Source organism: Salvelinus fontinalis, chromosome 19, assembly GCF_029448725.1.
Source record: "Salvelinus fontinalis isolate EN_2023a chromosome 19, ASM2944872v1, whole genome shotgun sequence".
NCBI classification, from domain to species: Eukaryota; Metazoa; Chordata; class Actinopteri; order Salmoniformes; family Salmonidae; genus Salvelinus; species Salvelinus fontinalis.
In genome coordinates, this window is record NC_074683.1 from 38,709,745 (window position 1) to 39,286,460 (window position 576,716).

The 576,716-nt window shown below is 43.9% G+C and overlaps 13 protein-coding genes across 39 annotated transcripts; 7 read left to right on the forward strand and 6 right to left on the reverse strand.

Annotated features, from left to right (window-relative positions):
• Nucleotides 1–645: 645 nt before the first annotated feature.
• Nucleotides 646–33,392, reverse strand: LOC129816700 (INO80 complex subunit D-like). 9 transcript variants are annotated; one of them, XM_055871498.1, is made up of 19 exons: nt 33,306–33,392; nt 29,793–29,896; nt 29,560–29,667; nt 25,605–25,710; nt 25,357–25,472; nt 21,747–21,885; nt 21,497–21,659; nt 20,249–20,378; nt 20,015–20,150; nt 19,533–19,707; nt 12,602–12,848; nt 11,333–12,486; nt 11,086–11,191; nt 10,779–11,000; nt 9,957–10,054; nt 9,637–9,770; nt 9,321–9,547; nt 6,413–6,570; nt 646–6,071 (listed from the first exon to the last, which is right to left on the reverse strand). In XM_055871498.1, exons 11-19 carry the CDS (start codon nt 12,817–12,819, stop codon nt 5,113–5,115), a joined length of 3,276 nt encoding a protein of 1,091 aa, XP_055727473.1. In that variant the 5' UTR covers nt 12,820–12,848; nt 19,533–19,707; nt 20,015–20,150; nt 20,249–20,378; nt 21,497–21,659; nt 21,747–21,885; nt 25,357–25,472; nt 25,605–25,710; nt 29,560–29,667; nt 29,793–29,896; nt 33,306–33,392; the 3' UTR covers nt 646–5,112. The 9 variants fall into 9 exon arrangements, with proteins under 9 accessions (XP_055727473.1, XP_055727471.1, XP_055727469.1 ...); XM_055871496.1 differs by having other exon boundaries at nt 21,044–21,659; XM_055871494.1 differs by having other exon boundaries at nt 20,487–21,659.
• A 7,263-nt stretch (nt 33,393–40,655) lies between these two features.
• Nucleotides 40,656–43,740, reverse strand: LOC129817043 (chemerin-like receptor 2). Its single transcript, XM_055872026.1, has 3 exons — nt 43,483–43,740; nt 42,769–42,875; nt 40,656–42,543 (listed from the first exon to the last, which is right to left on the reverse strand). The coding sequence occupies exon 3, from the start codon at nt 42,526–42,528 to the stop codon at nt 41,419–41,421; it is 1,110 nt and encodes a 369-aa protein (XP_055728001.1). The 5' UTR covers nt 42,529–42,543; nt 42,769–42,875; nt 43,483–43,740; the 3' UTR covers nt 40,656–41,418.
• A 1,659-nt stretch (nt 43,741–45,399) lies between these two features.
• LOC129816702 (disintegrin and metalloproteinase domain-containing protein 23-like) lies at nt 45,400–98,393 on the forward strand. 3 transcript variants are annotated; one of them, XR_008753593.1, is made up of 27 exons: nt 45,400–45,837; nt 47,581–47,798; nt 48,319–48,395; nt 67,087–67,150; nt 69,297–69,379; nt 70,078–70,141; nt 72,843–72,915; nt 73,298–73,365; nt 77,233–77,298; nt 77,718–77,786; nt 78,725–78,891; nt 79,219–79,303; nt 79,381–79,468; nt 79,639–79,690; nt 83,021–83,120; nt 83,233–83,304; nt 83,393–83,479; nt 84,030–84,110; nt 84,200–84,250; nt 84,524–84,587; nt 84,755–84,860; nt 85,018–85,137; nt 85,825–85,993; nt 87,370–87,481; nt 92,326–92,416; nt 93,910–94,090; nt 97,968–98,393. XR_008753593.1 is itself a non-coding variant. In XM_055871501.1 (26 exons), the coding sequence occupies exons 1-26, from the start codon at nt 45,762–45,764 to the stop codon at nt 98,011–98,013; spliced, it is 2,349 nt and encodes a 782-aa protein (XP_055727476.1). In that variant the 5' UTR covers nt 45,401–45,761; the 3' UTR covers nt 98,014–98,389. The 3 variants fall into 3 exon arrangements, 2 of the variants coding, with proteins under 2 accessions (XP_055727477.1, XP_055727476.1); XM_055871501.1 differs by lacking the exon at nt 93,910–94,090 and having other exon boundaries at nt 45,401–45,837; nt 97,968–98,389; XM_055871502.1 differs by lacking the exons at nt 92,326–92,416; nt 93,910–94,090 and having other exon boundaries at nt 97,968–98,390.
• Nucleotides 98,394–121,280: 22,887 nt separating this feature from the next.
• Nucleotides 121,281–131,646, forward strand: LOC129816705 (caspase-8-like). 3 transcript variants are annotated; one of them, XM_055871508.1, is made up of 13 exons: nt 121,281–121,825; nt 122,367–122,650; nt 123,289–123,394; nt 123,540–123,675; nt 123,831–123,904; nt 124,022–124,067; nt 124,204–124,280; nt 125,681–125,714; nt 125,825–125,920; nt 127,450–127,538; nt 127,721–127,841; nt 129,540–130,090; nt 130,387–130,472. In XM_055871508.1, exons 1-13 carry the CDS (start codon nt 121,823–121,825, stop codon nt 130,393–130,395), a joined length of 1,626 nt encoding a protein of 541 aa, XP_055727483.1. In that variant the 5' UTR covers nt 121,281–121,822; the 3' UTR covers nt 130,396–130,472. The 3 variants fall into 3 exon arrangements, with proteins under 3 accessions (XP_055727483.1, XP_055727480.1, XP_055727482.1); XM_055871505.1 differs by having other exon boundaries at nt 121,282–121,825; nt 129,540–130,056; nt 130,387–131,646; XM_055871507.1 differs by having other exon boundaries at nt 121,282–121,511; nt 129,540–130,056; nt 130,387–131,646.
• Nucleotides 131,647–137,623: 5,977 nt separating this feature from the next.
• LOC129816706 (interferon-inducible double-stranded RNA-dependent protein kinase activator A homolog) lies at nt 137,624–143,561 on the forward strand. Its single transcript, XM_055871509.1, has 8 exons — nt 137,624–137,779; nt 138,012–138,187; nt 138,337–138,418; nt 138,537–138,612; nt 138,800–138,917; nt 139,102–139,196; nt 139,311–139,473; nt 139,605–143,561. The coding sequence occupies exons 1-8, from the start codon at nt 137,721–137,723 to the stop codon at nt 139,760–139,762; spliced, it is 927 nt and encodes a 308-aa protein (XP_055727484.1). The 5' UTR covers nt 137,624–137,720; the 3' UTR covers nt 139,763–143,561.
• Nucleotides 143,562–145,367: 1,806 nt separating this feature from the next.
• Nucleotides 145,368–241,097, reverse strand: LOC129816704 (oxysterol-binding protein-related protein 6-like). Of its 2 annotated transcripts, none has more exons than XM_055871504.1 (22): nt 240,811–241,097; nt 211,378–211,671; nt 184,363–184,485; nt 184,128–184,181; nt 183,440–183,553; nt 181,780–181,971; nt 177,370–177,601; nt 172,768–172,871; nt 168,148–168,328; nt 164,820–164,950; nt 164,321–164,428; nt 163,659–163,790; nt 162,372–162,459; nt 161,811–162,064; nt 159,899–160,036; nt 156,826–156,889; nt 156,632–156,710; nt 155,960–156,104; nt 155,586–155,730; nt 153,095–153,221; nt 152,337–152,459; nt 145,368–151,382 (listed from the first exon to the last, which is right to left on the reverse strand). In XM_055871504.1, the coding sequence occupies exons 2-22, from the start codon at nt 211,525–211,527 to the stop codon at nt 151,274–151,276; spliced, it is 2,793 nt and encodes a 930-aa protein (XP_055727479.1). In that variant the 5' UTR covers nt 211,528–211,671; nt 240,811–241,097; the 3' UTR covers nt 145,368–151,273. The 2 variants fall into 2 exon arrangements, with proteins under 2 accessions (XP_055727479.1, XP_055727478.1); XM_055871503.1 differs by having other exon boundaries at nt 177,370–177,604.
• Nucleotides 241,098–244,950: 3,853 nt separating this feature from the next.
• rbm45 (RNA binding motif protein 45) lies at nt 244,951–249,264 on the reverse strand. The gene is made up of 10 exons (XM_055871510.1): nt 248,711–249,264; nt 247,383–247,505; nt 247,171–247,297; nt 246,958–247,077; nt 246,686–246,859; nt 246,464–246,593; nt 246,193–246,292; nt 245,892–246,055; nt 245,447–245,655; nt 244,951–245,191 (listed from the first exon to the last, which is right to left on the reverse strand). Exons 1-9 carry the CDS (start codon nt 248,978–248,980, stop codon nt 245,463–245,465), a joined length of 1,401 nt encoding a protein of 466 aa, XP_055727485.1. The 5' UTR covers nt 248,981–249,264; the 3' UTR covers nt 244,951–245,191; nt 245,447–245,462.
• Nucleotides 249,265–255,465: 6,201 nt separating this feature from the next.
• Nucleotides 255,466–258,983, forward strand: LOC129816708 (cytochrome c). The gene is made up of 3 exons (XM_055871512.1): nt 255,466–255,620; nt 258,017–258,190; nt 258,286–258,983. Exons 2-3 carry the CDS (start codon nt 258,022–258,024, stop codon nt 258,429–258,431), a joined length of 315 nt encoding a protein of 104 aa, XP_055727487.1. The 5' UTR covers nt 255,466–255,620; nt 258,017–258,021; the 3' UTR covers nt 258,432–258,983.
• A 2,873-nt stretch (nt 258,984–261,856) lies between these two features.
• Nucleotides 261,857–274,621, forward strand: LOC129816709 (uncharacterized). 4 transcript variants are annotated; one of them, XM_055871514.1, is made up of 4 exons: nt 261,857–262,622; nt 267,831–267,932; nt 268,234–268,413; nt 269,485–274,621. In XM_055871514.1, exon 4 carries the CDS (start codon nt 269,684–269,686, stop codon nt 270,653–270,655), a length of 972 nt encoding a protein of 323 aa, XP_055727489.1. In that variant the 5' UTR covers nt 261,857–262,622; nt 267,831–267,932; nt 268,234–268,413; nt 269,485–269,683; the 3' UTR covers nt 270,656–274,621. The 4 variants fall into 4 exon arrangements, 2 of the variants coding, with proteins under 2 accessions (XP_055727489.1, XP_055727488.1); XR_008753595.1 differs by lacking the exon at nt 261,857–262,622 and having other exon boundaries at nt 267,588–267,932; nt 269,485–271,983; nt 272,112–274,621; XR_008753594.1 differs by lacking the exon at nt 261,857–262,622 and having other exon boundaries at nt 267,588–267,932; nt 269,485–271,430; nt 271,881–274,621.
• Nucleotides 274,622–277,014: 2,393 nt separating this feature from the next.
• LOC129816711 (alkyldihydroxyacetonephosphate synthase, peroxisomal-like) lies at nt 277,015–342,810 on the reverse strand. Of its 10 annotated transcripts, none has more exons than XR_008753597.1 (21): nt 342,393–342,707; nt 337,420–337,509; nt 335,608–335,698; nt 335,381–335,501; nt 335,106–335,183; nt 334,585–334,656; nt 334,273–334,352; nt 330,759–330,839; nt 329,145–329,270; nt 328,740–328,848; nt 326,338–326,465; nt 325,679–325,730; nt 322,174–322,250; nt 321,947–322,059; nt 319,877–319,946; nt 317,334–317,395; nt 285,891–285,980; nt 284,416–284,515; nt 284,191–284,248; nt 279,810–280,223; nt 277,015–279,759 (listed from the first exon to the last, which is right to left on the reverse strand). XR_008753597.1 is itself a non-coding variant. In XM_055871515.1 (21 exons), the coding sequence occupies exons 2-21, from the start codon at nt 342,566–342,568 to the stop codon at nt 280,102–280,104; spliced, it is 1,896 nt and encodes a 631-aa protein (XP_055727490.1). In that variant the 5' UTR covers nt 342,569–342,599; nt 342,719–342,810; the 3' UTR covers nt 277,015–280,101. The 10 variants fall into 10 exon arrangements, 8 of the variants coding, with proteins under 8 accessions (XP_055727490.1, XP_055727494.1, XP_055727495.1 ...); XR_008753596.1 differs by having other exon boundaries at nt 277,015–279,633; nt 279,684–280,223; XM_055871515.1 differs by adding an exon at nt 342,719–342,810 and having other exon boundaries at nt 277,015–280,223; nt 342,393–342,599.
• Nucleotides 342,811–351,466: 8,656 nt separating this feature from the next.
• Nucleotides 351,467–352,084, forward strand: LOC129816712 (uncharacterized). Its single transcript, XM_055871523.1, has one exon. It carries the CDS (start codon nt 351,467–351,469, stop codon nt 352,082–352,084), a length of 618 nt encoding a protein of 205 aa, XP_055727498.1.
• Nucleotides 352,085–387,069: 34,985 nt separating this feature from the next.
• LOC129816714 (nuclear factor erythroid 2-related factor 2-like) lies at nt 387,070–397,977 on the forward strand. The gene is made up of 5 exons (XM_055871524.1): nt 387,070–387,277; nt 394,485–394,760; nt 395,086–395,178; nt 395,571–395,753; nt 396,351–397,977. The coding sequence occupies exons 1-5, from the start codon at nt 387,236–387,238 to the stop codon at nt 397,593–397,595; spliced, it is 1,839 nt and encodes a 612-aa protein (XP_055727499.1). The 5' UTR covers nt 387,070–387,235; the 3' UTR covers nt 397,596–397,977.
• A 1,790-nt stretch (nt 397,978–399,767) lies between these two features.
• Nucleotides 399,768–404,792, reverse strand: LOC129816715 (heterogeneous nuclear ribonucleoprotein A3-like). 2 transcript variants are annotated; one of them, XM_055871526.1, is made up of 11 exons: nt 404,688–404,792; nt 403,717–403,839; nt 403,449–403,595; nt 403,142–403,352; nt 402,970–403,059; nt 402,811–402,864; nt 402,660–402,716; nt 402,174–402,305; nt 401,912–402,043; nt 401,757–401,827; nt 399,768–400,267 (listed from the first exon to the last, which is right to left on the reverse strand). In XM_055871526.1, exons 1-10 carry the CDS (start codon nt 404,691–404,693, stop codon nt 401,772–401,774), a joined length of 1,008 nt encoding a protein of 335 aa, XP_055727501.1. In that variant the 5' UTR covers nt 404,694–404,792; the 3' UTR covers nt 399,768–400,267; nt 401,757–401,771. The 2 variants fall into 2 exon arrangements, with proteins under 2 accessions (XP_055727501.1, XP_055727500.1); XM_055871525.1 differs by lacking the exon at nt 399,768–400,267 and adding an exon at nt 400,916–401,642.
• Between the last annotated feature and the right edge of the window lie 171,924 nt (nt 404,793–576,716).

Here is a 576,716-nt window from a genome sequence, read left to right on the forward strand (position 1 = left end):
AAGCCTAGAATATTGAACATGCTATGACGTATACACCAACTTGGCAGGTTCAGACCTACAGAAACCTATAGCTTGGTTGTCAAAATTTCATAAACACAAATTGAGGGCATAGCTATTCTATTTCACTGTGGAAATGGGGTCCCAATACATTTCAAATGTATATGATTTTCAGTTTGCTTCCGCATGGCTGGCTTCACTTTCATCTCCAGGGATCATAAGGAAAACTTGCTATGTGTATTTACAATCCCTTTCTGAAAACGGATTACTAATTTACATAGCTCTTATCCATTTCTAAATTACAGAGCCTGGAGAATGCTGTTATTTCTATTGGGGGGAAAATAAAACTTTTTACACTTGTACTGGCAGGTTTGCTAGAAGACCTTAATTCATGATTTCCTCTCAAGGTGGTGGAATTATTCGCTTTTTATGCACTTTTCTCTATTCTGACCTTGGATTTAAGCACGAGAACAGCATGCTATTTTTTTTTCGGGGTGGAGATAAGAAATAAAGGTGTGGCGGAGGGCGTGTCTACAGATACACTGTATTCTGACTTGATTTATTCCCTCAAAACGTACCATTTACGTACGTGTATTACTGTAAGAATTGTGGATCTATAAATAAAAACCGACAACTCATGACAGCAAATACCTCACAGCAAGTTTTATTTATACATCCAAAAACAAAAGATCACATTTTATCACACTATATACACATTCCATACAGTGTTTATACACATATTACATAATTTGTACACAAGAAAAATATACATAAAAATGTAAACCTTTGTATACAAAAAAATACCTTAGACAAATTATACAAGGACCGATAACAAAAGGTGACTAGATTATTATTAGCTCATCCTATCATCTTTAAAAACAGTAATACAGTACATTCAATGAGTATAGGAATTTGTCAGCCATCTCTCAGATTTCAAGCAGTTACAAGTGCCTACAGAGCCCTGCTTAGTTTGTTCTATATGGTTGGTGAGGAGTCTTAACTGCAATGAATCTAATCTCATGCTTTGTGAATACAGCAGTATCGCCTTGCTTGCGCAAATTCAAGAAAACATTCCAGCCCACCTAATTCCTAGGGGCTGTACATCTAGGAACAATGCTGTGGTCAAGCAAAAAAGAAACTGAAACTTGAAGCATCTGCTCTGGTTAATGTCTGTCTCCTTGAAATAACTAGGCCTTCTCACAGTTGGAAGTGGGGCCTGCTCGGTTCTAAGCAGTGTGTGTGTGTGCAGTTAATGGCAGCTGTTAGTTTTTCGTATCATGACAAAAGGCAAGATGCTTACTGGGAGCATCTGGCCTCCCACAGTGCTGTTTAGAGCAGGTCAGCTGTGTGTTCTAAATCCAAAATTAATATGGGTGCTGTTATGTGCAGAAGTATATATATATATATATATATATATACTTCTGAGAAAAAATAATGCTATGCCTGGATTTACTGCTACCAAGAGATCTGCTAATCCCAATAAGGGAGAAATGTTGTGGCCTTGCACTCAGATGTAAAGTTGTCTCGCCATGCAACCCCAGTCTTTCAGCAGCAACTACTTGCCGGAGTTTAATAGCTATCAGAAATACTGTCTTACATTAGACATTTTGCCAGTTCGGTTAGCTAAATGACAATGTACACAAACAGTGATCATTTCACTTTGAAGAGAACTTACAAGAGTTTTGATAGCCATTAAAACAAGGGGTGTTCCACAAACAGTTTCCATCAAGCACATCGCAAAAGACTATTTGACTTCATTTCTCAATCCATTGCCACTCATTAACTCACAATAAAACCTAAACTGTAGAGACCTCTACCCTATAAATATATCTAATACTTAACAATGAGTAATCTTTCCATTTCTAAAAAAAAAAAGAAATATACCAAACCCATGATTTACTACTATAGAGTTTAAAACCAGACAGGGCAGAGTTGTCCGGTTAATTCCATCCTCATTCCTTAACAGTTAACATTGAGACCCATGCTTCATTAACCTTAATGCACCTGAGAAGATTTATTTAGTACAACAGACAGTGCTATCTATACCTCAGAAATGCTCATTGCACCAGTTTACACCAATGGTGTCACACTACCACACAAACAGATAAGATGCTAAAACAAGGGGGCATCATTTCACATGTCCATATACCCATTCTACGTATGCATATACACTGCTAGACTAGTGAAAGATGACTTTCTGGTCCTTTACTGGGGGGAGGTACAGAGTGGACAAAACATTAAGAACACCTGCTCTTTCCATGACAGACTGGCCAGGTGAAAGCTATGATCCCTTAATGATGTCACTTGTTAAATCAACTTCAAATCAGTGTCGACGAAGGGGTGGAGACAGGTTGCGGGATTTTCAAGAATGGTCCACCATCGAAAGGACATCCAGCCAACTTGACAACTATGGGAGGCATCAAACAAGGGCCAGCATCCCTGTGGAACGCTTGACACCTTGTAGAGTCCATGGCCCGACAAACTGAGGTCATTCTGAGGATTAAAGGGGGGGGGCAACTCAATATTTGGAAGGTGTCCTAATGTTTGGTATACTCAGTGTAGTTATCACTCACCCCCCCCCCCCCCAGGTTCCTAAGTAGTTTCTATTGTAGAAGGGACCATATCCATGAATGTCCTTTTAAAATGGCATTATATAGCAAGACCAGAGAGCACCATGGAGAGTTGTGAACACCCGAGCCCATGGATTTGGCCATCACCCTTGCAATAACTACTCAGTATGACCTAAGAGAAGCATCCTGTTCAATGGTCAGTTGCAGTCGCTCTCTACTCAGACAGTTCAGACTTGATTTAGAACAAACGGTTTATGTCACAGAGAGTTACACAGGCCCAAACATATCTGGTCCACATCGGTTTGGATTACATAGTGAAGATACATAAAGTGGAGACCAATACAATACTGTGACAAGAGTGTGTGCGCCAATGTGTTTATTGCTTAAATTAACACAATTTACCTTCAAGTGGCTAATAGGTCACCCATAAGGAGTCCCACAATGTTGAGGTCAAAAGATATTTTATGTTTCTGAGTGACCCAATAATAGAGCAAATATATACACTATATATATATATATATATATATATATATTTTTTTTTTACGCTGTTTAAAAGTGGTTTGGCCAAATTCTCTGTTAAGTGGAGGAGGACAGGACTACATCATGGTAAGATGACAGAGCAATTTCCTCTGTTGCTTCACAACGGGTCACCCGCATACAAGGACCTGCCTTAGAATCTCTTTCAAAAGGGTGAATGGAACAGATGAACCCATGCAATGACCATAGCAAGGCAGGATATACTACCCTACGTATTTATTTGGACAGTGAAGCGAAAACGTTTAATTTGGCTCTATACTCCAGCATTTTGGATTTGAGATCAACTGTTTCATAGGAGGCAACAGAATGTCACCTTTTATTTGAGGATATTTTCATACACATCCGTTTTACCGTTTAGAAATGAAATCACTTCATGTATCTAGTGCCCCTCATAAGTATCTGGAAAAATTCCCTTGTGTATTAAAGTAGTCAAAAGGTGTAACCTAGCATGCAATGATTACATCAAGCTTGTGACTCTACAAACTTGTTGGATGCATTTTAAAGTTATTTTGTGCCCCATTAAAACTAAATGGTAAATAATGCAGTGTCATTTTGGAGTCACTTGTGTTTCTGAACATGTCTACATTAAATGTGGAGGCTGCCAAGATTACAGTTAATCATGAATAATGAGTGAGAAAGTTAGAGGCATAAATATCATACCCCCCCCCCAAAAAAATGCTAACATCCCATTATTGGTAATGGAGAGGGGTTATGTCTTGTGGATATGATATAAGATGCTAACATCCCGTTATTGGTCATGGAGAGGGGTTATCATGTCTTGTGGATATGATATAAGATGCTAACATCCCGTTATTGGTCATGGAGAGGGGTTATCATGTCTTGTGGATATGATATAAGATGCTAACATCCCGTTATTGGTCATGGAGAGGGGTTATCATGTCTTGTGGATATGATATAAGATGCTAACATCACGTTATTCGTCATGGAGAGGGGTTATCATGTCTTGGGAGTATGAACTTTGTGCCTCGAACTTTCTCGCTCCCGACTCATTCATGATTATCCGTAACCATGGTAGCATCCACATTATTGTAGAAGTGTTTAGAAACATTACATTTTTATTTAAAATAAGTGACGATACATTATTTACTTTCATTTCTATGGGGGCACAACATAATCTGAAACATCAACAAAACAAACTAAATGCAGCCAACAAGAGTGTAGAGTCACAAGCTTGATGTGTGCTAGGAAACTGGTACCAAATACTAAACTTGACTACTTTAATACACAAGTGAATTAGTCCAAATACTTATGACACATTCAATTGGGAGCCTAGATACATGAAGTGCGTTTGTTTCTAATTTAATCTCAAATCCAAAATGTTGGGAGTATAGAGCCAAATTAAAAGTTTTAGCTTCACTGTCCAAATAATACGCAGGGGAGTGTTGCTGATGGATGTTAGACACGACTAAACTGGCAATATTATTATTATTATATATATTTTTTAAATTGACCACTGATTGACGCTTTGTCACCGTATTCTCTAGCACTGTTGTTGTCACTATGATATAAATAATCTCTCCTTCTAAGGGCCGTTCTCCAATGTTCCCCCACATCAATCCATGTATTCCTCGTGTCACTATTTCTATTGTATCTTGTACTCTGCATTGTTGGAAAAGAACTCGTAAGCAAGCATTTCACTGTTAGTCTACTGTTGTTGTTTACCAGGCATGTGACAAATAACATTTGATGTTTCTACTGAACCACCTCCCTCCACACACACACCTCTGCCCCCTGCTGGCGAAACTCTGGAGCTGCGTTTACGTCAAACCACTGGACCCTTTCAGGTGGCCAACTGGCTATATTACCAAGAAATCATTACACAGTTAAGGAATATCTGAGGTTGTGCAAATTCCAATAGAATAGTGAGGCGTTAGGTCCGTTACCACATTGCACACTTGAAGCAGAAGGGAAATGAATGGACACTGGGTGAATACGTTTCTAGAGTCCACGGTTTGACCAACAGCCATTGTACTGTGCACGGCTTGCTCTAGTTACTGTGTGGAAAGGGGGGCGTTGCACTGTTGGCACTTGCAGCGGTGGCACTAGCTATGGAGAAGCCAGTGGGGGGTGCTGTGGAGCTGTGACTGGGCTGCACGTCCTTCGGGATGCCACTGTGGGAGGCCAGCTGGTGGCCGAAGGCAGCACTGAACTGAGGGAGCTGCTGCTTGGGAAGGGTGGAAATCAAGAGGTCGTGTGGTGGCGAGGGGGCGGGGAACGCAGTCAAGCCCGTCAAGCCGCTCTGGGGCAACGCTGAGAGGGCAGCCATGGGCTGTAGGCTCACAGAGTGGGAGGAGGGGGGAGTAGACAGAGAGGTGGATACGAGGTGGCCCTCTGGTCTGATGAGGTTGCCGAACTGTGTGGGGTCAGTGAGGGGCAGGGGGAGGTTGTTCCAGGAGGAGCGTGGGGTAATTGGTACCTCCAGCAGGAGAGGAGAGTCCGTCTGAAAGGAGTTGGCGTGGGGAGAGGACATGTGGTCGTTGTAGGAGGATGATACATGCTCGCTGCAGTAATGGCTGCCCTGCGGAGACGATGTGGGCGCCTCTGGCTTGGCCAAGATGTGGGGCGGGTGTGTCCGGGGGACTGTGCGGGTGGAGGTGGTGAGGCTGGGTCCCGAGGGAGGAGTCTGGCCCTGGGCAGTGGGCTGCTGAGGTGACACCGAGGGGGAGAAGTGGCCACCAGCAGAGTGCAGCAGGTTGTCCTCCAGCTCAGAGAAGTTCCCTACGGGGATGCGGCCGTTGAGCAGGTCCCCCATCCCCCCCGGCTGGACCCCTGGCCCAGTGAACACTGCTGCCATGGCCCGGTGGTCCACTCCATCTGCCTGCGCCAGCTCCGCCATGGAGGTCAGGCACACCAGGGAGTCTGGGTAGGAGCCCATCAGCCCAGCCTGCAGTGCTCGTACCAGCTCCTCAGCCTCCTCTGTGGTGGGAAGCAGCTCCCCATTCTTACCTGAGGATATACACAATATCTCTTACCCACACCGTAGGAATCTACCAACCATCCACCTTTCTCAGAGAGCAGGAAGAAATGTTTGAGTAAATACTTAAGCCTTCAGCTTATTCAATAATATTCAGACAAACCTGTTCAAATAAAACTATTTTTTGTAAAGATAAAAATAGCTGATGTCTCACACACACACACAAGCTAAAATGACCCCTATTTGGAAAGTCTTGCTGTGACAGCTTATCTGGACAGTTACAACTAGAAGAATAGAATAACATTATGAATAGGCCCTAGAGTGGTGAAATCCATGACAACAACGAGCAAAAAATAAATAATAATAAAAGTACCTTCAAACAAGTCAAAGTCCTGAAGGTCATCGGGGAGCCTGGGTAACACGTCCGAGAAATCCTCCTGGTTCAGCTCGAGGTCGTTTGGAATGTCTGACATGTCATTGGTGATGTCATCGGGAAGTTCATCGGTGCTCAGTTCAGGCGTCGAGGGACTCCTGCCATCGAGGGAGAAAAAATAAAAAATAAAAAATCAGCAAGTACATAAGGACTGTTCATGCGCAACACACACTCCTAGTGTCTGGAACAATATGTTCATAGCAGTGGAGGTTCCTCAGAGGAAGGGGAGGACCATCCTTCAGAAAAATGTAAAATTAAATGTTAAAAATTATCCTTTTTAGACTATAATAAATATAATCACGTCACCAAATAATTTATTAAAACACTGTTTTGCAAAGGTTTACAGTAGCCCAACACCCTCTAGGGTAGCACCATGGTGTAGCCGGAGGACAGCTAGTTTCCGTCCTCCTCTGGGTACATCGACTTCAATACAAAACCTAGGAGACTCATGGTTCTCACCCCCTTCCATAACCTTACACAGTAATTACGATAACTTCCAGAGGATGTCCTCCAGTCTTTCTGAGCTCTTGCAGCATGAACTGACATGTTGTCCACCCAATGAAAAGATCAGAGAATGAATCTAGTACTGAAAGCATAAGATACAGCTAGCTAGGACTGCAGTGTATAAAATGTGGTGAGTAGTTGACTCAAGTGAAAGATAGTTTAACAATTTTGGAAAAAAATATTTTTCAAAATGAAGGAGAGAGAGCTAGCTATATTTTGTATTTTTTTTTTCACTTTCACAGCTAGCTAGTTTTGGCCAACTAACACTCAGCTCAAACAGAGAGGGATGCTATGTTAGCTAGTTGGCCATGGCTATCCAACACTGGAACTCTTTCAAGTAAAGGTAAGCTTTTGGTTTTATTAAATGTATTGCCAACGGGGCCCGCCAGTGTAATTGCTAAACTGCTCACTGTACACTGTACTGCATGATTGTAGCGGGTTAACTAACACGTTAGTTACTAGAACTATGTTAATAGCGCTGGAGGAGATGGCTGATGTTTTACAGGCTCCTTACCAATTGTGCTATTTAGTGTTTTTTCGCTTTATTTGTAACTTATTTTGTAAATAATCTCATTTTCTTTAACGAGTCTGACGCAAATTATTTACTCCAGATACCTGACCAGGCCCAAATCCCTGTCATTCTCGTGAAGAGAAGACGCAGATACAAGGGACGCAGGTCCGGGTGCCTTATGAGAATTTGTTGGCGAGTGGGTAACCTGCCTCTACCATCCGTCTTATTGGCCAACGTGCAATCATTGGAGAATAAACTGGATAAGCACCGTTCAAATCTATCCTACCAGCAGGACATTAAAAACAGTATTATCTTATGTTTCACAGAGTCGTGGCTGAACAACATATACAGCTGGCTGGTTTTTCGTGCGTCGGCAAGACAGAACAGCTGCCTCTGGTAAGACAAGGCGTGAAGGTCTGTGTCTATTTGTCAATAACAGCTGGTCTCAAGGTTTTGCTCACCTGAGGTAGAGCATTTCATGATAAGCTGTAGACCACACTATTTCCCAAGAGAGTTTATCTATATTTTTCATAGCTGTCTATTTACCACCACAAACCGATGCACTAAGACAGCACTCAATGAGCTGTATAAGGACATAAGCAAACAGGAAAATGCTCATCCAGAGGCGGCACTCCTAGTGGCCAGTGACTTTAATGCAGGGAAACTTAAATCTGTTTACCTCATTTCTACATGTGCAACAAGAGGGATTTTTTTATATTTTAAACTCTAGACCAAAAAATAGACCAAAAGCCTTCTGAACAGCTTTTACCCCCAAGCCATAAGACTGCTGAACAGCTAATCAAATGGCTACCCGGACTATTTGCATTGACCCACCTTCCCTTTTTTTAAACACTGCTGCTACTCTCTGTTAATTATCTATGCATAGTCACTTTAACTCGACCTACATGTACATATTACCTCAATTACCTTCACTAACCTGTACCCCCGCACATTGACTCGGTACCGGTACTCCCTGTATATAGCCTTGTTATTGTTATTTTATTTTTCACTTTATTTAGTAATTATTTTCTTAACTGCATTTTTAGTTAAGGGCTTTTAAGTAAGCATTTCACGGTTGTACATCTGTTGTATTTGACGCGTGTGTTAGCGTCAAATAACATTTCATTTGATTTGACTATGACGTTAGCTAATATGGTGAAAACGATGTAGGCTGCGTGTAGCAGTTAATGTTATGAAGGTTTGGCTTGGAAAGTTTTTTTCCTCGCCTGGTCACAGACAGTTGTGCTCTTAAGTCCACAAGCGAAGGGAAAAGGTGAGATGAGAGTGCGTAGAAGTGAGGAGGAGTATACAATGAGCAAAGTGATCATGCTGTTTGTACGTGGCTGCTATGAATGTGAACTGTGTTTGCAGGTGATCAGTGGTGCATTCATTCTGGCGATTCTGTTGAAAAACGTTTCACAAACAGAACGGGGATAAACATACCTGAATTTGTCCATTAGAAACACATGTTTAGAATTGTTGGACTAATGACTACACCCTAGATCAGCTAGATGCAGGCAAGAGCGTGCAAGGCGGTATTGAAATTGTGTCACTTTCACCTTGATTACTCAAATTTGTCTCTCTGTCCTGTGTGCACCCACGTTGTAAACTTGAATTCATAGGTTAGATTGTAGCAACCTCGTGATCGGTACAGGGAAAATTCTAGTATCATTGTAGTAGCCTAAACCTATATAGTGCACTACCGTATAATCAAAAGTAGTGCACTATATAGGGACTAGGGTTCCATAGGGCTTTGGTCTAAAGTAGTGCACTATATAGGGACTAGGGTGCCATTTCAGACCCAGTGAGAGACCAGATGGTTCTGGGGCAGACCTGATGTTGGCCTGGGTGGGCATGGTCAGGCTGGAAGAGGAAGGCATTCCCAGGTTCCCCTGGGGCAGCGCCGGCGGGATGGGCTTCTGGGGCCGCCACGGCCCTCTCCTCCTCTTCTTCTTGTGTTTCTTGGTGAGTGCAGGCGGTTTGGTCTTCTTACGCGGCTTTCGCTGCTGCTGCTGGTGGTGCTGCACTCTTCGGTTACCGTCTCCACGCAGGAAATTGTCCTATAGGAAAAAACACGTGTCCGTAAATATAGTATTACAGAGCAGATAATGTGGCATATGTATAACAATGGTACTCCCAATGTACTGACCATCTTTTTGGCATGCTCTTCACAGAGCGGTGTCTGATGCGTGATGTCAAACACAGGAATGGAGCACTGTTGTCCATCGGCAAATTTGGCTGTGCAACTGGAGAAGAGCTGCTGGGAGCGATTCAACAGAATGTCTACAGAAACACCGTGAAGGAAGCACTCCAGAGGAAAAGAGGACAACTGTCATGTCTCAAAAACAGAAGCCATACTTTGAGTCTGTTAAGTTCTATTAGGACAAGTTATAAAGCCATATTCTGCAATAATGACAGTTTGGTCCCAACAGTCCAGTGTGCCATGTAAGAGGTTGGTGAAAAGGATACGCTGGAAGCAGTGTCGGGTGAAGGGTAGAGCTCGGCTGCTACATGCCTGGCCCTTGGTGCTTCCAGTGCAGATTCCCGTCTCCTGCTGCCCTGGCGCACTGAGCAGAGAGACAGATAGGCCCACGCTCAGGACACAACCATGTCAACACTCTCTCAGCTCTTCACAACTATCATTACTGACCACATGACCAGTGTGAGAGGGCTGGCCGATGCCCGTCATGTAAAAAAGGGTTTTACTAAAAGAACTGGAAAGGTTTCTTCCAAATTTTTATAAATATATAAATACAAAAAAAAAGGCTTAAAAATGGCAAAGAGTTAAAATTGTAAAAACAAGGACTAAAAAGATTAAGACCAAGAATAAAATAATCTTTGCTGGTCTATCCCTGCTTACCTCTCTTCCCCACTAGCACTCTCCCACAAACAGCTATAGCTCATCATCTCATTTAGTGGCAGGGGTCCTACAATTACCTCTTTAGCCAATAGCAAATTCAGACAGTCAATTTACTAGACACTTTTAAATGGTTCTGGTGAAATTAGATCTCAACTATGGCATGATCTGAATAATGTAAGTTAAGCAGGAACCTGCTATACAATACACATAGAAAAGAAAAAAAACGCACAAATACAATTTAAATAAAGAACTGTGCTCAAATGAGGATGTACTCACATCACAACCAAGAACAGTTTTAGTATCTAAGTCATTAAAACATTTTTTTTTTAAACATTTTCCCATTGACATGGTATTGGAGGAGACTAATAAGGTTAGTCAGGCTCAATTTCATAAATGGGAGTGTTGTGCACAGTGTTGAGTATTTAGTTTACCTTGAGGTCTGGGAGACCTTGCGCAACTTCTGAATCAACTGGCCAGCACAGTCGGGGTCTTTACTGGCAGCGTGCAGCAGGGCTTTGCGGAAGGCATAGTGGTATTTCTTCTGGCGCATGGTAGCCCTCTCCTGCCTGCACAGGTGCTTGTATTTCTCCTGGAGGTATGAGCACAGCCGAGCCAGCCGCGTTCTCCGCGAGCTGCCAGCATCTTGATCTGAGCTGGAATTAAAAAATAAATAAACAAGTCAAAAACAAATCCATGTTTGATTTCACGATAGTCTAACTATGTACGTAAGAAACTTACACATCCTGCTGGTGTCCTTCCTGTAGTCTCCAGGCATTGTGATAGGGTGGAACTCTCTCTGCCTCTACTTCATCATCCTCTGAACTGTCTTCAGACCAGTCCAACCCTGAAAGAAGATAACCTGTTAGTACAGCTAGTCTCAGCAGTATAATGTCAAATGATCTTTATCTCGTTTTACACAGACCCAATACGACATTCAACTAATAAGCCAAATACAGTATGTCATGTGAATAGGGAGGAGAGGTACCTAGATGATGGAAGAGGTCTCCGTGCTCCTGATGTCTTTGGGTGCAGAGCTGCACCAGATGCTGTAACTTTGCCATGCAGGCAAGGGGAGGTGAGAAGGCAGCCGGGCGCATGGCCACCACATGACGCTGAGTGCTGTCCCAGCTACTGGATGGCAAGTGCGTGGCAGTGAACAGAGCTTTCCTGCCGAGGGGGGGACAGGAGGACTGCAGCGGACTAGGAGCTGTGTTGGGGGGCAGTCCGACAGGCAGAAAGACGGGAATCTGAGGTGGAGCTAGCTTACATGATAAACCCTGTAGCTGTCCTGGGAGGACAAACGAGGGCATGGTGGAGGGCTGGAGGAGTCCTGTCTGCAGCTGTCCAGGGAGAACAAACGAGGGCATTGTGCAGGGCTGGGGGAGTCCTGTCTGCTGCTGTCCTGGGAGGACAAACGAGGGCATGGTAGAGGGCTGGGGGAGTCCTGTCTGCTGCTGTCCAGGGAGGACAAACGAGGGCATGGTGGAGGGCTGGGGGAGTCCTGTCTGCTGCTGTCCTGGGAGGACAAACGAGGGCATGGTAGAAGGCTGGGGGAGTCCTGTCTGCTGCTGTCCTGGGAGGACAAACGAGGGCATGGTGCAGGGCTGGAGGAGTCCTGTCTGCTGCTGTCCTGGGAGGACAAACGAAGGCATAGTGGAGTGCTGGGTGGGCTGGAGGAGTCCTGTCTGCCGCTGATGGGGAAGATGAGGACGGAGGGGCGAAGAGCGGTGCACACAGGTAACAGGAGAGGGGCTAAAGTGCTCTGGGGGTGGTTGGAGGAGGGCATTGTCGTGATGGGGGAGCTGGAGTTTCTGGCTGAGCACCAGTCGACTGTGTAGTTTCTTCCTGACGGTGGAGCCCTTCCGAGGAGGGCCCTCTTCCCCATCAGTGTCCTCCTCGTAGAAGGCAAAAGGGTCCAGGAGCTCCCCATCTGGGAGGGCTAGCAGACGGGTGCAGGGTGGAGAGGGTGGCAGCTCGTCCAGGCCATTGGAGGCCTTCAGAGCTAGCGAGGGCACAGTTATGTTAAGAGCCACTGACTCCAGGTGAGGTCTTGAGCGCATCTCCTCCAATGCATCGTGTTTCTTCTTCCGCTCCTTCTTGGGGATAAACCCAAGGACTTGGAGGTGGCTGTTACAGTATCTGTGGAACAAACACACCTTTAACATGATGTTTCACAACTATGACAGATAAATCAATCACAAAGACCTGACGTCTTCTGTGGCGAGGACAGCTTCTACTGGAACGCCACACCCACCTGCGGTCCTCAGACTTGGGGATGGGGTTGGTGCATCGTTGGCTGTTGTACTTGGCCACATATTCACATTGCTTGAAGGGAGCGGTCTTATCCTCCAGGACATGACGGATACAGAAGGCATATCCATTGAGTCTGCGCTGCTTGCAGAGCTTTGGGCTGTATGAGCACAATGGCTTATTGTCCACCTCCGAGAAGTGGATGTGTTTGCCCTCATACATCACGTGACTCTGGTCCTTGAGAACATCAGCTGATGGGAGAGGGAGAAAGCAAGGGAAACCATGAGTCTTACATTATGCACAGTAATCACTGAGACTGCCCTGAATATGCAAACAAGACAAGAAAAGACCATGGGTACAGATTGAAATAAGCATTTACAGCTCCTCTGACTCTATAGTTTGACTGTTGCTAGCAAGAACATGAACATGCACAATTCAGGCAACTGATTAAGAATGTGTTCATATGGTAAAGAAAATAGTCTACAAGTGTAAAAAAAAGTTTCAAACAAACATGCATACATGACTAAAACATTAGGAAGATGTTCTAAGAAATCATGGGTGAGATTGGAAATGTCAAGATACACCTCTGTGGCATATGACTATATCTTAAATGTGTTTTTGAACCAATGATGTAAGGGACATTTTTGGCTTAGCACAGGCAGGTTTAGAATTTAGACTGTATGCTTTCCCATACCTGTGGCTACTGTCAATTCAAGCGCACGGGATGCAGCGTCAGACTGAAGTTTTCCGTTACATGCAAATGCAGGATATGGACACTGACTGTACTGTAGTCACAATGTCATTTGAGCGACAGAAACGTCACCAGTTCCAAACGGAGGGTAATACAGTACAGTGTCTCCACATAACATTGAATTAAATGTGTCTCTCGTAAAAACATAGCTATTAGCTAGCTATATAGCTAACGTTATGATTAAATCTGAATTGCATAGCTAACTAGCTAAACTAAATACAAGAAAACATGCACACTTGAGCAAATGTAGATTACGAGTTAGCTGAGCAAGTTAGTATTTGTTTAGCAAATAATTAGCTAACTACACAGAACAATGAACTTTGCATAAATAGGTACATACTAGTTAGCAAAACAAATAGTTAGCTAACGTTAGGATATTTTCCTACTTGCTACCTAACGTTAGCTAGCATAGCTAACAACCTAGTTAGGTAAAGTTAACAAACCGAGCTAGTTAATAACGTTAGCTACCTAGATGTTGTGTGGTAGTTCGCTAGCTAACTAAATAGCTGCATTCTGGCAAATTTGCAATAATCCGAAAACAGAGTATAGGCATTGGACAACAAGTACGCATGTAGATATGTGGTTAACGTATACATTAACATCATACAATAAAACGACCTTATAAAATTGCAATTTTAGCCTGCTACGGTCTAGTGATAGGTAGCTAACTAGCTAGCACATTAGCTAGCTACGCTAAAAACACAAGTAGCGGTAGCCAGGAAACGGAAACATCAATACATAGAAGATTTCTATGAAAATGGGGAATTTACAATACATTTTAGTGTATTTGGAAATAGTTTAAAATATAAAAAGTACTTAAGATTAGGATTTCACGACAATCAAACCGCCTAATTTGTGGCAAATAGAAAACAAAGGCAAGGGGAGGCACAGAGGCTCGTTCAAAAAGGCCTTAAACGAAATATTGCCCGCAAGTCATCTGGTCATTTTCTTTTTAAGAAAATTAATACATTTAGGTGAATAACGAAACGTTGTGAAGATATGTATATAATAAAACAACTCCGTAACTACCATAATCATATGTTGTGTGATACAGATAACGATCAAAGGTTAAACATTTAACATGAAACGATAAGACCTATCAGACCTAGTAACCCTAGGGCCTCGAGTAGCAAAGTCGTCCCGACTAGTCCTGCGCCATAAGCGGCCTCCTCAAAAATCGAAGTCGAGGCTTCACTTACCTTCAATTTGTATAGGCTGTGTAAGGTATTCGCTCCTGATAGAGTAGAAGTGCCTATTACAACCAGCTCGCCTATTTGTGCATCGATATTCGATATTTTAGGTAAATAATAATGCTCCTATCTGAATACAATATCATTGAAAATACTGATGCATGTAAATGTAGATTATCCACAGCAAACATTAGCAGGTGGGAGCTGCTGAGGATTTTAGATTAGTCCACAGCAGACTCCTCACAGCACCACTACAGGCACTGCGGGGACATGACACCAGTCCACAGTCCAACAACAACCTCTCTACCATATTGGAAATTCAACTTTGTATAAGCTACAGCAGGGAAGAAATGCAATGTTATGTCTTGTCGACTGCATGCATGGCAATGCTGATTGAAGAGTAGAGTAACTATAGTTATGTACTTTTAAATAAGTGACATTTCCCTGCTTATATCAACATGGTTTCGAAACTGTCATTTAACACATGTCAAATTCCTATCTGGCAACGGGCTGATGTCACATTCTTTATGAATGCGTTCTCTACTCTGGCTGCAACACTGCTGCCCAATGCTGATGCATCCCGTGCCCATCACCTACTAAACACTTGGAACGCTAAAACATTATAGGAACGCAGTTTAAGGCCCTACATCCCACATTTGTCATCTTCTTTCCCCAAGGAAAGTGTTTAAAAGTTAGTTTTTTACTTTCTTGCCTTAATGATTTGAAAGGCACATGTTACCAGCTCAATTTGACCATACTACATGCATTTGTGGGTGTGTGATTGTAAACAAGTATTTAATGAAGGTATTACAATTTAGTAAATTTGAAATATTTAGTAAATATTTCAACAGTGTAATACAAATATTTGTGATCACTGGTATAAACTGTGCTATAATAATAATAATAAGTGGCACATAAGATATTCCACTGTGATAGATTGTGCTGACCAATGGCTCTATACAGGCTTTATCTACAGATTAAGAACATGTTGTGCTTTACCATTGATTACTACTGAAGAAAAATTGATTTCTTAAATAGTTTCTTGTATACATTATCTACAAAGCAGCATATTCTCAATAGTCATTGGGGAAAATACAATCTTTACACAATTCACAGCTGTAATATACATACAGGAAATAAACTATTTATGCAGCTGGAAGACTGAAAGGTGCTTGTAGTGCATTTGGTCAATAAGGGTATGAGGAAGTTGGTTCTCAAACCTCCTCAGGGACCCCCAGACGTTTTACAATTTTGTTGTAGCTCTGAACTACCTCACATGATTCAACTAGTCAAGAGCTTGATGATTAGTTGACAAGTTAAATCAGGTGTGCTAGCTCTGGAATAGATCAAATGGATGGAACGGCTGTGGGTCCTGAGACTAGGTTTGAGAACCACTGCTGTATAGGGTTGGAAGTTGTGCATATAAAGTGAGAGAGGAATAGGCATCTATTAGAATGACTTTACTGCATAATAAATATGTGTCTATGGATGTTTAACAGCTATTTTTATAAGTAAGGATTGGATAGGTACTGTATCTATTGCATTGACTTTTCAGAATACATTAAAGTAACTGTCCAGTGAAATTCTCACTTTTAAAAGTTCATATTGTTAACTCATTCCAAAATAATGTTGTTGAATCATGTGGCCAAAGCATAATTGTGATTTTTTTTAAACACATAAAAACCGCCACCTCAAACTTGTATTTTATTTACATTTTATTGAACCTTTATTTAACTAGGCAAGTCAAACCGACCGTTTCAAAAATGCTTGTTATTTCCTGATAGAGGATGATGTTTTCCTACTGAAGAGGATGAGCTGGCCAATTAGCGATCTACTCTAATCAATATTTTTATGACTGGTATACGCCCAGACCCTTCTGTTGTTGGGGTATGCCCACACCATTCCAACACAGAAACACTGCTTTTTAACATACTTTTTTGGAAGGAAAACTGTAATTAATTATTTCACTCATATGGTACAGAAAAGGGAGCACCCCCCTTTCCACATTGATGGGACAGCAGTGGAGAAGGTGGAAAGTTTTATATGACCGACAAACTGAAATGGTCCACGCACACAGACAGTGTGGTGAAGGCACAACAGCTCCTCTTCAACCTCAGGAGGCTGAAAAAATGTAGCTTGTCACCGAAAACCCTCACTAACTTTTACAGGTGCACGATTGAGAGCATCCTGTCGTGCTGCATCACCGCCTGGTACGGCAACTGCTCCGCCCACAACCGCAGGGCTCTCCAGAGGGTGGTGCAGAATGTACAGCGCATTACCGGGGGCAAACTACCTGCCCTCCAGGACACTTACAACACCCGATGTCACAGGAAGGCAAAAAAGATAATCAAGGACAATAACCACCCGAGCAACTACCTGTTCACCCCGCTTTCATCCAGAAGGCAAGGTCAGTACACGTGCATCAAAGCTGGGACATTGAAAAACTGCTTCTCTCTCTATCTCAAGGTCATCAGATTGTTAAACAGCCACCACTAGCACGGAGAGGCGGCTGCCTACCTACAGACTTGATATCATTGGCCACTTTAATAAATGGAACACTAGTCACTTTAATAATGCCACTTTAAGAATGTCTACATATCTCACATTACTTATCTCATATGTATATACTGTATCCTTCACTATCTAGTGCATCTTAGCCACTGTCACTGCTCATCCATATATTTTATACTTACAGTTGAAGTCAGAAGTTTACATACACTTAGGTTGGAGTCATTAAAACCCATTTTTCAACCACTCCACAAATTTCTTGTTAACAAACTATAGTTTTGGCAAGTCGGTTAGGACATCTACTTTGTGCAAGACACAAGTAATTTTTCCAACAATTGTTTACAGACAGATTATTTCACTTATATTCACTGTATCACAATTCCAGTGGGTCAGAAGTTTACATACACTAAGTTGACTGTGCCTTTAAACAGCTTGGAAAATTCCAGAAAATTATGTCATGGCTTTAGAAGCTTCTGATAGGCTAATTGACATCATTTGAGTCAATTGGAGTTGTACCTGTGGATGTATTTCAAGGCCAAACCTTCAAACTCAGTGCCTCTTTGCTTGACATCATGGGAAAATCTAAAGAAATCAGCCAAGAAAAGTGCAAATCAATCCCAGAACAGAAAAGGACCTTGTGAAGATGCTGGAGGAAACAGGTACAAAAGTACACGACTCAAAAAAATAAAGGGAACACTTAAACAACACAATGTAACTCCAAGTCAATCACACTTCTGTGAAATAAAACTGTCCACTTAGAAAGTAACACTGATTGACAATAAATTTCACATGCTGTTGTGCAAATGGAATAGACAAAAGGTGGAAATTATAGGCAATTAGCAAGACACCCCCCAAAACAGGAGTGATTCTGCAGGTGGTGACCACAGACCACTTCTCAGTTCCTATGCTTCCTGGCTGATGTTTTGGTCACTTTTGAATGCTGGCGGTGCTCTCACTCTAGTGGTAGCATGAGACGGAGTCTACAACCCACACAAGTGGCTCAGGTAGTGCAGTTCATCCAGGATGGCACATCAATGCGAACTGTGGCAAAAAGGTTTGCTGTGTCTGTCAGCGTAGTGTCCAGAGTATGCAGGCGCTACCAGGAGACAGGCCAGTACATCAGGAGACGTGGAGGAGGCCGTAGGAGGGCAACAACCCAGCAGCAGGACCGCTACCTCCGCCTTTGTGCAAGGTGGTGCACTGCCAGAGCCCTGCAAAATGACCTCCAGCAGGCCACAAATGTGCATGTGTCAGCATATGGTCTCACATATGGTCTCACAAGGTGTGAGGATCTCATCTCGGTACCTAATGGCAGTCAGGCTACCTCTGGCGAGCACATGAAGGGCTGTGCGGCCCCACAAAGAAATGCCACCCCACACCATGACTGACCCATCGCCAAACCGGTCATGCTGGAGGATGTTGCAGGCAGCAGAACGTTCTCCACGGCGTCTCCAGACTCTGTCACGTCTGTCACATGTGCTCATGTGCTCAGTGTGAACCTGCTTTCATCTGTGAAGAGCACAGGGCGCCAGTGGCGAATTTGCCAATCTTGGTATTCTCTGGCAAATGCTAAACGTCCTGCACGGTGTTGGGCTGTAAGCACAACCTCCACCTGTGGACGTCGGGCCCTCATACCACCCTCATGGAGTCTGTTTCTGACCGTTTGAGCAGACACATGCACATTTGTGGCCTGCTGGAGGTCATTTTGCAGGGCGCTGGCAGTGCACCTCCTTGCACAAAGGCGGAGGTAGCGGTCCTGCTGCTGGGTTGTTGCCCTCCTACGGCCTCCTCCACGTCTCCTGATGTACTGGCCTGTCTCCCGGTAGCGCCTCCATGCTCTGGACACTACGCTGACAGACACAGCAAACCTTTTTGCCACAGCTCACATTGATGTGCCATCCTGGAAGAACTGCACTACCTGAGCCACTTGTGTGGGTTGTAGACTCCGTCCCATGCTACCACTAGAGTGAGAGCACCGCCAGCATTCAAAAGTGACCAAAACATCAGCCAGGAAGCATAGGAACTGAGAAGTGGTCTGTGGTCACCACCTGCAGAATCACTCCTTTTTTGGGGGTGTCTTGCTAATTGCCTATAATTTCCACCTTTTGTCTATTCCATTTGCACAACAGCATGTGAAATGTATCGTCAATCAGTGTTGCTTCCTAAGTGGACAGTTTGATTTCACAGGAGTGTGATTGACTTGGAGTTACATTGTGTTGTTTAAGTGTTCCCCTTATTTTTTTGAGCAGTGTATATTCTTTATGGAGCTCCAGGGAGGAGAGAGGGGTTTGTGTGAGTGTACATCATCATAGCGCATCAGGTTGGGTGAAACCTCCGCCAGTCTGTCACGCACCTCATCCATGGTGTCGTAGAGCAATGTCACTCCAGCAAGCTTTAGGGTAACCCCCCCCCCCACCCCCCACCCGCAACAATGATACTAACTCATGAACACATACACTGATTAGTGTGATGAAACATTAGTTTACCTCAGATATGGCAGAATGATCTTCCAATAATGACTGGCCATGCCTGGAGCAGTCACAGCCAGCCTGGTCTGCTGGTCGCGGCCCTCAGTGTTCACATAGGTGCTACATTTCTCTGTGTATGCTGCTCCAGGGAGAATGATTTCAGCCATCGCCGCCCCAGAGCCTCCATGGTGCCCTGTGTAGAGTTATGAAACTAAAACTACATTCAGTCTGACACAAGACTCACTTAAAGATCATGGATATTATTCTAAGTCCTGCACATCTGAAAATGTTTTTGTGTATCTTGTTGTGGAAGAGCATTGCAGCCAGCATCTTCCCCAAAGAGGAACAGGAAATGGGGGTAAGTGACAGATAAACAAAGAGGGAGTTGGCTATGAAAACTGATCTGTCAATAGCATTTTTTTTTTTTTTTAATTCACCATCAATCTAAAATGTGAGATCAGGTACAGCAGTAGATATTAGCGTTGAAGCACATTGAGTACCTTCCAGCATTCTCCTACTCCACTGCTGGCATTCTGAGCAATGGTGGACATGGCTGCATTTATAGCGGCTCCATTCCCCTCTCTGCAGGGAACCACTGCCCAGCACCACTACAGGATGCTTTGCCTCGGAAAGAACCTAGGAACAAGATTTTTTAATAATTGTTGACATAGTGAATTCTCTATGACTACACTTAGTGACCAAACATCAGAGATATGTAAATAATAGATGATTACCTTAGAGAAGGGGTGGGTCCCAGAAACTATTTCCTGCAGGACCATAGCAGACTCCCTCAGATGATCGTAAGTGTAGGTCAGGTCCACTTCCCACCCCACCAAGGCCTCCTACAGCTCGTTGTGAAGCCAACTACCAGGGGTACATGAAGTATCCATAAAATACCACCAGTCACGTTTCAGATTTAGAGTTTCCACTTAAAGAGAAAGTGTAAATCAGGAGCTGGAAGCAGTTATTTACATGCAAATTGAGATGCCAGTGATTTGACAGCACTTAAATCCCACCCTGACCTCCCAAGCTATACATCTTTCTGATGCGTGCGTTGAAAAGTGGTGCCTCATAGCGTGGGTTGGTGCCAACTAGGAGCAGCAAATCGCCCTCTTCAATGCCAGCGATGCAGGAATTCAGAAGGTAGTAATGTTCCACTGTTCCCCTCAGGCTCAGCCAGTGTTTACCCTATATTCATTTAGCAATTGCGCTAGCATGCTAGTTGTTCCTGTAGACTACCTTCAACATCCTTCAAACTGCAGACAGAGACATACAAATCCATGAGTTCATATGACTCTAGGTAAGTAGAAATGGGCTTAATTGCCAAAATCTCGCACTATCCATTTAAGATCAGAGTGACAAGTTACAACATATATTTGTAGCAAACAGAGCAAGCAGTGGCGTGAATGAGAGCCAGGAGCCCACAGCCACCGCTTGCTCCTCCTCATCACCCTACAGTGCAGTTTCCCATGGTGTCAACATCATTGAATTTTCATGCATTTGAGTAGAATGTCTTTTTGAAACGTCACCAGAAGTAAACTTGTCACAGGCGTTCTACCAACAGAAATATCCTGGGAGGCAAGCAGGCATTGCAACCGCTGCTGAAGCACTGGCAACTCTGCCTTGGCCAGCCCCTGCCATGGGGAAGATCTCCTCAGTACATAGACTGTCACTACGCAAGCGGTTCAGCATATCTTTCAGGGCGATCAGAGCCTCTGCATCCATCATCCCTCCTACAATGGCCTTGACATTGGTGCCTTGAGCTCCTTGCAACTGCAAACGAAAACACTGATGTCACCGGCTACTGGTGTCTACAGAGAGTTTAAAAAAAGGACAACACACAAACACAAGATCAACAAGGATCATGCTACAACTCAGGTCATGAGACACTGTGGATAGACTGTTCTCTCTTTGTTGATACACATAACATGGGGGAGGGAGGTCTGAATATAAAACAGAAGCATTCAAGGCTGTATCACAACCGGCCGTGATTGGGAGTCCCATAGGGCGGCGCACAATTGGCTCCAGCGCCTTCCCCGTCATATGCCGTCATTGTCAACACGTCCTCCCAGGAAGTGGCCGCCAGCTGGCCAGATGCTTCACATTGGGCTGATTGTGGCGCTGTCGCTTCAACCATACGCAGACCTGAGAGAAAGAGTTCAGTGTGAATTTCAGACCGATAAGGTCAGTCAAGACCGTATGGACGTGACATGAGCTGGACCTCAGGTTTACCTGGTCTAATCTGAGATCCACTCCTCATTGATGACCTTGTGGAAATGGGGGGCAAACTCCTCATGACCTCACCACCCCCCGGGTGCTCACCACGATATTGCTGCCCACAGCATCCAGCACGTCAATGGATTCAGTCTTCCTGTGAGGAGAGAAAGATTAGTTGATAACCACCAAGGTCTTTTATTTTTATTTTTATTTTATTTATTTCACCTTTATTTAACCAGGTAGGCTAGTTGAGAACAGGTTCTCATTTACAATTGCGACCTGGCCAAGATAAAGCACAGCAGTTCGACACATACAACAACACAGAGTTACACATGGAATAAACAAAAATACAGTCAATAATACAGTAGAAAAAAGAAACATCTATATACAGTGAGTGAAAATGAGGTAGGATAAGAGAGGTAAGGCAATAAATAGGCCATGGTGGCGAAGTAATTACAATATAGCAGTTAGACACTGGAATGGTAGATGTGCAGAAGATGAATGTGCAAGTAGAGATACTGGGGTGCAAAGGAGCAAGATAAATAAATAAATACAGTATGGGGATGAGGTAGATTGGTTGGGCTGTTTACAGATGGGCTATGTACAGGTGCAGTGATCTGTGAGCTGCTCTGACAGCTGGTGCTTAAAGCTAGTGAGGGAGATATGGGTCTCCAGCTTCAGTGATTTTTGCAGTTCGTTCCAGTCATTGGCAGCAGAGAACTGGAAGGAAAGGCGACCAAACGAGGATTTGGCTTTGGGGGTGACCAGTGAGATATACCTGCTGGAGCGCGTGCTGCGGGTGGGTGCTGCTATGGTGACCAGTGAGCTGAGATAAGGCGGGGCTTTACCTAGCAAAGACTTATAGATGACCTGAAGCCAGTGGGTTTGGCGACGAGTATGAAGCGATGGCCAGCCAAAGAGAGCGTACAGGTCGAAGTAGTGGGTGATATATGGGGCTTTAGTGACAAAACGAATGGCACTGTGATAGACTGCATCCGATTTGTTGAGTAGAGTGTTGGAGGCTATTTTGTAGATGACATCGCCGAAGTCGAGGATAGGTAGGATAGTCAGTTTTACGAGGGTGTGTTTGGCAGCATGAGTGAAGGATGCTTTGTTGCGAAATAGGAAGCCGATTCTAGATTTAATTTTGGATTGGAGATGCTTAATGTGAGTCTGGAAGGAGAGTTTACAGTCTAACCAGACACCAAGGTATTTGTAGTTGTCCACATATTCTAAGTTTGAGGGCAGGCAGGTGCGGGCAGTGGTCATTTAGTTTATCTTGCATTTAAGAGCAGTTGGAGACCATGGAATGAGAGTTATATGGCATTGAAGCTCGTCTGGAGGTTAGTTAACACAGTGTCCAAAGAAGGGCCAGAAGTATACAGAATGGTGTCGTCTGCGTAGAGGTGGATCAGAGAATCACCAGCAGCAAGAGCGATATCATTGATGTGTACAGAGAAGAGTCGGCCCGAGGATTGAACCCTGTGGCACCCCCATATAGACTGCCATAGGTCCAGACAACAGGCCCTCTGATTTGACACACTGAACTCTATCAGAGAAGTAGTTGGTGAACCAGGCGAGGCAATCATTTGAGAAATCAAGGCTGTCGAGTCTGCCAATAAGAATGTGGTGATTGACAGAGTCGAAAGCCTTGGCCAGGTCGATGAATACGGCTGCACAGTATTGTCTCTTATCGATGGCGGTTATGATATTTATCGGTGGCGGTTATGATATCGTTTAGGACCTTGAGCGTGGCTGAGGTGCACCCATGACCAGCTCTGAAACCAGATTGCATAGCGGAGAAGGTACGGTGGGATTCGAAATGGTCGGTAATCTGTTTGTTGACTTGGCTTTCGAAGACCTTAGAAGGGCAGGGTAGGATGGATATAGGTTTATAACAGTTTGGGTCTAGAGTGTCTCCCCCTTTGAAGAGGGTGATGACCGCGACAGCTTTCCAATCTTTGGGAATCTCAGACGATACGAAAGAGAGGTTGAACAGGCTAGTAATAGGGGTTGCAACAATTTCGGCAGATCAATTTAAAAGAGAGGGTCCAGATTATCTAGCCCGGCTGATTTGTAGAGGTACAGGTTTTGCAGTCCTTTAAGAACATCAGCTATCTGGATTTGGGTGAAGGAGAAATGGGGGAGGCTTGGGCGAGTTGCTGTGGGGAGTGCAGGGCTGTTGACCGGGGTAGCGGTAGCCAGGTGGAAAGCATGGCCAGCCGTAGAAAAATGCTTATTGAAATTCTCAATTATAGTGTATTTATCGGTGGTGACAGTGTTTCCTAGCCTCAGTGCAGTGGGCAGCTGGGAGGAGGTGCTCTTATTCTCCATAGCCTTTACAGTATCCCAGAACTTTTTTGGGACACTGGCATATTGACATTAGCGAGAGGCATGTGTAGCCGAGTGATCATAGGAGTCCAGTGAGTGGCTTCAGGCAGCTAGCGGGCTGGGGCTAGCAAGCTAACAGAAGGGCCTTTAGTAAGACGTCACAACGGAAGAAAGTCTGTTGTGGCCCCCTCGTGCTGTTACGTCGGCAGATAGATCAGCAGGGCTCCATGTGGTAAACCAGGCCAATTGGCAGAATAGGTATAGTGGCCAGAGAATTTGTCCGGTGGGCCTCTTAAGCTAACAGCCCGATGTGCTCTGGACAGGTAGCAGGCCGCTAGCTAGCATGCTAGCGGATGGGATTTCAGGGGATGAAGCGACGGCGGAGCCAGTTGAGAAAAACCCCATCGGGCGAATCACGTCGGTGGTCCAGTCGTGATGAGTCGTTGTGGGTCCAAGCCAGTTGGCAAAAAGAGGTATTGTAGCCCAAGTAGTGGCTGATGGACCTCTTTGGCTAGCCAGGAGATGGGCCTAGCAAGGCTAGCTCCAGGCTAATTGGTTCTTGCTTCGGGACAGTGACGTTAGCCAGGAGTGGCCACTCGAATAGCAGCTAGCTAGCTGTGATGATCCAGGTGAAGAAGAAAAAAAAGGTTCAGAGCTTGCAGTAGGAATCCGGAGATACGGAGAAAAATAAGTCCGATTTGCTCTGGTTTGTTCTGGTCGCGCTGTGCAGACTGGCGAGAGTTGTCCGCGCTAGTTAGCTGGCTAGCTTCTGTTGGGGTTCCGGTTCAGACGACGGATCAGCAGGGCTCCGTATGGTGGGTATAGTGGCCAAAGAATTTATCCGATGGGCCTCTTAAGCTAACAGTCCGATGTACTTTAGACAGCGGGCCGTGGCTAACTAGTAGCCAGTTAGCTGGTAGCCAGTTTGCTGGCTAGCTTTTGATGAGTTGAGTTCTTAAGTGTAAAAAAAAGCAGATCCGTACCACATTGGGTGAGGCGGGTTGCAGGAGATTATTTTCAGTCCGTAGATAGAAAGTGATATTAAAATATTAAATATATATACGGAGAAAAAAAACTAGGAAAAACTATGTTTACAATGGACAGGAAGGGACAAGACAAAAACACACGGCCGACTGCTACGCCATCTTGGAGAAACTCTATATACTACTACTTGGACTCTATTCCAAGAACCGGATGGTACTGTATACACAACAGTGTAAAGCACATCCCTGGTCTCCCAGGGACAGGAAGTGAGGGCATACAGCTTGGAAGTCAATGCTCCCACAGGGCGTACGTCAATCACATTCCCAGGCAGCGCCGACATGAACATCTTCTCCACACGAATGCCAATCTGCAGGTCCCCTGCCAGTGGTCCCCAGATCCTCCACACCTGTAATCTCACTGGTAAAGCTACAAAAGGGGGAAAAAATGATTTGGCGCATACATGTCTGCCTCTTTGAAATTCTTGGTAATAATAAGGTGTTGCCTTCTATAATGAATGCTTCCAAGGTGGACCATACTATGATTACTAGCCTGACTCACCGGACACAGTGGGTGGACTGGATACAGCGGGTCATGACGGTCTTGATGAAGGGACCAATGTTCTTGTCCTCCACAGCTCTCTAAGAAGCGGTACCGGTCACTGGTCCTGCACAGTCAGCACACAATGGCAACATGTTCCTTTAAGAAGTCCAATGCCAAAAACCTTGTTGCCAGTCCCTCCCAGAGGCTGAACCGTCATCATGACTAACCAGTCCCTCCCACAGGCTAAACCGTCATCATGACTAACCAGTCCCTCCCACAGGCTGAACCGTCATCATGACTAACCAGTCCCTCCCAGAGGCTGAACCGTCAACATGACTAACCAGTCCCTCCCACAGGCTGAACCGTCATCATGACTAACCAGTCCCTCCCACAGGCTGAACCGTCATCATGACTAACCAGTCCCTCCCACAGGCTGAACCGTCATCATGACTAACCAGTCCCTCCCACAGGCTGAACCGTCATCATGACTAACCAGTCCCTCCCACAGGCTGAACCGTCATCATGACTAACCAGTCCCTCCCACAGGCTGAACCGTCATCATGACTAACCAGTCCCTCCCACAGGCTGAACCGTCATCATGACTAACCAGTCCCTCCCAGAGGCTGAACCGTCATCATGACTAACCAGTCCCTCCCACAGGCTGAACCGTCATCATGACTAACCAGTCCCTCCCACAGGCTGAACCGTCATCATGACTAACCAGTCCCTCCCACAGGCTGAACCGTCATCATGACTAACCAGTCCCTCCCACAGGCTGAACCGTCATCATGACTAACCAGTCCCTCCCACAGGCTGAACCGTCATCATGACTAACCAGTCCCTCCCACAGGCTGAACCGTCATCATGACTAACCAGTCCCTCCCACAGGCTGAACCGTCATCATGACTAACCAGTCCCTCCCACAGGCTGAACCGTCATCATGACTAACCAGTCCCTCCCACAGGCTGAACCGTCATCATGACTAACCAGTCCCTCCCACAGGCTGAACCGTCATCATGACTAACCAGTCCCTCCCACAGGCTGAACCGTCATCATGACTAACCAGTCCCTCCCACAGGCTGAACCGTCATCATGACTAACCAGTCCCTCCCACAGGCTGAACCGTCATCATGACTAACCAGTCCCTCCCACAGGCTGAACCGTCATCATGACTAACCAGTCCCTCCCACAGGCTGAACCGTCATCATGACTAACCAGTCCCTCCCACAGGCTGAACCGTCATCATGACTAACCAGTCCCTCCCACAGGCTGAACCGTCATCATGACTAACCAGTCCCTCCCACAGGCTGAACCGTCATCATGACTAACCAGTCCCTCCCACAGGCTGAACCGTCATCATGACTAACCAGTCCCTCCCACAGGCTGAACCGTCATCATGACTAACCAGTCCCTCCCACAGGCTGAACCGTCATCATGACTAACCAATCCCTCCCACAGGCTGAACCGTCATCATGACTAACCAATCCCTCCCACAGGCTGAACCGTCATCATGACTAACCAGTCCCTCCCACAGGCTGAACCGTCATCATGACTAACCAGTCCCTCCCACAGGCTGAACCGTCATCATGACTAACCAGTCCCTCCCACAGTCTGAACCATCATCATGACTAACCAGTCCCTCCCACAGTCTGAACCATCATCATGACTAACCAGTCCCTACCAGAGGCTGAACCGTCATGACTAACCAGTCCCTCCCACAGGCTGAACCGTCATCATGACTAACCAGTCCCTCCCACAGGCTGAACCGTCATCATGACTAACCAGTCCCTCCCACAGGCTGAACCGTCATCATGACTAACCAGTCCCTCCCACAGGCTGAACCGTCATCATGACTAACCAGTCCCTCCCACAGGCTGAACCGTCATCATGACTAACCAATCCCTCCCACAGGCTGAACCGTCATCATGACTAACCAATCCCTCCCACAGGCTGAACCGTCATCATGACTAACCAGTCCCTCCCACAGGCTGAACCGTCATCATGACTAACCAGTCCCTCCCACAGGCTGAACCGTCATCATGACTAACCAGTCCCTCCCACAGGCTGAACCGTCATCATGACTAACCAGTCCCTCCCACAGTCTGAACCATCATCATGACTAACCAGTCCCTCCCACAGGCTGAACCGTCATCATGACTAACCAGTCCCTCCCACAGGCTGAACCATCATCATGACTAACCAGTCCCTCCCACAGTCTGAACCATCATCATGACTAACCAGTCCCTACCAGAGGCTGAACCGTCATGACTAACCAGTCCCTCCCACAGGCTGAACCATCATCATGACTAACCAGTCCCTCCCACAGGCTGAACCGTCATCATGACTAACCAGTCCCTCCCACAGGCTGAACCGTCATCATGACTAACCAGTCCCTCCCACAGGCTGAACCGTCATCATGACTAACCAGTCCCTCCCACAGGCTGAACCGTCATCATGACTAACCAGTCCCTCCCACAGTCTGAACCATCATCATGACTAACCAGTCCCTCCCACAGGCTGAACCGTCATCATGACTAACCAGTCCCTCCCACAGGCTGAACCATCATCATGACTAACCAGTCCCTCCCACAGTCTGAACCATCATCATGACTAACCAGTCCCTACCAGAGGCTGAACCGTCATGACTAACCAGTCCCTCCCACAGGCTGAACCATCATCATGACTAACCAGTCCCTCCCACAGGCTGAACCGTCATCATGACTAACCAGTCCCTACCAGAGGCTGAACCGTCATGACTAACCAGTCCCTCCCACAGGCTGAACCATCATCATGACTAACCAGTCCCTCCCACAGGCTGAACCGTCATCATGACTAACCAGTCCCTACCAGAGGCTGAACCGTCATGACTAACCAGTCCCTCCCACAGGCTGAACCGTCATCATGACTAACCAGTCCCTCCCACAGGCTGAACCGTCATCATGACTAACCAGTCCCTCCCACAGGCTGAACCGTCATCATGACTAACCAGTCCCTCCCACAGGCTGAACCGTCATCATGACTAACCAGTCCCTACCAGAGGCTGAACCGTCATGACTAACCAGTCCCTCCCACAGGCTGAACCGTCATCATGACTAACCAGTCCCTCCCACAGGCTGAACCGTCATCATGACTAACCAGTCCCTCCCACAGGCTGAACCATCATCATGACTAACCAGTCCCTCCCATTGGCTGAACCGTCATCATGACTAACCAGTCCCTCGCACAGGCTGAACCATCATCATGACTAACCAGTCCCTCCCATTGGCTGAACCGTCATCATGACTAACCAGTCCCTCCCACAGGCTGAACCATCATCATGACTAACCAGTCCCTCCCATTGGCTGAACCGTCATCATGACTAACCTCTAAATGAGGCTTAGAAGCTTTAGGAAACAATGATGTTATGATTTTACACGAAGGTCACATTCTCCCCCCGGGTCACAGGTTGGGCTGTCTAAAGGGTGATTGGGCAGTCTAAAGGGTGATTGGCCAACAGAAACTCCATCACACCCTGGCTACCGGAAAACGTAAGTAAAAGTAATTTTTAAAAAACACTATAATACTGGTGATTATCACCAAATAAGAAGGAAATGCAAACATCACTATAGAGAAACAGACTATCAAAGGGATGATGCGTTTGCAGTTGATTCTACCTACCTAGCTTTCCTTCTCTTGTCAAGAGTCAGTTCAAATGTTCCAACCCTATCGTGTGGCGCAACGGTCTAAGGCACTGCATCTCAGTGATAGAGGCATCACTACAGACCCTGGTTCGATCCCGGGCTGTATCACAACCGTGATTGGGAGTCCCATAGGGCGGTGCACAATTGGCCCAGGGTCGTTAGGGTTTGGCCAGGGGGGGTAGGCCGTCATTGTAAAATAAGAGTTCGTTCTTAACTTACTTACCTAGTTAAATATTTAAATATACAGACATTTAGAAACCATTAATAAGAGAACACATAAACACATACCATACCTTTGGAGATTTATCAATCTCCTTGTGACACAGTGGACAGTTGCCTGTAACTGACAGGCGCTAATGGTAACAGAAGCGAGGAACATGCACTCCCACCTTTTCACATGCCTAAAAAACAAAATACCAACAAACTTTAAGAACCCTGATTTCATTGCCGAAGCAATTACTATCTACAAAAATGAGACAAGATGTTCTATTATACAGTCAGATACAATGAGTAGAGCCCCTGCTACCTGCAGCACTGTAGTTTCTGGTTCCACTATGAGTGGCTTCCCATACACACACCTCCGCCAGGTTACTTCCGGCTTGCTTGCTGCTGCTGTAGCTGTGGTGCGGCCTGCAAGCACAGATGACAAACCCCACATCGTCTGCATCCTTGTATCATAAATCACACTGCGTCTCACGCAATGACGTCGACTTTATTAGTATCCCCAGTACATCATGCATTAGTTAAATGTGAAGTGTACCATCACAATAAAAGGTAGTCTTATCAAACCACCAGCACTAAATTGAGCAGATCTGACGTCACCATTCTGGCAACTGCCTAGCACCTATTCTCATTCCCTCCCTGGTTAATCTGTAATCCTGCAGATAATCCAGGAATGGAATAAGGGATGACATGGGCACACCTCTTACTCCTGCAGCTGTGATAACAGATCATGATAATAATAATAATGAATAATAATAATAATGATCATGCTAATAATAATAATGCTAATAATAATACTAATAATGCTAATAATAATACTAATGCTAATAATGCTAATAATAATGCTAATGATAATAATAATAATGAAAACTGTTGTGCTGCTTTTTGACTGTAACACCAGTGTTATACTAGCAGGGGTGTACTGCTTTTTTCAGTCTGAGAATAGACAGAGCAGGTAAAACTATTTCTGGAAAATTAATTCTGGTAAATTCTAAATCAATTCTATTTAATTGCCACAAAAATAACAAAGAAATAGATAGAAAGACAAACCAAATGAATATGTATAGCAGCCTAGAGGTACACGGTGGTTTCCTCCCTGTTCTCTCTGGCGGTGGCCAGAATAATGACTCACTATAGGCTACGTGTGCAGAGGCCCGTCGAAGGCTTGACCACTTTGGCTAATATGAACGGTAATTCACCGTATGTCTGCCTTGATGTTTATTAAACTCCACACACCCCCTCTCTACTCTTGCTCAGTGGTACCCAGAACTATATATGTGACCTCTTGGTTACGGTGACACCGTTCTGCCGAAGACACCCAAAGCCCAAGGTGCCCGAACCTTTCTGGAAGGGGCTGTAGCCCTGCTTGGAATATTTAGCCTACATTGGCTATTGGTTGAGACGCATGGCTCATTCTAGCTCGGTATGTCAGGGTGGGCAATTGGAAATGTGAATTGGGCCAAGTTGGAGGTAATAATGCATTTAAGTAATAGTTTATTGAAATGCATGAATACACCACACCAGGCTTACATTAGGCTGTAGCCTACAAATAGTTATACTATGCCTACTGCAAATTATTGTTGTTTCTTCCTGAACTGGCCGAATGCACAGAGCTATCCTTCAGCTATCCTTCAGCCGTCCTTCAGCACCAAAAGATGGGTCAACCTCTCTAACGTCATTATGTGATCCTGGCGCTGTCCTTTCAGAACCACGAAGAGTGCATCTGTCGCTTAAAATGACACTCGTCAAGATATGTTGCCTAATAGTCCTACTCATCACTTATTAGAATTACAAATAGAAGATTATCACTTCTCACAATGGTGCTCTTTAGTAAACTTAGATCAAAGCTGAATCCATGTCTTGCAAGATCACATAAAGATGTATTTCTATTTTACATAATGAATAGCATAGCAGGTCTATAACATTACGGTAACCACAAAAAAAACACCTAATTTCTAATGAGATTTTAGGATGGTTAGCTGAAGCTGAATAGTTAAAAACATATATCATTATGCACCAAAACTCAGAGCCACTATGCAGGATGTCTGCTTTGATTGAAACAAAATGCAAGACAGGCTAATAGTTAGTTAACATCATCTGCTCTAATTCACTCAGGAAACAGTTATTCAAGAAGATTGAAATGCTGATTCCCATGAAACTGATTGACATCCAATGATTGGAAGGGAGATGCAGTTTGGACTTTCACAGGTAAAACGTGAATAATTTTTATTCATGATTAACAGGGATGATGGATAATTGAAAGTTGGTAGCATATGCCTAACTTGGTGTTTGAGGGTATTAAAAATATAACATTTTCTTGAGACAATATGTGTGGGCACAGGCAAACGTTGCAATTGGAGGATGCATTTTATGCATATTCTATAATGATAGGCTTATTCAATTGGCTATGTCTGTCGTTAAAAAACTTTTGATTGAAGAAATGTTCATAAAAAAATCCAAAAAGAGCACTTGTTATTCTAGGGAAATTGTGATTATTATCCTTACACTTTCAAAAATACTAGTCGAATAAGACATAGGAGATGACGAATTTTGACAAAGAGATGTATTTATAGACTAATACAAAATCAGTAGCGGATTTAGGTACGGGCGACATGGGTAGGGCGGCATCTTGCTGGTGGCAGCACGGGGGGAGATGTGCCAAAAATAGGGGGGGAGATTGTGCTGAAAATCTGCCAGAATTCTCCCACCCTTCGCGTTCTTCATTGCTGCGACTTCATTGCTGCCTTGAGGTCAGGAAGGCCCCAGGGAGAAGGCCCAATTGAATAGGTGTGTGAGTGACACTGTCCTTCAGGGGGCAGAGCAGGCAAATTAATGTAAAATCGTGTGAGATGAAAATGGACAAACAAAAGGGTGTGCAATGTATAAGGGTAGTCGGTGGACATTCTGAACCTTGTTTGAAGTCAGTAGGTCACATGACAAAAGAGCTATTGAAATTCAAAAATGTAAATAAATAAACTTAAAATAGTGCGAGATGTAAATCGACAAAAAAAAAGTGTGCAATGCGTGTCTATGCCATCGGGTTAGCTACAACCAGTTTTGAAAGTTTTAGAAGTAATGGTTAAAGAGCTATTAAAATTTGAACAATTAGGTTTGTCACTATGTTGATGGTCCATAACTGCTGTTGGTGGACGTAAGGAAAACTACAGGCGAATATCCAACCTGAAACTGACTTTACCTCGGTCACTGTTGGTGACTGCCACGCCCCCTGTAGAGTGAGCCACTCCTGAGAGAAGCAAAATGATGCTGAACGATATTATAATGCTCAGCTAGCTGAGCGAATAAGTAAAAAGCTGGTTTCATCAACAAAGTTGCCACTTAGAAAATGCAATCACTCCCATGTTGGCAAGCAGCATCACCTGACATTACTGTATAAAGATAGCTAGCTGGCTAGCTTTAGTTTCCTTTATAGGATAACAAATTACCCCTAACTAGCAAGCATCTGTGTTTGGTATCTAACGTTATGTCTCCCTAGTTTAGGCAGGAATACAAATATTGTGTAAATAGTTAGCTAAAAACACATAAATCACTTGCCTACGGAAGCCACGTAGTTGCGTATACATTATACAAAAAGAACAAGAGCTTGCAATGCATCATTTTTAGCCATGACCACCTTGGCTAGACTACGCGAACAAGTTAGCTAACGTAGCCAGCCAATACATATTTTTACACTCATCAAACTTTATGGTGCCGGTACTATATACAATTCTGATGGTTTTAAAACATCTTCAAATATCGCATTCCTCTTATACGTTTGAGATTCAATGTACACACGAGAGCTGTCATAGCGAGTCCTTACCTTGCCCCTGTGTCACTCCAGCCTCGGTAGTGGCACCTCAACGATCACCACTGACTGCGTACTTTCACTATTCAGCTGCGTCACTATTTGGTAATCCCCATATAATGTACCCTAATGTAGCACATAATGTTGCTATCTCACTGCTATCACTGCTAACAGTGTTAGGAAAGCTACTCTGAAAATATAGTTTACTAAGATACCAATTACTTTCCACTGGAAGAAGTTACTAAAGTTACTTTGAAAAAGTAGTTCATTGACATCCAAACTACTTCCTAAATAATTTGCATATATAAATCTGAATTTCGGGCTACAAATCGCAAGAATAGTGCCCTTTAGTGTGTTAACACAATCTGGAAATTCAAGCAGTTCTGATGCAAAAAAGCAAGGAAATTATTGCCTACTTCACCCATATTTTATTTTTGCAAAAAAAATAGCCTGTAGTTCCAATAGATATTTACACCACTACCTGGTGTAAAAAAAGGAATTAACAACTGAAAAGACTACCTAGATTTGTATTTAGTTCAACTTCCACCAAGCGAGCTACTGTAAAATTAGGCCGTCATTGTAAATAAGATTTTGTTCTTAACATTTACATTTTAGTCATTTAGCAGACGCTCTTATCCAGAGCGACTTACAGTAGAGTGCATACATTTTATTACATTTTACATTTTTTTAGATTGTCTAGTTTGAGAAACAGATGTCTCACAAGTATTCAACCGGCAGCTTCATTAAATAGTATCGTTAAAGCAAGGATATCCCTACCGGCCAAACCCTCCCTAACCCGGACGACGCTATGCCAATTGTGCGTCGCCCCACGGACCTCCCGGTTGCGGCCGGCTGCGACAGAGCCTGGGCGCGAACCCAGCCCAGCCTGGGCGCGAACCCAGAGACTCTGGTGGCGCAGCTAGCACTGCGATGCAGTGCTCTAGACCAGTGCTCTAGACCAGACCTCTAGACCGGGAGACTTAACTGACTTGTCTAGTTAAATAAAGATTTTTAGAAAAAAATACTAGTTGAACTACACTACAGTTGAAAAGTTTGGGGTCACTTAGAAATATCCTTGATTTTGAAAGAAAAGCACATTTTTTTTGTCCATGAAAATAACATAAAATTGATCAGAAATACAGTGTAGACATTGTTAATGTTGTAGATGACTATTGTAGCTAGAAACGGCAGATTTTTTATGGAATATCTACATAGGCATACAGAGGCCAATTATCAGCAACCATCACTCCTGTGTTCCAATGGCAAGTTGTGTTAGCTAATCTAAGTTTATCATTTTAAAAGGCTAATTGATCATTAGAAAACCCTTTTGCAATTATATTAGCACAGCTGAAAACTGTTGTTCTGATTAAAGAAGCAATAAAACTGGCCTTTGGATTAGTTGAGTATCTGGAGCATCAGCATTTGTGGGTTCAATTACAGGCTCAAAATGGCCAAAACCAAAAAACTTTCTTCTGAAACTCATCAGTCTGTTCAAGTTCTGAGAAATGAAGGCTATTCCATGCGAGAACTTGCCAAGAAACTGAAGATCTCGTACAACGCTGTGTACTACTCCCTTCACAGAACAGCGCAAACTGTCTCTAACCAGAATAAAAAGAGGAGTAGGAGGCCCCGGTGCACAACTGAGCAAGAGGACAAGTACATTAGATTGTCTAGTTTGAGAAACAGATGTCTCACAAGTATTCAACCGGCAGCTTCATTAAATAGTATCCGTAAAACACCAGTCTCAGCAACAGTGAAGAGGTGACTCCGGGATGCTGGCCTTCGAGGCAGAGTTGCAAAGAAAAAGCCATATCTCAGACTGGCCAATAAAAAGAAAAGATTAAGATGGGCAAAAGAACACAGACACTGGACAGAGGACGATTGGAATGAGGTGTTATGGACAGACAAATCTAAGTTTCGTCTGTCCTATAAAAAATATAAAAAATGTAAGTTTGAGGTGTTTGGATTACAAAGAAGAACATTCGTGAGATGAGTGAAAAGTGACCGTATGGTACGTAAGAAGCGCACATCAAGCCAATCCAACTTGTGGGAGGTGCTTCAGGAACCATGGGTGTGAAATCTCTTCAGATTACCTCAACAAATTGACAACTAGAATGCCAAAGGTCTACAAGGCTGTAATTGCTGCAAATTGAGGATTCTTTGACGAAAGCAAAGTTTGAAGGACACAATTGTTATTTCAATTAAAAATCATGATTTACAGTTGAAGTCGGAAGTATATATACACTTAGGTTGGAGTCATTAAAACTCGTTTTTCAACCACTCCACAAATTTCTTGTTAAACAAACTATAGTTTTGGCAAGTCGGTTAGGACATCTACTTTGTGCATGACACAAGTAATTTTTCCAACAATTGTTTACAGACAGATTATTTCACTTGTAATTCACTGTATCACAATTCCAGTGGGTCAGAAGTTTACATACACTAAGTTGACTGTGCCTTTAAACAGCTTGGAAAATTCCAGAAAAGGATGTCATGGCTTTAGAAGCTTATGATAGGCGAATTGACATAATTTGAGTCAATTGGAGGTGTACCTGTGGATGTATTTCAAGGCCTACCTTCAGGGCCTCTTTGCTTGACATCATGGAAAAATCAAAAGAAATCAGCCAAGACCTCAGAAAAAAAATTGTAGACCTCCACAAGTCTGGTTCATCCTTGAGAGCAATTTCCAGACGCCTGAAGGTACCACGTTCATCGGTACAAACAAAAGTATAAACACCATGGGACCACGCAGCCGCCATACCGCTCAGGAAAGAGACGCGTTCTGTCTCCTAGAGATTTTTGCTGTGTGGTGCAAAAGTGAAAATCAATCCCAGAACAACAGCAAAGGACCTTGTGAAGATGCTGGAGGAAACAGGTACAAAAGTATCTATATCCACAGTAAAATGAGTCCTAAATCGACATAACCTGAAAGGCCGCTCAGCAAGGAAGAAGCCACTGCTCCAAAACCGCCATAAAAAAAGCCAGACTATGGTTTGCAACTGCACATGGGGACAAAGATTGTATTTTTTGGAGAAATGTCCTCTGGTCTGATGAAACAAAAATATAACTGTTTGGCCATAATGACCATCGTTATGTTTGGAGGAGGCTTGCAAGCCAAAGAACACCAACGCAAGCGTGAAGCACGCCGGTGGCAGCATCATGTTGTGGGGGTGCTTTGCTGCAGGAGGGACTGGTGCACTTCACAAAATAGATGGCATCATGAGGCAGGAAAATAATGTGGATATATTGAAGCAACATCTCAAGACATCAGTCTGGAAGTTAAAGCTTGGTCACAAATGGGTCTTCCAAATGGACAATGACCCCAAGCATACTTCCAAAGTTGTGGCAAAATGGCTTAAGGACAACAAAGTCAAGGTATTGGAGTGGCCATCACAAAGCCCTGACCTCAATCCCATAGAAAATTTGTGAGCAGAACTGAAAAAGTGTGTGAGCAAGGCCTACAAACATGACTCAGTTACACCAGCTCTGTCAGGAGGAATGGGCCAAAATTCATCCAACTTGTTGTGGGAAGCTTGTGGAAGGCTACCTAAAACGTTTGACCCAAGTTAAATAATTTAAAGGCAATGATACCAAATACTAATTGAGTGTATGTTAACTTCTGACCCACTGGGAATGTGATGAAAGAAATAGAAGCTGAAATAAATCAGTCTCTCTACTATTATTCTGACATTTCACATTCTTAAGATAAAGTGGTGATCCTAACTGACTTAAGAGAGGGAATTTTTACTGGGATTAAATCTCAGGATTTGTGAAAAACAGAGTTTAAATGTATTTTGCTAACGTGTATGTAAACTTCTGACTTCAACTGTATAACCTTGTCAACGTCTGGACTATATTTCCTTTTCATTTTGCAACTCATTTCATGTATGTTTTCATGGAAAACAATGACATTTCTAACTGACCCCAAACTTTTGAATGGTAGTGTACATGTTGCTTACTACTCCCCAACACTGCTATCTAATCAATAAATTGCCATATCTCCATGAATGCATTATCTACCAATAGTGAACACAGCTACTCAACAATAAACATGTTAGTATTTTTAATTAAACACAACTATTCAACAATAAACATTTCAGTTGTTTTTTTAATCTGTAAATTAGTCTACTGGTAATTTCTTTGCACGTCATGTGAGAGAATTTCAGATGTTCTCACTGGCTGAGCAATTGATTTCCATCAATGACATGCAGAATGTTTTTGCTTCACTGAGATGCAATTGATTTTCATTCCTATCTCTATTCAATTCAAATTGTGCCGAAATCTCAGATTTAAATGTCCAAAAACCCTAATCTGCTTTCATTCATTCCAAATTATTTTTATTAAACAATTCCATCCATTTGCCAGTTAAACTAATCTGAATCAAATGTCAATAGCCCATTTTTCCAAGCATTGTATCAATATATTTGTGAGGACATACACTTGGAGACGAGAAGCAAGTACAGGGAGAGAATATTTAATAAATAACCGACATGACACTCATCAAGGACAGCGTCTGGACAGGGGTAACAAAACAACATTAATGCTGACACGGGGATTAAACTGAGGAATTGACAGATATAGGGGAGGCAATCAATAAGTGATGGAGTCCAGGTGAGTCCAAGGAAGCGCTGATGCGCGTAACGATGATGACAGGTGTGCGTAATGATGGGCCGCCTGGTGCGCTTGAGTGCAGAGAGAGGGAGCGGGGGCAGGCATGATAATATTGACGGAAGAAATGGGGGTAATTAATACAACCATGATACAGTTGATGTTCTTTGAGGCTATGGTCCCAGATGTGGACTTCACTCAACCAAACTAAACTCATCTGGGTTTGTTTGCTGTGGGGGGTTTTGGCAATAACAGGAATAGCTGCATTTACATTGTAACCAACTGGACTGTCACTCCCTGACCTTAGAGAGCTTTTTATGTCTCTATTTTGGTTTGGTCAGGGTGTGATTTGGGTGGGCATTCTATGTTCATTTTTCTATGTTTTGTATTTCTTTGTTTTGGCCGGGTATGGTTCTCAATCAGGGACAGCTGTCTGTTGTTGTCTCTGATTGGGAACCATACTTAGGTAGCATTTTCCCACCTGTGTTTTGTGGGTAGTTATTTTCTGTTTAGTGTTTTCTGCACCTGACAGGACTCTTTCGGTTTCGTTATTCACTTTGTTATTTTTGTTTCAGTGTTCAGTTCAATAAAAGTCATGAACACTTACCACGCTGCGCTTTGGTCTGATTCTTCCTCATCAGACGACGACACCCGTGAAAGGACTGAACTTCAGGAAGCCAGCAGTTAGGACTAAGTGATGTACTGTTTCAAGTTTTATTGTCACGTGCACAAGTACAGCGAAACGCCTTTATTGGAAATGCACATCTGTGAGAGTGGAGAGCGGCAACACTCTCTAGCTATACGTGAATACGTGTTAGGTATTCAGGTCTGGTGTTTCCTGCTTTCATCAACTATGTGTGTAGTATTTTCATTCCATCTACAGGGTATTGTGACCATAATTGAGGTTACAGGCAATATACCGTTGGTCCTGTTAGACCACTCTATATAGCGGCACTTCTGGCACTGCGTCTGTATAACACAGAAGGAATACATATTAAAACCCACAGAGAACGGATTGGATTCATTGTTTATTCCTTTGACTCAAGTATATTACAATTAACAAATCAATTGCATGCCAAATTTCCCTCATATATTTCAAATTGCCACAAAAAAAATCCCACACAGTGATAGTGTTCCAATAATGTGAACACTATTGGAAAATGTCATGTAAACATTGAGATTAATTTATACGCTTAATATAATTAGAAAATATAAAGAACGACCTACTAGAATTTGTGTGCATGTGTACAGCAGCCATATAATAACAGAGTACACTACAACAGCAAATCAACTTGTAATGGCAAATGTTTCAACGTAATAAGAAAGAGAAGGACTAAATTCCCGTCAGGGTTAAACTTGGATTTGTTTGATGACCGAAATCTAAATAGAAAGTGTTTATGAAAATGGTAGATCTGCTTCTAATCATCCCTGTTCCAGAGACAGCCTGTTCCAGAGACAGTCTGTTCCAGAGACAACCTGTTCCAGAGACAGCCTGTTCCAGAGACAGCCTGTTCCAGAGACAGCCTGTTCCAGAGACAGCCTGTTCCAGAGACAGCCTGTTCCAGAGACAGCCTGTTCCAGAGACAGCCTGTTCCAGAGACAGCCTGTTCCAGAGACAGCCTGTTCCAGAGACAACCTCTTCCAGAGACAGCCTGTTCCAGAGACAGCCTGTTCCAGAGACAGTCTGTTCCAGAGACAGTCTGTTCCAGAGACAGCCTGTTCCAGAGACAGCCTGTTCCAGAGACAACCTGTTCCAGAGACAGCCTGTTCCAGAGACAGCCTCTTCCAGAGACAGCCTCTTCCAGAGACAGCCTCTTCCAGAGACAGCCTCTTCCAGAGACAGCCTCTTCCAGAGACAGCCTGTTCCAGAGACAGCCTGTTCCAGAGACAGCCTGTTCCAGAGACAGCCTGTTTCAGAGACAACCTGTTCCAGAGACAGCCTGTTTCAGAGAGAACCTGTTTCAGAGAGAACCTGTTCCAGAGACAGCCTGTTCCAGAGACAGCCTGTTCCAGAGACAGCCTGTTCCAGAGACAGCCTGTTCCAGAGACAGCCTGTTCCAGAGACAGCCTGTTCCAGAGACAGCCTGTTCCAGAGACAGCCTGTTCCAGAGACAGTCTGTTTCAGAGACAACCTGTTCCAGAGACAGCCTGTTTCAGAGAGAACCTGTTCCAGAGACAGCCTGTTTCAGAGAGAACCTGTTCCAGAGACAGCCTGTTCCAGAGACAGCCTGTTCCAGAGACAGCCTGTTCCAGAGACAGCCTGTTCCAGAGACAGCCTGTTCCAGAGACAGCCTGTTCCAGAGACAGTCTGTTCCAGAGACAACCTCTTCCAGAGACAGCCTCTTCCAGAGACAGCCTGTTTCAGAGAGAACCTGTTCCAGAGACAGCCTGTTCCAGAGAGAACCTGTTCCAGAGACAGTCTGTTCCAGAGACAACCTCTTCCAGAGACAGTCTGTTCCAGAGACAACCTCTTCCAGAGACAGCCTGTTTCAGAGAGAACCTGTTCCAGAGACAGTCTGTTCCAGAGACAGTCTGTTCCAGAGACAACCTCTTCCAGAGACAGCCTGTTTCAGAGAGAACCTGTTCCAGAGACAGCCTGTTCCAGAGAGAACCTGTTCCAGAGACAGTCTGTTCCAGAGACAACCTCTTCCAGAGACAGTCTGTTCCAGAGACAACCTCTTTCAGAGACAGTCTGTTTCAGAGAGAACCTGTTCCAGAGACAGTCTGTTCCAGAGAGAACCTGTTCCAGAGACAGTCTGTTTCAGAGAGAACCTGTTCCAGAGACAGTCTGTTTCAGAGAGAACCTGTTCCAGAGACAGTCTGTTCCAGAGACAGCCTGTTCCAGAGAGAACCTGTTCCAGAGACAGCCTGTTCCAGAGACAGCCTGTTTCAGAGAGAACCTGCTCCAGAGACAGTCTGTTACAGATAAAGTGGGGAAGGGTGGCCTCCTTTCCTATTTGTCTTTGGTGTAAATAGGATCAGATACTTCTTTTTAAAATCATTAAAGTTGCCTCTTTTCCCCTGTGCTATACTTTTAGCGCACGTCTTTACTCAAGTTTTCCTATGAGGTCACTCAAACAGACGTTGGCACTCAAAGTAATTGCTACTTGGAAGTATCCAACTCAAACAACTAGCACAAATGTTACACTGAAGTAAAATATAAAATAAGTCACATTTGGACTAAAATAATTGTCAGGCTGGCTCTTTTAGGTCAAATGGCAGTTTCTGATGGTTTCTGCTATAGGTAACTGTGGGATTAGGTCAAAGGTCAGTTTCTGATGGTTTCTGCTATAGGTAACTGTGGGATTAGGTCAAAGGTCAGTTTCTGATGTTTTCTGCTATAAGTAACTGTGGGATTAGGTCTAAGGGCAGTTTCTGATGGTTTCTGCTATAGGTAACTGTGGGATTAGGTCAAAGGGCAGTTTCTGATGGCTTCTGCTATAGGTAACTGTGGGATTAGGTCAAAGGGCAGTTTCTGATGGCTTCTGCTATAGGTAACTGTGGGATTAGGTCAGTATAATCAAACCGTTGATGATTCTGTGGGATCCTGTGGTGAACTGATGTATGGAGGTCTTATGTCTGCTATAGGCACTGATTCAGTTGCAGAGATGGACTGGTTGAGCTCCCGCAGAGTACTCTTTGTGATGTCCAGACACGAGCGTTTCAGGAGCTGGCGAACCTTCTTACCCACCAGCATGTAGATGAAGGGGTTGACGCAGCTGTTGAAATAGGCTAAGCTAGTAGCAAGAGGAAAGCCTGTCTTCAGAACAGCATGCAGGTACAGTGATGAGTTTAAGGAAAGCTCCATTAAACTAAGGGTATGGAATGGTGCCCAGCACAAAAAGAAGGCCAGAATGACAGCTGAAACTGTCTTAGAAAAGCTAGACAGGCACACAGAATCGTTCGACTGGTGGACTTTGATTGCCAGGAGAATTCCAGTCACACAGACGGCACTGAAGGGCAGTAGGAATCCCACTGCAGCACGGATGACCACCAATGTAATGTGTCTCACAGCAGCTGTATGTCTATCCTGGACATTAAAGTTGTTGAAGCACATCACCCGGTCACGGTAACTCACAGTGTCACGGAATATCAGGGTAGGGAGGCTCAGTAGAGCAGACACCCCCCACACACAGCCACATACGATCCAGGCTCGCCATACACTGCGACACCTCTGAGACCAGCTAAGGTGAATCAATGAGACATACCTGTCTAGACTGAGCATTGTGAGAAAGAGCACACTGGCATACATGTTCATCACAGACACAAACGAGTTGAGTTTACACATGACCAGCCCAAAGGACCAGTGGAAGTCTCGAAGAACGTAGTCGATGGAGAAGGGTAAAAAGAGCACAAACACAAAATCTGCTATAGCCATGTTCAGCAACCATACACTGTTCACTGTCCGTTTGCTTTTAAATGTCATCACCCATATGACTATTCCATTGCCAGTGACACCGAGCACAAATGAAATACTATACATGACTACTGATATGATGTGTATAGCCTCCTTTTGAGAGTATCCATCTCTGACTTTTTCTTCTTCCAAGTCTCCATACTCCAGATAATCGTAGGTGTAATTGTCATAGTCGTCCATGGATTCTTCCATTGCTGCAACACCACCTACCATTTGTAAGCAGAGGTCCTGCAAGAATGAGAAAGCAATGATAAGATACATCCTTTCAATATGTGGATTTTTCAGTAAAACTTTACAAGTTGCTCTTGTACTGGTGTAGTTTAGAAACAATAATTACTAATTTTAACAGTTAATTACTGTGTAACCGAACGAGTATAAGAACTTAATATATGTTACCAGATTTTCTGTTTTGTCATAATAGCCCATAATGTTTTGATATCATAGATTCTTCACCTGAATGCCCCTTGCACTTCTTTGACACAAATGTCCTTGTAATTATCCCGGTTCCTCGAGTTGTTTTAAAACGGAGATTGTAAAATACAGCTGGGTTGGTCCTTATCCTGGAAGAGAGTGTCATCATTAGTAAGCCAACTAGAAAAAGAGCGGATGTGGAGTGCCCACACCCTACACACACACACACACACACACACACACACACACACACACACACACACACACACACACACACACACACACACACACACACAACATCAGGAAATCATCCTGCTTGTCTGTTTCTTCTGGGCATTAACAAACTTGTGACCTTGAAACACAGGAAACCTCCAACCTACACAAATGTGGACAACACGTCTCTTCAGTCTCAGTTCCTCTAACTTAGGCCTTGAAGGTCTATAATCAGATATAAACTGACGACAACAGGAGAAACACTTAAAAACCCGTACAACATAATCTTCCATTTAACTGCAGGCCAAATAAAAAATTATTTTGTTTTAAAATAATTTGCCACATGATAGAGTATGTGAGCTATAAAACTAATACTAACATAGACATGCGTGGGCTGGGCGTATTCTATAAAATACAGATAACACTGATTGATCAGAAAAAAACTACATCTGATATTTTGCGGATGCTGTCCATTTTCCTATGCGTTATCCAACAGCCACGAAAGCCTAGTCTACTTATACAGTAGCCTATATATATACATACCTTCCAGTCGCTGAAAGTTACTATGTCCTGCCAATCCTCTCGGAGTCGGAATCACCCAAAATAAAAACTTTCAGAAGTTCAACGGCGTAAACGTAGTTAGGCTATAGCAACTGCCAATACTTTACCATTTGTCTCAATCGGTGATATGTTTAATTGAAATTCCAATCTCCATCCCTATTTTATCACTGGAGTTGGGGTATTGTTCCTGTTCGGGTATCTTCGTTAGTCTGTGCTGTGCATAAACCCGTTACGCCGTAATACATATTGGAGGAGGTGTGTTGTCGTTCAGTAGGCGCGTCCACTGACGCGTCACTTGCGCTGTATAAGAATGAGAAGTACTGGGGTAAAGGAATGCTTTGTGTAAGATTGTACAATCGGTATACTTGTAGTCTGTCAAAAAAAGATCGCATGATTTCTAGAATAGTTCAGGACGGATTTCCGACTGGTTGACCACTGGCAATCAAATCTCAGAAGTTCTAAGCACCAGCCTACAAGGGAACACACAATCTAACCAACCAACATGATTTACTGTAGTGTAGCACATCGTACAGGAGCAGCTCAATATACCGACTCTAAATCAGTCTAAATCAAAAAAAAATTTTTAAAAAGAGTCCTGTAAGTAACCCTGGTCATCACGAATACAGATATTACATTATTTGGATGTTTAACAATCACTCCTTATCATCTTGTGCAGATTGTAGATTTGATGTCAAGTAAGTATAAATTACGAAATGAAAATCCTCAGCATTCCAAAGTTGTTGTTTGATTGATTGATGAAGCTAAAAAATCAGTTGGTGCAAATTAAATCTCCAAACGATGTCCTTTAGGTGGAGCACTGCTCACGTATTACCCCCCCTCTTGCGTCGTGAGATAACAAAACAGGCTTTTCTCTTATCTCTGCTCAGCGACCATTCCACTGCAGACCCATTTAGCCCTGAGTGGGGAGCTGTCAGATCCTGCAGGAACATTTACATTTGAGTAATTTAGCAGACACTCTTATCCAGAGCAACTAGGGGCAGCTCAATATCAGCTCAATACCTTGCTCAAGGGCACATCGACGGGTTAGAATTCAAACCAGCGACCTTTCGGTTATTGGTCTAAAAAAGCTCTTACCCGCTAGACTACCTGCCGCCTCATGATAGGATGTGTGTGTGTGTGTGTGTGTGTGTGTGTGTGTGTGTGTGTGTGTGTGTGTGTGTGTGTGTGTGTGTGTGTGTGTGTCTGTGTGAAATTGTTGGACCCATACATTATTTGAACTGGACTTGCTGTCTTAAAAACATGATTGAAATACTGCCTTCTGTGAGCATTTCCTTGACTGCTTAAAAGTGCTGTGGACATGAAATCTGACGGTGCCACGTGTTTTATGCAAAGCTTTATCAAATATTTAAAACACAGGCAAAATGAAATGCAGGCAATCATTGACATTAATTGTGTCCTTTGAACTATAGCCTTAGCGAAGCAGATATACCATCTTACTAGCTCCGATCGTAAACGATCTGTCTGTGTGGGAATCTGTATCCCAAGACAGATCATAATCCATTTAGTCTAGACTTTAGTCAGTCAACAAAATCCCACTAATTTTGCTGCATTTTAATGAACACTCTTACCCTGTTTAAGGGAAGACCACGATGATCGACAAAAACAATACAAATATTTCCCATCAAAATAGCTCTTCAACTGTTATGATGTTTATCACTGTGAGATTAGACAGAGATAGGCACTGTGGAGCAGAATACAGTAAAATGCTAATAATCAGTCTGTAAAATACATAGGCAATACACATTATACTACCCACCGTATCACAAAACTGCTCACTATTTATTTTAACTGTGTAAAATACAGTGGGAATCAGGATAGACATGACATTATACACTACAATACGTTAATGCAGTAGTAGGGATGGGAAGCAGTGCAAGCAGATGATCTCTGGGATGCGGGATGCGGGGGATATCTTCCCTGTGAAAAAGCACTTGCTTGTACTTTTAAAGCTCGTGCACGAGCCTGTGCTATGTGCGCGCGGGCAAAACGTGGATTTATATTGAATTGTAAAAACACCGCACTTGAGCGGATGCAGCATAGGAGTCTGCTGGTTGATTTCGAGTAGCTGGCCATCGCTTTCCATTCGCCCCGCGCCCGATGCTGCAGGAGTCGTCTCCCCTACTGACTGGATACATGAAAAAATTCCCGTAAACGACATCTCCCCCGCTATAACGGGCCGGAAGATAATTACTGCGTTGACGTGTTGATATACATATATTTTAAAATATCAAATATGAATCATGCATTTGATATTTCTAGCAAATTTGCTCGTGAGCATCCTTGCATCCGGGCTCCATTCATCCATAGCATCAATCGGTATGTAGCCTACTTGCATGTTCTTAGCCCAGTCAGTCGGTATCAGGTACATCTAATAACTTGCATGCTCCTTATCTGATAGATATGATTGAGATGTTAGTTTTTCTCGCTATGCTGTTTCTAATTTGGGACGGAAGTGTCTGGTCCGGAGGACAAGTCTTTATAAGTTACGTTGAGAGAGTGGGCTCAGTATCTTTTTGTTCAGGTTATGTACATGAAATATATATAAATTAACCCTGTGAGGAATGTTTGACATTAACTCCTTTTAACTCTAGGCCTACCATTTTGTCCAGTTATTATTGGCTATTTTCCAGAACATGTGTGCTCATTTCAGAGGAGCCAGCGAGAATAGTGCACTCTATATGTGCTCTGGGTCATTAGACACCATTAGACAGGCACCTGTCTGGGGAGGGGACATGACTTTTTATTTCTGTACCAGTGCTATGGCCTAATATCTAAGCGTTGCTATGGTTACGCCTATTGGGACTTTTCCAGAACATGAGTGTTCAATTCGGAGGAGTTAGCAGGATGACATGTCTGTTTATTTTTGTACCAGTGCTATGGCTCGAATGGTTCCATGCCCTAATGTGAAACCAAACTAAAACCAGTGCAAGGCAATAAGATAATGGTGACTAAATGCCAGAGGGGATGAGTCATGAAGAGGAGTTACTATGAGTGTGACATAAGGAGGACAAATGAGTGTGTGCCGAGGTTGAAAAGGCAGTTGTTTTCATGAACCAGCTCGGCTTTTATTATATTGTAATAAAAGTCTATTTGAACTCACAGGCTCCAGTATTTGAGAAATATTATTGACTGAATATTTCCACGAAATTATTAGTAATATTGGTAATATTATAAACACCTTTATAAACTGCTGATCTTTGAGACATTATTTCCCAGCATTGACCTTATCAAGGCGCTTATATTAAGAATTGAACTGTGCTATTTCCAATAGTAGAATAATATTATATTATGAATTGAACGGTGCTATTTCCAATAGTAGAATAATATTTTATTATGAATTGAACTGCTATTAGTAGAATAATATTCAACAGAACATAAAGTAGTTTACCCAGTCTGTCATATTCAATTGATCTGTTTCTTTTTGTTGAAGTCAGCTAAAGATTTATGTAATGGAATTTTACATTATTTTGAGTTTTTATTATTGTGTATTTCATTGTAAGCATAGCATTTTTATGGGAATCACCAGGTATAATTTTTTAGGTAGATTTTGAAAATGTGATGTCATAGTTTACTGCCATACCCTGCTATACTCAAATGGTCTGAATACACAACAGTATATAGCAATATGTACTCTACAACAGTATACAGCAATATGTACTTTACAACAGTATACAGCAATATGTACTTTACAACAGTATACAGCAATATGTACTTTACAACAGTATACAGCAATATGTACTTTACAACAGTATACAGCAATATGTACTTTACAACAGTATACAGCAATATGTACTTTACAACAGTATACAGCAATATGTACTTTACAACAGTATACAGCAATATGTACTTTACAACAGTATACAGCAATATGTACTTCACTCTCCTCTGTATCCAGGAGGAATGGGGAAGTCATGAGCACTTCCTGCAGTAGCAGAAATGTTTTACATGATTAGATTATGATTGACAGGCTTCCTTATGTGGGGGCTATGCAGAGTGCCGGCTGACTGTCACATGCTCGTGTGGTGGTGAGGGGTATTTCCTCTTCTGCACTCTCTCAAGGAGGAGAGAATGAGGTGGTGGAGAGGGACACAGAACCATTATTGTTGGAGCGAATGGCAACTGCAGCAGCGGTCACAGACAACACAAGTCACCGTGAGGCTGAGCATGCGATCACCTACCCCTCTCGGCTCATCTACTACCTGAAGGAGGACTCAGAGAGCACTTACCATGACCTGGACACCCGGGCTAGGAACCAGGTCACAGATGGTCATGACCAGGTATGACAACATACCAGACTAATATGCATATGGGATGGTCATCCTATTACAGCCTCAGAGTTGCGGTGAGGTTATACTTGTCAATGGAAGTACTCTTGTCCATGTTGGCACACCGGATAAAGTAAACTGATGAATGGGTATAAATTGATTGAAATGATAGACGGAATCATCAATGAGAGCATTGTGAGGGTGATTAACTATTTTACTTGATATGCAAGGGACTTACTTAACTTGCATTGGCACTGAAGTTGGCATGCCATTCCTTACAGTCATTATTACAGTTGCAATTTCTCAATGTAATACCCATGACTATAAGAATCTAGTTATATGGTTATTAACTAATAATAATAATAATAAATTTAATTTGTATAGCGCTATATCTACTCTTACCATTACCATTATCAAGGGTGACCATTCTCCCAATATACCTACAATTAGAAAGGGAAACAGCCTGATAAGAAGTGAAAACAGTGACCAGTGTTTTCACAGTGATGTGTTTAACAGTCTGTCTGTTCCACAGGCAATCCATCTTGCCCAAGCCAGTTTCCAGTTAGAGGCCTTTGGCTCCAGATTTGTACTGGACCTAACGTTAAACAAGTAAGAGCTTTTATCTACCTTAAAACCTCACTGTTCTTGCTCAATACAGTTTGGTCAGCAGGCTGATATTTTAGCTTATGAAATAGGCATGGGTATTTGCTAACAGTGATGAATATGGGAATTTGGGTGTTGCCCTGCTCTTGGTTTTTCATGTTTTACAGCAGAGAGGTCTTTTTATATGAACTTAAGGAGTCATTTTCTGAGCAGTCTTCCACTTTGATCCAAATCCAGTTTGTGGAACATGTCCAACTACACTTTCTGTTGTCCAGGTCATTGGTTACAACAGTAGCCACATTTTGCATGGCTGCCAGGCTATACTCATTGATACGGAGAGCACCATATTGGGCTGAGTGGGACATCTTTAAATCAAAAGTGACAGGCCCCATGATTCCTGGGAGTTCTATGTGACTTTTTTCACTTGTAATGAGGTGTATTAAAGGAAGATACCTAGTCAGTTATACAACTGAATGCATTCAACTGAAATGTGTCTTCCACATTTCAAATCAAATCAAATTGTATTTGTCACATACACATGGTTAGCAGATGTTAATGCGAGTGTAGCAAAATGCTTGTGCTTCTAGTTCCGACAATGCAGTAATAACCTACAAGTAATCTAACCTAACAATTCCACAACTACTACCTTATACACACAAGTGTAAAGGGATAAAGAATATGTACATAAAGATATATGAATGAGTGATGGTACAGAACGGCATAGGCAAGATGCAGTAGATGGTATAGAGGACAGTATATACATATGAGATGAGTAATGTAGGGTATGTAAACATAAAGTGGCATAGTTTAAAGTGGCTAGTGATACATGTATTACATAAAGATGGCAAAATGCAGTAGATGATATAGAGTACAGTATATACATATACATATGAGATGAGTAATGTAGGGTATGTAAACATTATATTAAGTGCCATTGTTTAAAGTGGCTAGTGGTACATTTTTACATAATTTCCATTAATTCCCATTATTAAAGTGGCTGGAGTTGAGTCAGTATGTTGGCAGCGGCCACTAAATGTTAGTGGTGGCTGTTTAACACTCTGATGGCCTTGAGATAGAAGCTGTTTTTCAGTCTCTCAGTCCATGCTTTGATGCACCTGTACTGACCTCGCCTTCTGGATGATAGCGGGGTGAACAGGCAGTGGCTTGGGTGGTTGTTGTCCTTGATGATCTTTATGGCCTTCCTGTGACATCGGGTGGTGTAGGTGTACTGGAGGGCAGGTAGTTTGCCCTCGGTGATGCGTTGTGCAGACCTCACTACCCTCTGGAGAGCCTTACGGTTGTGGGCGGAGCAGTTGCCGTACCAGGCGGTGATACAGCCTGTCAGGATGCTCTCGATTGTGCATCTGTAGAAGTTTGTGAGTGCTTTTGGTGACAAGCCGAATTTCTTCAGCCTCCTGAGGTTGAAGAGGCGCTGCTGCGCCTTCTTCACAACGCTGTCTGTGTAGGTGGACCAATTCAGTTTGTCCGTGTGATGTGTACACCGAGGAACTTAAAACTTTCCACCTTCTCCATTACTGTCCCATCGATGTGGATAGGGGGGTGCTCCCTCTGCTGTTTCCTGAAGTCCACAATCATCTCCTTTGTTTTGTTGACGTTGAGTGAGAGGTTGTTTTTCTGACACCACACTCCGAGGGCCCTCACCTCCTCTCTGTAGGTCGTCTCGTTGTTGTTGGTAATCAAGCCTACCCCTGTAGTGTCGTCCGCAAACTTGATGATTGAGTTGGAGGCGTGCATTGTAATCCGTGATTGACTGTAGACCCTGCCACATACCTCTTGTGTCTGAGCTGTTGAATTGCGACTCTACTTTGTCTCCATACTGGGACTTAGCTTGTTTGATTGCCTTGCGGAGAGAATAGCTACACTGTTTGTATTCGGTCATGTTTCCGGTCACCTCGCCCTGGTTAAAAGCAGTGGTTCGCGCTTTCAGTTTCACGCGAATGCTGCCATCAATCCACGGTTTCTGGTTTGGGAATGTTTTAATCGTTGCTGTGGGTACGACATCGTCAATGCACTTTCTAATGAACTCGCTCACCGAATCAGCGTATTCGTCAATATTGTTGTTGGACGCAATGCGGAACATATCCCAATCCACGTGATCGAAGCAGTCTTGAAGCGTGGAATCAGATTGGACGGACCAGCGTTGAACAGACCTGAGCGAGGGAGCTTGTTGTTTTAGTTTCTGTTTGTAGGCTGGAAGCAACAAAATGGAGTCGTGGTCAGCTTTTCCGAAAGGAGGGCGGGGGAGGGCCTTATATGCGTTGCGGAAGTTAGTATAACAATGATCCAAGGTTTTACCAGCCCTGGTAGCACAATCGATATGCTGATAGAATTTATGGAGTTTTGTTTTCAGATTAGCCTTGTTTAAATCCCCAGCTACGATGAATGCAGCCTCAGGGTGTGTGGTTTACAGTTTACAAAGAGTCAGATAAAGTTCGTTCAGGGCCATCGATGTGTCTGCTTGGGGGGGAATATATACGTCTGTGATTATAATCGAAGAGAATTCCCTTGGCAGATAATGCGGTCGACATTTGATTGTGAGGAATTCTAGATCAGGTGAACAGAATGACTTGAGTTCCTGTATGTTGTTATGATCACACCACGTCTCGTTAATCATAAGGCATACACCACCGCCCCTCTTCTTACCAGAAAGATGTTTGTTTCTGTCGGCGCGATGCGTGAAGAAACCAGCTGGCTGCACCGACTCCATTAGCGTCTCTTGAGTGAGCCATGTTTCCGTGAAGCAGAGAACGTTACAATCTCTGATGTCTCTCTGGAATGTTACCCTTGCTCGGATTTCATCAACCTTATTGTCAAGAGACTGGACATTGGCGAGTAGTATGCTAGGGAGTGGAGCGCGATGTGCCCGTCTCCGAAGCCTGACCAGGAGACCGCTTCGTTTGCCCCTTTTACGGCGTCGCTTAGGGTCGCCGGCTGGGATCAGATCCATTGTATTGGGTGGAAGGCAAAACACTGGAACCGCTTCGGGAAAGTCATATTCCTGGTTGTAACGATGGTGAGTTGACATTGCTCTTATATTCAGTAGTTCCTCCCGACTGTATGTAATGAAACCTAAGATTACCTGGGGTACCAATGTAAGGAATAACACATAAAAAAACTAAATACTGCATATTTTCCTAGGAACGCGAAGCGAGGCGGCCATCTCAGTCGGTGCCGGAAGTTGCAAAGCAAGGCAGCTAACCCAGCCCCTCTGAATCAGAGAGATGCGGAGGGCTGCCTTAATCAACATCCACAGCAAACAAGGAACAGTGGGTTAACTGCCTTGCACAGGGGCAGAACGACAGATTTTTACCTTGTCAGCCTGGGGATTCGATCACGCAACCTTTCAGATACTGGCCCAACTCTCCTTATCCGCCAGGCTGCCGCCTCATGTGAATGATTCATTCAGTGCCTCACGTAGATAATGGGGTCTGCTATGGCGATTGAACAGGTCATCTTGAGAGAGAGAGAGACTGCTTGTTTGTCTCATCACTGGCAGACGTCATATTGTGACCACCATCAGTCTTCTCAGCACTGTCACATGCACAACATTAGCTCCTATGACCAGAACATACATTATGGTGTGGGCTGACTCTAACAAGCTAAATGAACACTTATAGAATGAGCATAGCAAATGCATTGTCTTTTCAAGTGAATAGAGGAATGGGGAAGCATGGAGACTCATGGCAGACATCAACTACTGAAGGTAGCGTGGTCTGATGACCATGTGAAGGTGGTGTGGTCTGATGACCATGTGAAGGCGGTGTGGTCTGATGACCATGTGAAGGTGGTGTGTTCTGATGACCATGTGAAGGTGGTGTGGTCTGATGACCATGTGAAGGTGGTGTGGTCTGATGACCATGTGAAGGTGGTGTGGTTTGATGACCATGTGAAGGTGGTGTGGTCTGATGACCATGTGAAGGTGGTGTGGTCTGATGACCATGTGAAGGCGGTGTGGTCTGATGACCATGTGAAGGTGGTGTGTTCTGATGACCATGTGAAGGTGGTGTGGTCTGATGACCATGTGAAGGTGGCGTGGTCTGATGACCATGTGAAGGTGGCGTGGTCTGATGACCATATGAAGGTGGTGTGGTCTGATGACCATGTGAAGGTGGTGTGGTTTGATGACCATGTGAAGGCGGTGTGGTCTGATGACCATGTGAAGGCGGTGTGGTCTGATGACCATGTGAAGGTGGTGTGGTCTGATGACCATGTGAAGGTGGTGTGGTCTGATGACCATGTGAAGGTGGTGTGGTCTGATGACCATGTGAAGGCGGTGTGGTCTGATGACCATGTGAAGGTGGTGTGGTCTGATGACCATGTGAAGGTGGTGTGGTTTGATGACCATGTGAAGGATGACAGTAGAGATGGGGGAAGTGGTCATGTGGACCAATGCTGTCTGAGCAAGAGGGTTGATGTTCCTGATTGCCAGGGGCCAGATATTGGCACTCGGTTTGGAGACGTTTGACCATGCGTCCACTATGCCTTAATCACTGTCATTCCAGAGGGAGTAGGGATTGTTGTAGTTTATAGCCATGCAATCTAGAACCATGTAGCTGGGTGTATAGATTAGCACCTGGCCCTCACATACACACACACATACACACACACGCACACGCACGCACACACAATAAACTACAGCAGGAAGCATGTAGAGACATGAGGGTTTGGTGTCCTGTCCCTGACCTGAGAACTTAACCATCTCCGGTCCTCACAACACAAACTAGTTTTGCTGTTACTCTCAGTCCCAACACTCACAATTGCACAACAGGCTTTGAACCATAGGGTTTAAGCAAGATCACAAGTGATTTTTTGATCAGATAATAATTAGACAACGACCTGGGCGGCGGGGCAGTAGGTAAGAGCGTTGGGCCAGTAACCGAAAGGTCGCTGGTTCGGATCCCTGAGCAGACTAGTTAAAAATAAATCTGTTGATATGCCCTTGAGTAAGGCTCTTAACCCTAATTGCACATGTAAGTCGCTCTGGATAAGAACGTCTGTTTAATGACTACTACGTCGATCTGCAGAAGAGAAGCTGTGCTTTGTGACCAGATTCTATGTTGTTCTTCATTGTTTGTGAGTGAGCTTACTTTGGTGCATGTTTTTTGTTGTCTGTGTCTATGGGTAGGATGAATTGTGTTCACTGTTGTAGCTGCGACAGTGCTGATCTAAATATAGATAGGTCTGCAACCCTCCAATGGGCACAACTTCTACCCCCTGCTCACTGTTACCTGTCACTATTGCACCTGGAGAACATATTTTCAGCATAATGGAGTTCTAATATTCTTAAAGGGATAGTCCACCCAAATTACAAAATGACATATTGGTTTCTTTACCCTGTAAGCATTTGTGGCACAAATCCCATTCAAGTCATGCTACTGATATATTAGCATTTTTTGTGTATCATGTTCAATAAGTGACATTGTTGAGCTTCACAGTCAATTGTAGATACTTTCGGATGATGTGGACACGATCCGTGAAAAGTGCGAACATTGGTATCATGACTTGAATGGGATTTGTGCCACAAATGATTAAATGTTAGCATTTGGAAACAGTGTCAGGAAAATAAAACCAAAGCATGGATTGCTGTCATACCTTGTCCATAGACTTATTACAGGGTAAGAAAACAAATGTTTAATTTTGTAATTTGGGTGAACTATCCCTTTCATGGAGAATAGTGTTTTATTGTCATTACAGCGTAGCATGTGGGTAAATCCATTTAAATTCTATCACTTTTTGACAGCAACCCCTTTTGATTTGAACAAAACCTTCCATACCTATTTGCCCATCGTAGAAGTGCTCAGAAAGTGACTTTCAGTTGTTGTCAATAAAGTTGAATTATTTAGATTTTTGATTAGATCTATTAGGATCTGAGCGATATAAGAAAGATCAGGGAACATTTACATTTTTTATTTGACATGTATTTAACCCCTTATTGTTGGCACTAAACAGTCTCCGTATAATGTATACTTTCATACATTGTTTTCAACTGGTACCGGGGGACCTTCAGATGAGTCTTGTGAGGCCTGTGGGCATCCTAGAGCAATACAACCGACATGTTCATGGGAGTCTCACCTTTCCACAGAGGGGTCATATTAGTGTGTAGCCCAAACTGTTCAGACCCTACAGACAGAAGTTGGCAGATCGGCTGTGGGGGTCGTAGAGCAAAGCGGAGAACGCCATCGTGTTGGTGAGAGTTTGTTTTTTGTTTTTATTGTTTTTAATTCATTTAGCAGACGCTCTTATCCAGAGCGACTTACAAATTGGAAAGTTCATACATATTCATCCTGGTCCCCCCGTGGGAATTGAACCCTGGTCCCCCCGTGGGAGTTTCATCTTTCCATGGAGGGGAATATATATAGATATATATTTTTAGACGTTTTTGTGAGAAAACAGACTTTTGGGATGTCTCATGGTCTGACAAACACTGCTCTAGCTCTGACACCTTTCACTGCAGATGGGGAAGGGGGATATCAGCAGATGGGGAAGGGGGATATCAGCAGATGGGGAAGGGGGATATCAGCAGATGGGGAAGGGGGATATCAGCAGATGGGGAAGGGGAATATCAGCAGATGGGGAAGGGGGATATCAGCAGATGGGGAAGGGAGATTTCAGCAGATGTGGTGGATTGAGACGCATCCCATGCAAAAAAAACCAGATATTTGTATTTTAAAGAATCGGATTTTGATGGGGGCGCAGAAATTGTATGCTAATTGAAATTTGAAACTGTAAGACCACAAACCACACCATGGATTGGCGATATATGATTTCCAGGGAAAATTACAAATACTATACACACCCAACTCCTTTTGTGGACAACATTCTTTTGTGTCAGCTGTTGCTGAGACTCAATGTAGATGGCATGGGGATGATAGAATAACAACCATGTCATGACTATCAGGTGTGTTACAGACAATATACCGTTCACAAGTCAAAGCATCCACAGTTGCATTTATTAAACCTTAGTCCCCCGACCCCCCCCCCCCCCCCCAAAAAAAAATGTTGGCTACCGTGTCAGACTCATCACACTCTGATACTTAACATTGTGGTCAGCGCTTACAAGATTCACTGTGAGTGATGGTACAGCATCCGTCTTCAGAATTAGCTTTCTGGCGAGACCCATTGGATGTTCTCTCCAGTTGATAAAGCAACTTCCCTCAGAATGTGACAAGCTCATAATGTTCGGTGCAGCCTGTCCACCCGAAAGGAAAAGCAGCCAATGCAGTCAGATGTCTTCATTCTTCGGGAAAATAGTGGAAGGTTCATTTTACGCCATGGCAACCAGTCACAACACAGTGTGCTTTCGCCGATATGCTGGTAAGTAGCTTGCTGAGCTAACAGTCACACCACAGACGAAAGGTTACCACTATCTTTGGTCGTACGTTCTGCTTATGGTTTGTAAACAACGCCAAAGCAAGGTGTAGACATGAAACATGACATAATACAGAACATTTTTTAAAGGCACACGTAGCCTACATATCAATGCATACACACAAACTATCAAGGTCAAATAAGTTGTGCCGCGAGGTGTTGCTTTATCTGTTTTTTGAAACCAGGTTTGCTGTTTATTTGAGCAATATGAGATGGTAGGAAGTTCCATGCAATAAGAGCTCGATATAATACTATACGCTTTCTTGAATTTGTTCTGGATTTGGAGACTATGAAAAGACCCCTGGTGGCATGTCTGATGGGGTAAGTGTGTGTGTGTCAGAGCTGTGTGTAAGTTGACTATTGCAAACAATTTGGGATTTTCAACACATTAATGTTTCTGATAAAAAGGAAGAAGTGATGCAGTCAGTCTCTACTCAACTCTTAGCCAAGAGAGACTGGCTGCATAGTATTTATATCAGCCCTCTGATTACGATGAAGAGGAGAACGTGCCGCTCTGTTCTGGGCCAGCTGCAACTTAACTAGGTCTTTCCTTGCAGCACTGGACCACATGACTGGACAATAATCAAGATTAGACAAAACTAGAGGTTGCAGAACTTGCTTTTTTGAAGTGTGGTGTCAAAAAAGCAGAACATCTCTTTATTACGGCCAGACTTCTCCTCATCTTTACAACCATTTAATCTATATGTTTTGACCATGACAGTTTACAATCTAAGGTAACGACAAGTAATTTAGTCTCCTCAACTTGTTCAACAGACACACCATTCATTACCAGATCCAGCTGAGGTCTAGAGCTTAGGGAGTGTTTTGTACCAAATACAATGCTCTTAGTTTTAGAGATGTTCAGGACCAGTTTATTACTGGCCACCCATTCCAAAACAGACTGTATCTCTTTGTTAAGTGTTTCAGTGACTCCATTAGTTGTGGTTGCTGATGCGTATATATAGTTGAATCATCAGCAGGTTATGGTTATGGTCAATAATATCTAACAGTACAGCTCCCACAATCTTCTTATTATCAATTTATTTCACCCAATCATCAGTCATTTGTGTCAGTGCAGTAGTACATGTTGAGTGCCTTTCTCCATAAGCGTGCTGAACGTCTGTTGTTCATTTGTTTACAAAAGAAATAGCATTGTAGTTGGTCAAACACCACTTTTTCCAACAGTTTGCTAAGATCTGGCAGCAAGCTGATAGCTCTACTGTTACAACCAGTAAAGGCCACTTTACCACTCTTGGGTAGTGGAATGACTTTTGCTTCCTTCCAGGCCTGAGGACAAACACCTTCATCTAGGCTCAGATTAAAGATATAACAGATAGGAGTAACTATAGAGTCAGCTACCATCCTCAGTAGCTTTCCATCGAAGTTGTCAATGCCAGGAGGTTTGTCATTATTGATCGATAACAATCATTTTTCGACCTCTCCCACGCTAACTTTACAGAATTTAAACTTGCAATGCATGAATACGATGGCTCACTGTTCGTTGTTGGGATTTCCTGCCTACATTTGCCCACTTTTCCAATGAGGTAATCATTAAAATAATTGGCAACATCAAATGGTTTTGTGACGAATAAGCCATCTGATTCGATGAAAGATGGAGTTGAATGTCTTTCTGCACACTATTTCATTTAAAGTACTCCAAAGTATTTTTCCATCATTGATCTTGGCTTCATAATACAGTTTCTTCTTCTTTTTTTGGAGTTTAGTCACATCATTTCTCAATTTGAAGTAAGATGTACAGCCAGACTTATTAGCCACTTCTTTTGCCCCATCTCTTTCAACCATACAGTTTTTCAATTCCTCATCAATCCATGGATCCTTAACAGTTCTAACAGTCAGTTTCTTAACAGGTCCATGTTTACCAATAATTAGAAGAAGTAATTTCATAAATTCATCAAGTGCAGCATCTGGATGATCCTCATTAATCACATCAGACCAACAAATATTTTTAACATCATCCACTGAAGTCACAGCAAAATCTTTTGTATGATCTCATTATTTTAGGCCCAGCTGTTGGAACTTTGGCTTTCCTGGATATAGCCACTATATTGTGATCCAGCTTTAGAACAAAGCTCTACAGTATTAGTAAAAATGTGATTGATGCATGTGGATGATCTTGTCCCTGTAGTGTTTGTAAACACCCTGGTAGATTGATTAATAACCTGAACCAGATTTCAGGCACTGGTTACAGTGAGAAGCTTCCTCTTGTTAAACACCCTGGTAGGTTGATTAATAACCTGAACCAGATTACAGGAACTGGTTACAGTGAGAAGCTTTGTCTTGAGCGGACAGCTTGATGAAAACCAGTCAATATTCAGGGCCCCAAGAAAGTAGACCTCCCTGTTTACATAACATACATTTTAAAGCATTTCACACATATTATTTAGAGGCTGACTGTTCGCACTTGGTGGCCTATAGAAGCACTCCAAAAGAAAAGGCTTTAGATGTGCCAAGTAAACCTGCAACCACAAAACTTCAATAACACTTGATATAAGATCTTCTCTAAGCATTACAGGGACATGGCTCTAAATATATACAGCAAAACTTCCCCCGTAAGCATTTCTGTCTCTTCTATAGATGTTATGTCTTTGTTTTGCTACTGCTGCATCATCAAATTAATTATTTAAGCGAGTCTCAGAAATTGCTAATATATTAATGTTATCTGATGCTAGCAAGTTACTGGTTTCATGAATCTTATTTATAAGGCTACATATATTAATATGGGCTATTTTCAGCCCTTTCCTGGGTAGTTTATCAGAGATAGACATAATACTGAAAAGAGCAAGCAAAGCAAGATAAAAAAAAAATACATTCAGCAGTCCATTAATCAATGTGTGTGTGTGTGTGTGTGTGTGTGTGTGTGTGTGTGTGTGTGTGTGTGTGTGTGTGTGTGTGTGTGTGTGTGTGTGTAGTGTGTGGTGTGTGGTGTGTGGTGTGTGTGTGTGTGTGTGTGTGCGTGCTGCGGGGTTGAGGCTACGAACCCATAGGCTTGGCTCTCTCACCCCCTCCAGGCTTCTGGGAGTGAGGGTGGGTGGACAATGAGCCTGTCATAGCGGATGTAACCAATGTCCCCACGCGCTCTGGCAGCTTTCATGACTGGGATCAGTTCTTTCCTCTTCTGGCGCACAGCTTCAGGATAGTACTCGTTAAGGAAGATATACAGTGGCTTGCAAAAGTATTCATCCCTCTTGGTGTTTTTCCTATTTTGTTGCATTACAACATGTCATTTAAATGGATTTTTATTTGGATTTCGTGTAATGGACATACACAAAACAGTGCAAATTGGTGAAGTGAAATGAAAAAAATAGCTTGTTTCAAGAAATTTCCCAAAATAAAAAACAGAGAGTGGTGCGTGCATATGTATTCACCCCCTTTGCAATGAATCCTCTAAATAAGATCTGGTGCAACCAATTACCTTTAGAAGTCACACAATTAGTTAAATAAAGTCCACCTGTGTGCAATCTAAGTGTCATATGATCTGTCACATGATCTCAGTATATATACACCTGTTCTGAAAGGCCCCAGAGTCTGCAACACCACTAAGCAAGGGGCACCACCAAGCAAGCAGCGCCATGAAGACCAAGGAGCTCTCCAAACAGGTCAGGGACAAGATTGTGGAGAAGTACAGATCAGGGTTGGCTTATAAAAAAATATCAGAAACTTTGAACATCCCACGGAGCACCATTAAATCCATTATACATTTTTTTAAAGAATAAGGCGCCACAACAAACCTGCCAAGAGAGGGCCGCCCACCAAAACTCACGGACCAGGCAAGGTTGGCATTAATCAGAGAGGCAACAAAGAGACCAAAGATAACCCCGAACGAGCTGCAAAGCTCCACAGCAGAGATTGAAGTATCTGTCCATATGACTACTTTAAGCCGTACACTCCACAGACCTGGGTTTTATGGAAGAGTGGTCAGAAAAAAAGCCATTGTTTAAAGAAAAAAATTAGCAAACATGTTTGGTGTTTGCCAAAAGGCATGTGGGAGACTCCCCAAACATATGGAAGAAGGGACTCTGATCAGATGAGACCAAAATTGAGCTTTTTGGTCATCAAGGAAAACGCTATGTCTGGCACAGACCCAACACCTCTCATCACCCCGAGAACAACATCACCACAGTGAAGTATGGTGGTGGCAGTATCATGCTGTGGGGATGTTTTTCATCCACAAGGACTGGGGACTGATCAGAATTGAAGGAATGATGGATGGTGCTAAATACAGGGAATTTCTTGAGGGAAACTGATTCAGTCTTCCAGAGATTTGAGACTGGGACAAAGGTTCATCTTCCAACAGGACAATGACACTAAGCATACTGCTAAAGCAACACTCGAGTGGTTTAAGGTGGAACATTTGAATGTCTTGGAATGGCCTAGCCAAAGCACAGACCTCAATCCAATTGAGAATCTGTGATATGACTTAAAGATTGCTGTACACCAGCAGAACCCATCCAACTTGAAGGAGCTGGAGCAGTTTTGCTTTGAAGAATGGGCAAAAATCCCACTGGCTAGATGTTCCAAGCTTATAGAAACATACCCCAGGATACTTGCAACTGTAATTGCTGCAAAAGGTGGCTCTACAAAGTATTGACTTTGTGGTGGTGAATAGTTATGCACGCTCAACTTTTCTGAATTTTTGTCTTATTTCTTGTTTGTTTCACTATAAAAAATATTTTGCATCTTCAAAGTGGTAGGCATGTTGTGTAATAGGTTGATATGGAGCTAGCTAACAGCTAGGCTAGCTGCAACCCTTAATAGCTCCTCAGACCCATCCTTGGTCAGCAGGAGTCACTAGAGCACAATGAGCCAAGTAAAGCACCCCCAGCTTTACGACGCCGGGCCAATTGTGCACCGCCCTATGGGACTCTGACACAGCCTGGAATCAAACCTGGCTATTGTAGTAACGTCTCAATTACTGTGATGCAGTGCTTTAGACCGCTGCGCCACTCAGGACGCTTTCAATACTGTGATTTTATTGCGATTCGATGTTCAAAACATATTGCTGACTATATGTCTGCTGCAGAGGGACAAGAGAGAGCCATGAGAAAAACTAATTTTGTTCAGACAAGGAAATAAAAGTGCTGAAAACAAATTGGCTCCCTATTTGCATTGAGCAAATATATAAATGCAACATTAAACAATTTCAAAGATTTTACTAAGTTACAGTTCATATAAAGAAATCAGTCAATTTAAATAAATTCATTAGGCCCTAATCTATGGATTTCACATGACTGGGAATACAGATATGCATCTGCTGGTCACATATACCTTAAAAAAGGGTAGGGTGTGAATCAGAAAACCAGTCCGTTTCTGGTGTGACCACTATTTGCCTCATGCAGCGCTACACATCTCCTTCACATAGAGTTGATCGGGCTGTTGATTGTGGCCTGTGGAATGATGTCCCACTCCTGCTTTGTGAAGTTGCTGGATATTGGCAGGGACTGGAACATGCTGTTGTAAACGTTGATCCAGAGCATCCCAAACATGCTCAATGGGTGACATGTCTGGTGACTATGCAGGCCATGGAAGAACTGGGACATTTCCGGCTTCCAGGAATTGTGTACAGATCCTTGCGACATGTGGGCGTGAATTATCATGCTGAAACATGAGGTGATGGTGGCGGATGAATGGCATGACAATGGGCCTCAGGATCTCGTCACAGTATCTCTGTCCATTCAAATTGCCATCAATAAAATGCAATTGTGTTCGTTGTCCATTGCTTATGTCTGCCTATACCATAACCCCACTGCCACCATGGGGCACTCTGTTCACAACGTTGACATCAGAAAACCGCTCACCCACACAACGCCATCTGCCCGGTACAGTTGAAACCGGGATTCATCCGTGAAGAGCACACTTCTCCTGCATGCCAATGGCCATCGAAGGTGAGCATTATCCCACTGAAGTCAGGTCAAGACCCTGGTGAGGATGATGAGCACACGGATGAACTTCCTTGAGATGGTTTCTGACAGTTAGTGCAGAAATTCTTCGGTTGTGCATAAACACAGTTTCCTCAGCTGTCTCCAGGTGGCTGGTCTCAGTCGATCTTGCAGGTGAAGAAGCCAGATGTGCAGGTCCTAGGCTGGCATGGTTACATGTGGACTGCGGTTGTGAGGCCGGTTGGACGTACTGCCAAATTCTCTAAAATGACGTTGGAGGCGGCTTATGGTAAAGAAATAAACATTACATTCTCTGGCAACAGCTCTGGTGGACATTCCTGCAGTCCGTATGACAATGCGCCCTCAAAATTTGAGACATCTGTGGCATTGTGTTGTGTGACAAAACAACACATTTTCTAGTGGCCTTTTATTGTCCCCAGTACAAGGTGCACCTGTGTAATGACCATGCTGTTTAATCAGTTTCTTCATATGCCACACCTGCCAGGTAGATGGATTATCTTGGCAAAGGATAAATGCTGACTAACAGGGATGTAACCATATTTGTGCACAACATTTGAGAGAAATAAGCTTTTTGTACGTACATGTATAGAATATTTCTGTGATCTTTTATTTCAGCTCATATGGGACCAACACTTTACATGCTGCGTGTATATTTTTGTTCAGTTTTTAAAAAAAGATGGAGAGCAAGCTATGAAGGAAGAATTCAGTGCAGTTCCAGCCTACTAGCACAAAAATAATGTTGAGATATTGTCAAAACTATACAACATATCGTCAAAAATACTATCCCGATATGTAACTTTATCGATTTTTCCTTCCATCACTTGCAAACATTTATGGAAAGTTTTTTTTATTAGAATTTTTTTTTATCCCCTTTTTTCCCCAATTTTCGTGGTATCCAATCGCTAGTAATTACTATCTTGTCTCATCGCTACAACTCCCGTACGGGCTCGGGAGAGACGAAGGTCGAAAGCCACGCGTCCTCCGAGGCACAACCCAACCAAGCCGCACTGCTTCTTAACACAGCGCGCCTCCAACCCGGAAGCCAGCCGCACCAATGTGTCGGAGGAAACACCGTGCACCGGGCCCCCTTGGTTAGCGCGCACTGCGCCCGGCCCGCCACAGGAGTCGCTGGAGAGCGATGAGACAAGGTTATCCCTACCGGCCAAACCCTCCCTAACCCGGACGACGGTAGCCCAATTGTGCGTCGCCCCACGGACCTCCCGGTCGCGGCCGGCTGCGACAGAGCCTGGGCGCGAACCCAGAGACTCTGGTGGCGCAGCTAGCACTGCGATGCATTTATGGAAAGTTTTGTTTACATCAAAAGGGATGCTGCTAAAAAAGTTATTGAATTTAAAATGGATTTATCCAATATAGTTTTCATAGAACCCCTATATGCAGATGGTTTAATGTATTGTAGATTGAGTATTTATTGGACTCATAATACCTCTGTGTTTTAATAAGCATTGATCTTGGACTGCTTCAGTCATTCAGTGTGTCTGGGTCTTGGCTGCAGAACAGTAGGTCTTGCCCTTCCTCTCCCATAGCATCACTATTCAATTCTGAGAAGAGCTGATTATTTCCATCTGTCAGAGACATAGCAATGACAGCATCACGTGTCAGTGAATTTGTGCTGGAGCTGGTCCGACGCCAGGCCCCAGAACCTGCTGCAGTTGCTGGTCTCCCCCTCTCTTCTAACACTGCATTGTCAGTCTCCTGTGGACTCAAAGACCTCAGGGAAGGACTCCCTCCTCTTTAGCCACACACACATAAACACTCATACACACTGACTATACATTGCACAATGCGACATGTACTTCCTCCGGCATTCCTTCTCCACACACTCCACTCACGTACACACACACACACACACACACACACACACACACACACACACACACACACACACACACACACACACACACACACACACACACACACACACACACACACACACACACACACACACACACACACACACACACACACACACACACACACACACACACACACACACACACACACACACACACACACACACACACATCTTTGCATTCCACTGATCCAGCCCACCAGACTCTGCAATGCTGCACTCCCCCCCCCTCTTTCTCTCTCTCTCTTTCTCTCTTTCTCTCTCTCTCTTTATCTGTATTTCTCACTTTCTCTCCATCTCTCTCTTTCTCTCTCTTTCGATCTCTCTCTCTTTCTTGCTCTCTCTCACACTTTCTCTCCATCTCTCTCACACTTTCTCTCCATCTCTCTCTCTCTCACACTTTCTCTCTATCTCTCTTTCTCTCTTTCTCTCAATCTCTCTCTCTATCTCTCTCTATAACTTTCTCTCCATCTCTCTCTCTCTCTCTCTCTCTCTCTGTCTCTCCCTGCCTCTCCCTGCCTCATCCATCAAGCTAAAAATAGCCCTTCACGGGTGCTCCGACACTCTCTTTCTCTCTCCATCCCTCTTTCTTTCTCTCTCTCGATCTCTCTCTCCCTCTGCTCTCGCTCTCTCTCTCTCTCCCTTTCCCTCTCCTCTCGCTCTCTCTCTCTCTCTCGCTCTCTCTCTACACCTAACTGTGTACAGGACTTCCTGCCCACTCGCTGAGCATCACTCAAAACATGTCAGACACACACACATTTCGAAAGACATTTCTTAATTTTTTTGTTTCTACTTGTCTGCAGCAAAAGGTGCTGTATTTCCGGGGTTGGGAGGGTGTGTTCAATTAGATCTACAAGGTTACCTTGAAAAGTGCCATTGTGGCAGAAATGACAGTCTCTTGAAGTCAGTGGTCAGCTAACATATTGACTGTGTGTAACTGTGTGGTGTGGCATGGCTCGCTGAGTCAGACGGTGGGAACAGGCTGGAGGATAGCGGGACTCAAGGTGAACCAAAGGCCTCAAACAATCATTGATCATGTCATGCTTCATTGACACCATGTTGAAAGGGGATATGTTTTGCTTGGTTACTTATATCAATGCCATGCCTGTCGTTGATGTTCTTTCTATGTCTTTTGTCTGTCATGGATTTTCTTTCTAATCAATGCATTTGTGTAATAGTGAAAGTTTGTTTTAGATATTTTCTTGCTTTTAAATGTTTTTCAAAGGTTAGAATAGATTTGACATTGTTGTGAACTCCAACGAGCACTTCACTTGTTGGCTCTGTAAATGACAGCTTTGTGATGGATTCTGGATCCCATTTTGTACGCTGGCTGTCACCACTGTGTGTTGACTGACTTTCAAATGGTTTCAGAGTATGTACCTTACTGTGTTATACCTACAGTATCTATCTTATAATGTTTTATTGGTACAGTCTTTACCACCTGGCAGCTCCACAAAAAAGGATCTGGTGCATCTAACCCGCTGATGCAGCATCTAACCCGCTGATGCAGCATCTAACCCGCTGATGCAGCATCTAACCCGCTGATGCAGCATCTAACCCGCTGATGCAGCATCTAACCCGCTGATGCAGCATCTAACCCGCTGATGCAGCATCTAACCCCCTGATGCAGCATCTAACCCACTGATGCAGCATCTTAGCCACTGATGCAGCATCTAACCCACTGATGCAGCATCTAACCCGCTGATGCAGAATTGTACCCGCTGATGCAGCATCTTACCCGCTGATGCAGCATCTTACCCCCTGATGCAGAATATTACCCGCTGATACAGCATCTTACCCCCTGATGCAGAATATTACCCGCTGATGCAGCATCTAACCCGCTGATACAGCATCGTACCTGCTGATGCAGCATCTACCCCGCTGATACAGCATCTTACCTACTGATGCAGCATCTAACCCGCTGATGCAGCATCTAACCCGCTGATGCAGCATCTTACCTACTGATGCAGCATCTAACCCGCTGATACAGCATCTTACCTACTGATGCAGCATCTAACCCGCTGATACAGCATCTTACCCACTGATGCAGCATCTAACCCGCTGATGCAGCATCTTACCCGCTGATGCAGCATCGTACCCGCTGATGCAGCATCGTACCCGCTGATGCAGCATCGTACCCGCTGATGCAGCATCGTACCCGCTGATGCAGCATCTTACCTACTGATGCAGCATCTTGCATACTGATGCAGCATCTTACCTACTGATGCAGCAGCTTACCTGCTGATGCAGCATCTTACCTACTGATGCAGCATCTTACATACTGATGCAGCAGCTTACCTGCTGATGCAGCATCTTACCTACTGATGCAGCAGCTTACATACTGATGCAGCATCTTACCCGCTGATGCAGCAGCTTACATACTGATGCAGCATCGTACCCGCTGATGCAGCATCGTACCCGCTGATGCAGCATCTTACCCGCTGATGCAGCAGCTTACCTACTGATTCAGCATTTTACCTGCTGATGCAGCATCTTACCTGCTGATGCAGCATTTTACATACGGATGCATCATCTTACATACTGATGCAGCATCTTACACGCTGATGCAGCATCTTACATACTGATGCAGCATCTTACCCGCTGATGCAGCATCTTACCCGCTGATGCAGCATCTTACATACTGATGCAGCATCTTACATACTGATGCAGCATCTTACATACTGATGCAGCATCTTACATACTGATGCAGCATCTTACATACTGATGCAGCATCTTACATACTGATGCATCATCTTACCTAGTCTTCCTATAGCTGCACAGAATGCAACGTTTAAGCTACCTTTAACTGTGAGATGACGTGGGTGTATTTATGTTGACGTGGGTGTATTTGACTGTGGGGTTTGAATAAGATTATCTAAGGTTTGTGATGATTGTTGAATGCTGTTCAGCTGTTAAACAGGATTTATTTACCGTTATTTTACCAGGTAAGTTGACTGAGAACACGTTCTCATTTGCAGCAACGACCTGGGGAATAGTTACAGGGGAGAGGAGGGGGATGAATGAGCCAATTGTAAACTGGGGATTATTAGGTGACCATGATGGTTTGAGGGCCAGATTGGGAATTTAGCCAGGACACCGGGGTTAACACCCCTACTCTTACGATAAGTGCCATGGGATCTTTAATGACCTCAGAGAGTCAGGACACCCGTTTAACGTCCCATCCGAAAGACGGCACCCTACACAGGGCAGTGTCCCCAATCACTGCCCTGGGGCATTGGGATATTTTTTAGACGAGAGGAAAGAGTGCCTCCTACTGGCCCTCCAACACCACTTCCAGCAGCATCTGGTCTCCCATCCAGGGACTGACCAGGACCAACCCTGCTTAGCTTCAGAAGCAAGCCAGTAGTGGTATGCAGGGTGGTATGCTGTATGATGAGGATGATGTAAGCCACAAGGAAAACTGAGTCACGGTTCTAGATCAGACCACAGCCAGAGGGTAAGGGCAGCAGGTCATCACAACAGATACTAACCCACGCCCCCTTCTCTTTCTACTTCGCAGTGACTTGTTGTCGTCGGATTATGTGGAGATCCACTATGAGGAGGGTAAACCTGTTCTATCAAAGGTAACATCTCCAGGCAGACAACACACTCTGTTTGGGTACCTGTTTTCATTTACCTTTTTTTGGGCGGAGCCTAATTGGTTCCCAGTGGAAGATACAGGGCCTACAGCTGGTAAAGAATGGATTGGTTTGTTTTACGGTGGCTGATTAGGGCCAATCAAAGTACAAGTGGATAGTTAAAGTAATATGAAACAAAACGCTTAAAGACTATTCAGTTGTACCATGTCGACAGGACCTCTGGAGTTCACAGACATTCAAATAAATAATATGGCCATTGTCCATAGTGGGTGATGGGCTGAGGAGCTGAGGGCTAGGCTGAGGGCTGGGGGCTGAGTGGCTGATGGTTGAGGGGCTGATGGGTTGAGGGGCTGAGGGCTAGGCTGAGGGGCTGAGGGGCTGAGTGGCTGATGGCTGATGCCTGATTGGCTGAGGGGCTGATGGGTTGAGGGGCTGAGGGCTAGGCTGAGGGCTGGGCTGAGGGGCTGGGGGCTGAGTGGCTGATGGCTGAGGGGCTGATGTCTGATGGGCTGAGGGGCTGATGGGTTGAGGGGCTGAGGGCTAGGCTGAGGGGCTGTGGGCTGGGCTAAGGGGCTGAGGGCTAGGCTAAGGGCTGGGCTCAGGGGCTGAGGGGCTGTAGGCTGGGCTGAGGGCTAGGCTACGGGCTGGGCTCAGGGGCTGAGGGGCTGTGGGCTGGGCTGAGGGGCTGAGGGCTAGGCTAAGGGCTGGGCTCAGGGGCTGAGGGGCTGTGGGCTGGGCTGAGGGCTAGGCTAAGGGCTGGGCTCAGGGGCTGAGGGGCTGTGGGCTGGGCTGAAGGGCTGAGGGCTAGGCTAAGGGCTGGGCTCAGGGGCTGAGGGCTAGGCTAAGAGCTGGGCTCAGGGGCTGAGGGCTAGGCTAAGAGCTGGGCTCAGGGGCTGAGGGCTAGGCTAAGAGCTGGGCTCAGGGGCTGAGGGCTAGGCTAAGGGCTGGGCTCAGGGGCTGAGGGCTAGGCTAAGAGCTGGGCTCAGGGGCTGAGGGCTAGGCTAAGGGCTGGGCTCAGGGGCTGAGGGCTAGGCTAAGGGCTGGGCTCGGGGGCTGAGGGCTAGGCTAAGAGCTGGGCTCAGGGGCTGAGGGCTAGGCTAAGAGCTGGGCTCAGGGGCTGAGGGGCTGTGGGCTGGGCTGAAGGGCTGAGGGCTAGGCTAAGAGCTGGGCTCAGCGGCTGAGGGCTAAGCTAAGAGCTGGGCTCAGGGGCTGAGGGGCTGTGGGCTGGGCTGAAGGGCTGAGGGCTAGGCTAAGGGCTGGGGTCAGGGGCTGATGGCTAGGCTAAGAGCTGGGCTCAGGGGCTGAGGGCTAGGCTAAAGGCTGGGCTCAGGGGCTGAGGGCTAGGCTAAGAGCTGGGCTCAGGGGCTGAGGGGCTGTGGGCTGGGCTGAAGGGCTGAGGGCTAGGCTAAGCGCTGGGCTCAGGGGCTGAGGGCTAGGCTAAGAGCTGGGCTCAGGGGCTGAGGGGCTGTGGGCTGGGCTGAAGGGCTGAGGGCTAGGCTAAGAGCTGGGCTCAGGGGCTGAGGGCTGGGCTGGGCACAGTGGAGTTAGCTGACTCAGCATGGCTCCACTCCGCTCCCCTGCAGCCTCCTGCCTCTCCTGCCTGCCTGGCTGCAACCCAGATCACGTGACAGGGAAGGGAGAGACTGGCGCTCTGCAGTAGCTATGCAGCGTGGGATGGTCTTTCAGAGAGAGAGAAAGAGAGAGAGAGCGAGAGAGATGTGGATCATTGAGGTCTGAAGAGAACAGTCTAGTTTGAGGCCCACAAACACAACCCACACTCCAGAAATGTATTTTTTTCTAAATGTGGGCTGATTTCGTTAACCAGGCTGCAGAAGATGTACTGTATTGGAGAAAAGTATAGTCCTCCCAACTGAATTAACAGTATTACAACACAGTTGCAATAATGCAGCAAATACACAAAGGTACTTCATCTGAAGAATATTCCAGATTGTATAGATGGATTAGTATGTGAATATATTTGTTTGTTGAATGTCTTGGAGAAGACCAAACCCATGGAGTGGTGTTCCAATCATCATGTCCCCCCTGTTCTCCACAGTAGGTTGCTGTGATGTGAAGTGTTGTATAAGTCTCGTTTAAGTGTTGTTTAAGTGCTGTTTCTGTGTTCCCTCAGGGTGGTGAGCACTGTTACTACCACGGCCAGGTGAGGGGGAAAGATGATTCCCACGTGGCCTTGTCTACCTGCAATGGGCTGCAGTAAGTGAAGGAACAGCAGCAGTTTTAAATATAATAATCCGTGCCTGGAATATGTGTGGAGATTCATCTGTTCTCTCTACAGCTGCTATTGACTCAGTATTGACTGTCTTCTCTCTTCTCTTTGCCTCTCGTTTCCCCCTGTCTTCTCTCTTCTCTTTGCCTCTCGTTCCCCCTGTCTTCTCTCATCACTTTGCCTCTCGTTCCCCCTGTCTTCTCTCTTCTCTTTGCCTCTCGTTCCTCCTGTCCTCTCTCTTCACTTTGCCTCTCGTTCCCCGTCTTCTCTCTTCTCTTTGCCTCTCGTTCCTCCTGTCCTCTCTCTTCACTTTGCCTCTCGTTCCTCCTGTCTTCTCTCTTCACTTTGCCTCTCGTTCCCTCTGTCTTCTCTCTTCACTTTGCCTCTCGTTCCCCCTGTCTTCTCTCTTCTCTTTGCCTCTCGTTCCCCCTGTCTTCTCTCTTCTCTTTGCCTCTCGTTCCTCCTGTCCTCTCTCTTCACTTTGCCTCTCGTTCCCCCTGTCTTCTCTCTTTTCTTTTTCCTCTCGTTCCCCCTGTCTTCTCTCTTCACTTTGCCTCTCGTTTCCCCTGTCTTCTCTCTTCTCTTTGCCTCTCGTTTCCCCTGTCTTCTCTCTTCTCTTTGCCTCTCGTTCCCCCTGTCTTCTCTCTTCTCTTTGCCTCTCGTTCCCCCTGTCTTTGCCTGACAGCGGAATGTTTGACGATGGACTCTATCTCTATATAATGGAGCCTTTGCAACAGACTCACTCAATTGTAAGTTCTTCCTTCCATTTAGGTTTTTAACAATCTTTGCTACACAAATAACATTGTTCTACCTCTACTTGTGCTACTGCTAGGATCGCTTTTGCCACTTTTAACGTTACTAAAGCCTCCTTTTAACCTTACTAAAGCCTCCTTTTACCGTTACTAAATCCTCCTTTTACCGCTACTAAAGCCTCCTTTTACCGTTACTAAATCCTCCTTTTACCGCTACTAAAGCCTCCTTTTACCGTTACTAAATCCTCCTTTTACCGCTACTAAAGCCTCCTTTTACCGTTACTAAATCCTCCTTTTACCGCTACTAAAGCCTCCTTTTACCGTTACTAAATCCTCCTTTTACCGCTACTAAAGCCTCCTTTTACCACTACTAAAGCCTCCTTTTACCGTTACTAAAGCCTCCTTTTACCATTACTAAAGTCTCCTTTTACCGTTACTAAAGCCTCCTTTTGTTACGTCCGTCGTTAAATGAAGACCAAGGTGCAGCGTGGTAGGCGTACATTTCCTTTAATTTTAAATGTTCCACCAAAAACAATAAACAACTCAACGAACGTAAAGCTACGAGTGCACACACATGCAACAAAAAAGACAAGATCCCACAACAGAAAGTGGGAAAAAGGGCTGCCTAAGTATGATCCCCGATCAGAGACAACGATAGACAGCTACCTCTGATTGGGAACCATACTCTCGGCTAACAAAGAAATATAAACATATATTTCCCACCCTAGTCACACCCTGACCTACCAAATAGAGAATATAAAGGATCTCTAAGGTCAGGGGGTGACACCTCTTACCGCTACTAAAGCCTCCTTTTACCGCTACTAAAGCCTCCTTCTACCGTTACTAAAGCCTCCTTTTACCGTTACTAAAGCCTCCTTTTACTGCTACTAAAGCCTCCTTTTACCACTACTAAAGCCTCCTTTTACCGCTACTAAAGCCTCCTTTTACTGCTACTAAAGCCTCCTTTTACCACTACTAAAGCCTCCTTTTACCGTTACTAAAGCCTCCTTTTACTGCTACTAAAGCCTCCTTTTACCACTACTAAAGCCTCCTTTTACCGCTACTAAAGCCTCCTTCTACCATTACTAAAGCCTCCTTTTACCGTTACTAAAGCCTCCTTTTACTGCTACTAAAGCCTCCTTTTACCACTACTAAAGCCTCCTTTTACCGCTACTAAAGCCTCCTTTTACTGCTACTAAAGCCTCCTTTTACCATTACTAAAGCCTCCTTTTACTGCTACTAAAGCCTCCTTTTACTGCTACTAAAGCCTCCTTTTACCGTTACTAAAGCCTCCTTTTACCACTACTAAAGCCTCCTTTTACTGCTACTAAAGCCTCCTTTTACCACTACTAAAGCCTCCTTTTACCGCTACTAAAGCCTCCTTTTACCGCTACTAAAGCCTCCTTTTACCGCTACTAAAGCCTCCTTTTACTGCTACTAAAGCCTCCTTTTAACCTTACTAAAGCCTCCTTTTACCGTTACTAAAGCCTCCTTTTACCGCTACTAAAGCCTCCTTTTACCACTACTAAAGCCTCCTTTTACCACTACTAAAGCCTCCTTTTACCGTTACTAAAGCCTACTTTTACCGCTACTAAAGCCTCCTTTTACCGTTACTAAAGCTTTCATTTTACCGTTACTAAAGCCTCCTTTTACCGTTATTAAATATTCCTTTTAACCCTACTAAAGCCTCCTTTTATCGTTATTAAAACCTCCTTTTACCACTACTAAAGCCTCCTTTTACCGTTACTAAAGCTTCCTTTTACCTTTACTAAAGCCTCCTTTTTACTGTAAAGGCACATTAGGTTATCTAGTGAAAATTGACATACTTCAATGTCAAGGGCAATCTTGTTTTTGAAGGAAGTCCATGGTGTACTATAATGAAGGACATATGGTAATATCAATCAATCAAAGCTGATGTCACAAAGTGCTGTACAGAAACCCAGCCTAAAACAACAAACAGCAAGCAATGCAGGTGTAGAAGCACGGTGGCTACGGGAAACAAAAGTGCTGTATGTATAGAAATGGTTTTCCCTCACTAATCTCTCATTGATCTTTTTCTAAAGTCACATAAGCCCAGAACACTATATCCCATTCAAGGTCCATGATGATAACGGAAAGGATAATGATCATGGAAATTATAAAAGAATAACAATGACAATGGATAATGATAATGATAATGGTAACGGAAAGGATAATAACAATGGAAATTATAATGGAATTATTATGATAATGGAAAGGATAATGATGATGGAAATTACAATGAAATGATAATGACACTGGAAAGGATAATAATAATGGAAAGGACAGTGATAATGGAAATGATAATTATAATGGTAATATTAATGTTAATGGAATGATAATGATCATGGTAAGGATAATAATAATGGAAAGGACAGTGATAATGGAAATGATAATTATAATTATAATGGTAATATTAATGTTAATGGAATGATAATGATCATGGTAAGGATAATAATAATGTAATGATAATGTTTTTAGCGTAGTCAAGTATTCCATTTTTAAATATTGATTGATGTTGACTCTGTAGTTGTGAAAACCTGATCATGTGCCTTGTTATGCAGTTTAATGGGAATACCCTCCAATACCCTCTTCTTCTGTAACTTGACCCCTCTTTGCCTGTTCCCTCCACCCTCATCACACCCCTGTTGACGGCCTGTTGATGGTTTCTCCCTCACAGGATACAGCCGCACGGCCCCACTCACTGCGCAGGACGCCCAGCCTCCAGGGGAACAGTGACTCCGAGGAACTGGGTAAGGTGTTCTGCATCTGACTGCCATCTTGTATAATCTCCACCCGCCCTCCACCACTTTACATCAACAATCTCATGGTCTGTCTACCTGGCCTTCCAGAACCTCTCCTACTACCGTTGACATTATATTCCCCTCACCTGGGTCAAGTACATAATGTCAAATACTTTCAAATGCCTCTGTTGCGCTTGATTTGGTTTGCCCAGTAGAGTGGAAGGTAAATTAACTTAATGCATACCACAACTTAATACTTTAGTGTATTTGACGCAGGTTGGGACTGTTGACACAGAACCACAGAACCCAGCATGGCATCGGTATCCTGCCGTAGACCTCAATGTGTTTCTCTACCTTTGTTATTGTGTTTCTGTGTTCCGTGTTTCTCTAGTGAAGGACGAGCGGCTGCTTTCGGAGCTGGACGACATGGCCTGGCTGAAGCACAGGAAAAAGCGGGCTGTAAGTCTCATCAATCCCTTAAAGGGACACTCCACCTACCCTAACCCTAACCCTACTGTAACCCTACTGTAACCCTGCTGTAACCCTACTGTAACCCTACTGTAACCCTACCCTAACCCTACCCTAACCCTACTGTAACCCTACCCTAACCCTACCCTAACCCTACTGTAACCCTGCTGTAACCCTACCCTAACCCTACTGTAACCCTGCTGTAACCCTACCCTAACCCTACTGTAACCTAACCCTACTGTAACCCTACCCTAACCCTACTGTAACCTAACCCTACTGTAACCCTACTGTAACCCTACTATAACCCTACTGTAACCCTACTGTAACCCTACTGTAACCCTACCCTAACCCTACTGTAACCCTACTGTAACCCTCCTGTAACCGTAACCCTAACCCTACTGTAACCCTACCCTAACCCTACTGTAACCCTACTGTAACCCTAACCCTACTGTAACCCTAACCCTACTGTAACCCTACTGTAACCCTACTGTAACCCTAACCCTACTGTAACCCTACTGTAACCCTAACCCTACTGTAACCCTGCTGTAACCCTACTGTAACCCTAACCCTACTGTAACCCTAACCCTACTGTAACCCTAACCCTACTGTAACCCTACTGTAACCCTAACTCTACTGTAACCCTACTGTAACCCTACTGTAACCCTACTGTAACCCTAACCCTACTGTAACCCTAACCCTACTGTAACCCTAACCCTACTGTAACCCTACTGTAACCCTAACCCTACTGTAACCCTACTGTAACCCTACTGTATCCCTAACCCTACTGTAACCCTACTGTAACCCTAACCCTACTGTAACCCTAACCCTACTGTAACCCTACTGTAACCCTACTGTAACCCTACTGTAACCCTAACCCTACTGTAACCCTAACCCTACTGTAACCCTAACCCTACTGTATCCCTACTGTAACCCTAACCCTACTGTAACCCTACTGTAACCCTACTGTAACCCTAACCCTACTGTAACCCTACTGTAACCCTAACCCTACTGTAACCCTAACCCTACTGTAACCCTACTGTAACCCTACTGTAACCCTACCCTAACTCTACTGTAACCCTACTGTAACCCTAACCCTACCCCAACCCTACTGTAACCCTACTGTAACCCTACTGTAACCCTGCTGTAACCCTACTGTAACCCTAACCCTACTGTAACCCTAACCCTGCTGTAACCCTACTGTAACCCTACCCTACTGTAACCCTCCTGTAACCCTACCCTAACTCTACTGTAACCCTAACCCTACTGTAACCCTACTGTAACCCTAGCCCTACTGTAACCCTACTGTAACCCTACTGTAACCCTAACCCTACTGTAACCCTACTGTAACCCTACTGTAACCCTAACCCTACTGTAACCCTACTTTAATCCTAACCCTACTGTAACCCTACTGTAACCCTACTGTAACCCTAACCCTACTGTAACCCTACTTTAATCCTAACCCTACTGTAACCCTACTGTAACCCTAACCCTACTGTAACCCTACTGTAACCCTACTGTAACCCTAACCCTACTGTAACCCTACTGTAACCCTAATCCTACTGTAACCCTACTGTAACCCTACTGTAACCCTAACCCTACTGTAACCCTACTGTAACCCTACTGTAACCCTAACCCTACTGTAACCCTACTGTAACCCTACTGTAACCCTACTGTAACCCTAATCCTACTGTAACCCTACTGTAACCCTACTGTAACCCTAACCCTACTGTAACCCTACTGTAACCCTACTGTAACCCTAACCCTACAGTAACCCTACTGTAACCCTACTGTAACACTAAAACCCTACTGTAACCCTACTTTAATCCTAACCCTACTGTAACCCTAACCCTACTGTAACCCTAACCCTACTGTAACCCTACTGTAACCCTACTGTAACCCTAACCCTACTGTAACCCTACTGTAACCCTACTGTAACCCTAACCCTACCCTAACCCTACTGTAACCCTACTGTAACCCTACTGTAACCCTAACCCTACAGTAACCCTACTGTAACCCTACTGTAACACTAAAACCCTACTGTAACCCTACTTTATTCCTAACCCTACAGTAACACTAACCCTACTGTGACCCTAACCCTACTGTAACCCTACTGTAACCCTACTGTAACCCTAACCCTACTGTAACCCTACTGTAACCCTACTGTAACCCTAACCCTACCCTAACCCTACTGTAACCCTACTGTAACCCTACTGTAACCCTAACCCTACAGTAACCCTACTGTAACCCTACTGTAACACTAAAACCCTACTGTAACCCTACTTTATTCCTAACCCTACAGTAACACTAACCCTACTGTGACCCTAACCCTACTGTAAGCCTAACCCTACTGTAACCCTACTGTAATCCTAACTCTACTTTAACCCTAACCCTACTGTAACCCTACTGTAACCCTACTGTAACCCTACTGTAACCCTAATCCTACTGTAACCCTACTGTAACCCTACTGTAACCCTAACCCTACTGTAACCCTACTGTAACCCTACTGTAACCCTAACCCTACCCTAACCCTACTGTAACCCTACTGTAACCCTACTGTAACCCTAACCCTACAGTAACCCTACTGTAACCCTACTGTAACACTAAAACCCTACTATAACCCTACTTTATTCCTAACCCTACAGTAACACTAACCCTACTGTGACCCTAACCCTACTGTAAGCCTAACCCTACTGTAACCCTACTGTAATCCTAACCCTACTTTAACCCTAACCCTACTGTAACCGTAACCCTAGTGTAACCCTAACCTTACTGTAACCCACTCCACCTACTGTTCATCCACCCTTGCTGTGTTATAACCTAGTGTGCTATGTAGCCTTGTGTTATAACCTAGTGTCCTACTTAGCCTTGTGTTATAACCTAGTGTGCTACATAGCCTTGTGTTATAACCTAGTTTGCTATGTAGCCTCTTGTTATAACCTAGTGTGCTATGTAACCCAATCCACCTACTGTTCATCCACCCTTGCTGTGTTATAATCTAGTGTGCTATGTAGCCTCTTGTTATAACCTAGTGCCCTACTTAGCCTCATGTTATAACCTAGTTTGCTATGTAGCCTCTTGTTATAACCTAGTGTGCTATGTAACCCACTCCACCTACTGTTCATCCACCCTTGCTGTGTTATAATCTAGTGTGCTATGTAGCCTCTTGTTATAACCTAGTGTGCTATGTAGCCTCATGCTATAACCTAGTGTGCTATGTAGCCTCATGTTATAGGCTAATGTGTGATGTAGCCTCTTGTTATAGCCTAGTGTGCGATGTAACCCACTCCATCTACTGTTCATCCACCCTTGCTGTGTTATAATCTAGTGTGCTATGTAGCCTTGTGTTATAACCTAGTTTGCTATGTAGCCTCTTGTTATAACCTAGTGTGCTATGTAACCCACTCCACCTACTGTTCATCCACCCTTGCTGTGTTATAATCTAGTGTGCTATGTAGCCTCTTGTTATAACCTAGTGTGCTATGTAGCCTCATGCTATAACCTAGTGTGCGATGTAGCCTCATGTTATAACCTAGTGTGCGATGTAGCCTCATGTTATAGCCTAGTGTGCGATGTAGCCTCATGTTATAACCTAGTGTGCGATGTAGCCTCATGTTATAACCTAGTGTGCGATGTAGCCTCATGTTATAGCCTAGTGTGCGATGTAGCCTCATGTTATAGCCTAGTGTGCGATGTAGCCTCATGTTATAACCTGTTAATTTAAATTCATGTAAATGCCTCAAGCTTCTTTCACAACATAATTTGCATTCAGCACAATATAATTCTCTATTTTCTTCTCATCCTCTATAAATCTGTCATTGCTGTGTCTTATGAAAGTTAACTAATCTGTGGCTTTTTCAGATGCCTCGGAATGTATTTGAGGAGATGAAGTATTTGGAGATTATGATCGTCAGTGACCATAATATGGTATGTGCCCTCAAAAGCCAAGCATCACTATCTAAACAAAAGACAGGAAACATGAATTAATATTTCATCCATGTTTCATTCTTTTGCTGTTAAGAGTCTCTGCAACATTCCAGCAACACCATGGAGACCTGTTTTGTCCTCTCTTGTCCTGTGCTTAGCCAGCTACACCCACAAGAGGTTGCAACACTGTTGAATGTGGCGGTGGATGCGTGACTCCTATCCGAGCTAACGTAACCGTCGTCCAGATTTGAAAACACCAGGCTTATTCTATTGTTGGTGTGGACCATCAAAAATCAACATGTATATTTTATGTCTTTTCTAAAAGGGTGTTGTAGGAGCTTGTATAAGAATGTATTCATATTCCCCGTAATAATAGTTTTGAATAACATTTGTGTCGTTGTTTTTTGTGTGGTCTGCAGTATAAGCGACTCAAGACCAAGCAGCACACCAGGAACTCAGCCAAGTCAGTGGTGAACATTGTTGATGCTGTGAGTAACATCTTCACTTGGCTCTGAGAACGGATTCTGTTATTTTTTTTAAAACACTTTTATTCAACTGCAGATATTCAGCTCTTCACCTCCTCTTTCTGGTGTATGTTTCAGGGTGTCCGTCAGAACAATCTAGAATAATGTTGAACGGATTCTAATCCTCTGGCTCGTGTGACTAAATAATACTTTCAATGCAATCATAGTTGAATCAATCATAGCTTAATCAATCATAGTTGAATCAATCATAGTTGAATCAATCATAGTTGAATCAATCATAGCTTAATCAATTATTGTGTTCGCAAAACACAAGTATATCTAAACGTTGAATTTACAGATTAATTGATCAAATGTATATTTATTTTTTGTTGAGAACAGCTCTTTACCATTTCTATTAAAGTTCCCCTAGAGGTAGAACCCAGCATTGACCACTTCCTCATGTGTCATACACTGTTCATCTAATGTACCCTCAGTTTCCTGTACCTCAAGTCTCCTGTAATCTGAGTCTCCTGTAATCTGAGTCTCCTTAATCTGAGTCTCTTGTAATCTGAGTCTCTTGTAATCTGAGTCTCCTGTACCCTCAGTCTCTTGTACCCTCAGTCTCCTGTACTGTCAGTCGGCCCCAAACTTGTGTCTGTGCTGTTCAGATTGTACACTGTATCACCGTGCTTGTTGTTGCTCTGTGTAGCTGGGATGTGGAATAACAGTCCCGTGTCTCTCCCTGCTCTCAGTGTGCTGTTTCCCCTGTCCTGTCCTGTCTTGTCCCGTGTCTCTCCCTGCTCTCAGTGTGCTGTTTCCCCTGTCCTGTCCTGTCCTGTCCTGTCCTGTCCTCAGACAGTACAGATGATCGTTCACACCCAGTATTTTTCTCCTGTTCCTGTGCTGTGATCTCTCCATCTCTCTCTGTGTTCTCCCACTACCCCAACATGCTCCGATGACAGATCTTTAAGGAGCACCTGCACACACGGGTGGTTCTGGTTGCCGCGGAGATCTGGACGGACAAGGACCAGATTCCCATCAGTGTGAAGCCTCTGGACATGCTGAAAGATTTCTCTAAGTACCGGGCGCAGAGCATCAAGCAGCACGCTGACGCTGTGCACCTCTTCTCGTAAGTGCTCTCTCCTCCCTGTTCCTCAGGGCCACCCCATACTGATGCTGTAGTAAGTATCTCTTGCACACGATGCCCTTATGGCTTCCCAGATCAGTAGATCATGTTAAAGGACTAGGCCCTAATGCTTTGGCTTTAACAACAAAGCAACCTTTTTCCATCCACTTTCATTTTTCCTCCAAGGGTGGCTGAATACCACTCACATGTCCAGCATATGTCTGTCAACCTGTCCACCTGTCTGTCTGTCTGTCTGTCTGTCTATCTTTGTATCTGACTGCCTGTCTGTGTGTCTGTCTGATAGTTACTCTGTGTCTCTTCGATGCACAGCAATGTGACCTTCCACTATCACCGAAGCAGTGTAGCGTACTTCGGGGGCATGTGCTCTGTGAGCCGAGGAGTAGGGGTCAACGAGGTGAGACTAATGTCCAGGATCATACTGTTTTATTATGGCAGAACAGACGAGTAACTGCTAATGTTTTGTACCTGCAGTATGGCACCACATGGACTATGGCTTCATCACTCTCCCAGAGCTTGGCACAGAACCTCGGCATCCAGTGGGATCCAGCCGCCAAGAGAAGTACACAGACGAGCTCACATGCATCACTGCACATTCATTTCTGCCTCACAGATTTACAAAGCAGTCCTTTTTAGAAATATCTAATTTTACACTCTATGTTTTAAATTTGGAATAATTTTAGGCACATATGTTTCTTTGATGGACATGTTGTGTGTTGTTCTCTCTCACAGAGGAATGTGGCTGCTCTGACTCCTGGGTGGGCTGCATCATGGAGGATACTGGGTAATGAGCTGCTGAACTACTGTTATTCTCACTCTCTGTTTCTGTCTCTATGTCTCTCTCTCCCTGTCACATGTGCCCCCTTACACACACATACACACAGACAGATATATATAATAATATACACTACCTTTCAAACGTTTGGGGTCACTTAGACATTTCCTTGTTTTTGAAAGAAAACACCAGTCTCAACGTCAACAGTGAAGAGGCATCTCCGGGATGCTGGCATTCTAGGCAGAGTTGCAAAGAAAAAGCCATATCTCAAACTAGACTATCTAATGTACTTGTCCTCTTGCTCAGTTGTGCACCGGGGCCTGACCACTCCCCTTTCTATTCTGGTTAGAGACAGTTTGCACTTTTCTGTGAAGGGAGTAGTACACAGCGTTGTACAAGATCTTCAGTTTCTTGGCAAGTTCTCGCATGGAATAGCCTTAATTTCTCAGAACAAGAATAGACTGACGAGTTTCAGAAGAAAGTTCTTTGTTTTTGGCCATTTTGAGCCTGTAATCAAACCCACAAATGCTGATGCTCCAGATACTCAACTAATCCAAAGAAGGACAGTTTTATTGCTTCTTTAATCAGAACAACAGTTTTCAGCTCTGCTAACATATTTGCAAAAGGGGTTTCTAATGATCAATTAGCCTTTTAAAATGATACACTTGGAATAGCTAACACCACGTGCCATCGGAACACAGGAGTGAGGGTTGCTGATAAGGGGCCTCTGTAAGCCTATGTAGATATTCCATAAAAAAATGAGCCATTTCCAGCTACAGTAGTAATTTACAACATTAACAATGTCTTCAATGTATTTCTGATCAATTTGATGTTATTTTAATGGACAAAAAAATAGCTTTTCTTTCAAAAAATGATATTTCTAAGTGACCCCAAACTTCTGAACGGTAGTGTATATAGGGAGAGGGAGAGAGAGAGAGAGAGAGAGGTGGGGAGAGAGAGAGAGGCGGGGAGAGAGAGAGGCGGGGAGAGAGAGAAAGTGAAAAGGAGAGAGAGAGAGAGAGAGAGAGAGAGACGCAAAGAGGGAGAGAGGCGGGGAGAGAGAGAAAGCGAAAAGGAGAGAGGGAGAGAGAGACGCAGAGAGAGAGAGAGGTGGGGAGAGAGAGAAAACGAAAAGGAGAGAGGGAGAGAGAGACGCAGAGAGAGAGAGGTGGGGAGAGAGAGAAAACGAAAAGGAGAGAGGGAGAGAGAGACGCAGAGAGAGAGAGGTAGGGAGAGAGAGAAAACGAAAAGGAGAGCGGGAGAGAGAGATGCAGAGAGAGAGAGGCGGGGAGAGAGAAAACGAAAAGGAGAGAGGGAGATAATATAACACTATGAAACAGATGTTATTATTAGAGCTCCTATTAGGAGAGAGAATAGATCATTTCCGCGGATTTCTGTTGAGGGAAATGTGTAATGATGAGCTGCTAAGCACCTAGCGCCCCAGCCTCTCTCTATGAGCTACTAACCACCTAGCGCCCCAGCCTCTTTCTATGAGCTGCTAACCACCTAGCACCCCTGCCTCTATGAGCTGCTAACCACCGAGCGCCCCTGCTTCTCTCTATGAGCTGCTAACCACCTAGCCACCCCTCTCTATGAGCTGCTAACCACCTAGCGCCCCAGCCTCTCTCTATGAGCTGCTAACCACCTAGCACCCCTGCCTCTCTCTATGAGCTGCTAACCACCTAGCGCCCCAGCCTCTCTCTATGAGCTGCTAACCACCTAGCGCCCCAGCCTCTCTCTATGAGCTGCTAACCACCTAGCGCCCCAGCCTCTCTCTATGAGCTGCTAGCCACCTAGCGCCCCAACCTCTCTCTATGAGCTGCTAACCACCTAGCGCCCCTGCCTCTCTCTATGAGCTGCTAACCACCTAGCGCCCCAACCTCACTCTATGAGCTGCTAACCACCTAGCGCCCCAACCTCTCTCTATGAGCTGCTAACCACCTAGCGCCCCAGCCTCTCTCTATGAGCTGCTAACCACCTAGCGCCCCAACCTCTATCTATGAGCTGCTAACCACCTAGCACCACAGCCTCTCTCTATGAGCTGCTAACCACCTAGCGCCCCAACCTCTCTCTATGAGCTGCTAACCACCTAGCGCCCCAACCTCACTCTATGAGCTGTTAACCACCTAGCACCCCTGCCTCTCTCTATGAGCTGCTAACCACCTAGCGCCCCAATCTTACTCTATGAGCTGTTAACCACCTAGCGCCCCAACCTCACTCTATGAGCTGCTAACCACCTAGCACCCCAACCTCACTCTATGAGCTGTTAACCACCTAGCGCCCCAACCTCACTCTATGAGCTGCTAACCACCTAGCGCCCCAACCTCACTCTATGAGCTGTTAACCACCTAGCACCCCTGCCTCTCTCTATGAGCTGCTAACCACCTAGCGCCCCAACCTCACTCTATGAGCTGTTAACCACCTAGCGCCCCAACCTCACTCTATGAGCTGCTAACCACCTAGCACCCCAACCTCACTCTATGAGCTGTTAACCACCTAGCGCCCCAACCTCACTCTATGAGCTGCTAACCACCTAGCACCCCAACCTCACTCTATGAGCTGTTAACCACCTAGCACCCCAACCTCACTCTATGAGCTGTTAACCACCTAGCGCCCCAACCTCACTCTATGAGCTGCTAACCACCTAGCGCCCCAACCTCACTCTATGAGCTGTTAACCACCTAGTGCCCCAACCTCACTCTATGAGCTGTTAACCACCTAGCACCCCAACCTCACTCTATGAGCTGCTAACCACCTAGCGCCCCAACCTCTATCTATGAGCTGCTAACCACCTAGCACCACAGCCTCTCTCTATGAGCTGCTAACCACCTAGCGCCCCAACCTCTCTCTATGAGCTGCTAACCACCTAGCGCCCCAACCTCTCTCTATGAGCTGCTAACCACCTAGCGCCCCAACCTCTCTCTATGAGCTGCTAACCACCTAGCGCCCCAACCTCTCTCTATGAGCTGCTAACCACCTAGCGCCCCAACCTCTCTCTATGAGCTGCTAACCACCTAGCGCCCCAGCCTCTCCCTATGAGCTGCTAACCACCTAGCGCCCCATCCTCCCTCTATGATATTAGGCCAATGACAGGATGTATACAGCTGTAGCTGCAGCCACCAGAGGCTGTGCAGGGTCATGACCTGTGCTAGCATGTGAAAGTTGCCTTGACTTCATGCTTGTGTTGTTGACAGTGGCTCTTGTTGCACACTGGTCCAGAAGTCACCTGACGTGAATAACATCTGCCACACCTTTCACTCTCACGCTAGGACAAGGTCAATTAACAGTTGGATGTTAAAGGTGGATGTATTCCCCGCCTCCCCCCCCCCCCCCCCCCAGGGTCCAGCATCCCCGGAAGTTTTCCAAGTGCAGCATCTCAGACTACAAGGAGTTCCTACTGAAGGGCGGTGGATCATGTCTTTATAACAGGCCAACCAAGGTGATTAGTTTACGTTGCGGTCGCCATACAGCTGAACATCAAAAGAGCGATACTGTATATAACCAGTAAATCAGATACCGTTATAACCCTCTGATTCTGTTTGTTTGGGCAGCTGTTTGAATCCACAGAGTGTGGGAATGGATACATTGAGGTGGGAGAGGAGTGTGACTGCGGAGATAGAACAGTAAGTTACTATTAAATACGAGTTTATTTACATCTCATTAATATGGTTCAAATACAGTGAGGGACTGGTGCTGCCGTCTATGTTGTAGGAGTGCTACAAGGAGTGCTGTAAGAAGTGTTCCCTAGCTAATGGTGCACATTGTGCTGACGGACCTTGCTGCAACAACACTTGTCTGGTAAGAGCTGTTTAATCACTGTGTCAGGATGCTCACTAAGAACCAATAGGACTGTTTAATCACTGAGTCAGTCTGCTCACTAAGAACCAATAGGACTTTTTAATCACTGAGTCAGTCTGCTCACTAAGAACCAATAGGACTGTTTAATCAATGAGTCAGTCTGCTCACTAAGAACCAATAGGACTGTTTAATCACTGTGTCAGGATGCTCACTAAGAACCAATAGGACTGTTTAATCACTGTGTCAGGATGCTCACTAAGAACCAATAGGACTGTTTAATCACTGTGTCAGGATGCTCACTAAGAACCAATAGGACTGTTTAATCACTGTCAGGATGCCCACTAAGAACCAATAGGACTGTTTAATCACTGTGTCAGGATGCTCACTAAGAACCAATAGGACTGTTTAATCACTGTCAGGATGCTCACTAAGAACCAATATTTTTAATAACCAGTATGTATTTTTTGTTAGTGTTGCTTAAGAGACCTGATAAGATTGGCACAGGAAATCCCAGTCTTTTGTTCTCTCTCTCTCTCTCTCTCTATGTTAGTTCTACCCACGTGGTTACAGTTGTCGCTATGCGGTGAATGACTGTGACATCTCAGAGACATGCTCAGGAGACTCTGGCCAGGTGAGGTGGGCTCTAACCATTCATTTCTGAAAAAGGATGAAACGTTCAGCTGTCTTAAAAGGAAATATTTGTTATGTTGTTCATTGTAGTGCCCTCCCAATCTCCACAAACAAGATGGCTACCAATGTCAAGTCGACCAGGTGGGCAGCATGATCACTAAGCCACAAGGATGATGTGATTCATGATGTGATTCACATCATCTGATACCTATTCAGATGATTTGATTTTAGAAAATGATTGTCTTTATGAACTTGCTTGAACAGATAGGCAATGAATGAGTATACTCTGTGATTCTACACGTGCATTGCTTGCTGTTTGGGGTTTTAGGCTGGGTTTCTGTAGAAGCACTTTGTGACATCTGCTGATGTAAAAAGGGCTTTATAAATACATTTGATATGATTTTGTCTCTTTAGGGACGCTGCTACAGTGGAGAGTGTAAGACCAGAGGAAACCAGTGCAAATACCTCTGGGGCCCAAGTGAGTTCAGAATCGCTCTTGCTTAAGTTATTCAATGCCAGTACAGTGGCAAGATATGTCATGTAAAATGCAGAGAATCTGAGACTTGTACTTTAGTGATATTAGCTTGTTGTGAGGTGTGGTCACCCTCCTCCCTTTCTCCTCTCCTGTGTTACCTCCTTGTGCAGAGGCAGGAGGCTCTGAGAAGTTCTGCTACGAGAAGCTAAACACAGAAGGAACCGAGAAGGGTAACTGTGGAAAGGATGGAGATAAGTGGCTCCAGTGCAGCAAGCAGTGAGTTTACAGCCGACACCAAATATACACCGGTGTAAACTGTAGTCATGCACTATACCAGAACAAATAGTCAAGTACTGCTGTTCTACATCAATGTAGTATTCACAAATTGTCAATGTTTCCTTAGTTCTGACTGTCTCTGATTCTCCCTCTGCAGCGATGTGTTCTGTGGGTTCCTGCTGTGCAGTAACATCGGACACAACCCCCGCATCGGCATGATGAAGGGAGACATCACTCGTACCTCCTTCAACCATCAGGGCAGGCCGGTGAACTGCAGGTGGATACAACCTCCTCACCTCACCTGTCAACGCACAAAGACAACATAAGGATACTAACTCAACTCTCTCTCTCTATGGTCTCTCTCTCTCTCTCTCTCTCTCTATGGTCTCTCTCTCTCTCTATGGTCTCTCTCTCTCTCTCTCTCTCTCTCTCTATGGTCTCTCTCTCTCTCTATGGTCTCTCTCTCTCTCTCTCTCTCTATGGTCTCTCTCTCTCTCTCTCTCTCTCTATGGTCTCTCTCTCTCTCTATGGTCTCTCTCTCTCTCTATGGTCTCTCTCTCTCTCTATGGTCTCTCTCTCTCTCTATGGTCTCTCTCTCTCTCTATGGACTCTCTCTCTCTCTATGGTCTCTCTCTCTCTCTCTCTCTCTCTCTCTCTCTCTCTCTCTCTCTCTCTATGGTCTTTCTCTATGGTCTCTCTCTCTCTCTCTCTCTCTATGGTCTCTCTCTCTCTCTATGGTCTCTCTCTCTCTCTATGGACTCTCTCTCTCTCTATGGTCTCTCTCTCTCTCTCTCTCTCTCTCTCTCTCTATGGTCTTTCTCTATGGTCTCTCTCTCTATGGTCTTTCTCTATGGTCTCTCTCTCTCTACGGTCTCTCTCTCTCTATGGTCTATCTCTCTATGGTCTCTCTCTCTCTATGGTCTCTCTCTCTCTATCGTCTCTCTCTCTCTGTTTCTCTCTCCAGTGGTGGCCATGTTCTTTTGGACGATGAGACTGACTTAGGCTACGTGGAGGACGGAACGCCCTGTGGGCCGTCCATGATGTGCCTTGACCACAAGTGTCTGCCCATCCAGTCCCTCAACATGAGCACCTGCCCCAGCGGGCCCAACGGCCAGGTGTGCTCAACCCACGGGGTGAGTCCAGTGGAGCTGGTTCACCCTGTAGGTCAGGCTTCCCCAACTGGCGGCCCGTGGGCCGAATTTGGCCTGTGGTTGGTTTAAGTTTTCTGGGGGAGGGGGGGGGGGGGGGGGGGGGGGGGGGGGGGGGGGGGGTTCATTGTTGGACATAAAAGATTGTAAAAAAAAACAGCTCCAAGGGATTTTAATTTAAGAAATCTGATCCCAAGTATTTCCCCACTCATAATAGACACAACATGATCGGATACACATGTAAGGTTTGAAATTATTATGTTTTAGTCAAACATTATATCTGTTTGGGCTTCTTGCTGTCAATTTGCAGTCCACAAATGATTTGTAATTATTCCCCCCCCCCCCCCCCCCAACCCCCGACCATCCGCTCCAGAAAAAAATCATCCCGCAGCTGAATCTAGTTGATGATCCCTTCTCTAGGTGTACCCATATGAAGCTGAATCTAGTTGAGGATCCCTGCTCTAGGTGTACCCATATGAAGCTGAATCTAGTTGATGATCCCTGCTCTAGGTGTACCCATATGAAGCTTAATCTAGTTGAGGATCCCTGCTCTAGGTGTACCCATATGAAGCTGAATCTAGTTAATGATCCCTGCTCTAGGTGTACCCATATGAAGCTGAATCTAGTTGAGGATCCCTGCTCTAGGTGTACCCATATGAAGCTGAATCTAGTTGATGATCCCTGCTCTAGGTGTACCCATATGAAGCTGAATCTAGTTGATGATCCCTGCTCTAGGTGTACCCATATGAAGCTGAATCTAGTTGATGATCCCTGCTCTAGGTGTACCCATATGAAGCTTAATCTAGTTGATGATCCCTTCTCTAGGTGTACCCATATGAAGCTGAATCTAGTTGAGGATCCCTGCTCTAGGTGTACCCATATGAAGCTGAATCTAGTTGATGATCCCTGCTCTAGGTGTACCCATATGAAGCTGAATCTAGTTGAGGATCCCTGCTCTAGGTGTACCCATATGAAGCTGAATCTAGTTGAGGATCCCTGCTCTAGGTGTACCCATATGAAGCTGAATCTAGTTGAGGATCCCTGCTCTAGGTGTACCCATATGAAGCTGAATCTAGTTGATGATCCCTGCTCTAGGTGTACCCATATGACCCCAGCCCAGGACTACAACCTTGAAGCCTTTGTTATTAGCCATAAGGGTCCACAATGGTGTCTCCAATGACACAGTGTCAGCAAGTGAATTATTCACTACAATTTCACAAATCGTGTAAAATCCCCAGCATGCAGTAGTAACTGAGCCTGGGGACGAGTTTAACAAGGGTGACGTATTACTTTGTTATGGAGCATAGATTAATGAATTCCTCATTGCCGCCTCTCTTCCTCCCTTTGTTCTACCTGGCCAGGTGTGTAACAACGAAGCGACGTGCACCTGTGACACCACCTGGGCGGGGACAGACTGCAGCATGCCCGACCCTCCCAAGGAGCCTGCGCCCTCAGAAGAAGAAGAACCAAAGGGTTTGTTTCCATCTCGTTTTCAGAACCTCTCCATGGTAGACTAAAGTAACATGCTTCCCTGACTAGAATCATTTCATTGACTTTTAGATCATCTTTAAGTCAGTTGGTTTTCAAATACTTTCTTCTGTCTAAAGATCATAGCTACAGTTGAAGTCGGGACGTTTACATACACCTTAGCCGAATACATTTCAACTCAGTTTTTCACAATTCCTGACATTTAATCCTAGTAAACATTCCCTGTCTTAGGTCAGTTAGGATCACCACCACGATTTTAAGAATGTGAAATGTCAGAATAATAGTAGAGAGAATGATTTATTTCAGCTTTTATTTCTTTCATCACATTCCCAGTGGGTCAGAAGTTTACATACACTCAATTAGTATTTGGTAGCATTGCCTTTCAATTGTTTAACTTGGATCAAATGTTTCAGGTAGACTTCCACAAGCTTCCCACAATAAGTTGGGTGAATTTTGGCCCATTCCTCCTGACAGAGCTTGTGTAACTGAGTCAGGTTTGTAGGCCTCCTTGCTCGCACACGCTTTCAGTTCTGCCCACAAATTCTCTATGGGATTGAGGTCAGGGCTTTGTGATGGCCACTCCAATACCTTGACTTTGTTGTCCTTAAGCCATTTTGCCACAATTTTGGAAGTATGCTTGGGGTCAGTATCCATTTGGAAGACCCATTTGTGACCAAGCTTTAACTTCCAGACGGATGTCTTGAGATGTTGCTTCAATATATCCACATTATTTTCCTGCCTCATGATGCTATCTATTTTGTGAAGTGCACCAGTCCCTCCTGCAGCAAAGCACCCCAACAATATTATGCTGCCACCCTCGTGCTTCACGGTTGGGATGCTGTTCTTTGGCTTGCAAGCCTCCCGCTTTTTCCTCCAAACATAACAATGGTCATTATGGCCAAACAGTTCTATTTTTGTTTCATCAGACGATAGGACATTTCTCCAAAAAGTACGATCTTTGTCCCCATCTGCAGTTGCAAACTGTAGTCTGGCTTTTTTATGGCGGTTTTGGAGCAGTGGCTTATTCCTTGCTTGCTTCCTCCTTGCTTCTTCCTTCCTTGCTTCTTCCTTGCTATATCATGTCGATATAGGACTCGTTTTACTGTGGATATTGATACTTTTGTACCTGTTTCCTCCAGCATCTTCACAAGGTACTTTGCTGTTGTTCTGGGATTGATTTGCACCTTTCGCGCCAAAGTACGTTCATCTCTAGGAGACAGAAAGCGTCTTCTTCCTGAGCGGTATGACGGCTGCGTCGTCCCATGGTGTTTATATTTGCGTACTATTGTTTGTACAGATGAATGTGGTACCTTCAGGTGTTTGGAAATTGCTCTCAAGGATGAACCAGACTTGTGGAGGTCTACAACTATTTTTTTGAGGTCTTGGCTGATTTCTTTTGATTTTCCCATGATGTCAAGCAAAGAGGCACTGAGTTTGAAGGTATGCCTTGAAATACATCCACAGGTACACCTCCAATTGACTCAAGTAATGTGAATTAGCCTATCAGAAGCTTCTAAAGCCATGACATCATTTTCTGGAATTTTCCAAGCTGTTTAAAGGCACAGTCAACTTAGTGTATGTAAACTTCTGACCCACTGGACTTGTGATACAGTCAAATAATCTGTCTGTAAACAATTGTTGGAAAAATTACTTGTGTCATGCACAAAGTAGATGTCCTAACCGACTTGCCAAAACTATAGTTTGTTAACAAGAAATTTGTGGAGTGGTTGAAAAACTAGTTTTAATGACTCCAACCTAAGTGTATGTAAACTTCCGACTTCAACTGTACATTTCACAGAACATTTGTACATGTCAAAGTGAATGGAAGGTCCTTCAAGATGGCTATGGCATTTAACTAGTGTGCCTTTTCATTCTTGTTTGACTGTTTTTCTTTTATAAATATTTTTTATCCTTTTTTAACTTGTATTGCTGTTTTAAAAATATATATTTATTTTATATCTGCTTTTGTTGCTCTTATTATTTTATTGTGCTATTTTATAGTTGTTTTAAGTGCTAATTTTAACAGTAAGCTGCGGATGCTCGTATGAAAGGTGCTAAATAAATCAATTTGATTATAATCATTAAATTATTATTCTGGAATAGGCACACAGATATATCTAATGAATCCCAGGAGAATAGTGCTGTAGCCGTGGCCTCTAATATCATCACAGATATAGACATCATGATATCACCATCATCACAGATATAGACATCATGATATCACCATCATCACAGATATAGACATCATGATATCACCATCATCACAGATATAGACATCATGATATCACCATCATCACAGATATAGGCATCATGATATCACCATCATCACAGATATAGACATCATGATATCACCATCATCACAGATATAGGCATCATGATATCACCATCATCACAGATATAGACATCATGATATCACCATCATCACAGATATAGACATCATGATATCACCATCATCACAGATATAGACATCATGATATCACCATCATCACAGATATAGACATCATGATATCACCATCATCACAGATATAGGCATCATGATATCACCATCATCACAGATATAGGCATCATGATATCACCATCATCACAGATATAGACATCATGATATCACCATCATCACAGATATAGACATGATATCACCATCATCACAGATATAGACATCATGATATCACCATCATCACAGATATAGACATGATATCACCATCATCACAGATATAGACATCATGATATCACCATCATCACAGATATAGACATGATATCACCATCATCACAGATATAGACATCATGATATCACCATCATCACAGATATAGGCATCATGATATCACCATCATCACAGATATAGACATCATGATATCACCATCATCACAGATATAGACATCATGATATCACCATCATCACAGATATAGGCATCATGATATCACCATCATCACAGATATAGACATCATGATATCACCATCATCACAGATATAGACATGATATCACCATCATCACAGATATAGACATCATGATATCACCATCATCACAGATATAGACATGATATCACCATCATCACAGATATAGACATCATGATATCACCATCATCACAGATATAGACATGATATCACCATCATCACAGATATAGACATCATGATATCACCATCATCACAGATATAGACATGATATCACCATCATCACAGATATAGACGTCATGATATCACCATCATCACAGATATAGACATGATATCACCATCATCACAGATATAGACATGATATCACCATCATCACAGATATAGGCATCATGATATCACCATCATCACAGATATAGACATCATGATATCACCATCATCACAGATATAGACATGATATCACCATCATCACAGATATAGGCATCATGATATCACCATCATCACAGATATAGGCATCATGATATCACCATCATCACAGATATAGACATCATGATATCACCATCATCACAGATATAGACATCATGATATCACCATCATCACAGATATAGACATCAATCCCTTCTAGACAACTTCCTAGACAAAACATTTCACTGTCATAGTAGAAAACCTAAACAGTATATTTGACCTCTTAGCTTCCCTATAAAATCAAAACATTTCAAGCAGGCAACAACAAAAAAATAACAACAAGGGCAAATGGTTTGTTGAAGAATGCAAAAACCTAAGAAAGAAATTGCAAAACATAGAGACCCAGAAAACCTGAGCCTACGCCTTCACTATGGTGAATCACTAAAACAAGACAGAAATACACTACGTGAAAAGAATGAACAGCATTTCAGAAATCAGCTCAATGTAATTGAAGAATCTATAGAATCTAACCACTTATGGGAAAATTGGAAAACTCTAAACAAATAACAACACGAAGAGTTGACCACTTCTCCAATATGTTTGGCTCTGTAACAAAGAACAAACAGCGTTCTTTGTTATAGAATAATGATAGTGGCGGTTTGAGGAAGATGGCGGACTGAACATAGAGGTGCAGATCGCCTCAAGATAAAAATATTCAATATCTGTAAGTTTGACTAAATATTAGCACTTTAGAGATGGAGATAGACCCCGGTCAAGGGAAGTGAACCGTAGTGAGATACTGTAGCCTGTCTGTGACTCCCAAAGAGTTTCAATGTGGTCATTTTCCACTGTCCATTTATCTGCGTATAGTTCACCTGTCACTAACTTCATGCAGCCTGTCATCGGAAGCTAATGTAGGTTAGGCTGAGACTGTAGCTAGGTACATGCTGCCATAAAGGAGTAAAACATCTCTCAGTCTAAGATAATACAGTACGAGAGGTTTATGATCTCCCGAGATTTGTTATGCGCTAACCACCATGTTTATCGGGACCATTTTGCTCTGGCCAACTTTTCAATGTAGTGGTCTGAGACTTTTCAAAACCTCTTACATACCTCCACCTGTAGGCAACAGGGCCCCTGAGATGTAGACATGACCTTTTAATTTACAAGCACAGTGCCACATCAGATTCACAATCAACGTTGAGTAGAAGGTCCTGATAATCACTACTACCACGGTAACGTTGAGTAAAAGGTCCTGATAATCACCACTACCACGGTAACGTTGAGTAAAAGGTCCTGATAATCACTACTACCACAGTAACGTTGAGTAGAAGATCCTGATAATCACTACTACCACGGTAACGTTGAGTAGAAGGTCCTGATAATCACTACTACCACGGTAACGTTGAGTAGAAGGTCCTGATAATCACTACTACCACGGTAACGTTGAGTAGAAGGTGCAAAAAGCATGCAAGCATAAGCATGCAAAAATATACCATACGTGAGGCGTTCATGTCTTTCTCCCCCACAACCCTTTGCAGGTCCTAGTGCCACCAATCTTATAATAGGCTCCATCGCCGGAGCCATCCTGGTGGCTGCCATAGTGCTGGGGGGGACCGGATGGGGCTTTAAGTAAGCAACACACCACATGCCTCTTCTCCATGACTCTGGCATCCCCTGCTGTTGCATATAGACACCAGTGTTTGAGCTCCTGCTACAGAATACGGACATGGACTCGGACACACACACACACGCACACACACACACACACACACACACACACACACACACACACACACACACACACACACACACACACACACACACACACACACACACACACACACACACACACACACACACACACACACACACACACACACACACACACACACACACCTGATACAGAATGGGACACACACACATACCTGATACACGTTTGTCCGATGTACCATCACTAAGCAGTAAACACACACTGATATGTTTAAAGTCATCTGGCATGTCTTCATGATACCTTTACTTGTCTTAAAGGTCCACAATCAATCATATAGGGTGAATAAATACCATAGAGATTATGTTGGGGGAGAGGTTGGGCATCTGTGAGTCTGTGGCAGAACCTCAAACTGATAAGACGGGCACAGTTCAAGGTTTGACGTGCATGTTCAGTACAGTTACTAAACCTGCTAGCTAAACAGAATAATCATTAAATCAGCTCTATAGGAGCACTTGGAGACCAAACTGTTCTTACCACTAATCTAGTATATGCATTAAGATTATACTGTAGTTTCTTGACACATTCAGATTATAGCTCCTCGACACGTTCAGATTATAGCTCCTCGAAACATTCAGATTATAGCTCCTCGACATTCAGATTATAGCTCCTCGACACGTTCAGATTATAGCTCCTCGAAACATTCAGATTATAGCTCCTCGAAACATTCAGATTATAGCTCCTCGACATTCAGATTATAGCTCCTCGACACAATCAGATTATAGCTCCTCGACACATTCAGATTATAGCTCCTCGACACATTCAGATTATAGCTCCTCGACACGTTCAGATTATAGCTCCTCGACACAATCAGATTATAGCTCCTCGACACATTCAGATTATAGCTCCTCGACACAATCAGATTATAGCTCCTCGACACGTTCAGATTATAGCTCCTCGACACATTCAGATTATAGCTCCTCGACACGTTCAGATTATAGCTCCTTGACACGTTCAGATTATAGCTCCTCGACACGTTCAGATTATAGCTCCTCGACACATTCAGATTATAGCTCCTCGACACATTCAGATTATAGCTCCTCGACACATTATGTTATGTTCACTAATCTGAGGTATCAAGTGCCAGTCGCTCACTGGTAAACCTGTTGTGTTGGGCAACAGGGGTGTTACACACCATTCATCTAAAGAAAGAAAAGGAGTTGATAAATATAGTTCAGCCACCAAAGCATGCCAGTTAGCAAGCATCATGTTTGTCACCAAAACATTTATTTCTGCATGTTTACTTGGATAAGGTCAGTTCATTGCACAAAGGCTGAGCCTAACCCAGGATGACATGCTCCTGGGTTACCATACTCTTATCACTACCATCATCTTTTTCTCACTCCGGTACGAGGGTTCGAGGGTGAGAGTTTAAGCGGAAGTGGTGAGAGAGAAGCCAGGGCCATATTGTTGGCCGCAGCCTTTGTGCCATGGCTGGCCACACCCACCTGGATGGCCAGACTCCGCCCTAGAGCAGAGCAGGACTCACGGACCCGCCCACACCAGCTGCCATTGCTGCCTGCTTCACAGACCTGGTACACACACGGCGCATTGTACTGCATGACCCACCACGCACATCAATAGAGCCATCTCCAACTGGCCTACTATTGAAACAGGTGCATGACAGACTGCTAGAAGCCCTACATCAAGCCACTTACAGAGAGGTTATGCACAACTCATGTTGTTGGTGTTATCTTGTTGTTGTTGTCGTCTTTGTGGTTGTCGTTGTTGTTGATGTGTCGTTGTCTCCTCTTTCCCTCCTTTTATAGAGTACATTTTTGTTGGTTCTCTCTCTCACCCCAGATGCTAATGTTTTGAATGGAACAAATGTGTTTTTTCCTGTCAGAGATGGTAATGAGCGATACATGTCCTCTCCTTGTCCTTGTGTTTTGGAAAGCTAACTGTATGTCACATGGACTAGCACAGCCTCATCTCATTGCCTCCAGCACCATGCTGTGGTTGTTAATGTGAAACACAAAATGAGTGTCATTGCAATGCAGAAGAATTTACTCACTGACTTTCTGAAAAATAAACAACCATAAAAGCACTGCACATACCAATAGTTAACGTACCAATAGTTAACGTACCAATAGTTAACGTACCAATAGTTAACGCGCCAATAGTTAACGTACCAATAGTTAACGTATCAATAGTTAACGTACCAATAGTTAACGTACCAATAGTTAACGTGTCAATAGTTAACGTGCCAATAGTTAACGTACCAATAGTTAACGTACCAATAGTTAACGTACCATTAGTTAACGTACCAATAGTTAACGTGCCAATAGTTAACGTGCCAATAGTTAACGTGCCAATAGTTAACGTACCAATAGTTAACGTACCAATAGTTAACGTACCAATAGTTAACGTACCAATAGTTAACGTACCAATAGTTAACGTACCAATAGTTAACGTACCAATAGTTAACGTGCCAATAGTTAACGTGCCAATAGTTAACGTACCAATAGTTAACGTACCAATAGTTAACGTACCAATAGTTAACGTACCAATAGTTAACGTACCAATAGTTAACGTACCAATAGTTAGCGTGCCAATAGTTAACGTATCAATAGTTAACGTACCAATAGTTAACGTGTCAATAGTTAACGTGCCAATAGTTAACGTACCAATAGTTAACGTACCAATAGTTAACGTATCAATAGTTAACGTATCAATAGTTAACGTGCCAATAGTTAACGTGCCAATAGTTAACGTACCAATAGTTAACGTACCAATAGTTAGCGTACCAATAGTTAGCGTACCAATAGTTAACGTGCCAATAGTTAACGTACCAATAGTTAACGTGCCAATAGTTAACACACCAATAGTTAACGTGCCAATAGTTAACGCGCCAATAGTTAACGCACCAATAGTTTACGTGACAATAGTTAACGTACCAATAGTTAACGTGCCAATAGTTAACGTGCCAATAGTTAACGTGCCAATAGTTAACGTGCCAATAGTTAACGTGCCAATAGTTAACGTACCAATAGTTAACACGCCAATAGTTAACGTGCCAATAGTTAACGCGCCAATAGTTAACGTGCCAATAGTTAACGTACCAATAGTTAACGTACCAATAGTTAACGTACCAATAGTTAACGTATCAATAGTTAACGTACCAATAGTTAACGTACCAATAGTTAACGTGCCAATAGTTAACGTACCAATAGTTAACGTGCCAATAGTTAACGTGCCAATAGTTAACGTGCCAATAGTTAACGTGCCAATAGTTAACGCGCCAATAGTTAACGCACCAATAGTTTACGTGACAATAGTTAACGTACCAATAGTTAACGTGCCAATAGTTAACGTGCCAATAGTTAACGTGCCAATAGTTAACGTGCCAATAGTTAACGTGCCAATAGTTAACGTACCAATAGTTAACACGCCAATAGTTAACGTGCCAATAGTTAACGCGCCAATAGTTAACGTGCCAATAGTTAACGTACCAATAGTTAACGTACCAATAGTTAACGTACCAATAGTTAACGTATCAATAGTTAACGTACCAATAGTTAACGTACCAATAGTTAACGTGCCAATAGTTAACGTACCAATAGTTAACGTGCCAATAGTTAACGTGCCAATAGTTAACGTGCCAATAGTTAACGTGCCAATAGTTAATGTGCCAATAGTTAACGCGCCAATAGTTAACGTGCCAATAGTTAACGCGCCAATAGTTAACGTAAGTTAACGTATCAATAGTTAACGTACCAATAGTTAACGTACCAATAGTTAACGTGCCAATAGTTAACGTGCCAATAGTTAACGTGCCAATAGTTAACGTACCAATAGTTAACGTGCCAATAGTTAACGTGCCAATAGTTAACGTGCCAATAGTTAACGTGCCAATAGTTAACGTGCCAATAGTTAACGTACCAATAGTTAACGTACCAATAGTTAGTGTACCAATAGTTAACGTACCAATAGTTAACGTACCAATAGTTAACGTGCCAATAGTTAACGTGCCAATAGTTAACGTGCCAATAGTTAACGTATCAATAGTTAACGTACCAATAGTTAGTGTACCAATAGTTAGTGTACCAATAGTTAGTGTACCAATAGTTAACGTATCAATAGTTAACGTGCCAATAGTTAACGTGCCAATAGTTAACGTGCCAATAGTTAACGTGCCAATAGTTAACGTACCAATAGTTAACGTACCAATAGTTAACGTACCAATAGTTAACGTACCAATAGTTAACGTGCCAATAGTAAACGTACCAGTAGTTAACGTGCCAATGTACCAATAGTTAACGCGCCAATAGTTAACGCGGCAATAGTTAACGTGCCAATAGTTAACGTACCAATAGTTAACGTTAGTTAACGTATCAGTAGTTAACGTACCAATAGTTAACGTACCAATAGTTAACGTGCCAATAGTTAACGTGCCAATAGTTAACGTACCAATAGTTAACGTGCCAATAGTTAACGTGCCAATAGTTAACGTGCCAATAGTTAACGTCCCAATAGTTAACGTACCAATAGTTAACGTGCCAATAGTGAACGTACCAGTAGTTAACGTGCCAATGTACCAATAGTTAACGCGCCAATAGTTAACGTACCAATAGTTAACGTACCAATAGTTAACATATCAATAGTTAACGTACCAACAGTTAACGCACCAATAGTTAACGCACCAATAGTTAACGTACCAATAGTTAACGTGCCAATAGTTAACGTACCAATAGTTAACGTACCAATAGTTAACGTACCAATAGTTAACGTGTCAATAGTTAACGTGCCAATAGTTAACGTGCCAATAGTTAACGTGCCAATAGTTAACGTACCAATAGTTAACGTGCCAATAGTTAACGTACCAATAGTTAACATATCAATAGTTAACGTACCAACAGTTAACGCACCAATAGTTAACGCACCAATAGTTAACGTACCAATAGTTAACGTGCCAATAGTTAACGTACCAATAGTTAACGTACCAATAGTTAACGTACCAATAGTTAACGTGTCAATAGTTAACGTGCCAATAGTTAACGTGCCAATAGTTAACGTGCCAATAGTTAACGTACCAATAGTTAACGTGCCAATAGTTAACATAACCAATAGTTAACGTACCAATAGTTAACGTACCAATAGTTAACGTGCCAATAGTTAACGTACCAATAGTGAACGTGCCAATAGTTAACGTACCAATAGTTAACGTACCAATAGTTAACATACCAATAGTTAACGTACCAAATCAATACCAGGAACCTACTCTCCAGTGACGTCACTGAAGACCTTAGCTGCAGTGAGCAGTCCAATATGAAACCACCAGATATGACTGCTGTTGTCTAAGAGATGAGTGTGGCTGCTTCTTCAATGTGCACTTACTGTACCACCATCATCAGTAATATACCAGACATTGACACCCTTGTCTTCTTTTCCGACTCTCCCTTGAACGTGAAGAAATGTGAAGAAGCGAAAGTACGACCCCAACGCCAGCGCCATATAAGGTTGGAGGAGAGGTCAGCGGGCACAGAGGGAACCTTCTGGGCTTCCTTAGTACTCTACAGCTGGACTGCACTTACTGTGCAGGATTTTTTTGGCATTAGATTTACTTGAAAAATACATAGAGGACAATTTAACATTATCCATCTTAGTCATGTAGAGATGTAGCCTTTTTCAACCCTAACAGCCCCACCCACCTACCTAACAACCCACCTAACAACCCCACCCACCTACCTAACAACCCACCTAACAGCCCCACCCACCCACCTAACAGCACCACCCACCTACCTAACAACCCACCTAACAACCCCACCCACCTACCTAACAACCCACCTAACAGCCCCACCCACCTACCTAACAACCCACCTAACAGCCCCACCCACCTACCTAACAACCCACCTAACAGCCCCACCCACCTACCTAACAACCCACCTAACAGCCCCACCCACCTACCTAACAACCCACCTAACAGCCCCACCCACCTACCTAACAACCTACCTAACAGCCCCACCCACCTACCTAACAACCCACCTAACAGCCCCACCCACCTACCTAACAACCCACCTAACAGCCCCACCCACCTACCTAACAACCCACCTAACAACCCCACCCACCTACCTAACAACCCACCTAACAGCCCCACCCACCCACCTAACAGCCCCACCCACCTACCTAACAACCCACCTAACAGCCCCACCCACCTACCTAACAACCCACATAACAGCCCCACCCACCTACCTAACAACCCACCTAACAGCCCCACCCACCTACCTAACAACCCACCTAACAACCCCACCCACCTACCTAACAACCCACCTAACAGCCCCACCCACCTACCTAACAACCCACCTAACAGCCCCACCCACCTACCTAACAACCCACCTAACAGCCCCACCCACCTACCTAACAACCCACCCACCTACCTAACAACCCACCTAACAGCCCCACCCACCTACCTAACAACCCACCTAACAGCCCCACCCACCTACCTAACAACCCACCTAACAGCCCCACCCACCTACCTAACAGCCCCACCCACCCACCTAACAGCCCCACCCACCTACCTAACAACCCACCTAACAGCCCCACCCACCTACCTAACAACCCATCTAACAGCCCCACCCACCCACCTAACAACCCACCTAACAGCCCCACCCACCTACATAACAACCCACCTAACAGCCCCACCCACCTACCTAACAACCCCACCCACCTACCTAACAACCCACCTAACAACCCCACCCACCTACCTAACAACCCACCTAACAACCCCACCCACCCACCTAACAACCCCACCCACCTACCTAACAACCCCACCCACCTTCCATAACAACCCCACCCACCTACCTAACAACCCCACCCACCTACCTAACAACCCCACCCACCCCCTAACAACCCCACCCACCAACCCCACTCACCTAAGAACCCCACCCACCCACCTAACAACCCCACCCACCTACCTAACAACCCCACTCACCTAACAACCCCACCCACCTACCTAACAACCCCACTCATCCACCTAACAACCCCACCCACCCACCTAACAACCCCACCCACCCACCTAACAACCCCACTCACCTAACAACCCCACCCACCTAACAACCCACCTACCTACCTAACAACCCCACTCATCTACCTAACAACCCCACCCACCTAACAACTCCACTCACCTAACAACCACACCCACCCACCTAACAACCACACCCACCCACCTAACAACCCCACTCACCTAACAACCCCACCCACCTAACAACCCACCTACCTACCTAACAACCCCACTCATCTACCTAACAACCCCACCCACCTAACAACTCCACTCACCTAACAACCACACCCACCCACCTAACAACCACACCCACCCACCTAACAACCCCACTCACCTAACAACCCCACCAATGGCGGACTGGCCGTCGGGAGCACCGGGACATTCCCAGTGGCCTGAGGGTCGTTTTGGCCGGCCGTGATTAGTCAACTTGACCAGCGATAATATAGCAAGCAGGAATGAGTTAACGGAGAATCCACGAATCAGGCGAGACTTTCACACTTTCGCTGCAGTGTCCCCGTGCCAAAAATGACCTCAGGTCTCTCCACGACGCACATAGCAACCGTCTACCTGCTTCTCTACCGATAACATTTTAGACAAGTCGCACGGCGAAATGGACGGTCATAAAAGGAAAAGTGGAGCAGAGAGGGAGAGAATAAAAAAGAGAAAGGCCCTTGCCACAGTCAAAAACACTAGCTGAAACACACACACTGACACACACACGTCACCCAGCATGGCTAGCTAAGTAGCCTAGCTAATAATAGTGACACAACGGCCGGTCGGCTAAACAGTTTGCACGTCTTACGTCTTCATGGAAGAATTATATCATAGCAATGAGTGCAACATAGCGATCATAATATGACATTGAAGGCAATATCTTTCAACTAGTAAAAAATAGTAAACCTAGACTATGGACTTGCCGGCATTCGGTCATGACTCATGCCACATAAGCTGGGGAAAGTGCACATACACTGTACAGCGAAACAGGCTACAGTAACGTAACCATAATACATCCATGAACATAACACAGCATAGGCATTGACATAGACCATTAGCGCCATTAGTACCAGCATTACAAGTTACTACAATAATATACAGCTCTGGGGGGAAATTAAGAGACTATTCTTAATTTTTTCCAGAGTGGTATTAATGTAGCCTACTGATACACTACTGATAGTATGATAATAGAGTATTTTCTTTGTAAAGGTGGAGAAGGAAGCAGCAGCAGCACTAGAGCTTCAGGTGCTCCTGCAGAACTGGAGATGGTGGTCCGTTCAGAGTCAGACTCAGAGCAGGAACCTTCAGGTGCTCCTGCAGAACTGGAGATGGTGGTCCGTTCAGAGTCAGACTCAGAGCAGGAACCTTCAGGTGCTCCTGCAGAACTGGAGATGGTGGTCAGTTCAGAGTCAGACTCAGAGCAGGAACCTTCAGGTGCTCCTGCAGAACTGGAGATGGTGGTCAGTTCAGAGTCAGACTCAGAGTAGGAACCTTCAGGTGCTCCTGCAGAACTGGAGATGGTGGTCAGTTCAGAGACAGACTCAGAGCAGGAACCTTCAGGTGCTCCTGCAGAACTGGAGATGGTGGTCAGTTCAGAGTCAGACTCAGAGCAGGAACCTTCAGGTGCTCCTGCAGAACTGGAGATGGTGGTCAGTTCAGACTCAGACTCAGAGCAGGAACCTTCAGGTGCTCCTGCAGAACTGGAGGTGGTGGTCAGTTCAGAGTCAGACTCAGAGCAGGAACCTTCAGGTGCTCCTGCAGAACTGGAGATGGTGGTCAGTTCAGAGTCAGACTCAGAGTAGGAACCTTCAGGTGCTCCTGCAGAACTGGAGATGGTGGTCAGTTCAGAGTCAGACTCAGAGTAGGAACCTTCAGGTGCTCCTGCAGAACTGGAGATGGTGGTCAGTTCAGAGTCAGACTCAGAGCAGGAACCTTCAGGTGCTCCTGCAGAACTGGAGATGGTGGTCAGTTCAGAGTCAGACTCAGAGCAGGAACCTTCAGGTACAACTTAAGAGCACAAACCTAAACATGGAGGCTATGATTTTAGATTAATATGTGCTTTATTTATGAGATTATCAGTAGGACTGTAATCGGGGGGGCATACCTTGTACATTTGTATGTGCTATGATTGGTGTATTCCTAGTGAGTTTTTGAGGGTCCACCCATAGCCATAGCATACCGTGAAAACTCAGTGTTCAGAGAGGCTACTTGTTGGTCAGTCCCAAATGTTTGCATTTTGTAATGTGAATAACTTTCTTCCCAGATGAACATAGTGGACACATTTATAACTAGTTTGGTACCCGTTACAAAAACAAATAGGGTTAGCCTACAAAATTAGCGGTCTGGTGGTTTGCGTGAACAGGGTGGCCTGGGTCAAATTCCCGGCCTGAATTATTGTTTCCGTCCGCCCCTGAACCCCACCCACCTCACAACCCCACCCAACTGCCTAACAACCCACCCACCTATCTAACCCCACCCACCTAACGACCACACCCACCCACCTACCTAACAACCCAGCTAACAACCCCACCCACCTTCCTAACAACCCAGCTAACAACCCCACCCACCTTCCTAACAACCCCACCCACCTACCCACCTACCTAACAACCCCACCCACTTACCTAACATCCCACCTAACAAACCCACCCACCTACCTAACAATCCACCTAACAACCCCACCCACCCACCTAACAACCCCACCCACCTACCTAACAACCCCACCCACCCACCTAACAACCCCACCCACCTACCTAACAACCCCACTAACAACCCCACCCACCTACCTAACAACCCACCTAACAACCCCACCCACCTACCTAACAACCCACCTAACAACCCCACCCACCTACCTAACAACCCACCTAACAACCCCACCCACCTACCTAACAACCCACCTACCTAACAACCCACCCACCTAACAACCCCACCCACCTACCTAACAACCCCACCCACCTACCTAACAACCCCACCACCTAACAACCCACCTACCTAACAACCCAGCTACCGGGCCTCCAGGGTGGCACAGTGGTCTAAGGCACTGCAGCGCAGTGCTAGCTGTGCCACCAGAGATTCTGGGTTCGAGCCCAGGCTGTCGCAGCCGGCCGCGACCGGGAGGTCCGTGGGGCGACGCACAATTGGCACAGCCTTCTCCGGGTTAGGGAGGGTTTGGCCGGCAGGCGCACTAGCGACTTCTGTGGTGGGGCGCAGTGCAGTTCTGTGGTGGGCCGACCAGGTCACCAGGTGTACGGTGTTTCCTCCAACACATTGGTGCGGCTGGCTTCCAGGTTGGATGTGCGTTGTGTCAAGAAGCAGTGCGGCTTGGTTGGGTTGTGTTTCGGGGGACGCATGGCTCTCGACCTTCGCCTCTCCCGAGTCCGTACAGGAGTTGCAGCGATGAGACAAGACTGTAACTACTACCAATTGGATACCACGAAATTGGGGAGAAAAAAGGGGTAAAAAATAAATAAATTACAAATAAAACCATCTACCTAACAACACATTTTCCTAACAACCCAACCTACCTAACAACCCCAACCTACCTAACAACCCAACCACCTAACAACCCCAACCTACCTAACAACCCCAACCTACCTAACAACCCAACCTACCTAACAACCCAACCTACCTAACAACCCCAACCTACCTAACAACCCAACCTACCTAACAACCCCAACCTACCTAACAACCCAACCTACCTAACAACCCAACCTACCTAACAACCCCAACCTACCTAACAACCCAACCACCTAACAACCCCAACCTACCTAACAACCCAACCTACCTAACAACCCCAACCTACCTAACAACCCAACCTACCTAACAACCCAACCTACCTAACAACCCACTTTCCTAACAACCCCAACCTACCTAACAACCCAACCTACCTAACAACCCAACCTACCTAACAACCCACTTTCCTAACAACCCAACCACCTAACAACCCAACCTACCTAACAACCCACTTTCCTAACAACCCAACCACCTAACAACCCAACCTACCTAACAACCCACTTTCCTAACAACCCAACCTACCTAACAACCCAACCTACCTAACAACCCACTTTCCTAACAACCCCAACCTACCTAACAACCCAACCTACCTAACAACCCAACCTACCTAACAACCCACTTTCCTAACAACCCAACCACCTAACAACCCCAACCTACCTAACAACCCAACCACCTAACAACCCCAACCTACCTAACAACCCACTTTCCTAACAACCCAACCACCTAACAACCCCAACCTACCTAACAACCCAACCACCTAACAACCCCAACCTACCTAACAACCCACTTTCCTATCAACCCAACAACCTAACAACCCCAACCTACCTAACAACCCAACCTACCTAACAACCCAACCTACCTAACAACCCAACCTACCTAACAACCCCAACCTACCTAACAACCCCAACCTACCTAACAACCCAACCACCTAACAACCCCAACCTACCTAACAACCCAACCTACCTAACAACCCCAACCTACCTAACAACCCCAACCTACCTAACAACCCAACCACCTAACAACCCCAACCTACCTAACAACCCAACCTACCTAACAACCCAACCTACCTAACAACCCACTTTCCTAACAACCCAACCACCTAACAACCCAACCTACCTAACAACCCAACCACCTAACAACACCACCCTGATATCTATAGCCACAGAACTCTCTTCTGATCGCCAGTCCACAGTGGTTCAGGCGGAAAACACACCATTCTATTGTCTCACCAGGCATGATTTCCCTCACAGTGCTTGCAGCTTGCAGCTCGCTGGCCCTGGCATGCGGAGCCCACACATCAAAAAAAGAGACATCTACTGAATCATCAAATGGAGGAGATAGCCTCATAAAAATGGGAAATGCAGACCACATTCAATAAACGGAAATATATACATTGGGCAAGATTGTACATAAAAGAGGAGCGAGAGTCCAGCTTCTGAATTATAACATAATTTCTGCTTTGGGTTTATTTTAAGCATGTTGTATAGCGGGTGTTTATGGTAACGTTAATGAAAAACAGTAACGGAATTATGATTTGGTCCAAAATGCTATGGATAACCAGAGAATGTAATGCTCTACCTATTAGGTGTTCAGCAAAGTTATCACTCGTTACACACTGTATTTATCCAATATAGAGGTCAAGGGTCAGGGTCAGTTTACATGGGACAGAGCAGAGGGTTTGGGGTGTTAGGGGTGCTTCTCCAGAGGTCAGATTTAGGGGTGTCTTCTCCAGAGGTCAGATTTAGGGGTGTCTTCTCCAGAGGTCAGATTTAGGGGTGCTTCTCTAGAGGTCAGATTTAGGGGTGTCTTCTCCAGAGGTCAGATTTAGGGGTGTCTTCTCCAGAGGTCAGATTTAGGGGTGTCTTCTCCAGAGGTCAGATTTAGGGGTGTCTTCTCCAGAGGTCAGATTTAGGGGTGTCTTCTCCAGAGGTCAGATTTAGGGGTGCTTCTCTAGAGGTCAGATTTAGGGGTGTCTTCTCCAGAGGTCAGATTTAGGGGTGTCTTCTCCAGAGGTCAGATTTAGGGGTGCTTCTCTAGAGGTCAGATTTAGGGGTGTCTTCTCCAGAGGTCAGATTTAGGGGTGTCTTCTCCAGAGGTCAGATTTAGGGGTGTCTTCTCCAGAGGTCAGATTTAGGGGTGCTTCTCTAGAGGTCAGATTTAGGGATGTCTTCTCCAGAGGTCAGATTTAGGGGTGTCTTCTCCAGAGGTCAGATTTAGGGGTGTCTTCTCCAGAGGTCAGATTTAGGGGTGTCTTCTCCAGAGGTCAGATTTAGGGGTGCTTCTCTAGAGGTCAGATTTAGGGGTATACAGTACATGTGTTTTCTCTAAAGGTCAGGGCATAGTGATAATGACAAAAAGATAGATCACACATGACACAGTCTATGAATGATGTCATGGGGTTCCTTAAGTACTTCCAGTAGTGACTCAAAATCCAAAGAACCAATCAGGTGGAATGTTTGGATGTTGTTGCACACAGAGCACGTTCCCCTTAGTCTGTTCCTCTCTCTCCCAGTGCTGCAGACAGACACACAGAGCACGTTCCCCTTAGTCTATTCCTCTCTCTCCCAGTGCTGCAGACAGACACACAGAGCACTTTCCCCTTAGTCTGTTCCTCTCTCTCCCAGTGCTGCAGACAGACACACAGAGCACTTTCCCCTTAGTCTGTTCCTCTCTCTCCCAGTGCTGCAGACAGACACACAGAGCACTTTCCCCTTAGTCTGTTCCTCTCTCTCCCAGTGCTGCAGACAGACACACAGAGCACTTTCCCCTTAGTCTGTTCCTCTCTCTCCCGGTGCTGCAGACAGACACACAGAGCACTTTCCCCTTAGTCTGTTCCTCTCTCTCCCGGTGCTGCAGACAGACACACAGAGCACTTTCCCCTTAGTCTGTTCCTCTCTCTCCCGGTGCTGCAGACAGACACACAGAGCACTTTCCCCTTAGTCTGTTCCTCTCTCTCCCAGTGCTGCAGACAGACACACAGAGCACTTTCCCCTTAGTCTGTTCCTCTCTCTCCCAGTGCTGCAGACAGGCACACAGAGCACGTTCCCCTTAGTCTGTTCCTCTCTCTCCCAGTGCTGCAGACAGACACACAGAGCACGTTCCCCTTAGTCTATTCCTCTCTCTCCCAGTGCTGCAGACAGACACACAGAGCACTTTCCCCTTAGTCTGTTCCTCTCTCTCCCAGTGCTGCAGACAGACACACAGAGCACTTTCCCCTTAGTCTGTTCCTCTCTCTCCCAGTGCTGCAGACAGACACACAGAGCACGTTCCCCTTAGTCTGTTCCTCTCTCTCCCAGTGCTGCAGACAGACACACAGAGCACGTTCCCCTTAGTCTGTTCCTCTCTCTCCCAGTGCTGCAGACAGACACACAGAGCACTTTCCCCTTAGTCTGTTCCTCTCTCTCCCAGTGCTGCAGAGAGACACACAGAGCACTTTCCCCTTAGTCTGTTCCTCTCTCTCCCAGTGCTGCAGACAGACACACAGAGCACTTTCCCCTTAGTCTGTTCCTCTCTCTCCCAGTGCTGCAGACAGACACACAGAGCACTTTCCCCTTAGTCTGTTCCTCTCTCTCCCAGTGCTGCAGACAGACACACAGAGCACTTTCCCCTTAGTCTGTTCCTCTCTCTCCCAGTGCTGCAGACAGACACACAGAGCACTTTCCCCTTAGTCTGTTCCTCTCTCTCCCAGTGCTGCAGACAGACACACAGAGCACTTTCCCCTTAGTCTGTTCCTCTCTCTCCCAGTGCTGCAGACAGACACACAGAGCACTTTCCCCTTAGTCTGTTCCTCTCTCTCCCAGTGCTGCAGACAGACACACAGAGCACTTTCCCCTTAGTCTGTTCCTCTCTCTCCCAGTGCTGCAGACAGACACACAGAGCACGTTCCCCTTAGTCTATTCCTCTCTCTCCCAGTGCTGCAGACAGACACACAGAGCACTTTCCCCTTAGTCTGTTCCTCTCTCTCCCAGTGCTGCAGACAGACACACAGAGCACGTTCCCCTTAGTCTGTTCCTCTCTCTCCCAGTGCTGCAGACAGACACACAGAGCACGTTCCCCTTAGTCTGTTCCTCTCTCTCCCAGTGCTGCAGACAGACACACAGAGCACTTTCCCCTTAGTCTGTTCCTCTCTCTCCCAGTGCTGCAGACAGGCACACAGAGCACGTTCCCCTTAGTCTGTTCCTCTCTCTCCCAGTGCTGCAGACAGACACACAGAGCACGTTCCCCTTAGTCTGTTCCTCTCTCTCCCAGTGCTGCAGACAGACACACAGAGCACTTTCCCCTTAGTCTGTTCCTCTCTCTCCCAGTGCTGCAGACAGACACACAGAGCACTTTCCCCTTAGTCTATTCCTCTCTCTCCCAGTGCTGCAGACAGACACACAGAGCACTTTCCCCTTAGTCTGTTCCTCTCTCTCCCAGTGCTGCAGACAGGCACACAGAGCACTTTCCCCTTAGTCTGTTCCTCTCTCTCCCAGTGCTGCAGACAGACACACAGAGCACTTTCCCCTTAGTCTGTTCCTCTCTCTCCCAGTGCTGCAGACAGACACACAGAGCACTTTCCCCTTAGTCTGTTCCTCTCTCTCCCAGTGCTGCAGACAGGCACACAGAGCACTTTCCCCTTAGTCTGTTCCTCTCTCTCCCAGTGCTGCAGACAGACACACAGAGCACTTTCCCCTTAGTCTATTCCTCTCTCTCCCAGTGCTGCAGACAGACACAGAGCACGTTCCCCTTAGTCTATTCCTCTCTCTCCCAGTGCTGCAGAGAGACACACAGAGCACGTTCCCCTTAGTCTGTTCCTCTCTCTCCCAGTGCTGCAGACAGGCACACAGAGCACTTTCCCCTTAGTCTGTTCCTCTCTCTCCCAGTGCTGCAGACAGACACACAGAGCACTTTCCCCTTAGTCTATTCCTCTCTCTCCCAGTGCTGCAGACAGACACAGAGCACGTTCCCCTTAGTCTATTCCTCTCTCTCCCAGTGCTGCAGACAGACACACAGAGCACTTTCCCCTTAGTCTGTTCCTCTCTCTCCCAGTGCTGCAGACAGACACAGAGCACGTTCCCCTTAGTCTATTCCTCTCTCTCCCAGTGCTGCAGACAGACACACAGAGCACGTTCCCCTTAGTCTATTCCTCTCTCTCCCAGTGCTGCAGAGAGACACACAGAGCACGTTCCCCTTAGTCTGTTCCTCTCTCTCCCAGTGCTGCAGACAGACACACAGAGCACTTTCCCCTTAGTCTGTTCCTCTCTCTCCCAGTGCTGCAGACAGACACACAGAGCACTTTCCCCTTAGTCTGTTCCTCTCTCTCCCAGTGCTGCAGACAGACACACAGAGCACTTTCCCCTTAGTCTGTTCCTCTCTCTCCCAGTGCTGCAGACAGACACACAGAGCACTTTCCCCTTAGTCTGTTCCTCTCTCTCCCAGTGCTGCAGACAGACACACAGAGCACGTTCCCCTTAGTCTGTTCCTCTCTCTCCCAGTGCTGCAGACAGACACACAGAGCACTTTCCCCTTAGTCTGTTCCTCTCTCTCCCAGTGCTGCAGACAGACACACAGAGCACTTTCCCCTTAGTCTGTTCCTCTCTCTCCCAGTGCTGCAGACAGACACACAGAGCACGTTCCCCTTAGTCTGTTCCTCTCTCTCCCAGTGCTGCAGACAGACACACAGAGCACATTCCCCTTAGTCTGTTCCTCTCTCTCCCAGTGCTGCAGACAGGCACACAGAGCACGTTCCCCTTAGTCTGTTCCTCTCTCTCCCAGTGCTGCAGACAGACACACAGAGCACTTTCCCCTTAGTCTGTTCCTCTCTCTCCCAGTGCTGCAGACAGACACACAGAGCACTTTCCCCTTAGTCTGTTCCTCTCTCTCCCAGTGCTGCAGACAGACACACAGAGCACTTTCCCCTTAGTCTGTTCCTCTCTCTCCCAGTGCTGCAGACAGGCACACAGAGCACTTTCCCCTTAGTCGGTTCCTCTCTCTCCCAGTGCTGCAGACAGACACACAGAGCACTTTCCCCTTAGTCTGTTCCTCTCTCTCCTAGTGCTGCAGACAGACACACAGAGCACTTTCCCCTTAGTCTGTTCCTCTCTCTCCCAGTGCTGCAGACAGACACACAGAGCACTTTCCCCTTAGTCTGTTCCTCTCTCTCCCAGTGCTGCAGACAGACACACAGCGTGTCCCTGCAGACTAGTTCCACCTGTCTGATCAGGTGGTGTCAATATTTAACAGTCCTCATCAACACCCACTATACTGGCTGGCTTGTGCTCTCGTAAACTCTTACTAGAAATCAAGTTCAGCTCTGCTGGTACGCTGCATGTATTCACACTATAGTGGGCTTATACTTCTATTAGGGAGTCCCAAATACGCAAGATAAAATATGCTGCTAAAGATAGGTGCATGTCAACAAACAAAAATATTAAACTTTTATTTCTATGCAAAGAAAGATATTGCACAAACTTATGGGGTTATTACATGTAATAATGATATCAGTATAAACATGGAATAAAAACCTCTGCGAATCAGCCAACATTTTGTTTTCAGCTATTCCCACATCTCATTTAATTTCGCTTCAAAGTACTGAAATAAAGAATGACAATGCATAATTGAATCAACATGTCCAAGTGAAAAGCGAAAGAGCATCCTTTTACATATGTGGAATCTAATAAAATATATATTTTGTGTGTTTTTTTAACCTATCTAAAATGACTATTCTAAATCTGACATACTGTATGTGCCGAGGCCTCAACAGGTTACTTTTCCAGGACTTTAGTTTCCAGCTCAGCTGACAGACAGTTGGCGTGTTCCAAGTGCTGCCATAGCACTGGCATTGTGTAAACCTCCATGTTAGTCATCATCTCGTGTCCCTATCAACACTGCATCATGTACAGTTGGACCGACGAATAAACGACTGAAATATTTTATCCAAGGACCTCTTGTCTTTCTTATGAGCCTGAGTACTAGTAGTACACATCTGGCCTAAATTATACAGGCAATGTACACCATAAATGAGTTTAGAGCAATCAACTTGATTCTGTATATAAATCCATTACGTAATACTGTCCATATCCTGTTCTCAGACGTGTTGAATAGGAACATGAACGTGAATGTATTATAAATATGTAGGCCCTATGTCATGAAAAGAAAACGGCATCATCAGCCAGGAAGTGCAGCTCAAACTCCTGTAAGTGAACTCTTCCAAAGTCTTGATGCTTCTGTAACACATGTACAGTATAACAACCACTTTCCTCATGTTTATACCGTCTAAATTAATAGTGAGTCCTGAACTTCCTTCTTATAATCGCTCTATCATTTTGATTTGAACTTTACTATTCCTAATTTGTACCCTAACGTGATTGCTTTCCTTTATTTGAAAGACAATTCTAGTGTCTTCTTATCCAACCTGGTCTCAGAGAATTTCGTATTATTCTGTACGTAAATCTGCGACGTTCCATTTAGTGTGATATGATACGTTTCGTATGGTATGTATTAATTTGTGGAAGTCCGTCACTCATTTCGTATGATATGTTACGAATTAAAATTTGGATTACGCCAAATACAATTGGTGTAGACTTTACCGTGAAATGCTTGCTTTACGAGCCCTTCCCAAAGATGAAGAGTTAAACATTTATAATTAAGATAAAAAAAACACAAAGGGCCTCCCGAGTGGTGCAGCGGTCCAAGGCACTGCATTGCAGTGTTGCGGCGTCACTACAGCTTAGGGTTTGATCACAACCGGTTGTGACCAGGAGTACCATAAGGCGGCGCACAATTGGCCCAGCGTCGTCCAGGTTAGGGGAGGGTTTGGCCAGGGGGGCTTTACTTGGCTTATTGCACTCTAGTGACTCCTTGTGGCGGGCTGAGCGCCTGCAGACTGACTTAAGATCATCAGTTGAACAGTGTTTCCTCCGACACATTGCTGCAGCTGGCTTCCGGGTTAAGCGAGCGGATGTTATTAAGCACGGTTTGGAGGAGGAGGCCTGACTCGACCGTGGCCTCTCCTGAGGCCGTTGGGGAGTTGCAGCGATGACACAAGATCGTAAAACTAAAAAACATTAAAAAATAAATACATTAATAACACAAGAGGAATAAAATACACAAGAATGGAGCTACATACAGGAAGTACCAGTACCAGATCAATGTGGAGCTATATACAGAGAGTACAAGTACCAGATCAATGTGGAGTTATATACAGAGAGTACCAGTACCAGATCAATGAGGAGCTATATACAGGGAGTACCAGTACCAGATCAATGAGGAGCTATATACAGAGAGTACCAGTACCAGATCAATGTAGAGTTATATACAGGGAGTACAAGTACCAGATCAATGTGGAGTTATATACAGAGAGTACCAGTACCAGATCAATGTGGAGTTATATACAGAGAGTACAAGTACCAGATCAATGAGGAGCTATATACAGGGAGTACCAGTACCAGATCAATGAGGAGCTATATACAGGGAGTACTAGATCAATGTGGAGCTATGTAACGGATGTGAAATGGTTAGCTAGTTAGCGGGTACGCGCTAGTAGCATTTCAATCAGTTACGTCACTTGCTCTGAGACTTAAGTAGTGTTTCCCCTTGCTCTGCAAGGGCCGTGGCCTTTGTGGAGCGATGGGTAACGATGCTTCGTGGGCGACCGTTGTTGATGTGTGCAGAGGGTCCCTGGTTCGCGCCCGTGTCGGGGCGAGGGGACGACGTAAAGTTATACTGTTACACTATATACAGGGAGTACCAGTACCAGATCAATGTGGAGCTATATACAGGGAGTACCAGTACCAGATCAATGTGGAGCTATATACAGGAAGTACCAGTACCATATCAATGTGGAGCAATATACAGGGAGTACCAGTACCAGATCAATGTGGAGCTATATACAGGGAGTACCAGTACCAGATCAATGTGTAGCTATATACAGGGAGTACCAGTACCAGATCAATGTGGAGCTATATACAGGGAGTACCAGATCAATGAGGAGCTATATACAGGGAGTACCAGTACCAGATCAATGTGGAGCTATATACAGGAAGTACCAGTACCAGATCAATGTGTAGCTATATACAGGGAGTACCAGTACCAGATAAATGTGCAGGGGTATGAGGTATTTGAGGTAGATATGTACATGAAGGCAGGGTAAAGTGACTAGGCATCAGGATAGATAATAATAGGTGTGCTGACAAACTGCCTGGGAGCTCCTCAGTGGTGAAACTCCTCCTCCTTCAATCAGTGGTGAACCAGGTGGAACAAATCTTCCAGGCAATCTGGGCGTGCCAGCACCTGGCTCTGCTGTTGTCTTTAGACCGCAGTGAAAGGAGCATTTATAACACCACAAGACCAAGGAAACTTCATCTTTGTGATCAAGGTGACTGTGCAAGTCCAAGCCCTCCACAAAACTGTGAAAGACAGCTGGTAAGCGCCATATTGGCCATGTTTGGCTAGACTGACTTAAGCAGTGCACTGCTAATGATACTCTGGAAAACACAGACTCTTAACTCTTAACTTTGATAGGACTTTTGAAGTGCTATTTATAACTTCAAATGTTGTTTGTGGGGTATAAAGGAAAAGTAAGAAGAGCCAAATTCATTGTTGACAAAGAACTTGTTTGAAATGGTTAAAAGTAATTTCAACTTTGTAGAAATCTTAGTAAACCAAGTTCTTAATTCAGTAACAAATGTATAGTCTAAAAAATCTTTGGCTAAAAAATGTAAGATTTGTCTGCTTAAAACTACTGATTAGAAAATAAATGTAATTTTTTACTACTAAAAATATTTTTAGTGTCTTTGGCTAAAATGCAAATTTAGATAAAAATATACTGATTCTGCTCATTTGATTAAAAATGGTGGGTTTCTATTTTGGGAAACATTTGCTTAAAAGTGGAAACCTTGTATTTTATAATGGCAGAAATGTGTTTATCTGAGGTGAATGTGGATAATTTTGTGTATTTAATTAGGCTGTCAACTCAAATAATAACTTGTATTTGTCATCTTTTTTTGAGGTTTTTCACCTGTTTACTGCCAACCAAAGAATGGTAAATAAAAGACATAACTGATTCCATGGCTGTTAATTGAGTGAAATCCAGTTAAAATCTTCATGTGGAGGGACTGTCCTTTTCAAGTGGGGAATTGCACAAGAAAGAGGTCAATTTGACAATAGGAGTAAAATAAAGAACAGAGTAGCAGCAGCAAATTAAGAGTGTAAAAGTGAGTGTGTGTATATATACAGTATAGTCTTGTGAGTGTGCAAGATAGTCTGGGTAACCATCAACTATTTAGCAGTCTTATGGCTATTAAGCAATCTTATGGCTTAGGGGTAGAAACTGTCTCGGAGCCTGTTGGTCCGCGAGCCGATGCTCCGGTACCGTTTGCCGGACGGTAGCAGAGTGAACAGTCTATGGTTTAGATGGCTGGAGTCGGGCAATTTTTGGGGCCTTCCTCTGACACCGCCTGGTATAGAAGACCTGGATGTCAGGGAGCTCGGCACCCGTGATGTACTGGGCAGTCCGCATTACCCTCTGTAGCGCTTTGTGGCCGAGTGTAGTGGATTTACCAGGCGGTGCTGCAGCCAGTCAAGATGCTCTCAGTGGTACAGCTGTAGAAGTTCTTCAGGATCTGAGGGCCCTTGCCAAATAATTTCAGCCTCCTGAGGGGCAAGAGGTGCTGTCGTACCCTCTTCACGACTCTGTGGGTTTGTGTGGACCATGCTAATTCCTTAGTGATGCGGACACTGAGGAACTTGAAGCTCTCGACCCCGCTCCACTACAGCCCCGTCCATGTGGATGGGGGCGTGCTCGACCCTCACTGAGGAACTTGAAGCTCTCGACCCGCTCCACTACAGCCCCGTCGATGTGGATGGGGGCGTGCTCGACCCGCTCCACTACAGCCCCGTCCATGTGGATGGGGGCGTGGTCGCCCCTCTTTCTCCTGTAGTCCATCCAGCTGCTTGACAAAGAGAAGTTTTTATTATTTTACAGACGACCTTTAGACTGAATATTGATTAATTGTCCCCATGGGGCATGAAATGTGGTTTAACCCATTTATGTTGCGTAACATACTGTAGTATCTTGTCAATAATTCAATCATGTTTTTCACCAAAATAAGTATTTTTAATAAAAACTACATGTACCTTATTCTTAGTCCATTGTACTTTTTACTGACATATCAACCACCTGGTTAAGATTTTTTTTACAAGATTCTTGTTTTTTTAGTCTTTTTACATTTTAACTATTTATTGTCATATTCCTACTATTCAAGGTCTCTACTAACAGGAATGGTGCTATATTAATCCCTCACCAATTGAATTCCTGACTTTTGTCCAACATCTTTGGTGACTGATTTTGAGTTTTCTTACAGCCCTCTGAATGGGAAAAGTTAGAGTGCCACAACACTGAACTGCAGTAAGCCAAAATCATACAAATTATGTTCATTGGTGCAGAAAAGCTGGGGGAGTTGACCAATCAGGTTCAAGTGAAGGTTTTGTTCATATCCAGTTCTAAATCCACTGTCAAAATATGCTCTACCATCCAGTTGAGAACAGGGTTAAAGGGCAACTCCACCACTTTTCAACATCCTTTTCATTATCTCCAGCACAATACCACTGTATACATGTGTGAAAACGACCCATTTCTACTTTTTGTACAAAGAAAATATATTAAAGTTCAAAAGTTCTAGCCGATGACGTCATCAAATGTTAAAACATATTAAAAACAGTGATTTAACAAAAAAAACGATGATATTCGTGGGGACGTGGCTAGCAAGAAAATAACCCTGCCTCTGGCTTAACTCTGTGTGGGTTTTGAAAATCACTGTTTTTTTTATCCAACCCTGTGATGTCACAGAGGTCTTCCTTCTCATCTTTCTAACCACAGATCATAGAAACATAAATGTGTAGACAATGGTTTGCTGCTGGAGAAAATGAATATGAGGTTGAAAAGTGGTGGAATTTCCCCTTTTTAACACTTTAACTGGTTGAATCTAGGCCTTAGTGCCTGTATCTGGCACTTTTCTCTCCATTTTACAGTTTGGGCATGGCTACTTTTTAAAAGGAGGCATCCTCGGCTCTGTCTGTGAGTACAGGACACACGCTGATCTGGTGCCTCCTTAGACAGTGTGTTGTGAGATGCTAACCACTATGTTGTGTGTTGATGTGCACTGAACAAAAACATAACACAACATGCAACAATTTCAAAGATTTTACTGAGTTACAGTTCATATAAGGAAATCAGTCAATTGAAATAAATAAATTAGGCCCTATTCTATGGATTTCACATAACTGGGAATACAGATATGCATATGTTGGTGACAAATACCTTTAAAAACAAAGTAGGGGTGTGGATCATAAAACCAGTCAGTATCTGGTGACCACCATTCTCTTCATGCAGCGCGACACAGGCTGTTGATTGTGGCCTGTGGAATGTTGTCCGGCTCCTCTTGAATGGCTGTGCAAAGTTGATGGATATTGGCGGGAACTGGAACATGCTGTCGTACACGTAGATCCAGAGCATCCCAAACATGCTCAATGTCCTCGTGCCCACCACTGTATTAGTCAGTTATTGCAACATTGTGTTCTTTGCAATGTGTTCATTGGAGAGGTTGTCTCGATTTCTCACATACTCTCATTATTATTTTGCCCCCCCCTCTAGCGCTTAAATTATTTAAATGTGCAGACTGCTATTTTTGATAGCATTTATACTTTTTGTACTACAACAATATTTAAATTAGCTCCCAAAGCATTTTAAATGGCAATAAAAATGCCATAGACTTAGATGGGGAAAATGTGGGCATTCTATACAGATTTTTGATACTATTTATACTTTTAAAACTAAATGATTTTAAAAATGTGTATTAAAAGCTCCATAGCCTTTAATGGGAAATATTTGGATTCACCACTCCTTTTGAACAATTTATGCTTGTCACGCCTTGGCCTTAGTTATCTTTATTTTCTGGAATATTTTGGTTAGGTCAGGGTGTGACAGGGGATGTTTGTGTATTTGTCTCGTCTTGGGTGGTTGTATGGTATAGGGGGTTTTGGGTAGAGTGTATGGGTTTGTGTTGAGTGTAGGTGTCTAGGTAAGTCTATGGTTGCCTGAATGGTTCTCAATCAGAGACAGCTGCCATTCATTGTCTCTGATTGGGAGCCATATTTAAGGCAGCCATAGGCATTGGGCTGTTGTGGGTAATTGTCTATGTGTAGTGTTTAGTGTCAGCACTATTTGTTGTTTTTTTCCGTTTGTTTCGTCTTCATAATAAAGTAAGATGTTTTGTTATCACGCTGCGCCTTGGTCCTCTCTACAAAGTTACGACGATCGTGACAATGCTACAAAGACCAAACCAACATTGAAATGTACAGACCGACCCAATTTAGATTGTTTGTCAAAAGCTGTGTGATACTATTTATACTTTTTGAACTTAACAATTTAACATTTGCATAAACTAACATGGGTTTGAATGAGAACCATAGGAATATATATATATATATAGTTGTAGCTATTCAAAATGGCCCTGTTCCTCGATCAATTAAGCTACGAGACCAACTTTAAAACTTTCAGGCTATCCTAACTTCAAATTCTCTAGAACCTTTAGAAACACGTTTAATTTGCATAAATTAGCATAGCATTTAATGGATTCAATGGCAACCATAAGAACACAGTGGTAGACGTTTGAAAAAATGCTACTGCTCTTTAACCATTTCAGCTACAAACATTAAAACAACATTTTCAAAACTTTTAGAAATTAGAACTATTTAAATGAGCTAAATTAGCATAGCAATTACCCACCAACAGTAATAGTAACTCTTGAACCGTTCAATCTAGAGACACCAAACTAACATTCATATGTTACAGGCCCTGCTGTCACGCTCCTGACCTTATTTCCTTTGTTTAGTCTTTGTTTAGTTGGTCAGGACGTGAGCTGGGTGGGTGTAGTCTATGTTTTGTGTTTCTATGTTGGGTTTGTTGTTTGACCTAATATGGTTCTCAATCAGAGGCAGGTGTTTGTCATTGTCTCTGATTGGGAACCATGTTAAGGTAGCCTGTTTTCACTGTTGGTTTGTGGGTGATTGTTCCTGTTTCAGTGTTCCAGTGTTTAGTGTTCACGTTACGGAACTGTATCGTCTTCGTTCCTTTTTTGTCGGTTTGTTGTTTTGTTCGGTCCCATTAAATATGGATGATATTCCCGCTGCATCTTGGTCCTCCTCTCTTTCATCCGAAGACAGTCGTTACACCAACGCAGATGTTTTTATATCAATATCAAATCATTTCTGGGGAACAAACCAGTACCTTACTGTAATAGATTTCCATGAAAATGGGCTAAAATTGCTTTTAGCAAAATACTATTTCTCAAGCAAGAATTTTGCTAGGACTGTCTAGGAATGGTCTGAGTGGGGAGGGGAAAACTGAAACTAGTTTGGAATTCTCTTTTTTATTGGTCTATTAACCAATTTACTGCATGGTGATGTCACCGTGGAAAGCCAAAACCCCTGCCCATGCAAACCTTCTGATTAGAAGGTCCTGTGTAGATTGTATTTTCAACCAGCAACTATCAGGAAATAACACTGATCAAATGTTTTCACACTTTTACAGTGTTAGTTTCATCAGCTGTTCTACAATATGATATAGAATTTTGACTGCACTGGGCCTTTGTAAGGCTTTCCTAACCTTCAAGACAAGGGTTGCATTCCAAACACTTAACAGACACACCCTCTCCCCTCAGCCCTCAAAAATTAAGTGGACACTTCTGATGACGTATCATTACGTCTGACAAGTATACACTTGCAGGGTAAAGGAGGAACAATTGATTTTTAAATGGACCACCCTTGCCCCGGAAATTTGTCACTCGTTCATCCCACGACGATTGTGTTTTCTAGTGATGGGCATTCCGGCTCTTTTCAGTGAGCCGGCTCGTTCGGCTCAGTTCACCAAAAAGAGACGTCTCTTTTGGCTCCCAAACGGCTCTTTAAAAAAAAAATGTTTCGTATTTTCTCAAGTCAAACAGTTTGCGATAGCTTGGTGTTAAAATATAATATAACCAACTATAATTGGTGTTAAAACAATTCAAATTAAATTATTAAATGAAATCATACTCTACCTTAACCACAATGTATTTAAAAATGCATTGGTTTGTTATGAAAAAGAATGCTATAAAACATTTACATTTAAAGTATAACTTTTTAATGTATATAAACAAAGTGCATGTAAATGTAACAATTCAAAACGAATACAATCTGAACAACATAATAGAATATTGCACCATATTAAAGAAAAATAAATAACAATGTGCAAAACTGCAGCATCCCACTTAAAACATTAAACTAGTCCCTCTTTTCTCTCTCTTCTTTATTGACATGTTATAACCAGCAGCACACAGCAATGCTGACCATATTTTGCTGTTATGAGAGATTTGCATTCAGAAATGCAAGCTGCCTCACTTTTGAGGGGCTGATGCGGTTTCTTCTCTCAGTAATTATTTGTCCCGTTTTCGAGAAGACCCTCTCAGAGGGAATGGATGTGGCCACTATGCAGTCTCCCTGTCATGACTTTAGTAAGCCGTGGGTAGACAGAGGCCTTGTTCTTCCACCAGCTCAGAGGACCTGCAGATCTTTGGAGGAGGGTCTCTCCAAATAGGATCGGATCTCCATTATGGCATCTGCTGAGGGATTCCTTCGTGCTGCATCCCCAGTTGCTTTCTCGTCAAACAGCATCCAAACAGCAGACGTTTGTGGCAGTACTGTTGGTGCTTCTGCTCCATCTGATCCCTCTTCTTCCTGTTGCCCTGGTGCCTGAGCCAACTGACTGCTGGGGCTGTCCCTCCCTGCTGCTGAGGTTATTCTTTGAAGAGCCTCATCAATCGCTCTGGCATCACTGAAGGCTAACTTCTTAAACCTGGGGTCAAGTGCAGCGGTTTCTGATAGCACGTGATTATATTCCATTCTGTGGAACTTTCTGTCCATTGATGAACATAGGGTATCCATCAACTCTGTCACATGTCCTGTGGTTACATTTGCTTCTCTCTAGCGGCTGGCTGTGATTCGCTGCAGACCCTTACACTGGAGTATCATTTTTGAGGCTGTCACATAGCTGAAAATAGAGAACAGTAACTTATTATTTCAGGTTCATGTTTTGTCTACTGTTACTACATTCTCATCTACTGCTCATATACATATATAATACTGGATTAAATAATGATGTAGTAATAACTGCTTACTGTACCTCTCTCCACTGATCCCCACAGTGACCTGCTCAAAGGGTTCCAGGACTCTGCACACCTCCTCCACCACCTCCCATTCCTCTTGGGTCAGAGCATCAACAGGTGCATTGACAATGGCCAGGGTAGAGATGATGGCATCCTTTGACTCAAGAAACCGCTTCAACATATAAAATGTTGAATTCCACCTTGTAGTGCAGTCTTGTTTAGGCCTCAGCTCAGGCATCCACATCTGGCGTTGTGTAGACTTTTTCAGCACCTACTGTGCTCCTTTGGAAGTATTCCACAGCTGCTTTCACTTTGTCCACAGTGGGCTTCATCACATTCAGAGCATCTCTTACAATCAGGTTGATTGTGTGGGCAAGACATGGATGATGGGTCCATTTAAAAATTGTTAATGGCTTTGGTTATGTTAGCTGCATTGTTGCTAACACAACAGACCACTTTTCCATCTACTCGCCATTCTCTGGCCACTCTCAACAGTTCCTCTGCCAAGTTCTCTGAGGTGTGTCTGTCGCTGAACTCAAAGCAGTCCAGAAGACAGCTAGACATCGAAAAATCTTCAATGAAGTGACATGTAACCGACATGTAAGAAGTGGTTACCCTTGATGTCCAGTAGTCAGTGGTAAGGCAAACTGCAGTAGCTTTTTGGACTCTTTCCCACACTGAAGCCTGTGTGCTCTCGTACAGATGTGGAATAAGTGATTTTGAAAGGGTTTTCCTGCTTGGAATTGTGTACATTGGATTTAGACTATTGCTATAATTTCTGTAAAACCTCTGTCCTCCGCGATCGAAAATGGTTGGAAATTGGCGGCAATCATTTTAGCCAATGCAATATCCATTTGGTCTTGTTTTGCTACAGAGATTGGCATAAACTGGTCCATAGAAGACTGCGTTGCTGTGGGTTGTGCATTTTCCAGCTGATGTTTTCACAGCTGTCCTTCCTCTCTCTCCTCGGCTGCTAAGTGTGTGACTGTGTGAGTTGACTCGGCCCTCCCTCACGCATCTTTGGTTCATTGGTTGACACTGTTGTGTCTGATTGAGCAGACAGAACGAGTGTGTGCGCTTGAGCATTTAAGCCTATCATTTTTTTCGTTCTTTGAAATTAGTTAATTCTATTAATTTAAATATTTTGATTATTCATATCTTAATTTAAAAAATAAATACATAAATTGATTCTGCTCTTCTGATATGCGAGCCCATCACTAGTGTTTTCAGCCACTGGTAGCTTGTGGGTGCTTTATATGCGCTACACTCAATTATGATTGCACGTCTACTTATATTAACTATCTAATTATTAATATACGTCTACTGTATGATAGCTAGCAAATGAATTAGCTAACTAATGTTAGCCTGCCTAGCTAGAACTTCTGAAGAAGGAACATTTTTTATTTCTACAATTTCCAAAAACTGACCAAACAAATTACTTTTATGATACGTGTTTGTGCATTAGTAGCACAATTTGTAACTTATTTACATTCGTTTTTACTTACACTTGTGTAACAGATGTATAGTGTACTCTCCATGCGTTGTTTTCTAATAATAAATAACTTCGGCCAGTGGTCCCAGTTGAGCATCATTTATTTCTGCTGTTGTTAAATGGGAAACAGCACGTTAGTTGTGCAGGGCTTAACAGTGTTGATGGCTGTCGATGACAAAATCTGTAGCATAAAGACAACTGTGTTAGCCGTGGCTTATGTGACCATGACATCGGTGTATGCTAGCTAACACACTTATTTACAGCAATCATATGCCAAAGCACATCCCAGAAAGCCCCTCAATCCCTAACAGGTACCATATCCCCACACATGTATAAAATCAGTAACGTACAGCAAACTTGTACACATTGTAAAATAGAAAATAGAAAACAGTATTCAGAACGTGACCTACCCCTTGCATCACATTTTCATACTGGGAAGACCTGACGTTCGCGATCTCCCCCTATCTGCAAGTGGGGCCAATCACAACACCCCTTATTGTTATCAGAGTTGAACTAACCAATAAGAATGCTTGAACATCAAATACACATTTCTTTAGAGGCAAGTGGAAACATAACCAACCCTGTTACACTTGTATGTTGACTTTGAGGTTTTAAGTTTTTGGCGGCGTTTCAGGTCCCGAAGTGAACATAATTGTACACTCACAAACTCCATTAAAAACTAGGGCTAAGGGGCTGACGTTGCAAACTTCCCTTGCTTAGCTAATCATTTGGACCGACTACAAATATTGCCGCGGGGATTCCCCCAAAGCAGGAGGCCGAGGGTAAGTGGACAAGAGTGTTTCTTTTATGAGTTTGAAACACAGCCAAGCTAGCAAGCGCACACATTTTCTTCTAGAAATGTTCCTTTCTAGTTGTAAATGGGCGTAAGGAACGCGAGAGTACTGTACTTGTGTTCCCGAAGGAAATCCCGAAGGACTTCAAGTTGTTGATCAACTAAAATGACTTGTGGTTGTTTGTCATCGTGAAGAATACCGGATCGTTGGAAAACATTGATATTCCTGTAGCCTACTTTGTTACCCCTCCAAACGTGGATGTGAGATATCTGACGCACATCGAGCGCACAGGTTACCTAATGGTAGGCATTTGTTCGAATTAACAGTAAACATAGTATTCTACACGGTATGGTCTATCTGTACAGTGAACACATTTTTATTGGACAGCCATGGGTGAATTAATGTATACTTGTCATGGATTCTCATACATAGTTTTGCCTAATAATTAGACATATGGATATTTAAAAAAAAAAAAAAATAATATATATATATATTACAATTCTATTTAATTATGTGAGCCTAATCTTTGACAAAATGTCTTAAGCACCGGCTCTTCTATAGTGTGAGGTGATTTTTGCCCCCATACCCAGCCCCCTGGTTTAAAGTGAGGTACCTAGGGGTCCCCAGCACCCTGGTTTGGGTCTCCAGCCCCCTGGTTGAAAGTTGCTGGACTATTCAAGAGGTCTATCCATAGGCCTACATCTATTACACACTTGATAGGTATTTTCAACTGACAACATATTATTACCATGTGCTGAGATTGTAAATGAACAATATGTATTTATAGTATCAATATCAAACATAGTGATCATGTTGGTTTTCATCATATTGGTTTTGCGACAGGAGATGGATTTCCAAAGGCTGCTATTGCGGGTGGAACAAGCCCTGAGCAGTGAAGAAGTACAAGCACTTGCATTTCTTTGCAAAGATCTACTTGAGAAAGACTGTAGCTCAGTGCCCACAGCAAGTAAACTCTTCTCTCTTCTGACGGAACAAGAACTGTTAACCCCCGATCAGCTTTACTTGCTTGCTGATCTACTATGCACCATCCAGCGCCACAGCTTGATGCGAGAGCTTGGCCTCAACAACCAGCTTCCAACAACCAGTAGCCTCATCTCTCCTTATAGGTGAATATACAGGCCAGAGGTAGAAAAAGTACTTAATTGTCACACTTGAGTAAAAGTAAGTGCTATACATCAAATTCCTTATATTAAGCAAACCAGACGGCACGATTTCCTAATTTTTATTTATTTTTGACAGTCAGGGGGACACTCAAAACATAATTTGCAAACTAAGCATTTGTGTTTAGTGAGTTTGCCAGATCAGAGGCAGTAGGGATGACCAGGGAAATTCTTGCTAAGTACGTGAATTGGACCATTTTCCTGTCCTGCTAAACATTCAAATTGTAACGAGTAAAATGTATGGAGTAAAAAGTACATTTTGTTTTTTTTAGGAATGTAGTGAAGTAAAAGTAAAAGTTGTCAAAAATATAAATTGTAAAGTACAGAAACCCCCCAAAACGACTTAAGTAGTACTTTAAAGTCTTTTTTTACTTAAGTACACCAATGTGTTGGCCTCATTTACCACATCTGAATGGATACAACAGCTTTCCCCACAAATGAATAGCGATAAGTAGAAGTTGCCATTTATAACACAAATGTAAACACTTATGTTGTTGTGTTACTGTTTCCCACATACAGAATACTGTCCTGTAATATGATGTTCTCTGAAAAGTGTATGAGTCATTGTATCCCACCATCTGCAGAAAGCTGCTGTATGACTTGTCAGAGAACACCACTGAAGACGAGTTGAGAGAGATTAAGTTCCTATTGGTTAACATACTCCCTCGTAGGAAACTGGAGGACAATGTGGTGAGTACGTCAAAACAGTCTGAAATTCAACATGTGTTGTCCAGAATAGGGTAGTAACTTATATTATTTAGTGAAATATGAGTAGAAAGAATGCTTCATCTTGATGGACCAACTGACATTTACACATTTTGCTCTATTCTTTCAGACTACCTTGCAAGTATTCCTGGAAATGGAGAAAATTGATATTTTGAGCGTTATAAAACTAAACATAGTTGAAAGTATATTTGGAAGTGTCTGCCCCATGTTGAAAACAAGAATCAACCAGTTTAAGACACGGCAGGGTAAGTGTTTCAGTTTCTGTGAGTGACTAACAGATTAATTTCCCTAATAAAGTACTGACTGGCTGAACAATCCTATTCATTGCCTGTGTATGCCTGTCAATGATTTAGTACAGTATTATGACTCAGATGTGTTATGCAATACTATATTCAATCAGGGCCAGTAAACCCAAAAACAGGGGTGGGATTGCTAAGACCAAGGCCTTCTTCTGCATGTCTTCCAGAAAACCAGGTAACAGAGAATGCTTTATTTCTTACATTATCTTGATATCCACCAGTCCTTATGGACATTTCTCAGTTTCCATCTTGATTATCATCACAGAATGTCATGACTATTATTTTCCATCAGGCTGTCTCCATGCTTCCAAGGAGACCTGTGTCATGTGGACTATCAGGTAGGAACAGTGACTACAGTAGATGTCAAATCTTCTTCAATATGTTATAAAACCTTTTATTTCTTTTTTCTTTTTCATTTAACCTTTTATTTAATTTGCTAAAACATGCGTCCATTTATTTTCCTGTTTGTCTTAGTCGAACAACGTGGACATTCTGACACGATGTTCTTTCCCTCTTCGTACTTCTCTTCAGCTTCACAGTGTTCAACTCAGGTCAGTGTCTAATGTTCAGGGTCACAGCCTTCAGCTGTGGTCAGTGACTAATGTTCAGGGTCACAGCCTTCAGCTGAGGTCAGTGACTAATGTTCAGGGTCACAGCCTTCAGCTGAGGTCAGTGACTAATGTTCAGGGTCACAGCCTTCAGCTGAGGTCAGTGACTAATGTTCAGGGTCACAGCCTTCAGCTGAGGTCAGTGACTAATGTTCAGGGTCACAGCCTTCAACTGAGGTCAGTGACTAATGTTCAGGGTCACAGCCTTCAACTGAGGTCAGTGACTAATGTTCAGGGTCACAGCCTTCAACTGAGGTCAGTGACTAATGTTCAGGGTCACAGCCTTCAACTGAGGTCAGTGACTAATGTTCAGGGTCACAGCCTTCAGCTGAGGTCAGTGTCTAATGTTCAGGGTCACAGCCTTCAACTGAGGTCAGTGACTAATGTTCAGGGTCACAGCCTTCAACTGAGGTCAGTGACTAATGTTCAGGGTCACAGCCTTCAACTGAGGTCAGTGACTAATGTTCAGGGTCACAGCCTTCAGCTGAGGTCAGTGACTAATGTTCAGGGTCACAGCCTTCAGCTGAGGTCAGTGACTAATGTTCAGGGTCACAGCCTTCAGCTGAGGTCAGTGACTAATGTTTAGGGTCACAGCCTTCAGCTGAGGTCAGTGTCTAATGTTCAGGGTCACAGCCTTCAGCTGAGGTCAGTGACTAATGTTCAGGGTCACAGCCTTCAACTGAGGTCAGTGTCTAATGTTCAGGGTCACAGCCTTCAGCTGAGGTCAGTGACTAATGTTCAGGGTCACAGCCTTCAGCTGAGGTCAGTGTCTAATGTTCAGGGTCACAGCCTTCAACTGAGGTCAGTGACTAATGTTCAGGGTCACAGCCTTCAACTGAGGTCAGTGACTAATGTTCAGGGTCACAGCCTTCAACTGAGGTCAGTGACTAATGTTTAGGGTCACAGCCTTCAGCTGAGGTCAGTGTCTAATGTTCAGGGTCACAGCCTTCAGCTGAGGTCAGTGACTAATGTTCAGGGTCACAGCCTTCAACTGAGGTCAGTGTCTAATGTTCAGGGTCACAGCCTTCAGCTGAGGTCAGTGACTAATGTTCAGGGTCACAGCCTTCAGCTGAGGTCAGTGACTAATGTTCAGGGTCACAGCCTTCAACTGAGGTCAGTGACTAATGTTCAGGTTCACAGCCTTCAACTGAGGTCAGTGACTAATGTTCAGGGTCACAGCCTTCAACTGAGGTTGGTGTCTAATGTTCAGTCCAGGTTTTGAGACACACTTATTTATCCTGCATTGGACCTACCGGAACACACCACGTGTCTTTAGATCAGAGGCTACGGCCATCCCTCATGTCTGTGTAGTCACTAATTATTCCCTCTACTTCTTTCCACAGGTGTCCACTCTGAATCCAGCTGACACCTCTCTGGGTGAGTCCCACACTGAACAAGGTGTGGCTCAGCACATTTTCTCTGTATTGGAGTACAGTACAGAACTCACAAAACCTTTGTTGTGTCATCTTGGTCTGCTCACACACCAGATGTTCGGAGGGTCTCAGATACAGCGGATGCAGTACTTTCACATAGGCTGGGTCTCCTAAGTACCAGTGGGGACAACGATGCTGCTCTCAGCCCAGGTCAGTTCATATCATTTAGAATGCCAATCTATACTGAAAAAATATATAAATGCAGTATGTAAAGTGTTGGTTTCATGAGCTAAAATAAAAGATCCCAGAAATGTTCCATAGACACAAAAAGCTTATTTCTCTCAAATTTTGTGCAGAAATTTGTTGACATCCCTGTTAGTGAGCATTTCTCCTTTGCCAAAATAATCCATCCACCTGGCAGGTGCAGCATATCAAGAAGCTGATTAAACAGCAAGTACAGGTGCACCTTGTGCTGGGGACAATAAAAGGCCATTCTAAAATGTGCAGCTTTGTCACACAACACAATGCCACAGATGTCTCAAGTTTTTAGGGAGCGTGCAATTGACATGCTGACTGCAGGAATGTCCACCAGAGCTGTTGCCAGAGAATTGAATGTTCTTTCTCTACCATAAGCCGCCTCTAACGCCATCTTAGAGAATTTAGCAGTACGTTCAACCAGCCTCACAACCGGAGACCACATGTAACCACGCCAGACCAGGACCTCCACATCCGGCTTCTTCACCTGCGGGATCATCTGAGACCAGCCACCCGGACAGCTGATGAAACGGAGGAGTATTTCTGACTTTAATGAAGCCCTTTTGTGGGGAAAAACGCATTCTGATTGGGTGGGTTTGGCTCCTGGCTGTGCCTATGTGAAATCCCAGGTTAGTTCCAGAACCTCATCAACTTGGTTCCCAGGTTAGTTCCAGAACCTCATCAACTTGGTTTCCAGGTTAGTTCCAGAATCTCAACAACTTGGTTCCCAGGTTAGTTCCAGAACCTCATCAACTTGGTTCCCAATCATGTGAAATCTGTAGTTTAGGGCCTAATAAATGTATTTCAATTGACTTATATGAACTGTAACTCAGTAAAATCATTTAAATTGTTGCATTTTTGCGTTTCATATTTTTTTTCAGCATACAAAAGGGGCCTGTAGACTGTCCCCCCTCCTACTCTCTCTGTTGGCTCATCGGCATCACTGTTAACTGTTAGCCATATCATTGATGTCACCCCTGACCTGAGATATCTCTGTTTTCTTTATATTTTGGTGATGTCAGGGTGTGACTAGGGTGGGTACGTTAGTTTTTGTATTGTCTAGGGGTTTTGTATGTCTAGGGGTTTTTGTATGTCTAGGGGTTTTTGTATGTCTAGGGGTTTTTGTATGTCTAGGGGTTTTTGTATGTCTAGGGGTTTTTGTATGTCTAGGGGTTTTTGTATGTCTATGGTGGCCTGATATGGTTCCCAATCAGAGGCAGCTGTTTATCGTTGTCTCTGATTGGGGATCATATTTAAGTAGCCATTTTCCCTTTGGTGTTCGTGGGTTCTAGTCTTTGTGTAGTTGCCTGTCAGCACTCGTTTTGTATAGTGTCGTGTCGTTTTGTTATTTTGGTTAGTTTGTTCAGTGTTCATTCTTTTAATAAATAAGAATGTACGCATACCACGCTGCGCCTTGGTCCGATTCATACGACGAACGTGACAATTGATTCATTCTTACCTGATCCATGTCTTCTCTCCCATAGAGAATCACCATGTTTCATCCGTACCCTCATGTGGACACAATAAGAACTTTGACCCTGCAAATCGTCAGACAGGAAACACCACAAAAGAGGTCTCTCTAATACTGACCTTTTTTAAATGAGCATCGACAAAGTCTAGTCAGCACATGCTTTTACTGAAAACTGACTGGGTATTGTATAGATTATTTGAGGTACAGTAGCAGTTTTGGGTATTATGGATGATGCTGTCCTTAACTGGATTTATTCATTATTTATGCATGTTTTCTTTCTGTAGGAAGTGGGAGAATATGCCATGACAGGACGAAAGAGAGGTTACTGTCTGATAATTAACAACTACAACTTCAAAAATTCTCCAAAACTCCTAAACAATAGAGAGGGAACACAGGTTGATGAAAGTAAGATATTTGTGACAGTTGAGGTTGGAAGTTTACATACACTTAGGTTGGAGTCATTAACTTGTTAACAAACTATCGTTTTGGCAAGTCGGTTAGGACATCTACTTTGTGCATGACACAAGTAATTTTTCCAACAATTGTTTACGGATAGATTATTTCACTTATTTCACTTATTATTATTTCACACTGTATCACAATTCCAGTGGGTCAGAAGTTTACATACACTAAGTTGACTGTGCCTTTAAACAGCATGGAAAATTCCAGAAAATGATGTCATGGCTTTAGAATCTTCTGATAGTCTAATTGACATAATTTGAGTCAATTGGAGGTGTACCTGTGGATGTATTTCAAGGCCTACCTTCAAACTCAGTGCCTCTTTGCTTGACATCATGTGAAAATCAAAATAAATCAGCCAAGACCTCAGAAGAAAATTGTAGACCTCCACAAGTCTGGTTCATCCTTAAGAGCAATTTCCAAACGCCTGAAGGTACCACATTCATCTGTACAAACAATAGTACGCAAGTATAAACACCATGGGACGATGCAGCCGTCATACCGCTCAGGAAGAAGACGCTTTCTGTCTCCTAGAGATGAACGTACTTTGGTACGAAAAGTGAAAATCAATCCCAGAACAACAACAAAGCACCTTGTGAAGATGCTGGAGGAAACAGGTACAAAAGTATCTATATCCACAGTAAAACGGGTCCTATATTGACATAACCTGAAAGGCCGCTCAGGAAGCAAGAAAAAAGCCAGACTACGGTTTGCAACTGCAGATGGGGACAAAGATCTTACTTTTTGGAGAAATGTCCTCTGGTCTGATGAAACAAAAATAGAACTGTTTGGCCATAATGACCATCGTTATGTTTGGAGGAAAAAGGGGGAGGCTTGCAAGCCGAAGAACACCATCCCAACCGTGAAGCATGGGTGTGGCAGCATCATGTTGTGGGGGTGCTTTGCTGCAGGAGGGACTGGTGCACTTCACAAAATAGATGGCATTATGAGGAAGGAAAATAATGTGGATATACTGAAGCAACATCTCAGGACATCAGTCAGGAAGTTAAAGCTTGGTCGCAAATGGGTCTTTCAAATGGATACTGACCCCAAGCATACTTCCAATGTTGTGGCAAAATGGCTTAAGGACAACACAGTCAAGGTATTGGAGTGGCCATCGCAAAGCCCTGACCTCAATCCCATAGAGAATTTGTGGGCAGAACTGAAAAAACGTTTGCGAGCAAGGAGGCCTACAAACCTGACTCAGTTACACCAGCTCTGTCAGGAGGAATGGGCCAAAATTCACCCAACTTATTGTGGAAGGCTACCCAAAACGTTTGGCCAAGTTAAACAATTTAAAGGCAATGCTACCAAATACTTATTGAGTGTATGTAAACTTCTGACCCACTGGGAATGTGATGAAAGAAATAAAAGCTGAAATAAATAATTCTCTCTACTGTTATTCTGACATTTCACATTCTTAAAATAAAGTGGTGATCCTAACTGACGTAAGACATGGCATTTTTACTAGGATTAAATGTCAGGAATTGTGAAACTGAGTTTAAATGTATTTGGCTAAGGTGTATGTAAACTTCTGACTTCAAATGTACATGTTATTCTTGAAATAGTGAAATACTTTTAATTTGTTTGTAGAACCAGGCCTAAATCACAATCCCCATGTACCTCTATGTGTTTGTATCTCAGGCAGTTTGGTGAGTGTGTTTGAGTGGCTGGGCTTTGAAACGCAGATTGAGCCAGACTGCAGCCGGGAGCAGTTACTGTCTCTAGTTGCGGAGCTCCGCAGCCGTGACCACAGCCAGATGGACTGCCTGGTGTGCTGCGTTCTGAGCCACGGGCTGGAGGGATGTGTTTATGGGGTGGATGGGCTGAAGGTCAGAGTCAGGGAGCTCACAGAGCCCTTCTCTGGACTGGAGTGCAGCTCACTGAGGGGAAAGCCCAAACTGTTCTTTATCCAGGCCTGTCAGGGCATCAAGGAACAACAGCCAGTGTTCATCCAGTCCGATTGCCCAGGCACTGATGGCTTTACAACCACCAGCTCTATCTGCACTGATGCAGTGGTACCCAGAGACTCCATTCCCTCTGATGCTGACTTCCTTCTGGGCATGGCCACCGTCCCTCACTTTGCCTCGTTCAGAGACAAGAGGCAGGGCACTTGGTTCATCCAGTCATTGTGCCAGAACCTCATCAACTTGGTTTCCAGGTTAGTTCCAGAACCTCATCAACTTGGTTTCCAGGTTAGTTCCAGAACCTCATCAACTTGGTTTACAGGTTAGTTCCAGAACCTCATCAACTTGGTTCCCAGGTTAGTGCCATAACTTCATCAACTTGGTTCCCAGGTTAGTTTCAGAACCTCATCAACATGGTTCCCAGGTTAGTGCTCAGATGTGCATGGTTTCTTTATATTGTGTCATTCTGACATCCTCTTTGAAAACATCAGTAAACACTGGACTATGACATACAGATGTCAGCGTATGGTTGGTAGATCATTATCAGATTGAATTTCCTCTCATTGTTCATTCTCTCCGTCCAGTGGGTATGACTTGCTGTCCATCCTGACCAAGGTGAACGATGATGTCAGCAGTAAGAGTGATAACCATGGCACCAGGAAGCAGATGCCCCAGCCTGCATACTCACTCAGGAAGAGGCTGGTCTTTCCCATCCCAAAAGACCCTCCTCCGAGACTACACCTCCCAGACTACACCTCCCCGACTACGTGAGCCACAAATATTGGCTTGAGAGCACTAGAGCAGAGGAATGGGGAATGAGCAGAGGATCAGGGAATGATTCAGACACTATATGTGTAGACTCATCAACAATATATACACCCTCTGGGATCACTCAGGTAGAAGGTGCAGGTTTACACTTGTTTTATACCTCGCTCTGTTTTATTTACAGTACCAGTCAAAAGTTTGGACACACCAACTCATTCCAGGGTTTTTTGTGTACTACATGATTCCATATCTGTTATTTCATAGTTTTGACGTCTTCACTGTCATTCTACAATGTGGAAAATAGTACAAATAAAGAAAAACCCTTGAATGAGTAGGTGTGTCCAAACTTTTGACTGGTACTGTATATATCTACATTGTGACTTGCTACTTGTTCTTGTACTGAGGCTTAATGTGATTTTTCACCTTTGTGGTGCAGATGGTACCAGAAGGGGCCATTAGAACATTAGGAGAGTTTTAAACCATGTTTCACAATTTTCAGGCAGAGGAAGGAGGAGTGGTAATTCTGCCTAATCTGACTGGCATGTCAAAACATGTCACTGCTGTCAGAGTGGCAAGTAAAGACAAAATAACACACATAGTAGTCATCGCTCTACTCGGCTCTGCTCTGCTATCAATTTAGGTAGTCTTGTTTGTGCAAAGTTTAAATCTCACAGAGACTCGTAAATATTGAGGAGCTGTTTAATTTAACATAACCTTTTTGGAATGTTGGAGCTGGGGTTAAATCCTACACAGAGCATTATTTTCACAAACCCTGGAAATTGTTTGTTATCTCTCCTTTTATATTCTTTGTAGCCTACTGGTTACTACATGATTCCATATATGTTATTTCATAGTTTTGATGTCTTCACTATTATTCTACAATGTAGAAAATAGTAAAAAATAAAGAAAAACCCTTGAATGAGTAGGTGTGTCCAAACCTTTGACAGGTACTGTATAAAAAAAAAAATGTAATTCAGTAGAAATATATCCAAAGAACTGTAAATAGAAAATTGTAGGAAATGTTTTTAATGCTGCAATATGAAACCTTTTGGCCAAATTCACATTAAATTTGAGTTATAGATCTGTCCATCTCATTGAAAGCAAGTCTATGAAGCAGTAGATCGGTTCTATGTGGACTATTTCTATGCTTAAAAAAATAAAATGTTTACATCGGTTTTGCACACCAGTTTCAAACACCTGAAAATACACTATTTTTGGTTATGGAAAATACACTGCTCAAAAAAATAAAGGGAACACTTAAAATACACAATGTAACTCCAAGTCAATCACACTTCTGTGAAATCAAACTGTCCACTTAGGAAGCAACACTGATTGACAATAAATTTCACATGCTGTTGTGCAAATGGAATAAACAACAGGTGGACATTGTAGGCAATTAACAAGACACCCCCAAAAAAGGAGTGATTCTGCAGGTGGTGACCACAGACCACTTCTCAGTTCCTATGCTTCCTGGCTGATGTTTTGGTCACTTTTGAATGCTGGCGGTGCTCTCACTCTAGTGGTAGCATGAGACGGACTCTACAACCCATACAAGTGGCTCAGGTAGTGCAGTTCATCCAGGATGGCACATCAATGCGAGCTGTGGCAAAAAGGTTTGCTGTGTCTGTCAGCGTAGTGTCCAGAGAATGGAGGCGCTACTTGGAGACAGGCCAGTACATCAGGAGACGTGGAGGAGGCCGTAGGAGGGCAACAACCCAGCAGCAGGACCGCTACCTCCGCCTTTGTGCAAGGAGGTGCACTGCCAGCGCCCTGCAAAATGACCTCCAGCAGGCCACAAATGTGCATGTGTCTGCTCAAACGGTCAGAAACAGACTCCATACTTGCCTGTTTTGTCACAAACTGAAATTAGGCTAACTATTTGAATTTTAGCAACCAGGAAATGGCAGAGTGATTTCTGCATACTGATTCTTTAAAGGGTATTTTTAAATGTTGTAAAGGAGAAGCAATAACAAGGGAACTGAAGAGCACTTATTATGCAACTTGTTTACCAGTTTTTTTTTTTCTTCTTCTGTATTATAAAGTTCTTATCCCCTTGTACGTTCACTTCCTAAATCAATAAAGGCAATTTTCATTCAATGTTGATAAGTTTGTTGCGGTTGCTGTTACAACACATCAGTGTACTCCTTGGCACAACATGGCATGTCATACAACACATTTAAGACAAATTCTTTGACATATCAAGAATAAAACAAAGTGACGTTCAAACATTTATTGGTGTGGTCACGAGCACTATGGCTCTCTTGCTTCTTGCGTGACATGCCTCTTGGCCCAAGCCGGTGTGCGTTTTTCTCAAAGTCAGACATATGACAGGTCTGTCACAAGAAGAAGATTGCTCAAACCTGCTAGTGATGGCTGAGACTCCAGGTTTGAGCGGAGACTCCAATGACACTTGCTCTGCATGAAGAGGATATATAGAATACCAGTATTGTGACAACTATGTCCAGTTCCTGTTATGTCTGGTGAAGAGCTGTTCTCAACAAACTGAAGGTTACATCCTCTATCAGATCACCAGCTAGTACCTAGAAAGCCCCACACACTCAGTAACTTCAGAGGTAAACTATCATATTGTCCAAACCACCTATAAGTCAAATTCAGGTTAACAATTGGTAGCAAGAACACTCCTCTGACCTGGATCTCCTCAAACCTGGTGAGGTCTTCCATTTCTACATCAAAGGCCATTCTTTGGTTATCCTTTTCCTGATAACTTTTGTTCAACTGCTCACATGCTGTCAGGGCTGAGAAACATAACTTTTTTAATTAAATGTCAACACTGAAACTCAGGAACTGTATAATAACTGTACTTTCCCAACTGTGAATAACCTCAATGGTTTAATAGTTGAATAACCTTACAATGCATCATGGGATCCCTCTCCTGCTCCTCTTTCTAGCTGTTCTCTACGCATCACCTCAACGCTACTGTCCTCGAGCAGTAAGGGGGGGAAACATGTTTTTATTACCACAATAATTCAAACTTTCTTTGCAGTAAATTTTACATACAAAATGTGAAACACCAAGTTCTGACTGGTGCTATGTGCCAACAGGTGGCTAATTCACCTTGTACGTGCGGAACGAGCTCTGGAGGAAGTCATAATCCTCCTCCAGCAGGGATGGGAGGGTTTGAACGGTAAAAGTGGTCAGTTTGAAGTATTAGTTAGGATGCCACCAGCTGTTTCTTGTTTCATACCACGTCTGTCCTCTGCACAGCCCTTCTCCCCCTCCAGAGCCTTGGTGTAGTGGGTCACCAAAGAACTGATTTCAGATCTGAGGGGCTGCATCGGCAGCCTGTTATCAGAGGGAAGTGGGCACTAGGGATCACCTCGATGTCAAAGGACCTTATATTCCAATTTGACAGACCCACATAAAAGTGATTTACAACAATGTAATAACAAAGTTGTCCAGGTAAAGCTATTCCAGGTAATTCATTAATTTTACAGCACACCTAGATGTGCTGTAAAAAAAAATAGACACTACTTCCCTTCCATCCAAAGTACACCTCTGCTAGCATTGGGGCATAAAGTATCTACTCCATCTCCAGTTGGTTGTTGCTGCTGCCTGACTCTGCCTCGTCCAACAGCTGTGAAACAGAGACATGATGACCTAAGAAAGAGACAGAGGTTCCCTTCACCTGACCATGTTGGAGAAACTATCTAGATATCGCACCGCACTGCAGTTGTGTTGGTTGGGTCGCCATTCATCCATCAGGAGGGCAGTCAGCTTCCCCACCTGCTCCGGCATGTCCTGCAAAACCCCCTGCCTAGAGAACACAAAGGCATGTATAGGCCAATCATGTATAGGCCTATTGGCTCCCGAGTGGCTCAGTGGCACTGCACCTCCGTCATAGAGGTGTCACTACAGACCTTGGTTCGATTCCAGGCTGTATCATAACCGGCCGTGATTGGGAGTCCCATAGGGCGGCGCACAATTGGTCCAGCGTCTTCCGGGGTAGGCCGTCCTTGTTAATAAGAATTTGTTCTTAACTGACTTGCCCAGTTAAATAAAGGTTAAATAAATACATAAAATGTATTGGTCAAGAACAGATTTTATGGACGGAATAAACCCATGTAAACTACCCATTTTAACTATATCAATGGTATTTGAATGAGTTTTGTGCTTTGAGTGATATACTGACTAGGGCAAGGAAAATTAAAAACTCTCACATCAAATCAAATCAAATGTATTTTATATACCCCTTCGTACATCAGCTAATATCTCGAAGTGCTGTACAGAAACCCAGCCTAAAACCCCAAACAGCAAGCAATGCAGGTGTAGAAGCACATGTCCATAGTTTGGGAAACCCAGTTGCCTACAATGACACCCAAAATGTAAGGAGTATAAAGTATATTTTATCATTAGGAATGTAGATGTAAAATTAAAAGTAGTCAAAAATATAAATAGGAGGGTAAAAATACCCCCAAAAACTACTTAAGTAGTTTAAAGTACTTAAAGTATTTTTACTTAAGTTCTTTACACCACTGATTAAAACAATGATACTGTAGGAATAAAGCTGCAATCTCTTTCTAGAAAATGTAATCTCGTGCTCCTCATTACAACCAGTAGATGACAGTATTAACCTATTATCTGACCTACAACTGCGGAAGAAAAATATCTATTTGACCGGGTGAACCGGTTGTTTTTGATCAAATTGTCGACTGAAGGAATCGGCAATTCACCCAGCTAAATTCGCCGGTTTCTGTAACAGACAAATACATTTGTACAATATACCATTAGCGTCACTCGACATTAACGTCCCAGCAGCAACATTAAGACTTGCGGTTTTCCGATTTTGCCTTCAAAATAAAACTCTGCGGTAAAACGCTATTTGTATATTCATAGTGCAAAATGTTAAAATTATGTTAAAAAATTATAACTCCATCAGGGAAGAATCTAAACTAAAGATAATTACTACTTCATACAAGATAAAGAATATTATAAAGTGGATCACATTGAGAAATTACTATGTTTTTAATATGTCATTGTATGTTATTAAGTACATGACTGGTGCTAAGCTTAAAAGTGTTTCTTGGTTCTTACAGATCCTATCACGGTTTTAATTGAATTCCAGTTTGCTCAAGAGGTATTCCTGGGTGATTATATGGCCTAGTGCATGGTGTAGGCAACTCCTGGTCCTGAAGTTCTGCAGGCACTTCATGGTTTTGATTTAACTGACCTGGAAGACCAGGTGTATTGAGTTTAATCGCTGAACTGATCAATTAGCTCAGTTGGTCATGTGATTCACGAAGTTGGAACAAAATCCTTCAGTACCTCTGTGGCACTCCAGGAACAGGGTTGCCTACCCCTGGCCTAGTAGCTTACAGCCTCATGTATCTTATCTTAGTAACACCCTCTAGTGGTTTACAGCCTCGTGTATCTTATCTTAGTAACACCCTCTAGTGGTTTACAGCCTCGTGTATCTTACCTTAGTAACACCCTCTAGTGGTTTACAGCCTCGTGTATCTTACCTTAGTAACACCCTCTAGTGGCTTACAGCCTCGTGTATCTTATCTTAGTAACACCCTCTAGTGGTTTACAGCCTCGTGTATCTTACCTTAGTAACACCCTCTAGTGGCTTACAGCCTCGTGTATCTTATCTTAGTAACACCCTCTAGTGGTTTACAGCCTCGTGTATCTTACCTTAGTAACACCCTCTAGTGGCTTACAGCCTCGTGTATCTTATCTTAGTAGCACCCTCTAGTGGTTTACAGCCTCGTGTATCTTATCATAGTAACACCCTCTAGTGGCTTACAGCCTCATGTATCTTATCATAGTAACACCCTCTAGTGGCTTACAGCCTCGTGTATCTTATCATAGTAACACCCTCTAGTGCAGGGGTGTCAAACTCATTCCACGGAGGGCCTAGTGTCTGCAGGTTTTTGGTTTTTCCTTTCAATAAAGCCCTAGACAACCAGGTGTGGGGAGTTCCTAACTAATTAGTGATGTTAATTCATCAATCAAGTACAAGGGAGGAGCGAAAACCCGCAGACACTCGGCCCTCCGTGGAATGAGTTTGACACCTGTGCTCTAGTGGCTTACAGCCTCGTGTATCTTACCTTAGTAACACCCTCTAGTGGCTTACAGCCTCGTGTATCTTATCATAGTAACACCCTCTAGTGGCTTACAGCCTCGTGTATCTTATCATAGTAACACCCTCAGCCTTGTGTAAAGGTATTGGCCGATGCTTTCTGCAGAAATGTCCCTTATTTCTACTATCAGTTGTTTTGTTGTCTGGCCATACACTGCCTGGGCATAACACATCCTGGAAAGGTTTACACTGTGAATGTAGAGCAGATCATTTGCTAAGCAACTTCCGGGTAGAATTTCCTGAACAAAATGTTCAACAATGTCCTTTTACACCACCGTAATGAAGTTGTTCTTCAACCATGGATTGTGGAAATGTTAATTATTTCAATGCTTAAAACTGGGAAATAGCCTTTGTGAAGTGAGAAGACGGTTTCCCTTGATCAGCTCTAAGTATTATCCTATGGCGTTCAGAAAATATGTCAATATGTAAACCATATACAGTGATATGCATTCAATCAATCAATCAATCAAATGTATCTATAAAGCCCTTCTTACATCAGCTGATGTCACAAAGTGCTGTACAGAAACCCAGCCTAAAACCCCAAACAGTTAGCAATGCAGGTGTAGAAGCACGGAATTGTGCTTCCACATTGTGGCCAATGGGATGGGTTGAGTAAAAGGCCAGCAACACTCTGTATAATTCAGAGCCACATGAAATGACACCATATATACATTATACAGACCATATTGAGTATTCACAACAACACTTTTCCTTAGCACCTAGAATAGATTTTACTCTTTAAACTAATATGTATTTCATATACAGTGATTTGCATTGAGGGCATTTATTTGACCTTGTAGCATGTTTTAAAACCCACATTTAATTAAAATGTCACTGAAATATTAACAAATATTAATCACTGTTAATGTTTGGACAATTATTTTTCATATATCATGAATAAATACAAGTTATTGACATTTTTCTGCTATTGCGTAGGGGACTTTTAATTGGAAGATTTCTGAATTTCCGTGACCCGGAAGTACTTTGTTAGGGTTGCCGATGAGATTTTGATCAATATACCCCTACAGTTTTATTAAGTAGATATTATTAGCCATGTCTCAAGACGGATTTCAACCTACACTTATAAGGACCACGCACAATAACAACACGAGGTCTGTCATGCTACTAGCTAGCTACAACCCATTTGATGCTCGACGTTAGCTAGTACGCTAACCCTAGATAGCTACCTGGTATAATTGTTAATAGGAATGCCCAACTAGCTAGCCACACTGTGCTTATCGCACCTTGTACTGTCATTAGTTGCTGAATAATACAACAAACACAGCTATACCATTGAATCTAATGCAGTGACACTAATGACTGTTCATCATGCCTTTTACGCAGCTCGAGTATTCAACAACCACAGGCACCGTGCCCTGGTAAAACACCCATACAAGTTCTACATGAATATGGAACAAAAATTGGTAACCTTCCCGTGTACGTGATGGAAAAGGCTGAAGGAGAGGCGCACCAACCCAGCTTTATTTTCAACGTTACAATAGGAGATGTGTCCTGCACAGGTGAGTGAGTCATCTTGCCATGTACGTTACACTACTTTTACAGTAGCTAGAGGATTAGGGGGCTTGTATAAACAAGATGGGCATCACCTTTATGTTGTCTGCCTCATTTTCAATACTTTGCATAATGTCATTCCGTTGCTGTATCCCAGGTCAAGGAGCCAGTAAAAAAGCCGCCAAACATCAGGCCGCTGAGTCTGCCCTGAACCTTCTGGAAATAGATCCTGGAACACAGTGAGTTAACATGGACGATATCTGACATGAGCATTTATGAAAACAAGTAGCATTTGCAACCATTATGGCCACCAGTAACATTCACATTTTTTTTTACGTCTGATTTCCCCTACTGCAGCCTTCACATAAAGAAGGAGAGTAATGGCAACCCAGCAAAGCCTAACGACCAACCCAACTCAGTGGGGAAACTGCAGGTGTTTTTTGTTATTGCCCTTTTGTAAGACAATAGGGCTGTGTACTGTTGCATGGCTGTAATCGTAGTAACACATGTGTGATGTCATTGAGACCTTTCAGGGTAACATATGAAAAATAGTCCACACACACGATTATGAATAGATTGCTTGTTTTCACATCTTTGCTAACATGGATTCCTCCCCAAAGGAGCTGGCCCTGCAGCGGGGGTGGCGTCTCCCTGAATACACTGTTTTCACAGAGGCAGGCCCACCTCACAAGAGAGAGTTCACTGTTACCTGCAGAATGGAGTCGCTCACAGAGACTGGTATGGTGATTCCACTGTTGTTCTTTATAAATGTTTTATCATTGCATTGAAATAACATATTAGAGTTGTGTTTTTGGGGGGGGGGGGGGGGGGGGGGGGGATTGGTGGATTATTTAAACACATTCTACCTTCGGGAAGTGTTCAATTGAGTCATTCATAGTGCTGTATGTCATCCAACTGATAGCAACGGGAAATTCCAAGAAGGTGGCTAAAAAGGCAGGTGCTGAGAAGATGTTGGCAAAACTTCTAAATGTGTCTGGTTGTCCTGAAATCACATGGGTATGTCAAATATTTCCTCTATTTGGCCTCTCCACCAAGAATAATAAAACATATTTAGGACATTTTGTCATCTAGAATGTATGTCATGTGTATTGTTTGACCAACTCATTCCAGATCCCAAAGCCCGGTGTCCGATTGGAGAACTTGCGTAACTCCTCAGCAGAGAAGATGTCTCTCCTGAGAAGGAACCCAGTCAGTATTCCCAACACAGACTACATCCAGATGATGCTGGAGCTGTCCCAAGAGCAGGGCTTCGAAGTCACATACTTTGACATTGGTGAGTAGAGTTCATCTCTTCATTTTACTGAAATCAACTCATAGAGGTGAACTTTAGTCTGTTTTCAAGAATGGCTAAACAGGGGCCTATTCCAGGTGTATTGTACAGTGTGTCTGTCGTTTGCTTGGCAGATGAGCTGACAGTGAACGGGCAGTACCAGTGCCTGGCAGAGCTTTCCACCTCACCCGTCACCGTATGCCACGGCACGGGCATCTCCTGCGACAACGCACACAACGACGCTGCACACAACGCTCTCCAGTACATCAAGATCATGGCTTCCATCAAATGAGCGATCGTCGTAAACTGCACAGATGTTTTTTTAAGGAAAAACAATATTTAATCTCAACTGAAAGGTATCCTCCATCTCCCACTGTTTTCACTCCTTACCCCAGTGTTCACTTTGTGTGGAATTGGTGAATATTGAAGGCAGTATCAATAGAAATCATGCCATTCAGACAAATCTACCTAGTTGATGTTTTTTTTTTACAGTGACAGGAAACACAGTTCATCACCTGTGGTGTCTGTTGGCCATTTTAAAATTAGTTTAAGAAAAAGATCAGCGGTTCACAGTGAAAGCTAATCCTGTGGAGTTTATGTACTATGGAAAAACAAGGACAAGGGAATAGAATGGACACTAGTCTTGAAAGGCCTTGCTGCCATAATGTTGACATGTTGAGAACAGTCTCCACCCTATCCCATTGTTGACATGTTGAGAACAGTCTCCATCCTATCCCATTGTTGAGAACAGTCTCCACCCTATCCCATTGTTGACATGTTGAGAACAGTCTCCATCCTATCCCATTGTTGAGAACAGTCTCCACCCTATCCCATTGTTGACATGTTGAGAACAGTCTCCATCCTATCCCATTGTTGAGAACAGTCTCCACCCTATCCCATTGTTGACATGTTGAGAACAGTCTCCATCCTATCCCATTGTTGACATGTTGAGAACAGTCTCCACCCTATCCCATTGTTGACATGTTGAGAACAGTCTCCATCCTATCCCATTGTTGACATGTTGAGAACAGTCTCCACCCTATCCCATTGTTGAGAACAGTCTCCACCCTATCCCATTGTTGACATGTTGAGAACAGTCTCCATCCTATCCCATTGTTGACATGTTGAGAACAGTCTCCACCCTATCCCATTGTTGAGAACAGTCTCCACCCTATCCCATTGTTGACATGTTGAGAACAGTCTCCATCCTATCCCAATGTTGACATGTTGAGAACAGTCTCCATCCTATCCCATTGTTGACATGTTGAGAACAGTCTCCATCCTATCCCATTGTTGACATGTTGAGAACAGTCTCCATCCTATCCCATTGTTGACATGTTGAGAACAGTCTCCACCCTATCCCATTGTTGACATGTTGAGAACAGTCTCCACCCTATCCCATTGTTGAGAACAGTCTCCACCCTATCCCATTGTTGACATGTTGAGAACAGTCTCCATCCTATCCCATTGTTGACATGTTGAGAACAGTCTCCATCCTATCCCATTGTTGACATGTTGAGAACAGTCTCCACCCTATCCCATTGTTGAGAACAGTCTCCACCCTATCCCATTGTTGACATGTTGAGAACAGTCTCCATCCTATCCCAATGTTGACATGTTGAGAACAGTCTCCATCCTATCCCATTGTTGACATGTTGAGAACAGTCTCCATCCTATCCCATTGTTGACATGTTGAGAACAGTCTCCACCCTATCCCATTGTTGACATGTTGAGAACAGTCTCCATCCTATCCCATTGTTGACATGTTGAGAACAGTCTCCATCCTATCCCATTGTTGAGAACAGTCTCCATCCTATCCCATTGTTGACATGTTGAGAACAGTCTCCACCCTATCCCATTGTTGACATGTTGAGAACAGTCTCCACCCTATCCCATTGTTGACATGTTGAGAACAGTCTCCACCCTATCCCATTGTTGACATGTTGAGAACAGTCTCCATCCTATCCCATTGTTGACATGTTGAGAACAGTCTCCATCCTATCCCATTGTTGACATGTTGAGAACAGTCTCCATCCTATCCCATTGTTGAGAACAGTCTCCATCCTATCCCATTGTTGACATGTTGAGAACAGTCTCCACCCTATCCCATTGTTGACATGTTGAGAACAGTCTCCATCCTATCCCATTGTTGACATGTTGAGAACAGTCTCCATCCTATCCCATTGTTGACATGTTGAGAACAGTCTCCACCCTATCCCATTGTTGACATGTTGAGAACAGTCTCCACCCTATCCCATTGTTGAGAACAGTCTCCACCCTATCCCATTGTTGACATGTTGAGAACAGTCTCCACCCTATCCCATTGTTGACATGTTGAGAACAGTCTCCATCCTATCCCATTGTTGACATGTTGAGAACAGTCTCCACCCTATCCCATTGTTGACATGTTGAGAACAGTCTCCATCCTATCCCATTGTTGACATGTTGAGAACAGTCTCCATCCTATCCCATTGTTGACATGTTGAGAACAGTCTCCATCCTATCCCATTGTTGAGAACAGTCTCCATCCTATCCCATTGTTGACATGTTGAGAACAGTCTCCACCCTATCCCATTGTTGACATGTTGAGAACAGTCTCCATCCTATCCCATTGTTGACATGTTGAGAACAGTCTCCATCCTATCCCATTGTCGTTGTTTTTCTATACATGCAATAGTGTATTGAATGATAAATGTAAAACTTTGTGCACTGAACAAAATTAGTGAGAGAACTCGTTTTGCCTCGTTTACTCATAAGCCTATGATAAAAAAAGGAATTTATCAATGAATTTGATGAAACACTAACGTAAGTCTGCCCCTCATTTTTCACATAGGGATATTTTCTAAATAATGAAGCAGATTGACAAAGGTCAGTTTGATAAATTAAGTAGGAACAAACTAAATATTCATTACACATTGGTATTTTGTTTGTACATTATCTTTGCTTGATTTAATTGGTTATCATTCCTCTTTGCCAAGTCAAGATTCAATTACATTACTGTGAAACACTTTTCCATTGTGTATATTAATGACATGGTCCATCATCACTTTTAGTTAGATTTTAGAGTAAAGTTTGAGCTTTGGTTTACACCATTGTATTACAGTTTATTTTTTATTGTATTTGATTCCGTCAAACAGGACTCTTGTTTTGTGTAACTACCACACGTCTTAACAAGACCAAGAGCAGGTTTTAATTTTGTGTCAAAACAAAAACAACTGCTCAATTGGGCTCTGGAGTGGCGCAGCATCTCAGTGCTAGAGGCGTCACTACAGACCCTGGTTCGATTCCAGGCTGTATCACAACCGGCCGTGATTGGGAGTCCCATAGAGCGGCGCGCTATTGGCCCAGCGTCGTCCGGGTTAGGGTTTGGCCGGGTTAGGGTTTGGCTGGGGTAGGCCATCATTGTAAATAAGAATGTGTTCTTAACGGACTTGCCTAGTTAAATAAAAATACAAATTAATTAGAAAATGTAACATTTGCCTTGTTTAGGTTGAATTGTACTTACATCATATGAGATTATATAAATCTACATGTCTAGAATATGAAAATATGTATTTCTTTTTGTAAAATGTATATTTAAGTTAACGGTAGCAAGATTGCATACTCAGAAACATCGGGACAACTCCTGTCTTAGACTTCAAGACCGCCATTTTGTTGTCTTCGCTCTACAAAGAGACAATAATTGGAATCTTGGTAGCTTTGATGTTGCTGACTAAGAAGGTAGTCACCCTGTTGTGATTGGTGACGTCATCTTTCTCGGTCTACCTGTAATGTAGCCTAGTTATGTCAGCTGTGTATGAAGTCATTTTGCAGTGTGTGTGTTTTTAAGGCTTTGAGTTTGTGCTGGTTGAAATGTTATGCTAATGGCGGGGTGATATTTACTACCGGATTCCACCTTGTCCTGAGTTTGTCACAAAGCCTAGATTGGGTGGTTTAATAACATTTTGGTTTCCTTTAACAAGGTGTGTATTGTATGTGATGTTTTTGGTAGACTCATCCCAAACGTGTGCTGTGTACCTGACCACATTAATACACAACTATTACATGTGAAGTGGGACAGATTTATGCTAAATAAATCTACTTGACATCGATCTCATTCTTAATTTGTCCCCTTTTTAAACAATCATGAAAAATAGATTTTTTTTTTTTAAACCTCAGATTTGAACCACTACTGTAGACTGACTATATAGACTAGCCTGATTTGTAGGAGAGTGAACACAGTGAACTCTGTACTTTGGTTTCTGTGACTAATAAATCAGTCCTCTCTACAGTCTCTTGGTATGGGTCAACATGGCAGCAGCAGCACTGATGAAAAACCACAAATAGTCCACAAAATATTATTGCAATCCAAATCAAATCTTATTGGTCACATACACATGATTAGCAGATGTTACTGCGAGTGTAGCGAAATGCTTGTGCTTCTAGTTCCGGCAATGCAGTAATAACCAACAAGTAATCTAACCTAACAATTCCACAACTACTACCTTATACACACAAGTGTAAAGGGATAAAGAATATGTACATAAAGATATATGAATGAGTGATGGTACAGAACGGCATAGGCAAGATGCAGTAGATGGTATAGAGTACAGTATATACACATATGAGATGAGTAATGTAGGGTATATAAACATAAAGTGGCATAGTTTAAAGTGGCTAGTGATACATGTATTACATAAAGATGGCAAAATGCAGTAGATGATATAGAGTACAGTATATACATATACATATGAGATGAGTAATGTAGGGTATGTAAACATTATATTAAGTGCCATTGTTTAAAGTGGCCAGTGATACATTTTTACATAATTTCCATCAATTCCCATTATTAAAGTGGCTGGAGTTGAGTCAGTATGTTGGCAGCGGCCACTAAATGTTAGTGGTGGCTGTTTAACAGTCTGATGGCCTTGAGATAGAAGCTGTTTTTCAGTCTCTTGGTCCCTGCTTTGATGCACCTGTACTGACCTAGCCTTCTGGATGATAGCGGGGTGAACAGGCAGTGGCTCGGGTGGTTGTTGTCCTTGATGATCTTTATGGCCTTCCTGTGACATCGGGTGGTGTAGGTGTCCTGGAGGGCAGGTAGTTTGCCCCCAGTGATGCGTTGTGCAGACCTCACTACCCTCTGGAGAGCCTTACGGTTGTGGGCGGAGCAGTTGCCGTACCAGGCAGTGATACAGCCCGACAGGATGCTCTCGATTTTGCATCTGTAAAAGTTTATGAGTGTTTTTGGTGACAAGCCGAATTTCTTCAGCCTCCTGAGGTTGAAGAGGCGCTGCTGCGCCTTCTTCACAACGCTGTCTGTGTGGGTGGACCAATTCAGTTTGTCCGTGATGTGTACGCCGAGGAACTTAAAACTTTCCACCTTCTCCACTACTGTCCCGTCGATGTGGATAGGGGGGTGCTCCCTCAATCCGGTGTAATAATTCCTTCACTTGTTTTTGAAAGTCACTGGCAACCCAGTCCATTACTGCTATCTACTGTGCAGGAGACTCAGAGTATGATGTTATTACAAGAACTATTCTAGTAACTACTTCTCCAACCTCGTTAATGCTTGGCTGAAACTACTTCTCCAACCTCGGTAATGCTTGGCTGAAACTACTTCACCAATCTCGGCAATGCTTGGCTGAAACTACTTCACCAACCTCGGTAATGCTTGGCTGAAACTACTTCTCCAACCTCAGTAATGCTTGGCTGAAACTACTTCTCCAACCTAGGTAATGCTTGGCTGAAACTACTTCTCCAACCTCGGTAATGCTTGGCTGAAACTACTTCTCCAACCTCGTTAATGCTTGGCTGAAACTACTTCTCTAACCTCGTTAATGCTTGGCTGAAACTACTTCACCAATCTCGGTAATGCTTGGCTGAAGTTTGGAGGATCAACACTCAAGGCAGCACAGTGTGAGACAGACTCCTCGGTTTTATTTATTTTGTATTAGAACAAGCACTATGATAGCAGCAGCGTACAGTGGTCATGGAAAGATATGTACTTAGACAATTGCACTTTAGAAGGTACCCATTAGAAAATGGATTTAAAGAACTCCGCTGACACAGTGTGTAATGTTTACATGTCAGTTCGAAACTCAAAAGAAAAAGTCCAATAGAGGAAATAAAATCTTTCATAAGGCATTTGCAACATTCATTGGCAGGCTATGTCATTTAAACATGCAGATACATACACATTGTAACCCATTAACTACTCAGGAAGTTTCATTGTTCTACTGTGATGAAACAAGTCTTAGTTATTTTCTACAAGGTCTCTCTCTCTGAAAACAATGTATTCATCTGGAACATCACAGAGTACATGATCCTCCTCAAATATCCTGATGAACTAAGTATTATGTTGAAGTTTGATAGTAAGGTCTTTGCATCAGTCCAATCCAAAAGAGGAGACAGGAATATTCTGCTGTTTACATGTAGTGTACTGGGCTGACAGTATGATACTGACAATTACAGTGATCACAAATGAGGGGTTGACTGCACAGAAAATTTGAATTTCTAGACGATTTATGGTAAATGTCATTGTCCCCGCCTACATCGTAACAAGATTTCAGACACATTCAGAACACTTCTATTCCCCAACATTATTTAGTACATAATACAATGTGGGGAACATACTCAGTGTGGAAAGTGGTTGATTGGATTTGAAATGGTTTCCTTATCTGTCTTGTATGGGGTTTCTTATCAATATTGTGTGCGTGGCGTTAATCAAATGTATTAAGGCACAGCAAGTGGAATTGACGCTGACAAACAAATCGATTTCTGAATACATGACTACAATATGATATTGTAGTCATATCTATAGTTTTTATGTCTAATCTGCAGTACTGGACATTACACACAAAATAATAGTTTGACTTTATAGTTGAATGTTTCCATTCTAAATATTTCTAACGTAGAACCACTTTCCTTGCTTCAATTTACGGCTTCACTAAGACAAAACAATGAACAAATCAATATAATCCAAATGTACAATGTATTGTTACAGATTCTGTGGTAATCTAACACACTTTGTGTATGGACTGCTACACACAGTAGTGCCAAAGGGAAGGGGGACATCAACTATACATTAAAGCTGTTTGGCAGTAATAATCTAAACCCTTTTAAAATTGTATTGGTGAATGGTTAAGGACAGCATCATAGCAGTAAATTCTAGGAACTGGACACTTGTTTAAAGGATAATCAAATATCATAATAGCTTTTTCTCTGTGTGGTAACTACATAATAAAAACACCATAACTAGAATGAATTTATATTTTTCTATAATTAAAAAACACTTGTCTTTGGCTTTAACATCAACATTTTGTCACGTTAAAGGATTTGCAAAAGCAAGAAAGTTCTGAACGTAGTAAAATAACTTTGGCCCTTGGCCTCTTTACATAACACAAATTAATATGTCTATGTGAATCTGTTATGTATTATCAAAGAACTGACAAATAGGTTTCCCTAGTGTTTCACAATACACTTGTATGTGGGGGTATCTAGTCAGTCAGTCAGTCTGGTGTACTGTAGTTGTATAAGTGGGGGTATCTAGTCAGTATGTCTGGTGTACTGTAGTTGTATAAGTGGGGGTATCTAGTCAGTATGTCTGGTGTACTGTAGTTGTATAAGTGGGGGTATCTAGTCAGTCAGTCTGGTGTACTGTAGTTGTATAAGTGGGGGTATCTAGTCAGTATGTCTGGTGTACTGTAGTTGTATAAGTGGGGGTATCTAGTCAGTATGTCTGGTGTACTGTAGTTGTATAAGTGGGGGTATCTAGTCAGTCAGTCTGGTGTACTGTAGTTGTATAAGTGGGGGTATCTAGTCAGTCAGTCTGGTGTACTGTAGTTGTATAAGTGGGGGTATCTAGTCAGTCAGTCTGGTGTATTGTAGTTGTATAAGTGGGGGTATCTAGTCAGTATGTCTGGTGTACTGTAGTTGTATAAGTGGGGGTATCTAGTCAGTCAGTCTGGTGTACTGTAGTTGTATAAGTGGGGGTATCTAGTCAGTATGTCTGGTGTACTGTAGTTGTATAAGTGGGGGTATCTAGTCAGTCAGTCTGGTGTACTGTAGTTGTATAAGTGGGGGTATCTAGTGGGGGTATCTAGTCAGTCAGTCTGGTGTATTGTAGTTGTATAAGTGGGGGTATCTAGTGGGGGTATCTAGTCAGTCAGTCTGGTGTACTGTAGTTGTATAAGTGGGGGTATCTAGTCAGTATGTCTGGTGTACTGTAGTTGTATAAGTGGGGGTATCTAGTCAGTCAGTCAGTCTGGTGTATTGTAGTTGTATAAGTGGGGGTATCTAGTCAGTCAGTCAGTCTGGTGTACTGTAGTTGTATAAGTGGGGGTATCTAGTCAGTATGTCTGGTGTACTGTAGTTGTATAAGTGGGGGTATCTAGTCAGTATGTCTGGTGTACTGTAGTTGTATAAGTGGGGGTATCTAGTCAGTATGTCTGGTGTACTGTAGTTGTATAAGTGGGGGTATCTAGTCAGTCAGTCAGTCTGGTGTACTGTAGTTGTATAAGTGGGGGTATCTAGTCAGTCAGTCTGGTGTACTGTAGTTGTATAAGTGGGGGTATCTAGTCAGTCAGTCAGTCTGGTGTATTGTAGTTGTATAAGTGGGGGTATCTAGTGGGGGTATCTAGTCAGTCAGTCTGGTGTATTGTAGTTGTATAAGTGGGGGTATCTAGTGGGGGTATCTAGTCAGTCAGTCTGGTGTACTGTAGTTGTATAAGTGGGGGTATCTAGTCAGTCAGTCTGGTGTACTGTAGTTGTATAAGTGGGGGTATCTAGTCAGTCAGTCTGGTGTAGTTGTGTAAATTGGGATAACTAGTCAGTCTGGTGTAGTTGAATAAGTGGAGCTAGTCAGTGTTGTGTAGTTGAATAAGTGGAGCTAGTCAGTGTTGTGTAGTTGAATAAGTGGAGCTAGTCAGTGTTGTGTAGTTGAATAAGTGGAGCTAGTCAGTGTTGTGTAGTTGAATAAGTGGAGCTAGTCAGTGTTGTGTAGTTGAATAAGTGGAGCTAGTCAGTGTTGTGTAGTTGAATAAGTGGAGCTAGTCAGTGTTGTGTAGTTGTATAAGTGGCGGTATCTAGTCATATCACCATATCAGATGTCTTGGGTGTTTGCATGTCGTTATAGTTCTACTGCAGGCTAGGATTCTCACTATAACACTCAGACAACAACGCGGATCAATTGTATTACAGGAAATGAAAGAACGTTACAATTATATTAATACTTTTTTTTCTCTTTCTTAAACGATCAAAAATAGTTTTCGTGTGAGCTGAATAACAGAAAGCAGTATTGTCTATACATGTAAAAGTTAATTACACGGAAGTATTGTCTGTAGCTTAAACAGTTGTGATGAGTGACGAAAGTGGTGTGCTGCATGAAGGCTCGAAAAGGAAGTCGCTTCCCAGTGCTTATGTATCAGCTGTTGGGCCAGTCTCCCTCAACTAGCCAAACTGGAACTAAACGTCTCAACTCAAGGGGTTTTGTCTTTGGGAGTTGCTGAGAAAACGTCTCGGCATACAGCAATGTCCTTCACCAAAACCAGTGATTAAAACAAATTAAAGACATGTTCCGGAACTTTGGTGACTAATAAGTATATATTTTTTAAAACCTCTCGCTTTGGGCTGGATGTGTCAATAGCCACGTTTATACCTGTTAATAACATGCGCCCTTTGTCCTGGTCTTGTCCTCATTCTGATTGTGCCACATTTATAGACAGGTGTAGATCAATAAAAGACGCATTGTGAACTGAGTTTGATCAGATCTTACAATTGCATACTGGCAAGATCAGGACGAAGGACGCATGTAAGTGGCAGGTATAAACGGGGCTAATGTATAGTTCATACATGCATAATCTATGAGCAGAATTACGGTTTTACCTCAATTATACACAAAATCCCTCGTTTGAAAGTGACTGTTTTTCTGGAAGCTGAGCTGCACCATTTCCCCTACATTTTCCCCCACATGGTCCAGCCCCCTAGAAATTCGAGTTCAACCAATGAGCTTCAACCATTTGAGTGACAGCTAACAAGAGGCACATCATGCACACACAGCAGAGAGAGAGACAGAGCAATGAGGTGGTGCACAAATCTGCACATATGTGATGTAGTATGCAATTTTCCACTTTTTTGGCTCGTGAGTGCTACTTTCAGAACGACTGGCTAAAAACTATACAAAACTACCGGAGGATCTCTTTAACTTTCACGAAAAATGTGTGACCCAATAGAGAATACAGCTATGATACAGACTAAACTAATGCAAATGGCTAATTCAGAAAGAAATAAGAGCAATCTTCCAATATTGTATATTAGTTACATTTTCACTCAATTCTATGATGTTGAAGATATTTTACAAAAACTTCAGACTTCTTTATTTTATTTTTGATTTCAAAACAAATAATGTTAGTCTATATAGGATATGCCAATGAAAGCTGCACTCTAAACATGCATGACACATACATTAGTAGGTAGTCAAAGGCCTAATCCAAACACTAGTCTAAATCAAACCGCTTTCAGAGCAAAACACTAGTCTAAATCAAACCGCTTTCAGAACAAACACTAGTCTAAATCAAACCGCTTTCAGAGCAAAACACTAGTCTAAATCAAACCGCTTTCAGAACAAACACTAGTCTAAACAAACCGCTTTCAGAACAAAACACTAGTCTAAATCAAACCGCTTTCAGAACAAACACTAGTCTAAACAAACCGCTTTCAGAACAAAACACTAGTCTAAATCAAACCGCTTTCAGAACAAACACTAGTCTAAATCAAACCGCTTTCAGAGCAAAACACTAGTCTAAATCAAACCGCTTTCAGAACAAACACTAGTCTAAACAAACCGCTTTCAGAACAAAACACTAGTCTAAATCAAACCGCTTTCAGAACAAACACTAGTCTAAACAAACCGCTTTCAGAACAAACACTAGTCTAAACAAACCGCTTTCAGAACAAAACACTAGTCTAAATCAAACCGCTTTCAGAACAAACACTAGTCTAAACAAACCGCTTTCAGAACAAAACACTAGTCTAAATCAAACCGCTTTCAGAACAAACACTAGTCTAAATCAAACCGCTTTCAGAGCAAAACACTAGTCTAAATCAAACCGCTTTCAGAACAAACACTAGTCTAAACAAACCGCTTTCAGAACAAAACACTAGTCTAAATCAAACCGCTTTCAGAACAAACACTAGTCTAAACAAACCGCTTTCAGAACAAAACACTAGTCTAAATCAAACCACTTTCAGAACAAACACTAGTCTAAATCAAACCGCTTTCAGAACAAAACACTAGTCTAAATCAAACCGCTTTCAGAACAAACACTAGTCTAAATCAAACCGCTTTCAGAACAAAACACTAGTCTAAATCAAACCGCTTTCAGAACAAACACTAGTCTAAATCAAACCGCTTTCAGAACAAACACTAGTCTAAATCAAACCGCTTTCAGAACAAAACACTAGTCTAAATCAAACCGCTTTCAGAACTCAAGTGGGTTTCACTAAAAGCTTTAAAATGTGTGGTGTGGATAGGTGACTTTAAGGCAAGGACAAACACAAAACGACTTAGGATAGATCTACGTGGTAAGATTGTTGCCCTGACAACCCAGCCTCCGCACCAAGCTCAATGAGGGGGATCCAAGAGGATGGTTGGATGGGTGACTGGCCGGCTGAATAGGGCGACGGTAAGTCATCAACTCATCTCAGCTCTTGTATCATTCCACACTGTCATTTTGTCAATGAGATATTCATTTGAAAACCTCATTGTGCATAGATAAAAGCCTTTGTCAGCTATGATGATATGGTGTGCATAGCGATCCATATGCTACCATAGGTCAGGGTTTTCCATGTTGATGAAGCCGGGGGATTTGCGAAGCTCCCAGTAGGTGTTGTTAGTGACCCAGCGCTCCCTTTGATTGGCATCAACCACTTTCCTGGGACGAAAGAGGCGAGCAATCAATGGTAGGGAGTTAAATGTCATGAATGGAATGGATAATCATTAATGACACAACTCAGCCACACAAGTAACAGTCAGAGGTATTTCTATCTATCTTGGGGAGACCTTCCCAACTTACCCAGTTCCTCCACGAAGCTGGCCTGGGGAAAACCTTCCCAACTTACCCAGTTCCCCCACGAAGCTGGCCTGGGGAAAACCTTCCCAACTTACCCAGTTCCTCCACGAAGCTGGCCTGGGGAAAAACCTTCCCAACTTACCCAGTTCCCCCACGAAGCTGGCCTGGGGAAAACCTTCCCAACTTACCCAGTTCCCCCACGAAGCTGGCCTGGAGAAAACCTTCCCAACTTACCCAGTTCCCCCACGAAGCTGGCCTGGAGAAAACCTTCCCAACTTACCCAGTTCCCCCACGAAGCTGGCCTGGGGAAAACCTACCCAACCTTTCCCCTGTTTCCCCCACAAAGCTGGCCTGGGGAAAACCTTCCCAACTTACCCAGTTCCCCCACGAAGCTGGCCTGGGGAAAACCTTCCCAAACTTTACCCCACGAAGCTGGCCTGGGGAAAACCTTCCCAACTTACCCAGTTCCCCCACTAAGCTGGCCTGGGGGAGACTTTCCCAGCCTACCCCGTTTCCCCCACTAACCTGGCCTGGGGGAGACTTTCCCAGCCTACCCCGTTTCCCCCACTAACCTGGCCTGGGGGAGACTTTCCCAGCCTACCCCGTTTCCCCCACTAACCTGGCCTGGGGGAGACTTTCCCAGCCTACCCCGTTTCCCCCACTAACCTGGCCTGGGGGAGACTTTCCCAGCCTACCCCGTTTCCCCCACTAACCTGGCCTGGGGGAGACTTTCCCAGCCTACCCCGTTTCCCCCACTAACCTGGCCTGGGGAATACAGTATGTCCTTGTAAATGACCATCTAGCCTCTTTACTCACTTGAAGAAGCGTGGTTCATGCTTAATGTCGTTCTCGTCTTGCCACTTCCTCCTGGTGCGTTGTATGTCCTCAATACGCTGCTTCTCTGAGGCTGCCATTTCCACATTCCCCTCCTCCAGGTGTCTAATGTAGAGAAACAACATCCCTATGAGTCAAATATACTGTCAAACGTCACTCATCAGGGACATACACATAAAGCTTGTAAACATATTTAACCATACAAATAATATATCTCATCCTCTTATTTCAGATGTAAAACTAGCTTTTAGTCCTTTTTAGAGCTTCACTAATCAACCATTCTGTAAATCTATATCAGACAACAGCTGCATTGTGCGGGCTGGCATTTATTGTCATGAATCTTACCCTGGAGGCAATTCCGCAGAGTGGTCACTAGCTGGCACAGCCACAAAGTCATAAAATCAGATTTTAAACCTAACATTAACATTAACTACACCGCTAACCCTAATGCCTAACCCTTGCTTTACATTTAGACCAAAAAGCACATTTTTGCTTTCATAAATTCTTACGATATAGTCCATTTTGATTTGGCAGCAGGTTCAACTAGCCTCCAGGGCAAGGTTCATGACAATAAAGGTGTGCTAGTTCAGTGGTTCATCCAGTCAGATCTGTATGATAATGGTACCACTTCACCTTCTCTCAACAGGTGGCAGCAGTAGGTAGCACACAGTGCATTTCTCATACCGTCTTCTAGGCACAGTAGCTGAAAGTGTGATGGCGTAACGGTTGTATGTTTCTACCTTTGATCGGGTCTGAAGCGGGCATCTGTGGGTGGTAGCAGGTCTTGCATCTCAGGGCAAAGCTCATTGAGCTCAATGGCAAACCTGGTAAAGCCATAATACAGCTCGTAGTCTGTGGGCATGGACCCTGAGGAAGGAACACATGACATCACACAGATCAAGAATCAGTTCAAAGTTTTTAATGTATTTTTTTTAAATGCAGACATTTTCATTTTAGTAGCCGAAAATGTGACGAGACGAGAATTCCACGTGAGACTAATGGACATTTAGTTTGACATGAAGCTCCATTTCATCTGTTTTGTCTTAATGCATATATGCTTGAAAAATATTTCATGCAATCCTCTCAGTTGCATGGTCTGATTGAGCTGCTCTGCCTGGTTCTCCCACACAGCTCCCAGGCGACCGCCTTGTTCACTTGTCCATCTTTTGAACTGATGTGAAGCAAGGACACCTCCTTTTTATTAACCATTATTTATATAGGTTTTTCTCATTGTGATAACATCTCTTTTTCAAGAGAGACCTGGTCTAACCTCAACAAGAAACAATAATCTTTATGACTTTCATGTAGGCTATTTTTGCTTTGATTAGGGACAGATCGAAATTTACTGGGGAGTGGGAGGGGCTGGTCCAACTCAAAGTGTCATAAAAAAAATGCATTTACACGACCCTCCCCAATATTTTTACACGACTCTCCCCTTAGCCAGTCAAATACATGGACCACCCTCCCCCCTCTTTGAATTAACTCAAAATAATGTTTACCAACACAAATAACAACAACTGTAGCGACCTTGTGTTTATAAACGTGGATATCGACTTCAGCATGCTTTTGTGGCCCAGTCGATGCCACGCAGGGCTACAGGCCAGAAGGGCGAGGTTTCACCGACCACCACAGACGAGCTCACTCTCCCCGCCTGTTTCATTGCACTATGATCAGAGTCGGCTGCAGACAATGATCAGCCAAGAGGAAATCACATTTTCATTATTTTGATGCCATATTTATAAGTATATAAAATATATGCAACACATTTATCACCAACAGGTTTCTGTGCCGATGCACCACACAACCAGTAAACAACACCGACTGTGGGCACTTCAATATCACGGTTTGTGTTTTCAACACCACAGTAAATAGACTGTGTCAATCTCAACAAACAGAAAATGTATTCTGCATGTCATTAGTTTGTTGTTTTGTAATAGATGTCTCTTTCCATTCATCAAATGTCCGCTGCATAGTTTGGATTGATTGATTAAACAATTTTTATTTGTCAGTAAAAAACAATACATACACTGCTGTTCTAAAGTTTGGGGTCACTTAGAAATGTCCTTGTTTTTGAAAGAAAATTATATTTTTTTGTCCATTAAAATAACATCAAATTGATCAGAAATACAGTGTAGACATTGTTCATGTTGTAAATGACTATTGTAGCTGGAAACGGCTGATTTTTAATGGAATATCTACATAGGCTTACAGAGGCCTATTATCAGCAACCATCACTCCTGTGTTCCAATGGCACGTTGTGTTAGCTAATCCAAGCTAAAAAATTTAAAAGGTTAATTGATCATTAGAAAACCCTTTTGCAATTATATTAGCACAGCTGAAAACTGTTGTTCTGATTAAAGAAGCAATAAAACGGGCCTTCTTTGAACTAGTTGAGTATCTGGAACATCAGTTTTTGTGGGTTCGATTACAGGCTCAAAATGGCCAGAAACAAAGACCTTTCTTCTGAAACTCATCAGTCTATTCTTGTTCTGAGAAATGAAGGCTATTCCATGCGAGAAATTGCCAAGAAACTGAAGATCTCGTACAGCGCTGTGTACTACTCCCTTCACAGAACAGCTCAAACTATCTCTAACCAGAATAGAAAGAGGAGTGGGAGGCCCCGGTGCACAACTGAGCAAGAGGACATGTACATTAGAGTGTCTAGTTTGAGATATAGATGCCTCACAAGTTCTCATCCAGTTGCTGTTGCTTTTTTCCTACGGGAAAAACGAATGCTATTTGTTGAATATAAGGAGTACAGTAACAGATTTTGGAAAGCTGAAATTCTCCCCTTTTTAAGGAAACCTCTTTTATTTACCCTCCTTGACAGTTATGATGGGGAGACAAATCAGCTGTAAATTGTTTAACCTGTAGCCAAGGCTTTATAGCCTATATGGTTAATTATGGCTGGCATTGGTTACAATCTGCCACAATATCAATGTTGCCAGCTAAGGTATACGAGGGGATAGTAGGCTTAGTTGGACAAGGCTATCTGAACGTGTACATGATGGAAGTTAGAGATACCCTAAATATTCATTATTTAATCTTTTAAAAAATGCACCGACTATTATGTGACTAAAATGTCTGTGATTAAAACTGCATTAAAATAGTTTTAGTAGACTGATAATAACTAAAACTAACAAAGGTTGAAATGACTCAAATGTGACTAAGACTAAATGGTATTTTAAGATAAAATCTAAAATAGCTGCCAAAATTCACACTGGTAGTTACCTGGCCTCCAGATGCATCTGGCAGAAGGCGGGACTCCACAGTAAAGGCCCTCGTGCCATTTTCCGAACAGGCGACGCACTACCTTCCCCTCTTGGTCCATCACAAACCCTTGAACCTCATTCACATTAGAACTCCAGTAATTTCCCTACAAGCAAAAATGAGACAACAGTAATATTGTGATCATGAGATAAATAACATTCATCCTCCACTGGCAAGGAAACAATATAGACAATAATTAAATGTCCAAATTGTAGTCAGCCAAGATAAGTGATACATGCTTCACAGGGATGGTTATTTCTCAGCACATAATTGTCTTTGGACTTCATAGTAATTTTACCGTAACATATCCACAGCTGAGTTCACCGCTGTCTTACCTTGACGAAGGTAAGTTTGCAGATACAGGCACTGCTTTTGGTGTTCCTAATGGTGATCTCCCCGTAGTGTTCGATCCACCTTCTGCCGCTTAGGATGTTGTGTACGCAGGTGGTGACTTTGTTCCATTCATAGTGGTCACCAAAGCTGAGCGACATAACAGCAGCAGTCAGAATATCTACAGTAATCACATGATAGTTATGAAGTCTGTCTGTGTCTTTAAGATGCTCACTGGGCCACATAATCACACAGAGCGTTAGAAGTCTCACAAGCTAAATAGCAGGGCCTGTGGAATCTCATTTTGTGAGGCAGAGACACTTGCGATGTACTATAATCTATGTGCTTATTCAGCAGCCTTCACACATCCCTTCCTGCTCTTCTGTCTGAGTGATTCATCCCCCCCCCCCCAAACCCTGTCAAGGGCACTTTAATAGGTCGTACAGTAGCTCTGTAAAGCTTCCAGGGACCCAGAGTGGAGTGATGGCTGTGGCAGGGGTAGGCTAGCAGGGACCTGAAGGCTTCAAGAAGGTAAGGCCACTGTTATGGATGTACCTCCTATAGTAAGTGACAGTGGGGATATGTCCTGACGATGTCAGAATGTGTGTGTGTGTGTGTGTGTGTGTGTGTGTGTGTGTGTGTGTGTGTGTGTGTGTGTGTGTGTGTGTGTGTGTTACCTTGGAAGGATAACATTAACGGTGCCAATCGGGAGGATTTCCATTGATTTCCCCCAGAATTTGTTTTTCCATCTGACGTCTGAGAAGAAAATCGTCAGAAATAGCCATCAATGTACCATCTTGATGCAAAATGAAAAACCATGACCTCATTGAGGAAGTGCGTGTGTGACACTGTAATTCAACAGGTAATTTACCTTGCAAGAAGGTGAACTTGTTGGAATCAGCATGACAAGCTGATATGGGTGGATGGTGGCTCACCTTCAAGAGATAATCAAACGTCATAACATCAGTGACAATACTGCTAGATTATTGCCTCTTACAGGAATTCATTTTAGGTGCAGATACAAAAGCAGCCACTTCATTGTAGAACCATTCTAAACGTGTTGTGAGAAGAAGAGGGTGAGTCATTATATCGTGACTATCATGCGGACTGGGCAACCAGTCACAGCTAACACCAGCACTGAGGCTAAGTGCAAACTAGGTTCAGTCAAGGCCAGTCATTCAGGTTCTCAGTCGGTCCAGTCAGTCAGGCCAGTCAGTCAGGTTCAGTCAGTCAGTCAGGCCAGTTAGGCAGGTTCAGTCAGTCAGTCAGGTTCAGTCAGACCAGTCAGGCAGGTTCAGTCAGTCAGTCAGGTTCAGTCAGACCAGTCAGGCAGGTTCAGTCAGTCAGTCAGGTTCAGTCAGTCAGGTTCAGTCAGTCAGTCAGTCAGTCAGGTTCAGTCAGTCAGTCAGTCAGTCAGGTTCAGTCAGGCCAGTCAGTCAGGTTCAGTCAGTCAGTCAGGTTCAGTCAGGCCAGTCAGGCAGGTTCAGTCAGTCAGTCAGGTTCAGTCAGGTCAGGGAGAATAGCTGAGAGATGACAACAATAGGGTCCCCATCATAAAGAGAGAGAAGAGGGCAGCCTTCCCTGACCCTGGACATGGACCTGACCCTGGACCTGGACCCTGGACCTGACCTTGGACCTGACCCTGGACTTGGACCTGGACTAGGACCTGACCCTGGACTAGGACCTAACCCTGGACTAGGACCTGACCCTGGACTAGGACCTGACCCTGGACTAGGACCTGACCCTGGACTAGGACCTGACCCTGGACTAGGACCTGACCCTGGACTAGGACCTGACCCTGGACTAGGACCTGACCCTGGACTAGGACCTGACCCTGGACCTGACCCTGGACTAGGACCTGACCCTGGACTAGGACCTGACCCTGGACCTGGCCCTGACCCTGGTCCTACTCTAGCAGCAGACTTGGACACAGTCTTTGTTTAAGCACTCTGAAAGCCTACAGTCCTGACAGGATCCGTCCGCAGCACAATGGAATACAATACTGCAACCTGCAGCTCATGTTAGTTATAAATGGACCTTATAGACTCCAGTGCATGGGAGAGAACGGCCACATTTGGTCTCAGAAATCCCAGACCTAGGGAACAATGGCACAGTTGAAGTCGGAAGTTTACATACACCTTAGCCAAATACATTTAAACTCAGTTTTTCACAATTCCTGACATTTAATCCCAGTAAGAATTCCCTGTCTTAGGTCAGTTAGGATCATCACTTTATTTTTAGAATGTAAAATGTCAGAATAATAGTAGAGAGAATTATTTATTTCAGCTTTTATTTCTTTCATCACATTCCCAGTGGGTCAGAAGTTTACATACACTCAATTAGTATTTGGTAGCATTGCCTTTAAATTGTTTAACTTGTGTCAAACGTTTCAGGTAGCCTTCCACAAGCTTCCCACAATAAGTTGGGTGAATTTTGGCCCATTCCTCCTGACAGAGCTGCTGTAACTGAGTCAGGTTTGTAGGCCTCCTTGCTCGCACACGCTTTTTCAGTTCTGCCCACACATTTTCTATAGGATTAAGGTCAGGGCTTTGTGATGGCCACTCCAATACCTTGACTTTGTTGTCCTTAAGCCATTTTGTCACAACTTTGGAAGTATGCTTGTGTCATTGTCCATTTGGAAGACCCATTTGCGACCAAGCTTTAACTTCCTGACTGATGTCTTGAGATGTTGCTTCAATATATCCACATAATTTTCCTCCTCATAATGCCATCTATTTTGTGAAGCGCACCAGTCCCTCCTGCAGCAAAGCACCACCACAACATGATGCTGCCACCCCCGTGCTTCACGGTTGGGATGGTGTTCTTCGGCTTGCAAGCCCCCTTTTTCCTCCAAACATAACGATGGTCATTATGACCAAACAGATTTATTTTTGTACGATTTTGTACGAGGACTAAGATCTTTGTCCCCATCTGCAGTTGCAAACCGTAGTCTGGCTTTTTTATGGCGGTTTTGGAGCAGTGGCTTCTTCCTTGCTGAGCGGCCTTTCAGGTTATGTCGATATAGGACTCGTTTTACTGTGGATATAGATACTTTTGTACCTGTTTCCTCCAGCATCTTCACAAGGTCCTTTGCTGTTGTTCTGAGATTGATTTGCACTTTTCGCACCAAAGCACGTTCATCTCTAGGAGACAGAACGCGTCTCCTTCCTGAGCGGTATGACGGCTGCGTGGTCCCATGGTGTTTATACTTGCGTACTATTGTTTGTACAGATGAACGTGGTACCTTCAGGCATTTGGAAATTGCTCCCAAGTATGAACCAGACTTGTGGAGGTCTACAATTTTATTTCTGAGGTCTTGGCTGACTTATTTTTATTTTCCCATGATGTCAAGCAAAGAGGCACTGAGATTGAAGATAGGCCTTGAAATACATCTACAGGTACACCTCCAATTGACTCAAATGATGTCAATTAGCCTATCAGAAGCTTCTCAAGCCATGACATAATTATCTGGAATTTTCCAAGCTGTTTAAAGGCACAGTCAACTTAGTGTATGTAAACTTCTGACCCACTGGAATTGTGATACAGTGAAATAAGTGAAATAATCTGTCTGTAAACAATTGTTGGAAAAATGACTTGTGTCATGCACAAAGTAGATGTCCTAACCAACTTGCCAAAACTATAGTTTGTTAACAAGAAATTTGTGGAGTGGTTGAAAAAGCACTTTAATGACTCCAACCTAAGTGTATGTAAACTTCAGACTTCAACTGTACATTGTGGGAGGCAACCAGTCTGTCTAGAGAAACTACATGTGACCTGTTTTTTTTGAGGGACATTTACAGTATTTATTCATTTCTTGACAACATATACACTGTATGAGGGTTAAGGTATTGGTAAATATGCCAGAGCCTGTATTCATAGGAGTGCTGATCTAGGATCAGGTTTCACCCTGTCCATTCATTATAATCAGTACTGTGGGAACCTACCTGCTCAGCGATAAAACACATGCCCTTGTCCTCACGGATACATTCATACGTCTCTCCCAGTAAAGGGTTGAATGGCTTGCTTCCTGCTCTGTAGTACGTGGAGGAGTACCCTGAGATGACGAACGCTGCCATAATGGCCTGTAGCAGAGAAACAGCAACACAATCAAAACAAACTACACTAAATACATAAAACATAGACAATGTCTTCAATGCCTTACGTTAATATGGCTGCTGCCGTTACACTGAAACACAAATTCTCCTTTTCTGAAAGATATGCATGAATCAATTGTGCATCAAATACGGCATGGTACCATAAAGTAACAGCAGTTAAACCCCTGGAACATACTGGTTTACAACATCCCAGTAATGAAATGTCATAGTCTTTTATCTAACAAGTCCAAAATGTTGTATTCACACACCGTCCTGTTATGATAACTAAGCCAGTAGAATGACAGATGTGAGATTGAACAAGGTCGACAGCTGCATCAGAGCATGATATTTCTGGCCTTTGTCTCTGGAAGACCAAGGCTATCCTTCAGAATGTTTACTTTGGGCTTGTCACTGTCAACGCCACAGCAGTGCACAGATATAGACAAACTAACATGTCTGTCAGTACCAGGGACTGGGTCACGCTGTATGGGTTAGTGATGGGAGACACTGGGTCATGCTGTATGGGTTAGTGATGGGAGACACTGGGTCATGCTGTATGGGTTAGTGATGGGAGACACCGGGTCATGCTGTATGGGTTAGTGATGGGAGACACTGGGTCATGCTGTATGGGTTAGTGATGGGAGACGCTGGGTCATGCTGTATGGGTTAGTGATGGAAGACACTGGGTCACGCTGTATGGGTTAGTGATGGGAGACACTGGGTCACGCTGTATGGGTTAGTGATGGGAGACACTGGGTCACGCTGTATGGGTTAGTGATGGGAGACTCTGTATGGGTTAGTGATGGGAGACACTGGGTCACGCTGTATGGGTAAGTGATGGGAGACGCTGGGTCACGCTGTATGGGTAAGTGATGGAAGACACTGGGTCACGCTGTATGGGTTAGTGATGGGAGACGCTGGGTCACGCTGTATGGGTTAGGGATGGGAGACACTGGGTCACGCTGTATGGGTTAGTGATGGGAGACACTGGGTCACGCTGTATGGGTTAGTGATGGGAGACGCTGGGTCACGTTGTAAGGGTTAGTGATGGGAGACACTGGGTCACGCTGTATGGGTTAGTGATGGGAGACGCTGGGTCACGTTGTAAGGGTTAGTGATGGGAGACAGTGGGTCACGCTGTATGGGTAAGTGATAGGAGACACTGGGTCATGCTGTATGGGTTAGTGATGGGAGACACTGGGTCACGCTGTATGGGTTAGTGATGGGAGACACTGGGTCATGCTGTATGGGTTAGTGATGGGAGACGCTGGGTCACGCTGTATGGGTTAGTGATGGGAGACACTGGGTCACGCTGTATGGGTTAGTGATGGGAGACACTGGGTCACGCTGTATGGGTTAGTGATGGGAGACACTGGGTCACGCTGTATGGGTTAGTGATGGTAATGTCTATGGTTGCTAATGCATCCTAATATAAAGAGGTGTTACATCATCTGATGAGTCTCTGTGGTATGTTTCCTCTGTGTTAGCTGATTGACTGGGTCACATCATCACTAAGAGTTACAGTAATGTGCCATTTTGTCATACCTTGTGGTGGTAGATAATGCAGAGTTATACTGGTGGTCTTTTCAGAACTGTAACCATGAAGCTTTATACGACTCATAGGGGTGAGTCTTTGGGCCGTACCATGAGTTCATACTCAGAGGGGTGAGTGTTTGGGCCGTACCATGCGTTCATACTCAGAGTGGTGAGTGTTTGGGCCGTACCATGCCTTCATACACAGAGGTGAGTACTTGGGCCGTACCATGCGTTCATAGGGGTCCTCCGTATCGGCAGCCCTGTCTAGTAGCTCAGTGTACTCCAGCTCTTCACACATGTGCTGCAGGGTGTTGAGGGGCTCATTGAGCTCCACAGGCATGGACACCTTGGACAGGTCCTTCCCTATGTTGTTCCTCAGGATGTTCCACAGGTTGATGTTGCTGCAGTCTGGCGAGGGGGCGGGGAGACACGGGCGTCGCCCGTTACGGAAGGCACTTCCAGCCAGGTCTCCGTTCGGCACTGAAACCAGAAGAAAGTACAGTACTGTCACGGACCATCGTTAGGACTGATGACTGTCTGAACTACAAGGCTTTGTCAAATCCTAATCCTTGCATCTCATAATAGCCACAGGCAGTTCATGACTGAAACATAGTCGAAGGATGAAGGGTTAGAATAGAGGATAGAGGCATTCCTGCCCTCCACACTGATAGCTTTCATAAGCCCTGAGTGCAGCCCTTGGCACACGTTGAGGCCTGCAAGGTCAATCCCCCCACACACACACTGTAATGGAAGGAGAGGCATTTTTGGAAAGCTAAGGAGGACCTACTTTGTCTGGAGACGTTATCAGTCACGCTGGCATTGTCTTCTGAAATGTTATCGCTCACGTCGCTGACGTATGATTCATCGTCTGAGGCCTAGAGGGTTAGGGTTAGAGGAAGACAACAGAACCACTGAGTCAGTACAGTACACACACACACTACAGTACACACACACACTACAGTACACACACACACTACAGTACACACACACACACACACACACACACACACACACACACACACACACACACACACACACACACACACACACACACACACACACACACACACACACACACAGTGACTAGCAAACTGCCGTCAGTGCTTGCTATCTCTTCTCTCTCTTTCTGCAGTCACCACAAGATGAGACACTGCAGCATTTCCACTTTATATATAGTAACATACAATGAACTTACTGACGGTGCCAGAGAATAGCAGATTGTGGCTGTTGGTAGTAATGAATAGGGCCTGGCACCTGAGGCAGAGGGTTTGGCCCTAGCCTGATGATGGACCTCCTTGGTGAGTAATCCTTCAGCAGGACTCTAGATAGTAGCACTTGGTTTTCATACCTGGGGAACAGCCAGATAGGCCTGAAGGGTGATGGCTCTTATGGGGCCATATTGACTGGTGCTCGGTACTCATGGCATTGGGCCTGTCATGGCAGTGAGGGAAAAAAGCCATCTCTTTGGCTTAAGAACACACAAACCATCAGACTGGAGGAAGGACCATGGAGAAGGACCATGTCAAATCCATAAAGAAGGGCGTACCATTGAAAACCTGGAGTTGGTTTCATGAGAAATTGGACATGACTGGACTCAGTTGAAGGACATTACTGGACTCAGTTGAAGGACCCAGTTGAAGGACATGACTGGACCCAGCAGCATAATAGACTAGAGACTGGAGAGTCTCCCTCTAGTTTGGAGAGTCTCCCTCTAGTTTGGAGAGCCCCCCACTAGTTTGGAGAGCCTCCCTCTAGTTTGGAGAGCCTCCCTCTAGTTTGGAGAGCCTCCCTCTAGTTTGGAGAGCCTCCCTCTAGTTTGGAGAGCCTCCCTCTAGTTTGGAGAGCCCCCCACTAGTTTGAGGAGCCCCCCACTAGTTTGGAGGAGCCCCCCACTAGTTTGGAGGAGCCCCCCACTAGTTTGGAGAGTTGAAAGTTGGTCTTGCTCTGTCTCTACATGTCTGAGTTTCTGTTGTGTGCCATCTCTGTCCCTCACACTGGTTTTATTCATATCTGACTAACTCCACCTCCACTCGGCCATGTTTTATCTGAGCTCCGACCCCCAGCCCTCTCTCACCTCGTTCTCTGACGAGCTGGCCGACAGCAGCACTTCCTGGGCGTCGAAGAACTCCGACACAGACTCTGACATAGACAGCCTGCTCTCATTGGACGTCTGTTGAGTCAGAGGGATTCCCCTCTGCTCCCCCCCCTTTAAGGAAACAGAGAAACACAATCAGTACAACGTCTTTTACTCGTGACTTTAGGTGGTGAGACGACATAGAACTGAACTGTGTCAAAGTGGAGACGGTGGAGACCCAGCAGTCATTGGTGACTTTATTCTTCCTATATTCCTGGTAAGATCACATTGTTTTTTCCATTTACCTTGACGTCAGGTGCAGCACAACTTTAATGATCAGTGAGCTCACCTGCCAAGAGATACTGGAAGCACCGTCCTTCTTTAAGGACAGGAATCAATACCCTAATTGGTAAACGCAGTAAAGCAGAGAATACACAATGTTTTCCAGTTAACTAAAGTTACCTGTCCAGCTCTACAACAGGATGCATAGCACCACAGAGGAGATAAACAGCACACAAGATCACTATTCTCCCTGACCTCACCTGGTAGCTACCAGCTGGCTGCCATAAGCACACCAGGCACTGCAATGGCAAGTGTCCTGCATGTCAGGGACAATGACAACAAAACAACGACTTGATCCAGTAGAAGACGTAGCTAGCTACCTCATCAGGACTGGTGATGAGGTTCACACTGATTGTTTGTTCAGACAGGACCGACTCAGAGTGGATGCGGCCCAGTCGGGTTTTAAGCTCAGCGTTTTGGGACAGGGCCTGAAATGAGGAGAAATACGAATCAATTCACTAATCTGTCAGCTGGAGGAGAGGGGTGTAGAGAGGAATACAGAACTAAACAGATAAACATTACAACTGGATCTATATTGTACAGCTCTACATTCATATTCAGCTATGAAATGGATCCATTCACAAAGTAACAGAAATCTAACTCAAGCAGTGATGAAAGTCATACCAATTCCATTGAAACCCCTCATCTCTCCAGCCAGTACATTTCATGTTTCAAGTACTGCACAGAATATTTAAGGTGTGTTTAAGGTGTGTTCTAAAAAAAACAACACAATTAACCATTTATAGTGACTGTTCCCAGTGCAGGAGGATTATGGGTAGTGTAGAAGGAGAATTCTAAATGAACACCTGCCGGTCTCACCTGTGACAGAGACTTCCTGAGGGTGATGACCTGGGCAGACCGTTCTGACTGCTCCTGGTCTGAGAGAACAGATTTGATCTTCTCCTTCTCCATGGCCACCGTGGTGAACGCAGACTTCAACATGGAGTGGACTGCAAAAGACAGAAATAATTTTAAACACACCCTCTGGTTACTTACAACTCTTACTAATGGTTTCCCTACACCTTGCTGGTATGGATAGTGTAAAGGGACGGACTGATGCAGGAGCTTACCGGGGCTGAAAAAAATCAAATAATAATATATATAATAATACGTTTTAATATATACAGTGCATTCGGAAAGTATTCAGACCCCTTTTTCCACATTTTGTTACGCTACAGCCTTATTCTAAAATTGATTCAATTAATATTATAGCATTGAGTCTTCTTGGGTATGAGTCTACAAGTTTGGCACACCTGTATTTAGGGAGTTTCTCCCATTCTTCTCTGCAGATCCTCTCAAGCTCTGTCAGGTTGGATGGGGTGTGTTGCTGCACAGCTATTTTCAGGTCTCTCTAGAGATGTTAGATCGTGTTCAAGTCCGGCCTCTGGCTGGGCCACTCATAGACATTCATAGACTTGTCCCGAAGCCACTCCTGTGTTGTCTTGGCTGTGTGCTTCGGGTCATTGACCTATTGGAAGGTGAATCTTCGCCCCCAGTCTGAGGTCCTGAGCTCTCTGGAGCAGGTTTTCATCAAGGATCTCTCTGTACTTTGCTCCGTTCATCTTTCCCTCGATCCTGACTAGTCTCCCAGTCCCTGCCGCTGAAAAACATCCCCACAGTATGATCCTGTCACCGCCATGCTTCACCGTAGGGATGGTGCCAGGTTTCACCGTAGGGATGGTGCCACTGTCAACTGTGGGATCTTATATCAACAGGCGTGTGCCTTTCCAAATCATGTCCAATCAATTGAATTTACCACAGGTGGACTCAAGGATAATCAATGGAAAAAGGATACACCTGAGATCAATTTCAAGTCTCATAGCAAAGGGTCTGAATACTTAGGTAAATAAGGTATTTCTGTTTAAAAATGTTATATATTTGCAAACATTTCTAAAAACGTGTTTTCGTTTTGTCATTATGGGGTATTGTGTGTAGATTTCTCAGGATTTGTATTTATTTAATACATTTTAGAATAAGGCTGTAACGTAACAAAATGTGGAAGAATTCAAGGGGTCTGAATACTTTCCGAAAGCACTGTATATTTTATGTTTTATAGTAAGAATAGGCATATACTGTAATGAGACAATGAAAGAGAACATATACTTTCCCCAAACAATCTTGCTGACTTTTGCGGGTGTTCAAAAGTGACATTCTGGGCTTATAAAACAAGTGGTACGAGCAGTGTTTCTCTTATCTTGGAACTTTGTCTGTGCAATGACAGCTTATCGGCCTTATTTCACGGACGTGAAGTCTATGAAGGCATTTCCAATGGGATATAGACCAAACCAATATTTCAACTGGTCTGGTTGGCTTTCCCCCCCAGTAAATGTACCCATGGGCCGCTACTGAAGTTAACAAATTGCATCTTTGTGCGCCAATTTGTTTCCAGAAAATGAGGGTGTGCCAGGAGGATGTGCCGGGGATAACAAAACCCCAGGGCCAATGATTTGTTAATCTGAACGTGAAGTGTAAATACATTTGTTGGTTGGTGTGAAATGCATTCCAGTGTAGTTAACATGACCTATCAATCAGTGCAGCAGACTGTGCGTGTGTGTGTTTGTGTGTGTGTGATTGTGTATACAATATATATGTGTATGTCTACAGTGCCTTGCAAAAGTATTCATCCCCCTTGGCATTTTTTCTATTTTGTTGCATTACAACCTGTAATTTAAATCTATTTTTATTTGGATTTCATATAATGGACATACACAAAATAGTCCAAATTGGTGAAGTGAAAACAGTAAACGGTAAAAAAATCAAAAATAATCAAAAACAGAAAAGTGGTGCGTGCATATGTATTCACCACCTTTGCTATGAAGCCCCTAAATAAGATCTGGTGCAACCAATTACCTTCAGAAGTCACATAATCAGTTAAATAAAGTCCATGTGTGCAATCTAAGTGTCACATGATCTCAGTACATATACACCTGTTCTGAAAGGCCCCAGAGTCTGAAACACCACCAAGCAAGTGGCCCCACTAAGTACAGATCAGGGTTGGGTTCTAAAAAAATATCTGAAACTTTGAACATCCCACGGAGAACCATTAAATCCATGATTAAAAAATGGAAAGAATATGGCACCACACCAAGAGACGGCTGCCCACCAAAACTCACGGAAAAGGCAAGGAGGGCATTAATAAGAGAGGAAACAAAGAGATCAAAGATAACCCTGAAGGAGCTGCAAAGCTCCACAGCGGAGATTGGAGTATCAGTCCATAGGACCATTTTAAGCCGTACGCTCCACAGAGCTGGGCTTTACGGAAGAGTGGCCAGAAAAAAGCCATTGCTTAAAGAAAAAAATAAGCAAACACGTTTGGTGTTCGCTAAAAGGCATGTGGGAGACTCCCCAAATATATGGAAGATGGTACTCTGGTTAGATGAGACTAAAATTGAGCTTTTTGGCCATAAAGGAAAATGCACAAACCCAACACCTCTCATAACCCCGAGAACACCATCCCCACAGTGAACCATGATGGTGGCATCATCATGATGTGGGGGTGTTTTCATTGGCAGGGACTAGGAAACTGGTTAGATTTGAAGGAATGATGGATGGTGCTAAATACAGGGAAATTCTTGAGCGAAACCTGTTTCAGTCTTCCAGAGATTTGAGACTGGGACGGAGGTTCACCTTCCAGCAGGACAATAAGCCTAAGCATACTGCTAAAGCAACACTCAAGTGGTTTAAGGGGAGACATTTAAGCGTCTTGGAATGGCCTAGTCAAAACCCAGACCTCAATCCAATTGAGAATCTGTGGTATGACTTGAGATTGCTGTACACCAGCGCAACCCATCCAACTTGAAGGAGCTGGAGCAGTTTTGCCTTGAAGAATGGGCAAAAATCCCAGTGGTTAGATGTGCCAAGCTAAGAGAGACATACCCCAAGAGACTTGCAGCTGTAATTGCTGCAAAAGGTGGCTCTACAAAGTATTGACTTTGGGGGGGTGAATAGTTATGCACGCTTAAGTTTTCTGTTTTTTTTTGTCTTATTTCACAATAAAAAATATTTTGCATCTTCAAAGTGGTAGGCATGTTGTGTAAACCAAATGATACAACCCCCCCCCAAAAAAATATATTTTAATTCCAGTTTGTAAGGCAACAAAATAGGAAAAATGCCAAGGGGGGGTGAATATTTTCGCAAGACACTGTACCTTTCTGAGCGATGAGGCAGAAGTCCTCCTGTAGTTTGATGTAGTCACCGCCACACTCCATGTTGTCAGGAATCTGGCGAGAGACAGGGGCCTGGAAGTCCACCTGCTCAGCGCACAGGTTGGGGTTGGAGGAGTGGAGGCGCGTGGGCGACATACTGCCACTCACAGGGAGAGAGGGGACCTGAGAGGAGGAGAGGAAGGGAGGAAGGAGAGGAGTGTCAGTACCACTTGGAGACTTGGGAATGTAGTAATGTGATCTACAGATGGAGCTCCATAAGACCTTCTGCGGTCTCTTCTGACATAGTCAAGACAGATACTCACTCAGTGTTTATATCACTATATGAATCACACCAAGTCTGACAAGTCATATGGGACAGCAAAGCACAGATGAAGCTGAGGCTTCGTTCCAACCAATGTTCTTTTTAAGCCTTGGCTATAAATACATCACTTCATTTGCTTAAAAAAAAAAAAAGGAAAAAAATCCTTCCCCTTGTTTCTCCTGGACTGATGACTCACTCATTCATTAACAACGCTATGTATGTATACCAGAGGGCCGCTAGTGAGAAAACAGTTGGTTCTGGGCTTCCTGGTGACGAAACGGTTGGTTTTGTGCTTCCTGGTGACGAAACGGTTGGTTTTGTGCGTCCTGGTGAGAAAATGGTTGGTTCTGGGCTACCTGGTGACGAAACGGTTGGTTTTGTGCTTCCTGGTGACGAAACGGTTGGTTTTGGGCTTCCTGGTGAGAAAATGGTTGGTTCTGGGCTACCTAATCTACCAGAACACACGTAGTGATAAAAACGAAGTATCATGAAGGAAAAGGCTTTTAAACATTTGCCATAGGTAATTGGGAGAGTTTCAGAGAGTCGAATAATCCAAAGCATGATTAGCCTTCTCCTGAAGCTTTACAGAGTGTTCAAAATGGGGTAATTTAGACAACATGAGAATAAGGCATTGTACAGCCCCAAAAATGTGGTTCAGGCTTTGTATTATGATAAGTACAAAAGGACATTGAATCGAGAGAAGATAACCGAAAACGTTCTTTGCCCTGACATATAATTGCATAACGTACAGTTATGACTATAACTACTGTTCCCTAAAGGAGGGAAACGAGGTACCACACAGCTATTAGGAGTTTGCTCGCTAGATCCCTCTACTGAAGAACATTAGAATCACACCTGACAAGCCCAAGGAACGCCGTACCTCACCGGAACCACCGCCTTCCACAGGCAATAAACTCGAGGCACAGATTCAGAACTGGGCGGCGCGGGGCCTCGTTTCTCCTTCAGGGAACAGTAGGTACAGTCATAACTCTACGTTCCCTTTCAGTCGGTCAACTCGGTACAACACAGCTACGGAGATATGAAATCACGCCCCAAGCCGAACCCCCAGTGGACACCAAATGAAATGGCCCCACATCAGACCACCCAGAGTTCCAACCCGACAGGAAAACCTCCGGTACCCGGGTATTGCGCAATCTGCCCACTTTGGGCTACACTGGGAGGAGTGTTATCCAGGCGATAAAACCTGAAACAAAAAAGTGTGTGGTGATGCTCAACTCGCCGCAACACAAATATCTCCTACAGGCAACCCTTTAAACAACGTCCAAGAGGCCGCCAGACCCCTGGTAAAGTGGGTGTGTACACCGTTATGTAATTCCTGTCATTTGCCAGAGAGCTTTCATCCACAATCCAGTTGGAGAGACGCTGCTTAGAAAGCGCTCTACCACGAGCCGGATTATCAAAACAGACAAAAAGTTAGTCACACAAACTGACACCCCTGGTCCGCTCAACGTACATGGTAATGCTCGTACTGGACACAGGGCATGCAACCTGAAAAGCTCAAAAGCTAGAGACCTGTAGGACATAGTCATGACCTTAGGGTCAAAGGTCACACTAGGACGCACCGTCAACTTAGAGTCGCCAAGGGCGAACTTCATACAGACTGTATAGTAGCAATAACGTTTAGAGGTAAACACCTTACCATCAGATTGGACCTTTCAGGGTCCAAGCCCACAGATTCCAAATCTCCAGCCGCGGGTTCCAGACCTGTCCGTGCACCTGGGACAACAAGTCCCTGCGCAATCCCCGCCTAAAAGGAGGATCCTCATGAACCAAGGTCGTTTGTGCCAATGGGGAGCCACAAGGATCAAGGACAAGCCCTCCCAATAGCGAGTGCTGAATCAGATCCACAGCGGGAAAAGCAGAACGGAGGGTCAAAGGCCCCTGGTGCGTGAGAGTATCCATTTCCAACGGATCATCCAGGTGCCTTATCTAGAAAGACAGCTGACAAGTCGGATTTTCTCACGATGCGTAAAGATGTATGTCAGCCCCGCCTAACATTTTCCATATCTAGGAGACCACCCATTGGTACCTGGAGTGAGGGAAAGTGCGCACTGCTCCACAGCAGTAGGGAGCAAGCACAGAATAAGAGCTTCTCACAAAGACACGGCGGTTGGAACCAAAAATCTCAAATTTGGACTCATCAGACCACAAGACAGATTTCCACCAGTCTAATGTCCATTGCTTGTGTTTCTTGGCCCAAGCAAGTCTCTTCTTCTTCTTATTGGTGTCCTTTAGAAGTGGCTTCTTTGCAATAATTCAACCATAAAGGCCTAATTCATGCAGTCTCCTCTGAACAGTTGATGTTGAGATGTGTCTGTTACTTGAACTCTGTGAAGCAATCTGGGCTGCAATCTCTAATGAACTTATCCTCTGGTTCTTCCTTTCCTGTGGCGGTCCTCATGAGAGCCAGTTTCATCATAGCTTTTGATGGTTTTTGCGACTGCACTTGAAGAAACTTTCAAAGTTCTTCACATTTTCCGGATTGACTGACCTTCATGTCTTAATGTCACGTGTGCTCCCTCTCCAGCCTCTAGGTCACCAGGCTGCTCGTTATGGCGCACACCTGTCACCATCGTTACGCGCACATGCGCGTCAGACTCACCTGGACCCCAGTCTCCTCCTTGATTACCTGCCCTATATATCCCGTGTAGCTCAGTTGGTAGAGCATGGCGCTTGCAACGCCAGGGTTGTGGGTTCGATTCCCACGGGGGGCCAGTACAAAAAAGTATGAATGTATGTACTTGTAAGTCGCTCTGGATAAGAGCGTCTGCTAAATGACTTAAATGTAAATGTAAATGTATATGTCACTCCATTTGGTTCCATCCCCAGGTGTCATTGTTTCTGTTTCAGTTTCCTGTCTGTGCGTTGTTCGTGTTTCTTGTTTTGTTCATTTGTTTATTAAATGATGCACTCCCTGAACTTGCTTCCCGACTCCCAGGGCACACGTTACACTTAAAGTAATGATGGACTGTTGTTTCTCTTTGCTTATTTGAGCTGTTCTTGCCATAATATGGACTTGGTATTTTACCAAATATGGCTATCTTCTGTATACCATCCCTGCCTTGTCACAACACAACTGATTGACTCAAACGCATTAAGAAGGAAAGAAATTCCACAAATGAACTTTTAACAAGGCACACCTGTTAATTGAAATGCATTCCAGGTGACAACCTCATGAAGCTGGTTGAGAGAATGCCAAGAGTGTGCAAAGCTGTCATCAAGGCAAAGGGTGGCCACTTTGAAGAATATCAAATATATTTGTATTTGTTTAACACTTTTTGGTTACTACATGATTCCATATGTGTTATTTCATAGTTCTGATGTCTTCACTATTATTAAACAATGTAGAAAATAGTAAAAAATAAAGAAAAATCATGGAATGAGTAGGTGTCCAAACTTTTGACTGGTAGTGTACACCGTCCAACAGGATACACGTGGTGTACACCGTCCAACAGGATACACGTGGTGTACACCGTCCAACAGGATACACGTGGTGTACACCGTCCAACAGGATACACGTGGTGTACACCGTCCAACAGGATACACGTGGTGTACACCGTTCAACAGGATACACGTGGTGTACACCGTCCAACAGGATACACGTGGTGTACACCGTCCAACAGGATACACGTGGTGTACACCGTCCAACAGGATACAGGTGGTGTACACCGTCCAACAGGATACACGTGGTGTACACCGTCCAACAGGATACACGTGGTGTACACCGTCCAACAGGATACAGGTGGTGTACACCGTCCAACAGGGTACACGTGGTGTACACCGTCGAATAGGATACACGTGGTGTACACCGTCCAATAGGATACACGTGGTGTACACCGTCCAATAGGATACACGTGGTGTACACCGTCCAACAGGATACACGTGGTGTACACTGTTCAACTAAATGCTTAATTGCAGGTTCCTGTGTGTGAGTGTGTGTGTGTGTGTGTGTGTGTGTGTGTGTGTGTGTGTGTGTGTGTGTGTGTGTGTGTGTGTGTGTGTGGGTGGGTGTGTGTGTGTGTGTGTGGGTGGGTGGGTGGGTGGGTGTGTGTGTGTGTGGGTGGGTGGGTGTGTGTGTGTGTGTGTGTGTGTGTGGGTGGGTGGGTGTGGGTGGGTGTGGGTGTGGGTGGAGAATCAGAGCAGGTGTCAGTCCAGTTCAAGTGTTCAGCAGTCTGATGGCTTGTAGATAGAAACAGTCTCTGAGACGGTTCTTATCAGGCCTCATGCTCTGTTACCGTCGACCTGACGGGGTCCTTGACGATGTGTGTGTGTGTGTTACCTGCATGTCAGTGAAATTGGGCGCTGACTGGGTCCTCTGTAGGCCCTCCAGGCTCTGCAGTAACTTGCTCAGCTCAATCAGGCTGGACTGGCAGCGGGCGAGCTCTGGAAAGAAGCAACACAAGGACATGGGTCACACTGGAAGGCCACCTCACACCCAATGAAGTGAATGTGACACCCTGCTGTGCTTAACACATGAGAGAACAATTACGGAAAAACAAATGTCCTTATTAGTTTAAGTAACAAAGTGTAATAATATCATAGACAGGCGCTACTATCAGGAGATATTGTAAATACATAATACCAGGGCATGGGGATCATATACCATAATACCAGGGCATGGAGAACATATACCATAATACCAGGGCATGGGGAACATATACCATAATACCAGGGCATTGAGAACATATACCATAATACCAGGGTATGGGGAACATATACCATAATACCAGGGCATGGGGAACATATACCATAATACCAGGGCATGGGGAACATATACCATAATACCAGGGCATGGGGAACATATACCATAATACCAGGGCATGGGGAACATATACCATAATACCAGGGCAAGGGGAACATATACCATAATACCAGGGCATGGGGAACATATACCATAATACCAGGGCATGGGCAACATATACCATAATACCAGGGCATGGGGAACATACCATAATACCAGGGCAAGGGGAACATATACCATAATACCAGGGCAAGGGGAACATACCATAATACTCCCTGGGGAACATATACCATCATACCCCACAAGACATGCCACCAGAGGTCTCTTCACAACTATGGGAGTTGCACAGTACTACATAGAGCTATGACTACATGGAACTCATGTAAGTAGTAAAATTAGATAAAAAAACAGATAACAATACACCTTATGGAACAGCGGGGACTACGAAGCAACACAAACATAGGCACAGACACATGCATACACACTAGAGGTCGACCGAATAATCGGCATGACCGATTAATTGGGGCCGATTTCAAGTTTTCATAAAAATCGGTAATCTGCATTTTTGGATGCCAATTATGGCCGATTACATTACATTCCATGAGGAGACTGCGTGGCAGGCTGGCCGCCTGTTACGCGAGTGCAGCAAGGAGCCAAGGTAAGTTGCTAACTAGCATTAAACATATCTTATAAAAAACAATCAATCTTCACGTAATCACTAGTTAACTACACATGGTTGATGATATTACAACGTTAACTAGCTTGTCCTGCGGTGCCTGTTAATTTATCATCGAACCACAACCTACTTTGCCAAACAGGGGATGACACATCATCACATCATTATCCACTTTAACAAAAGCGCATTCGCGAAAAAAGCACAATCGTTGCACGAATGTACCTAACCATAAACATCAATGCCTTTCTTAAAATCAATACACAGAAGTATATTTTGTTAAACCTGCATATTTAGTTCAAATAAATTCATGTTAGCAGGCAATATTAACTAGGGAAATTGTGTCACTTCTCTTGCGTTCATTGCACGCAGAGTCAGAGTATATGCAACAGTTTGGGCCGCCTGGCTTGTTGCGAACCAATTTGCCAGAAGTTTACATAATTATGACTTAACATTGAAGGTTGTACAATGTAACAGCAATATTTAGACTTATGGATGCCATCCGTTAGATAAAATACGGAACGGTTCCGTATTTCACTGAAAGAATAAACTTTTGTTTTCGAAATTATAGTTTCTGGATTTGACCATATTAATGACCAAAGGCTCGTATTTCTGTGTTTATTATATTATAATTAAGTCTATGATTTGATATTTGATAGAGCAGTCTGACTGAGCGGTGGTAGGCAGCAGCACGCTCGTAAGCATTCTTTCAAGCTTTACTGCGTTTGTCAGCAGCTCTTAGCAATGCTCACAGCGCTGTTTATGACTTCAAGCCTATCAACTCCTGAGATTAGGCTGGCAATACTAAAGTGCCTATTAGAACATCCAATAGGCAAAGGTATATGAAATACAAATGGTATAGAGAGAAATAGTCGACACGTCATAATTCCTATAATAACTACAACCTAAAACTTCTGAACTGGGAATATTGAACCACCAGCTTTCATTTGTTCTCATGTTCTGAGCAAGGAACTTAAACATTGGCTTTTTACATGGCACATATTGCACTTTTACTTTCTTCTCCAAAACTGTGTTTTTGTATTATTTAAACCAAATTGGGCATATTTCATTATTTATTTGAGACTAAATAGATTTTATGTATTATATTAAGTTAAAATAAAAGTGTTCATTGTTCATTCAGTATTGATATTTAAAAATAGTCTGATTAATTATATATAAAAATAGTCCGATTAATCGTTTTTTGGCTTTTTTTGGTCGTCCAATAAATGCTATCGGAGTTGAAAAATCCTTATCGGTCAACCTCTAATACACACACGTACACGTGGATTCTGTGTTGTAGATATGTGGAAGTGGAGTCGGGGCCTGAGGGCACACATTTAATGTGTTGTGAAATCTGTTGTGAATGTATTGTAATGTTTTTAAAATTGTATAACTGCCTAAATGTTGCTGGACCCCAGGAAGAGTAGCTGCTGCCTTGGCAGGAACTAATTGGGATCCATAATAAATACAAATATGAATCATATGAATACAGTTCCATCATGTGAGGACAGTTCCATCATGTGAAGACAGTTCCATCATGTGAAGACAGTTCCATCATGTGAAGACAGTTCCATCATGTGAGGACAGTTCCATCATGTGAAGACAGTTCCATCATGTGAACACAGTTCCATCATGTGAACACAGTTCCATCATGTGAACACAGTTCCATCATGTGAGGACAGTTCCATCATGTGAACACAGTTCCATCATCTGAGGACAGTTCCATCATGTGAACACAGTTCCATCATCTGAGGACAGTTCCATCATGTGAACACAGTTCCATCATGTGAACACAGTTCCATCATGTGAGGACAGTTCCATCATGTGAGGACAGTTCCATCATGTGAGGACAGTTCCATCATGTGAGGACAGTTCCATCATGTGAGGACAGTTCCATCATGTGAGGACAGTTCCATCATGTTGTGGCGAAATCCTGCACTTAAGTGCGCTGCCACTTTAAGAGCCCATGAGCAGTAGGAAGGAGGAGATAAAAGAGCTCGTTAAGCTCTATTGGAGAGGAGCTATTGTTGGTGCGACAGTTTGGTTTGTGTGTGCTATGCTGCAGAGGTTTTTTTGTTTGTCTTCACCGTATGTGGTTTTACAGTTTTTTGGGATCAATCCTCGGTGTGATCGCTCGACGACGTGGTTGTTCTCATTTGGGACCGCGATGGTTATGGATCAAATGGATTAGTAGCAGCATTTGTTGCGAAGCGTTCAACTACAACCCAACATACCATCGGACAGTCAGACCGGATACCTGCACCCTCCAGACCACAGCTAAGCCCTCTCTTGTTCTCTTTACACTATGTTCCAGTGCTTTACACTGAAACCGACTCTATTTCCTAAGTACATTGAAGTTTCATTGGAGCTGGACTAGTGTGTATATGAACACCACACATTCATACCCTCTGCACTCCTTCCCAGGAAGAAAATACAAACTATTGCAAATCCTCTGTGTGATGACTGGGCTTATTCATTATTGTATGAAGTTGCTGTTTATTTGCTCTGCCATTATTGTTATATGAGGTATGTTTGGTGGGGTTACCAAGAATTGTGGAAGGACTGATGTGATGTGGGATCTATAGGGTGTGTATTCATTTTCTCTCCGCTGGCTATCTGGTCAACAGGCTACACTCTAGGCAGTCTCTTCTGTTGATGTGTGTGGGTCTGGTAGTGGTACTCTCGCTGTTCTACTATTTTCCTTTCGGCAGGGTTAATACCTGCCTGGCGCCCGAACAAAATCTTCTTTACCTTTCTCTAATTAATACCGCTACAATGTGAACACAGTTCCATCATGTGAAGACAGTTCCATCATGTGAGGACAGTTCCATCATGTGAAGACAGTTCCATCATGTGAAGACAGTTCCATCATGTGAAGACAGTTCCATCATGTGAAGACAGTTCCATCATGTGAAGACAGTTCCATCATGTGAAGACAGTTCCATCATGTGAGGACAGTTCCATCATGTGAAGACAGTTCCATCATGTGAAGACAGTTCCATCATGTGAAGACAGTTCCATCATGTGAAGACAGTTCCATCATGTGAGGACAGTTCCATCATGTGAGGACAGTTCCATCATGTGAAGACAGTTCCATCATGTGAAGACAGTTCCATCATGTGAGGACAGTTCCATCATGTGAGGACAGTTCCATCATGTGAGGACAGTTCCATCATGTGAGGACAGTTCCATCATGTGAGGACAGTTCCATCATGTGAGGACAGTTCCATCATGTGAGGACAGTTCCATCATGTGAGGACAGTTCCATCATGTGAGGACAGTTCCATCATGTGAGGACAGTTCCATCATGTGAGGACAGTTCCATCATGTGAAGAGAGGAAGAAAGGAGGGAAGAGAACGAGGAAGAGAACGAGGAAGGGAGGGGAGGAAGGGAGGGGAGTAAGAGAGAGAGTAAGAGAGAGAGTAAGAGAGAGAGTAAGAGAGAGAGAGAGAGAGGAAGAACTTACCCTCTGTACACTTGTCCATCTCCTCTGACTCCTGGAGCCATGCGGCCACCTTGCTCTGCCCGTTACTGTAGGAGGCAGGCAGGCTGCTCCTGGTACTGGGGGCCTGGGGGGACTGCCATGGTGGAAGACTGGTGCTGCTACTGGGGGCTGGGGGGGACTGCCATGGTGGGAGGCTGGTGCTGCTACTGGGGGCCGTGGGGGACTGCCATGGTGGAAGGCTGGTGGGCTTGGTCTGCTGGAGGACATGGAGAGAGACAAAGGGGTTGGTTAGTTAACACACCTCAGTCTACAACACCTGAATAACACACACCAGATGTGAAAAAAAACAATACGTTTCAGGCTTTCAAGTCTAAGATAATTCCATGCCTTCTAAGAGAAATCTGTATAATAGCTGAAGAAAAGGAAGACCTAGTATGTGTCCTACAACTCTAAATGTCAAACCACCAAAGACATCCCTTCTGTTTCACCATCACTTCAAAGCAGCAGATGTTTACTGACTCAGTCTCAGGCCCTGTGAGAGTGTTGATCAGTAGGAGGCCATGCAGGCTCAGACACAGACCGGGCCCAGACCAGGCCGAGACCCAGATCCATGCAGGTACAGGCCCAGACCAGGCCCTGACCCATGCAGATCCAGGCCCAGACCAGGCCAAGACCCAGATCCATGCAGGCCCAGACCCAGACCAGGCCAAGACCCATGCAGGCCCAGACCAGGCCGAGACCCAGATCCATGCAGATCCAGGCCCAGACCAGGCCAAGACCCAGATCCATGTAGGCCCAGACCCAGACCAGGCCAAGACCCATGCAGGCCCAGACCAGGCTGAGACCCAGATCCGTGCAGATCCAGGCCCAGACCAGGCCAATACCCAGCTCCATGCAGGCCCAGACCTAGACCAGGCCCAGACCCATGCAGGCCCAGACCAGGCCGAGACCCAGATCCGTGCAGATCCAGGCCCAGACCAGGCCCTGACCCATGCAGGCCCAGACCCAGACCAGGCCAAGACCCAAATCCATGCAGGCCCAGACCCAGACTAGGCCCAGATTTAGACCAGGCCCAGAAAAGGCCCAGACCGGACACAGACCCAGTCCCAGACCCGTCTGCTCTGAATACAGGCCTGTTTGATGTCCTAATGGCTTCAGTCTGCCAGACTGTTCTCTCCCTGGGGACACAGTGTGTTTGACTTAACACATTCATAGTGATACTGCATTACCCACTGTAATTACCCACATCATTACCCTCTGTATTACCCACATATTACCCTCTGTATTACCCACATCATTACCCACATCATTACCCACTGTAATTACACACAGCATTACCCACTATAATTACTCACAACATTACCCACTGTAATTACTCACAACATTACCCACTGTAATTACCCACAGCATTACCCACTATAATTACACACATCATTACCCACTGTAATTACACACAGCATTACCCACTGTAATTTCTCACCACATTACCCACTGTAATTTCTCACCACATTACCCACTGTAATTTCTCACCACATTACCCACTGTAATTACCCACAGCATTACCCACTGTAATTACACACAGCATTACCCACTGTAATTACACACAGCATTACCCACTGTAATTTCTCACCACATTACCCACTGTAATTACCCACAGCATTACCCACTGTAATTACTCACCATATTACCCACTGTAATTACACACAGCATTACCCACTGTAATTTCTCACCACATTACCCACTGTAATTTCTCACCACATTACCCACTGTAATTACCCGCAGCATTACCCACTGTAATTTCTCACCACATTACCCACTGTAATTTCTCACCACATTACCCACTGTAATTTCTCACCACATTACCCACTGTAATTTCTCACCACATTACCCACTGTAATTACACACAGCATTACCCACTGTAATTACTCACCACATTACCCACTGTAATTACACACAGCATTACCCACTGTAATTACACACAGCATTACCCACTGTAATTACACACAGCATTACCCACTGTAATTACTCACCACATTACCCACTGTAATTACCCACAGCATTACCCACTGTAATTACCCACAGCATTACCCACTGTAATTACCCACCACATTACCCACTGTAATTACACACAGCATTACCCACTGTATTTACTCATCACATTACCCACTGTAATTACACACAGCATTACCCACTGTAATTACACACAGCATTACCCACTGTATTTACTCATCACATTACCCACTGTAATTACCCACAGCATTACCCACTGTAATTACCCACTGTAATTACCCACCACATTACCCACTGTAATTACACACAGCATTACCCACTGTAATTACTCACCACATTACCCACTGTAATTACTCATCACATTACCCACTGTATTTACTCATCACATTACCCACTGTAATTACTCACCACATTACCCACTGTATTTACTCACCACATTACCCACTGTATTTACTCACCACATTACCCACTGTATTTACTCACCACATTACCCACTGTAATTACTCATCACATTACCCACTGTAATTACTCACCACATTACCCACTGTATTTACTCACCACATTACCCACTGTAATTACTCACCACATTACCCACTGTAATTACTCACCACATTACCCACTGTATTTACTCACCACATTACCCACTGTATTTACTCACCACATTACCCACTGTAATTACTCACCACATTACCCACTGTAATTACTCACCACATTACCCACTGTAATTACTCACCACATTACCCACTGTAAATACCCACAGCATTACGGCATTAAGGCCATATCTGATTCAGACTCAGACTCATTAGTCTTATAATTAGCTCAGTAACTGAACAGGGCTGTTAGTAGTAATAGAACCAGTCACAAATGAAATGTTGCGTGTCTGTATACTGAAACATGAATAGCTTTGTATGTGGGTCAGACAGAAAAGAGCTCAGCTTACCACAACAGAGAACAACTGTGCCGAGCTAACTGACAAGGAACAGGAGCTAACAGACAGGAAAGTGAAGCTAACAGACAGGAAAGTGAAGCTAACAGACAGGAAAGTGAAGCTAACAGACAGGAAAGTGAAGCTAACTGACAAGGAAGAGGAGCTAACTGACAAGGAAGAGGAGCTAACTGACAAGGAAGAGGAGCTAACTGACAAGGAAGAGGAGCTAACTGACAAGGAAGAGGAGCTAACTGACAAGGAAGAGGAGCTAACTGACAAGGAAGAGGAGCTAACTGACAGGAAAGTGAAGCTAACTGACAGGGAAGTGAAGCTAACTGACAGTGAATAGGTGCCAACCGCCAGAGAAGTGGCGCTAACTGCCAGGATAGTTAGCTTTTCTGTCAGTTAGCTTCACTTTCCTGTCAGTTAGCTCCTCTTCCCTGTCAGTTAGCTTCACTTTCCTGTCAGTTAGCTCGGCACAGTTGTTCTCTGTTGTGGTAAGCTGAGCTCTTTTCTGTCTGACCCACAGGGAAGTAGCGCTAACCGACAGGGAAATGGAGCTAACTGCCAGGGAAGAGGAGCTAACCGCCAGGGAAATGGAGCTAACAGCCAGGGAAGTGGAGCTAACCCACCAGGGAAGTGGAGCTAACCCACCAGGGAAGTGGAGCTAACCCACCAGGGAAGTGGAGCTAACCCACCAGGGAAGTGGAGCTAACCCACCAGGGAAGTGGAGCTAACCCACCAGGGAAGTGGAGCTAACCCACCAGGGAAGTGGAGCTAACCCACCAGGGAAGTGGAGCTAACCCACCAGGGAAGTGGAGCTAACCCACCAGGGAAGTGGAGCTAACCCACCAGGGAAGTGGAGCTAACCCACCAGGGAAGTGGAGCTAACCCACCAGGGAAGTGGAGTTAACCGCCAGGGAAGTGGAGCTAACCGCCAGGGAAGTGGAGCTAACCGCCAGGGAAGTGGAGCTAACCCACCAGGGAAGAGGAGCTAACCGCCAGGGAAGAGGAGCTAACCGCCAGGGAAGAGGAGCTAACCGCCAGGGAAGAGGAGCTAACCGCCAGGGAAGTGGAGCTAACCGCCAGGGAAGAGGAGCTAACCCACCAGGGAAATGGAGCTAACCGCCAGGGAAGAGGAGCTAACCGCCAGGGAAGTGGAGCTAACCGCCAGGGAAGTGGAGCTAACCCACCAGGGAAGTGGAGCTAACCCACCAGGGAAGTGGAGCTAACCCACCAGGGAAGTGGAGCTAACCCACCAGGGAAGTGGAGCTAACCCACCAGGGAAGTGGAGCTAACCCACCAGGGAAGTGGAGCTAACCCACCAGGGAAGTGGAGCTAACCCACCAGGGAAGTGGAGCTAACCCACCAGGGAAGTGAGCTAACCACCAGGGAAGTGGAGCTAACCCACCAGGGAAGTGGAGATAACCGCCAGGGAACAGGAGCTAACCCACCAGGGAAGTGGAGCTAACCGCCAGGGAAGAGTAGCCCACCTTTACTTCATGTTGTCCTGCAGCGGGGGAGGGGGCTGGGTGGGGGTGAGGGATGGGGGACTCTGTGCTGGCAGGGGGAGGAAACGTCCTTATGGTGGCGTCTCGGGGGGAGCGGACAATCTCATTCTGCCGGTAGAGACGGTGGTGGCGCAGCTTGACCACCCAGCAGTCAAAGATGTCTGGAGACTTGATCTGTAAAGAGGAGAGGAAAGGGGAGAGGAAAGAAGAGGAGAGAGATGCCACAGTAGGCTATTGTTCATAGAAATTGTAATCGTCCAAGCCCTCAGACAAGGGCTAGACTTCTATCATCCATCCTGTGAATCTCTGTCACTCTTTCAAGCTAATCTTGAGGTGATAGATATGTTTCTCTGTGTCCAAGTCAATGCTAACCTTGAGGTGGTAGAGATGTTTCTCTGTGTCCAAGTCAATGCTAACCTTGAGGTGGTAGATATGTTTCTCTGTGTCCAAGTCAATGCTAACCTTGAGGTGGTAGATATGTTTCTCTGTGTCCAAGTCAATGCTAACCTTGGAGGTGGTAGAGATGTTTCTCTGTGTCCAAGTCAATGCTAACCTTGAGGTGGTAGATATGTTTCTCTGTGTCCAAGTCAATGCTAACCTTGAGGTGGTAGAGATGTTTCTCTGTGTCCAAGTCAATGCTAACCTTGAGGTGGTAGAGATGTTTCTCTGTGTCCAAGTCAATGTTAACCTTGAGGTGGTAGAGATGTTTCTATGTGTCCAAGTCAATGCTAACCTTGAGGTGGTAGAGATGTTTCTCTGTGTCCAAGTCAATGCTAACCTTGGAGGTGGTAGAGATGTTTCTCTGTGTCCAAGTCAATGCTAACCTTGGAGGTGGTAGATATGTTTCTCTGTGTCCAAGTCAATGCTAACCTTGAGGTGGTAGATATGTTTCTATGTGTCCAAGTCAATGCTAACCTTGAGGTGGTAGAGATGTTTCTCTGTGTCCAAGTCAATGCTAACCTTGGAGGTGGTAGAGATGTTTCTCTGTGTCCAAGTCAATGCTAACCTTGGAGGTGGTAGATATGTTTCTATGTGTCCAAGTCAATGCTAACCTTGAGGTGGTAGAGATGTTTCTCTGTGTCCAAGTCAATGCTAACCTTGGAGGTGGTAGAGATGTTTCTCTGTGTCCAAGTCAATGCTAACCTTGGAGGTGGTAGATATGTTTCTCTGTGTCCAAGTCAATGCTAACCTTGGAGGTGGTAGAGATGTTTCTCTGTGTCCAAGTCAATGCTAACCTTGGAGGTGGTAGATATGTTTCTATGTGTCCAAGTCAATGCTAACCTTGAGGTGGTAGATATGTTTCTATGTGTCCAAGTCAATGCTAACCTTGAGGTGGTAGAGATGTTTCTCTGTGTCCAAGTCAATGCTAACCTTGAGGTGGTAGAGATGTTTCTATGTGTCCAAGTCAATGCTAACCTTGAGGTGGTAGAGATGTTTCTCTGTGTCCAAGTCAATGCTAACCTTGGAGGTGGTAGATATGTTTCTATGTGTCCAAGTCAATGCTAACCTTGAGGTGGTAGATATGTTTCTATGTGTCCAAGTCAATGCTAACCTTGAGGTGGTAGAGATGTTTCTCTGTGTCCAAGTCAATGCTAACCTTGAGGTGGTAGAGATGTTTCTATGTGTCCAAGTCAATGCTAACCTTGAGGTGATAGAGATGCTCCTCTGTGTCCAAGTCAATGCGGCGGGCTCTCTTCTTGATGGACATGACAGAGAGACCCACATCAATGCAGCCATGCAGCTTGCCTTTCTGAATCTTAGAGAAAAGAGAGTTAACATAAGTCATGTATGGTATATCATTGTTGATGTATAAATGGAATCTCAAGGTGAAGAAAGAAAGATATAGGATCATGATCAAAAGGTCTAATTGACTCTGTTAGGACTACTTTGCTCTTATAGGCCTACTTGACCCTTGCGGGCTTACTTGAAGTCTTATAGGTCTACTTGAAGTCTTATAGGTCTACTTGAAGTCTTATTCAAAAGTAACCACCATGAATCATCATTCCGCACTATTACGCAATATCCTGCAGTGAGGCTAGTTTGTCAGTTTGGTTCAAAGAGATCAAGGCTGACAAGAACAATGGCTGCTTCCAGGAGACACTGTGGAAGTGAAGGACCCTTTGGAAACATCAGATAACTATGGACGCAGCAGTTTCGCCAGTCATTTGGAGATTTCCTACAGAATGACATGGGCAGCAGAAACACTATAGGCAGAGTGACCCTGGAGGTGTTTCTGCTAAGTTACCATTGTGCCATAGGGATGCCAACGGAGGCTGCCCTCCATCCCTGCTCCGTCTCTGCTCCATTGGCTACTAGTCAGGGTTACTCACATCAATTGGTGACTTGGAGTACTTCAGCATCCCATTGTCCAGGACAAAAAACCGCTGTAGGACAAAACACGAACATACATTGAGTAGGAGAATAACAGCACTTGTCTCTGGAAATGAATGGACTCTATCTGAAAGAAGGTGTGGTTGATGGCTTTTCTGAAGGGTTTAAACAACAAGGAAATCGATGAAAACAAGTACAAGTGTTGTTCTCTCTCAGTCGGCCATCAAGCCCTACCTTGTGCCAGCCTTTCAGTGGCCATTTTCGCTTCTTCAGCATGAAGCCCTCGTGTTTATCTGGCCTCTGGACGTTGCTCTGACCGATTTTCAGCCCCTCGATGATTTCCCAGCTGTCTGCCTCCTAGGGATGGAGAGAAAAACAGAGCCGTGTCGGAAATCATCTGTTCACTTCTCCGGGTCCGACGGTAACAGCAGAGAAAACAGCAACAGTACAGAAAGGCCCCCGGCCCGGACCGCAGTGGTTTCCCCAAGTACTTGGAGTAGCCAGCCAGGGCGTTGGCAGAACGAGCTCTATTTTGGTTGCCTCTGGTACGTTCTAATGCCTTGATTCCATCCGAAATACACAGCTATATTAATGATTACTTTAACGACTTTACCTCCCGATTGGTAAAATGAGTTGTGGTATTGAGTGGAAAGACATGACTTTACAATTAAAATGACAGAAAATGTATGAATTCAGTGGGTTGTTAGTTGTTTTGGTTATCGTCTAGGCCTTTGTGACCAACACTATTTTCTAAATAAGAGAACCTTTAACATGAAACCTCTCTACTCTTGAGATTCAAGTCATATTTACAGTTTTACTGCAAGATATGAATGGCCACAATGATGTTTGTTCTTCAAATTATGCTGCTACTGGGGGCAAGATGTTTGTGACTCAAGGAATTGGTAGGGTTTCCGACTTGTCAATCAATCACTGTGGATGGGAGTTTGAGGGAAGGTGGTAGATGAGTAATCTAGTCATAAAAACTAGTCTACAATTTCAATTTAGTTTATTGTGGCAAAAACCAAAGAAAAAAATATTGTAAACATGAATTCCCTGTTGAGAAACAAAGTCAGGAATAGATCTACCAGTATTTTTATTTATTTAACCAAGTCAGGTAAGAACAAATTCTTATTTACAATGACGGCCTACACCGGCCAAACCCGGACGACGCTGTGCCAATTGTGCGCCGCCCTATGGGACTCCCAATCACGGCCGGCTGTGATACAGCCTGGATGATGGAGTGATGGAAGACTAACGCAGGTGTTAAACCAGCAGTTGACTGCTCCATTGTCGACAGTGATAAAATCAGTAGATCTTCATCGATATCTTTAATAATACCATATAAGTATCCTGAGCTTTTAAAAACTTTAATCTGTTTTATTTAATCATATTTTGGACCAGAATGAGGCTCTCTCTCCACTAGCCTACCCATTGTTTCTGCAGTGAGGGTTCAGCATCTTCATCGAATATAATTAATCTGCAGATAATCGCCAAAAACAGTAGTAGGCTATACAGACTTTTCTGACTCGCGGATTGAAACGTTTAGTAAAAAGAAGCCTAGTAGCCGGTTTACAATGAGTCTGTTATTGTCTATTTAGTAGACGGCCGGTGCTTATGGAAAACACTGGGACCGCATTGTATCCTGCTGCCTTTAAACAGTATGAATAATAGATACTACCAGATACAACATAAATACTACCGGATACAACATAAATACTACCGGATACAACATAAATACTACCACATACAACATAATACTACCAGATACAACATAAATACAACCAGATACAACATAAGTACAACACAAATACTACCGGATACAACATAAATACTACCGGATACAACATAAATACTACCGGATACAACATAAATACTACCGGATACAACATAGATACTACCGGATACAACATAGATACTACCGGATACAACATAGATACTACCGGATACAACATAGATACTACCGGATACAACATAGATACTACCGGATACAACATAGATACTACCGGATACAACATAGATACTACCGGATACAACATAGATACTACCGGATACAACATAAATACTACCGGATACAACATAAATACTACCGGATACAACATAAATACTACCGGATACAACATAAATACTACCGGATACAACATAGATACTACCGGATACAACATAGATACTACCGGATACAACATAGATACTACCGGATACAACATAGATACTACCGGATACAACATAGATACTACCGGATACAACATAGATACTACCGGATACAACATAGATACTACCGGATACAACATAGATACTACCGGATACAACATAGATACTACCGGATACAACATAAATACTACCGGATACAACATAAATACTACCGGATACAACATAAATACTACCGGATACAACATACATACTACCGGATACAACATAGATACTACCGGATACAACATAGATACTACCGGATACAACATAGATACTACCGGATACAACATACATACTACCGGATACAACATACATACTACCGGATACAACATAGATACTACCGGATACAACATAGATACTACCGGATACAACATAAATACTACCGGATACAACATAGATACTACCGGATACAACATAGATACTACCGGATACAACATAAATACTACCAGATACAACATAAATACTACCAGATACAACATAAATACTACCAGATACAACATAAATACTACCAGATACAACATAAATACTACCGGATACAACATAAATACTACCGGATACAACATAAATACTACCGGATACAGCATAAATACTACCGGATACAGCATAAATACTACCGGATACAACATACATACTACCGGATACAACATAGATACTACCGGATACAACATACATACTACCGGATACAACATACATACTACCGGATACAACATACATACTACCGGATACAACATAAATACTACCGGATACAACATAGATACTACCGGATACAACATAGATACTACCGGATACAACATAGATACTACCAGATCCAGATACAACATAAATACTACCAGATACAACATAAATACTACCAGATACAACATAAATACTACCAGATACAACATAGATACTACCGGATCCAGATACAACATAGATACTACCAGATCCAGATACAACATAAATACTACCGGATACAACATAAATACTACCAGATACAACATAAATACTACCAGATACAACATAGATACTACCAGATCCAGATACAACATAAATACTACCAGATACAACATAGATACTACCAGATCCAGATACAACATAGATACTACCAGATCCAGATACAACATAAATACTACCGGATACAACATAAATACTACCGGATACAACATAAATACTACCGGATACAACATACATACTACCGGATACAACATACATACTACCGGATACAACATAGATACTACCGGATACAACATAGATACTACCGGATACAACATACATACTACCGGATACAACATACATACTACCGGATACAACATACATACTACCAGATACAACATACATACTACCAGATACAACATAAATACTACCAGATACAACATAAATACTACCAGATACAACATAAATACTACCAGATACAACATAAATACTACCAGATACAACATAAATACTACCAGATACAACATAAATACTACCAGATACAACATAAATACTACCAGATACAACATAAATACTACCAGATACAACATAAATACTACCAGATACAACATAAATACTACCAGATACAACATAGATACTACCAGATACAACATAGATACTACCAGATACAACATAGATACTACCGGATACAACATAGATACTACCGGATACAACATAGATACTACCGGATACAACATAGATACTACCGGATACAACATAGATACTACCGGATACAACATAAATACTACCAGATACAACATAGATACTACCAGATCCAGATACAACATAAATACTACCAGATACAACATACATACTACCAGATACAACATACATACTACCAGATACAACATACATACTACCAGATACAACATACATACTACCAGATACAACATACATACTACCAGATACAACATACATACTACCAGATACAACATACATACTACCAGATACAACATACATACTACCAGATACAACATACATACTACCAGATACAACATACATACTACCAGATACAACATACATACTACCAGATACAACATACATACTACCAGATACAACATACATACTACCAGATACAACATACATACTACCAGATACAACATACATACTACCAGATACAACATACATACTACCAGATACAACATACATACTACCAGATACAACATACATACTACCAGATACAACATACATACTACCAGATACAACATACATACTACCAGATACAACATACATACTACCAGATACAACATACATACTACCAGATACAACATACATACTACCAGATACAACATACATACTACCAGATACAACATACATACTACCAGATACAACATACATACTACCAGATACAACATACATACTACCAGATACAACATACATACTACCAGATACAACATACATACTACCAGATACAACATACATACTACCAGATACAACATAAATACTACCAGATACAACATAAATACTACCAGATACAACATAAATACTACCAGATACAACATAAATACTACCAGATACAACATAAATACTACCAGATACAACATAAATACTACCAGATACAACATAAATACTACCAGATACAACATAAATACTACCAGATACAACATAAATACTACCAGATACAGCATAGATACTACCAGATACAACATAGATACTACCAGATACAACATAGATACTACCAGATACAACATAGATACTACCGGATACAACATAGATACTACCGGATACAACATAGATACTACCGGATACAACATAGATACTACCGGATACAACATAGATACTACCGGATACAACATACATACTACCGGATACAACATAGATACTACCAGATACAACATAGATACTACCAGATCCAGATACAACATAAATACTACCAGATACAACATAAATACTACCAGATACAACATAGATACTACCGGATACAACATAGATACTACCAGATCCAGATACAACATAAATACTACCGGATACAACATAAATACTACCGGATACAACATAAATACTACCGGATACAACATACATACTACCGGATACAACATACATACTACCGGATACAACATAGATACTACCGGATACAACATACATACTACCGGATACAACATACATACTACCGGATACAACATACATACTACCGGATACAACATACATACTACCGGATACAACATAAATACTACCGGATACAACATAAATACTACCAGATACAACATAAATACTACCAGATACAACATAAATACTACCAGATACAACATAAATACTACCAGATACAACATAAATACTACCAGATACAACATAAATACTACCAGATACAACATAAATACTACCAGATACAACATAAATACTACCAGATACAGCATAAATACTACCAGATACAACATAGATACTACCAGATACAACATAGATACTACCAGATACAACATAGATACTACCAGATACAACATAGATACTACCAGATACAACATAGATACTACCAGATACAACATAGATACTACCGGATACAACATAGATACTACCGGATACAACATAGATACTACCGGATACAACATAAATACTACCGGATACAACATAGATACTACCGGATACAACATAGATACTACCGGATACAACATAAATACTACCGGATACAACATAGATACTACCAGATCCAGATACAACATAGATACTACCAGATCCAGATACAACATACATACTACCAGATACAACATACATACTACCAGATACAACATACATACTACCAGATACAACATACATACTACCAGATACAACATAATACTACCAGATACAACATAATACTACCAGATACAACATAAATAATACCAGATACAACATAAATAATACCAGATCCAGATACAACATAGATACTACCAGATACAACATAGATACTACCAGATCCAGATACAACATACATACTACCAGATACAACATACATACTACCAGATACAACATAATACTACCAGATACAACATAAATAATACCAGATACAACATAAATAATACCAGATACAACATAAATACTACCAGATACAACATAAATACTACCAGTACACTACTGTATATTACGTTGAACTGTGCATTTTTTGTTCTACCTATTTACAGAAATACAACCCGATTTGAGTATCTCCCAGCCCTCTCAGCATTTCCACTAGCTGTCCCCTACTCTGCTCTTCTGTTTCAGGGCTCCTCTGGAGCAGAGGAGTGGAGGCAGGGATGGGGTCAGGTGGGGATAAGTATGACATGGCAGCAGAAGTGTCCCACTATGAGACTGAGACCCTGGAGGGCCCCACCCGGCGACGTGGGTTAGGCCATGGTCAGGGGAAGTTACAGCTGAATACAGAACAGTTAGCTGCCTTATAAGCTGCCCCCTGCAGCGCTCTCTCTCTCTCTGTGTGTGTGTGTGTGTGTGTGTGTGTGTGTGTGTGTGTGTGTGTGTGTGTGTGTGTGTGTGTGTGTGTGTGTGTGTGTGTGTGTGTGTGTGTGTGTGTGTGTGTGTGTGTGTGTGTGTGTGTGTGTGTGTGTGTGTGTGTGTGTGACAGGCTGTGGCCTCACACAACACTCAGGGATCAATCTAGGTCATGTGGCTATTACTAAACACAACACTCAGGGATCAATCTAGGTCATGTGGCTATTACTAAACACAACACTCAGGGATCAATATAGATCATGTGGCTATTACTAAACACAACACTCAGGGATCAATATAGACCATGAAGGGCCATGTGGCTATTTCTGTCTGTCTGTCTGTCTGTCTGTCTGTCTGTCTGTCTGTCTGTCTGTCTGTCTGTCTGTCTGTCTGTCTGTCTGTGTCTGTCTGTGTCTGTCTGTGTCTGTCTGTGTCTGTGTGTGTCTGTCTGTCTGTCTGTCTGTGTGTGTCTGTGTGTGTCTGTGTCTGTCTGTCTGTCTGTCTGTCTGTCTGTGTGTGTCTGTGTGTGTCTGTGTGTGTGTGTGTGTGTCTGTGTAAAAAACATTGAGCAGCGTAATAAAAATGGTGAAGTAGACATGACCTAAGTGTGCAACAACCTGACCCGTTGAAAGCAAATGAACATAATGTGTTTTTAATCCAGGACAGTGCAGAAAGCTATTCTGTTCTGCTGTGCCCCAGTTCAGTCACCATAGCAGCCTGGTAGAAGTAGGCCATTCCAATCCCTCTATTTCAAAAGTTAATCTCACCTTCAAAAGATATGAATTTTTTAAAACTAGAATTGTTTGGACACTTGAATATGAAACAGTATAGGCTAAATGCATAAATCGCTAAAGTTGCGTCCTCGCAATGCTGGAGGATAGATGGATTGATGGCGCTGCAATAATAACACTACCACCATGTTGTCCCAATACACAGTAAGCAGTGTTTTCCACAAGCACCTGCCGTCTACTAAATAGCCAATAACAGACTCATTGTAAACCGGCTATTAGGCTTCTTTTTACTTAAACGTTTCAATCCGCGAGTCAGAAAAGTCTGTATAGCCTACTACTGTTTTTGGCGATTATCTGCAGATTAATTATATTCGATGAAGATGCTAAACCCTCACTGTAGGAACAATGGGTAGGCTAGTGGAGAGAGAGCCTCATTCTGGTCCAAAATATGATTAAATAAAACAGATTAAAAGTTCTAAAAGCTAAGGATACTTATATGGTTTTAGCCGGCTACTTTTTCCATTTCATTAAATTAACTAGGCTTCTTTTATTTACAAGTTCTCAATTTGCTAAATCAGAAATGTGTAGTCTTCAGCCACGGCTAGAATGAACAATATGCATCTTTATAGCGATCTATTGATAGGACAGGCGTCTGTCAGTCACAAAGCGAGCAATGACAGGGAAACTACTGGTCTTCTGTCTGTCCCGCCTCTCGGTACCGGTGTTATTTATGTACGCTGTGGTTGGCTGCAATCTAATTTCTCACGGAGGAGGGGAGAGCATGATGCTTCTTCAACGTCTCCTGTGGGTGAATTTACACGTCCCATGTAGGCTAATTTAAGTGTTAAAGATGAGTTGAAATCAACTTAATGTATTTTTTGGGAAAATTCATTTATTTTCTTTCGCGTGTTTCATAGGACTATACAGCCACGGAGTCGGGGTGCATAGGCTATTTAATGTGGTTTGATTGACGACCGAACAGCAAGTTTTGACGAGTTTATAAAAGGTGTCAAACTGATTGAATAAAGTCAATCTCCTTTAATTGCCATTCATAAATCATACAACGTAGTTATATGTCCATGGCATCGCATCGGGACAGTAAACCAAAGAACTTGTTTGTAATTTCCTCCGATTCGAAGCACATGTCGAGAACTGCCAGTGACCGCTAAAGTGACTTGTCAGTGTAGCTTGGTGATGGATTGTTCGCGAACAAACGGCTCTTTTAGGTGAACTTTGGGAACCGAATCGCATCGGCGAGAGAGCCGTTCATTTGGCTCCATAATTTGCATACTGGTAGGCTACTACTGCTTCTTCTTAATTATCTGCAGATAAATTATGAAAACATTCGGTGAAGATGTTGAACCTTCACTACAGGATAAATAGGTTGCGGATTGAGAGCCTCATTCCGGTCCAAAATATGACAAAAGAAAATAGGTTAAAGGTTATAAAAGCTAATGATACTTATATGGTATTGTAATGACCTGACTAGATCATAAAGGAACAATTGTCCAGACAGAGGCTTGAGTTTACGAATTGACGGTTTATTAACCCAACTTTACACAGGCTACTGTTTGGCCGTAGCCCACGCCAAATAAATGAAAGATAATCCACAAGCCAACCGTGACCTTCTCTTGTGAAGCCCAGACGTGAAGCCCAAGAGAGAACAAAGGAGAGAACAAAGGCTAAACCTGGTCTTAACTTCCAATGCTCCATCCCCCTGCCCAACCACCCTCCACGCCACTCCGCCAAACACCAGGATGCCCGGCATCAGAACATTCCAGGCATTCCCGTGATTGGCAGATAGCAGGTTGATTGGCATGTCGGACCCCTCGAACACTGGGTACTGGTAAGTACAACACAACCACCTCCTAGCCTAACGCGTAACACACAGCTGTCTGTGCGGGTCCCTACAGTAATATTAAAGATATTGATATAGGTCTACTGATTTGATTTCAATTTCGACTATGGAGTAGTGAACTCCTGCTTTCTGTATAGCAAAGCTCACGTTTAACACCTACTTCATTCTTCCATCATACTTAAGTCTATTCATGGACGCCGTACTTGGTATAAAAGTGGGTTTGCACAACCTGGCGGGGGTCCTCCCCCCTGAAATTTTTTGCATTTAAAGAAAACATTTTCCTGCAATTATATTTTGTTTCTCATTAGGGAATCCATGTGTACTTGACAGAGTACAATATTTTTGTTTTTGTTTTTTGCTACAATATACTAAACGGAAAGACTAGTTTTTCTGACTAGATTACTAATCTACCGCCTTCCCTCAAAGTCCCACTCACAGAGATTGATTGACAACTCTGAGTCACAAACATCCTGCCCTCTCCCCTGACAATCCCACCCAGAGTGATTGATTGACAGGCAAAACTGTTAAAGTGATAGTTCACCCAAATTACAAAATGACATTGGTTTCCTTACACATTGGTTTCCTTACCCTTAGTGTCCACAGCAGCAGAGCCAATAAAATACATAATTTGAAGAACAAACACCATTGTGGCCATTCATACCTTGTAGTAAAACTGTAAATATGACTTGAATCTCAAGAGAAGACAGGTTTCATGTTAAAAAAGGTTATCTTACTAACAAAATAGTCCTGATCCTGCATGCCTCCTATTCTACAAAACACACCTCACACAGAACAGCAGTGGAGCAATCATCTTATAAGTCTTTTCTCCTGTAGCATCACACACACAAGCCTAGATGATATCCAAAACAACTAACACACTGAATTCATAAATGTTCTGTCATTTTAATTGTAAAGTCATGCCTTTCTCCCAAATATTACAACTCATTTTACTTGGAGGTAAAGCCGTTAAAGTTTTCTATAATTTAGCTGTGTGTTTCGGATGGAATCAAGGCATTAGAATGTTCCAGAGGCAACCAAATTAGAGCTCGTTCTGCAAAACAAAATCACCGGGGGGGGGGGGGGACCCGGACCATCCCTTGCTGGCTACTCTTTCCTATTTGGCTGAGTATGAGTATGCAGGCTTCCAGCTCTACGATCGTGTTTAATAGACAATAAAGAACAATAACAAGTTAAAACTACTTCCCTGATGATACTGAACAAAAATATAAACGCAGCGGTCTAAGGCACTGCATCTCAGTGCTAGAGGCGTCACTACAGACCCTGGTTCAGCGGTCTAAGGCACTGCATCTCAGTGCTAGAGGCGTCACTACAGACCCTGGTTCAGCGGTCTAAGGCACTGCATCTCAGTGCTAGAGGCGTCACTACAGACCCTGGTTCAGCGGTCTAAGGCACTGCATCTCAGTGCTAGAGGCGTCACTACAGACCCTGGTTCAGCGGTCTAAGGCACTGCATCTCAGTGCTAGAGGCGTCACTACAGACCCTGGTTCAGCGGTCTAAGGCACTGCATCTCAGTGCTAGAGGCGTCACTACAGACCCTGGTTCAGCGGTCTAAGGCACTGCATCTCAGTACTAGAGGCGTCACTACAGACCCTGGTTCAGCGGTCTAAGACACTGCATCTCAGTGCTAGAGGCGTCACTACAGACCCTGGTTCAGCGGTCTAAGGCACTGCATCTCAGTGCTAGAGGAGTCACTACAGACCCTGGTTCAGCGGTCTAAGGCACTGCATCTCAGTGCTAGAGGCGTCACTACAGACCCTGGTTCAGCGGTCTAAGGCACTGCATCTCAGTGCTAGAGGCGTCACTACAGACCCTGGTTCAGCGGTCTAAGGCACTGCATCTCAGTACTAGAGGCGTCACTACAGACCCTGGTTCAGCGGTCTAAGGCACTGCATCTCAGTGCTAGAGGCGTCACTACAGACCCTGGTTCAGCGGTCTAAGACACTGCATCTCAGTGCTAGAGGCGTCACTACAGACCCTGGTTCAGCGGTCTAAGGCACTGCATCTCAGTGCTAGAGGAGTCACTACAGACCCTGGTTCAGCGGTCTAAGACACTGCATCTCAGTGCTAGAGGCGTCACTACAGACCCTGGTTCAGCGGTCTAAGGCACTGCATCTCAGTGCTAGAGGAGTCACTACAGACCCTGGTTCAGCGGTCTAAGGCACTGCATCTCAGTGCTAGAGGCGTCACTACAGACCCTGGTTCAGCGGTCTAAGGCACTGCATCTCAGTGCTAGAGGCGTCACTACAGACCCTGGTTCAGCGGTCTAAGGCACTGCATCTCAGTACTAGAGGCGTCACTACAGACCCTGGTTCAGCGGTCTAAGGCACTGCATCTCAGTGCTAGAGGCGTCACTACAGACCCTGGTTCAGCGGTCTAAGACACTGCATCTCAGTGCTAGAGGCGTCACTACAGACCCTGGTTCAGCGGTCTAAGGCACTGCATCTCAGTGCTAGAGGAGTCACTACAGACCCTGGTTCAGCGGTCTAAGGCACTGCATCTCAGTGCTAGAGGCGTCACTACAGACCCTGGTTCAGCGGTCTAAGGCACTGCATCTCAGTGCGAGAGGCGTCACTACAGACCCTGGTTCAGCGGTCTAAGGCACTGCATCTCAGTGCTAGAGGAGTCACTACAGACCCTGGTTCAGCGGTCTAAGACACTGCATCTCAGTGCTAGAGGCGTCACTACAGACCCTGGTTCAGCGGTCTAAGACACTGCATCTCAGTGCTAGAGGCGTCACTACAGACCCTGGTTCAGCGGTCTAAGGCACTGCATCTCAGTGCTCGAGGTGTCACTACAGACCCTGGTTCGTATTCAGGCTGAATCCCATCCGGCCATGATTGGGAGTCCCATAGGGCGGCGCTCAATTGGCCCAGCGTCGCCTGGGTTTGGCCATCATTGTACATAAGAATTTGTTCTTAACTGACTTGCATAGTTAAATAAAAATTATTGACGGCCTAACCTGGCCAAACCCGGACGACGCTGACTCCCAATCACGGCCGGATGTGATACAGCCTGGATTCAAACCAGGGACTGTAGTGATGCCTCTTGCACTGAGATGCGGTGTCTTAGATCGCTGCGCCACTCGGGAGCCCAATGCATCAAAAGCATTAAAGCAGTGCAGTAGCCAGTCATTGGTTGGATCCAGTGTATATGTCATGGCTATTAAATCACAAACCCAGGTAGTAAAACGATCTAGACTGTTAATACAAATGCCTTAATAGAACTTCAAAACAGACAGCCATGATTAGGTCAAAGCAATACAGCCCTACCAAGCCAAAAAGGCAGTAACTGCTCACTTGAGTTAATGTAATTTTTGCTACATTAAATACATCCTTAATCATGTGGACAAGTACCCTGCCTCTATTGTGTTTTGGAGAAAATGGGGGTCATGTTAGCAGTAACTGCATAAAGTTACTCTGAATCCAAGGTAAATAAAATACATATTTCTCAGTTCCATGGTATGAGCAGTTTCTGCCTTTTTGCTTGGTAGGACAGAAGCATGTTGCATTTACATTTTTGTTCAGTAACACCTAGCTACATTGAAACACACTGGTGTATTAGGCTGCATTACGACACCTAGCTACATTGAAACACACTGGTGTATTAGGCTGCATTACGACACCTAGCTACATTGAAACACACTGGTGTATTAGGCTGCATTACGACACCTAGCTACATTGAAACACACTGGTGTATTAGGCTGCATTACGACACCTAGCTACATTGAAACACACTGGTGTATTAGGCTGCATTACAACACCTAGCTACATTGAAACACACTGGTGTATTAGGCTGCATTACGACACCTAGCTACATTGAAACACACTGGTGTATTAGGCTACATTAACCTCTAATACTGCAATGAATCAAACCTTTACTACAGGTAAGGTCTTTAGGAGCAGGGAATAGAACAAACGATCCTTGGGGACACCTTAGGGTGAATCTGGGTAAATCTGGGCTATAAATATCTAGACCTACACGGCAGCAGCACTGTGGGGTAGAGAGCCAGAGGGATACCTTAGGGTAAATCTGGGCTACCGAGACCCCCTCTTTTACGCTGCTGCTTCTCTCTGTTTATTATCTATGCATAGCCACTTTAACTCTACCTACATGTACAGTTGAAGTCGGAGGTTTACATACACTTAGGTTGGAGTCATTAAAACTCGTTTTTCAACCACTCCACAAATTTCTTGTTAACAAACTATAGTTTTGGCAAGTTGGTTAGGACATCTACTTTGTGCATGACACAAGTCATTTTTCCAACAATTGTTTACAGACAGATTATTTCACTTATAATTCACTGTATCACAATTCCAGTGGGTCAGAAGTTTACATACACTAAGTTGACTGTGCCTTTAAACAGCTTGGAAAATTCCAGAAAATGATGTCATGGCTTTAGAAGTTTCTGATAGGCTAATTGACATCATTTGAGTCCATTGGAGGTGTACCTCTGGATGTATTTCAAGGCCTATCTTCAAACTCAGTGCCTCTGATTGACATAATGCGACAATCAAAAGAAATCAGCCAAGACCTAGAAAAATTATTGAAGACCTCCAAAAGTCTGGTTCATCCTTATGAGCAATTTCCAAACGCCTGAAGTTACCACGTTTATCTGTACAAACAATAGTACCGGTCAGGAAGGAGAAGTATTCTGTCTCTTAGAGATGAACGTACTTTGGTGTGAAAAGTAAATATCAATCTCAGAACAACAGCAAAGGACCTTGTGAAGATGCTGGAGGAAACAGGTACAAAAGTATCTATATCCATAGTAAAACGAGTCCTATGTCGACATAACCTGAAAGGTCGTTCAGCAACGAAGAAGCCACTGCTCCAAAACCGCCATAAAAAAGCCAGACTACGGTTTGCAACTGCAGATGGGGACAAAGATCGTACTTTTTGGAAAAATGTCCTCTGGTCTGATGAAACAAAAATAGAACTGTTTGGCCATAATGACCATCGTTATGTTTGGAGGAAAAAGGGGGAGGCTTGCAAGCCGAAGAACACCATCCCAACCGTCAAGCACGGGGGTGGCAGCATCATGTTGTGGGGGCGCTTTGCTGCAGGGGGGACTGGTGCACTTCACAAAATAGATGCCACCATGAGGAGGAAAATTATGTGGATATATTGAAGCACCATCTTAAGACATCAGTCAGGAAGTTAAAGCTTGGTCGCAAATGGGTCTTTCAAATGGACAATGACCCCAAGCATACTTCCAAAGTTGTGGCAAAATGGCTTAAGGACAACAAAGTCAAGGTATTAGAGTGGCCATCACAAAGCCCTGACCTCAATCCTATAGAAAATTTGTGAGCAGAACTGAAAAAGTGTGTGTGAGCAAGGCCTACAAACCTGACTCAGTTACACTAGCTCTGTCAGGAGGAATGGGCCAAAATTCACCCAACTTATTGTGGGAAGCTTGTGGAAGGCTACCCGAAACGTTTGACCCCAGTTTAACAATTTAAAGGTAATGCTACCAAATACTAATTGAGTGTATGTAAACTTCTGACCCATTGGGAATGTGATGAAAGAAATAAAAGCTGAAATAAATCATTCTCTCAACTATTATTCTGACATTTCACATTCTTAAAATAAAGTGATGATCCTAACTGACCTAAGACATGGCATTTTTACTCAGATTAAATGTCAGGAATTGTGAAAAACTGAGTTTAAATGTATTTGGCTAAGGTGTATGTAAATTTCCGACTTCAACTGTACACATTACCTCGATTACCTCGACTAACCTGTGGGAGAGGCATTTCCAGGTGAGGAAATGGGAGAGGCATTTCCAGGTGAGGAAATGGGAGAGGCATTTCACTGGAGAGGCATTTCCAGGTGAGGAAATGGGAGAGGCATTTCCAGGTGAGGAAATGGGAGAGGCATTTCCAGGTGAGGGATTGCCTCTCCCATTTCCTCACCTGTTGTATTCGGCGCATGTGACTTATAACATTTGATTTGATTTCTAGACCTACACGGCAGCAGCACTGTGGGGTAGAGAGCCAGAGGGACACCTGACACACAACAGGACATTGAGGGCACAGCAGCACACTGCCGCAGCATTAGGGAATTACCGACATGTTCGCTGTGTATTGAAACACACCTAATAAACTCCACCAGGTAATGCTAACACCACAACACTTGAGACAGTGCTGATTTCGTGTTTTGAAGGAGCTCTCTTGTTTTCGACAACTAATCGAGACAACTCACCTGCTGCCTCAACAATAACAAGTAGCAGGCTGAACACTATTACCTCACACTGTGTTACATCCTATCATTAACACAGCAGCAACAGCCCAGCCCCTGAGTCTCATCACAATCACATTGGCAGTGATTATCACTACTGTCTGCTGGTGATCAGCGCTGAGGCCCAATGGGTACTTGACGTAGAACTTAACATCCATCATGTTGGGGGAGTAGTTGGTAGTATGTTGTGGATGTTAAGTTCTACGTCAAGTACCCATTGGGCTTCCAGCTCTGATCACCAGCAGACAGTAGTGATAATCACTGCCAATGTGATTGTGATGAGACTCAGGGGCTGGGCTGTTGCTGCTGTGTTAATGATAGGATGTAACACAGTGTGAGGTAATATAAAACCCTGTCTCCCCAAATTACACCCTATTCCCTACATAGTGCACTACTTTTGACCAGAACCGTATGGCCAATAGCACCCTATTCCCTATATAGTGCACTACTTTTGACCCGCACTGGGTCTATTAAAGCACTGAGCTAAACCTATAGAGCCAGAAGGGAAAAGCCTGACCTATAGTGGAGCGTATTTACTGAGAGGATTTCTCAGTGTGGGCAAGGTGGGAATAGGCCTAAATGGTGTCTGCTTGACTCTCTACACACAGAGAGATAAGGGCAGCAGATGGACTGTTCATCAAGAGGGGGATCTAGGAGCCAATCCTTGGACAGACCTTTCAGTGGATGTGATCTCTCTCAAGGCTCTCCGACATCCTAGAGCCTTTACATTTTACATTTTAGTCATTTAGCAGACGCTCTTATCCAGAGCGACTTACAGTAGAGTGCATACATTTTATTACATTTTACATACTGAGACAAGGATATCCCTACTGGCCAAACCCTCCCTAACCCGGACGACGCTATGCCAATTGTGCGTCGCCCCACGGACCTCCCGGTTGCGGCCGGCTGCGACAGAGCCTGGGCGCGAACCCAGAGACTCTGGTGGCGCAGCTAGCACTGCGATGCAGTGCCCTAGACCACTGCGCCACCCGGGAGGCCTTTACATTGGCCAAGTGTCCGTTGATATCTTAGAGCCATTACATTGACCAAGTGTCTCTTGACATCTTACATGCTGACCAGACCGGACACGTCACGTGTGTGAGCGTCACAAAATAAATGTAGAAATTCATGTTATTCAATTATTGCGCCAACGAGCGTCTGCGATGCCAAGTGCTGAAATAGAAGTCATTCCTATTTCTGACGCAGATCGCGCTGAAAGTCCTGCCTCTCCCATCTCCTCATTGGTTTATAGAAGCAGGTACCCACGTGCCATCTCCTCATTGGTTATACCAGCGTGGGTGATTGATAGACAAACTGTTTTGCCGGTTGTCGTGGTAATACTATGAAAGTTTAGATGCCGATCACCATATAAGTTCAAAGATGAAAAAGCCTGGAAGGACGAGAGATGATTAGAAACGATTCTGTTGTTCGTTTTATGTGTGGATTAATTGTCGGGGTAGAGGACCTTGTGCATTTCAGGTAAAATAACAACTCAATGTTTATATCCCAGGACAAATTAGCTATCAACAGCAAGCTAGCTAAATAGGACAAATTAGCTAGCAAGTGCAAGCTAACTAGCTAAATTGCCATACATGTTTAATGCTTTTTGACCTGTCCCCAAATTAATGTCATTGGTTCAGAGTTTGTTTTGATATTTTAACCTGCGTGTTGTGATCGCGTTTGGTGTAGGGGGGACAAAATACATTTATGCACGATAGCGCACACGCGCAGCCGGTTTGGGTTCCGTGCCTTTACAAGTGTCCCTTCACATCTTAGAGCCTTTACGTTGGTCAAGTGTCCCTTCACATCTTAGAGCCTTTACGTTGGTCAAGTGTCCCTTCACATCTTAGAGCCTTTACGTTGGTCAAGAGTCCCTTGACATCTTAGAGCCTTTACGTTGGTCAAGTGTCCCTTCACATCTTAGAGCCTTTACGTTGGTCAAGTGTCCCTTGACATCTTAGAGCCTTTACGTTGGTCAAGTGTCCCTTCATATCTTAGAGCCTTTACGTTGGTCAAGTGTCCCTTGACATCTTAGAGCCTTTACGTTGGTCAAGAGTCCCTTCATATCTTAGAGCCTTTACGTTGGTCAAGTGTCCCTTCACATCTTAGAGCCTTTACGTTGGTCAAGTGTCCCTTCACATCTTAGAGCCTTTACGTTGGCCAAGTGTCCCTTGACATCTTAGAGCCTTTACGTTGGTCAAGTGTCCCTTCACATCTTAGAGCCTTTACGTTGGTCAAGTGTCCGTTCACATCTTAGAGCCTTTACATTGGCCAAGTGTCCCTTGACATCTTAGAGCCTTTACATTGGCCAAGTGTCCCTTCACATCTTAGAGCCTTTACGTTGGTCAAGTGTCCCTTGACATCTTAGAGCCTTTACATTGGCCAAGTGACCTCAATGAAATTGTCTGGTAAAAAATAGGTTAAATAAAACATGGGACTTGGTGGTTGGACAGAGGGGAAAGACAAGAACAAAACAAGTGCTTTATTGGATATACTTTTCCACAGTGAAAAAGGCAGAGATGTATTACATTGTCAGCGCAGGTGGTTCATCACACCATCTGCCATCAATGTGTTCTGACCATTACCATGAACACAGCCTCTTTCTGTGGCTACCTCTATGATTTCACTCCTGCTACTCATAATCAGCCATTAATAAGTATGCTCTCTAATTCTCTCCTTCTCTCTTTCTTTCTCTCTCTCGGAGGACCTGAGCCCTAGGACCATACGTCAGGACTACCGGGCATGATGACTCCTTGCTGTCCCCAGTCCACCTGGCCTTGCTGCTGTTCCAGTTTCAACTGTTCTGCCTGCGGTTATGGAACCCTGACCTGTCCACCGGACGTGCTACCTGTCCCAGACCTGCTGTTTTCAACTCTTAATGATCGGCTATGAAAAGCCAACTGATATTTATTCCTGATTATTATTTGACCATGCTGGTCATTTATGAACATTTTGAACAGCTTGGCCATGTTCTGTTATAATCTCCACCCGGCACAGCCAGAAGAGGACTGGCCACCCCTCATAGCCTGGTTCCTCTCTAGTTTTTTTTCCTAGGTTTTGGCCTTCCTAGGGAGTTTTTCCTAGCCGCCGTGCTTCTACACCTGCATTGCTTGCTGTTTGGGGTTTTAGGCTGGGTTTCTGTACAGCACTTCGAGATATTAGCTGATGTACGAAGGGCTATATAAAATAAACTTGATTTGATTGATTAATACACTAGTCATCTCCTATCAACATACTTTTCCTGGTCACCCACAGAAATATACAGGGAACCAACTGTTTCAGAGGAATCTTCCATACAGGGAATCTACTGTTTCAGAAGAATCTTCCATACAGGGAACCAACTGTTTCAGAGGAATCTTCCATACAGGGAACCAACTGTTTCAGAGGAATCTTCCATACAGGGAACCAACTGTTTCAGAGGAATCTTCCATACAGGGAACCAACTGTTTCAGAGGAATCTTCCATGCAGGGAACCTCCTGTTTCAGAGGAATCTTCCACACAGGGAACCTCCTGTTTCAGAGGAATCTTCCATACAGGGAACCAACTGTTTCAGAGGAATCTTCCATACAGGGAACCAACTGTTTCAGAGGAATCTTCCATACAGGGAACCAACTGTTTCAGAGGAATCTTCCATACAGGGAACCAACTGTTTCAGAGGAATCTTCCATACAGGGAACCAACTGTTTCAGAGGAATCTTCCATACAGGGAACCAACTGTTTCAGAGGAATCTTCCATACAGGGAACCAACTGTTTCAGAGGAATCTTCCATACAGGGAACCAACTGTTTCAGAGGAATCTTCCATACAGGGAACCAACTGTTTCAGAGGAATCTTCCATACAGGGAACCAACTGTTTCAGAGGAATCTTCCATACAGGGAACCTCCTGTTTCAGAGGAATCTTCCATACATGGAACCTCCTGTTTCAGAGGAATCTTCCATACAGGGAACCTCCTGTTTCAGAGGAATCTTCCATACAGGGAACCTCCTGTTTCAGAGGAATCTTCCATACAGGGAACCTCCTGTTTCAGAGGAATCTTCCACACTATATCTAATATGTCTCAAAACCAAGAGATGACAGGTGGTTGTGGATACACAGAGGGATGACTGTGTGTGTGTGTGTGTGTGTGTGTGTGTGTGTGTGTGTGTGTGTGTGTGTGTGTGTGTGTGTGTGTGTGTGTGTGTGTGTGTGTGTGTGTGTGTGTGTGTGTGTGTGTGTGTGTGTGTGTGTGTGTGTGTGTGTGTGTGTGTAATATAGACTGCATGTGGTGTCTAGTTGCACTCGTGAGGGTCTCCAGAGCGTTTAATGGTGGTCAGCAGCATAAGGGGGAAGTGATATGATCGCAGAGGGGCTGGATCCCATAAAAACTTCCCAAACAAATAGCCACTTCACTCACTTTCCCGTCACACACTGACACGCACTGCAGCCCAGCCTTCCATGGCCTTTACCCCGGGTCTGTAGTCTGCACCGCTTCCCCAGGAGTCCCTAGGGACGATGTAACCCTTATACGGCACGGCACGAACACACACACACACACACACACACACACACACACACACACACACACACACACACACACACACACACACACACACTATCCAGCATAGACAATGAGGCGACATAGAGTTATCAAGATGAGTTTTGTGGCTTGAGTTAATGCATCACTGTGGTGATGGAGACACTGGGCTGTAGCTAGCTGTGACGTTCACCTGGGAGCCAACAGGGACACAGGATAAGCCTGAATTAATTAATCACACCACATTGTCCCGCCTCTAGCCTCAACACAACAATACCTGTGTACTGGAGACAATCCACTAGGACTTTCCTGCCCAGTAAATGACTACAGTAACCAAATACAACAGCAGTCACTATGGTCCAATAACATTCTCTAGGCATCGCAGCCTCACAAAGAACAGACTAAAGTGATTCAATTGGACAAGTCCCTAATTTGTTGAGCACCTCTTACCTCCCTCACTCTCTACTTTAATTAAACTTGTGAAATGAAAGGAGTAGGAATGGGACATTAATATGTTATTGAGATCAGAGTGAGTTCAGACAATAGGCTAGAAGACTGCAGAACTCACAAGGCATCTTTTGTACACCATGTACAGTATGAGATGACCGGGACCAGAGTAGGACAGGGACCAGAGTAGGACAGGGACCCAGAGTAGGACAGGGACCCAGAGTAGGACAGGGACCAGAGTAGGACAGGGACCAGAGTAGGACAGGGACCAGAGTAGGACAGGGACCAGAGTAGGACAGGGACCCAGAGTAGGACAGGGACCCAGAGTAGGACAGGGACCCAGAGTAGGACAGGGACCCAGAGTAGGACAGGGACCCAGAGTAGGACAGGGACCCAGAGTAGGACAGGGACCCAGAGTAGGACAGGGACCCAGAGTAGGACAGGGACCCAGAGTAGGACAGGGACCCAGAGTAGGACAGGGACCCAGAGTAGGACAGGGACCCAGAGTAGGACAGGGACCCAGAGTAGGACAGGGACCAGAGTAGGACAGGGTCCCAGAGTAGGACAGGGTCCCAGAGTAGGACAGGGACCCAGAGTAGGACAGGGACCCAGAGTAGGACAGGGGCCCAGAGTAGGACAGGGGCCCAGAGTAGGACAGGGGCCCAGAGTAGGACAGGGGCCCAGAGTAGGACAGGGGCCCAGAGTAGGACAGGGGCCCAGAGTAGGACAGGGGCCCAGAGTAGGACAGGGGCCCAGAGTAGGACAGGGGCCCAGAGTAGGACAGGGGCCCAGAGTAGGACAGGGGCCCAGAGTAGGACAGGGACCAGAGTAGGACAGGGACCCAGGGTAGGACAGGGACCCAGGGTAGGACAGGGACCCAGGGTAGGACAGGAGCCCAGGGTAGGACAGGGACCCAGGCTAGGACAGGGACCAGGGTAGGACAGGGTCCCAGAGTAGGACAGGGTCCCAGGGTAGGACAGGGTCCCAGAGTAGGACATGAACCAGAGTAGGACAGGGACCCAGAGTAGGACAGGGACCAGAGTAAGACAAGGACCCAGAGTAAGACAAGGACCCAGGGTAGGACAGGGTCCCAGAGTAGGACAGGGACCAGGGTAGGACATAAACCAGAGTAGGACAGGGACCAGAGTAGGACAGGGACCAGAGTAGGACAGGGACCAGAGTAGGACAGGGACCAGAGTAGGACAGGGTCCCAGGGTAGGACAGGGTCCCAGGGTAGGACAGGGTCCCAGGGTAGGACAGGGTCCCAGGGTAGGACATGAACCAGAGTAGGACAGGGACCCAGAGTTAGAAAAAGAAACCAGAGTAGGACAGGGTCCCAGGGTAGGACAGGGTCCCAGAGTAGGACAGGGACCAGGGTAGGACATAAACCAGAGTAGGACAGGGACCAGAGTAGGACAGGGACCCAGAGTAGGACAGGGACCCAGAGTAGGACAGGGACCCAGAGTAGGACAGGGACCCAGAGTAGGACAGGGACCAGAGTAGGACAGGGACCAAGAGTAGGACAGGGACCCAGAGTAGGACAGGGTCCCAGGGTAGGACAGGGTCCCAGGGTAGGACAGGGACCAGAGTAGGACAGGGACCAGAGTAGGACAGGGACCAGAGTAGGACAGGGTCCCAGGGTAGGACAGGGTCCCAGAGTAGGACAGGGACCAGGGTAGGACATAAACCAGAGTAGGACAGGGACCCAGAGTAAGACAGGGACCCAGAGTAAGACAGGGACCCAGAGTAAGACAGGGACCCAGAGTAAGACAGGGACCCAGAGTAAGACAGGGACCCAGAGTAAGACAGGGACCCAGAGTAAGACAGGGACCCAGAGTAAGACAGGGACCCAGAGTAAGACAGGGACCCAGAGTAAGACAGGGACCCAGAGTAAGACAGGGACCCAGAGTAAGACAGGGACCCAGAGTAAGACAGGGACCCAGAGTAGGACATGGACCCAGAGTAGGACATGGACCCAGAGTAGGACATGGACCCAGAGTAGGACATGGACCCAGAGTAGGACAGGGTCCCAGAGTAGGACAGGGACCCAGAGTAGGACAGGGACCCAGAGTAGGACAGGGACCCAGAGTAGGACAGGGACCCAGAGTAGGACAGGGACCCAGAGTAGGACAGGGACCCAGAGTAGGACAGGGACCCAGAGAAGGACAGGGACCCAGAGTAGGACAGGGACCCAGAGTAGGACAGGGACCCAGAGTAGGACAGGGACCCAGAGTAAGACAGGGACCCAGAGTAAGACAGGGACCCAGAGTAAGACAGGGACCCAGAGTAAGACAGGGACCCAGAGTAAGACAGGGACCCAGAGTAAGACAGGGACCCAGAGTAAGACAGGGACCCAGAGTAGGACAGGGACCCAGAGTAGGACAGGGACCCAGAGTAGGACAGGGACCCAGAGTAGGACAGGGACCCAGAGTAGGACAGGGACCCAGAGTAGGACAGGGACCCAGAGTAGGACAGGGACCCAGAGTAGGACAGGGACCCAGAGTAGGACAGGGACCCAGAGTAGGACAGGGACCCAGAGTAGGACAGGGACCCAGAGTAGGACAGGGACCCAGAGTAGGACAGGGACCCAGAGTAGGACAGGGACCCAGAGTAGGACAGGGACCCAGAGTAGGACAGGGACCCAGAGTAGGACAGGGTCCCAGAGTAGGACAGGGTCCCAGAGTAGGACAGGGTCCCAGAGTAGGACAGGGTCCCAGAGTAGGACAGGGTCCCAGAGTAGGACAGGGTCCCAGAGTAGGACAGGGTCCCAGAGTAGATTAGGGACCAGAGTAGGACAGGAACCAGAGAGCCATAGGGAGGGTACATCTCTCATTTAGCAGCAAGCCTGACTGCCACAGCAAGTGTTCTGGCTAGTCTGCTATTCCCCCAACAACGCCCCCAAGGCACTCCTCTTCAGAAAGCCATCTCCCATGGTTACAGGAATGCAGCAGTAGCTCCCACACAGCACAGCATACCAGGGCGTGCCACATGTTTCCTGAACCAATAGAGCCTTGGCTTTCTCACTCTACCTCATGAATAATTCATGACCCACCATCGTAAAAGCTGTGATGTCAGAGACTCCGGTGCAATGTCCTGTTTCTTGGTTGCTACGGTGATACGGCAGTTCAGTTCACAGACCAAGACAGAAGAAAAAGAAAGGCTTCAGCTTCACACCACGACTAAAGGCTTCAGCTTCACACCACGACTAAAGGCTTCAGCTTCACACCACGACTAAAGGCTTCAGCTTCACACCACGACTAAAGGCTTCAGCTTCACACCACGACTAAAGGCTTCAGCTTCACAACACGACTAAAGGCTTCAGAACACGACTAAAGGCTTCAGCTTCACACTGCGACTAAAGGCTTCAGCTTCACACCGCGACTAAAGGCTTCAGCTTCACAACACGACTAAAGGCTTCAGCTTCACACCACGACTAAAGGCTTCAGCTTCACACCACGACTAAAGGCTTCAGCTTCACAACACGACTAAAGGCTTCAGCTTCACACCACGACTAAAGGCGTCAGCTTCACACCACGACTAAAGGCTTCAGCTTCACACCACAACTAAAGGATTCAGCTTCACACCACGACTAAAGGCTTCAGCTTCACACCACGACTAAAGGCTTCAGCTTCACACCACGACTAAAGGCTTCAGCTTCACACCACGACTAAAGGCTTCAGCTTCACACCACAACTAAAGGCTTCAGCTTCACACCACGACTAAAGGCTTCAGCTTCACAACACGACTAAAGGCTTCAGCTTCACACCACGACTAAAGGCTTCAGCTTCACACCACGACTAAAGGCTTCAGCTTCACACCACGACTAAAGGCTTCAGCTTCACAACACGACTAAAGGCTTCAGAACACGACTAAAGGCTTCAGCTTCACACTGCGACTAAAGGCTTCAGCTTCACACCACGACTAAAGGCTTCAGCTTCACAACACGACTAAAGGCTTCAGCTTCACACCACGACTAAAGGCTTCAGCTTCACACCACGACTAAAGGCTTCAGCTTCACAACACGACTAAAGGCTTCAGATTCACACCGCGACTAAAGGCTTCAGAACACGACTAAAGGCTTCAGATTCACACCGCGACTAAAGGCTTCAGATTCACACCGCGACTAAAGGCTTCAGAACATGACTAAAGGCTTCAGCTTCACACCGCGACTAAAGGCTTCAGCTTCACACCATGACTAAAGGCTTCAGATTCACACCGCGACTAAAGGCTTCAGCTTCACACCACGACTAAAGGATTCAGCTTCACACCACGACTAAAGGCTTCAGCTTCACACCACGACTAAAGTCTTCAGCTTCACACTATGACTAAAGGCTTCAGCTTCACACCACGACTAAATGGCCTAACATTTAAGCCCCCATAAGCTGACCCTAAATAAGAATTCTAATTCACTGTTTACAATACCGTCGCAAAAACCATCAAGTGCTATGATGAAACTAGCTCTCATGAGGACCGCCACAGGTAAGGAAGACCCAGAGTTACCTCTGCTGCAGAGGATAAGTTCATTAGAGTTACCAGCCTCAGAAAATGCAGCCCAAATAAATGCTTCCCAGAGTTCAAGTAACAGACACATCTCAACACCAACTGTTCAGAGGAGACTGTGTGAATCAGGCCTTCATGGTCGAATTGCTGCAAATAAACCACTACTAAAGAACAGCAATAAGAAGAAGAGACTTGCTTGGGCCAAGAAACACAAGACATGGACAATAGACCGGTGGAAATTTGTCCTTTGGTCTGAAGTCCAAATTGGAGATTTTTGGTTCCAACCGCCGTGTCTTTGTGAGACGCGGTGTGGGTGAACGGATGATCTCCACATGTGTATTTCCCACTGTAAAGCATGGAGGAGGAGGTGTTATGGTGTGGGGGGTGCTTTGCTGGTGACACTGTCTGTGATTTATTTAGAATTCAAGGCACAATTAACCAACATGGCTACCTCATCATTCTGCAGTGATACGCCATCCCATCTGGTTTGTTTTTCAACAGGACAATGACCCAACACACCTCCAGGCTGTGTAAGGGCTATTTGACCAAAAAGGAGAGTGATGGAGTGCTGCATCAGATGACCTGGTCTCCACAATAACCCAACCTCAACCCAATTGAGATGGTTTGGGATGAGTTGGACCGCAGAGTGAAGGAAAAGCAGCCAACAAGTTCTCAGCATATGTGGGAACTCCTTCAAGACTGTTGGAAAAGCATCCCAGGTGAAGCTGGATGAGAGAATGCCAAGAGTGTGCAAAGCTGTCATGAAGGCAAAGGGTGGCTACTTTGAAGAATCTCAAACATAAAATATATTTTCATTTGTTTAACACGTTTTTGGTTACTACAGGATTCCATGTGTTATTTCATTGTTTTGATGTCTTCACTATTATTCTACAATGTAGAAAATAGTAAAAATAAAGAAAAACCCTTGAATGAGTAGGTGTTCTAAAACAGTAGTGTGTATGTATGTATAGGGGGTTTGGGGGCACCCCGGCTTCACGGGGTCTGCAGGGTACGTGCAAAGCCACTGCTTATAACTAACTATAAGTTAAGTTGTAACTATAACAAATATAAGATGTGTCAAATAAATGATATCCAGTCCAGTCCTCCTGTCAAATAAATGATATCCAGCTCAGTGCTCCTGTCAAATAAATGATATCCAGCTCAGTGCTCCTGTCAAATAAACGATATCCAGCTCAGTGCTCCTGTCAAATAAATGATATCCAGCTCAGTGCTCCTGTCAAATAAATGATATCCAGCCCAGGGCTCCTGTCAAATAAATGATATCCAGCTCAGTGCTCCTGTCAAATAAATGATATCCAGCTCAGTGCTCCTGTCAAATAAATGATATCCAGCCCAGGGCTCCTGTCAAATAAATGATATCCAGCTCAGTGCTCCTGTCAAATAAATGATATCCAGCCCAGGGCTCCTGTCAAATAAATGATATCCAGTCCAGGGCTCCTGTCAAATAAATTATATCCAGCCCAGGGCTCCTGTCAAATAAATTATTTCCAGCCCAGGACTCCTGTCAAATAAATGATATCCAGTCCAGGGCTCCTGTCAAATAAATGATATCCAGCTTAGGGCTCCTGTCAAATAAATGATATCCAGCTTAGGGCTCCTGTCAAATAAATGATATCCAGCTCAGTGCTCCTGTCAAATAAATGATATCCAGCTCAGGGCTCCTGTCATAATAAATGATATCCAGCTCAGGGCTCCTGTCAAATAAATGATATCCAGCTCAGGGCTCCTGTCAAATAAATGATATCCAGCTCAGGGCTCCTGTCAAATAAATGATATCCAGCTCAGTGCTCCTGTCAAATAAATGATATCCAGCTCAGGGCTCCTGTCATAATAAATGATATCCAGCTCAGGGCTCCTGTCAAATAAATGATATCCAGCTCAGGGCTCCTGTCAAATAAATGATATCCAGTCCAGGGCTCCTGTCAAATAAATGATATCCAGCTCAGGGCTCCTGTCATAATAAATGATATCCAGCTCAGGGCTCCAGCTATGCGTTTGGTTTGCTAACTTGCTAGCTAAGTGGCTATATGTCAAGATTCTTGCTTACAACAGAGATATTCAACCCCCTCCTAGATCAAGATCCCTGTTGCCAAAATAGTTTTGTGCTCCCAATTATTATAGCTATTTTTAAATAGTGCACATTGTGCACATTCGGTAATACCATAAACCCCGATATGGTACAGAAATGGTATGAAAATCCAGATACCATCCAATCCTAGAGAGATCACCTGCAGGCTGTGCTGATGGAGCTGCTACTACCAACCAGTCAGTCCCACTCTTTCTCATGGCACCAGAGACTGAATCAGTCCACTAGTCACTGTTCCCAGAGCAGCTGACTGTGTCTAACTCTGTGTCTGGCGGTGGGCAGGTCGGTCGCTACTTACCTGGCGGCTGTCGCGCTGGGATGAGGAGGAGGATGAGGCGCTCTTGTGTGTAGGCGTCTTGTGGTGGCGGATGGGCGTGGAGCTCCTCTCCTCGGCGCTCATTGTGCGGTGGCTGCCCTGGCTGGGGTTCCTGTGGTGGTGGTGGGACATGGTCCCTCTCCCTCTCTGTGAGTAGCTCCCTGACTGTACAGGACTCTCTGTTCCTCCCTCAGCAGCAGCTCCAGGCTGCGCGTGTCAACAGCATTATCTCAGGCAGTTACGCAGCACACTTCCCCTGGCTCACGCTCCTCTCATCTGCAGCACAGACAAAGAGACAGAGAGACATACAGACAGGAAACAGACGTTAGCCTACGTTATGTTAACCCCTCCTCCCCTCACTGTTTGCGTCAACATAGCCAGTAACACTTGTCAAAATAGTCAATTAATCTAAGATACATTTAAAAAATCTGTCATTAATTGACGTTTTTGCCAACGAGGACTAAGTCGCACAATGTTACATTTACTAAGATGTTTGGTGCAGTACTTTTCAAGTGAAAGAATGTGCATGAAAACGAGTCGTCTTGTTGAATGACCAGAAACACTTAATTGAAGAATCCCGTCAATAGTTCCCACTCCTACTAGGGGTAGTACTGTTGACCAATCACTGATGAAAGGGCGTAGACTTCAACTATCGAAATTTGACTTCCACCAAGAAAAAAATGTGTGCGCATGAACAGCCCCCCCCCCCAACAAAACTGCAGAACACCAAAACAAACAAAAACATCACAAAATGTTGTCACAATATATGTCAACTGGGAAGCATACGGTAAAATTTAGCGTTTGGGCCCCTGACAACTTTTTGAACCAATCCACCAATCTAAATTCGCTACCCGAGCCAGCAGCAGGACTCGATTAAATGGGTATTTTTTGAAACATGGATTTTCAACCCTATTCTTCTCTAGTTACAGTTTGCATCACCATTTGTGTTACCTTTAGCCTTTAATGATGTTTGTTATGGTGAGAAATGTGACGTGCTCTGCATGTCCCTCATAATCTACCTTGGACTGCAGTGGTGTCTGGCCTCCTGTCACTACTCTGCATGTCCCTCATAATCTACCTTGGACTGCAGTGGTGTCTGGCCTCCTGTCACTGCTCTGCATGTCCCTCATAATCTACCTTGGACTGCAGTGGTGTCTGGCCTCCTGTCACTACTCTGCATGTCCATCATAATCTACCTTGGACTACAGTGGTGTCTGGCCTCCTGTCACTACTCTGCATGTCCATCATAATCTACCTTGGACTACAGTGGTGTCTGGCCTCCTGTCACTACTCTGCATGCCACTCATAATCTACCTTGGACTACAGTGGTGTCTGGCCTCCTGTCACTACTCTGCATGTCCATCATAATCTACCTTGGACTACAGTGGTGTCTGGCCTCCTGTCACTACTCTGCATGCCACTCATAATCTACCTTGGACTACAGTGGTGTCTGGCCTCCTGTCACTGCTCTGCATGTCCCTCATAATCTACCTTGGACTACAGTGGTGTCTGGCCTCCTGTCACTACTCTGCATGTCACTCATAATCTACCTTGGACTACAGTGGTGTCTGGCCTCCTGTCACTGCTCTGCATGTCACTCATAATCTACCTTGGACTACAGTGGTGTCTGGCCTCCTGTCACTACTCTGCATGTCACTCATAATCTACCTTGGACTGCAGTGGTGTCTGGCCTCCTGTCACTACTCTGCATGTCACTCATAATCTACCTTGGACTACAGTGGTGTCTGGCCTCCTGTCACTACTCTGCATGTCACTCATAATCTACCTTGGACTGCAGTGGTGTCTGGCCTCCTGTCACTACTCTGCATGTCACTCATAATCTACCTTGGACTACAGTGGTGTCTGGCCTCCTGTCACTACTCTGCATGTCACTCATAATCTACCTTGGACTACAGTGGTGTCTGGCCTCCTGTCACTACTCTGCATGTCCCTCATAATCTACCTTGGACTACAGTGGTGTCTGGCCTCCTGTCACTACTCTGCATGTCACTCATAATCTACCTTGGACTGCAGTGGTGTCTGGCCTCCTGTCACTACTCTGCATGTCTCTGTCTCCTACCCAGTATAACTTGCTCATCGCCCTTGTCTCAGACAGAGATGAGACACAGGACACCCATTCAGCCTTGTAAATTATCCAGTTCTATTGTGTGGCAGAACGCCATGTGTTCAGTTAATTCATGAGCGTAATCAGCGTCTCGATTGCAGTGGGAAAACTAGCCATCTCAGATCCCACAGGCAACATCAATCCCTCTGCATCTAATTACCATTATGATAATGAGTTAATGACGCCAATCGGGTGAGGATACCAAATCAATACAAGACAGACATCGTGTCTATGCAGTACCAGGACCTGGAACACCAACAAGACAGTGTCTATGCAGTACCAGGACCTGGAACACCAACAAGACAGTGTCTATGCAGTACCAGGACCTGGAACACCAACAAGACAGTGTCTATGCAGTACCAGGACCTGGACACCAACAAGACAAAGTGGCTATGCAGTACCAGGACCTGGAACACCAACAAGACAGTGTCTATGCAGTACCAGGACCTGGAACACCAACAAGACACAGTGTCTATGCAGTACCAGGACCTGGAACACCAACAAGACATCGTGTCTATGCAGTACCAGGACCTGGAACACCAACAAGACAGTGTCTATGCAGTACCAGAACCTGGAACACCAACAAGACACAGGGTCTATGCAGTACCAGAACCTGGAACACCAACAAGACAAAGTGTCTATGCAGTACCAGAACCTGGAACACCAACAAGACACAGGATCTAAAGCAGTAGCCGGAACCTGGAACACCAACAAGACAGTGTCTATGCAGTACCAGAACCTGGAACACCAACAAGACACAGGGTCTATGCAGTACCAGAACCTGGAACACCAACAAGACAAAGTGTCTATGCAGTACCAGAACCTGGAACACCAACAAGGCACAGGGTCTATGCAGTACCAGAACCTGGAACACCAACAGGACAAAGTGTCTATGCAGTACCAGAACCTGGAACACCAACAAGACAGTGTCTATGCAGTACCAGAACCTGGAACACCAACAAGACAAAGTGTCTATGCAGTACCAGAACCTGGAACACCAACAAGACAGTGTCTATGCAGTACCAGAACCTGGAACACCAACAAGACAAAGTGTCTATGCAGTACCAGGACCTGGAACACCAACAAGGCACAGGGTCTATGCAGTACCAGAACCTGGAACACCAACAAGACAAAGTGTCTATGCAGTACCAGAACCTGGAACACCAACAAGACAGTGTCTATGCAGTACCAGAACCTGGAACACCAACAAGACAAAGTGTCTATGCAGTACCAGGACCTGGAACACCAACAAGGCACAGGGTCTATGCAGTACCAGGACCTGGAACACCAACAAGACACAGTGTCTATGCAGTACCAGGAACACCAACAAGTTTAGTCTGTATGCCAGGCTTGCCTATAATGTAGCCCAGGGGGTGGCAGGTAGCCTAGTGTTTAGAAAGTTGGGCCAGTAACCGAAAGGTTGCTAGTTCGATCCCCGAGCCGACAAGTTGAAAAATCTGTCAAAGTGTCCTTATAAGCACCCACCTAATTAATCAATATTATTATTCAATTGTTAGGAGTTAGGAGAAAGATATGTTTTGAATGGATATGGAATGAAGTCACTAAAGTCATCTGAGTCAATGGTTACTGGTCCATTATATAGCCATCATACTGTATTAGAGAAACATCGCTATAGTCATCTCAGTAAACAGATCACCGACCATTTCGAATCCTACCGTACAATGCAATTCGGTTTCCGAGCTGGTCATGGGTTCACCTCGGCCACGCTCAAGGTCCTAAACGATATCATAACCGGCATCGATAAAAGACAGTACTGTGCAGCCGTCTTCATCGACCTGGTCAAGGCTTTCGACTCTGTCAATCACCGTATTCTTATCGGCAGACTCAACAGCCTTGGATTCCCTAATGACTGCCTCGCCTGATTCACCAACTACTTCTCAGACAGAGTTCAGTGTGTCAAATCGGAGGGCCTGTTGTCCGGACCTCTGGCAGTCTCTATGGGGGTGCCACAGGGTTCAATTCTCGGGCCGACTCTTTTCTCTGTATACATCAATGATGTCGCTCTTGCTGCTGGTGATTCTCTGATCCACCTCTACGCAGACAACACCATTCTGTACACTTCTGGCCCTTCTTTGGACACTGTGTTAACAAACCTCCAAACGAGCTTCAATGCCATACAACACTCCTTTCGTGGCATCCAACTGCTCTTAAATACAAGTAAAACTAAATGCATGCTCTTCAACCGTTCGCTGCCCGCACCTGCCCGCACATCCAGCATCACTACTCTGGACGGTTCTGACTTAGAATATGTGGACAACAACAAATACCTAGGTGTCTGGTTAGACTGTAAACTCTCCTTCCAGACTCACATTAAGCATCTCCAATCCAAAATTAAATCTAGAATCGGCTTCCTATTTCACAACAAAGCCTCCTTCACTCATGCTGCCAAACATACCCTCGTAAAACTGATTAATCTACCAATCCTTGACTTTGGCGATGTCATTTACAAAATAGCCTCCAACACTCTACTTAGCAAATTGGATGTAGTCTATCACAGTTCCACCCGTTTTGTCACCAAAGCCCCAAATACTACCCACCACTGCGACCTGTATGCTCTCGTTGTCTGGCCCTCGCTTCATATTCGTCGCCAAACCCACTGGCTCCAGGTCATCTATAAGTCTTTGCTAGGTAAAGCTCCACCTTATCTCAGCTCACTGGTCACCATAGCAACACCCACCCTTAGCACGCGCTCCAGCAGGTATATTTCACTGGTCATCCCCAAAGCCAACTCCACCTTTGGCCGTCTTTCCTTACAGTTCTCTGCTGCCAATGACTGGAACAAACTGCAAAAATCACTGAAGCTGGAGACTTATATATCTCCCTCTCTAGCTTTAAGCATCAGCTGTCAGAGCAGCTTACCGATCACTGTAACTGTACACAGCCCATCTGTAAATAGCACACCCAACTACCTCATCCGCATATTGTTATTTATCCTCTTGCTCTTTTGCACCCCAGTATCTCTACTTGCACATCATCATCTGCACATCGATCACTCCAGTGTTAAAACTAAATTGTAATTATATCGCCTATATGTCCTATTTATTACCTTACCTCCATACTCCTTCTACATTTGCACATGCTGTACATAGATTTTTCTATTGCGTTATTGACTGTACATTTGTTTATGTGTAACTCTGTGTTGTTGTTTTTGTCGCACTGCTTTGCTTTATCTTGGCCAGGTCACAGTTGTAAATGAAAACTTGTTCTCAACTGGCCTACCTGGTTAAATAAAGGAGAAATAAAAAACTAAATGAAAAAATGGTTACATTATATAGCCAGAAACATCGCTATAGTCATCTGAGTCAATGGTTACATTATATAACCATCATACTGTATAAGAGAAACATTGCTGATGCATCTTCAGCTTACCAAATCAAAAGTTCCTGGCCCATCATTGGTCAGCCAATCAGTCCATATTTCCAGGCAGGCTGACACCTCAGTGCAGAGTCATTGTGTGAGCTAGCTGTCACCCAGACGCAGTGTATTGATCAAATGTCATGTAGAGACTGTGTACAGGGAGAGGGAGACACTGCAGGTTCATTGGACCCTGAGGACCAGAGCTGAATTTCCCAGTAGACAACATAGCACATAACAGCAGTCTATTCCACTGGTGTGGCTGAAACCAAAGACAGGAACAGACGACTGACTGGTGGCAGGTCTACGTCTGGTAGAGTGAATAACGGACTGTGTAAAAAGACATGTTAATAGGGTAGAATCAGGCGGCTTGTTTCCAAGCTGCTCCCTCACACAGGGTATGATTAGTTGTGCGTCTGATCACCACGTTCTTTCCGTGTAACCTTCCTCCATAGTTACAGTCGGCCTAGTTCTTACAGGAAAGAGCTGATTCAGAAGGACTCCTTATTTCAATAACAGGAAACATCGGTATAGTCTTAACGACACACCCCTGAGTGTACCAGTTTATGCACCACACACACACACACACACACACAGTTTCATCTATAATTCAGATCCATTTAACATGTCACTAGCCCCTGTCTTTAACCAACTAGAAACTAAGCTGAGACAAACCCTTAGCCCATTCTGATAATTATAGCTTTCTAATAGGTATCTTCCTCTGTCTAGGAAGGAAGCATGGAGATATAGGCCTATAGGTCACTTCCTCTTCCTCTGTCTAAGAAGAAGAGAAGAGAAACGTGGTTAGAGCACAGCACAGTAGAATAGAGTTCAGTAGAGTAGAGTTCAGTAGAGTAGAGTTCAGTAGAGTAGAGTTCAGTAGAGTAGAGTAGAGTTCAGTAGAGTAGAGTTCAGTAGAGTTCAGTAGAGTAGAGTTCAGTAGAGTAGAGTTCAGTAGAGTAGAGTAGAGTTCAGTAGAGTAGAGTAGAGTTCAGTAGAGTACAGTAGAGTAGAGTTCAGTAGAGTAGAGTTCAGTAGAGTTCAGTAGAGTAGAGTTCAGTTGAGTTCAGTAGAATAGAGTTCAGTAGAGTAGAGTTCAGTAGAGTAGAGTTCAGTAGAGTTCAGTAGAATAGAGTTCAGTAGAGTAGAGTAGAGTTCAGTTCAGTAGAGTTCAGTAGAGTAGAGTTCAGTTCAGTAGAGTTCAGTAGAGTACAGTAGAGTAGAGTTCAGTAGAGTAGAGTTCAGTAGAGTTCAGTAGAATAGAGTTCAGTAGAGTAGAGTAGAGTTCAGTAGAGTTCAGTAGAGTAGAGTTCAGTAGAGTAGAGTAGAGTTCAGTAGAGTAGAGTTCAGTAGAGTAGAGTAGAGTTCAGTAGAGTACAGTAGAATAGAGTTCAGTAGAGTAGAGTTCAGTAGAGTTCAGTAGAGTAGAGTTCAGTAGAGTTCAGTAGAGTAGAGTTCAGTAGAGTACAGTAGAATAGAGTTCAGTAGAGTAGAGTTCAGTAGAGTTCAGTAGAGTAGAGTTCAGTAGAGTAGAGTTCAGTAGAGTAGAGTTCAGTAGAGTACAGTAGAATAGAGTTCAGTAGAGTAGAGTTCAGTAGAGTTTAGTAGAGTAGAGTTCAGTAGAGTTCAGTAGAGTAGAGTTCAGTAGAGTAGAGTTCAGTAGAGTACAGTTCAGTAGAGTAGAGTTCAGTAGAGTAGAGTTCAGTAGAGTACAGTAGAATAGAGTTCAGTACAGTAGAGTAGAGTTCAGTACAGTAGAGTTCAGTAGAGTACAGTAGAATAGAGTTCAGTACAGTAGAGTAGAGTTCAGTAGAGTAGAGTTCAGTAGAGTAGAGTAGAGTACAGTAGAGTAGAGTTCAGTAGAGTAGAGTTCAGTAGAGTTCAGTAGAGTACAGTTCAGTAGAGTAGAGTTCAGTAGAGTAGAGTTCAGTAGAGTAGAGTACAGTAGAGTAGAGTAGAATAGAGTTCAGTAGAGTAGAGTTCAGTAGAGTTCAGTTCAGTAGAGTTCAGTTCAGTAGAGTTCAGTAGAGTAGAGTTCAGTAGAATTCAGTTCAGTAGAGTTCAGTAGGTTATATCCTTCCTGTTTGGCCCTGTCCGGGGGTATCATCGGATGGGGCCAATGTCTCCTGACCCCTCCTGTCTCAGCCTCCAGTATTTATGCTGCAGTAGTTTATGTGTCGGGGGGCTAGGGTCAGTTGGTTATATCTGGAGTACTTCTCCTGTCTTATCCAGTGTCCTGTGTGAATTTAAGTATGCTCTCTAATTCTCTCCTTCTCTCTTTCTTTCTCTCTCTCGGAGAACCTGAGCCCTAGGACCATACGTCAGGACTGCTTCTACACCTGCATTGCTTGCTGTTTGGGGTTTTAGGCTGGGTTTCTGTACAGCACTTCGAGATATTAGCTGATGTACGAAGGGCTATATAAAATAAACTTGATTTGATTTGATTTGAACCCGGATGACAAAATCTATTTTTTTTCTCTCCCAATTTAGGGCTGATTTCCCTAAATTAAATCCGCTTTGTGTTAAGTTTCCTTTCAAGGGTAGTAAAGAGTACCGTGATACTGGTAACGTTCCGGCCCTAATATAAGCTGAGTATAACAGTATGCCAGTGGAAGGGAGGACAGTAGCAGGTGACCCAACAGTGGCTTGTAACTACTATTATTTCCCAGTCTGGCCAATTCATTTGCATTAGGCCTAATTCCTTTACCGATTTGGTAACAGAATTATGAGTTTTAAATCCCTTATTAATTCTTAAACAAACTTGATATCAGTAAAAACATTATAACTATTGGTTGGATTAACAAGAAGTTTATCTTTAAAATGGTGTATAATACTTGTATGTTTGAGGAATTTTAATTATGAGATTTCTGTTGTTTGAATTTGGCTCTAGGCTAGGTGGCACTTTCACTGGATGTTGGTCAGGTGGGACGGTAGCGTCCCACCTAGCCTAGAGAGGTTAATAATTAAAAAGTGGATGTAATAAATGTATCACTAGTCACTTTAAACAATGCCACTTTATATAATGTTTACATATCCTACATTACTCATCTCATATGTATATACTGTACTCTATACCATCTACTGCATCTTGCCTATGTCGCACGGCCATCGCTCATCCATATATTTATATGTAGATATTCTTATTCATTCCTTTACACTTGTATGTATAAGGTAGTTGTTGTGAAATTGTTAGATTACTTGTTAGATATTACTGCACGGTCGGAACTAGAAGCACAAGCATTTTGCTACACTCGCTCGCATTAACATCTGCTAACTATGTGTATGTGACCAATATAATTTGATTTGAAATAGCCCAAACAGAGCCTGAAGGTTTGTTGAGTCGATGTCCTGTTAAAAAAAGCAAATTATAGTCCCACTAAGCGCACACCAGATGGGATGACGTATCACTGCAGAATGCTGTGGTAGCCATGCTAGTTAAGTTCGCCTTGAATTCTAAATAAATCACTGACAGGCTCACCAGCAAAGCACCCCCACACCATCACACCTCCTCCATGCTTCACGGTGGGAACCACACATGTAGAAATCATCCGTTCACCTACTCTGCGTCTCAAAGACACGGCGGTTGGAACCAAAAATCTCAAATTTGGACTCATCAGACCAAAGGAAAGATTTCCACCGGTCTAACGTCCATTGCTCGTGTTTTTTGGCCAAAACAAGTCTCTTCTTCTTGGTGTCCTTTAGTAGTGGTTTCTTTGCAGCAATTAGACCATGAAGGCCTGATTCATGCAGTCTCCTCTGAACAGTTGATTTTGAGATGTGTCTGTTATTTGAACTCTGAAGCATTTATTTGGGATGCAATTTCTGAGGTTGGTAACTCTAATGAACTTATCCTCTGCAGCAGAGGTAACTCTGGGTCTTCCTTTCCTGTGGCGGTCCTCATGAGAGCCAGTTTCATTATAGCGCTTGATGGTTTTTGCGACTTCACTTGAAGACACTTTAAAAGTTCTTGACATTTTCCAGATTGACTGACCTTCATGTCTTAAGGTAATGATGGACTGTTGTTTCTCTTTGCTTATTTGAGCTGTTCTTGACATAATATGGACTTGGTCCTTTACCAAATAGGGCTATCTTCTGTATACTCCCCCTGCCTTGTCACAACACAACTGATTGGCTCAAACGCATTAAGGAAAGAAATTCCACAAATTAACAAGGCACACCTGTTAATTGAAATGCATTCCAGGTGACTACCTCATGAAGCTGGTTGAGAGAATGCCAAGAGTGTGCAAAGCTATCATCAAGGCAAAGGGTGGCTACTTTGAAGAATCTCAAAAAATATATTTTGATTTGTTTGACACTTTACAATGTAGAAAATAGTAAAAAGTCAATAAAAACCCTGGAATGAATAGGTGTGTCCAAACTTTTGACTGGCAAATGATACATTTGCATCTGTTGGCCATCAAATAGGCAATTCATTTCTATGCCAGTGTAGGCTACTGTAGCCTACCATTTGATACAATAACTATGTTGAAATGACGATATTGCTGGAGTCACTTGTGTAGCCTACCTGGAGCTGGCAAACAGATTTAATAAGTAGCCTATAATGTCAGTTTATTGTTGTATCCTTGTGTTATTATGCTGTTGTTAATGTCCTTGTTTAATTCAATTGGAAGTTATCAATTGGGGTCATGGTCACAGATCTACTGCTCCACATTTAACGTCAGTTTCATTGTTAACTTTTCCCTGAAATTACATGTCAGGGTCTATAGGCTACTAGCTCAGCAAACCATGGCAATTATGTAGTGTTGTCTCTCTTGTCGTGATGTGTGTTTTGTCCTACATTCTTTATTTAATTCATTCTTATTTTTAATCCCAGCCCACGTCCCCGCAGAAGGCGTTTTGCCTTTTGGTAGGCCGTCAATGTAAATAAGAATTTGTTCTTAACTGACTTGCCAAGTTAAATAAAGGTTAAATAAAAAATAAATAAAAAAAAGTTTAAATGCAATTATAAACCCAGATTTTAGTCAGTAGTCAATGTATATTGAAATAACAAGTCAGTCTTGCAAATAGTCCATTTATAACGGGTTATAGTCTTAACATCTGGCGCATAATAACTGCATAATTCGCAGAAAATTTCCTAAAAATCATTTTTAGAAATTAGTCCAAGTGTTTTTTTAGGTTGTTATTATTATAATACATTTTTTAGGGGGTTAAAAAAGCTTGTCGAAGTGTTTCTTGCACATCACTCAAACTCTCCTGTCGGATTTATCTATAGTTATGCACATGCGCAAACTGGATTTATTCACAATTATAAACTGGGTGGTTTAAGCCCTGCATGCGGATTGGTTGAAAGCCACGGTATATCAGACCGTATACCACGGGTATGACACAAAATATACTTTTTACTGTTCTAATTAGGTTGGTAACCAGTTTATAATAGCAATAAGGTACCTCGGGGGTTTGTGTCCTAAGAACAGTCCTTAGCCATGCTATATTGGCCATATAGCCTACCATACCTCCTCGGGCCTTATTGCTTAATCATTGCAGAAAAACAAGTAAAATCGACATCCCTTGATGCAAAATGATCTGGCAAGTTTAATAAAGGTGTATTATCTTTTCTCTTTGGACATATTCTTAAGCTTGCAATAATTATTATTTTGATGGAAAAACAAATTGTGCTTCTTAGTCTACGTTGTTACAAATTAGTCGATATTCCTTAATTCGCTCGATAACGTTATGGAAAAAGGGTTTATTGGATAAATGTGGCAAGGCATATCTTGCTGCAAAATAATAACAAATAGGGCTAGTTTTCCTTGTGGGCAGGTTTCGCGAGGTCATGGGCTATAGATTTTAGCTAGACCTGGCAACCCTGTTTATGCCTGTGAGATTGAGAGTCTGACTAGTATCCCCATTGCTTCTCTTCCCTAGCAGTTGAAACTCAAACATTGAAAAACAACCTAGTCTTGTGATCAAAACAATGTAAATAGCCAAGAAACACAACGACAAAGTTTCACTTCAGTAAACTTTTGTTTGAAGTTGTGTATAGAACTACTTTTATGCCTCCGCGCAGCGCTTCTAAAAATGAATCTGTCACTCAGCTCTTCAGGTGCGCACAGTCCCCAGCCATGCAGTGTTGCAGCGGCAGGCAGAAATACTTTGAAAACAGCTACTGCAGTGTTTATTTTGCTATGATCATACTTCACTTTTTACTGGAGCCCTGAACCCCCCCCCCCCCCCCCCCCCCCCCCCCCAGCATGTCTGATGAAATGCCAAAATCTACCCACATTTGGCGGGTGTTAATTTTAGGCCCTGAGGCCCTGGGGGAGAGGGACAGAGAGAGGGGGGAGCGCGAGAATGACAGAGAGGCCTGACTTAACACAAACTAAACTGTCTATCGTACAGCAGAGTGCGTGTCCGAATCCAAAACCCCACAACTGAATATATATAACAACATATCACCGAGCTGTGAGCTATACATGCACAATGGGACCCATATAGAAATATCCCATGTTTTGTTTCTCCCTGTGACACAGCTGGCCGTACCCCGTACAAATCAAGAGGTTAAACAAGAATAACTGGACTGACAATTGTCAGAATTAAATAAATATTTATTAGGCTATAAAACAGATGCTTTAAAAAAAAGTTAAAACAGACCATGCTAAAAGGTTATTAAAACAAAAAACCTTTTCCCGCAGAGCATATAGGTTGTCTACCTCTTCCAAGCATTCCTCTCCCACTATTCAAAACAGACCACCTTTCAAGACACAAACCAATTACTAACACACCTGAACACAGTCAAATTGACAAGACAAACTGCTGACTGTTGTGTATACATATGTGGAATGGTTTGAATAATGAAACAGTTTTTGGGCCCAATTAACACAAAAGTAACAAAATCACACATTTAAATTGTATAAGTGAAGGTGTAATAAAATGCAATTTTCAATCTCCCCAATCTCATTATTATTCACAATAATAATTTAACAGAATAAATGATGCATTTATCTGCAGCACAGATGCTTGCGGTTTTGCCACCTCACCACCAGGGGGTGCTGCAACACCTTCAGCAGCAGCACTTCCCGCAGCTATGATCAAGGGTGCCAACAATTACGGACCTGGCTGTATATCAGGCCACTCACCATAGGCTAGTCTGGAGACAGAAGTTGTGAGCTGATTAGGCTAATGTTGATGAAACAACAGAAGTCAACACTTCCTCTGTACTGATAACTGTTGTAATCATCAAGCGCTAAGCTAATGCATACAGAAAGTTAGCTATGCTATGTTTAGCTTCAAAGGGAAGTTGAATTCTTCCTATCTAATCCTTGTAGCTCAACTTCTCACAAAATTCTAGGTATTAGCGTCATTCAGAGAAAAATATAAAATTAGGACATTTCAAATAGCTGGTTCCTGTTTGAGGTTGAATCTGAATATTGACTGTGTTTGATTTACTGAACAGTAGCACATTGTCACTTTTTACAGTTTTAGCCACTGGTCTAAAGAATGCCTTGAGCAGCTCCAAGTAGGGATTGTGAATGACACGTGTGTCCAGCGGATTGGTGACAGACCCGAGTCAAACATCGGTTTCCCAGCAGAACCTTGCTCTTGGTTATTTTTACAGCCAGGAGAAATGACACCAAACAAAGCCAATTGATAACACTGCAATGACCAGCATGCAAAACATCCCCAGAATGCCTTTGCATGCAAGTCTCTTACTGCTACATTAGAGGCGTTTACACTTACCGATAAGTACAGACTGAGAAAGAACCAGAATACATGGATTGGCTAGTCCTCTTTGCCAATAGTGGGAGTTCGTCCTCACACAGTTCTAGATGGCTTTAGGAAAATCTCAACTTTTTAACATTTGAATATCCAAACATGTCCTATACTCAGTTCAAAACCCAATCAAAACGGGCAAAAAGATAACATCAGCTACAATCACAAAGAACATGTTGTGGAAGCGATTAGACTATGGAGTTACGATAAATCCAGTGGTGTCATGGAGCCTGGACTCTTAATTTCGGCCCAGAACATTTCCAAACGGCCCGTCCGGTGAAGGAAAAAGGCACCCTTTGTGAACAATTCTATGAGAAACAGTGACATACACTCTGAATGATCTAAAATGATGAAGCCCATATTGGTCTTTCACAATCAGGCCAACCCAAGCTGTACTGTTCAGTAGGATAATAGTAGGCCTACTATTGAAACAGATAAACTTGAGTCAGAATTTCACAGGTTTCAGATTCTCCCCAATTTTTCCCAGATGTATGTTCTCAAAGTCACACTTTTTTATTTTACTTATTTTACAGAAAAACAACGCAATTGTATGTTCTAAGTCCATAACAATGCTTAAACCACATCAGGGAGACAACTTTTGCGGTCCAAGTAAAATCTAATACATTTTGATTTCTGAGAGTAGTGCCCCTTTAATTGAAGTGTGCAGGCACCTAGCACTACTGTTTGATTAGCAGTGTTTCTCTAGCACATGAGATGGAGTTTGCAAAAGAAATAGCCAGTGGATTGATGCAAATAATCATATCATTCTGACAGGTCAGCATAGGCTACTTTGTAGCTAGTTAACAATTAATAGAGAATGTTTTTGGGAAAGCCGTTCCATCTACCAGACGGTTCTGTCATTACCGTCGCTATATTTTTCCTGTTCCTTAATTGTTTGAAACCTGGACGTTTTATTTCATATGATGAGGCATCTTACCTTGCTTCAAAGTAGAAGCCTATAGACGAAATCCCACCATAGAAACGTGGAGGCAATTATTTTATAAAGACTTACTCATTATGCGTTCTCCTGGTTCTGTCAACTTTCTTTTTTTATTTATTTTATTTAACCTTTATTTAACTAGGCAAGTCAGTTAAGAACAAATTCTTATTTTCAATGACGGCCTAGGAACAGTGGGTCAACTGCCTTGTTCAGGGGAACAGTGGGTCAACTGCCTTGTTCAGGGGCAGAACGACAGTTTTTTACCTCGTCAGCTCGGGGATTCGATCTTCCAACCTTTCTTGCAACAAGTCCAACGCTCTAACCACTAGGCTACTTGCCGCCCCCTTTCATTGTCTAGCAGCCAAAGGCATTGTCCAAGTCATATTAACAACCCATAATAGTTGTTGCATCTTCAGATCTCCCCTCTTTATAACAGACATTTCTATCTCTGTCCATGAAACCACGGTGCACGTTTTAGAACAGTGTTTCTCAGCAAATTGCATTTTGAAACATTCACACGTAAAGCCTACTGCCGTGCGCACATTCAAACAATAGTTGATCAACATTTTAAGCTTAACATTCCAAATCTGTTCCATCAGCTCTATTAATTGATAAGGCTCTCCACTACACTACTTTGATAGGTATCAGTGGCGATTAAGTTGGGTATTAATAAGCGTATACCCTCCACTACACCACTGAATAAAACCATTCAGTAAAATTAGATGATAGTCAAATCGTCATGTCTCTCCTGTGTCAAGGATTGATAGAGGACAGTAATAAATCAGTGTAAATACCCTCTCTCTCTCTCTTGTCTCCAGCTGTTGAAATTATGTTGATGCTGCCTGCTCCAAGGCTGTCAAATCCAATAGGTCCATTATAAAATGTGATGGTTACATCCCCTTTAATGGGACAGACTTAATTAGCCAAGACAAGACACCCAAGGACAAAAGAAACACAAATAAAAAGTGATTGATGCAGTGCTTTACCATTAATGTTAGTCACGTTTTCATTTTCCTTCATTAGAGCTGCACAAAGGAAGAGTACATGATTCCAAACAATATTGCGGAGCAAAAAGTGACATTGCTGAGCAATGTTCCGTGCAAATTGTGCCATAGACACGTGGCTACAAAGTCTGGTAATACGACAAACCTTTTTCAACATCTGAAGCAAAATCCCTCTTTGGAACATACAGGAAGTTTGAGTTTGTGCCACGGTATTGATAAACGCCCCTCAAGCACCAGCCAATCGAGGGATGTTTGCCCGAAGCAGTCAACACTGACATGCCCTACAAGCAAACATCGAAAAGACAAAGATACCACAAATGCTATTATGCATTGCATTGCTAAGGACATGCTACCAATTAGCACAGTCGAAAAGTAAAGTTTCAAGAGGCTTATCAATTTAATCGACCCCAGGTACGTGCTCCCTGGCCGCAAACATGGAACAATTTTGCTTCATGTATAATTTTATGTGTAGCTCACATAAAAAAAATAAATATGTAACCTTTATTTAACTAGGCAAGTCAGTTAAGAACAACTTCATAGTTACAATGACGGCCTACCGGGGAACAGTGGGTTAACTGCCGTGTTCAGGGGCAGAACGACAGATTTTTACCTTGTCAGCTCGGGGATTCGATCTAGCATAGTGGTTTGTTCAGGCATTCTTGAGTCTGAAGCTGATATGCACCTTTTAAACATTATTTGATTAATATCGTGATAATTATCGTTATCGAATGAAAAAATATATAGATATCGTGATAATTTATTTGCCATATCGCCCAGCCCTATGCTGAAATGCATTTCTCATCAATGTAGCCTATTTTGCATTGATAACCAAACATAAATCCCAGCGACTGTTCAAACAATAACCAAACAACATTGTAGCCGTATACAGTGCATTCGGAAAGTATTCAGACCCTTTCACCTTTTTCCACATTTTGTTACGTTACAGCCTTATCCTAAAATGGATTAAATAGTTTGTTTTTTCCTCATCAATCTACACAATACACCCCGTAATGACAATTCTTTTTTTTTTTTTGCTAATTAATAATGGGAAAAAAACTGAAATATATCATTTACAGAAGTATTCAGACCCTACTCTGTCCAATCAACCTCTACTTACTCTGTCCAATCAACCTCTACTTACTCTGTCCAATCAACCTCTACTTACTCTGTCCAATCAATCTCTACTTACTCTGTCCAATTAACCTCTACTTACTCTGTCCTATCAACCTCTACTTACTCTGTCCAATCAACCTCTACCTACTCTGTCCTATCAACCTCTACTTACTCTGTCCTATCAACCTCTACTTACTCTGTCCAATCAACATCTACTTACTCTGTCCAATCAACCTCTACTTACTCTGTCCAATCAACCTCTACTTACTCTGTCCTATCAACCTCTACTTACTCTGTCCTATCAACCTCTACTTACTCTGTCCTATCAACCTCTACTTACTCTGTCCTATCAACCTCTACTTACTCTGTCCTATCAACCTCTACTTACTCTGTCCTATCAACCTCTACTTACTCTGTCCTATCAACCTCTACTTACTCTGTCCTATCAACCTCTACTTACTCTGTCCTATCAACCTCTACTAACTCTGTCCTATCAAACCTCAACGCTGTCCTATCAACCTCTACTCTGTCCTATCAAACCTCAACGCTGTCCTATCAAACCTCTACTTACTCTGTCCTATCAACCTCTACTTACTCTGTCCTATCAACCTCTACTTACTCTGTCCTATCAACCTCAACTCTATCCTATCAACCTCAACTCTGTCCTATCAACCTCTACTCTGTCCTATCAAACCTCAACGCTGTCCTATCAACCACACAAATGAAACCTCAACCCTGTCCTATCAACCTCAGCATGGCCCTATCAACCTCAGCTCTGTCCTATCAACCTCAACGCTGTCCTATCAAACCTCAACGCTGTCCTATCATTTACATTTACATTTTAGTCATTTAGCAGACGCTCTTATCCAGAGCGACTTACAGTAGAGTGCATACATTTTATTACATTTACATACTGAGACAAGGATATCCCTACCGGCCAAACCCTCCCTAACCCGGACGACGCTATGCCAATTGTGCGTCGCCCCACGGACCTCCCGGTTGCGGCCGGCTGCGACAGAGCCTGGGCGTGAACCCAGAGACTCTGGTGGCACAGCTAGCACTGCGCCACCCGGGAGGCCTATCAAACCTCAACGCTGTCCTATCAAACCTCAACGCTGTCCTATCAAATCTCAACGATCTCCTATCAAACCTTAACGCTGTCCTATCAAACCTCAACGATCTCCTATCAAACCTCAACGCTGTCCTATCAAACCTCAACGATCTCCTATCAAACCTCAACGCAGTCCTATAAAACCTCAACGCTGTCCTATCAAACCTTAACGCTGTCCTATCAACCTCAACCCTGTCCTACCAACCTCTACCCTGTCCTAACAACCTCTACCCTGTCCAATCTTAGCATGATTTCACCATCCAGCAAAGCTCAAGAATGTCAGATGGTTATTGTTTTTCTTCCAGAATCCAGTTTGGATCCAAACCATCCACTTGGAGACGTGTCAATAACGGTCTCTATGAGTGGCTACGGCAGGGAATTCAGCAGGATAAACTGTAGCATTGTTTTGTATGGAAGAGGATGACACAATATGGATTCAACAGTATGCGGTTTAAAACTGCTCTACACTATCAAGGGAGAGAATTCATTGTATAATTAAAATAAATCTAAATTAGAGCCATCTGTGCAGACATCTGTTTCTTGACTTATCAAGGTTCATTAAATTGAACTCTGGAGCCAGTCCAGCCCGCCTGCAGACAGTAAAGCAGGAGCGCTGAGTAAACAACACTAATCATTAGACAAGAGGGTGATAGAAAGACTAAACATTGGTCACATGTCGTTATTAGTGTTCAGCTCAGTGAAATACTAAATCATAGTCCTCCCCAGAAATGTATCGTTACCAAGGAATGTAAAAATGACTGGCTGGAAAGCTTGCTCATTTGCAGTAGCCTAAGTTGCAACGAATCAAGCTTACAAATGGGTAACCAATGAAAGACTGCAAAACAGGACCTCAGCCACCCGAGTCACGGTCTGTTCATTCTTCTACCATCTAGCAGACAGAGACAGTACAGGTTAGAGGTCGACCGATTATGATTTTTCAACGCCGATACCGATTATTGGAGGACCAAAAAAAGCAGATACCGATTAATCGGCCGATTTTTTTTTGTAATAATGACAATTACAACAATACTGAATGAACACTTATTTTAACTTAATATAATAAATCAATAAAATCTATTTAGCCTCAAATAAATAATAACCCTCGAAGCAGCGTTACCCATGCAGAGCAAGGGGAACAACTACTCCAAGTCTCAGAGCGAGTGACGTTTGAAACGCTATTAGCGCGCACCCCGCTAACTAGCTAACCCTTTCACATCGGTTACACCAGCCTAATCTCGGGAGTTGATAGGCTTGAAGTCATAAACAGCACAATGCTTGAAGCATTGCGAAGAGCTGCTGGCAAAACGCACGAAAGTGCTGTTTGAATGAATGCTTACGAGCCTGCTGGTGCCTACCATCGCTCAGTCAGACTGCTCTATCAAATCATAGACTTAATTATAACATAATAACACACAGAAATATGAGCCTTAGGTCATTAATATGGTCAAATCCGGAAACTATCATCTCGAAAACAAAACGTTTATTCTTTCAGTGAAATACGGAACCGTTCCGTATTATATCTAACGGGTGGCATCCATAAGTCTAAATATTCCTGTTACATTGCACAACCTTCAATGTTATGTCATAATTACGTAAAATTCTGGCAAATTAGTTCGCAATGAGCCAGGCGGCCCAAACTGTTGCATATACCCTGACTCTGCGTGCAATGAACGCTAGTGTAACGGCAGCGTTCCCTCTCTTCACTAGAAGAGGGGGTGTAACAGGGATCAGACCAACACGCAGCGTAGCCAGTGCTCAACATGTTTAATTAAACGAATAAACAGTGAACACTTTCAAATACAAAATAACAAAATGTGGCAAACCGATACAGCCCTATCTGGTGCAGAGAAAACACAGAGACAGGAAACAACCACCCACAATCCCCAACACAAAACAAGCCACCTATATATGACAACACAAAGCATCTGCCTCTGATTGAGAACCATATTAGGCCAAACATAGAAACGGACAAACAAGACACACAACATAGAATGCCCACCCAGCTCACGTCCTGCCCAACACTAAAACAAGCAAAACACACAAGAACTATGGTCAGAACGTGACAGCTAGAGAAGTGACACAATTTCACCTGGTTAATATTGCCTGCTAACCTGGATTTCTTTAAGCTAAGTATGCAGGTTTAAAAATATATACTTCTGTGTATTGATTTTAAGAAAGGCATTGATGTTTATGGTTAGGTACACGTTGAAGCCGCATCGATTATATGCAACGCAGGACACGCTAGATAAACTAGTATTATCATCAACCATGTGTAGTTATAAATAGTGATTATGATTGATTGATTGATTGTTTTTAAAAGATAAGTTTAATGCTAGCTAGCAACTTACCTTGGCTTCTTACTGCATTCGCTTAACAGGCAGGCTCCTCGTGAGGCAGGTGGTTATAGAGCGTTGGACTAGTTAACCGTAAGGTTGCAAGATTGAATCCCTGAGCTGACAAGGTAAAAATCTGTCGTTCTGCCCCTGAACAAGGCAGTTAACCCACCGTTCTGAGGACGTCATTGAAGATAAGAATGTGTTCTTAACTGACTTGCCTAGTTAAAAAAAGGTGTAAAAATATATATTTTAAAACAATCGGCAAAATCGGCGTCCAAAAATACAGATTTCCGATTGTTATGAAAACTTGAAATCGGCCCTAATTAATCAGCCATTCAGATTAATCGGTTGACCTCTAGTACAGATGCATCAAAGCAAGGACTGAGACCGTTGAACAGCTTCTATCACCAGGCCATCAGACTGTTGAACAACTTCTATTACCATCAGACTGTTGAACAGCTTCAATTACCATCAGACTGTTGAACAGCTTCTATAACCATCAGACTGTTGAACAGCTTCTATAACCATCAGACTGTTGAACAGCTTCTATTACCATCAGACTGTTGAACAGCTTCTATTACCATCAGACTGTTGAACAGCTTCTATTACCATCAGACTGTTGAACAGCTTCTATTACCATCAGACTGTTGAACAGCTTCTATCACCAGGCCATCAGACTGTTGAACAGCTTCTATCACCAGGCCATCAGACTGTTGAACAGCTTCTATCACCAGGCCATCAGACTGTTGAACAGCTTCTATCACCAGGCCATCAGACTGTTGAACAGCTTCTATTACCATCAGACTGTTGAACAGCTTCTATTACCAAACCATCAGACTTTTGAACAGCTTCTATTACCATCAGACTGTTGAACAGCTTCTATTACCAGACCATCAGACTGTTGAACAGCTTCTATTACCATCAGACTGTTGAACAGCTTCTATTACCATCAGACTGTTGAACAGCTTCTATTACCATCAGACTGTTGAACAGCTTCTATCACCAGGCCATCAGACTGTTGAACAGCTTCTATTACCATCAGACTGTTCAACAGCTTCTATTACCATCAGACTGTTCAACAGCTTCTATTACCAAACCATCCGACTGTTGAACAGCTTCTATCACCATCAGACTGTTGAACAGCTTCTATCACCATCAGACTGTTGAACAGCTTCTTTTACCATCAGACTGTTGAACAGCTTCTATTACCATCAGACTGTTGAACAGCTTCTATCACCAGCAGACTGTTGAACAGCTTCAATTACCAGCAGACTGTTGAACAGCTTCAATTACCATCAGACTGTTGAACAGTTTCTATTACCATCAGACTGTTGAACAGCTTCTATCACCATCAGACTGTTGAACAGCTTCTATTACCATCAGACTGTTGAACAGCTTCTATTACCATCAGACTGTTGAACAGCTTCTATTACCATCAGACTGTTGAACAGCTTCTATTACCATCAGACTGTTGAACAGCTTCTATCATCAGACTGTTGAACAGCTTCTATCACCAGACCATCAGACTGTTGAACAGCTTCTATTACCATCAGACTGTTGAACAGCTTCTATCACCATCAGACTGTTCAACAGCTTCTATTACCATCAGACTGTTGAACAGCTTCTATTACCATCAGACTGTTAAACAGCTTCTATTACCATCAGACTGTTGAACAGCTTCTTTTACCATCAGACTGTTGAACAGCTTCTATCACCATCAGACTGTTGAACAGCTTCTATCACCATCAGACTGTTGGACAGCTTCTTTTACCATCAGACTGTTGAACAGCTTCTTTTACCATCAGACTGTTGGACAGCTTCTATTACCATCAGACTGTTGAACAGCTTCTATCACCAGACCTTCAGATTGTTGAACAGCTTCTATTACCATCAGACTGTTGAACAGCTTCTATCACCATCAGACTGTTGGACAGCTTCTTTTACCATCAGACTGTTGAACAGCTTCTTTTACCATCAGACTGTTGAACAGCTTCTATCACCAGACCATCAGAAGGTTGAACAGCTTCTATCACCATCAGACTGTTGAACAGCTTCTATTACCATCAGACTGTTGAACAGCTTCTATTACCATCAGACTGTTGAACAGCTTCTATTACCATCAGACTGTTGAACAGCTTCAATTACCATCAGACTGTTGAACAGCTTCAATTACCATCAGACTGTTGAACAGTTTCTATTACCATCAGACTGTTGAACAGCTTCTATTACCATCAGACTGTTGAACAGCTTCTATTACCATCAGACTGTTGAACAGCTTCTATTACCATCAGACTGTTGAACAGCTTCTATCACCATCAGACTGTTGAACAGCTTCTATTACCATCAGACTGTTCAACAGCTTCTATTACCATCCGACTGTTAATAAACAGCTTCTATTACTAAACCATCCGACTGTTGAACAGCTTCTATCACCATCAGACTGTTGAACAGCTTCTATTACCATCAGACTGTTGAACAGCTTCTATTACTATCAGACTGTTGAACAGCTTCTATTACCATCAGACTGTTGAACAGCTTCTATTACCATCAGACTGTTGAACAGCTTCTATTACCATCCGACTGTTGAACTGCTTCTATTACCATCAGACTGTTGAACAGCTTCTATTACATCAGACTGTTGAACAGCTTCTATAACCATCAGACTGTTGAACAGCTTCTATAACCATCAGACTGTTGAACAGCTTCTATTACCATCAGACTGTTAAACGGTTGAACAGCTTCTATAACCATCAGACTGTTAAACGGTTGAACAGCTTCTATAACCATCAGACTGTTGAACAGCTTCTATTACCTTCAGACTGTTGAACAGCTTCTATTACCATCAGACTGTTGAACAGCTTCTATTACCATCAGACTGTTGAACAGCTTCTATTACCATCAGACTGTTGAACAGCTTCTATTACCATCAGATTGTTGAACAGCTTCTATTACCATCAGACTGTTGAACAGCTTCTATTACCATCAGACTGTTGAACAGCTTCTATTACCATCAGACTGTTGAACAGCTTCTATTACCATCAGATTGTTGAACAGCTTCTATTACCATCAGACTGTTGAACAGCTTCTATTACCATCAGATTGTTGAACAGCTTCTATTACCATCAGATTGTTGAACAGCTTCTATTACCATCAGACTGTTGAACAGCTTCTATTACCATCAGACTGTTGAACAGCCATCGCATCTCCTGTAGTAAGAGACAAAGAGACTCACCCCCCCCCCCCCCCCCCCCACCACCATCCACAAGCAAACTCCTGTGCTCACATATACACCCAGCCAATGCTGCTGTCCAATGTATATAGACATTAGACACTTTGAAAATACACTGTGTATTCATATTATGTATTCTTCACACATATTAGAATGAAATGTCTACGACTGTACATTGCATTTTGTTCTATATACTGGATTCTAAACACAGCTCACTCTAATATATCTACTGCTGCAGATATTCTTAGTGTACCTTTTTGGCATATAAACACAGATTGCATTTGGGTTGCTGACTGGATTCCTTCTGACATTTGTGATTTTTTTTTTTTTTTTTTATTATTATCTGTGTACTTGTTTGACATTTCTGCTGCACTGTTAAGAGCTAGTAACACAAGCCTTTAGCTGCACTGTTAGGAGCTAGTAGCACAAGCATTTAGCTGCACTGTTAAGAGCTAGTAACACAAGCCTTTAGCTGTACTGTTAGGAGCTAGTAGCACAAGCATTTAGCTGCACTGTTAAGAGCTAGTAGCACAAGCATTTAGCTGCACTGTTAGGTGCTAGTAACACAAGCCTTTAGCTGCACTGTTAGGAGCTAGTAGCACAAGCATTTAGCTGCACTGTTAAGAGCTAGTAGCACAAGCCTTTAGCTGCACTGTTAGAAGCTAGTAGCACAAGCCTTTAGCTGCACTGTTAAGAGCTAGTAGCACAAGCCTTTAGCTGCACTGTTAGGAGCTAGTAGCACAAGCATTTAGCTGCACTGTTAAGAGCTAGTAACACAAGCATTTAGCCGCACTGTTAGGAGCTAGTAGCACAAGCCTTTAGCTGCACTGTTAAGAGCTAGTAGCACAAGCCTTTAGCTGCACTGTTAGGAGCTAGTAGCACAAGCCTTTAGCTGCACTGTTAGGAGCTAGTAACACAAGCATTTAGCTGCACTGTTAGGAGCTAGTAGCACAAGCATTTAGCTGCACTGTTAGGAGCTAGTAGCACAAGCATTTAGCTGCACTGTTAGGAGCTAGTAACACAAGCATTTAGCTGCACTGTTAGGAGCTAGTAGCACAAGCCTTTAGCTGCACTGTTAGGAGCTAGTAGCACAAGCCTTTAGCTGCACTGTTAGGAGCTAGTAGCACAAGCCTTTAGCTGCACTGTTAGGAGCTAGTAGGACAAGCCTTTAGCTGCACTGTTAGGAGCTAGTAGCACAAGCATTTAGCTGCACTGTTAGGAGCTAGTAGCACAAGCATTTAGCTGCACTGTTAGGAGCTAGTAACACAAGCATTTAGCTGCACTGTTAGGAGCTAGTAGCACAAGCCTTTAGCTGCACTGTTAGGAGCTAGTAGCACAAGCCTTTAGCTGCACTGTTAGGAGCTAGTAGCACAAGCCTTTAGCTGCACTGTTAGGAGCTAGTAGGACAAGCCTTTAGCTGCACTGTTAGGAGCTAGTAGCACAAGCATTTAGCTGCACTGTTAGGAGCTAGTAACACAAGCATTTAGCTGCACTGTTAGGAGCTAGTAGCACAAGCATTTAGCTGTACTGTTAGGAGCTAGTAACACAAGCATTTAGCTGCACTGTTAGGAGCTAGTAACACAAGCCTTTAGCTGCACTGTTAGGAGCTAGTAGCACAAGCATTTAGCTGCACTGTTAGAAGCTAGTAGCACAAGCATTTAGCTGCACTGTTAGGAGCTAGTAACACAAGCCTTTAGCTGCACTGTTAGGAGCTAGTAGCACAAGCATTTAGCTGCACTGTTAGAAGCTAGTAGCACAAGCATTTAGCTGCACTGTTAGGAGCTAGTAACACAAGCCTTTAGCTGCACTGTTAGGAGCTAGTAGCACAAGCATTTAGCTCCACCCGCTATAACATCTGCTACACTGTGTCCGCGAGTTGCGACCAATAAAACGTTGATTTGAACATGACATTATAAAAGTCCATCCATTACGGAGCATTATGAGATTATGCCGAGATGCGAGTGTAGATGAGAGACGTCAGCTGCTAATAGAAGCCTACTGGGCAACATCTGGTTAATATTAGTAGAGCTGTGGATTAAAGTCAATGTTTAGTGAGCGGTTAACAACCCATTAATAACGTGTTGAGTCATTTCTTGCCCTCTTCTGGCCTCAGAACAACCACTGAGCATTTTCCAAAAAGGGCCTCTGACAGGAATGTCCACCAGCCAACCAAGCAATTCTCCATGGTACTAAACTAAACTGGTACTAAACTAAACTGGTACTAAACTGGTACTAAACTAAACTGGTACTAAACTAAACTGGTACTAAACTAAACTGGTACTAAACTAAACTGGTACTAAACTGGTACTAAACTAAACTGGTACTAAACTAAACTGGTACTAAACTAAACTGGTACTAAACTAAACTGGTACTAAACTGCCACAGAGAGAAGAAAGTGCATACATACCAGAGACCTCGGTGAGGTTTGGCCAAAAGGCTGTTGACCATCCAGTATGGCAGGCCTGGTTAGGAGTTAAAATGTCAAGGAAATGCGACAACAGCAGATCCACTGGCCTAGTCCATTTCAGTAATAGCCCTAAATATCTACACGAGGATAGTAGTAGGACAGTAGTGGCTCATGCTGTCTCCTTCAGCCCAGTTGAAATCCATGGATTAAACTTTACTTTTCCCGCCTGCCCCCATTGGATTTGGGAGGGGTTGAGGAGGAGGAGGAAGCTCACTTAGACTAGTCAAGTGCCCCTGAGTGCCTCCCTCAATCACATTAAGCAGCTGACAGCCATAGCCCAATGAACCAGGGATTTTCTATTGATACATGAGGACAACAGTCTGTTGTCTTGTCTATTTTACTTACATCACTGTTGTTGAGTGGTCCAAATGTACATGCAAAAGCACCACTAGCTAAATAGCCTACACATGTTCTGGAAAAGGAACAACAACCGCAGGAAATATCACAGCCCTACAGAGGAGACATATATACCGAACAGAAATATTAAAACGCAACATGTAAAGTGTTGGTCTCATGTTTCATGACCTGAAATAAAAGATCCCAGAAAACATCCATTCTCACAAAAAGCGTATTTCCCTCAGATTGTGCACACATTTGGTTACATCCCTGTTCGTGAGCATTTCTCCTTTGTCAAGATAATCCATCCACCTGACAGGTATGGCATATCAAGAAGCTGATTAAACAGCATGGTCATTACACAGGTGCACCTTGTGCTGGGGGCAATAAAAGGCCATTCTAAAATGTGCCGTTTTGTCACGCAACACAATGCCACAGATGTCTCAAGTTGAGGGAGCATGCAATTGGCATGCTGACTGAAGGAATGTTCACCAGAGCTGTTGTCTGGAAATTGAATGTTCATTTCTCTACCATAAGCTGCCTCCAACGTCATTTTAGAGAATTTGGCAGTACGTCCAACCGGCCTCACAACCATTGACCACCAGTTTATACATTTCCTTATATAAACTGTAACTCAGTAAAATCTTTGAAAGTGTTGCGTTTATATTTTGGTTCAGTATATTTAACTCCATTCAATCACAGACAAGTACCATCATATTTACATATCACTTTATCTATGTGGGGTAAGAGGGTGCTATTGTTTATTTTGTTAAGATGAGGCATATGCCAGGTTCATGTACAATACCACCTAGTCAGTCATCAATATCACAGTGGTATTGCCCAGACTATCAGTCATCATTATCACAGTGTTATTGACCAGACTGTCAGTCATAATTATCACAGTGTTATTGACCAGACTGTCAGTCATAATTATCACAGTGTTAGTGACCAGACTGTCAGTCATCATTATCTCAGTGTTATTGACCAGACGTTCAGTCATCATTATCACAGTGTTATTGACCAGACGGTCAGTCATCATTATCACAGTGCTATTGACCAGACTGTCAGTCATCATTATCACAGTGTTATTGACCAGACGTTCAGTCATCATTATCACAGTGTTAGTGACCAGACTGTCAGTCATCATTATCACAGTGTTATTGACCAGACTGTCAGTCATCATTATCACGGTGTTAGTGACCAGACTGTCAGTCATCATTATCACAGTGTTATTGACCAGACGGTCAGTCATCATTATCACAGTGCTATTGACCAGACTGTCAGTCATCATTATCACAGTGCTATTGACCAGACTGTCAGTCATCATTATCACGGTGTTAGTGACCAGACTGTCAGTCATCATTATTACAGTGTTATTGACCAGACTGTCAGTCATCATTATCACAGTGTTAGTGACCAGACTGTCAGTCATCATTATCACAGTGTTAGTGACCAGACTGTCAGTCATCATTATTACAGTGTTATTGACCAGACTGTCAGTCATCATTATCACAGTGTTAGTGACCAGACTGTCAGTCATCATTATCACAGTGTTATTGACCAGACTGTCAGTCATAATTATCACAGTGTTATTGACCAGACGGTCAGTCATCATTATCACAGTGCTATTGACCAGACGGTCAGTCATCATTATCACGGTGTTATTGATGGTCTGCTGCTCCGAGGGTGCTGCTGATCACCATTTCTGTTCCATAATTAAGCAGGTGGACAACAGACCCATGTAGATCACATTACAGGAAGAGAACACAGGGGCTTCATTCCTATCAGGGAACAACTATTGCGTGATATTAACAGGTAATAGGCGCATAGTGATTGGATGACTGGGAGGGGTGAAGAAGGTTAGATGAACTGAACTACTGGCAATGAGGTTAATACAGATGAGACTCAATTTCATATGGTATCACCTTCATATGTGATGACAAAAGTATTGCATCTGCTTCCACTGGCACATTGTAACAGTCATTGAGCAAACAGTCTTCCAATAATCACTCAGTTGGACAATACAACTTAAATGGGAATGCAATCATGTGATGTGGATGTGCATTGTAACTAGGCCTATACCGTCAGTCTGATTTGACAGTGGAGCTAAAGGTAGTTCATTGTGAAGGTGTACTACAATAAAACAATACAAAAAGATTACTATTGCACCCTGAATATTGTATTTACAATAGTAGAATGGACTGAACATTTCATTAATGTACCGTCTCATTAAACCTGACGTTAAAACAGGGTCCTTCAGATCCACAGGCTCTCAGCAAACTACTATAATTGACTAATTAAAAACACAGCTCAAGGGTTACAATTGTGTCACCCTTTTTAATGAAACAAGTCATCAGAAATATGAAAAGGTCTCTGTGTTTAATAAGAGAGCTGGTCTAGGATCAGTTTTGCCTTCTAAATCACATGAATGAGAAAGGGGACCTGACACTTGACCATCGTGAAATGAGGACACCTTGAGCAGGTCTCCTCTCCTCAGTCCCCCCAAAAAATGAAAATCAATGACTAGTGCTACCAAAGCTTCATCTGTTCAGGGATGTGAATGCCTGAACCTACACACAGCTCTGTCACACACACTTATCCTACCAGACATGCCACCAGGGGTCTTTTCATAGTCCCCAAATCCAGAACAAATTCAAGAAAGCGTACAGTATTATATAGCGCCCTAATTGCATGGAACTTCCTTCCATCTCATATTGCTCAAATAAATAGCAAACGTATTATTTTTAACCAGATAAAGCAACACCTCGCGGCATAACGCCTCTCCCCTATTTAACCTAGATAGTTGGTGTGTATGCATTGATATGTAGGCTACATGTGCCTATGAAAAACAAAATATGTAGTTCTGTATTTGAGCTGTTCTTGTCTATTGATGTTCTGTATTATGTCATTCTGTATTATGTTTCATGTTTTGTGTGGAACCCCAGGAAGAGTAGCTGCTGCTTTTGGAACCGCTAATGGGGATCCTAATAAAATACCAAATACCATGTAGTGACAGGCGGATAATTACAACATTGTGATTGTGAATCCCTCCCTCCAGGCTATGCCCTTTTGGTTAATTCAGTCTGTGTTTAAACCTGACTGCAATGTCACATTCTGACCTTCATTGTATCTGGCTAAATTCCCTTATGGGATGGATTCTCATGCAGAATATCATTGTAGGCTACTGCTGGGTGGGAAAAGGTATTGTACACGGTGCATGACAATCACATGTGAGAAGGTATAGTGACAGCGTGATGATGCAACTTGTGTACGTAACTCACCAACTCATTTCATCCTCATATAGACTAGTTCACTTAATCGAAAGATAGTCTGACATTGTACAACTAAGACAACCATTTGAAATGAAGACATGAAATCATCGTAGTCCATTATGCAGGCACTAGCAGTTAGTAGCCTGTTTCAGGCTAGAAGTCAGGCCATTCAAATGCAGCAGAATTACTGTCATCAGTTTCTCAGGTAGGCATTGGTCAGGTGGGAAACAGAAGTAGCCTTCCCTAGTGTCTGAGGATGCCTAGTTAACACTTGACTGGAAAGGCTTTTCTATAAACAATTTGACTTCAATTACAAAGCGCAGTGCCACAATTCACATAAAGTACAGTTTGACCAAGTATGGAAAACATAGCTTACCGAGGTTTTATTGTATTGACCATGTCATTGCATTTTTTTGGCGCAGGAAATAAAATGAGACGACTTCCCTAAGCAACTGAAAAACCCGCGCCCTTCTTGAGACAGATGATACCTAGGAGGTTCCGCGTTGAAACCCCTTGCGAATATAATAGATGATATAAAAGGTTTTGAACATAAGCAATAGAAAGTCAAAAAAGTACTGTATATATCCGTTTTCTTGAATACAGTAAGACGGCTGCTCAATGATCCTCTCTGCAGCAAGGATGAGTTTTGGAGGGAAGAAATGACCGGACTGGATCCACGCGCGAGATGGAATCAATGGCGCTTTCGCAAAACCAGGCACTGGATTTATTTATGTCAGGGCAGTAAAGTCACAACAACACTGCTAAAGACATTTTCAAAATGAGAATATTTGGGGTTAGACGAACTAAATTCAAGCCTACTTGAATTCAAGCCTACTTTTTAAGATTAGTCTCTTTATAGAAACAAACATAGTGAAACACAGTTTCACGTCAAACGTTATATTTTAGTGACGCTGGCTTAGAACATCTGATGTTCTTTATTATAGGTCCCTGTATGCGACGGTACTATAAGTTCTACTCTAGCCAATGAAGTCTAGCGCATATGTAGTGACCAAAAACTGCAAATTGATGCAGCAGTGGAATAACCCTGCGGTATGTCAGACCTGTCAGAAGCGTTCCCATGTTCGTACTGGGGTTTGTGCCTGAGGCATTTTACGATTGTGGTAATAGTCTTGTATGATGGCATAGTACGGCCTCTGCCTAAAAGGTCTGGATCCTCATGACACAGCTGGTACCGTTTACACTAGGGTTTCTGGTTTGAGATATAATCTTTACTCCATTAAACAGGTGGGGGGGGGGGGGGGTAAACTGAACTCACAATTGGTAAAAATGTAAAGTTTCCATTTGTCCAGCATGAATGAGTCACCTCATTCCACCTCTCTCGTTGTGGAGGAGTATAAAGCAATGCAGCAGTCTCTCCAAAGAATTAGACTGCCATCTTGTGGTTGGTTGTACTGTTTACCAAAGCCCTCAACTAGGCAAACGCAATTTTGTGGAATTTGTGACAAGCAACTTTTATAGCCTGAACATATAAAAGTTTTAGTGATCATCCTAAATGTATATACAACCAGCCACCACCATTACTACTGCAGACTAATATTATATCATGTTTTTCTAAACCATACTTTATAACTTTAACCACAAAAATACTTTTAAAGAGAAAGCACGCACCATCAACTGTACTTCATGTACAATAACCATCTAGCTTTTGACTCTGTCAATCACCACATCCTCATTGGCAGACTCGACAGCCTTGGTTTCTCTAATGATTGCCTCGCCTGGTTCACCAACTACTTCTCTGATAGAGTTCAGTGTGTCAAATCGGAGGGTCTGTTGTCCGGGCCTCTGGCAGTCTCTATGGGGGTGCCACAGGGTTCAATTCTTGGACCGACCCTCTTCTCTGTTTACATCAATGATGTCGCTCTTGCTGCTGGTGATTCTCTGATCCACCTCTACGCAGACGACACTATTCTGTATACTTCTGGCCCTTCTTTTGACACTGTGTTAACAACCCTCCAGGCGAGCTTCAATGCCATACAACTCTCCTTCCGTGGCCTCCAACTGCTCTTAAATACAAGTAAAACCAAATGCATGCTCTTCAACCGATCGCTGCCTGCTCCTGCCCGCCTGTCCAACATCACTACTTTGGACGGCTCTGACTTAGAATATGTGGACAACTACAAATACCTGGGTGTCTGGTTAGACTGTAAACTCTCCTTCCAGACCCACATCAAACATCTCCAATCCAAAGTCAAATCTAGAATTGGCTTCCTATTCCGCAACAAAGCATCCTTTACTCATGCTGCCAAACATACCCTTGTAAAACTGACCATCCTACCAATCCTCGACTTCGGTGATGTCATTTACAAAATAGCCTCCAAAACCCTACTCAATAAATTGGATGCAGTCTATCACAGTGCCATCCGTTTTGTCACCAAAGCCCCATATACTACCCACCACTGCGACCTGTACACTCTCGTTGGCTGGCCCTCGCTTCATACTCGTCGCCAAACCCACTGGTTCCAGGTCATCTACAAGACCCTGCTAGGTAAAGTCCCCCCTTATCTCAGCTCGCTGGTCACCATAGCAGCACCTACTGTAGCACGCGCTCCAGCAGGTATATCTCTCTAGTCACCCCCAAAACCAATTCTTCCTTTGGACGCCTCTCCTTCCAGTTCTCTGCTGCCAATGACTGGAACGAACTACAAAAATCTCTGAAACTGGAAACACTTATCTCCCTCACTAGCTTTAAGCACCAGCTGTCAGAGCAGCTCATAGATTACTGCACCTGTACATAGCCCATCTATAATTTAGCCCAAACAACTACCTCTTTACCTACTGTATTTATTTATTAATTTATTTTGCTCCTTTGCACCCCATTATTTCTGTCTCTACTTTGCACTTTCTTCCAATGCAAACCAACCATTCCAGTGATTTTTAGTTTTTATTTTACTTGCTGTGTTGTACTCACTTCGCCTCCATGGCCTTTTTATATTTTATTTATACATATATCTGTTTGCCTTCACCTCCCTTATCTCACATTGTATATAGACTTATTTTTTTTCACTGTATTATTGACTATATGTTTGTTTTTACTCCATGTGTAACTATGTGTTGTTGTATGTGTCGAACTGCTTTGCTTTATCTTGGCCAGGTCGCAATTGTAAATGAGAACGTGTTCTCAATTTGCCTACCTGGTTAAATAAAGGTTAAATAAATAAAATAAATAAATAAGTTTATGTTCACGTCGCCAATATTCACCGCCGTCTATTACAGTAGGTGACGCTGTTCAACAGCAAAGCACAGAGTATTTGCTAGGTGATACCATGAGGCATATATACTAGTTATCAGTGTAGTAACTCAGGTGGTTTATCATTAATATACGACTCTGGCACAGTATAAATATATTTTATACACACAGCTTTCACCCCTCACTCGTCAAACTAAAAGCATATCCATTTTTTATCTGAAGTCTGACCCTTACTTTCCTGGTCCTATTTTAGACCCCACCCAACCCTAGCTAGTCCTGAATGTATTTTTATCCTTTGCTCCAAACATCCTTTTTGCCAAATGTGTAAACCACCCCCAACACCCTTAACTCAGTCTCTCCAGCAACATTCTGAATTTGCTCTCCAGCAACATTCTGAATTTGCTCTCCAGCAACATTCTGAATTTGCTCTCCAGCAACATTCTGAATTTGCTCTCCAGCAACATTCTGAATTTGCTCTCCAGCAACATTCTGAATTTGCTCTCCAGCAACATTCTGAATTTGCTCTCCAGCAACATTCTGAATTTGCTCTCCAGCAACATTCTGAATTTGCTCTCCAGCAACATTCTGAATTTGCTCTCCAGCAACATTCTGAATTTGCTCTCCAGCAACATTCTGAATTTGCTCTCCAGCAACATTCTGAATTTGCTCTCCAGCAACATTCTGAATTTGCTCTCCAGCAACATTCTGAATTTGCTCTCCAGCAACATTCTGAATTTGCGGTCCAGCAACATTCTGAATTTGCGGTCCAGCAACATTCTGAATTTGCGGTCCAGCAACATTCTGAATTTGCGGTCCAGCAACATTCTGAATTTGCGGTCCAGCAACATTCTGAATTTGCGGTCCAGCAACATTCTGAATTTGCGGTCCAGCAACATTCTGAATTTGCGGTCCAGCAACATTCTGAATTTGCGGTCCAGCAACATTCTGAATTTGCGGTCCAGCAACATTCTGAATTTGCGGTCCAGCAACATTCTGAATTTGCGGTCCAGCAACATTCTGAATTTGCGGTCCAGCAACATTCTGAATTTGCGGTCCAGCAACATTCTGAATTTGCGGTCCAGCAACATTCTGAATTTGCGGTCCAGCAACATTCTGAATTTGCGGTCCAGCAACATTCTGAATTTGCGGTCCTGTTATGCCCTTCAGCCCACTGGAAACAACAAGTAGGCTACATTAAGAAAATACAAAACGTGAGCATAATACAACAAATCTAGTCTGCTAATAACATTGAGGAAAAACTACAATATTTGACACTCATTAAAAACAAAAATAAATTCACACACAAAATGCATTGGGTGTTTTTTTTATTGATAACATATTAGGACCAATGCAGATTCAAACTCTTCCTTAACATCAAAATATCAATCTTGAGGAGAAAAGGACCACCACTGTCATCACCTTCAGCGTTAGTACAAAGAAACATCAAAGTAAGGTACAGAGATCACTGTCCGTAGTGTGGTCGTAATTTGGTCCTGTCATCATTTATGTCGGTTCAGTCATGTTGGAGGTCATGTCACTTAGGTCATCTCTGTAGGAACAAAAACATCAGCACTTTAAATATGCATTAAACTGTGTTGGTCTCTCCTAATGTGTTGCCCAGAGTCAGGTTAAGAAAAGAAAAAAAGTATATTGTTTAGTCCTGCTATATACTTACCTTATGTCTGCTGGTAACTCAACATACGTCTCTGGTAATTCAAGTATGTATAAAGGAAAAAAACAGCTTGTGGACACTCGCTGTCATTGATCGCTACAGAATTTAGTCTTAACCCTTGGAGACACTTACCTTGTTCTGTGTCCCCCTAATAGGTGCGTTGACGTTTGTGAGACTCCTCTTTGGGCGGGTCAGCCCGCATCACCTTCATTTTAACGCCATTCACCATTTGACCATGTAGGGTCGCCATGGCATCATCTGCACTCTTTCTCTCTGCATACTTCATGTAGCCCACATTCCGTCCAGGCACAAGGAAAACCTCAACCAGAGAGCCAAAACGGCTGTGGAAACAGAGGGGAATAACTGATCGGCAGGAATTTTAACCTCCCCCCAATCATCAATACTTACACAAGATCGCAACTATCCCTCTAGCCCAAAGTTAAAAAGTGAATCAGTAGCACAGTACGGAAAACTTTAAACAATTAAAAGTATTTTATAAACTGTTGTTAGTTTAAAGACTTTATCAGTAATAAGTGTTAATAAACAGTGTATTGATGACAATAATGGTATCTCATACCAGAACACATCTTCAAGCACATCCATGGGCAGAGGCAAAGGTTTGAAGACCACAAATAGGCGTTCTTTCACCCGGCTGTCTGAGGGGGCCAACTTCTGGAGAGGTGGGAGGGCAACATCTGTCTGTACCCGGGGGCTCTGAGGAACAGCGGGTGATGGATAGCCCTGACAAAGACATATCATAAAGTTTGTTAGGAAGTTCAATCTTCATGTAGTAGTTTTTTTTTTAAATATCTTGGTTAGCTCTAGAAAGTACTAGAAAAGGCCTCTTTTCCTCAAGGTTAACCAAGTCAGTAACTTACAGTGCTCGTCTTCCTAAGTGGTGGTGGGCCAGTAGGAGCATTGCACACGATAGACATCATCTGGGCTGCTACCAGCTGCATGGCCATCCTTCCCACTGGGCTGAAGACAACAAGAGGGTAAATAAGGACCAAACAACAACCTAACAACAACAACGACCTACCAACAACAACAACGACCTACCACACCCGCAATAACATCTGCTAAACATTTGTATGTGACAAATAAAATTAGATTTGATGGACAATACCATGAAGTTAAATTTCCTCCTACCTTCTTCTGTCCTGCCCATCATCAATGTGAGTGACTACTAGCCGGTTCCCAGGTGGGTACTCAAAGCCATCCAGTTTGTTTTTCGCATAGACAGCTGATCCAAGGTTGTTGTAGCGAATCATAGCTTGCCCTGAAAGGGTAAAAAAAAACTACTAGCCACCAATTCCTATGCAATACATCAGGTGTTGCATCTGAGGGAGTAACTGTGTGTTTTGTGGCTACCTGTGCTGAAACCATATGAATCCTGCTGCATCTCGCAATAATCCATCCCCGGGATCAGGTCAAAGAGGCTATAGACTTGATCTTGTGTGATGCTCGCCCTTGATGACACCATTAAGCACCTGGTGATGATGTCTGTGCCCCGCATGTCTCCCCTGGTATGAAAACCAGAGTCCACTTCAATGGGAGGAAATAGAATGGCTTAGCATTTGTGGAAAAACAATCATGGGTATGTAGAAATTGTAGGCCTAATCACACCAATGGCAGGTACATACCAAATGGATAGGAAGTCATTCCTGGGTCACCCTGGACATGCTCTGCTCTGGCAGGGCTAAAGTAGTCGTTGTCTGGGGCTGGCGTTTTGTTCCTCGGCTCTGCAAGAATGGCCCTATATGCTGGTGTAAACAAAAACGACACAAACATGGATTACTAGATTGATAGTTTGGGTTTTCACAGACATGTGATATGAACAAAAAGAGACAACTTACTCTTCTCACAGTTCTCTATGGCGGTGGCTGCCTGTGAGGGTTTGTGATATCTCACATACCCCAGGCCCTTACTTTCTCCTGTGGTTTTATTCTTTACGATGATGCAATACTCAATGTCACCATATTCCTGTGAGAACAAATGAGTGATAAGCACAGGCAATTCCAATACGGGTTGTCAGCCAAATACAACATGATCGAGGGTGATGAACTACCTTGAATGTTTCTTTCAAGTCGTCCTCTGTAAAGGTTTTGGGAATCATCACAAATATTCTGGTGAGCTCCTCATCCTCCACGTCGCGGTGGCTTCCGGAGGACCTCGCCTGGGCAATAAACACCTGGCAGAAGAGATAACGTAGCATGATAAATCAATATATAAAATACACACACCCCAAACCTGACAGAAGAGAAAGAACCTACGCCGACCGGTGAAGTAAAGTTACGAGCCGCACCCCAACGATCAGGAAAATGACAGATTACTCTGGCCCAGTGAGATTATGATTCATGCCTTTTGGCCAATCCGTTTGCAGTATAAAGCTGGGTGAAGGAGTTGGGTTCTGTCAAGTCAGTCAAAGTATCTAGAAGTGGACTTGTGTGTCTGTCTTCATCCCAGAGGGAGAAGGCACTACGCACTATGAGCACTCTCATGGTGTGATCTCCAGAGCAGAGTGCCATTGAAAGGAGAATCCCTGGTGTTTGTCATGCACACCACTTGGTGCAACGCAGATAAGGTGGCGAGCGCCAGACTGAGGAGACCTGGTTGGGTCCTTCTGGTTGCACGTGGTATTTCATCTTTGGAAAAAAATAATATATAAATTGGGAGTTGTGCCTGTTGTCAGAGGGCTGGATATAAGACTCATCATGGATATAACCCGTTTTAACATATTTTAGTAAATACTTTTAAAGCCTATTTTTTTAACTGCATTGTTGGTTATTAAGGGCTTGTAAGTAAACATTTCACTGAAATGTCTACACCTGTTGTATTCGGCACATTTGACAGCATCCACCATTTTAAAGTAGTCAACTGGGTGGGAATTCCTATGAGCTGGGTGCAATTCGCCAATGAAGAAGAAAATGGGTTGCTTTAAAACAAATATAGCCCCAATGGCGCTGCCCATACTGTCAACAACAAAAATGAGTCCTCCATCCCCATGGCCTGTTCACACGCTTATCTGCCCTCATTGGCTAGAATGGTCCCAACTGCCCCCCCCCTCCCCCATCTTAAAAGACACGCATTTCCAATAGTGGTCAATCGACTATCTTGTCAATATAAAAGACAATCTGTAATCTGTCTAGGGATAAGATGCTGGTGCAATTTCTTACCCCACCCCATGTTCCTTTTTTGGATGAACAAAATGTGCAAGGCACTTTCCGAACTTCGAAAGGCAGCCATAGGTAGGCCTAACTCCTTCACCCAGCCTGATACTACACAAATCTGCCGGGAAACCAAATGAAGAAGCACTAGCTACAATAGTGTTAATAAAAAATGAGCAAAGTCACTGAGGGCACTACGCATTAATAAAACCACAGCCAGAGTACATACCTTGATTGGTTTGGTTCCTTCGACCAAGCATTTTCCATGCATTTCTTCCATAGCCGTACATGCCTCGGACGATTTAGTAAATTTCACAAAGGACACTCCTTTTGACTCCTTTGTCTGCTTGTCTTTGACTACCCAAACGTCCTGAATTTCTCCAAAAAGAGAAAACTGTTCCCGGATCATGTCCTCGGTGATGGACTTACTTGTAACTAGAAACAAGCGACTATTTGGTGGATCATCGAGATCCGTCGACGGCCTAAATGCATCCTCCATTTTACCACCCTGAAAACTATCTTGCTAAGCTAACGTTAGCTAACAAGACGCACACTTGCGAAGTGGCGTCGACGATGATCCGTAAATACTTATCGATAGTTACGGTTTCACTTGCTCTGTCTACCACCGTTTAAAAACAACAACAATTAATTGTATATTTTCTGTATATTTTCTGTATCTGATATATAGTAGCTAGTGATGTTACGTTTGATACTGAAACTCCGAGGAATGCGTCGAAATCGCAGCAACATACAAACGCCTGTATCTCCTTTTCAGGAAGAAGCACGTGATCAATGACGTCCAAAGATTCGTTTCGTCGAACAACCACCTGATTGGTTAGACAGAGATAAATAGTAATGGCGTCTTTTTGTAGGCACTAACTCCGCTATGGCTCGTTGGACAATGCCCATGGCATTTTGGTAGGGTTTTTGGATAAACACAGACTTAGATCGTATACGTTCTGCTCTATGAGATAATCTTCATCAGCTAACGTCACATTTTGTGAAAGTTGAAGAATTTATGTTATTAAAAAAAAATCACATGAACCACAAAGGCTTCATAATTCATAAAGGTCATGTTAACTGACTGCTATTATCTTACAGAACAAAACGTAAGATCTCCTAAACCTTTATTCCAAAAGCCTATTTAGACATACTTTTTTTTCACATAGGGGTGGCTGAACGAACCAGAGGTAACTAATTTGCGGGCTTTAGGACTACAAGCAAGCACTTCCTTCTTCTTTTGAGTTTAACAGGGGTTGGCATCCGATATGTTGCAATACAGCCGCCCAACTGGACTATACTATAAATGCATTATACTTTCAAATCAAATTACATTTTATTGGTCACATACACATGTTTAGCAGATGTTATTGCGGGTGTTGCGAAATGCTTGTGGTGTAGCGAATTTCTTTGTGGTCCAGAAAGTAAAAAAGAAATGTAAAAAACCCTTCCAACACTCATTAAAAACCAACTACATTATTTTGACCCTATCTGCTCCCGCACCATGCCAATGGCCTGGGAGGACAGGACACCACCACACAACACACCCTATAACTCTTCTGGAGTCAAATCTCGTACGCCCAAATACTTCTCTGCAGCTGCCACCACAACATCTCTTTCTGTAATTTACGTTACATTTCTGCGGTACAGTTGATAACCATTGCCATAAATGCAAAGAAGCGAACCTTACTGAAGCATATATCACTCGTTGGCCTATCCCTCTGTGCTGGCACATCGTCCTGGTCACCTCAGAAAACTTCTCAGAGTGCCAATATTTTGAGAGCATGAGCAGTGGCCACACACAGAAACCCCCCCAAACTCAACTCTGTTCTACTGTTCTTGATGATTTTCTTGGCCTTTCTGTGACACTGGGTAATGTAGATGTCCTGGAGGGCAGGCGTTGGGCAGACCCCACCACCCTCTCAAGAGCATTGCGGTTGTGGACGTTGCAATTGCTGTACCAGGTGGTGATACAGCCCAACAGGATGCTCTCAGTGGTGCATCTGTAGAAGTGGTTTTAAGGGTCTTAGGGGCCAAACTGAATTTCTTCAACCTCCTGCCTTGTAGGGTTGTCACGATACCAATATTGCAATACTACGATACCAGATTTTCCATGGCAAAAAATAAAACACGAATTAGACTAAACTATAAAAACCTACTTATGTAAAATGTTGGGTGTTATAGCTTTTAAAATAAACAAATGTGACAACATAATGCTGTTCCTCAAGAAATTAGATGTTTTGTTTCCTTGCCACAATACTTCCGAGCATTGCGATACTGGTATTGTGGCAAACCCAAAACTTCTTCACCACACCCTCTGTGTGAAGGGAGCGTTTCAGGTCGTCAGTGATGTGCACGCCGAGGATCTTGAAACTTTTGACCCTCTCCACTACGGCCCCTTCGATGTGGATGGGTGCGTACCAGAGGAGGAAAATTGTAAAACATTTATAAAGTTATCCCTTTTAGATAAAACTATACTAAATATAAATCACATCACCAAATAACTGAAAACACATTTTGCAATGAAGGTCTACAGTAGCCTCACCAGCACTTTGTAGGGTAGCACCATGGTGTAGCCGGAGGAGAGCTAGTTTCCATCCTCCTCTGGGAACATTGACTTCAATACAAGACCTAGGAGGCTTATGGTTCTCACCCGTTTCCATAGACTTACACAGTAATTATGACAACTTCCGGAGGACGTCCTCCAGTCTATCAGAGCCCTTGCAGCATGAACTGACATGTTATTCACCCAATCAAAGGATCAGATAATCTAGTACTGAAAGCATAAGCTACAGCTAGCTAGGACTGCAGTGTATAAAATGTGGTGAGTAGTTGACTCAAAAAATAAACGTGAGAGGGTGGTACTGCTTGTGAAAATATTCCATGTAACCCTTCTGCCGCGTCCACAATGATTTTGATCTTCCTGGACCTTCTCTCCACCTTGGCAGTGCCATTAATCCCCATAGCGATAAATCCCACAAAGTCCACCTTCTTAACCTTTAAAATGTCAGGATCCTGCTGGTGAAAGGTAACCCCTGCAACCTGCAGTGAAGGTCTATCCACCACCATGGACTCTTCATGTGCACCATTCAAACCCTCAACCCTTTTAACATTTGCTGTTTATGAAATGCTCTGCACAACCCTGACTTTGGCCACCTCATTCTCTTTCACCCTTGTGAGGCATTTGAAAGAAGTGGCTTCATGGTTCCCACCACAATTGCAACATGTCACATTTTCATCACTTTTATAACATATGTGATCTTTTACACAACTTGGACATCTCAGCTTCTCCCTTCTGCAAACACTTGAAACATGACCAAAAGCTTTACAATGATCACACTGCATTGGTCTTGGGATAAATGCTCTGTTCTGACTAAAGAACAGATAGACTCTTCACCTTTTCTTCCTTAACCACATGATTCATCTGACGTGCATCAATCACTCCAGGAATATTTTTAAATCTCTTCAACATCCACTTCCCACAAGACGCCAGATATAAGCCCCTTGAGGGGTGCCCTGTTCCACTTCAAACTTATAAAATCGTGTGAGACACACACACACGTTTCTTCTGATCCGTAGAAGTAGAAAAAAATCTAAATAAAATAACATTTTATTGGTCACATACACATGGTTAGCAGATGTTATTGTGAGCGTAGCGAAATGTTTATGCTTCTAGATCTGACAGTGCAGCAGTATCTGACAGTGCAGCAGTATCTAACAGGTCATATTTAACAATTCCACACCAAAATCTAATATCTAACAAATTCCACAACAAAACCTAATACACACAATCTAGTAAAGGGCTGGGATGAGACTATATAAGTATAAAATATATGGATAAGCAGTGACAGAACGGCTAAGATGCAATAGATAGTAAAGAATAGATATTGAAGGATACAGTATATACATATGAGATGAGTAATGCGAGATACGTAAACATTCTTAATGTGTCATTATTAAAGTGACTAGTGTTCCATTTATTAAAGTGGCCAATGATATCAAGTCTGTAGGTAGGCATTCACCTCTCTGTGCTAGTGCTGGGTGTTTAACAATCTGATGGACTTGAGATAGAAGCTGTTTTTTAACCTCTCTGTCCTAGCTTTGATGCACCTGTACTGGCCTCGCCTTCTGGATGGAAGTGGGGTGAACAGGCGGTTATTGGTGGTTATTGTCCTTGATGATCTTTTTTGCCTTCCTGTGACATCGGGTGTTGTAGGTGTCCTGGAGGGCATGTAGTTTGCCCCCGGTGATGCGTTGTGCAGACTGCAAAACCCTCTAGAGAGCCCTGCGGTTGTGGGCAGTGCAGCTGCCGTACCAGGCGGTGATACGGCCTAGTGCAGGGGTGTCAAACTCATTCCACGGAGGGCCTAGTGTCTGCAGGTTTTTGGTTTTTCCTTTCAATAAAGCCCTAGACAACCAGGTGTGGGGAGTTCCTAACTAATTAGTGATGTTAATTCATCAATCAAGTACAAGGGAGGAGCGAAAACCCGCAGACACTCGGCCCCCCGTGGAATGAGTTTGACACCTGTGGCCTAGTGTAACAGATGTGAAATGGCTAGCTAGTTAGCGGGTACGCGCTAGTAGCGTTTCAATCAGTTACGTCACTTGCTCTGAAACCTATAAGTAGTGTTGCCCCTTGCTCTGCAAGGGCCGTGGCTTTTGTGGAGCGATGGGTAACGACGCTTCGTGGCTGTCAGTTGTTGATGTGTGCAGAGGGTCCCTGGTTCGCGCCCGTGTCGGGTGAGGACAGTACTAAAGTTATACTGTTACATTGGTGCCAGTGTAACGGATGTGAAATGGCTAGCTAGTTAGCGGGTACGCGCTAGTAGCATTTCAATCAGTTACGTCACTTGCTCTGAGACTTAAGTAGTGTTGCCCCTTGCTTTGCAAGGGCCGCGGCTTTTGTGGAGTGATGGGTAACGCTGCTCCGTGGGTGACTGTTGTTGATGTGTGCAGAAGGTCCCTGGTTCGCGCCCGTGTCGGGGCGAGGGGACGACGTAAAGTTACATCTGTGACATTGATGCTGTTGACCCGGATCACTGGTTGCTGCGGAAAAGGAGGAGGTTGAAAGGGGGGTGAGTGTAACGGATGTGAAATGGCTAGCTAGTTAGCGGGTACGCGCTAGTAGCGTTTCAATCAGTTACGTCACTTGCTCTGAAACCTATAAGTAGTGTTGCCCCTTGCTCTGCAAGGGGGCTTTTGTGGAGCTTTTGTGGAGCGATGGGTAACGACACTTCGTGGCTGTCAGTTGTTGATGTGTGCAGAGGATCCCTGGTTCGCGCCCGTGTCGGGGCGAGGGGACGTACTAAAGTTATACTGTTACACTAACACGGAACCCAAACCGGCTGCGCGCATAGATTTATTTTGTCCTCCTACACCAAACGTGATCACGACACAATGACATTAATTTGGGGACGAAAAGCATTAAACATGTATGACAATTTAGCTCGTGTGCTTGCACTTGCTAGCTAATTTGTCCTATTTAGCTAGCTTGGAGTTGCTAGCTAATTTGTCTTCGGATATAAACATTAAGTTGTTATTTTACCTGAAATGCACAAGGTCCTCTATTCCAAAAATTAATCCACACATAAACCGGTCAACCGAATCGTTTCTAGTCTTCTCCCCTCCTTCCAGGCTTTTTCATCTTTGAATTTATATGGTGATTGGCATCTACACTTTCATAGTATTACCACGAAAACCGGCAAAACATTTCGTCTTTCAATCACCCAATCACCCAATTACCTGCTTCTATAAACCAATGAGGAGTTGGCATGTGGGTACCTGCTTCTATAAACCAATGAGGAGATGGGAGAGGCAGGACTTTCAGCGCGATCTGCGTCAGAAATAGGAATGACTTCTTTACAGGATGCTCTCAATTGTGCACCTGTAAAAGTTAGTGAGGGTTTTCGGTGACAAGCCACATTTTTTCAGCCTCCTGAGGTTGAAGAAGTGCCGTCGCACCTTCTTCACCACACTGTCTGTGTGCGTGGACAATTTCAGTTTTGTCGGTGATATGTACACCGAAGAACTTATAACGGTCCACCTTCTCCACTGCTGTCCCGTCGACTTGGATAGTGGGGTGCTCCCTTTGCCCGCCTCTCGTGATCCTCACAGCCTTTACTCTACCCAGAACTCCCTCCACCAGTTTGAATATCTCAAATGGATTGCTCAAGATTGGTAATTCGATCAGCTGCTTCTCGTTAATAAACCGTACTCCAACAAGATACGAAGTGACATTCTCATCACTGTACACTACTTTGCTCCGTTTTCCATTATTTTGGACAATACTACAATTATCCTTGATAATACCTCCATTAGATTCAGAATCCACTTCGCCATCTTTTTCTCCATATGCTTCGCCTCTTCCTCTCTGGTATAGTATTGTAACGACCCTGGGTTTATAAGTGGGATCCCACTTCTGACACAAATGTAATGAAACAGCATGGAGCAGGTCTCGAACCCTCGACTCGACCTTCTAGCCCGAGGTCCGGTGCGCTATCGGCAGTGCCGCAAAAGCATGCTCGTGCGGCAGAGTCGATTTCCGCGCTTATAAACCCAGGGTCGTTACACTATATACGTTGGCTAGCTATGTGTAGCTATATCTTCTTCTCAAAATAACTACCTGGTGTTAGAGGGTTTGTTGCATCGACATGTATGGTTACAGGGATGCAACAAACCCTCTTGACAATGAAAGATAGTAGAATTCCCCACAACAATCTTGAACATTCCAACTGTTGTCTGATCTTTCCAATGATGATTAGTGGTATAAAAAAAAAAATGTAGTCCAAGAGGAATATAGACATATTTGTTGTGGTGTAGTGTGAATACTAACAACAACGGCATTTCCACTGAAATGTTGTGTATGCTATTTCCATTTGTGTAGTAGGCCTACATCATGTTCTCAACTCCATCTAGGGCTTGAATGCAAAACAGCTGTGTTCGTCATAGTGATGATAGAGCATGTGACTGGCCAGTCTGGATGACATATAATATTCTGGAGGGAATGAAAAAGGAACTTGCTCCCAATACTATTAGATCTAGTGAGTCGGCTACCGGCGAGGGGAAAGCTGATCGGATTGGAACTAACGAAAAGGCGCTGAAGTTGGAACAACTCTAAGGAATATAGTTGATTTGAACAGGTAACTTTGAATAAATACGTTTTAGTAGTCTAACTTGTAGTCAGTTTCTTGAATTGTGAACATTGGTTAGTTTTTATTTTTTATCGAAAGGAACGTTTGCCTGATTCTGTACCGGCTGTTAAAACGTAACTTTACGATCTTGCTAACATCTAAACTCAAACCGATAACTGAAAAGCCATGGCTGTGAAGAAATGGCACATCAGGAAACAGTTGTAGTGATAAGTGAATAGCTAACGTTAGCTAGACTGCTTAAATCAGCCGTTTTGTAACGTCGTATTTATTACTATGGTATTGCCTTTTAACGAGCTAACTAACCTTGGCCACGGCGAGCTAGCTAACCTTGGCCACGGCAACGGCGAGCTAGCTAGCTAACCTTGGCCACGGCAACGGCGAGCTGGCTAGCTAACCTTGGCCACGGCGAGCTAGCTAACCTTGGCCACGGCGAGCTAGCTAACCTTGGCCACGGCGAGCTAGCTAACCTTGGCCACGGCGAGCTAGCTAACCTTGGCCACGGCGAGCTAGCTAACCTTGGCCACGGCGAGCTAGCTAGCTAACCTTGGCCACGGCGAGCTAGCTAGCTAACCTTGGCCACGGCGAGCTAGCTAGCTAACCTTGGCCACGGCGAGCTAGCTAGCTAACCTTGGCCACGGCGAGCTAGCTAGCTAACCTTGGCCACGGCGAGCTAGCTAGCTAACCTTGGCCACGGCGAGCTAGCTAGCTAACCTTGGCCACGGCGAGCTAGCTAGCTAACCTTGGCCACGGCGAGCTAGCTAGCTAACCTTGGCCACGGCGAGCTAGCTAAAACTGACGCCCTCTTATCTGAAAAACGTTTAACAAAACTGTAGTTAACTTTGTTATAATTCAAATACAGCTTAATTTGCCTGTCGTTTGATGGCTATACCACCCAAGCTTAGTTATACGTTGCTACACCCAAATGCCGGTACGTTCAGTCATTCGACTCACCCCTAACTAACAAGTTATCTTATGTGGAGATTGTCAGCGAAGTTTCATGAGGAATTATGAAACCCAAGGTGACCACGACTTAACACCTGCCTTCCATTGATTTATTTCCTGCTACATACTGTACTGGTGTCGCTAGCTACTGCTACTAACTACTACTGCAGAGATACTGGCACGATACTAGTGATTCTAAAATAATTTGAGATGGAGAACTTGTTGGTGGTCATTTGTATTTTTTATTTTTTTTTCTAACTGCACATGACCAATTTTAAATGTAATGTATTTTTATATATAAATAGTCTCCACCCTCTCTATGCTGCTTTCCGCACAGACCTAGCCCCACACTGTCACTCGGTCAATGCAGCACATGGAGAAACTTGAATTGAACAATCAGAATGGAGAAAGACTCATTGAAATTAGAATTTTGAACGTTATTATTAAAAACGTAAATATAAATTTAGGTATTTTGGCCATATTGCCCAGCCCTAATTTTTAAAATATATATATATATATATATACACTTCATTGTTTGAAACCTGAACATTTTACTACATGTGAGGCATGTCTTACCTTGCTTCAAAGTAGCCTAGCCAAAATCGGATCCGCGGAGGCAATTATTTTAATCAACTTTATTTCCTTGTCCATTAGTCAAAGGCACAATCCTAGTCATATTAACAACTAGGTTTGGGTGCTATATCATCAAATCACATTTATTTATATAGCCCTTCTTACGTCAGTTGATATCTAAAAGTGCTGTACAGAAACCCAGCCTAAAACCCCAAACAGCAAGCAATGCAGGTGTAGAAGCATATCACTTGCTTTTTAATTTATTATTTTTGTTGTGTAGGCCTACTGGTTATGAATTTGTGATTTATTATCCCACAACTGTCCCGGAGTCTGTTTTAGAATAGAGTAGGTCAACTTTTCTACCATGGTATTGTTGGCTGAGGGAAAGTTAATGTGGACAGTTATTCTAACATATATCTGTAGTGTGCATCAGAATTTGGTATGAAGGACTGCATATTGTTGCATCCTTGGCTTGCATGTTCTGTTAATACGAATGACCATAATCTCCTAAATGGGATTTACGCACCCAACCCAATGCATATAGGTCCTGTATATTTCTCAAATGTCCGGTAAATGTTTAATGGGAATCCTGCTCTGTACTCCTGTACTGTTCTGTCTTTAATCGTACGATTTAAGCGAAGCCAGCTGCTGAGATGTCTGACAATGTATTCACTAGTTGTTCAAAGATGAGGCATACTGGGCTCACACAACCTGCATTAAATGGAATTCCAGTTATTGAACTGTCCAGTTTATTCAGGGTTATTAAACAATGTTGGTTAATCGTTCAGCATTACTACTAATGCAGATAATCTACTTTTACAGGTACTGTAGCTGACCACCTCTGACTTTATTTATTTATTGCCCGATAGGAATCATGGGTGACATTGAAAAGGGGAAAAAGGCTTTTGTCCAGAAGTGTGCCCAGTGCCATACTGTTGAAAATGGAGGAAAGCACAAGGTGGGTCCAAACCTCTGGGGTCTGTTTGGACGCAAGACTGGACAGGCTGAAGGCTTTTCCTACACGGATGCCAACAAATCCAAAGGTACGTGTGAGATTGTCAGACTCCATTTATTTCCTGTAGAATGGGGACAATGTGACACATTTCATTCTAACCTGTCCCTTCACGTGTGATTTCAGGCATTGTCTGGGAAACTGATACCCTCATGATTTACTTGGAGAACCCCAAGAAATACATTCCAGGAACAAAGATGATCTTTGCTGGCATCAAGAAGAAGGGAGAGCGTGCAGATCTCATAGCATATTTGAAGTCTGCAACTTCGTAGACTAATGTCTACATTTTGTTCAATTTTTATTTTATTTTTTGTCTTTGAGAAATATCAACTGTTCAGAGAAGGGGGATCTTTCAAGAAGCTTAGACTCGTGTTCTTAACAGTTATGCCTTATGTCTGGTGATTGTTGTGGCTTTCAATAGCCTGCATGACATAACTGCTGGGGCTCTGAATGGCATTTGCATGATCAGTTGCCATATTGAGCACAGCTGTATCTTTGTCTTTGTTTCTCCATCTTGACGGCGTATATTAAAGCCCCTGGTTTAACAGGTGCTAATATACATAAATTATTGAGCCATAGACTAAGTGTTCCAGAATGTATTGAGTCAAAGCTGTGACTATATGCTTCGAAACAACAAAAAATGGTCTAAATTACACGTATGGTTACTGGTTTTAATACTTGCATGGCTAATGCAATCAGATTTGCAAGAGTTTCTACATTTGAAGGGTTACCTTGAAAGTGATCCCTGGTAATGTCTTCATGTTGATAATACTTTGTCTTTTATGTAGGTTTGTTAATTTAATAAATTACATGCTAAACAAGTATCCCAATTGTTTTTATGTGGTCAAAGATCAGAAAGGCAACACTGCTATGTCCTCCCTCTCTAACCAAGGTGCAGAAATTGAGCAAAAACCCTGAACACTTGTATTGTGTCTTGAGTACAAGTATTAGATATACGTTTTATTATGATTAAAGGTAAGAGCTGGCCATAAGGCTTGCCTGGTTACCCAAACTTCTTTCTTCGGTCAAAAGCCATGTCCACGGACATTAGAACGCAAACACATTTTAACTAATCGGATTAGTCCCAGAAACAGGTTGCGCCAGAACACGTGGTTAATGCAGAGTTTTGAACATTCGTCATTTGCTTTGATAATCTGGGTAGATATGATCCAATCGCTGCTGACTTGACATCACCACAAACTACTTCAACGATGGCAGTCTGAAATACGCACCGGAATTATTTCGTGTGAGTCGTCAGGTAAATAAAGCCCCTGTAAATGTTTGTTTCTTAGTTCATACATCAAAACGGAAGAGTTTCAGAAGGTCGCTTGACTGACCTTGTCATGCCATTAGAGTATGTGGGAGAGTAATGCTGCATTACAACCCAGTGGGAAGGCGGAAATTACAAGTTGTGAAATCGCAAATACCAGTTGGATGCATTTACGTGCTTAGATTGCGTTTAAAAAACCAGATTGGCTATGGCCAAGTTCCGTCAACCATAGGCTGAAAGTACAACAACCATGCTTCAAAAACAATATAGATTGCGTTTTGTTTTTAACTGCCAAAAATGCTCTTATCGGGGGCATTTCTTTTAGGGGACGTCAGCATGTGGAAGTTAGCGCTCGGGGATGGTATGCTGCCTTCACGTGTTATTTGGAACTAGGGAACTCTGAAATGTTTAACTTGCTAACTGATTGAACGGCATATTACGTGACACGTGTAAAACTACAACCCGTTAGGAAGTCTGAAATTACAGTTTCCTAGTTCCGACTAGCACCTGGCAATAGACCAGTTCCCAACTAGTAATTACCAGTTGAAGGGGTTTTCAAGTAAATTCCACCTTACCCTGTGTTCATAATCAAATGGGAAGTGCCCAATAGAGATACTCAATCCATGGGTTGTTACATGGGAGAAGGTCTAACAAACTTGAATGGAATGGCCAAATGATAGAGCTAGATAAAGGACTAGTGTCCAAAAGCCAGTTTAAGCATGGGTAGTGCCATTGAGGACTTTCACCATTTTGAAGTAGTCTACTGGGTTGGACATCCTATGGGTTAAGAAAGGATCACACTATTCCATCCGGGTCACCAGGAGCGATCTGCCAATGAATAGCCTCTACCAGGCTTTCGCCTCACCTATGGTATGTCAGAAAGAGGCTAAAAGAGTTGGAATAGGCACGGTCAGAGGCGGAAACCGAAAGCCAACCATTTTCACTGGTGCCCATGTGGGGTAATGTCATTTCAACCAAATTATATGTCAATAAAAACAACAAAATATAAATGTAAAAAAAAAATAGTATGCTAGTCCTGTAAATCAGCTTTGGATAATTTGCGCTTCCGAAGAGGGATGGAAGGGATGTTTTTATTTTATTTAAATCAATCACAATCACAATCAGCCAGCAGCTGCTGGCAATCAGCATTCATACCTACTTTTCATTTTCAGTGGCGATTTTAGCAATTCAATCTTGGTGGGGCAAACTGCATGCCAGCAAAGCCACTACACAACACAACACTAAACACATTAATTGCACTCAAACGGCGCCCACAAACTGTTAGAGCCTACATAAAGCTGTACCAACGGCAGAGTCCCAACAGCAGTCCCAAAACCTTACCACTGCTACACCTGGCTATCAGCGGAGCCTTGTCTGGCAGTGAAACAGTTCATTCAGCCTCATTTACTACCAAATAACATAGCTGAAATGGCTGACTTGCTTAAACAAATGTGGTTTCTACTGACAATTGAGATGTACAAACTATGGCATAAGGGGACGACAAGCAGATAAGAGGCAATCCGTAATTTTGATTAAGACATTAATGAGCGAGCTAGGACGGACATAGTCAGTATAACTATTTGTTTAGCACTTTTGAAATGTACAGTGACATAATTCAGAACATGGGCCGTTCTTAGTGTTCTCCCTGTACACCAAGTCAGAACCATAGGATGAATAAAGGGGGCATATAAGCATACAATGTAAGCTCTTACAATATTCAATGATTACATTTCTCAAAAACAGGTTATAGGCTACCACCAAGTCAGAACAGTTGGCAAAATTATTAGGGTGAGGTATTTGGGCTACTAACAGCTTACTACACAACATACACTTAGTATTATTACTTTGTTAGCTACAGTATACATATATCTCCTTGGCATATTACATAATTTCTGCAGCAGCATACAAAACATTTTTGGACTCACTTGTTGTGCTGTGCTCATTTGAACAGGAAGGTGGCGCGGCAGTCCATCGTGGGCAAATTCTGTCATCAAACTTTGTCATCAAAGTCTGCCATTCTCTGGATTTATGGTGTTTTCAAGACAACTAGGAACTCAAGAGAGAAAAAAAAGGTAGAATCATGATGACGTCAGTGATCTTCAGGTCGTAGCTCTAGAAAGAGGCCCGAGTTCCGGAATGAAAATTCAAAACGTATTTTCCCAGTCGTAGCTCGTTTTCCCAAGTTCTCAGTTGTTTCGAACTCGCTAAAGTCAGATTTTGCAGTTCCGAGTTAACAGTTGTTTTGAGCGCGGGATGCAGGTATCACAGTTTTATCCTCCATGAGTAACTCAGATGAAGTTCAAGTTCCTTGGGGAAAGGGAATCATTGGATATGTTGCTGAGTATTGAGAGAAAGTCAATATCCCAGATGCCTATCAGGGAGGGGAGGGGGGGGGGGGGGGGGGGGGGGGCAAGAGCACCCCCACCTTTGAGTGTGTTTGTCTATGTGCTACAGAGGAGATCATGGGACACATCAACACAGATTTGGATTTTTGACATTTGCATTGTTACCTCCATCACTGACTAATGATTAATCAACAGAAAATTGGTATCACCACATAAAGTAAAGAAAACCTACTGTACAGAAATGTAAAAAGAACACTAACTATTATACTGTAATACTACTGATAATATACTGAAATACTACTGATAATATACTGTAATACTACCGATATACTGTAATACTATTGATAATATACTGTAATACTATTGATAATATACGGTAATACTACCGATATACTGTAATACTATTGATAATATACTGCTGCCGAGGCACGGCATCATGGCTGGAACACAGAAGTCCGACCAGTGGAGGTGGGCTGCAGAGGTTTTGTGGCGACATCTACAACCAGACAGCTTAGAGACCTGGGAATTAAGGGCCAGAGCCAGCGTTCGGCAATCACAGCTGTATCAGAGGCGGCAGAAGGCAGCAGTCAATGGCTCTGGATGAAGAGGAAAGACCCCAGCTGGGCCCCGAAGTGAGAGGGCCAGGAGGTATGCGGTCAACAATGCTTGACTCAGGGAGGAGGACGCCCCTGCCATGCATAGTCCCATGGGATGTTGGCTATCAACAACAAGGCAACTCCTTTGACTAATTGGGAATGGGACGCAAGCGTAGGATTGATCACCCTGTCGCTGGCCGCCTTTGGGGAGGGTGTATAGTGTGAAAGGCCGAAACACCCTAAGAACCAAAGGTACACTACTGACGATGCGCTCCCCAAATTTCACCAGTCTCACTGTTCATGAACTCTTGGAAGTGCTTGCACAAAGGATAGTAACATCTCATCCTGTGTTCTTGGAATCTGTAATACTATTGATAATATACTGTAATACTACCGATATACTGTAATACTTTTGATAATATACTGTAATACTACTGATAACCATAACATTTTATTGTGCAAAATTAGCTCATTGAACACTGCTAGTTTACACTCCCCTTTTTTAACAGTGAAATACTGTAAGTGAAGTGTATGTCTACAAGTTTTTTAATACCTGGAAATAAACCTGTTAATATACCTGGAAATAAACTTGGAAATATACCTGGAAATAAACTTGGAAATATACCTGGAAATGAACCTGGAAATATATGTTGAAGTATACCTGTCAGGTGATTGAGCTGAAACTTTTGCCATTCTCAAAATGTTCTCCAGTTCTGATTACTACAGTTGATAGTTCTGTTACAGTTGATAGTTCTGACTGTTATAGTTGATAGTTCTGACTGTTATAGTTGATAGTACTGACTGTTACAGTGGATAGTTCTGACTGTTACAGTTGATAGTTCTGACTGTTACAGTTGATAGTTCTGACTACTACAGTTGATAGTTCTGACTGCTACAGTTGATAGTTCTGACTACTACAGTTGATAGTTCTGACTACTACAGTTGATAGTTCTGACTACTACAGTTGATAGTTCTGACTGCTACAGTTGATAGTTCACCAGGGGTTCATTGCTGATAACTGATAACACTCATTCTGTCTATGTACCACAGTGGAGAGCTGCTAGATTGTGGTGGTCTGGCTGCATGTCTGTGCTGTCACCATACACCTCCTCCTCCTCCCCTGTCACCATACACCTCCTCCTCCTCCCCTGTCACCATACACCTCCTCCTCCTCCCCTGTCACCATACACCTCCTCCTCCTCCCCTGTCACCATACACCTCCTCCTCCTCCCCTGTCACCATACACCTCCTCCTCCTCCCCTGTCACCATACACCTCCTTCTCCCCTGTCACCATACACCTCCTCCTCCTCCCCTGTCACCATACACCTCCTCCTCCTCCCCTGTCACCATACACCTCCTCCTCCTCCCCTGTCACCATACACCTCCTCCTCCTCCCCTGTCACCATACACCTCCTCCTCCTCCCCTGTCACCATACACCTCCTCCTCCTCCCCTGTCACCATACACCTCCTTCTCCTCCCCTGTCACCATACACCTCCTTCTCCTCCCCTGTCACCATACACCTCCTTCTCCTCCCCTGTCACTATATACCTCCTCCTCCTCCCCTGTCACCATACACCTCCTCCTACCCTGTCACCATACACCTCCTCCTCCTCCCCTGTCACCATACACCTCCTCCTCCTCCCCTGTCACCATACACCTCCTCCTCCTCCCCTGTCACCATACACCACCTCCTCCTCCCCTGTCACCATACACCTCCTCCTCCTCCCCTGTCACCATACACCTCCTCCTCCTCCCCTGTCACCATACACCTCCTTCTCCCCTGTCACCATACACCTCCTCCTCCTCCCCTGTCACCATACACCTCCTCCTCCTCCCCTGTCACCATACACCACCTCCTCCTCCCCTGTCACCATACACTACCTCCTCCTCCCCTGTCACCATACACCACCTCCTCCCCTGTCACTATACACCTCCTCCTCCTCCCCTGTCACCATACACCTCCTCCTCCTCCCCTGTCACCATACACCACCTCCTCCTCCCCTGTCACTATATACCTCCTCCTCCCCTGTCACCATACACCACCTCCTCCTCCCCTGTCACTATACACCTCCTCCTCATCCCCTGTCACCACACACCTCCTCCTCCCCTGTCACCATACACCTCCTCCTCCTCCTCCTCCCTTGTCACCATACACCTCCTCATCCTCCCCTGTCACCATACACCACCTCCTCCTCCCCTGTCACCATACACCTCCTCCTCCTCCCCTGTCACCATACACCTCCTCCTCCTCCCCTGTCACCATACACCACCTCCTCCTCCCCTGTCACCATACACCTCCTCCCCTGTCACCATACACCTCCTCCCCTGTCACCATACACCTCCTCCCCTGTCACCATACACCTCCTCCTCCTCCCCTGTCACCATACACCTCCCCCCTGTCACCATACACTTCCTCCTCCTCCCCTGTCACCATACACCTCCTCCTCCCCTGTCACCATACACCTCCTCCTCCTCCCCTGTCACCATACACCTCCCCCCTGTCACCATACACTTCCTCCTCCTCCCCTGTCACCATACACCTCCTCCTCCCCTGTCACCATACACCTCCTCCTCCTCCTCCTCCCCTGTCACCATACACTTCCTCCCCTGTCACCATACACCTCCTCCTCCCCTGTCACCATACACATCCTCCTCCTCCCCTGTCACCATACACCACCTCCTCCTCCCCTGTCACCATACACTTCCTCCTCCTCCCCTGTCACCATACACCACCTCCTCCTCCCCTGTCACCATACACCTCCCCCCTGTCACCATACACTTCCTCCTCCTCCCCTGTCACCATACACCTCCTCCCCTGTCACTATACACCTCCTCCTCCTCCCCTGTCACCATACACCTCCTCCTCCTCCCCTGTCACCATACACCTCCTCCCCTGTCACTATACACCTCCTCCTCCTCCCCTGTCACCATACACCTCCTCCTCCTCCCCTGTCACCATACACCTCCTCCCCTGTCACTATACACCTCCTCCTCCTCCCCTGTCACCATACACCTCCTCCCCTGTCACTATACACCTTCTCCTCCTCCCCTGTCACCATACACCTCCTCCTCCCCTGTCACCATACACCACCTCCTCCTCCCCTGTCACTATACACCTCCTCCTCCCCTGTCACCATACACCTCCTCCTCCTCCCCTGTCCTCTGTCCCCTGCCCTGGCGGAATGAAATCTAAATGAAAGACTCCAATGAAATCATTTAGGCTGTCTGTTAACCAGTGTTGCCCGGATATTTGCTATGGTTTGGGTTTGAGGCGTGGCCTAATAGAGTGATGCTGAGATGTGACTGTAACTGTGGTGCTGGTATTAACTATGTTTTTGTTGCCTAATAGAGTGATGCTGAGATGTGACTGTGGTGCTGGTATTAACTATGTTTTTGTTGCCTAACAGAGTGATGCTGAGATGTGACTGATACACTCAAACCCTTTTGGTTTCCATGTATAAACCTCCTGTGGGAAAATCATTTCAATTGTTGGACATGATAGACTGAGGGTGCGTTCGTAAATTCACTCTGGCCATCTACTCCAATTTCATAGCACTCTGGTCTGAGTGTGCCAGAGTGCAGAATAACTGATGAATTTACAAACGCTCAACACCCGTTGAATATGACCGCTGTCAGTAAACGTCAGCGGGGGAAAATGTAGTTACGTTGTTACCAGCAGCACAGTTACAGTCACCAACGCTCTAGATAACATGAACACAGCCTAACCGTCTCTGCTAGGATAAGGGGGACATCTAGTCAGTTGTACAACTGAATGCATTCAACTGAAATGTGTTTTCCCCATTTAACCCAACCCCTCTGAATCAGAGAGGTGCAGGGGGATGCTTTAATCGACATCATCAGCGCCCGGGGAACATTGGGGTTAACTGCCTTGTTCAGGGGCAGATTTGTTTTACCTTGTCAGCTCAGGGATTCGCCCTGATTCGTCTCTCTCTCTTTCTGTCTCTCTCTCTCTGTCTCTCTGTCTCTCTCTCTCTCCCTGTCTCTCTCTCTCTGTCTCTCTCTCTGTCTCTCTCTGTCTCTCTCTCTGTCTCTCTCTCTCTGTTTTTCTCTCTCTCTCTCTCTCTCTCTCTGTTTTTCTCTGTCTCTGTCTCTCTCTCTCTGTTTTTCTCTGTCTCTCTCTCTCTGTTTTTCTCTGTCTCTCTCTCTCTCTGTTTTTCTCTGTCTCTCTCTCTCTCTGTTTCTCTCTCTCTCTCTCTCTCTCTCTGTTTTTCTCTGTCTCTCTCTCAGTTTTTCTCTCTGTCTCTGTCTCTCTCTCTGTCTCTCTCTCTCTCTGTCTCTGTTTTTCTCTGTCTCTCTGTCTCTCTCTCTTTCTGTCTCTCTCTCAGTTTTTCTCTCTGTCTCTCTCTCTCTCTCTCTCTCTGTCTCTCTGTCTCTGTCTCTCTCTGTTTTTCTCTGTCTCTCTGTCTCTCTCTCTCTCTGTTTTTCTCTGTCTCTCTCTCTCTCTCTCTCTCTATGTCTCTCTTTCTCTGTCTCTCTCTCTGTCTCTCTCTGTCTCTCCATCTCTGTCTCTCTCTCTGTCTCTCTCTCCGTCTCTCTCTCTCTGTCTCTCTCTCTCTCTCTCTCACTCTCTCTGTCTCTCTCTGTCTCTCTTTGTTTCTCTCTCTGTCTCTCTCTGTCACTCTCTGTCTCTCTCTCTCTCTTTTTGTTTTTCTCTCTGTCTCTCTCTCTCTCTTTGTTTTCCTCTCTGTCACTCTCTCTGTCTCCATCTCTGTGTCTCTGTCTCCATCTCTGTGTCTCTCTCTCTCTCTCTCTCTCTCTCTCTCTCTCTCTCTCTCTCTCTCTCTCTCTGTCTCTCTCTCTCTCTCTCTGTCTCTCTCTGTCTCTTTGTTTTTCTCTCTGTCTCTCTCTCTGTCTCCATCTCTGTGTCTCTGTCTCTCTCTCTCTCTGTCTCTCTCTCTGTCACTCTCTCTGTAAGATAGATTGAGGGAACCCCTCTATGCCATGATGGTATTTAATGGGAACCAATGAACTGAGGATCTGGTCTTGCAGTAATACCTAGCAATACAAAAACAATACACACAAATCTTAAAAGTAAAATAATTAAATTAAGAAATATGTCTATTCTAGGACATTCTTTGGTGTGCTTTGTATATTGTGTAACTATTTGCCATTTTAAAGTGTTTTTCATGGTTGCAAAGTCAAGGGACATGTCATAGATCACTGTCTAATACAGCCTGGGCACCAGCCTGTTTGTGCTATCAGATCTGGTACCGGGCAGTCTACTTCATGACATTTGTCAGCGCAATTCAAGAACGCCTCATGAAGTAGACTGCCCGGTACCAGATCTGTTTGTGCTCTTGCCAACTCCAATGACAAAAAGGTTTGGCATGACAATGACTGAGTTGGCAAGATAGCACAAACAGGCTGGTACTCAGGTGGTATTAGACAGTGATCCATGACATGTTTTGTGACCCTCTTCCCTGTGTGATTCCTCAGGGACACAACATCTTCTCCAAGCTGTCATCCAGAGAATATAGTTTACCTTATGCAGCTGTTGAAACAGTCCATCCTGGCCACAGACCTCACGCTCCACTTTATGTATGTCCTTTATTGTATACACCAGATGGGATTTGATATAGACATATATGAGGATATAGTCTCATGCAACTCACTTCAAAAGCCTAGTGCAATCGTTTTAGTTGTTTTGCCCATATATATGATAACTGGCTTCATATTTTTGACATACAAACTTTGATGTACACGTAAAGAATCTATATTCTCCTTACAGCTCTTGGTGAGCTAACAAATATTGTAGTCTGTACTGCCCCCTTGTGGATTTTTATATCACTTACACCCCAGTGAACAAAATGGACTAGAATCTATCCAGTCTCTCTTTTAGGAACGGGAACATGGTTTCTGAGCGGGTCGACTGGAATGTGAAAGGCCACAGAGACGTGTATAGCCAGACAACTGGATGTTTTATCTGAGATCATGACTGCCTGAACTCTCCCAGGTCCATGTTGATGACAGCGTGTGACTTGGGGTCCGTCACCAAAAACGCTGAGAAATATCACACAAGGTAAGATGGACAGGGTTTTTATTTTATTTATTTTTGACCGGACAAGTTTATATTGGGCTATTGTGAATACTCTCAGGCCTGTCATTTCACTGTATTCATGTAAAAAAATCTTTATTCTGTCATGCTAATAATACACTGCTCAAAAAAATAAAGGGAACACTTAAACAACACAATGTAACTCCAAGTCAATCACACTTCTGTGAAATCAAACTGTCCACTTAGGAAGCACCACTGATTGACAATAAATGTCACATGCTGTTGTGCAAATGGAATAGACAAAAGGTGGAAATTATAGGCAATTATTAAGACACCCCCAAAAAAGGAGTGGTTCTGCAGGTGGTGACCACAGACCACTTCTCAGTTCCTATGCTTCCTGGCTGATGTTTTGGTCACTTTTGAATGCTGGCGGTGCTTTCACTCTAGTGGTAGCATGAGACGGAGTCTACAACCCACACAAGTGGCTCAGGTAGTGCAGTTCATCCAGGATGGCACATCAATGCGAGCTGTGGCAAAAAGGTTTGCTGTGTCTGTCAGCGTAGTGTCCAGAGCATGGAGGCGCTACCAGGAGACAGGCCAGTACATCAGGAGACGTTTTTTTGGGGGGGTGTCTTAATAATTGCCTATAATTTCCACCTTTTGTCTATTCCATTTGCACAACAGCATGTGAAATTTATTGTCAATCAGTGTTGCTTCCTAAGTGGACAGTTTGATTTCACAGAAGTGTGATTGACTTGGAGTTACATTGTGTTGTTTAAGTGTTCCCTTTATTTTTTTGAGCAGTGTAGTTATTCTGATGTCCTTCTGTTAGGTGGCAGAGCTGGTCACCAGTGAGTTCTTTAAGCAGGGCGACAGACCAGTAATTCAGCTTCACCAGGAATTTAGTTTAGTTTAAGAAATCTGTTTCCTCGAGTATTCCCACAAATAAAAAAAGAGACGTGATATTGTCTCAAAATAATCATGGTATGAAATTATTGTTATTTTGCAATAACATTTATGTTTAGGCTCAGATGTGGTCAATTTGCAGTGTTTGCAGGGTTCAAAAACTATTATAATTTTTTTCCGTCCCTCCAGCTATCTGCGCCGAAAAACACAAGTCCCTTGGCTGAATGTAGAAGCCTACCCCTGACCTAGAATCACCCAAACTCGCTCCTCCGGACACCAAGGGGTGCACGTTGTGATCCTTTTAATACACAGCTGATTTTTAAAAATCTGCTAATCACCAAACTTTGATCATTTGAATCAGCTGTGTATTGTTACACAGCTGATCTCTATGTATAGTACTGTATTCTCCATGTATAGTACTGTATTCTACATGTATAGTACTGTATTCTCCATGTATAGTACTGTATTCTACATGTATAGTACTGTATTCTCCATGCATAGTACTGTATTCACCATGTATAGTACTGTATTCTCTATGTATAGTACTGTATTCTCTATGTATAGTACTGTATTCTCCATGTATAGTACTGTATTCTACATGTATAGTACTGTATTCTACATGTATAGTACTGTATTCTACATGCATAGTACTGTATTCTACATGCATAGTACTGTATTCTCCATGTATAGCACTGTATTCTCCATGTATAGCACTGTATTCTCCATGTATAGCACTGTATTCTCCATGTATAGTACTGTATTCTCCATGCATAGTACTGTATTCTACATGCATAGTACTGTATTCTCCATGTATAGCACTGTATTCTCCATGTATAGCACTGTATTCTCCATGTATAGCACTGTATTCTCCATGTATAGTACTGTATTCTCCATGTATAGTACTGTATTCTCTATGTATAGTACTGTATTCTCCATGTATAGTACTGTATTCTCCATGCATAGTACTGTATTCTCCATGCATAGTACTGTATTCTACATGTATAGTACTGTGTTCTACATGTATAGTTCTGAGGAAAGCACTAAGGTTAGTGATGAGGATACAGTATATTGCATACTACTTTTCATGCAGGTACTGTATTGTGTGCATCATATCATACTGCACAGCGCTGACAGAGGAATGAATAAGGAGAGTCAGCTCTCTTTCTCTGTGTGTGTGTGTGTGTGTGTGTGTGTGTGTGTGTGTGTGTGTCTGTGTGTGTCTGTGTGTGTGTGTGTGTGTGTGTGTGTGTGTGTGTGTGTGTGTGTGTGTGTGTGTGTGTGTGTGTGTGTCTGTGTGTGTGTGTCAAATCAAATGCGCCAAATACAAGTCACATGCGCCAAATACAATCTTACAGTATAATGCTTACTTACAAGCCCTTAACCAACAATGCAGTTCAAGAAAGAGTTGAGAAAATATTTACTAAATAAAATAAAAAAATAAATTGTAACACAAGAAAAATACATAACAATAACGAGGCTATATACAGTGTGTGTCTGTTTGTGTGATTGAGCCAGGTCATGACCTCTGCAGCAGTGAGTGTGTGTGAGAGACAGAGGAGGACCCATGATAATGGCAAGGAGAGTTAGAGACCTGAAGCACAGAGAACCTCTATATCTCCTCTCCTTCTGTCTAACCATGTCTCTCTCTCTCTCTGTATCTCTTCTCCTTCTGTCTAACCATGTCTCTCTCTCTCTGTATCTCTTCTCCTTCTGTCTAACCATGTCTCTCTCTGTATCTCTTCTCCTTCTGTCTAACCATGTCTCTCTCTCTGTATCTCTTCTCCTTCTGTCTAACCATGTCTCTCTCTCTGTATCTCTTCTCCTTCTGTCTAACCATGTCTCTCTCTCTGTATCTCTTCTCCTTCTGTCTAACCATGTCTCTCTCTCTCTGTATCTCTTCTCCTTCTGTCTAACCATGTCTCTCTCTCTGTATCTCTTCTCCTTCTGTCTCTCTCTCTGTATCTCTTCTCCTTCTGTCTAACCTTCTCTCTCTCTGTATCTCTTCTCCTTCTGTCTAACCATGTCTCTCTCTCTCTCTCTCTCTCTCTCTCTGTATCCCCTCTCCTGTCTACTGCGCTGGAATACTGATGCTGGAAGACACTGCAGGCCAGGAAGGGGTATAGAGACATCTCGCAGTATGTGACATCCTGTTTGTACTATCTACAGGAACTCCTCTGTATGGAAACTTGCAGGAAGGAACAGACAATGGTGGTCAACGTCATCTTAATCTACAAAGACAAGCTAAACGCCTTTTATACACTATGTTTCCTCACCCCTGGTTATACACATCTGCTTACTGCCACATAGACAAAGAGGTTGGATTTTTCTATAAAAGCTGAGAGCCACACCTCTGTTCGTTGAGCTTTCAACTCTGACTATTCTTCGTGACGGTTGTTTCATTTTTGCAAATCTTATAATAAAATTGTTGTCTCTCTTCCTATAGAATTTCTCTGACAATTCTTGCATGTTTTGTTTTGTTTCGTACATTTTTTCCCCCCACAATGAATAATGTACTTAGTGCTGAAGGTGATCTTCCATTATCTAACCTTCTCACTATCGCTCTATCTCGCTCTCTCTCTCTTCAGGCATTGGTGAAAATCAACCCCCAGCTCCAGCCAATGGTTGACTTGATCTGGGCTAACACACCCAAGTGGGAGGAACTGGATAAAGAGAGACAACACAGCCAGAGTGAGTCCAAACCCACAAGTCATTGTAGCAGTGACACCACAGAAACAAGAAGTTGTTCTTTGGGTGACACACCTTGCTGTGCATGTGACCCTCCTAAACTAACATTCAAACTCCTGCTACCTTTCCAGGCAATCTTTCCTCTACCTCTTAGCTTCTGCACTCTTCACCGCAGCATGAAAAATAGGCATTGCAGTGCATTCATAGACTGACCAGGTGAATCCAGGTGAAAGCTATGATCCCTTATTGATGTCACTTGTTAAATCCACTTCAATCAGTGTAGATGAAGGGGACAGAGACAGGTTTTTAAGCCTTGAGACAATTGTATGCCATTCAGAGGGTGAATGGGCAAGACAAAATATTTAAGTGCCTTTGAACAGGGTATGCTAGTAGGTGCCAGGTGCACCAGTTTGAGTCAAGAACTGCAATGCTGCTGGGTTTTTCACGCTCAACAATTTCCCTGTGTGTATCAAGAATGGTCCACCACCCAAAGTACATCCAGCCAACTTGACACAACTGTGGGAAGCATTGGAGTCAACATGGGCCAGCATCCCTGTGGAACACTTTAGACACCTTGTAGAGTCCATGTCCTGACAAATTGGGGCTGTTCTGAGATCAAAGGGGGGCGGGGGGTGTGGGGGGGTGCAATTCAATATTAGGAAGGTGTTCCTAATGTTTGGTATACTCAGTGAATGTAATGTTACATTAGAAGTATTACTGAAGAGTACTGAATATACACTGTATATACAAAAGTATGTGGACACCCCTTCAAATAACTGGATCTGGCTATTTCAGCCACACCCGTTGCTGACAGGTGTATAAAATCAAGCACACAGCCAAAGCATTCTCCATTGACAAACATTGGCAGTAGAATGGCCTTACTGAAGAGCTCAGTGACTTTCAACGTGGCACCATCATAGGATGCCACCTTTCCAACAAGTCAGTTAGTCAAATTTCTGCCCTGCTAGAGCTGCCCCGGTCAACTGTAAGTTCTGAAGTGGAAACGTCTAGGAGCAACAACGGCTCAGCTGCGAAGTGGTTGGCCACAAAAGCTCACAGAACGGGACCGCCGAGTGCTGAAGCGCGTAAAAATCGTCTGTCCTCGGTTGCAACACTCATTACCACATTCCAAACTGCCTCTGGAAGCAACGTCAGCACAAGAACTGTTCGTCGGGAGCTTCATGAAATGGGTTTCCATGGCAGAGCTGCCGCACACAAGCCTAAGATCACCAAGCATCTGCTGGAGGGGTGTAAAGCTCACTGCCATTGGACTCTGGAGCAGTGGAAACACATTCTCTGGAGTGACGAATCACGCTTCACCATCTGGCAGTCCGACGGATGAATCTGGGTTTGGCGGATGCCAAGAGAATGCTACCTGCCCGAAATCATAGAGCCAACTGTCAAGTTTGGTAGAGGAGGAATAATGTTTTGGGTCTCTTTTCATGGTTCGGGCTAGGCCCCTTAGTTCCAGTAAAGGGAAATCTTAAAGATACAGCATACAATGACATTCTGGACAATTCTGTGCTTCCAACTTTGTGGCAAGTTTGGGAAAGGCCCTTCCTGTTTCAGCATGACAATGCCCCCGTGCACAAAGCGAGGTCCATACAGAAATGGTTTGTCGAGATCGGTGTGGAAGAACTTGACTGGCCTGCACAGAGCCCTGACCTCAACCCTATCAAACACCTTTTCGCCCAACATCAGTGTCCGACCTCACTAATGCTCTTGTGGCTGAATGGAAGCAAGTCCCCTCAGCAATGTTCCAACATCTAGGGGAAAGCCTTCCCAGAAGAGTGAAGGCGGTAATAGCAGCAAAGGGGGAACCAACTCCATATTAATGCCCATGATTTTGGAATGAGATGTTCGACGAGCAGGTGTCCACATACTTTTACATTAGAAGTATAACTATATGTCATGTAACATTAGAAGTCTTACTATGTCACTGGCTCCAGGTCATCTACAAGACCCTGCTAGGTAAAGTCCCCCCTTACCTCAGCTCGCTGGTCACCATAGCAGCACCCACCTGTAGCACGCGCTCCAGCAGGTATATCTCTCTGGTCACCCACAAAGCCAATTCCTCCTTTGGCCGCCTCTCCTTCCAGTTCTCTGCTGCCAATGACTGGAACAAACTACAAAAATCTCTGAAACTGGAAACACTTATCTCCCTCAATAGCTTTAAGCACCAGCTCAGAGCAGCTCACAGATTTCTGCACCTGTACATAGCCCATCTATAATTTAGCCCAAACAACTACCTCTTCCCCTACTGTATTTATTTATTTATTTTGCTCCTTTGCACCCCATTATTTATACACTGCTCAAAAAAATAAAGGGAACACTTAAACAACACAATGTAACTCCAAGTCAATCACACTTCTGTGAAATCAAACTGTCCACTTAGGAAGCAACACTGATTGACAATAAATTTCACATGCTGTTGTGCAAATGGAATAGACAAAATGTGGAAATTATAGGCAATTAGCAAGACACCCCCCAAAACAGGAGTGATTCTGCAGGTGGTGACCACAGACCACTTCTCAGTTCCTATGCTTCCTGGCTGATGTTTTGGTCACTTTTGAATGCTGGCGGTGCTCTCACTCTAGTGGTAGCATGAGACGGAGTCTACAACCCACACAAGTGGTTCAGGTAGTGCAGTTCATCCAGGATGGCACATCAATGCGAACTGTGGCAAAAAGGTTTGCTGTGTCTGTCAGCGTAGTGTCCAGAGCATGCAGGCGCTACCAGGAGACAGGCCAGTACATCAGGAGACGTGGAGGAGGCCGTAGGAGGGCAACAACCCAGCAGCAGGACCGCTACCTCCGCCTTTGTGCAAGGAGGTGCACTGCCAGAGCCCTGCAAAATGAACTCCAGCAGGCCACAAATGTGCATGTGTCAGCATATGGTCTCACAAGGGGTCTGAGGATCTCATCTCGGTACCTAATGGCAGTCAGGCTACCTCTGGCGAGCACATGGAGGGCTGTGCGGCCCCACAAAGAAATGCCACCCCACACCATGACTGACCCATCGCCAAACCGGTCATGCTGGAGGATGTTGCAGGCAGCAGAACGTTCTCCACGGCGTCTCCAGACTCTGTCACGTCTGTCACATGTGCTCATGTGCTCAGTATGAACCTGCTTTCATCTGTGAAGAGCACAGGGCGCCAGTGGCGAATTTGCCAATCTTGGTGTTCTCTGGCAAATGCCAAACGTCCTGCACGGTGTTGGGCTGTAAGCACAACCCCAACCTGTGGACGTCGGGCCCTCATACCACCCTCATGGAGTCTGTTTCTGACCGTTTGAGCAGACACATGCACATTTGTGGCCTGCTGGAGGTCATTTTGCAGGGCGCTGGCAGTGCACCTCCTTGCACAAAGGCGGAGGTAGCGGTCCTGCTGCTGGGTTGTTGCCCTCCTACGGCCTCCTCCACGTCTCCTGATGTACTGGCCTGTCTCCTGGTAGCGCCTGCATGCTCTGGACACTACGCTGACAGACACAGCAAACCTTTTTGCCACAGTCCGCATTGATGTGCCATCCTGGATGAACTGCACTACCTGAGCCACTTGTGTGGGTTGTAGACTCTGTCTCATGCTACCACTAGAGTGAGAGCACCGCCAGCATTCAAAAGTGACCAAAACATCAGCCAGGAAGCATAGGAACTGAGAAGTGGTCTGTGGTCACCACCTGCAGAATCACTCCTGTTTTGGGGGGTGTCTTGCTAATTGCCTATAATTTCCACCTTTTGTCTATTCCATTTGCACAACAGCATGTGAAATTTATTGTCAATCAGTGTTGCTTCCTAAGTGGACAGTTTGATTTCACAGAAGTGTGATTGACTTGGAGTTACATTGTGTTGTTTAAGTGTTCCCTTTATTTTTTTGAGCAGTGTATGTATACTTTGCACATTCTTCCACTGCAAATCTACCATTCCAGTGTTTTACTTGCTATATTGTATTTACTTCGCCACCATGGCCTTTTTTTGCCTTTACCTCCCTTATCTCATCTCATTTGCTCACATTGTATATAGACTTATTTTTCTACTGTATTATTGACTGTATGTTTGTTTTACTCCATGTGTAACTCTGTGTTGTTATATGTGTAGAACTGCTTTGCTTTATCTTGGCCAGGTTGCAGTTGTAAATGAGAACTTGTTTTCAACTTGCCTACCTGGTTAAATAAAGGTGGAAAAAAAAATGAAATAAAAATGTTACATACATTAGAAGTCTTGCTATGTCATGTTACATTAGAAGTATTACTATGTCATGTTACATTAGAAGTCTTGCTATGTCATGTTACATTAGAAGTCTTACTGACCCAGAAGAGTTGTTTTATACGACACATGATTGAAAAAGGGATCAATCACACAGAAATTTGCCTTTACAAAATAGTTCTGATCATTTCACATTTGATGAATTTCAACGACGTGCTTGTCTGTAGGATTACCACTGCAATGCAAATGTTATACTATTGTGCATGTTGATTCAACAGAGAATGTTTATATGTTCAACTGCTGATGCCATTTCAGCTGAGGAAAAAGTATATCGGGAATGTCACACAAATAGTGTAACGGCAGCTCTTTCCTTGCTCGTGCACCTCAGAATACCATGTCATACACTACAAAACGACCCCTTCCAGAGCCACAGATGGACGATTCAGAAAAACTCAACTTACAAATTGATCTATTGCTGATGAATTGAAGGGAAACTGTGAACACAGTTGGTTCCCTGTAGAACAGAAATGACCATGGCGTAGCTGCATTAGCTTCTAGTTTTTACTTTTATTTAGGCTATGAATTGTGTTGTAGATTTGTTCATTGGAGTGAAAAAAAAAACAATAATTGCTGTGTGGTATGGATCTTTGACTACAGTATTGAAATCAACCAATTGCTACGGATGTAGCAACAAGAAAACTTGAACTAAGAAATACCTCGTATTTTGAACTTCACCTGTGTGACGGACAAGCAGAGACATTTCCTATCAACTGCATTTCTAGTCAACCGATTGGCGTCATTCTACCGTTATCTGAAAAATATCCAGACAACTGCTTGTTTCATTTCAATGTATTTATTGCACAAACATCATTGATAAAATGTACTTAAATGTTAACTTTTTAAAGAATTGAATAACAAGAGGGAAAAAAAGTACACCATAACATTCAGATTTCAAGCTCTCATTAAGTTCTCTTTCGGGAACCATCACAGGTAGTAAAAGCATGAAACTGATTAGATAAAACGCTGCCTCCGGCTCCACCATTTCCTTTGACAACATTTTCATTGGAGAGGTGAGATACTTGGGCAGGAAGGTGACAATGCACTGTGGGAAAGCTGCGAGGCTGAGAGCAGGAGGAACACAGTCACGCAGTAGTGACAGGAAAACGGTAGCAATATATTTCATGTATCTTACTTTAGCACCGTACAGTAGAATCCCATGTCTGAGTTTAGGACTGGGCACAACATCGACACATGCCTCGCAAAGAGGCCAAACTGATCAGCATAATCATCTGTAAATTGTGACAAAGGTACAATTATCTTTCACTCAAATGTCTCCTTTGCAACAAAACCACACCGCTGGGACGCTCACCAGGGATAAATACAACCTCTAACTACAAGCAACTGTTTTAAGTAGTGACAAAATATTGTAATTGAATTTAACGAAAATGTTTTTCTTTGACATGAACATGTAACATTTAAAGTAACAAATATGAACACATCTTTTGATATTTGGACATTTGCATATCTGAATTAAAAAAAAAACTGTTTCATCAGGATATAGGTTCATGTATTAACGTCCCATACATTTAACTATACGGCATGTACAGACCTATACATTCAGGATGTTTGCATGGCCTGTATAAAGTAGTGAAAGGGTTGTGCTGAAAGTCTTTGGTACAAACATGGGTATTGGGATTCAGTCGTCTGTAACACGTTCACACTAAAAGCATGTATGATCCAAGTACATTGTGTCTGTCCACAAACGGAACTCTGTATGACAGGCAAAGACCATGCAAATGTAACAGATGTAACTTTACGTCGTCCCCTCGCCCCGACACGGGCGCGAACCAGGGACCCTCTGCACACATCAACAACAGTCACCCACGAAGCGTCGTTACCCATCGCTCCACAAAAGCCGCGGCCCTTCCAGAGCAAGGGGAAACCCTACTTAAAGTCTCAGAGCAAGTGACGTAACTGATTGAAATGCTACTAGCGCGCACCCGCTAACTAGCTAGCCATTTCACATCCGTTACACAAAGGTCAAATATAAAATAAAACAATTTTAAAAAACAAATAAAGTTGACACGCATCATATCCTAGTTTCTTCCTAAACCGTTTTAACGTTTGGGTTTAAGATACATTTTCAGAAGAGGCACGACTTCAACGTAATATAAATCCTCCTAGGTAGGTACAACAAAATACACATCTCTTGGCAATCATTAATAGTATAAGTAATACAAGGCTTGAGGAGAGAAACAAAGACCAACTGGAAACAGGGAATCTAGAATGAAGGACACGCACATTATAAGGGAAGATACAGGACGCCATAAACAAACCAGTCAAGCTTCCACAGTGTGTGTGTGTAGGAAAGGGTGAAGACAGACATCTTCAGAAAGGCACAGAGCTTTAGAAAAAGCATTCATCTAGAACTCACTGCTAAAGTAGTGCCAAACACAGGTAAATAAACATCTACAAAAAAAAAAAATCTAGTTAATGAAATTGGAAAGAATTATGGGAAATTGTAGGAAAATATGGGATCAGAAAAAGTGACCCTGCATCATGTACAATATGAAAAGGCCATTCTTACGGCGTGTTGTGTACACGGGACTGAAATGATCAACAGTACACATTTACAGTAATATCGGTAGTATGATACACACTACTTCATTCACCATATCATCCTGGACGAGGACCTGACTGCTTCATTCACCATATCATCCTGGACGAGGACCTGACTGCTTCATTCACCATATCATCCTGGACGAGGACCTGACTGCTTCATTCACCATATCATCCTGGATGAGGACCTGACTGCTTCATTCACCATATCATCCTGGTTGAGGACCTGACTGCTTCATTCACCATATCATCCAGGACGAGGACCTGACTGCTTCATTCACCATATCATCCTGGTTGAGGACCTGACTGCTTCATTCACCATATCATCCAGGACGAGGACCTGACTGCTTCATTCACCATATCATCCTGGACGAGGACCCGACTGCTTCATTCACCATATCATCCTGGACGAGGACCTGACTGCTTCATTCACCATATCATCCTGGATGAGGACCTGACTGCTTCATTCACCATATCATCCTGGTTGAGGACCTGACTGCTTCATTCACCATATCATCCTGGATGAGGACCTGACTGCTTCATTCACCATATCATCCTGGTTGAGGACCTGACTGCTTCATTCACCATATCATCCAGGACAAGGACCTGACTGCTTCATTCACCATATCATCCTGGATGAGGACCTGACTGCTTCATTCACCATATCATCCTGGATGAGGACCTGCCTGCTTCATTCACCATATCATCCTGGACGAGGACCTGACTGCTTCATTCACCATATCATCCTGGTTGAGGACCTGACTGCTTCATTCACCATATCATCCTGGTTGAGGACCTGACTGCTTCATTCACCATATCATCCTGGATGAGGACCTGACTGCTTCATTCACCATATCATCCTGGTTGAGGACAATACTGAGGACCTGACTGCTTCATTCACCATATCATCCTGGACGAGGACCTGACTGCTTCATTCACCATATCATCCTGGATGAGGACCTGACTGCTTCATTCACCATATCATCCTGGTTGAGGACAATACTGAGGACCTGACTGCTTCATTCACCATATCATCCTGGACGAGGACCTGACTGCTTCATTCACCATATCATCCTGGTTGAGGACATTACTGAGGACTTGATGCAATGAGCTTCTAAATGAATCATAGACAATTATTGTTACAGCATGTTAAGTGCAGTAATGTAATGCAAGGCAAGTCATCTGACTGATGTTGACTGCACAACTGACTAAGTCACACCGAAGGTGAAAGACATTGATACTTCTTGTCATATTTAGTAACCATTATTCCAAGAGGCTGTTATAAAATGTCATGTAAATAAATTAGAGGAGGTTTCGGTTGCCGAAAATGTTTTCCGGGTCCACGTATTCCTTAACGGACTTGAGCATCCCGACGCCCACCTTAGAGATGCTGTCCTTCATCCACTCCTTCCGAAGTTTCCCAACTGGAGAGACAGAGGGAAGAAAAATAAAACACAGAGGCGGAGAAATCAGCACGCCTGATTGCCCAGGTGGCTGCTGGGAGACAATCAATCTTGTTAGAGAGTGAATAAACAGAGGGTGATAAATGCCTTTATTCAGAGAGGAGAAATGTTTTGCATGGCATGATTTATGGAGCCCAACAGCCTATCAAACTCATTAGGCTCTGTGTGTTCCCCGGCTGCCTCTGCCTTTCTCTCTCTTGTTCACCAAGCCCATTCTCCTCCCACAGACGTCACCATGCTGTGTGTGTTGTTCTCCTCAGGCTGAATAAAACAGCCCTAAAAGTCCAAGCGGGCCAAGCGGGCCACGTTCCCCCCCCCCCACACACACACACACACACACACACACACCTCTTCTGGCCGTGGGCCAATGGAGGTGGAACAGCGTGGGTCAGGCCTGGCCCGGGTGCCCAGCAAGGTACCAAGACCAGCACTCTGCTCTACCAGCTGTCCAAACAGACACATTCCAGAGCCCCCAGTCCTGCCAGGACCTATGCAGGGAGTCTGGAGCCTCTGGGAGAGGCACAGGTTGTCACTGGTCCCTGAGAGGGACACCGTCAACACCAAGAACCCAACACTGACCACAGGATGTCTGGAGGTCAGGAGTTTTCATGACTTACAAATGCTGCATTGAAAATGTTCAATCCACTGTCAGTTATAGAATACCAATAGACTCCCTCCCGCATCTCCTCAAATCGTGAATAAAAGGTCACAGCAACCTCACTCCTTTCGTCAGATAACACACAATTCATTTAGTATGTAAATAACGAGCAAACACAATGTTGAGGAAACAAGACTCAATCTGAAAGCAACATTGGATCCTTGAAGAGTAGGAAGCTATCAGTGTGTTTGCTCAGTGTCTGGGTAAGGGTCAAGCGTAAGGTCACGCAGTTTTTAGAACAGCACACTAGTCTATAAAACAGCCCTGAGAATGGAATGAACTTGAACAGGAGCCATGAACACCTACTTTGGTAGCACACAAAGGACACAGAGCATACAGAGGACACAGAGCACACAGAGCACACAGAGCATACAGAGGACACAGAGCACACAGAGCATACAGAGGACACAGAGGACACAGAGCACACAGAGGACACAGAGCATACAGAGGACACAGAGCACACAGAGCATACAGAGGACACAGAGCACACAGAGGACACAGGGCACACAGAGGACACAGGGCACACAGAGGACACAGAGGACACAGAGCACACAGAGCATACAGAAAGTATTTCTACCCCTTATTCCACATTTTGTTGTGTAACAGCTTGAATTCAAAATGGAGTCAAATCGTCCCCACCCCCCTGGGTTTGGCCAGCAGGGATGACCGGGTTAGGGGAGGGTTTGGCCAGCAGGGATGTCCAGGTTAGGGGAGGGTTTGGCCAGCAGGGATGTCCGGGTTAGGGGAGGGTTTGGCCAGCAGGGATGTCCTTGTCACATCGCGCTCTAGCAACTCCTGTGGCGGGCCGGGCGCAATGCACGCTGACACGGTCGCCAGGTGTATGGCGTTTCCTCCGACACATTGGTGTGGCTGGCTTCCTTAGTTAAGAGGGCATTGTGTCGAGAAGCAGTGCGGCTTGGTTGGGTCGTGTGTCAAGAAGCATGGCTCTCGAGCCTCGCCTCTCCCGAGTCCGTACGGGAGTTGCAGTGATGAGACAAGACTAACTACCAATTGGATATCACGAAATTGGGGAGAAAAAGGGGTAAAAGTAAAAAAAAAAAATTTTTTTAAACCTTGACGGGTGATACTCAATGATGTGTTTCTTTGCAATAAGTTAAACAGCAAAAAATGTGGCAAACAGGAAGCACGTTTTGGAATACTTTTATTCTGTACAGGATTTTCCCCCTTCACTCTGTCAATTAGGTTACAATGTTGTTGATCCATCCTCAGAGTTTTTAATGGCTGTGATAGGAGAACTAACTGTTTTAAAAAGTCACAATTGGCTTCATGGTGAAATCTCTGAGCAGTTTCCTTCCTCCCCGGCACCTGAGGAAGGAAGGAAGGACACATGTTACTTTGTAGTGACTGGGTGTATTGATAAACCATCCAAAAGTTTCATTAATAACTTCACAACGCTCAAAGAGATATTCAATGTCTGCTATTTTAGCTATACCTTTGATCATGATGAAGTTATTAATTACACTTTGGATGGTGTATCAATACACCCAGTCACTACAAATATTCCGGCAACTACGTTAGAAAGGACGCCTGTAAAGGTAGGAAACCGCTCAGGGATTTCACAATGACGCCAATGGTGACATTAAAACAGTTAGTTTAATGGCTGTGATAGGAGAGAATAGGAGGATGGATGAACAACATTGTAGTAACTCCACAACACCAACCTAAATGACAGCGTGAAAAGGACAAAGCCTCTACAGAATAAAAATATTCCAAAACATGCACCAAATTAAAACTGCAAAAAAAATGTGGCAAAGAAATTAACTTTATGTCCTGAATACAAAGCTTTATGTTTGGGGTAAATCCAACACAACACATCACTGAGTACCACTCATCATATTTCCAAGAATGGTGTTGGCTGCAGTTTATGGGTATGCTCATCATCGGCAAGGACTAGTGAGTTTTTCAGGTTAAAAATGAAACGGAATAGAGCTAAGCACAGGCAAAATCCTAGAGGAAAACCTGGTTCAGTCTGCTTTCCAACAGACACTGGGAGACAAATTCACCTTTCAGCAGGACAATAACCTAACACACAAGGCCAAATATACACTGGAGTTGCTTAACAAAAGGACAAATTTATGTTCCTGAGTGACCTAGTTAGAATTTTGACTTAAATATCTATGGCAAGACTGGAAAATGGCTGTCTAGCAATGATCAACAACCAATTTGACAAGAGGTTGAACAATATAAAAAGAATAATGTGTAAATATTGGTGTACAAAGCTCTTAGAGACTTACCCAGAAAGACTCACAGCTGTAATCGCTGCCAAAGGTGATTCTAACGTGTATTGAATCAGGGGGTGGAATACTTATCTCTGCACACCCTGACCTCGTGTAAACACAGGTTAGAATAATGTATATTTCCTGTGGTGGCCCCTCCCACCTTGCCTTCCCAGACTACATCGGTTTTCTTTGCTACACACCCCAGTGAAACTAGCTCCATTTGTCATGTGTTGATTGTGGGCAGACAAACCGCCTGTCTGCGCCCAGATATCAGGCTGTTATTAATCACAATTACAGAGCAGGCCTCGCACCCAGGAGCTGCATCAATATCCCCTCCTCCCGGCTGCACACCCTCCTACTCAGCCCTGGGTGGCTGGCTGGGTGGCTGGCTGGCTGGGTGGTGGTCCACCATTTGGAGGGCAGTAAATACTGGGTGATAACAGCAACATCATTTACCCTGGCCCACTGCCTTCTTATATTAGCAATCTGTTCATTTTTAACCTTCCCCACCTTCAGGAGAAATTGTGATTTAATATTGCAGCTGATTCACTGCGTGCTGTTTCTGACAGGCGTGTGATGTATGAAAACAGACGAGGTGCCTGGCAATATAGATGAGGCAGCTGCAATAGGGTTTGCCCTGATAGTTGCTTCACACTCCCTCCCCTGCTCACGTTTCATTTGGCCCGTGTTGAAATGAACAAACAGCCATTTCTCTGTACTGTGGGAAACTTTGGAGGTGTGAAGGAAGCAATGAAAGATCTCTAAGCCAAAACAGGAAGTTTAGAAAAAGACTGGCTCACTTCTATACAGCAGCACAGAGCCTGACAGACTGCCTTCACGGGACTTTAAACCACTGCCGTGCCATCTACGGAAAAAAGGAAAAAGCTGAAATAGCTAGACGTAGGGGCGGGGCTAGTCGTGGGGGCGGGGCTAGGCGAATGGGCGTGGCTATACACAGGGGCGGGGCTATACATAGGGGCGGGGCTAGGCGTAGGGGCGGGGCTAGACGTTGGGATGTTCACTTGACTACCTCCATGGTGGTGCGAGAGGCTTCCTCCATTGGCTAGGATCTCCTCTCTGGCAGCATGCTGGGAAAGGACAATATCAATAAATACATCAATTAACACATTATTTAACTATGACTATCACCTTAAACTATGGTTGTGTATTTTCCCTCCTGAGGGGGTAACGTTTCAGGTTAGATATAGTGCATGTCTCTGAGCGGTTAGGCAGTACAGATGCTCCGTAGATTTACCTCCACTTGTTGGTATGTATGTACTGGATCCGCCAGTCCTCTGTAGTTGAAGGCAAAGTAGAAGTAAACACATGCGCCAGAGTCATAGGTCTGAGTCACTCTGCAAGACAGGAGACAAGGGTTTTAACGTCATGATATATACGCAACAGAAAATATAGGCTTGTTCACCTTGCGATTTGTTTTTAAATGCTTTTCCATCACTCGTCCCTCTGTAATTTATCTCCACGAGTTTAAAGAGGGAAATGTCGAAATTGTTGAACCAAAATCCATTTTGTAACAATTAATGCAATTTTTTTTTTTATAATTTGAATCAGAGGGCATGCAGACTGAGCTGAGAGGCGGGGCTCTCCCACTGAACCCAATTCTCCCTCATGGTTTCTGAGAAGCGGAGGAGAGGTGCATTGGATCTGCCATCTTAGATAAAGCCCCATTATCAGGATATTAAAATAGCCATCAGTACACTCTGATTGGATTCTCTGAGCTGCATTTACATTGGTTCAGAACACAACATGCTTCAACACTGGCTGGCCATGATTGGCTTAAAGATTGATCCTTTCACATGAATATGCAAGAAGAAGCTAGAATAATTACTGTGACATTTTTTGCACCGTTCAAAAGATGAAAACAATTCAGGGGCTATTTGTTTCTTCTTCAAGAAGTGCAGGGCTAATGTGACACAATTAATGTTTGATTTCCTTTTCATTAACAATCGATGGATATCATTCATCATAGTAGTCATGTGTATATTTACTATAACTCTCTCGAACCAGGGTCAAAATGTCTGCATTGAACATGAAACTAGTCCCTTATAATGCAACACTGTGCCTCAGGGATGTAAACAGTGTATAAGTGATTTCCCTGTTTCTTTTCTGTGTCTTTTTGTTCTAAGCCCTTGTCCCTTTTGTTGTGAGGAGAGCGGTTGTTCCGGTGACCTGGCCTATCACTCAGCGGGTGCGCTGGCTTCTAGAGGTTAAACGGACAAATCTATCTTGTTGACAGACTGCAGACGGGAAAGGAATGGCTGAAGCGGAATCAGGTTGGGCCCTAATTTGTCCCCAGTGAGCAAGAAGCAGGCAATGTGTGTGTTGCCAGGTCACACAGGAAGGTTACAGGATTCCTCTCCTGTCTGGTCACACACTACAGGCCCACTCATAGCAGAGAACACATCTTAGATGATAGTCATAGGATATGATCAACCACAATGATCCAATACAGATTTTTTTTCAAACTACGTGCAGCCCCCCCGCCGCGGCCTACAGCCCCCCCCCCCCCGCCGCGGCCTACAGTCCCCCCCCCGCGGCGGCCTACAGCCCCCCCCCCCGCGGCCTACAGTCCCCCCCGCCGCGGCCTACAGTCGTTGAATCATCCAGCTGGAGACAGACATTACGTAGAGGTTATGCAGAGGTTGTTTAAGATGACCTCCACAATACCAGCACGTGTGTTTTAGCAGGAACAGAGACAGGTGCTAAACGTACCTACATGAGGTCAACGGTTGAAACTGGACTCCTCTTTCTCTACACTCTCTGATAATTCTCTCTTTGACATTCTGGCAAAGGTCCAATACCCTGAAGACAGACAACACAGGAAACATATCATGAGGATAATATCCTGAAGACAGACAACACAGGAAACATTTCATGAGGATAATACCCTGAAGACAGACAACACAGGAAACATATCATGAAGATAATATCCTGAAGACAGACAACACAGGAAACATATCATGAAGATAATACAACACAGGAAACATATCATGAAGATAATACCCTGAAGACAGACAACACAGGAAACATATCATGAGGATAATACCCTGAAGACAGACAACACAGGAAACATATCATGAAGATAATACAACACAGGAAACATATCATGAAGATAATACCCTGAAGACAGACAACACAGGAAACATATCATGAAGATAATACAACACAGGAAACATATCATGAAGATAATACCCTGAAGACAGACAACACAGGAAACATATCATGAAGATAATACAACACAGGAAACATATCATGAAGATAATACCCTGAAGACAGACAACACAGGAAACATATCATGAAGATAATACAACACAGGAAACATATCATGAAGATAATACCCTAAAGACAGACAACACAGGAAACATATCATGAAGATAATATCCTGAAGACAGACAACACAGGAAACATATCATGAAGATAATACAACACAGGAAACATATCATGAAGATAATACCCTGAAGACAGACAACACAGGAAACATATCATGAGGATAATATCCTGAAGACAGACAACACAGGAAACATTTCATGAGGATAATACCCTGAAGACAGACAACACAGGAAACATATCATGAAGATAATATCCTGAAGACAGACAACATATCATGAAGATAATACAACACAGGAAACATATCATGAAGATAATACCCTGAAGACAGACAACACAGGAAACATATCATGAAGATAATACAACACAGGAAACATATCATGAAGATAATACCCTGAAGACAGACAACACAGGAAACATATCATGAAGATAATACCCTGAAGACAGACAACACAGGAAACATATCATGAAGATAATACAACACAGGAAACATATCATGAAGATAATACCCTGAAGACAGACAACACAGGAAACATATCATGAAGATAATACCCTGAAGACAGACAACACAGGAAACATATCATGAAGATAATACCCTGAAGACAGACAACACAGGAAACATATCATGAAGATAATACCCTGAAGACAGACAACACAGGAAACATATCATGAAGATAATACCCTGAAGACAGACAACACAGGAAACATATCATGAAGATAATACAACACAGGAAACATATCATGAAGATAATACCCTGAAGACAGACAACACAGGAAACATATCATGAAGATATTATCCTGAAGACAGACAACACAGGAAACATATCATGAAGATAATACCCTGAAGACAGACAACACAGGAAACATATCATGAAGATAATACCCTGAAGACAGACAACACAGGAAACATATCATGAAGATAATACAACACAGGAAACATATCATGAAGATAATACAACACAGGAAACATATCATGAAGATAATACAACACAGGAAACATATCATGAAGATAATACCCTGAAGACAGACAACACAGGAAACATATCATGAAGATAATACAACACAGGAAACATATCATGAAGATAATACCCTGAAGACAGACAACACAGGAAACATATCATGAAGATAATACAACACAGGAAACATATCATGAAGATAATACCCTAAAGACAGACAACACAGGAAACATATCATGAAGATAATATCCTGAAGACAGACAACACAGGAAACATATCATGAAGATAATACAACACAGGAAACATATCATGAAGATAATACCCTGAAGACAGACAACACAGGAAACATATCATGAGGATAATATCCTGAAGACAGACAACACAGGAAACATTTCATGAGGATAATACCCTGAAGACAGACAACACAGGAAACATATCATGAAGATAATATCCTGAAGACAGACAACATATCATGAAGATAATACAACACAGGAAACATATCATGAAGATAATACCCTGAAGACAGACAACACAGGAAACATATCATGAAGATAATACAACACAGGAAACATATCATGAAGATAATACCCTGAAGACAGACAACACAGGAAACATATCATGAAGATAATACCCTGAAGACAGACAACACAGGAAACATATCATGAAGATAATACAACACAGGAAACATATCATGAAGATAATACCCTGAAGACAGACAACACAGGAAACATATCATGAAGATAATACCCTGAAGACAGACAACACAGGAAACATATCATGAAGATAATACCCTGAAGACAGACAACACAGGAAACATATCATGAAGATAATACCCTGAAGACAGACAACACAGGAAACATATCATGAAGATAATACCCTGAAGACAGACAACACAGGAAACATATCATGAAGATAATACAACACAGGAAACATATCATGAAGATAATACCCTGAAGACAGACAACACAGGAAACATATCATGAAGATATTATCCTGAAGACAGACAACACAGGAAACATATCATGAAGATAATACCCTGAAGACAGACAACACAGGAAACATATCATGAAGATAATACCCTGAAGACAGACAACACAGGAAACATATCATGAAGATAATACAACACAGGAAACATATCATGAAGATAATACAACACAGGAAACATATCATGAAGATAATACAACACAGGAAACATATCATGAAGATAATACCCTGAAGACAGACAACACAGGAAACATATCATGAAGATAATACAACACAGGAAACATATCATGAAGATAATACAACACAGGAAACATATCATGAAGATAATACCCTGAAGACAGACAACACAGGAAACATATCATGAGGATAATATCCTGAAGACAGACAACACAGGAAACATTTCATGAGGATAATACCCTGAAGACAGACAACACAGGAAACATATCATGAAGATAATATCCTGAAGACAGACAACATATCATGAAGATAATACAACACAGGAAACATATCATGAAGATAATACCCTGAAGACAGACAACACAGGAAACATATCATGAAGATAATACAACACAGGAAACATATCATGAAGATAATACCCTGAAGACAGACAACACAGGAAACATATCATGAAGATAATACCCTGAAGACAGACAACACAGGAAACATATCATGAAGATAATACAACACAGGAAACATATCATGAAGATAATACCCTGAAGACAGACAACACAGGAAACATATCATGAAGATAATACCCTGAAGACAGACAACACAGGAAACATATCATGAAGATAATACCCTGAAGACAGACAACACAGGAAACATATCATGAAGATAATACCCTGAAGACAGACAACACAGGAAACATATCATGAAGATAATACAACACAGGAAACATATCATGAAGATAATACCCTGAAGACAGACAACACAGGAAACATATCATGAAGATATTATCCTGAAGACAGACAACACAGGAAACATATCATGAAGATAATACCCTGAAGACAGACAACACAGGAAACATATCATGAAGATAATACCCTGAAGACAGACAACACAGGAAACATATCATGAAGATAATACAACACAGGAAACATATCATGAAGATAATACAACACAGGAAACATATCATGAAGATAATACAACACAGGAAACATATCATGAAGATAATACCCTGAAGACAGACAACACAGGAAACATATCATGAAGATAATACAACACAGGAAACATATCATGAAGATAATACCCTGAAGACAGACAACACAGGAAACATATCATGAAGATAATACAACACAGGAAACATATCATGAAGATAATACCCTAAAGACAGACAACACAGGAAACATATCATGAAGATAATACAACACAGGAAACATATCATGAAGATAATACCCTGAAGACAGACAACACAGGAAACATATCATGAGGATAATATCCTGAAGACAGACAACACAGGAAACATTTCATGAGGATAATACCCTGAAGACAGACAACACAGGAAACATATCATGAAGATAATATCCTGAAGACAGACAACATATCATGAAGATAATACAACACAGGAAACATATCATGAAGATAATACCCTGAAGACAGACAACACAGGAAACATATCATGAAGATAATACAACACAGGAAACATATCATGAAGATAATACAACACAGGAAACATATCATGAAGATAATACCCTGAAGACAGACAACACAGGAAACATATCATGAAGATAATACCCTGAAGACAGACAACACAGGAAACATATCATGAAGATAATACAACACAGGAAACATATCATGAAGATAATACCCTGAAGACAGACAACACAGGAAACATATCATGAAGATAATACCCTGAAGACAGACAACACAGGAAACATATCATGAAGATAATACCCTGAAGACAGACAACACAGGAAACATATCATGAAGATAATACCCTGAAGACAGACAACACAGGAAACATATCATGAAGATAATACCCTGAAGACAGACAACACAGGAAACATATCATGAAGATAATACAACACAGGAAACATATCATGAAGATAATACCCTGAAGACAGACAACACAGGAAACATATCATGAAGATATTATCCTGAAGACAGACAACACAGGAAACATATCATGAAGATAATACCCTGAAGACAGACAACACAGGAAACATATCATGAAGATAATACCCTGAAGACAGACAACACAGGAAACATATCATGAAGATAATACAACACAGGAAACATATCATGAAGATAATACAACACAGGAAACATATCATGAAGATAATACAACACAGGAAACATATCATGAAGATAATACCCTGAAGACAGACAACACAGGAAACATATCATGAAGATAATACAACACAGGAAACATATCATGAAGATAATACAACACAGGAAACATATCATGAAGATAATACAACACAGGAAACATATCATGAAGATAATACAACACAGGAAACATATCATGAAGATAATACCCTGAAGACAGACAACACAGGAAACATATCATGAAGATAATACCCTGAAGACAGACAACACAGGAAACATATCATGAAGATAATACAACACAGGAAACATATCATGAAGATAATACCCTGAAGACAGACAACACAGGAAACATATCATGAAGATAATACAACACAGGAAACATATCATGAAGATAATACCCTGAAGACAGACAACACAGGAAACATATCATGAAGATAATACAACACAGGAAACATATCATGAAGATAATACCCTGAAGACAGACAACACAGGAAACATATCATGAAGATAATACCCTGAAGACAGACAACACAGGAAACATATCATGAAGATAATACAACACAGGAAACATATCATGAAGATAATACCCTGAAGACAGACAACACAGGAAACATATCATGAGGATAATATCCTGAAGACAGACAACAGAGGAAACATTTCATGAGGATAATACCCTGAAGACAGACAACACAGGAAACATATCATGAAGATAATATCCTGAAGACAGACAACACAGGAAACATATCATGAAGATAATACAACACAGGAAACATATCATGAAGATAATACCCTGAAGACAGACAACACAGGAAACATATCATGAAGATAATACCCTGAAGACAGACAACACAGGAAACATATCATGAAGATAATACAACACAGGAAACATATCATGAAGATAATACCCTGAAGACAGACAACACAGGAAACATATCATGAAGATAATACCCTGAAGACAGACAACACAGGAAACATATCATGAAGATAATACCCTGAAGACAGACAACACAGGAAACATATCATGAAGATAATACCCTGAAGACAGACAACACAGGAAACATATCATGAAGATAATACCCTGAAGACAGACAACACAGGAAACATATCATGAAGATAATACAACACAGGAAACATATCATGAAGATAATACAACACAGGAAACATATCATGAAGATAATACCCTGAAGACAGACAACACAGGAAACATATCATGAAGATAATACCCTGAAGACAGACAACACAGGAAACATATCATGAAGATAATACAACACAGGAAACATATCATGAAGATAATACCCTGAAGACAGACAACACAGGAAACATATCATGAAGATATTATCCTGAAGACAGACAACACAGGAAACATATCATGAAGATAATACCCTGAAGACAGACAACACAGGAAACATATCATGAAGATAATACCCTGAAGACAGACAACACAGGAAACATATCATGAAGATAATACAACACAGGAAACATATCATGAAGATAATACAACACAGGAAACATATCATGAAGATAATACAACACAGGAAACATATCATGAAGATAATACCCTGAAGACAGACAACACAGGAAACATATCATGAAGATAATACAACACAGGAAACATATCATGAAGATAATACAACACAGGAAACATATCATGAAGATAATACAACACAGGAAACATATCATGAAGATAATACAACACAGGAAACATATCATGAAGATAATACCCTGAAGACAGACAACACAGGAAACATATCATGAAGATAATACCCTGAAGACAGACAACACAGGAAACATATCATGAAGATAATACAACACAGGAAACATATCATGAAGATAATACCCTGAAGACAGACAACACAGGAAACATATCATGAAGATATTATCCTGAAGACAGACAACACAGGAAACATATCATGAAGATAATACCCTGAAGACAGACAACACAGGAAACATATCATGAAGATAATACCCTGAAGACAGACAACACAGGAAACATATCATGAAGATAATACAACACAGGAAACATATCATGAAGATAATACAACACAGGAAACATATCATGAAGATAATACAACACAGGAAACATATCATGAAGATAATACCCTGAAGACAGACAACACAGGAAACATATCATGAAGATAATACAACACAGGAAACATATCATGAAGATAATACAACACAGGAAACATATCATGAAGATAATACAACACAGGAAACATATCATGAAGATAATACAACACAGGAAACATATCATGAAGATAATACCCTGAAGACAGACAACACAGGAAACATATCATGAAGATAATACAACACAGGAAACATATCATGAAGATAATACCCTGAAGACAGACAACACAGGAAACATATCATGAGGATAATACCCTGAAGACAGACAACACAGGAAACATATCATGAAGATAATACAACACAGGAAACATATCATGAAGATAATACCCTGAAGACAGACAACACAGGAAACATATCATGAAGATAATACAACACAGGAAACATATCATGAAGATAATACCCTGAAGACAGACAACACAGGAAACATATCATGAAGATAATACAACACAGGAAACATATCATGAAGATAATACCCTGAAGACAGACAACACAGGAAACATATCATGAAGATAATACAACACAGGAAACATATCATGAAGATAATACCCTGAAGACAGACAACACAGGAAACATATCATGAAGATAATATCCTGAAGACAGACAACACAGGAAACATATCATGAAGATAATACAACACAGGAAACATATCATGAAGATAATACCCTGAAGACAGACAACACAGGAAACATATCATGAGGATAATATCCTGAAGACAGACAACACAGGAAACATTTCATGAGGATAATACCCTGAAGACAGACAACACAGGAAACATATCATGAAGATAATATCCTGAAGACAGACAACACAGGAAACATATCATGAAGATAATACAACACAGGAAACATATCATGAAGATAATACCCTGAAGACAGACAACACAGGAAACATATCATGAAGATAATACAACACAGGAAACATATCATGAAGATAATACCCTGAAGACAGACAACACAGGAAACATATCATGAAGATAATACCCTGAAGACAGACAACACAGGAAACATATCATGAAGATAATACAACACAGGAAACATATCATGAAGATAATACCCTGAAGACAGACAACACAGGAAACATATCATGAAGATAATACCCTGAAGACAGACAACACAGGAAACATATCATGAAGATAATACCCTGAAGACAGACAACACAGGAAACATATCATGAAGATAATACCCTGAAGACAGACAACACAGGAAACATATCATGAAGATAATACCCTGAAGACAGACAACACAGGAAACATATCATGAAGATAATACAACACAGGAAACATATCATGAAGATAATACAACACAGGAAACATATCATGAAGATAATACCCTGAAGACAGACAACACAGGAAACATATCATGAAGATAATACCCTGAAGACAGACAACACAGGAAACATATCATGAAGATAATACAACACAGGAAACATATCATGAAGATAATACCCTGAAGACAGACAACACAGGAAACATATCATGAAGATATTATCCTGAAGACAGACAACACAGGAAACATATCATGAAGATAATACCCTGAAGACAGACAACACAGGAAACATATCATGAAGATAATACCCTGAAGACAGACAACACAGGAAACATATCATGAAGATAATACAACACAGGAAACATATCATGAAGATAATACAACACAGGAAACATATCATGAAGATAATACAACACAGGAAACATATCATGAAGATAATACAACACAGGAAACATATCATGAAGATAATACAACACAGGAAACATATCATGAAGATAATACCCTGAAGACAGACAACACAGGAAACATATCATGAAGATAATACCCTGAAGACAGACAACACAGGAAACATATCATGAAGATAATACAACACAGGAAACATATCATGAAGATAATACCCTGAAGACAGACAACACAGGAAACATATCATGAAGATATTATCCTGAAGACAGACAACACAGGAAACATATCATGAAGATAATACCCTGAAGACAGACAACACAGGAAACATATCATGAAGATAATACCCTGAAGACAGACAACACAGGAAACATATCATGAAGATAATACAACACAGGAAACATATCATGAAGATAATACAACACAGGAAACATATCATGAAGATAATACAACACAGGAAACATATCATGAAGATAATACCCTGAAGACAGACAACACAGGAAACATATCATGAAGATAATACAACACAGGAAACATATCATGAAGATAATACAACACAGGAAACATATCATGAAGATAATACAACACAGGAAACATATCATGAAGATAATACAACACAGGAAACATATCATGAAGATAATACCCTGAAGACAGACAACACAGGAAACATATCATGAAGATAATACCCTGAAGACAGACAACACAGGAAACATATCATGAAGATAATACAACACAGGAAACATATCATGAAGATAATACCCTGAAGACAGACAACACAGGAAACATATCATGAAGATAATACAACACAGGAAACATATCATGAAGATAATACCCTGAAGACAGACAACACAGGAAACATATCATGAAGATAATACCCTGAAGACAGACAACACAGGAAACATATCATGAAGATAATACCCTGAAGACAGACAACACAGGAAACATATCATGAAGATAATACAACACAGGAAACATATCATGAAGATAATACCCTGAAGACAGACAACACAGGAAACATATCATGAGGATAATACCCTGAAGACAGACAACACAGGAAACATATCATGAAGATAATACAACACAGGAAACATATCATGAAGATAATACCCTGAAGACAGACAACACAGGAAACATATCATGAAGATAATACAACACAGGAAACATATCATGAAGATAATACCCTGAAGACAGACAACACAGGAAACATATCATGAAGATAATACAACACAGGAAACATATCATGAAGATAATACCCTGAAGACAGACAACACAGGAAACATATCATGAAGATAATACAACACAGGAAACATATCATGAAGATAATACCCTGAAGACAGACAACACAGGAAACATATCATGAAGATAATACCCTGAAGACAGACAACACAGGAAACATATCATGAAGATAATACAACACAGGAAACATATCATGAAGATAATACCCTGAAGACAGACAACACAGGAAACATATCATGAGGATAATATCCTGAAGACAGACAACACAGGAAACATATCATGAAGATAATACCCTGAAGACAGACAACACAGGAAACATATCATGAAGATAATACCCTGAAGACAGACAACACAGGAAACATATCATGAAGATAATACAACACAGGAAACATATCATGAAGATAATACCCTGAAGACAGACAACACAGGAAACATATCATGAAGATAATACAACACAGGAAACATATCATGAAGATAATACCCTGAAGACAGACAACACAGGAAACATATCATGAAGATAATACCCTGAAGACAGACAACACAGGAAACATATCATGAAGATAATACAACACAGGAAACATATCATGAAGATAATACCCTGAAGACAGACAACACAGGAAACATATCATGAAGATAATACCCTGAAGACAGACAACACAGGAAACATATCATGAAGATAATACCCTGAAGACAGACAACACAGGAAACATATCATGAAGATAATACCCTGAAGACAGACAACACAGGAAACATATCATGAAGATAATACAACACAGGAAACATATCATGAAGATAATACCCTGAAGACAGACAACACAGGAAACATATCATGAAGATAATACAACACAGGAAACATATCATGAAGATAATACCCTGAAGACAGACAACACAGGAAACATATCATGAAGATAATACCCTGAAGACAGACAACACAGGAAACATATCATGAAGATAATACAACACAGGAAACATATCATGAAGATAATACCCTGAAGACAGACAACACAGGAAACATATCATGAAGATAATATCCTGAAGACAGACAACACAGGAAACATATCATGAAGATAATACCCTGAAGACAGACAACACAGGAAACATATCATGAAGATAATACCCTGAAGACAGACAACACAGGAAACATATCATGAAGATAATACAACACAGGAAACATATCATGAAGATAATACCCTGAAGACAGACAACACAGGAAACATATCATGAAGATAATACAACACAGGAAACATATCATGAAGATAATACCCTGAAGACAGACAACACAGGAAACATATCATGAAGATAATACCCTGAAGACAGACAACACAGGAAACATATCATGAAGATAATACAACACAGGAAACATATCATGAAGATAATACCCTGAAGACAGACAACACAGGAAACATATCATGAAGATAATACCCTGAAGACAGACAACACAGGAAACATATCATGAAGATAATACCCTGAAGACAGACAACACAGGAAACATATCATGAAGATAATACCCTGAAGACAGACAACACAGGAAACATATCATGAAGATAATACCCTGAAGACAGACAACACAGGAAACATATCATGAAGATAATACCCTGAAGACAGACAACACAGGAAACATATCATGAAGATAATACAACACAGGAAACATATCATGAAGATAATACAACACAGGAAACATATCATGAAGATAATACCCTGAAGACAGACAACACAGGAAACATATCATGAAGATAATACCCTGAAGACAGACAACACAGGAAACATATCATGAAGATAATACAACACAGGAAACATATCATGAAGATAATACCCTGAAGACAGACAACACAGGAAACATATCATGAAGATATTATCCTGAAGACAGACAACACAGGAAACATATCATGAAGATAATACCCTGAAGACAGACAACACAGGAAACATATCATGAAGATAATACCCTGAAGACAGACAACACAGGAAACATATCATGAAGATAATACAACACAGGAAACATATCATGAAGATAATACAACACAGGAAACATATCATGAAGATAATACAACACAGGAAACATATCATGAAGATAATACCCTGAAGACAGACAACACAGGAAACATATCATGAAGATAATACAACACAGGAAACATATCATGAAGATAATACAACACAGGAAACATATCATGAAGATAATACAACACAGGAAACATATCATGAAGATAATACAACACAGGAAACATATCATGAAGATAATACCCTGAAGACAGACAACACAGGAAACATATCATGAAGATAATACCCTGAAGACAGACAACACAGGAAACATATCATGAAGATAATACAACACAGGAAACATATCATGAAGATAATACCCTGAAGACAGACAACACAGGAAACATATCATGAAGATATTATCCTGAAGACAGACAACACAGGAAACATATCATGAAGATAATACCCTGAAGACAGACAACACAGGAAACATATCATGAAGATAATACCCTGAAGACAGACAACACAGGAAACATATCATGAAGATAATACAACACAGGAAACATATCATGAAGATAATACAACACAGGAAACATATCATGAAGATAATACAACACAGGAAACATATCATGAAGATAATACCCTGAAGACAGACAACACAGGAAACATATCATGAAGATAATACAACACAGGAAACATATCATGAAGATAATACAACACAGGAAACATATCATGAAGATAATACAACACAGGAAACATATCATGAAGATAATACAACACAGGAAACATATCATGAAGATAATACCCTGAAGACAGACAACACAGGAAACATATCATGAAGATAATACCCTGAAGACAGACAACACAGGAAACATATCATGAAGATAATACAACACAGGAAACATATCATGAAGATAATACCCTGAAGACAGACAACACAGGAAACATATCATGAAGATAATACAACACAGGAAACATATCATGAAGATAATACCCTGAAGACAGACAACACAGGAAACATATCATGAAGATAATACCCTGAAGACAGACAACACAGGAAACATATCATGAAGATAATACCCTGAAGACAGACAACACAGGAAACATATCATGAAGATAATACAACACAGGAAACATATCATGAAGATAATACCCTGAAGACAGACAACACAGGAAACATATCATGAAGATAATACAACACAGGAAACATATCATGAAGATAATACCCTGAAGACAGACAACACAGGAAACATATCATGAAGATAATACAACACAGGAAACATATCATGAAGATAATACCCTGAAGACAGACAACACAGGAAACATATCATGAAGATAATACAACACAGGAAACATATCATGAAGATAATACCCTGAAGACAGACAACACAGGAAACATATCATGAAGATAATATCCTGAAGACAGACAACACAGGAAACATATCATGAAGATAATACAACACAGGAAACATATCATGAAGATAATACCCTGAAGACAGACAACACAGGAAACATATCATGAAGATAATACCTGAAGACAGACAACACAGGAAACATATCATGAAGATAATACCCTGAAGACAGACAACACAGGAAACATATCATGAAGATAATACCCTGAAGACAGACAACACAGGAAACATATCATGAAGATAATACAACACAGGAAACATATCATGAAGATAATACCCTGAAGACAGACAACACAGGAAACATATCATGAAGATAATACAACACAGGAAACATATCATGAAGATAATACCCTGAAGACAGACAACACAGGAAACATATCATGAAGATAATACCCTGAAGACAGACAACACAGGAAACATATCATGAAGATAATACAACACAGGAAACATATCATGAAGATAATACCCTGAAGACAGACAACACAGGAAACATATCATGAAGATAATACCCTGAAGACAGACAACACAGGAAACATATCATGAAGATAATACCCTGAAGACAGACAACACAGGAAACATATCATGAAGATAATACCCTGAAGACAGACAACACAGGAAACATATCATGAAGATAATACCCTGAAGACAGACAACACAGGAAACATATCATGAAGATAATACCCTGAAGACAGACAACACAGGAAACATATCATGAAGATAATACAACACAGGAAACATATCATGAAGATAATACCCTGAAGACAGACAACACAGGAAACATATCATGAAGATAATACCTGAAGACAGACAACACAGGAAACATATCATGAAGATAATACCCTGAAGACAGACAACACAGGAAACATATCATGAAGATAATACCCTGAAGACAGACAACACAGGAAACATATCATGAAGATAATACAACACAGGAAACATATCATGAAGATAATACAACACAGGAAACATATCATGAAGATAATACAACACAGGAAACATATCATGAAGATAATACCCTGAAGACAGACAACACAGGAAACATATCATGAAGATAATACAACACAGGAAACATATCATGAAGATAATACCCTGAAGACAGACAACACAGGAAACATATCATGAAGATAATACAACACAGGAAACATATCATGAAGATAATACCCTGAAGACAGACAACACAGGAAACATATCATGAAGATAATACAACACAGGAAACATATCATGAAGATAATACCCTGAAGACAGACAACACAGGAAACATATCATGAAGATAATACCCTGAAGACAGACAACACAGGAAACATATCATGAAGATAATACAACACAGGAAACATATCATGAAGATAATACAACACAGGAAACATATCATGAAGATAATGACAACACAGGAAACATATCATGAAGATAATACAACACAGGAAACATATCATGAAGATAATACCCTGAAGACAGACAACACAGGAAACATATCATGAAGATAATACCCTGAAGACAGACAACACAGGAAACATATCATGAAGATAATACAACACAGGAAACATATCATGAAGATAATACCCTGAAGACAGACAACACAGGAAACATATCATGAAGATAATACAACACAGGAAACATATCATGAAGATAATACCCTGAAGACAGACAACACAGGAAACATATCATGAAGATAATACCCTGAAGACAGACAACACAGGAAACATATCATGAAGATAATACCCTGAAGACAGACAACACAGGAAACATATCATGAAGATAATACAACACAGGAAACATATCATGAAGATAATACCCTGAAGACAGACAACACAGGAAACATATCATGAAGATAATACCCTGAAGACAGACAACACAGGAAACATATCATGAAGATAATACAACACAGGAAACATATCATGAAGATAATACCCTGAAGACAGACAACACAGGAAACATATCATGAAGATAATACAACACAGGAAACATATCATGAAGATAATACCCTGAAGACAGACAACACAGGAAACATATCATGAAGATAATACAACACAGGAAACATATCATGAAGATAATACCCTGAAGACAGACAACACAGGAAACATATCATGAAGATAATACAACACAGGAAACATATCATGAAGATAATACCCTGAAGACAGACAACACAGGAAACATATCATGAAGATAATACCCTGAAGACAGACAACACAGGAAACATATCATGAAGATAATACAACACAGGAAACATATCATGAAGATAATACCCTGAAGACAGACAACACAGGAAACATATCATGAAGATAATACCTGAAGACAGACAACACAGGAAACATATCATGAAGATAATACCCTGAAGACAGACAACACAGGAAACATATCATGAAGATAATACCCTGAAGACAGACAACACAGGAAACATATCATGAAGATAATACAACACAGGAAACATATCATGAAGATAATACCCTGAAGACAGACAACACAGGAAACATATCATGAAGATAATACAACACAGGAAACATATCATGAAGATAATACCCTGAAGACAGACAACACAGGAAACATATCATGAAGATAATACCCTGAAGACAGACAACACAGGAAACATATCATGAAGATAATACAACACAGGAAACATATCATGAAGATAATACCCTGAAGACAGACAACACAGGAAACATATCATGAAGATAATACCCTGAAGACAGACAACACAGGAAACATATCATGAAGATAATACCCTGAAGACAGACAACACAGGAAACATATCATGAAGATAATACCCTGAAGACAGACAACACAGGAAACATATCATGAAGATAATACCCTGAAGACAGACAACACAGGAAACATATCATGAAGATAATACAACACAGGAAACATATCATGAAGATAATACCCTGAAGACAGACAACACAGGAAACATATCATGAAGATAATACCTGAAGACAGACAACACAGGAAACATATCATGAAGATAATACCCTGAAGACAGACAACACAGGAAACATATCATGAAGATAATACCCTGAAGACAGACAACACAGGAAACATATCATGAAGATAATACAACACAGGAAACATATCATGAAGATAATACAACACAGGAAACATATCATGAAGATAATACAACACAGGAAACATATCATGAAGATAATACCCTGAAGACAGACAACACAGGAAACATATCATGAAGATAATACAACACAGGAAACATATCATGAAGATAATACAACACAGGAAACATATCATGAAGATAATACAACACAGGAAACATATCATGAAGATAATACAACACAGGAAACATATCATGAAGATAATACCCTGAAGACAGACAACACAGGAAACATATCATGAAGATAATACCCTGAAGACAGACAACACAGGAAACATATCATGAAGATAATACAACACAGGAAACATATCATGAAGATAATACCCTGAAGACAGACAACACAGGAAACATATCATGAAGATAATACAACACAGGAAACATATCATGAAGATAATACCCTGAAGACAGACAACACAGGAAACATATCATGAAGATAATACAACACAGGAAACATATCATGAAGATAATACCCTGAAGACAGACAACACAGGAAACATATCATGAAGATAATACCCTGAAGACAGACAACACAGGAAACATATCATGAAGATAATACAACACAGGAAACATATCATGAAGATAATACCCTGAAGACAGACAACACAGGAAACATATCATGAAGATAATACCCTGAAGACAGACAACACAGGAAACATATCATGAAGATAATACCCTGAAGACAGACAACACAGGAAACATATCATGAAGATAATACCCTGAAGACAGACAACACAGGAAACATATCATGAAGATAATACAACACAGGAAACATATCATGAAGATAATACCCTGAAGACAGACAACACAGGAAACATATCATGAAGATAATACCTGAAGACAGACAACACAGGAAACATATCATGAAGATAATACCCTGAAGACAGACAACACAGGAAACATATCATGAAGATAATACCCTGAAGACAGACAACACAGGAAACATATCATGAAGATAATACAACACAGGAAACATATCATGAAGATAATACCCTGAAGACAGACAACACAGGAAACATATCATGAAGATAATACAACACAGGAAACATATCATGAAGATAATACCCTGAAGACAGACAACACAGGAAACATATCATGAAGATAATACCCTGAAGACAGACAACACAGGAAACATATCATGAAGATAATACAACACAGGAAACATATCATGAAGATAATACCCTGAAGACAGACAACACAGGAAACATATCATGAAGATAATACCCTGAAGACAGACAACACAGGAAACATATCATGAAGATAATACCCTGAAGACAGACAACACAGGAAACATATCATGAAGATAATACCCTGAAGACAGACAACACAGGAAACATATCATGAAGATAATACCCTGAAGACAGACAACACAGGAAACATATCATGAAGATAATACAACACAGGAAACATATCATGAAGATAATACAACACAGGAAACATATCATGAAGATAATACCCTGAAGACAGACAACACAGGAAACATATCATGAAGATAATACCCTGAAGACAGACAACACAGGAAACATATCATGAAGATAATACAACACAGGAAACATATCATGAAGATAATACCCTGAAGACAGACAACACAGGAAACATATCATGAAGATAATACCTGAAGACAGACAACACAGGAAACATATCATGAAGATAATACCCTGAAGACAGACAACACAGGAAACATATCATGAAGATAATACCCTGAAGACAGACAACACAGGAAACATATCATGAAGATAATACCCTGAAGACAGACAACACAGGAAACATATCATGAAGATAATACAACACAGGAAACATATCATGAAGATAATACAACACAGGAAACATATCATGAAGATAATACAACACAGGAAACATATCATGAAGATAATACAACACAGGAAACATATCATGAAGATAATACCCTGAAGACAGACAACACAGGAAACATATCATGAAGATAATACCCTGAAGACAGACAACACAGGAAACATATCATGAAGATAATACAACACAGGAAACATATCATGAAGATAATACCCTGAAGACAGACAACACAGGAAACATATCATGAAGATATACCTGAAGACAGACAACACAGGAAACATATCATGAAGATAATACCCTGAAGACAGACAACACAGGAAACATATCATGAAGATAATACCCTGAAGACAGACAACACAGGAAACATATCATGAAGATAATACAACACAGGAAACATATCATGAAGATAATACAACACAGGAAACATATCATGAAGATAATACAACACAGGAAACATATCATGAAGATAATACCCTGAAGACAGACAACACAGGAAACATATCATGAAGATAATACAACACAGGAAACATATCATGAAGATAATACAACACAGGAAACATATCATGAAGATAATACAACACAGGAAACATATCATGAAGATAATACAACACAGGAAACATATCATGAAGATAATACCCTGAAGACAGACAACACAGGAAACATATCATGAAGATAATACCCTGAAGACAGACAACACAGGAAACATATCATGAAGATAATACAACACAGGAAACATATCATGAAGATAATACCCTGAAGACAGACAACACAGGAAACATATCATGAAGATAATACAACACAGGAAACATATCATGAAGATAATACCCTGAAGACAGACAACACAGGAAACATATCATGAAGATAATACCCTGAAGACAGACAACACAGGAAACATATCATGAAGATAATACCCTGAAGACAGACAACACAGGAAACATATCATGAAGATAATACCCTGAAGACAGACAACACAGGAAACATATCATGAAGATAATACAACACAGGAAACATATCATGAAGATAATACCCTGAAGACAGACAACACAGGAAACATATCATGAAGATAATACAACACAGGAAACATATCATGAAGATAATACCCTGAAGACAGACAACACAGGAAACATATCATGAAGATAATACCCTGAAGACAGACAACACAGGAAACATATCATGAAGATAATACAACACAGGAAACATATCATGAAGATAATACCCTGAAGACAGACAACACAGGAAACATATCATGAAGATAATACCCTGAAGACAGACAACACAGGAAACATATCATGAAGATAATACCCTGAAGACAGACAACACAGGAAACATATCATGAAGATAATACCCTGAAGACAGACAACACAGGAAACATATCATGAAGATAATACCCTGAAGACAGACAACACAGGAAACATATCATGAAGATAATACAACACAGGAAACATATCATGAAGATAATACAACACAGGAAACATATCATGAAGATAATACCCTGAAGACAGACAACACAGGAAACATATCATGAAGATAATACCCTGAAGACAGACAACACAGGAAACATATCATGAAGATAATACAACACAGGAAACATATCATGAAGATAATACCCTGAAGACAGACAACACAGGAAACATATCATGAAGATATACCTGAAGACAGACAACACAGGAAACATATCATGAAGATAATACCCTGAAGACAGACAACACAGGAAACATATCATGAAGATAATACCCTGAAGACAGACAACACAGGAAACATATCATGAAGATAATACCCTGAAGACAGACAACACAGGAAACATATCATGAAGATAATACAACACAGGAAACATATCATGAAGATAATACAACACAGGAAACATATCATGAAGATAATGACAACACAGGAAACATATCATGAAGATAATACAACACAGGAAACATATCATGAAGATAATACCCTGAAGACAGACAACACAGGAAACATATCATGAAGATAATACCCTGAAGACAGACAACACAGGAAACATATCATGAAGATAATACAACACAGGAAACATATCATGAAGATAATACCCTGAAGACAGACAACACAGGAAACATATCATGAAGATAATACCTGAAGACAGACAACACAGGAAACATATCATGAAGATAATACCCTGAAGACAGACAACACAGGAAACATATCATGAAGATAATACCCTGAAGACAGACAACACAGGAAACATATCATGAAGATAATACAACACAGGAAACATATCATGAAGATAATACAACACAGGAAACATATCATGAAGATAATACCCTGAAGACAGACAACACAGGAAACATATCATGAAGATAATACAACACAGGAAACATATCATGAAGATAATACAACACAGGAAACATATCATGAAGATAATACAACACAGGAAACATATCATGAAGATAATACCCTGAAGACAGACAACACAGGAAACATATCATGAAGATAATACAACACAGGAAACATATCATGAAGATAATACAACACAGGAAACATATCATGAAGATAATACAACACAGGAAACATATCATGAAGATAATACAACACAGGAAACATATCATGAAGATAATACCCTGAAGACAGACAACACAGGAAACATATCATGAAGATAATACCCTGAAGACAGACAACACAGGAAACATATCATGAAGATAATACAACACAGGAAACATATCATGAAGATAATACCCTGAAGACAGACAACACAGGAAACATATCATGAAGATATACCTGAAGACAGACAACACAGGAAACATATCATGAAGATAATACCCTGAAGACAGACAACACAGGAAACATATCATGAAGATAATACCCTGAAGACAGACAACACAGGAAACATATCATGAAGATAATACAACACAGGAAACATATCATGAAGATAATACAACACAGGAAACATATCATGAAGATAATACCCTGAAGACAGACAACACAGGAAACATATCATGAAGATAATACAACACAGGAAACATATCATGAAGATAATACAACACAGGAAACATATCATGAAGATAATACAACACAGGAAACATATCATGAAGATAATACAACACAGGAAACATATCATGAAGATAATACCCTGAAGACAGACAACACAGGAAACATATCATGAAGATAATACAACACAGGAAACATATCATGAAGATAATACAACACAGGAAACATATCATGAAGATAATACCCTGAAGACAGACAACACAGGAAACATATCATGAAGATAATACAACACAGGAAACATATCATGAAGATAATACAACACAGGAAACATATCATGAAGATAATACAACACAGGAAACATATCATGAAGATAATACAACACAGGAAACATATCATGAAGATAATACCCTGAAGACAGACAACACAGGAAACATATCATGAAGATAATACCCTGAAGACAGACAACACAGGAAACATATCATGAAGATAATACAACACAGGAAACATATCATGAAGATAATACCCTGAAGACAGACAACACAGGAAACATATCATGAAGATAATACAACACAGGAAACATATCATGAAGATAATACCCTGAAGACAGACAACACAGGAAACATATCATGAAGATAATACCCTGAAGACAGACAACACAGGAAACATATCATGAAGATAATACCCTGAAGACAGACAACACAGGAAACATATCATGAAGATAATACAACACAGGAAACATATCATGAAGATAATACCCTGAAGACAGACAACACAGGAAACATATCATGAAGATAATACCCTGAAGACAGACAACACAGGAAACATATCATGAAGATAATACCCTGAAGACAGACAACACAGGAAACATATCATGAAGATAATACAACACAGGAAACATATCATGAAGATAATACAACACAGGAAACATATCATGAAGATAATACAACACAGGAAACATATCATGAAGATAATACCCTGAAGACAGACAACACAGGAAACATATCATGAAGATAATACAACACAGGAAACATATCATGAAGATAATACAACACAGGAAACATATCATGAAGATAATGACAGACAACAGGAAACATATCATGAAGATAATACAACACAGGAAACATATCATGAAGATAATACCCTGAAGACAGACAACACAGGAAACATATCATGAAGATAATACCCTGAAGACAGACAACACAGGAAACATATCATGAAGATAATACAACACAGGAAACATATCATGAAGATAATACCCTGAAGACAGACAACACAGGAAACATATCATGAAGATAATACAACACAGGAAACATATCATGAAGATAATACCCTGAAGACAGACAACACAGGAAACATATCATGAAGATAATACCCTGAAGACAGACAACACAGGAAACATATCATGAAGATAATACAACACAGGAAACATATCATGAAGATAATACCCTGAAGACAGACAACACAGGAAACATATCATGAAGATAATACCCTGAAGACAGACAACACAGGAAACATATCATGAAGATAATACCCTGAAGACAGACAACACAGGAAACATATCATGAAGATAATACCCTGAAGACAGACAACACAGGAAACATATCATGAAGATAATACAACACAGGAAACATATCATGAAGATAATACCCTGAAGACAGACAACACAGGAAACATATCATGAAGATAATACCTGAAGACAGACAACACAGGAAACATATCATGAAGATAATACCCTGAAGACAGACAACACAGGAAACATATCATGAAGATAATACCCTGAAGACAGACAACACAGGAAACATATCATGAAGATAATACAACACAGGAAACATATCATGAAGATAATACCCTGAAGACAGACAACACAGGAAACATATCATGAAGATAATACAACACAGGAAACATATCATGAAGATAATACCCTGAAGACAGACAACACAGGAAACATATCATGAAGATAATACCCTGAAGACAGACAACACAGGAAACATATCATGAAGATAATACCCTGAAGACAGACAACACAGGAAACATATCATGAAGATAATACCCTGAAGACAGACAACACAGGAAACATATCATGAAGATAATACCCTGAAGACAGACAACACAGGAAACATATCATGAAGATAATACCCTGAAGACAGACAACACAGGAAACATATCATGAAGATAATACAACACAGGAAACATATCATGAAGATAATACAACACAGGAAACATATCATGAAGATAATACCCTGAAGACAGACAACACAGGAAACATATCATGAAGATAATACCCTGAAGACAGACAACACAGGAAACATATCATGAAGATAATACAACACAGGAAACATATCATGAAGATAATACCCTGAAGACAGACAACACAGGAAACATATCATGAAGATAATATCCTGAAGACAGACAACACAGGAAACATATCATGAAGATAATACCCTGAAGACAGACAACACAGGAAACATATCATGAAGATAATACCCTGAAGACAGACAACACAGGAAACATATCATGAAGATAATACCCTGAAGACAGACAACACAGGAAACATATCATGAAGATAATACAACACAGGAAACATATCATGAAGATAATACAACACAGGAAACATATCATGAAGATAATACAACACAGGAAACATATCATGAAGATAATACAACACAGGAAACATATCATGAAGATAATACCCTGAAGACAGACAACACAGGAAACATATCATGAAGATAATACCCTGAAGACAGACAACACAGGAAACATATCATGAAGATAATACAACACAGGAAACATATCATGAAGATAATACCCTGAAGACAGACAACACAGGAAACATATCATGAAGATATACCTGAAGACAGACAACACAGGAAACATATCATGAAGATAATACCCTGAAGACAGACAACACAGGAAACATATCATGAAGATAATACCCTGAAGACAGACAACACAGGAAACATATCATGAAGATAATACAACACAGGAAACATATCATGAAGATAATACAACACAGGAAACATATCATGAAGATAATACCCTGAAGACAGACAACACAGGAAACATATCATGAAGATAATACAACACAGGAAACATATCATGAAGATAATACAACACAGGAAACATATCATGAAGATAATACAACACAGGAAACATATCATGAAGATAATACAACACAGGAAACATATCATGAAGATAATACCCTGAAGACAGACAACACAGGAAACATATCATGAAGATAATACAACACAGGAAACATATCATGAAGATAATACAACACAGGAAACATATCATGAAGATAATACAACACAGGAAACATATCATGAAGATAATACAACACAGGAAACATATCATGAAGATAATACCCTGAAGACAGACAACACAGGAAACATATCATGAAGATAATACCCTGAAGACAGACAACACAGGAAACATATCATGAAGATAATACAACACAGGAAACATATCATGAAGATAATACCCTGAAGACAGACAACACAGGAAACATATCATGAAGATATATCCTGAAGACAGACAACACAGGAAACATATCATGAAGATAATACCCTGAAGACAGACAACACAGGAAACATATCATGAAGATAATACCCTGAAGACAGACAACACAGGAAACATATCATGAAGATAATACAACACAGGAAACATATCATGAAGATAATACAACACAGGAAACATATCATGAAGATAATACCCTGAAGACAGACAACACAGGAAACATATCATGAAGATAATACAACACAGGAAACATATCATGAAGATAATACAACACAGGAAACATATCATGAAGATAATACAACACAGGAAACATATCATGAAGATAATACCCTGAAGACAGACAACACAGGAAACATATCATGAAGATAATACAACACAGGAAACATATCATGAAGATAATACAACACAGGAAACATATCATGAAGATAATACCCTGAAGACAGACAACACAGGAAACATATCATGAAGATAATACAACACAGGAAACATATCATGAAGATAATACCCTGAAGACAGACAACACAGGAAACATATCATGAAGATAATACCCTGAAGACAGACAACACAGGAAACATATCATGAAGATAATACCCTGAAGACAGACAACACAGGAAACATATCATGAAGATAATACAACACAGGAAACATATCATGAAGATAATACCCTGAAGACAGACAACACAGGAAACATATCATGAAGATAATACAACACAGGAAACATATCATGAAGATAATACCCTGAAGACAGACAACACAGGAAACATATCATGAAGATAATACCCTGAAGACAGACAACACAGGAAACATATCATGAAGATAATACCCTGAAGACAGACAACACAGGAAACATATCATGAAGATAATACAACACAGGAAACATATCATGAAGATAATACCCTGAAGACAGACAACACAGGAAACATATCATGAAGATATACCTGAAGACAGACAACACAGGAAACATATCATGAAGATAATACCCTGAAGACAGACAACACAGGAAACATATCATGAAGATAATACAACACAGGAAACATATCATGAAGATAATACAACACAGGAAACATATCATGAAGATAATACAACACAGGAAACATATCATGAAGATAATACCCTGAAGACAGACAACACAGGAAACATATCATGAAGATAATACAACACAGGAAACATATCATGAAGATAATACAACACAGGAAACATATCATGAAGATAATACAACACAGGAAACATATCATGAAGATAATACAACACAGGAAACATATCATGAAGATAATACCCTGAAGACAGACAACACAGGAAACATATCATGAAGATAATACCCTGAAGACAGACAACACAGGAAACATATCATGAAGATAATACAACACAGGAAACATATCATGAAGATAATACCCTGAAGACAGACAACACAGGAAACATATCATGAAGATAATACAACACAGGAAACATATCATGAAGATAATACCCTGAAGACAGACAACACAGGAAACATATCATGAAGATAATACAACACAGGAAACATATCATGAAGATAATACCCTGAAGACAGACAACACAGGAAACATATCATGAAGATAATACCCTGAAGACAGACAACACAGGAAACATATCATGAAGATAATACAACACAGGAAACATATCATGAAGATAATACCCTGAAGACAGACAACACAGGAAACATATCATGAAGATAATACCCTGAAGACAGACAACACAGGAAACATATCATGAAGATAATACCCTGAAGACAGACAACACAGGAAACATATCATGAAGATAATATCCTGAAGACAGACAACACAGGAAACATATCATGAAGATAATACAACACAGGAAACATATCATGAAGATAATACCCTGAAGACAGACAACACAGGAAACATATCATGAGGATAATATCCTGAAGACAGACAACACAGGAAACATATCATGAGGATAATACCCTGAAGACAGACAACACAGGAAACATATCATGAAGATAATATCCTGAAGACAGACAACACAGGAAACATATCATGAAGATAATACAACACAGGAAACATATCATGAAGATAATACCCTGAAGACAGACAACACAGGAAACATATCATGAAGATAATACAACACAGGAAACATATCATGAAGATAATACCCTGAAGACAGACAACACAGGAAACATATCATGAAGATAATACCCTGAAGACAGACAACACAGGAAACATATCATGAAGATAATACAACACAGGAAACATATCATGAAGATAATACCCTGAAGACAGACAACACAGGAAACATATCATGAAGATAATACCCTGAAGACAGACAACACAGGAAACATATCATGAAGATAATACCCTGAAGACAGACAACACAGGAAACATATCATGAAGATAATACCCTGAAGACAGACAACACAGGAAACATATCATGAAGATAATACCCTGAAGACAGACAACACAGGAAACATATCATGAAGATAATACAACACAGGAAACATATCATGAAGATAATACAACACAGGAAACATATCATGAAGATAATACCCTGAAGACAGACAACACAGGAAACATATCATGAAGATAATACCCTGAAGACAGACAACACAGGAAACATATCATGAAGATAATACAACACAGGAAACATATCATGAAGATAATACCCTGAAGACAGACAACACAGGAAACATATCATGAAGATATTATCCTGAAGACAGACAACACAGGAAACATATCATGAAGATAATACCCTGAAGACAGACAACACAGGAAACATATCATGAAGATAATACCCTGAAGACAGACAACACAGGAAACATATCATGAAGATAATACCCTGAAGACAGACAACACAGGAAACATATCATGAAGATAATACAACACAGGAAACATATCATGAAGATAATACAACACAGGAAACATATCATGAAGATAATACAACACAGGAAACATATCATGAAGATAATACAACACAGGAAACATATCATGAAGATAATACCCTGAAGACAGACAACACAGGAAACATATCATGAAGATAATACCCTGAAGACAGACAACACAGGAAACATATCATGAAGATAATACAACACAGGAAACATATCATGAAGATAATACCCTGAAGACAGACAACACAGGAAACATATCATGAAGATATTATCCTGAAGACAGACAACACAGGAAACATATCATGAAGATAATACCCTGAAGACAGACAACACAGGAAACATATCATGAAGATAATACCCTGAAGACAGACAACACAGGAAACATATCATGAAGATAATACAACACAGGAAACATATCATGAAGATAATACAACACAGGAAACATATCATGAAGATAATACAACACAGGAAACATATCATGAAGATAATACCCTGAAGACAGACAACACAGGAAACATATCATGAAGATAATACAACACAGGAAACATATCATGAAGATAATACAACACAGGAAACATATCATGAAGATAATACAACACAGGAAACATATCATGAAGATAATACAACACAGGAAACATATCATGAAGATAATACCCTGAAGACAGACAACACAGGAAACATATCATGAAGATAATACCCTGAAGACAGACAACACAGGAAACATATCATGAAGATAATACAACACAGGAAACATATCATGAAGATAATACCCTGAAGACAGACAACACAGGAAACATATCATGAAGATAATACAACACAGGAAACATATCATGAAGATAATACCCTGAAGACAGACAACACAGGAAACATATCATGAAGATAATACCCTGAAGACAGACAACACAGGAAACATATCATGAAGATAATACCCTGAAGACAGACAACACAGGAAACATATCATGAAGATAATACCTGAAGACAGACAACACAGGAAACATATCATGAAGATAATACAACACAGGAAACATATCATGAAGATAATACCCTGAAGACAGACAACACAGGAAACATATCATGAAGATAATACAACACAGGAAACATATCATGAAGATAATACCCTGAAGACAGACAACACAGGAAACATATCATGAAGATAATACCCTGAAGACAGACAACACAGGAAACATATCATGAAGATAATACAACACAGGAAACATATCATGAAGATAATACCCTGAAGACAGACAACACAGGAAACATATCATGAAGATAATACCCTGAAGACAGACAACACAGGAAACATATCATGAAGATAATACCCTGAAGACAGACAACACAGGAAACATATCATGAAGATAATACCCTGAAGACAGACAACACAGGAAACATATCATGAAGATAATACCCTGAAGACAGACAACACAGGAAACATATCATGAAGATAATACAACACAGGAAACATATCATGAAGATAATACAACACAGGAAACATATCATGAAGATAATACCCTGAAGACAGACAACACAGGAAACATATCATGAAGATAATACCCTGAAGACAGACAACACAGGAAACATATCATGAAGATAATACAACACAGGAAACATATCATGAAGATAATACCCTGAAGACAGACAACACAGGAAACATATCATGAAGATATATCCTGAAGACAGACAACACAGGAAACATATCATGAAGATAATACCCTGAAGACAGACAACACAGGAAACATATCATGAAGATAATACCCTGAAGACAGACAACACAGGAAACATATCATGAAGATAATACCCTGAAGACAGACAACACAGGAAACATATCATGAAGATAATACAACACAGGAAACATATCATGAAGATAATACAACACAGGAAACATATCATGAAGATAATACAACACAGGAAACATATCATGAAGATAATACCCTGAAGACAGACAACACAGGAAACATATCATGAAGATATTATCCTGAAGACAGACAACACAGGAAACATATCATGAAGATAATACCCTGAAGACAGACAACACAGGAAACATATCATGAAGATAATACCCTGAAGACAGACAACACAGGAAACATATCATGAAGATAATACCCTGAAGACAGACAACACAGGAAACATATCATGAAGATAATACAACACAGGAAACATATCATGAAGATAATACCCTGAAGACAGACAACACAGGAAACATATCATGAAGATAATATCCTGAAGACAGACAACACAGGAAACATATCATGAAGATAATACCCTGAAGACAGACAACACAGGAAACATATCATGAAGATAATACCCTGAAGACAGACAACACAGGAAACATATCATGAAGATAATACAACACAGGAAACATATCATGAAGATAATACAACACAGGAAACATATCATGAAGATAATACAACACAGGAAACATATCATGAAGATAATACCCTGAAGACAGACAACACAGGAAACATATCATGAAGATAATACAACACAGGAAACATATCATGAAGATAATACAACACAGGAAACATATCATGAAGATAATACAACACAGGAAACATATCATGAAGATAATACCCTGAAGACAGACAACACAGGAAACATATCATGAAGATAATACAACACAGGAAACATATCATGAAGATAATACAACACAGGAAACATATCATGAAGATAATACCCTGAAGACAGACAACACAGGAAACATATCATGAAGATAATACAACACAGGAAACATATCATGAAGATAATACAACACAGGAAACATATCATGAAGATAATACAACACAGGAAACATATCATGAAGATAATACAACACAGGAAACATATCATGAAGATAATACCCTGAAGACAGACAACACAGGAAACATATCATGAAGATAATACCCTGAAGACAGACAACACAGGAAACATATCATGAAGATAATACAACACAGGAAACATATCATGAAGATAATACCCTGAAGACAGACAACACAGGAAACATATCATGAAGATAATACAACACAGGAAACATATCATGAAGATAATACCCTGAAGACAGACAACACAGGAAACATATCATGAAGATAATACCCTGAAGACAGACAACACAGGAAACATATCATGAAGATAATACAACACAGGAAACATATCATGAAGACGTGATGAAAGCCATGTCTGCTTCATGACACCCTATTCCCTACAGAGTCCTACAGGCCCTGGTCAAAAGCAGGGCACTAAATAGAGAATAGGCTGCACAACACCATGATTTAACACAGTATAACAGGAGACGCTGAGCTGTCTGAGTTTGAGAAAAGGTGACCTCTGGCCATGAACAGTGGAGTACATTGACAGACAGACAGAGAGTGGAGACTGCAGCAGTGCTTGGTAGACTGCATTATGCAGACTGCAGCAATGATAGGTAGCTGTAGCTGGGAGAGACTGGCTCACTCTCCTCTAGGCATGTGCAGCAGAGTGTGGAGAGATGGAGGAGGAGGGGTAATGATCCCTGAACATTTGCTGGTCTGCACGCCTGATCCCTGAGTCCCCCCTCAGGCTGTCTACACAGTGGACTGCCCCCCCCCCCCCCCCCCCCCCCCCCCAGGCAGTCTACACAGTGGAACACTGAGCATGCCTGTGTTGGTGTCTGAGTGTGGAAGGGGGGGGGGGGGGCGTCCTCATGTGTGGGAAGAACTGTGGTTTTCTAACGGGAAGGGTTTTACACCAAATTAACAGGCTAACCCAATAATGTTGGTGATTCCTGTTCCATGTTCCTACTGGCTGTCTCACTCTATCCCTCTCTCCTCCAGCAGTGTCAGACAGTCTTCCTTCCCACACACACACACACACACACAACCAGTTAATGGAGGGAGAAGGCAGGTGAGTGAGTGAGTGAGTGAGTGAGTGAGTGAGTGAGTTGAGCTGAGCTGAGCTGAGCTCTTCAAAATGACTGTGTGAGAAGAGAGTGTCACACCATCAGAGATACTTGTTAATTTACAAAAAGGTTCAACTTCACCTGTCCCAAGGCACCGATGTCTCAAAGGATTCTGCGACCACACAGTAGTCCATCCCCAAGTCCTGTTGATAAAATTAGGATTTAAAAAAAAAGGGGGACAATTTGTGAAAAAAATAAAAGTAACTAAATGGTGTTTCACAATAAAAAAAAAAATTTTTTAAACTGCGATTTTCACTGAGGCAATTACTCGTGCCATGATTGCGAGGATGACAACATGACATCCCTGACTAAACGGAGAGGTCAGATATCTCAGAGGTCACATTCTGCAGCCTTTGTTTATTTAACCTTTTATTTAAACTAGGCAAGTCAGTTAAGAACAAATTCTTATTTACAATGATGGCCTAACCCGGCCAAACCCGGACGACGCTGGGCCAATTGTGCGCCGCCCTATTGGACTCCCAATCACGGCCGGATGTGATATAGTGTACGTGTTCCTTCTATCTCTGGACACTGGGAGGAGAGGGGAGAACACGTGGGGAGGAGGAGGAGAGGGGAGAACACGTGGGGAGGAGGAGGAGAGGGGAGAACACGTGGGGAGGAGGAGGAGAGGGGAGAACACGTGGGGAGGAGGAGGAGAGGGGAGAACACGTGGGGAGGAGGAGGAGAGGGGAGAACACGTGGGGAGGAGGAGGAGAGGGGAGAACACGTGGGGAGGAGGAGGAGAGGGGAGAACACGTGGGGAGAAGGAGGAGAGGGGAGAACACGTGGGGAGAAGGAGGAGAGGGGAGAACACGTGGGGAGGAGGAGGAGAGGGGAGAACACGTGGGGAGGAGGAGGAGAGGGGAGAACACGTGGGGAGGAGGAGGAGAGGGGAGAACACGTGGGGAGGAGGAGGAGAGGGGAGAACACGTGGGGAGGAGGAGGAGAGAACACGTGGGGAGGAGGAGGAGAGAACACGTGGGGAGGAGGAGAGGGGAGAACACGTGGGGAGGAGGAGGAGAGGGGAGAACACGTGGGGAGGAGGAGGAGAGGGGAGAACACGTGGGGAGAAGGAGGAGAACACGTGGGGAGGAGGAGGAGAACACGTGGGGAGGAGGAGGAGAGGGGAGAACACGTGGGGAGGAGGAGGAGAGGGGAGAACACGTGGGGAGGAGGAGGAGAGGGGAGAACACGTGGGGAGGAGGAGGAGAGGGGAGAACACGTGGGGAGGAGGAGGAGAGGGGAGAACACGAGGGGAGAACACGTGGGGAGGAGGAGGAGAGAACACGTGGGGAGGAGGAGGAGAGAACACGTGGGGAGGAGGAGGAGAGGGGAGAACACGTGGGGAGGAGGAGGAGAGGGGAGAACACGTGGGGAGGAGGAGGAGAGGGGAGAACACGTGGGGAGAAGGAGGAGAACACGTGGGGAGGAGGAGGAGAACACGTGGGGAGGAGGAGGAGAGGGGAGAACACGTGGGGAGGAGGAGGAGAGGGGAGAACACGTGGGGAGGAGGAGGAGAGGGGAGAACACGTGGGGAGGAGGAGGAGAGGGGAGAACACGTGGGGAGGAGGAGGAGAGGGGAGAACACGTGGGGAGGAGGAGGAGAGGGGAGAACACGTGGGGAGGAGGAGGAGAGGGGAGAACACGTGGGGAGGAGGAGGAGAGGGGAGAACACGTGGGGAGGAGGAGGAGAGGGGAGAACACGTGGGGAGGAGGAGGAGAGGGGAGAACACGTGGGGAGGAGGAGGAGAGGGGAGAACACGTGGGGAGGAGGAGGAGAGGGGAGAACACGTGGGGAGGAGGAGGAGAGGGGAGAACACGTGGGGAGGAGGAGGAGAGGGGAGAACACGTGGGGAGGAGGAGGAGAGGGGAGAACACGTGGGGAGGAGGAGGAGAGGGGAGAACACGTGGGGAGGAGGAGGAGAGGGGAGAACACGTGGGGAGGAGGAGGAGAGGGGAGAACACGTGGGGAGGAGGAGGAGAGGGGAGAACACGTGGGGAGGAGGAGGAGAGGGGAGAACACGTGGGGAGGAGGAGGAGAGGGGAGAACACGTGGGGAGGAGGAGGAGAGGGGAGAACACGTGGGGAGGAGGAGGAGAGGGGAGAACACGTGGGGAGAAGGAGGAGAGGGGAGAACACGTGGGGAGGAGGAGGAGAGGGGAGAACACGTGGGGAGAAGGAGGAGAGGGGAGAACACGTGGGGAGGAGGAGGAGAGGGGAGAACACGTGGGGAGGAGGAGGAGAGGGGAGAACACGTGGGGAGGAGGAGGAGAGGGGAGAACACGTGGGGAGGAGGAGAGGGGAGAACACGTGGGGAGGAGGAGGAGAGGGGAGAACACGTGGGGAGAAGGAGGAGAGGGGAGAACACGTGGGGAGGAGGAGGAGAGGGGAGAACACGTGGGGAGGAGGAGGAGAGGGGAGAACACGTGGGGAGAAGGAGGAGAGGGGAGAACACGTGGGGAGGAGGAGGAGAGGGGAGAACACATGGGGAGAAGGAGGAGAGGGGAGATTGATTTACATAAGCATTTCACTACACTCGCAATAACATCTGCTAACCATGTGTATGTGTCCAATACAATTTGATTTGAGAAGAGGGGAAGAACAGAGGGGGAGATGTGACCCACCCGGAGGTAAGCGATGACAAAGGTCAGTATGTAGCCTCTCTGCCCATTGTCCTCTCCAGCTGCCAGGCCCCTGGAAACAGAGAACAGGGTTCACATTTAAAAACAGACTCCTCTCTGGCCCGGTCAACTCCCTCTGACCACAGATGCCGGTGGTGCCTGTCACTTCCCCAATGCACAGGTCAATGATTGGATCTCCGTGCATCCCTGCAAGTCACCCACACATCCATCACCCGCCGCGGGTAATCAAATGTTAATCTAATACTAAAACTAAATCAGGAAGTGCTCATTAGGAAATCACTGTATTGATTTAGCTGTTCTTGTTCTTTTTCCCATGTTTCCTAAAAACAAACAGACCCAGCCAATCTATCACAGGCGCTCGACAGGCGATGGTTGACTTGAAATAATGGAGAAAAAAACTATAATAAAATGCACCGCCTGGTAGGTGAGGCCTTTTCAATGATTAAACTCATGAATTGTTTAGGGATATTGCCCGAGGGCACTAAGCCTGTGACCTTGAGGAATGGACTGGAAGCTGTGCACTGGGCCAGGAACTTACACAATCCATAGGGTCACCAACAATATAATGGAATTTTGTCTTTAGGTGGTGTTTTAATGAAAGGTTTGTTTACGATGACTAGGTTCCCTCCAAATACTCCTCCTGCACAATCCCCCCTTCCTGATACGTGTAAACGTTGGACTATAAACTGTGCCTTCCTGTATTATAGTGATGCTAAAAATGTTTATTCTATTCTACTGAGCCATTTACTTTATGTTCTTATATTTGATTATTTATTATTGTTGTTGTTGTTGTTGCATTGTCGAGAAGGAACCTGCAAGTAAGTATTTCTTTGGACGGTGATCTCCGCGCGTGTCCTGTCGGGGCGGTGATCTCCGCGCGTGTCCTGTCGGGGCGGTGATCTCCGCGCGTGTCCTGTCGGGGCGGTGATCTCCGCGCGTGTCCTGTCGGGGCGGTGATCTCCGCGCGTGTCCTGTCGGGGCTGTGATCTCCGCGCGTGTCCTGTCGGGGCGGTGATCTCCGCGCGTGTCCTGTCGGGACGGTGATCTCCGCGCGTGTCCTGTCGGGGCGGTGATCTCCGCGCGTGTCCTGTCGGGGCGGTGATCTCCCCGCGTGTCCTGTCGGGACGGTGATCTCCGCGCGTGTCCTGTCGGGGCGGTGATCTCCCCGCGTGTCCTGTCGGGGCGGTGATCTCCGCGCGTGTCCTGTCGGGGCGGTGATCTCCCCGCGTGTCCTGTCGGGGCGGTGATCTCCCCGCGTGTCCTGTCGGGGCGGTGATCTCCCCGCGTGTCCTGTCGGGGCGGTGATCTCCGCGCGTGTCCTGTCGGGGCGGTGATCTCCGCGCGTGTCCTGTCGGGGCGGTGATCTCCGCGCGTGTCCTGTCGGGGCGGTGATCTCCCCGCGTGTCCTGTCGGGGCGGTGATCTCCGCGCGTGTCCTGTCGGGACAGTGTACACCCCGCGTGTCCTGTCGGGGCGGTGATCTCCCCGCGTGTCCTGTCGGGACGGTGATCTCCGCGCGTGTCCTGTCGGGGCGGTGATCTCCCCGCGTGTCCTGTCGGGGCGGTGATCTCCGCGCGTGTCCTGTCGGGGCGGTGTACACCCCGCGTGTCCTGTACATACTACTAATAAAACTTGAAACTAGGATGGTGTGTCCAGGGACGGAGGGAGTGAGTTGCTACAGGATGATCTGGTTCTTCTGTAATGGTGTGGAACCGTGTGGCTCCTGGCGGGTTGGGGCCCAACCCAGCAGCCCTCAGGCACCTCAGACATGGACTTCTCAGGACAGCTTCACTACCAAGCCCCTACTCACGGACTCTTTTGGGACAACACACACACACACACTTGTGTATATTGATTCATTTTGCCTTTCAGTTGTCTACAGGGTTGTTACGAAGGGCAAAGAGTTTCCTGAATTCCACGTGTGTAAGAGAATTGAACATGTAGGGAAAGTCAAAGAGGAACCCAGGTTTGTTGCTGTTGTAGCTTAAGTAGAAGACATATTAAATGGAGAATCCCTCTCCAGCTGACAGATCACCTATTTCCACCAACTTACCCAAATGTCGCTGCGATGTTGTAAACTTGTTTTTCATGCTGCAGGACCCTCTCGCGGTCCCCTTCAAACAGAAGGGTGGCAACCACCAACTGCTGGGGGTCGAAACCTTTCAACTGGGGTAAACAAGGAAATAACCATTTGTTTAACACTTTCCAAAAAAAATACAAATTACATAAAGAGAAAAAGGAGGAGTTAGGATTCATGCCAAAGCATTAAGAACGTGTTACCTTGGTGATGTAGAACTTCTTTAACCCTTCGACAAAATGTGTGAAAATGGACGACACTTGAGGTTTCAGGGCATGACCTGTGGAAATAGAAAGAGAGAGGGTCAAGTCCCTCAACTCAAAGCCAAGTGGACCTCTGTCTTTTGGACAATACGGTTAAAAGAACCCACTGATGTCAGTTTGGTCTCACTTAGCCCCCCCATCTCCTCCCTGATTCCTCCAGCACTCTAACAGGGCAGCAGTCACATTTATTTGGGTTTGGGAACAAAGAAACGGAGGAAAATTAATGGTAACGTGAATAACTTGACGAGTAACCAGTAGGGGACAATAAATCAGCGGCGTTCCAATGGGGGGCGGGCTTGACACTATATCAATCTTCCTCGGCCACCGCACGTTTTGGTTTGTTTCTGATCGGACACAGAAAACGGACGTGGACATGGACAATCAAAAATGAGGGTCTGGAGCTGATGGGATGGTTATCAATCACAACAGGATAGAGTCCTGAGTCTGAACACCTCATTCCTTCCCCTCGGTTTCAGTCTCTTCATCACTTCCTCATTGTTTCCATTCTAAATCTGATTGTGGCTCTTTAGGTGTCCTGCAGCCATCACTCTTTAATGAAATACTCAGTGACCAGAAAGAGAGGGTGATTATACATACAGTGGGTACATTTTTCCCGCTCTCTTTAATGCGTATTGAGATACGTGGCCCTGTATTTTATACTACTTGTCCCATTCTGAAATACAGCAGACCCCTTCACTCAGCAGACAGGGTGATTCAAAAAGGGAAGACAAGGCATTAATAAGCCCAAGAAGGTGTCCTATCATAGAGCCCTGACTGAGGTTAAGATATTAGTGAGAAACCGAATAGCTTCATCTTGCCTGCTTAAAGCTAAGAAGTGGGAATATAGGGAGCGTAATGAGATCCCAGGGGACTGAAGAACTTTACAAAGATGTCTGGCACCAACGCAGGATTCCTTCCACCAGACCTCAAGAAACAATATTGGAAAACTTCAATATAACCACTGCTTAAATTGTTCCCAGTCATTTTCCCACCAGGCTTCAATCCACAAGTCGTGCGTGCAACTAGCTACTCCACTGGTAAAATAACAATCAAATGAACTCAATGCAATGCAGCAGAGGGCGGAATAACGCAGCAGAGGGCGGGAAAACGCAGCAGAGGGCAGAATAACGCAGCAGAGGGCGGAATAACGCAGCAGAGGGCGGAAAAACGCAGCAGAGGGCGGAAAAACGCAGCAGAGGGCGGAAAAACGCAGCAGAGGGCGGGAAAACGCAGCAGAGGGCGAAAAAACGCAGCAGAGGGCGGAAAAACGCAGCAGAGGGCGGAAAAACGCAGCAGAGGGCGGAAAAACGCAGCAGAGGGCGGAAAAACGCAGCAGAGGGCGGAAAAACGCAGCAGAGGGCGGAAAAACGCAGCAGAGGGCGGAAAAACGCAGCAGAGGGCGGAAAATCGCAGCAGAGGGCGGGAAAACGCAGCAGAGGGCGGAAGAAAAAAAGCATTGTGAAAAAACGCTGCCAGTGCAGTGGTCTTTTCTCAAATGGATTCCAGTTGGGTGAAGAGACGCACACAAAAAGCAGGCCAATTTAAAAAAAGAACGGCAGAGTCAAGGAATCAGAAATGAAAATAAGGTCAGCCCCAAGCACAGGCAGAGCCAGAGAGCAGTCAGAATACGGCTTCACTTCTGAGCTCCCGTCTTATACAAAGACACTTTCTGAAGGCCCTGTGTATTCACACCCCTTGACTTTTTCCACATTTTGTTGTGTTTTGAATTTAAAAATTGAGATGTGTCATCACTGGCCTACACACAATACCCCATAATGTCAAAGAAAGTGGAATTAAGTTTTCCAAAAGGTTTACAAATTAACTAAAAATTAAAAGCTGAAATATCTTAAATCAATAAGTATTCAACTTAGTTATGGCAAGTCTTTTTATATATATTTTTATTTAACGAGGCAAGTCGGTTAAGAACAAATTCTTCTTTCCAACGACGGCGTACCACGGTAAAACCCTCCCCTAACCCGGACGATGCTGGACCAAAGGGACTCACGGCCGGTTGCCATACCCAGGATGGAACCAGGGTATGTAGTGACGCCTCCAGCACTGAGATACAGTGCCTTAGACCACAGCGCCACTCGGGAGTCTCAAAAGTCTTCAGGAGTAACAACGTGCTTAACAAGTCACATAAGTTGCTTAGACTCACAGTGTGCAATAAGTGGTTTTTGAATAACTACCTCATCAGTCGAGCAGTGAATTTCTAACACAGATACAACCACAAAGACCAGGGAGGTTTTCCAATGCCTCGCAAAGAAGGGCACCTATTAGTAGATGGTTAAAAATAAAAAAGTAAACATTGAATTTCCCTTTGAGCATGGTGAAGTTATTAATTACACTTTGGCTGGTGTATCAATACACCCAGTCACTACAAAGATACAGGTGTCCTTCCTAATTAAGTTGCCGGAGAAGAAGGAAACCACTCAGCGATTTCACCATGAGGCCATTGGTGACTTAAACAGTTAATTTTCTCCTATCACAGTCATTAAACTCTAAGGACAACAATATTGTAGTTAGTGTACAATGCTAACCTAATTGACAGAGTGAAAGAAGTTAGCATGTACATGCATCCTACTTGCAATAAGGCACTAAAGTAAAACTTCAAAATATGTGGCAAAGAAATCAACTTCATGTCCTGAATACAAAGCGTTATGTTTGGGGCAAATCCAACACATCATTGAGTATCACTTCATATTTTTAAGCATGGTGGTGGCTGCATTATGGGTATGCTTGTCATCAGCAAGGACTAGGGAGTTTATCCAGGATAAAAATAAAACGGAATTGAGCTAAGCACAGGCAAAATCCTAGAGGAAAACCTGGTTCAGTCTGCTTTCCAACAGACACTGGGAGACAAATTCACCTTTCAGCAGGACAATAACCTAACACACAAGGCCAAATATACACTGGAATTGCTTAACAAGAGGACATTGAATGTTCCTGGGTGGCCTAGTTAGAGTTTTGACTTAAATCCACTTGAATATCTATGGCAAGACTGGAAAATGGCTGTCTAGCAATAACCCAATCTCCCAATTTGACAAGAGGATGAACAATAAAAAAAAATATATATAGTGTGCAAATATTGTACAATCAAGGTGTGCAAAGCTCTTAGAGACTTACCCAGAAAGACTCACAGCTGTAATCACTGCCAAAGGTGATTCTAACATGTTTTGACTCAGGGGTGTGAATACACATGTAAATGAGATATTTCTGCATTTCATTTGCAAACATTTTTAAAACATGTTTAAACTTTGTCATTACGGGGTATTGTGTGTAGATGGGTGAGAAAAAAACAACAATTGAATCACTTTTGAATTCAGGCTGTAAACACAACAAAATGTGGAATAAGTCAAGGGGTATGAATACTTTCTGAAGGCGCTGTATCAAACAGTTCCTTTACAGAGATCAAATGGCAGGGTTCAGAATGATGTTGACTTACCGAAATGAAACTGTTTGTTATCCATGAGCCGGATGGAAGCCGGTGCACACCTCTGGGGGAGAGAGAAAAAATAATAAAACTCTTTCAGGAGCATGTGTTAAACATTGTAAACATTTCCCCATCCCACACACTGTTCTAGTGAAGTATTGATCTGCATTACCTTTCTTAACTGAGAGGAAAAACCTTTGAAATAACAGTTGCTACACAACCTCGAGACACGAGTAGATATTCCTGGTAGTGTGTGGATACGTCCATGACAAGTCAGGGCTCAAAATGGTCGATTCCTTCATTGTGTGTTAAGCTAAACCACAGTCTTAACCAAGGATTGGAGCTGCATAAACCATACGCCTGCAGTCATCGATAATGGCTGCTTCAGCACTACCTAATCAGAGCGGGAGACGCTTCCTTATCATCCCTTCCCAGAATTGGGGCTCTGCCAATCACAACCCAACCACTTTGTTTGTACACTACAATATATCATTGATCTGCATAGTTCAGCTACTGTACATAGTGTCATATAACCAAAAGATTAAATATCACAACTACAACTCACTTTTTAATGTGATTGGATAGACGTGAACTAAATGTTGTCAGTATTACAGGAGGTCTTCAATAGGAAAGACCATACCGTACAAACACAAGATGGAAATGGAATTGACCTGCTTGGCAACCTCTCGTAAGCAGGCCACGCCTGCCTCAAAGTTAGGGAAGACCACCGAGCCATACTTCTGGTACTCTGGGATTGGTCGGATCTTCATCGTTACCTCGGTAACCACACCAAGGGTTCCTAGGGGAAAACACATATTACAGAAACAAAAAGGTTCTCATACAAGAATGGTTTTAAAAACGATGGCCTGATATTGGATGTGTTTTATTGTGTTACTTAAAATGATGCTTTAACATTCCCAGCAGCCTTTAGGTTTGTGCTGGTGATGACCAGTGGTGTAGAGAAGGACCAGCGCATCTAAACCGTTGACACACCTTTTGGATTTTGCGTAACATTTACCCATCTTTTGTGGAAAAATGCATTGAAAGTATAGAGAGCATTACGTAGCTCACTGAGAAAGGCGATCAGCGCATACCCACCCGTTGTTTTAACCACTACCTCACAGGCAGCGCCCCGTTGTTTTAACCACTACCTCACTGGCAGTGCCCCGTTGGTTTAACCACTACCTCACTGGCAGTGCCCCGTTGGCTTAACCACTACCTCACGGGCACTGCCCCGTTGTTTTAACCACTACCTCACGGGCAGTGCCCCGTTGGTTTAACCACTACCTCACTGGCAGTGCCCCGTTGGTTTAACCACTACCTCACTGGCAGTGCCCCGTTGGCTTAACCACTACCTCACGGGCACTGCCCCGTTGTTTTAACCACTACCTCACGGGCAGTGCCCCGTTGGTTTAACCACTACCTCACTGGCAGTGCCCCGTTGGTTTAACCACTACCTCACTGGCAGTGCCCCGTTGTTTTAACCACTACCTCACTGGCAGTGCCCCGTTGTTTTAACCACTACCTCACTGGCAGTGGCCCGTTGGTTTACCCACTACCTCACTGGCAGTGCCCCGTTGTTTTAACCACTACCTCACTGGCAGTGCCCCGTTGGTTTAACCACTACCTCACTGGCAGTGCCCCGTTGGTTTAACCACTACCTCACTGGCAGTGCCCCGTTGTTTTAACCACTACCTCACTGGCAGTGCCCCGTTGGTTTAACCACTACCTCACTGGCAGTGCCCCGTTGTTTTAACCACTACCTCACTGGCAGTGCCCCGTTGTTTTAACCACTACCTCACTGGCAGTGCCCCGTTGTTTTAACCACTACCTCACTGGCAGTGCCCCGTTGGTTTAACCACTACCTCACTGGCAGTGCCCCGTTGGTTTAACCACTACCTCACTGGCAGTGCCCCGTTGGTTTAACCACTACCTCACTGGCAGTGCCCCGTTGGTTTAACCACAGTATATGTTAATTTTCTCCCGTTATCTGGTTTCATGCTGCTCACAGGAGACCAGTGAGATTTATCGACGGGGGGTTTAAGGAAATAAAAAACAGGTGCATATCAAGGGAAGTCCCGGGACACCAAGTCCTCGTCACGTCACCCAGGGCTCCCAGCATGACCCCTGACCCCGCAGAGTACCCACTGTGTCTGCGGCTTTATGGGTTATGTTTCACCTTGGTTTAGTGACAGGTGGAATCCTCCCTACCAAGAGGAAGCTCGCCGTGTCCAAAATGGCACCCTATTCCCTACTACATAGTGCACTACATTTAACTAAATTATTTCCATTAAAACAAAACACAGATGTTTCCCTAAAGACTTAAATGAGTGTTTATAAACGTTGACTTATTTGAGAAAATATCCACAATAATTACATATCGTCAGGTCAAGTGGAGCCATACACTGTCTTGAACTATTTTCACACAGTAATGATGTGACTCAATCATCATCACATACCCTGGGCTTCCTCTCAGGGGGCCTGTCACACCCACACTGTGGTGGAGGTAGAACACAGAGAGAGAGAGACAGACATAGAGACAGACATAGAGAGAGAGAGAGACAGATTTACTTCAAACTATTTGTGTCCCTGATTTGAAGGTCATTTAAAAAAGAAGAAGCGATGACTGGACTCAATGAAATACATCTAGTTCGGCTTTCATTAGCAGATGTGCGTTAAGTATACATTGTAATGAGTCCAGATGGAGAGCTCTGCCCGGCTCCCAGTGTATAGTCAGTAAACAGCTTGCAGTGCTTTGTTGGGCACATGTATCCACAGCTGTTGAACACTGCAGTTCCCAGGAGTCCCTGCACTTCCTCAACCTGGCATATGGCAGTATTGTCACTGGGCTCTCACTAGGACAGGGTGGGACAGAAGAGGTGGGGGACAAGGACAGGCATGACACACAGAGGCCCAAAACCAATACCCCTCCCCCCCATAACTGCATCTCTTCTCCCACCCTGGATGAAGTTAGCCAGTCAGGTTATTACATTATATACACTGCACAGACAGGGTCAACTTACAATCTTGTTGAAGTCATGATCCCTGGGAGGAGTGTTGAGGTGAGTCTTACCTTCTGAGCCCAGGATGAAGTGGTGGATGTCTGGCCCAGTGGACATGCGTGGCCCCTGGCAGCTCTTCTCCATCACCCCTCGAGGGGTCACCGCCTTTATGTGGATCACCTGGACATACCACAAACAAGATGGCAGCTCAAGTCACTTAGCTTGACTTTAAATCACAGCAGAGAGGAGTGACAAAATAGCCAGGTTAAAACAAGTGCTATTTCGGTTGCTGAGTTCCTTATCCAAGGCTAAATTCTGTCAATCCTTGGCAGAGCTTAAATAAAACAAGCAGGCTCATACATTAGCATGACGCAAGTGTGCTTTGATGGGCGCACCTGCAACTTCACGTTACAACCTTTTGTCCATTTACAAATCACCCAGTAAGATCAGAGTGAGTCACAGAGAGGGGAACATACCAGGTCCTCAATGTTACCATATACGTTCTTCTTCATGCCTGATGCTCTAGTAGCCACCCAGCCGCCCAGCGAACTGAACTCCATGGAGTCTGGCTCATGCCCCGTACAGTAGCCTCTCTCGTTGAGCTGGGGAGAGGGAAAGTGACAAAGAAACACTCATCAGTATTCATAGGAGCAGAGTTTAGACCTACGTCGTGTAAAATCAGGGTTTTCCCCAAACTCAGTCCTGGCATCCCTATGGGTGCACGTTTTGGTTTCTGCCCTAGCACTACACAGCTGTTTCAAATAACCAACTCATCAAGCTTTGATTATTTGAGTCAGCCATGTTGTGCTGAGGCAAAAACCAAAACGTGCACCCAATTCCTGGTGTAAACCACTAAAACAACAAGAATTTTAAATATGAAACCAAATCACAATCAAATTCCTCTTCCACCACTGGATTCAATTATGGGTTTGTTAAGGGGCTTTTATGTTCAAATTATGGGCTTTATGACACCATACATGTTTTTACAACATCCTAAAATTAACCACAAATTATGTGGAGGAGAAGAAAAAATGAAAGGGGGGAGTCAAAATATGAGTCGTTTCAGATGTGGCCTGGGCCCCTGGTCTCAGTGCTGGGCCCCTGGTCTCAGTGCTGGGCCCCTGGTCTCAGTGCTGGGCCCCTGGTCTCAGTGCTGGGCCCCTGGTCTCAGTGCTGGGCCCCTGGTCTCAGTGCTGGGCCCCTGGTCTCAGTGCTGGGCCCCAGCAGCAGGCAGGAATGGCCTACTCTAATGTCTCCCGTTTTCCAGGTGATGTGAGGAGTCAGGCCGTGCGTTCATGGCACTGCTCTCCCCGACAGGCAGCTTTTAATGCAGAGCCATCTGCTCCGTCAAAATGGCCCCTCTATATGCAAAGGTGGAGCCAGTTTGAGACGCAGAGCACGCATTCCTTCACGTCAAACACTGCCTCCTTCTCAATTTTTAGAAATGAGCTTGATGGTGCCATCTGCTCATTGCCCGAGCCTCAAGCTCTAACGTAGTTACCTCTTCTCCTACTCAGACCTGCCTAGCATAGGATCTCTGCACTCCCTGGAAACCATTTTATTTATTTATCGTTATTTTACCAGGTAAGTTGACTGAGAACACGTTCTCATTTGCAGCAACGACCTGGGGAATAGTTACAGGGGAGAGGAGGGGGATGAATGAGCCAATTGTAAACTGGGGATTATTAGGTGACCATGATGGTTTGAGGGCCAGATTGGGAATTTAGCCAGGACACCGGGGTTAACACCCCTACTCTTACGATAAGTGCCATGGGATCTTTAATGACCTCAGAGAGTCAGGACACCCGTTTAACGTCCCATCCGAAAGACGGCACCCTACACAGGGCAGTGTCCCCAATCACTGCCCTGGGGCATTGGGATATTTTTTAGACCAGAGGAAAGAGTGCCTCCTACTGGCCCTCCAACACCACTTCCAGCAGCAACCCATTAACCCAGGGTGGAGAGGCATGGCAGGCTACAGGTGAAAGATCCTGTAGAAGACAGCTTATACTTATCTTATCAACAATGAGCCATTTCATGGGAGATCATTCAGCATGAAATGGTTTAGTATTTGAGGGCAAGGCACTTACTAATCTCTCCAAATCCTGACCGATGATGCCAGCTTCAACGTGGGCGACTAAATTCTTCTCGTCGATCCACAATATGCGGTTCTGCAGATAAAAACAAAAAACAAAACTAATGAGATCATTACATTTCACTGCTTACGTCATTCAGACCACAGTTCCCCAACTGGTGGCCCGCCGGTGGTTTTATGGATTTTTATTGTTGTACATAAAATACTGGAAAAACACCTGGAGATCAGCTCCATGTGATTTTAATTTGAAAAATCTGTTCCCAATTATTCCCACGCATAATAGAGAGACAGGGGATCACATACAAATGTTAGCAACGTTTGAAATTATAATGTTTTAGTCAAATATTATATCTGTTTCGGATTCTTGCACTCAATTGCAGTCTACAAATGATTTGTATTTATGTTCCGGCTCCCCGACTATCCGCTCAAGAAAAACAATTGTCCCGCGGTTGAATCTAGTTGATGATCCCTGGTTTAGACCACTATACAAATTGTGTACAATGCCTTATGAGTTTAGCCCTGATGAAAAGCACTCTGTGTCCGATACATCCTATACAGGTTAGAGGGAGAGGATTTTAATGATTGCAGTAATAGTGTTGACAGCATATCCAAGGTTGTTCTCGAAAACTGCCTTCACCAAGTGAATGACATCAAATACATTCCAGTTGTTACGGTCTTAATTCTAGAACCCCCAAAAAGGTCAGTATGCAGCCTTTTATTAATTCTAGAACCCCAAAAAAGGTCAGTATGCAGCCTTTTATTAATTCTAGAACCCCAAAAAAGGTCAGTATGCAGCCTTTTATTAATTCTAGAACCCCCAAAAAAGGTCAGTATGCAGCCTTTTATTAATTCTAGAACCCCCAAAAAAGGTCAGTATGCAGCCTTTTATTAATTCTAGAACCCCCCAAAAAGGTCAGTATGCAGCCTTTTATTAATTCTAGAACCCCCCAAAAAGGTCAGTATGCAGCCTTTTATTAATTCTAGAACCCCCAAAAAGGTCAGTATGCAGCCTTTTATTAATTCTAGAACCCCAAAAAAGGTCAGTATGCAGCCTTTTATTAATTCTAGAACCCCCAAAAAAGGTCAGTATGCAGCCTTTTATTAATTCTAGAACCCCCCAAAAAGGTCAGTATGCAGCCTTTTATTAATTCTAGAACCCCCCAAAAAGGTCAGTATGCAGCCTTTTATTAATTCTAGAACCCCCAAAAAGGTCAGTATGCAGCCTTTTATTAATTCTAGAACCCCCAAAAAAGGTCAGTATGCAGCCTTTTATTAATTCTAGAACCCCAAAGAAGGTCAGTATGCAGCCTTTTATTAATTCTAGAACCCCAAAAAAGGTCAGTATGCAGCCTTTTATTAATTCTAGAACCCCAAAAAGGTCAGTATGCAGCCTTTTATAACGACTGTGAGAAAAAGCATGATGCTATGGTGACCACAATATCTATCAACGAGAAAGGTATTAACAACCAACCTCCTGTTTGTTGAAGATGTGATGGGGGGGGGGGGGGTATTTCAGTAGCACTTGTGAGATACGAACATGTGGCTGTCGTTACTAGAGGACTGGGCCGTGGGGAGGACACAGTGTTAGTCAGATTCCAAAAGGTTAACCTCTCCAGTCACCCCTGGCCCAGCTAGAGCCATCATTCATTCTCCAGAGGTAATAAAGTGTCTGCTGCGGTCATACACAGTCTTTCATGTGACTCCCTCAGAACCGCTATGCCCTGTGACCCTTGACCCAGTGCACTGGTATTTACGCCATCTTTACGTCACCTCCTCAGTGACTGCTGGACTAGCAATGTCCAGACCGCCAATATATCACCTGGGTAGACAGCTGTCCAACAGCTCTATGATACAGTACTGATACTAAATGCTGTTTCCGACTGGGTTTCCTTCCCTCACAGTATTTTTCTCTGAGGAAAAAGTTGAGCAAATTTATGATTCTCCGAAAGTAAGATAAGAGAGTGAGACAGCTGGACGTCTGAATAAGCTTTGATGTGGATATAGGAGCGTCCTCCGTGCTGACCGACCCCCATCTCTCCTGTTGTGAGAGCGTCCTCCGTGCTGACCGACCCCCATCTCTCCTGTTGTGAGAGCGTCCTCCGTGCTGACCGACCCCCATCTCTCCTGTTGTGAGAGCGTCCTCCGTGCTGACCGACCCCCATCTCTCCTGTTGTGAGAGCGTCCTCCGTGCTGACCGACCCCCATCTCTCCTGTTGTGAGAGCGTCCTCCGTGCTGACCGACCCCCATCTCTCCTGTTGTGAGAGCGTCCTCCGTGCTGACCGACCCCCATCTCTCCTGTTGTGAGAGCGTCCTCCGTGCTGACCGACCCCCATCTCTCCTGTTGTGAGAGCGTCCTCCGTGCTGACCGACCCCCATCTCTCCTGTTGTGAGAGCGTCCTCCGTGCTGACCGACCCCCATCTCTCCTGTTGTGAGAGCGTCCTCCGTGCTGACCGACCCCCATCTCTCCTGTTGTGAGAGCGTCCTCCGTGCTGACCGACCCCCATCTCTCCTGTTGTGAGAGCGTCCTCCGTGCTGACCGACCCCCATCTCTCCTGTTGTGAGAGCGTCCTCCGTGCTGACAGACCCCCATCTCTCCTGTTGTGAGAGCGTCCTCCGTGCTGACCGACCCCCATCTCTCCTGTTGTGAGAGCGTCCTCCGTGCTGACCGACCCCTATCTTTCCTGTTGTGAGAGCGTCAGACATTCACAGCAAAAAAAGCTCTAACGTCTCAAAATAAATTTCCTGTAATACTTGGCTTTCTATTGTCCATAAATAGAGTATATAGCCGGTTGATCTTGTGCAAGACATTATACGGTCTGTAAAACTAAGATGTATCATTAACATACAGATACAAGGTTTGACTCTAAATACAAAACCTTATGAACACCTGCTCTTTCCATGACAGACTGACCAGGTTGAAAGCTATGATTCCTTAATGACGTTACTTGTTCAATCCACTTCAAACAGTTTGGATGAAGGGGAGGAGACAGGTTAAAGGAAGATTAATAAGTCTTTAGACAATAGAGACATCCATTGTGAATGTGTTCCATTCAGAGGGTGAATGGACAAGACAAAAGATTGAAGTGCCTTTGAACGGGGTATGGTAGAAAGTGCCAGGCGCACAAGTTTGTGTCAATAACTGCAACGCTGCTGGGTTTTTCACACTCAACAGTTTCCCTGTGTGTTTCAAGAATGATCCACCACCCAAAGAACATCCAGCCAATTTGACACAACTGTGGGAAGCATTGGAGTCAACATGGGCCAGCAACCCTGTAGAACTCTTAACACATTGTATAGTCCATGCCCTGACAAATTGAGGCTGTTCTGGTTGGCAAAAAGGGTACAAAGTGTATATTTGGTCCTATAAAAACAGTAAAGTTGTGTTGAGACAAAGTGCTTTGTGGAGCAGATCCTTGTATGGTACACAAGCATTGTTTACAGATCTACGACGTGTGACTCTCAGAGTGGATCTAATGTGTACTGTCTCCAAGTCAGTTCATTCCCCACCATCTGGGAAGTATCCAGAGAGACGATGCAGCGGGTTTCCTCCGGGGGGCACTCTAGAGCACTGGTCACACTGGTCCCTCCTGGATGGGGGACAGGAGAGTAGAGGGGTTAGGACTTCTCCCTGACCACATCGCATGACCAGGAGAAAGCTCTGGGCCCTAGCAGCAGGCTATAACCAGCACTTTCCCTGGTCAGGCCACATGGTCAAAACAGGGCATACCATTCTAATCTAAAATATATTTTAAAGTTTGGAAAACATGAATAAAAACATAATATATTTCACTATTGGGTTTGCAACAGTAAAATACTCACCGCCGTACGGTATCAAACAAACATTGTGCTTGCATGCCAGCGCCACAATTTTCACCACATCGTTGTGGCAGTCTGCAGAGGCAAAGGATGCATAACAATATCTTGGATGGCTATTTTATCCCGTGTCATTATATAACACACAGCTATATGTTAGTGTTACATCGATAACAAGAGTAGCAATGGCACAGAGTCTGCTCAATCAAATTCCAGCCATCAGTCAACACAAATTTGCATGATAAAAAGGTGCCAGCCATAACTGCGGCGAACCAATCTGCCATGATTCATGACTATACTGTGCTGGGCCTGGTGTATTGGGTGTCCAACGCCCTCCCCCAGACGCTTCTTATTAAGCCACCTCTCATACATATCAATATCCCTACGCCTCGGCAGAGATTAACCCTTTAAAAATTAAATAAATAAATAAAAACACCTGAGCCAGGATGAAGAGAAGCAATGCATTGTGGGAGGGAGGGGGGGTGGAAACGTTGGTCGTTCAAAACAGTAGTGATGTAAAAACTCACTTGGCCACACCACCATGTCTGGAACACGCTCAAATGTCTTCCCTTCTCTGAGAGCAAAGATTTCATGTAAGCAATGACCTGTTAACACAAGAGAAAAAGGAATAAATAAATATACTACGACAAAAGCAATTATGATTGTATGATCAGTTTAATTAGTGTGATGTTCATAATACTGCTGTGTTCCTATGTACCGCATGTGTAAGATTAAAGATGGCATCACACACTGTATGAGACCCAGTCCCCTGGAGGACCGGAGCATTCCCAGCATGCCTCACCATGGGCACGGAACACCCTGTCCCCCGCCTCATTGGAGAATGGGATGCCTGTGGCCTTCAGGTTCTCTACGAATGCCTCGTTCAGTCTGGGCGGCGGCACAGCGCTGACATTCAGGACGGGCTGAGGACAAAGACATGGGAGGAGGAGGAGCCATTAACGGGTCGCTGCCATCATTGGAATTCACACCAACAGGAGACATGAGGGTTTGAAAACCAATGACACTTACTGTCGCAGGGCTTTTATGCTTCACACTGGCACCAAAGGTATTTTCAAACCAGTCCTGCAAACTGGGCAGGGTCATCCCGCTTAGCCTATACCTGTAATGAACCAAAAACACACAGGATTAAAAGAAAGCTTTACCCAAATCATAAAACACATCCCCTCTGACCTAGGTGTTATGCTGGGAACTGCTGAAATACATACTGTCTGTTTTGGGTATGGAGTCAGTGTGTGGTTGTTTGAGCTTAGAGGTTATTAGGTGAGCCCAGTGACCGCGCTGTCCCCGTGGCGCCAGCCCAGGTCAGACGCTGTATAATTGAACCGCTGGCACAGTAGAGGCCAACACATCAGGGAACTGTAGTCTGTCTTTGTCCAGCAGACCATTAAAACACACTCCTTAATGAAAAGAGGAGAAATCTCATTCACTTTCATTTCTTCCATCTCTCAAACCACGCAGAGAAAGCACAGAACAGGAAATGTCATTGATACAACTTCTAGTAAAGACTAACAGAGGAGCCATTTGCTACTCAGCATCCTGTAAAAATCACATCGCTTAGCTTTAAGTCTGACAGGCTTTCTGTTCTGAAACCATCTCTGCCTCTATCATACAGGACAAAGATAAAAGGTGTAGAACAGAAGATGTTGTGCCAAAGAAAACAGAGATCCATTCTGCAGCCAGTGTGGATTGAAGTCATACTCTGTTATCAGAGAGTGTGGAGAGACAATAGGTTTCTTTAAAAAACACACAGTGATTCAAACTAATCACTTCCTACATCAGCACTCAACATATTTCCAACAATTGTTCCCATGACAACTGTTAGCATAAACAAAACAAAAGCACCAACCCCTAGAAGAAACATTCCATGAAAGGTAATAAGGGGAGTTTGAAACTCATTGACCTGATGTCTGGGACTAAATCAAAACAAGATAAGCAGAGTACAGATACCAGCCACTAGATGGCACTAGTACCCCACTATGAATGAAGCTGGAGTGGGAGGTTTTCAAATCAAAGTTTATTGATCATGTACACCAGGGTTTTCCCCAAACTCGATCCTGGCCCTTTTTTTATTGGCCTAGCACTACACAGCTGATTCAAATAATCAAAGCTTGATGATGAGTTGGTTATTTAAGTCAGCTGTGTTATGCTAGGGCAAAAACACACAAAAATGCACCCATGGGGGGCACCAGGACCGCGTCTGTGGAAACCCTGGCATTCACGCTGTTTAGCAGATGTTATAGCGGTGAAACGGTTATGTTACTAGCTCCTAACAATGCAGTAAAATGTCAAACGAGTACACAAATAATCAACTATTTAAATACATAAAAATCCAGAAATGTTGGAACCAGTTTTAGGCGGTAGACTATGCAAAGGAGTGAACTACTAAGATTGAGAATTCTCAATCAACACAGGTTTTTTTTTCTCTTCACCTTTATTTAACCAGGTAGGCCAGTTGAGAACAAGTTCTCATTTACAACTGCGACCTGGCCAAGATAAAGCAAAGCAGTTCGACACAAACAACAACACAGAGTTACACATGGAGTAAAACAAACATACAGTCAATAATACAGTAGAAAAATAAGTCTATATACAATGTGAGCAAATGAGGTGAGATAAGGGAGGTAAAGGCAATAAATAGGCCATGGTGGCGAAGTAAATACAATATAGCAATTAAAACACTGGAATGGTAGATTTGACAGTAGATGAGTGTACAAAGTAGAAATGTGAATAGATTATTTAGCCTACAGATCGTCTCTGAGACAATCAAGATTTTCGTTGTGAGAATAAAACAGTTGAAAATGTTGAGACAGTATTCTGTACCTTTTGCCTGTAAACTCTGCTTGGCCCTTCTTGTTAAAGAGGAATTTGGAGTCACTGTACCCCCAACCATTCCACTTCATAATCTCCTGCCTGGGAGAGAACAAGAAACAGTTGGACAGGTTAATGAATGTTACAGTAGTAGAAGCTAATAGTGTAATAACGCTGTCAGAGACGACACAAGTCAAATCTCAAGGGACCAAGACAATACAAGGAAGCACTTTTAAAAGACCATGGACCCTCATACTTGACATCCTGTTGCACACGGTAGGCTAGTATTTGGATTAGTGGTCTATTTCCAATGGAGGATGTGTTGCAGTTCCCTTGTTTTGCTCTCCGTTATTCAAAAATGGGCTTTCCACGTCATGGCTCTCCGTTATTCAAAAATGGGCTTTCCACGTCATGGTTCTTCCTTAGTGTATTGGCAGTATGGGAGGCTTCAGTCACACCTAGGCCTGGTCTCAGAGGTGGTCGTTCCCCTGTGGACTTCACACAGCCAACTACAAAAGCCTGTAGGCACAGTAACAAATGGGGAAGAAAACCTGTTACCTTCAAACACCAGTCATCAGACAGAGAGTGGCTTAGATCTCATTCCAAGTAGGAGCAGCATGATGAATAACCATAGATGAGCATTAGGAGAAAAGTTGTGGCCAACGAAGGTAGGGTATATCCTCCTAAAAACAGTGTTCCAAATAAATACCATTGGGCGGCTTACATGAAGGAATCCAGAAAAAAAATGTACAATAAAAATAAGTTAAAATGGGAAATGAATTGATCAAACGGAAAGTAAAATGCAGGAAAATAAGAGGGTTGATTGCAGAGCGGTATTCCTCCTTTATTGTGGTAAATCTATATCAGGTTAGAGGTTTCAAGAAACAAGTTTGAACACTGAACTGAAAATGTCAGGCAGAATTTTAGTATCTCAATATATCTACTGAATAATAAAACTGACAGTTTAGTAATGTGTTTCTTCGTCTGTGTTAAATCACTACACTCATCCCAAGGGAATGCTTTTCAGATGTTCCTCGCCAGAGGAAATGGGCCACTACGGCAGCCGGCCAGAGGAAATGGGCCACTACGGCAGCCGGCCAGAGGAAATGGGCCACTACGGCAGCCGGCCAGAGGAAATGGGCCACTACGGCAGCCGGCCAGAGGAAATGGGCCACTACGGCAGCCGGCCAGAGAAAATGGGCCACTACGGCAGCCGGCCAGAAGAAATGGGCCACTACGGCAGCCGGCCAGAGGAAATGGGCCACTACGGCAGCCGGCCAGAGGAAATGGGCCACTACGGCAGCCGGCCAGAGGAAATGGGCCACTACGGCAGCCGGCCAGAGGAAATGGGCCACTACGGCAGCCGGCCAGAGGAAATGGGCCACTACGGCAGCCGGCCAGAGGAAATGGGCCACTACGGCAGCCGGCCGGAGGAAATAGGCCACTACCCCTAGAAGGGATCCATACCTTAAGTTGGTACACATGGTTGAGTAAAACCCATGAGGAATGCCTGCCAAACAGGCAGCCAGTGTAATTTATGAGGAGCCTGGGAAGAGAGAGAGAGACATTCTCTCAATGCCAGTCTATCACAGCCTGGCATCTCAACGGACCATGACACAACTCTGTGATGTCCTGTAACAACCTCAACAAGCAGAAGAATACAACTGCCCAGAGATGAATGAATTTATTGTTTAATTAAATGGAAGCAACGGCCATCTGGCCTCAAAGAGCTGGGGGAATCTTTTGAAGCTACTGTAATAAATATTACACTGCATGACGATGACCAGACCATTAGGCTAGTAATTAGCTGCTAGATCAGCGCCTTATTCAAAAAGGTAGCCTTGTTTTGTGGCTACAATCAAGTTATTACAACAGAATGACTCAATAGGCCAGAGGTTAGACTGTTGATTTTACAAACTCTGAATTTTATTTTTAAAAATATATATATATATATATATATATATATATATATATATATATATATATATATATTTTTAAGAAGAACGTTTGTCTGTTAAGAGGACTGACCTTAAAATGCCATTCGAAACAAGGTCAAATCCAGACTGACATTCCAGCAAGACCAAGACCAGTTAGCGTCATAGCAGGCAACATTCCTACTCTCTAGTGATAAGCGCAATTCTAGAAAATGTGAGCAATGAGGGTAAATTCATGACGGTAACATTTATGCATACAGAAAACAATACAAGTTACATTTACATTTAAGTCATTTAGCAGACGCTCTTATCCAGAGCGACTTACAAATTGGTGCATTCACCTTAAGATATCCAGTGGAACAGCCACTTTACAATAGTGCATCTAAATCTTTTAAGGGGGGGGGGGGGGGTTAGAAGGATTACTTTATCCTATCCTAGGTATTCCTTAAAGAGGTGGGGTTTCAGGTGTCTCCGGAAGGTGGTGATTGACTCCGCTGTCCTGGCGTCGTGAGGGAGTTTGTTCCACCATTGGGGTGCCAGAGCAGCGAACAGTTTTGACTGGGCTGAGCGGGAACTGTACTTCCTCAGTGGTAGGGAGGCGAGCAGGCCAGAGGTGGATGAACGCAGTGCCCTTGTTTGGGTGTAGGGCCTGATCAGAGCCTGAAGGTACGGAGGTGCCGTTCCCCTCACAGCTCCGTAGGCAAGCACCATGGTCTTGTAGCGGATGTGAGCTTCAACTGGAAGCCAGTGGAGAGATGTTATACACAACATTCTTTTTACATTTGGAAACGGGGGTGGGCTCACACTGGAGAATTAGGCATAGATTATCTTATAATTTATTGTCATAATTACAACATTTTTGGCCACTCGTCAGCACAAAATGACCATACGTTTGGCAATAGAGAGAGACTAACAAACCTGCAAAAATCTGCCTTCCAGGTTAAACCAAACTCATCACGCAAGAAAGGTAGCATTGGGGGCAATTCCACAGTAACAGAGTGACGCTGAGACTCAGATTTTTCACTTAAAGAAGGAAAAAAAAAGGTGCAATATGCAGAAATCACTCAGCCATTTCCTGGTTGTTAAAATTGGAATAGTTCACCTAATTTCAGTCTGTGACAAAAATCTGAGTCTCAGCATCACTCTGTTAACATGGAATTGCCCATAGCCTAACTGACCAACAGGTTATTTATTTAACTAGGCAAGTCAGTTAAATTTACAATGAAGGCCTACCCCCGGCCAAACCCTAACGACGCTGGGCCAATTGTGCGCCGCCCTATGGGACTCCCAATCACGGCCGGTTGTGATACAGCCTAGAAATCAAACCAGGGTCTGTAGTGACGCCTCTAGCACTGAGATGCAGTGGCTTAGACCGCTGCGCCACTCAGGAGCACACCTATAGGGTTTATCTGAAATAAGCCTCAGCACTTCTGCTTCACAAAAAAAAAAACATTCTATATTAATATCAAACATTTCCCAACTGCACAATGAAGAGCCATATATAATACAGAAAAAAGAATGAACATTCCTGTGGTAGAACGATGGTAACACTTCCTCTCACAGGCCATGTCACAGTTGAATGCAGGATAATGGATTGTTCAGTGTTGCATGGGTGAGTGGTTCATACAGTACAGCCTCTACCAAATGCAAATATGGAAGTGTGGTCTAAGGCATATCTGACACTAGCTGTCATAGGGTGATAGGTAGTCTAGCGGTTGGAGCGTTGGGCCTGTAAATGAAAGGTCGCTGGTTCGAATACCCGAGCTGATAAGGTGACAATTGCCCTTGAGCAAAGCACTTAACCCTGATTTTATTTGTATGTCACTGCAGCATGATCGTGAAAGCTTAACAGCCAACTCGTCTCATTACAAACTGACTGTCAGACCACCACAAGTCTTGGCCAAATCAGATCCAAGTTTTAACTGCTCAACTTTATCACATTTCTGAATCTGGAAAAACATGAACCTCCTGATCAAATGTGATGTGATAATATAATGAAGAATATAAAAATATTACATTTATAATGATCCCTTCTATTCAATAATGTATAGTAGCTAGCTATCTTGTTCTGTTCATGTCAATCAAACAGAGTTACGATTTCCCTAGTCGTTGTTCAGAATACTGTCAGCATTCAAAACATCACCCGTAGTTTATCAAGCTATAGCTAACAATATCAAATGTATAATGGAATAGGCCACCTTGAAATAGTCACAAATGTTGGCATTTGGTGTTACATAAACTTCAGCTGCCCACTGTCACGAGCGGCTAGTGTGGGTCTAGCCGATTAAACTCAACTCTTAGATTTACGATGGAGTTGAGCGGCGACTAGCGGTGGTAGACTGGAGATCCGAGGTCAGATCAAATTAAGTTGTTATCCAAACCTACTCATTTCAGCACCTAAAGAACAGCCCGCAATTAAACAGAACACTTGTGTGTAATTCCAGTCTATTCTTTGGGTTCTGAAATCAGTAGTTTGTTTATATATGTATATATATAAAAAGAAAAGTATTTTATGTGTTGTCGGAGTTCCAGTCCGCCCACACTAGTCGCCGCTAAACTCCATCGTCAATCTAGGAGTTGAGTTTAGTCGGCTAGTGTGGGTCATATAACGCCGGCAAGCTATGACAAATTTGGTACAGTCCTAGTGTAGGATTGACCTGAACTTCAATTTCAACAGATCAACCATTACTGAAACACATTCTAAATAAGTAGACTTGCTAACTAGTGTAAAAGATTAGCATAGAACATAGAATACAGTCTCGCCGCACCCACTTCGATGAATGAACACTTTGTTTAAGGACCACTACCGCACATTCTGCTGGCTAATTTTCTTAGCTAGTTAAATTAAAGCAGAGATGTCTAAATAATAATATGTCAAGGAGGTCATCACAGTTTGTAAGACACCAATGATGTGTTTTTAAATGACAAGAACATGCATAACAGCTATTTCAAACTGTATGGCAATCACTTATAGCTAACGTTAGCAGATAGCATGTCAGGATAGCCCTCATATTCATCCACTTCTACCCCATTACCACCGCCAATTCCTACCTCTTTCTCGGCACCGTTCCTTTATTCTCTTCCGTTGAACCGGTCGCATCAATTTTGCATTCTTTCGCGATAATTCCCGAGTTACAGTCCTCGTGTTTATGTAAATGCGCTGCAATTATCCTTAATCTTTGCTGTGCAATTCGTTGCCTCTCGGAGCTATTGCTGTTTGACGCCATTCTGCTTCCGTGTTTGTGCAAGGAAAGGCAGCTGTCACATTGATAATAGGATATGAGCTAAATTGTAATCAAATCCCATCATGCTTTACATTTAATTTGTGCTTTCAATACATAGTACAATGTTGCAAAATTGGTTACATTATCGCCTACCTTTGCTGTTACTTTAATTGAATTGCTGGTAGTCCATAGAGCATGTTTCCCCAACTGGCGGCCCGCGGGCCGAATTTGCGCGGGTGGTTTTGTTTGGCCCAACACATTTTCTGAGCAAAACATATATATATATATATATATATATATATATGTATTTTTTATTGTTGTACATAAAATACTGTAAAAACACGGAGATCAGCTCCAAGTGATTTTAATTTAAGAAATCTGTTCCCAAGTATTCCACACATAATAGAGTGACAGGTGATCATATACAAATGTAAGCAAGGTTTTCAATTATTATGTTTTAGTCAAATATTATATCTGTTTGGGATTCTTGCAGTCAATTTGCAGTCAAATTATTTGTTATTATGTTCCGGGTCCCACAACCATCCGCTCAAGAAAAAAGAAAAATTGGCCAACGGCTGAATCTAATTGATGAGAGCTACAGTCACTGGAAATAGCTTATATTAGACAAATATTTTTACAAGGCACAATGTGTGATTTACTGCTATACAATGGTCATTCAAAATATTATATTGATTCTTGGAAGAATATAAATGAATGAGCTTTCTACTGTTTTCCCGTATCATCACTCCATAACAAGTATTGTAGTATAGGACTAGCTTACAAGCGTGTTGATTTGGACTGTCAGTTACATTCATACGAGTTTGAGAGTAGGCCTTTAGTTCATGGAAACTTGATGCCCATAGTTCTGAGGTCACCCTTTCAGGAGAAATGGCAAGATAAAGAAATTCCAGATTTTATAAGTGTTGTATTCTCAACATGCATCAACGTAACTCTTCTTTCGCTGTGCCGGTGACTGCCTTATTCTCAGACAGATTTGATCCATGGACAGGTAGCCTAATGATTACTTAAGCTTAGCACAGAAGTTCTCTATTAGACCATGATGAATGAACTGGGCTTTGGGAGAACTGAAACTCAAAACTTTTTCAAAACACAGAGAAAAATGTAGATTTTTTAATAAGAAAGTAATCTAATTTAATAGCAGGAAAAATGTCATGCTGCTTAAATAATGTGTGCATGTGCCTTTAAAAATATGGTGACTACTAGGGGGCTGCAGTCCAAACACTTAAAAGACACACCCTCTTCCACTTACCCTCGCCTTATGCCCTTGGGGGAATCCCCGTCGCCATCTTGGCAGTTGTCCAAATGATTAGCCAAGCAAGGAAAGTTTGCAACGTAAGCCCCTCAGCCCTCGTTTTTAGTGGGCTTTGCGAGTGTATAATAATGTTCACTCCGGGCCTGAAACTCCCCAGAATTAAATCCGCGAGATTGTACATCCTCTAAGAAAAGTCAGTGAAAACAGTGAAAAATAAGTTAAGACATTTTGCTACTATGTAAAAATTAAATGTTTTTGTTTGGTTATCTCTTGGAAATTGTAGAAATAAAACATTTTCCTTCTTCAGAAGTTCCAGCTAGGCAGGCCAACGGTAGTTAGCTAATTAATTTGCTAGCTATCATACAGTAGGCGTATTTTAATAATTATATATTTAATATAAGTAGACATACACTCATAATTGACTGTAGCTACCGGTGGCTGAAAACCCAATCATCGCGGGATGAACGAGTGATGAATTTCTGGCCAAGAGTGGTCAATTTAAAAAATGATTCCTTCCTCCCTTGCCCTGCAAGTGTATACTCGTCAGACGTCATCAGGAGTGTCCACTTAATTTTATGGCTGAGGGGATAGGGTCTGTCTTAAGTGTTTGGACCGCAGCCCTAAGTATTTTTTTAAACCTCTCGCTTTGGACCGAATGTATCAATGTGTAGTTTATACATGTGTAATCTATCAGCATATTAACTGTTTTACCTCAATTATCCATGAAAGTTTGAAAGCGACTGTTTTTTCTGGAAGTTATCCTGTGCCTTTTCCCCTACATTTTCCCCCATGTGGACCAGCCCCTTAGCAATTCAAGTTCTAGTTAATGAGCTTCATTCAGCCTCTCACCATTTGAGTGACAGCTAGCAAGACGCATACACAGCAGAGCAATGTGGTGCACATATCTACACATATGACATAGTACGCAATTTTCGGCGATCACATTTGGCTGGTGAGCGCTAACAAGTCTACAAAAGTACCAGAGAATCTCTAAATTAGACTAACAAGTTGTGTGCCCTTTGTTGTGTGCCCTTTGTAGAGCCAGTGATGTTATTGCACTTTTAGTTAATTAAATATAAAACTGCCTTTTTTTATAATTTTTATGCGTGAAAAGTTTGCTTTGAAAGAACAGTTGATTCATACTGTTTGGACAGACAGCCTACACTGCATAATAGCAACGTTTCATCCTAACTTCCTATTGGCTGTCATATACATCTCTGAAATTGTTTATTAGATTTATATTTGCAACACTCCAACAATGAATGATACAACAGATAATTAGGCCTAACTACCATTCACAGGATACAATGTCAATACACAACAGAAAATAATCCTTAAATCTTTGACATTAATGTTTATGGGTTTGATAAGGTTAATTAATGTGGTAGGACCAGTACATTATGACCCAGGTCACTGAAAGAGGTTTGAACATTTAAATGGCTCTTGTTTAACTTTCTCACCTCCATGAGTCACATGACAGTGAACGAGGGATGACTGGTCTGGAGGTTCCATATGGCTCGCTGGGTCACCCTATAGAAAGTGATGCAACAATCTACTACGTCTTTCTGCTACTCCATTTCAGTCATAAATTCAGACATTTCACTCTGATAAACAGACCCAAAGTGAGTCTTTTTAATTATAAGCAAATAAATACTTTCCCAAGTAGGTGAAAACTCACGAGGCATGTCATTGTCAAAAGAAAAAGTTTATTCTTAGAACATTTTAGTGACAAGGAGTTTCCCTATTGAAGTTTGCAAGTGGCCATGTTGTGGAATAATGGTCCCACTCTCCAGATGGTAGGTTTACTTCCCTCAGGCCAGAGCATTAACTCCCAAAATAAAGTTCTGTAATGCACTGACTGCAAACAATTAGAGTCAAAGTGTATCACAGAACTTTACTTGGACAGCCACAGTGCCAACCCTTTTCACTACTCCTTCACCTGCAACATATAAAGAGAGAGTGAAATGTAAGTTTCCTATTGATGTGCTGGGTTGATAAACACTTTGAATTAACACTAAGTGTGGGAAAATATGTAATTATGAGGTTGGGATGACTTTCTGAACACAATATTGAAACCTAAAAGTTCAAATCCACCATGATTACGTGGTGTATTATGTGGAACTTTAACTAATTCTCTGGGCTTATTAAAACACAGAAGGGAGTGAATGGAAAGACTGCTGTTGGAAACTTGGATTGATTCTCACACTCTGACACCAACCCCCCCCCCCCCCCCCCCACACACACACAAATGATGAAATCATACAATATCACACAGTAAGAGGCAAGATACATTTTCCTCCATAAGGTGTTTACTTTGCAGTTCAACCTGGAATACCTTCAAGGTAGTAAAGGCAACAATTAGGGAACTCCATATGTGGAACAGATGACGTGTCTAAAAGGTTCCAAATTTGAAATCATGAATTTCTTTTATGTTGAATAGTTCACTCCAAGGGTAAGTCACCCACGTTCATTACGCTGTTTAGCCTACTTGTTGGGTTTTTCACAAGCCACAGACTGAATTTCACAATGAAAATATAGTAGAATGGTCTACCTATAAAACAAGGCAGATATTCAACATTGTTCCACTTCAGATTACAGTAACAAATACATGCATATTCAACACCGTTTGGAGAGTTGCTTCTTGTCATGAAGTTACAAAGTACAAAATCAAACAGTGAATTAAAAGATGTTGGAATTCGATTAGCAGATGTGAAATGCCATAGCATAGCTTCATATTCTAAATGTGAACACTATAATGAAAAGCTAAAGAATTGCAATTGATCATACGGTACCTGGTAGAAACGGGAGCTCTTAAAGGGGAACAGCTGCAATCAAGCACGAGGGCAAACTGATAATAAAATGCAAAACCCAGTGGGCTATCTAAAATGATTGCAGGACAAACTATCGAAGCAAGCAAGAGTTTATCCACTTCCTAATTTCGCGGTTGACGTCCCTCTTTGGAGCCTCCATACAGTGTTCGTATTGGTGCATTCACGCCGCTTTTACCTCTTATTCTATTCTTTCAGCCCTGTGCAGTTCAGTCTGTAGCTGGAAGAATGTCGACGTGGAGCTGCCAAACGTGAACGCGTATTCGTGGGCGCGCTTAAGGGGGGAAAAAAAACCCGTATAATTTCAGATAGTGGAACAGTGAAGTAAGTCCACGGTGTAGTAGATAAGGTAGCTAGAGGTAGTGAGGATTCTTACAGATAAATTGTCGGAGCTCGTCGTATGATCACCTCATTAAGAAGACATGTTTCAAACGCTACTTAATTGCAGTGGTCCCAACCTCTCAGGTGTCAGAATGTTAGACTAGACGCAGTGGTTCCCAAACTTTTTCCCAAACTAGTCCCGTACCCCTTCAAAACATTCAATTTCCAGCTGCGTACCCTCTTTAGCACCAGAGTCAGCGCACCCTCAAATTGTTGTTTTTTGCCATCATTGTAAGCCTGCCACGCCAGACACTATATGATACATTTATTAAATATAAGAATGGAGTGTGAGTTTTTTTCACAACCGGCTCATGGGAAGTGACAAAGAGCTCTTATAGGACCAGGGCACAAATAATATAACAATCAATCATTTTGCTCTGTATTTAATCATCTTATATTTAAACCTGATTTGTTAATCGAAAATTGTGAATAACTCACCACAGGTTAATGAGAAATCAAATCAAATCAAATGTTATTTGTCACATACACATGGTTAGTAGATGTTAATGCGAGTGTAGCGAAATGCTTGTGCTTCTAGTTCCGACAATGCAGTAATGACCAACAAGTAATCTAACCTAACAATTCCACAACTACTACCTTATACACACAAGTGTAAAGGGATAAAGAATATGTACATAAAGATATATGAATGAGTGATGGTACAGAACGGCATGGGCAAGATGCAGTAGATGGTATAGAGTACAGTATATACATATGAGATGAGTAATGTAGGGTATGTAAACATAAAGTGGCATAGTTTAATTAAAGTGGCTAGTGATACATGTATTACATAAAGATGGCAAGATGCAGTAGATGATATAGAGTACAGTATATACATATGCATATGAGATGAGTAATGCAGGGTATGTAAACATTATATTAAGTGGCATTGTTTAAAGTGGCTAGAGGTACATTTTTACATAATTTCCATCAATTCCCATTATTAAAGTGGCTGGAGTTGAGTCAGTATGTTGGCAGCGGCCACTAAATGTTAGTGGTGGCTGTTTAACAGTCTGATGGCCTTGAGATAGAAGCTGCTTTTCAGTCTCTCGGTCCCTGCTTTGATGCACCTGTACTGACCTCGCCTTCTGGATGATAGCGGGGTGAACAGGTAGTGGCTTGGGTGGTTGTTGTCCTTGATGATCTTTATGGCCTTCCTGTGACATCGGGTGGTGTAGGTGTCCTGGAGGGCAGGTAGTTTGCCCCCGGTGATGCGTTGTGCAGACCTCACTACCCTCTGGAGAGCCTTACGGTTGTGGGCGGAGCAGTTGCCGTACCAGGCGGTGATACAGCCTGACAGGATGCTCTCGATTGTGCATCTGTAGAAGTTTGTGAGTGCTTTTGGTGACAAGCCGAATTTCTTCAGCCTCCTGAGGTTGAAGAGGCGCTGCTGCGCCTTCTTCACAACGCTGTCTGTGTGGGTGGACCAATTCAGTTTGTCCGTGATGTGTACACCGAGGAACTTAAAACTTTCCACCTTCTCCACTACTGACCCGTCGATGTGGATAGGGGGGTGCTCCCTCTGCTGTTTCCTGAAGTCCACAATCATCTCCTTTGTTTTGTTGATGTTGAGTGTGAGTTATTTTCCCGACACCACACTCCGAGGGCCCTCACCTCCTCCCTGTAGGCCGTCTCGCCGTTGTTGGTAATCAAGCCTACCACTGTAGTGTCGTCCGCAAACTTGATGATTGAGTTGGAGGCGTGCATGGCCACGCAGTCGTGGGTGAACAGGGAGTACAGGAGAGGGCTCAGAACGCACCCTTGTGGGGCCCCAATGTTGAGGATCAGCGGGGTGGAGATGTTGTTACCTACACTCACCACCTGGGGGCGACCCGTCAGGAAGTCCAGGACCCAGTTGCACAGGGGTCTCGAGCTTGATGACGAGTTTGGAGGGTACTATGGTGTTAAATGCTGAGCTGTAGTCGATGAACAGCATTCTCACATAGGTATTCCTCTTGTCCAGATGGGTTAGGGCTGTTGTAACTTTAATGTGTTACAGAGTTAATGTTTAAGTTAATTAATTGAGCTGTATCTAAAGATATTTCTTTAGTTATTTACATATGTAATTGTATTGGTTAATATTGAATTACGCTTTTGACTGCAAGTTCCAGAATGCCTTGCGACCGGATGTAGAGAGTGAACGCGCTAGTTAAGTGCAATTAACAGGTGATTGATGGCTCCTTTGCGCTAGCATCTTACTGGCATTGCTCTGTAGAATCTAAAGTTGTTAAATGTAACGTTATCAAGAATTATTACTAAAAGAAGCTTTCATATCAAACCCGACGTCCCGAGTCATTACTTTGAAGATAGTTATTCTATATTTTTGGTGCCGAAACCCGGGATATGAGCTGCGACGAAGAAGTGGCTGAAATGGCTGAGGAGGAACGTCGGCATGAAACCGAAAGAATGAGACGAAAGCGGGGTACCATTCGAGGTGCCACAACACGGATTTTGAATCAGATTGACGTGGAAATATCCCAGTCAAATCCGGATACCGATCACTTGAGTACATTGTTAGAATTGCTGTTAGCTAAGGAGAACAGTTTGTTTGAATTTGATCGTGGAATTGAACAGTTAACGCCATTGGACGGATTGGAGGCAGAGATTGCATGCACGGAGGATTACAAAGAGCGCGTGATCATGCTGAAGAGCCGTGCAGAACGAGTGATAAAGAAAAAACAGGATCTCAATCCACTACCAGCACGGGTGAGTGACGCTAACTCCAACAGATCACAGAGACAATCAGTAAGGCTACCAAAGTTGATTATTGAGAAATTCTATGGAGATGTCAGTATGTGGCAGGAGTTTTGGAGCCAGTATGAGACTGCTATTCACAACAATGATTCACTGTGTAATAAAGAGAAGTTTACTTATCTGAAAACATATCTCACTGGACCAGCTGCAAAGGCAGTAGCAGGACTGATGTTAACAGACAGTAACTATGATGATGCAATCGCTCTACTCAAGAGCAGATTTGGAAGGAAAGATCTTGTGATTAGTGCTCATATGTCAAAGCTGCTGAATCTCACTCCTGTGAAGAAATCCTCTGATCTAAATGCATTGAGGCAGCTATATGATGAATGTGAAATTCAGATTAGGAGCCTGGAATCACTGGGTGTAGTGTCAGAAACCTATGGAAGCCTACTATGCCCAATCTTACTGCAGATGATTCCAGAGGACATAGCTCTTGACTATAGTCGTCAGAGGGGAGTAGATGATGAATGGAAAGTGTCTGAGATTGTCAGTTTCCTACAGAAGGAGGTTCAGAGCAGGGAGAGAGCGCTACAAATGACAAGATCATGCAACCAACAGAAAGAGAGCAAACCATGGAACAAGTCATGCTCCTCCAATGAAATGAAAACAAAAAGACCCAACTCTGCTGCAGCACTGCATACAGCCAGCCAGAAGGAACAAAACTGTCTATTCTGTGACAGTGCAGACCACAAATCAGAAAACTGCCCTGACCACAATATTGCTGCACGCAAAGAGAAACTAAAGAAAATGGGAAGATGCTTTGTATGTTTAGGACAGAGACACATAGCAAAATTCTGTAAAGTCAAAGATGTGTCATGTGCAACATGTGGAAGCAGACATCACATTGCTGTGTGTACCAGTAAGAGTAGTGAGGTGCAACCCCCTACTGTTTCTGTAGATGCTGTTTCCTCAGTTATTCCCCATTCAGTGAAGATGAAACCAGATGGACAGAACACTGTTGCTACAAACGGCAAAGGCATGGGTAGAAGGCCCATCGGGCAGGAAGATAGCTCGTTGCTTACTAGAGGGAGGCAGTCAGAGGAGCTTCATGCATGAAAACCTTGTGAAGGGCTTGAAGCTACCAGTAATCAGACAAGAGGCACTCACTCTTCACACGTTTGGCTCCTCTGCCCCAGCAACGTCCCAACGCAATACAGTGAAAGTCATCTTGGAGAATGTCTGGGACAAACAGCAGAGAATAGAGATGGAGGCAATTGAAACACCACAAGTGTGCACAGCTGTGATGAAGGTTCCTGGTGAACAGATTCGACATGAGCTCAATAGAAAGGGACTGCAGCTCGCAGACTTTCCAGGAGATGACAATGATCCTGAACTCTCTGTCCTGATAGGAGCAGATTACTACTGGCAGATAGTATCAGGCAGAGTGGAGCGACTGACGGAGACGCTGGTTGCTTTAGAGAGCACCTTTGGATGGTCGGTGCAGGGACCCGTGTTCATGTCAAGTGTCGCCGAGGCAACTTGCATGTTCATCCCACTTGATGAAGACACACTAGTCTCCAAACAACTGCATGCATTCTGGGAGCTTGAGTCTCTGGGTATTATAAGCGAGAAAACACAGAACCCAGAGGAAACCGAGGCTCTACAGAGGTTCGAGGAAACAACCACCTTCAAAGATACCACGTGGAGTTGCCATGGAAACGAGAAATGCCAGAACTCAAAGACAACTATAGAGTCGCCAAGAAACGGTTTGAAGGTCTGAAGAAAAGACTGAAGAAGGATGTGACGTTGTACAGCAGATACAATGAAGTAGTAGAGGACTACTTACAACAGGATATGGCAGAGGACGTGCCCAAGGACAACGCATCAAGTGCAGACAACGTAAAATACTACTTACCTCACCATGCAGTACTCCGAGAAGATAAGGTGACAACAAAACTGAGAGTGGTGTTTGATGCCTCGTCCCATGAAGATGGCTGTCCATCCCTCAATGACTGTCTACTCACAGGACCGAACCTGAATCCGAATCTGCTCAGCGTTCTGATAAAGTTCAGACTACATGAGATCGCATTCATGGCAGACATCAAGAAAGCTTTCCTGCAGATATCCCTAGCAGAGAGAGACAGAGACGCCGTGAGATTTCTATGGCTCACAGGCCCACCAAGGGGAGAAAATGAAGAGGAGCTGCGTGTGCTGAGGATGAAAAGAGTGGTATTTGGAGCTTCCCCAAGTCCATTTTTGCTGGCAGCTACAATCAGGAAGTACTTGAAACAATATGAAACAGAACAACCAGAAGTTGTAGAGATACTGAGAGAGTGTAGATGATGTAGATGATTTCATTGCAAGTTCACGCAATGTTGAAGAGGCTTACCTTGTGACAACAACTGCAAAGCGAATGCTGTCGATTGCAGGCATGGACCTCTGCAAGTGGATGACCAACTCTCCTGAATTAAAAACAAAATGGGAGGAGAGTACGACAACTGAGCACCCGTTGACGCTAGAAACACAAGGATTAGTGCTGAAGGTTTTAGGTTTAGTATGGAGACCGGAAACGGATGACTTTGTGTTTGATCTCAGGCCGCTACTGAGCATTCTAAAGCAAAAGGAAAACACAAAGAGAAGTGTTCTACAGTCGTCTGCACGTATCTTCGACCCTCTTGGTTTCCTGACACCCTTCACCATCAGGATCAAGTGCATGTTCCAGGAAATGTGGGAGAGGGGACTCAGCTGGGACGAAGAATTACCACCTGATCTGACACGAGAATGGCAACAGTGGTGTTCAGAACTACCCCAGTTACACCAGCTCACCATACCAAGGTGGTACAGAACAGACTTGCGGCCACAGAATAGCCACACTTTGAAACTACACGTGTTCTGTGATGCAAGTGAAAGGGCTTACAGTGCAGTAGCTTACTTGCAAGGTGAGTCACAAGGTAGGGAAACAGCAAGTCTAGTCGCATCCAAGTCCAGGGTAGCCCCACTCAAGAAAATCACGCTGCCACGCCTGGAGCTCATGGGAGCTGTGATTGGAGCGAGACTCGCAAACAACTTGATGACCACACTGAAATTGGAAGAAAAACAGATCCAAATGTGGACAGACTCGATGATCGTGCTGCATTGGATTTGCAGCTCAGCTCAGAAATGGAAACAGTTTGTTGCGAACAGAGTGACGGAGATCCAGTCCTTGACCAATCCAGAGTCATGGTCACATATTGAAGGGAAAACTAATCCAGCTGACCTCCCTACAAGAGGACAAACTGTTCGAAACTTGACACAGAGCGAGCTATGGTGGAATGGACCCAGAATTCTGATATCACCCAATCAGTCCGAAGAGACTGATGATAACAAGGTTCCAGAAGAGGTGAATATAGAACTCAAGTCCAGCTGCCAGGTTACTGTACAACTCGCAGCAAACAGCACAGCAATCACTGAACCTGTGTTGGAGCTTGAAAGGTACAGCAAACTAAAAAGAGTGTTCAGAGTCACCGCCTGGATAAAGAGATTCATAGCCAATGCTCGTACAACCATAAAGATACAAGGTGAACTGACTGCTGACGAACTGTACGATGCAGAAAAGTACTGGATTAAGGTAACACAGCAACAGAGTTTTGGACAGGAGATCAAACTACTGAAGGCAGGAAGAAGCCTAAACAATGACTGTAAAATCAGAGAACTGAAACCGTTCCTGGACGAACACAAACTACTCAGTGTAGGAGGAAGACTGCAACAGTCCAGCTTCACATTCAGAGAGCAGCACCCATGGGTTCTGCCCAACAAGTACAGATACTCAGACAATGCAAAAACGTTCAAGAGAGCTGATCAGGACTTGAAAGAGCTGTGGAAGGCAATCGAAGAGCCCCAACTCTTGGCTTTCTTCTCAGAAAGGGGCATCACCTGGAGGTTCATCGCCGAGCGAGCAGCCTGGTGGGGCGGATTCTGGGAAAGACTTGTCAGGTCAGTGAAAACATGCCTGCGAAAGGTTCTTGGGAGATCTTCACTCAACTTTGAAGAGATGTGCACAGTCCTGACAGAGGTTGAAGCAATTCTAAATTCTAGGCCTCTGACCTTCGTGCACAATGAAGTGGATGAACCACAACCCCTGACACCAGCACACTTCCTGGTGGGTAAACGATTAACCTCTTTGCTTCCAAAGCCATTTCCAGCTGACACTCAGCACCCAACGCTAAACAAGGAGGACATGACACGCAGATGGAAGTACAGGCAGAGACTTGTGACCAGATTCTGGAACAGTTGGCGAAGAGACTACTTGCTGGATCTAAAGTCAGCACACCGCTGTGATACACCACAGCCCACCCCACTGAAAGCGGGTGACGTTGTACTCATTGGAGAAGATAACACACCCAGACAAACCTGGAAACTAGGAAAGATTGAGGAACTGTTTCCAGTCCGAGATGGCCTAGTTAGGTCATGTTCAGTTCGTACTGCTTCAGGGACTTTGTTGAGGAGACCTATTCAGTTGATATACTGCCTAGAGATCTAAATGAACACAGTTGTTCATCGGGGGGGGAGGATGTTGTAACTTTAATGTGTTACAGAGTTAATGTTTAAGTTAATTAATTGAGCTGTATCTAAAGATATTTCTTTAGTTATTTACATATGTAATTGTATTGGTTAATATTGAATTACGCTTTTGACTGCAAGTTCCAGAATGCCTTGCGACAGGATGTAGAGAGTGAACGCGCTAGTTAAGTGCAATTAACAGGTGATTGATGGCTCCTTTGCGCTAGCATCTTACTGGCATTGCTCTGTAGAATCTAAAGTTGTTAAATGTAACGTGATCAAGAATTATTACTAAAAGAAGCTTTCATATCAAACCCGACGTCCCGAGTCATTACTTTGAAGATAGTTATTCTATATTTTTGGTGCCGAAACCCGGGATATGAGCTGCGACGAAGAAGTGGCTGAAATGGCTGAGGAGGAACGTCGGCATGAAACCGAAAGAATGAGACGAAAGCGGGGTACCATTCGAGGTGCCACAACACGGATTTTGAATCAGATTGACGTGGAAATATCCCAGTCAAATCCGGATACCGATCACTTGAGTACATTGTTAGAATTGCTGTTAGCTAAGGAGAACAGTTTGTTTGAACTTGATCGTGGAATTGAACAGTTAACGCCATTGGACGGATTGGAGGCAGAGATTGCATGCACGGAGGATTACAAAGAGCGCGTGATCATGCTGAAGAGCCGTGCAGAACGAGTGATAAAGAAAAAACAGGATCTCAATCCACTACCAGCACGGGTGAGTGACGCTAACTCCAACAGATCACAGAGACAATCAGTAAGGCTACCAAAGTTGATTATTGAGAAATTCTATGGAGATGTCAGTATGTGGCAGGAGTTTTGGAGCCAGTATGAGACTGCTATTCACAACAATGATTCACTGTGTAATAAAGAGATGTTTACCTATCTGAAAACATATCTCACTGGACCAGCTGCAAAGGCAGTAGCAGGACTGATGTTAACAGACAGTAACTATGATGATGCAATCGCTCTACTCAAGAGCAGATTTGGAAGGAAAGATCTTGTGATTAGTGCTCATATGTCAAAGCTGCTGAATCTCACTCCTGTGAAGAAATCCTCTGATCTAAATGCATTGAGGCAGCTATATGATGAATGTGAAATTCAGATTAGGAGCCTGGAATCACTGGGTGTAGTGTCAGAAACCTATGGAAGCCTACTATGCCCAATCTTACTGCAGATGATTCCAGAGGACATAGCTCTTGACTATAGTCGTCAGAGGGGAGTAGATGATGAATGGAAAGTGTCTGAGATTGTCAGTTTCCTACAGAAGGAGGTTCAGAGCAGGGAGAGAGCGCTACAAATGACAAGATCATGCAACCAACAGAAAGAGAGCAAACCATGGAACAAGTCATGCTCCTCCAATGAAATGAAAACAAAAAGACCCAACTCTGCTGCAGCACTGCATACAGCCAGCCAGAAGGAACAAAACTGTCTATTCTGTGACAGTGCAGACCACAAATCAGAAAACTGCCCTGACCACAATATTGCTGCACGCAAAGAGAAACTAAAGAAAATGGGAAGATGCTTTGTATGTTTAGGACAGAGACACATAGCAAAATTCTGTAAAGTCAAAGATGTGTCATGTGCAACATGTGGAAGCAGACATCACATTGCTGTGTGTACCAGTAAGAGTAGTGAGGTGCAACCCCCTACTGTTTCTGTAGATGCTGTTTCCTCAGTTATTCCCCATTCAGTGAAGATGAAACCAGATGGACAGAACACTGTTGCTACAAACGGCAAAGGCATGGGTAGAAGGCCCATCGGGCAGGAAGATAGCTCGTTGCTTACTAGAGGGAGGCAGTCAGAGGAGCTTCATGCATGAAAACCTTGTGAAGGGCTTGAAGCTACCAGTAATCAGACAAGAGGCACTCACTCTTCACACGTTTGGCTCCTCTGCCCCAGCAACGTCCCAACGCAATACAGTGAAAGTCATCTTGGAGAATGTCTGGGACAAACAGCAGAGAATAGAGATGGAGGCAATTGAAACACCACAAGTGTGCACAGCTGTGATGAAGGTTCCTGGTGAACAGATTCGACATGAGCTCAATAGAAAGGGACTGCAGCTCGCAGACTTTCCAGGAGATGACAATGATCCTGAACTCTCTGTCCTGATAGGAGCAGATTACTACTGGCAGATAGTATCAGGCAGAGTGGAGCGACTGACGGAGACGCTGGTTGCTTTAGAGAGCACCTTTGGATGGTCGGTGCAGGGACCCGTGTTCATGTCAAGTGTCGCCGAGGCAACTTGCATGTTCATCCCACTTGATGAAGACACACTAGTCTCCAAACAACTGCATGCATTCTGGGAGCTTGAGTCTCTGGGTATTATAAGCGAGAAAACACAGAACCCAGAGGAAACCGAGGCTCTACAGAGGTTCGAGGAAACAACCACCTTCAAAGATACCACGTGGAGTTGCCATGGAAACGAGAAATGCCAGAACTCAAAGACAACTATAGAGTCGCCAAGAAACGGTTTGAAGGTCTGAAGAAAAGACTGAAGAAGGATGTGACGTTGTACAGCAGATACAATGAAGTAGTAGAGGACTACTTACAACAGGATATGGCAGAGGACGTGCCCAAGGACAACGCATCAAGTGCAGACAACGTAAAATACTACTTACCTCACCATGCAGTACTCCGAGAAGATAAGGTGACAACAAAACTGAGAGTGGTGTTTGATGCCTCGTCCCATGAAGATGGCTGTCCATCCCTCAATGACTGTCTACTCACAGGACCGAACCTGAATCCGAATCTGCTCAGCGTTCTGATAAAGTTCAGACTACATGAGATCGCATTCATGGCAGACATCAAGAAAGCTTTCCTGCAGATATCCCTAGCAGAGAGAGACAGAGACGCCGTGAGATTTCTATGGCTCACAGGCCCACCAAGGGGAGAAAATGAAGAGGAGCTGCGTGTGCTGAGGATGAAAAGAGTGGTATTTGGAGCTTCCCCAAGTCCATTTTTGCTGGCAGCTACAATCAGGAAGTACTTGAATATGAAACAGAACAACCAGAAGTTGTAGAGATACTGAGAGAGTGTAGATGATGTAGATGATTTCATTGCAAGTTCACGCAATGTTGAAGAGGCTTACCTTGTGACAACAACTGCAAAGCGAATGCTGTCGATTGCAGGCATGGACCTCTGCAAGTGGATGACCAACTCTCCTGAATTAAAAACAAAATGGGAGGAGAGTACGACAACTGAGCACCCGTTGACGCTAGAAACACAAGGATTAGTGCTGAAGGTTTTAGGTTTAGTATGGAGACCGGAAACGGATGACTTTGTGTTTGATCTCAGGCCGCTACTGAGCATTCTAAAGCAAAAGGAAAACACAAAGAGAAGTGTTCTACAGTCGTCTGCACGTATCTTCGACCCTCTTGGTTTCCTGACACCCTTCACCATCAGGATCAAGTGCATGTTCCAGGAAATGTGGGAGAGGGGACTCAGCTGGGACGAAGAATTACCACCTGATCTGACACGAGAATGGCAACAGTGGTGTTCAGAACTACCCCAGTTACACCAGCTCACCATACCAAGGTGGTACAGAACAGACTTGCGGCCACAGAATAGCCACACTTTGAAACTACACGTGTTCTGTGATGCAAGTGAAAGGGCTTACAGTGCAGTAGCTTACTTGCAAGGTGAGTCACAAGGTAGGGAAACAGCAAGTCTAGTCGCATCCAAGTCCAGGGTAGCCCCACTCAAGAAAATCACGCTGCCACGCCTGGAGCTCATGGGAGCTGTGATTGGAGCGAGACTCGCAAACAACTTGATGACCACACTGAAATTGGAAGAAAAACAGATCCAAATGTGGACAGACTCGATGATCGTGCTGCATTGGATTTGCAGCTCAGCTCAGAAATGGAAACAGTTTGTTGCGAACAGAGTGACGGAGATCCAGTCCTTGACCAATCCAGAGTCATGGTCACATATTGAAGGGAAAACTAATCCAGCTGACCTCCCTACAAGAGGACAAACTGTTCGAAACTTGACACAGAGCGAGCTATGGTGGAATGGACCCAGAATTCTGATATCACCCAATCAGTCCGAAGAGACTGATGATAACAAGGTTCCAGAAGAGGTGAATATAGAACTCAAGTCCAGCTGCCAGGTTACTGTACAACTCGCAGCAAACAGCACAGCAATCACTGAACCTGTGTTGGAGCTTGAAAGGTACAGCAAACTAAAAAGAGTGTTCAGAGTCACCGCCTGGATAAAGAGATTCATAGCCAATGCTCGTACAACCATAAAGATACAAGGTGAACTGACTGCTGACGAACTGTACGATGCAGAAAAGTACTGGATTAAGGTAACACAGCAACAGAGTTTTGGACAGGAGATCAAACTACTGAAGGCAGGAAGAAGCCTAAACAATGACTGTAAAATCAGAGAACTGAAACCGTTCCTGGACGAACACAAACTACTCAGTGTAGGAGGAAGACTGCAACAGTCCAGCTTCACATTCAGAGAGCAGCACCCATGGGTTCTGCCCAACAAGTACAGATACTCAGACAATGCAAAAACGTTCAAGAGAGCTGATCAGGACTTGAAAGAGCTGTGGAAGGCAATCGAAGAGCCCCAACTCTTGGCTTTCTTCTCAGAAAGGGGCATCACCTGGAGGTTCATCGCCGAGCGAGTAGCCTGGTGGGGCGCATTCTGGGAAAGACTTGTCAGGTCAGTGAAAACATGCCTGCGAAAGGTTCTTGGGAGATCTTCACTCAACTTTGAAGAGATGTGCACAGTCCTGACAGAGGTTGAAGCAATTCTAAATTCTAGGCCTCTGACCTTCGTGCACAATGAAGTGGATGAACCACAACCCCTGACACCAGCACACTTCCTGGTGGGTAAACGATTAACCTCTTTGCTTCCAAAGCCATTTCCAGCTGACACTCAGCACCCAACGCTAAACAAGGAGGACATGACACGCAGATGGAAGTACAGGCAGAGACTTGTGACCAGATTCTGGAACAGTTGGCGAAGAGACTACTTGCTGGATCTAAAGTCAGCACACCGCTGTGATACACCACAGCCCACCCCACTGAAAGCGGGTGACGTTGTACTCATTGGAGAAGATAACACACCCAGACAAACCTGGAAACTAGGAAAGATTGAGGAACTGTTTCCAGTCCGAGATGGCCTAGTTAGGTCATGTTCAGTTCGTACTGCTTCAGGGACTTTGTTGAGGAGACCTATTCAGTTGATATACTGCCTAGAGATCTAAATGAACACAGTTGTTCATCGGGGGGGGAGGATGTTGTAACTTTAATGTGTTACAGAGTTAATGTTTAAGTTAATTAATTGAGCTGTATCTAAAGATATTTCTTTAGTTATTTACATATGTAATTGTATTGGTTAATATTGAATTACGCTTTTGACTGCAAGTTCCAGAATGCCTTGCGACAGGATGTAGAGAGTGAACGCGCTAGTTAAGTGCAATTAACAGGTGATTGATGGCTCCTTTGCGCTAGCATCTTACTGGCATTGCTCTGTAGAATCTAAAGTTGTTAAATGTAACGTGATCAAGAATTATTACTAAAAGAAGCTTTCATATCAAACCCGACGTCCCGAGTCATTACTTTGAAGATAGTTATTCTATAAGGGCAGTGTGCAGTGTGGTTGCGATTGCGTCGTCTGTGGACCTATTGGGTCGGTAAGTAAATTGGAGTGGGTCTAGGGTGTCCGGTAGGGTGGAGGTGATATGGTCCTTGACTAGTCTCTCAAAGCACTTCATGATGACGGAAGTGAGTGCTACGGGGCGGTAGTCGTTTAGCTCAGTTACCTTAGCTTTCTTGGGAACAGGAACGATGGTGAAGCATGTGGGAACAGCAGACTGGGATAAGGATTGATTGAATATGTCCGTAAACACACCAGCCAGCTGGTCTGCGCATGCTCTGAGGACGCGGCTGGGAATGCCGTCTGGGCCTGCAGACCTTTTTATTTATTTCACCTTTATTTAGCCTTGCGAGGGTTAACATGTTTAAATGTTTTAGGTGTGCTTGAAAGGATGCACATAACTCTGCAATGTTGGGTTGTTTTGGAGAGAGTCATTTTCCACACAGTCTGTGCCTGTATTTAGTTTTCATGCTAGTGAGGGCCGAGAATCCACTCTCACATAGGTACGTGGTTGCAGAGGGCATCAGTGTCTTAACAGTGCGATTTGCCAAGGCAGGATACTCTGAGCGCACCCCTATCCAGAAATCTGGCAGTGGCTTCTTATTAAATTAAATTTTCACAGAACCGCTTGTTGCAATTTCGATGAGTCTCTCCTGTTCAGATATCAGTAAGTGGACTGGAGGCAGGGCATGAAAGGGATAACAAATCCAGTTGTTTGTGTCATCCATTTAGGGAAAGTACCTGTGTAATTGCGCACCCAACTCACTCAGGTGCTTTGCTATATCACATTTGACATCGTCTGTAAACGTGAGTTCATTTGCACCCAAAAAAATCATACAATAATGGAAAGACCTGTGTTGTCCTTGTTAATGCAGACAGAGAAGAGCTCCAACTTCTTAATCATAGCCTCAATTTTGTCCCGCACATTGAATATGGTTGCGGAGAGACCCTGTAATCCCAGATTCAGATCATTCAGGCGAGAAAAAACATCACCCAGATAGGCCAGTCGTGTGAGAAACTCGTCATCATGCAAGCGGTCAGACAAGTGAAAATTATGGTCAGTTAAAAGAACTTTAACTTCTCTGGGATATGTGGGATGCTAACGTCACACTTGGCCAAAAGCCAGTAAAAATGCAGAGCGCCAAGTTCAAATAAATTACTATAAAAATCACATTTTCATGAAATCACACATGAAAGATACCAAATTCAAATTCAAATTAAATTCAAATAGGCTTTACGACGAAAGCACACCAAATGATTATATTAGGTCAGAGCCAAGTCACAGAAAAACACAGCCATTTTTCCAGCCAAAGAGAGGAGTAACAAAAAGCAGAAATAGAGATAAAATGAATCACTAACCTTTGATGACCTTCATCAGGCGAAAGCAAACAATGCTATTTTCTGAGGATAGCAACAGAGTAAACAAAGAGAGAGAAGCATATTTCAACGCTGCAGGCGCGACACAAAACGCAGAAATAAAAATATAATTCATGCCTTACCTTTGACGAACTTCTGTTGTTGGCACTCCAATATGTCCCATAAACATCACAAATTGTCCTCTAGTTCGATTAATTCTGTCGATATATATCCAAAATGTCCATTTATTTGGCGCGTTTGATCCAGAAAAACACAGGTTCCAACTTGTGCAACGTGACTACAAAAGTCTCAAAAGTTACCTGTAAACTTTGCCAAAACATTTCAAACTACTTTTGTAATACAACTTTAGGTATTTTTTAACGTAAATAATCGATACAATTGAAGACGGGATGATCTGTGTTCAATACAGGATTAAAACAAACTGTAGCTAGCTTTCTGGTCATGCGCGTCTATCTAACAGTACACTTCAAGTGACCCTCGTTCAAGATGGCGGAATTTCTTCATTACACAAAGGAAAAAACCTCAACCAATTTCTAAAGACTGTTGACATCCAGTGGAAGCGGTAGGAACTGCAAAAAGCTCAATTAGAATTCTGGATTCCCAATGAAAACCCATTGAAAAGAGAGTGACCTAAAAAAAGAAAAGAATCTGAATGGTTTGTCCTCGGGGTTTCCCCTGCTAAATAAGTTATGTTATACTCACAGACATGATTCAAACAGTTTTAGAAACGCCAGAGTGTTTTCTATCCAAATCTACTAATAATATGCATATCTTATCTTCTGGGGATGAGTAGCTGGCAGTTGAATATGGGTATGCTTTTCATCCAAACGTGAAAATGCTGCCCCCTATCCTAGAGAAGTTAAGCCCGCCTCAGCACTTCTGTATGTTGTAAAAGCATTACATGGTCGCTGCCCATATCATTGCATAGTGCAGAAAATACACGAGAGTTCAGGGGCCTTGCTTTAACAAAGGTAATCATTTTCACTGTAATGTCCAAAATGTCTTTTAAGCTGTCAGGCATTCCCTTGGCAGCAAGAGCCTCTCGGTGGATGCTGCAGTGTACCCAAGTGGCATCGGGAGCAACTGCTTGCATGTGAGTTACCACTCCACTATGTCTCCCAGTCATGGCTTTTGCGCCATCAGTACAGATAGCAACACATCTTGACCACCAATGTCCATTTGATGTCACAAAGCTGTCCAGTACTTAAAAAAATATCCTCTCCTGTTATCCTGGTTTCCAGTGGTTTGCAGAAGAGGATGTCTTCCTTAATTGACCCCCCATAAACGTAATGGACAGCAGCGGATTTAGGTATGGGCGACATAGGCAGCCGCCCAGGGCGGCATCTTGCCTGGGGCGGCATAGGGCACCCGTACAAAAAAAATCGGATTGGTGACATTTGCGCGATCGGTTTTCTATCGCTCATTTGCACGTCACGTCAATGGTATCATGTCACCGTGTGGGACTGTGGGTCAATTAACCTTGTCGGAGTGGGCGTTCTGTTTCTAGTTTGTGAGCTAGGCAGGCTACTGCCTGGGAAGGTCTCCCACTCAGAAGTACGAGATGGGGAAGGGGGCGGGGATAGGTTGACCTCAGGTCTCCCAACTGGAAGCCCGAGGTAGGGGGAGCGGGGGAATCAATCAAATAGTCCACCTCTAACTTTGTACAGTACTAATGCAATTAATAAAATCAGTCACACTACGAAATGCTACCAAATAAACCACAATTCATTCATAATACTGTGAATATATAGTTTCACAGACATATTGTTGAATTTTTTTTCTTCTGGTTTGTGCGAAATCATTAAGATGAATATAAAACCAGTCTGCACACTACCTGAGGTCCACCATGTCACAGGAACGCCTTAGTGGCCTTGCTGTCACCAGTATTAAATAATGCAATTGCTGGGCAGAGTTCTTATGAAGATGCAATTGATGACTTTCCGTCAAGGAAGGCAAGAAAGGTCAGGGTTTAGATGGCAGGTGTGCAATTTAGTTTGTGTGTTTCTTGTTTGAAGTGCAATAGCGTAATAATCAGGTTCTCTTCTTTTATAAGTGTGTTATTCTATTTGTGTGATATAGGATTTGTGCAATTTAGTTATATTTGTGTGTGTTTCTGTTAGCAATAGGGTAATAGTGCAATAATTAAAATCTTTTTTATTTGTATTTCTATATTACAATTTGTTTCTATTTGTCACTACTTTTTGATATTTGAGTATTATTTTTTGTATATATTTTTATATTTATATAGTTTTAAATGTTATGATTATTTATTTGTGTTGTTCCAAATGTCTGAATAAAAATTGCAGTTGGTGGTGTTTTTTTGTTTTTTTTCGCCCAGGGAGTCATACAAGGTAGAACCGCCACTGATAACGGACGTATACCAGGAGCTGTGCCAGGCCCGCCACGTCTGTTGACTCATCCAGCTGTAACGCATAGAATTCACTGGCTTGTATGCGAAGCAGTAATTGTTTCAAAACATCTCCTGCCATGTCACTGATGCGTCATGAAACAGTGTTGTTTGATGAAGGCGTTGTCTGTATAGTTCTTTTGGCCTTTTCCCTCAGCATTGTCCCAGCCAAATCCGCGGTAACAGGAAGAATGAAGTCCTCCACAATAGTTTGGGGCTTGCCTGTCCTAGCCACTTGGTAGCTCACCAAATATGACTCTTCTAGCCCCTTCTTATTAATGGTATCTGTTGCTTTTATACATGTCTTACCACTCGAAAATTGTCCTAATTCTCGCTCAAAAAATTCCCATGGCTTATTTTTCAAATTGGCATGTTTTGTTTATAAAGAGTGAAGGTTTCATTGAGTTGTGAGAGTACTTTTGCACATATAACACACTGTGGCTGAGGAAAGGCACTACTCCCAATATAAGTGAACACCAAATCAATGTAGTTCTCATCATATTTGCGCCTCTTCGATGGTCCAAAGTCCCTGTCTGTTGTTCTGTGCTTTCCCGGGTAAGGGGGCAGTAGCTCTTCGGCTGCATCAGATTCACAACTGTCAGTGTCCATGCTAGCTGGGCTAACAACAAATGTAGAATTACTGATGCTAGCATTGGATGTGCTCGTGGAAGCAGAACAACTTGTGTCATCGACAGGTGCAGGTGTAGTACTGCTGGTAGTAGCAGTAATACCAGTAGAGCTGGTATGTGTCTCTATGGATGCGGGCCTTACTTTTTTTTAACCATTTATCAATTTTCGAGTTAACGGAATGAGCAGCAGCTACGTTTGGCTACATACGGACCGTTAAACGGAATTCCCGTGAGAGAGTAACGGTTATTGTGATTGGATGTTCATTATTTGACTAGGCTTCCCGTATTTGACATTGTGTTGTTATTTCTCTGAACACTAGATGGTTTCATTTCATTTTTGGCAGTGAAACGAGGCTACTCAGGCGAGGAAAAAAAACTCACCCAAATGTACAGCCCCGTTGGAAAATATAAATGGACTGTTTGAAAATGTGAAGATAAAAAATAAAGTATTTTATTTATTTTATTATTTTTATTTGGCGTACCCCCAGTTTGCGCACCCCAGTTTGGGAATACATGGACTAGAGGATCTTATTGTACTGGTTTAATATTCCATCAACACATTTCAGGATATGCTTTATTTACTTTAAAGAATTAAGACTTAGGCCTAAAGATCAAGTTATGGACTATTGGAAGATTAATATAATAATACATTTGAAATCGGGAGTTTACATACACCTTAGCCAAATACATTTAAACTCAGATTTTCACAATTCCTGGCGTTTAATCCTAGTAAAAATTCCCCGTCTTAGGTCAGTTAGGATCACCAATTTATTTTAAGAATGTGAAATGTCAGAATTATAGTAGAGAGAATGATTTATTTCAGCTTTTATATTTTTCATCACGTTCCCAGTGGGTCAGAAGTTTACATACACTCAATTAGTATTTCGTAGCATTGCCTTTAAATTGTTTAACTTGGGTCAAACGTTTCGGATAGCCTTCCACAAGCGTCCCACAATAAGTTGGGGGAATTTTGGCCCATTCCTCCTGACAGAGCTGGTGTAACTGAGTCAGGTTTGTAGGCCTCCTTGCTCGCATACACTTTCAGTTCTGCCCACACATTTTCAATGGGTTTGAGGTCAAGGCTTTGTTATGGCCATTCCAATACCTTGACTTTGTTGTCCTTAAGCCATTTTGCCACAACTTTGGAAGTATGCTTGGGGTCATTGACCATTTGGAAGACCCATTTGTGACCAAGTTTTAACTTCCTGACTGATGTCTTGAGATGTTGCTTCAATATATCCACATATATTTCCTGCCTCATGATGCCATCTATTTTGTGAAGTGCACCAGTCCGTCCTGCAGCAAAGCACCCCCACAACATGATGCTGCCACCCCCGTGCTTCACAGTTGGGATGGTGTTCTTCGGCTTGCAAGTCTCCCCCTTTTTCCTCCAAACATAACGATGGTCATTATGGCCAAACAGTTCTATTTTTGTTTAATCAGACCAGAGGACATTTCTCCAAAAAGTAAGATTTTTGTCACCATGTGCAGCTGCAAACCGTAGTCTGGCTTTTTTTATGGTGGTTTTGGAGCAGTGGCTTCTTCCTTGCTGAGCGGCCTTTCAGGTTATGTCAACATAGGACTCGTTTTACTATGGATATAGATACTTTGTACCTGTTTCCTCCAGCATCTTCACAAGGTCCTTTGCTGTTGTTCTGGGATTGATTTGCACTTTTCGCACCAAAGTGCGTTCATCTCTAGGAGACAGAACGCATCTATTGTTTGTACAGATGAACGTGGTACCTTCAGGCGTTTGGAAATTGCTCCCAAGGATGAACTAGACTTGTGGAGGTCAACAATTTTTTTTTGAGGTCTTGGCTGATTTCTTTGGATATTCTCATAATGTCAAGCAAAGAGTTTGAAGGTAGGCCTTGAAATACATTCCACAAGTATGTCAATTAGCCTATCAAAAGCTTCTAAAGCCATGACATCATTTTCTGGAATTTTCCAAGCTGTTTAAAGGCACAGTCAACTTAGTGTATGTAAACTTCTGACCCACTGGAATTGTGATACAGTGAATTATAAGTGAAATAATCCGTCTGTAAACAATTGTTGGAAAAATTCCTTGTGTCATGCACAAAGTAGATGTCCTAACCGACTTGCCAAAACTACAGTTTGTTAACAAGAAATTTGTGGAGTGGTTGAAAAAGGAGTTTTAATGACTCCAACCTAATTGTATGTAAACTTCCGACATCAACTGTATATATATGTTTATGTACTTGTGCACACAACTAGGCTATCCTGGGGAATGTGAAATTCCTGTATTGTGTTATAAATATCCATTCTTATGAAAGGCAACCGTGTGTAGGCTACCACCTGGTCTGGAGTCAACAGTCTGGGTCTTTTCTGGGGCTCAGGTAAAGTTACACGGACTCTGTGCACCATAATTGTAACGGTCCTGACCTGTTTTATGTTGTTTTTTGTATGTGTTTAGGTCAGGGCATGTGTTTTGGGTGGGCAGTCTATGTTATCTGTTTCTATGTTGGTTTTGGTTGCCTGGTATGGCTCTTAATTAGAGGCAGGTGTTTTGCGTTCTCCTCTAATTAAGAGTCATATTTAGGTAGGGTGTTCTCACTGTTTGTTTGTGGGTGATTGTCTTCCGTGTTTGTGTTATGTTTGCACCATACGGAACTGTATACGGTTTGTTCGGTTTATGTAGTCTGTTTCCTATTCGTGCGTTCTTCTTGTTTCATGTAAGTTCGTCGTCTAGGTCTGTCTTCACCGTTTTGTTGTTTTGTTAGTTTATTCAAGTTCGTGTTTTTTCGTTAATAAATATGTGTTCAAACTTCGCTGCGCCTTGGCTCGATCACTACACCTCCTCTTCTTATGAAGAGAGAGAGGAACGCCGTTACAGAATCACCCACCATTCCAGAGCCAAGCAGCGGAGTAATTGGAGTAAGGGACAGGAAAGGAAGGAGCAATGGACATGGGACGATATATTGGACGGAAAGGGTTGCTACACATGGGAGGAGATCCTGGCTGGTAGGGATCGCCTCCCATGGGAACAGCTGGAGGCACTGAGGAGAGCAGAGGCTACCGGAGAGAGGAACCGGAGCTATGAGGGAACACGTCTGGCACGGAAGCCCAAAAAGCCCGTAAGTAATTCCCAAAAATTTCTTGGGGGGGGCTAAGAGGTAGTGGGCCTAAGAGGTAGTGGGCCAAGGGCAGGTAGGAGACCTGCGCCCACTTCCCAGGCTTACCGTGGAGAGCGGGAGTACGGGCAGGCGCCGTGTTACGCAGTAGAGCGCACGGTGTCTCCTGTACGAGTGCATAGCCCAGTGCGGGTTATTCCACCTCCCCGCACTGGTAGGGCTAGATTGGGTATTGAGCCAGGTGTCATGAGGCCGGCTCAACGCGTCTGGTCTCCAGTGCGTCTCCTCGGGCCGGCATACATGGCACCGGCCTTACGCATGGTTTCCCCGGTTCGCCTACATAGGCCGGTGCGGGTTATTCCACCTCCCCGCACTGGTCGGGCGACCGGGAGCATTCAACCAGGTAAGGTTGGGCAGGCTCAATGCTCAAGAGTGCCAGTACGCCTCCACGGTCCGGTATTTCCGGCGCCACCTCCCCGCCCCAGCCTAGTACCTACAGTGCCTACACTACGCACTAGGCTACCAGTGCGTCTCCTGAGCTCAGTTCCTCCTCCACGCACTCTCTCTGTAGTGCGTGTATCCAGTTCGGTGCCTCCAGTTCCGGCACCACGCACAAAGCCTCCTGTGCGTCTCCAGAGCCCTGAACACACTGTATCTTCTCCCCCTACTAATCCTGATGTGCTTGTCCTCAGCCCGGTGTCACCAGTGCCGGTACCTCGCATCAGGTATAGAGTGGGATTTGAGAATACAGTGTGCCCTGTCCCTGCTCCCCGCACTAGTAGGAAGGTGCTTATCCTTAGCACGGTGCCTCCAGTTCCGGCACCACGCACCAGGTCTACAGTGCGCCGTATCCGGCCAGAGCCATCCGTCTCCCCAGCGCCATCTGAGCCATCCGTCTCCCCAGCGCCATCTGAGCCATCCGTCTCCCCAGCGCCATCTGAGCCATCCGTCTCCCCAGCGCCGTCTGAGCCATCCGTCTCCCCAGCGCCTGCAAAGCCGCCCGTCTGCCATGAGCCTGCAAAGCCGCCCGTCTGCCATGAGCCTGCAGAGCCGCCCGTCTGCCATGAGCCTACAGAGCCGCCCGTCTGCCATGAGCCTACAGAGCCGTCCGCCAGACAGGAGCCGCTAGAGCCGTCCGCCAGAGAGGAGCCGCTAGAGCCGCCCGCCAGACAGGATCTGCCAGAGCCGCCAACCAGACAGGATCTGCCAGAGCCGCCAACCAGACAGGATCTGCCAGAGCCGCCAACCAGACAGGATCTGCCAGAGCCGCCAACCAGACAGGATCTGCCAGAGCCGCCAACCAGACAGGATCTGCCAGAGCCGCCAGCGAGCCATGAGCAGCCAGAGCCGCCAGCCTGCCATGAGCGTCGAGAGCCGCCAGCCTGCCATGAGCGTCGAGAGCCGTCAGCCTGCCATGAGCGTCGAGAGCCGTCAGCCTGCCATGAGCGTCGAGAGCCGTCAGCCTGCCATGAGCGTCGAGAGCCGTCAGCCTGCCATGAGCGTCGAGAGCCGTCAGCCTGCCATGAGCGTCGAGAGCCGTCAGCCTGCCATGAGCGTCGAGAGCCGTCAGCCTGCCATGAGCGTCGAGAGCCGTCAGCCTGCCATGAGCGTCGAGAGCCGTCAGCCTGCCATGAGCGTCGAGAGCCGTCAGCCTGCCATGAGCGTCGAGAGCCGTCAGCCTGCCATGAGCGTCGAGAGCCGTCAGCCTGCCATGAGCGTCGAGAGCCGTCAGCCTGCCATGAGCGTCGAGAGCCGTCAGCCTGCCATGAGCGTCGAGAGCCGTCAGCCTGCCATGAGCGTCGAGAGCCGTCAGCCTGCCATGAGCGTCGAGAGCCGTCAGCCTGCATAGACCTGCCAGAGTCCCACAACCGGGATCTGCCAGAGTATATCAGCCGGGACCTGCCCCTTGTCCCGGTGTTGCCCCTTGTCCCGGTGTTGCCCCTTGTCCCGGTGTTGCCCCTTGTCCCGGTGCTGCCCCTTGTCCCGGTGCTGCCCCTTGTCCCGGTGCTGCCCCTTGTCTCGGTGCTGCCCCTTGTCCCGGTGCTGCCCCTTGTCCCGGTGCTGCCCCTTGTCCCGGTGCTGCCCCTTGTCCCGGTGCTGCCCCTTGTCCCGGTGCTGCCCCTTGTCCCGGTGCTGCCCCTTGTCCCGGTGCTGCCCCTTGTCCCGGTGCTGCCCCTTGTCCCGGTGCTGCCCCTTGTCCCGGTGCTGCCCCTTGTCCCGGTGCTGCCCCTTCTCCTGGTGCTGGCCGTTTATTTAGGGGATGTGAGTTTTAGGGTGGTCATTGGGAGGGGAAGACAGAAACGGGGAGTGACTATGGTGGTGTGGGGACAGCGTCCAGAGCCGGAGCCACCACCGTGGTCAACTGCCCACCCAGACCCTCCCCTGGACTTTGTGCTGGTGCGCCCGGCGTTCGCACCTTGAGGGGGGGGTTCTGTAACGGTCCTGACCTGTTTTATGTTGTTTTTTGTATGTGTTTAGGTCAGGGCATGTGTTTTGGGTGGGCAGTCTATGTTATCTGTTTCTATGTTGGTTTTGGTTGCCTGGTATGGCTCTTAATTAGAGGCAGGTGTTTTGCGTTCTCCTCTAATTAAGAGTCATATTTAGGTAGGGTGTTCTCACTGTTTGTTTGTGGGTGATTGTCTTCCGTGTTTGTGTTATGTTTGCACCATACGGAACTGTATACGGTTTGTTCGGTTTATGTAGTCTGTTTCCTATTCGTGCGTTCTTCTTGTTTCATGTAAGTTCGTCGTCTAGGTCTGTCTTCACCGTTTTGTTGTTTTGTTAGTTTATTCAAGTTCGTGTTTTTTCGTTAATAAATATGTGTTCAAACTTCGCTGCGCCTTGGCTCGATCACTACACCTCCTCTTCTTATGAAGAGAGAGAGGAACGCCGTTACAGAATCACCCACCATTCCAGAGCCAAGCAGCGGAGTAATTGGAGTAAGGGACAGGAAAGGAAGGAGCAATGGACATGGGACGATATATTGGACGGAAAGGGTTGCTACACATGGGAGGAGATCCTGGCTGGTAGGGATCGCCTCCCATGGGAACAGCTGGAGGCACTGAGGAGAGCAGAGGCTACCGGAGAGAGGAACCGGAGCTATGAGGGAACACGTCTGGCACGGAAGCCCAAAAAGCCCGTAAGTAATTCCCAAAAATTTCTTGGGGGGGGCTAAGAGGTAGTGGGCCTAAGAGGTAGTGGGCCAAGGGCAGGTAGGAGACCTGCGCCCACTTCCCAGGCTTACCGTGGAGAGCGGGAGTACGGGCAGGCGCCGTGTTACGCAGTAGAGCGCACGGTGTCTCCTGTACGAGTGCATAGCCCAGTGCGGGTTATTCCACCTCCCCGCACTGGTAGGGCTAGATTGGGTATTGAGCCAGGTGTCATGAGGCCGGCTCAACGCGTCTGGTCTCCAGTGCGTCTCCTCGGGCCGGCATACATGGCACCGGCCTTACGCATGGTTTCCCCGGTTCGCCTACATAGGCCGGTGCGGGTTATTCCACCTCCCCGCACTGGTCGGGCGACCGGGAGCATTCAACCAGGTAAGGTTGGGCAGGCTCAATGCTCAAGAGTGCCAGTACGCCTCCACGGTCCGGTATTTCCGGCGCCACCTCCCCGCCCCAGCCTAGTACCTACAGTGCCTACACTACGCACTAGGCTACCAGTGCGTCTCCTGAGCTCAGTTCCTCCTCCACGCACTCTCTCTGTAGTGCGTGTATCCAGTTCGGTGCCTCCAGTTCCGGCACCACGCACAAAGCCTCCTGTGCGTCTCCAGAGCCCTGAACACACTGTATCTTCTCCCCCTACTAATCCTGATGTGCTTGTCCTCAGCCCGGTGTCACCAGTGCCGGTACCTCGCATCAGGTATAGAGTGGGATTTGAGAATACAGTGTGCCCTGTCCCTGCTCCCCGCACTAGTAGGAAGGTGCTTATCCTTAGCACGGTGCCTCCAGTTCCGGCACCACGCACCAGGTCTACAGTGCGCCGTATCCGGCCAGAGCCATCCGTCTCCCCAGCGCCATCTGAGCCATCCGTCTCCCCAGCGCCATCTGAGCCATCCGTCTCCCCAGCGCCATCTGAGCCATCCGTCTCCCCAGCGCCGTCTGAGCCATCCGTCTCCCCAGCGCCTGCAAAGCCGCCCGTCTGCCATGAGCCTGCAAAGCCGCCCGTCTGCCATGAGCCTGCAGAGCCGCCCGTCTGCCATGAGCCTACAGAGCCGCCCGTCTGCCATGAGCCTACAGAGCCGTCCGCCAGACAGGAGCCGCTAGAGCCGTCCGCCAGAGAGGAGCCGCTAGAGCCGCCCGCCAGACAGGATCTGCCAGAGCCGCCAACCAGACAGGATCTGCCAGAGCCGCCAACCAGACAGGATCTGCCAGAGCCGCCAACCAGACAGGATCTGCCAGAGCCGCCAACCAGACAGGATCTGCCAGAGCCGCCAACCAGACAGGATCTGCCAGAGCCGCCAGCGAGCCATGAGCAGCCAGAGCCGCCAGCCTGCCATGAGCGTCGAGAGCCGCCAGCCTGCCATGAGCGTCGAGAGCCGTCAGCCTGCCATGAGCGTCGAGAGCCGTCAGCCTGCCATGAGCGTCGAGAGCCGTCAGCCTGCCATGAGCGTCGAGAGCCGTCAGCCTGCCATGAGCGTCGAGAGCCGTCAGCCTGCCATGAGCGTCGAGAGCCGTCAGCCTGCCATGAGCGTCGAGAGCCGTCAGCCTGCCATGAGCGTCGAGAGCCGTCAGCCTGCCATGAGCGTCGAGAGCCGTCAGCCTGCCATGAGCGTCGAGAGCCGTCAGCCTGCCATGAGCGTCGAGAGCCGTCAGCCTGCCATGAGCGTCGAGAGCCGTCAGCCTGCCATGAGCGTCGAGAGCCGTCAGCCTGCCATGAGCGTCGAGAGCCGTCAGCCTGCCATGAGCGTCGAGAGCCGTCAGCCTGCCATGAGCGTCGAGAGCCGTCAGCCTGCATAGACCTGCCAGAGTCCCACAACCGGGATCTGCCAGAGTATATCAGCCGGGACCTGCCCCTTGTCCCGGTGTTGCCCCTTGTCCCGGTGTTGCCCCTTGTCCCGGTGTTGCCCCTTGTCCCGGTGCTGCCCCTTGTCCCGGTGCTGCCCCTTGTCCCGGTGCTGCCCCTTGTCTCGGTGCTGCCCCTTGTCCCGGTGCTGCCCCTTGTCCCGGTGCTGCCCCTTGTCCCGGTGCTGCCCCTTGTCCCGGTGCTGCCCCTTGTCCCGGTGCTGCCCCTTGTCCCGGTGCTGCCCCTTGTCCCGGTGCTGCCCCTTGTCCCGGTGCTGCCCCTTGTCCCGGTGCTGCCCCTTGTCCCGGTGCTGCCCCTTGTCCCGGTGCTGCCCCTTGTCCCGGTGCTGCCCCTTCTCCTGGTGCTGGCCGTTTATTTAGGGGATGTGAGTTTTAGGGTGGTCATTGGGAGGGGAAGACAGAAACGGGGAGTGACTATGGTGGTGTGGGGACAGCGTCCAGAGCCGGAGCCACCACCGTGGTCAACTGCCCACCCAGACCCTCCCCTGGACTTTGTGCTGGTGCGCCCGGCGTTCGCACCTTGAGGGGGGGGTTCTGTAACGGTCCTGACCTGTTTTATGTTGTTTTTTGTATGTGTTTAGGTCAGGGCATGTGTTTTGGGTGGGCAGTCTATGTTATCTGTTTCTATGTTGGTTTTGGTTGCCTGGTATGGCTCTTAATTAGAGGCAGGTGTTTTGCGTTCTCCTCTAATTAAGAGTCATATTTAGGTAGGGTGTTCTCACTGTTTGTTTGTGGGTGATTGTCTTCCGTGTTTGTGTTATGTTTGCACCATACGGAACTGTATACGGTTTGTTCGGTTTATGTAGTCTGTTTCCTATTCGTGCGTTCTTCTTGTTTCATGTAAGTTCGTCGTCTAGGTCTGTCTTCACCGTTTTGTTGTTTTGTTAGTTTATTCAAGTTCGTGTTTTTTCGTTAATAAATATGTGTTCAAACTTCGCTGCGCCTTGGCTCGATCACTACACCTCCTCTTCTTATGAAGAGAGAGAGGAACGCCGTTACAGAATCACCCACCATTCCAGAGCCAAGCAGCGGAGTAATTGGAGTAAGGGACAGGAAAGGAAGGAGCAATGGACATGGGACGATATATTGGACGGAAAGGGTTGCTACACATGGGAGGAGATCCTGGCTGGTAGGGATCGCCTCCCATGGGAACAGCTGGAGGCACTGAGGAGAGCAGAGGCTACCGGAGAGAGGAACCGGAGCTATGAGGGAACGCGTCTGGCACGGAAGCCCAAAAAGCCCGTAAGTAATTCCCAAAAATTTCTTGGGGGGGGGCTAAGAGGTAGTGGGCCAAGGGCAGGTAGGAGACCTGCGCCCACTTCCCAGGCTTACCGTGGAGAGCGGGAGTACGGGCAGGCGCCGTGTTACGCAGTAGAGCGCACGGTGTCTCCTGTACGAGTGCATAGCCCAGTGCGGGTTATTCCACCTCCCCGCACTGGTAGGGCTAGATTGGGTATTGAGCCAGGTGTCATGAGGCCGGCTCAACGCGTCTGGTCTCCAGTGCGTCTCCTCGGGCCGGCATACATGGCACCGGCCTTACGCATGGTTTCCCCGGTTCGCCTACATAGGCCGGTGCGGGTTATTCCACCTCCCCGCACTGGTCGGGCGACCGGGAGCATTCAACCAGGTAAGGTTGGGCAGGCTCAATGCTCAAGAGTGCCAGTACGCCTCCACGGTCCGGTATTTCCGGCGCCACCTCCCCGCCCCAGCCTAGTACCTACAGTGCCTACACTACGCACTAGGCTACCAGTGCGTCTCCTGAGCCCAGTTCCTCCTCCACGCACTCTCTCTGTAGTGCGTGTATCCAGTTCGGTGCCTCCAGTTCCGGCACCACGCACAAAGCCTCCTGTGCGTCTCCAGAGCCCTGAACACACTGTATCTTCTCCCCCTACTAATCCTGATGTGCTTGTCCTCAGCCCGGTGTCACCAGTGCCGGTACCTCGCATCAGGTATAGAGTGGGCTTTGAGAATACAGTGTGCCCTGTCCCTGCTCCCCGCACTAGTAGGAAGGTGCTTATCCTTAGCACGGTGCCTCCAGTTCCGGCACCACGCACCAGGTCTACAGTGCGCCGTATCCGGCCAGAGCCATCCGTCTCCCCAGCGCCATCTGAGCCATCCGTCTCCCCAGCGCCGTCTGAGCCATCCGTCTCCCCAGCGCCATCTGAGCCATCCGTCTCCCCAGCGCCGTTTGAGCCATCCGTCTCCCCAGCGCCGTCTGAGCCATCCGTCTCCCCAGCGCCTGCAAAGCCGCCCGTCTGCCATGAGCCTGCAAAGCCGCCCGTCTGCCATGAGCCTGCAAAGCCGCCCGTCTGCCATGAGCCTGCAGAGCCGCCCGTCTGCCATGAGCCTGCAGAGCCGTCCGCCAGACAGGAGCCGCTAGAGCCGTCCGTCAGACAGGAGCCGCTAGAGCCGCCCGCCAGACAGGATCTGCCAGAGCCGCCAACCAGACAGGATCTGCCAGAGCCGCCAACCAGACAGGATCTGCCAGAGCCGCCAACCAGACAGGATCTGCCAGAGCCGCCAACCAGACAGGATCTGCCAGAGCCGCCAACCAGACAGGATCTGCCAGAGCCGCCAGCGAGCCATGAGCAGCCAGAGCCGCCAGCCTGCCATGAGCGTCGAGAGCCGCCAGCCTGCCAGCCTGCCATGAGCGTCGAGAGCCGCCAGCCTGCCAGCCTGCCATGAGCGTCGAGAGCCGTCAGCCTGCCATGAGCGTCGAGAGCCGTCAGCCTGCCATGAGCGTCGAGAGCCGTCAGCCTGCCATGAGCGTCGAGAGCCGTCAGCCTGCCATGAGCGTCGAGAGCCGTCAGCCTGCCATGAGCGTCGAGAGCCGTCAGCCTGCCATGAGCGTCGAGAGCCGTCAGCCTGCCATGAGCGTCGAGAGCCGTCAGCCTGCCATGAGCGTCGAGAGCCGTCAGCCTGCCATGAGCGTCGAGAGCCGTCAGCCTGCCATGAGCGTCGAGAGCCGTCAGCCTGCATAGACCTGCCAGAGTCCCACAACCGGGATCTGCCAGAGTATATCAGCCGGGACCTGCCCCTTGTCCCGGTGTTGCCCCTTGTCCCGGTGTTGCCCCTTGTCCCGGTGCTGCCCCTTGTCCCGGTGCTGCCCCTTGTCCCGGTGCTGCCCCTTGTCCCGGTGCTGCCCCTTGTCCCGGTGCTGCCCCTTGTCCCGGTGCTGCCCCTTGTCCCGGTGCTGCCCCTTGTCCCGGTGCTGCCCCTTGCCCCGGTGCTGGTCTTTATCCCGGTGCTGCCCCTTGTCCCGGTGCTGCCCCTTGTCCCGGTGCTGCCCCTTCTCCTGGTGCTGGCCGTTTATTTAGGGGATGTGAGTTTTAGGGTGGTCATTGGGAGGGGAAGACAGAAACGGGGAGTGACTATGGTGGTGTGGGGACAGCGTCCAGAGCCGGAGCCACCACCGTGGTCAACTGCCCACCCAGACCCTCCCATGGACTTTGTGCTGGTGCGCCCGGCGTTCGCACCTTGAGGGGGGGGTTCTGTAACGGTCCTGACCTGTTTTATGTTGTTTTTTGTATGTGTTTAGGTCAGGGCATGTGTTTTGGGTGGGCAGTCTATGTTATCTGTTTCTATGTTGGTTTTGGTTGCCTGGTATGGCTCTTAATTAGAGGCAGGTGTTTTGCGTTCTCCTCTAATTAAGAGTCATATTTAGGTTGGGTGTTCTCACTGTTTGTTTGTGGGTGATTGTCTTCCGTGTTTGTGTTATGTTTGCACCATACGGAACTGTATACGGTTTGTTCGGTTTATGTAGTCTGTTTCCTATTCGTGCGTTCTTCTTGTTTCATGTAAGTTCGTCGTCTAGGTCTGTCTTCACCGTTTTGTTAGTTTATTCAAGTTCGTGTTTTTTCGTTAATAAATATGTGTTCTAACTTCGCTGCGCCTTGGCTCGATCACTACACCTCCTCTTCTTATGAAGAGAGAGAGGAACGCCGTTACAATAATGTCTGTCTAAATGGCGTGGCTCTGCACAGGGTGCAAGGGCCTGCGACTGCCGTGCTATACAAGCTATTATAAACTGGGTGGTTCGAGCCCTGAATGCTGAGTGGCTGACAGTCATGGTATATCAGACCGTATACCACGGGTATGACAAAACATTTATATTTTAAATTACGTTGGTAAACAGTTTATAATGGCAATAAGGCACCTCTGGGGTTTGTGATATCTGGCCAATATACCACGGCTAAGGGCTGTATCCTGGCACTTCGCGTTGCGTCATACATAAGAACAACCCTTAGCTGTGGTATATTGGCCATATACCTCCTCGGGCCTTATTGCTTAACTGTACAAGTGCATTAAATACTTTGGCATCATCTAACCAGAAGAGGTCACTATGTATTCTACCAAGTTTCATGAGTTGCCACCTCATCTCTCTACCAGTAAGCTGTGAGGCCTGCTGGAAACAACTAGAGTACTATTGAAAACTATCACAGTGATCAATATTCTGCATAAGTGTGCCTTATAGGTTCAATTTAAATGTAAGTTCTTATTATCATCATTGCATTCCCATTGCAGCATGTATTGTGCCTTCAGAAAGTATTCATACCCCTGGACTTATTTCAAAATATGGTTGTTACAGCCTGCATTCAAAATTGATTGCATTTATTTTTTTTCTCACCCATCTACACACAATAAGCCATAATGACAAATTGAAAACATGTTTTTGGACATTTTTTGCAAATGTTTTGAAAATTTAATTTAGACATATGTCATTTACATTTGTATTCACACGCCTGAGTCAATACATGTTAGAATCATCTTTGGCAGTGATTACAGCTGTGAGCCTTTCTGGGTAAGTGCCACGACTTCCACCGAAGGTGGCTCCTCTCCCTGTTCGGGCGGCGGTCGTCGTCACCGGTCTACTAGCTGCCACCGATTCCTTTTCTGTTGGTTTTGTGTTTATTGTTTTCACCTGTTCCTTGTTTGTGGTTAATTCAGGGCTATTGAAGCCTTCAAGGCCCGCCTGCTTTTGTGCGGGCTTGTTTATTTTTCTGTCAGGGGAGGTTTGTGTTCTGTTCCATTACGGATTGTTTGGTGTCCCGTTTTGTGGTCATTTGTGCCTGTTGTTTTTGGCGTGATCTTTTCTGGAACCTCTGTTAGACAGCCATTTTCCAGTCTTGCCATAGATTTTTAAGCGGATTTAAGTCGAAACTGTAACTAGGCCACTCAAGAACATTCAATGTAGTCTTGGTAAGCAACTCCAGTGTATATTTGGCCTTGTGTTTTAGGTTATTGTCCTGCTGAAAGGTGAATTCCAGTCTCCCAGTGTCTGCTGGAAAGCAGACTGAACCAGGTTATCCTCTAGAATTGTGCCTGTGCTTAGCTCTATTCCATTTTATTTTTATCCCCAAAAATCTCCCTAGTCCTTGCCGATGACAAGCATACCCATAATGCAGCCACCACCATGCTTAAAAATAGTGAGTGATACTGTGATACTCAGTAATGTGTTGTGTTGGATTTGCCCCAAACATAACTCTTTGTATTCAAAGAGAAAGAAAGATTTAAGAAAATGTACCAAATAAACTAAAGTAAAAACAGGTTATTCAGAACATTGAGTTAATTTCTTTGACACATTTTTTGCAGTTTGTTATTACAAACAGGATGCATGTTTTGGAATATTTGTATTCTGTACAGGGCTCCCGAGTGGCGCAGCGGTCTAAAGCACTGCATCTCAGCGCTAGAAGTGTCACTACACTACGATCCAGGGCTGTATCACAACTGGCCGTGATCGGGAGTGCCATAGGGCAGCGCACAATTGGCTCAGCGTCGTCTGGGTTAGGGGAAGGTTTGGCCGGGGTCGGCCATCATTAAAAATAAGCATTTGTTCTTAACTGACTTGCCTAGATAAATAAATAAAATACAGGCTTCCTCCTTTTCACTCTGTGATTTAGGTTAGTATTGTGGAGTAACTGGAATGTTGTTGATCCATCCTTAGTTTTCACCTATCATAGCCATTAATCTCTCTAACTGTTTTAAAATCCCTGAGCGGTTTCCTTCCTCTCCGGCAACTGAGTTAGGAAGGACGTCTGTATCTTTGTAGTGACTGGGTGTATTCATACACCATACAAAGTATAAATAATAACTTTACCATGCTCAAAGGGAAATTTAATGTTGGTGTTTTTCTTATTTTTTATTTTTTTTACCCATCTACCAATAGGTGCCCTTCTTCGCGAGGCATTGGAAAACCTCCCTGGTCTTTGTGGTCGAATCTGTGTTTGAAATTCATTGCTCGACTGAGGGATCTTAAAGATAATTGTATGTGTGGTAGTCAGAGATGAGGTAGTCATTCAAATATCATGGTAAACACTATAATTGCTTACAGAGTGATTCCATGAAACTTATTAAATCAAATAAAAATGTATTGGTCACATACACCTGTTTAGCAGATGTTATTGTGGGTGTAGTGAAATGTTTGTGTTTCTAGCTCCAACAGTGAAGAATATCTAACAAGTAATATCTTACAATTTCACAACAAATACCTAATACACACAATCTAAGTAAATATTTGGATGAGCAATGTCAGAGCGACATAGACTAAGAGAGTAGAATACAGTATATACATATGAGATGAGTAATGCAAAATATGTAAATATTATTAAAGTGATTAGTGTTCCATTATTAAAGTGTCTAGTGAATTCAAGTCTATATACACTACCGGTCAAAAGTTTTAGAACACCTACTCATTCAAGGGTTTTTCTTTATTTTTACTATTTTCTACATTGTAGAATAATAGTGAAGACATCAAAACTATGAAATAACACATATGGAATCATGTAGTAACCAAAAAGTGTTTAACAAATCAAAATATATTTTAGATTTGAGATTCTTCAAAAAGCCACCCTTTGCCTTGATGACAGCTTTGCACACTCTTGGCATTCTCTCAACCAGCTTCATGCAACTTGTAGACTTGTTTACGTGCTGCTGTGCGTTTTGTTGCTAACCTTACTTTGCTACCTGACAACTTTACAGTTTTTACTTTTTAATTACCGTTTATATTTTTTGTTTTTCCCCTCGCTCAACTTGTTTTCATTAAACTTTTTCACTCGGGACGCTTTATCTGGACGTGTTTCATCAGGACCTCCACCAGCCGAAGCTAAGTAGTAACATTAACACGATGCCTTCTAATTGCAGTCGCTGTACTCATAATATACAGGAGAACGATCGCCTTACGGCGAGGATAGCTGTGCTGCGAGCCCAGCTTCAGACGCAATCGTTAGGCAAGGGTAATTTCAGTGTAGGAAAGGATGAAACGGCGTCTGTGCCACCAGTAAGTACAGATAGTAGTATAAATCCCCTCGCACACTCCCCGCAGCCAGACAACTTTCTCCTTGCTTCTGGAGGGAAACGCTGTAGGAATGCTCAACCGGTGTTGCTCATTCAGCCAACAGAAACTTTCAACCGATTCTCACCATAAGCAGCGAGTCGGAGTCAGAGGCCGAGCCTTCTCTGGTCTCTACTCCTCCCGTTACGGGGTCTGAGAAGCCGAAGCCTCCCACCATTAGCTCTGACAAATTGAAAACCCTAGTCATTGGCGACTCCATTACCCGCTGTATTACACTTAAAACGAATCATCCAGCGATCATACACTGTTTACCAGGGGGCAGGGCTACCGACGTTAAAGCTAATCTGAAGAAGGTGCAGGCTAAAGCTAAAACTGGTGAGTGTAGAGAGTATAGGGATATTGTTGTACACGTCGGCACCAACGATGTTAGGATGAAACAGTCAGAGGTCACCAAGCGCAACATAGCTTCAGCGTGTAAATCAGCTAGAAAGACGTGTCGGCATCGAGTAATTGTCTCTGGCCCCCTCCCAATTAGGGGGAGTGATGAGCTCTACAGCAGAGTCTTACAACTCAATCTCTGGTTGAAAACTGTTTTCTGCCCCTCCCAAAAGATAGCATTTGTAGATAATTGGCCCTCTTTCTGGGACTCACCCACAAACAGTACCAAGGCTGGCCTGTTGAGGAGTGACGGACTCTATCCTAGCTGGGAGGGGTACTCTCATCTTATCTACGAACATAGACAGGGCTCTAACTCCCCTAGCTCCACAATGAGATAGGGTGCAGGCCAGGCAGCAGGCTGTTAGCCAGCCTGCCAGCTTACTGGAGTCTGCCACTAGCACTGTCAGTGTAGTCAGCTCAGCTATCCCCATTGAGACTGTGTCTGTGCCTCGACCTAGGTTGGGCAAAACTTAACATGGCAGTGTTTGTTTTAGCAATCTCACTGGAATAAAGACCTCCTCCATTCCTGCCATTATTGAAAGAGATCGTGATACCTCACATCTCAAAATAGGGCTACTTAATGTTAGATCCCTCACTTCCAAGGCAGTTATAGTCAATGAACTAATCACTGATCATAATCTTGATGTGATTGGCCTGACTGAAACATGGCTTAAGCCTGATAAATGTACTGTGTTAAATGAGGCCTCGCCTCCTAGTTACACTGTGACCATATCCCCCGTGCATCCCGCAAAGGCGGAGGTGTTGCTAACATTTATGATAGCAAATTTCAATTTACAAAGAAAACCAGATGTTTTTGTCTTTTGAGCTTCTAGCCATGAAATCTATGCAGCCTACTCAATCACTTTTTATGGCTACTGTTTACAGGCCTCCTGGGCCATATACAGCGTTCCTCACTGAGTTCCCTTAATTCCTATTGGACCTTGTAGTCATGGCAGATAATATTCAAATTTTTGGTGACTTTAATATTCACATGGAAAAGTACACAGACCCACCCCAAAAGGCTTTCAGAGCCATCATCGACTCAGTGGATTGTCTCCGGACCTACTCACTGCCACAGCCATAATCTGGACCTAGTTTTGTCCCGTGCAATAAATGTTGAGGATCTTAATGTTTTTCCTCATAATCCTGGACTATCGGACCACCATTTTATTACTTTGCAATCGCAACAAATAATCTGCTCAGACCCCAACCAAGGATCATCAAAAGTTGTGCTATATATTCTCGGACAACCCAAAGATTCCTAGATGCCCTTCCAGACTCCCTCCGTCTCCCCAAGGACGTCAGAGTACAAAAATCAGTTAACCACCCAACTGAGGAACTCAATTTAACCTTGCACAATACCCTAGATGCAGTCGCACCCCTAAAAACTAAAAACATTTGTCTTAAGAAACTAGCTCCCTGGTATACAGAAAATACCCGAGCTCTGAAGCAAGCTTCCAGAAAATTGGAACGGAAATGGCGCCACACCAAACTGGAGGTCTTCCGACTAGCTTGGAAAGACAGTACTATGCAGTATCAAAGAGCCCTCACTGCTGCTCGATCATCCTACTTTTCCAACTTAATTGAGGAAAATAAGAACAATCCAAAATGTATTTTTGATACTGTCGCAAAGCTAACTAAAAAGCAGCATTCCCCAAGAGAGGATGGCTTTCACTTCAGCAATGATAAATTCTTGTACTTCTTTGAGGAAAAGATCATGATCATTAGAAAGCAAATTATGGACTCCTCTTTAAATCCGCATATTCCTCCAAAGCTCAGTTGTCCTGAGTCTGCACAACTCTGCCAGGACCTAGGATCAAGGGAGACACTCAAGTGTTTTAGTACTATATCTCTTGACACAATGATGAAAATAATCATGGCCTCTAAACCTTCAAGCTGCATACTGGACCCTATTCCAACTAAACTACTGAAAGAGCTGCTCCCTGTGCTTGGCCCTCCTATGTTGAACATAATAAACGGCTCTCTATCCACCGGATGTGTACCAAACTCACTAAAATTGGCAGTAATAAAGCGTCTCTTGAAAAAGCCAAACCTTGACACAGAAAATATAAACTATCGGCCTATATCGAATCTCCCATTCCTCTCAAAAAATGTGAAAAAGCTGTTTCGCAGCAACTCACTGCCTTCCTGAAAACAAACAATGTATACGAAATGCTTGTCTGGTTTTAGACCCCATCATAGCACTGAGACTGCACGTGTGAAGGTGGTAAATTACCTTTTAATGGCGTCAGACCGAGGCTCTGCATCTGTCCTCATGCTCCTAAACCTTAGTGCTGCTTTTGATACCATCGATCACCACATTCTTTTGGAAAGATTGGAAAACCAAATTGGTCTACACGGACAAATTCTGGCCTGGTTTAGAACTTATCTGTCGGAAAGGTATCAGTTTGTCTCTGGATGGTTTGTCATCTGACAAATCAACTGTACATTTCGGTGTTCCTCAACGTTCCGTTTTAGGACCACTATTGTTTTTACTATATATTTTGCCTCTTGGTGATGTCATTCGGAAACATAATGTTAACTTTCACTGCTATGCGGATGACACACAGCTGTACATTTCGATGAAACATGGTGAAGCCCCAACATTTCCCATGCTGGAAGCCTGTGCTTCAGACATAAGGAAGTGGATGGCTGCAAATGTTCTAATTTTAAACTCGGACGAAACAGAGATGCTTGTTCTAGGACCCAAGCAAAACAAAGAGATCTTCTGTTGAATCTGACAATTAATCTCGATGGTTGTAAAGTCGACTCAAATAAAACTGAAGGACCTCGGCGTTACTCTGGACTCTGATCTCTCTTTTGACTGTTTCAAGGACAGCTTTTTTCCATCTTCGTAACATTGCAAAAATCAAGCTTTCTGTCCAAAAATGATGCAGAAACATTAATCCATGCTTTTGTCACTTCTAGGTTAGACTACTGCAATGCTCTACTTTCCATCTACCCGGATAAAGCGCGAAACACGGCTGCTAGAATCTTGACTGGAACCAAAAAATGTGATCATATTACTACAGTGCTAGCCTCTCTACACTGGCTTCCTGTTAAGGCAAGGGCTGATTTCAAGGTTTTACTGCTAACCTACAAAACATTACATGGGCTTGCTCCTACTTATCTCTCTTGGTCCTGCTGTACAGACCTACACGTCTGCTACGGTCACAAGACGCAGGCCTCCTAACTGTTCCTAGAATTTCTAAGCAAACAGCTGGAGGCAGGGCTTTCTCCTATAGAGCTCTATTTTTATGGAATGGTCGGCCTATCCATGTGAGAGACGTAGACTCGGTCTCAACCTTTAAGTCTATATTGAAGACCCATCTCTTCAGTAGGTCCTATGATTGAGTGTAGTCTGGCCCATGAGTGTGAAGATGAACGGAAAGGCACTGGAGCAACGAACCGCCCTTGCTGTCTCTGCCTGGCCGGTTCCCCTCTCTCCACTGGGATTCTCTGCCTCTAACCCTATTACAGGGGCGTCATTTGAGTGGGTTGAGTCACTGACGTGATCTTCATGTCTGGGTTGGCACCCCCCCATTGGGTTGTGCCGTGGCGGTGATCTTTGTGGGCTATACTCGGCCTTGTCTCAGGGTGGTAAGTTGGTGGTTGAAGATATCCCTCTAGTGGTGTGGGTGCTGTGCTTTGGCAAAGTGGGTGGGGTTATATCCTGCCTGTTTGTCCCTGTCCGGGGGTATCGTCGGATGGTGCCACAGTGTCTCCCGACCCCTCCTGTCTCAGCCTCCAGTATTTATGCTGCAGTAGTTTGTGTCAGGGGGCTAGGGTCAGTCTGTTATATCTGGAGTATTTCTCCTGTCTTATCCGGTGTCCTGTGTCAATTTAATTATACTCTCTCCAGTTCTCTCTTTCTTTCTTTCTCTCTCTGAGGACCTGAGCCCTAGGACCATGCCTCAGGACTCCCTGGCCTGATGACTCCTTGCTGTCTCCAATCCACCTGGCCGTGATGCTGCTCCAGTTACAACTGTTCTGCCTGCGGCTATGAAACCCTGCCAACTGACATTTACTCCTGAGGTGCTGACCTGTTGCACCCTCGACAACCACTGTGGTTATTATTATTTGACCCTGCTGGTCATCTATGAACATTTGAACGTCTTGGCCATGTTCTGTTATAATCTCTTCCCGGCACAGCCAGAAGAGGACTGGCCTCCCCTCATAGCCTGGTTCCTCTCTAGGTTTCTTCCTAGGTTCTGGCCTTTCTAGGGAGTTTTTCCTAGCCACCGTGCTTCTACACCTGCATTGCTTGCTGTTGGGGTTTTAGGCTGGGTTTCTGTATAGCACTTTGAGATATCAGCTGATGTAAGATGGGCTATATAAATACATTTGATTTGATGAGGTAGTCACCTGGAATACATTTCAATTAACAGGTGTGCCTTGTTAAAAGTTAATTTGTCGAATTTCTTTCCTTAATGCGTTTGAGCCAATCAGTTGTGTTGTGACAAGGTAGGGGGAGTATACAGAAGATGGCCTTATTTGGTAAAAGACCACGTCCATATTATGGCAAGAACAGCTCAAATAAGTAAAGAGAAACGACAGTCCATCATTACTTTAAGACCTGGAGTTCAGTCAATACGGAAAATGTCAAGAACTTTGAAAGTTTCTTCAAATGCAGTCACAAAAATCATCAAGCACTATGATGAAACTGGCTCTCATGAGGACCGCCACAGGAATGGAAGACCCAGAGTTACCTCTGCTACAGAGGATAAGTTCATTAGAGTTACCGGCCTCAGAAATTGCAGCCCAAATAAACGCTTCACTGAGTTCAAGTTTCAGACACATCTCAACATCAACTGTTCAGAGGAGACTATGTGAATCAGGCCTTCATGGCCGAATAGCTGAAAAGAAACCACTACTAAAGGACACCAATAATAAGAAGAGACTTGCTTGGGCCAAGAAACACAAACAATGGACAATAGACCGGTGGAAATGTTAGATTTTTCGTTCCAACCACTATGTCTTTGTAAGACGTGTATTTCCCACCGTGAAGCATGGAGGAGGAGGTGTTGTAGTGTGGGGGTGCTTTTCTGGTGACACTGTCTGTGATTTATTTAGAATTCAAGGCACACTTAACTAGCATGGCTAGCACAGCATTCTGCAGCGTTATGCCATCCCATCTGGTTTGGGTTTAGTGGGACTATTATTTGTTTTTCAACAGGACAATGACCCAACACACCTCCAGGCTGTGTTAAGGCTATTTGACCAAGAAGGAGAGTGATTGAGTGCTGCATCAGATAACCTGGCCTCCACAATCCCCCGACCTCAACCAAATTGAGATGGTTTGGGATGAGTCGGACTGCAGAGGGAAGGAAAAGCAGCCAACAAGTGCTCAGCATATGTTCGAACTCATTCAAGACTGTTGGAAAAGCATTCCTGGTGAAGCTGGTTGAGAGAATGCCAATGGTGTGCAAAGCTGTAATCAAGGCAAAGGGTGGCTATTTGAAGAATCTCATAAAATATATTTTGTTTTGTTTAACACTGTTTTGTTTACTACATGATTCCATATCTGTTATTTCATATTGGTGATGTCTTCACTGTTATTCTACAATGTATAAAATAGTAAAAATATAGAAAAACCCTTGAATGAGTAGGTGTTCTAAAACTTTTGACCGGTAGTGTATATAGGGCAGCGGCCTCTAATGTGCTTGTGATGGCTATTTAACAGTCGGATGGCCTTGAGATTGAAAAACAGCTTCTATGTCTCGGTCCCAGCTTTGATGCATCTTTACTGACCTCGCCTTCTGGATGATAGCAGCGTGAACAGGCAGTGGCTTGGGTGGTTGTTGTCCTTGATGATCTTTATGGCCTTCCTTTGACATCTGGTGCTGTAGGTGTCCTGGAGGGCAGGTAGTTTGCCCCCGGTGATGGGTTGGGCAGACCGCACTACCCTCTGGAGAGCCCTGCGGTTGCGGGCAGTGCAGTTGCCGTACCAGGCGGGGATACAGCCCGACAGGCTGCTCTCAATTGTGGATCTGTAAAAGTTTGTGGGTTTTAGGTGCCAAGCCAAATTTCTTCAGCCTCCTGAGGTTGAAGAGGCGCTGTTGCGCCTTCTTCACCACACTGTCTGTGTGGGTGGACCATTTCAGTTTGTCAGTGATGTGTACGCCGAGGAACTTGTGACTTGTTAAGCACATTTTTACTCCTGAATTTATTTAGGCTTGCCATAAGAAAGGGGTTGAATACTTATTGACCTAAGCCATTTAAGCTTTTAATTTTGTATTAATTTATAAAAAATGTAATAACATAATTCCACTTTGACATTATGGGGTATTGTGTGTAGGCCAGTGACACAAAATCTCAATTTAAATCCATTTTAAATTCAGGCTGTAACACAACAGAATGTGGAAAAAGTCAAGCGGTGTGATTTGAATACTTTCTGAAGACACTGTAAACCTACTGTACATAAATACAATGCATCTTTACAGCATTCTGCATGAGATGACTGGGGTAGTTTTGTCTGTCAGGATGATCAAATCGATAAATGTGACTTAAATTGTTAAACATTAGGCCTACCGACAATTGTAATAGCTGTTGTAATAACATAATAACTGTAATTTTTATGTTTGTTAAAGTCAACCAAGATGCAATTCTAATTGGGCTAAAAGGCCTATTCTAGAAACATGAATCCATGAGGACAGAGATTATGTAAATTTTAATGGAATAAACTTGTATTTTTTTTGTAAGGTTGCATAACAAATTCCTCGTGTATAAACCTGTAGCAAATGTTACATTGGCTGTCCAGAGCACAGACACACACTGGTCTTATGGCCCAATAGGATATTGAGGGGGACGATCCCAGCGTAGCTCTCTCAGAGCCCTTGACTGGTTGCTGCAACTTGTGGGCAGGGCCATCATACTGCTTGGATTTTTCCGTACATTTTCATACGATTAGAAGCAATATTTCCTTCATAGCCAAAACGTCGCTGCGCCGGACTCCTTGCTTTCTGATAGTCCACCATTTTATATTGCTGTAGGTCTAAAGGATTTTAAATATTTGTTTTAATATATTGGACTTTGCTTTACGAAGGGACAACTCTCTATTATGATGGAAATTGAGATGCCTAAAATTCATCCTAGTCAACAGGTAAATCATCTTTTGTTTTCTATATATATATTTAGGCTATTATGTGAAACTATAGCTCAAGGTTGACCTATAGCCTATTGACGCAATGCTAGACAATAGCCTCATTGTTGAAAAAATATATTGTATTGTATATTTCAAACGGTTGAAATAAAATTAGGCTAATTAAAACGATTCATATGTTACCTGATTAATAAAACTGTCATGTTCAACTCAAATGTGCGTTTCCCACACTACTCCTTATATTGTTTCATAAGTTAATGAAATTAAACGACTGCATCGTAAATATGTTCTTATAGGCTATCATAATCATATTTGTGAACTTCTAGTGCTGTAGTTTTGACATTTGTAAATACATTAGGCTACTACTGCATGTAGCTCTACAGTTTGTGTCTGCGCTGTAGTCGACAGACGCGTTCATAGAAAATTCTGCCAAGTCATGGATGGAAGTCTAACCGGTTCATCCAACTCAATTCCGTGTGGGCTAAAAAAATAACAGTAAAACATCCGTTTAATTTCGAAGTCCGTGTGTAATGATGCAATTATTGTCCAGTAAAACATATGTCAAGGTGACGATGACGACAGTTTTCCCGAGACTGTCTTTTTCTTTTAATTTCAGTGCTTGTTTTTTGGCTGTCGGAATCCCCCCATGCGCCACTAGAGCCCCATAGCGTTTTTCCCGTAAAGATGGCAACTATTGGCCTACCAGTAACCTAACGAAACCGGTGTTAAATAACCGACCATAGACGGTAGAGAAAGCGAGACATCTCATGGTCACATTTGTTCTGGTCGGGGCCAGTAAGTACCCCAGAGCCAGCTGTTATTGGACAGTTTCCCCATTGAAAAAATAATAAATATATATATATAAGTGGGCGTTACCTCTCTCGCGTGAGCCATGTAAGAGATTTGATTTGATGTAAGAGATTATGGAGGTAAGCATGCTCACGTGAGAGTGGGAACGCCCACTTACAAAGATAGGAAACTTGACAATTTTTCCAATGGTTAACTGCCTCAGTAAAATGTCTTTATTCCTCCACCATCTTTGTGCCTACTTCGCCCCATACAACTAACTGATTGCACAATCTCAGGCTGCCCAGTCTGGAATTTAGTTTCTTTTCTTTTCCATGATGAAGGCTACACAGGTCCTCTGTAGAGTTAAATTGGTTGTGTCAAATTGAGAAATATATGTAGGGTTAAGCCCTAGACTTGTTATAATGACCCAAAAGTGGTTGTAGCTCTGTAGCTGACCTTCAAATCAAATTTGATCAAATCACATTTTATTTGTGACATGCGGCAAATACAACAGATGTAGACCTTACTTACAAACCCTTAACCAACAATGCAGTTTTAAGAAAACAATTAAGTGTTAAGTAAAAAAAATAGATAATTAAAAAATACAAGTAACAAATAATTAAAGAGCTGCAGTAAAATAACAATAGCGAGGCTATATACAGGGAGTACCGGTACAGAGCCAATGTGTGAGGGCACCGGTTATTCAAGGTAATTGAGGTAAAATGTACATGTAGGTAGAGTTAAAGTGAGTATGCATAGATAATCAACAGAGAGTAGAAGCAGCGTAAAAGAGGACCCATGCTGTAGAATTTTTTTGGGATCTGAGGACCCATGCCAAGTCTTTTCAGTCTCCCGAGGGGGAATAGGCTTTGTCGTTCTCCCTTCACGACTGTCTTAGTGTGTTTGGACCATGATAGTTTGTTGGAGATGTGGACACCAAGGAACTTGAAGCTCTCAACCTGCTCCACAACAGCCCCGTCGATGAGAATGGGGGCATGCTCGGTCCTACATTTCCAGTAGTCCACAATCATCTCCTTTGTCTTGACCACGTTGAGGGATAGGTTGTTATCCTGGCACCACACGGCCAGGTCTCCGACCTTTTCCCTATAGGCTGTCTCATCGTTGTCGGTGATCAGGCCTACCACTGTTCAGGCCTACCACTGTTGAGTCATCTGCAAACTTAATGATGGTGTTGGTGTCATGCCTGACCATGCAGTCATGAGTGAACAGGGAGTACAGGAGGGGACTGAGCACACACCCATGAGGGGCCCCCGTGTTGAGGATCAGCGTGGCGGATGTGTTGTTACCTACCCTTACCACCTGGGGGCTACAGACGTGAGTGCTATGGGTCGGTAGTCATTTAGGCATGTTACCTTAGTGTTCTTGAGCACAGGGACTATGGTGGTCTGCTTGAAACATGTAGGTATTACAGACTCAGTCAGGGACAGGTTGAAAATGTCAGTGAAGACACTTGCTAGTTGGTCAGCGCATGCTCTGAGTACAAGTCCTGGTAATCCATCTGACCCTGCGGCCTTGTGAATGTTGACGTGTTTAAAGGTCTTTCTTACATCGGCTATGGAGAGCGTTATCACACAGTCATCCGGAACCGCTGATGCTCTCATGCATGCTTCAGTGTTACTTGCCTCGAAGCGGGCATAGAAGTAATTTAGTTCATCTGGAGGCTCGTGTCACTGGGCAGCTCGCCTCTGTGCTTCCTTTTGTAGTCTGTAATAGTTTGCAAGCCCTGCCACGTCCGACGAGCGTCAGAGGTGGTGTAGTACGATTCAATCTTAGTCCTTTATTGACGCTTTGCCTGTTTGATGGTTCGTCAGAGGGCATAGCGGGATTTATTATAAGCTTCCGAGTTAAAGTTTCACTCCTTTCACTGTGGGGACGACGTCATTGATGCACTTATTGATGAAGCCAGTGACTGATGTGGTGTACTCCTCAATGCCATCTGAAGAAGTCCTGTAGTTTAGCATCTGCTTAATCTGACCACTTTTATATTGACCGAGTCACTGGTGCTTCCTGCTTTAGTTTTTGCTTGTGTAAGCAGGAATCAGGAGGATACAATTATGGTCAGATTTGCCAGAGCAGCTTACCGATCACTGTACTTGTACACAGCCAATCTGTAAATAGCACACCCAACTACCTCATCCCCATATTATTATCTACCCTCTTGCTTTTTTATACCCCAGTATCTCTACTTGCACATCATCATCTGCACATCTATCACGCCAGTGTTATTGCTAAATTGTAATTATTTTGCCTCTATGGCCTATTTATTTCCTTTCCTCCCTACTCTTCTACATTTGCACATGCTGTACATAGATTTTTCTATTGTGTTATTGACTGTACCTTTGTTTGTGTGTAACTCTGTGTTGTTTTTGTCGCACTGCTTTGCTTTATCTTGGCCAGGTCGCAGTTGTAAATGAGAACTTGTTCTCAACTGGTCTACCTGGTTAAATAAAATGTGAAATGTAAGAAAACAAATAACGTGAAGAAAGACACACAATTGGTTGGGGGATAATAAAACTGCACCATCTTGCTACCTTGGTTTTATCAATTGAATAACAGGTTTCCCCCTAGATTAAGACTAAACCCGAGTTTAGTCATGTTTAGAAGGTAAGTCTACTTAGTTGTTTTAACCAGACGCTTTTCTTTTGTGAATAAAAATATAGTCATCTGACTCCCAAGTAGGGGCGGTATGCTCTTCAAGCAGCAATGTATCATGAAACAACACAGAGGTGCATTTTGGGACCGTTTCCTGGACACAGATTAAGCCTAGTCCTGGATTTAAAAGCAAACACACGAAAATGCTTTTTGGTCAAGGCTGAATGTATGTCCAGGAAACCTTACTCTATCTCACAGCTCTGTACTGTTACTGGCGCTTACAATTCCTTTGGTTGGCTTGTTTTGTAAAAGTGCTGTTTCTTCACCTAATACAGTTGTTTTATTCTGTTTGAGTTGCTGGAAGTACAAATACAGCTACTCAAAGTCTGTCTGTTTGGTTTTAAACAAAGAGATTATTTTTGAGCATGAAAAAAATGATGTTTTTATTTACACTCATTTGCAGAATCGACCAGAAAATGAAGCATATATTTTTTACAAGCCCAGTTCCTTATTTGTAGTCCAGACCTCCTCTGAGTTACAGATAAAGGTAACTAACATGGTACCTTAGTACATTTATACTATTCATGAGTATTTTGTGGATACATACTTCACTCCACCAATATAGTTTATAACAAAATAGTTACTGAGTTATAACTTGAAGTCATTCAGCTGTTCATCCAAATAGTTACATCATCCTCTTTTAGAGACGATCTATGAAAGGGGAGGATTCAGTCATTTGTGAATGTACACAGATCACTCATCTCTGCATGAATATAGTGTGGTGTTGACATGAAAAGAGGCTCTTGGGAAAATCATATTTTTTTCCCTCGAAAGGGGATTCTACAATAACATATTTTATGACACTAGGAATCCATCCTGTATGAGGAAAGTGTCTATAAAATGTCCCGTGTATATAGAGACTGTGAACATAGGTCACTTCATATACAATTGTTTACTCACTGTGTATGTACTATATTCTATAATCACCACATTTTTATATATTTTTTTATTTAACTAGGCATAGCCCATTCTAATATACTGTACATACCATTTTATTTTCCGAGTTATATACTGTCTAAAAACACCACATATTTATGTCCTGCATTCTGACACGGCTCACTCTAAAATATCTATATTGGATTGTTAATTGGACTCGTTCTGACATTTCTTGATTTCTTGTTTAGATTTATAGATTATCTGTACTGTATTTGCTAGACATTCTACTGCACTGTTGGAGCTAATAATCGGTGTACGCGACCAATAAGATTTGATTTGATTCGAAAATAATAAGGCTTTGTATGCCTATTTTTCAAGATTTCTTTACTCTTCTAGACTGTAAGTGATATTTGTGGGTGGTTGTGTGGGCCATTCTTCATCCTCTCCAGAGCCATAATGTATCACCTATGGTTTTGTGTACTCACTACCCAGACCAAGATTAATAGTGAGACTTACAGCCCTAACCAGACGTTGTGACTTTAAAGGCTTTAGTGGTCGTGGATTAATGCTGGATTTGACATGACACCCATGAGGCTATTAGGGTTAAAGAGTTCCCAACTGCACTGCAGAGAGAGAGAGAATGTTTGTTATAACTATTTCTGAATTTAAAGATAATAGGTTGTGTGTTTAATTATATCATTAACATTAATTATATAATTAAACATTGTTTTGGGATTTTTTGTGGCCATGTTTAACACTTGATTTGGTCGACAAGTTACACCTCAATTACTTCTGCTCATTCCATTTACAAGAGTTATCTATGTCGAAATCTACACCAAGCCCCGAAATCTTTCCCACACCACATCCTCTTTGCTCTCCCTTCCACTTTGTTAGTCATCTGATCTGTTTCTCTTGACATCCTCTCTCTGCTCTGTTTATGTTACCCAGTCTCTCTGAAAGTATCATTGTCCTTCTTCTTTTAGGCAACAAATAGGCACATCCTCAGAGCTTTCCTTGTGACCTAATATGTTGGGTTAATGCAATCTCACAAGTCCTTTGTGAAATGTTTCCTTCTGTATATAAGGTCTGTGTAATGGATGTTAAGACGGCCCCAGGGGAGACCAGCACAGTTTATCTCTGGACATTCCTGACTGAACAGACAGGCAGCTAATAACCGCCAGACTCTGCGAGGCATACCAGGAGGTCCTAGTGGTGTTGCTACTGTATACACCAGAGGGGACATAGTAAGAACTTTGTCTGAACATATTTGCACCAAACCTTCCTTGCCAGATCTCAAGCTGATATGGTTATCAAAATACAGTAATATGGTGCAGTGTTGTTTATCAAATAAAAAGTAGAAAACATTTGTAAAGTAAATAATTCCGCACATGTGCAGAAGATTCGGTTTTCTAGCTATCTGGAAAAGGCATCCCATGTTTTCGGCAACGCAGCCACTCTGTAAAACTGTTTTTACTCCGTAAAACTCTGTTTTAATTTTAAGCTGTATCAATGAACTTTTCTCCTCAGAGTGATCAATGATTTCATTCGTTTTTGAGTTAGTGATATTACATTTGACCTGCTGTCCTTTGATTTATTTGGTTGAGAGACTAATCAAGAGAGTCACCAGCTGAGAGACACATCTCCTCTGGGTGAATAAAAAAAAAAATATATATATATTTAATCTTTATTTAACTAGGCAAGTCAGTTAAGAACAAAGTCTTATTACAATGACGGCCTACCCCGGCCAAACCCGGACGACGCTGGGCCAATTGTGCGCCGGGCTATGGGACTCCCAATCACGGCCAGTTGTGATACAGCCTGGAAATGAACCAATGTCTGTAGTGCCTTAGACCGCTGTGATACAGCCTGGAAATGAACCAAGGTCTGTAGTGACGCCTCTAGCACTGAGATGCAGTGCCTTAGACCGCTGTGATACAGCCTGGAAATGAACCAATGTCTGTAGTGCCTTAGACCGCTGTGATACAGCCTAGAATGGAACCAGGGTGTCTGTAGTACCTTAGACCACTGTGATACAGCCTAGAATGGAACCAGGGTGTCTGTAGTGCCTTAGACTGCAGTGATACAGCCTAGAATGGAACCAGGGTGTCTGTAGTACCTTAGACCACTGTGATACAGCCTAGAATGGAACCAGGGTGTCTGTAGTACCTTAGACCACTGTGATACAGCCTAGAATGGAACCAGGGTGTCTGTAGTACCTTAGACTACTGTGATACAGCCTAGAATGGAACCAGGGTGTCTGTAGTACCTTAGACCACTGTGATACAGCCTAGAATGGAACCAGGGTGTCTGTAGTACCTTAGACCACTGTGATACAGCCTAGAATGGAACCAGGGTGTCTGTAGTACCTTAGACTACTGTGATACAGCCTAGAATGGAACCAGGGTGTCTGTAGTACCTTAGACCACTGTGATACAGCCTAGAATGGAACCAGGGTGTCTGTAGTACCTTAGACCACTGTGATACAGCCTAGAATGGAACCAGGGTGTCTGTAGTACCTTAGACCACTGTGATACAGCCTAGAATGGAACCAGGGTGTCTGTAGTACCTTAGACCACTGTGATACAGCCTAGAATGGAACCAGGGTGTCTGTAGTGCCTTAGACCGCTGCGCCACTCGGGAGCAGTTGGGGAAAATGGAGAAGTGCATCTATTATTCATGCTGCTTCTTGCTAGTACTGCTGTCGTCAGACACCCGGAGGGACGGGGCGTGGCACTGGAGAGACACAGTAGCTGTACTCCTTCACAGCAGGGAAACACTTCCTTGTTCCTCCTCACCAATCTCCTTTTCATCTGGTCACAGTCTGTGTGGTGCTTTGTGAGTTCCGGTCTAACTTGTTGTCTGTTGGCAGGACATAGACCTGATTGACATCCTGTGGAGGCAGGACATAGATCTGGGTGCGGGGCGCGAGGTGTTTGACTACTGCCAGCGTCAGAAGGAGCACGAGCTGCAGCAGCAGAGGGAGCAAGAGGAGGACAAGAGGCTGCAGCAGCAGAAGGAGCAGGAGAAGGCCCTGCTTGCTCAGCTGCAGCTGGATGAGGAGACGGGGGAGTTTGTGCCCCGCCTTGCGACCAGCGGACAGCCACTGCAGACGGCTACCTCCGCCGCATCCTCTCAAGTCATACAGGTACCGTACACACACACAGCTGTCAGTCATGTCAGGGGCTGGCCACTCCCCTCCCAGCTGCAGCTGCTCTGTAGCTAGGTAACAACCTCATCCAGTGTAATTAGGGAAACACAGGTGGCTTTGTAGTTTTGCATTAGTGAATTTGGCTGTATAGAAACTGCTCTGTGGAGTGCTTTGTCTAAGGTAGCGCAATGCTCTCTGCTCAAATTCTTACCTATTCTTTAGCAAGTCGGGCATTTTCAAACACAATGTTGAAATGGATGCAGTGTCAAGAATAGAGGGAATTTAGATGAAAAGCTGAAGTGCTTTGAATCTTTGCTTTCAGGATGTCAGCTTCACTGTAGACGGGGATGCCATGTCATTTGATGAATGTATGCAGCTGCTGGCAGAGACATTTCCTTTGGTAGAGGCAACTGAGGTAAGAATACAGGCTTTCACTATTACCTTTAAAAATATGCTTACCAAGATTTCTAATTAAGCAATAAGGACAGAAGGGGTGTGGTAAATGGCCAGTATACCATGGCTAAGGGTTGTTCTTAGCCACAACGCAACACGGAATGCCTGGACACAGCCCTTAGCCGTGGTATATTGGCCATATACCACAAACCTCAGAGGTGCCTTATTGCTATTATAAACTGGTTACAAAAGTAATTATATATTTTTTGTCATACCTGTGGTATACGGTCAGAAATACCATGGCTGTCAGCCAATCAGCATTCAGCGCTCAAACCACCAAGTTTCTAATGAACAATATATAATGTTGTATATACCTGTCTTTTACATTATTTCCCTCCCTTGTTTGTGTTGTAGACTACCTCTTCCTGTCTGGACGCCGCCGTAGCTCCAGCACCCAACAGCAGCCACATCATGATGAAGTCTGATCCGCCAGCTTTGACCCAGCTGCCCCTACTCCCAGCCCCACTGCCCCCACAAAGGACCTCCCCAGATTTGGAGCAGGCCTGGATGGAGCTTTTGTCCCTCCCTGAGCTGCAGGTACAATACGAATATTCTACCGTCTCTGTGGTGTAACAAGCACTCAAAGAATGCATGGATGGCAGCAGCCAGGTATGCATGAGAGGACATACTCATCTTTTGTTTTGTGTGTTTGAATGGGACACAGCGGAAGAAGATACTACTCAGCTAATGCCACTGTGATCAGGTTCCCACATAGCACTGTTGACTCCGAGCAGGGGGAGGGAAAGTCTCAAATGGTGTGAAGCTGCTTGTGTCCTTAGTAGAACATAAAATAGCTTCTAATACTTCAGCAGTTAGTGAAGGTAGTAGCATGGAAACAAGAAAGAAGATACTTTACTTACAGTACAAATACAATGCGTAATTTAATGCAAAAAAATGTTAGTCAATTTAGGAATCGCACTTTATTTGCAATATTGAACCTGTGCAAAGTTTCAGCTACTATTGGCAATAAAAAGGTTTGAAACCAAGGTTTAATAAATGATTAGTAAAAACTGAACAACAGCTAATCCATATGATGGTTCTATACTGCATATTACATTAACGTTACATCTTGATGTCTAATAAACTGCATGGGTTACTGGATTTGTTTTGATGCTTCTGAATCTTGTTTTCTAGCAATGTCTGAATATGGAAATGGAGGATACACGGGAGCAGACTGGACGATATCTGCCCACTAACACCACCCCTGAGGATCCAAACTACAGCTTCTACCCATTGCCCAACCTGGAAGAGGTGGCATCAAACACAGCAGATGTCTGCCCACCTGAATTCATCAACACCTTTGAGGAGAGCTTTCCCAACATGGCTCCACTGGACCATCTCAGTCAGATGACCCTGAAGGCTCCAGACCTCAATACTCATTTCAGTGCAGACACTTTCTGTGACGTATTTTACCCAGACGTTGTCAACACAAAAGTGACCGGTGTCACCCTGCCTTGTGGCCAAGGAAATGGAGGTAACTCATTGGCAGAAATACCAAACAAGCCTACTTTTAGACCAATGGAATTACAGGACCTTTCTCCTGGAGATACATTTGACAGAGACAACAAACCTGAGATAATGACAGAATGTCCAGATTCTGATTCAGGTGTTTCTGTGGAGGCAAGCTCATACTCTAGCTCTCCTGAGAAATCCATGTATGGGGACCGCTCCTTTGGTGGCTACAGCGATTCAGACATGGATGAGATGGACAGTAACCCTGGGAGTGCACAGTCTGACTACTCTGAGATGTTCTCACTGTCTTTCCAACCAGATGGCTTGCAGACACCTCTTTCTGTGTTACCTCAGCAACGGGACAAAGAGCCCAAACATGGCAAGACTGAGCCAGATGACGAGACTGGCCACAGTGAACCCCCCTTCACCAAAGACAAGAAGAGGAGGCGCTCCGAGAAGCGTCTCTCTAGAGACGAGCAGCGAGCCAAGGCCCTCCAGATCCCCTTCACCGTGGACATGATCATCGAGCTGCCTGTGGACGACTTCAACGAGATGATGTCCAAGCACCAGCTCAACGAGGCCCAGCTGGCCCTGGTCAGAGACATCCGACGGCGGGGCAAGAACAAGGTGGCTGCCCAGAACTGCCGCAAGCGCAAGATGGAGAACATCACGGAGCTGGAATATGACCTGGACTCGCTGAAGGAGGAGAAGGAGCGACTGCAGACGGAGAAGACCAAGAACGACAGCAGCCTGCGGAAGATGAAGCAGCAGCTTAACACCCTGTACCTGGAGGTGTTCCGTCTGCTAAGGGACGAGGATGGGAAGCCCTATTCCCCGTTGGAGTACTCCCTCCAGCAGACGACCGATGGCACAGTCTTCCTCGTCCCCCGCATTAAAAAGACACTTATCAAGAAAAAGGACAGCTAGCACTTCTCTGCTTTACTACATGGTACAGCATTAGTAATAATACTATGCAAAGAATAACTTTGTAGTTGCTTGGCTTTAAGCGTTAGTAAAACAGCAGAACTGTTATATAGTTTTTGCCTACTCTTCTTGAATCTTTAATTATATTTGAGTTATTTTGTACTGTTCTCTATTTTCCCCAGATATTGTTTGTAAATACATTATTTGCTTTTGAGATATGAAAATGTGTATTGTATATATCATGTTTTTAGTATGCTAATTATATTGTTGCAATCACTGTTACTTCAAAGTCTGTTTTATAAACTTTAGGCTGATTTGCAGCTCCATTTCCTTTGTATGTCCTGACTCTTGTGCTTTTTAATTAAATAAACAGTTCATTTAGTCAGTTGGTCTCTTGCTTACTATTCAAATTAGGCCGATTCAGAAATGTACGCCTTTCCTACTAACTTCTCAGTAGTTGGTATTCAGATTAACAGACTTTTAGTGCATTTATGTAAAGAGATCCCTTTTTTAATTCGAATTTTCTCAATAGACTCACTAGAATATATGGAGAGAATAGGTTCAGAATATTGGAGATCGATGAATCAAAGCCATGTAACTCCACACATATTCGTCTCCTTTACAGCGCCAATTGGTAGATTTAAAAAAAATACTCTGACCTTATATATTATTTAGAGTTATGAAAGTATTTATGAATAATACAAAAACCGGTTTGGAGAGCCTTTACGCACTAAATATGTTTGTGATTGATCCTGAAAGTTGCCATTATTAAATTGTTCAAACCATTAATTATTGGAAGGTGAGAAAAGTGTAGAATATGGGTTGAACAGTAGGCTACACTAATCTACATTAATAATCCTCACTAATCAAGAAACTGATGACAATGGTCCAGTCATCGTGAACCTTGTGCCAGGCTGCAGGTATAAACGGATACTTATGGTTCAATTCATTAAATTTGAAATAGTCTACATGTCCGAAATTACTGCACAACATCTAATACGTTAGCCTAATATGATTCACTATTGCTAGCTATCCTCGGGTACAACCACACGAACGTGACAGATGAAAGGAAGATAGACTAACGTTGTATTGGGATGATGCAAAATGTAAGCAAACGAACACTAAAGTGACAGTTATAAATGTATGTGGGTATAACTGATGGTGGCTATCGATAGTGGCTAATATTTAAAGCAATAAATCATGTGAAAAGTCGGTATATAATTAGAACAGAAATCATAAATTAACTCTAGATTTGGCGCTATACCGTCATTTGCGTACATCTACAGAAGCCTACAGAAGTCTTCTAATTTCATCCCTTGAAGTTAAAAGGACATACAATGTAAATTCTACATAATGGCATACCATTTCATAAACGTCACTGTGGGAAAGTTGATATGCTTCAGTTTGCTGTCATTTGTTTTCAGCGAGCATAACGTAAAACTATTAATGTTATATTTACAATCCTCTTTATGCAAACGGATACTCATTTACCTAGCTCTTATCAATAGCGTTTATACATTTGTAAATTAGAAGCAAGGAGAATGGTGTAGATGCTCTTCCAGTTGGAACCGACAGGTTGCTCGACCTTATTCACCTTTACTGTGGTAGAATTAAATCAAGGTCAGAACACCGTGGCTCTGTCGACACACCTCTGCCACATCTCCATTTCTAAATATCTACACCCCGGAAAGAATAGCTGGTTGAGACATGCGTTACCTCACGCCCAAGTTCAAAATAGGCAGAAAAAAAGTGCATAAAAAGGGAAGTATTATGACCTGAATCCTTTAATTCTATAAATTATTGTGTGTAAGCCAAAACACGTTGAGGACTTGGTTCCACCGGCATTTATTTAGTTATGCAACAGTGTACTCCATTGTTCAGCTACACTTCAAAAAGGTCAGCAGGACACACTTCGGGAAAAGCGCAGCAGTCACTGCACTTTCCTTCCTGGCTACCCACGGCTCCTTGATCCGGCCACTTTCTGTAGCGAATGACAGAGCAGCGGAAGAATAAATGAGTAGCCCGCTAGCACTGCGCATTGTATCTGCAGTTCCAGGCCTTTTCACAAACATTACATTTGAACGCCAAGCCTTCTCCACCCTCATTCAAAACCAATCTTTCAGAGGCTGTGTGAGGCGAACAAAACAACTATTCATACATCAAATAAATCAGTCGTTCCTTTGAGAGATGTCTTTATTGAATAAACACATTTATTTAATAGACACGCATAAGTAAACATTTCTACGAACTATAATATGATACTTAAATTGTTCAACCAGGGGTTGAAAAATCACCATCCTTAATTTAGCTACTTTTTATTATTTTGTATGAAAATTGTATAAAAACTACACAGAGAAAAATATCAAAGACATCTATAGGGGTGTACGTTTGGGTGAATTGAAGCATGTTCTCTGCAGACATCAGTGAGCTGTGCAAGGAACTCATGAGATCCTTCAAATTGATCTTAGATCTTAAATTGAGTAAATGGTACACGTTTGACTCTCGAAAGGGATTAGACTCAACAGCATTTTGTTCTACCTTATGAGTGTTAGTGTCTTACATTGCCTTACTGTATACTTTGAGTAATACTTAAGTCTTACCCATCCAGAAATCTCCATGTAATCCTGTCATTAGAGACTTTCAGCCTGTAATAGTCGTAATGCTCCTTTCCCGATCTGTAAATCAAGCAAAGTGGTTACTCTTACCTGCTCCATCTTTATGTTACCACTGCTTGTGAAATACTCACTTCCCTTTCCCCACGTAAGGTCTGACAGCTAATAAGAACTTCAGTATCTGACTCAACAGGATCTCCCAAGTGTCCAGGAACTCTAGTTAGTCTTTCTTCGCTAGCATCAGCTGATCTTGAAAGGTATAGCTAGCCTTGAGAGGCTGACACTCACTACCAGGCAAGACAATGCAAGCTTTTCTCCAAGGGTGCGGTTCTCGGTACTGCCTTCTCTTTCCTCTCACAACATGCTGACTTGTCCACTGTGCTGGGGCTGAAGAGGTCCTGTCTGAAAAAGTCATCTGCAATCTTCCATGCTGACCTGCTGAGGCTCAACTGAAGTGGCTTGTAGCTGTAATAATTCTACTAGTGCAATGTTGGCTAGGTGATGCGTGCACCTTGCCCTAGGACTAGCTAAGACTCCCTTTCCATCCAGCCAGATATATATATATATTTTTTTTTTACACATGTCAAGGAAGTTCAGAGAAAACAAAACTTTGAGGGTATTGATTTGCAACACTTGATTAGTGATGACGGACATGAAAATAATCCAATCCTTCAATCTTTCTCTGAGCCAATGATGCACTATACTTCAAAAGACTTTACTACACAACTTTATTTAACTTTTTTTCTCCACTTGTCAAAAATATTTTTACAATCTAGAATTGAGTTTACCGCATACAAGTAGTGTAAAACATTTCCTCAAATTGTTGTCTGCACTAATTATAACCACTTGTTACACTAATGAAATTACTGAAATACATACTGTTCTTGAAATACAAATAATAATACACTTTGATACGGAGACTAGCAATCATTAACTTGAAAGAGAGAAAAAAAGGACAGCTCCAGCCAATTTGAGGGCCTGATGCGTCTACGCCCTTTTGACAGAACCAAGTTCTTCAAAATGACAAAGATGAGAAGACCAGAGAAAATCTATCAATCTACAGCAAAATAACGTAGGAATATTCAAAACGGACTGGAGTTAGGAGTAAAAATTATATATAAAAATAAAAACTTTCTGATTCCACAGGCACAATACATACACTTCCGATGCACAAAAGGAAAAAATATAAAGTGGGGGAACATCTAACACAAATAAAGGAAGGTACTAGCTACACTCTTGCACTTTGTAGCTTGTGTACAACCTTTTTTTTTTAGGATTAGTCCCCCGTTATAGCTGCAGTAACTTTCTGACTTGGAGAAAAAAAAAAACTTTCTGACTTGTTCCTTTAAATGCTTTCAGACGACTGCCTAAAAGTACAGTAAACTGCAGCTTTCCTGGCAAATCCTTGCTCATCTCCTCTCCTGCTAAGAACTGAAGCCTGTTGAATGGATACAGGATAAAACAAAAATTGTTATTCTAGTGTTGCGTGGGCTCACGCTGTACTATACAGTCAGGTATGGAGAGTATTTAAAATAACAAATATGGAACATACCCCAGTGTCATAGTATCAATAGCGCTGTGAGCCGTAGCCAACACCACTTCCACTGCCTGAGCCATAGCCACCTGGAATGAACAATGATTGACAGATGAATGTTGTGTCATCAGACAGCACATTGTCTCATCCAGCTCAAGGGAGAGAATACTCACCTCCATAGGGGCTAGCAGTGTTTCTGCCACCAAAGTTGTTTCCCTTCATGGGGCCATAGCTGGATTGCTGTCCTCTGTAGTTACCAAAGTCATTGTAATTTCCACCACCTCCCCCACCACCACCAAAGTTTCCTAGCAGTCAGAGATTTGTTTTTAGAAGGTCAGACATCAAATCCAATTATTGTGGGTTAGTGTGAGTGCAACTCAAAAGAATCAATCACGAGCCAAGACAATTTATCCTGGCTAAAACAGGCTTTTGTACCTCCCAAGTTGCCTCCCTGGTCATTGTAGTTATCATATCCTCCTCCCTGGTTTCCATACCCAGGACCTCCTCCCCCATAACCCCCCCCACCACGTCCACCTCCGTAGCCAGGACCTCCACTATAGTTCCCACCTGCACAGAACAGGTAACAAAACAGCGCGTCTCAGATCAGAACAGGTTACAAACAGACCACTCAGATCAGGTTACAAATTGACCAGTGACATCAGAACAGGTTACAAATTGACCAGTGACATCAGAACAGGTTACAAATTGACCAGTGACATCAGAACAGGTTACAAATTGACCAGTGACATCAGAACAGGTTACAAATTGACCAGTGACATCAGAACAGGTTACAAATTGACCAGTGACATCAGAACAGTGACCAAAAGCAGTGCACTCAGATTAGAACAAGCTCTCTTCTGGTAATGCATCTTTAAATCCCCCCCTCATCTGATTATCCACTAATGGTAGAGAAATGTTTACCATCTCCCCCATATCCATCCCCTCCTCCATAACCTCCTCTTCCTCCACCGTAGCCTCCTGTAACACAAGATAATTATGTTTACATGTATTGTGTGATTACTGTTCTTATGTTCCAAATTTATCCCCATATCAAAATGTAAAAAGTGCTTACCTCGTCCAAAGTTGCCACCTCTACCCATGAAGTTCCCAGAGCCACCATCCCTACCTAAAAATAAAATGCCAACATTGACAATGAAGCGCATTCCATATGTGCTTCTCTAAAACAGTCACACAATTTTACATTCAGTATAATTCCGGTTATTATGCTTACTCCTCTGATTGGACGCTTCCATCATTTCCTGTTTTGAAAGTGCTTTTCTGACTTCGCAGTTGTGTGTGTTTATTGTGTGGTATTTTTGAGCTGAAAGGAAAACAAAGGGGAATACTTAGCAAACGGAATGTTTACTGATGTTTAAAATGACAAAGCTGCAACAACCACATACCAACAATTTTATCCACAGTGTCATTGTCATCAAATGAAACAAAGCAGAATCCCCTCTTCTTCCCAGTTGCGCGTTCCTCCATAATGTCAATGGTCTCGATCCTCCCGTAGGTCTCAAAGTACTCTCTGATATGGTCCTCCTCGGTGTCCTCCTTGATACCACCAACAAAAATCTTCTTCACCCTCAGATGGGCACCTGGTCTGTTAGAGTCCTGAGACAGACAAGAAGCGCTGGGCAGTGAGCACACACACCGGTCAACACCCACACAACAGCAAATGCACATGAATGTGAAGCAGAGTTCGTTTACCTCTCTCGACACAGCCCTCTTAGGTTCGACAACACGCCCGTCCACCTTATGAGGGCGAGCTGCCATGCAGGCATCCACCTCCTCCACACAGGAGTATGTTACGAAGCCGAACCCTCTCGAGCGCTTGTTGTTTGGGTCCCGCATCACCTACATGAAACCAACGTATTAGCTTACATTGCTTGGAACAATTTGGTGGGTCTCTAAGAAATACATTGTAAACGTTAGACACTTTTTTATTCAATCAAATGTGAGTGAAATGCATACATACCACACTGTCTGTGAGGTTTCCCCATTGTTCAAAATGGATCCTTAAACTTTCCTCAGTGGTTTCAAAACTGAGGCCGCCGATGAACAGCTTCCTGAGCTGTTCAGGCTCCCTAGCTTCATGACCCTGTTGAATTATTCAAAACAGGAATGTATGTCACACATAACAATGCAACTCTACAGACGACAGCATACTACCAGTACAAGTCAGTACAAGAGTCCAATATACAAGGGTAGATGCTCTAATTTCACACCTTCCCAAGGCAGACCTACTGCATTAGAATGCAATGTGCCATCCAGGCTGTTTAAATGGTCACAGGCAGAGACTTACATTGAGAAGAATTATATAATAGTCTGGTTATGGGTATGGGGGGGCGTACAGTAATCAGCTCTGCCCAGTGTCCAACAGCAAGACAGACTTAGCTGATAAAAAAGACCCCACAGAAAACGTTTTAGGAGAGATAGTGTAACTATCTCATTAGCCACGACTATAACATTGCTGGGGAAACAACAATTCGCCATTTTGAAAATAGTATTTAATATACTTTATAATGCAAATACCAATATTTGGTGTGTAAATTCATGTTTCAAGTTCAATGCATGCCGTACTACTAAGTATAGGCGTAGCCTGTCCTACATTTTAAGGCCTATAATGTTATTATACCGGTAGCTATGTATCCCAACAATACATTCAAGCACTCGTCTACAAACCAAAATGTATGCAACATTGAAACCGTAACACTGTATGACTGGCATGATGCAATTTGATGGCCAAACGTTCAGAGACGCAGCTGTGCTAGTTAGTTAGCTAACGTTGCTTCCTCAAAAATGCGGTTAGAATGCGCAGATTTTATTGTTGCTGTAACATGATAAAAAAAAAAAAATTGTTTGCTCTAAATACACTTTCCACTCTGTTACGTCCAACTCAAATATACAGAGATTGATAAACATGCAATACGTGTATAACATCATCACCTCCATTTCGCAGCGTTTTCTCCTTGGTTCTGAGCAGAAAGGAAGCTACTGTACCACGTGATTAGAAGTCTGCGCTTGTGCAGCGGTTATAACTGATCCAGGGTCAGTTCTTGTCGTTTACCGGAATAAACCGGATAGGGCAAGCTGATTCAGTATGTTTAGAAACTGTGGTCAGTTGTTTATAGAGAGCAATAGTAATGGCGTCTTTTTGTAGGAACTAACTGCGCCTTTCTTTATACCTGAGTGACTCTGCCATCGCTCGTTGGCCAATGCCTATGGGAAAATAATGGGGTTTTAGATGAACGCCGAACATAACATCTGTGGTAAACACAGGTTTAGGAGGTCTTATACGTTTATTCTATGATATAATCTTCATCAGCTAATGTCACTTTTGGTGAATAATCCCCCCCGAAATAACCACATATAGGCATCATAATCCATAAAGGTAATGTTAACTGACTGATATTTACCTCTGTGTGAAACTCAGACTTTATTTTCGCCATTTATCACAAACACCGTTCTTTCCCCCCTGAATGAACCAGAGGTAACTCCGAAGATAGAACAATTAGACAGATATTTCACCAGACGAATAAATATGAAGCATCTGTTTAGCCTTTCCAAATATGGTAGTGAGAGGAAGCCCACTGGCCGGCAGTGGGAGAATATTTTATATATTTTTATTTAACTAGGCAAGTCAGTTAAGAACAAATTCTTATTTACAATGACGGCCTAGCCCGGCCAAACCCAATTGGGACTCCCAATCACAGCCAGTTGTGATACAACCCGGAATTGAACCAGGGTCTGTAGTTAGCACTGAGAAACAATGCCTTAGACCGCTCCGCCACTCTGGAAACCCAAAATGGAACAAGATTGATTTTGGCCGACATTCTGCATATTTTCTCATCAATTAAACATTTGATCTCAATACAGTTTTCTGTTCCCAAAACTATAATATGTTATGAACAGAGTGGACTAAAGCGAATTGAGTTATTGCACACGCGCACATCACAGACGGAAATATGCAGATGAATGATAGAACGCCCCAATAGGATCTCACTAGCTCGTGCTTGACTCTGCCCACCTCCTTGCTTGTCCTGGCCACTGTAACTCCCGTTGGACCCCGGATTTTGTGTGACAATGCTTTTGGTGGCCCACCATGGTCCCTGACGTCTCCGCATTCCTCGCCTCTTGCACGGTTTGTGCACATAACAAGACTCCTCGGCAAGCTCCGGTTGGTCTCCTCCAACCTCTGCCTTTCCCTCACCGTCCTTGGTCATAACATCTTCCCCCTTCTGATGGCAACACCGCCATCCTGACTGTGGTGGATCGCTTTTCCAAAGCCACCCACTTCATTCCTCTCCCCAAGCTACCCTCTGCCAAGGAGACGACCCAGCTCATAGTGCAGAACGTCTTCTGGATCCATGGACTGCCCGTGGACGTGGTCTCCAACCGGGGTCCTCAGTTCTCGTCCCGGGTCTGGAAGGCGTTCTGCACCCTCATTGGGTCATCGGCCAGCCTGTCCTCTGGGTTCCATCCAAAGTCCAGTCGGAGTGAGCCAACCAGGACCTCGAGACAACTCTGCGCTGCCTGGTCTCCGCCATTCTAGTGTTCCCTGGGGTATCAGTCTCCGCTCTTCCCCGAGCAGGAAGAGGTCGGCATACCTTCTGCCCAGATGTTTGTTCTCCGCTGTCGTCATTAGAGGTCGACCGATTAATCGGAATGGGCCGATTTCAAGTTTTCATAACAATCGGTAATCGGCATTTTTGGACACCAATTTTTTAAAATTGATTTATTTGAACCTTTATTTAACTAGGCAAGTCAGTTAAGAACACATTCTTATTTTCAATGACAGCCTAGGAACGGTGGGTTAACTGCCTTGTTCAGAGGCAGAACGACAGATTTTTACCTTGTCAGCTCGGGGATTCGATCTTGCAACCTTCCAGCTACTAGTCCAACGCTCTAATCGCCTGCCTTACATTGCACTCCATGAGGAAACTGCGTGGCAGGCTGACTAACCGTTATGCGAGTGAAGCAAGAAGCCAAGGTAAGTTGCTAGCTAGCATTAAACTTATCTTCAAAAAACAATCAACCTTAACATAATCACTAGATAACTACACATGGTTAATGATATTACTAGTTTATCTAGCTTGTCCTGCGTTGCATATAATCGATGCGGTGCCTGTTCATTTCTCATCGAATCACAGCCTACTTCGCCAAACGGGTGATGATTTAACAAGCGCATTCGCGAAAAAAGCACTGTCGTTGCACCAATGTGTACCTAATCATAAACATCAGTGCCTTTCTTTAAAATCAATACACAAGTATATATTTTTAAACCTGCATATTTAGTTAATATTGCCTGCTAACATGACTTTCATTTAACTAGGGAAATTGTGTCACTTCTCTTGCGTTCCGTGCAAGCAGTCAGGGTATATGCAGCAGTTTGGGCCGCCTGGCTCGTTGCGAACTGTGTGAAGACCATTTATTCCTAACAAAGACCGTAATTAATTTGCCAGAATTGTACATAATTATGACATGACATTGAAGGTTGTACAATGTAACAGCAATATTTAGACTTAGGGATGCCACCCGTTAGAATAAATACTGAACGGTTCCGTATTTCACTGAAAGAATAAACGCTTTGTTTTCGAAATGATAGTTTCCGGATTTGACCTTATTAATGACCTAAGGTTTGTATTTCTGTGTGTTATTATGTTATAATTAAGTCTATGATTTGATATTTGATAGAGCAGTCTGACTGAACGGTGGTAGGCAGCAGCAGGCTTGTAAGCATTCATTCAAACAGCACTTTCGTTGGTTTGCCAGCAGCTCTTCGTTGTGCTTCAAGCATTGAGCTGTTTATGACTTCAAGCCTATCAACTCCCGACATTAGCCTGGTGTAACAGATGTGAAATGGCTATTTAGTTAGCGGGGTGAGCGCTAATAGTGTTTCAATCGGTGACGGCACTCGCTCTCAGACCTTGAAGTAGTTGTTCCCCTTGCTCTGCAAGGGCCGCAGCATTTGTGGAGCAATGGATAACGATTCTTCAAGGGTGGCTGTTTTCGATGTGTTCCTGGTTCGAGCCCAGGTAGGGGCGAGGAACGGAAGTTATACTCTTACACTGGCAATACTAAAGTGCCTATAAGAACATCCAATAGTCAAAGGTACATGAAATACAAATGGTATAGAGAGAAATAGTCCTATAATTCCTATAATAACTACAACCTAAAACTTCTTACCTGGGAATATTGAACACTCATGTTAAAAGGAACCACCAGCTTTCATATGTTCTCATGTTCTGAGCAATTAACTTAAACTTTAGTTTTTTTACATGGCACGTATTGCACTTACTTTCTTCTCCAACACTTTGTTTTTGCATTATTTAAACCAAATTGAACATGTTTCATTATTTATTTGAGGCTAAATTGATTTTTATTGATGTATTATATTATGTTAAAATAAAAGGGTTATTCAGTATTGTTGTAATTGTCATTATTACAAATTAAATAAATAAATAAAAATCAGCCGATTAATCGGTTTCGGCTTTTTTTGGTCCTCCAATAATCGGTATCAGCGTTGAAAAATCATAATCGGTCGACCTCTAGTCATCATACCTGGAGGAGAACCCGGTCGGCCCTCCTCAAAACCATCTCCAGGTACCGACGACAAGCGGATCGCCACCGGACCCCAGCTCCGGTATCATCTCGGGCAGAAGATATGGCTGTCCGCAAACTCTCCCCCTTTTTTATCAGCCCGTTTCCCACCTCCAAAATTATTAGCCCCTCTGCTGTTCGTCTTCTGTTGCCCCGTACCCTTCGTATACATCCCACCATTATGGTCCCTTTATACCCCTCACTGCATTATTGACCCCTGCCTGCCTTGACCTGTTGTTTGCCTGCCCCTGTTGTTAGGAAGACACTTTTGTTTCTTCAACTCTGTCTGCATCTGGGTTATACCTCAAACGTGATAGTAGCAGTATGTGTTGAGTAAAAGACCATTCCAACCATTTTAATTCATTACATTGTTCTATTGCTAACATTTAACACAGTTGTTAAAATGGAAAAAAGTCAAGGACTCTACAGCCATCAAAATAAGTCAATAACCATGAATAAAGTACGTCCTGTGTTTCACTCTGACTGTCGATTACACACCACCTTGTTCCAGCACATTTATTTCTTAATTAAACTGATAATGAGATTGAGGCCTGGTAACATTATTTCTGTTTCAGAGCTCTCCTTTAATGAACAGTGGTAGTTGTGCGATATCAGGAGTTCTCGCCTCTGGGTGTAGGAGTTGTCAAATACTCTGCATGCTACAATGGATCATTTATTGAACACCATGGATCTCAATGATTCATTTGTTTTATTCTGAATGTCACCGAAATGTGCAACAGCTTTTGTCTCCATGTTGATTTTGAACAATCTGTGACATTGTCATTGATTACGTAAGGGAAAATCAACAAGGAGCTATGCATTCTATCAAAAATAATAAACGACGTGTGGAAGGTGTGTTTCACGGTAGCGGATTAATATGCATTATTTTCCAAAGAACGCATAGAGCCCTGAGTTGATTATAACCCTTTTATACCATGGCTATAATTTAACACATTTACCTCTAGAAATGTGTTCATTTACTGGTAGAACTGTGTTCAACATCCACTGAAGTAGCTAGCAAATTTACTAGCTAGTGCTAGTGTAGCTAACCAAATCATCGGTTCTAGCTTGCTATTATGAAAATCAAATTCAGTAATACGAATACTGTTTTCAATTGGACTTTTGCTTTCAAAAGCTGCTCAAACATGTAAAAAACAAACGATAGCCATTGAATTCTACCGTGCAAATATACTGTGCGTTATTTAAGCATTAAGGCCCAAGGGGGTGTGGTATATGGCCAATACGTACAATGGCTAAGGGATGTTCTTAGGCACAACCCAACCCCCGAGGTGCCTTATTGCTATTATAAACTGGTTACCAACATAATTAGAACAGTAAAAATAAATGTTTTGTCATACCCGGGGTTTTCGGTCTGATATACCATGGCTGTCAGCCAATTAGCATTCAGGGCTCGAACCACCCAGTTTATAAAGATAAATAATACACGCTCTAGAATGCCCTTCAAGCCAATCAGAAAGGAGTATTCAACAAATGACTGGTATAAAGTATTTTATTTGTCCATAGCACCGGCATAAGAGGGAAAACATTAATACTGATAAAATGTTTTGCAGGGTGAACAGCCAAGGCTAGCCATAAACCATGTCTTGATGTCCCAGTCAGATTTTTTTTTTTACCAGGTAAGTTCACTGAGAACACATTCTCATTTACAGCAACAACCTGGGGAATAGTTACAGGGGATGAATGAGCCAAGTGTAAACTGGGGATGATTAGGTGACCATGATGGTGTGAAGGACAGATTTGGAATTTAGCCATGACACCGGGGTTAACACCCCGACTCTTACAATAAGTGCCATGGGATCTTTAATGACCTCAGAGAGTCAGGACACCTATTTAACATCCCATCCAAAATACAGCACCCTACACAGGGCAGTGTCACTGTGTAGAATATTTTTTATTTTTTTTGGACCAGAGGAGAGAGTGCCTCCTACTGGCCCTCCAACACCACTTCCAGCAGCATCTGGTCTCCCATCCAGGGACTGACCAGGACCACACCTACTTAGCTTCAGAAGCAAGCCAGCAGTGGGATGCAGGGTGGCATGCTGCTGGCATGTCAGGTGATTTGTCCAAAAGTCATGCTGTCAAAAACCAGGTAGTTAGTCATAGGGCAACTGAAGGAAGAAATGCTCCCAACAAGCATTGAGAAGCCTAGAAAAAGGACTTGGTTTTACACCGGGCTCAATATTAATTCAACAAAGTAACTTGTCCATCAGAACACATTAAATCATGTATTTTCTCTTGATTTTGGTGTATTGACCACTCTGCACTTGCTAGTAAGCTCTGGACAAATCATAGGTCTACATGAACCGGTAACCTTTTTTAATTTCAATCACAAATTATGGACTGAAATGGCCCAAAACAGAATATTTGGCATAGTTAAAGGATCTGTACTGTGAAGAGGGCTCTGGGTGTTTAGCGAGGTTAGCTGAGCTGAGCAGAGCTGAGTGTAAAGGTATGTGTCGTGCAGTAACAGCTCCTCACAGATGGAGTTTGTGAGGATGCTCTGTGTACTTTTGATTGCCCAGACCCCTGGACAGCGAGTTGTTTGGTTGATCACACAACTTACTCTCTGAACATGGGGGGACACTGAGATCTATCACACACTATTGACCCATCCCACACATTATTTTTTTTGAAACCTTTATTTAACTAGGCAAGTCAGATAAGAACAAATTCTTATTTACAATGACGCCTACCCCGGCCAAAACCGGACAACGCTGGGCCAATTGTGTACCGCCCTATGGGACTCCCAATCGTGGCCGAATGTAATACAGCCTGGATAATCCTACCGGTGGATAATTATTACCAGCTTCAGGTATGAATATTTTCTCTCCCAATCTGGGGTTCAATAAGACATCCCATAAGTGATGTGTTTTTGTTATATTTCATTTTGTTGCATGACATCAAGTGTAATTAGCATGGTTTACTAATAATTTGTTATCACAGCCAAAACTCAGAGTATCAATCGTTTGCCTGCCGACAGAACTTAGCACCTTTGAACAGAGTGTTGGCAGTCAATCTCTTTTGTGTTCACATAGCAAAGACCTTGAAGCCGTTAGCCACAGCCTTGTTAACATACTCCAAACAAGAAGGTGGCAGTAGCGTTGTTTGGGAACGCATGTCCATGCGTGTGACTTAGCCTTAGTTTATGGTCTAGATTCCAATGTTAGCTAGACCTAGCTGCTAATGTTCCCTGGTATAGATTCCAATGTTAGAAAGTCCTAGCTGCTAATGTTCCCTGGTCTAGATTCCAATGTTAGCTAGCCCTAGCTGCTAATGTTCCCTGGTCTAGATTCCATTGTTAGCTAGCCCTAGCTGCTAATGTTCCCTGGTCTAGATTCCATTGTTAGCTAGCCCTAGCTGCTAATGTTCCCTGGTCTAGATTCCAATGTTAGCTAGCCCTAGCTGCTAATGTTCCCTGGTATAGATTCCAATGTTAGCTAGCCCTAGCTGCTGATGTTCCCTTGTTGATAAAGCAAATCACACACACACATGGTTAGCAGATGTTAATATGAGTGTAGAGAAATGCTTGTGCTTCTAGTTCCGACAGTGCAGTAATATCTAACAAGTAATCTAACAATTCCCCAACAACTACCCAATACACAGAAATCTAACAAGTAATCTAAGACTACCTAATAAACACAAACCTAAAGGGGTGAATGAGAATATGTACGTATAAGTATATGGATGAGCGATGGCCGAGCGGCATAGGCAAGGTGCAATAGATGGTATAAAATACAGTATGTGCATGTTTTAATTTTTAATTTTTAATTTCACCTTTATTTAACCAGGTAGGCTAGTTGAGAACAAGTTCTCATTTGCAACTGCGACCTGGCCAAGATAAAGCATAGCAGTGTGAACAGACAACAACACAGAGTTGCACATGGAGTAAACAATAAACAAGTCAATAACATGGTAGAAAAAAAAGATAATCTATATACAATGTGTGCAAAAGGCATGAGGTAGGCAATAAATCGAGTAATTACAATTTAGCAGATTAACACTGGAGTGATAAATCATCAGATGATCATGTGCAAGAAGAGATACTGGTGTGCAAAAGAGCAGAAAAGTAAATAAATAAAAGCAGTATGGGGGGTGAGGTAGGTAAATTGGGTGGGTAGTTTACAGATGGACTATGTACAGCTGCAGCGATCGGTTAGCTGCTCGGATAGCAGATTTTTAATGTTGTTGAGGGAGATAAAAGTCTCCAACATGTGATATGAGTAATGTAAGATATGTAAACATGATTAAAGTGGTATTATTTAGAGTGGCATTGTATAAGTGACTAGTGATCCATTTATTAAAGTGGCCAGTGATTGGTTCTCAATGTAGCCAGCAGCCTCTCTGAGTTAGTGGTGGCTGTTTAGCAGTCTGATGACATTGTGATAGAAGCTGTTTTTCAATCTCTCGGTCCCAGCTTTGATGCATCTGTGCTGACCTCGCCACCTGTACTGACTACTAGCCATATGGCCATAGCTAGATAACTACCTAGCAAGACTACGAAGAAACAAATAAATTCTCTCTCTATAATCCCATGCGGCCAGTGCCAGCCCATAGCCAAATGTTTAGCCAGCTAACTTTAACATATTTGCTAACTATCAAAACCTAGCAAAGGACATTGCACTAACTTGGCAGCTAACACAAGCAGCTGTTTAATGGACACTAATCCATTGTGATTTAATTATAATGGCAATACTAGCTACAGTGGTTAGCTAGCTTGGAGGAAGTATTTAGTGTTGTGTGTATTGTGTCTGTGCACTTAACTACAATCACCAGTCTTAGTCTCCAGCAGGGTTCTGTCCACATTAACCAGTCTGTCTCCAGCAGGGTTCTGTCCACAATAACCAGTCTGTCTCCAGCAGGGTTTTGTCCACAATAACCAGTCTGTCTCCAGCAGGGTTCTGTCCACATTAACCAGACTGTCTCCAGCAGAGTTCTGTCCACAATAACCAGTCTGTCTCCAGCAGGGTTCTGTCCACAATAACCAGACTGTCTCCAGCAGGGTTCTGTCCACATTAACCAGACTGTCTCCAGCAGGGTTCTGTCCACATTAATCAGACTGTCTCTAGCAGGGTTCTGTCCACATTAACCAGACTGTCTCTAGCAGGGTTCTGTCCACATTAACCAGACTGTCTCCAGCAGAGTTCTGTCCACAATAACCAGTCTGTCTCCAGCAGAGTTCTGTCCACAATAACCAGACTGTCTCCAGCAGGGTTCTGTCCACAATAACCAGTCTGTCTCCAGCAGGGTTCTGTCCACAATAACCAGTCTGTCTCCAGCAGGGTTCTGTCCACAATAACCAGACTGTCTCCAGCAGGGTTCTGTCCACAATAACCAGTCTGTCTCCAGCAGAGTTCTGTCCACAATAACCAGACTGTCTCCAGCAGAGTCCATATATAAAAACATATGACAAAACTCCTCTAGATGGAGCTCTTGCCCATGAAAAGTAAGGATTTGTGGCTGGAGAATTATCACTGGCTTAAAGCCACCCTATGTAAAGGTGTGCTTTTCATGCCAACAAACAGTTGGCCACCATCAAAAATAATAATGGATTAATTTAAGCATCTCATAAGATGTTAATATTTTACCTTTATTTAACTAGGCATGTCAGTTAAGAACAAATTCTTATTTACAATGACAGCCTAGACCAGACGATGCTGAGCCAATTGTCCCCCTGCCCTATGGGACTCCCAATCACAGCCGGTTGTGATACAGCCTGGATTCGAACCAGGGTGTCTGTAGTGATGCCTCAAGATGCAGTGCCACTCAGGAGCCCCTACATAATAGTAACTTAATAGGATTGTAGGTAAGGTCAATCTTTTTTTTCAGAATCAATTGACATTTCATTCGTTAAACTTATACTGGAAATGTTACAGAATGTGGCTTTAACCCAAAACAATATTCCTGGTTGCTTACTTATTTGCTATTTATTAATTCTTAAAATTCACCTTAAAACTGAAAACAGAATAGGCTGTATGTTGACCACTTTACTCCATGTTGCTTCTCAGTATTCAGGTCATGATCTGGATGGGAAGAGCGGTCACACCCATCACCTGCCTGCCTGTCTGCCTGTCTGTCTGTCTGTCTGTCTGTCTGTCTGTCTGTCTGTCTGTGGACGAGTTTTGACCTTGTCCTGGGAAATCGCAGCAGTGGTTCCGAGAGGGAAGCCTGCTATAAAGCATGGCCAACCTGGCTTTGGGCAGACGGACATGGGCAAGTGGAAACTGTGAGGAAATGGAGCATCAGAGCAGGGAAAGCAGGGAGTAAATTTAGTCACCGTCTACCAGCCCTTCACATGCGATTACAAAGCCAAGCCCGCACGTCAGTGTTGACCACAATCTCTCTCCCAGGAATTTAGGAAAATAACAATTCCTAGCATCTGTTTCCTGTCCTATTGCATGGAGGAAATGGGTGTAAATCACACCAAATAAAAATAGAATCAGCTTTATTGGGATCTAAGGGTAGCAATTGTGGCTTTGTTTTTTGGGCCTATGTGTGTGTGTATGTGTGTGTTTGTGTGTGATCTGCACTAAAATGTAGGCCTACCTGGCTGAGAGCTACTGACGAGCGACAAGCTGCAGACAATTAGACAAGCTTTAGGCAAACCGTTCATGGTTTTATTTTAAGTGCCTCGTATGAAGGCATCATAAAGCATTCACATAGGCTTCTCATAAAGCATTCACATAGGCTTCATAAAGCAATGATATAGGCTTTATAAGCATTCATATAGGCGTCATAAACCATTCATATACTCTTTATAAGCACTGCATTAATGGGTCACAAATCATCCATAAGCGTATTTCATGCTCTATAAATGTTTAATAAATGTGAACAAATAAATGGTTGGCTATTTCCTAATTAGGAGAACAATACAATGCAGCTTTTCACACCGTATAATTTTATGACTTAATCCAGGGTTAGAGCCTCTTTAATCCAGGGTTAGAGCCTCTTTAATCCAGGGTTAGAGCCTCTTTAGTCCAGGGTTAGAGCCTCTTTAATCCAGGGTTAGAGCCTATTTAGTCCAGGGTTAGAGCCTATTTAGTCCAGGGTTAGAGCCTCTTTAGTCCAGGGTTAGAGCCTCTTTAGTCCAGGGTTAGAGCCTATTTAGTCCAGGGTTAGAGCCTCTTTAGTCCAGGGTTAGAGCCACTTTAATCCAGGGTTAGAGCCAATTTAGTCCAGGGTTAGAGCCTCTTTAGTCCAGGGTTAGAGCCTCTATAATCCAGGGTTAGAGCCCCTTTAGTCCAGGGTTAGAGCCTCTAGTCCAGGGTTAGAGCCACTTTAGTCCAGGGTTAGAGCCTCTTTAGTCCAGGGTTAGAGCCTCTTTAGTCCAGGGTTAGAGCCTATTTAGTCCAGGGTTAGAGCCTCTTTAGTCCAGGGTTAGAGACACTTTAGTCCAGGGTTAAAGCCACTTTAATCCAGGGTTAGAGCCTCTTTAGTTCAGGGTTAGAACCTCTTTAGTTCAGGGTTAGAGACACTTTAGTCCAGGGTTAGAGCCTATTTAGTCCAGGGTTAGAGCCTATTTAGTCCAGGGTTAGTGCCTCTTTAGTCCAGGGTTAGAGCCTATTTAGTCCAGGGTTAGAGCCCCTTTAGTCCAGGGTTAGAGACACTTTAGTGCAGGGTTTGAGCCTCTTTAGTCCAGGGTTAGAGCCTCTTTAGTCCAGGGTTAGAGACACTTTAGTCCAGGGTTAGAGACACTTTAGTCAAGGGTTAGAGCCTCTTTAGTCCAGGGTTAGAGCCCCTTTAGTCCAGGGTTAGAGCCACTTTAGTCCAGGGTTAGAGCCCCTTTAGTCCAAGGTTAGAGCCTCTTTAGTCCAGGGTTAGAGCCACTTTAGTCCAGGGTTAGAGCCTCTTTAGTCCAGGGTTAGAGCCACTTTAGTCCAGGGTTAGAGCCACTTTAGTCCAGGGTTAGTTCCTCTTTAGTCCAGGGTTAGAGCCACTTTAGTCCAGGGTTAGAGCCTCTTTAGTCCAGGGTTAGAGCCACTTTAGTCCAGGGTTAGAGCCTCTTTAGTCCAGGGTTAGAGCCTCTTTAGTCCAGGGTTAGAGCCTCTTTAATCCAGGGTTAGAGACACTTTAGTCCAGGGTTAGAGACACTTTAGTCCAGGGTTAGAGACACTTTAGTCCAGGGTTAGCGACACTTTAGTCCAGGGTTAGAGCCACTTTAGTCCAGGGTTAGAGCCACTTTAGTCCAGGGTTAGAGCCTCTTTAGTCCAGGGTTAGAGACACTTTAGTCCAGGGTTCGAGCCTCTTTAGTCCAGGGTTAGAGACACTTTAGTCCAGGGTTAGAGCCTCTTTAGTCCAGGTTTAGAGACACTTTAGTCCAGTGTTAGAACCTCTTTAGTCCAGGGTTAGAGCCTCTTTAGTCCAGGGTTAGAGCCACTTTAGTTCAGGGTTAAAGCCACTTTAATCCAGGGTTAGAGCCTCTTTAGTTCAGGGTTAGAACCTCTTTAGTTCAGGGTTAGAGACACTTTAGTCCAGGGTTAGAGCCTATTTAGTCCAGGGTTAGAGCCTATTTAGTCCAGGGTTAGTGCCTCTTTAGTCCAGGGTTAGAGCCTATTTAGTCCAGGGTTAGATTATCTTTAGTCCAGGGTTAGAGCCCCTTTAGTCCAGGGTTAGAGACACTTTAGTGCAGGGTTTGAGCCTCTTTAGTCCAGGGTTAGAGCCTCTTTAGTCCAGGGTTAGAGACACTTTAGTCAAGGGTTAGAGCCTCTTTAATCCAGGGTTAGAGCCCCTTTAGTCCAGGGTTAGAGCCACTTTAGTCCAGGGTTAAAGCCACTTTAATCCAGGGTTAGAGCCTCTTTAGTCCAGGGTTTGAGCCTCTTTAGTCCAGGGTTCGAGCCTCTTTAGTCCAGGGTTAGAGCCTATTTAGTCCAGGGTTAGAGCCCCTTTAGTCCAAGGTTAGAGCCTCTTTAGTCCAGGGTTATAGCCACTTTAGTCCAGGGTTAGAGCCTCTTTAGTCCAGGGTTAGAGCCACTTTAGTCCAGGGTTAGAGCCACTTTAGTCCAGGGTTAGTTCCTCTTTAGTCCAGGGTTAGAGCCCCTTTAGTCCAGGGTTAGAGCCTCTTTAGTCCAGGGTTAGAGCCACTTTAGTCCAGGGTTAGAGCCTCTTTAGTCCAGGGTTAGAGCCTCTTTAGTCCAGGGTTAGAGCCTCTTTAATCCAGGGTTAGAGACACTTTAGTCCAGGGTTAGAGACACTTTAGTCCAGGGTTAGAGACACTTTAGTCCAGGGTTAGCGACACTTTAGTCCAGGGTTAGAGCCACTTTAGTCCAGGGTTAGAGCCACTTTAGTCCAGGGTTAGAGCCTCTTTAGTCCAGGGTTAGAGACACTTTAGTCCAGGGTTCGAGCCTCTTTAGTCCAGGGTTAGAGACACTTTAGTCCAGGGTTAGAGCCTCTTTAGTCCAGGTTTAGAGACACTTTAGTCCAGTGTTAGAGCCTCTTTAGTCCAGGGTTCGAGCCTCTTTAGTCCAGGGTTAGAGCCACTTTAGTCCAGGGTTAAAGCCTCTATAATCCAGGGTTAGAGCCTCTTTAATCCAGGGTTAGAGACACTTTAGTCCAGGGTTAGCGACACTTTAGTCCAGGGTTAGAGCCACTTTAGTCCAGGCTTAGAGCCTCTTTAGTCCAGGGTTAGAGCCTCTAGTCCAGGGTTAGAGCCTCTTTAGTGCAGGACAAAGCAACATTTCCCACAATTGGCAGACAGATTTGTTGACTGAATCACATTACTCATTGATAAAATGCCTTTGGAAGTTTATGGAAAGTCAGATCACTGTACAATCTTTGTTCAAGATGCTCCTGAACAGCAAAGGCATCGTACCCTCTCCAAGACCAAACAAAAGACAGAGACTCTAAAGCCAGAGACTCATATCAATGGTTTAACCATTGGGATCCACATAAACACTTCATGTTTATAGCTCTGCGTAAAGTATTCAACATAAGAGAATTGCTCTTTTGGGTCAGTTCGGTCTCTTGCTATGGCAAAAACTGCTTCCACACTCCATGTCTGTACTTTGTAAAATACAATTTATTCATTATGGAATATGTCCTCTGTACTGTCCCAAGTTGTCTACGAAAAGCAGAAGTATTACTCTAATCAGCCAATAATAGTATAATAGTCTCCCTTTACCGTCTGCTCCATACAGGCTGTATATCAATCACAGAATGTCTCCCTTTACCGTCTGCTCCATACAGGCTGTAAATCAATCACAGAATGTCTCCCTTTACCGTCTGCTCCATACAGGCTGTATATCAGTCACAGAATGTCTCCCTTTACCATCTGCTTCATACAGGCTGTATATCAGTCACAGAATGCCTCCTTTTACCGTCTGTCTCCTTTTAGGTCTACTCCATACAGGCTGTATATCAGTCACAGAATGTCTCCCTTTACCGTCTGCTCCATACAGGCTGTATATCAGTCACAGAATGTCTGCCTTTACCGTCTGCTCCATACAGGCTGTATATCAGTCACAGAATGTCTCCCTTTACCGTCTGCTCCATACAGGCTGTATATCAATCACAGAATGTCTCCCTTTCCCGTCTGCTTCATACAGGCTGTATATCAGTCACAGAATGTCTCCCTTTACCGTCTGCTCCATACAGGCTGTATATCAGTCACAGAATGTCTCCCTTTACCGTCTGCTCCATACAGGCTGTATATCAGTCACAGAATGTCTCCCTTTACCGTCTGCTCCATACAGGCTGTATATCAGTCACAGAATGTCTCCCTTTACCGTCTGCTCCATACAGGCTGTATATCAGTCACAGAATGTCTCCATTTACCGTCTGCTCCATACAGGCTGTATATCAGTCACAGAATGTTTTATTACTTTGGAGTTCAGGGTTTCTGAAATGAATTGCTTGTGTTGCGCAAATCCAATGTTCATATTAGTTTACCATTTTGTATGACAAAGCCTATTGTTTTTCACTCTCACTGCTTCATGTCTCATAAAAGGACATGGACCATCAAAGGATTTGGAAGACAAAGCAATTTACCTTAAATTTCCTCATAAAGCAATGCTCTTATGCATGGACTGACAAAGGAGTAGCAATGGTGGGGAGTTCCTCCAACATGAAATCAATTGGCTCGATTTGATTTGCAGTATTGAATGATCCGTGTAGGCTGATACATGGTTTCCGCTATATCATGTATTGATACTGTCAAGATGGCCGCGCTGAAGCCTTCTCAATGAGCTCCAGGTCAAGGCTAGACTGACCAATGAGCTCCAGGTCAAGGCTAGACTGACCAATGAGCTCCAGGTCAAGGCTAGACTGACCAATGAGCTCCAGGTCAAGGCTGGACTCTGACCATTTTTCTCTCCTTTGTCAATATGGACAGATAACGGCAGGCGTCTTCACAGAGCTCTCTGGGTGCAATAAAGGAGTTTGGGTCGTTCTGTCTCTTCAGTTTGTCAGCGACAACACATGATAACTCTTCTTAGGGTGTAAAGCAGAGGAATTCAGCTACAGGAGGAAAGAGGTAATATTGTTATTGCTTTAATCTGGACAAGAAGGTGCTACATTAAACAGGAGGAAAGAGGAACAGCCAAGAAGGTGTTACATTAAACAGGAAGAAAGAGGAACAGCCAAGAAGGTGCTACATTAAACAGGAGGAAAGAGGAACAGCCAAGAAGGTGCTACATTAAACAGGAAGAAAGAGGAACAGCCAAGAAGGTGCTACATTAAACAGGATGAACGAGGGACAGCCAAGAAGGTGGCCATTTTAAAGTTTTTTTTTCTCTCAATGAGAAATAGATGGTGAAGAAGTGATGACGTTAGGAAACACTGGAATGGGTGGGCTAATGATGTAGGAGTGGGGAAGCAAATAAAACCTTATTTACAGCACCTCAGTTGCGCAGCGATGGAGGAGAGGACTGCTGCACGGTCTCCCTCTGCCTCTAATTGACTGTCTGCTGCAGGAGAAACATAGACTCTTACCCCTTACTGCCTCACTATACCCTGAGAAGTAATTACAAACACTGCTCATTCTCTTAATTATGTGTTAAAGCTGCATTGAAAGTTTATTCATTTTGACTAATTGTGGTTTATTTCATAAAATAAAGATGAAATGCACTGATAATTACAATGTGGTGTTATGTTGAGGTGTATTCTACAAAAAATACATTATGTGGTCTGCCCTGCACAGCTTCAGGCAGCTTTAAGGCAGTTGTGTGTGCGGTCCATTCATTTAATTTCCCTTCTTCCTGGGCGAGAGTGGGTAGGGGTGGGTGGGAGGGAGGGAGAGCCACACTCCCTTCCCTAATTCTTGTGTACAGACAACAAACGAGCACAAAAGTCTGTCTTTCACAGTCTCAGCTTGGCGACGTTGAGCTGCCAGCAGCCTGCGACAATGAGATGGAGGGATGATGATGTTCCTGAGGAGAGGAGGAGGAGGGGAGGAGGAGGGGAAGAGGAGGAAGAGGAGGGGAGGAGGAGCGGAGGAGGAGGAGAGGAAGAGGAGGGGAGGAGGAGAGGAGGAGGGGGAGAGGAGAAGGAGGGGAGGAGAGGAGGAGGATGAGAGGAGGAGAGGAAGAGGAGGGGATGAGAAGGGAAGGAGGAGGGGAGGGAAGGAGGAAGGGAAGAGAGGAGGAGGGGAGGGGAGGAGGAGGAGGAGAGGAGGAGAGGAGGAGAGGAAGAGGAGGGGAGGAGGGGAGGGAAGGAAGAGGGGAGGGGAGGAGGAGGAGGGGAGGAGGAGAGGAAGGGGGGGAGGAGAGGAGGAGGGGAGGGAAGGAGGAGGAGAGGAGGGGAGGAGGAGGAGGAGAGGAGGAGGGGAGGAGGAGGAGGAGGAGAGGAGGAGAGGAAGAGGAGGGGAGGAGAAGGGGAGGAGGAGAGGAGGAGGGGAGGAGAGGAGGGGAGGTGTTGCATGTGGCTCCAGGGAGAGGGGGACTACACCTGCCCACCGCTTGCCCGGGGTGATGGATCGATTAAGCAAGACCTGACTCAACACCTCAACAGCGCTACCTGGGATCAGAGAGCAGAGGACCTGATTAAAACCCACTTACATCACACAAACAATAACACACATCTATCTTGGAGAGCCCGGCCTCTTCTTCCCTCCCCTGGTGCTCTTGCATCACTGAGAATGATGGCAAGAGAAGAGGGACAATTTATTGGATGAAAAGCAACAGCCAAACATCAATGGACACAATGTCTAATGGCACCGCTTGGACACAATGAACAGTATCTACATCCGAATGGACCAGCTGAAGAAGGAGCTGCTCACCTGGCCATCACAAATTGGTGATGCCCACACACACATGCCTACACAAACATGCCCACACACACATGCCCACACACACATGCCCCCCCCCCCCACATGCCCAATGTGACCCAATCACATGCCCAATGTGACCCAATTACATGCCCAATGTGACCCAATCACATGCCCAATCACATGCCCAATGTGACCCAATCACATGCCCAATGTGACCCAATCACATACCCAATGTGACCCAATCACATGCCCAATGTGACCCAATCACATGCCCAATCACATGCCCAATGTGACCCAATAGCCAAGGCTACTGTTGAATATCTACCAAAGTCAACATTCCAGTCCTGCTGGAGTCTTTCTCCAGACACTGAAATGATTAAGCGATAGAGATAAAGTGGTGAACTATGACAAAGTGTTTTGATCCTATTATATATCTGTTATTATTATACCAGTTTTATTTGACTTATGTCCACTAGCAGTCATAAACTTCTCTATTACATAATTATCAAGTGCATAATCTGCTAAAATCCTATGCAAGAAATTACTGCTACATGGACATGAAAGTCCCCCAAAAGGCTAGTAAATATCGACCTGTTATTCATTAGAAAAATGTTTCCAAATATTTGATGACTTGTGCAGAGAAGTGGCCTCAGAAGGAGAAATCACCTGAAAGTTATCTCACTTTGATCTCTCCCCCAGGAGAACACCTGTATTTTCAATTAACAGGGATACAAAATAATGCAGCTAACTTTAGGAAATGGGCAGCACAATCTCAGGGTTTTTCTCCTTTTATGCAAATAGTGCATTAGATTTGTTTTTGTTTTTCCCCCAGAACGGTTTAACAGTGTTTGACATCAAGTGGGATACCATTCGTATTAATGTATTTATGGGCTATAAGCCCCAAAAGTACAATTATCGACCTAAGTTAGATATCTGATGTAACATTGCTCCTCTCTGCTTTTTGGTAATTTACTAAGGAAGAAGTTTATTGTTAAAACATAAAACATAGTTCATACCTGTAGTAAACGGATCAACTAAAATGTACTCTTCAAGTAGTGCAATACTTCAAAATGTCCTATGAGGGAGACATGAGAAGGAAGTCAAAGCAGATCAAACATCTCTCTCTCTCTCTCTCTCTCTCTCTCTCTCTCTCTCTCTCTCTCTCTCTCTCTCTCTCTCTCTCTCTCTCTCTCTCTCTCTCTCTCTCTCTCTCTCTCTCTCTCTCTCTCTCTGTCTCTCTCTCTCTGTCTCTCTCTGTCTCTCTCTGTCTCTCTTTCCCGCTGTCTCTCTATCCATCTCCCAATGCAGGCAAAACCCTGACATTACATGCAAAACAAAAGTGATAGAAGACAATTATGTCAGTTCATGGAAAGAAAAAAGCAAGGACTTGTTGATTAGGCATAAATATTCACATTGTTTGTTGTTACTTTTATGTGCTATATACTGTATCGATAGTCATACACATACACACACAGTAAGTATCCCATATAACAAACAAAAACAGCCTGTGGAAATGCAACAAGATGAAAGACTGGCTACATTATATTGTTGGGTGTTGGTTAGTCCTTGATCATGACTCTGAGTTTACATTACACATCAGAGTCATTGGACAAAGGCCTCTTCTGTAGAGGGGAGTTTTGTTAAGAGGCCAATGCTCGCTCTGAACATTATAACGCATCGCTTTTGGAAGCATAAGGACCATATCTTTCTGGGGCGGCAGGTAGCCTAGTGGTTAGAGCGTTGGCCCAGTAACCGGAATGTTGCTGGATCGAATCCCCGAGCTGACAAGGTATAAATCTGTTGTTCAAGGAACAAGGAAGGTACCCACTGTTCCCTGGTAGGCCATCACTGTAAGTAAGTTGTTCTTATTAACTGACTATTTATTTAAAAAATGTGCTATCTAGTATGCTCCAAACACCTGTGTGTAATGGAAGAAGCCCCCCAGAAACTTGTTGTCACTGAAAAATACTGTCAGCTGATTAAGCCGGTTAAAATAATGTCCAGTAAGTGTACATTTTGGATTTGTGAAATTATTTAGATGTGATATGAAAGTAAAGGGTTTTATGTTCCTAGAACCGTATCGCAATTGAGAATCTATTCACGTTTAGATGGAGTATTTGTCTGTTTTGGCTGCCAGAGCTTCCTCTAAAAGGACTTTAAGGAGTAACGTCAGGTTCTTTAAGAGAACATCTTGGGCTACATGTTGGTAGCGTACAACACAGTAATACATTTCTTGGAGCAATAATTGTTTATAGTTAGAATTCTTAAGGTAACATGTAATCCTCTGTAGCTAATAAATTATAGTCTCTCTCATTTACCATTTCAATTGATTCCCTCTTAATTCCATCACACAGCAAACGGAGCCAACTTAAATGTTTCAATGCAAATGTATATGCAAGCCCATGAACATACAACACACAATAACCATATCATTCCTTATATATATATATATATATATATATATATATATATATATATATATATATATATATATAAATGAAGACATTTCAAAGGAATATCTTTTCATTAAGTGCTGTGACAGTCTACGGCTGATTGCAGTTCAGTATAGGCAGCAGTGTTCTCTTATCTTGTCCTGCTCCGCTTATCTGGTCAGTGTACAGCAGCGGGTCTGTAACGAGCACCAAGCCAACACCTCAGCCCATGTGCACCGGCCGCCGTGTCCCGAGCGCTGCCCTGCACAGGCATACACACAGGGGTGCCGAAATGTCCCCCCCCCCCCCCCCCCCCCCCCCCCCCCCCGTACACACACATTGTCCCCCTTACCTAAAGCAGAATGTCATGGCCCTTTTGTGTGACAGATCTTGGCTGTGCTGACAGATTTAGAGGATGTTGTGGACTGTGCTGGACAGAAGCTGGCCTGTGGCAGATACATGTGACACATACCGTCCAGTGGTGGTGCAGAGTGATGACATCCTCTGTTTAATGAGCGGAGTTAACGCCCCCCCCCGCTTTACCGTCACACAGAGGGCTGTAAACCTGCCTGCCAAACATGCTGCCACCCCCCCCACCCCCTAATATGGGAAGTACTACCTAATGACTTGAACGCCCAGGACTAATTCAGTACCCCCCACACACCAACCTAACTCCTATGGGGTGGGAGGTGGATAACCTGAAAGAACTGGAACAAGTTCATCAGTCTATGGCCATCATTTGTGAGCATGCTCGATCTGAAGTGAATAGTTCAAGAGTAAGGAGACATCAGGCGGGTTCCCAGACGAACTCCAGACATCCCCTTGTTCCTCCCCTGCCCTCCCCGGCCTTCCTCTGCCACATTCCTGTGGCAGCTCTGTGTCAGTGTCCCCCCTCTCCAGGCTGCCCCATAGCTCTGATTTGTTGAGCGCTGGAGTCAAAGGGGAACACTTTGTAGATGGTGTGTTTCCCTGCAATATGTGACACTCTGGACTAGCTCAGACTGACGAACACAGAGTTCTGTTGTTGATTGCACGCACGCTGCAACCTGGACTCAGGGGTCAACGTAACATTGTAATCTTAAATCCGGGACACTCCAATAGTAGTAGTATGATTTGATATGTTACTTTCGTGTGGGCTGACTTAGAGATTTGGAGGCCCAAGGCAGAGGCCAGACAAGTAATTTCACTAGAAAAATGTATTACCTTTTAATGTGCCATGAACACAACCAGTCATGATGTTTTCGTCTGATTATCAAACAAATCAATTTAAAAAGTAGGTTACCATCGCACGTTCATCCAAAATAATTCCAGCATCCGAACAGTGCACTGTGCAGCCGCCAATTTTCCTTCAATTTGTAAGTGGCTGAACCTATCTCACTGGAGAAAGCATCTGAGCGAAACAGCGCCCCTCTGTCTTACTATGTGTAACCCATGTATCTGATGGTGTCTGGCCAAAAAGAGTATGACAAATTAGCCCGTAGAAACGCATTGAATAACATATTCATACATGTAAAAACAGACAGTAAAAATAAAATTGGCAAAAGGAAGTATGTTTTGAAATGTCTGTCCTAAATCTGAGAGATATAAGAAAGCTAAGTATTAGCACCTTCTGCCCAATACTAAGTCCTCCAGTGACGTCCCTTATGGTATGTGAGAAACAAGTAAACAACAAACACTAAATCCCATTCCTCTTTACCAAAGGAACTGTTTCCAGGCAGGATAGTAAAAGGCAGCTGGTGCAGTGAGAAGGAAGCCATGGCCACTTCCTTTGTAGATGCAGTGTGTGGCACTTGACAGCAGCTGTAATGTGATTCTGTTTCACAGCTTACCTCAAATAAATAGAGGATAATTGCTGACTAGTCTTTTAACCTTTTAAATGATCCTGCAGCAGGGGGGCTGGTGTGGAAATGGAGTTGATGATACTGAACCTCTCATTGTTTTAGGGAAGGAAAGATGCTAACTGTCTTCCTTGTATAAATGAATCCCTGAAAATTTGAGATCCCCCATTACAATGAAGGTGAAGCCTTCAAATCAAATGTTATTGGTCACATGCTTTGTAAACCACCGGTGTAGACTAACAGTGAAATGCTTACTTACAGGTCCTTTTCCAACAATAATGACACAAGGAATAAATACACAGTGTATAACGAGTTAAAATAACATGACTATATACAGGAAGTACCAGGTAATAACATGACTATATACAGGAAGTATCAGGTAATAACATGGCTATATACAGGAAGTACCAGGTAATAACATGACTATATACAGGAAGTACCAGGTAATAACATGACTATATACAGGAAGTACCAGGTAATAACATGACTATATACAGGAAGTACCATGTAATAACATGACTATATACAGGAAGTACCAGGTAATAACATGGCTATATACAGGAAGTACCAGGTAATAACATGGCTATATACAGGAAGTACCAGGTAATAACATGGCTATATACAGGAAGTACCAGGTAATAACATGACTATATACAGGAAGTACCATGTAATAACATGACTATATACAGGAAGTACCATGTAATAACATGACTATATACAGGAAGTACCAGGTAATAACATGACTATATACAGGAAGTACCAGGTAATAACATGACTATATACAGGAAGTACCAGGTAATAACATGGCTATATACAGGAAGTACCACGTAATAACATGACTATATACAGGAAGTACCAGGTAATAACATGACTATATACAGGAAGTACCAGGTAATAACATGACTATATACAGGAAGTACCAGGTAATAACATGGCTATATACAGGAAGTACCAGGTAATAACATGACTATATACAGGAAGTACCAGGTGATAACATGACTATATACAGGAAGTACCAGTACCGAGTCGATGTGCGTGTAGGTATATGTAGTGTGTGTGTGTGTGTGTGTGTTGGGGTGTCAGTGTAAGTATGTGTGAGTGTGTGTGCATAGACTCAGTGCAAGAGAGTTAGTGAAAAAAAGGCTCAATGCAGGTACTCCGGATAGTCATTTGATTAGCTATTTAGCAGTCTTGTTTAGCAGTCTTATGGCTTTGGGGTAGAAGCTGTTCAGGGTCCTGTTGGCTGTTCCGTCCTGTTGGTTCCAGACTTGGTGCACGTGCCTTGCAATTGCTGTACCAAGCAGTGATGCAGCCAGTCAGGATGATCTCAATGGTACTGCTGTATAACTTTTGGAGGATCTGAGGGCCAATGCCAAATCTTTTCAGCCTCCTGAGGGGGAAGAGGCGCTGTCGTGCCGTCTTCACAACTGTGTGGGTGTGTGTTCACCATGTTAATTCTTCAGTGATGTGAACACTGAGGAACTTGAAGCTCTCGACCTGCTCCACTACAGCCCCGTCGATGTGGATGGGGGCGTGCTCGCACCTCCGTTTCATGTAGTCCACGATCAGCTCCTTTGTCTTGCTGAAGTTGAGGGAGAGGTTGTTGTCCTGGCGCCACACTGCCAGGTCTCTGACCTCCTCCCTATAGGCTGCCTCATCATTGTTGGTGATCAGGCCTACCACCGTTGTGTCGTCAGCAAATTTGATGATAATGTTGGAGTCGTGCCTGGCCACGCAGTTGTGTGTGAACAGGGAGTACAAGAAGGGACTAAGCACGCACCTCCGAGGGGCCCCCGTGTTGAGGGTCAGTGTGGCAGTGTGTTGTTACCTACCCTTACCACCTGGGGGCGGCCCGTCAGGATGTCCAGGATCCAGTTGCAGAGGGAGGTGTTTAGTCCCAGGGTTCTTAGCTTGTTGATGAGCTTGAAGGGCACTATGGTGTTGAATGCTGAGCTGTAGTCAATGAACACCATTCTTACATAGGTGTTCCTTTTGTCCAGGTGGGTGAGGGCAGTGTGGAGTGCAATAGTGATTGCATCATCTGTGGATCTGTTGAGGCGGTATGCGAATTTGAGTGGGTCCAGGGTGTCTGGGATGATAATGTTGATGTGAGACATGACCAGCCTTTCAAAGCATTTCATGGCTGTAGATGTGAGTGCTACGGAGCGATAGCCATATAGACAGGTTACCTTCGTTTTCTTGGGCACGGGGGACTATGGTGATCTGCTTCAAACAACCTGTCTCTGACCCGGTATTACAGACAGAAAATGTGAGTGAAGACATTTGCCAGCTGGTCAACGTGTATGCTCTGAGTACTCATCCTGGTATTCCGTCTGGCCCCCCATGGCCTTGCGAATGTTAAAATCTGTTTAAAGGTCTTACTCACAAGTTAGCATAGAAGGAAGGCATTTAGCTCATCTGGTAGGCTCTCATTACTGGGCAGCTTGCTGGGTTTCTCTTTGTAATCCACGATAGTTTGCACGCCCTGCCACATCTGTCGAGCGTCAGAGCCGGCGTAGGAGGATTCGATCTTAGTCATGTAGTAACGCTTTGCCTGTTTGATGGCTTGTCGGAGGTCACAGCGGGATTTCTTATGAGCATCCAGATTAGTATCGCACTCCTTGAAAGCGACAGCTTTAGCCTTTAGCTCAGTGCATATGTTGCCTATAATCCATGGCTTCTGGTTGGGGTGTGTACGTACGGTCACTGTGGGGACGACGTCATCAATGCACTTATTATTGAAGCTGGTGACTGATGTGGTAAACTCCCTCAATGCTTTCGGATGAATCCCAGAACATATTCCAGTCTGTGCTAGCAAAACAGTCCTGTAGTGTAGCATCCTCTTCATTGGACCTCTTCCTGTTAGAGTTTTTGCTTGTAAGCAGGAAGCAAGAGGACATGGTTATGGTCTGATTTGCTAAAGGGAGGGTGAGGGAGGGCCTTGTCTGCGTCTCTGTGTGTGGAGTAAAGGTGATCTAGAGGTTTGTCATCTCTAGTCTCATCCTTCTAGACCTATCGGCTGCCTTCGATACTGTGAACCATCAGATCCTCCTCTCCACCCTCTCCGAGTTGGGCATCTCCGGCGCGGCCCACGCTTGGATTGCGTCCTACCTGACAGGTCGCTCCTACCAGGTGGCGTGGCGAGAATCTGTCTCCGCACCACGTGCTCTCACCACTGGTGTCCCCCAGGGCTCTGTTCTAGGCCCTCTCCTATTCTCGCTATACACCAAGTCACTTGGCTCTGTCATATCTTCACATGGTCTCTCCTATCATTGCTATGCAGACGACACACAATTAATCTTCTCCTTTCCCCCCTCTGATAACCAGGTGGTGAATCGCATCTCTGCATGTCTGGCAGACATATCAGTGTGGATGACGGATCACCACCTCAAGCTGAACCTCGGCAAGACGGAGCTGCTCTTCCTCCCGGGGAAGGACTGCCCGTTCCATGATCTCGCCATCACGTTTGACAACTCCATTGTGTCCTCCTCCCAGAGTGCTAAGAACCTTGGCGTGATCCTGGACAACACCCTGTCGTTCTCAACTAACATCAAGGCGGTGACCCGTTCCTGTAGGCTCATGCTCTACAACATTCGCAGAGTACGACCCTGCCTCACGCAGGAAGCGGCGCAGGTCCTAATCCAGGCACTTGTCATCTCCCGTCTGGATTACTGCAACTCGCTGTTGGCTGGGCTCCCTGCCTGTGCCATTAAACCCCTACAACTCATCCAGAACGCCGCAGCCCGTCTGGTGTTCAACTTTCCCAAGTTCTCTCACATCACCCCGCTCCTCCGCTCTCTCCACTGGCTTCCAGTTAAAGCTCGCATCCGCTACAAGACCATGGTGCTTGCCTACGGAGCTGTGAGGGGAACGGCACCTCCGTACCTTCAGGCTCTGATCAGGCCCTACACCCAAACAAGAGCACTGCGTTCATCCACCTCTGGCCTGCTCGCCTCCCTACCTCTGAGGAAGTACAGTTCCCGCTCAGCCCAGTCAAAACTGTTCGCTGCTCTGGCACCCCAATGGTGGAACAAACTCCCTCACGACGCCAGGTCAGCGGAGTCAATCACCACCTTCCGGAGACACCTGAAACCCCACTTCTTCAAGGAATACCTAGGATAGGATAAAGTAATCCTTCTAACCCCCCCCCCTTAAAAGAGTTAGATGCACTATTGTAAAGTGGTTGTTCCACTGGATATCATAAGGTGAATGCACCAATTTGTAAGTCGCTCTGGATAAGAGCGTCTGCTAAATGACTTAAATGTAAATGTAAATGTAGTTGCTAGGTGACATTCTGGTAGAAAGGAGGTAAAACTGATTTTAATTCCCCTGCATTAAAATTACCGACCACGAGACACGCTGCCTCTGAATGTGTATTTTCTTGTCTGCTTATGGCCCTATACAGCTCATTGAGTGCGGTCTTAGTGCCAGCATCGGTTTGTGGCTCAGTTGATAGAGCATGGCCCTCCCCACTATCTTCTCCCCTTCCTCACCATCTTCTCCCCTCCCTCACCATCTTCTCCCCTCCCTCTCCCTTCTCCCCTCCTCACCACCTTCTCCCCTCCCTCTCCCTTCCCTCCTCCCTCACCATCTTCTCCCCTCCCCCTCCCTCTCCCTTCCTGCCTCCCTCACCATCTTCTCCCCTCCTTCGCCCTCGCCCTCGCCCTCGCCCTCGCTCTCGCCCTCTCCCTTCCTGCCTCCCTCACCATCTTCTCCCCTCCCTCTCCCTTCCCCCCTCCCTCACCACCATCCCCCTCCCTCACCATCTTCTCCCCTCCCTCACCACCTTCTCCCCTCCCTCTACCGTCCCCCCTCCCTCACCATATTCTCCCCTCTCCCACCATCTTCCTCAGCAGTCAAAGGAAGGATTGAGAGAATGGAGAGTTTTCTCCTCCCACTCCCACTCCTCCAGCTCTCACTGTTTAACCTTGACAAGCCAATATGACACAGGCTTATCTCCTCCTGACGTTACCACTGTTCTCAGTGCTTCCAGGGGCCTGTTCCAAACAAAGTCATCATTCTCTCTGAGGACCCTGCCTGCCCCATCTCTGTATGCTCACTATCAACACAACACAACTCAGACCACATGCTGTATGTACTGCTACACAAACACAATGGCATAACTTCAGACATTTGGCTACTTCACTGGTCTATTGCACTGTACCTTTTGACGTTGAAACTAAAAAGCATTGCTGAGTTAAATAAAGAATAAACAGACAAACAGATCAATAAACCCTCTACATACTATGCTATGGTTAAATACAGCAACACATCCCACACTTTGTGTGGATGCAGCTTGCTTCTTGTGCTTGTATACCTGTGTATGTCAGGCCAGTGAACTGACTGTGGAATGTGCACCAATCAGCCCTCAGCATCTGGCAGTGGGTCCTGCATACCCCGAGTGGCAGTCAGCTCCCTGATCTCCATATGCAGGCAGGGTGGCTCTAACCCAGAGCCATTAGTCACAAGGCCCAGGGCACCTCTCCCTCATCCCACCACATAAGGTGTTGTAATTGATACCATCAGCCTCGGTTGTAGTCTCCTTGGTGGGCAGCGGGCGGGTTGGAGGGAGGCGGGCGGACAAGAGGGAGGCAGGGTGGGGGGGGGGGGGGGGGGAGGCAGGAAGGGGGGGGTGTGAGGGAGGCAGAGAGGGGGCGGGCGGACAGGAGGGGGGCGGGAGGGAAGTGGGAGGGCAGGAGGGAGGGAGGTGGGCGGGCGGGCGGTGGGAGGGAGGTGGGCGGGCGGGCAAGAGGGTGGGAGGCGGGAAGGAGGTGGGCGGGCGGGAGGCAGGGAGGGGGGGGCGGACAGGAGGGGGTTGGGAGAGAGGTGGGGGGGCAGGAGGGAGGGAGGTGGACGGGCGGCGGGAGGGAGGTGGACGGGCGGCGGGAGGGAGGTGGACGGGCAGGAGGGAGGCGGGAGGTGGGCGGGCGGGCCAACGGCGGGAGGGAGGTGGGTGGGTGGCGGGAGGGAGGGAGGTGGGCGGGTATGGGATGCACGCCTCCTGTTTGGTTAAGAAGGTGGCAAACGGGGGACTCTGGTTGTCTCTGCACCATCACTCCACTTTAAGGTGAGATGATTTAGGGGCTGGGGAGAAAGATAATTTCTTTTGATCACGTGTGCAACCTGGAGCCTTAATGGCGGACGTAATTAACTCTGCTGATGTTAATCACCAGGGCTGGTCCACACAATTATCAACCCTGTGCAGATGGGGCGCGGCGCAGACATGAAAAATTAGGAAAATGAATCTGTAATGGAGTGGCAGATGTAATCTGCGTCAGAGAAAACAAAGTTAGGAAGAGCAAGGAGCCCCAGGATTCCCGGGGAAAGCCTGTGTGACAGTGCTGATGCTGTGTCCGAAGTGTTTGGTAATTACTGGGCCATTGAATGGTTCTATTGTTAATTCATCACTGTAGCAGAAGTGAGCTGAAACATCTCCTGGCTGGGGCTGTTGGATGGAGAGGAGAGGAGAGGAGGGGAGGAGAGAGGAGAGGATAAGAGAGGAGAGGAGAGGAGAAGAGAAGAGAGGAGAAGAGAAGAGAAGAGAGGAGAGGAGAGGAGAGGAGAGGAGAAGAGAAGAGAAGAGAAGAGAGGAGAAGAGAAGAGAAGAGAAGAGAAGAGAGGAGAGGAGAGGATACGAGAAGAGAAGAGAAGAGATGAGAGGAGAGGAGATGAGATGAGAGGAGAGGAGAGGGGGGAGGAGAGGATAAGAGAAGAGAATAGAAGAGAGGAGAGGAGGGGAGAGGAGAGGAGAGGAGAGGAGATGAGAGGAGAGGAGAGGAGAGGAGAGGAGAGAGGATAAGAGAAGAGAGGAGAGGAGAGAAGAGAAGAGAAGAGAAGAGAAGAGGAGAGGAGAGGAGAGGAGAGGAGGAGAGATGAGAGGAGAGGATAAGAGAAGAGAAGAGAGGAGAGGAGAGGAGAGGAGGGGAGGGGAGGGGAGCGGAGGGGAGGGGAGAGGAGAGGAGGCGAGAGGAGAGGAGAGGAGAGGAGAGGAGAGGAAATGAGAGGAGAGGAGAGGAGAGGAGAAGAGAAGAGGGGAGGGGAGAGGAGAAGAGAAGAGAAGAGAGGAGGCGAGAGGAGAGGAGAAGAGAGGAGAAGAGAGGAGAGGAGGCGAGAGGAGAGGAGAGAAGAGAGAAGAGGAGAGGAGGCGAGAGGAGAGGAGAGGAGGAGAAGAGAGAAGAGGAGAGGATAAGAGAGGAGAGGAGAGGAGAGGAGAGGAGAGGAAAGGAGAAGAGAAGAGAAGAGGGGAGAGGGGAGGAGAGGAGAGGAGAGGAGAAGAGAAGAGAAGAGAGGAGAAAAGAAGAGAAGAAAAGAGGGGAGGGGAGAGGAGAAGAGAAGAGGGTGTGTGCTATGCTCCCTTGCTGCTGGAGTCTTCCAAAGGTTAATCAGGTTTCACTCCTGGTTGTGTGGCTTTGTAGTCAACTCCCATTCACTTCTGCAGGGGAACATCAGGAATAAATGATATCTGAGAGAAGGAGATACATCAGGAATAAATGATATCTGAGAGAAGGAGATACATACCCTCGCACACACGCACGCACACACACACACACACACACACACACACACACACACACACACACACACACACACACACACACACACACACACACACACACACACACACACACACACACACACACACACACACACACACACACGGGATTGGTTCAATCATACTCTTACTGATGGGAGAATTACTAAAGCAATAGCGGTCAAAGGACAGATACTCCCAGAGGACGTTTCCTCTGCCAACGTCAAACAAAATGAAGCAAAATACAACTGATTAATTTCATCTGCAGAGGAGCTATTTTTCAAACTCTTGCTCAGCTCTGGCAGTTGACCATGCCGTTATTGTTATTGGTCAGCTCAATTAGTCTTCTTCCTATTTGTCTTTAATAAGGCATTGCTTGAGAAATGTAAGAGGTTAATATGAATCATTATTCATAATCATTGTTCTACGTAGTGGGATAAACTTATCGATGGACTGAGCTGTTTGCCAGCCATGATTTAGTTTAAGTGTGTTATTAATAAATTTGGTAATCACGTCTGTTACGTTTCCTCTTACACTCTCAGATGGTATATATATATCTCAGAAGTCAATTGAAAAACACTGAAAACACTGAAAACAGCTGAAATGGGAGATAAAAAAACGTTTGTTGTAAGTGCACCTTTTCAACAAGCCTCAAATTTTAGGGCTAACTCTTGGCTAACACAAGTTATCAAATGTATAGCTATCTATAGCACATTGGACTGTTAGCTGATCCATCGGCCAGTTTCTTGGACCACTATACCCATTTTCCCAATGGGACTTGGACCCCTCTGCTACTTGGAACCCTACTAACTCCACGACTGGTCTATCGATGTCACCGCACGAGGAGGAAAAACAGACTTTCCCCCAACGCGATGTCCCTCTAAGGCCCTTATGCTAGCTTGCTAGCCCCGGCCTGCTAACTGCTAGCTTGCTAGCCCCGGCCTGCTAACTGCTAGCTTGCTAGCCCCGGCCTGCTAACTGCTAGCTTGCTAGCCCCGGGCCTGCTAACTGTCTGCTAACTGTCCCAACCACTCACTGGACCCACACGATCACTTGGCTGCGCATGCCTCTCCCTAATATCAATATGCCTTGTCCATTACTGTCCTGGTCAGTGATTACTGTCTTATTTCACTCTAGCCCTGCTCAATATGCCTTAACCAACCATGTTGTTTCACCTCCCACATATGCGATGACATCACCTGGTTTAAACGTCTCTAGAGACTATATCTCTCTCATCATTACTCAATGCCTAGGTTTACCTCCAATGTACACTCTTCCTACCATACCTTTGTCTGTACACTATGCCTTGAATCTATGCTATCGTGCCCAGAAACCAGTTTACTGTAAACCAGTTTACACTTTACTCTCTGTTCCGAACGTGCTAGATGGCCAGTTAATAGCCTTTAGCCGTACCCTTATCCTACTTCTCCTCGGTTCCTCTGGTGATGTAGAGGTTAATCCAGGTCCTGCAGTGCCTAGCTCCACTCCTACTCCCCAGGTGCTCTCATTTGTTGACTTCTGTAACTGTAAAAGCCTTGGTTTCATGCATGTTAACATTAGAAGCCTACTCCCTAAGTTTGCTTTATTCACTGCTTTAGCACATTCTGCCAACCCGGATGTCTTAGCCGTGTCTGAATCCTGGCTTAGGAAAACCACCCAAAACCCTGAAATTTCCATCCCCAACTATAACATTTTCCGATAGAGATAGATAGAGATAGAGCTGCCAAAGGGGGCGGTATTGCAATCTACTGCAGAGAGCATGCAGAGTTCTGTCTTACTATCCAGGTCTGTACCAAAACAATTTGAACTTCTACTTTTAAAAATCCACCTCTCTAAAAACAAGTCTCTCACCGTTGCCGCTTGCTATAGACCATCCTCTGCACACAGCTGTGCCCATATGTGAATTGATTGCCCCCCATCTATCTTCAGAGCTCGTGCTGCTAGGTGACCTAAACTGGGACATGCTTAACACCCAGCCATCCTACAGTCTAAGCTTGATGCCCTCAATCTCACACAAATTATCTATGAACCTACCAGGTACAACCCCAAATCCGTAAACAAGGGCACCCTTATAGATATCATCGTAACTAGCTCACCCTCTAAATACACCTCTGCTGTTTTCAACCAAGATCTCAGCGATCACTGCCTCATTGCCTGCATCCGTAATGGGTCTGCGGTCAAACGACCACCCCTCATCACTGTCAAACGCTCCCTGAAACACTTCTGCGAGCAGGCCTTTCTAATCGACCTGGCCCGGGTATCCTGGAATGACATTGACCTCATCCCGTCAGTAGAGGATGCCTGGTTATTCTTTAAAAGTGCCTTCCTCACCATCTTAAATAAGCATACTCCATTCAAAGAATTTAGAACCAGGAATAGATATAGCCCATGGTTCACTCCAGACCTGTCTGCCCTTGACCAGCACAAAAACATGCTGTGGCGTTCTGCATTAGCATCGAATAGCCCCCGTGATATGCAACTATCAGGAAAGTTAGGAACCAATATACACAGGCAGTTAGGAAAGGCTAGCTTTTTCAAACAGAAATTTGCATCCTGTAGTACAAACTCAAAAAGTTCTGGTACACTGTAAAGTCCATGGAGAATAAGAGCACCTCCTCCCAGCTGCCCACTGCACTGAGGCTAGGAAGCACTGTCACTACCGATAACTCCACAATAATTGAGAATTTCAATAAGCATTTCTCTACGGCTGGCCATGCTTTCCACCTGGCTACCCCTACCCCGGTCAACAGCCCTACGGTTCCCACAGCAACTCGCCCAAACCTCCCCCACTTCTCCTTCACCCAAATCCAGATAGCTGATGTTCTGAATGAGCAGCAAAATCTGGACCCCTACAAATCAGCCGGGCTAGACAATCTGCACCCTCTCTTTCTAGAATTATCTGCCGAAATTGTTGCAACCCTTATTACTAGCCTGTTCAACCTCTCTTTCGTATTGTCTGAGATTCCCAAAGATTGGAAAGCTGCCGCGGTCATCCCCCTCTTCAAAGGGGGAGACACTAGACCCAAACTGCTACAGACCTATATCTATTCTACCCTGCCTTTCTAAGGTCTTTGAAAGCCAGGTTAACAAATAGATTACCGACCATTTCGAATCTCACCGTACCTTCTCCGCTATGCAATCTGGTTTCTGAGCTGGTCATGGGTGTACCTCAGCCACGCTCAAGGTCCTAAATGATATCATAACCTCCATTGATAAGAGACATTATTGTGCAGCTGTATTCAGCCAACTGGCCAAGGCTTTCCACTCTGTTAATCACAACATTCTTATTGGCAGACTCAACAGCCTTGGTTTCTCAAATGATTGCCTCGCTTGGTTCACCAACTACTTCTCCGCTAGAGTTCAGTATATCAAATCGGATAGCCTGTTGTCCGGACCTCTGGCAGTCTCTATGGGGGTGCCACATGGTTCAATTCTCAGGCCGACCCTCTTCTCTGTGTACATCAATGATGTAGCTCTCGCTGCTGGTGATTCTTTGATCCACTTCTACGCAGACGACACCATTCTGTATACTTCTGGCCCTTCGTTGGACACTGTGTTATCTAACGTCCAGATGAGCCTATCCAGATGAGCAGATCCTATCCAATACCTAGGATAGGATAAAGCAATCCTTATGACCCCCTCCCCCCCCCTTAAAAGATTAGATTCACTATTGTAAAGTGGCTGTTCCACTGGATGTCATAAGGTGAATGCACCAATTTGTAAGTCGCTCTGGATAAGAGCGTCTGCTAAATGACTTAAATGTAAATGTAAAATGAGCTTCAATGCCATACAACTCTCCTTCCGTGGCCTCCAACTGCTCTTAAATGCAAGTAAAACTAAATGCATGTACTTCAACCGATCGCTGCCCACACCTGCCCGCCTGTCCAGCGTCACTACTCTGGACGGTTCTGACTTAGAATATGTGGACAACGACAAATACCTAGGTGTCTGGTTAGACTGTAAACTCTCCTTCCAGACTCACATCAAACATCTCCAATCCAAAATTAAATCTAGAATTGGCTTCCTATTTCGCAACAAAGCATCCTTCACTCATGCTGCCAAACATACCCTCGTAAAACTGACTATCCTACCGATCCTCGACTTGCGATGTCATTTACAAAATAGCCTCCAACACTCTACTCAACAAATTGGATGCAGTCTATCACAGTGCCATTCGTTTGGTCACCAAAGCCCCATGTACTACCCACCACTGCGACCTGTATGCTCTCGTTGGCTGGCCCTCGCTTCATACTCGTCGCCAAACCCACTGGCTCCAGGTCATCTACAAGTCTCTGCTAGGTAAAGCCCCGCCTTATCTCAGCTCACTGGTCACCATAGTGGCACCCACCCATAGCACGCACTCCAAATGGTATATCTCACTGGTCACCCCCAAAGCCAATTCTTCCTTTGGCCGCCTTTCCTTCCAGTTCTCTGCTGCCAATGACTGGAACGAACTGCAAAAAGCTGAAGCTGGAGACTCTTATCTCCCTCACTAGCTTTAAGCACCAGCTGTCAGAGCAGCTCACAGATCACTGCACCTGTACATACCTCATCTGTAAATAGCCCATCCAATCTACCTCATCCCCATACTGTATTTATTTATTTATCTTGCGCCTTTGCACCCCAGTATCTCAACTTGCACATTCATCCTCTGCACATCCTACTTTTCCAGTGTTTAATTGCTATGTTTTAAATACTTTGCCACCATGGCCTATTTATTGCCTTACCTCTCTTATCCTACCTCATTTGCACTCACTGTATATAGGTTGTCCTACTGTCTTATTGATCGTATGTTTGTTTTACTCCATGTGAAACTCTGTGTTGTTGTATGTGTCGAACTGCTTTGCTTTATCTTGGCCAGGTCACAGTTGCAAATGAGAACTTGTTCTCAACTGGCCTAAATGTTTAAATAAAGGTGAAATAAATAAAACAAAAACAAGTGCTGTGTATGAGATAATAAATTAGGTTGAATTGATGCATCATTTTTAAAAGCCATTATTTTGCCAAATTATGAATTTCATTTTTTTTGCTCACCAAATGGACAATTATATTTTCTTATCTTACAGGGCCTTCAGAAAGTATTAATACCCCTGGACTTTTTCCACATGTTGTTGTGCTACTGCCTGAATTTAAAATGGATTCAATTGAGATTTTGTGTCACCGGTCTGCACACAATATCCTACAATGTGAAAGTGGAATTATGTATTTAGAAATTAAGCTGAAATGTCTTGAGTCAATAGGTATTCAACCCCTTCTTATGGCAAGCCTAAATAAGTTCAGGAGTAAACATTTGCTTAACAAGTCTCATAATAAGTTGCGTAGACTAACTCTGTGTGCAATAATAGTGTTTAACATGATTTTTGAATGACTATCTCATCTCTGTACCCCACACATACAATTATCTGTAAGGTCCCTCAGTCGAGCAGTGAATTTCACACACAGATTCAATCGCAAAGACCAGGGAGGTTTTCCAATGCCTCGCCAAGAAGGACACCTATTGCTAGACGGATAAAAAAACACAATAAAACAGACATTGAATATACTTTTGACCATGGTATTACTTATCAGTACACCCAGTCACTACAAAGATACAGGCGTCCTTCCTAACGCAGTTGCCGAAGAGGAAGGAAACCGCTCTGGGATTTCACCATGAGGCCAATGGTGATTTTAAAACACTTGGAGTTGAATGGCTGTGATAGGAGAAAAGGAAGGATGGATCAACAACGTTGTCATAACTCCACAATACTACCTCCTTTTTAAATTACATGGAAAATAAATATTCTGTTTTATTTGGAATGACAAGTCAGACAAAATTAAAAGCGCCTATTTATATAATGAATATGATTTCGGGGGACATCATTTATTACATTTTAAAGCATTGGACCTCTCACTAAAGGCATCAGTCATAGAAAAGTTCTACTTGAATCCAAACTGGTTCTCTAGTAAATAGGTAGGAATGTCTCATCCCATGTTCAAGAATGGCCTTTTCCCTTTATTTAGATTACAACTGCTCACTTTCGATTGGTTGAAAAGGAAATAATCTCCAAAATATCGTTATTTTTTAAACAAGCCTTAGAAAGTTGGTTGTAATTTCAGTTTAATCCACCTGAAAGAACGGAACAAATAGTACAACAATTATTGTGGTTAAACTAATTGATAAAAAAAGTATTTCCAAAGAAATTTTTAAAAAGGTATAATTTTAGTGAATGATTTCATAAATAGGACTAGTGGAGTTATGTCACACATGCAGTTAACACAGACATATGGAAATGTTTGCTCTGGGTTGTAGACTCTGTCTCATGCTACCACTAGAGTGAGAGCACCGCCAGCATTCAAAAGTGACCAAAACATCAGCCAGGAAGCATAGGAACTGAGAAGTGGTCTGTGGTCACCACCTGCAGAATCACTCCTGTTTTGGGGGGTGTCTTGCTAATTGCCTATAATTTCCACCTTTTGTCTATTCCATTTGCACAACAGCATGTGAAATTTATTGTCAATCAGTGTTGCTTCCTAAGTGGACAGTTTGATTTCACAGAAGTGTGATTGACTTGGAGTTACATTGTGTTGTTTAAGTGTTCCCTTTATTTTTTTGAGCAGTGTATATATAGGGGATACAATCTTCCCAGCTCTGCAGATTCTGCTGTGAGGAGGCAGAGTCATTAGATCGTTTATTTTGGTATTGTCCATGTGTAGCTCGTTTTTGGTAACAGGTCCAGGAATGGCTGAAGAATTGCAACATTTGCCTAGAACTAACGCTGAAGATAGCAATATTGGGTGATTTGAAAAGCCATAGTCAATCAATCAATAATATAATAAGTATTTTAGCAAAAATGTTTATTTTTAATTTACAATCTGTAGAAGCTATGGGGAATAGAAAGGTTCAGTACTTTTATCAAGCATCGCAGCACAATTGAAAAATATATGGCAAATAGAAATACAAAATGGATGTTGTTGAGAGATAGATGGGAGGGGTTGAATGGAGCTGAAGGGTGGGACTAATAACAAGATAAACAATGTAAAACATACGGGATCTGTAAAATGTAAAAAGTTTCAGACATTTTGTGAAATAGTACAGTTACAAATAGAACTGGATGGACATCAGAAATAGAGGAAGGACTAAAAATAAATAAAAAAATAACTATTTGTATAATGTGTGTCTGTATAATGTGTATAAGATGTATAAACTGAAGGTAGAAGCCTAAGTGTTATTGTTTATTAGTTTACTCCAATTGGGGGAAGGGTGGTAGGGTTTGTGGGGAATAATAAAGGTATATTCTAAAAACAAGTATGTATATCTATAAAGGTATGTGTATGTATTTATGTGTATGTGTATGCATATGTATATGTACGTGTATGTATATGGATATACATATTTACCCCCCAAAATATATGGGGGATTGGAAATGATGCAGACAATTACATTGATAGAAGCAACAGTCTTTCCACAATATTAATCTGACCCCCCCCCCTTAAAAAAAAAACCCACAATATTAACCTCAATGACGAATTGAAATGATGGAACCCTGTACAGAATACAAATATTCCAAAACATGCATCCTGTTTGCAATAAGACACTAAAACTGCAAACAAATTGGCAAAGATATGAACTTTATGTCTGGAATACAAAGCGTTATGTTTGGGGCAAATCCAACACAACACATCACTGAGTACCACTCATCATAATTTCAAGCATTGTGGTGGCTGCATCATGTTATGGGTATGCTTGTCATCGATCAAGGACTAGGGAGTTTTTTAGGATAAAAACAAACGGAATAGAGCTAAGCTCAGGCAAAATCCTAGAGGTAAACGTAGTTCAGTCTGCTTTCCAACAGACACTGGAAGACAAATTCACCTTTCAGCAGGACAATAACCTAAAACACAAGGCCATAAATACACTGGAATTGCTTACCAAGAAGACAGTGAATGTTCCTGAGTGGCCTACTTACAGTTTTGATTAAAAATTGGCTTGAACATGTATGGCAAGACTTGAACATTTTCAACAACCAACTTGACAGAGCTTGAAGACTTAAAAAAACAAGAAAATGATTTTTTTTTACAATCCAGGTGTGCAAAGCTCTTAGAGACTTTCCCAGAAAGACTCACAGCTGTAATCATTGCCAAAGGTGATTCTAACATGTATTGACTCAGGGGTGTGAATACTTACAGTATGTAAACGTGATACAGTATTTCTGTATTAGTATTTACTAAGGATCCCCATTAGTTCCTGCCAGGGCAGCAGCTACTCTTCCTGGGGTCCAACAACATTAAGGCAGTTACACACAATTACAAATATTTCATGACATTACATTTCATAACACTTTACACAACACATTAAGTGTGTTCCCTCAGGCTACTACTCTGCTACCACATATCTACAATACACAATCCATGTGTACGTGTGTGTACGAGTGCGTGTCTTATCGTATGTGTGTGTGCCTGTGTGTGTGTGTTTCTCTCCACAGTCCCCGCTGTTCCAGAAGGTGTAGTCTACTGTTGATTCTACTGTTTGCATCAGTTACCTGATGTTGAATAGAGTTCCATGTAGTCATGACTCTTTGTAGTAAGGGTGCCACCCATAGTCTGTTCTGGACTTGGGGACTGTGAAGAGACCTCTGGTCTTGTGGGGTATGGATGGGTGTCTGAGGTGTGTGCTAGTAGTTTATACAGACACCTCGGTGCATTCAGCATGTCAACACTTCTTAGAAAAACAAGTAGTGATCCTGTCAATCTCTCCTCTACTTTAATTTTCAATAAATTAGCAAGAATGTCTAAAAACATGTTTTCACTTTATCATTATGGGGTATTGTGTGTAAATGGGTGAGGAAAAAAACATTGTTTAAACTATTTTGAATTCAGTCTGTAACAATAAAATGTGGAAATATTCAAGGGGTATGAATACTTTTTGAAGGCACAGTATCTTATCTTAAAATAACACATTGCTACCAAAGGAAACGTATCTGTTTAGTGAATGCCTGCATCTCTTTGAGATAATACTGACAAATCCCACCCACCTCTTGGGTGTTTGGGGTACTTTTGTGGCAGCAACTATAGCTATCAATATAAAACTGTTGATCGTATTAGAACTAAACTTAAGTTTTTCAAATAATAATTGAAGGCCAAAAGCGAATTTTCCTATAATTACTCGCAAGGGGCACAAGCAGTTCTTAAGGTGAACGTCAACAAATAAGAATAAATGGGTTGGCTGGTAGTGTTCATTGTTCTCCAGCAGACCCTGGTAAGTAGTGGGACTACAGCCATGACCCAGTGCTTACATAGGGCACCACCCATGGAACCACAGCACAGAGAAGAACAACCAATCAGGAGAGCTGTTATAATGAGCTAAGGGCCCTAGCGAATGGTAACACACATAGAATAGGATGCATATGTTATGATGATCCACACCTGAATCAATACAAGTTCGTCATCATTGAGTGATAATTGGATTGCTGATCCCAATCCGGCTAATATCAATCAAATGTATTTATAAAGCCCTTCGTACATCAGCTGATATCTCAAAGTGCTGTACAGAAACCCAGCCTAAAACCCCAAACAGCAAGCAATGCAGATGTAGAAGCACGGTGGCTAGGAAAAACTCCCTAGAAAGGCCAGAACCTAGGAAGAAACCTAGAGAGGAACCAGGCTATGAGGGGTGGCCAGTCCTCTTCTGGCTGTGCCGGGTGGAGATTATAACAGAACATGGCCAAGATGTTCAAATGTTCATAGATGACCAGCAGGGTCAAATAATATTAATCACAGTGGTTGTCGAGGGTACAACAGGTCAGCACCTCAGGAGTAAATGTCAGTTGGCTTTTCATAGCCGATCATTCAGAGTATCTCTACCTCTCCTGCTGTCTCTAGATAGTTGAAAACAGCAGGTCTGGGACAGGTAGCACGTCCGGTGAACAGGTCAGGGTTACATAGCCGCAGGTAGAACAGTTGTAACTGGAGCAGCAGCACGGCCAGGTGGACTGGAGATAGCAAGGAGTAATCAGGCCAAGTAGTCCTGAGGAATGGTCCTAGGGCTCAGGTCCTCCGAGAGAAAGAAAGAGAGAAAGAGAGAAAGAAAGAGAGAAAAAGAGAGAAAAAGAGAGAGAGAGAATTAGAGAGAGCATACTTAAAGGGAAGTGTTCCTGTCCTGAAATGATGTTTCCCTCGACGTTCCTTTTCAGCCAATGCCTCTCTTTACAAGGCAAGGTGATAGAGATTAGCGCATTCATAATTCCAAGAGATGATATGGTAATGTGTGTTTGTATTGTGTTTATTAGTGTGCCACCACAGCTGTTGTATTGTGTTTATTAGTGTGCCACCACAGCTGTTGTGTTTATTAGTGTGCCACCACAGCTGTTGTATTGTGTTTATTAGTGTGCCACCACAGCTGCTGTATTGTGTTTATTAGTGTGCCACCACAGCTGTTGTATTGTGTTTAATAGTGTGCCTCCACAGCTGTTGTATTGTGTTTATTAGTGTGCCTCCACAGCTGTTGTATTGTGTTTAATAGTGTGCCTCCACAGCTGTTGTATTGTGTTTATTAGTGTGCCTCCACAGCTGTTGTATTGTGTTTAATAGTGTGCCTCCACAGCTGTTGTATTGTGTTTATTAGTGTGCCACCACAGCTGCTGTATTGTGTTTATTAGTGTGCCTCCACAGCTGTTGTATTGTGTTTATTAGTGTGCCTCCACAGCTGTTGTATTGTGTTTATTAGTGTGCCACCACAGCTGTTGTATTGTGTTTATTAGTGTGCCACCACAGCTGTTGTATTGTGTTTATTAGTGTGCCACCACAGCTGCTGTATTGTGTTTATTAGTGTGCCACCACAGCTGTTGTATTGTGTTTATTAGTGTGCCACCACAGCTGCTGTATTGTGTTTATTAGTGTGCCACCACAGCTGCTGAAACGCTCCTCAGCCAAACGTCCCTGTTGCCTTCTTGCCATTTACATTTGTATTACAACCAGGAAGGCAAAAAGAAGCAAAATAACAGCATGGAGCACCCAACGCCTCCAACTTGTGAGATTTAATTTAATATATATTCAAATGTGATTCATACAACAATTTCACTCTCACCCTACAAACACATATTTTAATTGTGCTGGCTGTGTTATGTTTTCTGGCTGTGTTATGTTTTTTGGCCTTCCCCTCCCATTGCACTCTGTACACTCCCACTCTCTCTAAATTAAATATCAGACTGACCTTTGTAGGAGACACTGTGGAGGAATCAATAGGTGCATTTAATTACTGCAATTCATTACCCAAATAAACATGGGACCCAACATTTTAGCGGATACAAATTTGGAGGACACAAGCGTTTGGTCAGAGGCAAAGGCCTGGCCTGGGGATCCCTTTTGCATTAATCTGCAGATCATATTGCGTTGAGTCCCAGGGATCATCCAGATATTCTCCAGGGATCCGACACTCTCAGGCGCTGAGTTATGGCCACCGAATACAAAGGTAGTCATGTGACATGGCTGTCACCGAGAGCTGCATTGGTCTCTCTCTCTCTCCACTGTCTGTCTCTGGGCCATGGAGTCTCCCCTGAAAGCGCTTGGCTGAGGACAACAGTAAAGGACATCCCTCTCCCTGGTTGTCATCTCAGCCGAGTGCGCCTATTTGTGCATGATATCTCCAACGCTGGCTATAATAAAACATGAAAATGATGGATCGCACCAATAAATTACCGTTGAGTGGATTGCTAAGGTCAGATATGTGTGAAGAGACACACTGTGTGATGCCTCCTCACACCCAGGATGCATACTCTACACATTAAATACATACATAATAAACACATCACTCACACATAATAATATATAATACACACATAATACACACATAATAATATATTGTAATACACACGTAATACACACACAATAATATATCATAATATACACATAATAATATATTATAATGTATCATAATACATATACAATAATATATCATATTACACACATAATAATATATTATAATGTATCATAATACATATACAATAATATATCATATTACACACGTAATACACACAAAATAATATATTATGATACACACATAATACACACACAATATGTTATAACATCACATAATAATATACTATAATACACACATAATACACACAAAATAATATATTATAATACACACACCATAATATATTATAATATATCATAATACACACATAATAATATAAAATAATGTATCATAATACACACACAATAATATATCATAATACACACATAATACACACATATTAATATATTCTAATACACATAACAAACACAAAATAATATATTATAATACACACATAATAATATATTATAATACTAATAATAAACACATAATAATATATTATAATGCACACATAATATATCATAATACACACATAATAATATATTATATTACACACATAACAATATATTACAATATATTATAATACACACATAACAATATATTACAATATATTATAATACACACATAACAATATTTTACAATATATTATAATACACACATAACAATATATTACAATATATTATAATACACATGTAACAATGTATTTCAATATATCACACACATAATAATATATTATAATACACACACAATAATATATTATAATATATCATAATACACACATAATAATATATCATAATACACACATAATAATATATTATAATACACAAGTAATACACACATAATAATGTATTATAATACACACATAATAATATATTATAATATATCATAATACATATAATAATATATCATACTGCACACATAATAATATAGTATAATACACACATAATAATATATTATAATATATCATAATACACACATAATAATATACTATAATACACACATAATAGTATTTTATAATATATCATAATACACACATAATAATATATTATAATATATAATACAAACATAATAATTTATCATAATACACACATAATACACACATAATAATATATTATAATACACACATAAAACACACATAGTAATATACTATAATACACACATAAAACACACGTAGTAATATATTATAATACACACATAAAACACACATAATAATATTATAATACACACATAATACACACATGCAAGACACATAATAATATATAATAATACACACATAATACACACATTATAATATATTATAATATACACATGATACACCCATAATAGTATATTATAATACACACATAATAATATATACATACAATACACACACAGCCTGTGTACAGTACACATGCAGACAAACACACATGCTTAAACTGCTTGAACACACATATTTATGGTGCAACACGGTTCACTTTCACTAGACAAAGAAATGCAAAGGGAAATTGAATCTTAATTTGTATTAAAATCCATTTTAATGAATGATAAAAAACCAACAACCTTGATGGCAGTGCAATCCAACTGTACAAGTGTGTGAAAGAGGCAATCTGCAGTTGCTACAGAACATCCTTTGTTGTGTGTGAATAAATGAACGCTATACACCTAACCCAACACTCACACTGACCTGATCCACTTTAGTCACACTACTTCTCTCGATAGTCATTCAGATGTGGAGCTCTTCAAACTTGTTATTATCCTTGTTATTATCCTACATATCACTTACACTACAGGTCTATAACAACGACAAATCCTTTTCATTGTACAATGGTGTTGGGGATAGATCCTACATATTGTAGTAGGGTTGGGGATAGATCCTACATATTGTAGGAGGGTTGGGGATAGATCCTACATATTGTAGTAGGGTTGGGGATAGATCCTACATATTGTAGGAGGGTTGGGGATAGATCCTACATATTGTAGTAGGGTTGGGGATAGATCCTACATATTGTAGGAGGGTTGGGGATAGATCCTACATATTGTAGGAGGGTTGGGGATAGATCCTACATATTGTAGTAGGGTTGGGGATAGATCCTACATATTGTAGGAGGGTTGGGGATAGATCCTACATATTGTAGTAGGGTTGGGGATAGATCCTACATATTGTAGGAGGGTTGGGGATAGATCCTACATATTGTAGGAGGGTTGGGGATAGATCCTACATATTGTAGGAGGGTTGGGGATAGATCCTACATATTGTAGGAGGGTTGGGGATAGATCCTACATATTGTAGGAGGGTTGGGGATAGATCCTACATATTGTAGTAGGGTTGGGGATAGATCCTACATATTGTAGGAGGGTTGGGGATAGATCCTACATATTGTAGGAGGGTTGGGGATAGATCCTACATATTGTAGGAGGGTTGGGGATAGATCCTACATATTGTAGTAGGGTTGGGGATAGATCCTACATATTGTAGGAGGGTTGGGGATAGATCCTACATATTGTAGGAGGGTTGGGGATAGATCCTACATATTGTAGGAGGGTTGTGGATAGATCCTACATATTGTAGGAGGGTTGGGGATAGATCCTACATATTACATGTCTGATAATGTGTTACAGGTTGAACAAGGAGCAGAGATTGTCCCGTGAGAATCCAATCAATGTTGAACCTTAAGGCCATCTACTTAGAGAGGACCCTTACAACTGAAATGGTGATTAGTTATTCATATAGGATCCATTTGAAAATGGCCACCATCCAAAAGTGTTACTAATTAAAAATCAATCTGTGGGCCATTAGTGGGAAGGTTGTGTTTTTCAGAGGAGCCTTTGTAATGAGCCTGGCTTTAGGTCTGGGGGGGGGGGGTGGAGTACAGATGCCAGATAATCTGTGGACCGCTGTAGCTCGACTTAAACCATTGATACTATGTGTGAAGATGCTGAACTTGTAGTCTGTACTAATGGATCCACTTACCCTGGGTAGGAGAAAGCGGCAAAATAAATGTGGGTGTTCATTGTACGTGAGAGGCTCCATAGATAACTATTAAAGGCAGATTGTAACGGTCGTTCTCCCCCTCTTCGTCCGAAGAGGAGGAGTATGGATTGGACCAAAGCGCAGCGTGTAATGTGGACATAATGAAGTTTATTAAAGTAAAGACAAAAACACTTAAACAAACTACAAAATAACAAACGACGTAGACTGACCTGAACAAGAACTTACATAAACACGAAGAACGCATGAAACAGGAACAGACTACCTAAAACGAACGAACAAACCGAAACAGTCCCGTGTGGTGCACAGACACAAACACGGAAGACAACCACCCACAAACAAACAGTGTGAACAACCTACCTTAATATGGTTCTCAATCAGAGGAAACGTAAAACACCTGTCCCTGATTGAGAACCATATCAGGCTAAATGACAATGAACCTAAACATAGAAACACATAACATAGAATGCCCACCCCAACTCACGCCCTGACCAACTAAACACATACAAAAACAAGAGAAAACAGGTCAGGAACGTGACATAACCCCCCCCCCCTTAAGGTGCGAACTCCGGACGCACCACCAAAAGTCTAGGGGAGGGTCTGGGTGGGCATCTGTCCACGGTGGCGGCTCAGGCTCTGGGCGTGGTCCCCATCCCACCATAATCAATCCCCGCTTTTTTAGCCTCCTCCCAATGACCACCCTCCAAATTAAACCCACTAGATTAAGGGGCAACACCGGCGTGAAGGGCAGCTCCGGACTGATGGGCAGCTCCGGACTGGCTGACGGCTCTGGCTGGTCATGGCTGGCTGACGGCTCTGGCTGGTCATGGCTGGCTGACGGCTCTGGCTGGTCATGGCTGGCTGACGGCTCTGGCTGGTCATGGCTGGCTTACGGCTCTGGCTGGTCATGGCTGGCTGACGGCTCTGGCTGGTCATGGCTGGCTGACGGCTCTGGCTGGTCATGGCTGGCTGACGGCTCTGGCTGGTCATGGCTGGCTGACGGCTCTGGCTGGTCATGGCTGGCTGACGGCTCTGGCTGGTCATGGCTGGCTGACGGCTCTGGCTGGTCACGGCTGGCGGACGGCTCTGGCTGATTCTGGCTGGCTGACGGCTCTGGCTGGTCATGGCTGGCGGACGGCTCTGGCTGGTCACGGCTGGCGGACGGCTCTGGCTGGTCATGGCTGGCGGACGGCTCTGGCTGGTCACGGCTGGCGGACGGCTCTGGCTGATCCTGGCTGGCGGACGGCTCTGGCTGATCCTGTCTGGCGGAAGGCTCTAGCGGCTCCTGCCTGGCGGACGGCTCTAGCGGCTCCTGTCTGGCGGACGGCTCTAGCGGCTCCTGTCTGGCGGATGGCTCTGAAGGCTCATGGCATACGGGCGGCTCTGCAGGCTCAGTACAGACGGGCGGCTTTGAAGGCTCAGTACAGACGGACAGTTCAGACGGCGTTGGGCAGACGGGCAGTTCAGGCGCCGTTGGGCAGACGGGGAGTTCAGGCGCCGTTGGGCAGACGGGCAGTTCAGGCGCCGTTGGGCAGACGGGCAGTTCAGGCGCCGCTGGGCAGACGGCAGACTCTGGCCGGCTGAGACGCACTGTAGGCCTGGTGCGTGGTACCGGAACTGGAGGTACCGGGCTAAGGACACGCACCATCAGGCTAGTGCGGGGAACAGCAACAGGGCACACTGGACTCTCAAGGCGTACTATAGGCCTGATGCGTGGTACCGGCACTGGTGGTACCGGGCTGAGGGCACGCACATTAGGGCGAGTACGGGGAGAAGGAACAGTGCGTACAGGGCTCTGGAGACGCACAGGAGGCTTGATGCGTGGTGCCGGAACTGGAGGCACTGGGCTGGAGACACGCACCACAGGGAGAGTGCGTGGAGGAGGAACAGGGCTCTGGAGACGCACTGGAAGCCTGGTGCGTGGTGTAGGCACTGGTGGTACTGGGCCTGAGCGGGGAGGTGGCGCCGGAAATACCGGACCATGCAGGCGTACTGGCTCCCTTGAGCATTGAGCCTGCCCAACCTTACCTGGTTGTATGCTCCCCATCGCCCGACCAGTGCGGGGAGGTGGAATAACCCGCACCGGGCTATGTAGGCGAACCGGGGACACCATGCGTAAGGCTGGTGCCATGTATGCCGGCCCGTGGAGACGCACTGGTGGCCAGATGCGTAGGGCCGGCTTCATGACATCCGGCTCAATACTCAATCTAGCCCTGCCAGTGCGGGGAGGTGGAATAACCCGCACCGGGCTATGCACACGTACAGGAGACACCATGCGCTCTACTGCGTAACACGGTGTCTGCCCGTACTCTCGCTCTCCACGGTAAGTACAGGGAGTAGGCGCAGGTCTCCTACCTGACTTCGCCACTCTCCCTTTTAGCCCCCCCCCACCCCCCCAAGACATTTTTGGGGTTTACTCACAGGCTTCCTACCGCGTCGTCGTGCTGCCTCCATTCGCCGGTATCCCTCCTCGCACTGCGCCAGAGAATCCCAGGCGGGCTCCGGCATTCGCCCTGGGTCGATCGCCCACCTGTCGATCTCCTCCCACGTAGTGTAGCCCAGATCCTTCTCCTGCTTCCGAGCTAGCTCCTCAAAACGCCGCCTCTCTGCTTTCGCTGCCTCCAGCTCAGCTTTGGGGCGGCGATATTCTCCTGGTTGAGGCCAGGGTCCCTTTCTGTCCAATATTTCCTCCCAAGTCCACGAGTCCTGTTTTTTTGGCCGCTGCTGCTGGTTCCTCTCACGCTGCTTGATCCTTGTTAGGTGGGTGGTTCTGTAACGGTCGTTCTCCTCCTCTTCGTCCGAAGAGGAGGAGTATGGATTGGACCAAAGCGCAGCGTGTAATGTGGACATAATGAAGTTTATTAAAGTAAAGACAAAAACACTTAAACAAACTACAAAATAACAAACGACGTAGACTGACCTGAACAAGAACTTACATAAACACGAAGAACGCATGAAACAGGAACAGACTACCTAAAACGAACGAACAAACCGAAACAGTCCCGTGTGGTGCACAGACACAAACACGGAAGACAACCACCCACAAACAAACAGTGTGAACAACCTACCTTAATATGGTTCACAATCAGAGGAAACGTAAAACACCTGTCCCTGATTGAGAACCATATCAGGCTAAATGACAATGAACCTAAACATAGAAACACATAACATAGAATGCCCACCCCAACTCACGCCCTGACCAACTAAACACATACAAAAACAAGAGAAAACAGGTCAGCAACGTGACACAGATCTGTTGGCTAACGGAAGGGATTCCAGAGCAGAAAAACGTTTGTCTGCTTCAGCAGGAGTGGTGTTAGATATGTGTTAAATGTTTACTAATCTCAGACCAGCACCTGGGGAAAAGCAACCCTGCAGCATCGGACTCTGCTGAAACCTATTAAAGGTGCAGAAGCGTATTTCAAGGCACCTCTTTAAAATCGGGCCCATTACAAAGGTATGGCTGGTGCTGACGACGGCTACAAATCTGCCCTTGTAGGTCTAAACTGTAACTCAGCAGCTGGTAACCTGGGCCGGACAGGACGGCACCAGAAGAATACCTTTGAAGAATACTAGAATACCTTTGAACACAGCCAGTGAAACCCGGCGGTTAAGAATGGATATGAGCTCTGCTTCTCTGTCATATATGCCATATAAAATGGGATTATTGGTTAGGTAGTGGCTATTTGATCACTCCTCTTTCCAGTCTTGATGTGTCAACAGTGGCCAATGTGGCATGCCCTCTAGATCCCCATGAACAGTCACATAAAGCAAACTAAAATAAAGCACTTACTTTAAGATTATAGGAGCAATGGGCTCCTGAGTGGCGCAGCGGTCTAAGACACTACATCTCAGTGCTAGAGGCGTCACTACAGACCCTGGTTCAGCGGTCTAAGACACTACATCTCAGTGCTAGAGGCGTCACTACAGACCCTGGTTCAGCGGTCTAAGACACTGCATCTTAGTGCTAAAGGCGTCACTACAGACCCTGGTTCAGCGGTCTAAGACACTGCATCTTAGTGCTAGAGGCGTCACTACAGACAACCTGGTTTGAATCCAGGCTGTATCACAACTGGCTCTGATTGAGAGTCCCATAGGGCGGTAAACAATTGGCCCAGCGTCGCCCGGGTTTGGCCGGTGTAGGCCGTCTTTGTAAATAAGAATTTGTTATTAACTGACTTGCCTATTTAAATAAATAAAATAATTTTGAAATAATTTTGCAGGTGCTTGGTTAATCTTTTCTCTCTCCTTTCATGCAACTTTGTATGTGTTCCAAATCTTAAATGTACCTAAAACATCCACTCCATTTTTACCAAGGTGTCTTTAGGCATGAATAATACTCACAGCATAATACTCACGCCCGAATACTCACAGCCTAATTAATACTCACAGCCTAATACTCACAGCCTAATTAATACTTACAGACTAATACTCGCATCCTAATTAACAATCACAGCCTAATACTCACAGCCTAATACAAAAAATAAATTATGTCCCTTTGCGAAGACAAAATGAACACAATGATTTGCACATACGCGCACGCACAAACACAAACCATACAACCATTCACAAAAGTGTTATAATAATGAAGGCCATAATATGCTGTCGTCCATGGAGTGGGCTGGATGGATCCCTATCACTCTAGGTGGTGGGGATGAATGGTTCCCTATCACTCTAGAGGGTGGGCTGGATGGTTCCCTATCACTCTAGGTGGTGGGGATGAATGGTTCCCTATCACTCTAGGTGGTGGGGATGAATGGTTCCCTATCACTCTAGGTGGTGGGGATGAATGGTTCCCTATCACTCTAGATGGTGGGGATGAATGGTTCCCTATCACTCTAGGTGGTGGGGATGAATGGTTCCCTATCACTCTAGGTGGTGGGATGAATGGTTCCCTATCACTCTAGATGGTGGGGCTGGATGGTTCCCTATCACTCTAGATGGTGGGGCTGGATGGTTCCCTATCACTCTAGATGGTGGGGCTGGATGGTTCCCTATCACTCTAGATGGTGGGGCTGGATGGTTCCCTATCACTCTAGATGGTGGGGCTGGATGGTTCCCTATCACTCTAGGTGGTGGGGATGAATGGTTCCCTATCACTCTAGGTGGTGGGGATGAATGGTTCCCTATCACTCTAGATGGTGGGGATGAATGGTTCCCTATCACTCTAGATGGTGGGGATGAATGGTTCCCTATCACTCTAGGTGGTGGGGATGAATGGTTCCCTATCACTCTAGGTGGTGGGGCTGGATGGTTCCCTATCACTCTAGATGGTGGGGCTGGATGGTTCCCTATCACTCTAGATGGTGGGGCTGGATGGTTCCCTATCACTCTAGGTGGTGGGGATGAATGGTTCCCTATCACTCTAGGTGGTGGGGATGAATGGTTCCCTATCACTCTAGATGGTGGGGATGAATGGTTCCCTATCACTCTAGGTGGTGGGGATGAATGGTTTCCTATCACTCTAGGTGGTGGGGATGAATGGTTCCCTATCACTCTAGGTGGTGGGATGAATGTTTCCCTATCACTCTAGATGGTGGGGATGAATGGTTCCCTATCACTCTAGGTGGTGGGGATGAATGGTTCCCTATCACTCTAGGTGGTGGGGATGAATGGTTCCCTATCACTCTAGATGGTGGGGATGAATGGTTCCCTATCACTCTAGGTGGTGGGATGAATGAATGGTTCCTTATCACTCTAGGTGGTGGGATGAATGGTTCCCTATCACTCTAGATGGTGGGGATGAATGGTTCCCTATCACTCTAGGTGGTGGGGATGAATGGTTCCCTATCACTCTAGATGGTGGGGATGAATGGTTCCCTATCACTCTAGATGGTGGGGATAAATGGTTCCCTATCACTCTAGATGGTGGGGCTGGATGGTTCCCTATCACTCTAGATGGTGGGGCTGGATGGTTCCCTATCACTCTAGATGGTGGGGCTGGATGGTTCCCTATCACTCTAGGTGGTGGGGATGAATGGTTCCCTATCACTCTAGATGGTGGGGATGAATGGTTCCCTATCACTCTAGGTGGTGGGGATGAATGGTTCCCTATCACTCTAGGTGGTGGGGATGAATGGTTCCCTATCACTCTAGGTGGTGGGGATGAATGGTTCCCTATCACTCTAGATGGTGGGGCTGGATGGTTCCCTATCACTCTAGATGGTGGGGCTGGATGGTTCCCTATCACTCTAGATGGTGGGGCTGGATGGTTCCCTATCACTCTAGATGGTGGGGCTGGATGGTTCCCTATCACTCTAGGTGGTGGGGATGAATGGTTCACTATCACTCTAGGTGGTGGGGATGAATGGTTCCCTATCACTCTAGATGGTGGGGATGAATGGTTCCCTATCACTCTAGGTGGGGATGAATGAATGGTTCCCTATCACTCTAGGTGGTGGGATGAATGGTTCCCTATCAGTCTAGATGGTGGGGATGAATGGTTCCCTATCACTCTAGGTGGTGGGGATGAATGGTTCCCTATCACTCTAGGTGGTGGGGTAGAATGGTTCCCTATCACTCTAGGTGGTGGGATGAATGGTTCCCTATCACTCTAGGTGGTGGGGATGAATGGTTCCCTATCACTCTAGGTGGTGGGGATGAATGGTTCCCTATCACTCTAGGTGGTGGGGATGAATGGTTCCCTATCACTCTAGGTGGTGGGATGAATGAATGGTTCCCTATCACTCTAGATGGTGGGGATGAATGGTTCCCTATCACTCTAGGTGGTGGGAATGAATGGTTCCCTATCACTCTAGGTGGTGGGGATGAATGGTTCCCTATCACTCTAGGTGGTGGGATGAATGAATGGTTCCCTATCACTCTAGATGGTGGGGATGAATGGTTCCCTATCACTCTAGGTGGTGGGGAGGAATGGTTCCCTATCACTCTAGATGGTGGGGATGAATGGTTCCCTATCACTCTAGGTGGTGGGGATGAATGGTTCCCTATCAATCTAGGTGGTGGGGATGAATAGTTCCCTATCACTCTAGGTGGTGGGGATGAATGGTTCCCTATCACTCTAGATGGTGGGGATGATTGGTTCCCTATCACTCTAGGTGGTGGGGATGAATGGTTCCCTATCACTCTAGATGGTGGGGATGAATGGTTCCCTATCACTCTAGGTCGTGGGGATGAATGGTTCCCTATCACTCTAGGTGGTGGGGATGAATGGTTCCTTATCAATCTAGGTGGTGGGGATGAATGGTTCCTTATCACTCTAGGTGGTGGGGATGAATGGTTCCCTATCAATCTAGGTGGTGGGGATGAATAGTTCCCTATCACTCTAGGTGGTGGGGATGAATGGTTCCCTATCACTCTAGGTGGTGGGGATGAATGGTTCCCTATAACTCTAGATGGTGGGGATGAATGGTTCCCTATCACTCTAGGTGGTGGGGATGAATGGTTCCCTATCACTCTAGGTGGTGGGGATGAATGGTTCCCTATCACTCTAGGTGGTGGGAATGAATGGTTCCCTATCACTCTAGGTCGTGGGGATGAATGGTTCCCTATCACTCTAGATGGTGGGAATGAATGGTTCCCTATCACTCTAGGTCGTGGGGATGAATGGTTCCCTATCACTCTAGGTGGTGGGGATGAATGGTTCCTTATCAATCTAGGTGGTGGGGATGAATGGTTCCTTATCACTCTAGGTGGTGGGGATGAATGGTTCCCTATCAATCTAGGTGGTGGGGATGAATAGTTCCCCATCACTCTAGATGGTGGGGATGAATGGTTCCCTATCACTCTAGGTGGTGGGGATGAATGGTTCCCTATCACTCTAGTTGGTGGGGATGAATGGTTCCCTATCACTCTAGGTGGTGGGATGAATGAATGGTTCCCTATCACTCTAGATGGTGGGGATGAATGGTTCCCTATCACTCTAGGTGGTGGGGATGAATGGTTCCCTATCACTCTAGATGGTGGGGATGAATGGTTCCCTATCACTCTAGGTGGTGGGGATGAATGGTTCCCTATCAATCTAGGTGGTGGGGATGAATAGTTCCCTATCACTCTAGGTGGTGGGGATGAATGGTTCCCTATCACTCTAGATGGTGGGGATGAATGGTTCCCTATCACTCTAGGTGGTGGGGATGAATGGTTCCCTATCACTCTAGATGGTGGGGATGAATGGTTCCCTATCACTCTAGGTCGTGGGGATGAATGGTTCCCTATCACTCTAGGTGGTGGGGATGAATGGTTCCTTATCAATCTAGGTGGTGGGGATGAATGGTTCCTTATCACTCTAGGTGGTGGGGATGAATGGTTCCCTATCACTCTAGGTGGTGGGGATGAATGGTTCCCTATCACTCTAGATGGTGGGGATGAATGGTTCCCTATCACTCAAGATGGTGGGGATGAATGGTTCCTTATCACTCTAGATGGTGGGGATGAATGTTTCCCTATCACTCTAGATGGTGGGGATGAATGGTTCCCTATCACTCTAGGTGGTGGGGATGAATGGTTCCCTATCACTCTAGGTGGTGGGGATGAATGGTTCCCTATCACTCTAGATGGTGGGGCTGGATGGTTCCCTATCACTCTAGGTGGTGGGGATGAATGGTTCCCTATCACTCTAGGTGGTGGGGATGAATGGTTCCCTATCACTCTAGGTGGTGGGGATGAATGGTTCCCTATCACTCTAGATGGTGGGGATGAATGGTTCCCTATCACTCTAGGTGGGGATGAATGAATGGTTCCCTATCACTCTAGGTGGTGGGATGAATGGTTCCCTATCACTCTAGATGGTGGGGATGAATGGTTCCCTATCACTCTAGGTGGTGGGGATGAATGGTTCTCTATCACTCTAGATGGTGGGGATGAATGGTTCCCTATCACTCTAGGTGGTGGGATGAATGGTTCCCTATCACTCTAGGTGGTGGGGATGAATGGTTCCCTATCACTCTAGATGGTGGGGATGAATGGTTCCCTATCACTCTAGGTGGTGGGGATGAATGGTTCCCTATCACTCTAGGTGGTGGGGATGAATGGTTCCCTATCACTCTAGGTGGTGGGATGAATGAATGGTTCCCTATCACTCTAGATGGTGGGGATGAATGGTTCCCTATCACTCTAGGTGGTGGGGATGAATGGTTCCCTATCACTATAGGTGGTGGGGATGAATGGTTCCCTATCACTCTAGGTGGTGGGATGAATGAATGGTTCCCTATCACTCTAGATGGTGGGGATGAATGGTTCCCTATCACTCTAGGTGGTGGGGAGGAATGGTTCCCTATCACTCTAGATGGTGGGGATGAATGGTTCCCTATCACTCTAGGTGGTGGGGATGAATGGTTCCCTATCAATCTAGGTGGTGGGGATGAATAGTTCCCTATCACTCTAGGTGGTGGGGATGAATGGTTCCCTATCACTCTAGATGGTGGGGATGAATGGTTCCCTATCACACTAGGTGGTGGGGATGAATGGTTCCCTATCACTCTAGATGGTGGGGATGAATGGTTCCCTATCACTCTAGGTCGTGGGGATGAATGGTTCCCTATCACTCTAGGTGGTGGGGATGAATGGTTCCTTATCAATCTAGGTGGTGGGGATGAATGGTTCCTTATCACTCTAGGTGGTGGGGATGAATGGTTCCCTATCAATCTAGGTGGTGGGGATGAATAGTTCCCTATCACTCTAGGTGGTGGGGATGAATGGTTCCCTATCACTCTAGATGGTGGGGATGAATGGTTCCCTATCACTCTAGGTGGTGGGGATGAATGGTTCCCTATCAATCTAGATGGTGGGGATGAATGTTTCCCTATCACTCTAGGTGGTGGGGATGAATAGTTCCCTATCACTCTAGATGGTGGGGATGAATGGTTCCTTATCACTCTAGATGGTGGGGATGAATGTTTCCCTATCACTCTAGATGGTGGGGATGAATGGTTCCCTATCACTCTAGGTGGTGGGGATGAATGGTTCCCTATCACTCTAGGTGGTGGGGATGAATGGTTCCTTATCAATCTAGGTGGTGGGGATGAATGGTTCCTTATCACTCTAGGTGGTGGGGATGAATGGTTCCCTATCAATCTAGGTGGTGGGGATGAATAGTTCCCCATCACTCTAGATGGTGGGGATGAATGGTTCCCTATCACTCTAGGTGGTGGGGATGAATGGTTCCCTATCACTCTAGGTGGTGGGGATGAATGGTTCCCTATCACTCTAGGTGGTGGGATGAATGAATGGTTCCCTATCACTCTAGATGGTGGGGATGAATGGTTCCCTATCACTCTAGGTGGTGGGGAGGAATGGTTCCCTATCACTCTAGATGGTGGGGATGAATGGTTCCCTATCACTCTAGGTGGTGGGGATGAATGGTTCCCTATCAATCTAGGTGGTGGGGATGAATAGTTCCCTATCACTCTAGGTGATGGGGATGAATGGTTCCCTATCACTCTAGATGGTGGGGATGAATGGTTCCCTATCACTCTAGGTGGTGGGGATGAATGGTTCCCTATCACTCTAGATGGTGGGGATGAATGGTTCCCTATCACTCTAGGTCGTGGGGATGAATGGTTCCCTATCACTCTAGGTGGTGGGGATGAATGGTTCCTTATCAATCTAGGTGGTGGGGATGAATGGTTCCTTATCACTCTAGGTGGTGGGGATGAATGGTTCCCTATCACTCTAGGTGGTGGGGATGAATGGTTCCCTATCACTCTAGATGGTGGGGATGAATGGTTCCCTATCACTCTAGATGGTGGGGATGAATGGTTCCTTATCACTCTAGATGGTGGGGATGAATGTTTCCCTATCACTCTAGATGGTGGGGATGAATGGTTCCCTATCACTCTAGGTGGTGGGGATGAATTGTTCACTATCACTCTAGGTGGTGGGGATGAATGGTTCCCTATCACTCTAGATGGTGGGGATGAATGGTTCCCTATCACTCTAGATGGTGGGGATGAATGGTTCCCTATCACTCTAGGTGGTGGGGATGAATGGTTCCCTATCACTCTAGGTGGTGGGGATGAATGGTTCCCTATCACTCTAGGTGGTGGGGATGAATGGTTCCCTATCACTCTAGGTGGTGGGGATGAATGGTTCCCTATCACTCTAGATGGTGGGGATGAATGGTTCCCTATCACTCTAGATGGCGGGGATGAATGGTTCCCTATCACTCTAGATGGTGGGGATGAATGGTTCCCTATCACTCTAGGTGGTGGGGATGAATGGTTCCCTATCACTCTAGATGGTGGGGATGAATGGTTCCCTATCACTCTAGGTGGTGGGAATGAATGGTTCCCTATCACTCTAGGTGGTGGGGATGAATGGTTCCCTATCACTCTAGGTGGTGGTGATGAATGGTTCCCTATCACTCTAGGTGGTGGGGGTGAATGGTTCCCTATCACTCTAGGTGGTGGGGATGAATGGTTCCCTATCACTCTAGATGGTGGGGATGAATGGTTCCCTATCACTCTAGGTGGTGGGGATGAATGGTTCCCTATCACTCTAGATGGTGGGGATGAATGGTTCCCTATCACTCTAGGTGGTGGTGATGAATGGTTCCCTATCACTCTAGGTGGTGGGGATGAATGGTTCCCTATCACTCTAGATGGTGGGGCTGGATGGTTCCCTATCACTCTAGATGGTGGGGCTGGATGGTTCCCTATCACTCTAGGTGGTGGGGATGAATGGTTCCCTATCACTCTAGGTGGTGGGGATGAATGGTTCCCTATCACTCTAGGTGGTGGGGATGAATGGTTCCCTATCACTCTAGATGGTGGGGATGAATGGTTCCCTATCACTCTAGGTGGGGATGAATGAATGGTTCCCTATCACTCTAGGTGGTGGGATGAATGGTTCCCTATCACTCTAGATGGTGGGGATGAATGGTTCCCTATCACTCTAGGTGGTGGGGATGAATGCTTCTCTATTACTCTAGATGGTGGGGATGAATGGTTCCCTATCACTCTAGGTGGTGGGATGAATGGTTCCCTATCACTCTAGGTGGTGGGGATGAATGGTTCCCTATCACTCTAGATGGTGGGGATGAATGGTTCCCTATCACTCTAGGTGGTGGGGATGAATGGTTCCTTATCAATCTAGGTGGTGGGGATGAATGGTTCCTTATCACTCTAGGTGGTGGGGATGAATGGTTCCCTATCACTCTAGGTGGTGGGGATGAATGGTTCCCTATCAATCTAGGTGGTGGGGATGAATAGTTCCCTATCACTCTAGGTGGTGGGGATGAATGGTTCCCTATCACTCTAGATGGTGGGGATGAATGGTTCCCTATCACTCTAGGTGGTGGGGATGAATGGTTCCCTATCAATCTAGATGGTGGGGATGAATGTTTCCCTATCACTCTAGGTGGTGGGGATGAATAGTTCCCTATCACTCTAGATGGTGGGGATGAATGGTTCCTTATCACTCTAGATGGTGGGCATGAATGTTTCCCTATCACTCTAGATGGTGGGGATGAATGGTTCCCTATCACTCTAGGTGGTGGGGATGAATGGTTCCCTATCACTCTAGGTGGTGGGGATGAATGGTTCCTTATCAATCTAGGTGGTGGGGATGAATGGTTCCTTATCACTCTAGGTGGTGGGGATGAATGGTTCCCTATCAATCTAGGTGGTGGGGATGAATAGTTCCCCATCACTCTAGATGGTGGGGATGAATGGTTCCCTATCACTCTAGGTGGTGGGGATGAATGGTTCCCTATCACTCTAGGTGGTGGGGATGAATGGTTCCCTATCACTCTAGGTGGTGGGATGAATGAATGGTTCCCTATCACTCCAGATGGTGGGGATGAATGGTTCCCTATCACTCTAGGTGGTGGGGAGGAATGGTTCCCTATCACTCTAGATGGTGGGGATGAATGGTTCCCTATCACTCTAGGTGGTGGGGATGAATGGTTCCCTATCAATCTAGGTGGTGGGGATGAATAGTTCCCTATCACTCTAGGTGATGGGGATGAATGGTTCCCTATCACTCTAGATGGTGGGGATGAATGGTTCCCTATCACTCTAGGTGGTGGGGATGAATGGTTCCCTATCACTCTAGATGGTGGGGATGAATGGTTCCCTATCACTCTAGGTCGTGGGGATGAATGGTTCCCTATCACTCTAGGTGGTGGGGATGAATGGTTCCTTATCAATCTAGGTGGTGGGGATGAATGGTTCCTTATCACTCTAGGTGGTGGGGATGAATGGTTCCCTATCACTCTAGGTGGTGGGGATGAATGGTTCCCTATCACTCTAGATGGTGGGGATGAATGGTTCCCTATCACTCTAGATGGTGGGGATGAATGGTTCCTTATCACTCTAGATGGTGGGGATGAATTGTTCACTATCACTCTAGGTGGTGGGGATGAATGGTTCCCTATCACTCTAGATGGTGGGGATGAATGGTTCCCTATCACTCTAGATGGTGGGGATGAATGGTTCCCTATCACTCTAGGTGGTGGGGATGAATGGTTCCCTATCACTCTAGGTGGTGGGGATGAATGGTTCCCTATCACTCTAGGTGGTGGGGATGAATGGTTCCCTATCACTCTAGGTGGTGGGGATGAATGGTTCCCTATCACTCTAGATGGTGGGGATGAATGGTTCCCTATCACTCTAGATGGCGGGGATGAATGGTTCCCTATCACTCTAGATGGTGGGGATGAATGGTTCCCTATCACTCTAGGTGGTGGGGATGAATGGTTCCCTATCACTCTAGATGGTGGGGATGAATGGTTCCCTATCACTCTAGGTGGTGGGAATGAATGGTTCCCTATCACTCTAGGTGGTGGGGATGAATGGTTCCCTATCACTCTAGGTGGTGGTGATGAATGGTTCCCTATCACTCTAGGTGGTGGGGGTGAATGGTTCCCTATCACTCTAGGTGGTGGGGATGAATGGTTCCCTATCACTCTAGATGGTGGGGATGAATGGTTCCCTATCACTCTAGGTGGTGGGGATGAATGGTTCCCTATCACTCTAGATGGTGGGGATGAATGGTTCCCTATCACTCTAGGTGGTGGGGATGAATGGTTCCCTATCACTCTAGATGGTGGGGATGAATGGTTCCCTATCACTCTAGATGGTGGGGCTGGATGGTTCCCTATCACTCTAGATGGTGGGGCTGGATGGTTCCCTATCACTCTAGATGGTGGGGATGAATGGTTCCCTATCACTCTAGGTGGTGGGGATGAATGGTTCCCTATCACTCTAGGTGGTGGGGATGAATGGTTCCCTATCACTCTAGATGGTGGGGATGAATGGTTCCCTATCACTCTAGGTGGGGATGAATGAATGGTTCCCTATCACTCTAGGTGGTGGGATGAATGGTTCCCTATCACTCTAGATGGTGGGGATGAATGGTTCCCTATCACTCTAGGTGGTGGGGATGAATGCTTCTCTATTACTCTAGATGGTGGGGATGAATGGTTCCCTATCACTCTAGGTGGTGGGATGAATGGTTCCCTATCACTCTAGGTGGTGGGGATGAATGGTTCCCTATCACTCTAGATGGTGGGGATGAATGGTTCCCTATCACTCTAGGTGGTGGGGATGAATGGTTCCTTATCAATCTAGGTGGTGGGGATGAATGGTTCCTTATCACTCTAGGTGGTGGGGATGAATGGTTCCCTATCAATCTAGGTGGTGGGGATGAATAGTTCCCTATCACTCTAGGTGGTGGGGATGAATGGTTCCCTATCACTCTAGATGGTGGGGATGAATGGTTCCCTATCACTCTAGGTGGTGGGGATGAATGGTTCCCTATCAATCTAGATGGTGGGGATGAATGGTTCCCTATCACTCTAGGTGGTGGGGATGAATGGTTCCCTATCACTCTAGGTGGTGGGGATGAATGGTTCCCTATCACTCTAGATGGTGGGGATGAATGGTTCCCTATCACTCTAGATGGTGGGGATGAATGGTTCCTTATCACTCTAGATGGTGGGGATGAATGTTTCCCTATCACTCTAGATGGTGGGGATGAATGGTTCCCTATCACTCTAGGTGGTGGGGATGAATGGTTCCCTATCACTCTAGGTGGTGGGGATGAATGTTTCCCTATCACTCTAGATGGTGGGGATGAATGGTTCCCTATCACTCTAGGTGGTGGGGATGAATGGTTCCCTATCACTCTAGGTGGTGGGGATGAATGGTTCCTTATCAATCTAGGTGGTGGGGATGAATGGTTCCTTATCACTCTAGGTGGTGGGGATGAATGGTTCCCTATCAATCTAGGTGGTGGGGATGAATAGTTCCCCATCACTCTAGATGGTGGGGATGAATGGTTCCCTATCACTCTAGGTGGTGGGGATGAATGGTTCCCTATCACTCTAGGTGGTGGGGATGAATGGTTCCCTATCACTCTAGGTGGTGGGATGAATGAATGGTTCCCTATCACTCTAGATGGTGGGGATGAATGGTTCCCTATCACTCTAGGTGGTGGGGAGGAATGGTTCCCTATCACTCTAGATGGTGGGGATGAATGGTTCCCTATCACTCTAGGTGGTGGGGATGAATGGTTCCCTATCAATCTAGGTGGTGGGGATGAATAGTTCCCTATCACTCTAGGTGATGGGGATGAATGGTTCCCTATCACTCTAGATGGTGGGGATGAATGGTTCCCTATCACTCTAGGTGGTGGGGATGAATGGTTCCCTATCACTCTAGATGGTGGGGATGAATGGTTCCCTATCACTCTAGGTCGTGGGGATGAATGGTTCCCTATCACTCTAGGTGGTGGGGATGAATGGTTCCTTATCAATCTAGGTGGTGGGGATGAATGGTTCCTTATCACTCTAGGTGGTGGGGATGAATGGTTCCCTATCACTCTAGGTGGTGGGGATGAATGGTTCCCTATCACTCTAGATGGTGGGGATGAATGGTTCCCTATCACTCTAGATGGTGGGGATGAATGGTTCCTTATCACTCTAGATGGTGGGGATGAATGTTTCCCTATCACTCTAGATGGTGGGGATGAATGGTTCCCTATCACTCTAGGTGGTGGGGATGAATTGTTCACTATCACTCTAGGTGGTGGGGATGAATGGTTCCCTATCACTCTAGATGGTGGGGATGAATGGTTCCCTATCACTCTAGATGGTGGGGATGAATGGTTCCCTATCACTCTAGGTGGTGGGGATGAATGGTTCCCTATCACTCTAGGTGGTGGGGATGAATGGTTCCCTATCACTCTAGGTGGTGGGGATGAATGGTTCCCTATCACTCTAGGTGGTGGGGATGAATGGTTCCCTATCACTCTAGATGGTGGGGATGAATGGTTCCCTATCACTCTAGATGGCGGGGATGAATGGTTCCCTATCACTCTAGATGGTGGGGATGAATGGTTCCCTATCACTCTAGGTGGTGGGGATGAATGGTTCCCTATCACTCTAGATGGTGGGGATGAATGGTTCCCTATCACTCTAGGTGGTGGGAATGAATGGTTCCCTATCACTCTAGGTGGTGGGGATGAATGGTTCCCTATCACTCTAGGTGGTGGTGATGAATGGTTCCCTATCACTCTAGGTGGTGGGGGTGAATGGTTCCCTATCACTCTAGGTGGTGGGGATGAATGGTTCCCTATCACTCTAGATGGTGGGGATGAATGGTTCCCTATCACTCTAGGTGGTGGGGATGAATGGTTCCCTATCACTCTAGATGGTGGGGATGAATGGTTCCCTATCACTCTAGGTGGTGGGGATGAATGGTTCCCTATCACTCTAGGTGGTGGGGATGAATGGTTCCCTATCACTCTAGATGGTGGGGCTGGATGGTTCCCTATCACTCTAGATGGTGGGGCTGGATGGTTCCCTATCACTCTAGGTGGTGGGGATGAATGGTTCCCTATCACTCTAGGTGGTGGGGATGAATGGTTCCCTATCACTCTAGGTGGTGGGGATGAATGGTTCCCTATCACTCTAGATGGTGGGGATGAATGGTTCCCTATCACTCTAGGTGGGGATGAATGAATGGTTCCCTATCACTCTAGGTGGTGGGATGAATGGTTCCCTATCACTCTAGATGGTGGGGATGAATGGTTCCCTATCACTCTAGGTGGTGGGGATGAATGCTTCTCTATTACTCTAGATGGTGGGGATGAATGGTTCCCTATCACTCTAGGTGGTGGGATGAATGGTTCCCTATCACTCTAGGTGGTGGGGATGAATGGTTCCCTATCACTCTAGATGGTGGGGATGAATGGTTCCCTATCACTCTAGGTGGTGGGGATGAATGGTTCCTTATCAATCTAGGTGGTGGGGATGAATGGTTCCTTATCACTCTAGGTGGTGGGGATGAATGGTTCCCTATCAATCTAGGTGGTGGGGATGAATAGTTCCCTATCACTCTAGGTGGTGGGGATGAATGGTTCCCTATCACTCTAGATGGTGGGGATGAATGGTTCCCTATCACTCTAGGTGGTGGGGATGAATGGTTCCCTATCAATCTAGATGGTGGGGATGAATGGTTCCCTATCACTCTAGGTGGTGGGGATGAATGGTTCCCTATCACTCTAGGTGGTGGGGATGAATGGTTCCCTATCACTCTAGATGGTGGGGATGAATGGTTCCCTATCACTCTAGGTGGTGGGGATGAATGGTTCCCTATCACTCTAGGTGGTGGTGATGAATGGTTCCCTATCACTCTAGGTGGTGGGGGTGAATGGTTCCCTATCACTCTAGGTGGTGGGGATGAATGGTTCCCTATCACTCTAGATGGTGGGGATGAATGGTTCCCTATCACTCTAGGTGGTGGGGATGAATGGTTCCCTATCACTCTAGATGGTGGGGATGAATGGTTCCCTATCACTCTAGGTGGTGGGGATGAATGGTTCCCTATCACTCTAGGTGGTGGGGATGAATGGTTCCCTATCACTCTAGATGGTGGGGCTGGATGGTTCCCTATCACTCTAGATGGTGGGGCTGGATGGTTCCCTATCACTCTAGGTGGTGGGGATGAATGGTTCCCTATCACTATAGGTGGTGGGGATGAATGGTTCCCTATCACTCTAGGTGGTGGGGATGAATGGTTCCCTATCACTCTAGATGGTGGGGATGAATGGTTCCCTATCACTCTAGGTGGGGATGAATGAATGGTTCCCTATCACTCTAGGTGGTGGGATGAATGGTTCCCTATCACTCTAGATGGTGGGGATGAATGGTTCCCTATCACTCTAGGTGGTGGGGATGAATGCTTCTCTATTACTCTAGATGGTGGGGATGAATGGTTCCCTATCACTCTAGGTGGTGGGATGAATGGTTCCCTATCACTCTAGGTGGTGGGGATGAATGGTTCCCTATCACTCTAGATGGTGGGGATGAATGGTTCCCTATCACTCTAGGTGGTGGGGATGAATGGTTCCTTATCAATCTAGGTGGTGGGGATGAATGGTTCCTTATCACTCTAGGTGGTGGGGATGAATGGTTCCCTATCAATCTAGGTGGTGGGGATGAATAGTTCCCTATCACTCTAGGTGGTGGGGATGAATGGTTCCCTATCACTCTAGATGGTGGGGATGAATGGTTCCCTATCACTCTAGGTGGTGGGGATGAATGGTTCCCTATCAATCTAGATGGTGGGGATGAATGGTTCCCTATCACTCTAGGTGGTGGGGATGAATGGTTCCCTATCACTCTAGGTGGTGGGGATGAATGGTTCCCTATCACTCTAGGTGGTGGGGATGAATGGTTCCCTATCACTCTAGGTGGTGGGGATGAATGGTTCCCTATCACTCTAGATGGTGGGGCTGGATGGTTCCCTATCACTCTAGATGGTGGGGCTGGATGGTTCCCTATCACTCTAGGTGGTGGGGATGAATGGTTCCCTATCACTATAGGTGGTGGGGATGAATGGTTCCCTATCACTCTAGGTGGTGGGGATGAATGGTTCCCTATCACTCTAGATGGTGGGGATGAATGGTTCCCTATCACTCTAGGTGGGGATGAATGAATGGTTCCCTATCACTCTAGGTGGTGGGATGAATGGTTCCCTATCACTCTAGATGGTGGGGATGAATGGTTCCCTATCACTCTAGGTGGTGGGGATGAATGCTTCTCTATTACTCTAGATGGTGGGGATGAATGGTTCCCTATCACTCTAGGTGGTGGGATGAATGGTTCCCTATCACTCTAGGTGGTGGGGATGAATGGTTCCCTATCACTCTAGATGGTGGGGATGAATGGTTCCCTATCACTCTAGGTGGTGGGGATGAATGGTTCCTTATCAATCTAGGTGGTGGGGATGAATGGTTCCTTATCACTCTAGGTGGTGGGGATGAATGGTTCCCTATCAATCTAGGTGGTGGGGATGAATAGTTCCCTATCACTCTAGGTGGTGGGGATGAATGGTTCCCTATCACTCTAGATGGTGGGGATGAATGGTTCCCTATCACTCTAGGTGGTGGGGATGAATGGTTCCCTATCAATCTAGATGGTGGGGATGAATGGTTCCCTATCACTCTAGGTGGTGGGGATGAATGGTTCCCTATCACTCTAGGTGGTGGGGATGAATGGTTCCCTATCACTCTAGATGGTGTGGATGAATGGTTCCCTATCACTCTAGATGGTGGGGATGAATGGTTCCTTATCACTCTAGATGGTGGGGATGAATGTTTCCCTATCACTCTAGATGGTGGGGATGAATGGTTCCCTATCACTCTAGGTGGTGGGGATGAATGGTTCCTTATCAATCTAGGTGGTGGGGATGAATGGTTCCTTATCACTCTAGGTGGTGGGGATGAATGGTTCCCTATCAATCTAGGTGGTGGGGATGAATAGTTCCCCATCACTCTAGATGGTGGGGATGAATGGTTCCCTATCACTCTAGGTGGTGGGGATGAATGGTTCCCTATCACTCTAGGTGGTGGGGATGAATGGTTCCCTATCACTCTAGGTGGTGGGATGAATGAATGGTTCCCTATCACTCTAGATGGTGGGGATGAATGGTTCCCTATCACTATAGGTGGTGGGGAGGAATGGTTCCCTATCACTCTAGATGGTGGGGATGAATGGTTCCCTATCACTCTAGGTGGTGGGGATGAATGGTTCCCTATCAATCTAGGTGGTGGGGATGAATAGTTCCCTATCACTCTAGGTGGTGGGGATGAATGGTTCCCTATCACTCTAGATGGTGGGGATGAATGGTTCCCTATCACTCTAGGTGGTGGGGATGAATGGTTCCCTATCACTCTAGATGGTGGGGATGAATGGTTCCCTATCACTCTAGATGGTGGGGATGAATGGTTCCCTATCACTCTAGATGGTGGGGCTGGATGGTTCCCTATCACTCTAGATGGTGGGGCTGGATGGTTCCCTATCACTCTAGGTGGTGGGGATGAATGGTTCCCTATCACTCTAGGTGGTGGGGATGAATGGTTCCCTATCACTCTAGGTGGTGGGGATGAATGGTTCCCTATCACTCTAGATGGTGGGGATGAATGGTTCCCTATCACTCTAGGTGGGGATGAATGAATGGTTCCCTATCACTCTAGGTGGTGGGATGAATGGTTCCCTATCACTCTAGATGGTGGGGATGAATGGTTCCCTATCACTCTAGGTGGTGGGGATGAATGCTTCTCTATCACTCTAGATGGTGGGGATGAATGGTTCCCTATCACTCTAGGTGGTGGGATGAATGGTTCCCTATCACTCTAGGTGGTGGGGATGAATGGTTCCCTATCACTCTAGATGGTGGGGATGAATGGTTCCCTATCACTCTAGGTGGTGGGGATGAATGGTTCCTTATCAATCTAGGTGGTGGGGATGAATGGTTCCTTATCACTCTAGGTGGTGGGGATGAATGGTTCCCTATCAATCTAGGTGGTGGGGATGAATAGTTCCCTATCACTCTAGGTGGTGGGGATGAATGGTTCCCTATCACTCTAGATGGTGGGGATGAATGGTTCCCTATCACTCTAGGTGGTGGGGATGAATGGTTCCCTATCAATCTAGATGGTGGGGATGAATGGTTCCCTATCACTCTAGGTGGTGGGGATGAATGGTTCCCTATCACTCTAGGTGGTGGGGATGAATGGTTCCCTATCACTCTAGATGGTGGGGATGAATGGTTCCCTATCACTCTAGATGGTGGGGATGAATGGTTCCTTATCACTCTAGATGGTGGGGATGAATGTTTCCCTATCACTCTAGATGGTGGGGATGAATGGTTCCCTATCACTCTAGGTGGTGGGGATGAATGGTTCCCTATCACTCTAGGTGGTGGGGATGAATGGTTCCTTATCAATCTAGGTGGTGGGGATGAATGGTTCCTTATCACTCTAGGTGGTGGGGATGAATGGTTCCCTATCAATCTAGGTGGTGGGGATGAATAGTTCCCCATCACTCTAGATGGTGGGGATGAATGGTTCCCTATCACTCTAGGTGGTGGGGATGAATGGTTCCCTATCACTCTAGGTGGTGGGGATGAATGGTTCCCTATCACTCTAGGTGGTGGGATGAATGAATGGTTCCCTATCACTCTAGATGGTGGGGATGAATGGTTCCCTATCACTATAGGTGGAGGGGAGGAATGGTTCCCTATCACTCTAGATGGTGGGGATGAATGGTTCCCTATCACTATAGGTGGTGGGGATGAATGGTTCCCTATCAATCTAGGTGGTGGGGATGAATAGTTCCCTATCACTCTAGGTGGTGGGGATGAATGGTTCCCTATCACTCTAGATGGTGGGGATGAATGGTTCCCTATCACTCTAGGTGGTGGGGATGAATGGTTCCCTATCACTCTAGATGGTGGGGATGAATGGTTCCCTATCACTCTAGGTCGTGGGGATGAATGGTTCCCTATCACTCTAGGTGGTGGGGATGAATGGTTCCTTATCAATCTAGGTGGTGGGGATGAATGGTTCCTTATCACTCTAGGTGGTGGGGATGAATGGTTCCCTATCACTCTAGGTGGTGGGGATGAATGGTTCCCTATCACTCTAGATGGTGGGGATGAATGGTTCCCTATCACTCTAGATGGTGGGGATGAATGGTTCCTTATCGCTCTAGATGGTGGGGATGAATGTTTCCCTATCACTCTAGATGGTGGGGATGAATGGTTCCCTATCACTCTAGGTGGTGGGGATGAATTGTTCCCTATCACTCTAGGTGGTGGGGATGAATGGTTCCCTATCACTCTAGATGGTGGGGATGAATGGTTCCCTATCACTCTAGATGGTGGGGATGAATGGTTCCCTATCACTCTAGGTGGTGGGGATGAATGGTTCCCTATCACTCTAGGTGGTGGGGATGAATGGTTCCCTATCACTCTAGGTGGTGGGTATGAATGGTTCCCTAACACTCTAGGTGGTGGGGATGAATGGTTCCCTATCACTCTAGATGGTGGGGATGAATGGTTCCCTATCACTCTAGATGGTGGGGATGAATGGTTCCCTATCACTCTAGATGGTGGGGATGAATGGTTCCCTATCACTCTAGGTGGTGGGGATGAATGGTTCCCTATCACTCTAGATGGTGGGGATGAATGGTTCCCTATCACTCTAGGTGGTGGGAATGAATGGTTCCCTATCACTCTAGGTGGTGGGGATGAATGGTTCCCTATCACTCTAGGTGGTGGGGATGAATGGTTCCCTATCACTCTAGGTGGTGGTGATGAATGGTTCCCTATCACTCTAGGTGGTGGGGATGAATGGTTCCCTATCACTCTAGGTGGTGGGGATGAATGGTTCCCTATCACTCTAGATGGTGGGGATGAATGGTTCCCTATCACTCTAGGTGGTGGGGATGAATGGTTCCCTATCACTCTAGATGGTGGGGATGAATGGTTCCCTATCACTCTAGGTGGTGGGGATGAATGGTTCCCTATCACTCTAGATGGTGGGGCTGGATGGTTCCCTATCACTCTAGATGGTGGGGCTGGATGGTTCCCTATCACTCTAGATGGTGGGGCTGGATGGTTCCCTATCACTCTAGATGGTGGGGCTGGATGGTTCCCTATCACTCTAGATGGTGGGGCTGGATGGTTCCCTTATCACTCTAGGTGGTGGGGATGAATGGTTCCCTATCACTCTAGGTGGTGGGGATGAATGGTTCCCTATCACTCTAGGTGGTGGGGATGAATGGTTCCCTATCACTCTAGATGGTGGGGCTGAATGGTTCCCTATCACTCTAGGTGGGGATGAATGAATGGTTCCCTATCACTCTAGGTGGTGGGATGAATGGTTCCCTATCACTCTAGATGGTGGGGATGAATGGTTCCCTATCACTCTAGGTGGTGGGGATGAATGGTTCTCTATCACTCTAGATGGTGGGGATGAATGGTTCCCTATCACTCTAGGTGGTGGGATGAATGGTTCCCTATCACTCTAGGTGGTGGGGATGAATGGTTCCCTATCACTCTAGATGGTGGGGATGAATGGTTCCCTATCACTCTAGGTGGTGGGGATGAATGGTTCCCTATCACTCTAGGTGGTGGGGATGAATGGTTCCCTATCACTCTAGGTGGTGGGATGAATGAATGGTTCCCTATCACTCTAGATGGTGGGGATGAATGGTTCCCTATCACTCTAGGTGGTGGGGATGAATGGTTCCCTATCACTCTAGGTGGTGGGGATGAATGGTTCCCTATCACTCTAGGTGGTGGGATGAATGAATGGTTCCCTATCACTCTAGATGGTGGGGATGAATGGTTCCCTATCACTCTAGGTGGTGGGGAGGAATGGTTCCCTATCACTCTAGATGGTGGGGATGAATGGTTCCCTATCACTCTAGGTGGTGGGGATGAATAGTTCCCTATCACTCTAGGTGGTTGGGATGAATGGTTCCCTATCACTCTAGATGGTGGGGATGAATGGTTCCCTATCACTCTAGATGGTGGGGATGAATGGTTCCCTATCACTCTAGGTGGTGGGGATGAATGGTTCCCTATCACTCTAGGTCGTGGGGATGAATGGTTCCCTATCACTCTAGGTGGTGGGGATGAATGGTTCCCTATCACTCTAGGTGGTGGGGATGAATGGTTCCTTATCAATCTAGGTGGTGGGGATGAATGGTTCCTTATCACTCTAGGTTGGGGATGAATGGTTCCCTATCAATCTAGGTGGTGGGGATGAATAGTTCCCTATCACTCTAGGTGGTGGGGATGAATGGTTCCCTATCACTCTAGATGGTGGGGATGAATGGTTCCCTATCACTCTAGGTGGTGGGGATGAATGGTTCCCTATCACTCTAGGTGGTGGGGATGAATGGTTCCCTATCACTCTAGGTGGTGGGGATGAATAGTTCCCTATCACTCTAGATGGTGGGGATGAATGGTTCCCTATCACTCTAGATGGTGGGGATGAATGGTTCCTTATCACTCTAGATGGTGGGGATGAATGTTTCCCTATCACTCTAGATGGTGGGGATGAATGGTTCCCTATCACTCTAGGTGGTGGGGATGAATGGTTCCCTATCACTCTAGGTGGTGGGGATGAATGGTTCCCTATCACTCTAGGTGGTGGGGATGAATGGTTCCCTATCACTCTAGATGGTGGGGATGAATGGTTCCCTATCACTCTAGATGGTGGGGATGAATGGTTCCCTATCACTCTAGATGGTGGGGATGAATTGTTCCCTATCACTCTAGGTGGTGGGATGAATGGTTCCCTATCACTCTAGGTGGTGGGGATGAATGGTTCCCTATCACTCTAGATGGTGGGGATGAATGGTTCCCTATCACTCTAGGTGGTGGGGATGAATGGTTCCCTATCACTCTAGGTGGTGGGGATGAATGGTTCCCTATCACTCTAGGTGGTGGGATGAATGAATGGTTCCCTATCACTCTAGGTGGTGGGGATGAATGGTTCCCTATCACTCTAGGTGGTGGGGATGAATGGTTCCCTATCACTCTAGGTGGTGGGGATGAATGGTTCCCTATCACTCTAGATGGTGGGGATGAATGGTTCCCTATCACTCTAGATGGTGGGGATGAATGGTTCCCTATCACTCTAGATGGTGGGGATGAATTGTTCCCTATCACTCTAGGTGGTGGGATGAATGGTTCCCTATCACTCTAGGTGGTGGGGATGAATGGTTCCCTATCACTCTAGATGGTGGGGATGAATGGTTCCCTATCACTCTAGGTGGTGGGGATGAATGGTTCCCTATCACTCTAGGTGGTGGGATGAATGAATGGTTCCCTATCACTCTAGATGTTGGGGATGAATGGTTCCCTATCACTCTAGGTGGTGGGGATGAACGGTTCCCTATCACTCTAGGTGGTGGGGATGAATGGTTCCCTATAACTCTAGGTGGTGGGATGAATGAATGGTTCCCTATCGCTCTAGATGGTGGGGATGAATGGTTCCCTATCACTCTAGGTGGTGGGGAGGAATGGTTCCCTATCACTCTAGATGGTGTGGATGAATGGTTCCCTATCAATCTAGGTGGTGGGGATGAATAGTTCCCTATCACTCTAGGTGGTGGGGATGAATGGTTCCCTATCACTCTAGATGGTGGGGATGAATGGTTCCCTATCACTCTAGATGGTGGGGATGAATTGTTCCCTATCACTCTAGATGGTGGGGATGAATGGTTCCCTATCACTCTAGGTGGTGGGGATGAATGGTTCCCTATCACTCTAGGTCGTGGGGATGAATGGTTCCCTATCACTCTAGGTGGTGGGGATGAATGGTTCCCTATCACTCGAGGTGGTGGGGATGAATGGTTCCTTATCAATCTAGGTGGTGGGGATGAATGGTTCCTTATCACTCTAGGTGGTGGGGATGAATGGTTCCCTATCAATCTAGGTGGTGGGGATGAATAGTTCCCTATCACTCTAGGTGGTGGGGATGAATGGTTCCCTATCACTCTAGATGGTGGGGATGAATGGTTCCCTATCACTCTAGGTGGTGGGGATGAATGGTTCCCTATCACTCTAGGTGGTGGGGATGAATGGTTCCCTATCACTCTAGGTGGTGGGGATGAATGGTTCCCTATCACTCTAGGTGGTGGGGATGAATGGTTCCCTATCACTCTAGATGGTGGGGATGAATGGTTCCCTATCACTCTAGATGGTGGGGATGAATGGTTCCTTATCACTCTAGATGGTGGGGATGAATGTTTCCCTATCACTCTAGATGGTGGGGATGAATGGTTCCCTATCACTCTAGGTGGTGGGGATGAATGGTTCCCTATCACTCTAGGTGGTGGGGATGAATGGTTCCCTATCACTCTAGATGGTGGGGATGAATGGTTCCCTATCACTCTAGATGGTGGGGATGAATGGTTCCCTATCACTCTAGATGGTGGGGATGAATGGTTCCCTATCAATCTAGGTGGTGGGGATGAATGGTTCCCTATCACTCTAGGTGGTGGGGATGAATGGTTCCCTATCACTCTAGGTGGTGGGGATGAATGTTTCCCTATCACTCTAGGTGGTGGGGATGAATGGTTCCCTATCACTCTAGATGGTGGGGATGAATGGTTCCCTATCACTCTAGATGGTGGGGATGAATGGTTCCCTATCACTCTAGATGGTGGGGATGAATGGTTCCTTATCACTCTAGATGGTGGGGATGAATGTTTCCCTATCACTCTAGATGGTGGGGATGAATGGTTCCCTATCACTCTAGGTGGTGGGGATGAATGGTTCCCTATCACTCTAGGTGGTGGGGATGAATGGTTCCCTATCACTCTAGGTGGTGGGGATGAATGGTTCCCTATCACTCTAGATGGTGGGGATGAATGGTTCCCTATCACTCTAGATGGTGGGGATGAATGGTTCCCTATCACTCTAGATGGTGGGGATGAATTGTTCCCTATCACTCTAGGTGGTGGGATGAATGGTTCCCTATCACTCTAGGTGGTGGGGATGAATGGTTCCCTATCACTCTAGATGGTGGGGATGAATGGTTCCCTATCACTCTAGGTGGTGGGGATGAATGGTTCCCTATCACTCTAGGTGGTGGGGATGAATGGTTCCCTATCACTCTAGGTGGTGGGATGAATGAATGGTTCCCTATCACTCTAGGTGGTGGGGATGAATGGTTCCCTATCACTCTAGGTGGTGGGGATGAATGGTTCCCTATCACTCTAGGTGGTGGGGATGAATGGTTCCCTATCACTCTAGATGGTGGGGATGAATGGTTCCCTATCACTCTAGATGGTGGGGATGAATGGTTCTCTATCACTCTAGATGGTGGGGATGAATTGTTCCCTATAGCTCTAGGTGGTGGGATGAATGGTTCCCTATCACTCTAGGTGGTGGGGATGAATGGTTCCCTATCACTCTAGATGGTGGGGATGAATGGTTCCCTATCACTCTAGGTGGTGGGGATGAATGGTTCCCTATCACTCTAGGTGGTGGGATGAATGAATGGTTCCCTATCACTCTAGATGTTGGGGATGAATGGTTCCCTATCACTCTAGGTGGTGGGGATGAACGGTTCCCTATCACTCTAGGTGGTGGGGATGAATGGTTCCCTATCACTCTAGGTGGTGGGATGAATGAATGGTTCCCTATCGCTCTAGATGGTGGGGATGAATGGTTCCCTATCACTCTAGGTGGTGGGGAGGAATGGTTCCCTATCACTCTAGATGGTGTGGATGAATGGTTCCCTATCAATCTAGGTGGTGGGGATGAATAGTTCCCTATCACTCTAGGTGGTGGGGATGAATGGTTCCCTATCACTCTAGATGGTGGGGATGAATGGTTCCCTATCACTCTAGATGGTGGGGATGAATTGTTCCCTATCACTCTAGATGGTGGGGATGAATGGTTCCCTATCACTCTAGGTGGTGGGGATGAATGGTTCCCTATCACTCTAGGTCGTGGGGATGAATGGTTCCCTATCACTCTAGGTGGTGGGGATGAATGGTTCCCTATCACTCGAGGTGGTGGGGAGGAATGGTTCCTTATCAATCTAGGTGGTGGGGATGAATGGTTCCTTATCACTCTAGGTGGTGGGGATGAATGGTTCCCTATCAATCTAGGTGGTGGGGATGAATAGTTCCCTATCACTCTAGGTGGTGGGGATGAATGGTTCCCTATCACTCTAGATGGTGGGGATGAATGGTTCCCTATCACTCTAGGTGGTGGGGATGAATGGTTCCCTATCACTCTAGGTGGTGGGGATGAATGGTTCCCTATCACTCTAGGTGGTGGGGATGAATGGTTCCCTATCACTCTAGGTGGTGGGGATGAATGGTTCCCTATCACTCTAGGTGGTGGGGATGAATGGTTCCCTATCACTCTAGATGGTGGGGATGAATGGTTCCCTATCACTCTAGATGGTGGGGATGAATGGTTCCTTATCACTCTAGATGGTGGGGATGAATGTTTCCCTATCACTCTAGATGGTGGGGATGAATGGTTCCCTATCACTCTAGGTGGTGGGGATGAATGGTTCCCTATCACTCTAGGTGGTGGGGATGAATGGTTCCCTATCACTCTAGATGGTGGGGATGAATGGTTCCCTATCACTCTAGATGGTGGGGATGAATGGTTCCCTATCACTCTAGATGGTGGGGATGAATGGTTCCCTATCAATCTAGGTGGTGGGGATGAATGGTTCCCTATCACTCTAGGTGGTGGGGATGAATGGTTCCCTATCACTCTAGGTGGTGGGGATGAATGGTTCCCTATCACTCTAGGTGGTGGGGATGAATGGTTCCCTATCACTCTAGATGGTGGGGATGAATGGTTCCCTATCACTCTAGATGGTGGGGATGAATGGTTCCCTATCACTCTAGGTGGTGGGGATGAATGGTTCCCTATCACTCTAGATGGTGGGGATGAATGGTTCCCTATCACTCTAGGTGGTTGGATTGAATGGTTCCCTATCACTCTAGGTGGTGGGGATGAATGGTTCCCTATCACTTTAGGTGGTGGGGATGAATGGTTCCCTATCAATCTAGGTGGTGGGGATGAATAGTTCCCTATCACTCTAGGTGGTGGGGATGAATGGTTCCCTATCACTCTAGATGGTGGGGATGAATGGTTCCCTATCACTCTAGGTGGTGGGGATGAATGGTTCCCTATCACTCTAGATGGTGGGGATGAATGGTTCCCTATCACTCTAGGTCGTGGGGATGAATGGTTCCCTATCACTCTAGGTGGTGGGGATGAATGGTTCCTTATCAATCTAGGTGGTGGGGATGAATGGTTCCTTATCACTCTAGGTGGTGGGGATGAATGGTTCCCTATCACTCTAGGTGGTGGGGATGAATGGTTCCCTATCACTCTAGATGGTGGGGATGAATGGTTCCCTATCACTCTAGATGGTGGGGATGAATGGTTCCTTATCACTCTAGATGGTGGGGATGAATGTTTCCCTATCACTCTAGATGGTGGGGATGAATGGTTCCCTATCACTCTAGGTGGTGGGGATGAATTGTTCCCTATCACTCTAGGTGGTGGGGATGAATGGTTCCCTATCACTCTAGATGGTGGGGATGAATGGTTCCCTATCACTCTAGATGGTGGGGATGAATGGTTCCCTATCACTCTAGGTGGTGGGGATGAATGGTTCCCTATCACTCTAGGTGGTGGGGATGAATGGTTCCCTATCACTCTAGATGGTGGGGATGAATGGTTCCCTATCACTCTAGATGGTGGGGATGAATGGTTCCCTATCACTCTAGATGGTGGGGATGAATGGTTCCCTATCACTCTAGGTGGTGGGGATGAATGGTTCCCTATCACTCTAGATGGTGGGGATGAATGGTTCCCTATCACTCTAGGTGGTGGGAATGAATGGTTCCCTATCACTCTAGGTGGTGGGGATGAATGGTTCCCTATCACTCTAGGTGGTGGGGATGAATGGTTCCCTATCACTCTAGGTGGTGGTGATGAATGGTTCCCTATCACTCTAGGTGGTGGGGATGAATGGTTCCCTATCACTCTAGGTGGTGGGGATGAATGGTTCCCTATCACTCTAGATGGTGGGGATGAATGGTTCCCTATCACTCTAGGTGGTGGGGATGAATGGTTCCCTATCACTCTAGATGGTGGGGATGAATGGTTCCCTATCACTCTAGGTGGTGGGGATGAATGGTTCCCTATCACTCTAGGTGGTGGGGATGAATGGTTCCCTATCACTCTAGATGGTGGGGCTGGATGGTTCCCTATCACTCTAGATGGTGGGGCTGGATGGTTCCCTATCACTCTAGATGGTGGGGCTGGATGGTTCCCTATCACTCTAGATGGTGGGGCTGGATGGTTCCCTATCACTCTAGGTGGTGGGGATGAATGGTTCCCTATCACTCTAGGTGGTGGGGATGAATGGTTCCCTATCACTCTAGGTGGTGGGGATGAATGGTTCCCTATCACTCTAGATGGTGGGGATGAATGGTTCCCTATCACTCTAGGTGGGGATGAATGAATGGTTCCCTATCACTCTAGGTGGTGGGATGAATGGTTCCCTATCACTCTAGATGGTGGGGATGAATGGTTCCCTATCACTCTAGGTGGTGGGGATGAATGGTTCTCTATCACTCTAGATGGTGGGGATGAATGGTTCCCTATCACTCTAGGTGGTGGGATGAATGGTTCCCTATCACTCTAGGTGGTGGGGATGAATGGTTCCCTATCACTCTAGATGGTGGGGATGAATGGTTCCCTATCACTCTAGGTGGTGGGGATGAATGGTTCCCTATCACTCTAGGTGGTGGGGATGAATGGTTCCCTATCACTCTAGGTGGTGGGATGAATGAATGGTTCCCTATCACTCTAGATGGTGGGGATGAATGGTTCCCTATCACTCTAGGTGGTGGGGATGAATGGTTCCCTATCACTCTAGGTGGTGGGGATGAATGGTTCCCTATCACTCTAGATGGTGGGATGAATGAATGGTTCCCTATCACTCTAGATGGTGGGGATGAATGGTTCCCTATCACTCTAGGTGGTGGGGAGGAATGGTTCCCTATCACTCTAGATGGTGGGGATGAATGGTTCCCTATCACTCTAGGTGGTGGGGATGAATAGTTCCCTATCACTCTAGGTGGTTGGGATGAATGGTTCCCTATCACTCTAGATGGTGGGGATGAATGGTTCCCTATCACTCTAGATGGTGGGGATGAATGGTTCCCTATCACTCTAGGTGGTGGGGATGAATGGTTCCCTATCACTCTAGGTCGTGGGGATGAATGGTTCCCTATCACTCTAGGTGGTGGGGATGAATGGTTCCCTATCACTCTAGGTGGTGGGGATGAATGGTTCCTTATCAATCTAGGTGGTGGGGATGAATGGTTCCTTATCACTCTAGGTAGTGGGGATGAATGGTTCCCTATCAATCTAGGTGGTGGGGATGAATAGTTCCCTATCACTCTAGGTGGTGGGGATGAATGGTTCCCTATCACTCTAGATGGTGGGGATGAATGGTTCCCTATCACTCTAGGTGGTGGGGATGAATGGTTCCCTATCACTCTAGGTGGTGGGGATGAATGGTTCCCTATCACTCTAGGTGGTGGGGATGAATGGTTCCCTATCACTCTAGGTGGTGGGGATGAATGGTTCCCTATCACTCTAGATGGTGGGGATGAATGGTTCCCTATCACTCTAGATGGTGGGGATGAATGGTTCCTTATCACTCTAGATGGTGGGGATGAATGTTTCCCTATCACTCTAGATGGTGGGGATGAATGGTTCCCTATCACTCTAGGTGGTGGGGATGAATGGTTCCCTATCACTCTAGGTGGTGGGGATGAATGGTTCCCTATCACTCTAGATGGTGGGGATGAATGGTTCCCTATCACTCTAGATGGTGGGGATGAATGGTTCCCTATCACTCTAGATGGTGGGGATGAATTGTTCCCTATCACTCTAGGTGGTGGGATGAATGGTTCCCTATCACTCTAGGTGGTGGGGATGAATGGTTCCCTATCACTCTAGATGGTGGGGATGAATGGTTCCCTATCACTCTAGGTGGTGGGGATGAATGGTTCCCTATCACTCTAGGTGGTGGGGATGAATGGTTCCCTATCACTCTAGGTGGTGGGATGAATGAATGGTTCCCTATCACTCTAGATGTTGGGGATGAATGGTTCCCTATCACTCTAGGTGGTGGGGATGAACGGTTCCCTATCACTCTAGGTGGTGGGGATGAATGGTTCCCTATCACTCTAGGTGGTGGGATGAATGAATGGTTCCCTATCGCTCTAGATGGTGGGGATGAATGGTTCCCTATCACTCTAGGTGGTGGGGAGGAATGGTTCCCTATCACTCTAGATGGTGTGGATGAATGGTTCCCTATCAATCTAGGTGGTGGGGATGAATAGTTCCCTATCACTCTAGGTGGTGGGGATGAATGGTTCCCTATCACTCTAGATGGTGGGGATGAATGGTTCCCTATCACTCTAGATGGTGGGGATGAATTGTTCCCTATCACTCTAGATGGTGGGGATGAATGGTTCCCTATCACTCTAGGTGGTGGGGATGAATGGTTCCCTATCACTCTAGGTCGTGGGGATGAATGGTTCCCTATCACTCTAGGTGGTGGGGATGAATGGTTCCCTATCACTCGAGGTGGTGGGGATGAATGGTTCCTTATCAATCTAGGTGGTGGGGATGAATGGTTCCTTATCACTCTAGGTGGTGGGGATGAATGGTTCCCTATCAATCTAGGTGGTGGGGATGAATAGTTCCCTATCACTCTAGGTGGTGGGGATGAATGGTTCCCTATCACTCTAGATGGTGGGGATGAATGGTTCCCTATCACTCTAGGTGGTGGGGATGAATGGTTCCCTATCACTCTAGATGGTGGGGATGAATGGTTCCCTATCACTCTAGGTGGTGGGGATGAATGGTTCCCTATCACTCTAGGTGGTGGGGATGAATGGTTCCCTATCACTCTAGATGGTGGGGATGAATGGTTCCCTATCACTCTAGATGGTGGGGATGAATGGTTCCTTATCACTCTAGATGGTGGGGATGAATGTTTCCCTATCACTCTAGATGGTGGGGATGAATGGTTCCCTATCACTCTAGGTGGTGGGGATGAATGGTTCCCTATCACTCTAGGTGGTGGGGATGAATGGTTCCCTATCACTCTAGATGGTGGGGATGAATGGTTCCCTATCACTCTAGATGGTGGGGATGAATGGTTCCCTATCACTCTAGATGGTGGGGATGAATGGTTCCCTATCAATCTAGGTGGTGGGGATGAATGGTTCCCTATCACTCTAGGTGGTGGGGATGAATGGTTCCCTATCACTCTAGGTGGTGGGGATGAATGGTTCCCTATCACTCTAGGTGGTGGGGATGAATGGTTCCCTATCACTCTAGATGGTGGGGATGAATGGTTCCCTATCACTCTAGGTGGTGGGGATGAATGGTTCCCTATCACTCTAGGTGGTGGGGATGAATGGTTCCCTATCACTCTAGGTGGTGGGGATGAATGGTTCCCTATCACTCTAGGTGGTGGGGATGAATGGTTCCCTATCACTCTAGATGGTGGGGATGAATGGTTCCCTATCACTCTAGATGGTGGGGATGAATGGTTCCTTATCACTCTAGATGGTGGGGATGAATGTTTCCCTATCACTCTAGATGGTGGGGATGAATGGTTCCCTATCACTCTAGGTGGTGGGGATGAATGGTTCCCTATCACTCTAGGTGGTGGGGATGAATGGTTCCCTATCACTCTAGATGGTGGGGATGAATGGTTCCCTATCACTCTAGATGGTGGGGATGAATGGTTCCCTATCACTCTAGATGGTGGGGATGAATTGTTCCCTATCACTCTAGGTGGTGGGATGAATGGTTCCCTATCACTCTAGGTGGTGGGGATGAATGGTTCCCTATCACTCTAGATGGTGGGGATGAATGGTTCCCTATCACTCTAGGTGGTGGGGATGAATGGTTCCCTATCACTCTAGGTGGTGGGGATGAATGGTTCCCTATCACTCTAGGTGGTGGGATGAATGAATGGTTCCCTATCACTCTAGATGTTGGGGATGAATGGTTCCCTATCACTCTAGGTGGTGGGGATGAACGGTTCCCTATCACTCTAGGTGGTGGGGATGAATGGTTCCCTATCACTCTAGGTGGTGGGATGAATGAATGGTTCCCTATCGCTCTAGATGGTGGGGATGAATGGTTCCCTATCACTCTAGGTGGTGGGGAGGAATGGTTCCCTATCACTCTAGATGGTGTGGATGAATGGTTCCCTATCAATCTAGGTGGTGGGGATGAATAGTTCCCTATCACTCTAGGTGGTGGGGATGAATGGTTCCCTATCACTCTAGATGGTGGGGATGAATGGTTCCCTATCACTCTAGATGGTGGGGATGAATTGTTCCCTATCACTCTAGATGGTGGGGATGAATGGTTCCCTATCACTCTAGGTGGTGGGGATGAATGGTTCCCTATCACTCTAGGTCGTGGGGATGAATGGTTCCCTATCACTCTAGGTGGTGGGGATGAATGGTTCCCTATCACTCGAGGTGGTGGGGATGAATGGTTCCTTATCAATCTAGGTGGTGGGGATGAATGGTTCCCTATCACTCTAGGTGGTGGGATGAATGGTTCCCTATCACTCTAGGTGGTGGGGATGAATGGTTCCCTATCACTCTAGATGGTGGGGATGAATGGTTCCCTATCACTCTAGGTGGTGGGGATGAATGGTTCCCTATCACTCTAGGTGGTGGGGATGAATGGTTCCCTATCACTCTAGGTGGTGGGATGAATGAATGGTTCCCTATCACTCTAGATGTTGGGGATGAATGGTTCCCTATCACTCTAGGTGGTGGGGATGAACGGTTCCCTATCACTCTAGGTGGTGGGGATGAATGGTTCCCTATCACTCTAGGTGGTGGGATGAATGAATGGTTCCCTATCGCTCTAGATGGTGGGGATGAATGGTTCCCTATCACTCTAGGTGGTGGGGAGGAATGGTTCCCTATCACTCTAGATGGTGTGGATGAATGGTTCCCTATCAATCTAGGTGGTGGGGATGAATAGTTCCCTATCACTCTAGGTGGTGGGGATGAATGGTTCCCTATCACTCTAGATGGTGGGGATGAATGGTTCCCTATCACTCTAGATGGTGGGGATGAATTGTTCCCTATCACTCTAGATGGTGGGGATGAATGGTTCCCTATCACTCTAGGTGGTGGGGATGAATGGTTCCCTATCACTCTAGGTCGTGGGGATGAATGGTTCCCTATCACTCTAGGTGGTGGGGATGAATGGTTCCCTATCACTCGAGGTGGTGGGGATGAATGGTTCCTTATCAATCTAGGTGGTGGGGATGAATGGTTCCTTATCACTCTAGGTGGTGGGGATGAATGGTTCCCTATCAATCTAGGTGGTGGGGATGAATAGTTCCCTATCACTCTAGGTGGTGGGGATGAATGGTTCCCTATCACTCTTGATGGTGGGGATGAATGGTTCCCTATCACTCTAGGTGGTGGGGATGAATGGTTCCCTATCACTCTAGGTGGTGGGGATGAATGGTTCCCTATCACTCTAGGTGGTGGGGATGAATGGTTCCCTATCACTCTAGGTGGTGGGGATGAATGGTTCCCTATCACTCTAGATGGTGGGGATGAATGGTTCCCTATCACTCTAGATGGTGGGGATGAATGGTTCCTTATCACTCTAGATGGTGGGGATGAATGTTTCCCTATCACTCTAGATGGTGGGGATGAATGGTTCCCTATCACTCTAGGTGGTGGGGATGAATGGTTCCCTATCACTCTAGGTGGTGGGGATGAATGGTTCCCTATCACTCTAGATGGTGGGGATGAATGGTTCCCTATCACTCTAGATGGTGGGGATGAATGGTTCCCTATCACTCTAGATGGTGGGGATGAATGGTTCCCTATCACTCTAGGTGGTGGGGATGAATGGTTCCCTATCACTCTAGGTGGTGGGGATGAATGGTTCCCTATCACTCTAGGTGGTGGGGATGAATGGTTCCCTATCACTCTAGGTGGTGGGGATGAATGGTTCCCTATCACTCTAGATGGTGGGGATGAATGGTTCCCTATCACTCTAGATGGTGGGGATGAATGGTTCCCTATCACTCTAGGTGGTGGGGATGAATGGTTCCCTATCACTCTAGATGGTGGGGATGAATGGTTCCCTATCACTCTAGGTGGTTGGATTGAATGGTTCCCTATCACTCTAGGTGGTGGGGATGAATGGTTCCCTATCACTTTAGGTGGTGGGGATGAATGGTTCCCTATCACTCTAGGTGGTGGGATGAATGGTTCCCTATCACTCTAGGTGGTGGGGATGAATGGTTCCCTATCACTCTAGGTGGTGGGGATGAATGGTTCCCTATCACTCTAGATGGTGGGGATGAATGGTTCCCTATCACTCTAGGTGGTGAGGATGAATGGTTCCTTATCACCCTAGATGGTGGGGATGAATGGTTCCCTATCACTCTAGATGGTGGGGATGAATGGTTCCCTATCACTCTAGATGGTGGGGATGAATGGTTCCCTATCACTCTAGATGGTGGGGATGAATGGTTCCCTATCACTCTAGGTGGTGGGGATGAATGGTTCCCTATCACTCTAGATGGTGGGGATGAATGGTTCCCTATCACTCTAGGTGGTGGAAATGAATGGTTCCCTATCACTCTAGGTGGTGGAAATGAATGGTTCCCTATCACTCTAGGTGGTGGGGATGAATGGTTCCCTATCACTCTAGATGGTGGGGATGAATGGTTCCCTATCACTCTAGGTGGTGGGGATGAATGGTTCCCTATCACTCTAGATGGTGGGGATGAATGGTTCCCTATCACTCTAGGTGGTGGGGATGAATGGTTCCCTATCACTCTAGATGGTGGGGATGAATGGTTCCCTATCACTCTAGGTGGTGGGGATGAATGGTTCCCTATCACTCTAGGTGATGGGGATGAATGGTTCCCTATCACTCTAGATGGTGGGGATAAATGGTTCCCTATCACTCTAAGTGGTGGGATGAATGGTTCCCTATCACTCTAGGTGGTGGGGATGAATGGTTCCCTTTCACTCTAGGTGGTGAGGATGAATGGTTCCTTATCACCCTAGATGGTGGGGATGAATGGTTCCCTATCACTCTAGATGGTGGGGATGAATGGTTCCCTATCACTCTAGATAGTGGGGATGAATGGTTCCCTATCACTCTAGGTGGTGGGATGAATGGTTCCCCATCACTCTAGATGGTGGGGATGAATGGTTCCCTATCACTCTAGATGGTGGGGATGAATGGTTCCCTATCACTCTAGATGGTGGGGATGAATTGTTCCCTATCACTCCGGATGGTTCGGGATGAATCGTATCACTGTAGATGATGGGGCTGAATTGTCTCAGTCAGGGACAAAGAGCAACATGCAGTTTGTCTGAGAGATTTCCAAATGAAAGCTTGGGAAGACTTGGGAGGGTTTTTCCATGACATCTAGTTCTTGGAATTTGCTCTTGGTGGTAGCTGGCTCCTATTAACGAGGCAGCAGAGACTTTACTTTTGTACACATAGATCACATTATAGCCAATGTATTTTATAGGACAGTCCTGTGATGAGACAAGGGGCTGACATCCTCCACGTCTGTTTAATGTAAAGTAGACAGTTTTGTGTGGGGCGTTCCATGGAGCACGGGAGATTTGGCTACAACGGGCTCTTCTGGGTCAGATGTGAGGGGGTGTGACCTCACAAAACACACTGCATTTCTGAGAGCTGCCAGGAGAGGGAGTTGTACGGTGTCTGGCAAGGACAAGTGATTGATTCCTTCATGACTAGAGCGCAGTAGCTTTTATAGAGGGTTCACAACCAGCCGAATGGCAGAGACGTACACATCGGAAACCTGTGCTACAGTGTGCCATATGCTAACCGAGAGTTTTCTTAAAGAGAGCCCTGCTAACAAAGCAGAGAGGCTGGTAGCTTATTCTTATACTGTTTAGAAATAGAAACAGATGTTGATAGCTTCTTGTTCTACTGTTTAGATATAGAAACAGATGTTGATAGCTTCTTCTTCTACTGTTTAGAAATAGAAACAGATGTTGATAGCTTCTTCTTCTTCTACTGTTTAGAAATAGAAACAGATGTTGATAGCTTCTTCTTCTTCTACTGTTTAGAAATAGAAACAGATGTTGATAGCTTCTTCTTCTTCTACTGTTTAGAAATAGAAACAGATGTTGATAGCTTCTTCTTCTTCTACTGTTTAGAAATAGAAACAGATGTTGATAGCTTCTTCTTCTTCTACTGTTTAGAAATAGAAACAGATGTTGATAGCTTATTCTTCTACTGTTTAGAAATAGAAACAGATGTTGATAGCTTCTTCTTCTACTGTTTAGAAATAGAAACAGATGTTGATAGCTTCTTCTTCTACTGTTTAGAAATAGAAACAGATGTTGATAGCTTCTTCTTCTACTGTTTAGAAATAGAAACAGATGTTGATAGCTTCTTCTTCTTCTACTGTTTAGAAATAGAAACAGATGTTGATAGCTTCTTCTTCTACTGTTTAGAAATAGAAACACAATGTAGCATCTTCATTGTGCTTCTTTCCCTGATAGTTCTACTCCCTGAAACCTTCTAAAGGTTGGGTCTTTATCCTTAATTGCAGCCACCCTTACTCAGAGATTTAATTACATGGAGAGTAGGCTCCCAAAGTCAAAATATCTCGGCTCCATTGGAAATCTATTGTGCTCCATGGATTGGCCTAGAACTTTCAAGGTGCTGTAAGGAGAGGGAGGAACGGTCATATTGATGGCAGGAGGGGCATCAGATTGCCGTTATTGACTGGTGCAGATATTACACTATAGCCGTGTGCAAATTGGTTCCTGAGGGGTTTTCAGCTCTCTGAGTTGGGTGCTGTGTGCAGATTCCCCTTTTCCTCAACCCCCCCCCCCCCCCCCCCCCCAAACCCCCTCTGTAAATCGTAGTGGTGGAACGCTTCCAGTCCCTCGCTCGCGCCGGCCCGCCTCCTCTGATCAATACCAAATTGTAGGCCTTGCAATCAGCCGGTGTTGCCCGGCAACACTGATGTCACGCAGGTTGAGTGCTGGCTGTGAAATAATTTCCTTTAAGCAAGCGTAATTGAGTATTTGTACTTTAGGCTGTCACCTGAGACTATTTACAAAAAGCCTGAACCTGCAGGACATTAGTTATGCCTGCTCTCTGAGGGTTGTGCTCGGCGGCTGCTGACCTTACAGACTAGCCAGGAGGGTGTTACTATGGCAACTGAGTTTACTTAGGAACATTGGAGCTCTGAAGGGGATGGGGGGTGGTGGGGGGGGCAGCTGAGTGTGGCTTTCTTTTGGGGAGGGGGAAGGTTCTGGGATGCTCTCTGGTTATTTGTCCTTGTTCACTGTTAGAAGACCCAGGTACCTTCGACAAGACTGATGCAGTCACTAGGAGGTTTAATATCTGAAATTAGAAGAAATATTTTACTTTTAAATCAATTTTCTTTATTGTTCTTGCAGAGGGCTAAGACAGTTTAATGTAACACATTAGCATATTAGTAAATGGTTTTAATGACTTATCATACTTTCAGATACATACATTATTGCTTGTAGGTTGTAATGTTCAGTTGGCCAATAAAATAAACCAGAAAATCTACAACTAATTTCACTGGATTGCAACATTACTCAGAATTCAAACAAATAAAGCAACTGCGTGATTTATAGTGTTACATTTAAATGATTAAAACATAAATTTACCAGCTCCCTGAGCAATGTTCATCTATCACACTATACTAAAACGACATCTTAAAGGCTAGAGTCACTGTACTGATAGGACTATCTATTGTACAACCGACCACGACAAGCCAGAGCTTCATTCAGTGATATACAATAACCACTGAAATTCTTGGCACCCTTGATAAAGATTAACAAAAAAGACTATAAAATAATAATAAAAACACTCAGCTATACAGTGCCTTGCAAAAGTATTCATCCCCCTTGGCGTTTTTCCTAGTTTGTTGCATTACAACCTGTAATTTAAATGTATTTTTTATATGGATTTCCTATAATGGACATACACAAAATAGTCCAAATTGGTGAAGTGAAATCCCCCAAATAATTTGTTTCAAAAACTATATATTTTTTTAATGAACGTAAAAGTGGTGCATGCATATTTATTCACCCCCTTTGCAATGAAACCCCTAAATAAGATCTGGTGCAACCAATTACCTTTAGAAGTCACATAATTAGTTAAATAAAGTCCACCTCTGTGCAATCATAGTGTCATATGATCTGTCACATGATCTCAGTATATACACACCTGTTCTGAAAGGCCCCAGAGTCTACAACACCACTAAGCAAGTGGCACCATGAAGACCAAGGTGCTCTCCAAACAAGTCAGGGACAAAGTTTTGGAGAAGTACAGATCAGGGTTGGGTTATAAAAAAATCTTGAAACTTTGAACATCCCACGGAGCACCATTAAATCCAATATTAAATAATTGAAAGAATATGGCACCACAATAAACCTGCCAAGAAAGGGCCACCCACCAAAATTCACAGACCAGGCAAGGAGGGCATTAATCAGAGAGGCAACAAAGAGACCAAAGATAACCCTGAAGGAGCTGCAAAGCTCCACAGCGGAGATTGGAGTATCAGTCCATAGGACCACTTTAAGCCGTACACTCCACAGAGCTGGGCGTTACAGAAGAGTGGCCTGAAAAAAAGCCATTGCTTTAAGAAAAAAATAAGCAAACACATTTGGTGTTTGCCAAAAGGCATGTGGGACACTCCCCAAACATATGGAAGAAGGTACTCTGGTCAGATGAAGGCAACAAAAATAATAACAATACAAAACCCTCAGTTATACAGTGCCTTGCAAAAGTATTCATCCCCCTTGGCGTTTTTCCTATTTTCCTATTTTAAAATTGAGCTTTTTGGCCATCAAGGAAAACGTTATGTCTGGCGCAAACCCAACACCTCCCATCACCACGAGAACACCATCCCCACAATGAAGTATGGTGGTGGCAGCATTATGCTTTGGGGATTGTTTTTCATCGGCAGGGACTGGGAAACTGATCAGAATTGAAGGAATGATGGATGGCATTAAATATAGGGAAATTCTTGAGGGAAACCTGTTTCAGTCTTCCAGAGATTTGAGACTGGGATGGAGGTTCACCTTCCAGCAGAACAATGACCCTAAGCATACTGCTAAAGCAACACTTGAGTGGTTTAAGGGGAAACATTTAAATGTCTTGGAATGGTTGAGAATTGAGAATCTGTGGTATGACTTAAAGATTGCTTTACACCAGCAGAACCCATCTAACTTGAAGGAGCTGGAGCAGTGTTTCCTTGAAGAATGGGCAAAAATCCCAGTGGCTAGATATGCCAAGCTTATAGAGACATACCCCAAGGGACTTGCAGCTGTAATTGCTGCAAAACGTAGCTCTACAAAGTATTGACTTTGGGGGGGTGAATAGTTATGCACGCTTAAGTTTTCATTTTCTTTTGTCTTATTTCTTGTTTGTTTCACATTTTTTTTTATTTTGCATCTTCATAGTGGTAGGCATGTTGTGTAAATCAAATGATACAAACCCCCCCCAAAATCAATTTTAATTCCAGGTTGTAAGACAATAAAACAGGAAAAATGCCAAGGGGGTGAATATTTTCGCAATCCACTGTATGCTCCAGAAAATTGGGAAATTATATAATTTTATGCTAATACAATTGCTCAGAGAAAGAGATTGTGTTTAACAAGTAATATTTTTTTTCTCTAGAAAAGATAGGGAACCCTTCCCTTGCGAGGATAACAGCGCTCAGCCTTTTTCTAAAATGTTTTATGAGATTGGAGAATACATTGGAGAAAACATATAGAATATTTCCAGATCCTTGATATCCTGTCTGCGCTTATGGACTGCCTTCTTCAATTCAAACCACAGGTTTACAATGGGGTTGGAGTCCGGAGACTTAGATGGCCATTATAAAATGTTGATTTTGTGGTCAAAGAAACCATGTCTTTGTGGGTTTTGATGTGTGCTTGGAGTTATTGTCTTGGTGGAAGATCCACTTGGGGCCAAGTTTCAGTCTCCTGGCAGAGGCATCCAGGTTTTTGGATAAAATGTCCTGGTACGGGGTAAATTTCATGATGCCGTTGACCTTAACAATGGCCCCAAGACGAGTGGAAGCAAAATAGCCCCATAACATCAAAGACCTATCACCATATTTTACAGTGGGTATGGGGTTATCTTCTGCATGCATCCTTCTTTTGACGCCAAACCTACCGCTGGTGTGCGTGGCCAAAGACCTATATTTTTTTATGTCGTATTCGGTTGTATAGGTGGAATCATGCTCTGTTTATAGTACACAGGTCCAGGGATGCATGTTGTCAAAGACTCCAGTCACCCTAGTCATAGACTGTTCTCTCTGCTACCGCACCGGCAAGTGGTAACGGAGCGCCAAGTCTAAATCCAAAAGGCTCCTTAACAGCTTCTACCCCCAAGCCATGAGACTGCTGAACAATTAATCAAATGGCTATTGTAAATGGACTATTTACATTGACCTACATTTCTTGAAGTAGCTGTCTGGACAATTCTTCATATATTCTATGGATGCATATAACTCATTCATCCCATCTTCCATTGGGCTCTCAACAATAATTTATCAAAGATGGAGATCAAATCGAATCAAATCGAATTGTATTTGTCACATGCACCTTACAGTGAAACGCTTACTAACAAGCCCTTATCCATCAATGCAGTTATAAGAAAAATAAGTGTTAAGGAAAGTATTTACTTAAAATAAACTGAAGTAAAAAAATAAATAATAATGCAACTAGCCCAGATAGCTATTTGATTGGCTGTTCAGGAGTCTTATGGCTTGAGGGTAGAAGCTGTTCAGAAGCCGTTTGGACTTAGACATGCTTGTCGCGAGGTAGCAGAGAGAAGAGTCTATGAGTAGGGCGGCTGGAGTCTTTGCATTTAGTATTGCTGAGGCAGGTGAACCCATACTGAGTAGCACCCATGTCCACACAAGAAAACACAATTAAACCGGCCACCCACAACTGATGGAAACCATGTTCATCTGTAGAAAAACAATATCTCTACACAATAGATTCACAAAATTGCTTACCACTGCTACTAATACCCCTGCACTTTAGAACTCATTTTCTTGTCGATTTTTCTTTGCCAGCAGACAAGGTGTGTCAAAGTCGTGTCGGACACAGCCTTTCAGTGTTTAGACATGTGACACTGATAACAACACCTCGTGTGGGGACATTCTCCCCTCCTTACCTCACAGACAATATACAAACAATGTTATTTTTTCCAGTAAAAAGTAATTTTGAATGAACTTTACAAATATGCTGTTTTAACCTCCTCGGAAAGTTAATATGATGCAAATCATTTGCCTACATTGGCATGCATTGTGTTCACTGAGCAAAAAAAACATAAGCATGAAAAATGAAATAGTAGATTATTCTATTATTGTTGAACTATTGTTTTCAACGATAAAGTGAAGTGTCAGCTTCATTACTTTCACAACAGCTCCATTGTAATATCTTCTTCAACTTTAGAATGATAAACTATTATCGGATATCATTGTAATTTCCATTATTAAAAATGGCAAACCCAGTAACATAATCTGACAAATCTGTTTTCTACTATCTTCAAGGCTATTATACAGTAATGAATCAAAGGTATTGGTCATTTATCCTGGTGCTAGAATCATCAGGTTTTTACAAGGTGCATTTCACAGCCATCAAAGACTTCAGTAAACCATAAAGATGTTGAATAACAAAGAATGATGGTCACCATAACTTGTGATTTTATGATATTGTTTATGCCCACAAAATGTCTCATTAAAATTATTTCTATATCATGTAATTTCTATATGAGTTGCTATCTAGTCACACAGAGCCAGGGGAGTGAGCAGTCAGGATTTTACTACTCTGATTTGGCTTAAAAGACTTGGTCTGAACATTGCCAAGGACTAGAACGTCAACAGAAGGCATTTAATCTGCCGCGCTAAAACAGCAGGTAGCCTAGTGGTTAGAGCATTGGACCAGTAACCGAAAGGTTGCTGGATCGAATCCCTGAGCTGACAAGGTAAAAATCTGTCGTTCTCTCCCTGAACAAGGCAGTTAACCCGCTATTCCCCAGTAGGCTGTCATTGTAAAAAAAAAAAAGTGTTCTTAACTGAATTGCCTCGTTAAATAAAAGTTAAATAAAATAATAAAAATAGTAATACTTTATGCACAGTAATGATTTCTGAAACACTTAAACTTCAGTGATACGTTTGGCTTTTACCTTTTAAATTCCCTCTAAGAAGAATCTGATTCAGTTTGTGGGTCTGGTCTGGTGGTGGTTTGAGCTGCAGCTCCAGTCTTGTGCTTTGGGAGACTATAGTTTAGTGAGAGAGAGAGGGGGAGGGGAGCCTGCTGCTGGCCCGGTATGGATGACCTCTCCCCAGAGTCTCCCTGGCCCCTGATTCAATCAGCGTATCTCCAGGTCCAATGTTTCCTGGCACTGATGTATTGCAGGGTGGAGCGCAGTGTTGTACGGCGTCACTGCGTCGATCAGGTTATGTCAGAGCCATTTCGCCTCTGTGATTTTATTCAGCAGTCATTCGGTAGACGCTGAGGGGTGGAGACATTCGTTTGATTTGATCGCTTTTTGGGACTGTGGACTGAATAAGATGAGATGAAGGTCGACCGGGTTGTTTGGTTCACAAACAGAGACAGTGGGGTGAGGATGGGTAACTATGGAACGGGAGAGAGGGAGTGACATGAAGACAGCACACACAATGGAAAGTAAATAACAAAAGGATGTTGTCAGCTAATCCCCTTCCATTTATATCCTCACATGTATTCTACTCAACATTGGACTGCATCTATAAATTAGTCTGTAGTTAGTTTTAAGTAGGAGACTGTTGATGTACAGTACACAACCCTCACCCTAACCCCAAGTAACAGTGTAATAATGAGTAATTACAATACTTATTACACCGTAATTACAGGAACAATAAGACTGTAATAAAGGCCTTCTAATGTAGTGTAACCCTCCCATTGTATTTGAAGTGAATGCCAAGATTTACAAGCTTGAAGGTCACCTTACACCAGGCCTGGGCAAAGGCCGGTGGTCCAAGACCTGATTCAATACGGCCCCGCGGAATCATGCTCAGATCACGTAAAGAATTTGCGATAGTAAAGTTTAGAAAAACGTATTTGTTATTCAAATTAAAAGCCCAATGAATATTCGCCTTTGTCCCACCGCTTGTGGGACATTTATTTTGAAGGCACGTATAAATAACAACTGCACGAGGACAGACAGTGACTGACAGGCTGACACACACGTCACAGTTACAAATAGAAGCTAGCTAGAAATTGTGCAAAAATGTGTTTTTCAAAGATTTCTATGAAAAGGAAAGTAGACAATGAATGTAGGGTGTTACAGCAAGAGTGGACATCTAAATATGTATTTATTGATGTATCAGGGAAAGCTGTGTGCACAGAGAGCATCACTGTCTTGAAAGACTACAACTTGTCCCGACACTTACAGACGATGCATGAAGAGAAATATAGGACTATGTCTTCTGAGCAGAGGGCAAGTGCATCGAAAGAGTTGCTTTCTCAGTTGCAAAAGCAGCAAGGACTCACAAAACTGCATTCAGCAAATTAGGGAATTGTGTACTGTCCCACAAAATTGCTGAACATAGCAAGCCATTCGCTGAGGGCCAATTCATTAAAGAATGTTTAATTGACTCTGCAGCAATACTTTGCCCCGAGAAGAAAGATCTGTTTGAAAATGTTTCCATGTCAAGATGAACAGTAACCCCAGACTTTGAAATTACAGAGGAGCTGGCTTCAGTGCAGTCAATGAAGAGCACAACAACAGGAAAGATTTATTGGAGGAGGTTTAATAAGTGTGTGGCAAAGCTGGGACTGAGTTTTGAAAAGTTATCCAGTGTGACCACTGATGGGTGCCCAAACTTGACAGCAGAAACGTTGGCCTTTTGAAAAGGATACAAGATCAAGTAGCTGAACCCAGATCAGAAAAGTATTTTCCTGCATCGCATTATTCACCAGGAGGTGCTCTATAAATGTGTTCTGAAAATGAGCCATGTTGTGGATACAGTCACTAAAGTGGTAAACTTCATAAGAGCAAAATCTTTAAACCACAGGCAGTTTGTCATGCAGATCTCCCCTACCACACAAACGTGAGATGGTTGAGTTTGGGGAAGGTGCTTAAAAGGGTGTGGGACCTGAAATCAGAGATTGCTGAGTTTTTGCAAATGAAAGAAAAATATGTGGATTTCCCTCAACTGCAAGATAAAGAATGGTTGGCTGATTGTGCCTTCACCGTGGACATCATGGCCCTCATGAATGAACTGAATTCCAAACTACAAGGGAAGAGCCTTTTTGCACATCAGATGTACAGCCTTGTCAAAGCCTTCAAGGGAAAATTACTCCTCCTGACCCGCCAAGTAGAAGCCAACAATCTCACCCACCTTCCGACACTACTAGTCTGCTCCCTATCAGATGACCAGCGGGAGAAGTATACATCACTGCTGCGTGCTTTGAACTCTGAGTTTTCTCGTCGTTTTGAGGATTTCAAAGTGTTGGAAAATGACATGCTGTTGGTTTCCTCTCCTTTCACCTTCAATGTGGATAACGCTCCCACTGACCTGCAACTTGAGCTTATTGGTCTTCGGTCTGATGCAGTGATTAGAGAACTATTCAAAACAATGTCACTGACGAGGTTTTATGCATCTCTCGATGAACAAAACTTTCCAAAGATTAGGAGCCAAGCTCAGAAGATGTTTGTACTGTTCGGGTCAACCTATGTATGTGAACAGACATTGTCAGTGATGAAATATAACAAGTCAAGCACAAATCATATCTTACTGACTCTCACCTTTCAGCAATCCTACGCATAGCGACGTCAGAAACTATGCCTGACTTCCCTGCTCTTGTCAATGCCCATCAGAGACTTCACTCCTCACACTGATTGGGTAGTTTAAATGTAATGTTGAGCCCTCTCTCTTTCTTGTGTTTTTGTGCATACCCGTTAACGAGTTCTGTCCGTGGTGCTGAATACACAGTGTACTTTTCCCTCTGTGTAGTTCATTGCATGTTTAATCATGAAAATACCTACCAAAAGGAGAACATGGATGTGGTTTATTTCTGTGCATAAAAAAGTAAATTAAGTAGCATATCTGGATGTGATTTACAGTAGATATATTTGTCAACACAGTCATACACATGATGTATAATCCTGTAATATGATTCTGGCCCGTGATGGCAAAAATATATTCTAATGTGGCCCTCCATGGAAAATAATTGCCCAGGCCTTCCTTACACCTTCAGTTTTTGAACAGTGACCTTTCACTCCTGTCTGGCATCAATGTCCCATACTTAATTAAAATTAATTTCCCTGGAGGAAGCAATAAAAGACAAGCTACATTTTCCATGTCAGCGTGTCTAACATCTCCTAGCTTCTGCAAACTGATGCTGATTTACAACAGAGAGAAAATCATCCAGCACAGCTTGGACATCAAAGGGAAAGCATCCCCATGTGGGTGTGTTGTTTAACCCTGAATAGCCCCACGGTGAAAGCATCCCCATGTAAGTGTGTTGTTTGACCCTGAATAGCCCCACGGTGAAAGCATCCCCATGTAAGTGTGTTGTTTGACCCTGAATAGCCCCACGGTGAAAGCATCCCCATGTAAGTGTGTTGTTTGACCCTGAATAGCCCCACGGTGAAAGCATCCCCATGTAAGTGTGTTGTTTAACCCTGAATAGCCCCACGGTGAAAGCATCCCCATGTAAGTGTGTTGTTTAACCCTGAATAGCCCCGCGGGGAAAGCATCCCCATGTAAGTGTGTTGTTTAACCCTGAATAGCCCCACGGTGAAAGCATCCCCAGTGAGTGTGTTGTTTGACCCTGAATAGCCCCACGGTGAAAGCATCCACAATGTTTTCAATGAAGAAGTGAACCTCTGGGACTGAACCATCACATGATGCTCACAAAGGGAGGCACCTCAGGATTGACCGTAAACAAGTCGGTGCAGATTGCTGCTGTAACAAAGAGACCAGATATGAACAGAGGTCTTTTCAAGGGCTAATACAGCAGAGCCTATAAAGCCTAACTACCTTCTGTGCTATTCACAAACACCTGCAGGCTCTGAATTGGACAGTAAACACCATTGTCTCTTTAAAAATGAGAGGTTTCTGTCTGTCTCTGTGGATTGTATGTCTCTCCATGGAGACTATCTATCTGTGGAGACTTTCTGTCTCTCTTTGATCAGTGGACTAAAACCCACTGGAAGGTTCAAACATTACTCATGTTTTTGAAGTGGGTCTATATCACAACAATTGTTTAAACTGTTTTGGCGTTTTCATGTTATAGAGTGTAGACATTCAGTAAATATACTGTAGAGTGTAGATTCTCAGTAAAAAAATCTCTATGTATAGAAGATCATTTTTTAAACTTATGAGCAGTAATGGAAACACGTCCAGTGAGATTAACTCCTCTCATTGATCATGGGTGTCCACGAAGTGCCAGTGGAGGAATGGGGTGTTCTAGATATTGTGGAAGAATTGGTTGTTCTAGATATTGTGGAGGAATGGTGTGTTCTAGAATAGTGGAGGAATGGTGTGTTCTAGAATAGTGGAGGAATGGGGTGTTCTAGAGTAGTGGAGGAACGGGGTGCTCTAGAATAGTGGAGGAATGGTGTGTTCTAGAGTAGTGGAGGAACGGGGTGCTCTAGAATAGTGGAGGAATGGTGTGTTCTAGAATAGTGGAGGATTGGAGTGTTCTAGAGTAGTGGAGGAACGGGGTGCTCTAGAATAGTGGAGGCATGGTGTGTTCTAGAATAGTGGAGGAATGGGGTGCTCTAGAATAGTGGAATGGGGTGCTGTAGAATAGTGGAATGGGGTGCTCTAGAATAGTGGAATGGGGTGCTCTAGAATAGTGGAGGAATGGGGTGTTCTAGAGTAGTGGAGGAATGGGGTGCTCTAGAATAGTGGAATGGGGTGCTCTAGAATAGTGTAGGAATGAGGTGTTCTAGAATAGTGGAGGAATGGGGTGCTCTAGAATAGTGGAATGGGGTGCTCTAGAATAGTGGAGAAATGGGGTGTTCTAAAATAGTGGAGGAATGGGGTGCTCTAGAATAGTGGAATGGGGTGCTCTAGAGTAGTGGACGAATGAGGTGCTCTAGAATAGTGGAATGGGGTGCTCTAGAATAGTGGAGGAATGGGGTGTTCTAAAATAGTGGAGGAATGGGGTGCTCTAGAATAGTGGAATGGGGTGCTCTAGAATAGTGGAGGAATGGGGTGTTCTAGAGTAGTGGAGGAAGAGGTTGCTCTAGATGACTCCACACTATGTGCTACAAACACATTTTTACCCAGGCAGCACCTGGAGGTGGTTACCAACCTGGTTTCTCTCTTCTCCCTCAGCACACTCAGGTGTTAGTTAGAGGAAGTAATCTTCCTTCCTCCTGGCACACCATTACCTCGGCTCTGCTGTTTGCTCTAATGGCTCTTTCTGCTGGGATTGGTGATGAGACTGTGTTTTTGATGGGTATGGGATTATATTCATTATTTTAGTCTGGCCGTTAAAAAACAAATCTGTAAACTCCCCGGTCTTATGATTAATTGTCCTTGGAAATTAGCCCAGGTCTCGCTTTCATTTTTACTCCTATGAATATTCATTCATGTTAACTCTCCCCTTTTCTTTTTTTTACAGCCCACCTTTGTAAAGGACATCTTTTGAATATTCATTGTCTGGTTGAAATATGGGTGCAGACTTGTGGCTTGCATTAGAGCGGTGACTCGGGTATCACTAGAAATACATATCTGGAATTAAAAGATGTGCTTTGGGTCATAAATAATATTTACAGGAGGTCATCAGGTGAAGTAAGAAGCTGGTATTTATATAACGTCTCATGTTTTAGTCTGGAGGTGTCAGGAATATGCAAAGGAGAGCCTGGGCTTTTGTTTTCTTCCAGAAGGGAGGAGGAGTCACATTTCATTCCATTTCTATTTAACCCTTGTGATAAATGGCAAGTTGAATAATTAGGATATAATCACATTCAGCATATTGTCATACTGTAATGTGCAGATCTCAATGTCACCTTGAATAAAGCATCTGCCAAAAGAATACATTTGAGTAATAACATGGTAATTTACACTAAGGTCTAAATCATACTAACATTATGGTATTCTTGTGTTGTGCAACAGCAGACAATTTCCTTGTGTAACAGTATAACTTTACGTCGTCCCCTCGCCCCGACACGGGCTCGAACCAGGGACCCTCTGCACACATCAACAACGGTCGCCCACGAAGCATCGTTACCCATCGCTCCACAAAGGCCGCGGCCCTTGCAAAGCAAGGGGCAACCCTACTTAAAGTCTCAGAGCAAGTGACGTAACTGATTGAAATGCTACTAGCGCGTACCCGCTAACTAGCTAGCCATTTCACATCCGTTACACTCACCCCCCTTTCAACCTCCTCCTTTTCCGCAGCAACCAGTGATCCGGGTCAACAGCATCAATGTAACAGTATAACTTTACGTCGTCCCCTCGCCCCGACACGGGCGCGAACCAGGGACCCTCTGCACACATCAACAACAGTCACCCACGAAGCACGGTCGTTACCCATCGCTCCACAAAAGCCGCGGCCCTTGCAAAGCAAGGGGCAACCCTACTTAAAGTCTCAGAGCAAGTGACGTAACTGATTGAAATGCTACTAGCGCGTACCCGCTAACTAGCTAGCCATTTCACATCCGTTACACTTGACCAAAGGTACAAGGTGGTAATCCTCATGGGCTATTGTCCAGTATCTTCTCTGAACAGTAGTAATGTTCCAAATACTACATTTTTTAAGTTGGTAAACATCTCTTGAAACATCTATCGCTCACAAAATTTGAAAATATACTTGAAGTTTAGTAAGAAATGAGATCCCTTTGAGGTTCCACAGAGTTATAATAGTATTTTGTGAGTTGTAATAGCATTGTCAGAGTTGTAATATCAAGTTTATTTTATATAGCCCTTCGTACATCAGCTAATATCTTGAAGTGCTGTACGAAGTGCTGTACAGAAACCCAGCCTAAAACCCCAAACAGCAAGCAATGCAGGTGTAGAAGCACGGTGGCTGGGAAAAACTCACTAGAAAGGCCAAAACCTAGGAAGAAACCTAGAGAGGAACCAGGCTATGAGGGGTGGCCAGTCCTCTTCTGGCTGTGCCGGGTGGAGATTATAACAGAACATGGCCAAGATGTTCAAAATGTTCATAAATGACCTTCATGGTCAAATAATAATCAGGAATAAATAGCATTGTCAGAGTTGTAATAGCATTGTCAGAGTTGTAATAGCATTGTCAGAGTTGTAATAGCATTGTGTGAGTTGTAATAGCATTGTGTGAGTTGTAATAGCATTTTTTTTCAATTTCACCTAAAATGACATACCCAAATCTAACTGACTGTAGCTCAGGACCTGAAGCAAGGATATGCATATTCTTGGTACCATTTGAAAGGAAACACTTTGAAGTTTGTGGAAATGCAAAAGGAATGTAGGAGAATATAACACAATAGATCTGGTAAAAGATAATACAAAGAAAAAACCAACAATTTTTTGGTATTTTCTTTTGTACCATCATCTTTGAAATGCAAGAGAAAGGCCATAAGGCCATTATTCCAGCCCAGGTGCAATGTAGATTTTGGCCACCAGATGGCAGCAGTGTATGTACAAAGTTTCAGACTGATCCAAGGAACCATTGCATTTCTATTCAAAATTTTGTGTCAAATGTGCCTAATTTATTTATTTATAACATTTCATGTTCAAAACTGTGCACTCTCCTCAAACAATAGCACGTAATTCTTTCAGTGTAATAGATACTGTACATTGGACAGTGCAGTTAGATTAACAAATATTTAAGCTTTCTGCCAATATCAGATATATCTATGTCCTGGGAAATGTTCTTTTCACTTACAACCTCATGCTAATTGCATTAGCCTACGTTAGCTCAACCGCCCCGCAGGGGACCCACCAATCCTGAAGAAGTTTTAAGTGTAAACATTTCTGTCTTCATTGTCAGATGCCTCCCTGCATGTCAGCATGTTGCATCCTCAGTCTGGATCTTTAAGTCACAGAAGGTAGTGGACTTCACCTGTTAGCTTACTGCAGAGTTGCTGGTTCATTCTCCGCTCTGCCTGTTAAAGGAGCCTCAGAAAAGAAAACCCACAATTAATTGAATAACTGATCAATAAATGGTTATATAACAGTAGCGCTCTCTCTGTCTATGTTGCAATTTATTTATTTTTATTCACTGCATTAATTAGTTTATTTATCACAATGATTTGCCATGTGCTGGTACCAACTCATAATTTTTTATCTCATCTAATTAGTTCAATTACTACAATCCGTAAATGCACAGGACTACACTTGAGCGCCAATCAAGAGACCAAAACCTTAGTAACACACACACACACACACACACACACACACACACACACACACACACACACACACACACACACACACACACACACACACACACACACACACACACACACACACACACACACACACACACACACACACACACACACACACACACATACACACACAGACCTAGCAAGGATTCTTACAGCACTTAAACATATTTTAGTTGAGAGTTTAAATGTTGCTTTTTTATTATCAGGTTGACCCTGTCATTTAGAAGGACTGAAACATATTGACTCTCAGCCAGACAGCCGGGCTAAGATTTTTACCATCATGAAAAATACCTTGCTGTAGTCCAGCGTGAGGCGGTAAGGCTCAACAATTTCCTCTAAAGCCCAGAGCAGTAAGCCTTGTGCAACACACATTTCCACGTAACATTATTCATGATTTAACTCCTTATAACTGTACCACCGCAGGTCAATTCTGACAGTATACATGTGTTTTACAGACACAATAAATCACTGAGAAATATAACAGTCGTCTGATAGAATTAGACAATTAAGCCCAACATAGAAGCAAGTAATAATCATTAAAAAATGAATTACATTGTACATGATCAGAGCTACCTTTGATTTTAACACAGAGTGTACAGATGTAGGATCTTAATTTGACCTGTATTGTTGCAGTAAATTAATCTTGCAGCAACAGGATTTGAACGTTTAGTCCATTGTGTTGCTTGATCGGTGGTTAGGCTATTAGCTAATCAAAATGAAGCTACGTGAAAAGTGTCCATACTGTTAATATAACCATGTGTTAGTGCTGGCAGGAAAAGTCTCAGCATCAACAGAGTGATCAAATTAACATCCTACATCTATAATAATATGTCAGGTCAAGCAGCAGTCACAGCCTCCTGAGCCGACGCTTCCTGTGGATTCAGTACAGTCAGGCTTTATTAATGCAATGCTTTTCTTCCGCCTAATAATGCAACAACACAAATATAATAAACTGTGCTCAATGGAGGCGAACAGAGACAGATGAGGAGTCTGACACTGGGGAAGATACCAATTAATCTCTTTAATGCATCTCCATGGGGTTCTCTCACTAAAGGATACAGATTACTGAAGGCCTTGTCTCATAAAGAAATGCGTGAGAAGAATCTATATAATATAACAAGATGGAGAATCCCTCCCACGCCCAATATTATTGAAGCTGTTTATATTATATACTTCCGAAATGCAAAGTATTGGGAATGTGGAATACAGGGAATACTTATGGAGTTGTGTAGCAATAGATAGCCTACCAATACCAAAAGCATATAGACCTATACCAATATGCAGTACTTGGTAGCTATTTACTAATCAATGGGTTATTTTTCTAGTTGACGGTAGCTGCACACTTCTCTCTTGTCCACTTCTGGTTCTTAAGGTCTCTGTTTTCACATCTCAATGTTAAGCCACACCCTCCACATCAACCTGGACTCAGGGGTAGATGTAACATAGTACATTTTAGTATGATATGTTACGAATTGCCATTCGTACATTATGTCACTAATAGCAATTTGTACAATATGTTACGAATTTACAAAACGTATGATATGTTATGAATTCCAATTTGTTGTGGCTAACATTAGCTTGGTGGCTAACACTAACGTTAGCTAGGTGGTTAATGTTAGCTAGGCTAGGGGCTAGCTTTAGGAGTTAAGGTTAGGGTTAAGGTTAGGTTTAGGGTTAGGGTTAGCTAACATGCTAAGTAGTTGCAAAGTAACTAAAGAGTAGTAAGTAGTTCCAAAGTTGCTAATGAGAAAAAATGCTAAATCATCCGCGATGAGATCTGAACATGCAGCCTTTGGGATGCTAGACGTTCATGTTATATGCTGACCTATCCATCCAAACCAATCACCCTACTTTCGTTTTTGCCTTAAGGATCTGCCCCTTTTTAAAATGTTCACCTAAAATGACATACCCAATTCTAACTGCCTGTAGCAACATGGTGTTCCAGGTAGACATCCTCTGGGCTTGGCTGTCACCATGGTTGTTCCGGGGAGACATCCTCTGGGCTTGGCTGTCACCATGGTTGTTCCGGGGAGACATCCTCTGGGCTTGGCTGTCACCATGGTTGTTCCGGGGAGACATCCTCTGGGCTTGGCTGTCAACATGGTGTCCCGGGGAGACATCCTCTGGGCTTGGATGTCAACATGGTGTCCCAGGGAGACATCCTCTGGGCTTGGCTGTCACCATGGTGTCCCGGGGAGACATCCTCTGGGCTTTGCTGTCACCATGGTGTCCCAGGGAGACATCCTCTGGGCTTGGCTGTCACCATGGTGTCCCGGGGAGACATCTTCTGGTCTTGGCTGTCACCATGGTGTCCCGGGGAGACATCTTCTGGGCTTGGCTGTCACCATGGTGTCCCGGGGAGACATCTTCTGGTCTTGGCTGTCACCATGGTGTCCCGGGGGGACATCCTCTGGGCTTGGCTGTCACCATGGTGTCCCAGGGAGACATCCTCTGGGCTTGGCTGTCACCATGGTGTCCCGGGGAGACATCCTCTGGGCTTGGCTGTCACCATGGTGTCCCGGGGAGACATCCTCTGGGCTTGGCTGTCACCATGGTTGTCCCTGGGAGACAGCCAGGAGGGAGGTTTCATGGTGAATAAAGATGGTTATGGCCCACCATTGGCAGACAGTGGCCCACAGAGATCATTACTGCCAGAGAAGGCTGCCTCTGTCCGGCAAGTCACAATGACAAACCCAAGGCTGAGGAGCCTTCCTATTGTCAGCTCAGCAGCCAGGATAGTCCTGGCCAAGCCATGGCATTGTACTGCTTCTTACTCAATACCTCTGGAAACACAATTCCTCTGCTTCAAAATGTTATCACTATTTATTGTAGGGAAATTAATTCAACTAAAGCATGGTTTTCAGAACCAACAACACTAGTATCCCACATCATAATATATTTCAAGTGAAAAAGATAATAATTATGGTTTCAGTAAACAAGCTAGCATCTTATCTATATTTGAGGTATAGGGTTAGATGTGCACCTGATGAAGATAATTAAACTACAGGGAACATAACATTTACTTGGAGGCGATTCATGTAAAGACATTTAAACTTCAAAAAAGAGAAGATTGATGTTCTCAGGATTTACTGAAAGTCATTAACCACACACGATTCAATCCAACCCATTTGCCAAAACCTGGTGAATCTTTCTAATGAAGTATATAGGCCTACCTTGAGGGTGGCAGGCAGCCTGGAGGGTTGCTGGATCAAGTCCCCGAGCTGACAAGGTAAAAATCTGTCGTTCTGCCCCTGAGAAAGGCAGTTAACCCCAAACAAGGCAGTTAACACGTTGTTGACGTGAATGTTGATTAAAGCAGCCCCCTGCACCTTTTCTGATTCAGAGGGGTTGGGTTAAATGCAGGAGACACATTTCAGTTGAAGGCATTCAGTTGTACAACTGACTAGGTATCCCCCCTTTCCCTTAACGCATATCACACAATCATAATATAGCTCTTCATAATCATTTAACTTATATAATTTACTTTAAATGTATATTTGTCCTTAAAAGCAAAAGCTCAAGAAGAGTAAAGAACTCCTTACATTCCTTTGGTTTGAGATGTTAATAGCTCTTCCTGAGTAAGCAGCCACAGAGGCAGGGCTCCAGTGAGACTGGATGCTAGTCCCTGGACAGGACCTTCCTCCCCTCACCCAGCCTCCCAGTCTACCACACCCAGCCTCCCCCACACCCAGCCACCCAGCCTCCCAGCCTATCACACCCAGTCTACCACACCCACCTAGCCACCCAGTCTACCACACCCCACACCCAGCCACCCAGCCTCCCCCACACCCAGCCACCCAGCCTCCCCTACATCCACACCCCTGATACCCCCACATCCTCCATGTGGGCAGCTGCTTCTGCTCCTCATTAACACCATCATAATGAGGCGTTGCAGGTGAGGTAAATAAAACCCTGGGTCTGGATCTGGAGTCTACTGCTCTGCTCTCTACCCGTTCAGACAGACACATCACACTGCTCCAACACTGATCCACTGTGAGGGGTGCTAGTGTTTCCAGAGGAGCCTGGGACTCTGTCCCTCTCTCTCCTCCCTCTGAGAGAGAGGACATTAAATGTGGTCTGTGGAGAAGCTGCTGGCTACACAGGTTCCCTTTTCAGAAGCAAGGCCACAAAGCTGATAATGACTTCCATAAAACCGTCAGGAGGGAACAATAAATGTGCGTCAGATACGCTTCCCATAATTCAGATGTGCCCCTTAAGTAGCTGGAAGAATGATAAGAAACGGTTTTCTATGGCATTGATCAGACGAGCGTGCAAAAATACGAAGGTGTTAAAAACATGGTAAGAGCCTGCAGTAACTCTCTATCCTGGTTCCACCGTGGCCTGCAGTAACTCTCTATCCTGGTTCCACCGTGGCCTGCAGTAACTCTCTATCCTGGTTCCACCGTGGCCTGCAGTAACTCTCTATCCTGGTTCCACCGTGGCCTGCAGTAACTCTCTATCCTGGTTCCACCGTGGCCTGCAGTAACTCTCTATCCTGGTTCCACCGTGGCCTGCAGTAACTCTCTATCCTGGTTCCACCGTGGCCTGCAGTAACTCTCTATCCTGGTTCCACCGTGGCCTGCAGTAACTCTCTATCCTGGTTCCACCGTGGCCTGCAGTAACTCTCTATCCTGGTTCCACCGTGGCCTGCAGTAACTCTCTATCCTGGTTCCACCGTGGCCTGCAGTAACTCTCTATCCTGGTTCCACCGTGGCCTGCAGTAACTCTCTATCCTGGTTCCACCGTGGCCTGCAGTAACTCTCTATCCTGGTTCCACCGTGGCCTGCAGTAACTCTCTATCCTGGTTCCACCGTGGCCTGCAGTAACTCTCTATCCTGGTTCCACCGTGGCCTGCAGTAACTCTCTATCCTGGTTCCACCGTGGCCTGCAGTAACTCTCTATTCTGGTTCCACCGTGGCCTGCAGTAACTCTCTATCCTGGTTCCACCGTGGCCTGCAGTAACTCTCTATCCTGGTTCCACCGTGGCCTGCAGTAACTCTCTATCCTGGTTCCACCGTGGCCTGCAGTAACTCTCTATCCTGGTTCCACCGTGGCCTGCAGTAACTCTCTATCCTGGTTCCACCGTGGCCTGCAGTAACTCTCTATCCTGGTTCCACCGTGGCCTGCAGTTTGGAGCCAGGCCAAAGCCCAGCTTTCTTTATGTGCAGAAGTTAAGCTCTCTTTAAAGATTGAGGTAAGGTAGTTTCACTGGATTCGTCTTTTCTTTGGCAAGTGTTATGGAATATGATACGACTGCAACAAAGGCTATGTCTACAGTAGTTGTGTTAGCAATAACATATCTTATATGGAATATGATATGACTGCAACAAAGGCTATGTCTACAGTAGTTGTGTTAGCAATAACATATCTTATATGGAATATGATATGACTGCAACAAAGGCTATGTCTCCAGTAGTTGTGTTAGCAATAACATATCTTATATGGAATATGATATGACTGCAACAAAGGCTATGTCTCCAGTAGTTGTGTTAGCAATAACATATCTTATATGGAATATGGCTTTTAATTAACATTACTGACATTGACTTAAACATTTCTATTGAATGTACCTGAATGCAACTGCTGTTTTTCAAAATAACAAACGGTAAGACACAAGGGCTCACATTTGGTCAAGACGTAGGTAAATGAGATTTACAATTTCACACAATTGTATGAGTCTAATATTACCATAAATATGAAGTCAAAATAAAAAATAGACCCAAATGTGATTTACTTTGATCTGAAACAGTAGGCATCTCTGAACAGGTATGTTTTGACAAATTAAAGTGATATGCAGAGGGGACACAATCTGACAGATGACAAATGAAGAGGAGAGATAGAATCTGAAATGCTGGACACCTGAAATATGACTAACTCCATTAAAATCATTCACTGAGGATATTGAATACGAGCGGAAAGACCTTAAATATCTGACATGATTTCCTGTAATTTGACAAAATAATTTTGATGATGATTAAATTAAAGACAAATCTTGGCAACAGGAGACAAATGTTTCCAACGACTATTTTGCTTGGCTGTTTGTCTTCTAAGCAGTACTTGTTATAGTGTTGTAAACATACTAGCCTAGCTGCATGGCTTGCTACCTTTTTCTAAGTCCATCTTAGAACTGCGGTGTGATGTTGCAATTATACAAGAGCAACTTGATCTGTAAAATGGCACTTTAACGTTTTTTTATAAAACCTTCAATGAAACCTTGCTTTCCCCGATCAATGATCTCTGACAGCGCTATCAAATGAAGGACAACTTGTCTGTCTCTCTCTCGTGGAGAGATCTACGTCGACATAACTGGTACCATATCATCTGTCAGGAAGGACTGGGATACGTGGGCTAACGAACAGCAGCAGTAGTTACGGTGTTTTGGGTTCCGTCAATGGTTATTTGGACAAATCATGATTTTCGCAGGGGTTAGTATCTTTCTAATTTCGGATGGAGAGGGGGACACTTGGCCCATAACCTGTAGAGATGGTGACGCTCCTGGTTCTACAGTCAGAGAGAGGGTTCTACAGTAAGAGAGAGGGTTCTACAGTCAGAGAGAGGGTTCTACAGTCAGAGAGTTGGTTCTACAGTCAGAGAGGGGGTTCTACAGTCAGAGAGATGGTGGCGCTCCTGGTTCTATAGTCACAGAGATGGTTCTAGAGTCAGAGAGAGGGTTCTAAAGTCAGAGAGAGGGAGGGTTCTAGAGTCCGAGAGAGGGTTCTATAGTCAGAAAGAGGGTTCGAGAGTCACGTATGGACCCAGAACTTAATCGAGCAGCTTACCACTTACGCAACATTTTAGTCTAAGGGATAGCAGAGATGAATTTGTCTGTGTCACCGTAAGAGGATGTCTGACCTGTGGGGCCCAGGCCCAGACTGGAATCCTGCTTGGCAGACCTCTGCCTTTCAGCATGGGTTCTGAATGGGTTCTGAATGGGTTCTGAATGGGTTCTGAATGGGTTCTGAATGGGTTCTGATGAGCATGTTGCCCACTGTCAGGAAAAAGATCCTGTGTGCTGATAGACAGAACGTAAGATGCACCTCCTCACCGTGTTTCTCACATGGGAACATGAACATGAGTTTGTTAACCAACAGAACACCTCTACTAACCATTTTTATTTTTGCAACTTTTCAACCTTTTTTCTGAAGCCCATAATACTCAGGATAAGACGCACGTGCAGACACAGGATAAGACCCAGGTGCAGACACAGGATAAGAGTCAGGATAAGACCCAGGTGCAGACACAGGATAAGAGTCAGGATAAGACCCAGGTGCAGACCCAGGAGGCAGACCCAGGTGCAGACACAGGATAAGACCCAGGTGCAGACACAGGATAAGACCCAGGTGCAGACACAGGATAAGACCCAGGTGCAGACACAGGATAAAACCCAGGTGCAGACACAGGATAAGACCCAGGTGCAGACACAGGATAAGACCCAGGTGCAGACACAGGATAAGACCCAGGTGCAGACACAGGATAAGACCCAGGTGCAGACTCAGGATAAGACCCAGGTGCAGACACAGGATAAGACCCAGGTGCAGACTCAGGATAAGACCCAGGTGCAGACACAGGAGGCAGACAGTTCAGATCTCAGATGTTTATTACAGAAAAGGGGGCAGGCAGAGGTCAGTAATCCAAGGCAGAGTCAAGAACAAGACAGGTGAAACAGATCAGGGTTTGTCAGCTCACCCTCAATCACTGCTGGTTTCTTGGTGAATCTGAAAGATTGAAAGATCAAAATAGTCATTATTCCTACTTTACAGAAGTAAAAACACTCGACCAAGAGACCCGCTAAAATACAGCTAGTTGAAGTTCTTGATGTGGTACTGTACGTAGTTTACTCGCATGTTTTCATAACAGCATCTCACATGAACGGCCTGTCCCTTTTTTTCCTGAGCTGTATTGAAATAAAATGCATGATTTATGTCTGACTACGTGGTTGGTGGGCTATGTGTGGTAGGCGGGCTCTACAGAGCTGTGCTTGCTTTGATTGGACTATGCTACAGATTCCATCACACTCAGGGTTTATTGACAACGTAGTCTTGACCACTCAGCTCAGCTAGGTTGGAATTTAAATATTTCAAATGTCCTTTTCAACTGCATGTTACAGGATTGACAAAACTAACCTGTGAATTACTCCAACTTCAATAAACAGCTGGCATATAATTTACCTTTTGTCAAGTATATGACTTTTTGAGGTAATTTTCGCGGCACACGTCTGCAACCCCCAAAATAAATGTGGGTAGAAATAAATGCGAAGGAATATGGAAGCAAAAATGTTGAATAGTTACATATGTTCACACATTCTAATTATCTTTTATGCATTGCTTTGTTTTCTCACTTTTGTTGTTTTTCAGATTCTCATGATTTACTCGTCGTGAATTTATGCAATAAGGGGGAAAGCAGGCTGGCTTGGAGGACATAACTCACAGGTATAAAGTCTGCCTGATTTACATTTGATATAATATAAACCTGATTTCTCCGTCTGTTTCATGCCTGCTGTGTAAGGGCTGTTTTCAGTCCGTAGCGCTGAAGATCTGTGCGACTGACAATTAAAGGCAATGTTTCCGTTGCATGTCGGCTCAATCGGAAATTACCTTAACATTTTAACATGGATCTTACGCGATACTTCAGCGAAATAGATTAAAACATGTGACATCTATCTTTCAGTTTTGAACAGCGGTTGAACTGTGTCCATTGTGTTTATGGCAACGTCCATATCAGCAATTCTTATAACAATATCATCATGGCAGACCTCTATACCAGGCGGTGTGAAAGTACGGCCCGGAAAATCGTTAAAGACTCCAGCCACCCAAGCCACAGACTGTTCTCTCTGCTTCCGCATGACAAGTGGTACCGGTGCATCAAGTCGGACACCAATAAACCCCCGAAAAGCTTCCATCCCCAAGCCATGAGACTGCTAAATAGCTAATAAAATGGCTACAAGGAATACCTGAGTTAAAAAAATTATTATTCTCTCACTTTATACACTCACGCACATACACACATGTTTATACTGACTCTACACACACACACTCACACACACACACACACACATACACTCACACACACTCACATACAATCATAAGTTATGCTGCTGCTCAGTTTACATAATTTACATATTTTATCTACCTGTATCACTCCAGTATCCCTGCACATTGCAAATATGGTATTGAAACTGACCCTGTATATAGTCACCTTATCCCTTTACATATCTACCTGTATCCCTGCACATTGTTAATATGTAACTGACCCTGTATATAGTCACCTTATCCCTTTACATATCTACCTGTATCACTCCAGTATCCCTGCACATTGTTAATATGGTACTGACCCTGTATATAGTCACCTTACCACTATACATATCTACCTGTATCACTCCAGTATCCCTGCACATTGTTAATATGGTACTGACCCTGTATATAGTCACCTTACCCCGTTACATATCTACTTCCATCACTCCAGTATCCCTGTAAATTGTTAATATGGAACTGACCCTGTATGTAGCTTCTTCCTTCTTATGTGTTTTTGTTCTACCTTGTTATATTTTAGTGATATATTGATTACTGCATTGTTGGGTTTAAAGGTTCAAGAAAGGCATTTCACTGTACTTGTGAGCGTGACATTAAAACTAGAAACCTTCACAATGTAATGAAGGTATCTGTAAAGACATAATGTGATGAAGGTATCTGTAAAGACATAATGTGATGAAGGTATGTGTAAAGACATAATGTGATGAAGGTATCTGTAAAGACAATGTAATGAAGGTATCTGTAAAGACAATGTAATGAAGGTATCTGTAAAGACAATGTGATGAAGGTATCTGTAAAGACATAATGTAATGAAGGTATCTGTAAAGACATAATGTGATGAAGGTATCTGTAAAGACATAATGTGATGAAGGTATCTGTAAAGACATAATGTGATGAAGGTATCTGTAAAGACATAATGTGATGAAGGTATCTGTAAAGACAATGTGATGAAGGTATCTGTAAAGACACAATGTGATGAAGGTATGTGTAAAGACATAATGTAATGAAGGTATCTGTAAAGACATAATGTGATGAAGGTATCTGTAAAGACATAATGTAATGAAGGTATCTGTAAAGACACAATGTGATGAAGTTATGTGTAAAGACACAATGTGATGAAGTTATGTGTAAAGACAATGTAATGAAGGTATCTGTAAAGACATAATGTGATGAAGGTATCTGTAAAGACACAATGTGATGAAGTTATGTGTAAAGACACAATGTGATGAAGTTATGTGTAAAGACACAATGTGATGAAGGTATGTGTAAAGACATAATGTGATGAAGGTATCTGTAAAGACACAATGTGATGAAGGTATCTGTAAAGACATAATGTGATGAAGGTATCTGTAAAGACACTTTGCTACACTTAACGGGTGAGCAAATGGTCCATCTGATCCAAATGTCATTTTAATATCTGATTTTGGCAGGCAGCCTTTAGTTTCATTAGGCCACATCTTCATTATTAATGCATTGATGGGAAGGCAGGGTTTTGGGTAGGAGACATTGATCGATGGGAAGGCAGGGTTTTTGGGTAGGAGACATTGATTGATGGGAAGGCAGGGTTTTGGGTAGGAGACGTTGATCGATGGGAAGGCGGGGTTTTTGGGTAGGAGACGTTGATCGATGGGAAGGCAGGGTTTTTGGGTAGGAGACGTTGATCGATGGGAAGGCAGGGTTTTTGGGTAGGAGACGTTGATCGATGAAAAGGCAGGGTTTTTGGGTAGGAGACATTGATTGATGGGAAGGCAGGGTTTTTGGGTAGGAGACATTGATTGATGAAAAGGCAGGGTTTTTGGGTAGGAGACATTGATTGATGGGAAGGCAGGGTTTTTGAGTAGGAGACATTGATTGATGGGAAGGCAGGGTTTTTGGGTAGGAGACGCCCATTGATGGGAAGGCAGTGTTTTTGGGTAGGAGACATTGATCGATGGGAAGGCAGGGTTTTTGGGTAGGAGACGTTGATCGATGGGAAGGCAGGGTTTTTGGGTAGGAGACGTTGATCGATGGGAAGGCAGGGTTTTTGGGTAGGAGACGTTGATTGATGGGAAGGCAGGGTTTTTGGGTAGGAGACGCCCATTGATGGGAAGGCAAGGTTTTTGGGTAGGAGACGTTCATTTATGGGAAGGCAAGGTTTTTGGGTAGAAGACGCCCATTGATGGGAAGGCAAGGTTTTTGGGTAGGAGATGTTGATCGATGGGAAGGCAGGGTTTTTGGGTAGGAGACGTTCATCGTTAACATGGTGTGTTAGTCAGCCACAGGGGCAATGCAGAGCTAATGGATTCTAATGAAGAAGTCTTCTAAATGAGTTTGAAAAGGTGAGAAATCCAAGTTTGGTTTGAGATGGTGTGTGTAAATTTTAAAGGCATTATATATTAATTGATAACAATAACATTTGATCTGTATCAATCATTCTCAAGAAGAATATTGATGATTTCATTTATTTGTTTGTGTTTCCATTTGTAATGAAAGGGATTCCTCAGGCTACGTACGGATCTCTTATTGATTGTTAATTCAATCGCAAACATATCCTCACTTTGATGGAGCAGACTCTTTTTTAGAATCATTGACAGAAAACAGGAAAGACAAAAAATAACTGACCATTTTAAACTCCCGCAACCAACAAAGAAGTACACGCTAAAATACTTTCTAGGAAGACCATAAATGTTGTCAAAGACTCCAGCCACCCTAGCCATAGACTGTTCTCTCTGCTACCGCACGGCAAGCGGTACCGGAGTGCCAAGTCTAGGTCCAAAAGGCTTCTAAACAGCTTCTACCCCCAAACCATAAGACTCCTGAACAGCTAATCAAATGGCTACCCAGACTATTTGCATTGTCCCCCCCCCCCCCCCTTTTAATGCTGCTGCCACTCTCTGGATATTATCTATGCATAGCCACTTTAACTCGACCTACATGTACATATTACCTCAATTCCCCTGTATATAGCCTCAATATTGTTATTTTACTGCTGCTCTTTAACTATTTATTTAAAAAATGTATTATCTATTTTTTACTTAATTAACACTTATTTTTTCTTAAAACTGCATTGTTATTTAAGGGCTTGTAACTAAGCATTTCACTGTAAGGACCTGTTGTATTCAGCGCATGTCACAAATAAAAATAGATTTTTAAAATGTTTGTTTTATTTATTTGTATTTAACCTTTATTTTGACTACGCAAGTCATTTAAGAACAAATTCTTACTTACAATGACGGCCAAACCTGAACAACGCTGGGCCCATTGTCCCTATGGTACTCCCAATCACAGCCGGATGTGATACAGCCTGGACTCGATTTGATGTGTATTCTAACTATAGCCATGTCAAGGCTGTTCAAAGACACATAGCGAACACACACTCCCATAACTGAAACAATATATGACCATTGAAATGTGTTTCAAACTTGACACAATCTCTTGACCTTGATATATCCTGTTCATCCTGATACTCTGATATAGGGTCAGTAACCTCTGCCTGGTGTTTATCCACGGCAGAGAGGTGGAGTGGTTCTACCCAGCCAGAACAGAAATCTGTATACCAGATGTGGTGTGTTTGAGCCTGCCTCTCTCCCTCATGGAACTGGCTCACTGTGTGCCTGCAGGTCCACTCACATCTATTTGGTGTCCCCCTCGGGGTCCTCTAATTCCATCTTTTTATTTCAGCCACCATGAGGGACACCATCTGTCCTCCTGCTTTCTCCTCCCCCAACCCTCTGAGGGCAGGTTCTTCCCAGTCCACACACACAGACGCGCGCACACACACACACACACACACACACACACACACACACACACACACACACACACACACACACACACACACACACACACACACACACACACACACACACACACACACACACACACACACACACACACACACACACACACAGTTGAAAGAGCTGAAGATAGGAATGTTTGTCTGCAACTCCAGACAGGGATAACTCTCCACTAGGCTCTGCTACATCCTTCCAGACAGGGATAACTCTCAACTAGGCTCTGCTACATCCTTCCAGACAGGGATAACTCTCCACTAGGCTCTGCTACATCCTTCCAGACAGGGATAACTCTCCACAAGGCTCAGCTACATCCTTACAGACAGGGATAACTCTCCACAAGGCTCAGCTACATCCTTCCAGACAGGGATAACTCTCCACTAGGCTCTGCTACATCCTTCCAGACAGGGGTAACTCTCCACAAGGCTCTGCTACATCCTTCCAGACAGGGATAACTCTCCACTAGGCTCTGCTACATCCTTCCAGACAGGGGTAACTCTCCACAAGGCTCAGCTACATCCTTACAGACAGGGGTAACTCTCCACAAGGCTCAGCTACATCCTTCCAGACAGGGATAACTCTCCACTAGGCTCTGCTACATACTTCCAGACAGGGATAACGCTCCACTAGGCTCAGCTACATCCTTCCAGACATGGGTAACTCTCCACAAGGCTCTGCTACATACTTCCAGACAGGGATAACTCTCCACTAGGCTCTGCTACATCCTTCCAGAAAGGGATAACTCTCCACTAGGCTCAGTTACATCCTTCCAGACAGGGATAACGCTCCACTAGGCTCAGCTACATCCTTCCAGACAGGGACAACTCTCCACTAGGCTCAGCTACATCCGTCCAGAAAGGGATAACTCTCCACTAGGCTCAGTTACATCCTTCCAGACAGGGATAACGCTCCACTAGGCTCAGCTACATCCTTCCAGACATGGGTAACTCTCCACTAGGCTCTGCTACATCCTTCCAGACAGGGATAACTCTCCACTAGGCTCTGCTACATCCTTCCAGACAGGGGTAACTCTCCACAAGGCTCTGCTACATACTTCCAGACAGGGATAACTCTCCACTAGGCTCTGCTACATCCTTCCAGAAAGGGATAACTCTCCACTAGGCTCAGTTACATCCTTCCAGACAGGGATAACGCTCCACTAGGCTCAGCTACATCCTTCCAGACATGGGTAACTCTCCACTAGGCTCAGCTACATCCTTCCAGACAGGGATAACCCTCCACTAGGCTCAGCTACATCCTTCCAGACAGGGATAACTCCTTGCAAATTAGTAGATTTTATTTATTGTTATTTATATATTATTTTATAGGAGTCGTGATGATGTCCATGGTGCCATCAGTAAAAGGTACAATCTGAATTACTTCTCACAATTCCATCTGCAGCAATCACTCTGCACTGCAACAATTTTGAGATGGGATATTTTATAAAATGTTTACCAACCTAAGAGAATTACAGTACGTAGGTCACAATTGATTAGGGAACACAGTGATGTTCTCCATGTGTGTAGTAATCTCTGCTTGGCCATCTGCAGGTTGGTATCCCCCCCCTTTAAGAGCAAAGCTTTATTGGTGCTATGTTTCCTACAGCCCCTGGGGAGGCCAGAGCCAAGCTGTTGGCAGCCAACATTGCCATGTGTTTTCTCCTGAGGTGGCCGTAAACTGTTGTGGAGACTGCAGCTTTGTTCCAGGGGACTACTGTCAGCTAGGGACGCTCCCGGTCGGCAGGACAGGTGCTGTGCAGGTTCCATTCCACCTCTCTTCCTGGAACCTCTGTTACACACAGACTGACTACTCGACATGCAGGGTCTAAATGCCAAGACCTACCAAACAAATTACATCAACACTAATTTCCATCAACACAGTCAACACAGTCAAGGTCACTCAAACATGCCAACGTCAAAATGTTGTACAACAACATAACATGCCAACGTCAAAATGATGTACAACAACATAACATGCCAAATAAAAAATGGAATTAAGCGCTGGTATTATTAGAGAATAACATTTTCTGACTTTATTTATTTGTGTGTGAGGGGACACCTTCCTTGTTGCTATATTCCAGACTGCAGCACCAGTGTGTGTGGCACCTGATTTAAATACCAGCCCATCTCATTAACATGCACAGATAGAGCTGCGAGGGCCAATTACATTCATCTTGTCATGTGGCGGTTCCTCTGAGTCATTAATATTTTGTGGCAACACGCTCCCCTAGCCACAGCCGTCACGCCGCCACAGCAGCAGCACGCTAGTGCTCTTACATTATTCTACAGCGTAGGACATCAAAAACATCCCCCCTGCAAACACAGATTTCTGGGTCTTCACAGCAGAAGCATGACAAATGAGGAGAGAGGGAACTTAATGGAAATTCTCTTCATGGTAATGCAACTTGTATGGTAACCCATCATGAACTACTGTCAACAGTATCAGTGGAATCACTGAATGATTAACCGTCAACTAATCTCTTATTTATTTCAAAAGTCATAACAGTCTAAACACAGGAAGTAATCCATGAAAATGAAAAGATGAGAAGGGACTTGCATCTGTTATAGGATCTTCCAGGCATTCCAATAATGCTGAGTGGGCTGAACCAAACCTGGGATAAAAATATTAATTAAAACTCCAAGTGAATTGAGATATCATGACAATTAACGCAAAGCAGTCGGAGGAGGAATTATGGGTCCTCTAGAATGGATGAGTGCATTCACTGCATCAGCAGCTCTAACGGCGAATAAGAGGCGACAACGGATGCCAGGCTGCAGAATCAAATCAAATGTTATTTGTCACATGTGCCGAATACAACAGTGTACAATGAAATGCTTACTTACAAGCCTTTAACTTCTTATGGCTGCAGGGGCAGTATTGAGTAGTTTGGATGAAAGGTGCCCAGAGTAAACGGCCTGCTCCTCAGTCCCAGATGCTAATATATGCATATTATTATTAGTATTGGATAGACAACACTCTGAAGTTTCTAAAACTGTTTGAATGATGTCTGTGAGTATAACAGAACTCATATGGCAGGCAAAAACCTGAGAAAAAATCCAAACAGGAAGTGGGAATTCTGAGGCTGGTCGATTTTCAACTCATCGCCTATCGAAATCCCAAGGGGATATGGATCTGTTTGCACTTCCTACGGCTTCCACTAGATGTCAACAGTCTGTAGAACCTTGAATGAGGCTTCTACTGTGATGTGGAGCCGGATGGGAGCTGTTTGAGTCAGTGGTCTGGCAGAAAGCCAGGTCCTGGTCATGCGCATTTCACATGATAGCGACATGTGTTCCATTGCTTCTCTACAGACAAGGAATTCTCAGGTTGGAACGTTATTGAATATTTATGATAACAACATCCTAAAGATTGATTTTATACTTAGTTTGACAAGTTTCTTCGACCTGTAATATAACTTTTTAAGGTTTTCGTCCGACGTTATGCGGGACCTGCACGAGCGTTTGGATTTGTGTACTAAACGCGCTAACAAAAGTAGCTACTTGGACATAAATAATGGACATTATCGAACAAAACAAAAAGTTATTGTGGAACTAGGATTCCTGGGAGTGCATTCTAATGAAGATCATCAAAGGTAAGGGAATATTTATAATGTTATTTCTGATTTCTGTTGACTACAACATGGCGGATAATTTTTTTCTTCTTCTGAGTGCCGTCTCAGATTATTGCATGGTTTGCATTTTTCTGTAAAGTTTTTTTGAAATCTGACACAGCGGTTGCATTAAGAACAAGTGTATCTTTAATTCTATGTAAAACATGTATCTTTCATCAAAGTTTATGATGAGTATTTATGTTATTTGACGTGGCTCTCTGCAATTTCTCCGGATATTTTGGAGGCATTTCTGAACATGGCGCCAATGTAAACTGAGGTTTTTGGATGTATATATTAACTTTATCGAACAAAACATATATGTATTTTCTAACATGAAGTCCTATGAGTGTCATCTGATGAAGATCATCAAAGGTTAGTGATTCATTTTATCTCTATTTCTGCTTTTTGTGACTCCTGTCTGTAACGTTCCTGACCTGTTTTCTGTTATTTTTGTATGTGTATAATGGTCAGGGCGTGAGTTTTGGGTGGGCAGTCTATGTTTTCTGTTTCTATGTTGGTTTTGGGTTGCCTGGTATGGCTCTTAATTAGAGGCAGGTGTTTTGCGTTTTCCTCTAATTGAGAGTCATATTTAGGTAGGGTGTTCTCACTGTTTGTTTGTGGGTGATTGTCTCCTGTTTCGTCCATGTCTGTACCATACGGGACTGTTTGGCTGTTCGTTCGTTTTGATGTAGTCTGTTCCTGTCCGTGAGTTCTACGTTTAGTTATGTAAGTTTATGTTCAGGTTTTCGTCTACGTCGTTTTCTTGTTTTGTAATTTTGTAAGTGTTTTGTTTTCGTGTTGCCGTCGTATTCAAATAAAGAGATGTCTTATTTCCCTACTGCTGCGTATTGGTCCACTGATCCTTCTCTCCTCTCCTCATCTGAGGAAGAGGAGGACAACAGCCCTTACAGAATCACCCACCAAACTAGGACCAAGCGGCAAGGGAAAGCTCAACAGAGCAACCAGGACTCCTGGACTTGGGAGGAGATCCTGGACGGTAAAGGACCCTGGGCTCAGCCAGGGGAATATCGCCGTCCCAAGGCGGAGTTGGAAGCAGCGAAGGCAGAGAGGCGCTGGTATGAGGAGGCAGCGCGGCGACGCGGTTGGGAGCCCGTGAGTCAGACCCAAAAATTTCTTGGGGGGGGGGCACACGAGGAGTGTGGCAAAGCCGGGTAGGATACCTGAGCCAACTCCCCGTGCTTACCGTGGAGTGAGAGGGCGTCGTACTGGTCAGACACCGTGTTATGCGGTAAAGCGCACGGTGTCCCCAGTACGCGTGCTTAGCCCAGTGCGGGCTATTACACCTCGCCGCACTGGGAGGGCTAAGTTGGGCATCGAGCCGGATGTTATGAAGCCGGCCCAACGCATCTGGCCACCAGTGCGTCTCCTAGGGCCGGCATACATGGCACCAGCCTTACGAATGGTGTCCCCAGTACGCGTGCTTAGCTCAGTGCGGGCTATTCCACCTTGCCGCACTGGCAGGGCTACGGGCACCATTCAACCTGGTAAGGTTGGGCAGGCTCGATGCTCAAGAGCACGTGTCCTCCTTCACGGTCCGGTATACCCGGTGCCACCTCCATGTACCAGTCCTCCGGTGGCAGCCCCCCGTACCAGGCTGTCTCTCCGGGTTCTCTCTCCAGCTGTTTCCTCCTCTCCAGCGCAGCCAGTGCCTATACCACGCACCAGGCTGTCTCTCCGTCTCCTCCCTACAGAGCCGTCCTGCCATGACCAGCCAGAGCTGTCCTGCCATGACCAGCCAGAGCCGTCCTGCCAGGACCTGCCAGAGCCGTCCTGCCAGGACCTGCCAGAGCCGTCCAGCCAGGACCTGCCAGAGCCGTCCAGCCAGGACCTGCCAGAGCCGTCCAGCCAGGACCTGCCAGAGCCGTCCAGCCAGGACCTGCCAGAGCCGTCCAGCCAGGACCTGCCAGAGTCCCTCAGCCAGGACCTGCCAGAGTCCCTCAGCCAGGACTTGCCAGAGTCCCTCAGCCAGGACCTGCCAGAGTCCCTCAGCCAGGATCTGCCAGAGTCTCTCAGCCGGGACCTGCCGCCCCTTATCCCGGTGCTGCCCCTTGTCCCGGTGCTGCCCCTTGTCCCGGTGCTGCCCCTTGTCCCGGTGCTGCCCCTTGTCCCGGTGCTGCCCCTTGTCCCGGTGCTGCCCCTTATCCCGGTGCTGCCCCTTATCCCGGTGCTGCCCCTTATCCCGGTGCTGCCACTTATCCCGGTGCTGCCCCTTATCCCGGTGCTGCCCCTTGTCCCGGTGCTGCCCCTTGTCCCGGTGCTGCCCCTTGTCCCGGTGCTGCCCCTTGTCCCGGTGCTGCCCCTTGTCCCGGTGCTGCCCCTTGTCCCGGTGCTGCCCCTTCTCCCGGTGCTGTCCCTTATCCCGGTGCTGGCCGTTCATTTAGGGGGTTTTAGTTGGAGGGTGGTCATTGGGAGGGGAATACAGAAGCGGGGAGTGACTATGGTGGTGTGGGGACAGCGTCCGGAGCCTGAGCCACCACCGTGGTCAACTGCCCACCCAGACCCTCCCCTGGACTTTGTGCTGGTGCGCCCGGCGTTCGCACCTTGAGGGGGGGGTTCTGTAACGTTCCTGACCTGTTTTCTGTTGTTTTTGTATGTGTATAATGGTCAGGGCGTGAGTTTTGGGTGGGCAGTCTATGTTTTCTGTTTCTATGTTGGTATTGGTTTGCCTGGTATGGCTCTTAATTAGAGGCAGGTGTTTTGCGTTTTCCTCTAATTGAGAGTCATATTTAGGTAGGGTGTTCTCACTGTTTGTTTGTGGGTGATTGTCTCCTGTTTCGTCCATGTCTGTACCATACGGGACTGTTTGGCTGTTCGTTCGTTTTGATGTAGTCTGTTCCTGTCCGTGAGTTCTACGTTTAGTTATGTAAGTTCAGGTTTTCGTCTACGTCGTTTTCTTGTTTTGTAATTTTGTAAGTGTTTTGTTTTCGTGTTGCCGTCGTATTCAAATAAAGAGATGGCTTATTTCCCTACTGCTGCGTATTGGTCCACTGATCCTTCTCTCCTCTCTTCATCTGAGGAAGAGGAGGACAACAGCCCTTACACTGTCTTTGGCTGAAAAATTGCTGTGTTTTTCTGTGATTTTGCGGTGACCTAACATAATCGTTTGTGGCGCTTTTGCTGTAGAGCCTATTTGAAATCGGACACTTTGGTGGGATTAACAACAAGATTACCTTTAAAATGGTATAAGATAGATGTATGTTTGAGGAATTATGAGATTTCTGTTGTTTGAATTTGGCGCCCTGCATTTTCACTGGCTGTTGTCATATCATTCCGTTAACGGGATTGCAGCCATAAGAAGTTTTAACCAACAATGCAGTTTTTCTGAAAATACCTAAAAAAATAAAGTAAGAGATAAGAATAACAAATAATTAAAGAGCAGCAGTAAATAACAATAGCGGGGCTATATACAGGGGGTACCGGTACAGAGTCAATGTGCGGGGGCACCGGTGTCGAGGTAATTTAGGCAATATGTACATGTAGGTAGAGTTATTAAAGTGACAATGCATAGATAATAACAGAGAGTAGCAGCAGCGTAGAAGAGGGGGGGTGGCAATGCAAATAGTCCAGGTTGCCATTTTATTAGCTGTTCAGGAGTCTTATGGCTTAGACCTAGACTTGGCGTTCCGGTACCGCTTGCCGTGCGGTAGCAGAGAGAACAGTCTATGACTGGGGTGGCTGGAGTCTTTGACCATTTTTAGGGACTTCCTCTGTCATCACCTGGTACAGAGGTCCTGGATGGCAGGAAGCTTGGCCCCGGTGATGTACTGGGCCGTACACACTACCCTCTGTAATGCCTTACGGTCGGAGGCCGAGCAGGTGCCATACCAGGCAGTGATGCAACCCGTCAGGATGCTCTCGATGGTGCAGCTGTAAAACCTTTTGAGGATTTGAGGACCCATGCCAAATCTTTTTAGTCTCCTGAGGGGAAATAGGTTTCACGACTGTCTTGGTGTGTTTGGACCATGATAGTTTGTTGGTGATGTGGATGCCAAGGAATTGAAGCTCTCAACCTGCTCCAGTATAGCCCCATCGATGAGAATGGGTGCGTGCTCGGTCCTTTTCCTGTAGTCCACGATCATCTCCTTTGTCTTGATTACTTTGAGGGAGAGGCTGTTGTCCTTGCACCACACAGTCAGGTCTCTGACCTCCTCTCTATAGGCTGTCTCATCGTTGTCGGTGATCACTGTTGTGTCATCAGCAAACTTAATGATGATGTTGGAGTCGTGTCTGGCCGTGCAGTCATGAGTGAACAGGGAGTACAGGAGGGGACTGAGCACGCACCCCTGAGGGCCCCCCCGTGTTGAGGATCAGTGTGGCGGATGTGTTGTTACCTACCCTCACCACCTGGGGGCAGCCCGTCAGGATGTCCAGGATCCAGTTGCAGAGGGAGGTGTTTAGTCCCAGGGTCCTTAACTTGGTGATGAGCTTTGAGGGCACTATGGTGTTGAACGCTGAGCTGTAGTCAATGAATAGCATTCTCACATTGGTGTTCCTTCTGTCCAGGTGGGAAAGGGCAGTGTGGAGTGCAATAGAGATTGCATCATCTGTGGATCTGTTTGGGCGTTATGCAAATTGGAGTGGGTCTAGGGTTTCTGTGATAATGGTGTTGATATGAGCCATGACCAGCCTTTCTAAGCATTTCATGGCTACAGACGTGAGTGCTACAGGTCAGTAGTTATTTAGGCAGGTTACCTTAGTGTTCTTGGGCACAGGGACTATGGTGGTCTGCTTGAAACATGTTGGTATTACAGACTCAGACAGGGAGAGTACGAGAAGGTCTCACTAGCTAGCAGTCAGAGAGAGAGAGAACAGGAGAGAGGAGAGGAGAACAGAGGAGCTGAGGCCTAAAGAGACGGAGCTTTCTGCTGTAATTATCATTACACACATCTATAAACCAATGCCATCACATCTATCAACCCGATGACATCACTCCCATCAAGAGACAAAGCTCAAGTTTCCCATGTGCCTTTCTATCACTGACTCTGGTGCACCCTGGTCATACAACATGCATGGGAAACAGCTGATTGGACACAAACTTGATTGGTGCGAGGTGAGGGTTTTTTCTTCAATTGCGTTTTCATATGTGTGTCAAACGGTAGAGGGTGTTTAGGAGGTTGTTTAGGAAGTTAAACAATTTTACTTCCGGGCGCCGAGCGAGATGGCTGCCTCGCTTCGCGTTCCTTGGAAAATATGCAGTATTCTGTTTTTTTATGTGTTATTTCTTACATTGGTACCCCAGGTGATCTTAGATGTCATTACATACAGTCAGGAGGAACTACTGAATATACGATTAACGTCAACTAACCACCGTTCCTACCAGGAATATGACTTTCCCGAAACGGATCCAGTGTTTTGCCTTCCACCCAATACAATGGACCTGATCCCAGCCGGCGAAGCTACTCGACGCCGTAAAAGGGGAAAACGTAGCGGTCTCCTGGTCAGGCTTCGGAGACGGGCACATCGCGCTCCACTCCCTAGCATACTACTCGCCAATGTCCAGTCTCTTGACAATAAGGTCGATGAAATCCGAGCACGGGTAACTTTCCAGAGAGACATCAGGGATTGCAACGTGCTCTGCTTCACGGAAACATGGCTAACTCAAAAGACGCTAAAGGAGTCGGTGCAGCCAGCTGGTTTCTTCACGCATCGCGCAGACAGAAACAAACATCTTTCTGGTAAGAAGAGGGGCGGGGGGGTATGCCTCATGATTAACGAGACGTGGTGTGACCATCATAACAACACTCAGGAACTCAAGTCATTCTGTTCACCTGATCTAGAACTCCTCACAATCAAATGTCGACCGCATTATCTACCAAGGGAATTCTCTTCGGTCATAATCACAGCCGTATATATTCCCCCCCAAGCAGACACATCGATGGCCCTGAACGAACTCTATCTGACTCTCTGTAAACTGGAAACCACACACCCTGAGGCTGCATTCATCGTAGCTGGGGATTTTAACAAGGCTAATCTAAAAACAAAACTCCCTAAATTCTATCAGCACATCGATTGTCCTACCAGGGCTGGCAAAACTCTGGACCATTGTTATACTAACTTCCGCGACGCATATAAGGCCCTCCCCCGCCCTCCTTTCGGAAAAGCTGACCACGACTCCATTTTGTTGATTCCAGCCTACAAACAGAAATTAAAACTACAAGCTCCCGCGCTCAGGTCTGTTCAACGCTGGTCCGACCAATCTGATTCCACGCTTCAAGACTGCTTCGATCACGCGGATTGGAATATGTTCCGCACCGCGTCCAACAACAACATTGAAGAATATGCTGATTCGGTGAGCGAGTTCATTAGGAAGTGCATTGACGATGTCGTACCCACAGCAACGATTAAAACATTCCCAAACCAGAAACCGTGGATTGACGGCAGCATTCGCGTGAAACTGAAAGCGCGAACCACTGCTTTTAACCAGGGCAAGGTGACCGGAAACATGACCGAATACACACAGTGTAGCTATTCTCTCCGCAAGGCTATCAAACAGGCTAAGTCCCAGTACAGAGACAAAATTGAATCGCAATTCAACAGCTCAGACACAAGAGGTATGTGGCAGGGTCTACAGTCTATCACGGATTACAAAAAGAAAACCAGGCCCGTCGCGGACCAGGATGTCTTGCTCCCAGACAGGCTAAATACCTTTTTTGCCCGCTTTGAGGACAATACAGTGCCACTGACACGGCCCGCTACCAAAACCTGCGGGCTCTCCTTCACTGCAGCCGAGGTGAGTAAAACATTTAAACGTGTTAACCCTCGCAAGGCTGCAGGCCCAGACGGCATTCCCAGCCGCGTCCTCAGAGCATGCGCAGACCAGCTGGCTGGTGTGTTTACGGACATATTCAATCAATCCTTATCCCATTCTGCTGTTCCCACATGCTTCAAGAGGGCCACCATTGTTCCTGTTCCCAAGAAAGCTAAGGTAACTGAGCTAAACGACTACCGCCCCGTAGCACTCACTTCCGTCATCATGAAGTGCTTTGAGAGACTAGTCAAGGACCATATCACCTCCACCCTACCGGACACCCTAGACCCACTCCAATTTGCTTACCGACCCAATAGGTCCACAGACGACGCAATCGCAACCACACTGCACACTGCCCTAACCCATCTGGACAAGAGGAATACCTATGTGAGAATGCTGTTCATCGACTACAGCTCAGCATTTAACACCATAGTACCCTCCAAACTCGTCATCAAGCTCGAGACCCTGGGTCTCGACCCCGCCCTGTGCAACTGGGTCCTGGACTTCCTGACGGGCCGCCCCCAGGTGGTGAGGGTAGGTAACAACATCTCCACCCCGCTGATCCTCAACACTGGGGCCCCACAAGGGTGCGTTCTGAGCCCTCTCCTGTACTCCCTGTTCACCCACGACTGCGTGGCCATGCACGCCTCCAACTCAATCATCAAGTTTGCGGACGACACTACAGTGGTAGGCTTGATTACCAACAACGACGAGACGGCCTACAGGGAGGAGGTGAGGGCCCTCGGAGTGTGGTGTCAGGAAAATAACCTCACACTCAACGTCAACAAAACAAAGGAGATGATTGTGGACTTCAGGAAACAGCAGAGGGAGCACCCCCCTATCCACATCGACGGGTCAGTAGTGGAGAAGGTGGAAAGTTTTAAGTTCCTCGGTGTACACATCACGGACAAACTGAATTGGTCCACCCACACAGACAGCGTTGTGAAGAAGGCGCAGCAGCGCCTCTTCAACCTCAGGAGGCTGAAGAAATTCGGCTTGTCACCAAAAGCACTCACAAACTTCTACAGATGCACAATCGAGAGCATCCTGTCGGGCTGTATCACCGCCTGGTACGGCAACTGCTCCGCACACAACCGTAAGGCTCTCCAGAGGGTAGTGAGGTCTGCAAAACGCATCACCGGGGGCAAACTACCTGCCCTCCAGGACACTTACACCACCCGATGTCACAGGAAGGCCATAAAGATCATCAAGGACAACAACCACCCAAGCCACTGCCTGTTCACCCCGCTATCATCCAGAAGGCGAGGTCAGTACAGGTGCATCCAAGCAGGGACCGAGAGACTGAAAAACAGCTTCTATCTCAAGGCCATCAGACTGTTAAACAGCCACCACTAACATTTAGCGGCCGCTGCCAACATACTGACTCAACTCCAGCCACTTTAAAAATGGGAATTGATGGAAATTATGTAAAAATGTACCACCAGCCACTTTAAACAATGCCACCTAATATAATGTTTACATACCCTACATTACACATCTCTTATGTATATGTATATACTGTACTCATATCATCTACTGCATCTTGCCATCTTATGTAATACATGGACCACTAGCCACTTTAAACTATGCCACTTTATGTTTACATACCCTACAGTACTCATCTCATAGGTATATACCGTACTCTATACCATGTACTGCACCATTGCCTATGCCGTTCTGTACCATCACTCATTCATATATCTCTATGTAGATATTCTTTATCCTTTTACACTTGCGTGTATAAGGTAGTAGTTGCGGAATTGTTAGGTTAGATTACTTGTTGTTATTACTGCATTGTCGGAACTAGAAGCACAAGCATTTCGCTACACTCGCATTAACATCTGCTAACCATGTGTATGTGACTAATAAAATTTGATTTGATTTGATTTGAATTTAAAGGCAATGCTACCAAATACTAATTGAGTGTATGTAAACTTCTGACCCACTGGGAATGTGATGAAATAAATAAAAGCTGGAATAAATCATTCTCTCTACTATTATTCTGACATTTCACATTCTTAAAATAAAGTGGTGATCCTAACTGACCTAAGACAGGGACATTTTATTTGGATTAAATGTCAGGAATTGTGAAATACTGAGTTTAAATGTATTTGGCTTAGGTGTATGTAAACTTCAGACTTCAACTGTATATTGCGAAAGACAACAGTTCCTCTCTCAATTGAAAACATCTTTCCACCCCTTCCCCTCGACAACCATCAAACCTCGTGTGAAATAGAACATTGTCATGCTCTGATCCCATATCTCCACATAGTTTTGCGAACAGGGGTCCGCGATGTAGTTTACTATCGAAGTTACCTGCTGCATATCTCCCAGTTCTGCACTCAGCTCTTTTGCCGACAGTGTTCTTGGAGTATCCATTATTGCACAGTGGGTGTATCATAGAATGTGTCCATATGGCAGAGGGAGACACATTCATAACTAGAGTGTAGAGGCCAGCCCGTCATCCTTTGATAGATGGAGCCCCATCTGTGCAAAAGCCCAACATTCAATCCCATGGAATCTGTATTTCATCAATATAGCCACACAGCACACTGAACATCCCCTGAGCCGTTTCACAGTTGGGAATCGTGAGACAGAACAATATGTCCTCGTGAATAACATCCCCCGACACGTAGCAAACAAAAGTCAATGCATGGGCATCTCGGCCCTCACAGCTAACGTCCATTTGAACTTAAGGTGGGGAGTTTTTTAGTCTCAGAGTCAGAGTTTCCTCTCGATTCAAATCAAATAAAATGTTATTTGTCACACACATGGTTAGCAGATGTTAATGTGAGTGTAGCGAAATGCTTGTGCTTCTAGTTCCGACAGTGCAGTAATATCTAACAAGTAATCTAACATTCTAACAAAGTGGCATTATTTAGAGTGCATTGTATAAAGTGACTATTGATCCATTTATTAAAGTGGCCAGTGATTGGGTCTCAATGTAGGCAGCAGCCTCTCTGAGTTAGTGAATGCTGTTTAGCAGTCTGATCGCCTTGAGATAGAAACTGTTTTTCAGTCACTTTGTCTCAGCTTTGATGCACCTGTACTGACCTCGCATTCTAGATGGTAATGGTGTGAACAGGCAGTGGCTCGTGTGGTTGATGTCCTTGATGATCTTTTTGGCCTTCCTGTGACATCAGATGGTGTAGGTGTCATAGAGGGCAGGTAGTTTGCCCCAGTGATGCATTGTGCATACCGCACCACCCTCTGGAGAGCCTTGCAGTTGAGGGTGGTGCTGTTGCCGTACCAGGCAGTGATACATCCCGGCAAATTTCTTCTGCCTCCTGAGGTTGAAGAGGCACTGTTGCGTCTTCTTCACCACACTGTCTGTGTGGGTGGAACATTTCAGTTTGTCTGTGATATGTACACCGATGAACTTAAAGCTTTCCACCTTCTCCACTGCTGTCCCTTCGATGTGGATAGGGAGGTGTTCCCTCTGCTGTTTCCTGAAGTCCACGATCATGTCCTTTGTTTTGTTGACGTTGAGTGAGAGCTTGTTTTTTGACACCACACTCCAAGGGCCCTCACCTCCTCCCTGTAGGCCGTCTCGTCGTTGTTGGTAATCAAGCCTACTACTGTTGTGTCGTCTGCAAACTTGATGATTGAGTTGGAGGCGTGCATAGCCACGCAGTCATGGGTGAACAGGGAGTACAGGAGGGGGCTGAGCATGCACCCTTTTGGGGCCCCAGGGGGCGGCCCGTCAGAAAGTCCAGGACTCACTTGCACAGGGTGGAGTTGAGACCCAGGGCCTCCAGCTTGATGATGAGCTTGGAGGGTACTATGGTGTTGAATGCTGAGCTGTATTCAATGAACAGCATTCTTACATAGGTATTATATTTGTCCAGATGTGATATGGCAGTGTGCAGTGTGATGGCGATTGCGTCGTATGCGGACCTGTTGGGGCGGTATGCAAACTGTGGTGGGTTTTGGGTGGCCGGTAAGGTGGAGGTGATATGATCCTTGACTAGTCTCTCAAAGCACTTCATGATGACAGAAGTGAGTGCTACAGGGCGGTAGTTCAGTTGGCTTTGCCTTTTTTGGTACAGGATCAATGGTAGCCATCTTGAAGCATGTGGGGACAACAGACTGGGATAGGGAGTGATTGAATATGTCAATAAACACCAGCTGGTCTGCGCATGCGTTGAGGATGTGTCTAGGGATGCCATCTGGGCCAGCAGCCTTGCGATTGTTAACATGTTTAAATGTTTTACTCATGTCAGCCACGGAGAAGGGGGGAGGGGGTGCAGTCCTTGTTAGCGGGCGGCGACGGTGGCACTGTATTATCCTCAAAGCGGGCAAAGAAGGTGTTTAGTTTGTCTGGAAGCATGACGTCTGTGTCCGTCATTTCCTGGAGACCCTGCCACATATGTCTCGTGTCTGAGCAGTTGAATTGCGACTCCACGTTGTCCCTGTACTGGACTTTCGCTTGTTTGAATGCCTTGTTCGTCAAAAGAGAGATCAGGGTCCAGAGTAACGCCGAGGTCCTTCACAGTTTTATTTGAGATGACTACAACCATCAAGATTGTCTGTCAGATTCAACAGAAGATCTCTTTGTTTCTTGGGACCTAGAACAAGCATCTCTGTTTTGTCCGAGTTTAAAAGTAGAAAGTTTGCAGCCTTCCACTTCCTTATGTCTGAAACACAGGCTTCTAGCGAGGGCAATTTTGGGGCTTCACCATGTTTCATTGAAATGTACAGCTGTGTGTCATCCGCATAGCAGTGAAAGTTAACATTATGTTTTCGAATGACATCCCCAAGAGGTAAAATATAGAGTGAAAACAATAGTGGTCCTAAAACGGAACCTTGAGGAACACCGAATTTTACAGTTGATTTGTCAGAGGAAAACCATTCACAGAGACAAATTGATATCTTTCCGACAGATAAGATCTAAACCAGCCCAGAACTTGTCCGTGTAGACCAATTTGGGTTTCCAATCTCTCCAAAAGAATGTGGTGATCGATGGTATCAAAAGCAGCACTAAGGTCTAGGAGCACGAGGACAGATGCAGAGCCTCGGTCTGACGCCATTAAAAGGTAATTTACCACCTTCACAAGTGCAGTCTCAGTGCTATGATGGGGTCTAAAAGCAGACTGAAGCATTTCATATGCATTGTTTGTCTTCAGGAAGGCAGTGAGTTTCTGCGAAACAGCTTTTTCAAAATGTTTTGAGAGGAATGGAAGATTCGATATAGGCCGATAGTTTTTTATATTTTCTGGGTCAAGGTTTGGCTTTTTCAAGAGAGGCTTTATTACTGCCACTTTTAGTGAGTTTGGTACACATCCGGTGGATAGAGAGCTGTTTATTATGTTCAACATAGGAGGGCCAAGCACAGGAAGCAGATTTCAGTAGTTTAGTTGGAATAGGGTCCAGTATGCAGCTTGAAAGTTTAGAGGCCATGATTATTTTAATCATTGTGTCAAGAGATATAGTACTAAAACACTTGAGTGTCTCCCTTGATCCCAGGTCCTGGCAGAGTTGTGCAGACTCAGGACAACTGAGCTTTGGAGGAATATGCAGATTTAAAGAGGAGTCCGTAATTTGCTTTCTAATGATCATGATCTTTTCCTCAAAGAAGTTCATGAATTTATTACTGCTGAAGTGAAAACCATCCTCTCTTGGGGAATGCTGCTTTTTGTTAGCTTTGCGACAGTATCAAAATACATTTCGGATTGTTCTAATTTTTCTCAATTAAGTTGGAAAATTAGGATGATCGAGCAGCAGTGAGGGCTCGTCGATACTGCACGGTACTGTCTTTCCAAGCTAGTCGGAAGACTTCCAGTTTGGTGTGGCCCCATTTCCGTTCCAATTTTCTGGAAGCTTGCTTCAGAGCTCGGGTATTTTCTGTGTACCACGGAGCTAGTTTCTTATGACACATGTTTTTAGGGGTGCAACTGCATCTAGGGTATTGAGCAAGGTTAAATTGAGTTCCTCAGTTAGGTGGTTAACCTTTCTAGAACACACGTTCTGCTAGCGGAACCCCTCGACTACATTCCGCTGAAAAGGCAGCCCGGGAAATTCAACAATATTTTGGGGAAATATGTAACTTTCACACATTAACAAGTGTGTGAAACAGCAAATTAAAGATAAACATCTTGTTAATCTACCCTCGTGTCCGATTTCAAAAATGCTTTACAGCGAAAACACAACATATGAATTGTTGTTCTGTTCGATAATGTCCATTATTTATGTCCAAGTAGCTACTTTTGTTTGCACGTTTAGTACACATATCCAAACGCTTGTGCAGGTCCAGGCGAACTTCGGACGAAAACTTCAAAAAGTTATATTACAGGTCGAATGAACTTGTCAAACTAAGTATAGAATCAATCTTTAGGATGTTGTTATCATAAATAGTCAATAAAATTCCAACCGGAGAATTCCTTTGTGTCTATAGTACTGACTCAAACAGCTCCCATCCGGCTCAACATCACAGTAAAAGCTTCTTTCAACGTTCTACAGACTGTTGACATCTAGTGGAAGCCGTAGGAAGTGCAAACAGATCCATATCCCACTGGGATTTCAATAGGCGATGAGTTGAAAATCGACCAGCCTCAGAATTCCCACTTCCTGTTTGGATTTTTTCTCAGGTTTTTGCCTGCCATATGAGTTCTGTTATACTCACAGACATCATTCAAACAGTTTTAGAAACTTCAGTGTTTTCTATCCAATAGTAATAATAATATGCATATATTAGCATCTGGGACAGAGTAGGAGGCAGTTCACTCTGGGCACGCTATTCATCCAAAGTGAAAATGCTGCACCCTATCCCTAAACAGTTTTAACTGATTTTTATCCTCTGACGTCCTTGGGTAGGCGGAGGGAGTCTGGAAGGGCATCAAGGAATATTTGGGTTGTCTGAGAATTTATAGCACGACTTTTGATGATCCTTGGTTGGGGACTGAGCAGATTATTTGTTGGGATTTGCAAACGTAATACAATGGTGGTCCGATAGTCCAGGGTTATGAGGAAAAACATTAAGATCCACAACATTTATCCCATGGGACAAAACTAGGTCCAGAGTATGACTGTGGCAGTGAGTAGGTCCAGAGAGATGTTGGACAAAACCCACTGAGTCGATGATGGCTCCGAAAGCCTTTTGGAGTGGGTCTGTGGACTTTTCCATGTGAATATTAAAGTCACCAAAAATTGTAATATTATCTGCTATGACTACAAGGTCGGTAGGAATTCAGGGAACTCGAGAAAGGAACGCTGTATACGGCCCCGGAGGCCTGTAAACAGTAGCTATAAAAAGTGATTGAGTAGGCTGCATAGATTTCATGACTAGAAGCTCAAAAGACGAAAACATAGTTTTCTTTTTGTAAATTGAAATTTGCTATCGTAAATGTTAGCAACACCTCCGCCTTTGCGGGATGCACGGGGAATATGGTCACCAGTGTAACCCGGAGGTGAGGCCTCATTTAACACAGTAAATTCATCAGGCTTAAGCCATATTTCAGGTAGGCCAATCACATCAAGATTATGATCAGTGATTAGTTCATTGACTATAACTGCCTTTGAAGTGAGGGATCTAACATTAAATAGCCCTATTTTGAGATGTGACGTATCACGATCTCTATCAATAATGGCAGGAATGGAGGAGGTCTTTGTTCTAATGAGATTGCTAAGGCGAACACCGCCATGTTAAGTTTTGCCCAACCTAGGTCGAGGCACAGACACGGTCTCGATGGGGATAGCTAAGCTGACTACACTGACTGTGCTAGTGGCAGACTCCACTAAGCTGTCAGGCTGGCTAACAGCCTGCTGCCTGGCCTGCACCCTATTTCATTGTGGAGCTAGAGGAGTTAGAGCCCTGTCTATGTTGGCAGATAAGATGAGAGCACCCCTCCAGCTAGGATAGAGTCCGTCACTCCTCAACAGGCCAGGCTTGGTCCTGTTTGTGGGTGAGTCCCAGAAAGAGGGCCAATTATCTACAAATGCTATCTTTTGGGAGGGGCAGAAAACAGTTTTCAACCAGCGATTGAGTTGTGAGACTGCTGTAGAGCTCATCACTCCCCCTAACTGGGAGGGGGCCAGAGGCAATCACTCGATGCCAACACATCTTTCTAGCTGATTTACACGCTGAAGCTATGTTGCGCTTGATGACCTCTGACTGTTTCATCCTAACATCGTTGGTGCCGACGTGTACAACAATATCCCTATACTCTCTACACCCGCCAGATTTAGCTTTAGCCAGCACCATCTTTAGATTAGCCTTAACGTCGGTAGCCCTGCCCCCTGGTAAACAGTGTATGATCGCTGGATGATTCGTTTTAAGTCTAATACAGCGGGTAATGGAGTCGCCAATGACTAGGGTTTTCAATTTGTCAGAACTAATGGTGGGAGGCTTCGGCGTCTCAGACCCCGTAACAGGAGGAGTAGAGGCCAGAGAAGGCTCGGCCTCTGACTCCGACTCGCTGCTTAATGGTGAAAACCGGTTAAAAGTTTGTCGGCTGAATGAGCGACACCGGTTGAGCATTCCTACAGCATTTCCCTCCAGCAGCCATGAGAAAGTTGTCCGGCTGCGGGGAACGTGCGAGGGTATTTAAACTAACGTTACTATTTATACTTACTAGTGGCACAGACGCTGTTTCATCCTTTCCTACATTGAAATTACCCTTGCCTAACGATTGCATCTGAAGCTGGGCTAGCAGCACAGCTATCCTCGCCGTAAGGCGATCGTTCTCCTGTATATTATGAGTACAGCGACTGCAATTAGAAGGCATCATGTTAATGTTACTACTTAGCTTCGGCTGTTGGAAGTCCTGACGAACCATGTCCAGATAAAACGTACGGGAAAAAGCTAAAATATAAACAGTAATTCAAAAGTGAAAACCGTAAAGTTGTCAGGTAGCAAAGTAAGGTTGGCAACAAAATGCACAGCAGCACGTAAACAAGTCTGCAAGTTGTGACCGGAAATGACAAGCAATCCTTATCCTTCTGGTTCTCCTCCTCGTTCTCCTCCTGGTTCTTCACCATGGTCTCCTCCTGGTTCTCCTCCTCGTTCTCCTCCTCGTTCTTCACCCCGTTCTCCTCCTGACAACTGTTTATCGTTGTCTCTGATTGGGGATCATATTTAGGTAGCCATTTCCCCATTGTGCTTTATGGGATCTTGTCTAGGTATAGTTGCCAGTGAGCATCATATCAGCATCACGGTTCGTTTGTGAGCTTTATTGTTTTTGTTCTTTGAGTTTTTCTCTTCCTAATAAAAGGGATGGAAACATACCACGCTACATCTTGGTCCAATCATTATGACGATCGTGACATACTGGAACAAAATTTCCCCATGGGGACAATAAAGTCAGAACAGTATTAGATAAAAAAAAGAGTCATACAGTACATATATTTAGGTATTTTTATATATGTGTGAATTACAATCATTAAATTTGAAAAACCAACAGGTTACACAGCCGAAGAAGACTTTGAATACATTTATATGACACCGTCATATAATTAATTAACATTTGGGTAATAATTGTGCAGAATGTCAAGCAGTAAATGGTATGAATGGTGCAGATTTGTGATAAATAATGGTTCATTAATAACGTGACTGCATGCAGCAAATTAATTCATACTCCAGTGAGCATAGCTATAAACCTTCGCCTTTGCAATACAGGCAGGTCCAATTCTCATTCCATTGTAATTTCCACATTATTAATTTTTCTATTTAGCAAATAAATGTATGATTTGATATACTATATAGGAGCTACACTAAGTGTTGCTTGAACAAAAAATAGAATAAAAGTTCTCGGTATCACAATTAATTCACAACTTGTAAATTGCACACATGCAGCCAGAGTTCAATCTAAATTCCATTAGAAACGTCAATCTGATGATCTATTCCTTATTCAACAAAGACATTTGTTATCAACGTCGGAGCATCAATTTGAACATGGCAATTGAAATTCCTCATAATCACAATTTGAAAATAATGTTTGGGCTCCAGAGACATCAAGCGTCTTCAAACACAGTCGATAACAAATGGAAAACAATAAAGTCATAATGGTAAAATCTTCTGCACATTACTCATTGCTGTTATCTAGCCTATCCAACCAGTACAAGCCTCGGATCTCATTACACAAACAGCTGGGATTGCCTCAGCGTAATGTGTGAATGGCACGTTCTGCATATCAACCATCTTCCTCCTGACAAATGGTGGATTTAATCAAACCAGTGAGGTAGGCAAGCAAGGACTGTATCAGAGCACAGTCCAGAGAACAGGACTGGAGCCGAGACGACAGAGACGACTCCTCAGGAAATGAAAAAGTCGACTGGTGTGGGATGGGAAACATCATCATCATCATAATCATTCGTCAAACAATGATCTCTATCTTTACCACACAGGAGATTGTATGGAGCCCTGCTCTAACTGAGACCCAAAACAGACGAGGTTGACGTTCACATTTTTAGATGTTTAACCACGATTGTTTTTGGTGTGTTTAACAAGAGAAATGGTCCAGGGAGAGACGTTACTGGGCCTTACAGCCATTCATTGATCCACTGGTTAACTGCATGCCATCACACTAATCACTATGTGTACTATGTCTGTCATATCACTCAGCTCCCAAGGTAAACCCACCACTGCGACCTGTATGCTCTCATTGGCTGGCCCTCGCTTCATATGCACCGCCAAACCCACTGGCTCCAGGTCATCTGTAAGTCTTTGCTAGGTAAACCCCCGCCTTATCTCAGCTCACTGGTCACCATAGCAGCACCCACCCGTAGCACACGCTCCAGCAGGTATATTTCACTGGTCACCCCATAAGCCAATTCCTCCTTCGGCCGCCTTTCCTTCCAGTTCTCTGCTGCCAATGACTGGAACGAACTGCAAAAATCACTGAAGCTGGAGACTCATATCTCCCTCACTAGCTTTAAGCACCAGCTGTCTGAGCAGCTCACAGATCACTGTACCTGTACATAGCCCATCTGTAAATAGCCCATCCAACTACCCATTATCATCCCCATAATGTTATTATTTTTATTTATTTTGCTCCGTTGCACCCCAGTTGCACCCCAGATCACTCCAGTGTTTAATTGCTATATTGTAATTATTTTTGCCACTATGGCCGGCCTATTTATTGCCTTAACTCTCTTATCCTACCTCATTTGCACACACTGTATATATTATTTTTCTATTGTATTATTGACTGTATGTTTGTTTATTCCATGTGTAACTCTGTGTTGTTGTTTGTGTCGCACTGCTTTGCTTTATCTTGGCCAGGTCGCAGTTGTAAATGAGAACTTGTTTTCAACTAGCCTACCTGGTTAAACAAAGGTTAAATAAATAAAAATAAAAAGGTTGACAGAGTCCTCAGTCATATCACCCAGCTCCCAGGGTAAAGGTTGACAGAGTCCTCAGTCATATCACCCAGCTCCCAGGGTAAAGCTGACAGAGTCCTCAGTCATATCACCCAGCTCCCAGGGTAAAGCTGACAGAGTCCTCAGTCATATCACCCAGCTCCCAGGGTAAAGCTGACAGAGTCCTCAGTCATATCACCCAGCTCCCAGGGTAAAGCTGACAGAGTCCTCAGTCATATCACCCAGCTCCCAGGGTAAAACTGACAGAGTCCTCAGTCATATCACCCAGCTCCCAGGGTAAAGTTGACAGAGTCCTCAGTCATATCACCCAGCTCCCAGGGTAAAGCTGACAGAGTCCTCAGTCATATCACCCAGCTCCCAGGGTAAAGCTGACAGAGTCCTCAGTCATATCACCCAGCTCCCAGGGTAAAGCTGACAGAGTCCTCAGTCATATCACCCAGCTCCCAGGGTAAAGCTGACAGAGTCCTCAGTCATATCACCCAGCTCCCAGGGTAAAACTGACAGAGTCCTCAGTCATATCACCCAGCTCCCAGGGTAAAGCTGACAGAGTCCTCAGTCATATCACCCAGCTCCCAGGGTAAAGCTGACAGAGTACTCAGTCATATCACCCAGCTCCCAGGGTAAAGCTGACAGAGTCCTCAGTCATATCACCCAGCTCCCAGGGTAAAGCTGACAGAGTCCTCAGTCATATCACCCAGCTCCCAGGGTAAAGCCCTGTGGCCAGGAGAGACAGGAGTCTGTCACAAAGAAGTTTAAGACGTCTACAGCTGCTTTGAATAGGAAGTATGAAGCACCAGAGACCCTAGGCACACAAAGCTAGTAAAATAGCATCTACTGTAGAGGTACTTGTTGCTCCTCATCAGGTTGTCCTTTAAATAGTAAAGTAAACATATTTTCTCTGCAGTGAGAGTAACTGCGTAACTATACAGTACTGTACATATTCTGGGGACGACTGACTGAAACTTCAAACAAGGCACGTGGAGCAAAGTCAACTCCACCATTTGTTTAATGAGGAAATGAGTCCAGCGCCGCCATGAGGCAAATGCATTGTACGATAATGAGGGTAATGAATCAGGTAAAAAAAAAACATTTCAATATGTGGGCCATTTCCACCTGGACAGAGTTAAGCCGGTGATAACAGGAACACTCACAGGCACAACACGGGCCAGGATGTATGGCTGGTTCTCCTCTCCCAGTGAGGATATTACATCCTGATAAAGGCATGTTAACTAAACAGCCTTGAGCCTTCAGACAAGCAGGTTGCTTCCCACGTCTGGCCAACAGGGCCCTCTGTTAATTGCCATAATGGAGAAAGGTGGAGCTGGATGTATGATCTGTGATAAGCCAACCATCTGCTTGTGCAGGGCTGCAGCAGCAGGTAGCAGGCAGGCAATGGAAGCTGCTGAGGGGAGGACGGCTCATAATAACGTCTGGAACGGTGCGAATGGAACGGCATCAAACACATAGAAACCACGTATTTGACACCCTCCCACCGATTCGTCTCCAGTCATTACCACGAGCCCGTTCTCCCCAATTAAGGTGCCACCAACCTTCTGTGCAGGCAGGTGACGGTATGATGAGAGGCAGTCCCTGTCAGTCTGCAGCACACAGCACAACCAGGACAGGGTCTACACACACAACACAACCAGGACAGGCTCTACACACACACAACACAACCAGGACAAGCTCTACACACAATACAACCAGGACAGGCTTTACACACACAACACAACCAGGACAGGCTCTACACACACAACACAACCAGGACAGGCTTTACACACACAACACAACCAGGACAAGCTCTACACACACAACACAACCAGGACAGGCTCTACACACAACACAACCAGGACAGGCTCTACACACACAACACAACCAGGACAAGCTCTACACACAATACAACCAGGACAGGCTCTACACACACAACACAACCAGGACAGGCTCTACACACACAACACAACCAGGACAGGCTCTAAACACACACAACACAACCAGGACAGGCTTTACACACACAACACAACCAGGACAGGCTCTACACACAACACAACCAGGACAGGCTTTACACACACAACACAACCAGGACAGGCTCTACACACACAACACAACCAGGACAAGCTCTACACACAATACAACCAGGACAGGCTCTACACACACAACACAACCAGGACAGGCTCTACACACACAACACAACCAGGACAGGCTCTACACACACACAACACAACCAGGACAGGCTTTACACACACAACACAACCAGGACAGGCTCTACACACACAACACAACCAGGACAAGCTCTACACACAATACAACCAGGACAGGCTCTACACACACAACACAACCAGGACAGGCTCTACACACACAACACAACCAGGACAGGCTCTACACACAACACAACCAGGACAGGTTCTACAGTAGGTGCAGGGGTATTTCTCCAACAAAATGTTTATCCCAGTTTTAATATGGACTGTGAGGTGTAGCAAGGTATTATTTTTTATTTTATTTATTTTACCGTTATTTTACCAGGTAAGTTGACTGAGAACACGTTCTCATTTGCAGCAACGACCTGGGGAATAGTTACAGGGGAGAGGAGGGGGATGAATGAGCCAATTGTAAACTGGGGATTATTAGGAGACCATGATGGTTTGAGGGCCAGATTGGGAATTTAGCCAGGACACCGGGGTTAACACCCCTACTCTTACGATAAGTGCCATGGGATCTTTAATGACCTCAGAGAGTCAGGACACCCGTTTAACGTCCCATCCGAAAGACGGCACCCTACACAGGGCAGTGTCCCCAATCACTGCCCTGGGGCATTGGGATATTTTTTAGACCAGAGGAAAGAGTGCCTCCTACTGGCCCTCCAACACCACTTCCAGCAGCATCTGGTCTCCCATCCAGGGACTGACCAGGACCAACCCTGCTTAGCTTCAGAAGCAAGCCAGTAGTGATATGCAGGGTGGTATGCTGAGGGGAGGGGTAGTCAAAGCGCTAGTGAGTGGAGGGGGCGGGTTATTAGACAGAGAAAAAGAGCAGGCTAGGCCATGCTGCCTTTTAAAATGGCCTCTGTCAGCCACACCACAGCACAGGACCAATGACATATCTTCCTGCATCCTGTGGTTCTAACACTTGGCAATTCTTTGGTCACATTTATCAAAACAAGACTATCATGGCTTTTCTGGGTAGTTATCAGGTGATGAGGAACTATTATGATGGTGAGGAACTATTATGATGACGAAGAACTCTTATGGCGCCGACAGAGATTGTTGCCTCGCTTCAAGTCCTTAGGAAACTATGCAGTAATTCGTTTTTTTATGTATTATTTCTTACGTTGTTACCCCAGAAAATCTCAAGTGTTATTACATACAGCCGGAAAGAACTATTGGATATAAAAGTGATGTCAACTTACCAACATTACGACCAGGAATACGTCTTTCCTGGGACAAGAACTTCCCGAAGTGGATCCTTTGTGCGGACCTTCACCCTGGACGTGGGATCTTATCCCAGAGGCCGACCCAAAACAACGCGGTCACGAGCATATTACTCGCCAATGTCCAATCTCTGGACAACATGGTGAACGAAATTAGGGCACGAGTTTCCTTCCAGAGAGACATCAGAGATTGTAACATTCTCTGTTTCATGGAAACATGGCTCACTGGGATATGTTATCGGAGTAGGTACAGCCACCCGGTTTCTTCACGCATCGCGCCAACAGAAACAAACATCTCTCTGGTAAGAAGAAGGGTGGGGGTGTTTGCTTTATGATTAACGACTCACGGATTGATCATAACAACATACAGGAACTCAAGTCCCTTTGTTTACCTGCCATAGAATTCCTCATAATTAAATGCCAACCGCATTATCTACCAAGAGAATTCTCTTCGATTATATTCACAGCTGTGTATATCCCCCCCCAAGCAGAAAGAATTTCACTGGACTCTGTGTAAACTGGAAACCACATATCCTGAGCTTGCATTTATTGTAGCTGGGGATTTTAACAAAGTTAATATGAGAACAAGGCTTCCTAAATTCTGTCAGCATATCGAATGCGCAACAAGGGCTGGAAGCATTCTGGACCATAGCTACTCCAACTTCCACGATGCATACAAAGCCCTCCCCCGCCCTCCCTTCGGCAAACCTGACCATGACTCCATTTTGTTGCTCCCAGCCTATAGACAGAAACTTAAACAGGAAACGCCCATGCTCAGGTCTATCCAATGTTGGTCTGACCAATCGGATTCCAAGCGTCAAGATTGCCTCGATCACGTGGACTGGGATATGTTCCAGCTAGCATCAGACAATAACATAGATATATACGCTGACTCGGTGAGAGAGTTTATTAGCAAGTGCATCGGTGATGTTGTACCCACTGTGACTATTAAAACCTTCCTCAACCAGAAACCGTGGATTGATGGCAGCATTCGCGCAAAACTGAAAGCGCTAAAAACCGCTTTTAATCATGGCAAGGTGACTGGAAACATGACCAAATACAAACAGTGTAGCTTTTCCCTCCGCAAGGCAATCAAACAAGCAAAGCGTCAGTATAGAGACAAAGTAGAGTCGCAATTCAACGGCTCATACACGAGACGTATGTGGCAGGGTCTACAGTCAATCACGGATAACAAAAAGAAAACCAGCCACGCAGCGGACACCGACGTCTTGCTCCTAGACAAATTAAACAACTGCATTGCTCTATTAGAGGACAATACAGTGCCACTGACATGGCCCGCTACCAAAACCTGCAGGCTCTCCTTCACCGTGGCCAAACTGAGTAAAACATTTAAACGTGTTAACCCTCGCAAGGCTGATGGCCCAGACGGCATCAGTAGCCGCGTCCTCAGAGCATGCTCAGACCAGCTGGCTGGTGTGTTTACGGACATTTTCATGAATAATGGCCACCATTATTCTTGTTCCCAAGAAAGCTAAGGTAACTGAAATAAATGACTATCGCCCCGTAGCACTCACTTCTGTCATCATGAAGTGCCTTGAGAGACTATTCAAGGATCATATCACCTCCACCCTACCTGACACTCTAGACCCACTCCAATTTGCTTACCGCCCCAATAGGTCCACAGATGACGCAATCGCCATCACACTGCACACTGCCCTATCCCATCGGGACAAGAGGAATACATATGTGAGAATGCTGTTCAAATCAAATCAAATCAAAGTGTATTTGTCATCTGCGCAGAATACAACAGGTGTAGACCTTACAGTGAAACGCTTACTTACAGGCTCTAACCAAAAGTGCAAAAAAGGTATGAGGTGAACAATAGGTAAAGAAATAAAAACAACAGTAAAAAGACAGTGAAAAATAACAGTAGCGATGCTGTAACAGTAGCGAGGCTACATACAGGCACCGGTTAGTCGGGCTGATTGAGGTAGTATGTACATGTAGATATGGTTAAAGTGACTATGCATATATGATGAACAGAGAGTAGCAGTAGTGTAAAAGAGGGGTTGGCGGGTGGTGGGTGGCGGGACACAATGCAGATAGCCCAGTTAGCCAATATGCGGTTAGCCAATCTACACTGGTTGGTCGAGCCAATTGAGGTAGTATGTACATGAATGTATATTTAAAGTGACTATGCATATATGATAAACAGAGAGTAGCAGCAGCGTAAAAAGAGGGGTTGGGGGGGTTGGGGGGAGGCACAAAATGAAAATAGTCCAGGTATCCATTTGATTACCTGTTCAGGAGTCTTATGGCTTGTGGGTAAAAACTGTTGAGAAGTCTTTGACAATTATTAGGGCCTTCCTCTGGCATGGCCTGGTGTAGAGGTTCTGGATGGCAGGCAGCTTAGCCCCAGTGATGTACTGGGCCGTACGCACAACCCTCTGTAGTGCCTTGCGCTCGGAGGCCGAGCAATTGCCGTACCAGGCAGTGATGCAACCAGTCAGGATCTCGATGGTGCAGCTGTAAAATTTCCTGAGGGGAAATAGGCTTTGTTGTACCCTCTTCACGACTTCATCGACTACAGCTCAACATTTAACACCACAGTACCCTTCAAACTCGTCATTAAGCTTGAGACCCTGGGTCTCGACCCCGCCCTGTGCAACTGGGTCCTGAACTTTCTGACGGGCCGCCCCCAGGTGGTGAAGGTAGGAAACAACATCTCCACCCCGCTGATCCTCAACACTGGGGCCCCACAAGGGTGCATTCTCAGCCCTCTCCTCTACTCCCTGTTCACCCATGACTGCGTGGGCACGAACGCCTCCAACTCAATCTTCAAGTTTGCAAACAACACTACAGTGGTAGGCTTGATTACCAACAACGACGAGACGGCCTACAGGGAGGAGGTGAGGGCCCTCAGAGTGTGGTGTCAGAAAAACAACCTCTCACTCAACGTCAACAAAACAAAGGAGATGATCGTGGACTTCAGGAAACAGCAGAGGGAGCACCCCCCTATCCACATCGATGGGACAGTAATGGAGAAGGTGGAAAGTTTTAAGTTCCTCGGCGTACACATCACGGACAAACTGAAATTGTTCACCCACACAGACATTGTGGTGAAGAAGGTGCCACAGTGCCTCTTTAACCTCAGGAGGCAGAAGAAATTTGGCTGGTCACCTAAAACACTCACAAACTTTTACAGATGCACAACCGAGAACTTCCTGTCGGGCTGTATCACCACCTGGTACGGCAACTGCTCCGCCCACAACCGCAAGGCTCTCCAGAGGGTGGTGCGGTCTGCACAACGCATCACCGGGGGCAAACTACCTGCCCTCCAGGACACCTACACCACCCGATGTCACAGGAAGGCCATAAAGATCATCAAGGACAACAACCACCCGAGCCACTGCCTGTTCACCCCGCTATCATCCAGATGGCGAGGTCAGTACAGGTGCATCAAAACTGGGACCGAGAGACTGAAAAACAGCTTCTATATCAAGGCCATCAGACTGTTAAACAGCCATCACTAACATCGAGTGGCTGCTGCCAACATACCGACTCAAATCTCTTGCCACTTTAATAAATGTAATAAATGGATTTAATAAAGTTATCACTAGTCACTTTAAATAATTCCACTTTAATAATGTCTACATGTCCTACATTACTCATCTCATATGTATATACTGTATTTTATACCATCTACTACATCTTGCCTATGCCGCACAGCCATCGCTCATCCCTCTATTTATATGTTCATATTCTTATATATTCTCCTTTACATTTGTGTGTATAAAGTAGTCATTGCAAATTTGTTAGATTACTTGTTAGATATTACTGAGCTGTCGGAACTAGAAGCACAAGCATTTCGCTACACTCGCGTTAACATCTGCTAACCATGTGTATGTGACCAATAAAAATGTGATTTGATTTGATTTGAACAGCAACCCTGCACCAATGTGGGTAATATCACTAGCATACGGTAGGGAGGAAACCAACTGAAACAAATGACTGGATCGTAGCAGTGGACAGAGACCACGTCTCCTCGTGTTGTGTTTCAACCGAACCAACTGGATGCAAGATAAATTATAAAAGTTCATCATATTTTCTAAGCAATTTTTCCCCTGTTGATTGACTGCTATTTGTTAATAAGGGGCTTTGCTTGAAAGAAATCTCTGAACTTTCAAGAGCTGTTACTTGTTCTATTCCAGTCACATATTTCCCTGGTCTCTAGTGGCTAGTTATATTGTTTTCTGTGAGGCGAGTTAAACATTCTAAACTGGATCTATTGTTGCTGTCCATTCTCCAATATGTCTCACACTAGAGGATTGTTAGAGCTTGGCTTTAATTGTTCTGTAGCCTGCTGTATTCCAACGGGACAACACAGTCCCCCGTACTCTGTTTTTTTCAGCAAAGTGGTTTAGCTAGCTAGATATAAACAGAAACGTGGCCAGTCTCATAAATAAATCCTGGGGGGTAAGTGTTTCTCTCCTTAAAATTCTACACTCCGGTAAACAAACTAGGAACTATGCATCCCTTAAGGCATCTGTAAACTCTAGCTCTGCAGCGTCTGCTGTGAATGACAAATGTATTTGATGTAGCTCCGACATTGATGACTATTGTCTATATGGCTGGCTGCTGTGGAGATGCCTTGATTATCACCACAACCTGACAGAATGAATCCATTATCAACTGGGGTTAGTGTTGTTTGCCCAGAGAGATGGATGGTGCTTTGACGATCATGACGAGATGTAATATATTGACCAGGGTGCCTCATTATTTATGAATGTTGCGTATACACAGAATATTCCCCAAAACATTCTGGCACCACTTTATAAAAACTGAACTTGACGTGAGAATGTGCTTATCCTGCCGCAAACTTTAGACAATGAGTTTCTAGTGGTTGAAGTATTGCATTGCCAGAAGGCAACAGTAGCCTAGTAGCCTTGTGCAGGAATATATGATGAAACTCTTATTCAGAACAACAACAAAACACAGGCAGCTAAATATAATAAAACGATGCAATCATTTGTCATTAGTGAGAAGAGCAAAGATGTATTTATTTGACCTTTCAATCAATCAATCAATCAAATGTATTTATAAAGCCCTTTTTACATCAGCCGATGTCACAAAGTGCTGTACAGAAACCCAGCCTAAAACCCCAAACAGCAAGCAATGCAGATGTAGGAGCACGGTGGCTAGGTAAAACTCCCTAGAAAGGCCAAAACCTAAGAAGAAACCTAAAGAGGAATCATGCTCTGAGGGGTGGCCAGTCCTCTTCTGGCTGTGCCGGGTGGAGATTATAACAGAACATGGCCAAGATGTTAAAACGTTCATAGATGAGTTCAGTAGGTCTAATGTTCATTGCTCGTGTTTCGGCCCAAGCACGTTTCTTCTTCTTATTGATGTCCTTAAGTAGTGGTTTCTTTGCAACAATTCGACAATGAAGTCAATTCGACCTCTGAACAGTTGATGTTGAGATGTGTCTGTTACTTGAACTCTGTGAAGCATTTATTTGGGCTGCAATCGGAGGTGCAGTTAACTCTAATAACTGTATCCTCTGCAGCAGAGGTAACTCTGGGTCTTCCTTTCCTGTGGCGGTCCTCATGAGAGCCAGTTTCATCATAGTGCTTGATGGTTTTTGCGACTGCACTTGAAGAAACTTTCAAAGTTCTTGACATTTTCCCGAACTGACCTCCTGACTGACCTTCATGTCTTAAAGTAATAATGGACTGTCATTTCTCTTTGCTTATTTGAGCTGTTCTTAACATAATATGGACTTGGTCTTTCACCAAATAAGGCTATCTGCTGTACACAGAATAACCAATAATGACAAAGTGAAAACCTGTTGTTAGAATTTTTTGCTACTTTATTTGAAATTAAATGCAGAAATATTCTAATTATATTCTATTCAAATTCAATTATTCAACTTTTATTTCCTTGGAGGGAACTTTATGTGTGGTGACAAAGGCTACATCCAAGACACATAACAACCTACAACACTAAAACATGTGAGCTGCAGTACAAAGGATACAATCCCAGGGTAAATACACATACAGTATGTTCTGTAGATGTATGCAACTACTAACTACTGTACTGTAGATGTATGTAACTACTAACTAATATACTGTACAGTGTGTAACTACTAACTACTGTACTGTAGATGTATGTAACTACTAACTAATATACTGTACTGTGTGTAACTACTAACTACTGTAGTGTAGATGTATGTAACTACTAACTAATATACTGTACTGTGTGTAACTACTAACTACTGTACTGTGAGTTTAGTTACTGTGAGTTGAGTTGACCCCCCCAAGAAGAGCCTCAATTCGTTGGGGAATGGACTCTACAAGGTGCCGAAAGCGGTCCACAGGGATGCTGGCCCATGTTGACTCCAATACTTCCCAAAGTTGTGTCAAGTTTGCTGGATGTCCTTTGGGTGGTGGACCATTCTTGATACACACGGGAAACTGTTGAGTGTAAAAAAAACAGCATTGTTGCAGTTCTTGACACAACCCGGTGTTCCTGGCACCTACTACCATACCTGTTCAAAGGCACTTAAATATTTTGTCTTGTTCATTCACCCTGTGAATGGAACACATTCTCAATGGATGTCTCAATTGTCTCAAGGCTTAGTAATAATTGTTTAACTTCTTGACACTAGGTGGGCGCCATTTCGACTTTGTAATAATTCGTTCCCAAATTAAACTGCCTCGTACTCAATTCTTGCTCGTACAATATGCATATTATTATTACTATTGGATAGAAAACACTCTCTAGTTTCTAAAACCTTTTGAATTATTTATCTGAATGAAACAGAACTCATTCTGCAGCACATTTCCTGTCAGGGAGTGAGATTTCAGAAATCGAGGTCCCTGTTCTGAGGTCGGTTTATAAGTCCCCATGTTAGCCATCGGGCTACATGCACTGCATACGCCTTCCTCTAGATGTCAGTAAGCGGGGAGAATTTGAATGGAGTGGATTGTGCAATCTGGGCCACTATAAATCATCATGGAACGGAAGTACCTATTCTTTTCAACTGGGCATCTGGCGCAAGAAGACATCACAATGGCGTCCTGCAAACGCTTTCGTTTTAGTAGTTCTATATCTCCGGTCATGTTTTTATTCGTTATAGGTGTTAAAGACATCATAAGGTAGTTAATTTAAACCGATTTATAGCAGTTTATATCAGTTTATTGCGATTTTCCTGGATTTCTTTGTGACGCGCTTTCACTAGTTGGGCTCCAGTGGGTGGCTGTCGCTAGCTGCTATTTAGCAATGAGAAGAGGACATCTTTCAACCAAAAGACGATTGTTCTGGAGAAAGGACACCTTGCCCAAGATTCTGATGGAAGCTCGGCAAATAGTAAGCAATCTTTATGTTGTTAATTCGTATTTATGTTGACAAATGTCAAATAATAATTCCGCCATGAGACCGGTGCGGTCTCGCTTTAGCGCACGCTGTATGCTTGAAGTAAAGTTAATTTTAAAAATGTAACCCAGCGATTGCATTAAGAACTAATTTGTCTTTCAATTGCTGTCCAACCTGTATTTTTTTAGTCAAGTTTATGAATAGTTTTCGATTAGAATAGGTGCCTCTCCAAGATGGCGCCGGACAGATTTCTTGAAGTTTTGGCCACTAATCACATTGTATAACCACGAATTGTGCCGCTAAATATGCATATTTTCGAACAAACTCTATATGCATTGTGTAATATGATGTTATAGGACTGCCATCTGAAGAAATCTGAGAAGGTTAGTGAAAAAATTAATATATTTTGGTGGTTTACACATTATCGCTATTTTTGCCTTGAATCAATGCTGTTGTGATGTTTGCTATTGTGGTAAGCTAATATAACGCTATATTGTGTTTTCGCTGTAAAACACTTTGAAAATCTGAAATATTGTCTGGATTCACAAGATCTGTGTCTTTCATCTGCTGTACGCTGTGTATTTTTAAGAAATGTTTTATGATGAGTAATTAGCTAATACACGATGGTCTCTGTAGTTATTCTAGTCGCTTTGGTGAGAGTTGTGATGGTGGCTGCAATGGTAAACTCTGATTTATACCTGAAATATGCACATTTTTTTAACTAAACATATGCTATACAATAAATATGTTATCAGACTGTCATCTGATGAAGTTGTTTCTTGGTTAGTGGCTATTTATATCTTTATTTGGTCGAATTTGTGATAGCTACTGATGGAGTAAAAAAATGGTGGAGTAAAGAAGTGGTGTCTTTTGCTAACGTGGTTAGCTAATAGATTTACATATTGTGTCTTCCCTGTAAAACATTTTAAAAATCAGAAATAATGGCTTGATTCACAAGATGTGTATCTTTCATTTGGTGTCTTGGACTTGTGATTTCATGAACATTTTATTATATGATATCCCTGTGGCTTTAGGCTAGGCTATGCTTGTCAGCTTTTTTGATGGGGGTGCTCCCGGATCCGGGTTTGTGAGGCGTTAGAGGTAACCTGTCTCCTCCCCTTCATCTACACTGCTTGAAGTGGATTTAACAAATGACATCAATAAGAGATCATAAACTCAGGAAAAAAAGAAACGTCCCTTTTTTAGGACCCTGTCTTTCAAAGATAATTTGTGAAAATTTAAACACGGTTCCCCATGCTTGTTCAATGAACCATAAACAATTAATGAACATGCACCCGTGGACCGGTCGTTAAGACACTAACAGCTTTACAGATGGTAGGCAATTAAGGTCACAGTTATTAAAACTTAGGACATCCCAAGAGAGCTTATGAAATCTACACAAAACATGAATGTACGCTGGTGTCGAAAAGGCAAAGCTATCTTTGTAAATGGAATGTGCAGACGAATGGCATTAGTTATTGAGAAAATGGGTCACCTGGAATATGAGGTGTTTGCAGGTGTAGTTAATGGGAGGTTATTAGTTGGGTTAAGGGCTAATATGAATCACCAATAGTATGTTCCACATACTGTCTGCCAGCATACCTCAACATCGCTTCAACCAGGCTGGATTGACAGGTTCACACAACTGACATATTGAGGTCATCCTTCCCAACCACTAAGGACCAGTGAACGGAGGCACATTGAAATGGAGAACATGGTCTCACATTAAAAGGTAATAGGACATGAGAGGAATCCAGGTACCTGGGTAAATCAAATCAAATCAAATGTGTCACATGCAGATGTTAATGCGAGTGTAGCGAAATGCTTGTGCTTCTAGTTCCGACAATGCAGTAATAACCAACAAGTAATCTAACCTAACAATTCCACAACTACTACCTTATACACACAAGTGTAAAGGGATAAAGAATATGTACATAAAGATATATGAATGAGTGATGGTACAGAACGGAATAGGCAAGATGCAGTAGATGGTATAGAGTACAGTATATACACATATGAGATGAGTAATGTAGGGTATGTAAACATAAAGTGGCATAGTTTAAAGTGGCTACTGATACATGTATTACATAGAGATGGCAAGATGCAGTTGAAGATATAGAGTACAGTATATACATATACATATGAGATGAGTAATGTAGGGTATGTAAACATTATATTAAGTGGCATTGTTTAAAGTGGCTAGTGATACATGTATTACATAGAGATGGCAAAATGCAGTAGATGATATAGAGTACAGTATATACATATACATATGAGATGAGTAATGTAGGGTATGTAAACATTATATTAAGTGGCATTGTTTAAAGTGGCTAGTGGTACATTTTTACATAATTTCCATCAATTCCCATTATTAAAGTGGCTGGAGTTGAGTCAGTATGTTGGCAGCGGCCGCTAAATGTTAGTGGTGGCTGTTTAACAGTCTGATGGCCTTGAGATAGAAGCTGTTTTTCAGTCTCTCGGTCCCTGCTTTGATGCACCTGTACTGACCTTGCCTTCTGGATGATAGCGGGGTGAACAGGCAGTGGCTTGGGTGGTTGTTGTCCTTGATGATCTTTATGGCCTTCCTGTGACATCGGGTGGTGTAGGTGTCCTGGAGGGCAGGTAGTTTGCCCCGGGTGATGCGTTCTGCAGACCTCACTACCCTCTGGAGAGCCTTACGGTTGTGGGCGGAGCAGTTGCCGTACCAGGCGGTGATACAGCCCGACAGGATGCTCTCGATTGTGCATCTGTAGAAGTTTGTGAGTGCTTTTGGTGACAAGCCGAATTTCTTCAGCCTCCTGAGGTTGAAGAGGCGCTGCTGCGCCTTCTTCACAACGCTGTCTGTGTGGGTGGACCATTTCAGTTTGTCCGTGATGTGTACACCGAGGAACTTAAAACTTTCCACCTTCTCCACTACTGACCCGTCGATGTGGATAGGGGGGTGCTCCCTCTGCAAACTAAAGGCTTACTGAACATGTTGTGGTGCAGAAACCCCCTCCATGATCCTCCTTAGAGAGCATTCATTCATGCACACACACACCCACACACACACACGCGCACGCACACACACACACAAACACACACACACTCAGTATTGAATGCAGTTGCATCTCCCAGAGGGAAAGAGTCATTTCTCCAGCTCTGAAATAATGGTCTCCCTGCTTCTTTCATCAGGATGATGGAAAACATTCAACCATGCTGCTAATGAAAAGAACATTCAGGATGTTTCATATTATTCCATCATCCTCAGCTACTGAGTCCTGGTCCACCATGGGTCTACACCACAGGTCTACACCACAGGTCCACACCACAGGTCCACCACAGGTCTACACCACAGGTCTACACCACAGGTATACACCACAGGTCTACACCACAGATCTACACCACAGGTCCACCATGGGTCTACACCACAGGCCCACACCACAGATCTACACCACAGGTCCACCATGGGTCTACACCACAGGCCCACACCACAGGTCCACCATGGGTCTACACCACAGGCCCACACCACAGGTCCACCATGGGTCTACACCACAGGCCCACACCACAGGTCTACACCACAGGTCCACACCACAGGTCCACCACAGGCCCACACCACAGGTCTACACCACAGGTATACACCACAGGTCTACACCACAGGTCTACACCACAGGTATACACCACACGTCTACACCACAGGTATACACCACAGGTCTACACCACAGATCTACACCACAGGTCCACCATGGGTCTACACCACAGGCCCACACCACAGGTATACACCACAGGTCTACACCACAGGTCCACACCATGGGTCTACACCACAGGTCCACCATGGGTCTACACCACAGGCCCACACCACAGGTCTACACCACAGGTATACACCACAGGTCTACACCACAGCTCTACACCACAGGTCCACACCACAGGTCTACACCACAGATCTACACCACAGGTCCACCATGGGTCTACACCACAGGCCCAACATGGGTCAACACCACAGGTCTACACCACAGGACCACCACAGTTCCACACCACATGTCCACACCACAGGTCCACCACAGGTCCACCACAGGCCCCCACCACAGACCCACGATAGGTCCACCACAGGTCTACACCAGAGGAGAGGGCTATGGCTTTTCAGACCCTCTCGTTTCAGAGGATTCTGCGGTAGGCCAGGCCTGCCACTCGCACATTTCCCCTTCATTTATTCCACAGGAATTCGGCTCCCATTTCCTGACTGTATACTGGGCCTGATTCAAGTGAAACAAGCACACCCTGTAAACAGTCTCATTACTGAACTCCAACACTTCGTTATGCAGCAGGCAAACGTCCCAATACCAGGCGAGGAGGAGATGATGGTGTGAATCATGGTTTTTACAGCCAGGTCACCCGTGATATAAGTCAGTATTCAACGTCCATCCATGTCTGAGGACGTCGGTAGATGACGTTTGCAACAACTTCGAAATGTGACATTTGAAAAACATCGATGAATGTCTAATTCTGATGTAAGACTGTGAGAGCTAGTTGGGTTTGTAACCACTATGACTGAAATAGATGTATAGCAATGTAGAGTCATTTAGATATGTGTATCTCCATGAAGTCATATATATCTAAATGATAAGCTATATCTGATACCTGTCGATTGAGGGATGCCCTAATTCCATTGTCATAGGTTATATCATAGGATATAAAGCTCATGGACTATGCCAGAAGGAATTCAATGGAATGATACATTGGTCTTTAGCATCATGGGGGCAGGACCTAGGTGGACCACTGACCATGGACCAGAGCTAGGTGGACCACTGACCATGGACCAGAGCTAGGTGGACCACTGACCATGGACCAGAGCTAAGTGGACCACTGACCATGGACCAGAGCTAGGTGGACCACTGACTATGGACCAGAGCTAGGTGGAACACTGACCATGGACCAGAGCTAGGTGGACCACTGACCATGGACCAGAGCTAGGTGGACCACTGACCATGGACCAGAGCAAGGTGGACCACTGACCATGGACCAGAGCTAGGTGGACCACTGGCCATGGACCAAAGCTAGGTGGAACACTGACCATGGACCAGAGCTAGGTGGAACACTGACCATGGACCAGAGCTAGGTGGACCACTGACCATGGACCAGAGCTAGGTGGAACACTGACCATGGACCAGAGCTAGGTGGACCACTGACCATGGACCAGAGCTAGGTGGAACACTGACCATGGACCAGAGCTAGGTGGACCACTGACCATGGACCAGAGCTAGGTGGACCACTGACCATGGACCAGAGCTAGGTGGACCACTGACCATGGACCAGAGCTAGGTGGACCACTGACCAGAGCTAGGTCGACCACTGACCATGGACCAGAGCTAGGTGGACCACTGACCATGGACCAGAGCTAGGTGGACCACTGACCATGGACCAGAGCTAGGTGGACCACTGACCATGGACCAGAGCTAGGTGGACCACTGACCATGGACCAAAGCTAGGTGGAACACTGACCATGGACCAGAGCTAGGTGGAACACTGACCATGGACCAGAGCTAGGTGGACCACTGACCATGGACCAGAGCTAGGTCGACCACTGACCATGGACCAGAGCTAGGTGGACCACTGACCATGGACCAGAGCTAGGTGGAACACTGACCATGGACCAGAGCTAGGTGGACCACTGACCATGGACCAGAGCTAGGTGGACCACTGACCATGGACCAGAGCTAGGTGGACCACTGACCATGGACCAGAGCTAGGTGGACCACTGACCAGAGCTAGGTGGACCACTGACCATGGACCAGAGCTAGGTGGACCACTGACCATGGACCAGAGCTAGGTGGACCACTGACCATGGACCAGAGCTAGGTGGACCACTGACCATGGACCAGAGCTAGGTGGACCACTGACCATGGACCAGAGCTAGGTGGACCACTGACCATGGACCAGAGCAAGGTGGACCACTGACCATGGACCAGAGCAAGGTGGACCACTGACCATGGACCAGAGCTAGGTGGACCACTGACCATGGACCAGAGCTAGGTGGACCACTGACCATGGACCAGAGCAAGGTGGACCACTGACCATGGACCAGAGCAAGGTGGACCACTGACCATGGACCAGAGCTAGGTGGACCACTGACCATGGACCAGAGCTAGGTGGACCACTGACCATGGACCAGAGCTAGGTGGACCACTGACCATGGACCAGAGCTAGGTAGACCACTGACAATGGACCAGAGCTAGGTAGACCACTGACCATGGACCAGAGCTAGGTGGACCACTGACCATGGACCAGAGCTAGGTGGACCACTGACCATGGACCAGAGCTAGGTGGAGGAAGCACAGTCAAACCCCAAGCTCTTCATTCCATAAAAAGTTCAAAATACACATTTTAGCATCCTCAAGCAAACCACTCCCACAATAATGTCTACATCGTACCCTCTGCCCTTTCAAAACATTTACATTTAAGTCATTTAGCAGACGCTCTTATCCAGAGCGACTTACAAATTGGAAAGTTCATACATATTCATCCTGGTCCCCCCGTGGGAATTGAACCCACAACACTGGCATTGCAAGCGCCATGCTCTACCAACTGAGCCACACGGGACCTATGCGGCTATCATCGCTGCTATCATCATGATAATTTGTAATACTACAATTAAACTCGTGTAGTTTCATGTTTAAATTGCAGTTGTGACAGGAATAGACTCTATATTGGTACCCCCTGTATATAGCTTCGCTACTGTTATTTTACTGTTGCTCTTTAATTATTTGTTATTTGTTATTTTATTTTTTACTTATCTATCTTTACTTAACACTTATTTTTCTTAAAACTGCATTGTTGATTAAGGGCTTGTAAGTAAGCAATTCAGTGTAAGGAATACCTGTTGTATTCGGCGCGTGTGACAAAGAAAAATTGGTTTGATTTGAACTAACCACATTATGCTCATCATCACGCTGAGTATCATACATTACCTAATATCCTCTGTCATATAATCTCTGGCATTTTCACAACAGGCATCTTGGAGGGAATCATTGCTACTTTAAATGTATTTGTCACATCTCTCCAACGTGGTGCTCTCTCCGCTGTGTCTCAACTGTAATTTGTCATTTTAAATAAAGGCCAATTCATTTCCTGCAGGCCTGACTAATCGCCAAGGTGCCTCAGATTCTAATTCATTATCTTCCTCTTCTCCTGCTCTAAACACACAGAATACAGACTGTTTAGAACACACAGAACACAGACTGTTTAGAACACACAGAACACAGACGGTTTAGAACACACAGATCACAGACTGTTTAAAACACACAGATCACAGACTGTTTAAAACACACAGATCACAGACTGTTTAAAACACACAGATCACAGACTGTTTAAAACACACAGCACACAGACTGTTCACACCTGTGGTGCCAGCGAATGTGCATTACAGCAACCCCAGATGTAAAATAGTTGACTACTATAAATTACTTCTCAGAAAGTATTGAGCTTTTAAGAGGAGTAAAACAAGGCTATCTATTGTCTCCATATCTATTTATTATGGCCATTGAAATGCTAGCTATTAAAATTAGATCCAATAAGAACATCAAGGGGTTATAAATACAGGGGATAAAAACTGAAGTGTCAATGTATGCCGATGACTCTAGTTATTTTCCTAAGTCCACAATCTGGATCTCTGCACAGTCTCATTGAAGATCTTGATCACTTTTCTAGCCTCTCTGGATTAAAACCTAATTATGTGTCACGTTCCTGACCTGTTTTCTGTTATTTTTGTATGTGTTTAGTTGGTCAGGGCGTGAGTTGGGGTGGGCATTCTATGTTTTGTGTTTCTATGTTTAGATAATTGGAAATTAGCCTTATATGGTTCTCAATCAGAGACAGGTGTTTGACGTTTCCTCTGATTGAGAATCATATATAGGTAGGCTGTTCACACTGTTTGTTTGTGGGTGGTTGTCTCCTGTGTCTGTGTATGTGCACCACACGGGACTGTTTCGTTTTGTCGTTCGTGTTTGTAGTCTGTTCCTGTTCGTGAGTTCTTCGTGTATTTATGTAAGTTCCATGTTCAGGTCTGTCTACGCCGTTTTGTTATTTTGATAATCCTTTCAAGTGTTTATCGTGTTTCGTCTTTTCTTTAATAAACTCGTTATGTCAAACTTTCATGCTGCGCTTTGGTCCAATCCCTACTCCTCCTCTTCGGACGAAGAGGAGGAGGACAACCGTTACATTATGACAAGTGTACCATATTACGTATTGGATCGTTGAAAGACACGGTGTTTACACTACCTTGTCGTTTGCCAATAAAATGGGCGGATGGTGAAGTAGACATACTTGTTATTCACATCTCAAAAAATATAAATTAACTTACCACAATCAACTTCAATAGAAAGTTTGCAAAAATAGATATGATTCTGCAACCATGTAGAGGTAAATACTTGTCTATTTATGGAAAAAATCACATTGATTAACTCTTTGGTCCGATCACAGTTAACTTACTAATGGTGCTGCCTACTCCAGACGACTCGTTTTTTAAATCATATCAGCAAAAAATATTTCATTTTATTTGGAATGCTAAGGAAGACAAAATTAAATGTGCCTATTTATATAATGAATATGAGTTTGGGGGGCTAAAATGATTACATATTAAAGCTTTAAACATCTCACTAAAAGCTTAAGTAACATAACTTATACTTAAACCCCAAATGGTTCTCCAGTAGATTATTAAGAAAGGCTCATCCTTGGTTCAAAAATGGCCTTTTTGCCTTTATACAGATTACAACTTCTCATTTCCGACCAATTGAAAATTACATTTTGTTTAAAGTGTTGCCCTTTTTTAAACAAGCCATACAAAGATGGTTACAATTTCAGTTTTGTCCTCCAGAAACATACAGGTTGCAAAATGAATGGGAAGAGATTTTTGAATTACCGATTCCATGGCACATGGTTTATGAACTGGTATAAAAAACAACATTTGATTCAACATTTTGAGTTTTTCAATTTAAATTATTATACAGAATTCTTGCCACCAACAGAATGCTATATATATGGGCATACGACAATCTCAGTTCTGTAGATTTTACTGCAAAGAGACAGACACAATAGATAATTTATTCTGTTATTGCCCCATGTAGCTGGTCACAGGTTCAGGAACGGTTAAAAAATCACAACATGCACTTAACATGCACCTTACCAATAGCAGCGTTGGGCGACCTGGAAAGACAGTCAGTCATTAGATAATATAATAATACTCAGAGGAAAGGTTTTCGTCTTTAGCTCACAATCTGTGGATACTATACAATTAGAAAGGTTGAAAACCTACGTAAAACATCACAGCACAATGGAAAAATATATGGCACATGGAAACCAAACGAGGTCTATGGTGATAGGTGGGATGGGCTGAGAGTGGCTGAGGGTTGGGGTTAAAAAGTTTATGTTTGGTCAAATGCATTATTATTTTGAGACTGCTTTATACAAAAGTACCATGTATGTAAAATGTACGTATATGTATCAGAAAAGGTGTAAAAAACAAAAAAAGATATGTGTCCTCTGAAGAGGGGGTGATTGGGATAATAAAAAATGGAATAGAAAAAATGTCTGCTTCGTAGCCTCTTTCCCTTCCAAAACGCTGTAATCATCAAGATCATTTGTAGTACTACAATTAAACTCATGTAATTTCATATTTAAATTGTAATTGTGACAGGAATAGACATATTCATTACCAACTAACCACATTATGCTCATCATCACGTTCAGTATCATACATTACCTAATATCCTCTGTCTTATAATCTCTGGCATTTTCACAACAGGCATCTTGGAGGGAATCATTGCTACTTTAAATGTATTTGTCACATCTCTCCAACGTGGTGCTCTCTCCGCTGTGTCTCAACTGTAATTTGTCATTTTAAATAAAGGCCAATTCATTTCCTGCAGGCCTGACTAATCGCCAAGGTGCCTCAGATTCTAATTCATTATCTTCCTCTTCTCCTGCTCTAAACACACAGAACACAGACTGTTTAGAACACACAGAACACAGACGGTTTAGAACACACAGAACACAAAACACAGACGGTTTAGAACACACAGAACACAGACGGTTTAGAACACACAGAACACAGACTGTTTAGAACACACAGAACACAGACGGTTTAGAACACACAGCACACAAAACACAGACGGTTTAGAACACACAGAACACAGACGGTTTAGAACACACAGAACACAGACTGTTTAGAACACACAGAACACAGCTTCTTTATATCAAACATAACACAGACTGTTTAGATCAAACATAACACAGACTGTTTAGAACACACAGAACACAGACTGTTTAGAACACACAGAACACAGGCTGTTTAGAACACACAGAAAGAACACAGATGGTTTAGAACACACAGAACACAGAACACAGATGGTTTAGAACACACAGCACACAGACTGTTTAGATCAAACATAACACAGACTGTTTAGAACACACAGAACACAGAACACAGACTGTTTAGAACACACAGAACACAGACTTTTAAGAACACACAGAACACAGAATGTTCAAAACACACAGAACACAGACGGTTTAGAACACACAGAACACTGACTGTTTAGAACACACTGAACACAGACTGTTTAGAACACACAGAACACACAGAACACAGACTATTTAAACCACACAGAACATAGGCTGTTTAAAGCACATAGAACACTGACTGTTTAGAACACCCATAACACAGACTGTTTAGAACACAGAACACAGACTGTTTAAACCACATATAACACAGGCTGTTTAAAACACACAGAACACAGACTGTTTAGTACACATATAACACAGGCTGTTTAGAACACACAGAACACTGACTGTTTAGAACACACAGAACACAGACTGTTTAGAACACACAGAACACAGACTGTTTAGAACACATAGAACACACAGAACACAGACTGTTTAGAACACACAGAACACAGACTGTTTAGAACACACAGAACACACAGAACACTGACTGTTTAGAACACACAGAACACAGACTGTTTAGAACACACAGAACACAGACTGTTTAGAACACACAGAACACACAGAACACAGACTGTTTAGAACACACAGAACACAGACTGTTTAGAACACACAGAACACACAGAACACTGACTGTTTAGAACGCACAGAACACAGACTCTTTAGAACACACAGAACACAGACTGTTTAGAACACACAGAACACACAGAACACTGACTGTTTAGAACACACAGAACACAGACTGTTTAGAACACACTGAACACACAGAACACTGACTGTTTAGAACACACAGAAGACACAGAACACAGACGGTTTAGAACACACAGAACACAGACGGTTTAGAACACACAGAACACAGACTGTTTAGAACACACAGAACACAGACTGTTTAGAACACACAGAAAGAACACAGACGGTTTAGAACACACAGAACACAGAACACAGATGGTTTAGAACACACAGCACACAGACTGTTTAGATCAAACATAACACAGACTGTTTAGATCAAACATAACACAGACTGTTTAGAACACACAGAACACAGAACACAGACTGTTTAGAACACACAGAACACAGACTGTTATAAACACACAGAACACAGAATGTTCAAAACACACAGAACACAGACGGTTTAGAACACACAGAACACAGACTGTTTAGAACAAACAGAACACAGACTGTTTAGAACACATATAACACAGGCTGTTTAGAACACACAGAACACACAGAACACAGACTGTTTAGAACACACAGAAGACAGACTGTTTAGAACACAGAGAACACAGACTGTTTTGAACACACAGAACACACAGAACACTGACAGTTTAGAACACACAGAACACAGACTGTTTAGAACACACAGAACACACAGAACACTGACTGTTTAGAACACACAGAACACAGACTTTTTAGAACACACTGAACACCCAGAACACAGACTGTTTAGAACACAGAGAACACAGACTGTTTAGAACATACAGAACACACAGAACACAGACTGTTTAGAACACACAGAACACAGACTGTTTAAAACACACAGAACACAGACTGTTTAGAACACACAGAACACAGACTGTTTAGAACACACAGAACACAGACTGTTTAGAACACACAGAACACAGGCTGTTTAAAACACACAGAACACTGACTCTTTAGAACTCACAGAACACAGACTGTTTCGAACACACAGAACACAGACTGTTTAGAACAGACAGAACACACAGAGCACTGACTGTTTAGAACACACAGAACACAGACTGTTTAGAACACACAGAACACTGACTGCTTAGAACACACAGAACACACAGAACACAGACTGTTTAGAACACACAGAACACAGACTGTTTAGAACACACATAACACAGACTGTTTAGAACACACAGAACACACAGAACACAGACTGTTTAGAACTCGCAGAACACACAGAACACAGACTGTTTAGAACACACAGAACACTGACTGTTTAGAACACACAGAACACAGACTGTTTAGAACACACAGAACACAGACTGTTTAGTACACACAGAACACAAACTGTTTAGAACACACAGAACACACAGAACACAGACTGTTTAGAACACACAGAACACACAGAACACAGACTGTTTAGAACACACAGAACACAGATTGTTTAGAACACACAGAACACAGATTGTTTAGAACACACAGAACACACAGAACACAGACTGTTTAGAACACACAGAACACACAGAACACAGACTGTTTAGAACACACAGAACACAGGCGGTTTAAAACACACAGAACACAGGCTGTTTAGAACACACAGAACACAGACTGTTTAGTACACACAGAACACAGACTGTTTAGAACACACAGAACACACAGAACACTGACTGTTTAGAACACACAGAACACACAGAACACAGACTGTTTAGAACACACAGAACGCAGATTGTTTAGAACACACAGAACACCCAGAACACAGACTGTTTAGAACACACAGAACACACAGAACACAGACTGTTTAGAACACACAGAACACAGACTGTTTAAAACACACAGAACACAGACTGTTTAGAACACACAGAACACAGACTGTTTAGAACACACAGAACACAGACTGTTTAGAACACACAGAACACAGGCTGTTTAAAACACACAGAACACTGACTCTTTAGAACTCACAGAACACAGACTGTTTCGAACACACAGAACACAGACTGTTTAGAACACACAGAACACACAGAGCACTGACTGTTTAGAACACACAGAACACAGACTGTTTAGAACACACAGAACACTGACTGCTTAGAACACACAGAACACACAGAACACAGACTGTTTAGAACACACAGAACACAGACTGTTTAGAACACACATAACACAGACTGTTTAGAACACACAGAACACACAGAACACAGACTGTTTAGAACACGCAGAACACACAGAACACAGACTGTTTAGAACACACAGAACACTGACTGTTTAGAACACACAGAACACAGACTGTTTAGAACACACAGAACACAGACTGTTTAGTACACGCAGAACACAGACTGTTTAGAACACACAGAACACACAGAACACAGACTGTTTAGAACACACAGAACACACAGAACACAGACTGTTTAGAACACACAGAACACAGATTGTTTAGAACACACAGAACGCACAGAACACAGACTGTTTAGAACACACAGAACACACAGAACACAGACTGTTTAGAACACACAGAACACAGGCGGTTTAAAACACACAGAACACAGGATGTTTAGAACACACAGAACACAGACTGTTTAGTACACACAGAACACAGACTGTTTAGAACACACAGAACACACAGAACACTGACTGTTTAGAACACACAGAACACACAGAACACAGACTGTTTAGAACACACAGAACGCAGATTGTTTAGAACACACAGAACACCCAGAACACAGACTGTTTAGAACACACAGAACACACAGAACACAGACTGTTTAGAACACACAGAACACAGGCGGTTTAAAACACACAGAACACAGACTGTTTAGAACACACAGAACACAGACTGTATAGAACACACAGAAAACAGACTGTTTAGGACACACAGAACACAGACTGTTTAGAACACACAGAACACAGACATTTTAGAACACACAGAACACAGACTGTTTAGAACACACAGAACACAGACTGCTTAGAACACACAGAACACAGACTGTTTAGAACACACAGAACACAGGCTATTTAGATCACACAGAACACTGACTGTTTAGAACACACAGAACACAGACTGTTTAGAACACACAGAACACTGACTGTTTAGAACACACAGAACACAGACTGTTTAGAACACAGAGAACTCAGACTGTTTAGAACACACAGAACACAGACTGTTTAGAACACACAGAACACAGACTGTTTAGAACACACAGAACACAGACTGTTTAGAACACACAGAACACAGACTGTTTAGAACACACAGAACACACGCTGTTTAGAACACACAGAACACAGCCTGTTTAGAACACACAGAACACAGACTGTTTAGAACACACAGAACACAGGCTGTTTAGAACACACAGAACACACAGAACACTGACTGTTTAGAACACACAGAACACAGACTGTTTAGAACACACAGCACACAGACTGTTTAGAACACACAGAACACTGACTGTTTAGAGCGCACAGAACACAGACTGTTTAGAACACACAGAACACAGGCTGTTTAGAACACACAGAACACAGACGGTTTAGAACACACCGAACACAGACTCTTTAGAACACACAGAACACAGGCTGTTTAGAACACACAGAACACAGACTGTTTACAACACACAGAACACTGACTGTTTAGAACACACAGAACACACAGAACACACAGAACACAGACTGTTTAGAACACACAGAACACAGACTGTTTAGAACACACAGAACACAGACTGTTTAAAACACACAGAACACAGGCTGTTTAAAACACACAGAACACAGACTGCTTAGAACACACAGAACACAGACTGTTTAGAACACACAGAACACAGACTGTTTAAAACACACAGAACACAGGCTGTTTAGAACACACAGAACACACAGAACACTGACTGTTTAGAACACATATAACACAGGCTGTTTAGAACACACAGAACACACAGAACACAGACTGTTTAGAACACACAGAAGACAGACTGTTTAGAACACAGAGAACACAGACTGTTTTGAACACACAGAACACACAGAACTCTGACTGTTTAGAACACACAGAACACAGACTGTTTAGAACACACAGAACACACAGAACACTGACTGTTTAGAACACACAGAACACAGACTTTTTAGAACACACTGAACACACAGAACACTGACTGTTTAGAACACACAGAACACACAGAACACAGACTGTTTAGAACACACAGAACACCCAGAACACAGACTGTTTAGAACACAGAGAACACAGACTGTTTAGAACATACAGAACACACTGAACACAGACTGTTTAGAACACACAGAACACAGACTGTTTAAAACACACAGAACACAGACTGTTTAGAACACACAGAACACAGACTGTTTAGAACACACAGAACACAGACTGTTTAGAACACACAGAACACAGGCTGTTTAAAACACACAGAACACTGACTCTTTAGAACTCACAGAACACAGACTGTTTCGAACACACAGAACACAGACTGTTTAGAACACACAGAACACACAGAGCACTGACTGTTTAGAACACACAGAACACAGACTGTTTAGAACACACAGAACACTGACTGCTTAGAACACACAGAACACACAGAACACAGACTGTTTAGAACACACAGAACACAGACTGTTTAGAACACACATAACACAGACTGTTTAGAACACACAGAACACAGACTGTTTAGAACACGCAGAACACAGACTGTTTAGAACACACAGAACACAGACTGTTTAGAACACACAGAACACAGACTGTTTAGAACACACAGAACACAGACTGTTTAGTACACACAGAACACAGACTGTTTAGAACACACAGAACACACAGAACACAGACTGTTTAGAACACACAGAACACAGACTGTTTAGAACACACAGAACACAGATTGTTTAGAACACACAGAACAAACAGAACACAGACTGTTTAGAACACACAGAACACACAGAACACAGACTGTTTAGAACACACAGAACACAGGCGGTTTAAAACACACAGAACACAGGCTGTTTAGAACACACAGAACACAGACTGTTTAGTACACACAGAACACAGACTGTTTAGTACACACAGAACACAGACTGTTTAGAACACACAGAACACAGAACACTGACTGTTTAGAACACACAGAACACACAGAACACAGACTGTTTAGAACACACAGAACACAGATTGTTTAGAACACACAGAACACACAGAACACAGACTCTTTAGAACACACAGAACACACAGAACACAGACTGTTTAGAACACACAGAACACAGGCGGTTTAAAACACACAGAACACAGGCTGTTTAGAACACACATAACACAGACTGTTTAGAACACACAGAACATAGAGAACACTGACTGTTTAGAACACACAGAACACATACTGTTTAGAACACACAGAACACAGACTGTATAGAACACACAGAACACAGACTGTTTAGAACACACAGAACACAGACTGTTTAGAACACACAGAACACAGACATTTTAGAACACACAGAACACAGACTGTTTAGAACACACAGAACACAGACTGTTTAGAACACACAGAACACAGACTGTTTAGAACACACAGAACACAGGCTATTTAGATCACACAGAACACTGACTGTTTAGAACACACAGAACACAGACTGTTTAGAACACACAGAACACACAGAACACTGACTGTTTAGAACACACAGAACACAGACTGTTTAGAACACACAGAACACAGACTGTTTAGAACACACAGAACAAAGACTGTTTAGAACACAGAGAACACAGACTGTTTAGAACACACAGAACACAGACTGTTTAGAACACACAGAACACAGACTGTTTAGAACACACAGAACACAGACTGTTTAGAACACACAGAACACAGACTGTTTAGAACACACAGAACACAGGCTGTTTAGAACACACAGAACACAGACTGTTTAGAACACACAGAACACAGACTGTTTAGAACACACAGAACACAGGCTGTTTAGAACACACAGAACACACAGAACACTGACTGTTTAGAACACACAGAACACAGACTGTTTAGAACACACAGCACACAGACTGTTTAGAACACACAGAACACACAGAACCCTGACTGTTTAGAGCACACAGAACACCGACTGTTTAGAACACACAGAACACAGGCTGTTTAGAACACACAGAACACAGACGGTTTAGAACACACCGAACACAGACTGTTTAGAACACACAGAACACAGGCTGTTTAGAACACACAGAACACACAGAACACAGACTGTTTACAACACACAGAACACTGACTGTTTAGAACACACAGAACACACAGAACACACAGAACACACAGTACACAGACTGTTTAGAACACACAGAACACAGACTGTTTAGAACACACAGAACACAGACTGTTTAAAACACACATAACACAGGCTGTTTAAAACACACAGAACACAGACTGTTTAGAACACACAGAACACAGACTGTTTAGAACACACAGAACACAGACTGTTTAAAACACACAGAACACAGGCTGTTTAGAACACACAGAACACACAGAACACTGACTGTTTAGAACACATATAACACAGGCTGTTTAGAACACACAGAACACACAGAACACTGACTGTTTAGAACACACAGAACACACAGAACACAGACTGTTTAGAACACACAGAACACAGATTGTTTAGAACACACAGAACACACAGAACACAGACTGTTTAGAACACACAGAACACACAGAACACAGACTGTTTAGAACACACAGAACACAGACTGTTTAGAACACACAGAACACAGGCTGTTTAGAACACACAGAACACAGACTGTTTAGAACACACAGAACACTGACTGTTTAGAACACACAGAACACAGACTGTTTAGAACACACAGCACACAGACTGTTTAGAACACACAGAACACACAGAACACTGACTGTTTAGAGCACACAGAACACCGACTGTTTAGAACACACAGAACACAGGCTGTTTAGAACACACAGAACACACAGAACACAGACTGTTTACAACACACAGAACACTGACTGTTTAGAACACACAGAACACACAGAACACACAGAACACAGACTGTTTAGAACACACAGAACACAGACTGTTTAGAACACACAGAACACAGGCTGTTTAGAACACACAGAACACAGGCTGTTTAGAACACACAGAACACTGACTGTTTAGAACACACAGAACACACAGAACACACAGAACACAGACTGTTTAGAACACACAGAACACAGACTGTTTAGAACACACAGAACACAGGCTATTTAGATCACACAGAACACTGACTGTTTAGAACACACATAACACAGACTGTTTAGAACACACAGAACACACAGAACACTGACTGTTTAGAACACACAGAACACAGACTGTTTAGAACACACAGAACACAGACTGTTTAGAACACACAGAACAAAGACTGTTTAGAACACAGAGAACACAGACTGTTTAGAACACACAGAACACAGACTGTTTAGAACACACAGAACACAGACTGTTTAGAACACACAGAACACAGACTGTTTAGAACACACAGAACACAGACTGTTTAGAACACACAGAACACAGGCTGTTTAGAACACACAGAACACAGACTGTTTAGAACACACAGAACACAGACTGTTTAGAACACACAGAACACAGGCTGTTTAGAACACACAGAACACACAGAACACTGACTGTTTAGAACACACAGAACACAGACTGTTTAGAACACACAGCACACAGACTGTTTAGAACACACAGAACACACAGAACACTGACTGTTTAGAGCACACAGAACACCGACTGTTTAGAACACACAGAACACAGGCTGTTTAGAACACACAGAACACAGACGGTTTAGAACACACCGAACACAGACTGTTTAGAACACACAGAACACAGGCTGTTTAGAACACACAGAACACACAGAACACAGACTGTTTACAACACACAGAACACTGACTGTTTAGAACACACAGAACACACAGAACACACAGAACACACAGAACACAGACTGTTTAGAACACACAGAACACAGAATGTTTAGAACACACAGAACACAGACTGTTTAAAACACACAGAACACAGGCTGTTTAAAACACACAGAACACAGACTGTTTAGAACACACAGAACACAGACTGTTTAGAACACACAGAACACAGACTGTTTAAAACACACAGAACACAGGCTGTTTAGAACACACAGAACACACAGAACACTGACTGTTTAGAACACATATAACACAGGCTGTTTAGAACACACAGAACACACAGAACACTGACTGTTTAGAACACACAGAACACACAGAACACAGACTGTTTAGAACACACAGAACACAGATTGTTTAGAACACACAGAACACACAGAACACAGACTGTTTAGAACACACAGAACACACAGAACACAGACTGTTTAGAACACACAGAACACAGGCGGTTTAAAACACACAGAACACAGGCTGTTTAGAACACACAGAACACTGACTGTTTAGAACACACAGAACACAGACTGTTTAGAACACACAGAACACAGACTGTTTAGTACACACAGAACACAAACTGTTTAGAACACACAGAACACACAGAACACAGACTGTTTAGAACACACAGAACACACAGAACACAGACTGTTTAGAACACACAGAACACAGATTGTTTAGAACACACAGAACACACAGAACACAGACTGTTTAGAACACACAGAACACACAGAACACAGACTGTTTAGAACACACAGAACACAGGCGGTTTAAAACACACAGAACACAGGCTGTTTAGAACACACAGAACACACAGAACACTGACTGTTTAGAACACACAGAACACACAGAACACAGACTGTTTAGAACACACAGAACACACAGAACACTGACTGTTTAGAACACACAGAACACACAGAACACAGACTGTTTAGAACACACAGAACGCAGATTGTTTAGAACACACAGAACACCCAGAACACAGACTGTTTAGAACACACAGAACACACAGAACACAGACTGTTTAGAACACACAGACCACAGACTGTTTAAAACACACAGAACACAGACTGTTTAGAACACACAGAACACAGACTGTTTAGAACACACAGAACACAGACTGTTTAGAACACACAGAACACAGGCTGTTTAAAACACACAGAACACTGACTCTTTAGAACTCACAGAACAAAGACTGTTTCGAACACACAGAACACAGACTGTTTAGAACACACAGAACACACAGAGCACTGACTGTTTAGAACACACAGAACACAGACTGTTTAGAACACACAGAACACTGACTGCTTAGAACACACAGAACACACAGAACACAGACTGTTTAGAACACACAGAACACAGACTGTTTAGAACACACATAACACAGACTGTTTAGAACACACAGAACACACAGAACACAGACTGTTTAGAACACGCAGAACACACAGAACACAGACTGTTTAGAACACACAGAACACTGACTGTTTAGAACACACAGAACACAGACTGTTTAGAACACACAGAACACAGACTGTTTAGTACACACAGAACACAGACTGTTTAGAACACACAGAACACACAGAACACAGACTGTTTAGAACACACAGAACACACAGAACACAGACTGTTTAGAACACACAGAACACAGATTGTTTAGAACACACAGAACGCACAGAACACAGACTGTTTAGAACACACAGAACACACAGAACACAGACTGTTTAGAACACACAGAACACAGGCGGTTTAAAACACACAGAACACAGGATGTTTAGAACACACAGAACACAGACTGTTTAGTACACACAGAACACAGACTGTTTAGAACACACAGAACACACAGAACACTGACTGTTTAGAACACACAGAACACACAGAACACAGACTGTTTAGAACACACAGAACGCAGAATGTTTAGAACACACAGAACACCCAGAACACAGACTGTTTAGAACACACAGAACACACAGAACACAGACTGTTTAGAACACACAGAACACAGGCGGTTTAAAACACACAGAACACAGACTGTTTAGAACACACAGAACACAGACTGTATAGAACACACAGAACACAGACTGTTTAGGACACACAGAACACAGACTGTTTAGAACACACAGAACACAGACTGTTTAGAACACACAGAACACAGACTGCTTAGAACACACAGAACACAGACTGTTTAGAACACACAGAACACAGGCTATTTAGATCACACAGAACACTGACTGTTTAGAACACACAGAACACAGACTGTTTAGAACACACAGAACACTGACTGTTTAGAACACACAGAACACAGACTGTTTAGAACACAGAGAACTCAGACTGTTTAGAACACACAGAACACAGACTGTTTAGAACACACAGAACACAGACTGTTTAGAACACACAGAACACAGACTGTTTAGAACACACAGAACACAGACTGTTTAGAACACACAGAACACACGCTGTTTAGAACACACAGAACACAGCCTGTTTAGAACACACAGAACACAGACTGTTTAGAACACACAGAACACAGGCTGTTTAGAACACACAGAACACACAGAACACTGACTGTTTAGAACACACAGAACACAGACTGTTTAGAACACACAGCACACAGACTGTTTAGAACACACAGAACACTGACTGTTTAGAGCGCACAGAACACAGACTGTTTAGAACACACAGAACACAGGCTGTTTAGAACACACAGAACACAGACTGTTTACAACACACAGAACACTGACTGTTTAGAACAAACAGAACACACAGAACACACAGAACACAGACTGTTTAGAACACACAGAACACAGACTGTTTAGAACACACAGAACACAGACTGTTTAAAACACACAGAACACAGGCTGTTTAAAACACACAGAACACAGACTGTTTAGAACACACAGAACACAGACTGTTTAGAACACACAGAACACAGACTGTTTAAAACACACAGAACACAGGCTGTTTAGAACACACAGAACACACAGAACACTGACTGTTTAGAACACATATAACACAGGCTGTTTAGAACACACAGAACACACAGAACACAGACTGTTTAGAACACACAGAAGACAGACTGTTTAGAACACAGAGAACACAGACTGTTTTGAACACACAGAACACACAGAACTCTGACTGTTTAGAACACACAGAACACAGACTGTTTAGAACACACAGAACACACAGAACACTGACTGTTTAGAACACACAGAACACAGACTTTTTAGAACACACTGAACAAACAGAACACTGACTGTTTAGAACACACAGAACACACAGAACACAGACTGTTTAGAACACACAGAACACCCAGAACACAGACTGTTTAGAACACAGAGAACACAGACTGTTTAGAACATACAGAACACACTGAACACAGACTGTTTAGAACACACAGAACACAGACTGTTTAAAACAGACAGAACACAGACTGTTTAGAACACACAGAACACAGACTGTTTAGAACACACAGAACACAGACTGTTTAGAACACACAGAACACAGGCTGTTTAAAACACACAGAACACTGACTCTTTAGAACTCACAGAACACAGACTGTTTCGAACACACAGAACACAGACTGTTTAGAACACACAGAACACACAGAGCACTGACTGTTTAGAACACACAGAACACAGACTGTTTAGAACACACAGAACACTGACTGCTTAGAACACACAGAACACACAGAACACAGACTGTTTAGAACACACAGAACACAGACTGTTTAGAACACACATAACACAGACTGTTTAGAACACACAGAACACACAGAACACAGACTGTTTAGAACACGCAGAACACAGACTGTTTAGAACACACAGAACACAGACTGTTTAGAACACACAGAACACAGACTGTTTAGAACACACAGAACACAGACTGTTTAGTACACACAGAACACAGACTGTTTAGAACACACAGAACACAGACTGTTTAGAACACACAGAACACAGACTTTTTAGAACACACAGAACACAGATTGTTTAGAACACACAGAACAAACAGAACACAGACTGTTTAGAACACACAGAACACACAGAACACAGACTGTTTAGAACACACAGAACACAGGCGGTTTAAAAAACACAGAACACAGGCTGTTTAGAACACACAGAACACAGACTGTTTAGTACACACAGAACACAGACTGTTTAGTACACACAGAACACAGACTGTTTAGAACACACAGAACACACAGAACACTGACTGTTTAGAACACACAGAACACACAGAACACAGACTGTTTAGAACACACAGAACACAGATTGTTTAGAACACACAGAACACACAGAACACAGACTCTTTAGAACACACAGAACACACAGAACACAGACTGTTTAGAACACACAGAACACAGGCGGTTTAAAACACACAGAACACAGGCTGTTTAGAACACACAGAACACAGACTGTTTAGAACACACAGAACATAGAGAACACTGACTGTTTAGAACACACAGAACACATACTGTTTAGAACACACAGAACACAGACTGTATAGAACACACAGAACACAGACTGTTTAGAACACACAGAACACAGACTGTTTAGAACACACAGAACACAGACATTTTAGAACACACAGAACACAGAATGTTTAGAACACACAGAACACAGACTGTTTAGAACACACAGAACACAGACTGTTTAGAACACACAGAACACAGGCTATTTAGATCACACAGAACACCGACTGTTTAGAACACACAGAACACAGACTGTTTAGAACACACAGAACACACAGAACACTGACTGTTTAGAACACACAGAACACAGACTGTTTAGAACACACAGAACACAGACTGTTTAGAACACACAGAACAAAGACTGTTTAGAACACAGAGAACACAGACTGTTTAGAACACACAGAACACAGACTGTTTAGAACACACAGAACACAGACTGTTTAGAACACACAGAACACAGACTGTTTAGAACACACAGAACACAGACTGTTTAGAACACACAGAACACAGGCTGTTTAGAACACACAGAACACAGACTGTTTAGAACACACAGAACACAGACTGTTTAGAACACACAGAACACAGGCTGTTTAGAACACACAGAACACACAGAACACTGACTGTTTAGAACACACAGAACACAGACTGTTTAGAACACACAGCACACAGACTGTTTAGAACACACAGAACACACAGAACACTGACTGTTTAGAGCACACAGAACACCGACTGTTTAAAACACACAGAACACAGGCTGTTTAGAACACACAGAACACAGACGGTTTAGAACACACCGAACACAGACTGTTTAGAACACACAGAACACAGGCTGTTTAGAACACACAGAACACACAGAACACAGACTGTTTACAACACACAGAACACTGACTGTTTAGAACACACAGAACACACAGAACACACAGAACACACAGAACACAGACTGTTTAGAACACACAGAACACAGACTGTTTAGAACACACAGAACACAGACTGTTTAAAACACACATAACACAGGCTGTTTAAAACACACAGAACACAGACTGTTTAGAACACACAGAACACAGACTGTTTAGAACACACAGAACACAGACTGTTTAAAACACACAGAACACAGGCTGTTTAGAACACACAGAACACACAGAACACTGACTGTTTAGAACACATATAACACAGGCTGTTTAGAACACACAGAACACACAGAACACTGACTGTTTAGAACACACAGAACACACAGAACACAGACTGTTTAGAACACACAGAACACAGATTGTTTAGAACACACAGAACACACAGAACACAGACTGTTTAGAACACACAGAACACACAGAACACAGACTGTTTAGAACACACAGAACACAGGCGGTTTAAAACACACAGAACACAGGCTGCTTAGAACAAACAGAACACAGACTGTTTAGAACACACAGAACATACAGAACACTGACTGTTTAGAACACAGAACACAGACTGTTTAGAACACACAGAACACAGACTGTATAGAACACACAGAACAAAGACTGTTTAGAACACACAGAACACAGACTGTTTAGAACACACAGAACACAGACATTTTAGAAAACACAGAACACAGACTGTTTAGAACACACAGAACACAGACTGTTTAGAACACACAGAACACAGACTGTTTAGAACACACAGAACACAGGCTATTTAGATCACACAGAACACTGACTGTTTAGAACACACAGAACACAGACTGTTTAGAACACACAGAACACACAGAACACTGACTGTTTAGAACACACAGAACACAGACTGTTTAGAACACACAGAACACAGACTGTTTAGAACACACAGAACAAAGACTGTTTAGAACACAGAGAACACAGACTGTTTAGAACACACAGAACACAGACTGTTTAGAACACACAGAACACAGGCTGTTTAGAACACACAGAACACTGACTGTTTAGAACACACAGAACACAGACTGTTTAGAACACACAGAACACAGGCTGTTTAGAACACACAGAACACAGACTGTTTAGAACACACAGAACACAGACTGTTTAGAACACACAGAACACAGGCTGTTTAGAACACACAGAACACACAGAACACTGACTGTTTAGAACACACAGAACACAGACTGTTTAGAACACACAGCACACAGACTGTTTAGAACACACAGAACACACAGAACACTGACTGTTTAGAGCACACAGAACACCGACTGTTTAGAACACACAGAACACAGGCTGTTTAGAACACACAGAACACACAGAACACAGACTGTTTACAACACACAGAACACTGACTGTTTAGAACACACAGAACACACAGAACACACAGAACACAGACTGTTTAGAACACACAGAACACAGACTGTTTAGAACACACAGAACATAGGCTGTTTAGAACACACAGAACACAGGCTGTTTAGAACACACAGAACACTGACTGTTTAGAACACACAGAACACACAGAACACACAGAACACAGACTGTTTAGAACACACAGAACACAGACTGTTTAGAACACACAGAACACAGACTGTTTAGAACACACAGAACACAGGCTATTTAGATCACACAGAACACTGACTGTTTAGAACACACATAACACAGACTGTTTAGAACACACAGAACACACAGAACACTGACTGTTTAGAACACACAGAACACAGACTGTTTAGAACACACAGAACACAGACTGTTTAGAACACACAGAACAAAGACTGTTTAGAACACAGAGAACACAGACTGTTTAGAACACACAGAACACAGACTGTTTAGAACACACAGAACACAGACTGTTTAGAACACACAGAACACAGACTGTTTAGAACACACAGAACACAGACTGTTTAGAACACACAGAACACAGGCTGTTTAGAACACACAGAACACAGACTGTTTAGAACACACAGAACACAGACTGTTTAGAACACACAGAACACAGGCTGTTTAGAACACACAGAACACACAGAACACTGACTGTTTAGAACACACAGAACACAGACTGTTTAGAACACACAGCACACAGACTGTTTAGAACACACAGAACACACAGAACACTGACTGTTTAGAGCACACAGAACACCGACTGTTTAGAACACACAGAACACAGGCTGTTTAGAACACACAGAACACAGACGGTTTAGAACACACCGAACACAGACTGTTTAGAACACACAGAACACAGGCTGTTTAGAACACACAGAACACACAGAACACAGACTGTTTACAACACACAGAACACTGACTGTTTAGAACACACAGAACACACAGAACACACAGAACACACAGAACACAGACTGTTTAGAACACACAGAACACAGACTGTTTAGAACACACAGAACACAGACTGTTTAAAACACACAGAACACAGGCTGTTTAAAACACACAGAACACAGACTGTTTAGAACACACAGAACACAGACTGTTTAGAACACACAGAACACAGACTGTTTAAAACACACAGAACACAGGCTGTTTAGAACACACAGAACACACAGAACACTGACTGTTTAGAACACATATAACACAGGCTGTTTAGAACACACAGAACACACAGAACACTGACTGTTTAGAACGCACAGAACACACAGAACACAGACTGTTTAGAACACACAGAACACAGATTGTTTAGAACACACAGAACACACAGAACACAGACTGTTTAGAACACACAGAACACACAGAACACAGACTGTTTAGAACACACAGAACACAGGCGGTTTAAAACACACAGAACACAGGCTGTTTAGAACACACAGAACACAGACTGTTTAGAACACACAGAACATACAGAACACTGACTGTTTAGAACACACAGAACACAGACTGTTTAGAACACACAGAACACAGACTGTATAGAACACACAGAACACAGACTGTTTAGAACACACAGAACACAGACTGTTTAGAACACACAGAACACAGACATTTTAGAACACACAGAACACAGACTGTTTAGAACACACAGAACACAGACTGTTTAGAACACACAGAACACAGACTGTTTAGAACACACAGAACACAGGCTATTTAGATCACACAGAACACTGACTGTTTAGAACACACAGAACACAGACTGTTTAGAACACACAGAACACACAGAACACTGACTGTTTAGAACACACAGAACACAGACTGTTTAGAACACACAGAACACAGACTGTTTAGAACACACAGAACAAAGACTGTTTAGAACACAGAGAACACAGACTGTTTAGAACACACAGAACACAGACTGTTTAGAACACACAGAACACAGACTTTTTAGAACACACAGAACACAGACTGTTTAGAACACACAGAACACAGACTGTTTAGAACACACAGAACACAGGCTGTTTAGAACACACAGAACACAGACTGTTTAGAACACACAGAACACAGACTGTTTAGAACACACAGAACACAGGCTGTTTAGAACACACAGAACACACAGAACACTGACTGTTTAGAACACACAGAACACAGACTGTTTAGAACACACAGCACACAGACTGTTTAGAACACACAGAACACACAGAACACTGACTGTTTAGAGCACACAGAACACCGACTGTTTAGAACACACAGAACACAGGCTGTTTAGAACACACAGAACACAGACTGTTTACAACACACAGAACACTGACTGTTTAGAACACACAGAACACACAGAACACACAGAACACAGACTGTTTAGAACACACAGAACACAGACTGTTTAGAACACACAGAACACAGGCTGTTTAGAACACACAGAACACACAGAACACAGACTGTTTAGAACACACAGAACACAGACGGTTTAGAACACACCGAACACCGACTGTTTAGAACACACAGAACACAGGCTGTTTAGAACACACAGAACACACAGAACACAGACTGTTTACAACACACAGAACACTGACTGTTTAGAACACACAGAACACACAGAACACACAGAACACAGACTGTTTAGAACACACAGAACACAGACTGTTTAGAACACACAGAACACAGACTGTTTAAAACACACAGAACACAGGCTGTTTAAAACACACAGAACACAGACTGTTTAGAACACACAGAACACAGACTGTTTAGAACACACAGAACACAGACTGTTTAAAAAACACAGAACACAGACTGTTTAGAACACACAGAACACACAGAACACTGACTGTTTAGAACACATATAACACAGGCTGTTTAGAACACACAGAACACACAGAACACAGACTGTTTAGAACACACAGAAGACAGACTGTTTAGAACACAGAGAACACAGACTGTTTTGAACACACAGAACACACAGAACACTGACTGTTTAGAACACACAGAACACAGACTGTTTAGAACACACAGAACACACAGAACACTGACTGTTTAGAACACACAGAACACAGACTTTTTAGAACACACTGAACACACAGAACACTGACTGTTTAGAACACACAGAACACACAGAACACAGACTGTTTAGAACACACAGAACACCCAGAACACAGACTGTTTAGAACACAGAGAACACAGACTGTTTAGAACATACAGAACACACTGAACACAGACTGTTTAGAACACACAGAACACAGACTGTTTAAAACACACAGAACACAGACTGTTTAGAACACACAGAACACAGACTGTTTAGAACACACAGAACACAGACTGTTTAGAACACACAGAACACAGGCTGTTTAAAACACACAGAACACAGACTGTTTAGAACACACAGAACACAGGCTGTTTAAAACACACAGAACACTGACTCTTTAGAACTCACAGAACACAGACTGTTTCGAACACACAGAACACAGACTGTTTAGAACACACAGAACACACAGAGCACTGACTGTTTAGAACACACAGAACACAGACTGTTTAGAACACACAGAACACTGACTGCTTAGAACACACAGAACACACAGAACACAGACTGTTTAGAACACACAGAACACAGACTGTTTAGAACACACATAACACAGACTGTTTAGAACACACAGAACACACAGAACACAGACTGTTTAGAACACGCAGAACACACAGAACACAGACTGTTTAGAACACACAGAACACAGACTGTTTAGAACACACAGAACACAGACTGTTTAGAACACACAGAACACAGACTGTTTAGTACACACAGAACACAGACTGTTTAGAACACACAGAACACACAGAACACAGACTGTTTAGAACACACAGAACACACAGAACACAGACTGTTTAGAACACACAGAACACAGATTGTTTAGAACACACAGAACACACAGAACACAGACTGTTTAGAACACACAGAACACACAGAACACAGACTGTTTAGAACACACAGAACACAGGCGGTTTAAACCACACAGAACACAGGCTGTTTAGAACACACAGAACACAGACTGTTTAGTACACACAGAACACTGACTGTTTAGTACACACAGAACACAGACTGTTTAGAACACACAGAACACACAGAACACTGACTGTTTAGAACACACAGAACACACAGAACACAGACTGTTTAGAACACACAGAACACAGATTGTTTAGAACACACAGAACACACAGAACACAGACTGTTTAGAACACACAGAACACACAGAACACAGACTGTTTAGAACACACAGAACACAGGCGGTTTAAAACACACAGAACACAGGCTGTTTAGAACACACAGAACACAGACTGTTTAGAACACACAGAACATAGAGAACACTGACTGTTTAGAACACACAGAACACATACTGTTTAGAACACACAGAACACAGACTGTATAGAACACACAGAACACAGACTGTTTAGAACACACAGAACACAGACTGTTTAGAACACACAGAACACAGACATTTTAGAACACACAGAACACAGACTGTTTAGAACACACAGAACACAGACTGTTTAGAACACACAGAACACAGACTGTTTAGAACACACAGAACACAGGCTGTTTAAAACACACAGAACACTGACTCTTTAGAACTCACAGAACACAGACTGTTTCGAACACACAGAACACAGACTGTTTAGAACACACAGAACACACAGAGCACTGACTGTTTAGAACACACAGAACACAGACTGTTTAGAACACACAGAACACTGACTGCTTAGAACACACAGAACACACAGAACACAGACTGTTTAGAACACACAGAACACAGACTGTTTAGAACACACATAACACAGACTGTTTAGAACACACAGAACACACAGAACACAGACTGTTTAGAACACGCAGAACACACAGAACACAGACTGTTAGAACACACAGAACACAGACTGTTTAGAACACACAGAACACAGACTGTTTAGAACACACAGAACACAGACTGTTTAGTACACACAGAACACAGACTGTTTAGAACACACAGAACACACAGAACACAGACTGTTTAGAACACACAGAACACACAGAACACAGACTGTTTAGAACACACAGAACACAGATTGTTTAGAACACACAGAACACACAGAACACAGACTGTTTAGAACACACAGAACACACAGAACACAGACTGTTTAGAACACACAGAACACAGGCGGTTTAAAACACACAGAACACAGGCTGTTTAGAACAC

Excerpts from the sequence above, each read along its gene's own strand:
- LOC129816700 (XM_055871495.1), bottom strand. The coding sequence starts at position 12,819 with ATGTATGAGGGCAAACACATCCACTTCTCGGAGGTGGACAATAAGCCA. Across the intron at positions 12,487-12,601 it reads CCCAAGTCTGAGGACCGCAG|ATACTGTAACAGCCACCTCC; the intron begins GTGGGTGTGGCG and ends TTTGTTCCACAG. Across the intron at positions 10,055-10,778 it reads AAGGTCTCCCAGACCTCAAG|TGCGCCAGGGCAGCAGGAGA; the intron begins GTAAACTAAATA and ends CTCTCTGCTCAG.
- LOC129817043 (XM_055872026.1), bottom strand. The coding sequence starts at position 42,528 with ATGGTAGGTGGTGTTGCAGCAATGGAAGAATCCATGGACGACTATGAC.
- LOC129816702 (XM_055871501.1), top strand. The coding sequence starts at position 45,762 with ATGCATTTGATATTTCTAGCAAATTTGCTCGTGAGCATCCTTGCATCC. Across the intron at positions 70,142-72,842 it reads TGCAACAGACTCACTCAATT|GATACAGCCGCACGGCCCCA; the intron begins GTAAGTTCTTCC and ends TCTCCCTCACAG. Across the intron at positions 77,787-78,724 it reads TGGTGAACATTGTTGATGCT|ATCTTTAAGGAGCACCTGCA; the intron begins GTGAGTAACATC and ends CTCCGATGACAG.
- LOC129816705 (XM_055871505.1), top strand. Across the intron at positions 123,395-123,539 it reads GGAAACTGGAGGACAATGTG|ACTACCTTGCAAGTATTCCT; the intron begins GTGAGTACGTCA and ends CTATTCTTTCAG. Across the intron at positions 124,281-125,680 it reads CTTCACAGTGTTCAACTCAG|GTGTCCACTCTGAATCCAGC; the intron begins GTCAGTGTCTAA and ends TTCTTTCCACAG.
- LOC129816706 (XM_055871509.1), top strand. The coding sequence starts at position 137,721 with ATGTCTCAAGACGGATTTCAACCTACACTTATAAGGACCACGCACAAT. Across the intron at positions 138,188-138,336 it reads AGGAGATGTGTCCTGCACAG|GTCAAGGAGCCAGTAAAAAA; the intron begins GTGAGTGAGTCA and ends GCTGTATCCCAG. Across the intron at positions 138,613-138,799 it reads ACTCAGTGGGGAAACTGCAG|GAGCTGGCCCTGCAGCGGGG; the intron begins GTGTTTTTTGTT and ends TCCTCCCCAAAG.
- LOC129816704 (XM_055871503.1), bottom strand. The coding sequence starts at position 211,527 with ATGTCCCACCACCACCACAGGAACCCCAGCCAGGGCAGCCACCGCACA. Across the intron at positions 164,429-164,819 it reads TCAGGAAGTCTCTGTCACAG|GCCCTGTCCCAAAACGCTGA; the intron begins GTGAGACCGGCA and ends TCCTCATTTCAG. Across the intron at positions 155,731-155,959 it reads GCAAACTTACCTTCGTCAAG|GGAAATTACTGGAGTTCTAA; the intron begins GTAAGACAGCGG and ends TTTTGCTTGTAG.
- rbm45 (XM_055871510.1), bottom strand. The coding sequence starts at position 248,980 with ATGGAGGATGCATTTAGGCCGTCGACGGATCTCGATGATCCACCAAAT. Across the intron at positions 247,078-247,170 it reads CATAGAGAACTGTGAGAAGA|CATATAGGGCCATTCTTGCA; the intron begins GTAAGTTGTCTC and ends TGTTTACACCAG. Across the intron at positions 246,860-246,957 it reads AATGACTTCCTATCCATTTG|TGGACTCTGGTTTTCATACC; the intron begins GTATGTACCTGC and ends CTCCCATTGAAG.
- LOC129816708 (XM_055871512.1), top strand. The coding sequence starts at position 258,022 with ATGGGTGACATTGAAAAGGGGAAAAAGGCTTTTGTCCAGAAGTGTGCC. Across the intron at positions 258,191-258,285 it reads GGATGCCAACAAATCCAAAG|GCATTGTCTGGGAAACTGAT; the intron begins GTACGTGTGAGA and ends GTGTGATTTCAG.
- LOC129816709 (XM_055871514.1), top strand. The coding sequence starts at position 269,684 with ATGTATAGTACTGTATTCTCCATGTATAGTACTGTATTCTACATGTAT.
- LOC129816711 (XM_055871515.1), bottom strand. The coding sequence starts at position 342,568 with ATGGCGTCAAACAGCAATAGCTCCGAGAGGCAACGAATTGCACAGCAA. Across the intron at positions 335,699-337,419 it reads GCAGAGTTTACAGGCAAAAG|GTATAGGCTAAGCGGGATGA; the intron begins GTACAGAATACT and ends GGTTCATTACAG. Across the intron at positions 319,947-321,946 it reads AACATCGCAGCGACATTTGG|GGGCCTGGCAGCTGGAGAGG; the intron begins GTAAGTTGGTGG and ends CTCTGTTTCCAG.
- LOC129816712 (XM_055871523.1), top strand. The coding sequence starts at position 351,467 with ATGCCAGAACTCAAAGACAACTATAGAGTCGCCAAGAAACGGTTTGAA.
- LOC129816714 (XM_055871524.1), top strand. The coding sequence starts at position 387,236 with ATGATGGAAATTGAGATGCCTAAAATTCATCCTAGTCAACAG. Across the intron at positions 387,278-394,484 it reads AAATTCATCCTAGTCAACAG|GACATAGACCTGATTGACAT; the intron begins GTAAATCATCTT and ends GTCTGTTGGCAG. Across the intron at positions 395,179-395,570 it reads CTTTGGTAGAGGCAACTGAG|ACTACCTCTTCCTGTCTGGA; the intron begins GTAAGAATACAG and ends TTTGTGTTGTAG.
- LOC129816715 (XM_055871526.1), bottom strand. Across the intron at positions 402,717-402,810 it reads AGGTGGCAACTTTGGACGAG|GAGGCTACGGTGGAGGAAGA; the intron begins GTAAGCACTTTT and ends CTTGTGTTACAG. Across the intron at positions 401,828-401,911 it reads CACTGCTAGCCCCTATGGAG|GTGGCTATGGCTCAGGCAGT; the intron begins GTGAGTATTCTC and ends TGTTCATTCCAG.